This window comes from Scyliorhinus torazame, chromosome 8, assembly GCF_047496885.1.
Source record: "Scyliorhinus torazame isolate Kashiwa2021f chromosome 8, sScyTor2.1, whole genome shotgun sequence".
Classification (NCBI taxonomy): Eukaryota; Metazoa; Chordata; class Chondrichthyes; order Carcharhiniformes; family Scyliorhinidae; genus Scyliorhinus; species Scyliorhinus torazame.
In genome coordinates, this window is record NC_092714.1 from 155,115,677 (window position 1) to 155,692,392 (window position 576,716).

General features: G+C 51.5%; 3 protein-coding genes and 1 non-coding gene across 7 annotated transcripts; 3 read left to right on the top strand and 1 right to left on the bottom strand.

Annotated features, from left to right (window-relative positions):
* Window positions 1-16,057: 16,057 nt before the first annotated feature.
* Window positions 16,058-73,611, top strand: LOC140428210 (BCLAF1 and THRAP3 family member 3-like). Its single transcript, XM_072514413.1, has 12 exons — window positions 16,058-16,249; window positions 25,980-26,054; window positions 48,391-49,104; window positions 49,471-50,214; window positions 56,193-56,371; window positions 58,769-58,880; window positions 58,977-59,034; window positions 60,004-60,131; window positions 61,759-61,855; window positions 66,215-66,313; window positions 67,968-68,126; window positions 71,183-73,611. Exons 2-12 carry the CDS (start codon window positions 26,014-26,016, stop codon window positions 71,210-71,212), a joined length of 2,361 nt encoding a protein of 786 aa, XP_072370514.1. The 5' UTR covers window positions 16,058-16,249; window positions 25,980-26,013; the 3' UTR covers window positions 71,213-73,611.
* A 52,138-nt stretch (window positions 73,612-125,749) lies between these two features.
* On the bottom strand, window positions 125,750-125,822 carry trnav-uac (transfer RNA valine (anticodon UAC)). The gene has a single exon. It is a non-coding gene; the product is annotated as a tRNA-Val (tRNA).
* Window positions 125,823-209,449: 83,627 nt separating this feature from the next.
* On the top strand, window positions 209,450-484,840 carry ppef1 (protein phosphatase, EF-hand calcium binding domain 1). Of its 4 annotated transcripts, XM_072514414.1 has the most exons (18): window positions 209,450-209,606; window positions 291,338-291,542; window positions 312,488-312,535; window positions 359,422-359,549; window positions 363,891-363,951; window positions 383,279-383,454; window positions 401,363-401,477; window positions 412,261-412,307; window positions 416,585-416,751; window positions 424,859-424,895; window positions 431,215-431,364; window positions 435,275-435,703; window positions 439,745-439,930; window positions 440,035-440,177; window positions 446,950-447,056; window positions 475,191-475,354; window positions 476,172-476,256; window positions 484,501-484,840. In XM_072514414.1, exons 2-18 carry the CDS (start codon window positions 291,458-291,460, stop codon window positions 484,680-484,682), a joined length of 2,310 nt encoding a protein of 769 aa, XP_072370515.1. In that variant the 5' UTR covers window positions 209,450-209,606; window positions 291,338-291,457; the 3' UTR covers window positions 484,683-484,840. The 4 variants fall into 4 exon arrangements, with proteins under 4 accessions (XP_072370515.1, XP_072370518.1, XP_072370516.1 ...); XM_072514417.1 differs by lacking the exon at window positions 431,215-431,364; XM_072514415.1 differs by lacking the exon at window positions 312,488-312,535.
* Window positions 484,841-499,518: 14,678 nt separating this feature from the next.
* Window positions 499,519-553,673, top strand: LOC140428889 (C4b-binding protein alpha chain-like). The gene is made up of 3 exons (XM_072515535.1): window positions 499,519-499,768; window positions 546,489-546,662; window positions 553,462-553,673. Exons 1-3 carry the CDS (start codon window positions 499,681-499,683, stop codon window positions 553,671-553,673), a joined length of 474 nt encoding a protein of 157 aa, XP_072371636.1. The 5' UTR covers window positions 499,519-499,680.
* The last annotated feature ends 23,043 nt before the right edge of the window (window positions 553,674-576,716 follow it).

A 576,716-nucleotide genomic window follows, 5' to 3' on the forward strand; every position in this document is an offset into this window, starting at 1 on the left:
CGCTCCTCTCGCTCTGTTTTCAATGACCCGGCTGTATCTCCTCTCGCGCTGTTTTCAATGACCCGGCTGTCTCTCCTCTCGCGCTGTTTTCACTCTCCCGGCTGTCTCTCCTCTCGCGCTGTTTTCACTCTCCCGGCTGTCGCTCCTCTCGCTCTGTTTTCAATGACCCGGCTGTCTCTCCTCTCGCGCTGTTTTCAATGTCCCGGCTGTCTCTCCTCTCGCGCTGTTTTCACTCTCCCGGCTGTCTCTCCTCTCGCGCTGTTTTCAATGACCCGGCTGTCTCTCCTCTCGCGCTGTTTTCAATGTCCCGGCTGTCTCTCCTCTCGCGCTGTTTTCACTCTCCCGGCTGTCTCTCCTCTCGCGCTGTTTTCACTCTCCCGGCTGTCTCTCCTCTCGCACTGTTTTCACTCCCCCGGCTGTCTCTCCTCTCGTGCTGTTTTCACTCTCCCGGCTGTCTCTCCTCTCGCGCTGTTTTCACTCTCCCGACTGTCTCTCCTCTCGCGCTGTTTTCACTCCCCCGCCTGTCTCTCCTCTTGCACTGTTTTCAAACACGGTGTCTCTCCTCTTGCGCTGTTTTCACTCTCCCGACTGTCTCTCCTCTTGCGCTGTTTTCACTCCGCCGGCTGTCTCTCCTCTCGTGCTGTTTTTACTCTCCCGGCTGTCTCTCCTCTCGTGCTGTTTTCAATGTCCCGGCTGTCTCTCCTCTCGCGCTGTTTTCACTCTCCCGGCTGTCTCTCCTCTCGTGCTGTTTTCAATGTCCCGGCTGTCTCTCCTCTTGCGCTGTTTTCAAACACGGCTGTCTCTCCTCTTGCGCTGTTTTCACTCTCCCGACTGTCTCTCCTCTTGCGCTGTTTTCACTCCCCCGGCTGTCTCTCCTCTCGTGCTGTTTTCACTCTCCCGGCTGTCTCTCCTCTCGTGCTGTTTTCAATGTCCCAGCTGTCTCTCCTCTCGCGCTGTTTTCACTCTCCCGGCTGTCTCTCCTCTCGCGCTGTTTTCAATGTCCCGGCTGTCTCTCCTCTCGTGCTGTTTTCACTCTCCCGGCTGTCTCTCCTCTCGTGCTGTTTTCAATGTCCCGGCTGTCTCTCCTCTCGCACTGTTTTCACTCTCCCGGCTGTCTCTCCTCTCGCACTGTTTTCACTCTCCCGACTGTCTCTCCTCTTGCGCTGTTTTCAAACACGGCTGTCTCTCCCCTTGCGCTGTTTTCCCTCTCCCGACTGTCTCTCCTCTCGCGATGTTTTCACTCTCCCGACTGTCTCTCCTCTCGCGCTGTTTTCACTCTCCCGGCTGTCGCTCCTCTCGCTCTGTTTTCAATGACCCGGCTGTATCTCCTCTCGCGCTGTTTTCAATGACCCGGCTGTCTCTCCTCTCGCGCTGTTTTCACTCTCCCGGCTGTCTCTCCTCTCGCGCTGTTTTCACTCTCCCGGCTGTCGCTCCTCTCGCTCTGTTTTCAATGACCCGGCTGTCTCTCCTCTCGCGCTGTTTTCAATGTCCCGGCTGTCTCTCCTCTCGCGCTGTTTTCACTCTCCCGGCTGTCTCTCCTCTCGCGCTGTTTTCAATGACCCGGCTGTCTCTCCTCTCGCGCTGTTTTCAATGTCCCGGCTGTCTCTCCTCTCGCGCTGTTTTCACTCTCCCGGCTGTCTCTCCTCTCGCGCTGTTTTCACTCTCCCGGCTGTCTCTCCTCTCGCACTGTTTTCACTCCCCCGGCTGTCTCTCCTCTCGTGCTGTTTTCACTCTCCCGGCTGTCTCTCCTCTCGCGCTGTTTTCACTCTCCCGACTGTCTCTCCTCTCGCGCTGTTTTCACTCCCCCGCCTGTCTCTCCTCTTGCACTGTTTTCAAACGCGGTGTCTCTCCTCTTGCGCTGTTTTCACTCTCCCGACTGTCTCTCCTCTTGCGCTGTTTTCACTCCGCCGGCTGTCTCTCCTCTCGTGCTGTTTTTACTCTCCCGGCTGTCTCTCCTCTCGTGCTGTTTTCAATGTCCCGGCTGTCTCTCCTCTCGCGCTGTTTTCACTCTCCCGGCTGTCTCTCCTCTCGTGCTGTTTTCAATGTCCCGGCTGTCTCTCCTCTTGCGCTGTTTTCAAACACGGCTGTCTCTCCTCTTGCGCTGTTTTCCCTCTCCCGACTGTCTCTCCTCTCGCGCTGTTTTCACTCTCCCGGCTGTCGCTCCTCTCGCTCTGTTTTCAATGACCCGGCTGTATCTACGCTCGCGCTGTTTTCAATGACCGTATGTCTCTCCTCTCGCGCTGTTTTCACTCTCCCGGCTGTCTCTCCTCTCGTGCTGTTTTCAATGTCCCAGCTGTCTCTCCTCTTGCGCTGTTTTCCCTCTCCCGACTGTCTCTCCTCTCGCGATGTTTTCACTCTCCCGGCTGTCTCTCCTCTCGCGCTGTTTTCACTCTCCCGGCTGTCGCTCCTCTCGCTCAGTTTTCAATGACCCGGCTGTATCTCCTCTCGCGCTGTTTTCACTCTCCCGACTGTCTCTCCTCTCGCGCTGTTTTCAAACACGGCTGTCTCTCCTCTCGTGCTGTTTTCACTCTCCCGGCTGTCCCTCCTCTCGTGCCGTTTTCAATGTCCCGGCTGTCTCTCCTCTCGCGCTGTTTTCACTCTCCTGGCTGTCTCTCCTCTCGTGCTGTTTTCACTCTCCCGGCTGTCCCTCCTCTCGTGCCGTTTTCAATGTCCCGGCTGTCTCTCCTCTCGCGCTGTTTTCACTCTCCTGGCTGTCTCTCCTCTCGTGCTGTTTTCAATGTCCCAGCTGTCTCTCCTCTCGTGCTGTTTTCAATGTCCCGGCTGTCTCTCCTCTTGCGCTGTTTTCAAACACGGCTGTCTCTCCTCTTGCGCTGTTTTCACTCTCCCGGCTGTCTCTCCTTTCGTGCTGTTTTCACTCTCCCGGCTGTCTCTCCTCTCGTGCTGTTTTCACTCTCCCGGCTGTCTCTCCTCTCGTGCCGTTTTCACTCTCCCGGCTGTCTCTCCTCTTGCGCTGTTTTCAAACACGGCTGTCTCTCCTCTTGCGCTGTTTTCCCTCTCCCGACTGTCTCTCCTCTCGCGATGTTTTCACTCTCCCGACTGCCTCTCCTCTCGCGCTGTTTTCACTCTCCCGTCTGTCGCTCCTCTCGCGCTGTTTTCACTCTCCCGGCTGTCGCTCCTCTCGCTCTGTTTTCAATGACCCGGCTGTATCTCCGCTCGCGCTGTTTTCAATGACCGTATGTCTCTCCTCTCGCGCTGTTTTCACTCTCCCGACTGTCTCTCCTCTCGCACTGTTTTCACTCCCCCGGCTGTCTCTCCTCTCGTGCTGTTTTCACTCTCCCGGCTGTCTCTCCTCTCGCGCTGTTTTCACTCTCCCGGCTGTCTCACCTCTCGCGCTTTTTTCAATGTCCCGGCTGTCTCTCCTCTCGTGCTGTTTTCACTCTCCCGACTGTCTCTCCTCTCGCGCTGTTTTCACTCTCCCGACTGTCTCTCCTCTTGCGCTGTTTTCAAACACGGCTGTCTCTCCTCTTGCGCTGTTTTCACTCCCCCGGCTGTCTCTCCTCTCGTGCTGTTTTCACTCTCCCGGCTGTCTCTCCTCTCGTGCTGTTTTCAATGTCCCAGCTGTCTCTCCTCTCGCGCTGTTTTCACTCTCCCGGCTGTCTCTCCTCTCGCGCTGTTTTCAATGTCCCGGCTGTCTCTCCTCTCGTGCTGTTTTCACTCTCCCGGCTGTCTCTCCTCTCGTGCTGTTTTCAATGTCCCGGGTGTCTCTCCTCTCGCGCTGTTTTCAATGTCCCGGCTGTCTCTCCTCTCGTGCTGTTTTCACTCTCCCGGCTGTCTCTCCTCTCGTGCTGTTTTCAATGTCCCGGGTGTCTCTCCTCTCGCACTGTTTTCACTCTCCCGGCTGTCTCTCCTCTCGCACTGTTTTCACTCTCCCGACTGTCTCTCCTCTTGCGCTGTTTTCAAACACGGCTGTCTCTCCTCTTGCGCTGTTTTCCCTCTCCCGACTGTCTCTCCTCTCGCGATGTTTTCACTCTCCCGACTGTCTCTCCTCTCGCGCTGTTTTCACTCTCCCGGCTGTCGCTCCTCTCGCTCTGTTTTCAATGACCCGGCTGTATCTCCTCTCGCGCTGTTTTCAATGACCCGGCTGTCTCTCCTCTTGCACTGTTTTCACTCTCCCGGCTGTCTCTCCTCTCGCGCTGTTTTCAATGACCCGGCTGTATCTCCCCTCGCTCTGTTTTCAATGACCCGGCTGTATCTCCTCTCGCGCTGTTTTCACTCTCCCGGCTGTCTCTCCTCTCGCGCTGTTTTCACTCTCCCGGCCGTCGCTCCTCTCGCTCTGTTTTCAATGACCCGGCTGCCTCTCCTCTCGCGCTGTTTTCAATGACCCGGCTGTCTCTCCTCTCGCGCTGTTTTCAATGTCCCGGCTGTCTCTCCTCTCGCGCTGTTTTCACTCTCCCGGCTGTCTCTCCTCTCGCGCTGTTTTCACTCTCCCGACTGTCTCTCCTCTCGCGCTGTTTTCACTCCCCCGCCTGTCTCTCCTCTTGCGCTGTTTTCAAACACGGTGTCTCTCCTCTTGCGCTGTTTTCACTCTCCCGACTGTCTCTCCTCTTGCGCTGTTTTCACTCCGCCGGCTGTCTCTCCTCTCGTGCTGTTTTCACTCCCCCGGCTGTCTCTCCTCTCGTGCTGTTTTCAATGTCCCGGCTGTCTCTCCTCTCGCGCTGTTTTCACTCTCCCGGCTGTCTCTCCTCTCGTGCTGTTTTCAATGTCCCTGCTGTCTCTCATCTTGCGCTGTTTTCAAACACGGCTGTCTCTCCTCTTGCGCTGTTTTCCCTCTCCCGACTGTCTCTCCTCTCGCGATGTTTTCACTCTCCCGGCTGTCTCTCCTCTCGCGCTGTTTTCACTCTCCCGGCTGTCGCTCCTCTCGCTCTGTTTTCAATGACCCGGCTGTATCTCCTCTTGCGCTGTTTTCAAACACGGCTGTCTCTCCTCTTGCGCTGTTTTCCCTCTCCCGACTGTCTCTCCTCTCGCGATGTTTTCACTCTCCCGACTGTCTCTCCTCTCGCGATTTTTTCACTCCCCCGGCTGTCTCTCCTCTCGCGCTGTTTTCACTCTCCCGGCTGTCGCTCCTCTCGCTCTGTTTTCAATGACCCGGCTGTATCTCCGCTCGCGCTGTTTTCAATGACCGTATGTCTCTCCTCTCGCGCTGTTTTCACTCTCCCGGCTGTCTCTCCTCTCGTGCTGTTTTCAATGTCCCAGCTGTCTCTCCTCTCGTGCTGTTTTCCCTCTCCCGACTGTCTCTCCTCTCGCGATGTTTTCACTCTCCCGGCTGTCTCTCCTCTCGCGCTGTTTTCACTCTCCCGGCTGTCGCTCCTCTCGCTCTGTTTTCAATGACCCGGCTGTATCTCCTCTCGCGCTGTTTTCACTCTCTCGACTGTCTCTCCTCTTGCGCTGTTTTCACTCCCCCGGCTGTCTCTCCTCTCATGCTGTTTTCACTCTCCCGGCTGTCTCTCCTCTCGTGCCGTTTTCAATGTCCCGGCTGTCTCTCCTCTCGCGCTGTTTTCACTCTCCTGGCTGTCTCTCCTCTCGTGCTGTTTTCAATGTCCCAGCTGTCTCTCCTCTTGCGCTGTTTTCAAACACGGCTGTCTCTCTTCTTGCGCTGTTTTCCCTCGCCCGACTGTCTCTCCTCTCACGATGTTTTCACTCTCCCGGCTGTCTCTCCTCTCGCGCTGTTTTCACTCTCCCGACTGTCTCTCCTCTCGCGATGTTTTCACTCTCCCGGCTGTCTCTCCTCTCGCGCTGTTTTCACTCTCCCGGCTGTCGCTCCTCTCGCTCTGTTTTCAATGACCCGGCTGTATCTCTTCTCGCGCTGTTTTCACTCTCCTGGCTGTCTCTCCTCTCGCGCTGTTTTCCATGACCCGGCTGTCTCTCCTCTTGCGCTGTTTTCACTCTCCTGGCTGTCTCTCCTCTCGCGCTGTTTTCAATGACCCGGCTGTCTCTCCTCTTGCGCTGTTTTCCCTCCCCCGGCTGTCTCTCCTCTCGTGCTGTTTTCACTCTCCCGGCTGTCTCTCCTCTCGCGCTGGTTTCACTCTCCCGGCTGTCTCTCCTGTCGCGCTTCCTGTGTGTGTCCATCACTGCCTGTCTGTATCTCATTATGAACATGAGTGCATATTATGACAACGCTCTAAACCAAATCTTTAGCCAGTGGGGCACGTGGTCCGAGATAACTATCCCCGCATACTCTGCCCCCTCCACCCGAACCAAAATCTCCCGACTCACTATAAAGTAATCAATCCTCGAATACACCTTATGGACGTGAGAAAAGGACGTTCTGAAGACGCCATGCATCCACCAGACTCATCCTCTCCATAAACCGCCCCCCTTCCCCCAGCTCCCTCACCATTCGTATCCTACCCATCAACCTGGGGCTCGACCTATCCACCCTTGGCCCCAGGACACAGCTTTTAAAAAATATATTTTTATTTAAATTTTTTCATATTTTCAACAAAACCCCCCCTTACAGAAAAAAGAAAAACAAAGAACGAAACAATAAACATCTTACAATTACATAAATATAGTAGTAAACACAAAGTACACCGCCCCCCCCCCCCCCCGGGTTGTTGCTGCTGACCACCTCCAAATGCTTCGCTAGAAAGTCTAGGAACGGTTGCCACCGCCTGAAGAACCCTTGCACAGACCCTCGCAAGGCAAATTTTACCCTCTCCAATTTAATGAATCCTGCCATGTTGCTGACCCAGGCTTCCACGCTTGGGGGCCCCACTGTAACAGAATCCTCCGCCGGGCTACCAGGGACGCAGAGGCCAGAATACCGGCCTCTTTCGTCTCCTGCACTCCTGGCTCGTCCGATACTCCAAATAGTGCTAACCCCCAGCTCGGCTTAACTCGGGTGTTCACCACCTTAGACACCGTCCTCGCAACGCCCCTCCAGAACCCATCCAGCGCCGGGCATGCCCAGAACATATGGGCGTGATTTGCTGGGCTCCCCGAGCACCTCATACACCTGTCTTCCACCCCAAAGAACCTGCTCAGCCTCGCCCCTGTCATATGCGCACTGTGAAGAACCTTAAATTGTATCAGGCTAAGCCTGGCGCAAGAGGAGGAAGAATTAACCCTACCCAGGGCATCTGCGTACGTACCCTTGTCTATCTCCTCCCCAAGCTCCTCCTCCCATTTACCCTTTAGCTCCTCCACCGAGGTCTCCTCCTCCTCCTGCATCTCCTGGTAGATCGCAGAGACCTTGCCTTCTCTAACCAACACCCCCGAGAGCACCCTATCCTGGATCCTACGTGCTGGAAGCAGCGGGAACTCCCTCACCTGCCATCTTACAAACGCCCTTACCTGCATGTACCTGAAGGCATTTCCGGGGGAAGCCCGAATTTTTCCTCCAGCGCCCCAAGGCTCGCAAACGTCCCATCTAAAAACAGGTCCCCCATCCTTCTAATTCCTGCCCTGTGCCAGCTCAGTAACCCTCCATCCATTCTCCCTGGGACGAACCGATGGTTCTCTCGGATCGGGGACCAAACCAAAGCCTCTACCTCACCCCTGTGGCATCTCCACTGCCCCCAAATTTTCAAAGTCGCCGCCACCACCGGACCCATGGTGTACCTAGTCGGCGGGAACGGCAGCGGTGCTGTCACCGGTGCTCTCAGACTCGTGCCCACATAGGATGCCATCTCCAGCCTCTTCCACGCCGCCCCCTCCCCCTCCATTACCCACTTGCGTATCATCGCCACATTGGCAGCCGAGTAGTACCCACACAGATTAGGCAACGCTAACCCTCCTCTGTCCCTGCTCCGTTCCAGAAACACCCTTCTCACCCTCGGGGTCTTTTTTGCCCACACGATTCCCATGATGCTCCTGCTGACCCGCTTAAAAAAGGCCTCAGGGATCAAGATGGGGAGGCACTGGAATACAAAAAGGAACCTCGGGAGCACCATCATTTTCACCGACTGCACCCTACCCGCCAGGGAGAGTGGCAGCACATCCCATCTTTTAAACTCCTCCTCCATCTGCTCCACCAGCCTCGTCAAGTTGAGCTTGTGGAGGGCCCCCCCAGCTCCTGGCCACCTGGATCCCCAGGTACCGAAAACTGCTTTCCGCCCTCTTCAATGGATGCTCGTCTATCCCCTTCCCTGGTCCCCTGGGTGTACCACGAAGAACTCACTCTTCCCCACGTTCAGCTTATACCCGGAAAAGTCCCCAAACTCCCTGAGGATCCGCATCACCTCCGGCATCCCCCCACTGGGTCCGCCACATACAGTAACAGGTCATCGGCATACAATGATACCCGGTGTTCCTCCTCCCCCCCCCCCGGACCAGCCCCCTCCAGTTCCTGGATTCCCTTAAAGCCATAGCCAAAGGCTCAATTGCCAATGCAAATAGCAAGGGGGATAGGGGGCACCCCTGCCTTGTCCCCAGGTACAGCCAAAAGTATTCCGACCTCCTCCGATTTGTGGCCACACTCGCCACCGGGGCTTCGTAAAGTAGCCAAACCCAACTAATGAACCCCTCCCCGAACCCAAACTTCCTCAACACTTCCCAAAGGTACCCCCACTCCACCCTATTGAAGGCCTTTTCACCGTCCATCGCCGTCACTATCTCCGCTTCCCCCTCCACTGCAGGCATCATGACTACGCTAAGGAGCCTCCGCACATTGGTATTCAGCTGCCTTCCCTTCACCAAACCCGTCTGGTCCTCGTGAATCACCCCCGGGACACAGTCCTCAATTCTGGTAGCCAACACCTTCACTAACAACTTTGCGTCCACGTTGAGGAACGAGATTGGCCTATACGACCCACACTGTAACGGGTCCTTGTCCCACTTCAAGATCAGCGAGATCAGCACCCTGGACATTGTCGGGGGGCCCCCCCTTCCCTCGCCTCATTGAAAGTCCTCACTAATAGAGGGCCCAGCAGGTCCCTGTACTTCCGGTAAAATTCCACCGGGAACCCACCTGGCCCTGGTGCCTTCCCTGCCTGCATACTCCCCAGCCCCTTAGTCAGCTCCTCCAGCCCTACCGGTGCCCCAAGCCCAGCCACCTGCTCCTTCTTCACCCTCGGGAATCTCAGCCCAACATGCACCGCATAAATCCGTCATCGTCCCAATTCTGGGCATATACATTCACTAATACCACCGGCACCCCCTGCAGCTTACCACTCACCATCACATACCTACCCAGGTGGAAAACCTGCCCTACCCACCCCTTTCTAGCCTAACCTGATCTGCCATCCTCAAATGCGTCTCCTGGAGCATAACCACATCTGCCTTCAGTCCCTTCAGGTGCGCGAACACCCGGGCCCTCGTGACCGGCCCGTTCAGGCCTCTCACATGCCACGTTATCAGCCGGATCGCCCCCCCCCCCCCCCCCCCACCCCCCCCTGCCGATTAGCCATTCCCTTTTCTAGGCCAGCCACGTGCCCGCGCCTCCCGCACTCTCCATTCCCCACAGTGGCAGACCCCCGCCCCGACTCTCTCTCCGAGCTCCAGCACCCCTTTGCCCAAAGCAGCAGCAACCCAGTTCCCCGCCCCCCCCCCCAGCTAGGTCCCCCCCTAGCTGCGTTGCTCCCCCATAGCACTTCCGTAAGTCAGCTGACTCCTGCTGACCCCGGCCACTCCCGCCACTCCAGTCTCCCCCATCTCCTGTCCAGCAGCGGGCGCTCCTCTCCAACACCGCCCTTCCCCCCCGGCCCCGCCCCCTTCCTTCCCTAGCGTAGGAAAAAGCTTGCACTTTCCATCAAACCAGCCCGCCCTCTCTGGCGCAGCTCCCTTTTGCGGCCTAATCCCAGCTCCCCCACCTCGGGCCTCCCATCTCCCCTCCCCCCAATGGGGTCCCGTCTTTCCAACCACTGACGCCTACACTCCCACAAAACCCCCACTTCAAACCATTTCACCCTACCCCACCCAGCACCCAAGGAAACAGTACAGAACAGAACAGAACATCCCCCAAAACACAGTGACCACAGTGGCCCCCCCGCGACATCCCCTCACAACCGACCCTCAGTCCGTGTCCAACTTTTCGGCCTGAATAAAGGTCCACGCCTCCTCCGGCGTCTCAAATTAATGGTGCCGGTCCTTAAACGTGACCCACAGTCGCGCCGGCTGCAGCATCCCAAATTTCACCCCCTTCTGATGCAGAGCCACCTTAGCCCGATTGTATCCGGCCCTCTTCTTGGCCACCTCCGCGCTCCAGTCCTGGTATATACGGACCTCTGCATTTTCCCACCTGCTGCTCCGCTCCTTTTTTGCCCATCTTAGGACACACTCCCTGTCCACCAAGCGGTGGAACCGCACCAATACAGCCCACGGCGGATCGTTAGACTTGGGCCTCCTCGCCAGTACTCGGTGGGCACCATCCAGCTCCAGGGGCCTCGGGAAGACCCCCGCGCCCATCAACGTGTTCAGCATCGTGACCACGTATGCTCCAGCATCCGACCCCTCCACTCCCTCCGGGAGACCCAGAATCCGCAGGTTCTTCCTCCTCGACCGATTCTCCATGTCCTCGAACTTCTCCTGCCATTTCTTATGCAGCACCTCGTGCGCCTTTATCTTCACCGCCAGGCCCAATATCTCGTCCTCGTTCTCCGAGGCCTTCTGCCACACCTCCCGGATCACCGCTCCTTGGGCCTTCTGGGTCTCGGCCAGCTTGTCGATCGAAGCCTTCATCGGCTCCAGCAGCTCTGCTTTCAATTCCGTGAAGCAGCGCTTGAGAAACTCCTGCTGCTCTTGCGACCACTGCGCCCATGCTGCCTGGTTTCCACCCGCCACCATCTTGGTTTTCCTCCCTCGCACTTTTCACTGCACCAAAATTACTTTTTTCACCGCTCCACTCCTGGTCCAATCCATACAGTGCCGGGAAAATCGTACTGTCACCTTCCCACACTGGGGATCGTCGAACAAATGCCGCTGGGGCCCCTAAAAAGAGCCCAAAAGTCCGTTTCTGGTGGGAGCTGGCGAACGTGCGACTTAGCTCAGCATAGCTGCAACCGGAAGTCCGCTCCAGGACACAGTTAAAATCTCCTCCATGATCAACTGGTACACGGCCAAATCCGGAATCGCTGCCAGCAACCCCCTCATAAAACCCACATCATCCCAATTTGGGGCATACACATTTACCAACACCACCAGTGCCCCTTCCAATACCCCACTCACAAATCTCCCACCCAGATCCCTTACTTCCTTCGACTCACAAATCCCAATTTTTGGCTCATTAAAATAGCCACTCCCCTCGATTTCAAATCAAACCCCAAGTGAAAAAACCTGCCCGACCCACAACCATCCTTAACCTAACCTGGTCCTTCACACAGAGGTGCGTCTCCTGCAGAAAGACCACCCCCGCCTTCAAGCTCCTGAGGTGCGCAAACACCCGCGACCTTTTAACTGACCCATTAAGTCCCCGGACATTCCATGTTACCAGCCTTACCGGAGGCTTACGCCTCCAATCCCCCCCATCATCCGTCATCTTCCCCACTTAACTCCCACCCCCTTAATTCCACACTATACCTATCTTTTTTAGAGTTATGGGGTAAGGGTCAGGGGTTAGTAGGATTGATAGTGGCTGAAATGTGTTATTTTTGTACTGTATCTGTATATATTTGATAACTATTGTGGTGTTACTTTCCAATACATAAAAACATTTTTTTGTAATAAAAATATATTTTTAAAAGAGCCCATGGGATTTTATAAGGCCCAACAACTGAATAGAAGAACAAAAATTAAGTGATGGACAAATGAAAAAGGGCCGCTCCCAAAGAACAATCAGAGCACAGCCCAACAGGAACAAAGAGGAAACGGAAACTTAAAACCTATCAAACCAAAATGTGAAAATCAGGGTCTAGAATGCAGTCCACCCCCTGCGGTGCCCACCGAGCACAGAAGATCTCGAGTGTGCTCATGGACAGCGCATGCTCTCTTTCCAGGGACACCCAGCCACGAATGTAGCCGCGGAAGAGGGAGATAGACATACAGTCAGGTCGGATGACCCCCCTCGGTCGCCCACTGCCTGGACCTGTTAATGGCAAGTTTGGCCAGGCCCAGGTGCAGGTTCACGAGGAGGTCCTCCGCTTTCCCCACCCACCTCCGCACTGGATGCCCACAGTTCAGGTGCGTGGGGCTGAAATGCAAACAAAACCTCGACAACAACGTTGTCAAGAAACCAAAAAGGCAACCTAGGACACAACATAAACATGCTCCACGGACTCCACCAGGCTGCAAAAGTGGCAGGTCACCGGGGAGGCCGTGAAGTGATGCAGACGCCGGTTGCACGGCACTGCTGCGTGCAACACACTCCACCCCAGGTCCCCAAGTTTTGTAGAAAGGACACCTCCGTAGAGGGACCTCCAGTGGGGACACCTGCCGCCGGATGGCAATGAAGCCCATGGGATCCATGGCAATTTGGAAAATTGGCTTAGTGGCAGGAGGCAGAGGGTAATGGTCGAAGGGTATTATTGTGACTGGAAACTAGTGTCCAGTGGTGTACTGCAGGGATTGGTGTTGAGTCTCTTGCTGTTTGCACTATACATTCATGATCTAGACGTGGAAGTGGGAGGTATAATTTATAAGTTTTAAATGACACAGAATTGGTGGTGTGGTAAATAGCGAGGAGGAAAGCCTTGGATTACAGGACTATATAGAAGGGCAGCACGGTAGCACAAGGGAAGCACGGTAGTACAGTGGTTGGCATAGTCGCTTCACAGCTCCAGGGTCACAGGTTCGGTTCCCGCTTGGGTCGCTATCTGTGCAGTGTCTACACATTCTCCCTGTGTCTGCGTGGGTTTCCTCCGGGTGCTCTGGTTTCCTCTCACAGTCCAAAGATGTGCAGATTAGGTGGATTGGCCATGCTAAATTGCCCTTAGTGTCCAAAGAAAAAGGTTGGGTGGGTTTACTGGGTTACGGGGATAGGGTGGAGGTGTGGGCTTGGGTAGGGTGCTCTATCCAAGGGCCAGTGCAGACTTGATGGGCTGAATGGCCTCCTTATGCACTGTAAATTCTATGATTCTATAATTCTATGACTGGTCGGATGGGCAGAACACTGGCAAATGGAATTTAACTCTGAAAAGTGTGAGGTGATGCATTTTGCGAGGACTAACAAGGCAAGGGAATGCACAATGAACAGTAGAATGCTAGGAAGTATAGAGGATCAGAGGGACCTTGGGGCGCCTGACCTATTGGGCTGCATGTCCATACGTCCCTGAAGGCAGCAGGCCAGGTAGACAAGGTGGTTATGAAGGGAAACTTGCCTTTGTTAGCCAAAGCATAGAGTATATGAGAAGGGAGGTTACGATGGAGCTGTGTAAAATGCTCATTAGGCCAAAGCTGGAATACTGTGTGCAGCTCTGGTTGCCACACAATAGGAAGGATGTGATTGAAATAAAGAGGATGCAGAGGAGATTCACCAGATGTTCCCTTAGCTGAAGTGTTTCAGTTGTGAAGAGAAGCTGGTTAGGCTGGGGTTGTTTTCTCTGGAGCAGAGAAGGCTGAGGAGGACTCCGATATTCAACAAGGGAGGTAGCGAGAAAGCAGGGAATTATAGATCAGTAAGCCTACCATTGGTAGTGGGGAAAATGTTTGAATCCATTATCAAGGACTTTATAGTGTAACATTTAGAAAGCAGTGACAGGATCAGTCAGAGTCAGCATGGATTTATGAAGGTAAAATCATGCTTGACAAATCTGTTGAAATTCTTTGAAGATGTAACCAGTACAGTTGACAAGGGGGAGCCAGTCGATGGTATATTTGGACTTTCAGAAGGCGTTTGACAAAGTCCCGCATGAGAGATTATTGTGCAAAATTAAAGCGCATGGGATTGGGGGAAATGTATTGAGGTGGAGAAAAAACTGTTTCTCAGAGAGGAAACAAAGAGTGGGGATTAATGGGTCTTTTCAAATTGGCAGGCAGTAACCAGTGGGGTACCACAGGGATTGGTGCTGGGACCCCAGCTATTCACAATATACAATATATACCCAGCACAGTAGCATTGTGGATAGCACAATTGCTTCACAGCTCCAGGGTCCCAGGTTCGATTCCGGCTTGGGTCACTGTCTGTGCAGAGTCTGCACATCCTCCCCGTGTGTGCGTGGGTTTCCTCCGGGTGCTCCGGTTTCCTCCCACAGTCCAAAGATGTGCAGGTTAGGTGGATTGGCCATGATAAATTGCCCTTAGTGTCCAAAATTGCCCTTAGTGTTGGGTGGGGTTACTGGGTTATGGGGATAGGGTGGTGTTGACCTTGGGTAGGGTGCACTTTCCAAGAGCCGGTGCAGACTCGATGGGCCGAATGGCCTCCTTCTGCACTGTAAATTCTATGATTCTATGATATTAATGATTTGGATGAGGGAGCAAAATGTAACATCTCAAAGTTTGCAGATGATACCAAGTTAGGTGGGAGGGTGAATTGTGACAAGGATGCAGGGATCCTACAGCAAAATCTGGACAGGTTGGGCGAGTGGGCAAATCAATGGCAGATGCCGTATAATTTGGATAAATGTGAGGTTATTCACTTTGGAAGCAAAAACAGGAAGGCAGATTACCACCAGAATGGTTGTAAATTGGGAGAGGGGAGTGTGCAGCGGGACCTGGGTGTCCTTGTGCACATTCGCTGAAGGTAAGCATGCAGGTGCACCAGGCGGTAAATAAGGCGAATGGTATGTTGGCCTTCATTGCGAGAGGTTTCGAGTATAGAAGCAGGGATGTGTTGCTGCAATTGTACCAGGGCCTTGGTGAGGCCACACTTGGAGTATTGTGTGCAGTTTTCATCTCCTTCTCTGAGGAAGGATGTTCTTGCTCTCGAGGGAGTGCAGCGAAGGTTTACCAGCCTGATTCCAGGGATGGCGGGACTGTCATATGCGGAGAGATTGACTAGGTTGGGATTGTTCTCGCTGGAGTTCAGAAGAATGAGGGGGGGATCTCATAGACTTATAAAATTCTAACAGGAACTAGACAGGGTAGATGCAGGGAAGATGTTACCAATGATGGGTGTGACCAGAACCAGGGGTCACAGTCTGAAGATTCAGGGTAAACCATTTCGGACAGAGATAAGGAGACATTTCTTCACCTAGAGAGTGGTGAGCCTGTGGAATTCACTGCCACAGGAAGTAGTTGATGCTAAAACTTTGAATATATTCAAGAGGCGGCTGCATATAGCACTTGGGGAGAATGGGATCAAAGGCTATGGGGAGAAAGCAAGATTAGGCTATTGAGTTGGATGATTAGCCATGATCGTGAGGAATGGTGGAGTAAGCTTGAAGGGCCAAAAGTCCTCCTCCTGCTCCTATCTTCTATATATCTATGATTGAAGTGTACAAAATTGAGTGACATGGTTTCGCCCAAGGGGTCAATAACCATGGGCGTAGATTTAAGGAAAGGGGCAGGTGATTTAGCGGGGATTTGAGGAAAAATGTTTTCATCCAGAGGGTTGTGGGAATCTGGAACTCACTGCCAGAGTCAGGAACCCTCACAAGACATAAGAAGCATTTAGATGAGCACTTGAAACATCAAAGCATACACGACTAAGGACCAAGTGCCTCTTTCTGTGTAAATCTCTGGCTCTATGAGGTATTCAGAATCATGAGGGGTCAGGACAGAGTAGATAGGGAGAAATTGATCCCCCTCGTGAATGAAAAGGCAGAGTTAAAGTAATTGGCAAAAAAAGAAAATCTTTTTCAACAGCAAGCAGTTGATCTCTCGAAATGCGCTGGCTGAAAATGTGTTGGGAGGCAGGTTCAATCGAAGCATTCAAAGAGGGAATTCGATGATTATGTGTGAAGAATCAATTTGCAGCACTATGGGGAGGAGGCAGTAGAATGGAACGAGATGCAATGCTCTTTTGGAGAGCCAGTATGACACGATGGGCCGAATAGGCTTGAACAACTGTCGGATTCTGAATGCAACACTGCGCTTGTGTCTTCCGGCTCTGAGCCCTGAGCAACACTGCGCATGTGCCTAGCCGGCTCTGAGCCATGAAGAACAGTGCGCATGTATCTGGCCAGCTCTGAGTCCTGAGTAACACTGCCTGCCTGGTTCTCAGTCCGCGGCCAGTCAGGAGCCGGCGCAGGACACGTGGTCCGCGGAATGTCGAAAGAGCGGAAGTTGTCACACACGAAGGTCAGGGGTCAGCACTTTGTTCGGGAGGCAGATCCTGAGCAGTCGAGTGGACGACGCAGCGCAGAATCTGAGCGGCTGAGGCCCGAGAGGAGGGAGGCCAGCTGTGGAAAGGAGCACCTTTCCTGAGTCAGAGCGTTTCCGGAGCCGCTGTGAATCAGACAGCATCTCCTAGCTCTGAGTAAGTTTCAGATTTGTCGATGATAATCCAGTGAAAAGAGAGACGAGCACATTCCCGGGGGGGAGGCCGCATCTTATTTTAAATCACTTCAGCTCCGACCGTTAAATATCTCACTCACCAACGGTCGACGCTTTGTGCACTGCGCCACCGCTCCAGGGCCCTGCCTCGTCGCGCGCACGAGCGGGCCCGCCCCCTTCCCAGCTCCTACCCCCCCCCCCCCCAATCCGGCCCTCTTCTCCCCCCCCCCCCCCCCCCGGGCCCGCTCTCTTTCCCCCCCCCCCCCCCCCGGGCCCGCTCTCTTCTCCCCCCCCCCCCCCCCCGGGCCCGCGCTCTCTCTCTCTCCCCCCCCCCCCCCCCCGGGCCCGCGCTCTCTCTCCCCCCCCCCCCCCCCCGGGCCCGCTCTTTCTCTCTTCCCCCCCCCCCCCCGGGCCGCTCCCTCTCCCCCCCCCCCCCCCCCCCCGGGCCGCTCCCTCTCCCCCCCCCCCCCCCCCCCGGGCCCGCTCTCCCCCCCCCCCACCCCCCGGGCCCGCTCTCCCCCCCCCCCCGGGCCCGCTCGCCCTCCCCCCCCCCCCCCCCCCCGGGCCCGCTCGCCCTCCCCCGCCCCCCCCCCCCGGGCCCGCTCTCCCCCCCCCCCCCCCCCCCGGGCCCGCTCTCCTCTCCCCCCCCCCCCCCCCCCCGGGCCCGCTCCCCCCCCCGGGCCCGCCCCCCCCACCCCCCCGGCCCGCTCCCCCCACCCCCCCCCCCCGGGCCCGCTCTCCTCCCCCCCCCCCCCCCCCGGGCCCGCTCCCGCTCTCCCCCCCCCCTCCCCCCCGCCCTCCCCCCCCCCCCCCCCCCGCCCGGGCCCGCTCTCCCCCCCCCCCCCGCCCGGGCCCGCTCTCCCCCCCCCCCCCCCCCGGCCCGCTCCCCCCCGGCCCCCCCCGCTCTCTTCTCCTCCCCCCCCGCTCTCTTCTCCTCCCCCCCCCGCTCTCTTCTCCTCCCCCCCCGCTCTCTTCTCCTCCCCCCCCCCGCTCTCTTCTCCTCCCCCCCCCCCCGCTCTCTTCTCCCTCCGCCCCCGCTCTCTTCTCCCTCCCCCCCCGCTCTCTTCTTCCCCCCCCCCGCCCCGCTCTCTTCTTCCCCCCCCCCCGCTCTCCCCCCCCCCCCCCCGCTCTTCCCCCCCCCTCTTTTCTCCCCCCCCCCGGCTCTTTTCCCCCCCCCCGGCTCTTTTCTCCCCCCCCCCCCCCCGGCTCTTTTCTCCCCCCCCCCCCCCCGGCTCTTTTCTCCCCCCCCCCCCCCCGGCTCTTTTCTCCCCCCCCCCCCCCCGGCTCTTTTCTCTCCCCCCCCCCCCCCCGGCTCTTTTCTCCCCCACCCCCAGCTCTTTTCTCTTTCCCCCCCCCCGCTCTCTTCTCTCTCCCCCCCCCCCCCCCGCTCTCTTCTCTCCCCCCCCCCCCCCCCGGCTCTCTTCTCTCCCCCCCCCCCCCCGCTCTCTTCTCCCCCCCCCGCTCTCTTCTCCCCCCCCCCCGCTCTCTTCTCCCCCCCCGCTCTCTTCTCTCTCCCCCTCCCCCCCCCGCTCTCTTCTTCCCCCCCCGCTCTCTTCTTCCCCCCCCGCTCTCTTCTTCCCCCCCCGCTCTCTTCTTCCCCCCCCGCTCTCTTCTCCCCCCCCCGCTCTCTTCTCCCCCCCCCCCCCGCTCTCTTCTCCCCCCCCCGCTCTCTTCTCCCCCCCCCCGCTCTCTTCTCCCCCCCCCCCGCTCTCTTCTCCCCCCCCCGCTCTCTTCTCCCCCCCCCCGCTCTCTTCTCCCCCCCCCCCGCTCTCTCCCCCCCCCCCCCCCGCTCTCTTCTCTCCCCCCCCCCCCGCTCTCTTCTCTCCCCCCCCCCCCCCCCCGCTCTTTTCTCCCCCCCCCCCCCCCCGGCTCTTTTCTCCCCCCCCCCCCCCCCCGGCTCTTTTCTCCCCCCCCCCCCCCGGCTCTTTTCTCTCCCCCCCCCCCCCCCCCCGGCTCTTTTCTCTCCCCCCCCCCCCCCCCCGGCTCTTTTCTCTCCCCCCCCCCCCCCCGGCTCTTTTCTCCCCCCCCCCCCCCCGGCTCTTTTCTCCTCTCCCCCCCCCCCCCCCGGCTCTTTTCTCCCCCCCCCCCCCCCCCGGCTCTTTTCTCCCCCCCCCCCCGGCTCTTTTCTCCCCCCCCCACCCCCCCCCGGCTCTTTTCTCCCCCCCCCCCCGGCTCTTTTCTCCCCCCCCCCCCCCCGGCTCTTTTCTCCCCCCCCCCCCCCCCGCGGCTCTTTTCTCCCCCCCCCACCCCCCCCGGCTCTTTTCTCCCCCCCCCCCGCGGCTCTTTCCCCCCCCCCCCCACCCCCCCCGGCTCTTTTCTCCCCCCCCCCCGCTCTCTTCTCTCCCCCCCCCCCGCTCTCTTCTCCCCCCCCCCGCTCTCTTCTCCCCCCCCGCTCTCTTCTCCCCCCCCGCTCTCTTCTCCCCCCCCGCTCTCTTCTCCCCCCCCCGCTCTCTTCTCCCCCCCCCGCTCTCTTCTCCCCCCCCCGCTCTCTTCTCCCCCCCCCGCTCTCTTCTCCCCCCCCCGCTCTCTTCTCCCCCCCCCGCTCTCTTCTCCCCCCCCCGCTCTCTTCTCCCCCCCCCCGCTCTCTTCTCCCCCCCCCCGCTCTCTTCTCCCCCCCCGCTCTCTTCTCCCCCCCCCGCTCTCTTCTCCCCCCCCGCTCTCTTCTCCCCCCCCGCTCTCTTCTCCCCCCCCGCTCTCTTCTCCCCCCCCGCTCTCTTCTCCCCCCCCGCTCTCTTCTCCCCCCCCGCTCTCTTCTCCCCCCCCGCTCTCTTCTCCCCCCCCGCTCTCTTCTCCCCCCCCCGCTCTCTTCTCCCCCCCCCGCTCTCTTCTCCCCCCCGCTCTCTTCTCCCCCCCGCTCTCTTCTCCCCCCCCGCTCTCTTCTCCCCCCCCGCTCTCTTCTCCCCCCCCCGCTCTCTTCTCCCCCCCCGCTCTCTTCTCCCCCCCCGCTCTCTTCTCCCCCCCCGCTCTCTTCTCCCCCCCCGCTCTCTTCTCCCCCCCCGCTCTCTTCTCCCCCCCCCGCTCTCTTCTCCCCCCCCGCTCTCTTCTCCCCCCCCCCGCTCTCTTCTCCCCCCCCCCCCGCTCTCTTCTCCCCCCCCCGCTCTCTTCTCCCCCCCCCGCTCTCTTCTCCCCCCCCCGCTCTCTTCTCCCCCCCCCGCTCTCTTCTCCCCCCCCCGCTCTCTTCTCCCCCCCCCGCTCTCTTCTCCCCCCCCGCTCTCTTCTCCCCCCCCGCTCTCTTCTCCCCCCCCGCTCTCTTCTCCCCCCCCGCTCTCTTCTCCCCCCCCGCTCTCTTCTCCCCCCCCGCTCTCTTCTCCCCCCCCGCTCTCTTCTCCCCCCCCGCTCTCTTCTCCCCCCCCGCTCTCTTCTCCCCCCCCGCTCTCTTCTCCCCCCCCGCTCTCTTCTCCCCCCCCGCTCTCTTCTCCCCCCCCGCTCTCTTCTCCCCCCCCGCTCTCTTCTCCCCCCCCGCTCTCTTCTCCCCCCCCGCTCTCTTCTCCCCCCCCGCTCTCTTCTCCCCCCCCGCTCTCTTCTCCCCCCCCGCTCTCTTCTCCCCCCCCGCTCTCTTCTCCCCCCCCGCTCTCTTCTCCCCCCCCGCTCTCTTCTCCCCCCCGCTCTCTTCTCCCCCCCCGCTCTCTTCTCCCCCCCCGCTCTCTTCTCCCCCCCCGCTCTCTTCTCCCCCCCCGCTCTCTTCTCCCCCCCCGCTCTCTTCTCCCCCCCCGCTCTCTTCTCCCCCCCCGCTCTCTTCTCCCCCCCCGCTCTCTTCTCCCCCCCCGCTCTCTTCTCCCCCCCCGCTCTCTTCTCCCCCCCCGCTCTCTTCTCCCCCCCCGCTCTCTTCTCCCCCCCCCGCTCTCTTCTCCCCCCCCCGCTCTCTTCTCCCCCCCCCGCTCTCTTCTCCCCCCCCGCTCTCTTCTCCCCCCCCGCTCTCTTCTCCCCCCCCGCTCTCTTCTCCCCCCCCGCTCTCTTCTCCCCCCCGCTCTCTTCTCCCCCCCCGCTCTCTTCTCCCCCCCCGCTCTCTTCTCCCCCCCCGCTCTCTTCTCCCCCCCCGCTCTCTTCTCCCCCCCCGCTCTCTTCTCCCCCCCCGCTCTCTTCTCCCCCCCCGCTCTCTTCTCCCCCCCCGCTCTCTTCTCCCCCCCCCGCTCTCTTCTCCCCCCCCGCTCTCTTCTCCCCCCCCGCTCTCTTCTCCCCCCCCGCTCTCTTCTCCCCCCCCGCTCTCTTCTCCCCCCCCGCTCTCTTCTCCCCCCCCGCTCTCTTCTCCCCCCCCGCTCTCTTCTCCCCCCCCGCTCTCTTCTCCCCCCCCGCTCTCTTCTCCCCCCCCGCTCTCTTCTCCCCCCCCGCTCTCTTCTCCCCCCCCGCTCTCTTCTCCCCCCCCGCTCTCTTCTCCCCCCCCGCTCTCTTCTCCCCCCCCGCTCTCTTCTCCCCCCCCGCTCTCTTCTCCCCCCCCGCTCTCTTCTCCCCCCCCGCTCTCTTCTCCCCCCCCGCTCTCTTCTCCCCCCCCGCTCTCTTCTCCCCCCCCGCTCTCTTCTCCCCCCCCCGCTCTCTTCTCCCCCCCGCTCTCTTCTCCCCCCCCCGCTCTCTTCTCCCCCCCCGCTCTCTTCTCCCCCCCCCGCTCTCTTCTCCCCCCCCCCGCTCTCTTCTCCCCCCCCCCCGCTCTCTTCTCCCCCCCCCGCTCTCTTCTCCCCCCCCCGCTCTCTTCTCCCCCCCCCGCTCTCTTCTCCCCCCCCCCCCGCTCTCTTCTCCCCCCCCCCGCTCTCTTCTCCTCCCCCCCGCTCTCTTCTCCTCCCCCCCGCTCTCTTCTCCTCCCCCCCGCTCTCTTCTCCTCCCCCCCGCTCTCTTCTCCTCCCCCCCGCTCTCTTCTCCTCCCCCCCGCTCTCTTCTCCTCCCCCCTGCTCTCTTCTCCTCCCCCCCGCTCTCTTCTCCTCCCCCCTGCTCTCTTCTCCTCCCCCCCGCTCTCTTCCCCCCCCCTGCTCTCCCCCCCCCCCGCTCTCCCCCCCCCCGCTCTCCCCCCCCCGCTCTCTCCCCCCCCCCCCCGTTCTCCCCCCCCCCCGCTCTCTTCCCCCCCCCGCTCTCTCCCCCCCCCCCCGCTCTCTTCTCCCCCCCCCCCCCCCCGCTCTCTTCTCTCTCTCTCCTCCCCCCCCCCCCGGGCTCCGCTCTCCTCTCCCCCCCCCCCCCCCCCCCCCCCCCCCCCCGAGCCCCGCTCTCCTCTTCTCCCCCCCCCCGGGCCCCACTCTCCTCTTCCCCCCCCCGGGCCCCGCTCTCCTCCTCTTCCCCCCGGACCCGCTCTCCTCTTTCTCCCCCCCCCCCCCCCCCGGCCCCGCTCTTCTCTTCCCCCCCCCCCCCCCCCCCCCGGGGCCCCGCTCTCACTGCGCCCCGATCTCACACCCCCCCCGCCCCGCTCTCTTCCTCTTCCCCCCCCCGCCCTGCCCCCGCCTCTCTCTCTTTCTCTCTCCCCCCCCCCAGCCCCGTGCTCTCCCCCCCGGCCCCGCTCTCCCACCCCCACCACCTCTCCCTCTCGGTGCCCATCCCTCTCCCTTCCACCCCCCCTCCTCCCACACAAGGACTGTCCTCACACCATCACCCCCCCTCCCCAAAAATCACATGTCTGTCTCTTTCTGCCTCACCCCCCCCCCCCCCCCCCCCCAAAAACTGGGACTGTGCCCACTACCTGGGCAGACGGTGGCGTAAATGGAATCATTGTTGGACTTGTAATCCAGAAGGCAAATGGTCTGGGTCCATGATGTAATTTAAATTTGCAATAAAATATCTGGAATTAAGAGCCATTAATATAGAAACCCGTTTGGGTCACTAATGTCTTTTAGGGAAAAAACTGGCTGCCCTTCCCTGGTCTGGCCTATGTGTGACTCCAGACCCACAGCGATGTGGTTGACCTCAAATGCCCTCTGAAATGGCCAAGCAGTTGTATTCAACTGCCACGAAAAAGGAATGAAACTGGATGGACCACCTTGCATCAACCCAGGCACTGGAAACAACACCGGCAAACCCCTCCAAGGTCGTCCTTATTAATATCTGGGTCCTTGTGCCAAAGTCGGGAGAGCTAGTCAAGCAACAGCCTGACATTGTCTGTAAGGTATTGAGTATGACTATGACCCAGACACCACCATCAGGATTTGTGGGTATGCCCTGTCTCGGGGGCAGGACAGACCCAGCAGGGGTGGCGGCAGCACAGTGGTATACAGTGAGAAGGGAGTTGTCCTGACAGCCCTCAACATCGAATCTGGACTGCCTGAAGTCTCATGGCTTCAGGTTAAACATGGGCAAGGAAACCTGCTGATTACCACATACTGTCCATCATCAGCTAATGAATCAGTACTCTATGTTGAACACCACTTGGAGGAATCGCTGATGGTGGCAAGGGCACAGAATATACACTGGGTGGGGGACTTAAATTTTAATCACTGGGTGTTTCAGAAGTACCACCACAGACCGAGCTGGCCAGGTCCTGAAGGACATAGCTGCTATACTGAGACTGCAGCAGGTGGTGAGGGAAAAACATACTTGACCTCATCCTCGCCAACCTGCCTGCTGCAGACGCATCTGTCCTTGGCAGTATGGGTAGAAGTGACGACTGCACAGTCCTTGTGAAGACAAAGTCCTGTCTTCACATTGAGGATACCCTCCATTGTGTGTAGCACGAGATAGACTTCAAACAGATCCATCAACTCAAAACTGGACATCCATTAGACACTGGGCCATTCGCAGGAGCAGGATTGTACTAGACCATGATCTGCAACCTCGTAGTGCAACATAACCCCCCACTCTACCATTACCATCCAGCCAGGGGATCTACCCTGTTCAATAAAGAATGCAGAAGGGCATGCCTAAAAATGAGCTGTCAACCTGGTGAAACTACAACACAGGGCTACCTGTGTGCCAAACAGCATAAGCAGCAAGTAATAGAGCTAAGCAATTCCACAGCAATAGCATCAGATCTAAGCTCTGCAGTCCTGCCGTATGTAGCTGTGAATGGTGGTGGACAATTGAAACAATTCACTAGAGGAGGAAGTTCCACAAATATCTCCATATTTGAAGATGGAGGAGCCCCGGACAATCTGCAAAAGACTCGGCTGATGCAACAAAGAACAAAGAAATGTACAGCACAGGAACAGGCCCTTCGGCCCTCCAAGCCCGTGCCGACCATACTGCCCGACTAAACTACAATCTTCTACACTTCCTGGGTCCGTATCCTTCTATTCCCATCCTATTCATATATTTGTCAAGATGCCCCTTAAATGTCCCTATCGTCCTGCTTCCACTACCTCCTCCGGTAGTGAGTTCCAGGCCACCCACTACCCTCTGCGTAAAAAAACTTGCCTCGTACATCTACTCTAAACTTTGCCCCTCTCACCTTAAACCTATGCCCCCTAGTAATTGACCCCTCTACCCTGGGGAAAAGCCTCTGACTATCCACTCTGTCTATGCCCCTCATAATTTTGTATACCTCTATCAGGTCGCCCCTCAACCTCCTTCGTTCCAGTGAGAACAAACCGAGTTTATTCAATCGCTCCTCATTGCTTATGCCCTCCATACCAGGCAACATTCTGGTAAATCTCTTCTGCACCCTCTCTAAAGCCTCCACATCCTTCTGGTAGTGTGGCGACCAGAATTGAACACTATACTCCAAGTGTGGCCTAACTAAGGTTCTATACATTCGCAACAATCTTCAGCCAGAATGGCTGAAGGCACTGGATACTGCAACGGATATCAGCCCTGACAATATTCCGGCAATAGTACTGAAGACTTGTGCACCAGAATTTGCTGCACCTTATCGAGCTGTTCCAGGACAGCTAGAATGTTAGCATCTATCTGGAAATGTGGAAAATTGCCCAACACAGCCAATTACCGCCCTATCAGTCTAATCTCCATCATCAGCAAAATGATGGAAGGAGTCATCAACAGTGCTATCAAGCGGCACTTTCTCAACAAAAGACTGCACACGGACGCTGAGTTTGGGTTCTACCGGGGTCATTCATCTCCTGATCTCATTACAGCCTTGGATCAAACATGGACATAAGAGCTGAATGCCAGAGGTGAGGGTGACTGCCCTTTACATCAAGGCAGCATTTGACTGAGTAAGGCATCAAGGAACCTTAGCAAAACTGGAGTCACTGGAAATCGGGGAAAATTCTGCTGTTTGGAGTCATATCTAGCACAAAGTAAGATGGTTGTGGTTATTGGAGGTCAACCATCTCCATTCTAGGACATCACTGCAGGAGTTCCTCAGGGTTGTGGCCGAAGTCCAACCATCTTCAGCTGCTTCACCACTGACCTTCCTTCCATCTTCAGGCCAGAGGTGGGGATGTTCACAGATGACTGCACTATGTTCAGCACCGTTTGCGACCACTCGGATAATCAAGTAGTCCATATACATAGCCTGGCTTGGGCTAACAAGTAGTGGCAAGTTACATTCTCGCCTGGCAATGACCATCTCCTACAAGAGAGGATCTAACCATCACCCCTGTGACATTCGCAATGTCACCCTATTGCAGTTCCCCGCAATCCACAGTCTGGGGGGGGTTAACGTTGATCAGAAACTAGACTGGCTATATTAATACTGTGGCTACCAGAGCATCTCGAAGGGTAGAAATCCTACAGTGAATACCTCGCCTCTTGCGCCCCCCCCACCCCCCAAGTCTGTCCACCGTCAGGCACAAGTCAGGAGTGTAATGGAATACTGTCCACTTGCCTGGATGAGTGCAGCTCCAACAACACTCAAGCCCGTTTAATGCTCCCCTTTCCACAAATATTCAACCCCTCCAACATCAATGAACAGTGGCAGCCGTGTGACCATCTACAAGATACATTACAGGAACCTGCCAAGGTTCCTTAGACAGCAACTTCCAAACTCTCAATCACTACCATCTAGAAGGACAAGAGCAGCATATACTTGGAAACCCCACCATCTGGAGGTTCCCCTCCAAGTCACTCACCATCCTGACTTGTATGTATATATAATATATGTATATATCACTGTTCCATCGCCGTCACTGGGTCAAAACCCTGGAACTTCCTCCTAACAGCACCTCGGACTGCAGCGGTTCAAGAATGTAGCTTCCCAGCACTTTCTGATGGCCAACTACGGATTCCCCCCCCCCCCCCCCCCCCCCACCCAAATCGTGCCTGCCCCTCGACCAAAAAAACCTGGGACTGTCTTCTGCCCCCCCACCCCTCAATAAAAAAACTGAGGCTTCCCTTCTGTTTGCCCTGGCTCTGGTGGCACAGTGGTTAGCACTGATGTCTCGCAGCGCCAGGAACCCGGGTAACTACATGCGGAGTTTGTACTTTCTTATGTGCGGGGGTTTCCTCTGGTTTGCTCCCGCAGTCAAAGTTTATGCAGCTTGGGTAGATTGGCCTTGCTAAATTGCCCCTTGGTGCCCAAAGGTGTGCAAGTTAGGTGGGGGTAGGGGGAGTGGGCTTATGGAGATTGCTGCTTCAGAGGGTCGGAAAGACTCGATGGGCCAAATAGCCTCCTGCACTGTAGGGATTCTATGATACACCTTCTTGGCTCCCGTTTCTCTCACTGTTCTTAACTTAAAGTACCAGCAACTGCTGCTACCGGCACTTCAGCTGCTGCTCATTTTCTGAACTTGCACGGCATTCCTGTGCTCTATCTAGTGACAGGATCTTTGCGTTGGGGTTGTGCAATGTTCCCAGTGTCGTAAAATGTTGAAGTTCTGATGTGTATACTTGTATATTTATCACAGCCACAGCTCTGAGGGTTGCTGATTACCTGGCATAATGGTTCGATCAAGATCGAGATCCCCACGCTGGAAGCATAGGTAAGCAAATCCCACTTTGCAAAGGGTGTCCATCTAATCGTATAAGATGACTTATAAAGCTGATTAAGTAGAATTGAGCTTTGGAAAACCTTTGACACAGCAGTTCTAATGAGTTGGATCCAGGAATATTTGTTGGTGAATTGCTTTGTAAACCAAAGGCAATCCTGTGACATAATGTCTATGAATGTTTGACATCCGACATGTATGAAGAAGATTTTGTTCTTGTGTTACAGATCATGTTGGAGCTAGTAGCTGATGTGAAGCTACTTCCAAATGAGATTGAATTATTTTTGGAAGAGATTACATTTCCAGTTCTACTTTGTGAGGCATTGTGGGTGTGGTGTGAAAAGTGCATTTTCACGTGCCTGTAACAATTGGGTGGTTTGGTGGATGACTGAAATTGTAGATAAGGTATTTTGAGGTTGTATAAAGATACTATACTCATTGAGAGATGGTTTGTGAAGAAATTTAGCTCTTCAGTATTTGTACTTGATTCCAATACAGCTTGCTTGCAACCCAAAGTACAAAGAAACGTACAGCACAGGAACAGACCCTTCAGCCCTCCAAGCCCGTGCCGACCATGCTGCCCGTCTAAACTAAAATCTTCTACACTTCCTGGGTCCGTATCCCTCTATTCCCATCCTATTCATGTATTTGTCAAGGTGCCCCTTAAATGTCACGATCGTCCCTGCTTCCACCACCTCCGGCAGCGAGTTCCAGGCACCCACTACCCTCTGTGTAAAAAAGAAAAGAAAAAACTTGCCTCGTACATCTCCTCTAAACCTTGCCCCTCACACCTTAAACCTATGCCCCCTAGTAATTGACCCCTCTACCCTGGGAAAAGCCTCTGACTATCCACTCTGTCTATGCCCCTCATAATTTTGTAGACCTCTAACAGGTCGCCCCTCAACCTCCGTTGTTCCAGTGAGAACAAACCGAGTTTACTTAACCGCTCCTCCTAGCTAATGCCCTCCATACCAGGCAACATCCTGGTAAATCTCTTCTGCAACCTCTCTAAAGTCTCCACATCCTTCCGGTAGTCTGGCGACCAGAATTGAACACTATATACTCCAAGTGTGGCCTAACTAAGGTTCTATACAGCTGCAACATGACTTGCCAATTTTTATACTCCATGCCCCGAATGAAGGCAAGCATGCCATATGCCTTCTTGACTACCTTCTCCACCTGTGTTGCCACTTTGTGACCTGTGGACCTGTACACCTAGATCTCTCTGACTGTCAATACTCTTGAGGGTTCTACCATTCACTGTAAATTCCCAACCTGCATTAGACCTTCCAAATGCATTACCTCATTTGTATGGATTAAACTCGATCTGCCATCTCTCCGCCCAAATCTCCCAACGATCTAAATCCTGCTGTATCCTCTGACAGTCCTCATCGCTATCCATAATTCCACCAACCTTTGTGTCGTCTGCAAACTTACTAATCAGACCAGTTACATTTTCCTCTAAATCATTTATCTATACTACGAACAGCAATGGTCCCAGCACTGATCCCTGCGGAACACTAGTCACAGCCCTCCAATTAGAAAAGCACCCTTCCATTGCTACTCTCTGCCTTCTATGACCTAGCCAGTTCTGTATCCACCTAACCAGCTCACCCCTGATCCTGTGTGACTTCACCTTTTGTACCAGTCTACCATGAGGGACCCTGTCAAAGGCCTTACTGAAGTCCATATAGACAACATCCACTGCCCTACCTGCATCAGTCATCTTTGTGACCTCTTCAAAAAAACTCTTATCAAGTTAGTGAGACACGACCTCCCCTTCACAAAACCATGCTGCCTCTCACTAATATGTCCATTTGCTTCCAAATGGGAGTAGATCCTGTCTCGGAAGAATTGTCTCCAGTAATTTCCCTACCACTGACGTAAGGCTCACCGGCCTGCAGTTCCCTGGGTTATCCTTGTTACCCTTCTTAAACAAAGGAACAACATTGGCTATTTTCCAGTCCTCTGGGACACCACCTGAAGACAATGAGGATCCAAAGGTTTCTGTCAAGGCCTCAGCAATTTCCTCTCTAGCCTCCTTCAGTATTCTGGGGTAGATCCCATTCGGCCCTGGGGACTTATCTACTGTAATATTTTTCAAGACGTCCAACACCTCATCTTTTTGGATCTCAATGTGACCCAGGCTATCTACACACCTTTCTCCAGACTCAACATCCACCAATTCCTTCTCTTTGGTGAATACTGATGCAAAGTATTCATTTAGTACCTCGCCCATTTCCTCTGGCTTCACACATAGATTCTCTTGCCTATCCTTCAGTGGGCCAACACTTTCCCTGGCTACCCTCTTGCTTTTTATGTATGTGTAAAAAGCCTTGGGATTTTCCTTCACCCTATTTGCCAATGACTTTTCGTGACCTCTTCTCAGGTAACTCATGAATAAACCAGCCTGAGGCACCACTTTGCATGTAGATTGGACATTTGACGTGCATCTGCATCTGTGTAACACTTCACCCCAAAAGTCATTTATACAGCTAACCTGATCGCTAAATATGACCATGACCACCAGACACATTGTTTTGCTACAGGTGATCTCCATTTTATTTTTAATGCTTTTCCTGTGACATTTTGCGTGCATTGTACTTTGAATATACATGAATAGAAATTTGTGATATTGCACATGTTGGATTTAAATTAATTACTTGTATAGAAACTTGTCTTGTAATTCTCAGTCATTGTATAGTCTTAACAGTTTTTCAAAATAGTTAAAGGGAAACTTAGTTTCTTCATTATAGCAGCATGCTTCCCAGAGGCAGAATTAAAACAAAATGATTGCTTAACTAAGGAAGGATATAGTGTTCGAAAGTCTAGTTGAAGAGGTGGGTCTTAAAGCTGGTCTTAACAGAAGCAAGGAAGGTTGGAATTGGAGTGTTCAGTCAATAGTGTGGTGAGGGAAATATGGTGCAAAAATAACCAGAGGAGCAGAGAGTTCATGGAAGGCTTTGGGGAAAGTTTAAAACACAAGGCTAAAAGTATTAAATTTAAGGCACCAAATGTAGGTCAACAGGGAGAGGAATGTTGGACCACTGGGATTTGATGTGGGGTAAGATAGATCTGGCACTGCTTTGGATGAACTAAAGGGTTTTGGGATCAAAGGCCATCCACCAGAGTATTAGAATGGAGAAATCTGTCAAAAGCAATCGGAAGGACGGGTGGATAAAATTACAAAGATATAAATAAGGTGACATTGTGATGCAGTTAGAAGTTTAGCTTCAGGTTGAATCAGACAATGAGGTCATGGGCTGTCTTGTCTAGTTCACCTTGAGGCAGTGTCTTAGCAAGTGTTTGGAAACTGGAGAAGAGAATGAAGTTTATGGTAGAGGCTGAAGATAACAATCACACTGTTTCAGCACAGAAGGAGGTCATTTGGCCTGTTTTGTCAGTGCTGGCCCTCTGAAGGAACAATTCACTTAGTGCCCCTCCCCTGATTTTTTCCCCGTAAGCCTGCACATTCTTCCTTTTCAGATAATCCAATTCTCTTTTGAATGCCTCTTGATTCTTCCTCTACCATGCAATCGGGCAATGCAGATTCTAAGCACTCGCTGTGTGTTAAGTTTCTCCTCGTGCTTCCATTGCTTCTTTTGCCAATTACCGTAAATCTGTGTTCTCTGGTTCTTGATCCTTCCACCAATGGAAACCGTTACTGCTTGTCTACTCTGTCCAGGCCCCTCATGATTTTGAATACCTCAATCCAGCCTCCTCTCCGTCTCCCCTTCTCCAAGGAGAACAGTCCCCACTTCTCCAATCTTTCTGTGTAACAAGTTTCTCATCCCTGAAACCATTTTTGAGAATCTTTTCTGCACTCTCTCTCCAATGTCATTGCACCTTTCTTAAAGTGTGGTTACCAGAACTGGGTGTGATACTCCAGCTGAGGCTGAACCAGTGATTTATAACATAGAACAGCACAGTACAGGCCCTTCGGCCCACGCTGTTGTGCCGACCATTTATCCTAATCTAAGATCAACCTAACCTCCAATTTACAACTGTCCATGTGCCTGTCTAGTCGCTTAAATGTCCCTAATGACTCTGACTCCGCCACCTCCGCTGGCAGTGCATTCCATGTATCCACCACTCTGTGTAAAGAACCTACCTCGGACATCTCCCCTATACTTTCCTCCAATCACCTTAAAATTATGTCCCCTCGTGACAGGAGAGGGTGCAGAGGAGATTTACCAGGGTGCTGCCTGGACTGGAGGGCATGTCTTATGAAGAAAGGTTGAGGGAGCTAGGGCTTTTCTCACTGGAGCGTAGAAGGAAGAGATGTGACTTGATAGAGGTGTACAAGGTGATGAAATGAAAATGAAAATCGTTTATTGTCACAAGTAGGCTTCAATGAAGTTACTGTGAAAAGCCCCTAGTCGCCACATTCCGGCGCCTGTTCGGGGAGGCTGTTACAGTTGAGAGGCGTGGATAGCCAGAGACTTTTCCCCAGGACGGAAATGGCTATACACAGTTAACTTCCTTGTGCCTCTATTAATAAAGCCTAGGATACCGTATACTTTATCAACCTGTCTGTCCTACCAACTTCAATAATCCTCCCCCAGCTCCTCCCCATTCGCCGTCTTAATCACCTCTCAACCAACTTTTTGTTGCTCATTCGCCAGTACACCCAGGTCCCTCTGTACAGCATGTTTTAAAATTTTATCATTTAGATAATCCCATTTGTTGTTCCTACCAAAATGGATAACCTCACATTTGTCAACATTGTATTCCATCTGTCAGACCCCAGCCCATTCACTTGTCGTCTGTAACCTTGGACACTGCGCTTGGTCCCCAACTCCAAATTATCTATATCAATTGTGGGCCCAACACTGATCGCTGAGGGACACCACTAGCTACTGATTGCCAACCAGAGAAGCACCCATTAATCCCCACTCCAAGCTTTCTGGGAATCCAGACATACCACATCCATTGGCTCACCGTTATCTACTGCACTGGTGATGACCTCAAAAAATTCCACTAAATTAGTTTGGCATGACCTGCCCTTTATGAACCCATGCTGCGTCGTCCAATGGGACAATTTCCATCCAGATGCCTCGCTATTTCTTCCTTGATAGATTCCAGCATCTTCCCTACTACCGAAGTTAAGCTAACTGGCCTATAATTACCCGCTTTCTGCCTACCTCCTTTTGAAACTGTGGTGTCACGTTTGCTAATTTCCAATCCGCCGGGACCATCCCAAAGTCTAGCGAATTTTGGTAAATTATCACTAGTGCATTTGCAATTTCCCTAGCCATCTCTTTTAGTACCCTGGGATGCAGTCCATCAGGGCCAGGAGACTTGTTTACCTTATAGCTCCATTAGCTTGCCCATCACTACCTCCTTAGTGATAACAATCATCTCAAGGTCCTCACCTGCCTTAGCCTCATTTCCATCAGTCACTGGCATGTTATTCATGTCTTCCACTGTGAAGACCGACCCAAAAAACCTGTTCAGTTCCTCAGCCATGTCCTCATCTCCCATTATTAAATCTCCCTTCTCATTTACCGTAGACACGCTTTTTTGTTTTCTATATTTGTAGAAACTTCTGTTTTTATATTGTGGGCAAGTTTACGTTTCCTCTCATAATCTATCTTGCTCTTCTTTCTAGCTTTTTTAGTAGTGTTCTGTTGCCCCCCTAAAGATTTCCCAATTCTCTAGTCCCCATTAATCTTTGCCACTTTATATACTTTTTCATTCAATTTGATTCTTTCCCTTATTTCCTTTGATATCCACAGTCGATTTTCCCTCTTTCTTCAGTTCTTCCTTTTTGATGGTATAAACCTTTGCTGAGTACTGTGAAAAATCGCTTGGAAGGTTCTCCACTGTATCTCAACTGTTTCACCATAAAGTCTTTGCTCCCAGTCTACCTTAGCCAGCTCTTCTCTCATCCCATTGTAATCTCCTTTGTTTAAACACAAAACACTAGTCTTTGATTTTACCTTCTCATCCTCCATCTGTATTTCAAATTCCACCATATTGTGATCGCACCTTCCAAGAGGATCCCTAACTATGAGATCATTAATCAATCCTATCTCCTTGCACAGGACCAGACCTAGGAACGCTTGTTCCCTCGTAGGTTCCATTTCATACAGTTCCAGGAAACTATCGTGGATACATTCTATAAACTCCTCCTCAAGGTTGCCTTGACTGACCTGGTTAAACCAATCGACTGTAGATTAAAATCCCCCATGATAACTGCTGTATATTTCTACATACATCAGTTATTTCCTTGTTTATTGCCCGCCCCACAGTAATGTTACTATGTGGTGGCCGAAAGACTACTCCTATCAGTGACGTTTTCGCCTTACTATTCCTGATTTCCACCCAAATGGATTCAACCTTCTCCTCCATGGCACTGACATCATCCCTCATCTTCCGTCACTTCCCCCACCTCTAGCATGATGCCACCACCAAACATCTTCTACTCTCCTCCCCTTTCAACATTCCGAAAGGTCCGTTTCCTCTGCGACACCCTGGTCCACTCCCCAGTCATTCCCAATACCCTGCCCATGACATCTTTTCTTGAAAGCGCAGGCGATGCAGCACCTGCCCTGTTACCTCCTCTCTTCACAGTCCAGGTCCCCAGACGCTCCTTCCAGGTGAAACAACAAATTACTGGCGGTAGTCAATGAAGTTTGGGTGGCTGCTTTACAGAACATCTCCGTGACCCAGAGCTTCCATTGACCTCTCATTTTAATTCTTCACCTTGCGTTTACTCTGACCTCTCTATCCTCGACCACCTACCCTGTTACAGTGCAGCTCAAGTAAAAATGGACAAAGAACAATAAGCACAGGAACAGGCCCTTCGGCCCTCCAAACCTGTACCGGTCATGATACCAACCTTTGCGAAAACCCTCAGCACTTCCTTGTGCAGTACCCCTCTATACTGATCCTATCCATGTGTTTGCCAAGATGCCTTTTGAATGCCGTTTTATGTATCTGCTTCCACAACCTCCCCAGGCAATGCGTTCCAGGCACTCACCCTCTGCGTAAAAAAAATTGCCTCGTACATATCTTCTAAACTTTGCCCCACGGACCTTAAACCCATGCCCCTTGGTGACTGACCCCTCCACCCTGGTAAAGAGTCCCTGCCCATCCACTCTATCCATGCCCCTCATAATCTTGTAGACGTCTATCAGGTCACCCCTCAACCTCCGTCTTTCTAATGAAAACAGTCCGAGTCTATTCAGCCTCTCCACATAGCTCACACCCTCCAGACCAGGCAACATCCTGGTAAACTTCCTCTGCACCCTCTCCAAAGCCTCCGCCTCCTTCTAGTAGTGTGACGACCAGAGTTGTGCACGATATTCCAAGTGTGGCCGTACCAAGGTTCTGTACAACATTTACATGACTTGCCAGTTTTTATACTTGATGCCCGCCCACTTGTGTTGCCACCTTCAAAGATCTGTGGACCTACGCGCCCAGATCTCTCTGACTTTCTATATTCTTGGGGTTCATGTCCACATATTTCTGAAGGTTGCCACTCAAGTGGATAGAGCTGTGAAGAAGGCCTATAGTGTGTTAGCGTTTATTAACAGGGGCCTTGAGTTTAAGAGCTGTGGGGTTATGCTGCAACTGTATATGAGACCACATTTGGAGTATTATGTGCAGTTCTGGTCACCTCACTATAGGAAGGATGTGGAAGCATTGGAAAGGGTGCAAAAGAGATTTACCAGGATGCTGCCTGGTTTGGAGGATAGGTCTTCTGAGGAAAGGTTGAGGGAGCTCGGGCTTTTCTCTTTGGAGCAGAGGAGGATGAGAGGCGACTTAATAGAGGTTTATAAGATGAGGGCGTTAGATAGAGTGGACGTTCAGAGACTATTTTCTCGGGTGGATGCAGCTGTTACAAGGGGGCATAACTATAAGGTTCAGGATGGGAGATATAGGAGGGATGTCCCAGGTAGGTTCTTTACTCGGAGAGTGGTTAGGATGTGGAATGGACTGCCTGCTGTGATAGTGGAGTCGGGACACTTTTTAGAAACTTTCAAGCAGTTATTGGATAGGCACATGGAGCACATCAGAATGACAGGGAGTGGGATAGCTTGATCTTGGTTTCGGACAAGGCTCGGCACAACATTGAGGGCCGAAATGCCTGTTCTGTGCTGTACTGCTCTATGTTCTATCCTGAAGAGTTTTACCATTTACGGTATATTTCCCCTCTATTAGACCTACCAAAATGCATTATCTCACATTTGTCCGGATTAAACTCCATTTGCCACTTCTCTGCCCAAGTCTCGAACCTATCCATGGACTGTTGGTGTTCTGACAATCTGCAACACTATCTGCCACTCCAGCAATCTTGGTGTCATCCACGAACTTACTAATCAGACCGGCTACATTTTCCTCCAAATCATTTATGTGCACCACAGACAGCAGAGGCCCAAGCACAGATCCCTGTGGAACACCGCTAGTCACAACCTTCCATTCAGAAAAACACCCTTCTACTGCTACCCTTTGCCTTCTGTAACCGAGCCAGTTCTGTATCCATCCTACCACTTCACCTCTGATCCCGTGTGACTTCACCTTTTGTACCAGTCTGCCATGAGGCACCTTGTCAAAGGCTTTACTGAAGTCCATGTAAACAACATCCACCGCTCTCCCCTCATCAATCATCTTTGTTACCTCTTCAAAAAACTCAACCAAGTTAGTGAGGCATGACCTCCCCTTCACAAAACTGTGCTGTCTATCACTTATGAGTCCATTTGTTTCTAAATGGGTATAAATCCTGTCCGAGAATTCCCACCAATAATTTGCCTACTACCGACGTGAGGCCTATAGTTTCCAGGATTATCCCTGCTACCTTGCTTAAACAGCGGTACCACATTAGCTATACTCCAGTCCTCTGGGATCCCACCTGTAGCCAATGAGGATACAAAGATGTCAGTCAAGGCCCCAGCAATTTCCTCCCTTGCTTCCCTCAATAAGCTTGAGAAACACTTCATCTTTTCACAGCCTTTGAGTTCAACAATTTCAGACCATTTGGTTTAACTTTTCTTTGCATGTTTCGTCTTAATCATATTCCTCTGTTGTTTTTTCTTTTGGACAGCAGCTGTTCATTATTCTGCCATTCACACCTCCTCTAGATGTCTTTTCTCGTGTCTCATCATTCCCTTTGACTCTGCTCCACCAAACTCTGTCATTTTATCTCTCATCTCTTCCACCCTGTCACGTATCTTTTGATCTTTTTTCAACCCATCCCCATTTGACCTAATTAACATCTATCACACTTAACTTTTCCTAGTTCTGAATGCAGGCCAACAGCCTGAAGTATTAACTCTTTTTCTCTCGCTCCACAAGATACTGCCTGACCTGAGTTTTCCCAGCGTTCATTTTCCGATTTTGTTTCCGATTTCCAGGATCTGGCAACATTTGCTTATGTAAGAGTAATTTAAGTTTAATAAACTGGGGTATAGACATTGAGTCAAGTAGTGACCATTTGTACAAAGTATGGGCCAGGGTGGTGCGTGCAACAGTGGCCTTCATTGCAAGATGTTGAAACATAGATTTGAGGCACCGGAGCTAGTTTTACGAGCGGAGAAGCCCATGAGATTTACTAGTTTTTATGGGTTGAGTGAGATGGTACAAAAGCAATCATAGAATCATAGAATTTACAGTGCAGAAGGAGGCCATTTGGCCCATCAAGTCTGCACCGGCCCTTGGAAAGAGTACCCTACCTAAGCCCACACCTCCACCCCATCCCCATAGCCCAGTAACCCCACCTAACCTTTTTGGACTCTAAGGGCAATTTAGCATGGCCAATCCACTGAACCTGCACACCTTTGGACTGTGGGAGGAAACCAGAGCACCCGGAGGAAACCCACGTAGAAACGGGGAGAAGGTGCAATCTCCGCACAGACCGTAACCAAGCCAGTTATCGAACCTGGGACCCTGGAACTGTGCTAATCACTGTGCTACTGTGCCCCCTGCCAATAATGTTGGCTTTTCAGTTAAAAATTAACAGTGAAGAAAAATGTGTTTGCGCTGAGATTGTTGGAACATGAAATGCCTTGCAATAGAGAGGGGTAATAAAATATAATTGGTGGCAAGCTCAGTGACTCGTTTCCAGTTGGTTTCCACTCCCATATGCTTCGACTGAAATTAGTAGGCTGGAATCATTTTAAGCAATGGTTTTTATAGTTTCCATAATGAAGTTCTGTGTCACTATTTTGAAATCTTCATTGTTTAGCTTAACGTTTCCAAGCATGTGCTGCACACAACTCAGTCCCACCTGTTGACCTATGTTTCAGCCTAACGGTTTGATCATTACTGTAACTTCTCATTGTTTATTACACATGACCATATGAAAAAGAAAGTTAGTGCTTACTCCTGCTGCCCATGCTGAAAATAATCCTCATCCTCTCCATTGGAGATCTAAAATGAAAGTGCATGGAATATGGGGTAGTGTATTTCGATGGATAGGAAATTGGTCGGCAGACAGGAAACAAAGACTGGGAATAAACTGATTATTTTCCAAATGGCAGGCAGAAACTAGAGGGGTACTGTAAGCATCTGTGCTGGGACCCCAGCTATTCAAAATAAGTATTAATAATTTAGATGAGGGAACTAAATGTAAAAGCTCCAAATTTGCAGATGACACAAAGCTGGGTGGGAGGATGAGCTGTGAGGATGATAGAGATCTTTCGGTGTGATTTGGTCAAGATGAGTTATTGGGCAAATGAATGGCAGATGCTGTATAATGTGGAGAAATGAGGTTATCCACTTTGGTAGCAAAAACAGGAAGACCGATTATTATTTGAATGGCTGTTCTCATACACGGGTCGCTGAAGGTAAGCATGCAGGTGCAGCAGGTAGTAAAAAAGGGAAATGGTATGTTGGCCTTCATAGTGAGAGGATTCCAGTACAGGAGCTGGGATGTCTTGCTGCAAACATACATGGCCTTGATGAGACCACACCTGGAATAGTGTGTGCAGTTTTGCTCTCCTTATCTGAGGAAGGATGTTCTTGTTATGGAGGAAGTGCAGCGAAGGCTTACCAGACTGATTCCTGGTATGGCAGGACTGATGATAGATTGAATCGGTTAGGATTGTATTCGCTGGAGTTCAGAAGAATGAGGTGGGGATCTCCAAAACCTATAAATTTCTAACAAGACTAGACATGGTAGATGTAGGAAGGAGTTCCCGATAGAGGGGAGTCCTAAACTAGGGGTCACAGTCTGAGGATGTGAGGTAGACCATTTAGGACTTGGATGAAGATGAATTTCTTCGCCCAGGGAATGGTGAGCCTGTGGAATTCTCTACCGCGGAAAGCAGTTGAGACCAAAACATTGTGGTCAAGATCTTCCGGCTGTTCATGCCGGTGTGACTTTCTGGTCCAGCTGATGGCGCATCCCTGCAGTGGTTTGCCCGGTGGGGTGTTTTCAATGGGCAACCCCATTTGCAGCGGTGGGACCAGTAGATCTGGCCAATGGTGAACTGCCGAGAAAAATGTTGCCGGGAAGCCAGCAAATCCTGCCCTGTATGTTTTTCAAGAAGGAGTTAGATATAGCTCCTGAAGGGATCAAAGGATATGTGGGGAAAGCGGGAACAGGTTACTGACTTGGATGATCAGCCATGATCATAATGACTGGTGGAGCAGGTTTGAAGGGTCGAATGGCCTCCTATTTTCTACGTTACTATGGAATTTGATAGCATGCATAATTCATCAGTAATATTTGGGGTTGCATCATGCTCATGCATTGACTAGAATTTTTACCCAATGTGTTAAATCTCTAGTGTAGCTTGTGGTGAGTCAAAAGGTGCTTCATGCTAGCACGATACAGATGTTTCATATGTAATTAATGTTCAGTGTACTATTACAGCCACTGATTCATGCAACAAGCACTGGAACTTCTGTTTATTACGAATTTACATAATTTGTAGCAGTAATTTGAATCCTAAAACTGTCTATGTGAAACTAGTTAGATTGACCTTCATAACGGATTATCTACACACTTCTGTAAACTGAGTGAATTGGTTTTAACAAACTGGATTGAGAAAAGTGTAAACTGAGGTACAGAATTCAAGGAATTGAGTCAATGCCACCTATTGATTTTAGCAATTTAAGATGGTTTTGCCTGAAACTATTGGAAATAAACATAAATCCAAATCCATAAATTCAATGTTTAAAACATTGATAGAAACAAACCAGATCAGCCTTGAACAATAAATTGGTTAGAAGTAATAAATAAAGTGGTCGGTGGAAATTAGCAGCTAATAAATTCATTAATCAGCACTGTTTCAGGAATTAAAAGTGGACCTACAAAGAGCGATGGGAATTAAATAAATAAAAATGAACAGAAGAGGCAAATTTACATGAGTACAATTAAGATTAAGTTAAGTTGGCATTTAATAAATGTAATCTAATGGAACTGTGCACAATTATTTTAAATTGGATTGCACAGGATCACAAGAAGCACTTAGGTTTTTGAGCAAAGTCACCAAATATATTTATTTGTTGCAAACATTTTTTTATTCAGATAAGGAAATTGGTGGGGGTGGGGGGTGGGGGGTGGGGGAAGGAGAGAAATATAGTCCCTAAAGTCTGCAGTGTTGTGAAGGATCAGTAGCTAAGGTAGCTGGAGCCTGATTAGTAGCAATTAACAGAAAACAGTCTCCCCATAAATGAGCCATCATTTTCAGGTTGACAAACTCACGAGTGAATTGCCACAGGGATCAGTGCTGGACCCTCAACTATGCATGGGGTTGACTATTGTAGTCAGATTTGCCAAGGATCCAAAGGTAGACAGGAAAACAAGTTGTTAGGAGGGTACCAAGAATAGGTTGTCAATAGACACAAATTTGGTTGATAAATATAATGTGGAAAAATGTGGTCAATTTGGCAGGAAGAGTGGAAGCACAGAATTTTATTTTCTAGGACAAAGCAACCACCACAGACATAATCCTTAGAACATTACAGCGCAGTACAGACCCTTCGGCCCTCGATGTTGCGCCAACATGTGAAACCGCTCTAAAGCCCATCTACACTATTCCCTTATCGTCCATAGGTCTATCCAATGACCATTTGAATGTCCTTAGTGTTGGCGAGTCCACTACTGTTGCAGGCAGGGCATTCCACGCCCTTACTACTCTCTGAGTAAAGAACCTACTTCTGACATCTGTCTTATTTCTATCTCCCCTCAATTTAAAGCTATGTCCCCTCGTGCTAGACATCACCATCCGAGGGAAAAGGCTCTCACTGTCCATCCTAGCCAATCCTCTGATCACCTTGTATGCCTCAATTAAGTCACCTCTTAACCACCTTCTCTCTAACTAAAACGGCCTCAAGTCCCTCAGCCTTTCCTCATAAGATCTTCCCTCCATACCAGGCAACATTCTGGTAAATCTCCTCTGCACCCTTTCCAATGTTTCCACATCCTTCCTATAATGCGGCGACCAGAATTGCACGCAATACTCCAAATGTGGCCGCACCAAAAGAACAAAGAACAAAGAAATGTACAGCACAGGAACAGGCCCTTCGGCCCTCCAAGCCCGTGCCGACCATGCTGCCCGACTAAACTACAATCTTCTACACTTCCTGGGTCCGTATCCCTCTATTGCCATCCTATTCATGTATTTGTCAAGATGCCCCTTAAATGTCACTATCGTCCCTGCTTCCACCACCTCCTCCGGTAGCGAGTTCCAGGCACCCACTACCCTCTGTGTAAAAAAAAAAAAAAAAAAAAAAAAAAAAAAAAAAAAAAAAAAAAACTTGCCTCTTACATCTACTCTAAACCTTGCCCCTCTCACCTTAAACCTAGTAATTGACTGCCCCCTAGTAATTGACCCCTCTACCCTGGGGAAAAGCCTCTGACTATCCACTCTATGCCCCTCATAATTTTGTAGACCTCTATCAGGTCGCCCCTCAACCTCTGTCGTTCCAGTGAGAAGAAACCGAGTTTATTCAACCGCTCCTCATAGCTAATGCCCTCCATACCAGGCAACATTCTGGTAAATCTCTTCTGCACCCTCTCTAAAGCCTCCACATCCTTCTGGTAGTGTGGCAACCAGAATTGAACACTATACTCCCAAGTGTGGCCTAACTAAGATTCTCTACAGCTGCAACATGACTTGCCAATTCTTATACTCAATGCCCCGGCCAATGAAGGCAAGCATGCCGTATGCCTTCTTGACTACCTTCTCCACCTGTGTTGCCCCTTTCAATGACCTGTGGACCTGTACACCTAGATCTCTCTGACTTTCAATACTCTTGAGGGTTCTACCATTCACTGTATATTCCCTACCTGCATTAGACCTTCCAAAATGCATTACCTCACATTTGTCCAGATTAAACTCCCATCTGCCATCTCTCCGCCCAAGTCTCCAAACATGTAAATCCTGCTGTATCCTCCGACAGTCCTCATCGCTATTCGCAATTCCACCAACCTTTGTGTCGTCTGCAAACTTACTAATCAGACCAGTTACATTTTCCAGAGTTTTGTACACCTGCAACATGACCTCATGGCTCCGAAACTCAATCCCTCTACCAATAAAAGCCAACACACCGTACGCCTTCTTAACAACCTGTCAACATGGGTGGCAACTTTCGGGGATCTATGTACATGGGACACCAAGATCTCTCTGCTCATCCACACTACCAAGAATCTTACCATTAGCCCAGTACTCTGTATTCTTGTTTCTCCTTCCAAAATGAATCACCTCTCACTTTTCTGCATTAAACTCCATTTGCCACTTCCCAGCGCTGCAGCTTATCTATGTCCCTCTGTAACTTGTAACATCCTTCTGCACTGTCCACAACTCCACCGACTTTAGTGTCGTCTGCAAATTTACTCACCTATCCTTCTGCACCCTCCTCCAGGTCATTTATAAAAATGACAAACAGTAGTGGCCCCAAAACAGATCCTTGTGGTACACCACGAGTAACTGGACTCCAGTCTGAACATTTCCCATCAACCACCACCCTTTGTCATCTTCCAGCTAGCCAATTTCTGATCCAAACTGCTAAATCACCCTATTTTCTGCAGTAGCCTACCATGGGGAACCTTATCAAACGCTTTACTGAAACCCATATACATCACATCAACTGCTTTACCCTCATCCACCTGTTTGGTCACCTCAAAGAACTCAATAAGGTTTGTGAGACACGACCTACCATTCACAAAACCGTGTTGACTATGTCTAATCAAATTACATCTTTACATAAGCCTCCTTCTTCCTCTTGACAAGTGTTTCGACTGCTTTAGTAAACCACGGTTCCCTTGCTCGACCACTTCCTCCCTGCCTGACAGGTACATACTTATCAAGGACACGCAGTAGCTGTTCCGTGAATAAGCTCCACATTTCCATTGTGCCCATCCCCTGCAGTTTTCCTCTCCATCCGATGCATCCTAAGTCTTGCCTCATCGCATCATAATTGCCTTTCCCCCAGATATAACTCTTGCCCTGCGGTATATACCTATCCCTTTCCATCACTAAAGTAAACTTAATCGAATTGTGGTCACTATCACCAAAGTGCTCACCTACCTCCAAATCTAACACCTGTCCTGGTTCATTACCCAGTACCAAATCCAATATGGCCTCGCCTCTCCTTGGCCTATCTACATACTGTCAGGAAACCCTCCTGCACACATTGGACAAAAACGGACCCATCTAAAGTACTCGAACTATAGTGTTTCCAGTCAATATTTGGAAAGTTAAAGTCCCCCATAACAACTACCCTGTTGCTTTCGCTCCTATCCAGAATCATCTTTGCAATCCTTTCCTCTACATAGCTGGAACTTTTCGGAGGCCTATAGAAAACCCCTAACAGGGTGACCTCCTTTCCTGTTTCTAACCTCCGCTCATACTACCTCAGTAGACGAGTCCTCATCAAACATCCTTTCTGCCACCGTAATACTGTCCTTGACTAACAATGCCACCCCTCCCCCTCTTTTACCACCACCCCAGAGCTTTACTGAAATATCTAAACCGCGGCACCTGCAACAACCATTCCTGTCCCTGCTCTATCCATGTCTCCGAAATGGCCACAACATCGAAGTCCCAAGTACCAGATGACGTGGAGTCAGTGTGGGTAGAGTTGAGGAACCACAAAGGCAAAAAAAACATGATGGGAGTTATGTACAGGCCTCCTAACAGTGGTCAGGACCGGGGGCACAAAGTGCACCACGAAATAGAAAGTGCATATCAGAAAGGCAAGGTCACAGTGATCATGGGGGACTTCAATATGCAGGAGGACTGGTTAAATAATGCTGCCAGTGGACCCAAGGAAAGGGAATTCATTGAATGTTTACAGGAGGGCTTTTTGGAACAGCTTGTGATGGAGCCCACGAGGGAACAGGCCATTCTGGACATTTAAAGTAAGGGAACAATTAGGAGGCAGTGATCATAATATGGTAGAATTCAATCTCCAATTTGAAAGAAAGAAGGTAGAATCAGATGTAAAGGTGTTACAGTTAAATAAAGGTAACTACAGGGGCATGAGGGAGGAACTGACGAAAATCGACCGGGAGCAGAGCCTAGTGGGAAAGACAGTAGCACAGCAATGGCAGGAGTTTCTGGGAGTAATTGAGGACACAGTACAGAGGTTCATCCCAAAGAAAAGAAAGGTTATCAGAGGGGGGATTAGGCAGCCATGGCTTACAAAGGAAGTTAGGGAATGCATCAAAGCAAAAGAGAAAGCCTATAATGTGGCAAAGAGTAGTGGGAAGTCAGAAGATTGGGAAGGCTACAAAAACAAACAGAGGATAACAAAGAGAGAAATAAGGAAAGAGAGGATCAAATATGAAGGTAGGCTAGCCAGTAACATTTGGAATGATAGTAAAAGTTTCTTTAAATACATTAAAAACAAACGGGAGGCAAAAGTTGACATTGGGCTGCTCCAAAATGACGCTGGTAATTTTGTGATTGGAGACAACGAAATAGCTGAGCAACTAAATAAGTACTTTGCGTCAGTCTTCACAGTAGAAGACATGAGTAATATCCCAACAATTCCGGAGAGTCAGGGGGCAGAGTTGAATATGGTAGCCATCACAAAGGAGAAAGTGCTAGAGAAACTAAGAGGTCTAAAATTGATAAATCTCCGGGCCCAGATGGGCTACATCCTAGAGCTCTAAAGGAGATAGCTGAAGAAATAGTGGCGGCATTAGTTATGATCTTACTGGAGTCGGGGAAAGTCCCAGAGGATTGGAAAATCGCTGTTGTAACCCCCTTGTTCAAGAAGGGAACAAGGAAAAAGATGGAAAATTATAGGCCAATTAGCCTAACCTCGGTTGTTGGCAAGATTCTAGAATCCATTGTTAAGGATGAGATTTCTAAATTCTTGGAAGTGCAGGGTCGGATTAGGACAAGTCAGCATGGATTTAGTAAGGGGAGGTCATGCCTGACAAACCTGTTAGAGTTCTTTGAAGAGATAACAAATAGGTTAGACCAAGGAGAGCCAATGGATGTTATCTATCTTGACTTCCAAAAGGCCTTTGATAAGGTGCCTCACGGGAGACTGCTGAGTAAAATAAGGGCCCATGGTATTCGAGGCAAGGTACTAACGTGGCTTGACGATTGGCTGTCGGGCAGAAGGCAGAGAGTTGGGATAAAAGGTTCTTTTTCGGAATGGCAACCGGTGACGAGTGGTGTCCCGCAGGGTTCAGTGTTGGGGCCACAGCTGTTCTCTTTATATATTCCTTCTTCTGCACTGTAGATTCAATGATAATCTATGATTAATCTAGGACAAAGGTTCGGCACAACATCGTGGGCCGAAGGGCCTGTTCTGTGCTGTATTTTCTATGTTCTATATGTTCTATTAACGATCTAGATGATGGGACTGGGGGCATTCTGGCTAAGTTTGCCGATGATACAAAGATAGGTGGAGCGGCAGGTCGTATGGAGGTGGTGGGGAGGCTGCAGAAAGATTTAGACAGTTTAGGAGCGTGGTCCAAGAAATGGCTGCTGAAATTCAACGTGGGCAAGTGCGAGGTCTTGCACTTTGGAAAAAGAATAGAGGCATGGACTATTTTCTAAACGGTGACAAAATTCATAATACTGAAGTGCAAAGGGACTTGGGAGTCCGAGTCCAGGATTCTCTAAAGGTAAACTTGCCCCAATTATCCAGAAATCTGAAACCCTCCCTCCTGCACCATCCATGTAGCCACGTGTTCAACTCCTCTCTCTCCCTATTCCTCGTCTTGCTAGCACGTGGCACAGGTAACAACCCAGAGATAATAACTCGGTTTGTCCTAGATCTAAGTTTCCACCCTCGCTCCCTGAATTCCTGCCTTACATCCCTATCCCTTTTCCTACCTATGTCGTTGGTACCTATGTGGACCACGACTTGGGGCTGCTCCCCCTTAAGGATCCCAAAAACACGATCCAAGACATCACGCACCCTGGCACCTGGGAGGCAACAAACCAACCGCGGTCTCTCTCGTTCCCACAGAATCTCCTATCTATCCCCCTAACTATGGAGTCTCCAATGACTAATGTTCTACTCCTCTCCCCCTTCCCTTCTGAGCAACAGGGACAGACTCTGTGCCAGAGACCTGTACCCCATGGCTTACCCCTGGTAAGTCTTCTCCCCCCCCCCCCCCCCCCCCCCAACAGTATCCAAAGTGGTATACTTGTTACTAAGGGGAACGACCACAGGGTATCCCTGTACTGACTGCTTCCTCCCAGCCCCTCTCACCGTCACCCATCTATCTTGATTCTTCGGAGTAACTACATCCCTGAAGCTTCTATCTATGACCACCTCTGCCTCCCGAATGATCCGAAGTTCATTCAGCTCCAGTTCCCTAACGCGGTTTCTGAGGAGCTGGAGATGGGTGCACAGATGAAATCCGCAGGGACACTTGACGGCGTTAGTGTCACAATTAGGCTTACATTAACACTGCAATGAAGTTACTGTGAAAATCCTCTAGTCGCCACACTCCGGCACCTGTTTGGGTATACGGAGAAAGAATTCAGAATGCCCAAATCATCAACAGCACATCTTTCGAGACTTGTAGGAGGAAACCGGAGCACCCAGAGGAAGCCCATGCATACTGGGAGAACATGCAGACTCCGCACAGACAATGATCCAAGCCGGGAATCAATCCCAGGTCCCTGGCTCTGTGAAGCAACGGTGCTAACCACTCTGTTACCATGTCGCCCGTATACAAATGTCTGCACAGCGTCAGCCATGTGCACCATCTGAAAGATGCGCAGGAACTCACCAAGGTTCCTTTGCCAACACCTTCCAAACCCATGACCACGACCATCTAGGACAAGAGCAGCAGGCGCATGGGAGCAGCACCATGGAGGTTTTCCTCCAAGCCACTCACCATCCTGACTTGGAAATATGTCGCCATTCCTTCACTGTTGCTGGGTCAAAATCCGGGAAATCCTAACAGCACAATGGGTGTACCTACAGCTCCCTGACTGCAACGGTTCAAGAAGGCAGCTCACCATATTTTCAAGGGCAACAAGGTGTGGGCAATAATTGCTGGCCTAGCCAGAAAAGCCCACATTCAGTAAATTAATTTTTAAAAAAAATAATATTATTTAAATGGAGATGGACTGCAGAATAGTGCAAAGGAATCCGGATCCTTGTAGAGTAACAAAGTTACTGTGCAGGTACAGCAATTAATTAGGAAGGCAAATGGATTTATTTGCATGGGGATGGAGTATAAAAATAGCTGCTACAACTGTATATGGCATTTGTGAGATGCGTGTGTACAGCTTTGTTCTTAAAGGAGGGATAAGCTTGCATTGGAAGCAGTTGAGAGAAGGTTCACTAGGCTGTCCTGGGATGAAGAGCTTATCTGATGAAAGATTGGGCAGATTAGGCCTGTACATAAGAGTTTAGGGAGGTGATCTTGTTGAAACATATTCTAAGGGGGCTTGTCAGGGTAGATGCTGAGAGGAGGTTTTCCCTCATGTGGCCTCTAGAACTAGGGACCATAGTCTTAAAATAAGGTGGAATTGCTTCGCTGAATGTTTGGAATTGTCTTTCCCAGCAAATATATTCAAGGCTGACTTCGGCAGTTTTTTGATCTACAATGGAATCAAGGGTTATGGGGAGTACCGGCAGAAATGTGTAGATGAGCGTACAATCAGATCAGCCATGATCTTATTGCATTGCAGAGCAGACTCGATGGGCTGAATGGTTTCCGCTTGTTCCTATTTCTTATAATGCAATTAACACCGTAAGGGAGCTGAATCAGGTAGAAGAGATTGTCCTGGCTGGCATGCCAGCCGTATGTCATTATAAGGTGACTGAGCGAGAGGAAACCATGGCAGAATTGCCACTGTTGATCACTAGAACGGTTTGTGTGTGGATGTCGGGTGAGTAAGGTTGATTCTGGTTGTTGAAAATTGGTCATCGAGCATATTGGAATCGCTGCAGGAATTCCTCTGGACAGCATCTTAAGCAACAGTCTTGAATACTTCATTAATACCTTCTGTTCATCACAAAGTCAGTGAGGCTGGTAGCTGATTGCAGACTATTCTGCAGGTAATGGAGTCATAGGTGTCTGCATGCAGCAAAACCAAGGCAGCATTGTGGTTTCGGCTGATGTATGAGCACTGACCATCTCGAGTAGAGAGCCGAAAGAACCTATGTCTTTGTCATATTGCTATCACCAAATCCCTCACCATCAACTTTCGAGGAGCGCCTTTATCAGAAATTGAGTGGCCTGGCCACGTAAACAGAACGGCTACTAGAACAGGTAAGAAGTTGGATATTCTACACTCAAGTGACTTGTCTCCTGTCTTTTCAAAGCCGCTCCATCAAGTTCAAGGCATTTGATGGGGCCTGAACGGAATAGTCTCCACTTGCCTGGATGTGTGCAGCTGCAACAAATAACACAAAATACTCGCCACCATCCAAGACAAAACAGCCCCTTTAGTACCTCATCCATAAGCTAAAACACCCAACCCATCAGCCACCAATGTACAGTGTATATGATACAAGATGTACAGTAACATTCCACGTTTATTTGCCAGACCTCTCAAATTGTGTCCTTGGTTACATAGAAGGACTCCAAATCGCATACTTGGATGTGTATATTACCATTTCTTCATCACTGAACCAAAATCCTTCAACTCCCATATTGCAGCACTGTGGGAGCGCCTTCACGAAAACAGCAATTCAAGAGGGCCACTACTACCTTGAGGACAACTGGAGGCCGAAAATAACTGCTGGCCTTGCCAGTGACTCCCCATGTTCTGAAAATTAGGTTTAGCTGTGAAGCTTTCCTATAGTTGTGTACTTTCTGAGCACATTAATATAGGGCACCTTTAAATAATGGCTACTTGTATGTCATGGTCAGCATGTGTGGAATCTCAGCAAAAACCATTGTGAAGCAGCTGATGAAGATGCTGTTTCTTCCTCGTTGTATTGCTGAAATCAAGTCTTCAATTAATTTCAACCTCAATGTTCCATTAAGACTATCACTCCACAAACTTGGAAAATTGTTGCAGATGGAGAAATGTATATCCTTGCTTCTCTGCATGCCATTCCTTCATGGCTCTTCAATGTTGAAATAGTTAAAAATCAATGGAAAATTGGGTGCCAAGATGTTTTTGGATCTGACCTGTGAGTGGTATCAAATAAAATCATAAGTCTTATGCTTGATATCTGGTTTGTTCTTGACTTATTGATTTCTTCTGAACAATGCCTGCCAATTGACTTCCTAAGGTCACCAGTTTGGCACAGCTTTCTTTTGTAAATTTGCACTTCACCATTTAATTATTGGAATGTATTTGAACATTTTTCCAGTGATTCTATCTGTGATATCTCCCAGTCAAATGATACCACACAAGTGCATCGTGAATGGAGAATAGCCACCTGAAATTAGAATTTTAAATTGCATGTTAATATGTCTAAATTTAATTAAATTTATGGTGAACATTTACAACAGTTACAACTTGTGTTTGTATAGTGTTTATAGTGTCTTTGAACTAGTAAAATGTTCCAAGGCACTTGATGGGGGTATTATCAAACCATATTTGACGCAACCAGAAATGTTAGGGCAGATGATCTAAAGCTTGTCAGAGAGAGGCTTTAAAGTGTGCATTAAAACAGGAGAGCGAGCCATAGAGATTCTGGAGGGAATTCCAGAGCTTCAAGTCCAGGCAGACCTCTGGGCAGGATCCTGCTTTTTTTTTTAAACTAGAGTTTGTTGAACTGCTGGTCCTGCTTCCAATAAAACACTGCAGCCTTTAACATTGTTTATTCTCAGTCTCATCATTGTCATTTTGTGATGCTGATTACATTAAAAGTGTAATCCAAAAGTGAGAATGAATCTTTCTGCAATGAGGTTATAACTGGAATGAGCTTCTACATTTGTGTTTTATTTCAGTTGTACCAAAATGTCCCATCTTCTCCTTCAAATACATTGTAGGTCAATCTCGCCAACATATGGAAGAAGCCAAGAATACCTTGTTGAAAGACCACTCTATCAATCCTATAGTAGCGAGCTAAGAGAATTTGGTCAAAGCTCAGGAAGACCTGTACAGTGGAGGAATCAACGAGAGAAATGGACTGAAACAGTAAATGTGGAACCAAGATCGGGAGATCCCCAATATGGTGCCGTTCATCATAAAATATTTGAGTATGGGCATCCTTCCCCAAATGCAAGAAGAGTCGAAACAGAATATACAGCTACAACTGGAAGAAACTGTTACCTACAAGAAAGAGAAGGAAACCAAACCTATCCACTTCCTTCAAGATTTCTTGAAGTCAATCCATACAATGATCATGATGAACGGCCATCTGACAGCAGTGAATGGCACGATCAACGGCACCATTCTCACAGTGAACGGCACCATGAGCACGATCAATGGCAGAATGACCTTGATGATCGGCATCACCATCAGAACGTGGAAATCCCAACTCATAGCCGATTGTATAGCGAAAAGCCCAAGAGCTTCGGAGGTGATCCACAAATGGATTCGTATGAGAAACCAGTGGTTACTACATATGGTTCCACGGAAAAGTGGTATGACTCGGAAGATTTTAGAAGTCATGGTTTGCATGAGGAAAGGTATTCAGGTTCTTCACGTTCTCCTGGAAGACGCGCTGAAGAGTTTCCGAATAGGAGCTCCTACCAGAAGAGGTATTGGAATAGAACCATTAAGGCTGTGTTTTGATGTAAAACCTCAACTGAAATAAAATGGTCACATTTATGAGTTGAGGATTTAAAAGTTGAAAGCCCTTTGTCCTAATCTGAAAGTGAACATTTTGTTTAAATAATGAGCTCTTGTGTTTTGAGAGAGAGCAGATTGGATGGCTTGAAAGTTGAGGACCACTTTATTTTTCCCTCAGCATCCTGCCGAATGGCTTTCAGAAGGATAAATGGTTAGACTAGTAACCTGGCAAATATACTGCTTTCGAGGCATTGCTCACAAACTTCAAGTATTACCAAACTTAATTCTCACTGTCTTCTCTCTACTGCAAGGTAAACTGCTTTATGTCAACACAGGTATCCTGAGGAGGATGAAGTCCGAGGGTACAGAGAAGCATCTGGAAGAAACTGGGTACCTGGAAAGCATGAGGAGATCGAGCATGAACGAGATTTAAAATTGAGAGGGGAGAAATTCCCTCCTATTAGGAAAAGCTACCCCCCTGAATCGTACGGTGATTCTGAAGGCATACATGTTAAAGATTTATCAAAAGACCGGTACAGTAACAGTGACCGCTATGAAGAGTATGTGCAGGTAAAGACTGGGTTTGCACATTCACCAAAGTATCCTGAGGTGCAGGCCTCTTCTGCGCAACACCAGATATTTTCCAGTGAAAGACAGCAAAGGTATTCAAGCAAAGAGAAAGAGTTTACCACCAGCAGCTCAAGTAATAAAGAGGTGAGTCGTTTTCACAGTAGTGGTCGGAGGCCAGGTTCTGATGCGAACAGAACAGAGGGCCGCCACTCTGTGTCAGCAAAATATTCTGTTCCTGAGCATTACTCTAGCAGGTTTCAGCATGTAAGCAAGAAAGAAGTAATCCCAAGATCTACAACTTCAGTCACAAGAGGACGTACGGAAAGAGGAAAGGAATTAAGAAAGCGCTCCGAGTTTTCCAAAGACCGACGTGACGATGCCCATAAACGTTCAAGCCACAGATCTTGCCATGTGGAAACATCACGACGTGGTACTAATAGTGAGCGCGACAGAAAAACGGAGTCTCTAACAATCAAATTAGATATGAAGAAATCTGTGAACAAGTCCAGGTATTGTCCTTAATTCTTTGCTATGAGGCTGGGTAAAGAAATTTCATGCATATTTTTCGTATCCATCTAAAAATTTAAGTTATAGTATCCTTCCCTTACAGAAAGCAGCCTGTGATGAATTATCAACTAGCTTAAAAATATTTCTTAGACTTTGGTGCTGCACAAGCTTTTTAAGTACCAGTCTCTTTCTATAATAGAGGTGCTATGATTTCCAGTTTTTACTCATGGTTTGCCTTTGCTAATCCTAGCAATTCTAAAAATTCTTTAGTTCCTGCTTTATGGAAATGAGCAGGAAGGGAAGAATTCCCTATCTTTGAACTTGTATTAAGTCTACATGTTCTGAAACGTGACCAAGGAATTGCATTTTTAAGAACAAGGGTTTCTATATATTATATAATACAATCAAATGGGAAAGACTAAAGAAAGGATGGAACAAGTCCTTTGTGATGGGCTGCTGCCTGATTTGTCCATATACCAGAAGCTGTTAGAAAAAAGCATTAAATCAATATGAATTCTAAATGAAGAGCTCGTATTGCAGATTTTGAAAGCTTATTGTGAAAAGCTGGAAAATTATACTGGGAAAATGGCAACTGCCTCGACCTGGAACTGGGCTGAGCTGGCATTGTTCAACCTGGAACTGGACTGAGCTGGCATTCAACCTGGAACTGGACTGAGCTGGCATTCAACCTGGAACTGGACTGAGCTGGCATTGTTCAACACAATTCTCATTGCGAACTGAGGTATCTCTTTAAATTGGAGTATTAATTTATTGGTATTTGGATATCCTGTATGAGAAGAAGAAATTGTGTAACTAATCAAGGAAATCTGCATAATCATCCTGGATAAGTTGGGGGTGTCATTCCTGCCCAGGTGAAGACTACAGGAAAATAATTTGTGCAATGGAAATGTTTACACAAAGATCTAATCTTCAATCAGCCTATGTTGGAATGATCTGTAACTTGTCAGGATAATGTAAGAAAATCAATAAACTGTGCCCGAGTTAAAAAGAATTCATTCAGGCGTATGTTTGCTGTGGATAGGCAGTTCTTTCTGCAAGCCTTGTTTGACCAATGGCATTATCTTGCTATGTGAAAATGTTTCAACATAGAAGAATACAGAATGGAACTCGAAAATTAAAATTTGTCACTTTCATCACAACTTGGATTCGTCAACATATCCTGCAGATCCTGGGTTCAGCAAATTTGTACAACTTTTTTTCCCTATGATGCTGATATGAAATCTTCATTTTGGAACAGTGCTGTTCAAGAGTTCAGTAGGCTTCTAATTTGAAGTAAACCATTCTCGATGGATCGCAACATTCAATATGTTGCCTTCTTTGTTTTGGTTTTCAAGCTGGGAAGGAATGACGTGTTAGTCCAGGGAACATTGAGAGAGTGATGGCTGCCATAAGCTGCTGAAGTAGAAGATGCTCATTTCAAAAAGGAGGATCCAATTGTTTTACATATTCCAGTGGAAAGGAAAATGGAAAATAGTGCAATACCACAAGCCCATCAACTGTGTACGAATGTCACATACCCAGGATCTTAAGATGTCAGAATTCTCTGTATAAATGTGGACATCTTTGAGGAATATCAAAACAACTGAATTGAAGCCTCTCCCGTTGACATGTTGATATGTATATTCAACAGCATTGCCATCATGGAACCCTCAAACTCAACATTCTCAGGGTCTCCATTGGCCAGAAACTTAACTGGACCCAGCATATAAACACTGGCTACAAGAGCAGGAGAGAGGTTGGGAATTGTATAGCATGTAACTAACCTGACTCTCCAAGCCTGTGCAGCATCTGCATGGAACAAGTCAGAAGTCTGATGGAATACTCTTCACTTGCCTTGATGAGCACAGCTCCAACAATCCTCGAACCCAACACCGTCCAGGCCAAGGCAGCCCACTTATTGACACCTCATCCAGCATCTTAAAGGTTCACTCCATCCACCACTGGGGCACCATGGCAGCAGTGTGTACCATCTGCAAGATGTTTTGCACCAACTCCCAAAAAGGCTCCTTCAACAGCACCTTCCAAACCTGTGACCTCTTACCACCTAGAAGGACAAGGGCTGCAGCTGCATGGAAACACTTAAGTTCCCCTCCAAATGACTCACCATCCTGACTTGGAAACAGACTGCTGTTCCTTCACTGTCACTGGATCAAAATCCTGGAACTCTCTCCCTGACAGCACTGTTGGTGTACCTATACCATATGGACTGATGTGATTCAAGATGACAGCTCATCACCATCTTCTCAGAACAATTATGGATGGGCAATAAATGCTGTCCTCGTCAACAGTGCCCGCATCCCATGAAAAAAATGTTTTCAGATGAAGATTAAAGATGACCGTGTTGACTACCAGTACAGAGTACTTGATATGAGTAGCTCGACAAAAAAAAATCAATCTTGCCCTTTCACTGAATAATATTTATTAGTGTCACAAGTGTGCTTACATTAACACTGCAATGAAGTTACTGTGAGAATCCCCTAATCACCACTACAGCGCCTGTTCGGGTAGATCTGAGGGAGATTTCGGAATGTTCAATTCACCTAATGAGCACATCTTTCGGGACTTATTACATTCGTACCACACAAGTGCCAGGCAATCACCATCTACAAGAGGGGATCTAACCATCGCCCCATGACATTACCATTGCTGAATCCCCCACAATCAACATCATGGGGGTTACCATTGATCAGAGACTGAACTGGACTAGCCATATTAATACTGAGGCTGCCAGGTCAAAGGCTACAAATCCTACAATGAGTAACTCTCCTCGATTCCCCGCTGGGTCACTGTCTGTGCTGAGTCTGCACATTCTCCCTGTGTCTGCGTGGGTTTACTTCGGGTGCTCTGGTTTCCTCCCACAGCCCAAAGACGTGCAGGTTAGGTGGATTGGCCATGATAAATTGCCCTTCGTGACCAAAAAGGTTAGGAGGGGTTATTGAGTTCCGGAGATAGGAGGACGTGCGGGCTTAAGTGGGTCGGTGCAGACTCGATGGGCCGAATGGCCTCCTTCACTCTCTGTTCTATGTTCGCTTGACACCCCCCCCCCCCCCCCCCCCCAAGTCTGTCCACCATCTACAAGGCACAAGTCAGGAGTGTAATGGAATACTCTCCACTTGCCTGAATGAGTGCAACTCCAACAACACAAGAAGCTTGACATCATCCAGGACGTCTGTCCACCATCTACAAGGCACAAGTCAGGAATGTAATGGAATACTCTCCACTTGCCTGAATGAGTGCAGCTCCAACAACACCAGAAGCTTGACGTCATCCAGGACAAAGCAGCCCGCTTGATTGCTCCCCCTTCCACAAACATTCAAATCCTCCACCACTGAACAGTGGCAGCCATGTGTACCATCTACAAGATGTACTGCAGTAATGCACCAAGGTTCCTTAGACAGCACCTCCCAAACCCACAACCACTACCATCTAGAAGGACAAGAACAGCAGATACCTGGGAACCCCACCACTTCAAGGTTTCCCTCCAAGTCACTCACCACCCTGACTTTGAAATATATCGCTGTTCCTTCACTGTCGCTGGGGAAAAACCCTGGAACTGCCTCCCTAACCGCACTGGGTGTACCTACACCTCAAGGACTGCAGCAGTTCAAGAAGGCAACTTATCACCACCTTCTGAAGGTCAACTAGGGATAGGCAATAAATGCTGGCCATCCAGCGATGCCGACATCCCATAAATGAATTTTAAAAGTAAAAGACCGGAGCACCCAGAGGAAACCCACACAGACACTGGGAGACATCCGTGACTCCGCACAGGCAGTGACCCAAGCCGGGAATCGATCCCGAGTCCCTGGAGCTGTGAAGCAACAGTGTTAACCACTGTGCTACAGTGGTGCCCACCTATCATCCTGAAATCACAATGAACAATAATAGAATTAATGGCTAATCATGGCAATCGATCTCAGAACTGATCTACAACAGACTTGGAATTGAAATGAAGGGAACTCTAGCTGTGGAGAACATTGGGATTCAAACTTGCTACAGTTGGCCACATCTCATTTCTCAGATTACTCTGTATGCTGATGACTGTATCCCAAAATATTTGACCTAACCGCTTCCACGATCACACTAGCAAACCAGTTCTACACATTAGTCACTCGCTTGCTTAAAAAAATGTTTCTTCAGTTTACTCTCCCCTGTAAGGACAAGATGTGTCCTTTGATTCTACTGTTCTGACTAGGTGAAAAGGCTGTTCTCCGTTTTACCTGATGCTGCATGAACGAACCATTGCTTTATACAAAGTGGACAATCTCGAGGAAAATTCTACTGACATTGTGTGAAAGTAGTCAGAATTTTGATGCAGCGTAAATCAAAATTAATTCGAGGTCTGATTTGATCTTCCCAATGTACCTAATTGGCTGGCATATCCAGTGGCATGCAATTAATGGATAACTCCAAACTTGTTAACTCCATTTTTCTGGGCCATTAACTGCACTACAGTTCTACAAAGGCATTTTCAAAATCACCAGCTTGTGATGGCACTTGCTGAAAATTACCCCAAAGGACAACACAACTTGAGAGGCCCTGAATTTGGATTGCTAGCCATGAAGTGGCTTTTCGTGTGAAATTTCTTTCTACTCAGCCTCAAATATTCAACCATTAGTGATATTTTCTGACCGATGGCGTAGCTGATAAAATTAATGTGATTTTCCCTTTTGATAACCACCTTGAAAACCAAAATTTGTTTTTTAAGCATAAACTCCAATTTTGACAAATTACTTCTCATATATGTGTAGTCATATTAAATTCTGTAGTATGTGCAGGAGTTATTTTACAAGAAGACTAAAGGAAACCAAAGCCAGATCATTAAGGTATGAACATGAAATTTCCATTTGCTGCTTTTCCACATCCATAGAATACAATGTGAATGACAACTAGTGTTTGGCAAAAATGGGTTTGGGATTTAGTTTGAATTGGAATTAATTTACTGTAATGGGAGGCTTAATTTAAGTTCAATACATCTGACAAAGAGGATGGCATCATTTTGGGTGGATGCCCATGTGTTTTGGCTACATAAGCTTCCATCTTTCTTTTGGCACATACCTAGAATCAGCTTTGATCTAAATTTATGGAAGTTTTGCATTGTAGGTCACACATTTTAAAATCTAATTATCAATCCTAATGAGATTTGTTTCAATGCCTTCTCATGGTTGCTCCACTGACAGCACTCTGCTTGTCTCTGGGTGCCATTCTCTTGCCACTTTAATGGCGTGACAACTTTAGATGACCGTGGGAGTCAATCCAGACATCAACCAATACTATAGTGGATAGTTCTCCCAGAATTATGCAATGGCCAATTATCTCTGAACTAATATCTGCTGCAAAAGTGAAGCAAGCCCCTCTGGCAATAATTGGCCTGTATGTGTAATATTAATGGTGGGTTTCACAATTCCGGAATCAATGTGGGTACAATATTTGAAATTAAACAATAATATAATCTAAAACAGACATTGGGACGAGTACCTCAAACAGAAAAGACCCGCACCCCACCCACCCTCTTGGGGCGGCATGGCTGTGAACACAGAGCCGGGGACCCGGGTTCGATTCGGACTTGGGTGACTGTGTGGAGTTTCCATGTTCTCCCCATGTCTGCATGGGTTTCCTCTGGATACTGTGGTTTCCTCCCACAGTCCAAACATAACTAGGCTAGGTGGATTGTCCATGATTGGGTGGGGATGGGGGAGTGGGTCTATGTAGTGTTCTTTCAGAGGGTTGGTGCAGACTCCATGGGTCAAATGGCCTCCTGCACTGTAGGGATTCTATCGATTACTGAAAACTAACTGCCTGTGAAACTTTTATTTTTAGAATTGCTGCACCCAGTAACTACAAGGTTTGCTGTTGTATTTATGTATATTTACGGATAATCTGGATTCTTTTGATGAAAGCTCATAAATGCCTGATTCCTAGTTGTGAATTTTTTGAATGTATGTGGGGATTTCTCCAGGCCATCATCAAGCCATGCTTCAGAGAGACTAATGTCTCGGGATTTGGTTAGCGTTGGCAAGAAACGAGATGAGTTCCATCATGTCTTTGAGCATATGGGTTCATCATTCAAGGCTAACCCGAACATCTCATCAGGACAATTTGCCCAGGAGATAATCACTTTGATGCACCAGATTAAAGGTTGGACATGCATTATGGCATCCTTTTTATTTAGTTGCAAGAAGTGCTGCTGGTAGTGAGATGATGGCAATTAGAGTGCTGCTTGTTTATCAGTGGCATAATGAATATGTTTATTAAGTATTATCTAATGGTGCTTAAACCATGTTAATTTTAACATGCACATTTCTTCACAATTGTTTAAAATATTGTATTTGTACATTGTGAAATCTGACTTAAGGTCTAACCACTTTCTTTTCTGGTGCTGAACATGCTAAATTAAATGAGTTTGGGTTGTAGCATTAATCCAGCTCCTAATTAACACCCTAAAATTCCATACTATTCTTGGGGAGGTTAAAGTAGAGAGCAGAGGCTCATGTGGAATGTAGTAGCATTGACCATGTTGGCCAAACAGACTGTTTCTGTGCTGTACATTCAAAGAAATATATATCATTCTGTCACCATGAGTTAGCCGGTGGTAGTTTTGAGGATGGACTTCCTTTCTTTTATTGGGCTAGTGAGTGCAGTCATTGAACTGGATCTTAGCCACATTATTCCTGACCTTTTGCACCGGTCTCTGTCACTGTCTCACTTAAGCCAATTGGTGAAGTTCCTCTCTATCTGAATGTTGAGCAACCATTTTGCTCCCAAAGCCTTGTCCCAATACTAAACTCCATAGTCTAGCAGATTAGTGCAATTTGTTTGCAATCCAAAAGTAACATCTGAATCAATATTTCTTATCGATCATGAACATTTAAATAGGTGGATAGTTGTGTAATGTTGCTTAATTCAAATAGTCTGAAGTAAATGTCTTCCCCTACAATTCCCATGTTGTTGTCTTAAATAAGAACATTTGTAGTAGGAGCTGGAATAGGTTCTATTCCCAAATCTGGTCCACATTTAGTAAAGTTGTGGTTGTTCTAATATTTCAACTCTACTTTTCCACAATATCCCTGAATTCAAAGTTTATTATTCTCGATCTCAAATATACTGAGTATCCACAGTCCTCTGATCTAGCGTGCCAAAGCGTTGCAATCCACTAAATGGGGGAATGTCCTCATCGCAGTTCTAAATGGCAGATCCTTTAATCTGAGGCTATGACCTAGTTCTAGATTTTCCCCAATAGGGGAAACAATGTCATGGCATTGCCCTGTAAAGCACTAAGAATTTTCTATGTCTTAATCATCTTTCATTCTCCTAAAGTCGAGGGAATATAAACCCATTGTATTCTTTCTATGTCCCTTTGCAGCATCCTCCTTGTCGTTTTTTTGCCAAATCCATTGCACTTAGCCCTCATCTCCCTTTCCTCTTCTCTCCTTGAGTTCCCTCCCTGAAGGCAGGCCCTCTGTGGTTATTTGTTCAGCCACAGCAAGGACAAATGCCATGGCTTTTATTAGGGTGGGACAAAGAGAAAGGCACTTTAAAATCCCTATCCCCATTACTAATTTATAGATTAATTCAGAGTATTGGTTCATTTGCATATTAGAGCAAAACTTTGAATTAAAAAAAAATGTAAAGGCTGTGAATTAAATATTGCATTAAATATTAGAACATTGTTAGGTAATAGCTTGAGATTTAAGTTTTAATTTTTTCAATAATCTTTGGATGAGGGCATCGCTGGCTGGGCCAGCATTTGTTGCCCATCCCTAATTGTCCTTGAACTGAATAACTTACTGGGCCATTTTTGAGGGCAATTAATAATCAACTACATTGCTGTTCGGGCAGCATGGTAGCATTGCGGATAGCACAATTGCTTCACAGCTCCAGGGTCCCAGGGTCGATTCTGGCTTGGGTCACTGTCTGTGTGGAGTCTGCACATCCTCCCCGTGTGTACGTGGGTTTCCTCCGGGTGCTCCGGTTTCCTCCCACAGTCCAAAGATGTGCAGGTTAGGTGGATTGGCCATGATAAATTGCCCTTAGTGTCCCAAATTGCCCTTGGTGTTGGGTGGGGTTACTGGGTTATGGGGATAGGGTGGAGGTGTTGACCTTGGGTAGGGTGCTCTTTCCAAGAGCCGGTGCCGACTCGATGGGCCGAATGGCCTCCTTCTGCACTGTAAATTCTCTGATCTGTTCGTGTGGAGTCACGTGTAGGCCAGACCGAGTAAGGACCGCAGGTCTCCTGTAAAGGATGTTAGTGAACCAGTTGGGTTTTTACAACAAACAATGATAGTTTCATGACTGCCATTACCGAGAACAGCTTTACATTCCAAATTTTATTAATTTAATTTAAAATCTGTGGATTTGAACCCCATAAAATAGCCTAAGTCCCTGGATAACTAGTCCAGTGACATTACTGTTATGCTACCATCTCCCTCAATAATTTGTCTAAATGTCCAATTGACTTAAACATTTTGTATATTTCTACTTCTTTCCTACCAAAAGATGTCTCATGGTAACGAGTGGTCACGATTTTTGTTACAGAAGATCATTTTAAGTCTCCAGATCTAACATTGCATGATCGCTTTTCAAAGTTGCAAGATGCACAGAGTCCAGAAAGAGAAGAGGAAAAAGGTTTGGTCCCTGAGATACACAGGTATTGTAGTGATGCAGTATGCATTTTTAACTTGAAAAACAAACCTTTTATTGCTTAAGGACATAATTGATTTGTTTATTTTTCCTTCTGAAAAAGACGGATTGACATGTCATTGACAGACTTACACAGCTGGGAAAGGAAACCTATTAGAAAGGTATGTACCCCATTTAGTTATTATCATTTAATTTCCAATTCCATTTGGGATGTACCTCAGATAAATTAATTTCTTATAATTAGAAGGATTATGCTGTGGAAATAGATATTGGAATCGGTGAATGTATCCATCACATTTTGGGCATGTGCAAAATCTGTGCCACGCTTGTATCTGGTTAAATAAATCAACAAGGCACAACTGAATGGGAACACAGCCTTACAGTAGAGCATCAGCACGTGGGTACAAAAACATACCCCCTCTCCAGCATTGAAATGCTACCCTGTACTGTGTTTTCAAATCTCTAGAGAAGGCTTGAACCATGCCCTTGTGACATTTTATGTATTTATACATATGTTAGTGGCACAGTCCTGTATATCACCTATCTCTGTTCATCATCAATCCCATAACTCAGTCCACCTCAAACCCTGGCTTTTGTCTTTCCTGATGGCGGCACGGCCCCCTTGATCGACTCAAGCTTATGGCATCATGTAAGCTGAAGGAAGCCACAGGTGGTTACAGTTTTCACTTTTTATTTCAAGTAGGTAACAGAAGACTGCTGCAGTCCTGTGGTTCAAAATGGACCTCATTTGCTGCTCCAATCAGTGGGCTTGAGCTAGATTCCTAACCGACTACTCTGCTGCTCTCTCTCACTCCCTCTCCTAACTGCTCCACTCCCTAGCCTATAAGAACAAAATGTGCATAGGGTTTTATGATTTTGTTAAATACCTGCAGAATTTGTAAAACGTCTGACTATTCATGCAGTTTAGCCAAAAAAGCTATTATTCATTGAGGTAAGGTGAATAATCTGCTTTTGTGCTGCTGTTTAACTTAATTTCCAAGAAAAGCATTGCATTGGGATGGTATTGGTCAGCTTGCAAATATGTCTTGATAAAAATGAAGGCGCAAGTTTTTCTTGAGTCTGCAGTGGCTGATTTTGTTTTACTTGTAAGTATTCTCTCAATACTTTAGACAAGCACGTGGGTTGCTGTCAATCCAGATGATCTTCGCCATGACATAGAGAGAAGGAGGAAAGAAAGATTACAGGACAAATATAAGAAGCCACGTCAAACTGTGGAGCCTAGGTTTCTTTCTCACAGGTAACTTGGATTAATCACTCCTAAAATATCCTCCCAGAATATCAAAAATCTGTACAAGATTCCTTCCACTCCGAGAATTTCATGCTGGTTGTCGCATCAAGTCCACTTTATTGAGATTGACGTTAATTCATCAACAGTCCAGTAAGTCAATGTCCAACGAAGGTTCTTGCAGGTGGTTTTATCTGGCAGAATTCTTGGTCGAAGGAACCCGTTTGCAGTTTGAGTCTGTTATATAGATTAAGGGGCAATTTAGCGTGGCCAATCCACCTACCATGCACATCTTTGGGTTGTGGAGTGAGACCCACACTGACACGGAAAGAATGTGGAAAAGAGAATGTGCAAATTCCGCACAGACGATGATCCGGAGATCGGGGTCGAAACTGGGTCCTCGTTGCCGTGAGGCAGCAATGCTAACCACTGCGCCACCATGCTGCCCCAAGAGTCCAGTTTTCACTTCTAAGGTTAAACCACAACTGAAGACAGAATCCAAAAGCCGTATAATTAAAAACAACTCGGAACTCCTAGAACTTGCAGTGCAGAAGGAGGCCATTCGGCCCATCAAGTTTGCACTGGCTTTCGGAAAGAGCACCCTACGCCAGCCCACGCCTCCACCCTATCCCAGTAACCCCATCTAACCTTTTTGGACACCCAAGGGCAATTTATCATGGCCAATCCACCTAACCTGCACATCTTTGGACTGTGGGAGGAAACTGGAGCACCCGGAGGAAACCCACGCACACACTGGGAGGATGTGCAGACTCCGCACAGACAGTGACCCAAGCCGGGAATCGAACTTGGGACCCTGGAGCTGTGAAGCAACTGTGCTAACGACTGTGCTACCGTGCTGCTCCAGTATCAGTCATGTGACAGGGCAGTTTCTGGTCGAGCCATTCGGCTAATGCTGTACTTTAAGGACCCAGAGCAGTTTGTTGCAAACATCTTATTTGTTAGGTCTTTGTGTTGGCTTGGCTGGAATATTCCTACAGTGCAAGGGTGATAAATTAGCCTTTGTCCATTCTATGGAAGAGAAACAAATTAAGATTTTTGTTTTCTTCATGTCTTCCCAGTATGAAACGGGGAACATTACAAATATTCTGTAGAAAAAACTTACTAGAATTGCCTGTAGTGAATAGACAACGGTTGTACCTCAGTGGCTTGGTTCTGTATGTCTCCCTGATGATAGCAGAGTTGGAGACTGCATGTAGTCATTAAAGTAAGCTGTTTTCAAGCTTACTGAAACTCGTGAGTTGTTTCTTTCTCACGCCACGTGAGCAATATTAAGCAATGCTGTTACCCAAGTAGATTTGTAGATTCTTGCTTGTTTGTCCAGTGTGACACAGGTGGTTTTGTGTTTGAATTATTTCCCTGGCCCTAAATTAACACTTTTTCATGTGTTTAGCACTTGCATTCACCCAGCTAGGCTGTTTCCAATAGCAGGAAACTAGGTGGCAATTGCAAAAGCCTAATGGAAAAAAAAACGTAATTCAAAGTCTGGCTGATCACTGATTTATGATTCAAATTGAGCCTGCCATTGTTAATTTTTAAAGGAATCATTTTGTATTATGCATCATGTATCTAATGCTTTAATTTGAGATTTGGGTCCTCCAAATTATACATTTTATTACAGGTCGGAGAGGCCTGAAAAGTCTCGCTCACTCAATCGAATGAAAACAGCAAGAAATCCACATTTTAAAGAACCACCAGTTGGACTTGTGGAGCGTCGGGTAAGGATAGCAAATTGCTAATTCCAGTCAGCCGATTCTTTACAATAGATGCACCAGTTAGTAGTCTGTATGTATTAGATGAGAAGATATGAGTACATCTGGATCCATTATCCTGCACCATAACGTGCGCTGGACCACCTCACCATAAAATTGAACTTCAGACCCTGGACATTTCTACAAATTCTGTTCATTTGATATGTTTTCAAGCCATAAAGGACCTTAAAGCTATTGGGGTTTAGGTTCAGTTTGGGAATAAGATGAGGGATTCCCTCTGTCTAGGGAGTCTCAATAAGAAGTCTTACAACACCAGGTTAAAGTTCAACAGATTTGTTTTGAATCACTAGCTTTTTGGAGAGCAGCTCCATCAGGGAGTTTCAACTCATTGCTCCTGGGACTCATTCTGCCTCGTGTTGCCATGTCTCACTCTTTAGTCATGGGCACAGTATGGCATGGAGGTAACATAACTAGGGAGCTAGTGCATGGCAGTAATCAGATCTTTGGGTTCTGAAAAATATAAGCAATTCACAGTTTTGTTCTGGCTTGATATTTGAATCATTCAAATAACCAGCTTGTAATCACATCCTCCTATTATTTTGAATTATGAAAATTTGAAAGGTGGTGGGACGTGTGGTGATAATTGGGAATTATTATTTTTTGTTTTTGTTGCCTAATATTTGCAATTTTGCAATTGAAGTGGCAGATGTGTTGAAGACAATACATTGTAAACAGATGCCACACCCTCAACTGCATCAGTTCATTTTAACATGTCACTTTTAGTCACTTTCTTTAAGAAACTGTCAAAGGGTTAAATCCACCTAGCACCTTGCGTATGCCCCGGCAGAAAAATCATATAATCAAGCTGATATCTGACGAGCATCTGTTTGGGGAGCTCTACTTATTTGTTTTGCGCACCTAGATTTCCATAGTCTTGAGCAAAGACTGACTGACTACAAAAACACTGCCACCTGCCTAGATATCTGGGGAGGTCGAAACGGGAAATAAACATTCCAATTCATTGTGAGCAATGCTATGAGATCCACAGTGTAATTTGACATGGGGACAATGTCTGCAAGAGCACTGAATGTTTATAGTAGAAAAAACTGTTAATGTTTGACAAAGATATGCAGAGGGACGGGTAGTATTGAGGAAGCAGGAGAGCTGAAGAAGGACCTGGCCAGGCTAGGAGAGTGGGCAAAGAAGTTGCAGATGGAATACAATGTGGAAAAATGTGAGGTTGTGTACTTTGGAAGGAGGAATGGAGGCATAGACTATTTTCTAAATGGGAAAAGGCTTAGGAAATCAGAAGCACAACAGGACTTTGGAGTCCTAGTTCAGTATTCTCATAAGAACTAGGAGTAGGCCATCTGGCCCCTCGAGCCTGCTCCGCCATTCAATTAGATCATGGCTGATCTTTTGTGTACTCAGCTCCACTGTCCGGCCCGAATACCATAACCCTTAATCCCTTTATTCTTCAAAAAACTATCTTTATCTTAAAAACATTTAATGAAGGAGCCTCTACTGCTTCACTGGGCAAGGAATTCCATAGATTCACAACCCTTTGGGTGAAGAAGTTCCTCCTAAACTCAGTCCTAAATCTACTTCCCCTTATTTTGAGGCGATGCCCCAGTTCTGCTTTCACCTGCCAGTGAAATCAACTACCCACATCTATCCTATCTATTCCCTTCATAATTTTATATGTTTCTATAAGATTCCCCACCCCCGCATCCTTCTAAATTCCAACAAGTACAGTCCCAGTCTCCTCAACCTCTCCTCGTAATCCAACCCCTTCAGTTCTGGGATTAACCTAGTGAATCTCTGCACACCCTCCAGCACCAATACATCCTTTCTCAGGTAAGGAGACCAAAACTGAACACACTACGCCAGGTGTGGCCTCACTAACACCTTATACAATTGCAGCATAACCTCCCTAGTCTTAAACTCCATCTCTCTAGCAATGAAGGACAAAACTCCATTTGCCTCCTTAATCACCTGTTGCACCTGTAAACCAACTTTTTGCGACTCGTGCACTAGCACACCCAGGTCTCTCTGCACAGCAGCCTGTTTTAATTTATCATTTAAATAATAATCCCTTTTGCTGTTTCCTACCAAAATGGATAACCTCACATTTGTCAACATTGTATTCCATCTGCCAGACCCTAGCCCATTCACTTAACCTACCCGGTAGCCTCTGCATTTTTTGCTTTATCACTCATCTTGGTGTCGTCTGCAAACTTGGACACCTTGCACTTGGTCCCCAACTACAAATCATCTATGTAAATTGTGAACTATTGTGGGCCCAACACTGATCCCTGAGGGACACCACTAGCTACTGATTGCCAACCAGAGAAACATCAATTAATCCCCACTCTTTGCTTTCTATTAATTAACCAATCCTCTATCCATGCTACTACTTTACCCTTAATGCCGCGCATCTTTATCTTATGCAGCAACCTTTTGTGTGGCACCTTGTCAAAAGCTTTCTGGAAATCCAGATATACCGCATCCATTGGCTACCCGTTATCTACCGCATTGGTAATGTCCTCAAAAAATTCCACTAAATTAGGCACAACCTGCCCTTTATGAACCCATGCTGCGTCTGCCCAATAGGACAATTTCCATCCAGATGCCTCGCTATTCCTTCCTTGATGGTAGATTCCAGCATCTTCCCTACTACTGAAGTTAAGCTAATTGTCCTATAATTACCCGCTTCTGCCTACCTCCTTTTTTAAACAGTGGTGTCACATTTGCTAATTTCCAATCCGCTGGGGCCACCCCAGAGTCTAGTGAATTTTGGTAAATTATCACTCATGCATTTGCAATTTCCCTAGCCATCTCTTTTAGCACTCTGGGATGCAATCCATCAGGTACAGGAGACTGGTCTACCTTTAGCCCCATTAGCTTGCCCATCACTATCTTCTTGGTGATAACAATCCTCTCAAGGTCCTCACCTGTCATAGCCTCATTTCCATCAGTCACTGGCGTGTTATTTGTGTCTTCCACTGTGATGACTGACCTAAAAACCCTGTTCAGTTCCTCAGCCATTTCCTCACCTCCCATTATTAAATCTCCCTTCTCATCCTCTAAAGGACCAATATTTACCTTAGCCACTCTTTTTTTTGTTTTATTTATCTCAAGGTTAACGTGCAGGCTCACTCGGTAGTTAGGAAACCAAATGTAATGTTAACATTCATGTCGAGAGGGCTAGAATACAAGAGTAGGGATGCACTTCTGAGGCTGTACAAGTCTGGTTAGACCCCACTCAGAATTTTTTGAGCAGTTTTGGGCCCCGTATCTAAGGAAGGATGCGCTGGCCTTCGAAAGGGTCCAGAGGAGGTTCACCAGAATTATCCCTGGAATGAAAAGCCTGTCATGCGGAGCGGTTAAGGACTCTGGGTCTACACTCATTGGAGTTTAGAAGGATGAGGGGGTATCTTTTTGAAACTTGCAGGATACTGAGAGGCCTGTATAGAGTGGTGTGGAGAGGATATTTCCACTAGTAGGAAAAACTAGAACCCAGGGCACAGCCTCCGACTGAAGAATCGATCGACCCTTTAAAACTGAGATGAGGAGGGATTTCTTCAGTCAGAGCGTGGTGAATTTGTAGAACACTTTGCTGCAGAAGGCTGTGGAGGCTAAGTCTAGTGAGTGTCTTTAAGACCGATAGTAGGGTCGTGATTAATAAGGGGATCAGGGGTTATGAGGGGAAGGCAGGAGAATGGGGATGAGAAAGCCATCCATGATTGGGCTGGTTTAACTCTGGGCGAGACAGCTGGTTTGTGATGCAGAACAAGCCAGCAGCGCAGGTTCAATTCCCGTACCAGCTTACCCGAACAGGCACCGGAATGTGGCGACTAGGGGCTTTTCACAGTAACTTCATACTTGTGACAATAAAAGGTTTTTATTATTATTGAATGGCTGAGCAGATACAATTAGCAGAATAGCCTAATTCTGCTCCTATGTCGTATGGCCACTTTGCACATGCAAAATTATTTTCAAACAAATGTTCATTCAGTAATTTAGTTTTGTGGTGTCCAAAATAAACAATGTCAGATTTGAAGACACTCGCTTCTCCCAGTCCAAGTGTATCACTGAAGTGCTGGACTGGCACGTCCCAGTGCATCTAAATTCCATATTTTCCCAATCTCAATTACATACCTTCAACTGGTACAACTGGAATGCTATCCTGTGTGCCTGCGACTTTAACATTTTTATAAGTAAGCTCAAATGTTTCCATTTTGCTGTAGAAATGATCTGTTTTGAGATTTTAAAAGGTTTTTGTGAGGAATTTGAAATAACATTCTGCTCGCCATGCATCTGGCTTCTGACAATTTAAACGACATTTTCAAACTGTTGCTCCAGGAAAAACTGCGCAGGGAGACTACTGCTAGAAAGGAGTTTGAATTGACAAGAAAAATTGGAGACAACTTGGAGCCTAGACATTTTCAAAGATCTCTTAAGGTAATTGTGCCTCAACATATTTGAAGTGCACTATTGAAAGTGTGCATCTAAGAAATAACATCTTAAATTGACATTTTACATATGAACCAAGACTGGCAGTTAGCTGACCAATGGATGGAGGTGAAATGAGATTGAAAATGCAACCTTTGCATAGCTCTACAGATTGTACAAGTAAATACATTGCTGTAGTAGATGTGTAAGATGGCAGACCCTCAACTGCATCATCATTTTATCCACATTTAGTCACTTTCTTTAAGAAACTATCAAAGTGTTGCATCCACCTAGCATCTTGCGTGTGCACAAAATTTAGCTGAGCTCAAACCATAACAATGTCAGGGTATCTGACAAAGAAAAGCACTTGAGCATTAACTGCAATATAGTCAAAGAAGCAAATGTTGAATGATTTTTTAAAAATATATTGAGTACCCAATTAAGGGGCAATTTAGTATGGCCAATCAATCCAACCTGCACATCTTTGGGTTGTGGGGGTGAGTGCGCAAACTCCACACAGACTGTGACCAGCGGCCGGGATCGAACCTATGTCCTCAGCGCTGTAGGCAGCACTGCTAACCACTGCACCACCATGTCGCCCCTTGAATTTTAATATTTTTGATAAATACTTTATCTAAATTTTTTTTTTAACCTTGTTTAATGGGTAACCCTATGAAGCAGTTTGGTAGGAAACAGTCTAGACTTGCTGTTGAGATTAATGCTTTATGGGGTGGCTGTTGTATAAGTTTCTAATCGGTACGGATCCCTGGACCGCAGACCTAGCCTTTCCCTCCTTAGCAACTTAGCAAGTCCCTGCAGCTTTGTAGCTTTCTGTAACTTCATCCTTCCCTTAATGCATAAAGTGTGGAGACTAAATCTTGATCCATTTCAATATTTAATTCAATATTGATGGAAGATCTTGCACTTATCCAAAATACTTTTTGGGACTATTGAAGAAGTGTTTTCTCTGATCACTCTTTCCTTAGATTAAATAAATCAAGTTGGCCATTGAGAGAACAAAACATAAGATTTTTTGGAAAGAATGGGTTTGCAAGGTTAAACAAACTTTCAAATTGTGCTTTTTTGTTCTTTTTACAATTGAGTAGTTGTGTTTCTATGTTTTACTGTGTATATGACTCTAAGCTGATTATATTCAGCCTGTTGGGAAATACCAAAGGCCTTTTGAGACCCAACCTAAATAAATTAAACTAGCCACCGGTTTTTAAAATCTCCTGTCAGTGTCAGGTGGGCAGCACGGTAGCACAGTGGGTAACACTGTTGCTTCACAGCTCCAGGGTCCCAGGTTCGATTCCCGGCTTGGGTCACTGTCTGTGTGGAGTCTGCTCATTCTCCCTGTGTCTGCATGGGTTTCCTCCGGGTGCTCCGGTTTCCTCCTACAAGTTCCGAAAGACATGCTGGTTGGGTAATTTGGACATTCTGAATTCTCCCTCTGTACCTGAACAGGCACTGGAACGTGGCGACGAGGGGCTTTTCACAGTAATTTCATTGTAGTGTTAATGTAAGTCTACTTGTGACAATAAAGATTATTATTGTATTATTAAATTCCCACAATTTCTGCTTTTATCCTGCATTGGCATTGAAATATTTTTATAGCTAAGCCAACTTTGCAACTTTTTTTTTTTTTTTTTTTTTTTTTTTGCAGCCTTTTGTGAAAGATTATACATCTTCTGGGCGAAAGCGAGATTTGACATTTGAAACAAAGTACCGGCGTATATACGGCGTTGGTTTCGGACGTACTAATCACCGGATATTCACAAAACACTACAGGCAAGAGATAGTAAGGAAAAGGAGAGCTGAAAGGGTAAGGATTTGTACATTTGGAAACCAATTTTGATATGACAAGTGGACCTGAATTTCCATGATGTTGATTTAATGTGTGCTGCATCTCCTTCCATCTTTCCATTATTGTTTTATAATTCTTCTTGCTTTCCCTCTCCTCTTCGTCCTACTATAAATGATTCCCCAGACAAAACATTGGACAACTCCTCCATCCCCAGTTGTTTTGGTATAATTCTTAAAAAGAATTGGGATTTTTTGAGCATCTAAATTGATCTGTTTTTTTGAGTTTCAAACCCATGTTCTTTGACGTCTTATAGGGGAGGAGGAGGGAGGGAGCTAAAATGTAGCACAAAGCAGTTACTATAAATTATATTTTGCTGAAATATGATGACATATGATCCCAGTATGTTGAAACAGAATTTGTGAGGCTAATGTCTGCCCTTCTACTTTAATGCTGCAACAACTTTGTCTTACCGTATCTGGTTCATTTGTCATATAAGAACTCTCACTGACTTTACATCTCTCCACTAGAATCCCATCAGTACATAAGGAGGCCATTCGGCCCATCGAGTCTACACTGACCCACTGAACGAGCACCCTAACTAGGCAAACCCCCACCCTATCCCTGTAACCCCATAACCTCACTTAAACTTTAGACAGTAGGGACACTTTAGCATGGCCAATCCACCTAACCAGCACATCTTTAGACTGTGGGAGGAAACCAGAGCACCCGGAGGAAACCCATGCAGTCATGGGGAGAAGGTACAAACTCCACACTCAGTCATTCGACGCCGGAATTCCCCCCATGTGCTGTGAAGTAGCAGTGCTAACCGCTATACCACCGTGCTGCCCCAAACTACTGGCCTGTTAAATTTGTTGCTGTCCTCCGCTGCTTTCATTTCCAAGTGCTTCTTGTGATCATCTCTGAGATATCACTGAAGCTTAATGGTGAAAGTAAAATACAGCCAGCCCTTCTAAACAGTGGTTGTGTCAGAAGACAACAATTTGAACAATATAACACTGGAGTTTCGGGTTACACTTCTGCCACTGATGACGGTGAGAATGTTTTACGGCGATCAGTTCAGAGTATATCACACAGCGGCATGGCAGCACGGTGTTAGCACTGTTGCTTCACATCGCCAGGGACCTGACTTTGATTCCTGGCTATGGTCACTGTCTGTGCAGGGTATTGATGCCCATCGTACGCAAGTGATGTTGAGACTAACGTTAATCTTTTCCCTGCCTTAAATATGTGAACTTTTGGTGGGGAAATTAATTTATAATTTTGAATGGAGTTTTGAACGAAGTGACTTCCAAGATTGTGTAACTTCAGATGACTGGTTTATGTGGTCCGTTTTTGAGAAAAGTATTATTCTTGTGAGTTACAAATTCGCGTTAATATTTCTTCACTGGTGCCATTCACATGAAGCCGTGGGAGTAACAGTGCAAGTTCCAAACGTAGCTTGGATTTGAATTCTGTAGCAATGTTAGCGGTAAAGAGCAAGAGGGTAGCCAGAAAAAGGGTTGGTCCATTCAAGGATAATGGAGGGAATCTCTGTATGGAACCAGAGGAAATGTGGAGAGATACTAAATGAATACTTTGCCTCAGTATTCATCAAAGAGAAGAACTTGGTGGATGAGGAGTATCGGGTAGAGTGTGTAGATATTCTGAGTAGGGAAATTATTGGAAAAGATTCTTAAGAGATAGAATTTACTCACATTTGGAAGCAAATGGACTTATTAGTGATGAACAGTATGGTTTTGTGAAGAGGAGGTCGTGCCTCACTAATTTGACTGAGTTTTTCGAGGAAGTGATAAAGGTGATAGATTAGGGACAGTAGATGTTGTGTACATGGACTTCAGTAAAGCCTTTGACAAGGTACCTCATGGTAGACTGGTACAAAAGGTGAAGTCACATGGGATCAAAGGAGAGCTGGCAAGTTGGATACAGAACTGGCTAGGTCATAGAAGACATAGGGTAGCAGTAGAATGGTGCTTTTCTGAATGGATGGCAGTGACTAGCAGCACTCCACAGGGATCAGTTCTGGGACCTTTGTTATTTGTAGTGTATATAAATTATTTGGAAGAAAATGTAGCTATACATAATAAATGTATTATTTTTATTCTCAAGAATAATACCAAAAATTGGTGGAGTTGCAGATAGTGAAGAGGATTGTCAGAGGATACAGCAGGATAAGGATATAAACTGGTTGGAGTCTTGGACCGAGAAATGGCGGATGGAGTTGAATCCGGACAAGTGTGAGCTATTAATGGTAGAATCCTTGTGAATACTGACCGGCAGAGAGATCTGGATGTGCATGTTCACCGATCACTCAAAATGGCAACGCATATGGATAAGGTGGTCAAGAAGGCATACGGCATGCTGGCCTTCATCGGTCGGGGCATTGAATATAAATGTTGGCAAGTCATGCTGCAGCTGTACAGGACCTCAGGCCTCATTTGGAATATTGTGTGCACTTCTGGTCGCCACACTACCAGAAGGATGTGGATGCTTCGAAGAGGGTACAGAAGTAGTTTACTGGGATGTTGTCTGGTATGGAGGGCATTAACTATGAGGAGAGGTTACATAGACTCGGTCTGTTCTCACTGGAACGATGGAGGTTGAGAGGCAACCTGATAGAGGTCTACAAGATTGAGTGGCATTGACAGAGTGGATAGTTAGATGTTCTTTCCTAGGGTCGGAGAGTCAAGTACCAGGGGACATAGGTTTAGAGTGCGTGGGGAGGAGTTTAGAACAGATGTGCGAGGCAATTTTCTTTTTTTTTTTTTTTTTTTTTTTTTTTTTTTTTTTTTTTTTTATACGCAGCGGGCGCTGCCTGGGGAGGTGGTGGGAGTAGCATTTAAGGGGATCTAGACAAACCTATAATTAGGGTGGGAATGGAAGGATACGGACTCCGTAAGTGCATACGGTTTTAGTTTGGGCAGGTGCCGTGGTCGGCGCAGGCCTGGAGGGCCGAAGGTTCCTGTGCTGTATTCTTTCATAAACTCCTTGCTCTTTCGCTCCTGACATAGTGTTCCGATTGTAACTCTTTCCCATTGATTTTCTTTCTTGATTAGGAAGTACCCAGCAGTACCACAGACAAGTAGATGCTGCATCTATCGGAATGTGGAAGAATTCGGACCCACATATATATATTTCTGATGTAAATCTCCAGAGGACTATACACATTTCAGTTGAAATAAATCCATACGTCCTTTGCAGACTGCTTTTGAATGCTATTGTTTGTTCACCTTGTTCTATAGTTAGTGGCGAATAAAATATTTTTTTTAAGGTACCCTGGATAACCTGGGTGTTGATTAAAATACTCCACTGTCCTCCAATTAATCTTAAACGTATCTTACTCTTCACCCCTTCTCTCCAGTCAGACAAGGTAATCATGAATAATTCATTCATGAGAACTGAACTGCACAATGTTAAAAACAGGCATGAGATTAAAAACCGTTCCATTTAAGCGTTACCAAAACGAGGATGCACAGAGGTGAAAAACTTGCACAGTGTTTTCCAAAATTAGAGGTGTTGATCAGTGATTGATGATTAGTGATTAAAAGTAGAGGGGATGTTTAAAAATTAAATTTGTGGATTTTTCTCTGATTTTTGCCCTTGGCTATAGGAGACTGAGGAGGTGAAGTTGCTTTGTATACTCATAAAGAGAAGTACAAATATTCCCAGTTATTCATATTGTGGACTTTATGGCTGAGTTTATTTTCCTTGTTATGGGGCAATTGCACCCTAGACTACTGTTGTGCTTTTGGTTTGAACATGCAATTGTGCATGTGCGAATAAACGGTATGTTAATGTTTTGGTGTGAGATGGAGTTGTTTGGGAGTTTATAGCTCTTTTCTGTTTTATTGCAGTGGGTATTGTTATCCACTGGCACTTGGTGTGTAGAGTTAACAGCAGAGATGATTTAAATCGAGAAGTGTGGTAAAACTGGAATGGGGCAGAAAGGGATAGAAACAGAGACAAAACTAGCAATAAAGCAAAAACAAACTGACACAGCAAATAGTGTAAAGGGTAAGCCATTAAAAATCTAAAAAGCAGCAAGGAATAAGGTGAGATAAGAATGGCCGATTATTTACTTGTTTTCTTAATGTGCGTGAGTCTCTGTCCCTTTGATTTCACTAATGTAATTTAATTGAGTGTCTCCCATGCTCCTATCTATGTCAAGCCTAAGATAAGTTGTTGCACTTCCAGACTGAGAGTACATGTGGAAATATTTCCATTCCTCAACTGCTCCACTCTCCTGTTCAGAAAGCTCAGATACATCTGGTCACAGCAGAGGTTGTGCCCATTGATTTTTATTTTCCCCCAGAAAGCAAACCTTGGAACCAGGGCTAGAAGGAAGTGTTTGTTCATATTAAAATGAAGTGCATGGAGGCTTTCCCCTTCAAACTAAAATGTCAATGCTTGTAAATGACTAATTAAAAACAATGTTCTTTTTAATACATTATTCCTAAAAGCATAGAATAAATTCCATTCTGAATCTAGTCGAATTGTAATTTTTACACAATTTGAAATTTCTGAATTCCGTATCTGTCATGTGGATGAAGCACAATTATATTTATGTACTTCATGTTTTGAACTGTAGTTGAACCTCTGATTAATCCACATATTTTACGACTTCATTTGGGTCGGTTGGGATTACCTATAAATGTCGAATGTTGTCCGTTGACAATTATAATAATTTGTATGTTTACTGGAACAACCCATGCTACCTTTCCAGTGATATTTTCAGTACTCCACCCATAGTTGTACTTTTAAAACCATGGGTAGGTGACGTGGTACTAATACTCTTAAAACCATGGATAGGTGATGTGGTGCGAACGTCAGGTCTGTTTATTGGGTGTCACTGAGACATTTCAGAACCTTGACCTCTAAAGTTCCACAAAATCATTTCTATCTTGTTTGGGACAGATTAACTTTAAAATAGTTGTTGAATTAGTTTGTCCAAGGACTTGAATATTGAGATATGTAGGTAATGAATTGAAACAGTTATTTACCTATAGTTCCTTCACATCTGTGAATTGTACAAATGTATTAGTGACTGTTCTGCAATGACTTTTTTGATCCCAGTGATATATCAAGCATGTGATCCTTTCCATATGATGTCTAATTGCCCAATAAACATCTCCACAAAACTGAAAATGAAGAATCATTCCATGAATTCTTTCTTTGTAGATTGTTTTGGTAGCATTACTGTTGCTTTTCTGTGCAGTAATATGACTACATGACAACATTTGTTAATAGCTTTCTAATGGATGACCATACACAGGCATGCATCATTTTAAACTGTTAAAGCATCCAAAGCTATGGAACTCAGCAGGTGGCAGGAGCTGGTTGAAGTTCATGTTAAAAATTTTATGAAACCATGTACTTGCACTGCTGTAGCCACACACTTATTTTCTGTTTTTAACAAAAGCATACCTCGAGCTGCTGTTCATTAAGCCACTTGTTTATTACATTAAACTTTCACCTGTTGCTTTAAGCCTTGTGTACTTGTGTTATGTACTTTGACTACGAATAATTTTAGTCCAGTGAAGCTTTGCAACATTTAAATGAGACATCTTACAACCAGTAACAAACAGGTTTAAGGATCAACGCCAAATGTGAATTTAAAAAATATACAATTTAACCTTGCTTCATCTGCACCCGTTGGAATTCTCCACTTCTCTTTATTACATCTTTTATTGTACCTCTTGGCCTAGATTCTCTGTTGGCGGGATCCTCCGCTTTGCCAGCATGCACTCACAGCCGTGGATTTCCCAAAAGTGTGTGGGTGACAACAATGGTAAATCCCATTGGCTGGCTGGTGAGATGGAGGATCCTGTTGCCGTTGGGGATGCGCACACCAAACAGTGGGTGTGGCAGGATGGAGAATCCTGCCCCTATACTTTCTCCAAAAGCTTGACTCCAAACATGTTTGGCCTTCCACACATATTTCTCTCCAATTCTACCCCAGTGGTCTTCCCTCTACTAATTGAAGCCCCATGAAACACCTTTTGCAGGACGAGTGCCACTTAATACAGTTCCTCGAGTTAAATTAGCTGATCCTTGCTCCTTTCAATCGGTGTGAAATGATCAGAATCTTTTTGGAGTCAAACAGCGTTAAAGATAATTGAACCAGTGTGGGAAAGTGAGAACGAGACAGGATTGACCTGCAAATACTCAATGCTGGGGGAGCATGCTGAGAATTTGGGTCAGCAGGAATGTGGAGAATTACAGCATGGAACAGTTGGTTAACCACGGTGAGAGAATGGGGTGGAAGGGTTGTGAATGGGAATGCAATGAGGTTATTGCAAAAAGAGGAAAATAAAGTAGGATGATCGTAGTCTCCAAATGACAGCTGCAGCAGTTGGCGGTTATGGAATGGGCTGAAATAGTAATCTTAACAATTGGATTCGAAGCAGACTGCAAAAGGAGAGATTAATGCAGTGGGAATGAATGGTGGTGAGCACCCATAGCTCTCAAAGAAATCTATTCCTGCGCACACAATAACCAGCAGACTTTGTGTTTCTTATTTTTGTTAAGGATGGTTGGTGGTCCCTAACTTCCATTAATTTTCTGGCTTCCCCAGTGCCTTCCCCCCTGTTGTCCAGCGGGTGGATCTGGATCCATTCCTATATATCCAGTTGAATGCAGTAAACTCCCTGCAGTAACTTCTCTTTATGCCCCTGCCCTGTTCCCTCTACTGACTTGCATTCATATGTTCCTGGCTGTCCGTCAGCAGTAGCATCTGCAAACATTTCAAATGCCACATGTACATTGAGGACACCGCTCTATCTCACTACCACTTTGCTATAGCCCTCTCTGCCTCTGATTAGCCAATGCTTGTTTGACAATCCAGTATTAGACACATTATCCTCCAGTTAAACAAAGGGAAGACCAAAGCCATTGTCTTTGATCCTGGATGCATGATTCATTTCCTGGCCAATATGCCTCTAATATAAAAACACATAATACTGGATGGATCTGCGGAGCTGGGTCAGAGGGGTTGATTCCCAGTGGGTCAGGATGGAGGAGAGTTTGTGCAGGGGGTCAGGATTGAAAGCACTAGCAAAAGCACCGGATAGTCCTGGGGAAATACTCAAGGAGTCCGGTAATAATAGCTTCATTGAGAATGTGGAGGCAGTTTTGCCAACACTTTGGGTTGGGGGCAGGGTCAAGGGAAATGCTGATTCGGGGGAACCACCGATTTGAGCCAGGGAGTTTGGATGGAAATTTTCGGAAATGGGAGGAGGAGGGGATTAAGGCACTAGAAGATTTGTTTCTTAGGGTAGGTTTGCAGGTCTGAAGGAGCTGGAAGCAAAGTATGGGCTGGAGCAGGGGGAAATGTTTAGATACAGGTTCAAGATTTTGCCAGAAAAAAGATGGAGCTTCCCGGTGGAGCCGGCCTCCACATTGCTGGAGGAGGTGCTGACGACAGGGAGACTGGAGAAGGGGGAGTGTCCGGTTTACGGAGCTATTTTGGAAGAGGACAGGGTGCCACTGGAAGGGATCAAAGCAAAGTGTGAGGAAGAGTTGAGAGAGGATATGGAGGGAGGGGTTCTGGTGTGAGGTGCTCCGGAGAGCGAATACCTCCACCTCGTGAGCGAGGTTGGGACTGTGTAGTCATGTAAAATGGTTGACTCCCGATTAGAATGGCCAAACCCCGATTTAAAATGGCGAACAGAAGAGGCTGATGGGAAAATCAGCCAACAGGACTCAAACGGACAGCTGCAGGTAAAACGGTGTATTCGCCTCTGGGGAAGCCAGACCGAATCGATACCTGCAGCCATCAACATAACAACACCCCAGCTATCTGCATTTTAATCAGCAATCCCCGGGAACAATTGATACAAAATAGACACAAAGCCAACCCAGACCTTTCGGCGCCAGCAGGAGCTGACACAAAGAGAGGTAAACGACCACCCCTCGATCAAGGAATCGCTCCAGCATTCGAGAATATCGAACCAAGTGATTGGGACCAAGTCCAATCACTTGGAACCAGGTACAAGGTCTGCCCCGAGAGGTGGGAAGCCCCTGGGGACTATAAGAATAGGGGCCAAGTTCAAATCGACCCCCCTTCTCCCTTCTGCAAGAGAATGTAAGTTTTACTCCAACGATCGATACCAAATAGACACTCCTGACTATCGACCTGTACCAGCTTTTGAATCCCGCAGGCTCAGAACCCATTCGAAAGGCCATTTGTTTCCCTGACCTGGTGGGCCATTTCCAAAGTTAAGTATTGGCCTGTTGTAGGAAGTAGCTTAGAAGTAGAATTAATGTATAAGTATTAATTGCTGTATATAATAAATGAGCGTTGATTTAACTCTTACTAAACGGTGTGTTGGATTATTAATCATTACTCGACTTGAACCGCGTGGCGGTATCAGAAAGATACCTGGCGACTCGAGCAAAGGTGACAGAATTAGAGCAAATGAACTAAGGCTAAAACGAGCAACATTTTGGCGACATCCTGACGGGACCCGATCTAGAAGTGGAAAACCATTCCGGGAGAACCCAAGAAATTTGAATTAGAAACCCAATTGGAAACAAAACTACAAGTGTTCAAGCAGTTCTGATTAATAGTCATAATTTGGAAGTGTGTGTAATGCATGCGTAACTAACAGGGCTATAAGGTAAAACTGATAGATTTTTGTTGCGTCAAAACTGTCGGAAGTCTGTATTTTCGGAAAGTAGCGAAAGCCGTACCCGCATATACAACACCGCCTTAGCCCCCTGTTCCAAATTTAGAAGAAGCAGTCGGATAGGAAAGATGGCCATGCAGGCAATGCAACGCCTCATGTACCCTGAGGAATTTGCGGTCGCAGCGACCAGCAGCAGTAGAGTGGGACAGTGTCCCATTTGGGAGGAGGAAATCCGGAAATATCTCGAGGGCAAAGGATGGCCCCTGTGGAATGATTTCTGCGATAATGAGGAATCGGGTCCCGGAAGTATAGGGCGTACTTGGTGGGAGAACCTGAGCGAGATACACAAAAAGAGCTTGGGAAAGGCTCGCGAGCCGATGGCAATCGTGTCTTGTTTGGCACAATTGCGAGGCACAGAGGAGATCGTCAAGACGCTCTGCAAAGAAGTTGAGGGCATTCATCGGACGAGTAAAGTCGATGTGAGCGAAGTTGAGAAAGAGAATTTAGAATTAAGGAGGAAATTGGCAGCAAAGGATGAAGAGGTGGCTGACGCCAAACGGGGTCACCAGTCTTGTCTGGTGCATTTAAGCAGTTTCCAATCACGGTATGAAAAGGCCCATCAGGACACACAACGTGCAGTCCTGGTGAGAAAAGAGACAGAAAAGCAGGTAGAGACGCTACAGAAACAGTGCAGTGATCTCGAGGCAGCACTAAGAGCACTCCACGCTGCCACCACAGAACAAAGACAGAGCACCATAGATCATGCAAAGTGCCGGAAGCAGATTGCAGAGCTGCAATCGCTGCTTTCTGTTCAGAAAGGATTTCAGGAAACCTTTGGGGAAAAGTTAGACCAGGAAGACGGCCCTGATTGGGAAGAGTTACACGAAACAGCGCAGAGATATGTTCAGGGAAAGCCCCAAAAGAGAAAAGCACCCCAACCCCCCACACAGCAGTTAGTTCAGGCTCCAATGAACCCTGTAACCGCACAGCCACATCGGACGATGCGGAATTTCTATATTCCACCCCCTTAGCAGTGACCCAATTACGGGGCGCGTGCGAGAAGATCACACCGTTCCTCCCCGCCTCAGATCCCCACCATTTATTTGCCACAGTTAGACATCAGGCGAACATGTATGGCCTGGATGAGAGAGAGCATGTAAAGCTCATGGTTTTAAGTTTAGATCCGTCGGTAGCAGCAGCCCTTCCCGACCCACAGAATGTAGGAGGAGGCACCCTTGCAGAAATGCATACCGCGATCCTGGATGCGATTGGGTATAACCGGGGTGACCCCGTAGATGGCCTCAATAAATGTAGGCAGAAGAAATCTGAGCACCCCACAGCGTTCGCTGGACGCCTGTGGATTCACTTCGCAGCAGTCTTTGGAGACGTATACCGTGCCCATTTGTCCCCAGACAACATGGCCAAATGGACCTGCACCCTTATCTCCCATGCCACAGATGCAGGACAGAAAGTCTGTACTAGTTATGATCCCTCAGAGGATCATAACGAGAAGTGGGTAGTTACAAGATTGTCCCGTGTTTGGGAGCAATCTGTTCAGAGTAAACCCACAGTTAAAAACACCGAAGAAAAGCAGGCCGCCGCAGACATGCAGGCAGTAAAAGCAACACCTCACAACCCCGCCTGGGTAAATGAGGGAAAGAACTGCCCCCCACCCAAGTCACTAGAGTGTTACAACTGCGGACAGTTGGGACATTTCGCAAAAGAGTGCAATGGCCCTAAAAAGCCACAGAGAACCCAACAGACAGGCACTCTGAGTAAGAAAAAGACAGAGCCCATCCATAGCGTTAGCACCCGTTCAGATCAGACGGACTTGACCGGAACGGACTGACGGTGTACAGGCTCCCCCAGTTGGGTCTGCGACACCCTTTGGGATAGGTCAGGACGACCCGTAGTTGAAACGAAAATTCGGGGGCAGCCTATTGAATTTCTCTGGGACACAGGAGGGTCCCGCGCCACCATAAATTCCTCCACCCTATTTCAAAAAGACACGTGGCCCACTACAGCCACTATCACCCTCAGCAGCTTTACAGGCCACTCACAGCAGGGATACATCACAGCCCCTGTACCCATTCAAATCGGAACCATCACCACAAAACACCCCGTGGTTTTAGTTGACCTGCCCCACACAGCAGAACACATTCTGGGAATTGACTTCATGAATTCCCACCACCTTTCATTTGATCCAATCAACCAGTGTGGCTGGAAGATGGCAAAATCCGCTAGAGCCCCCGCAACGCTCAACATAGGCGAATATATGAACAAAATTAGCGCTGTAGGCAAATTTTGATTCAACCCGACCACGCTTAGTACGGACAAGCAGGTTAGGGCAGTCCTGCAAAAGAACAGGGCAGCATTCGCGGCCCACAAGCATGACTGTGGACGGATGACTGGCTCCGTACAAGTAACAGAACCTGACCCTAGACCCCAAAAACAATACGGATTTCCCCTAGAGGCAGAGGGAGACATTCTAAAAGTAATAGAAAGCTTATTAGAGCAGGGCGTACTTAGATCAGTAACCTCCACTAATAATGCCCCGATTTGGCCAGTGAGAAAGCCCGATGGATCATGGCGACTGACCATTGATTATCGGGAACTCAACAAAGTCACCCCCGCAGCAGCCCCCACCGTAGCAACAGGTCCCGAGACCATGCTCAAGCAGGGACTCAATTCCCGCTACTTCACGGTTTTGGACATTAGTAATGGATTCTGGTCCATTCCATTGGCAAAGGCGTGCCAGTACAAATTTGCCTTCACCTTTAAAGCACAGCAGTACACGTGGACATGCCTGCCACAAGGCTTCCACAACTCCCCCTCCATTTTCCACTGACAGCTGGCAAATGGACTAGCAAAGTTTTCTCGTCCCGAATGTCTGGTACAGTTATTAGACGATCTACTACTGCAGGCAGACACCAAGGAAGAGCACATTGAGCTTCTGTCCGAACTCCTGGAATTGTTACATTCAATTGGTTGTAAAGTCAACCCCAAAAAGGCCCAGATTTTGGAAGAAAAAGTGGTATATTTGGGAACAATTATCACCCACGGTAAATGCGAGATCGAGCATAAAAGGATTGACTCGATCGCTAAGTTGCCCCTTCCCGTTTCAGCCCTCCGGTCGTTTTTAGGACTGGTTGGCTACTGCCGAAACCACATTGACGGTTTCGCCAGCAAGGCAGCGCCCCTCTCAGACCTCCTAAAGAAGGGAGCCCCCTGGGAATGGCTTCCGCAGCATACGGATGCTGTGGACTCTTTAAAACAGGAACTCATAGCAGCCCCCGCACTACAAGTTCCAGACCCGCTTTCCCCTTACGCCATAGAGGTAGCGACCACAGACCGCACCCTTTCAGCCATGCTCCTCTAGGAACGGCACAACCAGTTAAGACCCGTGGCTTATGCCTCCCGACTTTTAGATGCTGTGGAGCAGGGATTTTCAGCCTGTGAGAGGCACCTGCTCGCAGTTTTCTGGGCAGTCCAGTACTTTTCATATATTACCGGACTGAACCCCATCACAATTCTGACTGAACACACCCTCACCCAGCCTTTACTGGACGGACTCAAGGACGGTACAGTAAGCCAAATAAGAGCAGCCAGATGGACCCTTCTCTTACAGGGATGGGACATCACAGTAAAAAGGACAAAGACACACACCTACTTAGCCGACAATTTACAGTACCCCGGAACCCCCCATGAATGTGAGATTATCTCTCCACACCGCAATACAGGCCCCTTTATCGCTAAAACACCCCCCAGAAAGATAGGAAATTCATCTCAGAGCCCCCCGCACACGCACACATGTGAACCCATTAAGATTTATGTGGATGGATCTTCCACAGTCTTAGATGGGAAGCGCATAACAGGTTGCGGGATCTATGTCGAGGACACGCAGGGACGCGCCCTCGAGGAAATCGCATTAAAATTACCCGGACACTTAGGCGCGCAGGCAGCAGAGCTTGCGGCCATTGCATATATCGTTGAGCACCAGATTCCTTCCCCAGCCCAGCAGACATATACTCGGACAGCCTCTATGTCTGTAACAGCCTTACAGAATTTCTGCCCCTGTGGGAAGCAAGAGGATTTGTTTCCGCAGATGGGAAACCCCTCCCCTCAGCCCCATTGCTCCGCCATATTTTAGAAAAGGCCCAGAACAGGACTTTTGGCATCATCAAAGTCCGCAGCCACCATCGTTCCTCCCCCCTGGAAATGTAAAAGCCGACGCACTGGCTAAGGCAGGTTCCAGGCAGGGGTATTTTTGGAAACCCCCCGAAAGCGCGCCAGTGAGTGCAGTTCAGGTCACACAGACTAGAAACGAGGATCTAGTAGAGGCCCAGAAGCAGGACAGCACTCTCACGGAGATTGTAAAAGGGAAGTATCCCGCCTCCTACGAGAGGTTTAGAAATACACTGACCACACATGACGGTGTGGTGTTAAAGGACACCCTTTATGTGGTTCCTGAACAGGATAGGAACCAATTGATTTGTTTGTTCCATGACGGTCATGGACATCAGGGAATCGATCCCACTACAGCCCATCTCAAACAGCTTTGTTGGTGGCCAAATTTAAAGGAAGATGTAAACCATTACATAGAAAATTGTCTTATCTGTGCGCAGAATAACCCCGACAGATATGCCAAAAAGGCCCAACTCAGCCACACCCGACCAGTTAATGGCCCCTGGACTTACCTCCAGATTGATTTTATAGGTCCATTGCCCCCTTGCAGGAATAGCTATAAATATCTACTTGTGGTCATAGACACATTTACAAAATGGCTGGAAGCATTTCCAGCCCGCACAAACACTGCAAAAACCACAGCCAAGATTCTAACCCACCACATCTTTACAAGATGGGGACTCCCCCGCAGCATTGAATCGGACCAAGGCTCCCATTTTACGGGACGTGTCATGCAGAACGTCCTCACGATATTTGGCATCACCCAAAAATTCCACATTGCATACCACCCACAGTCGAGTGGTATCGTGGAGCGCATGAATCAGACCCTAAAATCCACCCTCAGAAAAATGATCCAGCAGAACAACACCACTTGGGACTCAGTCCTCCCCTTTGCGCTGATGTTTTTGCGTAATACTATTTCTACATCCGCAGGTTACACCCCACACACTCTCATGACCGGACGCCCCATGAAAGGGACAGAGTACTTGTTAGGTTTAGACCTGACCAGCCCCAAAGTAACGGCCCTCACACATGAGAAAGCCGTGGAGCAATTAGTTGCGAATGTTGAAACGGCTCAGCTAGCAGCCGCAGTAAAATTGGGCACCAAAAAGAAACAGAGCAAGGCTTGTTTCGACAAGACAGTGCATGCAACGGAGTACGATATCGGACAGCAAGTGGTGCTTTCCGTATATAACCCCAGCACATTCCTGTCACCTAAATACTCGGGTCCGTATTCTATTGCGGACAAAGTAAGCCCATCCGTTTACAAAATAAAGTACCCCATTGGTAAGACTGCGTGATTTCATATTAACCAGTTGAAGGTTTATGGAGCACAGTCGAACCACGCACACCACGCCATGCTTGGCGCAGCAGACCACACCCCGCCCACAGCCAACGTAACCCGACCAACCCCCACCACGTCCAGCTCAGCCACGGACTCGACCTCGACTCCACCCCCGAAATATACACTCCGCCCCGGAATGCCCACAGACTGCAGCAGCAGAGACAGCGACTGTGACTCGGACGATAGCCACAGCACGCCTCCCTACTATCCCCATGCAACCGGACCCACACCCAGTGACTCCGACTACGATCCAAGTGATCCCTTCCTGATCACTTTTCTAAATAAACCCCACCACCGACCACCGAACCACACTGACGACCCCGATTTTGTCCCCATTGTTAGACACCAATTATTGGCACCGCGACAACTCATACCGACTCGTCCGCAATGACGAGAGCAACCCCACCTCACACCATGCAGCCCTTTCAGCCCTAATCCACTCCAGAGTTTGGCACCCGGGAGAAGGTGACGACCTCGGGTCCGACTCCCAAACCGCCAACCCCTTTGCGACCCTGTTCGCAACCGAGAACTGAGGTGCCCAGATGATGTTTTAAAGGAACCGCTTGGGAAAAGTGTTGTCCTTCCTTATGGAACCTACAGAATGTTTTATGTTGTTTTGTAAGTTTGTTACATGTTCTATGTCCGACAGGATAATTTTTTCTCACTGCCACACGCCCATTCACCTGAAACCTCTGAGGACTTGCCCTCAGAGACCCACCGTTGCCAGACGCTTGTTCAGCAGAACTAGCTTATCTGCAGATACTGTTCAAGAGACCACACGCCTGTTCAGAGGAACTAACTTTTCAGCTGATACTTGTTCGGGTATCAGACGCCCGATCATAACTGCCCTTCTGGTTCGAAGGATAGAACCACTACGGCAGCCCCACCACGATGACTACATTTTTGCCCGTTCTTGTCGGTTGCTCAGGCAGTGGAGAAACGGCTTGAGACCCGCCCTGCCTGGGAACCCCCCTCTGGTCAGCTACGCTCGGGTAGGGGAGATACGGCATTGGTAGCTGTCCTACATGGGGACTCCATCCATCTCTTACCCGTCGTGGCCCATATGCACCTCATTTTGACATTTTTCATTTCAAAAAGTTTTGTTTGTTTAGGGAACCTTTAGGTTGCCCGCCATCTGCTATTTACATCCTGGAACATTTGGATATTAAATCAGCACTGGTTCATGATTGGGAAGTGTGCCGTGTCCTACAAATTTGTTGTTTTTTTGGGGGGAAAAATGAGGGAGTCACACATAGTGACCAATTATAAAGGGAATAATTGGCACCAAAGGACAGACACACTAGCATACAAGATATTAAACAAAGATAGTTACAGACACTATGCTTGTTTCTACAGAACTCCAGAAGCTCCAGGACCGGAGAACACAAAGAAAGAAAAGAACCAAGAACAGCCATGAGGACTTCCTTCATCGTGATCAACATACTGTTTTTGGACATTTGGTTGCGCGTGACCGCGAACTCCATGACTTCAAACCCCCCAACCGTTAATGTTTCACTGCCCCGCAGTACCCAGAGCCCAGTAATCAGCGACACTGCGTCATCCTGGTGTGCCAGGTTCATAACCTGGTACTCCCTGTCTTATGTGATCGAAACACTGTTGGCGTTGGCGATACTCTGCTGTGTAGTGCAGACTATGCGCCTACGTCAATGGAGAAGGAGAGCCTACCGCGCTCGAATCCCGGTATATAGGATCAAATCCCCTATGTTCGGTTACGACCAGACCCCCGACCCCCGCGATCTATTATAAAATAATAAAGTGCATTCACTTGCGTTTTTTATGATCCTGAACTTGACTGCCAAGCCAGGAAAGACTGTATGAAATGCTGTGATTTTATGTTGTATGATTGAGGAAGGTAGGATAATGGAATGTTTAAGCGAGTGTAGTATATTAAGGATAAGTTAGAGGTTCCAAGTTTGTTGTTTTGTAATGCATGTCCCTGTCTGACATAGCGCCCTTAGAATTGTTAGTTAAAAAATTTTTGTGCATAGCTATGGTCAGTGCAGAGGTCCCCCCCCCCAGTCAGGGAATGGAAAATAACAATTATGATGTGATCCTTCACGCTTCACGTTAGGATCACAAGGAGGGAATGTAGCCATGTAAAATGGCTGACTCCCGATTAGAATGGCGAAACCCCGATTTAAAATGGCGAACGGAAGAGGCTGATGGGAAAATCAGCCAACAGGACTCAAACAGACAGCTGCAGGTAAAACAGTGTATTCTCCTCTGGGAAGCCAGACCGAATCGATACCTGCAGCCATCAACATATTAATCAGCAATCCCCGGGAACAATTGATACAAAATAGACACACAAAGCCAACCCAGACCTTTCGGCGCCAGCAGAAGCTGACACAAAGAGAGGTAAACGACCACCCCTCGATCAAGGAATCGCTCCAGCATTGGAGAATATCGAACCAAGTGATTGGGACCAAGTCCAATCACTTGGAACCAGGTACAAGGTCTGCCCCGAGAGGCGGGAAGCCCCTGGGGACTATAAGAATAGGGGCCAAGTTCAAATCGACCCTTCTTCTCCTCTCCGCACCCTTCGAGACCCTTCTGCAAGAGAACGTAAGTTTTACTCCAATGATCGCTACCAGATAGACACCTGACTATCGACCTGTACCAGCTTTTGAATCCCGCAGGCTCAGAACCCATTCGAAAGGCCATTCGTTTCCCTGACCTGGTGGGCCATTTCCAAAGTTAGGTTTGTTGTAGGAAGTAGCTTAGAAGTAGAATTAATGTATAAGTATTAATTGCTGTATATAATAAATGAGCGTTGATTTAACTCTTACTAAGCGGTGTGTTGGATTATTAATCATTACTCGGACTTGAACTACATGGCGGTATCAGAAAGATACCTGGCGACTCAAGAGCAAATGTGACAGAATTAGAGCTAATAAACTAAGGCTAAAATGAGCAACAGCTGATACAGCTGAAGGTGGTATACCGAGCACACCTCAGTGAGGATGAGCCGATTCTTTGAAGGAGTGGAAGATGTGTGAGCGTTGCGGGCGGGGGCAGCTAATCACGTTCATATGTTTTGGTCCTGTCCAAAGCTAGAGGATTACTGGAAGGAGGTTTATAGGGTAATTTCTAAAGTGGTGCACGTGAAACTGGACCCGGGAGGCCACATTCGGGGTGTCAGACCAGCCAGGGTTGGAAACTGGTGCAGAGGCAGATGTAGCTTTCGCCTCGTTGATCGTCCGAAGACGGATTCTGATAGGTTGGAGAGCAACCTTTCCACCCAGTGCCCTGGCGTGGCGGGGGGACCTGTTGGAATTCTTGACTCTTGAGAAGGTTAAGTTTGAACTGAGGGGAAGGATGGAGGGGTTCTACAATTCATGGGCATTATTCATCATGCACTTTCAAGAACTGGATAACATCGAACATTAGTTGGGGTGGTTGGGGGAGGGGGGGGCGGTGTGTGTTAATGGTGACTATGGGTGATTCCTGATTCCTTTTTGCCATTTGTTTATGTGAACATGCTGGCTAATGCTTGGGGTTTGGTGGGGGGATGGGATCGTTATTGATATGGGGATTGACATATTTGTTACTGATTATTGTTTATTGTTGGTGGGTGTAAATTTGGGAGAAAATGTGAAAAAGGAGAATTTAAAAATATTTTTTTTAAAAATACGGGATGGATCTGTGGAAATTAACCTTCTGACCGAACACTCAGGAAATTGAGCAGAATGGCAGACATGATAATTTAATGAGATGAAACTTGTAAGTATCACACTAAGCTCACTTTAGCACTAACATTCCAAACCATGCCTCACGTTACTGAGTCAACCTGCCTTTGGAAAGATGCAAGCAAGAAATCTCCCATCGAAGCACAGCACCCTGATCACTTTGAAAATGTGAACGACGTGAAAGGATTTTGGATGCACTGTTAATATCAATCAGCTGACATTGTGGAGATAAAGAGAAACTTTACAATGGCTAAAGCATTGTTAGAGGGTGCAGATTTAAGATGATAAACGAACCAGAAGCAATATGAAAAATATTTTCAAGCAATGACTGGCTAAGATGTGAATCAATTCATGAAACGATAGCTACAGATTCAATAGCAGCCTCAAAAAGCAAATGGCTAAATAAATGGAGAGAAAAAATTGCAGGGAAAGGGGAGGGTGACTTGCTCTGCAAGAGACCTGGTACAGACTCATTGGGAGCCGAATGGCCTCCTGTGTTGCACTATACAATGATTCCATAGGGACAAAGATGGTTGATGTGATTGAAGAGAAAGTAATGATGGGATTGGAAGCTGAACAGCACGCTGAGATAGTGGACAATAGGGGTCAAAAGGGGTAAAGAGCTGGTGGTGAGGGTGGCAAGTTTATGGTGGGGGCCAAAGATGTTGGGCGGGCTTCTCCGTCCTGCACACTGTTTTCTGGTGGAGTGTGCCCCCACCAGTAGTGGGATTCTCCTTCCTGGCAGCCAGCCAATGGGACTTCCCATTGTGGCTACCCCCACGCCTTCTGGAATACCCGGGCGTGAGTGCGCTGCCGGCAAAACGGAGGATCCCACCGATGGAGAATCCAGCCCGTTGATTTCAGTTTTCCCGAAGGTTGATGCTCTTCCAAGACTGAATATTGGATAATCTGTCTTGACAACACAGACAATAGGGAAGGTGGTGCAATGTTGGAACTAGATGCTGCTCATCCGGTACCTGTAGATTATCATCTGCTGCTTCTGGCCTTCCCTCCATCATAAGGTCAGAACCGGCAATGTTCACTGATGATAGCATAGTTTAGTCCCATTTGAAATACTCCAATACTAAAGCAAACTGCACCTGCATACAGCAAGGTTTGGACAACATTTGGGTTTGGGCTGTTAAGTGGCGAGCAGCACTTACACCATTCACGTGCATGTCCAACAAGAGAGAATCTAACTATTTCTCCTTGACATTCAATGGTATTACAATTGCTGAATTCCCACTATCAACATCCAAGGGATACCATTGACCAAAAATATAATTGGATCAGCCACGTAAATACTGTGACTGCAAGAACAGATCAGAAGCTGGGTATTCTGAGGTGAATAATCTCCCCAAGGTCTGTCCACGAGTCAGAAGTGTGATGGAGCACTTTGTTTGTCTGGATGAGTGCAACTTAACAACTCGTAAGAAGCTTGACACCATCCAGGACAAAGCAACTTGTTTGGCACCCATCCAGAAACATTCACTCCCTCCTCCACCAATGCACAGTGGCAGCAGTATTGTACCATCTACAAAGATGCACTGCAGCAACTCACCAAATCTACTTCAACAGCACCTTCCAAGCCCACAACCTCTACCACCTAGAAAGACAAGGGCAGCAGATACCTGGGAACACCACCACCTACAAGTTCTCTCCAAGTCACTCACCATCCTCTCTTGGAAATATATCACCATTCCTTCACTGTCACTGGGTCAAAATCCTGGAACTCCCTCCCTAACAACACAATGGGTGTACCTACACCACAGGGACTGCAGCGGTTCAAGAAGGCAGCTCACTACCACCTTCTCAAGGGCAACTAGGGATGCTGGCCTAGCCAGCGACACCCACATCCTGTAAATGTGTTTTTAAAATTAGAAAGAGGGAGGGTAGAATATAAGTTGACATTGTGAGGAGAGATGCTGAAGAAGGATGGTGTGGTCACGCATGGGTGCAGAGAGTTGCAGATGGGATGATGCACTGTGGTTACTATTGGACAGAGTATCACTCATAATTTTGATAAGGGACATTTTGGGGGAATGGATTTTGGCAGATGTAAAGAGTTGAAAGGAAATGGCCATGAATCTGAGGAGGGGGATGTGGAGAAGGCAGTACCTAGAGATTTATAGATGCGAGTGACAGGATAGAGGATAGTGGGTGCCTGGAACTCGCTGCTGGAGGAGGTGGTGAAAGCAGGTACGATAGTTTTTAAAATAAATTTAGAGTACCCAATTCTTTTTTTCCAATTAAGGGGTAATTTAGCCGGGCCAATTCACTTACCCTGCACATCTTTTTGGGTTGTAGGGGTGAGACCCACAAGCAGGTACGAAATTGACGTTTAAGGGGCGTCTTGACAAATTTATGAATAGGATGGGAATGGAGGGACACGGGCCGCAGAAGTGCAAAACCTTTTAGGGACACGAGCCCCAGAAGTGTAAAACCTTTTTGGTTAGACAGGCATCATGGCCGGCACAGGCTTGGGAAGGCCGAAGGGCCTGTTCCTGTGCTATACGTTACTTTGTTCTTTGTTCTTTGTTCTTTGACAGTGCCGGAAGAGTGGGAACTACGTACAATATTGGCTAGCATTTGGAGCCAGGAAGGATGGTTGGATGGAACCTAATTTGAGGGAATAGGATGTAGGCATAACTGAGACAAACTGGCACATTGACATGGTGTTGGAAGGAATGAAATAGTGGGGCAGGTTTAAAATGGTTGAGTTCTGGGGGAAGGTTTGACTTGGGCAATGGGAGGAGCCACTTGACATCTCGACAATTCAAAAATAACATTGACACTTGAAATTAGCACCAACCATTTACAGCAATGTAGTTTAACACCGTTTTCCTGCTACTTTAAAGCAGTTGACTAATTTAATTTGGTTTTCATTCTAATACATTGTACAGTTCCTCAGTTTTAATGCAATAGGTCGGTTTTTGCTCTATATCTGTCGTGAAGCGAAATGATTCTGCGGACAACTTCCGCATTTCCCCACAATAACAGCTGCTCGCTGCTTGTAATATAATGCCATTTCCCTTGTGAATGGGGCACAGCACTCACCAGCAAGCTCCTCGGTTATGTACTGTATCCTTAATCAACATGTAATATATTTAATCAAATGTGATTCGAATATCTGTATTGAGTATACACTGGGAAATTGACTCACTCTTCTGGTAAAGGTCATTCTCTCCCATGCTTACTTAACATGAGTATAATGGTTAATGTTATTTGATCTTTGCATAACAGGAGAGAAAGGTGTAGAATTATAAATGTGTGCACTTTCATTAAAGGACTGCTCGGTCACTTTCCTGTGGCTATCTACTTTTTGTGGATGTCCCAATTGATTTTCTCTGAACATGAGTGAGCATCTTTAAGGAAGGAATGTTTTAGACCCAGTTCTGTGCTGAGGCGGGGAAGGAATTTGAGAATCGCATCATTATCTCAGGTGCAGCAAATGGAGTGAGGGCGGGGGAGGCATCAGAAAATCAGTCTGGTGCCCATTCTGACTCCAGGAACAAATATTCCAAATGTGCACAAGGGAGAGATGTGGCTCATCTGAATCATGTAGCTGGCAACATTGGCTAGCTGAACTCGCTGCTAGTCTGTCAGAATGAACCACTGCAAGAGACCGGGGAATTAAAAAAAGACAAATTGATGGTGATTATAATTAAAAAAACACTCATTGTTTTCTTGCCTGCTCCTGCCTCAAACTACTGAAGTGCCTTAGCTCCTGACTCTCCACAAGTATCGAGTATATGGAGCTCACATATCAATGTGAAGTATACTTAGAATCATAGAATCCCTTCAGTACAGAAGGAGGCAGTTCGGCCCATCGAGTCTGCACCGACCCGATGAAAGAGAAGCCTACCTGGGCCCAATCCGCCACCCTATCCCTGTAACTCCATCTAGCAGCAATTTAGCATGGCCAATCCACCTAACCTGCACATTTTTGGAATTAATCTTTGTAGCCTAATCTAAGATAGTCAGATGTCAATTCCGCAGTCAGAACATTTGGATTATTTCTTACAGTAGTGTTTGAGATTCTCTGAGAGATTTTAGGCTGTTAGAAAAATGACATTTCAAAGTCCCGTAGATTGATGAGATTTGCTTCTCGATCAGCAGTGATAAACGCCCTTTTCTCTCTTTATTACCATGCACTTTCATAATCGTGCCATCGTATTTGACCCTGAGCTTTAACCACATATTCTCTCCACCGCCAAGACCACTTACTGTTACTGGCATAACATCACCTTACTCTACCCCTGTGTTAAGATCCCGGACCAGACTCCAATATTTGCTTGGATACTGGACAAGAACTTCAAACACTTTTTGTTAAATTTGTAAAACCGCGAGGAACGGATACTTAGCACCATAGAACATAGAACATAGAACAATACAGCGCAGTACAGGCCCTTCGGCCCACGATGTTGCACCGAAACAAAAGCCATCTAACCTACACTATGCCATTATCATCCATATGTTTATCCAATAAACTTTTAAATGCCCTCAATGTTGGCGAGTTCACTACTGTAGCAGGTAGGGCATTCCACGGCCTCACTACTCTTTGCGTAAAGAACCTACCTCTGACCTCTGTCCTATATCTATTACCCCTCAGTTTAAAGTTATGTCCCCTCGTGCCAGCCATTTCCATCCGCGGGAGAAGGCTCTCACTGTCCACCCTATCCAACCCCCTGATCATTTTGTATGCCTCTATTAAGTCTCCTCTTAACCTTCTTCTCTCCAACGAAAATAACCTCAAGTCCATCAGCCTTTCCTCATAAGATTTTCCCTCCATACCAGGCAACATCCTGGTAAATCTCCCCTGCACCCGCTCCAAAGCCTCCACGTCCTTCCTATAATGCGGTGACCAGAACTGTACGCAATACTCCAAATGCGGCCGTACCAGAGTTCTGTACAGCTGCAACCTGACCTCCCGACTCTGGAACTCAATCCCTCTACCAATAAAGGCCAACACTCCATAGGCCTTCTTCACAACCCTATCAACCTGGGTGGCAACTTTCAGGGATCTATGTACATGGACACCTAGATCCCTCTGCTCATCCACACTTTCAAGAACTTTATCATTAGCCAAATATTCCGCATTCCTGTTATTCCTTCCAAAATGAATCACCTCACACTTCTCTACATTAAACTCCATTTGCCACCTCTCAGCCCAGCTCTGCAGCTTATCTATATCCCTCTGTAACCTGCTACATCCTTCCACACTATCGACAACACCACCGACTTTAGTATCGTCTGCAAATTTACTCACCCACCCTTCTGCGCCTTCCTCTAGGTCATTGATAAAAATGACAAACAGCAACGGCCCCAGAACAGATCCTTGTGGTACTCCACTTGTGACTGTACTCCATTCTGAACATTTCCCATCAACCGCCACCCTCTGTCTTCTTTCAGCTAGCCAATTTCTGATCCACATCTCTAAATCACCCTCAATCCCCAGCCTCCGTATTTTCTGCAATAGCCTACCGTGGGGAACCTTATCAAACGCTTTGCTGAAATCCATATACACCACATCAACTGCTCTACCCTCATCTACCTGTTCAGTCACCTTCTCAAAGAACTCAATAAGGTTTGTGAGGCATGACCTACCCTTCACAAAGCCATGCTGACTATCCCTGATCATATTATTCCTATCTAGATGATTATAAATCTTGTCTCTTATAATCCCCTCCAAGACTTTACCCACTACAGACGTGAGGCTCACCGGTCTATAGTTGCCGGGGTTGTCTCTGCTCCCCTTTTTGAACAAAGGGACCACATTTGCTGTCCTCCAGTCCTCTGGCACTATTCCTGTAGCCAATGATGACATAAAAATCAAAGCCAAAGGTCCAGCAATCTCTTCCCTGGCCTCCCAGAGAATCCTAGGATAAATCCCATCAGGTCCCGGGGACTTATCTATTTTCAGCCTGTCCAGAATTGCCAACACCTCTTCCCTACGTACCTCAATGCCATCTATTCTATTAGCTGGGGGCTCAGCATTCTCCTCCACAACATTATCTTTTCCTGAGTGAATACTGACGAAAAATATTCATTTAGTGTCTCGCCTATCTCTTCAGACTCCACACACAATTTCCCATCCCTGTCCTTGACTGGTCCCACTCTTTCCCTAGTCATTCGCTTATTCCTGACATACCTATAGAAAGCTTTTGGGTTTTCCTTGATCCTTCCTGCCAAATACTTCTCATGTCCCCTCCTTGCTCGTCTTAGCTCTCTCTTTAGATCCTTCCTCGCTACCTTGTAACTATCCATCGCCCCAACTGAAACTTCACACCTCATCTTCACATAGGCCTCCTTCTTCCTCTTAACAGACATCGCGTGACAATCTTCCAGTCGGGGAACACTTCAGCAGTCAAGGGCATTCAGTCTCTGATCTTCGGGTAAGTGTCTCCAAGGCGGCCTTCAGGACGCGCGACAACGCAGAATCGCCGAGCAGAAACCTATAGCCAAGTTCCGCACACATGAGTACAGCCTCAACCAGGACCTTGGATTCATGTCGCATTACATTCACCCCCCTTGAGTCCACAGAAGATCAGCCATGATCTCATTGAATGGTGGAGCAGGCTCGAGGGGCCAGATGGCCTACTGCTCCTAGTTCTAATGTTCATATAACATCACAGAAAATAGCTTACAATTAACAGTTAAACAGTTCTTAACAAAAGAAAGAAACACTTTAATTTCTAACTGATACCGTCTCTATCTCCATCAAGCAAAACCTATCACAGGTCAAAAACCATTATAAATACAATTAGCAAACACAGGGATACTTGCTGTACACTTAAATAGAGATTTCTTGGAAATACTGCTTGAAGAGATAGAGATCCTGTCAGGAAATAGCCTGCCGATTCCTGTCTGTGTCAAACTACGGCTTAATCTGACATCCTTTTGCAAAAGCTGCTGCTCAGCTCGCAGCTACTGGCAAAATTAAAAACTTTTTTTTTTAATGCTTTTATTCAGATTTTTCATTTTATGCAGTACAAAATAAACAAGTCTCATGATTATGGCACCGGTGGTGGGGAAGGAAACAGGTGGTTGTGGCATTGGACGCCGAGAAAGCGTTTGACCGGGTAGAATGGGGGTACTTGATAGCGGTACTCACTGTTTAAAAAGGGAGGTAGGCAGTAAGCGGGTAATTATAGGCCAGTGAGCTTAACTTCGGTAGTAGGGAAGATGCTGGAATCTATCATCAAGGAAGAAATAACGAGGCATCTGGATGGAAATTGTCCCATTGGACAGACGCAGCATGGGTTCATAAAGGGCAGGTCGTGCCTAACTAATTTAGTGGAATTTTTTGAGGACATTAACAGTGCGGTAGATAACAGGGAGCCAATGGATGTGGTATATCTGGATTTCCAGAAAGCCTTTGACAAGGTGCCACACAAAAGGTTGTTGCATAAGATAAAGATGCATGGCATTAAGGGGAAAGTAGTAGCATGGATAGAGGATTGGTTAATTAATAGAAAGCAAAGAGTTTGGATTAATGGGTGTTTCTCTGGTTGGCATCAGTAGCTAGTGGTGTCCCTCAGGGATCAGTGTTGGGCCCACAACTGTTCACAATTTACATAGATGATTTGGAGTTGGGGACCAAGGGCAATGTGTCCAAGTTTGCAGATGACACTACGATAAGTGGTAAAGCAAAACGTGCAGAGGATACTGGAAGTCTGCAGAGGGATTTGGATAGGCTAAGTGAATGGGCTAGGGTCTGGCAGATGGAATACAATGTTGACAAATGTGAGGTTATCCATTTTGGTAGGAATAACAGCAAAAGGGATTATTATTTAAATGATAAAATATTAAAACATGCTGCTGTGCAGAGAGACCTGGATGTGCTAGTACATGAGTTGCAAAAAGTTGGTTTACAGGTGCAACAGGTGATTAAGAAGGCAAATGGAATTTTGTCCTTCATTTCTAGAGGGATGGAGTTTAAGACTAGGGAGGTTCTGCTGCAATTGTATAAGGCCTTGACAGAAATCTTTGGATCCTCACTGTCTTCAGGGGATGTCCCGGAGGACTGGAGAATAGCCAATGTTGTTCCTCTGTTTAAGAAGGGTAGCAAGGATAATCCAGGGAACTACAGGCCGGTGAGCCTTACTTCACTGGTAGGGAAATTACTGGAGAGAATTCTTCGAGACAGGATCTACTCCCATTTGGAAGCAAAATGACGTATTAGTGAGAGGCAGCATGGTTTTGTGAAGGGGAGGTCGTGTCTCACTAACTTGATAGAGTTTTTCGAGGAGGTCACTAAGATGATTGATGCAGGTAGGGCAGTGGATGTTGTCCATATGGACTTCAGTAAGGCCTTTGACAGGGTCCCTCATGGTAGACTAGTACAAAAGGTGAAGTCACACGGGATCAGGGGTGAGCTGGCAAGGTGGATACAGAACTGGCTAGATCATAGAAGGCAGAGAGTAGCAATGGAAGGATGCTTTTCTAATTGGAGGGCTGTGACTAGTGGTGTTCCACAGGGATCAGTGCTGGGACCGTTGCTGTTTGTAGTATATATAAATGATTTAGAGGAAAATGTAACTGGTCTGATTAGTAAGTTTGCAGACGACACAAAGGTTGGTGGAATTGCGGATAGCGATGAGGACTGTCAGAGGATACAGCAGGATTTAGATTGTTTGGAGACTTGGGCGGAGAGATGGCAGATGGAGTTTAATCCGGACAAATGTGAGGTAATGCATTTTGGAAGGTCTAATGCAGGTAGGGAATATACAGTGAATGGTAGAACCCTCAAGAGTATTGAAAGTCAAAGAGATCTAGGTGTACAGGTCCACAGGTCACTGAAAGGGGCAACACAGGTGGAGAAGGTAGTCAAGAAGGCATACGGCATGCTTGCCTTCATTGGCCGGGGCATTGAGTATAAGAATTGGCAAGCCCTGCTGCAGCTGTATAGAACCTTAGTTAGGCCACACTTGGATGGTTCAATTCTGGTCGCCACACTACCAGAAGGATGTGGAGGCTTTAGAGAGGGTGCAGAAGAGATTTACCAGAATGTTGCCTGGTATGGAGGGCATTAGCTATGAGGAGCGGTTGAATAAACTCGGTTTGTTCTCACTGGAACGAAGGAGGTTGAGGGGCGACCTGATAGAGGTCTACAAAATTATGAGGGGCATAGACAGAGTGGATAGTCAGAGGCTTTTCCCCGGGGTAGAGGGGTCAATTACTAGGGGGCATAGGTTTAAGGTGAGAGGGGCAAGGTTTCGAGTCGATGTACGAGGCAAGTTTTTTATGCAGAGGGTAGTGGGTGCCTGGAACTCGCTACCGGAGGGGGTGTTGGAAGCAGGGACGATAGTGACATTTAAGGGGCATCTTGACAAACACATGAATAGGATGGGAATAGAGGGATACGGACCCAGGAAGTGTAGAAGATTGTAGTTTAGTCGGGCAGCGTGGTCGGCACGGGCTTGGAGGGCCGAAGGGCTTGTTCCTGTGCTGTACATTTCTTTGTTCTTTGTTCTTTGTGTTAGTGAGGCCACACCTGGAGTATTGTGTTCAGTTTTGGTCTCCTTACTTGAGAAAGGACGTACTGGCACTGGAGGGTGTGCAGAGGAGATTCACTAGGTTAATCCCAGAGCTGAAGGGGTTGGATTACGAGGAGAGGTTGAATAGACTGGGACTGTACTCGTTGGAATTTAGAAGGATGAGGGGGGATCTTATAGAAACATATAAGATTATGAAGGGAATAGATAGGATAGATGCGGCCAGGTTGTTTCCACTGGCGGGTGAAAGCAGAACTAGGGGGCATAGCTTCAAAATAAGGGGAAGTAGATTGAGGACTGAGTTTAGGAGGAACTTCTTCACCCAAAGGGTGGTGAATCTATGGAATTCCTTGCCCAGTGAAGCAGTAGAGGCTCCTTCATTAAATATTTTTAAGATAAAGATAGATAGTTTTTTGAAGAATAAAGGGATTAAGGGTTATGGTGTTCGGGCCGGAAAGTGGAGCTGAGTCCACAAAGGATCAGCCATGATCTCATTGAATGGTGGAGCAGGCTCCAGGGGCCAGATGGCCTACTCCTGCTCCTAGTTCTTATGTTCTTATGTTCTTATGTACTCTCACATGACAGCACAGACGGTGACCCAGCAGGGAATCGAACCTGGGACCCTGGCGCTGTGAAGCCACAGTGCTAACCACTATGCTACCATAAGTCAAACATTGGAGTTAAACCCCACCACTCTGTCCTTTTATAAACATTTTATTTTAAATTAGATTTTAAAACTTTTACGTCTGTACACTGTACAGTAGGTCAGCAAGACATCTCGTATGTACAATTTTGTTACCGCTTTGTTGCGGAGGCCCTCCAGCCCCCTCCTCGTTTGTTTCACGTGTTTCCTCCTGATGTTTCCCTGGGTTCTTTCCTTGCTGTCCCCCTCTCTCCCTTGTTCCTATCTGCTCCGTGTGGTCCTGTGTGCCCTCACTGCCCCTCACCCCCTCCCATCCTATCCACTATTGTCCTTCAACAGGTCTTGGAAAAGGCTGATGAATAGCCCCCATGCTTTTTGGAAGCCCTTTTCTGACCCTCGGATGGTGTCTTTGATCTTCTCCAGATGGAGGAATTCCAACAGGTCTGCCAGCCAGTCTGCAGTTGGTGGTGCTGCTGATCGCCAGCCAAGCAGGATTCTCCAGCGGGCGATTATGGAAGCAAAAGCCAGGATGTCGGCCCTCTTCCCCGTATGAAGTTCTGGCTGGTCCAAAACCCCGAAGACTGCCACTCTCAGGCAAGGCTCCACGCTCACCCCCACAACCTTGGACATCAACTCGAAGAAGGCTGTCCAGAACCCAATAAGTCTGGGGCAGGTCGAGAACATGTGGACGCGGTTGGCCGGGCCTCCCTGGCACCGCTCACACTTGTCCTCCACCTCCGGGAAGAACCTGCTCATTCAGATTCTGGTTAGGTGTTCTCTGTACACCACATTAAACTGCATGAAGCTTAGTCTTACATAGGAGGAGGTGGAGTTGGCCCTGCTCAGTGCTTTGCTCCAGAGATCTCACCCTACCTCCATTTCTAGTTCATCCTCCCATTTCTGTCTTTCTCCGACTAGTGGTGTCCTCGCCCTTTCTAACAATCATGCAGAAATGTCCCCACAGTTCCTCTTCACCGTACCATCCGCCTCCAGCAATTCCTCCAACTCGGGGCCCTAGGGTACCTCGTCACCTCCTTGCGGAGAAAGTTTTTGATTTGTAAATGTCGGAGCTCCTGTCTGTTCGGTAGCTCCGGTCACTCCGTCAGCTCATCCAGGGTTGCGAGCCTGTCCCCATGTAGAAGTCCCTAATCGCTAGGTCCCCCACCATCCAGTCTCCACTTCTTAAAAGTGGCGTCTAGCATGGCTGTGGGAATTTGTGGTTACCACAGATGCGAGACATGGTGGACACCTCGGTTAAGCTGAAGCCTTCTGGTTCTAAGTTTTTAACGTAGAACAAAGAACAATACAGCACTGGAACAGGTTCTTCGGCCCTGCAAGCCTATACCGACCACGGTACCTGCCTAAACTAAAACCGTATGCACTTACAGAGTCCGTATCCTTCCATTCCCACCCTATTCATATATATTTGTCTGGATGCTCCTTAAATGCCGCCATCGTACCTGCACCCACCACCTCCCCAGGCAGCGCGTTCCATACATTTGCCCTCTGTGTAAAAACATGTCTCGCACATCTGTTCTAAACTTTTCCCCACAAACTTTAAACCTATGTCCCCTAGTACTTGACTCTCCTACCCTAGGAAAGAGGATCTGACTATCCACTCTGTCCATGCCACTCATAATCTTGTAAATCTCTATCAGGTCGCCTCTCAACCTCTGTTGTTCCAGTGAGAACAGACCGAGTTTATGTAACCTCTCCTCACAGCTAATGCCCTCCATACCAGCAACATCCTAGTAAACCGCTTCTGTACCCTCTCCAAAGCATCCACATCCTTCTGGTAGTGTCGTGACCAGAATTGTACACAATATTCCAAATGAGGCCTAACTAAGTTCCTGTGCAGCTGCAACATGACTTGCCAATGTTTATATTCAATGCCCCGACCGATGAAGGCCAGCATGCCTTGTGCATTCTTGACCACTTTATCCATATGCATTGCCATGTTCAGTGATCAGTGGACATGCACGTCCAGATCTCTCTGCCTGTCAATACTTGCAAGAGTTCTACCATTTACTGTGTAATTCCTACATTCCTTGGACCTTCCAAGGTGCATTACCTCACACTTGCCCAGATTAAACTCCATCTACCATTTCTCCGCCCAAGATTCCAACCAGTTTATATCCTGCTGTATCCTCTGATAATCCTCTTTACTATCTGCAATTCCACCAATTTTTGTGTCGTCTGCGAACTTACTAATCAGACCAGCTCTTCATTTTCTTCCAAATCATTTATATACACTACAAACAACAAAGGTCCCAGGACTGATCCCTGTGGAACGCCGCTAGGCACAGCCTTCCATTCAGAAAAGCACCATTCTACTGCTACTCCGTCTTCTGTGCCCAAGTCAGTTCTGTATCCAACTTGCCAGCTCTCCTCTGATCCCATGTGACTTCACCTTTTTTACCAGTCTACCTTGTCAAAGGCTTTACTGAAGTCCATGTACACAACATCTACTGCCTTTCCCTCATCTATCATCTTTCTCACTTCCTCGAAAAACTCAGTCAAATTGGTGAGGCACCACCTCCCCTTCACAAAACCATGCTGTCCATCACTAATAAGTCCATTTGTTTCCAAATGTGAGTAAATCCTATGTCTAAGAATCTTTTCCAATAATTTCCCTACCACTGATGCAAGGCTCACCAGCCTATAATTTCCTGGATTTTCCCTGCTGCCCTTCTTAAACAATGGAACAACATTGGCTACTCTCCAGTCATCTGGAACTTCACCCGTAGCCAGTGAGGATACAAAGGATGTCAAGGCCCCAACAATTTCCTCCCTTGCCTGCCTCAGTTTTCTGCGGTAGATCCCAGTAGTTAGCACCACAGGGTTTGACTTCTACTTTACCGGGGGGGGGGAATGGGAGCATTGTTGTGGCTAGGGCTCGGAGGGTCGTTCCATTGCAGGAGTACTCCTTCATCTTCACCCATTCCTTGCTCAGCTCCCTTACCCATCCCCTCACTCTCTTGGCTGTGGCTGCCCAGTCGTTGTATTGCAGGTTCGGAAGGGCCAGGCCGCCCATGTTTCTGCTCCTCTATAGTGTTTTTTTTTAATACCCCCCCCCCCCCCCACACACACACACACACACACACACACACACACACAAACGCCATAATCATTTTATCTGTTTGAAAAAGGCCTCGGGGATGAAGATCAGTATGGATCTAAACAGGAAAAGGAACCTTGGCAGTTCGCTCATCTTGATCGTCTGCACCCTCCTTGCCAGAGAAAGCGGGAGTACATCCCATCCCGGTATGTCCTTTTTAACTTCCTTCGCCAGACTGGCCAGGTTCCATTTGTGGATTCATGTTCAGTCATGGGCTATCTGGATCCCCAGGTAGTGGAATTTGTTTTGGGCTAGTTTGATGGGAGACCCTCCAGCTCTGTCCCTCCCCCGTTCGGATTCACCGGGAATACCTCGCTCTTGCCCAGGTTGAGTTTGTAGTCCAAGAAGACTCCAAACTCTTCCAGGAGCCTCATACTTTCCTGCAAGCCGTTCTGCGGGTCTGAGATGTAGAGAGCAGGTCATCCGCATAGAACATAGAACATAGAACATTACAGCGCAGTACAGGCCCTTCGGCCCTCAATGTTGCGCCGACCTGTGAAACCACTCTAAAGCCCATCTACACTATTCCCTTATCGTCCATATATCTATCCAATGACCATTCCAATAACCACTTAGTGTTGGCGCTGTAGCTATGTAAAATGGCTGCGTTCCGATTAATCTGGCCAAAACCCAGTTTAAAATGGCTAACCCGAAAGACTGCTGGGAAAAGCAGCCAAGAAGACACAAGCAGGCACCCTTGCAGAAATGCATACCGCGATCCTGGATGCGATCGGGCACACCCGGGGCGACCCCGTAGACGGTCTGAATAAATGCAGACAGAAAAAGTCTGAACACCCCACAGCATTCGCAGGACGCTTGTGGATTCATTTTGAAGCCGTTTTCAGCAACGTAGATCGTGCCCATTTGTCCCCAGACAATATGGCCAAGTGGACCCCCAATCCACGGAAGCAGGACAGAATGCCTGTAGCAATTATGACCCCTCGGAGGAGGCTCATAATGAGAAGTGGGTGGTCAAGAGATTGTCCCGCGTTTGGGAACAAGCGGCTCACAGTAAATCAGCCACTAGAACACCCGAGGAAAACCAAGCCGCCGCAGACGTGCAGGCAGTAAGAACCACTCTTCACAACCCCGCCTGGGTAAACGAGGGAAAGAACAGCCCCCCAGCCAAACCGCAAGAGTGCTGCAATTGCGGACAATTGGGACATTTTGCTAGAGAATGCAATGGCCCTAAGAAACCACAGAGTGCCCAACCGACAGGCACTCTCGATAAGAAAAAGGCAGGGCCCGTAGCGACCGAGAACTGAGGTGTCCACATGATGATTTAAAGGAGACACTTGGTGAAAAGTGGTGTCCTTTCTGATGGAACCTGCAGAATGGTTTATGTTATCTGTCTGTTTGTTAAATGTTGTTCGTCCTACAGGAGAATTTTCTCACCGCCCCTCACCCATTCACCTGAACTTTTAACATTTCCCACTGACCCTCACCGCGGCCACACGCCCATTCGGCCGATACCTCTGAGGACTTGCCTCAGACACCCACCACCGCCACACGCCCATTCTGCTGAAACCTCTGAGGACTTGCCTCAGACACCCAATCGTAGCTACTCTTCTGATTGGATGGTAGAATCAGAACAGTAACCCCACCATGATGACTACATTTTTGTCCGTTCTTTGGTCGCTCAGGCAGTGGAGAAACGGCGTGAGACCCGCCCTGCCTGGGGACCCCCCCCCCCCCCCCGTTGGTCAAAAACGCTCGGGTAGGGAAGATACGGTATTGGTAGCCGTCCTACCCGGGTACTCCACCCAAATCGTACCCGTTGCGGCCCACACGCACCTCATTCGAACTTTTCTTTCAAAAACAGTTTTATTTTATTTAGGCAACCTTTGGGTTGCTGCCACATGCTATTTACATCCTAGAACATTTGGATGATAAAGTTAGCACTGGTCCACCATGTGTGCCGTGTCCAAACATTTGTTTTGAAAAAAAAATGGGGGGAGAGTCACATGCTGTGACCAATGATAAGGGTTTAATTGGCCCCAAGAAGGACAGACACACTAACACACCAGATATTAAACCGAAGTATTTACACACACTACGCTTGTCTTACAGAACTCCAGAAGCTCCAAGTCCGGAGAAAACCAGCAAAAACAGGAAAGGAAAAGAAAGAAGACAGCCATGAGGACTCCTTTCTTTGTGCTCAACATGCTTATTATGGACCTTTGGTTGCGCGGGAACGCGGACCCCATTACTCCAAACCCCCCTGCCGTTAACGCTTCACTGCCCCGTAGTACCAAGGGCCCAGTCACCAACCACGCTGCATTATCCTGGTGTCCCAAGCTCATAACTTGGTACTCCCTATCATACATCAGTGAGGCACTGTTGGCATTGGCTATACTCAGTTGTGCAGCACAGACCATGCGCCTCCACAAATGGAGAAGGAGAGCGTACCGTGCTCGAACCCCGGTATATCGGATCCGATCCCCGATATTCGGCTATGACCAGACCCCAGACCCCCGCGACCTAAAAGAATAAAGAGTATTCACGTGCATTATTCCTGTAAATAAAGAGATATACGGAACGTTTCATTAAAAAAAAATGAATGATCCTGAGCTTGACTAGCAAGCCAGGAAAGAGTATATTAAATGTTGTGATTGTTGTTGTATGTTTTAGGAAGATAGGATAATGCAATGTTTAGGAGTATAGAGTGTTTAGGTAAAATTAGAGGTTCCCAGTTTATTTTTTTATAGATACATGCCCCTGCCTGACATAGCGCCCTCAAGAATTGTTTAGGTAAATTTTTGTGCATAGCTAGGGTTAGAGTAGTGGCCATGTGGGAGGTGCCCCCCCCCCCCCCCCTCCCCCAGTCGGGAAATGAAGAGGATAACATTTATGTGATCCTTCACGCTTCGCGTTAGGACCACAAGGCGGGAATGTAGCCATGTAAAGTGGCTGCGTTCCGATTAACCTGGCCAAAACCCAGTTTAAAATGGCTAACCCGAAAGACTGCTGGGAAAAGAAGCCAAGAAGACACAAGCAGGCAGCTGCAGACAGGTTTGCATATTCAGCTCTGGGAACGTAGCCCAGATCGATACTCAGGGCTATCAACAGCCCATCAACCCAGGTATCCGCAGTTGCATTCAGGACTGTTTACACCTAATCTACTCAGACATCCACAGTTAAATCGGCTATCCACGGGAACAATTGCAACATATTAGCAATTGAATACCGGGCCAGACCTGTCGGCGCCTGCAGTGGCCGAAACAAAGACACGTGAGCGACCACCCCCCGATCGAGGAATCGCCTCACCATTGGACACATCGACCCCAGAGATTGGGGACAGAATCCAATCACTTGGGACTCAGGGTCAAGGGCCGCCCCGGGAGGCGGGAAGCCCCTGGGCCCTATAAAAGTGAAGGTCCAAGTTCAGATCTCTCTCTCTCCTCTTCGCCTGCTCGAGACCTTCGCAAGACCAGCCACCGTCAAGTGTAAGTTTGAATCCAACGATCGCTATCCGGTAGAGACACCTAGCCACCGACCTGTAGCAGCCTTTTGAATCCCGTGGGCCAGATTTGATTGGACAAGCCATTCATTTCCCTGACCTGGTGGGCTCTTCCTAAGTTAAGTGTAGGCCAGTAGTGATAGGTTTATTATATAAATAGTAGTATTAAGGTATGAATATTGCTTGTTGTATATAATAAATGACCGTTGTTTTAATCCTTACTAAGCGGTGTGCTGTGTTATTAATCATAACCTGAACTTGAACCACGTGGCGGTATCATAAAGATACCTGGCGACTCATGAGCAAAGGTGACCTAAACAGAGCAAATAGACTAAAGCTAGAAAGAGCAACAGCGCATCCACTACTGTTGCCGGCAGGGCATTCCACGCCCTTACTACTCTCTGAGTAAAGGATCTACCTCTGACATCTGTCTTATATCTATCTCCCCTCAATTTAAAGCTATGTCCCCTCATGCTAGACATCACCATCCAAGGAAAAAGGCTCTCACTGACCACCCTATCCAATCCTCTGATCATTTTGTATGCCTCAATTAAGTCACCTCTTAACCTACTTCTCTCTAACGAAAACAGCCTCAGGTCCCTCAGACTTTCCCCATAAGATCTTCCCTCCATACCAGGCAACATTCTGGTAAATCTCATCTGCACCCTTTCCAATGCTTCCACATCCTTCCTATAATGCGGCGACCAGAATTGCACGCAATACTCCAAATGCGGCTGCACCAAAGTTTTGCACAGCTGCAACATGACCTCATGGCTCTGAAACTCAATCCCTCTACCAATAAAAGCTAACACACCGTACACCTTCTTAACAACCCTCTCAAACTGGGTGGCAACTTTCAGGGATCTATGTACATGGACACCGAGATCTCTCTGCTCATCCACACTGCCAAGAATCTTACCATTAGCCCAGTACTCTGTCTTCCTGTTATTCCTTCCAAAATGAATCACCTCACAGTTTTCTGCATTAAACTCCATTTGCCACCTCTCAACCCAGCGCTGCAGCTTATCTATGTCCCTCTGTGACTTGTAACATCCTTCCGCACTGTCCACAACTCTACCGACTTTACTGTCATCTGCAAATTTACTCACCCAACCTTCTACGCCCTCCTCCAGGTCATTTATAGAAATGACAAACAGCAGTGGCCCCAAAACAGATCCTTGTACTGATGTCCTTGCGTGTCAAGTGGATCAACAGATCCACTAGTAACTGGACTCCAGTCTGAACATTTCCCATCAACCACCACCCTTTTTCTTCTTCCAGCGAGCCAATTTCTGATCCAAACTGCTAAATCACCCTGAATCCCATGCCTCCATATTTTCTGCAGTAGCCTACCGTGGGGAACCTTATCAAATGCTTTACTGAAATCCATATACACCATATCAACTGCTTTACCCTCATCCACCTGTTTGGTCACCTTCTCAAAGAACTCAATACTGTTTGTGAGGCACGACCTACCCTTCACAAAACCGTGTTGACTATCTCTAATCAAATTATTCCTTTCCAGATGACTATACATCCTATCTCTTATAAACCTTTCCAAGATTTTGCCAACAACAGAAGTAAGACTCACTGGTCTATAGTTACCGGGGTTGTCTCTACTCCCCTTATTGAACAAGGGGACAACATTTGCTATCCTCCAGTCTTCTGGCACTATTCCTGTAGACAAAGATGACTTAAAGATCAAAGCCAAAGGCTCAGCAATCTCCTCCCTAGCTTCCCAGAGAATCCTAGGATAAATCCCATCCGGCCCAGGGGACTTATCTATTTTCACACTTTCCAGAATTGCTAACACCTCCTCCTTATGAACTTCAAGCCCTTCTAGTCTACTAGCCTGAATCTCAGTATTCTCCTCGACAACATTGTCTTTTTCCTGTGTGAATACTGACGAAAAATATTAATTTAGCACCTCTCCTATCTCCTCGGACTCCAAGCACAACTTCCCACTACTGTCCTTGACTGGCCTTACTCTTACCCTAGTCATTCTTTTATTCCTGACATATCTATAGAAAGCTTTAGGGTATCCTTGATCCTATCTGCCAAAGACTTCTCATGTCCCCTCCTGGCTCTTCTTAGCTCTCTCTTTAGGTCCTTCCTAGCTAACCTGTAACTCTCGAGCACCCTAACTGAACCTTCATGTCTGATCTTTACATAAACCTCCTTCTTCCTCTTGACAAGTGTTTTGACTGCTTTAGTAAACCACGGTTCCCTTGCTCGACCACTTCCTCCCTGCCTGACAGGTACATACTTATCAAGGACACGCAGTAGCTGTTCCTTGAACAAGCTCCGCATTTCCATTGTGCCCATCCCCTGCAGTTTTCCTCTCCACCCGATGCATCCTCAGTCTTGCCTCATCGCATAATTGCCTTTCCCACAGATATAACTCTTGCCCTGCGGTATATACCTATCCCTTTCCATCATTAAAGTAAACGTAATCGAATTGTGGTCACTATCACCAAAGTGCTCACCTACCTCCAAATCTAACACCTGCCCTGGTTCATTACCCAGTACCAAATCCAATATGGCCTCGCCTCTCATTGGCCTAGCAACATACTGTGTCAGGAAACCCTCCTGCACACATTGGACAAAAATGGACCCATCTAACGTACTTGAACTATAGTGTTTCCAGTCAATATTTGGAAAGTTAAAGTCCCCCACAACAACTACCCTGTTGCTTTCGCTCCTATCCAGAATCATCTTTGCAATCCTTTTCTCTACATCTCTGGAACTTTTCAGAGGCCTGTAGAAAACGCCTAACAGTGTGACCTCTCCTTTCCTGTGAGACTCTGCTCTCTGCCTCCTCTTTGGATACCCTTCCAACTTTTCGCGCCTCGCAAAGCAATCGCCAGGGGTTCAATTGCCAGGGTGACCAGGAGCAGTGACAGCGGGCATCCCTGCCTGGTACCTCCGTGCAACTGGAAGTATTCAGAGCTGGTGGTATGGACTGAACGCTCGTCTTGGGGGCATTGTACAGTAGTTTCACACACTACTGTTCCTAGCCCAAACCACTCCAGAACCTCTATGAGGTACTGCCATTCAACTCTGTCAAAAACCTTTTCTGGAGACTTCCGGTTGCGGCTATGCCTAGGTAGGTCACACGTTCGGCAGCTCCCGCCGGGAACGGACTTTTGGGCTCTCTAGAGGGGCCCCAATGGCAATTGTTCGACGGCTTCCAGTGTGGGAAGGTGACAGCAAGGTCGCCCCGACATTATATAGATTGGACCAGGAGTGGAGCGGTGAAAAAAGTGATCTTGGAGCAGCGAAAAGTGAGAGGGAGAAAAAGCAAGATGGCGTCGGGTGGAGACCAAGCAGCATGGGCGCAGTGGTCGCAGGAGCAGCAGGGGTTTCTTCGACACTGCTTTGAGGAGCTGAAAACCGAAATGCTGGCGCCAATGAAGGCGGCGATTGAGAAGCTAGAGGAGACCCAGAAGGCCCAAGGGGCAGCGATCCGGGAGGTGCGGCAAAAAGCCTCGGAGAACGAGGACGAGATCTTGGGCCTGGCGGTGAAGGTGGAGGCGCACGCGGCGCTGCACAAGAGGTGGGCGGAAAGATTTGAGGACCTGGAGAATAGGTCGAGGAGGAAGAATCCTGGGTCTCCCCGAAGGAGTGGAGGGGCATATGTGAGCACAATGCTCAATTCGTTGATGGGCGCGGGAGCCTTCCCGAGGCCTTTGGAGCTAGATGGGGCTCACCGGGTCCTAGCAAGGAGACCCAAGGCCAACGAGCCGCCAAGGGCTGTAGTGGTGAGGTTTCACCGCTTTATGGACAGAGAGTGTGTCCTGAGATGGGCCAAGAAAGAGCGGAGCAGCAGGTGGGAGAACACGGAGATCCGAATCTACCAGGACTGGAGTGCAGAGGTGGCTAAGAAGAGAGCGGGTTTTAATCGGGCTAAGACGGGCTCCATCGGAAGGGGGTGAAGTTCGGTATGCTGCAGCCAGCACGATTGTGGGTCACGTTCCAGGATCGGCACCATTATTTCGAAACGCCTGATGAGGCATGGAGCTTTATACGGACTGAAAAGTTGGACTCAAACTGAGGGTCTGTTGTGGGGGGATGTTTACTGTGTATATGGTGTTTATTACGTTTAGGGAATGTTCCTCTGGTTTGGGTGCTGGATGGGGATGAGTGAAGGGATTTGATGGGGAGACCGTGGGAGAGTGTAGGCGTCGGTGTTGGAGGGGCAGACCCCCACGAAGGAAGAGGGGGAGTGGAGGCCCGGGGATGGGAATTGGGGTAAGGCCGCAAAAGGAGCTGCGCCAGAGGGGGCGGGGCCGGCTCAGGAAAGCGCGGGCTTTTTCCCGCGCTGGGGAAGGATGGGGGGGGATGGGCGGCGCTGGAGAGGAGCGTACACTGACTGCCAGGGAGAGGGAGGGGGGATTCTCACACTGGAGGGGGTCGATGGAATGGCGGGAGAGGCCGGGGTCAGCAGGAGTCAGCTGACTTACGGGAGTGTTATGGGGGGAGCAAAAGGGCTAGATGTGGACCTAGCGGGGGGGAGGGGGAGGGAGGGGGGAGAGGGGGGGTATAGGGTTGCTGCTGCATTGGCCAAAGGGGAGCTGGAAGTAAGAGAGGTGGTCGGGGCGGGGTTCCGCCGTCTGGGGGACTGGAGGGTGCGGGAGACGCGGGCACGTGGCTGGCCTAGAAAAGGAGATGGCTAGTCGGCGGGGGGTGGGGGGTGAGTAGCCCCCCCAATCCGGCTGATAACTTGGAATGTGAGGGGCCTGAACAGGCCGGTCAAGAGGGCCCGGGTGTTCGTGCACTTAAAGGGACTGAAGTCAGACGTGGTTATGCTCTAGGAGACATATTTGAAGGTGGCAGATCAGGTTAGGCTGAGAAAGGGATGCGTAGGACAGGTATTCCATTCAGGGCTGGATGCGAAGAACAGAGGGGTTGCAATACTGGTGGGGAAGCGGGTGTCGTTTGAGGCAATGAATATTGTAGTGGATAATGGAGGTCGATATGTGATGGTGAGCGGTAGGTTGCAGGGGGTGCGGGTGGTACTGGTAAACATATATGCCCCGAACTGGGATGATGCCGGATTTATGAAACGCATGCTGGGTCGGATTCCGGACCTGGAGGTAGGAAGCTTGATAATGGGGGGGGGGGGGGGGATTTCAACACGGTGCTGGACCCAGCACTGGATCGCTCTAGGTCCATGACGGGTAAGAGGCCGGCTGCGGCCAAGGTGCTTAGGGGGTTTATGGACCAGATGGGGGGAGTGAATCCATGAAGGTTTGTGAGGCCCCAGGCCAGGGAATTTTCATTCATTTCCCACGTCCATAGAGCCTACTCCCGGATACATTTATTTATTTTGAGTAGGGCGCTAATCCCGAAAGTGGAGGGAATGGAGTATTCGGCCATAGCCATCTCAGATCACGCCCCACACTGGCTGGAGCTGGAGTTAGGAGAGGAGAGGGATCAGCGCCCGCTGTGGTGTCTAGATGTGGGATTATTGGCGGATGAGGGGGTGTGCGGGCGGGTGCGGGGGTGCATTGAAAGATATTTGGAGGCCAATGACAACGGGGAGGTGCAGGTGGGGGTAGTCTGGGAGGCGCTGAAGGCGGTGGTCAGGGGAGAGTTAATCTCCATCAGGGCCCACAGGGAGAAGAGAGAGGGCAGGGAGAGGGAGAGATTGGTGGGGGAGATCTTAAGGGTGGACAGGAGATATGCAGAGGCCCCCGAGGAGGGACTACTCAGGGAGCGGAGGAACCTCCAGACGGAGTTCGACCTGTTGACCACGGGGAAAGCAGAGACACAGTGGAGGAAAGCGCAGGGGGCAACGTATGAGTATGGGGAGAAGGCGAGTCGGATGCTGGCACACCAGCTTCGTAAGAGGGAGGCAGCGAGGGAGATAGGTGGAGTTAAGAATAGCGGGGGGAATACAGTGCGGAGTGCGGTGAGAATAATCGAGGTATTTAGGGACTTCTATGGGGATCTGTACAGGTCTGAGCCCCCAGCGGGGGAAGAGGGGATGCGACGATTTTTGGATCAGCTGAGGTTCCCGAGGGTGGAGGAGCAGGAGGTGGCTGGTTTAGGGGCGACAATTGGGCTGAAGGAGCTGGTTAAAGGATTGGGGAGCATGCAGGCGGGAAGGCCCCGGGGCCAGATGGGCTCCCGGTCGAGTTTTACAGGAAATACGTGGACCTGCTAGGCCCATTGCTAGTGAGGACTTTCAGTAAGGCAAGGGAGGGAGGGACCTTGCCCCCGACAATGTCCGGGGCGCTGATCTCTCTGATCCTGAAGCGGGACAAGGACCCACTGCAGTGTGGGTTGTATAGACCGATCTCACTCCTCAATGTGGATGCTAAGTTGCTGGCAAAAGTGCTGGCCACGAGAATTGAGGACTGTGTCCCGGGGGTGATTCATGAGGACCAGACGGGATTTGTAAAGGGCAGGCAGCTAAACACTAATGTGCGGAGGCTCCTCAATGTGATTATGAAGCCCTCGGTGGAGGGAGAAGCGGAGGTAGTGGCAGCTATGGACGCGGAGAAGGCCTTCGACCGGGTGGAGTGGGAGTAACTTTGGGAAGTGCTGCGGAGGTTTGGGTTCGGGGAGGGGTTCATTAGCTGGGTCAGATTGCTATATAGAGCCCCGGTGGTGAGTGTGGCTACGAATCGGTCGGAGTACTTTCGGCTGTATCGAGGGACGAGGCAGGGGTGCCCCCTGTTCCCCTTGCTGTTTGCATTGGCAATTGAGCCTCTGGCCATGGCATTAAGGGAGTCCAGGAAATGGAGGGGACTGGTCCGAGGGTAGAGGAACATCGGGTGTCGCTGTACGCGGACGACTTGTTGCTGTATGTGGCAGATCCAGTGGAGGGGATGGCGGAGGTCATGCGGATCCTAAGGGAGTTTGGGGACTTCTCGGGGTATAAGCTCAATGTAGGGAAAAGTGAGCTCTTTGTGGTGCATCCAGGGGACCAGGGAAAGGGGATAGATGACCTACCGTTGAAGAGGGCGGAAAGGAGCTTTCGGTACTTAGGGATCCAGGTGGCTGGGAGTTGGGGGGCCCTGCACAAACTCAATTTGACGTGGTTGGTGGAGCAGATGGAGGAGGATTTCAAAAGATGGGATGTGCTGCCACTCGCTAACGGGCAGGGTGCAGTCGGTTAAAATGATGGTCCTCCCAAGGTTTCTCTTTGTGTTCCAGTGCCTTCCCATTATGATTCCCAAGGCCTTTTTCAAACGGGTAGGTAGGAGTGTCATGGGTTTCATGTGGGCAAATAAGACCCCGAGGGTAAAGAGGGTGTTTCTGGAGCGTAGTAGGGACAGGGAGGGCTGGCTCTGCCAAATTTGTGTGGCTATTATTGGGCTGCCAATGTGGCGATGATTCGTAAGTGGGTAATGGAGGGAGAGGGGGGTGGCGTGGAAGAGGTTGGAGAGGGCGTCCTGTGTGGGCACGAGCCTGAGGGCGCTGGTGACGGCACCGCTGCCGCTCTCGTCAACGTGATGGCGGTGGTGGTCTCGTGGTCTCGTCCGGTGGTGGCGGCGACATTGAAGATCTGGGGGCAGTGGAGACGACACAGGGGTGAGGTGGGAGCCTCGGTTTGGTCCCCGATTCGGGAGAACCATCGGTTCGTCCCGGGAAGGATGGATGGGGGATTTCGGAGCTGGCATCGGGCAGGGATTAGAAGAATGGGGGACCTGTTTATAGATGGGACGTTTGCGAGCCTGTAGGCGCTGGAGGAGAAGTTTGGGTTACCCCCGGGAAATGCTTTCAGGTATATGCAAGTGAGGGCGTTTGTGAGGCGGCAGGTGAGAGAATTCCCGCTGCTCCCGGCACAGGGGACTCAGGAAAGGGTGATTTCGGGTGTATGGGTTGGAGAAGGGAGGGTTTCGGCGATCTACCAGGAGCTCAAAGAAGAGGAGGAGGACTCGGTAGAGGAGTTAAAAGGCAAGTGGGAGGAGGAGCTTGGGGAGGAGATAGATGAGGGTCTGTGGGCTGATGCCCTGAGTAGGGTTAATTCTTCCTCCTCTTGCGCCAGGCTCAGCCTAATACAATTCAAGGTTATTCACAGAGCGCATTTGACAGGGGCAAGGTTGAGTAGGTTCTTTGGGGTGGAGGACAGATGTGGGAGGCTCTCGGGAAGCCCGGCGAATCACGGCCACATGTTCTGGTCGTGCCCGGCACTGGATGGGTTTTGGAGGGGTTTCGCGAGGACTATGTCCAAGGTGGTGAAAGTCCAGGTCAAACCGAGTTAGGGGTTGGCACTATTTGGGGTAACGGACGAGCCGGGAGTGCAGGAGGCGAAAGAGGCCGGTATCCTGACCTTTGCGTCCCTGGTAGCCCGGCAGAGGATCTTGTTATTATGGAAGGATGCGAAGCCCCCCAGTGTGGAAGCCTGGATAAATGACATGGCAGGTTTCATTAAGCTGGAGAGGATAAAGTTTGCCTTACGAGGGTCTGTTCAGGGGTTCTTCAGGCGGTGGCAACCGTTCCTAGACTATCTCGCGGAGCGTTAGGAGGAGGTCAGCAGCAGCAGCAACCCAAGGGTGGGGGGGGGATTTCTTTCGGGGGGGGTCCTCTGCGGCCACTTCTGGTACGCAGTCTTCTAGTCTCTTGGCCAGGACTTACGTGAATATTTTCGCATCTACTTTAAGCAGCGAAATGGGTCTGTATGAACTGCATTCTGTGGGGTCTTTGTCTTTCTTGGGTATCACCGATATGGTGGCCTGTGCAAGTGTAGGAGACAGGGAGCCCCTTGCTAGCGAGTCTGCGAACATCTCCAGTAGATAAGGGGTCAGAGCTTGTGCGAATTTCTTATTGAGGTTCACCGGGAACCCACCGGGTCTCGGTGCCTTCCCCGCCTGCATGGGGCTGATGCTCTCCATGATCTCTCCCAGTCCTATTGGTGCTTCCAGCTCCCCCATCTATCATTCCCCACGACTGGCATATCCAGTCCATCAAGGAACCGTTTCATCGTCAAGTCCCCATCAGGGGGCTCGTAGGTGTACATTCCCTGGTAGAAGGCCCTAAACACTTGGTTGACCTTTTTGGTTTGGCTACCAGTCTGCCTCTGTGTCCTTTACCTGGGCTATTTCCCTCGTGGCTGCCTACTTTCTCAGCTGGTGAGCCAGCAGGCAGCCAGCCTTCTCTCCGTGTCCATGGCGGAGTTGGTGCACTGCTTTCCTGGTGGATAGCAGGTTAAAGTCCATTTGTAGTTTTTTCCTCTCCACCAGAAACTCTATGGGCGGGGCTTCAGAGTATCTTCTGTCGACTGCCTTGATGGAGTCAATCAGTTGTTGCCTAGCCACCCTCTTTCTCCTGTCTCTACATCCCTTATAGGCTATAATCTCTTCCCTAATCACCACCTTCATGCCGTCCCCATTCTGGTTGTTAGTGATGTACTCGTTTATGGCCTATGATGTTTTCTGGCAGAAGACCTTAGAACATAGAACATAGAACGATACAGCGCAGTACAGGCCTTTCGGCCCACGATGTTGCACAGAAACAAAAGCCATCTAACCTACACAATGCCATTATCATCCATATGTTTATCCAATAAACTTTTAAATGCCCTCAATGTTGGTGAGTTCACTACTCTAGCAGGTAGGGCCTTCCACGGCCTCACTACTCTTTGCGTAAAGAACCTACCTCTGACCTCTGTCCTATATCTATTACCCCTCAGTTTAAAGCTATGTCCCCTCGTGCCAGCCATTTCCATCCGCGGGAGAAGGCTCTCACTGTCCACCCTATCCAACCCCCTGATCATTTTGTATGCCTCTATTAAGTCCCCTCTTAACCTCCTTCTCTCCAACGAAAACAACCTCAAGTCCATCAGCCTTTCCTCATAAGATTTTCCCTCCATACCAGGCAACATCCTGGTAAATCTCCTCTGCACCCGCTCCAAAGCCTCCACATCCTTCCTATAATGCGGTGACCAGAACTGTACGCAATACTCCAAATGCGGCCGTACCAGAGTTCTGTACAGCTGCAACATGGGGGCAGCACGGTAGCCTTGTGGATAGCACAATTGCTTCACAGCTCCAGGGTCCCAGGTTCGATTCTGGCTTGGGTCACTGTCTGTGCGGAGTCTGCACATCCTCCACGTGTGTGCGTGGGTTTCCTCCGGGTGCTCCGGTTTCCTCCCACAGTCCAAAGATGTGCGGGTTAGGTGGATTGGCCATGATAAATTGCCCTTAGTGTCCAAAATTGCCCTTAGTGTTGGGTGGGGTTAGTGTGTTATGGGGATAGGGTGGCGGTGTTGACCTTGGGTAGGGTGCTCTTTCCAAGAGCCGGTGCAGACTCGATGGGCCGAATGGCCTCCTTCTGCTCTGTAAATTCTATGATAAACATGACCTCCTGACTCCGGAACTCAATCCCTCTACCAATAAAGGCCAACACTCCATAGGCCTTCTTCACAACCCTATCAACCTGGGTGGCAACTTTCAGGGATCTATGTACATGGACACCTAGATCCCTCTGTTCATCCACACTTCCAAGAACTTTACCATTAGCCAAATATTCCGCATTCCTGTTATTCCTTCCAAAGTGAATCACCTCACACTTCTCTACATTAAACTCCATTTGCCACCTCTCAGCCCAGCTCTGAAGCTTATCTATATCCCTCTGCAACCTGCTACATCCTTCCACACTGTCGGCCAAGATGTCCGTGTCCAACCTCCATGTGGGGCGGTGGGCACGGCCCATCTCCAACCTCACATCTATGTAATGTGGAGCGTGGCCGGAGATGACTATCACGGAGTATTTCGCCCTTACTATGTCTGGAAGCACTGATTTCCCCACTACAAAGATGTTGCTGTGGGTATAGACCCTGTGTACTGGTGAGAAGAATGAAAATTCCCTCTCACCTGTGTGCCAGAACCGCTATGGGTCCACAGCCCCCATCTCTTCATGAGTGCTCCCAGTTCCCTGGCCATGCCTGTCCTTTTTCCTGATCTGGGGTTCGATCGGTCCGTCAATGTGTCCTGGATGCAGTTAAAGTCCCCCCCAAGCCCCATGATCAGTCGGTGTGGGTCGATGTCGGGGATTTCCACCATGGTATTCTTTATAAAATCCATGTTGTCCCAGTTGAGTGCGTACACGTTTACCAGTGCCCCGCTTGGACACCGCTGATCATGACGTACCGTCCCCCTGGGTCCGTGACTGTCCTTGTCACTGTAAACACTGTCTTAGACCATAAGACCATAAGACATAGGAGCAGAATTGTGCCACTCGGCCCATCGAGTCTGCTCCGCCATTCTATCATGGCTGATATTTTTCTCATCCCCATTCGCCTGCCTTCTCCCCATAACCACTGATCCCCTTATTAATCAAAAAACAATCTATCTCTGTCTTAAAGACACTCAGTGATTTGGCCTCCACAGCCTTCTGCGGCAAAGTGTTCCACAGATTCACCACCCTCTGGCTGAAGAAATTCCTCCTCATCTAAAGGATTATCCCTTTAGTCTGAGATTGTGTCCCCTACTTCTAGTATTTCCGACAAGTGGAAACATTCTCTCCACGTCCACTCCATACAGGTCACGTATGGAAGATTCAATAAGATCCCCCCTCATCCTTCTAAACTCCAACGAGTACAGACCCCGAGTCCTCAACCATTCCTAATGCATCAAGCTTATCATTCCAGGGATCATTCTTGTGAATCTCCTCTGGACCCTTTCCAAGGCCAATACATCCTTCCTTAGATATGGGGCCCAAAACGGCTCACAATACTCCAAATGGGGTTTGACCAGAGCCTTATACAGCCTCAGGAATACATCCCTGATCTTATATTCTAGCCCTCTCAACATGAACGCTAACATTGCATTTGCCTTCCTAACTGCCAACTGAACCTGTGCGTTAACCTTAAAAGAATCACGAACAAGGACTCCCAAGTCCCTTTGAGCTTCTGATTTTCCAAGCATATCCCCATTTAGAAAATAGTCTATGCCTCCATTTCTCCTTCCAAAGTGCATAACCCCATACTTTTCCACATTGTATTCCATCTGCCACTTCTTTGCCCACTCTTCTAGTCTGTCCAAGTCCTTCTGCAGCCCCCTGCTTCCTCAATACTACCTGCCCCTCTACAGATCTTTGTATAGTCTGCAAACTTGGCAACAGTGCCTTCAGTTCCTTCCTCCAGATCATTAATGTATATTGTGAAAAGTTGTGGTCCCAGTATTGACCCCTGAGACACACCACTAGTCACTGACTGCCATCCTGAAAAAGATCCCTTCATCCCCACTCTCTGCCTTCTGCCAGTCAGCCAATCCTCTATCCATGCCAGGATCTTACCCTGAACACCATGGGCTTTTAACTTATTTAACAGTCTCCTATGCGGAACCTTGTCAAAGGCCTTCTGGAAATCTAAATAAATCATGTCCACTGGTTCTTCTTTGCCTAACTTCCTTGTTACTTCCTCAAAGAACTCTAACAGATTTGTCAGACCTTGACGAAGCCGTGCTGACTCAGTCCTATTTTACCATGCACTTCCAAGTATTCCGCAATCTCATCTTTAATAATGGACTCTAAAATCTCACCAATGACCGAAGTCAGGCTAACCGGCCTATAATTTCCCATCTTCTGCCTCCCTCCCTTCTTAAACAGTGGTGTTACATTAGCCATTTTCCAGTCCTCTGGGACCCTTCCTGCCTCCAGTGATTCCTGAAAGATCATCACCAGCTGGCCTCAGCTATCTCTTTTAGAACCTTGGGGTGAAGTCCATCCGGTCCAGGGGATTTATCCACCTTTTCAGACCTTTCAGTTTCCCCAGAACCTTTTCCTTAGTAATGGCCACTGCACTCACCTCTGCCCCCTGATTCTCCTGGAGCTCTGGCATCCCACTGGTGTCTTCCACCGTGAAGATTGATGCAAAGTAACTATACAGTTCGTCAGCCATTTCTTTGTTTCCTATTATTACTTCTCCAGCCACATTTTCCAGTGGTCCAATGTCTATTTTTGCCTCTCTCTTACCTTTTATATATTGAAAAAAACTCTTCCTATCTTCCTTTATATTATTAGCTAGCTTACACTCATAATTCATCTTCTCCCCCCTTATTGCTTTTTTAGGTGTCCTCTGCTTGCTTTTAAATGCTTCCCAATCCTCTGGCTTCCCACTAATCCATGGACGTCTTACTAATCAGGATAGCTACCCCCCTAGCCCTCATCCCGTAGCATGAATGTTTCATCTGTCCAACCCAGCCTTTCCTTACCTACAGTCAGTCCTTCTCCCTCAGGTGCATCTCTTGAAGGAAGACTGTCGGCTTTCAAAGCTCTCAAATGGGTGAAGACTCCTAACATTCCAGGTGACTATCCTGGTGGGTAATTTCTGATCCCTCGTCCTGCGGGATCGACCATATTTACCTGGTGGACGTGCCCCTGCACTCCGGGATTTCCATTTGTTAGGGGGCCGTCCAAAATGGTCGCAGTCACAGTTCTCACCATGAGGCTGGCCCCTATGGTCCGGGGTTTTCCTTTGTCCCGGGGGCACCCAACAAGGCCACCAACTGTGTGTATGCCACGTGGGTGAGCCCCTGCACTCCGGAGTCAATCTTTGTTCCGGGACCGTCCAAAGTGGGTGTTTGCGGCGCCATCTTGTTCCTTCAATCTGCATCTTACCTGATGAAGCCAATCTGAGACCAATCCCTTCCTTTCCTTGTGTTCCCTCTTCCCCCCCCCCTCTGTCCCCCCTGCTGCACCCTTCCCCCGTGTCTCCCCTCCCCATCTCCCCCCTTACGTTCCCCATCCCTGCTCCTGTGGGTACCCCATCAGATGCTCCCTCCCTGCCGGGTGGTACGCTGCGGCCCCCCCTTGCTTTCATACTTCCTGCGCTAGCTTTCCCTGCAAGCATCGTGACCTCCCTTCCGGGGCTGATCTTGCCCCTTTCCCATGTCCGCTAAACATCTGTTCCCTCTGTCTCTGCCTTACCCTCTCCTGCATTCCGCTGCCCTCGCCCTTCCCTGTGGTCTGATCTTTCTGATGAAAGCGAGGCAGTGCAGTCCCGCACAAACATAGTGTGCGCCCATCATAGGTCTTTTATATCACCTCTTTCCTTCTCCGCTTCGCTCCGCAGTGCTGCCCTGCCTGCCCCTTGTCCAGGCTGTTAGTCTGAACAAACTCGTCTGCCTCTGCCAGGCTGTTGAAATAATGTTCCTTTGGGGAATTGTGTATGTAAGCCATGTTGGCTGGGTTTGGTTGTTGGTTGGGTGGGTGTTATTTACTTTGCTCTTTCTCCTCTTGAAAATTGTTAAAATTATAAATGCCTTAATAAAAACATTTAAAAAAAAGAAAATAAATGATGTTCCTTATTTTGGATCGTGACCCAGAGCCTGGCTGGGAACAGCATTCCAAATCTCACTCTGCTCCTGAACAGGGCCGATTTTGCCTGATTAAATTCGGCCCTGCACTTTGCCAGGTCTGTCCCAATGTCTTGATAGACCTGGATTCTGTGTCCTTCCCAGCGACTCATCTTCGTCTGTCTTGCCCATCTCAGGATCCTCTCACAGTCCTGATACTGATGCTGTTTCGTGATTATCGCCCTCGGTTGTTCCCTGCTTTGGGCTTCGGTCAGAGTGATCTGTAAATCTCTGGTGGTTCGGGGAAGTGGTCCCACCCGACTAGGTTGCCCATCATTTGGGCTACATAGCCAGTCAGGTCCCTGTCCTTGATCCCTGCTGGCAGGCACTGAATCTGGATAATCTGGCATCAGGACCTGTTCTCCTGGTCCTCAACTTTCCCTTTCAAGCTCCCCTGGGTTGCTACCAACTTTTTGATCTCAGCCTCCAGAATGACAATTGTGTTGCTCTGATCTGACGACGCATTTTCCAGCTCGAGGATGGTTTTCCCCTGTGCCTCCACCTTCTCCTCCAGTCCATCTATCACCATCTGCATGGTGAACAATGCCTCTGTAACTGCCACCTTGACCCTCACATGGATTCCCACCTTTATTGCCTCCCTCATAGCTGTCAGTTCCTTCATCAAGAACTTCTTCCATCCATCTCCAGGAGGCCGTTGTTTGGGTCGTCGGTCTCCCTCTCGCCAGGGTGGCCGGGAACCCTTCGCCTCGTGGGTCCACTGACTCGTCCACCCGCTGCTTGTAGCCTTTCCCCCTGCTTCTGCTGTCTCTGTGGCCTCTCGAGTTCCTGTTTGCTGGCATGAAGATTCTGTCCTTTCCCTTTCTTAACTGTGGGTGAGATACGACTGAAGCTTCGAGCCAATTTTGACTAAAAGTGCCTATTTGGCGATGTTCTGGAGGAGAGCCACCTGATGTGTGTCTGCTCAGCACATCACCGTTAACGGAAGCCCCCGCGAAACTAAAATCTGAACTGCCTGCAACCGACCTGGCTCCTCCCATGAATTACATCATCTTTATCCCACTCAGATCCCCTGATCTGCTTACTTAAATTGAAACATAATATCTCAAATTATCTATTCCCCAGGGAATCTCCAGCAATTCCAAAATTCCATTAAGCCTCTCTTTGTAAACTCATACATGGTTGGAATGAATGATGATCTTATTTTTATCTTTTTAAAAAATAAATATATTTTATTAAAGTTTTTCGATCAAACACAATGTTCCCATTTTACAACTTTGTAATAATATATACATTGATCGTTTTTTAAAAATAAATAATATGCTAACTAACGGCAACTGCCAACAACAAAATAAGAAACAACAGAAATAGTAACTAAAATAGTAACTTCGTAACATCTAATATAAATAACTAATATATAAACACACACATAAAACCCCTGAGGACCCAAATGAGCCCTCTACCCCCCCCCCCCCCCCCGCCCCCCTCCTCCCCCGGGTTGCTGCTGCTACCTTTCCTATTTTCCCTTATCGCTCTGCGAGATAGTCGAGGAACGGTTGCCACCGCCTGGTGAACCCTTGAGCCGAACCTCTTAGTGCGTACTTTATCCGCTCCAATTTTATGAACCCTGCCATGTCATTGATCCAGGCCTCCACACCCGGGGCTTAACTTCTTTCCACATAAGTAGAATCCTTCGCCGGGCTACTAGGGACGCAAAGGTCAAAACATCGGCCTCTCTCGCCTCCTGCACTCCCGGCTCATCTGCAACCCCAAATATAGCCAACCCCCAGCCTGGTTCGACCCGGACGCCCACCACCTTTGGAATCACTTTTGCCACACCCACCCAAAACCCATGCAATACAGGACATGACCAAAACATGTGGGTATGGTTCGCTGGGCTTCCCGCGCATCTCCCACACCTATCCTCCACTCCAAAAAATCTACTCAGCCTTGCTCCAGTCATATGCGCCCTGTGTAGAACCTTGAATTGTATCAGGCTGAGCCTGGCACACGAGGACGAAGAGTTTACCCTACTTAGGGCATCTGCCCACAGCCCCTCCTCAATCTCTTCCCCCAGCTCCTCCTCCCATTTTCCCTTCAGCTCCTCTACCATCGTCTCCCCCTCGTCTCTCATTTCCCTATATATATCTGACACCCTACCATCACCCACCCATGCCCCCGAAATCACTCTGTCCTGGATCTCTTGCGCCGGGAGCTGCGGAAATTCCCTCCCCTGTTGCCTCACAACTGCCCTCACTTGCATATAGCGAAATGCATTCCCAGGTGGCAACCCATATTTTTCTGTTAGTGCTCCCAGACTCGCGAACGTCCCGTCTAAGAACAAGTCCTTCAATTTCGCAATTCCTGCTCGCTGCCAAGATTTAAATACCCCATCTATCCTTCCCGGGACGAACCTATGGTTGTTCCTTATCGGGGACCACACTGAGGCACCCGTCACTCCTTTATGTCGTCTCCACTGCCCCCAAATTTTCAGAGTTGCCACCACCACTGGGTTTGTGGTGTATTTTTTCGGGGAGAACGGTAACGGCGCCATCGCCAGTGCTTTTAGACTAGTTCCCCTACAGGACTCCATCTCCAGTCTTTTCCACGCCGCTCATTCCCCTTCCCTCATCCACTTACATATCATTGACACGTTGGCGGCCCAATAATAATCACTTAGACTCGGCAGTGCCAGTCCCCCTCTGTCCCTACTGCGCTGCAGGAACCCCCTCTTTACTCTTGGGGTCTTTCCAGCCCACACAAAGCTCATAATACTCTTGTCCACCTTCTTAAAAAAGGCCTTTGTAATCAGTACAGGGAGGCACTGGAACACGAAAAGAAACCTCGGAAGGACCACCATTTTAACCGCCTGCACCCTGCCCGCCAATTACAGGGGCGCCATGTCCCACCTCCTAAAGTCCTCTTCCATCTGCTCTACCAGCCGTGCCAAGTTAAGCTTATGCAAGGTTCCCCAGTTCCTGGCCACCTGGATCCCTAAATACCGGAAATCCCTTGTTACCCTCCTCAACGGTAAATCGTCTATTCCCCTGCCCTGTTCCCCGGGGTGCATCACAAACAGTTCACTCTTCCTCATATTCAATTTATATCCTGAAAATTCTCCAAACTCCCTGAGTGTCTGCATTATCTCAGGCATCCCCTCCACTGGGTCCGTGACATACAACAACAAATCATCCGCGTATAATGACACCCGATGTTCTTCTCCTCCTCTAAGTACCCCCCTCCACTTCCTAGAGCCCCTCAGCGCTATGGCCAGTGGCTCAATTGCCAACGCAAACAGTAACGGGGACAGGGGACATCCCTGTCTTGTACCCCTATATAGTCGGAAGTGGTCAGATCGTTGCCTATTTGTAATCACACTTGCCACCGGGGCCCTGTACAGGAGATGAACCCATCTAATGAACCCCTCTCCAAATCCAAATCTCCTCAGTACTTCCCACAGGTAGTCCCACTCCACTCTATCAAATGCCTTCTCTGCATCCATAGCCACCACTATCTCCGCCTCCCCCTCCGGTGGGGGCATCATCATCACCCCCAGCAGCCTCCGTATATTAGCATTCAATTGCCTCCCTTTAACAAACTCCGTTTGATCATCATGCACCACCCCAGGGACACAGTCCTCTATCCTCGTCACCATCACTTTGGCCAAAAGCTTGGCATCTACGTTCAAGAGGGAAGTAGGCCTGTATGACCCGCACTGCAGCGGGTCTTTGTCTCTTTTCAGGATCAGCGATATCGTCGCCTCCGCCATCGTCGGGGTAGTGACCCCCTTTCCCTAGCCTCATTAAAGGTTCTCGTCAGAAGTGGGGCCAGCAGGTCCACGTATTTCCTATAGAACTCCACCGGGAACCCATCCGGTCCCGGGGCCTTCCCTGCCTGCATGTTCCCAATTCCTTTTAACACCTCCTCCACCTCAATCTGCGCTCCCAGTCCTGTCACCTCCTGTTCCTCAACCTTCGGGAGCTCCAGCTGGTCTAGGAAACGCATCATTCCCTCTTTCCCTTCCGGGGGTTGAGCCTTATATAGCCTCTCGTAAAATACCTTAAACACCCCATTCACCCTCTCCGCTCCCCGTTCCATCCTTCCCTCCTCGACTCTAACTCCTCCGATCTCTCTCGCCGCCCCCCTCTTCCTAAGTTGTTGGGCCAGCAGCCGGCTCGCCTTCTCTCCATATTCATACTGCACTCCCTGTGCCTTCCTCCATTGTGCCTCCGCCTTACCCGTGGTCAACAAGTCAAAGTCCGTGTGCAATCTCTGTCTTTCCCTGTATAGCCGTTCATCTGGAGCCTCCACATATTGCCTATCCACCCTCAAAATCTCCCTCAACAATCTCTCCCTTTCTTTACCCTCTTGTTTCCCCTTATGGGCCCTTATGGAGATCAGCTCCCCTCTAACCACCGCCTTCAGCGCCTCCCAGACCATTCCCACCTGGACCTCTCCGTCATCATTAATCTCTAGGGACCTTTCAATACATCCCCTCACCCTTACACATACCCCCTCGTCCGCCAACAGTCCCATATCTAATCTCCAGAGTGGGCGCTGTTCCTTTTCCTCTCCTACTTCCAGATCTACCCAATGTGGGGCATGATCTGAAATGGCTATAGCCGAATACTCCGTTCCTGCCACCTTCGGGATCAGCGCCCTTCCCAGGACAAAGAAGTCTATCCGGGAGTACACTTTGTGGACATGGGAGAAGAAGGAAAACTCTTTACTCCTTGGCCTAGTAAATCTCCAGGAATCCACTCCTCCCATCTGCTCCATAAAGCCCTTAAGCACCTTGGCCGCTGCCGGCCTCCTCCCGGTCCTAGATCTGGACTGGTCCAGCCCTGGGTCCAGCACCATGTTGAAGTCCCCCCCCCATTACCAACTTTCCCATCTCCAGGTCTGGGTTCACATCATCCCAGTTCGGGGCATATACATTCACCAGCACCACCGCCTCACCTTGCAATCTGCCACTCACCATCATGTATCTACCCCCACTGTCCGCCACTATGGTCTTCGCCTCAAACAATACTCGTTTCCCCACCAGTATTGCCACCCCTCTATTTTTCGCATCCAAGCCCGAGTGGAATACCTGTCCCACCCATCCTTTTCTTAATCTGACCTGATCCGCCAGTTTCAGGTGCGTCTCCTGAAGCATGACCACGTCTGCCTTTAGCTTCTTTAGGTGCGCAAGTACCCTTGCCCTCTTAATCGGCCCGTTCAACCCTCTCACGTTCCACGTGATCAACCGGGTTGGGGGGCTCTTTACCCCCCCTCCTCGGCGACTAGCCATCCCCTTTTTTAGACCAGCTCCTCACCCGGTTCCCACGCACCCGCTTATCCCCCCGACGGCGCCCTCCCATCCCTCCCATCCCATCCCGTAACAGCTCCCCATTCCCCTTGGCAGCAGCAACCCAGTTAACCCAACCCCCCCCCCCCCCCCCCCCCCCCCCCGCCCCACCGCTAGGTCCCTCTCTAGCTTAGTTGCTCCCCCCATATTGCTTCCGGAAGTCAGCAAACTCTGGCTGACCTCGGCTTCCCCCGTTTATCCTTAGCCTCCCATTATGTGAGGCCCCCTTCTTCCTGCGCCCCCTTTTCCCGCCACAATTTCCATAGCACGGGAACAAAGCCCGCGCTTCCCTCTCGGCCCCACCCCTGATGGCGCAGCTCCCTCTCTCCTTCCCCCTCCCCTTCTACACCGGCGCCCACATTTCTTCGTGTCCCTCCCCTTCGAGGGGAAAGAAAATTTGCCCCCATCTGATTCACAGTCCCTTACCACCACCTCACTACTTCATTTCAAACACTCTTTCTCCAATCTAGTCCAACTTCTCCTCTTCAATAAATGTCCACGCCTCTTCTGCCGTCTCGAAGTAGTGGTGTTTACCCTGGTATGTAACCCACAGTCTTGCCGGCTGCAACATTCCGAACTTCACTTTCCTCTTGTGGAGCACCGCCTTGGACCGATTGAAACGCGCCCTCCTTCTCGCCACCTCCGCACTCCAATCCTGATACACGCGGATCACCGCGTTCTCCCACCTGCTGCTCCATGTCTTTTTTGCCCATCTCAGAACCATCTCCCTGTCCTTGTAGCGGTGGAACCTCACCACTATTGCTCGAGGTATTTCTCCTGCCTTTGGTCTTCTCACGAGGACTCGATACGCTCCCTCCACTTCCAGGGGGCCCGTCGGGGCCTCAGCTCCCATTAAGGTATGGAGCATCGTGCTCACATACGCCCCAACGTCGGCTCCCTCTGCCCCTTCAGGAAGACCCAAGATTCTTAAGTTCTTCCTCCTCGAGCTATTTTCCAGGGCTTCCAGTCTCTCCATACACCTCTTATGCAGTGCCTCGTGCGTCTCCGTCTTCACCACCAAGCCCTGTATCTTGTCCTCATTTTCGGCAGCTTTTGCCTTCACTCCACGGAGCTCCATCTCTTGGGTCTTCTGTGCCTCCTTTAACCCCTCAATCGCCTGCATCATCGGCGCCAGCACCTCCTTCTTGAGTTCCTCCACACATCGCCGGAGGAACTCCTGCTGTTCCAGGCCCCATACCAACTGGCCTCCCTCCACCGCCATCTTGCTTCTCACTTCCCTTCTTTGCCGCTGCTCCAGAGGATCCTCCGCAATCTGGCCACTATTATCTCTTCTGTCCAATCACATCCGGGGGGACTCCCTTCTATGTCGCCTCACAGTGGGTTTAGCCTTCGAAAATTGCCGTTGGGGCTCCCGATAAGAGCCCAAAAGTCCGTTAAAACGGGAGGTGCCGAAACGTGCGACTTAGCTGGTCATCGCCGCACCCGGAAGTCATCATCTTATTTTTATCTTAATTGCACATTCTGCAGCCACAGTATCTGGAAACCTTAACTTATGCTAATATTGCTGCAACAGATATATTTCTGCCCAAACTCATGCATTAAAAAAACATTACTACAACCAATATAAAATCAATATATATACCAATTTCTTAAATTCATCACACCTGCCTCAGCTCATCTACTGCTGAAACCTTCATCCATATCTTTTGTTGGTTCTAGGGTTGGTTGTACTACTGGCCAACCTCCCCTCTTCCACTCTGTAGACTTGAACTCATCCAAACCTCTGCTGCTGCAAAGGTACACCAAATCGCGTCCCTATCAACCCCTGTGCTCGCTGACCGACATTTGCTCCCAATTAAAAATGTTCATCTTCCCATCCTTAATTTCAAATCCCTCCTTGACCACATCCTCCCAAAGTCTGTCATTTGCTCCTGCCCCACAGGCCTCCAAGGTCTCTGCATTCCTGCAATTCAGGCCTTTTGTGTGTCCCTGATTTTGACTGACACCTCTGATGATGGTTGGGCCTTCACCTTCTAGGCCCTAAGCTCTGGAATTCCCCTCCTAAAATGTGGGCAGCATGGTGGCACAAGTGGATAGCACTGTGGCTTTACAGCACCAGGGTCCCAGGTTTGATTCCCTGCTGGGTCACTGTCTGTGCGGAGTCTGCATGTTCTCCCTGTGTGAGCATGGGTTTCCTCCAGGTGCTCTGGTTTCCTCCCACAGTCCAAAGACGTGCAGGTTAGTTGGATTGGCCATGATAAATTGCCCTTAGTGACAAAAAAGGTTAGGAGGGTTTATTGTGTTACGGGGATTGGGTGGCAGTGAGGGCTTAAGTAGGTTGGTGCAGACTAGATGGGCCTCCTTCTGCACTGTATGTTCTAAAACTTCCCACCTCTCTTTCCAACTTTAAGACCCTCCTTACACCCGACCTCTTTGACAGATCGTTTGGCCATATCTCCTTGTGTGTTTTGTTTGATTAACATTTCTGCGAAACACATTGAGATATTTTACTATACTATAATAATAATATTTATTAGTGTCACAAGTAGGCTTACATTAACACTGCAATGAGGTTACTGTGAAAATTCCCAAGTCGCCACACTCCGGCGCCTGTTCGGGTACACTGAGGGCAAATTCAGAATGTCCAAATTATCTCACAGCACGTCTTTGGGACTTGTGGGAGGAAACCGGAGCACCGGAGGAAACCCACGCAGACATGGGCAGAACGTGCAGACTCCACACAGACCCAAGCCGAATCGAACCTGGGATCCTGGCGCTGTGAAGCAACAGTGCTAACCACTGTGCTACCGTGCCGCCAATAGGTGTGCAGGTTAGGTGGATTGTCTATGATAAATTGTCCCGTAGTGTCCAAAGATGTGCAGATTAAATGGGGTTACGGGGTTAGGGTGGGGGAATAGGCCTAGGTAGGGTACTCTTTCGGAGGGTCAGTACAGGCTCGAAGGGCTGAATGGCCTCCTTCTGCACGGCAGGGATTCTATGATTCTAACTCCAGGATTTAGAGAGTGTGGGCAGAGGAAGAACAAACAACCAGGCAAGAAACAATTTAAAATGGGATTTGTCCCCAACATCTGATCCCTTTGCCAGTAGCCACTGGATTGGAATTTGAATAAATGTAGTCTCTTCACATGAGGAATTTCTAATGTTTGGGGCAGAACTACAAATCAAGCAACTAGTTCAAGTACTTTTGACAGATAATTTCTCTCAGCCACCAGCAATGACTGATAATCATTGTAATCTCATCCAGGGATAATGCAACTATCTCCATATTTTCCCTCCAGCTGCTGCAGTTGAGGCTTGCAGCATTAAAAACATTGAGTAATAATCCACTGCTAACATTCAAAAGTATCAGATTGACATAAACTGGATAACTAGTTTGGGGTAGATAACTAGTTTGAGGTTGAAGTGGAAATGATGAAGTATTTCAATGAAAAAGAAAAGCTGGTTCCACTGGGGCTCGAACCCAGGACCTTCTGCGTGTAAAGCAGACGTGATAACCACTACACTATGGAACCAGAGGCGAGCGAGCATAGGACAGCACGACTCATAGCATTTAGTAGACATGCGCAGACCACTCCAGCAAAACACGGTCCCTAGTTCTCCCTGCACAGCGCCCTCTGCAGTTTCGGAGGAATATAACGACAACCTCTACACCGTAGGTAAAGGCTATCTAAGGCCTAGTTTAACTTTATATTTATCATTACACCTCAGCAACTTTTTGAAGCACAATTAGATGGCCACAGATGCAAGTCCTCTATGCTTTTCTTCAGTATAATCACCAAAATGCATTCATTACCTCACACTTTTTCTCTGAATTCCATCTTTAAAAAAATTAGTTTACAGAATGTGAGGGAAGGAGTTTCAGGATTTTGACCCAGTGACAATGAAGGAACGGTGATCTATTTCCAAGTCAGGATGGTGAATGACTTGGAGGGAAACCTCCCGAAGAATGGGTTCCCAGGTGTCATCTTTTACCATCTGCCAACTTTTAGCCCATTCTTCCGTCTGTTTTCACCAAGGACGGCACGGTAGCACAGTAGTTAGCACTGCTGCCTCAAGGATGCAGGCCTTGGGTGACTGGAGTTTGCATCTTCTCCCCATGTCTGTGTGGGTTTCGTCTGGGTGTTCTCGTTTCCTCCCACAGTCCAAAAATGTTAGGTTAGGTGGATTGGCCATGTTAAATTGTTCCTTAGTGTACAAAGCTGTGTAAGTTAGGTGGGGTTAAGGGGGTAGGGCAGCAGAGTGGCCCTAGATAGGGTACTCTTTCAGAGGGTTGGTACAGATTGATGGGCCGAATGGCACTAGGAATTCTATGGTTTTATATGACTCAGTGTCTCATTTTGTTAATGCTCCTTTGAAGCACCTTGGGATGTTTCATTATGCTAAAGGTGCTAGATAAATACAAATGTTGTTGGGCAGATGAAACAAATGCTTGGTCAAATGCGTAGCTTTTAAGGAGTGTCGAATGGAAGAAAATGGGGCAGAGAGGACATTCCAAAGGCAATTTTCCACATTGCCGGGGAAGTGAGGGTGTTGTAGCTGTACTGGAACAGCTTGCCTAGGGGCGCAACATGTTCTGGAGCACAAGCCTTTAGTACCATTTCAGGAATATTGTCAGGGCCCATAGCCTTTGCAGTATCTAGTTTCTTCAACCATTTCTTGAAATCACGTGGGGTAAATCGAATTGGTTGAAGACTGGCATTTATGATGCTGGGGACCTGAAGAGGCAGTCGAGATGGATCATGCGCTCTGTTCTAAATCTATTACAACACAATGGATGGTATGCTCAGTATAAAGACAGGACTTTGTCTTCACAGGCACTTGTGGTAGTCACTCCTACTGATACTGTTATGTCAGATGCAGCTGCAACAGTCAGTTTGGTGAGCATAAGGTCAAGTATGTTTTTCACTCTTGTTGGCTCCTCACCATCTGCCGCAGACCCAGTCGAGCGGCTATGTCCTTCAGGACTTGACCAGCTTAGTCAGTAGTGGTGCTACAGGCCCATCTTAGTAATGCATATTGATGCCCCCCACCCAGAATCAATTTTGTGCCTTTGCCACCCTCAGTGCTTCTTCAACATGGAGTACTGATTCACCAGTTGATGGGAGGAGGTAGATGGTAATCAGCAGGAGGCTTCCTTGCCCATGTGTGACCTGAAGCCATGAGACCGCATTGGATTGGATTTGTTTATTGTCACGTGTACCAAGGTACAGTGAAAAGTATTTTTCTGCGAGCAGCTCAACAGATCATTAACTACATGAAAAGAAAAGGAAATAAAAGAAAATACATAATAGGGCAACACAAGGTACACAATGTAACTAGATAACACCGGCAACAGGTGAAGCATAGAGGGGTGTAGTGTTAATCAGGTCAGTCCATAAGAGGGTCGTTTAGGAGTCTGATAACAGTGGGGAAGAAGCTGTTTTTGAGTCTATTCGTGCGTGTTCTCAGACTTTTGTATCTCTTGCCCTATGGGAGAAGTTGGAAGAGTGAGTAGGCCGTGTGGGAGGGGTCTTTGATTATGCTGCCCGCTTTCCCCAGGGAATGGGAGGTGCAGATGGAGTCAATAGATGGGAGGCAGGTTCGTGTGATGGACTGGGCAGTGTTCACGACTCTCTGAAGTTTCTTGCGGTCTTGGGCCGAGCAGTTGTCATACCAGGCTGTGATGCAGCCAGATAGGATGCTTTCTATAGTGCATCTGTAAAAATTGGTAAGAGTTAATGTGGACATGCTGAATTTCCTTAGTTTCCTGAGGAAGTATAGGCGCTATTGTGCTTTCTTGGTATAGCGTTGACGTGCGTGGACCAGGACAGATTTTTGGAGATGTGTACCCCTAGGTATTTGAAACTACTAACCATCTCCACCTCTGCCCCGTTGATGCTGAGGTACTTTGCTTTCTGAAGTCAATGATCAGTTCTTTAGTTTTGCTGGCACTGAGGGATAGATTGTTGTCGCTGCACCTCTGGGGTCCACAGTCTATGTTGAGGACTCGCAGGGCAACTCCCACCTGACAGTATGTCACTGTGCTGCCACAGGGATGATGATGGTTGTGTCTGGGATATTGGGCGAAATTCTCCGGTATCGGCGCAATGTCCGCCGACCGGCGCCAAAAACGGCGCAAATCAGTCGGGCATCGCACCGCCCCAAAGGTGCGGAATCCTCCGCATCTTGGGGGGCTGAGCCCTAACCTTGGGGGGCTAGGCCCGCGCCGGACTGATTTCCACCCCGCCAGCTGGCGGAAGTGCCCCGCCAGCTGGCGCGGAAATGACATTGCCGGGCTGCGCATGCGCGGGAGCGTTAGCGGCCGCTCACGGCATCCCCGCGCATGCGCAGTGGAGGGAGTCTCTTCTGCCTCCGCCATGGTGGAGACCATGGCGAAGGCGGAAGGAAAAGAGTGCCCCCACGCACAGGCCCGCCCGCGGATCGGTTGGTCCCGATCGCGGGCCAGGCCACTGTGGGGGCACCCCCCGGGGCCAGATCGCCCCGCGCCCCCCCCCCAGGACTCCGGAGCCCGCCCGCGCCGCCTTGTCCCGCCGGTAAGGTAGGTAGTTTAATCCACGCCGGCGGGACAGGCATTCTAGCAGCGGGAATCGCGGGGGGGGGGGGCCCCGCCAGCAGGCGCGGCGCGATTCCCGCCCCCGCCGAATCTCCGTTGCCGGAGAATTCGGCAACCGGCGGGGGCGGGATTCACGCCAGCCCCTGGCGATTCTCCGACCCGGCGGGGGGTCGTAGAATCTCACCCATTGCCTGTTAATTATTCCATGAGTATGACTGTGTCAGTCTGTGGAACAACTCTCTCAATTTTGACACAATTTCCCAGATGTTCGCAAGGAAGACTTTGCAGGATCAACGGGTTGGGTTGTCGGTTTCTGGTGCCGAAGTCAATGCCAGCTGTTCTGTTTGGTTCAATTACTTTTTGCCTTTCTATAGCCGTTTTGTACAGCTACGTGGCTTACAAATAATTCTGTGTTGTAGCTTCACCATATTGGTGCTGCTCCTGACTTTTCATTGAGCCAGGGTTGAATGCCCTTTGTTTGAGTGGATATGTTATGGCTTTGATATTACAGATTGTGGTTGAATACAATCCCATTGCCCAGAGCACATCACAGAGGCCCATCTTTGAGTTGAGACTCATTGGGTCTGTCGGCCATTTCACAGACAGTTCAGAGTTGTGGGGTCTGGAGTCACCCTAAAGGAGTATTAGTGGACCAGATCATAGAATCATAGAATTTACAGTGCAGAAGAAGGCCTATCGGCCCATCGAGTCTGCTCTGGCCCTTGGAAAGAGCTCCCTTCTTAAGCCCACACCTCCACCCTAACCCCATAACCCAGTAAACCCACCTAACCTTTTTGGACTCCAAGGGCAATTTAGAATGGCCAATCCACCGAACCTGCACATCTTTGGATGGGTTTTTAATGATACTCTTTTTTAAAAAAAATGTGTTTTATTCCAAACATATTCAAAATTACAAAGCCATAAATAAAGAGTGGAACACTCTCCACATTCCACATGTCACAGTTCGTACAAGTGTTTTCCTCCTTTTCACCCCCTCCCCACAATGAACAATCCTCAAAAACGGTCATGAACAGTCTCCACAGTATCTCAAAGCCCTCCGTTGATCCCCTCAATTTGAACATAATCTTCTCCAGCCAGAGAAAGTTGTACACGGCCCCCAGCCAGGTTGCCACCCCCGATGGCGTTGTCTACCGCCGTCCCAACAGAATCCTTCGCCGGGTAATTAGAGAGGCGATGCCCACAACGTCGGCCTTCCTCTCCTCTATCAGCCCCGGCATTTCCAACACCCAAAAAATCATCACCATAGGGTCCAGCCCGGCCTCTACCCCCACAATCTTTAATAATATCCCAAACACCCCCTCCCAGTATCTCTCCAACTTCTCACAATCCCAGAACTTAGGCGGTGATTTGCTGGTCCTTGCCCACACTTCTCGCACTCGTCTGTCACCCCCTGGAAGAACCCACTCATCCTCGCCCGAATCATATGCACCCTAGGCACCATCTTAAACTGAATCAAACTCATCTTCGCACACGAAGAGGTCAGATTCACCCTGCGCATTACTGCACTCCACACTCCCAATTCTATCTTTCCCCCCTCCAGCTCCTCCTCCATTTCTCCTAAATCCTCACCACCTGTGCTCCCTCCTGCTCCCCAAACCACCCGTATTTATCCCCAATCCTACTATGCCCGTCCACATCCAGAAGCAGCAACCGCTCCAACAGGGTATACTCCGACAGCTTGGGAAAACCTCTCCATTCCTTCCACGCCAAGCCCCTCACTTGCATATACCTGAATTTGATTCCCTTTGGCTCTCCTCTCCTGCAGCTCTTCCAGACTTGCAAACCTCTCCTCCAGGTATAGATCCCTTGCCCTCACAAGCCCCACCTCCCTCCACCTCCTATACACACCATCTGTCACCCCCGGCTTAAACCCATGGTTCCCACACAACAGTGTCAGCACCGACACCCCCTCCATCCTAAAATGTCTCCTCAATTGGTTCCACACCCTAATCGTGGACTGTACCACAGGGCTCACCGTGTACCTCCTTGGTTCCAGCGGTAATGTCACCGTCACCATGACCCTCAGACTGGACCCCTACAGGACCCCTCCTCCATCCTGACCCATTCTAACCCCTATCCTTCCATCCACCACCTCAACTTCTCCGCATTCGCTGCCCAATAATAGTACAGCAGATTTGGTCGAGCCAACCCCCTTTTCTACCTTTGCCTCCGTAGCAGGGCCCCCTTCACTCTAGGTACCTTCCCTGCCCATATAAACACCAAACTTGCTGTGTCCAGTTTCCAGAAAAAGGCCTTCGGAATGAAGATCGGGAGGGTCAGGAATACAAATAGGAACTTTGGCAGAAGGTTCATTTTTACCATCTGGGCCCTCCCCGCCAGTCTCAGGTGCAATGTATTCCATCTCCTAAATTCCTCCCTAACCCACCAACTTTGTCAGGTTCCATTTGTGCATCGTCGCCCACTCCCCCATCACCTGACCCCCAAATACATTATCCTGTCCCTGGAAACCCTAAATGGCAACATCCCCATATTGGCTCCGTGACCCGCCTCATTCACCAGAAACACCTAATTTTTTCCGACATTTAGCTTATAGCCCCGAACCTCTCTAATGTATCCATAGTTCTCCCCATACTCCAGTGGGTCTGATATGAACAGCAGCAGATCATCTGCAAACGACAGCCAGTGTTCCCGACTCCCCCTCACAATCCCCTGCCAATCTACTGACCCCCTAAGGGCCATCGCCAAGGGTTCTGTCGCCAACACGAACAGCAGCAGTGACAGCAGATACCCCTACCACGTTCCCCTGTGCAACCCAAAGCTCTGGAAACTCATCTCGTTTGTCAGTATATTCGCCACCAGGGCCACATACAGCAGAAGCACCCACGCCACAAACTTCGGCCCAAACCCAAACCTCGAACAGTTACCACCACTCCACCTGGTCGAAGGCCTTCACCGCGTCCATAGAGACCACTACCTCCAGAACCCGTCCCTTCGACGGGTTCATGATCACATTTAATAACCACCTAATGTTACTGGAACGTTGCCTGCCCTTCACCAAACCCGTTTGTTCCTCTGCAACCACCCCCGAACGCACCCTTCCATCCACCCTTCCAGTAACTTAGCCAACACTTTCACATTAGTGTTTAATAGTGAAATGGGCCTATATGGCCCACACTCCAACAGGTCCTTCCCCTTCTTCAGCATTAGAGTGATCGACGCCTGGGCCAGTGGCTTCGGCAGCTCCCCCTTCTCCAGCGCCTCGCTAAACATCCCCAATAGATGTGGAGCCAGTTCCATCGCAAACTCCTTATCGAACTCTGCCGGGTGACCGTCCAGCCCAGGGGCCTTCCCCGACTTCATCCCTTTAATGCTATCCATCACCACTCTCAACCCTAATGGCTCCTCCAGCGTCTGCCTCCTCTCCTCAGCTAGCCTTGGGAATTCCAGCTTGTCCAAAAGACGCTCATGTGCCCTTTCTCACCACCTAAATCAGCCTGATATAACTTCTCACAGTACTCCCTAAATGGCTCATTTATCTTCCCCTGCTCCGACACTACCTCCCACTTCCCTGTCCGTACTCTCAGGATTTCCCTAGACGCTGCCTGCCTCCATAGCTGATGGGCCTGCATGCCTTCTCTCCATATTTGTACTGTACCCCCCTCACCCTCCGTAGCTGCCCCACTGCCTTCACCATCGCAGCCAATCAAACTGTCCCTGTAACCTCTTTCTCTCCGCCAGCCCCTCCTTGGTGGGGGCCCTCGAATATTTCCTGTCCACCTCGACTAGCTCGTCTAATAACCGTCCATACGCCTCCCTCCTTCTTCTATCTCTGTGAGCCTTGAATGAGGTAATCTCCCCCCCCTTCAATGCCTCCCAAAACATGGCCGCCGATACCTCCCCGTGCTGATTAAACTCCACATAATCCCTGATCACCGACCACACATTATCACAGAACACCTTGTCCACTAAAAGCCCTGGGTCTTGTGGTGTTGGATGCTCTGAGGTACAGACGAACCAACACGGTTGCGATTGGTACAACGCAGTTTTATTCCAACTAGTTATTTACACATCTGACTTGGTACTCAGCACGTGGTGACTGTGTGAGTGTCTTGTTAATGAGGTCCTGGCCTTGTCCTGTCTCCAGATGGACTGCCCCGGAGGTGTCATGTTTCTTGTCTTATACTGTGTCTGCTCTTGTCTGTGATTGGCTGTCGTGTTATGTGTGCTAATTGGTCTGTTGGTCTGTCTACCATGATGTGTGTGTTGTGATGTGTGTTTGAATATCATGACATCCCCCCTTTTTTTACAAGATTATGTGCCTATGTGGTTATAAATATAAATGTGTCCTGAGTGCAGCTAAAGGTGTGTGCGCGTGATATTTACAGCATGTACATGTGGCGTAACTATATACAAGGGGCGATGTCAGGTGTGACATGCTAACGAGGTTGTACCAGAACAAAAGAAGAAGAACGTTGAAATTTGGATCGATCAAACGAGGCCTGGAACGATAAAACAGTGACATGTTACAATACAGTAGTTGGTAAAATTTGACGTGTGAACAGTCTCATAAGTCCAGTCTAGTAGGTGGGCGCCGAATTCGGGTTGACCGCCTCAAGGGTGGGTCAAGAACCACCGGCTGAGGTGCGAGCCTGGTCACGGGTGGCGACAGAAGGGGCATGGTATATGGCAGCTCCACGAAGTCGCTCTCAGGAACCAGTGGAGGACACGGTGTCTGTGTATGGTTCCGTTGCGAGCGTGGAAGTAGGTGATTGCGCCTACGCACGGATCCATCCGGCATGTGTACCAGGAACGAGCGGGGAGCCATGCGTCGGAGAACCTCGGCAGGTGCTGACCAGCCATCGTCTGGTAGGTGAATGCGGACGTTGTCTCCAGGGGCCAGGGAGGGAAGATCAGTTGCCCTTGTGTCGTACGATCTCTTCTGGCGATCGCGCTGCAGTTGCATCCTATGCAGTACCGGAGCATGGTCTGTTGTTGGTGCCAGGATGGAAGGCATAGTGGTTCTGAGGGCGCGACCCATCAGCAGCTGTGCTGGCGAGAGACCCGTGGCTAGTGGGGCCGAGCGATAGGCCAGCAGGGCGAGGTAGAAGTCCGATCCGGCAGCAGCAGCCTTGCAGAGGAGCCGCTTGGCAATGTGAACGCCCTTCTCCGCCTTTCCATTGGACTGGGGATGCAGAGGGCTGGACGTCACGTGTGTGAAGCCATACGAGGCCGCAAAGGACGACCATTCATGGCTGGCAAAACAGGGCCCATTGTCCGACATGACAGTCATCGGGATGCCGTGGCGAGCAAAGGTGTCTTTGCAGGCCCTGATGACAACAGACGACGTCAGATCGTGCAAGCGTATGACTTCTGGGTAATTGGAGAAGTAGTCCACTATGATAACATAGTCCATGCCAAGCGCGTGAAATAGGTCGACACCCACCTTCGCCCAGGGGGACGTCACCAGCTCATGGGGCAGAAGCGTCTCTGGAGGTTGCGCCGGCTGAAACCTTTGGCAGGTTGTACAGTTGATCACCATGTTGGCAATATCGTCACTGATGCCCGGCCAGTATACTGCCTCTCGGGCCCTCCGTCTGCACTTCTCGACCCCCAAGTGGCCTTCGTGTATTTGATCGAGAACCAGCTGGCGCATACTGTGCGGAATCACAATCCGGTCCAGCTTCAGAAGGATCCCATCAATGATGGCTAGGTTGTCTCGTACATTATAGAACTGCGGGCACTGCCCTTTGAGCCATCCTCCCGTCATGTGGCGCATCACTCGCTGTAAAAGGGGGTCGGCCGCTGTCTCTCGGCGGATGCGGGCCAGACTGGAGTCGTCAGCCGGCAGATTTGCCGCTGTCAAGGCCACCTGTGCCTCGACCTGACATACGAACCCCTCCACATCTGGCGGCGTGCTCACTGCTCTGGTTAGGGCATCCGCCACGATGAGGTCCTTCCCTGGAGTGTAGACCAGTTGGAAGTCGTACCTCCTGAGTTTAAGTAGGATGCGCTGGAGGCGAGGGGTCATCTCATTCAGGTCCTTGTTTATTATGCTGACCAGGGGGCGGTGGTCAGTTTCGACCGTGAACCGTGGAAGACCATAGACGTAATCGTGGAACTTGTCTAAACCGGTTAGCAAGCCCAGGCATTCTTTTTCGATTTGCGCGTAGCGCTGCTCTGTGGGGGTCATGGCCCGCGATGCATAGGCAACCGGGGCCCATGACGACATGTCATCCCTCTGCAGGAGCACTGCTCCAATGCCGGATTGGCTGGCATCAGTTGAGATTTTGGTGGGACGAGACGTGTCGAAGAACGCCAACACTGGTGCCGTGTGAGTTTGCGTTTGAGCTCCTCCCATTCCAGCTGGTGTGTGTTGCCACTGGAACGCTGTAGATTTTTTGACAAGGTGGCGCAGAGTCGTTGTGTGGGAGGCAAGGTTGGGAATGAATTTCCCTAGGAAGTTGACCATGCCAAGGAAGCGTAGGACAGCCTTCTTGTCGGCCGGCTGCGGCATGGCTGTGATGGCGCTCACCTTGTCTGCATCCGGACGGACCCCTGACCGGAAGATATGGTCCCCCAGGAACTTCAATTCGGTCTGGCCAAAGGCGCACTTGGCTCGGTTGAGGCGCAGGCCGTTTTCCCGTATGCGGGCAAAAATGCGTTGGAGACGATGGGCAAGATTCTCCGACCCCCTGCCGAGTCGGAGAATCGCTGGGGGCTGGCGTGAATCCCACCCCCGCCGGTTGCCGAAGTCTCCGGCACAGGAGATTCGGCGGGGGCGTGAATCGCGCAGCGCCGGTTGGCGGGCCCCCCTGCTCGATTCTCCGGCCCGGATGGGCCGACGTCCCGCCGCTAAAATGCCTGTCCCACTGGCGTAAATTAAACCACCTACCTTACCGGCGGGACAAGGCGGCGTGGGTGGGCTCCGGGGTCCTGGGGGGGGCGGGGCGATCTGGCCCCGGGGGTGCCCCCACGGTGGCCTGGCCCGCGATCGGGGCCCACCGATCCGCGGGCGGGCCTGTGCTTTGGGGGCACTCTTTCCCTTCCGCCTCCGCCACGGTCTCCACCATGGCGGAGGCGGAAGAGACTCCCTCCACTGCGCATGCGTGGGAAGCTGTCAGCAGCCGCTGACGCTCCCGCGCATGAGCCGCCCGGAGATGTCATTTCCACGCCAGCTGGCGGGGCACCAAAGGCCTTTTCCGCCAGCTGGCGGGGCGGAAATTCGTCCGGCGCCGACCTAGGCCCTCAAGGTTTGGGCTCGGGCCCCAAAGATGCGGAGCATTCCGCAACTTTGGGGCGGCGAGATGCCCGTCTGATTTGTGCCATTTTGGGCGCCAGTCGGCGGACATCGCGCCGTTTCCGCAGAATTTCGCCCCAGGTATGTGCTCCTGCGGTGTGGTGGACCAGATGATGACATCGTCCATATATACGCGCACCCCTTCGATGCCTTCCATCATCTGCTCCATGATTCTGTGGAAGACCTCGGATGCCGAGATGATGCCAAATGGCATCCGGTTGTACCAGAATCTGCCGAAAGGGGTGTTGAAGGTACATAGCTTCCGGCTGGATGGGTCCAGTTGGATCTGCCAAAATCCTTTAGGAGCATCCAGTTTCGTGAATATCTTCGCTTGGGCCATTTCACTGGTGATCTCCTCCCGTTTGGGTATGGGATAATGTTCCCGCATAATGTTATTATTGAGGTCTTTGGGGTCTATACAGATGCGGAGCTCGCCAGAGAGCTTCTTGACACACACCATGGAGCTGACCCATGGCGTGGGCTCCGTGATCCTGGATAGGACCCCTTGGTCCTGGAGATCCTGCAGCTTGAGGCGGTCTTTAAATGGCGCAGGAACCCTGCGAGGTGCATGAACGACCGGGATGGCGTCCGGTTTGAGGCAAATTCGGTAGCTGTATGGCAGTGTTCCCATGCCTTCGAATGCCTCCTGGTTGTGGGCGAGGAGCGATTGGAGCTGTGCGTTGAACTCTGCGTCCGGGAAGTCAGACGTGCCGTCTGGAGAGAGAGAGAGAGAACTTGTTGCACAAGGTGGAGAGCCTTACATGCCTGTGCGCCCAGCAGGGAGTCCTTCGATGAGCCAACTATCTCGAACGAGAGTGTGGCCATGTGTGTTTTGTGTGTCACCTGGAGCTGGCAGGATCCCATGGCCGGGATAACGTTCCCGTTGTAGTCGACCATCTTGCACCGGGATGGCTGGATTGGTGGTCTGACCGTCATGGCATAGAATGCTGACCATGCTATGAGGTTGGCGGAGGCACCAGTGTCCAGGCGGAAAGTGATCGGCGATCCGTTGACCGTCAGGGTGGCACTCCATTCATCGGCCGGATTGGTGGTGTTGACCCGGTTCACATCAATGACCGCAACCCGGAAGGCGTCTTGGTCATCTGTGTCGTCGGTTTGGATGTCGTGATGTGGAGGCTGGATGGTCCGCACGTGTCTGCGAGGTTGTCGGAGATGTGGAAGATCCACAGGTTGACAGTAGGCAGCGTAGTGGCCCATCTTGCCACAGCGTAGGCATTGTCGGGTTTTTGCAGGACATTGCCCTTTTAAATGTGCAGCTCCACAGTTGCCGCACGTCATGACGTCATGGCGTTTGTTACGCCACTGCGCATGCGCAGTTCGGTCTTGCGTCGGGCGCGCCTGCGCAGCACGTCCCTCAGTGTTGCCGTAGGTTTAGGCGCGCACAAACGCGGGAGGCCTCAAAAAGCGCGCGAAACGGCTGCCCTCGTCCGGGCCGCGGGCCGGGAGAAACCCGATTGCCTGGATGCGTTTGGCCTCGTGGGCGGCCTGGCTTGCCGATTCGACGCTTGGGACCCCCTCCGTGCCGATTCGGTCGCCTGAAATTGGGCATAGCGGCTGGTCGCATTTTCATGCAGGACACAGGCTTCAACTGCAAATGCTAAGGTCAGGCCTTTAATTTTTAGAAGCTGCTGGCGTAGGCCACTGGAGGCAACGCCAAAAACGATCTGGTCCCGGATCATGGACTCTGAGGTGGTGCCGTAACCGCAGGACTGCGCGAGTATGCGGAGGTGCGTCAGGAAGGACTGAAAGAGCTCATCCTTACCTTGTAGGCGCTGCTGAAAGATGTACCTCTCAAAGCTTTCATTGACCTCAACGTTGAAGTGCTGGTCGAGCTTGAGGAGGACCGTGTCATATTTAGATTTGTTCTCGCCTTCCGCGAACACCAAGGAGTTGTATACATCGATGGCGTGCTGACCTGCGGTAGTGAGGAGCATGGCAATCTTTGTTTCATCCGAGGCACCCTGTTTTTCGAACAGTTCGAATCGCTGCTTGAAGAGCTTCCGATTGGTGCCCAGGTTCCCAGCGACTTGCAACGGCTGCGGTTTGTTGTGGGTGTCCATGGCTCAGGATGGCAGATTTGCCGGTAAGTATCGATTCACTCACTGGTACCATGTGGCGTTGGGTGCTCTGAGGTACAGACGAACCAACACAGTTGCGATTGGTACAACGCAGTTTTATTCCAACTAGTTATTTACACATCTGACTTGGTACTCAGCACGTGGTGAATGTGTGAGTGTCTTGTTAATGAGGTCCTGGCCTTGTCCTGTCTCCAGATGGACTGCCCCGGAGGTATCGTGTTTCTTGTCTTATACTGTGTCTGCTCTTGTCTGTGATTGGCTGTCGTGTTATGTGTGCTAATTGGTCTGTTGGTCTGTCTATCATGATGTGTGTGTTGTGATGTGTGTTTGAATATCATGACAGGTCTAACCTCCATCCTGGCCTCTGCCCATGCCTTAAGCTAAGTCTAACCGCTGACCAGTGCGGTGCATGGCCAGAGATCATGATTCCCGCATACTCTGCCTCCACCACCCCCACCAACACCTTTCGATTTTGAGGCACGATCAATTGGACAAAGACGATAGTTGAATCCAACTGAGGCTTTATTACTATCAGGTGTGTGGCCTCCCACAGCAACTGGTGAAATGGCTGCTGGATGGAGGACACGCATATTTATACAGGCAGGGACTACCAGCGAACCTGTAGTACAGGTCCTACCGTACATCACTTAATACAGGTGCATCAGTGGTTTACCACAGATTTACTACAAAAAAGTCAATTCTGGAGTATACCTTGTACATGTGTGAGAAGGAGTACTCCTCCTCCCCTGGTGAGGTACCCTCAATAATGATGCTTAGAGATTAAACTGTAAAGAAGGCTTTATTAGGCTAATAACTGTGCTACAGATATGGACGAGAGCTGACTGCTATACAGACCATGAGGCAGGCCTTTATGTATGGCTCCCAGATGGGCGGAGCCAGAGGCGGAGTCCCCAGGGTTCCAAGCCTGGTCTTAAAGGGGACATCACCTTACATGATGATAAGGCAGTAACCGTTCATCACACCTGGGTTCTTAAATCTCCATGGAGCCACCATTCCCATCCTTCCCATAAACCCTCCCACCCCCTTTGCCATCCTCAACCTTCCCATTGACTTAGGGCTCAATCTATTCACCCTCAGCTCCAGTACGCAATTAAAATCACCCCCCCCATAATCAACTGATGCATGTCCAGGTCTGGAATCATCCCCAGCAACCCCTTCACAAACCCCACGTCATCCCTATTCACCAGGTCCACCGCCATCCCCTCCAACACCCTGCTCACTATCACGTATCTCCCTGCTGGATCCCGCACTTCCTCGGCCCCTATACACCCTGTCCTTTTGCTCAGCAGGATGGCTGCCCCCGTGACTTTGAATTGAACCCCGAGTGAAATACCTGGCCCACCCATCCCTTTCTCAACCTGACCTGATCCTTCACCCGGAGATGCGTCTCCTGCAGAAAGACCATCCCCGCCTTCAAACTCCTCAAGTGCGTGAAGACACAGAACCTCTTCACCGGCCCGTTCTGTCCCCATACGTTCCATGTTACGAACCTTGCCAGAGGCTTGCGCCTCCATTCCCCTCTAATGTCCGCCATCCTCCCCTTCCAATTCTGTCCACTTTTATTTCGCCCTAAACCGGGCCCATCCAAGAAGGCCCCTTTCTCCATCGGACACTGCTCCCCTTCCATTCGCAGTTCTGCTTCTCCCAGGTCCACCGCAGGATCTTCTCCTTCTCCACAATCTTATGGAGCCTCACAATCACCGCCCGCAGTGATCTCCCCACTCCTAGTTTCTGCCTTTGGGACACTGTGTGCCCTATCCACCTCTGGGGCCTTGTCCAGCACCCCTCCACCATCAGCCCCGCCAGCATCGTTGAGACATATCTCGTGGCACTCGTGCCTTCCATACCTTCAGGCAAGCCAATGAAACTCAAATTCTACCTTCTGGATCTGTTCTCCTGCTCCTCTACCTTTGTCCTCAGCGACTTGCAAAGGTCCCCCAGGAGCCCCACCTCCGCCTCCAATGCCACCACCCAATCACTGTGATCGGACATCACCTTCTCCATCTCCTGGATCTGCGATCCCTGTGCTTCCAGACAAGCTCGACTCTCTCCATCAATCCTTTCAGAGATGTTACCGCTCCCTCGATGGCCTTCAACCGATCCTTTCGCTGCTGGCTGAACTCCTCTCGAATAAACGTCGCCCACTGCTCGATCTGGGGTTTTCCAACTTGCGACAACCCTTCCCCCTCCACCGTCTTCACAATTGCTACTGCGCCGCAGGTCTCCTCCAGTTCCTTGGCCAGGTCTTTAACCTTCTTCTGCCGAGTCTGATAACCAGCAGACATGCCACTCAAGGGGGGAACCTCTCCTCCACACCTTCAGCTCTGCTTTCCTGTCAAAATTCCCCCTTTTTTGGGTAAAAAGAGCTCAAATCAACGCCTTTGAGCCAGAGCTGCCCTGTGTGTGACCACTCACTCCATGGCCGCCACCGGACATCCCCGGGTTTTAAAAAATATATATATTTTATTAAAGTTTCCAAACACAATTTTTCCACCTTTCAAATCTACAAAAAAGATAACACAATAACTAATAGATAACATAATTTAAATAAAATAGTGATCTAACAAAGTAACAAAAAATAGTGCTCCCCCCCCCCCTCCACCCCAACCAGAGCAAAACAGGTTGCCCCCCCCCCCCACTTCTGGGCTGCTGCTGCTGACGATCTATTTTCCCTTAACGTTCCGCGAGATAGTCAAGGAACGGTTGCCACCACCTGGAGAACCCCTGAACCGATCCTCTCAACGCAAACTTCATCCGTTCCAGTTTTATGAACCCTGCCATATCGTTTGTCCAGGCCTCCACGCCGGGGGGTTTCGCTTCCTTCCACATGAGTAAGATCCTTCGCCGGGCTACCAGGGACGCAAAGGCCACAATATCGGCCTCTTTCGCCTCCTGCACTCCCGGCTCTTCCGCTACCCCAAATATAGCTAACCCCCAACCTGGCTTGACCCGGACCTTCACCACCTTTGAAATCACTCTTACCACTCCCCTCCAGTACTCATCCAGTGCCGGACACGACCAAAACATATGTGTGTGGTTCGCCGGGCTTCCCAAGCACCTCCCGCACCTGTCCTCCACCCCGAAGAACCTGCTCAGCCTCGCTCCCGTCATGTGTGCTCTGTGTAGAACCTTGAATTGTATCAGGCTAAGCCTGGCACATGAGGAAGAGGAATTTACCCTGCTTAGGGCATCAGCCCACAGACCCTCCTCAATCTCCTCCCCCAGCTATTCTTCCCATTTTCCCTTCAGCTCCTCTACCAGCGCCTCCCCCTCCTCTCTCATCTCCTGATATATTTCGGACACTTTGCCCTCCCCGACCCATACCCCCGAAATCACTCTATCCTGGATCCCCTGTGTCGGGAGCAGCGGAAATTCCCTCACCTGTTGCCTCGTAAACTTGCATGTATCTAAAGATATTCCCCGGGGGCAACTCATACTTTTCCTCCAGTGCTCCCAGGCTCGCAAACGTCCCGTCAATAAACAAATCTCCCAATCTCTTAATTCCTGCCCGATGCCAGTTCTGGAATCCTCCATCCATCCTTCCTGGGACAAACCTATGGTTGTTCCTGATCGGGGACCACACTGAGGCACCAGTCACACCCCTATGTCGCCTCCATTGCCCCCAGATCCTTAAGGTTGCCGCCACCACTGGGTTTGTGGTATACCTTTTCGGGGAGAGCGGTAGCGGCGCCGTCACCAGCACCTTTAGGCTCGTTCCTTTACAGGACGCCATCTCCAGCCTCTCCCTCCCTCATCCACTTGCGAACCATCGCCACATTGGCGGCCCAGTAATAATCGTCCAGATTCGGCAACGCCAGTCCCCCTCTGTCCCTGCTGCGCTGCAGGAACCCCCTCCTTACCCTCAGGGTCTTCCCTGCCCACACGAAACTCATAACACTCCTATCTATTTTCTTAAAAAAGGCCTTAGTGATCAAAATGGGGAGACATTGAAACACAAAAAGAAACCTTGGGAGGACCATCATCTTGACTCTTGAAATCCTCCTCCATCTGCTCCACCAGCCGCGACCGATTGAGTTTGTATAAAGTTAATCAGCTCCTGGCTACCTGAATCCCCAAATAGCGGAAGCTCCTTTCCGCTCTCCTCAGCGGCAGGTCGTCTATCCCTCTTCCCTGATCCCCAGGGTGTACTACGAAAAGCTCACTCTTCCCCATATTAAGCCTATATCCCGAAAAATCTCCAAACTCCCTCAATATCTGCATAACCTCTGTCATCCCCTCCACAGGATCCGCCACATACAGCAGTAGGTCATCTGCGTAGAGTGACACTCTGTGTTCCTCTCCCCTCTAACCACCCCCCTCCATTTCCTAGAGTCTCTCAACGCTATGGCCAGTTGTTCAATTGCCAGCGCGAACAGTAATGGGGACAGAGGGCACCCCTGCCTCGTTCCCCTGTGTAACCGAAAATACTCCGATCTCTGCCGATTTGTGACTACACTTGCCACTGGGGCCCCATAGAGGAGTTTAACCCAACTGACAAACCCCTCCCCGAACCCAAACCTCCTCAGCACCTCCCATAAATACTCCCACTCTACCCTATCAAATGCCTTCTCTGCATCCATCGCTGCCACTATCTCTGCCTCCCCCTCCGCTGGGGGCATCATTATCACCCCCAACAGCCGTCGCACGTTAACATTCAGTTGTCTCCCCTTTACAAACCCTGTCTGGTCTTCATGCACCACCGCCGGGACACAACCCTCGATCCTCATTGCCAGCATTTTTGCCAGCAACTTGGCGTCCACATTAAGGAGCGAGATAGGCCTATAAGGCCCGCATTGCAGCGGATCTTTATCTCGCTTCAGGATTAATGATATCATCGCCTCCGACATTGTCGGGGGTAGAGTCCCCCCTTCTCTGGCCTCGTTAAAGGTTCTTGCCAACAGCGGGGCCAACAAGTCCACGTACTTCCTATAAAATTCCACCGGGAACCCGTCTGGTCCCGGGGCCTTCCCTGCCTGCATGTTCTCCAGCCCTTTAGTCACCTCGTCCACCCCGATTGGCGCCCCCAGACCTGCCACCTCCTGCTCCTCCACCCTCGGGAACCTTAGTTGGTCCAAAAACTGTTGCATCCCCTCTTTTCCCTCCGGGGGTTGGGACCTATATAGCCTCTCATAAAAGGTCTTAAACACCTCATTTACCTTCCCTGCTCTCCGCTCCGTAGTTCCCGTTTCATCCCTAACTCCCCCTATTTCCCTCGCCGCTATCCTCTTACGAAGCTGGTGGGCCAACAGCCGACTCGCCTTTTCCCCATATTCGTATCTCATCCCCTGTGCCTTCCTCCACTGTGCCTCTGCCTTCCCTGTGGTCAGCAGGTCAAACTCCGTCTGAAGTCTTCGCCTCTCCCTATATAGTCCTTCGTCCGGGGCCTCCGCATGTCTTTTATCCACACTCAAAATCTTCCCCACTAATCTCTCCCTTTCTTTGCCCTCTTTTTTCTCCTTGTAAGCCCTAATGGAGATCAACTCTCCCCTAACCACTGCCTTCAGCGCTTCCCATACTACCCCACCTGGACCTCGCCATCATCATTGGCCTCCAGGTACCTTTCGATACATCCCTGCACCCTTCCACAGACTCCCTCATCCGCCAATAGCCCCACATCCAGTCGCCACAGTAGGCGCTGTTCCCTCTCCTCTCCTAGTTCCAGATCCACCCAGTGCGGGACATGATATGAAATGGCTATGGCCGAGTACTCCGTTCCTTCCACCCTTGAAATCAGTGCCCTACTCAAAACAAAGAAAATCTATCCGGGAGTAAGCCTTATGAACATGGGAGAAAAAGGAAAACTCTTTGGCCAACGGCCTAGCAAATCTCCACGGATCCACTCCCCCCATTTGCTCCATAAACCCCCTGAGCACCTTGGCCGCTGCCGGCCTTCTTCCGGTCCTGGATCTAGACCGATCTAACCCTGGATCCAGCACAGTATTGAAATCCCCCCCCCATTACCAGGCTTCCTACCTCCAGGTCTGGGATACGTCCCAGCATCCGCTTCATAAATCCCGCGTCATCCCAGTTCGGGGCATATACATTTACCAGCACGACCTCCATTCCCTGCAGTCTGCCACTCACCATCACATATCGGCCACCGTTGTCCACTACTATATTCCTAGCCTCGAACGACACCCGTTTCCCCACCAATATAGCCACCCCTCTCTTTTTCGCATTAAACCCTGAGTGGAACACCTGTCCCACCCATCCTTTCCTTAACCTAACCTGATCCGCCACCTTCAGATGCGTCTCCTGAAGCATGACCACGTCTGCCTTCAGTCCTTTTCAGTGCGCGAACACTCGGGCCCTCTTAATCGGCCCATTTAGGCCTCTCACATTCCACGTGATCAGCCGGATTGGGGGGCTGCCCACCCCCCCCCCCCCCCCCCCCTCCCCGCCGACTAGCCATCACCTACTCTAGGCCAGTCCCACGTCCAGGTCCCGCGCACCCACCGGTCCCCCAGGCGGCGCACTCCCGTCCCGACCACCTCTTCCCTTGCCAGCTCCCTCCCGATCCCAGCAGCAGCAACCCAGTTATCCCCCCCACCCTCCTCCCCCCCGCTAGATCCCCATCTAGCATGGTTACTCCCCCCATAATGCTTCCGAAAGTCAGCTGACTCCAGCTGACCCCGGCTTCTCCCGCTCTCTCCTTGACCCCCCCATGTGTGGAACTCTCATCCTCCTTGCGCCTATCTTCCCGCCATCATCTCCCTAGCGCGGGAAAAAACCCGTGCTTTCCTAGATCAGCCCCGCCCCCTATGGCGCAGCTCCCCCTACAGCCCCGTTCCCATTCCCCATCCCCCACCTATGTCCCTTTTTCCACCGGCACCCACATTTCTCAGTGAACCCCCGTCAAAGAAAAAAGGGACTTTTCTCTTCCCTTTCCCCTCCCCATCTATCGTCCCGATACGGTGAACCTCCCATTCCCCAATTTACATTTCTGTACATCAACATCTAAAGATAGATCGTTTTTTGAAGAATAAAGGGATTAAGGGTTATGGTGTTCAGGCCGGAAAGTGGAGCTGAGTCCACAAAAGATCAGCCATGATCTCATTGAATGGTGGAGCAGACTCGAGGGGCCAGATGGCCTACTCCTGCTCCTAGTTCTTACGTTCTTATGTTCATATGTTCTTATCTCCCCCACAGCATCAGTCCCTCTGTTTTGGTCCAATTTCTCTTTTTGGATGAAGGTCCATGCCTCTTCCGACGTTTCAAAATAATAGTGTCTATCTTGGTACATGACCCACAATCGCGCCGGCTGCAGCATCCCAAACTTTACTTTTTTCTTGTGAGGCTCCGCCTTGGCCCGATTAAAACTCGCTCTCCTTCTCGCCACCTCCGCGCTCCAGTCCTGATACACTCGTATCACCGCATTCTCCCACCTGCTACTCCGTAACTTCTTGGCCCAGCTCAAAACAGCCTCTCTGTCCGTGAAGCGGTGAAATCTCACCACTATCGCCCTTGGTGGTTCTCCAGCCTTGGGTCTCCTCGCAAGGACCCGGTGAGCCCCTTCCACCTCCAAGGGGCCCGAGGGGGCCTCAGCTCCCATTAGCGAATGGAGCATCGTGCTCACATAAGCCCCAACGTCAGCTCCCTCCACTCTCTCGGGGAGACCCAGAATCCGGAGGTTCTTTCTCCTCGATCTGTTCTCCAGGACTTCGAGTCTTTCGATACACCTCTTGTGTAGCGCCTCGTGCGTCTCCATTTTTACCGCTAGGCCCAGAATCACATCCTCGTTCTCAGCTGCCTTCTCCTTCACCCCACGGAGCTCTATCGCCTGGGCCTTTTGCGTTTCTTTTATCCCTTCGATTGCCAACAACATCGGAGCCAGCACTTCCTTCTTTAATTCCTCCACACACCGTCTAAGGAATTCCTGCTGATCCGGCCCCCATGTCGTCTGGGCTCCATCCATCGCCATCTTGCTTCTTCCTTCTCTTCACTGCCGCTGCTCCAGAGGATCCTTCGCAATCGGGCCACTACCACCGATCTTTTCCATTCACACTAGGGGGGACTCCTTACTTCGTTACCCAACACTGGGTTTGGTCTGAAGAAATTTCCGTTGGGGCTCCCAAAAAGAGCCCAAAAGTCCGTTAAAGCGGGAGCTGCCGAAACGTGCGACTTAGCAGTGCATCGCCGCAACCGGAAGTCGTCCCCGGATTTTTAGTGATACTCAATGATAGTTTCACAGTCACCATTACTGCAACTCGATCTTATTCACATTTGTTTAAAGTTAGAGTACACAAATCATTTTTTCCCAATTAAGCGGCGATATAGCGTGGCCAGTCCACCTAGCCTGCACATCTTTGTGTTGTGTCATGATAGGCACTCATGCACATAATAAGATACAGACAGGCAGTGACAGACACCCAGTACAGCCAATCAACACACAGGACAGAACACAACCAATCACCAGGCAGAACACTAGAAGGTGGTCTCCCACTATAAAACACACGAGGTATCAACACTCTGCCTCTTTCCACTGGTGACAATAGTAGTGACAGTCAGGGTGTATATATCAGTTAGCACCTTCTACACGTAGCTCAGAGCTAGTCTGGTCTAGTTAGTTATAGTAATCACGCTTAGATTAGTAGAGTGTCAAACCCACAGCGAACTGTGTGCATTGCTTAACAAGTTCAATAAAGCGTATTGAACCAACACCCAAGTTTGGAGTCTACTTTCAAGTACAACTGCATCCAGTTGCAGTCCGTGTTACCCCAGGGTGATTAACACGACATGGTGCCAGTAGTCTACTATCTCTAAGTGCTTTACCTCGAGTGATTCCGTGACGACCAGCAAGTGCCTTCCAGCGGCATGGAGAAGATCCAGGCCCCTCCACAGCTACGGATCTCCGGCAGTTTCAAATTCCTAGGGGTGCACATCTCCAAAAATCTGTCCTGGTCCACCCACGTCGACGCCACCACCAAGAAAGCACAACAGCGCCTATACTTCCTCAGGAAACTAAGGAAATTTGGCATGTCCACATTGACTCTTACCAACTTTTACAGATGCACCATAGAAAGCATCCTATCAGGCTGCATCACAGCCTGGTATGGCAACTGCTCAGCCCAGGACCGCAAGAAACATCAGAGAGTCGTGAACACCGCCCAGTCCATCATACGAACCTGCCTCCCATCCATTGACTCCATCTACACCTCCCGCTGCCTGGGGAAAGCGGGCAATATAATCAAAGATCCCTCCCACCCGGCTTACTCACTCTTCCAACTTCTTCCATCGGGCAGGAGATACAGAAGTCGGAGAACACGCACGAACAGACTCAAAAACAGCTTCTTCCCCACTGTCACCAGACTCCTAAATGATCCTCTTATGGACTGATTTCATTAACACTACACCCTGTATGCTTCATCCGATGCCAGTGCTTATGTAGTTACATTGTATATGTTGTGTTGCCCTGTTATTATTTTCTTTTATTCCCTTTTCTTCTCATGTACTTAATGATCTGTTGAGCTGCTCGCAGAAAAATACTTTTCACTGTACCTCGGTACACGTGACAATAAACAAATCCAATCCAATCCAATCCAATCCAATCTCAGCGCCAACTGACGGGTCTTCAAGCAAAGTTTCCTTCTCTACATTGAGGCCTCTGACCTCGAGGATGCGTCCGATGCCAGAAAGATCACGCTGCTCCGATCAACTGCGGGGGACCAAGCCATCCAGATTTTCAACTCGCTTAATTTTACCGATGGCCAGGTCAAGACCAAATTCAAGACCGTTTTGGAGAAGTTCGACAGTCACTGTGAAGTCGAAACAAACAAGACCTTTGAGCGCTATATCTTCCAGCAACGCCTTCAGGGTAAGGATGAACCGTTCCAATCCTTTCTAACTCATCTCCGTATATTAGCAGTCCTGCAATTATGGTGCAACCGCTGATTCCATGATCAGGGATCAGATCGTGTTTGGGGTGCACTCCGATTCCTTGCGGGAGCAACTCCTCAAAATTAAGCACATGACCCTGCCAGTCGCAATCGAGACATGTACAGTGCATGAACAGGCGAGAAATCGGTACTCCCGGTTCAAATCGGCAGAATACGAAAAACTTGCCTCCCACGAGGCAGAGAGTGTACAGGCCATCGCCCGAATGCAGCGCCTCAGTATCGATGAAAGCGGCCATTTCTCGCTCTTTTCCCGGGGCCCCACACAAGCGCAACACGAACGGAGAACGAAGCGGCCGAAAACCAAACTGCGCAGGTGCGAACGTCGGCTGACCGCACTGCGCATGTGCGACGTCGCACGGAGCGTGACGACGTCAACGTCACGACGTGCCCGAAATGCGGCACTGCCCACTTAAAGCGGCAATGCCCTGCAAAAGGCAGGCGATGTTTAAATTGCCGGAAGCCTGGACATTATGCAGCCTTGTGCAGGTCTGCACCACCAGTCAAGGGCCAGTGATCCCAATTTCAAAGCAAGCGCGTTCGATGTGTACAGCAAGGTTTACTGGATTCTGATCCTGGTAGCACTACGGATCCAGAGGACGACTGCCTGGAGTCCCCCTATCGTGTGGGCATCATCACTACATGTGCGTATGCCTCTTCAAATTCAGCAAGACTCCTATCTATCCTCAATGTGGATTCCGCGGACGAATGGCGTGCTGTCAAACACGTAAATCAATGCAGCATCCAGTTCAAGCTGGACACTGGTGCTTCTGCCAATCTCGTCTCTCAAGCTAATTTTGACCGCATTAAAAAGCAACCCCAAATTCTTCCGCCAGCCTGCCAGTTCCTCGATTATAATGGCAATGCCATGGCTGCACTAGGGTCTTGTCATCTATTTGTCTCCAACAAGACCTCAGTGTCACACTGCGATTCAAAATTGTCAAGCCTGATAATGCATCCCTGCTCGGTGCCCATGCATGCAAGCTACTCAACCTCGTACAGCGAGTCCATGCCATGTCTTCTTCCAATGTGGATCTTCAGGCTGACATTGATGAAATCCTTGCTCAATATCCGGATGTGTTTGATGGAATGGGCACTCTGCCATACTTCTACAAGATCCTACTCAGGCCTGATGCCACGCCTGTAATCCTTGCACCACACCGGGTGCCGGCTCCTCTGAAGGAACGTTTAAAGGCAGAGCTACAGGAGCTCCAAGACCAGGGAATCATCTGCAAAGTGACAGAACCGACTGACTGGGTCAGCTCGATGGTCTGTGTGAAGAAGCCCTCAGGAGAGTTGCGGATATGCATAGATCACAAAGATCTTAACCAGAACATAATGCGGGAACACTACCCGATCCCGAAGCAGGAGGAACTGACCGGTGAGATGGCACACGCCAAATTCTTCATGAAGCTAGATGCATGATGCACAATCAATTACACTCAAGATGAAGTGATTTCATAACTGAAGGCTTTAATCTACTAGAACACTTTCCCCAGCAGCTTCGGTACAGAAAGTGAAGGCTGCTGGGACGGCACCATTTCCTATACTCTGCCTGTCAGGGCGGAGCTACGTACAACAGCCAATGGTCGACTCCTGGGTCTAACCAATGGCCATCAGCCTCTTAGGTACCGCAATAACTGGTACTACCACATTCACCCCCTGTTAAAAATGAGCCCGGCGGGGGTGGTGGCCAGCGTTAATAGTCGCCTTTAGCATGGTATGACCAGGTATGGAGGTACCGTGATGTCGAGGATATTTACAAAGTGTTCACAGTGCAGCAATCAGTCGATCGAGTGGCCTGGTCGTCCTTCTGGAGCGTCTGGGTTTCGGCGGTGATTCTGATGGGGGTCCGGCGGTTACGACTCCGGGAGCGTGGTTTCGCCCTACCTGGCAGCTTCGTCATCCCTAGGCGGCGCTGTGGGGGCAAAAGGTTGACACGGGTGGGGGGGTGCTTGTAGGGGGCGTCGGTGGGTGGTCGGGCCTAGGCAGGAGCGGCGGGAGTACTGACCCTCCAGTGAGGTGCTGTGGGGGAGGTGGGGGTGGGGCAATGGTTCGGGTGCACGTGGGGTTCTGGCGGGCGCCAGGTCCCGAAGGGAGACTGTGTCTTGCCGGCCATCAGGGAATGCTACGTAGGCGTACTGGGGGTTAGCGTGCAGTAGATGGACCCTCTCGACCAACGGGTCCGACTTGTGCGCCCGCACGTGCTTCCGAAGCAGGATGGGTCCGGGTGTCGCTAGCCAGGTTGGGAGCGAGGTCCCGGAGGAGGACTTCCTGGGGAAAACAAGGAGACATCCATGAGGTGTCTGCTTTGTGGTTGTACAGAGCAGCGACCGGACGGCGTGGAGGGCCATCGGGAGGACTTCTTGCCAGCGGGAGACTGGGAGATTCATGGATCGTAGGGCCAGTAGAACGGTCTTCCAGACCGTTCTGTTCTCCCTCTCTACCTGCCCGTTTCCCTGGGGGTTGTAACTGGTCGTCCTGCTCGAGGCGATGCCCTTGCTGAGCAGGACTTGACGCAATTCGTTGCTCATAAAGGAGGACCCCCCCAAGGCGACGGCTCCAGACGGAGTTGACCTGCTGACCACGGGCAAGGCGGAGGCACATTGGAGGAAGGCGCAAGGGGCGACTTACGAGTTCGGGGAAAAGGCTAGTCGGATGCTGGCGCACTAGCTCCGTAAGAGGGCGGCAGCGAGGGAAATAGGGGGAATTAAAGATGGAAGGGGAGCCACGGTTCGAAGTGCAACGAAAATAAATAAGGTATTCAAGGACTTCTATGAAGAGCTGTACAGATCCCAGCCCCCAGGGGGGGAAGGGGGGACGAGGCGATTCCTGGACCAGCTGGGGTTCCCGAGGGTGGAGGAGCAGGAGGCGGTGGATTTGGGGGCACCAATTGGGTTGGAGGAGTTGAGTAAGGGTTTGGGGAGCATGCAGGCGGGGAAGGCTCCGGGGCCGGACGGGTTCCCGGTGGAATTCTATAGAAAATATGTGGACCTGCTGGCCCAGCTACTAGTGAGGACCTTCAACGAGGCAAGAGAGGAGGGAACCCTGCCTCAGACAATGTCGGAGGTGACAATCTCCTTGATTCTAAAGCGAGACAAGGATCCACTGCAATGTGGATCGTACAGGCCGATTTCGCTCCTCAATGTGGATGCTAAGCTATTGGCGAAGGTACTGGCCACTAGGATTGAGGACTGTGTCCCGGGGGTGATTCACGAGGACCGAACGGGATTCGTAAAGGGCAGGCAGTTAAATACCAATGTGCGGCGGCTCTTAAACGTGATAACGTTGACATCGGAGGAGGGAGAGGCGGAGATAGTGGCAGCTAAGGACGCGGAAAAAGCCTTTGACCGAGTAGAGTGGGAGTACCTCTGGGAGGTATTGCGCAGGTTTGGGTTCGGGGGAGGGTTTATTAGATGGGTTAAGCTCCTTTACAGCGCCCCGGTGGCGAGCGTGGTGACGAACCGGCGGAGGTCGTAGTACTTTCGGCTGTACCGAGGGACGAGACAGGGGTGCCCCTTGTCCCCCGTGTTGTTTGCATTGGCGATCGAACCCTTGGCCATATCACTTAGGGAGTCTCAGAAATGGAGGGGGATAGTCCGCGGGGGAGAGGAGCATCGGGTATCGCTATATGCGGATGACCTGCTGCTATACGTGGCGGACCCAATGGAGGGATTGGTGGAGGTCATGCAGACTCTGAAGGAGTTTGGAGAGTTCTCGGGCTACAAGCTTAATGTAGAGAAGAGTGAGCATTTTGTATTACAGGCAGGGGACCAGGAAAGAGGGATAGGGGATCTGCCGCTGAGGAGGGCGGAGAGGAGTTTTCGGTATCTGGGGATCCAGATAGCCAGAAGTTGGGGGGCCCTACATAAACTGAATTTGACAAGGGTGGTGGAGCAAATGGAGGAGGATTTTAAAAGATGGGACATGGTCCCGCTCTCGTTGGCGGGTAGGGTGCAGTCGGTCAAAATGGTGGTCCTTCCGAGGTTTTTGTTCGTGTTTCAGTGCCTCCCCATCGTGATCACCAAGGGCTTTTTCAAGAGAATAGGTAGAAGTATTATGGGGTATGTGTGGGCAAATAAGACCCCGAGGGTTAGGAGAGGGTTCTTGGAACGCAACAGGGACCAAGGTGGGTTGGCTTTGCCAAACCTAGAGAGTTACTACTGGGCAGCAAACGTGGCGATGATCCGCAAGTGGGTTATGGAGGGAGAGGGGGCGGCATGGAAGAGGATGGAGCTGGCGTCCTGTAAAGGAACAAGCCTGGGGGCATTGGTAACGGCACCGCTGCCGCTCTCGCCAACAAAATACACTACAAGCCCGGTGGTGGCGGCAACACTAAGGATCTGGGGCCAGTGGAGAAGGCACAGGGGTGCAATGGGAGCATCGGTGTGGTCCCCGATCAGGGGTAACCACTGGTTTGTCCCGGGGAAGATGGACGGGGGGTTCCAAGGCTGGCATCGGGCGGGGATAAGAAGAATGGGGGACTTGTTCATTGACGGGACATTTGCGAGCCTAGGGGCACTGGAGGAGAAATTTGAGTTACACCGGCGGCGGGTCGTACATGGGCTGCGGGGAGGGGGGTTGGGGAGCGTAGGCGGCGTGCAGGGCTCCCAGTTCTCCCGGGGCCGCGGTGGTCGGGACCCAGAGCGGCTGCGCCTGCGGGTCGCACATGGCGTGCTGGGGGGGTTGGGAGGCATAGACTGCCTGTAGGACCACGCGGGATCGGCACACCACCGCATAGTGGCCCTTTTCCCCGCAGCTTTTGCAGATGGCTGCGCGGGCCGGACAGCGTTGTCGGGGGTGCTTCGCCTGGCCGCAGAAATAACAGCGGGCGCCCCCGGTGCGACTCGGCGTTTGGGCCGCGCAAGCCTGTGGGGTGTCCGGGGGGGGGGGGTTTGCCGCGACGGGTACGTACGGGGCCCAATGGCCTGCCGCGCGGTCGGGGCCGTAGGCGCGGGTAGCGCGGCGTAGAACTCGTCCATCGATTCTTCGGGACTTGCCGTCTCGTCGCGAGCTGGTAGCGAGCGTAGATTTGGTTAACTGGGCGGACATAGAGACTTTTCAGTGCTGCGAACGCCATCTGGAAATCGTCGGTGTCTTCAATGAGGGTGAAAATCTCCGTGCTTATCCTCGAGTGCAGGACCTGCAGTTTTTGTTCGTCTGAGACTCGGCCAAGGTCGTTCTGAGGTAGGCCTCGAAGCAAGTCTGCCAGTGTTTGAAGGCTGCTGCTGCATTCACTGCGTGGGGGCTGATCCTCAGGCATTCTGGAATGATCCTGAGCTCCATAGTCCTTTTTATGCACGCTTAATAAATTGTAGCGCACAAAGACTCCATGAGACGAATAGAGTGAAGTGGATGAGGCTTTATTAAGCGTGTCTGTTCACCAGCAGCCCGATAGTAAACTGGCCTGCGGGGGAAGGCACCGGCTTCTTATACTTCGCCTTCAGGGCGGAGTATGAGGTCAACGGCCAACCAGGACCCGGGATCTGTCAGCCAATGACATTAGGGCTTCCAGTCCCACATGACCCCCAATACATACTACCACACCCGGGAAATGCATTTAGATATATGCAGGTGAGGGCTTTTGTGAGGCGACAGGTGATGGAATTTCCGTTGCTCCCGGCACAAGAAGTTCAAGATAGGGTGATCTTGGGGGCATGGGTCGGGGAGGGCAAGGTGTCGGAAATATACCAAGAGATGAAAGAAGAGAGGGAAGCGCTAGTAGAAGAATTGAAAGGTAAATGGGAGGAGGAGCTGGGGGAGGAGATTGAGGAAGGGCTATGGGCGGATGCCCTGGGTAGGGTTAATACCTCCTCCTCGTGTGCCAGGCTCAGTCTGATACAATTTAAGGTGGTTCACAGAGCGCATTTGACGAGGGCGAGGCTGAGTAGGTTCTTTGGGATAGAGGATAGATGTGAAAGATGTTCAGGGAGCCCGGCGAACCATGTCCATATGTTTTGGTCATGCCCGGCATTGGAGGGGTTCTGGAGAGGAGTGGCGGGAGTAATATCCCAGGTGGTGAAAGTCCGGGTCAAGCCAAGCTGGGGGCTAGCAATATTTGGAGTAGTGGATGAGCCGGGAGTACAGGAGGCGAAAGAGGCCGGCACTCTGGCCTTTGCGTCCCTAGGAGCCCAGCGAAGGATCTTGCTATTGTGGAAGGAGGCAAAGCCCCCTAGCCTGGAGGCCTGGATAAACAACATGGCTGGGTTCATAAAGCTGGAGAGGATTAAGTTCGCTTTGAGAGGGTCTGCACAGGGGTTCTACAGGCAGTGGCAACTGTTCCTAGAATATCTCGCGGAGCGTTAGAAGAAGGTCGTTCAGCAGCAGCAGCAACCCTTGGGGGGGGGGAGGGGGGAACGAGAGACTGTTTGAGGGGATGGACGAGCGGGAGATAGCATGGAGGGTGGGGGGAAACGGTACGTGCGGCCAAGAGCCAGTGTATAATGCTATGTAAATATACCATCTTGCCATGTATATATCTTGCTCAGGGAGATTTTGCGTTATCTTGTTACGGGGGGTGGGTTACTGTTTGTAAGGGGAAAAATTGTGTTGTTAAACAATCTTAATAAAAAAATATTTAAAAAAAAATAAAGGAGGACCCCCTATCACTGTGTATATACGCGGGGAAACCGAACAGTGTAAAGATACCCTGGAGGGCCTTGATGACGGTGGTTGTGGTCATGTCTGGGCAGGGGATGGCGAATGGGAACCGGGAGTACTCGTCAATCACGTTCAGGAAATACGCGTTGCGGTCGGTGGAGTGGAGGGGGCCTTTGAAATCCATGCTGAGGCGTTCAAAGGGACGGGAAGCCTTTATCAGGTGCGCACTCTCTGGCCGGTAGAAGTGCGGTTTGCACTCTGCGCAGATTTGGCAGTCCCTGGTGACTGACCTGATCTCCTCGATGGAGTAGGGCAGGTTGCGGGCCTTGACAAAATGGAAAAAGCGAGTGACCCCCGGGTGGCAGAGGTCCTCGTGGAGGGATTGGAGGCGGTCCACTTGTGCAATGGCACAAGTGCCGCGGGACAGGGCATCAGGAGGCTCGTTTAGCTTCCCCGGAAGGTACAAGATCTCGTAGTTGAAGGTGGAGAGTTCTATCCTCCACTGCAAGATCTTGTCGTTTTTAATCTTGCCCCGCTATGCATTATCGAACATGAAGGCAACCGACCATTGGTCCGTGAGGAGAGTGAATCTCCTGCCAGCCAGGTAATGCCTCCAGTGTCGCACAGCTTCTACTATGGCTTGTGCCTCTTTTCGACCGAGGAATGGTGAATTTCGGAAGCATGGAAGGTACGGGAGAAGAAAGCCACGGGCCTGCCCACTTGGTTGAGGGTGGCCGCCAGAGCTACGTCGGACGCATCGCTCTCGACCTGGAAGGGGAGGGACTCGTCGATGGCGGCATCGTGGCCTTTGCAATGTCTGCTTTGATGCGGCTGAAGGCCTGGCAGGTTGTGGACTGGATCATGGGTCGGGCTTTGTCTGCGTAGTTGGGGACCCACTGTGCATAATAGCTGAAGAACCCGAGGCAGCGCTTCAGGGCCTTGGGGCAGTGAGGGAGGGGCGGTGGCGGTGAGCGCTGGCCGGTCGGGGCCTGAAGGGGAGGTTGCCGCGGCGGTCCATAGTCGCTGGAGACTGCGGCCACGGCGCGGGCCTGGCAGACCCCCACAAAGTGGCCCTTCTTGCCGCACCCTTTGCAGGCGGCGTTGCGGGCCGGACAGCGTGGGCGGGGATGATTCACCTGCCCGCAGAAGAAACAGCGGGGCCCGGCGGCGTTCGCGGGCCGTCTCGTAGCGCAGGCCTGCGGGGTCAGGGGAAGGTCTGTGGGGCTGCCGCTGCGGGGTGCCACGCAGCCCAGGGGGCCGCCACGCGGTTGGTTGCAATGGACTGCGCGTTTTTGTAGGCAACGTCCATGGACCCTGCCAGGGCCCGTGCCTCTCTAAGTCCCAGAGTGTCCCTTTCTAAAAGTCTTCGGCGGATATCTGGGGGCTCATACCTGCTACGAAAGCATCCCTTATTAAAAGTTCCGTGTGATCGCTCCCCGAAACTTACGGGCAGCCACAGTTTCGGCCCAGCACCAGTAGTGCCCGGTAGAAATCTTCCAACGTTTCCTCGGGGCTTTGCCACATAGTCGCAAGCAGGTAACGAGCGTAGACCTGGAGGGCGGATATAATGTCCTTCTAGAAGTTTGATCGTGGCAGCATAGTTCTCCGCCTCCTCGATAAGGGGGTACATCCCAGGGCTGACCCGTGAGCGCAGGAGATGCATTTTCTGTCCTTCTGTGGGGGTGCCTACAGCCGTCTCGAGGTAGCCTTTAAAGCACGCAAGCCAGTGTTTAAAAATTGCAGCAGAGTTCTCCGCGTGGGGGCTGAGCTGAAGGCACTCCGGTTTGATTCGGAGATCCATCCTTCCAGCTTAAGTTGTAGTAGATTAAATTGATGCGCAATCAATTACACTCAAGACGAAGTGATTTCATAACGGAAGGCTTTAATCTACTAGAACTCTTTCCCCAGCAGCTTCGATACAGAAAGTGAAGGCTGCTGGGACGGCACCGTTTCTTATACTCCGCCTGTCAGGGCGGAGCTACGTACAACAGCCAATGGTAGACTCCTGGGTCTAACCAATGGTCATCAGCCTCTTAGGTACCGCAATACCTGGTACTACCACAATGCATCGCGTGGTTTCTGGCAGATATAACTGGACGAATCCAGCAGGACGCTCTGCACATTCAACACACCATTTGGCAGGTACTGTTATAACCGTATGCCGTTCGGCATTGTCTCAGCCTCTGAAATCTTCCACAGGATCATGGAGCAGATGATGGAGGGCATTGAGGGTGTGCGTGTCTACGTAGATGATGTAATCATATGGTCCACGACGCCCGAGGAACACATATCTCGGTTCCAACAAGTCTTTTGACGTGTCCATGCCAATGGCCTCAAGCTGAACGTGGCCAAGTGCTCCTTTGGCATGTCAACCATCAAGCTCTTGGGCGACCAGATATCCCAGCAGGGTGTGCGACCAGATTCGGATAAGGTCAAGGCCATTAACGCCATGAAGACACCGGAAGACAAGAAGGTGATACTATGCTTCCTCGGAATGGTGAACTTCTTGGGAAAATTCATTCCCAACTTGGCCTCACACACCACGGCTCTCAGGCATCTGGTGAAGAAGTCCACTGCATTCCAGTGGTTACCCACACATCAAGCCGAGTGGTTCGAGCTCAAAGCAAAGCTCACCACTGCTCCGGTACAAGTATTTTTTGACCCGGACAGGGAAACAAAAATCTCCACGGATGCCCGCCAGGACGGCATTGGTGCGGTGCTCCTCCAGAGGGATGACTCCTCGTCCTGGGCTCCAGTTGCTTATGCATCAAGGGCCATGACTCCTACTGAACAGAGGTACGGCCAAATATAAACAGAGTGCCTGGGCTTCCGAACCGGCATGGTAAAGTTCCATGACTACGTCTATGGTCTACCTACATTCACAGTGGAGACTGACCACTGACCCTTGGTCCATATCATTCATAAAGACTTGAATAACATGACGCTCAGGCTTCAGCGCATTCTGCTTCGACTCAGAAGGTACGATTTTGAGTTAGTATACACACCAGGCAAGGAGCTGATAATTGTGGATGCCCTGTCCCGCTCCATCACCTCGCCCTGTGAACAGGTTGACTTCATCCACCAGATTGAGACACAGGTGCAGCTGTGTGCCAGCAACCTCCCGGCCTCAGATGAAAGTGTGATTAGCATTCGTGAAGAGACTGCCAAAGACCCTCTTCTGCAGCGTGTAATGCACCACCTTGCAAATGGCTGGCAATGCCCTCAGTTCTTTCATAGAATTTACAGTGCAGAAGGAGGCCACCTGGCCCATCGAGTCTGTACCGGCCCTTGGAAAGAGCACCCTACCCAATGTCAACACCTCCACCCTATCCCCACAACCCAGCAACCACACCTAACACTAAGGGCAATTTTGGACACTAAGGGCAATTTATCACGGCCAATCCACCTAACCTGCACATCTTTGGACTGTGGGAGGAAACCGGAGCACCCGGAGGAAATCCACGCACACACGGGGAGGACGTGCAGACTCCGCACAGACAGTGACCCAAGCCGTAATCGAACCTGGGACCCTGGAGCTGTGAAGCAATTGTGCTATCCACAATGCTACCGTGCTGCCCCAATGTGAAGGACGACCTGACAGTCGTCGAGGGGATCCTCCTGAAGCTAGATCGTATCATTATTCCTCACAGTCTGCAGAGCTTAGTGCTCAAACAAATCCACGAGGGACACCTAGGTGTCGAAAAGTGTGGGCGCAGGGCCCGGCAGGCTGTCTATTGGCCTGGAATCAGCCAGGACATATCCAACATGGTCCTCAATTGTGCAACCTGCCAGCGTTTCCAGCCTGCTCAAACAAAAGAAACACTCCAGCAACACGAGATCATCAAGGACAGTCATCAAGGCCTGCAAGGAGACATTTGCCAGGCATGGTATTCCACTCACTGCCATGAGTGACTATGGTCCCTGCTTCCACAGCCAAGAGTGGTCCAATTTCACCAAGTCGTACCAATTCAACCACATCACCTCAAGCCCAAACTACCCGCAGTCCAACGGGAAGATTGAGAAAGGGGTCCATATAGTGAAGCAACTGCTCTGCAAGGCTGCGGACTCTGCTTCTGACTTCAACCTTGCGCTGTTGGTGTACAGGGCAACCCCTCTGTCCACCGGTATGTCTCCGGCTCAACTCCTCATGAATAGAGACCTGCGGACGACTGTTCCAGCCATACACTTTCCTGACCTGGATCACCTCCCAGTGCTGCAAAAGGTGCAGCAACTCAGGAACCGGCAAAAGCTGACGTACAATGCTCATGCTACCGATTTGCCTGTGCTCTCTCCGGAAGATGCTGTTCAGATCAAGCTCCCTGATGGAGGCTGGTCAGCTCCAGCTGTTGCTGCTTGACAGGCTGCTCCCAGATCCTTTGTAGTTCGTATGGCTGATGGCTCCATTGTCAGGCACAACAGAAGGGCACTGTGCAAACTTGCCTGCCCACCACCAGATCCTACATTTCCATATGTTGTCGTGCCTCCTCCGGACACCCCGCACCACGAGGCCACCAATCTGGCAGCAATCTCCCCTGTCAAGGCGCCGTCGTCCCCACATCCACCTCTCAGGCGATCGACAAGGATCCGACACAAGCCCCAAAGATTGGACTTATAGACATTTATCTTGTAAATTTTGTTCTGTATCTGCACGCTAGACACCTCTTATGTATATATTCATCCACTCCGCCATTTAATGTAAATAGTTATACATGAAAATACAGTTGTATATGCTCCAAGCAACCATCATTTTTTTTTTTTTAAAAGGGGAGATGTCATGATATGCACTCATGTACATAATGAGATACAGACAGGCAGTGACAGACACCCAGTGCAGCCAATCAACACACAGGACAGAACACAATCTATCACCAGGCAGAACACTAGAAGGTGGTCTCCCACTATAAACACAAGGCATCAACACTCTGCCTCTTTTCACTGGTGACAACTGTAGTGACAGTCAGGGTGTATATATAAGTTAGCACCTTCTACATGTGACTCAGAGCTAGTCTGGTCTAGTTAGTTATAGTAAGCACGCTTAGATAGGTAGAGTGTCAAACCCACAGCGATATTCAATAAAGCGTATTGAACTAACACCAAAGTTTGGAGTCTACTTTCAAGTACAACTGCATCCAGTTGCAGTCCGTGTTACCCCTGGGTGATTAACACGACAGGGATGAGACCCACACAGACACGGGGAGAATGTGCAAACTCCACACGGACAGAGACCCGGAGCCGGGATCGAACCTGGGTTCTCAGCGCTGTGAGGCAGCAGTGCTAACCACTGCACCACTGTGCCGCCGGACTCGATCTCATTCACTCCTGAATTTATTGACTAATTAATATGGGGGGAATTAAACCTGTGGTCCCTAGCTCACACTGGTCCAGTGACATTATCACTACACCATTGCTTCCCACTCTGTGCACAGCTTTTCAAACCATGGCACAAAGGTTGGTGGAATTGCGGACAGTGATGAGGACTGTCAGAGGGTACAGCAGGATTTAGATCGTTTGGAGACTTGGGCGGAGAGATGGCAGATGGAGTTTAATCCGGACAAATGTGAGGTAATGCATTTTGGAAGGTCTAATGCAGGTAGGGAATATACAGTGAATGGTAGAACCCTCAAGAGTATTGAAAGTCAGAGAGATCTAGGTGTACTGGTCCACAGATCACTGAAAGGGGCAACACAGGTGGAGAAGGTAGTCAAGAAGGCATACGGCATGCTTGCCTTCATTGGCCGGGGCATTGAGTATAAGAATTGGCAAGTCATGTTGCAGCTGTATAGAACCTTATTTAGGCCACACTTGGAATATAGTGTTCAATTCTAGTCGCCACACTACCAGAAGGATGTGGAGGCTTTAGAGAGGGTGCAGAAGAGATTTACCAGGATGTTGCCTGGTATGGAGGGCATTAGCTATGAGGAGCGGTTGAATAAACTCAGTTTGTTCTCACTTGAACGAAGGAGGTTGAGGGGCGGCCTGATAGAGGTCTACAAAATTATGAGGGGCATAGACAGAGTGGATAGTCAGAGGCTTTTCCCCGGGGTAGAAGGGTCAATTACTAGGGGGCATAGGTTTAAGGTGCGAGGGGCAAGGTTCAAAGGAGATGTACGAGGCAAGCTTTTTACACAGAGTGTAGTGGGTGCCTGGAACTCGCTGCCGGAGGAGGTGGTGGAAGCAGGGACGATAGTGACATTTAAGGGGCATCTTGACAAATACATGAATAGGATGGGAATAGAGGGATACGGACCCAGGAAGTGTAGAAGATTGTAGTTTCATCGGGTAGCATGGTCGGCACGGGCTTGGAGGGCCGAAGGGCCTGTTCCTGTGATGTACTTTTCTTTGTTCTTTGTTCAGTCACCCCATTTATATTATTGCTGGGATTCCTGACTAGCGTCAGTGGACATGATGACAACCACCATGAGACAATTTCAACTCCTGTATTTAAAGGAATGTCCCAAAAATGTAATTTGTAGGACTTTGAAGTTAATCATCGAATCCTGGAATTGTTCCAGCATTTGATCTTCTCTGTCAATGCTGGCTCTCTGCAAAAACAACACATCCAGTCACACTAGCCCCCACCTTTTCCCCATAGGTGTTTTCTCTCCGGTATGCTTACCTCCTTCCCCTTTGAAAGCCACAATTGACCCTGATTCCCAGGTGGTACATTCCATGGCAGGGCGGCACGGTGGCACAGTGGTTACCACCACTGCCTCACAAAGCCAGGGATCTGTCTTGGGTGACTGTGCAGAATTTGCACATTCTCCCCGTACGTTTCCTCTGGGTGCTCCGGTTTCTTCTCACAGTCTAAAGATGTGAAGTGGATTGGCCATGATCAATTGACCTTTAGTGTCCAAGTTAAATGTACAAGTTAAGTGGGGCTTGGTAGTGGCCTAGGAAGGGGGTCAACCTAGGTAGGGTGCTCTTTCAGAGGGTCAGTGCAGACTTGTAGGCTGAATGGCCTCCTTCTGCATTGTAGGGATTCTTTGATTCCAGATCCTAACCACTCACTGTGTGAAAATAATTTTCCTTATGATTTTGAATATCTCTGTCAAATATCCCCTCAAAATTGTCTTCTCTCAGGTGAATTACTCCAGCTATTCCAGTCTGCCCATTTCACTTAAGTTCCTCATCCTTGGGACAATTCTGGTGAATCTTTTCTGCACTCCCTCTGAGGATTTTGCATCCTTCATAAAATGTGTCACCCAGAACTGTGCTTAATACTCCAACTGAGACCAAATCCGTGTTTTATGAAGGTTCATAATAAATTACTTGCATTTGTTAAGTTATTAATCGATTAAAGCCCGGGATACTCTATGATTTATTAATCACTCTCTCAGTCAGTTAAGCCACCTTCATTGATGTATGCACAAATATACCCAGGATCCTCTGCACCTACAGCCCATTTAGAATTGTATGGTTATTTTTATGCTGTCTTTCCAAGTTCTTCCTACAAAAATGAAGCACTTCACATTTCTCCACATGGAACTTCATCTGCCATCTATCCACCCATTCCACCAACTTGTCTATGCCCTTTTGACACTCTCCTCCTCACAGGGTGACAAGATGGCTCAGTGGTTAGCACTGCTGCCTCACAGCACCAGGGACCCGGATTCAGTTCCGGCCTGAGCGACTGTGTGGGGTTTACACATTCTCCCCGTGTCTGCGTGGGTTTCCTCCGGGTGCTCCAGTTTCCTCCCACAGTCCAAAGATGCCCAGGCCAGGTGGATTGACCATGCTAAATTGCCCTTCAGTGCCCTAAGGGGGAGGCAGTGGTGTAATGGTATTATCACAGGGCTAGTCATCCAGAGACCCAAGGGTAATGCTCTGGGGACCCTCGTTCGAATCCCACCAGGGCAGTTGGTGGAATTTGAATTCAATAACAAATCTGGAATTAAAAGTCTAAAGGTGACCATTAAACCATTGTCAATTGTAAAAGCCCATCTGGTTCACTAATGTCTTTTAGTGCCTTTTAGGGAAGGAAATCACAGTTTGGCGGGGTGCGCCGCCGTTCCGCTGGGAGGAGGGACTTCGGCGGGGGCTGGGGTGGCGACGGCGGGGTGCGCCGCCGTTCCGCTGGGAGGAGGGACTTCGGCGGGGGCTGGGGTGGCGACGGCGGGGTGCGCCGCCGTTCCGCTGGGAGGAGGGACTTCGGCGGGGGCTGGGGTGGCGACGGCGGGGTGCGCCGCCGTTCTGCTGGGAGGAGGGACTTCGGCGGGGGCTGGGGTGGCGACGGCGGGGTGCGCCGCCGTTCCGCTGGGAGGAGGGACTTCGGCGGGGGCTGGGGTGGCGACGGCGGGGTGCGCCGCCGTTCCGCTGGGAGGAGGGACTTCGGCGGGGGCTGGGGTGGCGACGGCGGGGTGCGCCGCCGTTCCGCTGGCAGGAGGGACTTCGGCGGGGGCTGGGGTGGCGACGGCGGGGTGCGCCGCCGTTCCGCTGGCAGGAGGGACTTCGGCGGGGGCTGGGGTGGCGACGGGGGTTACAGGGAGGCGGTTTCTCGCGTCCGGCTGCCGCCGCTGCAGGCCGGCGCCATGCGCATGCGTGGCTACGGACCCAGCCATACTGCAGCCGTATCCGCAGGTAAAGTATTGACGCTGGGGCGGGATTCCTGGACTCCCACGACAGCAACACTTGCGCCACATCTGGACCAATTCAGCAACCATGGAGGGGCGAGCACCGGCACCACGTGGAACACAATCGATTCCAATGAGAAGCGGCGTGGGATTTGCCAGGTCCGTGATTGACACTCAGGAAGCTGACAAGTTGCAGCTGCATATACACACTTCACTCCCACGTAGGGGGGTGCCCTGGGTGGAGAACCATACGACCTGTGGCCCTAGGTTCTCAGTGGGCAGTCAGCGGCGTGCGCAGCCGCTTGGCTGCCTTGCAGGCTGCAGCAATAGTGTTCCATGCCCGTCCACCCTGACCCCAGAGCCTACCTCCTGGCCATCTCTCGCTACTCCCCCCGATCCTGGCAGAAGCCCCCCAGCCAGCACAACTGTCAGCAAACTATAGCGATGTTGGGCGCTTTCTGTATCCCCTCTTTCTCCCTCGTCAGCCATGGCAGCAGTTTCATGATTTTTAAAAGCACAAGTGAACCTCGATGTTGGGAATTCGCCCCAGTGGTGGCAGAGAATCGGGGAGGCCCTGGAGAATACCAGGTCAGACCCGCTAATGATATGCCAACGGTGTTTACTGTATGTCCATTCTGGAACGCATCGACGCCTCTGTCGAGGTGATGGAGAATTGCGGATTGGCGTGAAATGGGCACCCTCCACGATTTTGGCATTGGAATCGATTCTTCGGCCAATCGTATTTCCCGATTCTGCAGTCAGCCAACAGAGAATCCCACCTGAGGGGTTTGTCGTATGAAGAGAGATTGAACAGTTTAGGCCTATATTCACCAGAATTTAGAAGAATGAGGGGAGATCAAACCGATGTACATAAGATGACGAAATGATGGATCAAGTAGACGTGGAGCTGATGCTTCCTCTTGTGGGGAATTCTAAAATGAGAGGTCATAGTCTTAGAATACGAGGTAGCAAATTCAAAACAGATTTGAGGAGAAACTACTTCTCCCAAAGGCTTGTGAATCTGTGGAATGCAGGGACAGTGAATAAATTTAAGCAGGAGTTAGACAGATTTTAATTGGTAATGGGTTGAAGGGTTATGGAGAACAGGCAGGACAGTGGAGTTGAGGTCGTGATAGGATCAGCTATGATCATATTGTGGTAGTATGTATTAGGGGTCATGTGGGACTGTGAAGCCGTGATGCTATTGGCTGACAGATCCCGGGTCCTGGTTGGCTGTTGACTCCTGGCTCCGCCCTGAAGGCGGAGTATAAGAACCCGAGCTTCTCCCCGCCGCTCCATTCTGTTGCTGAACTGCTGGGGACAAGTCTCGCTTAATAAAGCCTCATCGACTTCATCTCTACTCGTCTCTCTCGTAAGTCATTGTGCGCTACAATTTATTAAGCGAGCTTAAAGGACTATGGAGCTCCGGATCGCCCCGGAATGCCTGCGGATCAGCCCCCACGCAGCGAACTCGGCAGCAGTTTTTAAACACTGGCAAACCTGTTTTGAAGGCTACCTCCGAACGGCCCCCGGCCGGATCACAGAAGACCAGAAAATGCAGGTCCTGCATTCGAGGGTAGGCCCGGAAATTTACCCTCTCATAGAAGATAGGGGGCAGCACGGTAGCATTGTGGGTAGCATAATTGCTTCACAGCTCCAGGGTCCCAGGTTCGATTCTGGCTTGGGTCACTGTCTGTGCGGAGTCTGCACATCCTCCCCGTGTGTGCGTGGGTTTCCTCCGGGTGCTCCGGTTTCCTCCCACAGTCCAAAGATGTGCAGGTTAGGTGGATTGGCCATAATAAATTGCCCTTAGTGTCCAAAATTGCACTTAGTGTTGGGTGGTGTTACTGGGTTATGGGGATAGGGTGGAGGTGTTGACATTGGATAGGGTGCTCTTTCCAAGAGCCGGTGCAGACTCGATGGGCCGAATGGCCTCCTTCTGCACTGTAAATTCTATGATAATCTATGAAAGACGCAGAGGATTTCCCGACGGCGCTCGCAGCACTGAAGAGCACCTACGTTCGCCCCGTGAACCAGGTCTACGCACGCTACCAACTCGCAACGAGACGGCAAAGTCCCGGAGAATCGTTAGAGGAATTCTACGCCGCGCTGCTAATTTTGGGACGGGGCTGCAGCTGCCCGCCGGTGAACGCGATTGAACACACGGACATGCTAATTCGCGATGCGTTTTTGGCAGGTATGAACTCTCCCCAAATCCGCCAAAGACTTTTAGAAAAAGAGTCGCTAGGACTCTCAGAGGCACGGGCCATTGCAGCTTCCCTAGATGTGGCCTCGCAAAACGCCCACGCCTACGGCCCCGACCGCGCGGCAGCCCCTTGGGCTCCATGGACCCCCGTTGCGACAAACCCCCCCCTCACAGGCTTGCGCGGTTAAAGCGCCAGATCATCCTGGGGGGGCCCGCTGCTATTTCTGCGGGCAAGCGAAACACCCCCGGCCCGCGCAGCTATTTTCAAAAGCTGCGGCAAGAAGGGTCATTACGCGGCTGTGTGCCGGTCCCGGGGGGTCGCCGCAATCCCCGGAGAAGAATGAGCCCAGCGCATCCCAAACGCTCCCCAACCCCCCCAGCGCCCCATGTGCGACCCGCGGGCGCCACCATTTTGGGTCCCGGCCACCACAAGGGGAGGATGGGCGCCGCCATCTTGTGACTCCCCAGCCACGTGCGATTCATGGGGGCGGCCATTTTGTCCACCCCCAACCACGTGCGATCCATGGGGGTGGCCATTTTGTCCACCCCCGGCCGCGTGCGATTCATGGACGCTGCCATCTTGGATGACAACAAAGGACCCCAGCATCGACGGCTCCACGGGGTCCGAAGAAGACGCCGAGACACTACGACCACGACTGGCTTCGGTGACGCTGGATCAATCATGGCCCCGGACGCTCCAGACGACGACAACAACGGTGCTGATCAACAGACACGAGACATCATGCCTGATCGACTCCGGGAGCACCGAAAGTTTCATTCACCCCGACACGGTAAGACGCTGTTTTCTGACCATCCATCCGAGTACGCAAAAGATTTCCCTAGCTGCAGGATCCCACGCCGTAGTGATCAAAGGGTTCTGCATCACGAACCTAACGGTGCAAGGGAGGGAGTTTAAAAACTACAGGCTCTACGTCCTTCCCCAACTCTGCGCGCCCACATTACTGGGATTATATTTCCAGTGTAACCTGCAGAGCCTAACATTTCAATTCGGCGGTCCAATACCCCCACTCACTATCTGCGGCCTCGCAACTCTCAAGGTTGAACCGCCGTCCTTGTTTGCAAACCTCATCCCAGATTGCTAACCCGTCGCCACTAGGAGCAGACGGTACAGCGCCCAGGACCGGATATTTATTCGGTCTGAAGTCCAGCGGTTGCTGAAGGAAGGCATAATCCAGGCCAGCAATAGTCCCTGGAGAGCCCAGGTGGTAGTAGTAAAGACCGGGGAAAAGCAAAGGATGGTCATAGACTATAGCCAGACCATCAACAGGTACACACAGCTAGATGCGTACCCTCTCCCCCGCATATCCGACATGGTAAATCGGATTGCCCAGTATAAGGTTTTCTCCACCGTGGACCTCAAGTCCGCCTCCCACCAGCTCCCCATCCGCCCAGGTGACCGTAAGTACACAGCCTTCGAGGCAGACGGGCGTCTATACCACTTCCTAAGGGTCCCATTTGGTGTCACGAACGGGGTCTCGGTCTTCCAACGGGAGATGGACCGAATGGTTGACCAGCACGGGTTGCAGGCCACGTTCCCGTATCTCGACAACGTAACCATCTGCGGCCACGATCAGCAGGACCACGACGCCAACCTCCAAAAATTCCTCCAGACCGCTAACGCCTTGAACCTCACATATAACGAGGAAAAGTGCGTTTATAGCACAAACCGGCTGGCCATCCTGGGATACGTAGTGCGCAATGGGATAATAGGCCCCGACCCCGAACGCATGCGCCCCCTCATGGAATTTCCCCTCCCCCACTGCTCCAAAGCCCTGAAACGTTGCCTGGGGTTCTTTTCATATTACGCCCAGTGGGTCCCCCAGTATGCAGACAAGGCCCGCCCGCTAATACAGACCACTACCTTCCCCCTGTCGACAGAGGCTCGCCAGGCCTTCAGCCGCATCAAAGCAGATATCGCAAAGGCCACGATGCGCGCCATCGACGAGTCACTCCCCTTCCAGGTCGAGAGCGACGCCTCCGACGTAACTCTGGCGGCCACCCTTAACCAAGTGGGCAGACCCGTGGCCTTTTTCTCCCGAACCCTCCACGCCTCAGAAATCCGCCACTCCACAGTGGAAAAGGAAGCCCAAGCCATAGTGGAAGCTGTGCGACATTGGAGGCATTACCTGGCCGGCAGGAGATTCACTCTCCTCACCGACCAACGGTCGGTAGCCTTCATGTTCGATAATGCACAGCGGGGCAAAATTAAAAATGACAAGATCTTAAGGTGGAGGATCGAGCTCTCCACCTTCAACTACGAGATCTTGTACCGTCCCGGAAAGCTGAACGAGCCGTCCGATGCCCTATCCCGCGGCACATGTGCCAACGCACAAATAAACCGTCTCCAAGCCCTCCACGAGGACCTCTGCCACCCGGGGGTCACTCGGTTCTACCATTTTATAAAGTCCCGCAACCTCCCCTACTCTGTGGAGGAGGTCCGTACAGTCACCAGGAACTGCCACATCTGCGCGGAGTGCAAACCGCACTTTTTCAGGCCGGATAGAGCGCACCTGATCAAGGCTTCCCGCCCCTTTGAACGCCTCAGTCTGGATTTCAAAGGGCCCCTCCCCTCCACCGACCGCAACACAGACTTCCTGAACGTGGTGGACGAGTACTCCCGTTTCCCCTTCGCCATCCCCTGCCCCGACATGACAGCGGCCACAGTCATTAAAGCCCTTGGCACCATATTCACACTGGTCGGTTGCCCCGCATATATCCATAGCGACAGGGGGTCCTCCTTCATGAGTGACGAGCTGCGCCAGTTCCTGCTCAGCAAGGGCATAGCCTCGAGCAGGACGACCAGCTACAACCCTCGGGGGAACGGGCAAGTAGAGAGGGAGAACGGCACGGTCTGGAAGACCGTCCTACTGGCCCTACGGTCCAGGGATCTCCCAGTTTCCCGGTGGCAGGAGGTCCTCCCGGACGCTCTCCACTCCATCCGGTCGCTGCTGTGTACCACCACTAACCAAACGCCGCATGAGCGCCTCCTTGTCTTCCCCAGGAAGTCCTCCTCCGGAACGTCGCTGCCGACCTGGCTGGCGGCCCCAGGACCCATCTTGCTCCGGAAACATGTGCGGGCGCACAAGTCGGACCCGTTGGTCGAGAGGGTTCACCTCCTCCACGCGAACCCGCAGTACGCCTACGACGGCCGACAGGACACGGTCTCCCTGCGAAACCTAGCGCCCGCCGGCAACACACACACCCCCCCGACACCGATCATCCCCTCCCTGCCACCGGCGCACCCCGCGACCGCCCCCTTTTTTCTCTTACTAATATTGTAAATAGTTTCACAAACCTTGTACATAGCCCAGTGTAGGGCTAAAACTGTAATGACATGCCCAAAATTTTCCTCCCAGGACCAGCCTTGTAAACCCCTACCACCATGCGAACCACCACCCCGCCGGGTTCATTTTTTAACAAGGGGTGAATGTGGTAGTATGTATTAGGGGTCATGTGGGACTGTGAAGCCGTGATGCTATTGGCTGACAGATCCCGGGTCCTGGTTGGCTGTTGACTCCTGGCTCCGCCCTGAAGGCGAAGTATAAGAACCCGAGCTTCTCCCCGCCGCTCCATTCTGTTGCTGAACTGCTGGGGACAAGTCTCGCTTAATAAAGCCTCATTGACTTCATCTCTACTCGTCTCTGTCGTAAGTCATTGTGCGCTACACACATTGAAGGTGTTTAAGCTCGGGAGGCTTGTGGTGGTATGTATTAGGGGTAATATGGTACCTGTGAAGCCGAGAGGCTATTGGTTGACAGTCCCGGGTCCTGGTTGGTTCTGCCAACTTCTGGCTCTGCCCTGAAGGCGGAGTATAAGAGCCCAGGTTCTCCCAGCAGCCGCATTCTGTAACTGAGCTGCTGGGGAACAAGTCTTGCTTAATAAAGCCTCGATAGACTTCATCACTTCTCGACTTGTGTAAGTCATTGTGCGCTACAATTTATTAAGCGAGCTTAAAAGACTATGGAGCTCCGGATCGCCCCGGAGTGCCTGCGGATCAGCCCCCATGCAGCAAACTCGGCGGCCGTGTTTAAACACTGGCTAGCATGCTTCGAAGGTTACCTTCGAATGGCCCCTGGCCGGACCACGGAAGGACAGAAAATGCAGGTCCTGCATTCCAGGGTGAGCCCGGAGATCTACACGCATATCGAATACGCGGAGGCTTTCCCGACGGCGCTCGCGTTGCTGAAAGGCGTCTACATTCTGCCCGTAAACCAGGTCTACGCACGCCACCAACTCGCGACGAGACAGCAAATTCCCGGAGAATCGCTCGACGAATTCTACAGCGCGCTGCTGATTTTGGGACGAAACTGCAACTGCCCGTCGGTGAGTGCGATCGAACACACGGACATGCTAATCCGAGACGGATTCGTGGCAGGTATGAATTCACCCAAATTCGTCAGAGACTTTTAGAAAGAGAGTCGCTAGGACTCTCAGAGGCATGGGCCCTTGCGGCCTCCCTTGATGTGGCCTCTCAAAACGCCCGCGCCTATGGCCCCGACCGCGCGGCAGCCCCTTGGGCTCCGTGGACCCCCATTGCGACCGACTCCCCGGCACCACCCAGCCCCCCGCAAGCTTGCGCGGCTAGAGCGTCAGATCATCCCGGGGGGGCCCGCTGCTACTTTTGCGGGCAAGCGAAACACCTCCGGCAGCGCTGCCCAGCCCGCGCAGCTGTTTGTAAAAGCTGCGGCAAAAAGGGCCATTACGCGGCAGTGTGCCGGCCCCGGGGGGTCGCCGCAATCCCCGGGGAAGAACGAGGACAGCAGATTCCAAACCCCCCCCAACCCTCCCAACGATCCATGTGCGACCCGCGGGCGCCACCATTGTGTGTCCGGACACCACGAGGGGAGGATGGGCGCCGCCATCTTGTGGGTCACTGGGGGGGTCCCCCGGCCACGTGCGATTCATGGGGGCGGCCATTTTGTCCATCCCCGACCGCATTCGATTCATGGGGGCGGCCATTTTGTCCACCCCCCGACCGCGTGCGATCCATGGACGCCGCCATCTTGGCTGACAACAAAGGACCCCAGCATAGATGGCTCCACGGGGTCTGAAGAAAACGCCGTGACACTACTACCACGACTGGCTTCGGTGACTCTGGATCAATCACGGCCCCGGACTCTCCAAACGACGACAACAACGGTGCTGGTCAACGGATACGAGACGCTTTGCTTGATCGACTCCGGGAGCACGGAAAGTTTTATTCACCCAGATACGGTAAGACGCTGTTTTCTGTCCATTCATCCAAGCGCTCAAAAGATTTCCCTAGCTGCAGGATCCCATTCAGTAGAGATCAAAGAGTTCTGCATCGCGAACCTAACGGTGCAAGGTAGGGAGTTTAAGAACTATAGGCTCTACGTCTTTCCCCAACTCTGCGCGCCCACATTACTGGGATTAGATTTCCAGTGTAACCTCCAGAGCCTAACATTCCAATTCGGCGGCCCAATACCCCCACTCACTATCTGTGGCCTCGCAACCCTCAAGGTTGAACTGCCTTCCTTGTTTGCGAACCTCACCCTGGATTGCAAAACTTTCGCCACTAGGAGCAGACGGTACAGCGCCCAGGACCGGACATTTATCCGGTCAGAAGTCCAGCGGTTGCTGAAGGAAGGCATAATCCAGGCCAGCAATAGTCCCTGGAGAGCCCAGGTGGTAGTTGTGAAGACCGGGGAGAAGCAGAGGATGGTCGTGGACTATAGTCAGACCATCAATAGGTACACGCAGCTAGATGCGTATCCTCTCCCCCGCATATCCGACATGGTCAATCGGATTGCACAGTACAAGGTCTTTTCCACCGTGGACCTCAAGTCCGCATACCACCAGCTCCCCATCCGCCCAGGTGACCGCAAGTACACAGCCTTCGAGGCAGACGGGCGGCTCTACCATTTCCTAAGGGTCCCATTTGGCGTCACGAACGGAGTCTCGGTCTTCCAACGGGAGATGGACCGAATGGTTGACCAGCACGGGTTGCAGGCCACGTTCCCGTATTTCGACAACGTAACCATCTGCGGCCACGATCAGCAGGACCACGACGCCAACCTCCAAAAATTCCTCCAGACCGCTAACGCCCTGAACCTCACAGTTAACGAGGAAAAATGCGTTTTTAGCACAAACCGTCTGGCCATCCTGGGATACGTAGTGCGCAATGGAGTGATAGGCCCCGACCCCGGACGCATGCGCCCCCTTATGGAATTTCCCCTCCCCACTGCTCCAAACCCCCGAAATGCTGCCTGGGCTTCTTTTCATATTGCGCCCAGTGGGTTCCCCAGTACGCAGACAAGGCTCGCCCGTTAATACAGTCCACTACCTTCCCCCTGTCGACAGAGGCCCGCCAGGCCTTCAGCCGCATCAAAGCGGATATTTCAAAGGCCACGATGCACGCGATTGACGAGTCCCTCCCCTTCCAGGTCGAGAGCGACGCATCCGATGTAGCTCGGGCGGCCACCCTCAACCAAGCGGGCAGACCCGTGGCCTTTTTCTCCCGGACCCTCCACGCCTCAGAAATCCGCCACTCCTCAGTGGAAAAGGAAGCCAAGCCATAGTGGAAGCTGTGCGACATTGGAGGCATTACCTGGCCGGCAGGAGATTCACTCTCCTCACCGACCAACGGTCGGTAGCCTTTATGTTCGATAATGCACAGCGGGGCAAAATTTAGAATGATAAGATCTTGTGGTGGAGGATCGAGCTCGCCACCTATAACTATGAGATCTTGTATCGTCCCGGAAAGCTGAACGAGCCGTCCGATACCCTATCCCGCGGCACATGTGCCAACGCACAAATAGACCGCCTCCAAGCCCTCCACGAGGACCTCTGCCACCCGGGGGTCACTCGATTCTACCATTTCGTAAAGTCCCGCAACCTCCCCTACTCTGTGGAGGAGGTCCGTACAGTCACCAGGAACTGCCACATCTGCGCAGAGTGCAAACCACACTTTTTCAGGCCAGATAGAGCGCACCTGATAAAGGCTTTCCGACCCTTTGAAAGCCTCAGTTTGGATTTCCTCCGCCGACCGCAACGCATACTTCCTGAACGTGGTGGACGAGTACTCCCGTTTCCCCTTCGCCATCCCCTGCCCCGACATGACAGCGGCCACGGTCATTAAAGCCCTTGGCACCATCTTTACACTGTTCGGTTTCCCCGCGTACATCCATAGCGACAGGGTGTCCTCCTTCATGAGTGACGAGTTGCGTCAGTTCCTGCTCAGCAAGGGCATTGCCTCGAGCAGGACGACCAGCTACAACCCCCGGGGGAACGGATAGGTAGAGAGGGAGAACGGTACGGTCTGGAAGACCGTCCTACTGGCCCTACGATCCAGAGATCTCCCAGTTCCCCGGTGGCAGGAAGTCCTCCCGGATGCTCTCCACTCCATCCGGTCGCTGCTGTGTACCACCACTAACCAAACGCCTCACGAGCGCTTCCTTGTCTTCCCTAGGAAGTCCTCGTCCGGAAAGTTGCTGCCGACCTGGCTGGCAGCCCCAGGACCCATCTTGCTCCGGAAACATGTGCGGGCGCACAAATCGGACCCGTAGGTCGAGAGGGTTCACCTTCTCCACGTAAACCCTCAGTACACCTACATGGCGTACCCCGACGGCCGACAGGACACGGTCTCCCTGCGGGACCTGGCACCCGCCGGCAACACACACACACCCCGAACACCGATCACCCCCTCCCTGCCACCGGCGCACCTCACGACCGCCCCCTTCCCGGGTGGATCGGTCCGCCTCCCGTGCCCGCCCAGGAGTAAAGAAACAGGAACGAACAGTGCAACGCTCCCAGAGACGACAGTGCCCGAGCCAGCATCTGCACCACCACCGGGGCTGAGGCGATCGACGAGGACGACCAGGCCACCTGCTCGACTCGTGGAATCCGCGTGACACCAAGAATTCTGTTGTAAATAATTTTGTTGTAAATAATTCGGACACAAACTTGTCCATAGCTAAATGTTGGGCTAAAAATGCATAGCCACGGTTCGAAATTTGTTCCAGGACCAGCCTTGTAAACCCCTACCACCATGCGAACCACCACCCCGCCGGGTTCTTTTTTAACAAGTGTTAATGTGGTGGTATGTATTAGGGGTAATATGGTACCTGTGAAGCCGAGAGGCTATTGGCTGACAGGTCCCGGGTCCTGGTTGGATCTGCCGACTTCTGGCTCCGCCCTGAAGGCGGAGTATAAGAGCTCGAGTTCTCCCAGCAGCTGCATTCTGTAACTGAGCTGCTGGGGAACAAGTCTTGCTTAATAAAGCCTCGATAGACTTCATCACTTCTCGACTTGTGTAAGTCATTGTGCGCTACAAGGCTGAATTACCTACTCCTGCTCCTAGGTCATGTGTTCTCGGGAGGAGATGCTCTGGCTCATTATGCAATCCAGCTCTTGGTCTGTAACATTGTAGTTAACAGATGAGGAACATATCAGCCATGATTTAATGGAAGAACAGACTCGATGGGCCAAATGGCCTAATTCTGCTCCCAAATCTTATGAACTTATGAATAAATGCTGGGGCCCAGCCAACGATGCCCACATCTCAATTATGAATAAAGGAAAAACAATGTGCAGGTGGGGTTCCAGGGATAGGGCGGGGGAGTGGGCCTAGGTGAGATGCTCTTTCAGAGGGTCGGTGGAGGTCAATGGGCCGAATCGCTGACCTTTGCTATGTAGGTTAGCACTGCTGCCTCATAGTGCCAGGGATACGGGCTCAATTCTGGCCTCGGGTGACTATCTGTCACGTTCTCCCGTGTGTGTGTGGCGTTTACTCTGGGTGCTCCAGTTTCCTCCCACAGACCAAAGACGTGCAGGTTAGGTGGGGTTATGGGGATAGGGCAGGGGAGTGGACTTGGGTAGCATGCTCTTTCAGAGGATCGGTGCAGACCTGATGGGCTGAAAGGCCTCCTTCTGTAGGAATTCTATGGATTATTGTACCTTATTTTATCATCAAATGAAAAAGCCAGAATTAGTTTGTCTTGGTTTAACGCAAGTGTTTGACTTGATTTTCTGGTTTGAAGGTATTGGTTCGATATCTATCAGTGTAATTGGTGTAATTATACTCAGGAGTATCCATATTCAATTTCATTGCTGCCATATTTATTCATAAATGTGCTTTGTATTATTGATCGGTTGGAACAGTTCAAAGAGTTTCCTTTCAAGCTGCAGTGGTCTATGAACAAACCCATTTCAGAATACCTTCCTATTTCAGAGATGCGAGGCCTGATTTGGCTTACATTAAAGGCCGGGCAGAATTTGATTTAAACTTGCTTTCTGTTGGCATGGTAACTCATTTTGAATCAGCCACATCAAGTGGCATACGCCATTGAAAATGAGATGGGTGAGGTTATTTGTTTTCACATCATTTCCATCTCTTTTTGTGAACCTATTCTTGTTTGCTGGCCTTTCATGAAGCCTTTTGCCATTTCCTTTTTTAATCTGTTGAAAGGTTCAAGATGAATCCAATTTGATTATTTCAGCTGCGATGAATAATGGATAACTCATGAATGAAATTACATGTTTTCTGATGCAATGACCTGAAACATTAACTCTGTTTATCTCCCTCCACAGGTGCTGTCTGACCTACAGAGTATTTCCAGCATGTTAGCTCTGTAGCAGGAGCACGCCATTCGGCCCTTCGAGCCTGTTCAGCCATTCAATGGTGTATCTGGTTGTGGTCAGAACTCCGGGGGTGGGATTCTTCGACCCCCCGCGGGGTTGGAGAATCGACGGGGCGCAGCGTGAATCCTGCCCCCGCTGGCTGCCGAATTCTCTGGCACCGGGGATTTGGCGGGGGCGGGAATCGCGCCACGCCGGTCGACGGCTGCTGGCAGCGGCCCCCCCTGCCGATTCTCCGGCCCGCAATGGGCCGAGTGGCCGCCCATTTTCGGCCGCTCCTGCCGGCGTAAATCAGAGTAGGTACTTACCGGCAGGACCTGGCTGCGCGGGCGGCCTCCAGGGTCCTCGGGGAGGGGGCGCGGGGGGATCTGGCCCCGGGAGGTGCCTCCACGGTGGCCTGGCCCGCGATCGGGGCCCACCGATCCGCGGGCGGGCCTGTGCCGTTGTGGCACTCTATTCTTTCGCGTTGGCCGCTGTGGTCCTCCGCCCTGGCCGACGCGGAGAAGAACCCCCCTGCGTAAGCGCTGGGTTGACGCCAGCACACGCTGGCATTCCCACGCATGCGCCAACTCACGCCGGCAGGCAGAGACCCTTTGGTGCCGGTTGGCGTGACGGCAAGCCCCTTCCCCGCCGGCCGGCACCAAACCTCCCCGGCGCTGGCCTAGCCCCTGAAGGTGCGGAGGATTCCGCACCTTTGGGGCGGCCCGATGCCGGAGCGGTTCACGCCACTCCTCGGCGCCAGAGTTGCCCGCCCCGCCGATTACCGCCGAATCCTGCCCCATGTTTTTGCCTGACCCCCATGACCCTCGACTCCCTTCTCTATCACAAATCCGTCTAACTCACCTTTGAATACATCAATGACCCAGTTGCCACTGCTTTCTGAGAAAGAGAATTCCAGACTAATGGCCCTCTGAGAGAACAATTTTTCCTCATCTCCGTCTTAAATGGTAGACCTCTCATTTCTAAACTGTGTCCTTTAGTTCTGGTCTCTCCCTCAAGTGGAAACTTCCTCCCTATATCATCCCTATCAAATCCCCACAGGATTGAATACGTTTCAATGAGATCACATCTCATTCCAGCTACACCTCCTGGAAGCCCGGGTTTTGCAGCTGGAGTGGCAGCTGGGGACACTGTGCAGCATCTGTGAGTGGATAACACGTGTAGAGAGGTGGTCACACCGCGGACTCAGACTCTACAGGCAGGAAGGGAATGGGTGACCACCAGGCAGAGCAAGAGAGCGAGGCAGGTAGTGCGGGAATCTCCAGGGGCCATTCCCCTGCAAACAGATATACAGATATACCGTTTTGGATACTGATAAGGGGAATGACCTCAGGGGAAAACAGCAGCATCCAAATGTGTTGCACCACGGTTGGTTCTGCTGCAGAGGGGAGGAGTAATAAATGTGACAGTGCAATAGTTATAGGGCATTCAATTGTAAGGGGAATAGATTGGTGTTTCTGTGGCAGCAAAATAGACTCCAAGATGGTATGTTGTCTCCCTTGTGCTAGGGTCAAGGATGTCTTGGAGCAGGTACAGGACATTCTGGAGAGGGAGGATGAACAGCCGAGGTCCTGAAAGTAGAATATAGGGAGTTGGGAAGAAAGTTGAGTAGTCGGACTTCAAAGGATCTCAGGATTATTAACAGTGCCACATGCTAGTCAGAGTAAAAATAATAGGATGTATTGGATGAATACATGGCTGAAGAAATGGTGTGAGGGGGAGGGTTTCAGATTCCTGGGGCATTGGGACCAGTTCTGGGGCAGCTAGGACCTGTACAAATTGGATGGGTTACACCTGGGCAGGACCGGGAATCATGTCCTTGGGAGGGGGTACTTGCTAGAACGGTTGGGGAGGGTAGAAACTAATATGGCAGGGGGATGGGAACCTATGTAAGGATTCAGAGCAGGGAAATCAAGAACAAGAGAAAAAGAAATAAAAGAGAATAAGAAAAATGATAGGACTCAAGGCCTGCATCAGATAATGTCACTGTAAAAAATATTAGAGACGGGGCAAGGAACGTTAAAAGTACTCGGCTTAAGGGTTTGTGCCTGAACGCATGGAGCATTCAAAATGAAATTGATGAATTAGTTGTGCAGATAGATGTAAAGGGATATTATATAGTTGGGATGACGGAGGCATGGCTCCAAGGTGACCAAGGGTGGGAACTAAACATTGAGGGCTATTTAGTTTTTAGGAAGGGCCAAAGAAAAAGAAAATGTGGTGGAGTTGCATTGTTGATTAAAGAAGATATTGATAGGGCGGCACAGTGGTGTAGTGGTTAGCACTGCTACCTATGGCGCTGAGGACCTGGGTTCGATTCTGGCCCTAGGTCACTATCTGTGTGGTGTTTGCACATTCTCCCCGTGTTTGCATGGGTTTCACCCCCACAACCCAAAGATGTGCAGATTAGGTGGATTGGCCATGCTAAATTGCCCCTTAATTGGAAAATAAATAATTGGGTACTCTAAATTAAAAAAAGAAGACGATATTGATACAATATTGAGGAAAGATATTAGTACAGATGATGTGGAATCTGTCTGGGTCAAGTTAAGAAACATCAAGGGCTAAAAACATTTGCAGGGGTGGTATACAGACCACCAAACTGCAGTGGTAATGTTGAGAATATCATTGGACAGGAATTCAGAGATGCATGTGATAAAGGAACATCTGTGATTATGGGTGACTTTAATCTGCATATAGATTGGGTGACTCAAATTCATCACAGTGCAATAGAGGAGGAATTCCTGATGTGTATACGGGATGGTTTTCTGGATCAGAATGTTGAGGAACTAACAAGGGAACAGGCCATCTTGGACTGGGTGTTGTGCAATGAGAAAGGATTAGTTGACAATCTAGTTGAGAGAGAACCCTTGGGGATGAGTGACCATAAAATAGTGAGGTAGTTGATTCTGAGACCAGTGTCCTGACCCTCAATAAAGGTAACTATGAAAGTATGTGGCATGAGTTGGCTATGATGGACTGGGAAACATTATTGAAAGGAAGGACAGCGGACAGGCAATGACACACATTCAAGGAACGAATGGGTGAACTCCAAAAGTTGTTCATTCCTATTTGGTGCAAGAGTAGAAAGGGAACTGTGGCCAAACCATGGCTTACAAGGGAAATTAGAGATAGTATTAGATTCAAAGAAGAGGCATACAAATTAGCAAGAAAAAGCAATAGACCTGAGGATTGGGAACAGTTTAAAATTCAGCAAAGGCAGATCAAATGTTTGTTTAAGAAGGGGGAAATACAATTTGAAAGTTAAACTAGTGGCGAACATAAAAACTGACTATAAATTTCTATAAGTATGTGAAGAGAAAAAGATTGATAAAAACTAATGTAGGCCCCTGACAGTCAGAAATGGAGCCATTCATAACAGGGAACAAAGAAATGACTGAGGAACTAAATTTGTAAGGCAGCACGCTAGCACAAGTGGCTAGCACTGTGGCTTTACAGCGCTAGGGTCCCACGTTCGATTCCCTGCTGGGTCACTGTGTGGAGTCTGCACGTTCTCCTGGTGTCTGTGTGGGTTTCCTCTGGGTGCTCCGGTTTCCTCCCACAGTCCAAAGACGTGCAGGTTAGGTGGATTGGCCATGCTAAATTGCCCTTAGTGTCCAAAAAGGTTAGGTGGGGTTATTGGGTTACGGAGATAGGGTAGAAGTGGGGGCTTAAGTGGGTCGGTGCAGACTCGATGGTCCGAATGGCCTCTTTCTGCACTGTATGTTCTATGTTCTGTACTTTGCTTCTGCCTTCACAAAGGAAGACATGAATAAAGTACCAGAAGTTCTGAGAAACATGTGTTTTAGTGAGGAGCTGATGGAAATTAGTGTTAGAAAAGAAATGGTTTTGGGGAAATTAATGGGATTAAAGGCGGACACATTTCCTGGGCCTGATAATCTTCATCCCAGAGTACTTATGGAAGTAATGATGAGTCTTTTTCTGATTGGCAGGCAGTGACTAGTGGGGTACCGCAGGGATCTGTTAATGATTTGGACGAGGGAACTAAATGTATTGAGCTGGATTCTCTGCAGCCCCGTGCCGAAATCGTGTTTGGCGCAGGGGCGGAAAATTCAATTTCACGCCGAAATCAGGCCCGGCGCTGGACCGGCGATTCTCCAGGACCCAAGAATCGGCATGTTCGTGGAGTACTCCGCACGGCTGGGGGCCCATTGCCAGAGACCCGCCCAGTGACCGGCCGAGTTCCCGATGGCATGGTTCTAACCACCTATCGCCGTTCGGGAAGCTCGCGTGACGGCTGTGGACTCAGTCCGCAGGCGTCCTGGTGGGGGGCATGGGGATCAGACACTGGGCCGGCATGCGCGTACTCAAAACCGGAAGTGCGGGGGCCCAGATCCGCATCTAAACCTGCGTGCTAGCCCCTGCAGGTCAGTGAATCGGCTCCACTTTTTCACAGGAATCTTCAGAGTGAAACGCCAGCGTTTTTACGCCGACGTGGGCATAGTCCCATTTTGGGAGAATCATGCCCATTATCTCCAATCGCAGATGATACAAAGTTGGGTAAGAGAGTGAGCTGTGAGGAGGATACAGAGATGCTTCAGCAGGATTTGGACAGGCTGAATGAGTGGACATATGTATGGCAGATGCAGTATAATGTGGATAAACGTGAGGTTATCTGCTTTGGTAGCAAAAATAGGAAGGCAGATTATTATTTGAATGGGTGTAAATAGAGAGAGGTGGATACTGAGTGAGACCTTGGTGTCCTCGTGCAGCAGTCGCTGAAAGTAAGCGCACAAGTACAGCAAGCAGCAAAGAAGGCAAATGGTTTGTTGGCCTTGAAAGCGAGAGGATTTAAGTGTAGGAATAGCGACGTTTTACTGCAATTGTATAGGAATTGGTGAGGCCACACCTGGAGTACTGTGTGCAGTTTTAGTGTCCTTATCTGAGGAAGGATGTTCTTGCTATGGAGGTAGTGTAGCAAAGGTTTACCAGGCTGATTCCTGAGATGGCGGGACTGTCATGTGAGGAGAGAATAAGTCGGTTAGGATTATATTCATTCGAGTTTAGAAGAGTGAGAGGGGATCTCATAGAAACTTACAAAATTCTAACAGGATTAGACTGGGTAGATTCAGAAAGAATGTTCCCGATAGTGGGAGAGTCCAGAACTAAGGGTCATAGTTTGAGGATAAGGGATAAACCTTTTAGGACTGAGGTGAGGAGAAATTTCTTCACGCAGAGAGTGGTGAATCTGTGGAATTCGCTACCACAGAAAGTAGTTGAGGTCAAAAGGTTGTGGTAATTTCAAGAAGGAACTAGATATAGCTCTTGGGGTTAAAGGGATCAAGGGAAATGGGCAGTGAACTTGATTATCAGCCATGATCCTAATGAAGGGCCGAATGAATCCCTCCTGTTTCATAGAACTTTCATAGAATTTACAGTGCAGAAGGAGGCCATTCGGCCCATCGAGTCTGCACCGGACTTGGAAAGAGCACCCTACCTATACCCACACCCTATCCCCGTAACCCCACCTAACCTTTTTTGGACACTAAGGGCAATTTAGCATAGCCAATCCACCTAACCTGCACATCTTTGGACTGTGGGAGGAAACTGGAGCACCGGGAGGAAACCCACGCAGACACGTTCTATATTTCTACGTTTCATTCTTCTAAACTCCAATGGGTATCGGCCCAATCTGTTCAATCTTGCTCCTCATCCCAGGAATGAGTTGAGTGAAACTTCTTTGAACTGTTCCTAATGCAATTGTATATTTTTTCAAATAATACACAGTATTCCAGATGTGGTGTCATGCACACCCTGTGAAGCAATTAAGACCAACATGCCATTTGACACGGCGGCACAGTGGTTAGCACTGCTGCCTCACAGCTCCAGGGATCCAAGTTCAATTCCGGCCTCGGGTGACTGTGTGAAGTTTCCACTTTCTCCCTGTGACCGCGTGGGATTCCTCCAGGTGCTCCGGTTTCCTCCCATGGTCCAAAGGAGTGCAGGTTTGGTGGCTCGACCAAATTGCCCTTAGTGTCCAAAAGGGTAGGTGGGGTTACTGGGTTACGGTGGAGAGGTGGGCTTAAGTAGGGTGCTCTTTCTAAGGGCCGTTGCAGACTCGATGGGCGAATGGCTTCCTTCTTCACTGTTAATTTTATGTCTATGATTCTATGATTCCTTCCTAATCACCTGCTGTAAAGAACCGCTTTCCCTTTTGAGGGGGAGAGCTGACTGGTGGGAATTTAACCCGAGGATCACCACAACTCAAGCAAGGGGCAAGATTGAGAAGGTGGGGCCTTCATGAATAACCTCAGCCAATATGGGAATTGAAGCCATGCTGTTGGCCTAATTCTGCATCATGAACCAGCCACCCAGCCAACTGAGCAAAACCAGCCCCCAACCTGTTGTACCTGCAGACTAACTGTTTGTGATTCATGTATCAAGACACCCAGATCCCTCTGTACCTCAGAATTCTGCAATCGTCTATCTTTCTTTTGAATTTCCAGAAGTATTTTGCTTTATGTACATTTTTTCCCGGTGCATTTTGAAAACATTATCAGAGATCAACAATGATGCAGAAACACTTCCACAACTTAAAATATTCATCTGTCACTCATCTTCTCACACATGTGCACTCACCTTATTTATCAATTGCCATTCAGAGCAGTAAACATGCGAGTATTGTTAGATTTAATTTAAATAAAAATATCAACCTAAATGTCTATTTCTTCCTCTGTTGAAGGACTGAGAAGGCATTAGGATGTGGTTCCTAAGACAACCAAAGCTTACCAATATATGGTTCAGGTTATCATTTTTCATGTATTAGATCCTCCCCTTCTCTCACATCCTTTCACATTCAGGCAATGTGCCTGTGATTATTAAATGATGCATTGGGGATAACCTGGGCTGAACTTCCATAGAACCCCTACAGTGCAGAAGGAGGCCCTTTATTGTGGGGGGAATTTAATACAAAAGTAGGGAGGTTCTGTTTCGTATGTACAGGACATTGATGAAACCGCACCTCGAATACTGTGTACAGTACTGGTCTCCTTATTTAAGGAAGGATACAAATGCGTTGGAAGTAGTTCAGAGACAGTTTACCAGACTAAAACATGGAATGGGTGGGTTTTCTTGTGAGGAAAGGTTGGACAGACTGGGCTTGTATCCGCTGGAGTTTAGAAGAGTAAGGGGCGACTTGATTTAAATGTATAACATCCTGAGGGGTATTGACAAGGTGGATGTGGAGAGGATGTTTCCTCTTATGGAAGAAACTAGGGGTCACTGTTTGAAAATAAAGCATCGCTCATTTAAGACAAAGATGAGGAAAATCTTTTTCTCTCAGATGGTTGTGAGTCTTGGAGCTCTCTTCCTGAAAAGGCAGGGTAGGCAGAATCTTTGAATATATTTAAGGCAGAGATTGGTGGATTCAATAGAATGGTAGAACATAGAACATACAGTGCAGAAGGAGGCAATTCGGCCCATCGACCCACTTAAGCCCTCACCTCCACCCTATCCCCCTAACCGCTCCTATCCTTTTTGGTCACTAAGGGCAATTTGTCATGGCCAATCCACCTAACCTGCACGTCTTTGGACAGTGGGAGGAAACCGGAGCACCCGGAGGAAACCCACGCAGACACGGGGGGAACGTGCAGATTCCGCACACACAGTGACCCAGGGGGGAATCGAACCTGGGACCCTGGCACTGTGAAGCCACACTGCTATCCACTTGTGCTACCGTGCTGCCCGGGTAGCTGCCCTGTCTTTGGTAAGCAAGGAGAGTGCAAAGGAGCCAAATCGGGATGCAATTCTATATCCCTTGCCATGCAAATTTATGCATGGCGAGGAATACGAGGGAATCCCGCTATTGGGCTGCCATTTACAGTGGTCAGCTTTATAGTGAGGTCCTGGGGCCAGACCCCCACACTACAAATCAGCGCCCTCCCTTGCACCGCAAAGTTGCACCCCCACCCCGGGGCACGCTTGAGTGTTGGAATGCACTTAGTGATCAGAATGCACTTAAATTTCTTTGATGTGGTTGATGTTTATAAACATTGGGGTTTCAGCACCATGGTCACTCATCCATGAAGGGAGATGAATTAATCAAGGCTGCAGATATTTTGTGGAAGATGTCAATCACAGCCCACTACTGGAAGTGAATGAATGGCTTGCAGCTAATGGATCTGAGGGGTTGAAACACAGGTCACAACTGTTTGCCTTCCAGGAATGGACACGTAGAGCTTCTGGGTTAGTGTTATAGCTGTAATATTTTTCACTGCCCCTATCTAGAATTCTCTCTAGCTTCCAGAAAATGGTCTCTTTTCTGGGGGAGGAGTTTCTGTGGGGATCCCTTTAGTTTGGGGGTCACTGTGGCGGGGGGGGGGGGTGGATTACTTCAGTTAGGGAGTCCTGGGAGGGGGTCTCCCTCTAATCATGGGGCCCTGGGGGGGGGGGGTCTCTCTATGAAAGGGGTCCCTTGTGGGGTCTCCCTATTAAGTGGGTGCTTGGGGTTTCTCCTTATTCAGGGGTCCCTGGAGGGGTCTTCCTATTAAGGGGATCCCTTGTGGTGGCTCTTGTGTTTTGGGGGTCTCTGGAGGGGGCATGGGGGCGTGGTCTGGCATTGGGTGGACACATAGTGCATTATGGGAGGGAGGCCATGGCCCACTGTGATGACCACTGCGTGAGGCTCACATTTGGTGAGATCTGTAATAATCGTCGCCCTCGTGATTCCTAGCCCAGGGGACCGGAGGATCATGGAAGACAGATTAGGGTGCTGGGCCTGCTAAATGATTGCAAATGGGGCATTAAGAGCCATTTGCAGTCATTTACGCCCTGCTGCTGGGGTGCGAGTGTGACCCATGATCCCGTCGTCAGCGGGGGGGGGGGATGCTGCTGGGGTGCGAGTGTGACCCATGATCCCGTCGTCAGCGGGGGGGGGGGGGGGGGGGGGGGGGCTGGGGGGGGGGGCAGGGGGGGGGTCAGAGTATCGCTTCTGGACACCCAGTGCTGATCCCAATTTTTCGGTTCTCCGTTCCATCGGGAAATGCACCTTGCGCGTCCCGGGACGGAGAATTCACCCCTCTGTGTTCCTACAACAATTACTGGATGATTTAATGCATTATTTACACAATGAACTTTAATTATCATAGAATGGCCTGGATTAAATTATGTTCTTTGATATTATTTACTGATTAACAGTTTTGGAATAATGCAGATGTACAAATTTGTAAAATTGTTGCGTAAACAGAATAAACGATATAAAATTAGATATTGGGAAAGACTGAAAGGTAAATAGATGGAAAACTATCTGTAGTAATGTGTCAGTGTAGCGCACAAAGACTCCATGAGACGAAAAGAGTGAAGTCGATGAGGCTTTATTAAGCGTGTCTGTTCCCCAGCAGCCCGATAGTAAACTGGCCTGCGGGGGAAGGCACCGGCTTCTTATACTTCACCTTCAGGGCGGAGTATGAGGTCAACGGCCAACCAGGACCCGGGATCTGTCAGCCAATGACATTAGGGCTTCCAGTCCCACATGACCCCCAATACATACTACCACAGTCAGTATATGTGGATGTGTATCAGTAGATCTAGCATTGTCATTCCCACTACTCTGGTCTTTTGGGTTGCTTATGTAGTTTAATGAACAAACCATTCAGTTTTTTACCACACACCTCCTCCCCACAAATATTGCCGCTCCAGCACTGCCTGGTCTTTGGTCTCCAGAGAAATATCAGACCGCCTGATTATGGGGTCCAGCAGAATTTCCACCATTGCTACCATCCGTGGTTGGGATTATGGAAGAGAGGGCTCTGGGACCAAAGACGTGGGACAGAAGAAGGCCATTCGGCCCATTGAGTCTGCTCCCCCATCCAATTAGATCATGAGTGATCTGAAAGGATAGTCCTCAACTTCACTTTCCTGCCTTGTCCCCATAACCCTTGATTCTCTTACTGATTAAAATGTGTGGAAACCTCTGGTGACAGCATGAAGAGTGCAGTCGCACACGAGGTGGCTCCCGCCAGAGTAGCTTGAATTTGGCCCTTTTCGCCCAAGTTTTGGGGGTGGGTTGGGGTGGAACTTTATTAGTTCATAAGGTAAATGAGTTGATGGTGCAAATCATTGTGAATGTCTATAATTTAGTGGCCATTACTGAAACATGGTTAAAGGATGGTCACGACTGGGAGTTAAATATCCAAGGGCACAAAACTATTCGGAAGGACAGAGTGGCTGGTAAGGGGGGTGGTGTAGCTCTGTTATTTAAGGATGACATCTGGGCAGCAGTGAGGGATGACATCGGTGCTATGGAGGATAAGGTTGAATCCATTTGGGTGGAAATCAGGAATAATAAGGCGAAAACGTCACTGATATGAGTAATCTATAGGCCACCACATAGTAACATTACAGTGGGGCAGGCAATAAACAAAGAAATAACTGATGCATGTAGAAATGGTACAGTAGTTATCATGGGGGATTTTAATCTACAGTCGATTGGTTTAACCAGGTCGGTCAAGGCAGCCTTGAGGAGGAGTTTATAGAATGTATCCGCGATAGTTTCCTAGAACAGTATGAAATGGAACCTACGAGGGAACAAGCGGTCCTAGATCTGGTCCTGTGTAATGAGACAGCTTTGATTAATGATCTCTTGGTTAGGCATCCTCTCGGAAGGAGCGATCGCAATATGGTAGAATTTAAAATACAGATGAGAAGGTAAAATCAAACACTAGTGTTTTGTGCTTAAACAAAGGAGATTACAATGGGATGAGAGAAGAGCTGGCTAAGGTAGATTGGGAGCAAAGACTTGATGGTGAAACAGTTGAGGAACAGTGGAGAAACTTCCAAGCGATTTTTCACAGTACTCAGCAAAAGTTTATACCAACAAAAAGGAAGGATGGTAGAAAGAGGGAAAATCGACCGTGGATATCTAAGGAAATAAGGGAAATCATACTGTTCAAATCAAATTGAAGGAAAAAGCATACAAAGTGGCAAAGATTAGTGGGAGACTAGAGGATTGGGAAATCTAGGGGGCAACAGAAACTTACTAAAAAAGTTATAAAGAAGAGTGAGATCGATTATGAGAGTAAACTTCCTCAGAATATAAAAACAGATAGTAAAAGTTTCTGCAAGTATATAAAACAAAAAAGAGTGGCTAAGGTAAATATTGGTCTTTTAGAGGATGAGAAGAAAGATTTAATAATGGGAGATGAGGAAATGGCTGAGGAACTGAATAGGTTTTTTTGAGTCGGTCTTCACAGTGGAAGACACAAATAACATGCCAGTGACTGATGGAAATAAGGCTATGACAGGTGAGGACCTTGAGATGATTGTTATCACTAAGGAGGTAGTGATGGGCAAACTAATGGGGCTAAAGGTAGACAGGTCTCCTGGCTCTGATGGAATGCATCCCAGGGTACTAAAAGAGATGGCTAGGGAAATTGCAAATGCACTCGTGATAATTTACCAAAATTCACTAGACTCTGGGGATTGGAAATTAGCAATCATGACACCACTGTTTGAAAAAGGAGGTCGGCAGAGATCGGGTAATTATAGGCCAGTGAGCTTAATTTGGTAGTTGGGATGATGCTGGAATCTATCATCAAGGGAGAAATAGCGAGGCACCTGGATGGAAATTGTCCCTTTGGACAGATGCAGCATGGGTACATAAAGGGCAGGTCGTGCCAAACTAATTTAGTGGAATATTACCAGTGCGGTAGACAACGGGGAGCCAATGGATGTGGTATATCTGGATTTCCAGAAAGCTTTTGACAAGGTGCCACACAAAAGGTTGCTGCATAAGATAATGATGCATGGCATTGTAGCATAGATAGAAGATTGGTTAATTAATAGAAAGCAAAGAGTGGGGATTAATGGGTGTTTCTCTGGTTGGCAATCAGTAGCTCGTGGTGTCCCTCAGGGATCAGTGTTGGGCCCACAATTGTTCACAATTTACATAGATGATTTGGAGTTGGGGACCAAGTGCAATGTGTCCAAGTTTGCAGACGACACTAAGATGAGTGGTAAAGCAAAAACTGTGGGGATACTGGAAGTCTGCAGAGGAACGTGGACATTAAGTGAATGGAATAGGGTCTGGCAGGTGGAATACAATGTTGCCAAATGTGAGGTTATCCATTTTGGTAGGAATAACAGCAAAAGGGATTATTATTTAAATGATAAAATATTAAAACATGCTGCTGTGCAGAGGGACCTGGGTGTCCTCGTGCATGAGTCGCAAAACGTTGGTTTTCAGGTGTAACAGGTAATTAAGAAGCCAAATTGAGTTTTGTCCTTCATTGCTAGAGGGATGGAGTTTAAGACTAGGGAGGTTATGCTGCAACTGTATAAGGTATTAGTGAGGCCACACCTGGAGTATTGTGTTCAGTTTTGGTCTCCTTACCTGAGAAAGGACGTACTGGCGCTGGAGGGTGTGCAGAGGAGATTCACTAGGTTAATCCAAGAGTTGAAGGGGTTGTATTACGAGGAGAGGTTGAGTGGACTGGGACTGTACTCGTTGGAATTTAGAAGGATGCGGGGGGGATCTTATAGAAACATATAAGATTATGAAGGGAATAGATACGATAGATGCGGAGAGGCTGTTTCCACTGGTGGGTGAAAGCAGAACTAGGGGGCATGGCCTCAAAATAAGGGGAAGTAGATTTAGGACTGAGTTTAGGAGGAACTTCTTCACCCAAAGGGTTGTGAATCTATGGAATTCCTTGCCCAGTGAAACAGTTGAGGCTCCTTCATTAAATGTTTTCAAGATAAAGATAGATAGTTTTTTGAAGAATAAAGGAATAAAGGGTTATGGTGTCCGGGCCGGAAAGTGGAGCTGAGTCCACAAAAGATCAGCCATGATCTCATTGAATGGTGGAGCAGGCTCGAAGGGCCAGGTGGCCTACTCCTGCTCCTAGTTCTAATGTTCTTATTAGTTCCATGGGATAGGGTTTCCACATTAAAGAAATGCCCCAAAAGGTACAAGACAGGGCAGCAGACAAGTAAAGAATAGTCATCAGACTTGGAAGCCTCCTGAGCACCGTCTGCTGAGAAAATGGCAGTGGCTCCTGCTGTGCCTTCAGCCACTCCACTGATGGCCGAGATGCTTACAGACATCATGGCGGTGGGACTTGGGATTTTACGGCACGCTGTCTCTGAGGACTGCGTCAGAGCAATGGAAGTGGCCCTAGCCCCCATTCGTACAGCCTTGGCAAAAACAGACCAGACAGTAAAGGCGCAAACAAGGTGCTCAGGGCCAAGGTTGACAATCTGGAGAATCACTTCAGAAGGCAGAACCTGAGAATCAGGGGGCTGCTGGTGGTTCTGGAGGGCCCGAATCCTATAGAATATATGCCGCAGATGTTTGGGGAGATGGTGGGGAGGGTGGAATGGCATCTCCTCCCGGGCTTGATCAGGCTCAGGCAAAAGCCCCGTTCTGATAAACCACCATGTGAGGTTCCATAGTTACCAGGAGAAGAAACAAGTCCTGAGGTGACCGAAGGACTATTGAGACTATAAATGGGAGAGTCATGTCATTAGGCTCTACCATATTGTTAGAGTGGAACTGGTGAGGAGGCGTGCGTTGTTCAACAAGGCCAAGGCCACGTTGTACAGAAGCAAGGTTCGATTTGGTGTGATATACCCTGCACATCTTCGAGTGGCTTATGACACGAGAGCCTATTATTTTGATGCACCAGCAGAGGCAGATGCCTTTATGAAGAAGCATGGACAGGGTATAAATTAATTGCCAATTGTATTTAATGTGAAACTCTGTATGAGGTAGGGCATGTGATTTTTGGGAATTGCTGTGTGTGTGTGGGAGTGGGGGGTGGGTTCTGGGCTAGTTTTCGAGTTTATATTTGGATATGTGTTTTGTATTTTTACTTGTTGATTTACGGTGGGTGGTGTTCTTCTTTCTTTGACTATTAGGATGGGTGGAGGGTTGATTGGCGTTATGGTTATTTGTTCAGTTTTTGCTCTGAGCGGGGGCCGTCCTGCTAGCTATAGAGTTAGCTAATGGGAGCGGGTGGTGGGGGGTAATTGCTGCTCATTACATTAAAGGAATGTTAATGATGAGCTTAGGATTTTTGTGTTTGTTTTGCTTGGGGCTAGGGGTGGCGGGGAGGGTGGGGGCCTTTGTTCGTCTTGTTGCTGTTTGTTTGTCTATTTGGGTATGGTGCTGGTGGGAGGTGGGCTGGAGGGGAGGGTGTAGCCATCTGGGATGGCCACTTACAAAGGAAACATGGATACTTGCAAAGACTCAAGGGAAATATGGCCAATACAGGATTCAGGCAAACCTAGAGCCTAAATGTATATTTGCTAACAGAGAACCAGACAGTATCGAAACTCCTAGCCGATTTACATTCTAATGGCTCATTTTCCCAGGACAAAGGACTGGTACTCAGGTATCAGGTACAATCCCAGACACATTGGCGCCACTCCCTTCACCCAGGAAGCCCAAAAAAGCCAAGGTCAATGACCACTCAGGACACGCCCAGCCATCAAGGCACCCGCCCCTTTATTGGCTCAAATCGGAGGCAGTAATCGAAGCCTGCCGAATTATTGGGTCCAAAGCTAAGGACCGCCCAAAAGAGCGCGAAACCCCAAAGGATAAAGAGAGACATTGCCACGTGTTCGATCTCTTTTGGCCCTGGCACACCGGCATTCTTTGGCCCGGCCTATACCTGAAGCCAACTGCAGCACCACGACCAGAAGCAAGCTCAAGACCAACGATCGCTACCAGACGGAGAAGCCCAGCAGAACCGAAGTTACTTCTCCAGACCCAGCCACTCCAGATCCGAACAAAGGCCTTGTTCCTCTGCCAAAGCCAGGTGCCTGAAGTGAAGTACAGGTTGTTGTAATATTAGGTGTAATTTAGCTTGTAGTGTTTTTATGTTGCATGTGTGAGTTAATCTTGTGTGTAAATAAACCATTATTGAACTTGAGTTAACTGACTGGTTGTTGGGTCTTTGATCAATATCCAGTTGGACCTTGTGGTGATATCATCTGATACCTGCCGACTCTGAAAAGCAATATCATCATTATTAATTGGCAACATTCTTGGTGACGCTGGTGGGATAGTATCCCACTCAGTATTAAAAAGGGCAACATTATTGGCGACCTCTGATGGGACTCGACCTAGAAGGGATTTTGTCACTCCGAGAGAACCCACAAAACGTTGAATTAGAAACCCAATTGGAAAAGTGAAAGAAACCACAAGTGTAAGACCCTTATTGATCAAACCTCCAAGATTCGGAAGTGTGTAGTAATTTGCATGCGTACTAACAGGGATATAAGGTAAACTCATTAGAATTTGTTGCGTAAAACTATCTGGAGTTTTGTGAACCGGAAAATAGCTTAGGCCATACCCGCTGTTTGCATCGCCGCCCTATTCCCCCTGTCCCAAATTTAGAATAGAGAAAAGAGATACCAGTAGAAATGGCAGCAAAGGCAATGGAACGCCTTATGAACCCACATGAACCCGAGGTCGCAGAGACCAACAGAGCAGAGCAGTGTTCCATATGGGAAGAGGAACTAAGATAATACTTAAAGGGGAAAGGATGGCCCCTTTGGTCTGAGTTTTGTTCGAATGAAGAGTCATGTCCTGGTAGTATAGGACAAACTTGGTGGGACAACCTAACCGAGATACACAAGAAGAGTTTAGGGAAAGTTCGTAAGCCGATGGCAATCGTGTCTTGTCTGTCACAGTTGCGAGGCACAGAGAAAGTCGTGAGGATGCTCCGCAGACAGCTTGTTGAGAAAGAGGCGAAGAGTGAGGGAAACGTTAGCAAGTGTGAAAAGGTTTATGAGCAACTCCGAGAGCAGCTAGTGGCAAAAGTCAAGGAGAGGCTGATGTCAAACGAGCACACCAATCTTGTTTAGTCGAAGCAGCTTTCAGACACAATATGATAAGGCCAAGGTACACAATGCGCAGTTTTGGTAAGAGAAGAGACGGAACAGCAGGTAGAACAGTTAAAGAAGCAATGCGCAGTCTTGAAGGCAGCTTTACGAGCACTCCACAGTTCCACAACGGAACAAAGGCAGAGTTCAGTGGACCACGCCAAATGCAGGCAGCAAATTTCAAGGTTACAGTCACTGCTGTCAGTGCAAAATGGTCTCAGAGACACCTTTGGACCAAATTTAGACCAGGAAGATGGCCCCGATTGGCAGGAACTCAATGAAACTGCCTATAGATATGTAGAAGACACCGAAAATCACAATAGAGCCCCCGAAAAGCAAAGCACCAGCACCACCGACTGCACAGGCAGCACACAACCCCATGAATCCAGTCACCACGCAGCGCACGTCACCGATTGACGATGAACCCGATTTTGTGTACACCACCCCATTATCCATCACCCAATTGAGAGATGCCTGCGTCAAAATTGAACCATTCCAACCCACAGCAGACCCGCACCATTTCTTTGAGTAAGTGAGACAACAGACAGTGATGCACGGTCTGGACGAACCGGAGGAAGTGAAACTTATAGTGATGAGTCTTGACCCATCCGTTAGTTCAGCATTACCCGATCCACAGACTGTAGGAGGAGGAAGCCTCCAGGACATGAAGGCAGCTATTTTAGATACAATTGGTTATCACAGAGGAGATCCCGTAGAAGGTCTAAATCGCTGCAGACAAAAGAAGGGAGAGCATCCGACTGCACACGCAGGACGCCTTAGGATAAACTTTGTTTTGTTACCTGTCTGGTAGGTAACATGTGCTACTCAATCCTTGGTTAGTGATGAGGTATTCTGAATCCCGATGAAGAAGATTCAAACTCTTCCAGTAGTAACAAAAGGTTTATTGAGTAACTACAACAATATTTACATGTGTTCTTTACTTTAACTTTGATACTAGTGATAAGGTTAACATGATCTAACTATGGTAACTATACGTAACTCCACTGGCCATCCAAACTAGTCTGCTATTGCCCTGGTCACAGTGCACCAAGAGAGAGAGAGAGACAATGTGGCTGCCTTTCTCTGTTGGTCTGGCCCTCTAGTGATCATGTGGTGCTACTGATGACACATTAACCCTTTGTGTACATGCACACATAGAGATCACCGCACACTTCAAAGTGGTTTGGAGATTTAGTCCGCGCACACTTAAATGTCGAAAACGCAACCAAATGGACCCGTATTTTGGTCTCCCACGCCACGTCAAAAAGCCTGTGCGAATTATGACCCCTCAGATGTCACACATAACGAAGTGTGGGTTCTGAAGAGACTTTCTAGAGTTTGGGAACAATCCCTACATAAAAAGAGCAGGAGAAGGCAGAAGCAAATATGAATCCAGTAAGGACACATCAGGACAAAGGTAGACATGACGGACAGCACCACAGCCCACAGGGATGCTACAATTGTGGACAAAAGGGACATTATGCCCGCAAATGCAATGCCCCCCGAACCAGCAACGGAATCAGCAAGCGAACGTCCCACATAAGAACAATGCCAGGCCTATACTCAGTATTAGCGTCCGCCCAGACAATTCTGCCATAAATAGCACAGTTTGACAGTGTTCGGACTCCCCCAACTTGGGTCTGCGACACACTCTGGGACAAGTCAGGTAGACCAATAGACCCGTAGAGTTCCTTTGGGACACAGGATGGTCCCGCACCACTTTAAACTCCTCCACAATGTTTCACCGAGACAAATGGCCCACTACAGACACTATCACCCTTAGCGGATTTACAGGACATATCCAGCAGGGATATATTACGACCCCCGTAGATATTCAAATCGGAAACGTTAATACCAAGCACCCCGTTGTTTTAGTAGATTTGTCCCGAACAGCAGAACACATTTCAGGGATCGACTTCATGAGTTCACACAACCTTTCCTTTGACCCCGTGAATAAGTGTGTTTGGAAAATGGCTAGAACAGTGAGAGCCCCCCCACGCTCACAGTAGGAGACTACGAACACAGAATCTGCTCAGTAGGCGACTATTGGTTTGATCCGCAAGCCATTAGTACAGATAGGATAATTAGAGAGGTCCTAAGGAAGCACAAAACATCCATCGCCCAGCACAAGCATGACTGTGGAAAGATTCCGGGAACAGTCGCCATTACAGGTCCCGATCCCAAGCCCCAGAAACAATACGGCTTCCCACAGCAAGCCGAGGGAGAAATTGCAAAAGTGATTCAAAGTTTGCTAGACCAAGGTGTAATTCGGCCCGTAGCCTCAACAAACAATGCCCCAATCTGGCCCATAAGGAAACCAGATGGTTCATGGAGACTGACCATTGATTACAGAGAACTCAATAAAGTAACTCCATTAGCAGCCCCCACCGTTGCCACGAGTCCCGAGACAATGCTAAAGCAGGGACTACGGTCAAGGTATTTTACGGTACTGGACATTAGCAATGGCTTCTGGTCCATTCCATTGGATAAGAATTGTCAATACAAATTCACCTTCACGTTCCAAGGACGGCTATATACGTGGACATGCCTTCCGCAAGGTTTCCACAACTCCCCCTTCATTTTCCACCGACAATTAGCAAATGGATTATCCAGATTTTCCCGACCCGAATGCCTCATTCAGTATGTGGACGACTTGCTCCTACAAATTGATTCCAAGGAAGAGCACGTTTCACTTCTTTCCGAACTATTAGGTCTCCTACACTCAATTGGATGTAAAGTCAGCCCGAACAAAGCCCAAATCCTAAAAGAATAGGTCTTTTATTTAGGCACAGTCATCACACACGGAAAAAGAGAGACAGAGCAAAAACAGATTGATTTGATTGTTAAATTGCCCTTGCCCATAATGTCACTGCACTCCGGTCATTTTTAGGACTGGTTGGTTACTGTAGGAACCATATAGACGGTTTCACCACCAAGGCAGCCCCACTTTCCGAGCTCCTAAAAAAGAAGGCCCCTTGGGAATGGCTTCCACATCATACGGATGCCATTGAAGCATTAAAACACGCCCTAGGTACAGCCCCCACTTTGCAGGTACAAGACCCATACTCCCCATATGCCATAGAAGTAGCGACCACCGACCGAACCCTATTTATTGGCCATACTACTCCAAGAAAGGCATGATTGTTTAGGACCCGTAGCCTATGCCTCACGAGTTTTGGACCCAGTGGAGCAAGAATTTTCAGCCTGCGAAAGGCACTTGCTCGCAGTTTTTTGGGCTGTTCAGTACTGCGCATACATCACAGGCCTCAACCCCGTGATGATTTTAACCGAGCATACCCCAACGCAACTACTGTTAGATGGTAGGTTAAAGGACGGTTCAGTTAGCCAGATTAAAGCAACGCGCTGGACCCTACTCTTACAAGGAAGGGACATCACAGTAAAAAGGACAAAAACACACATTTTTAGCAGATAATTTGCAGTATGAAGGAACCCCACATGAGTGTGAAATCATCGCAGCCAGGCACAACACAGGACCCTTTATTCCTAAATCGCTACCCACAAAAGCAGGCATCAGACCGCAGAGAACCCAGCCCACGGATAAATCTTAAAAAATTTATGTAGATGGCTCCTCCACCATTCATAATAAAAAATGGATTACAGGATGCGGTATATATGTGGAAGACGCGCAGGGACGCGCATCAGAGGAGATGTTGCTAAAATTACCAGGACATTTAGGATCGCAGGCAGCCGAGTTAGCAGCCATCGCATACATAGTACAGCACCCAGATTCTTTCCCGAGCCCCGCAGATGTGCATTCGGACAGTTTATATGTCTGTAACAGTTTGACGGAATTCCTGCCCCTGTGGGAATCTAGAGGATTCATATCCGTCGACGGTAAACCCCTACCCTCAGCGCCATTATTGAAGCACATTCTGGAAACAGCTAAAGACCGCAAATATGGCAGAATAAAAGTCAGAAGCCATCATCGTTCGTCCCCACCCAGTAACGTAAAAGCAGACACCCGAGCAAAGGCAGGATCACGACACGGTCACTTTTGGCAACCCCCCCGAGAGTGCCCCAGTACATGCAGTCCAGGTCTCACAGACGAATATCCAAGATTTAGCACAGGCCCAAAAGGCAGACGACACTCTTCAGCAAATTTTAAATGGCAACTTCCCAGCCCCCTACGACAAATTCAAGGACACACTGACGGCACAGGACGGAATTGTATTAAAGAATGGAATTTATGTGGTCCCCACCCAGGACAGGAATCAGATTATTTGTCAATTTCATGACAGACATGGACATCAGGGGATAGAAACCACCATTGCCCACTTAAGACCTTTGTGCTGGTGGTCCGATTTAAAAGCAGACGTCATACATTATATTGAAAATTGTTTAATTTGCTCTCAAAATAATCCAGGAAGATACTCCAGGAAAGGTCAGTTAAGACACACCTGCCCTGTTAATGGCCCACGGACGAATTTACAGTTAGATTATATTGGTCCCCTCCCCCCCCCCCCCCCCCTGCAGAAATTGTTTTAAATATGTGTTGGTGATGATCAACACCTTCACAAAATGGGTGGAAGCATTTCCCTCCAGGACAAACACGGCTAAGGCAACAGCCAAGATTTTAACACAACAAATATTTACACGCTGGGGACTCCCCCGCTGCATTGAATCGGACCAAGGTTCGCATTTTACAGGAAGAGTGATGCAGAACGTTTTGACGATTTTTGGGATAAAACAAAAATTCTATATTGTCTATCACCCACAATCCAGCGGCATTGTGCAACGTATGAACAGAACCTAAAAGCGACTATCAGGAAAATGATGCAACAGCACAACACTACATGGGACACAGTTCTCCCAATTTGCACTTATGTTTATTAGGAACACGGTATCAAGTTCCACAGGTTTCACCCCCCACACCCTTATGACCGGACGACCCATGAAAGGAACAGAATATTTATTAGGACTTTATTAGGACCGCCCTCACCCATGAAAAAGCAGTCCAACAGGTAATGGAAAATATTAAGGCAGCCCAGCTCGCTGCAGCTGTCCGACTAGGTGCGAGGAAAAAGCAGAGTACAGCCTGCATTGATAAAACAGTACACCAAGTAGAGTATACAGTCGGTCAGCAGGTGATGTTTTCCCTATATAACCCCAGTTCATTCCTCTCCCCTAAATTTGCAGGACCCTACTCGATATCAGATAAAGTAAGCCCCTCGGTATATAAAATAACATATCCTAATGGAAAGTCAGGATGGTTTCATATCAACCAACTTAAGGTTTATGGAACCCAGGGCAGCCACTCACACCACGTCTCCCTGGCAATAGCAGACGATTGCGCCCCGCCCACTGACAACCTAGGCCGACCCTGCCCCAGCCAGGACAGCACGTCCACAGAGCCGACCTTGTCCCCGCCCCCAGGAATGACTTTCCACCTTAAACTTGATTCGGACGCTAGCGACAGCACTCCAGACTTACTTGAAATTCATGACCAATGGCACAACCGCCCAGGCCCCAGTCGCTCCAGCCCCAGGAACCCCGACCACGATATGTTTGGCCCCTCATGCCCCCTTTCATTGCCACAACCAGAGCCACTGCCCGACGATAGAAATCTGCCCTTTGCAGCTACCTCCCCTTCTGACCAAAGAATTCCCCATTGGCACCGCGATAACTCTTGTCGATTGGGACGGAACGACGATTCGGATCCCACGACCGCCCACGCAGCCACGTAACGAAAACGCCAGACACGAGTTTGGCAACCGGGAGATGGTGATGACTCAGAGTCTGACTCCCGTTATGGTAACCCTTTTACAACGCTTTTTGAAATGGAACCCTGAGGTGTCCAGATAATGAGAAAAAGGAACCGATTGAGATTTACGGTGTCCTATTTTCTGATGGAGCCTTTCTTTCTCAAGTTTATTGATACACTTTATTCTTCCTGTCTCGAATGTTTAATTAATGTTGCACGTCCACTAAATTTCTTGATACAGTCATGATTATTCGTTTGCACATTCTCGGAGTCCATATGTTACAAACTCTTTCCGCTCGTGTAAGGTCACCCAGGCAGTGGAGTACCGGCACTAATCCCCACCCTGCCTGAGGACCCCCTATGTATTCGGTCAGCCAAACTCGGGTAGTGGAGCAACGACACTGATCACCGCCCCACCCGGGGATTCCCATCACTGATTTGGAAAAGTTTAAAAAACTCTTCACTGTCTCTGGCAGGTCTTTGTTTCCCCTGATCTGTTCTTTTTGCGTGTGGTTTAACGAATGCTCTTTGACACAGTCTCTGCACTCAACTTTGGTTTCCGGCAACCGGAGATGGAGAGGTCACTCTCAATCTTGCTTTTTGAATTGAACAGTTTTTCATTGAAGTGCCTCATCAGCTTCTCTTCGTCCACTCTATCTATGCCTCTCATCATCTTATACACCTCAATTAAGTCACCTCTCATCCTCCTTCGCTCCAATGAGAAAAGCCCTAGCTCCCTCAACCTTTCCTCATAAGACCTACCCTCCAATCCAGGCAGCATCCTGGTAAATCTCCTTTGCACCCTTTCCAATGCTTCCACATCCTTCTTATAATGAGGTGACCAGAACTGCACACAATACTCCAAATGTGGTCTAACCAAGGTCTTGTACAGTTGCAGCATAACCTCACGGCTCTTAAACTCAATCCCCCGTTAATAAATGCTAACACACTATAGGCTTCCTTCACGGCTCTATCCACTTGGGTGGCAACCTTCAGAGATCTATGGACATGAACTCCGAGATCTCTCTGCTCCTCCACATTCTTCAGAACCCTGCCGTTAACCCTGTAATCGGCATTCAAATTTGTCCGACCAAAATGAATCACCTCACACTTATCAGGGTTAAACTCCATCTGCCACTTTTCAGCCCAGCTCTGCATCCTATCAATATCTCTTTGCAGCCTACAATGGCCCTCCACATTATCCACTACTCCACCAATCTTGGTGTCATCAGCAAATTTACTAACCCAACCTTCAACTCCATCATCCAAGTCATTGATAAAAATCACAAATAGCAGAGGACCCAGCACTGATCCCTGTGGTACATCGCTGGTGACTGGGCTCCATGATGAAAATTTACCATCTACCACCACCCTCTGTCTTCTATGTGATAGCCAGTTACTGATCCAATCGGCCAAATTTCCCTCTATGCCATGCCTCCTTACTTTCTGCATGAGCCGGCCATGGGACACCTTATCAAACGCCTTACTAAAATCCATGTATACGACATCAACTGCTCTACCTTCATCTATGTACTTAGTTACCTCCTCAAAGAATACAATCAAAGTGGTGAGGCAAGACTTACCCCTCACAAATCCGTGCTGATGATCCTGGATTAAGCTGTATCATTCCAAATGATCATAAATCCTATCCTTCAGGACCCTTTCCAATAATTTACCTATGACCGAAGTGAGACTAACCGGCCTATAATTCCCAGGGTTATACCTATTCCCTTTCTTGGACAAGGGGACAACATTCACCTCTCTCCAGTCTTCTGGCACTATTCCTGTAGACAGTGAGGACATAAAGATCAAAGCCAAAGGCTCTGCAATCTCATCCCTCGCCTCCCAAAGAATCCTAGGATATATCCCATCAGGCCCAGGGGACTTATCTATCCTCAAGCTTCTCAAAATTTCTAACACATCTTCCTTCCGAATATCTACCTCCTCCAGCCTACCAGTCTATATCGCACCATCCTCCTCAACAACATGGCCCCTCTCCTTTGTGAACACTGAAGAAAAGTATTCATTTAGGGCCTCTCCTATATCTTCAGACTCCATGCGCACATTCCCACTACTGTCCTTGACCGGCCCTAACTTCACCTTGGCCAATCTTTTATTCCTCACATAAGTGTAAAAAGCCTTGGGGTTTTCCTTGATCCTACCCGCCAAGGGCTTCTCATGCCCCCTCCTAGCACTCCTAAGCCCTTTCTTGAGCTCCTTCCTAGCCATCTTGTATCCCTCAAGTGCCCTAACTGAACCTTGTTTTCTCATCCTTACATAAGCCCCCTTCTTCCTCTTGACAAGACATTCAACCTCTTTTGTAAACAATGGTTCCCTCACTCGACCATTTCCTCCCTGCCTGACAGGGACATACATATAAAGGACATACAGTATTTGCTCCTTGAACAAGCTCCACATCTCAACTGTGCATATCCCTGACAGTTCCTGTTTCCATCTTATGCTCCCCAATTCTTGCCTAATCGCATCGTAATTACCCTTCCCCCAGTTATAAACCTTGCCCTGCTGTATGTTCCTATACCTCTCCATTGCTATAGTGAAAGTCACCGAATTGTGGTCACTATCTCCAAAATGCTCTCCCACAACCAAATCTAACACTTGGTCCGGTTCCATTACCCAGTACCAAATCCAATGTGGCCCCGCCTCTTGTCGGTCTATCCACATATTGTGTGAGGAAACCCTCCTGCACATACTGGATAAAAACAGCCCCATCCAAACTATTTGAATTATCGTGGTTCCAATCAATATTTGGAAAGTTAAAGTCACCCATGACAACTACCCTGTGACTACTGCACCTATCCAAAATCTGCATTGCAATCTTTTCCTCCACATCTCTGTTACTGTTTGGGGACCTATAGAAAGTGACCGCTCCTTTCCAATTTCTAACTTCAGCCCACACCACCTCAGTAGACAGATCCTCCTCAAACTGCCTTTCTGCAGCCATTATACTATCCTTGATTAACAATGTTACTCCTCCACCACTTTTACCACCTTCCCTAATCTTACTGAAACATCTAAACCCCGGAACCTCCAACAACCATTCCTGCCCCTGTTCTATTCACGTCTCCGTAATGGCCACAACATCGTACTCCCAGGTACCAATCCATGCTTCAAGCTCACCAACCTTATTCCTGATGCTCCTCGCATTGAAGTAGACACACTTCAAACCACCTTCATGCCTGCAGGTCCACTCTTGTGAACTTGGTAGCTTCCTTAGTACTGCACTACCCTCAACTTCCTGAACTCCAGCAACGCTATCTCCTGGACTACAAATCAGTTTCCAATCCCCCAGCCAAATTAGTTTAAACCCCCCCTCACCCCGAAGAGCTGTAGCAAATTTCCCTCCCAGGATATTGGTGCCCCTCTGGTTCAGGTGTAACCCGTCCTGTTTGTACAGGTCCCACTTTCCCCAGAATGTGCTCTAATTATCCAAGTAACTGAAACCCTCCCTCCTACTCCATCCCTGTAGCCACGTGTTTAACTGCACTCTCTCCTTGTTCCTCACCTCGCTAGCACGTGGCACTGGCAGCAAACCAGAGATGACAACGCGGTCTGTCCTGGCTCTCAGCTTCCACCCTAGCTCCCTGAATTCCTGTTTTACATCCCCGTTCCTTTTCCGACCTATGTTGTTGGTACCGATGTGTACCACGACTTGTGGCTGCTCCCCCTCCCCCTTAAGGATCCTGAAAACACGATCAGAGACGGCACGGACCTTGGCACCCGGGAGGCAACACACCAACCATGAGCCTCTATCGTTGCCACAGAACCGCCTATCTGTACCTCTAACTATAGAGTCTCCAATAACTAATGCTCTCCTGCTCGCTCCCTTTCCCTTCTGAGCCACAGGGACAGACTCAGTGCCAGAGACCGTGGCTTACTTCTGGTAGACCCCCCCCCCCCCTCAACAGTATCCAAAACGGTATACCTGTTATTGAGGGGAACAACCGCAGGGGATCCCTGCACTGACTGCTTCTTCCCCCTCCTTTTAAACATTACCCAGCTATCTTCATTCTTAGGAGTAACTACATCACTGTAGCTTCTATCTATAACTGACTCTGCCTCCCGAATGATCCTCAGTTCATCCAGCTCCAGCTCCAGTTCCCTAACACGGTCTTTGAGGAGCTGGAGATGGGTGCACTTCCCGCAGGTGGACTCAGCAGGGCCACTGACGGTGTCCTTCACCTCGAACATCCTGCAGGAGGAACATTGCACTGCCCTCTCTGCCATCCCTTCCATTTACCCACTTGACAATTACAGAGAGAGGAAAAAAAAAGCTTACCTGATTTTCACACTCCCCACAGGTTAGCAGTGGTGGAATGATGAAATGTTGTAGTGCCCCCTTAGAATTTATAAATGTGTGATGTATTAAAAACTTAGGTAAATGCTCCAATACATAGTACAGAGTACTCAGGTATCAGATACAATTCCAGACACATTGACTCCACTCCCTTCACCCAGGAAGCCCAAACAGCCAAGGTCAATGACCGCTCAGGACACGCCCAGCCATCAAGGCACCCACCCCTTTATTGGCTCAAATCGAAGGCAGTTATTGAAGCCTGCTGAATTATTGGGTCCAAAGCTAAGGACTGCCCAAAAGAGTACAAAACTCCAAAAGGATAAAGGGAGATACTGCCATGTGTTCGATCTCTTTTGACCCTGGCACACCTGCACTCTTGTTGTAGTGTTAGGTATAATTTAGCTTGTAGTGTTTTTATGTTGCATGTGTGAGTTAATCTTGTGTGTAAATAAACTATTATTGAACTTGAACTAACTGACTGGTTGTTGGGTCTTTGATCAATATCCGGTTGAACCTTGTGGTGGTATCATCTGATACCTGGCGACTCTGAAAAGCAATATCATCATTATTAATTGGCAACATTCTTGGTGACGCTGGTGGGATAGTATCCCACTCAGTATTAAAAAGTGCAACAATAGTTAGTTCTGGTGGGGGGGTTTTGCAGCCATCTTGGGTGGGCCCAGTGTCGACACTCTTGAGATAGTTGCTGGCTTTCCCCACGTGACAGAAATGACTGACTATGGATCGGAGGGGTGGGGGGGAACGCGGGGGGGTGGGGCGGTAGACGGCCCCCTGTCCAGCTGGTCAACTGGAATATAATGGGGTTTTAGAGACAGGACCAGCAAGGTGTTTGTGCACCTGATGAGTCTGAATGTTGATGTGGTGTTTTTGCAGGAGACCCATTTGCGGAGCAAGGATCAGACAAGGCTAGGAAAAGGCTGGGTGGGGGCACGTATCCCTTTCGGATTTTCAATTCACCAATAATTCAAATGTTTTCCTGAGATCTTTGGCCTTTGACTGCTCCAATGACTTACAGACACCAGGGGCGGGATTCTCCGACCCCCCGCCGGGTCGGAGAATTGCCGGGGGCTGGCGTGAATCCCGCCCCCGCCGGTTGCCGAATTCTCCGGCACCGGATATTCGGCGGGGGTGGGAATCGCGCCGTGCCGGTTGGCGGGCCCCCCCCCCCGGCGATTCTCCGGCCCGCGATGAGCCGAAGTACCACTGCTGGAATGCCTGTCCCGCCGGCGAGGATCAAACCACCTTTTGAACGGCGGGACAAGGCGGCGCGGGCGGGCTCCGGGGTCCTGGGGGGGGGGACGCGGGGCGATCTGGCCCCGGGGGGTGCCCCCACGGTGGCCTGGCCCGCGATCGGGGCCTTCTGATCCGCGGGCGGGCCTGTGCCGTGGGGGCACTCTTTTCCTTCCGCCTTCGCCATGGTCTCCACTATGGCGGAGGCGGAAGAGACCCCCTCCACTGCGCATGCGCGGGGATGCCGTGAGCGGCCGCTGACACTCCCGCGCATGCGCCGCACGGCAAGGTCAGTTTCGCGCCAGCTGGCGGGGCACCAAAGGCCTTTCCCGCCCGCTGATGGGGCGGAAATAAGTGCGGCGCGGGCCTAACCCCTCAAGGTTAGGGCTCGGCCCCTCAAGATGCGGAGGAGTCCGCACCTTTGGGGCGGCGCGATGCCGGACTGATTCGCGCCGCTTTTGGCGCTGGTCGGCGGAAATCGCGCCGATTGCGGAGAATCCCGCCCCAGATTTGTAAGTAAAACATCAAAACAAACTGTTCTTTTATAATACGAGAAGAGATAAACATGTAACGGAAACAATAGAATAATGGTCTACTAATCTAATTGTTCCCTAAACCCTGTCCCATCCTCCATGCGGGCACACACAAGACAGACACATGGTGGGCGGCACAAAAGGTTCAAAAATAACAGGGATTAAAAGAGCTGAGATGAATCTTTGTTGCTGAGATAGTTTTTGTAGTCGGCGATCTTGAATTCATCAGTTGGTTTGGATCTTTTAGAATCTGCCTTCAATTAGATCTCACTGGTTGCAAGAATTCCTCTGAAGTGTCACTTTCACTTGTACAGGATTCCACCAGATTGACTCCCAGTCTCACTGAGATAGTACTAGAATTAGAATTAACTAGATTTCCAGAATTTACTAGAATTAACCTGAGCGTTTACAGCAAGTTCCATGTTCCGAGGAGTACTGATGGGTTAGACCGTTACCCTTCACCTCAATCGAGGATCTTTATGCTGTTTACCAGTGTCCGTCACGATCAAAACACACAAGGGTCTCTACGAATACAGCCGGCTGCCATTCGGAATATCCTTAGCATGTGCGGTTTTTCAGCACGTGGTGGTCTACGTGGGGACCAAGGACCAGGAGCATTTATGGAACCTCGAAGCAGTGTTTCAGCAATTTTCAGAGTATGGGGTCCGCCTGGGCCGTGCAAAGTGCGTGTTTCACACAAAATAAGTAATCTGACATCGGGTGGACCGAGACAGCCTACACTCAGTCACCGAGAAAGTGAGGGCCATCCAACTGGCCTCCGCCCTGCGACACGCCATGAAGCGTCGCTCTTTTCTTGGGTTGGTCAATTATTACGGAAGATTCATTCCGAGTTTGGCGACCGTCCTGGCCCCCCTTTGCTTGCTCCTCAGGAAGCTCAAGTCTTGGGTGTGGAGCAAAGCTCAGGATGACCCATTTTGAAAAGTAAAAGGGCGGTTGTCCTCTTTGGAGCTGTTAACACATTTCGATCCTTCAAAGCCATTGTTTGCCACATGTGATGCATCGCCATACGGGATTGGAGCAATTGTGTCTCACCGGATGAGCGATGGCCGTGAACGCCCGCTCATCTTTGCCTCCCGGGCGCTGGCTGAGGCTGAGCGTAAGTATGCTCAGATAGAAAAAGACGGTTTGGTGGTCGTATTTGGGGTGAAGAAATACATCTATGGTTGCCATTTCTTTTTCGTCATGGATTACAAGCCGTTTCTGGGCCTCTTCCGCGAAGACAAGGCGATCCCACCAATCGATTCCATGTGGATTCAGCAGTTATTGGGTACTTATTGAGCACCGCCTAGGGTCCCAGATTGCACATGCCGATGCTTTGAGCCGTCTTCCACTGCAGGCCAAGTCCGCAACGCCCCCTCTGGTAGACAAGGTGGTCGCTACCCTGAAATTTATGGACTCCTTGCCCATTACTGCATCATGTATTCGTGACTGGGCACATATGGAGCCCGGCCTTGCCAAGATGCAGTACCTGATGGTAAACGGTGGCCAGCATCGATAGCTACCAGGCGAGTTGAAGGCTTTCTCCTCGAAGTTCTCAGAGCTGACCATAGAAGACAGTATCCTCCAATGGGGATGAGGATTGTCGTTCTGATGAAAGGACTGGAAATTGTGTTAAAGGACCTGTTATATTACCTTTGGTGATTGATGCACGATCAATTACAATTAAAGACGAAGTAGTAACATAACTGAAGGCTTTAATAGACTAGAACTGTTCCCCAGCAGCCTTGGTACAGAATGAGGGCTGCTGGGACGGTACCGGTTCTTATACCCCGCCTGTCAGGGTGGAGCTACATACCAAACAGCCAATAGTAAACTCCTAGGTTTAACCAATGGTCTTCAGCCTCTCGGGTACTGCAATACTGATAATACCACATTCACCCCCTGTTAAAAGAGAGTCCGGCGGGGGTGTTGGCCAGTGGTTACAATTGCATCTAACATGGTATGATCAGATATGGAGGTACCGTGATACCTCCTTATAGGGTTGTCGAGAATATTTACAAGCATGGAAGATATATACATTCAGTGTTCATTTACAGTTACAGTTACACTGAAGCAATCAGTCGGTCGGGTGGCCTGGTTGTCCTCCTGGATCGTCTGAGCTTCGGTGGTGATTCTGGTGGGGGTCTGGGCGTCTGCGACTCCGGGAGCGTGGCTTCGACGTCCATGGCAGCTTCGTCACCCCTCGACGGCGCTGGTGGGGCAAACGTTTCAGTCGAGAGGGGGGCGCCTGTAGGGGGCGTCGGTGGGTGGGAGGGCCTAGGCAGGAGTGGCGGGAGGACTGACCCTCCTGTGAGGTGCTGTGGAGGGGGGGTGGTGGGGGTAATGGATCGGGTGCGCATGGGGTTCCGGCGGGCGCCAGGCCACGAAAGGAGACTGTATCTTGCCGGCCATCAGGGAATGCCACGTAGGCGTACTGGGGGTTAGCGTGCAGCAGGTGGACCCTCTCGACCAATGGGTCCGACTTATGCGCCCGCACGTGCTTCCGGAGCAGGATGGGTCTGGGTGTTGCTAGCCACGTTGGGAGCGAGGTCCCGGAGGAGGACTTCCTGGGGAAGACAAGGAAACGTTCATGAGGTGTCTGGCTGGTAGTTGTACAGCGCAGTGACCGGATGGCGTAGAGGGCCTCCGGGAGGACTTCTTGCCAGCGGGAGACTGGGGGATTCCTGGATCATAGGGCCATTAGAACGGTCTTCCAGACCGTTCCGTTCTCCCTCTCTACCTGCCCATTTCCCCGGTGGTTGTAACTGGTCGTCCTGCTTGAGGCAATGCCCCTGTTGAGCAGGAATTGACGCAGTTCGTCGCTCATAAAGGAGGACCCCCTATCACTGTGTATGTATGCGGGGAAACTGAACAGTGTAAAGATACCCTGCAGGGCCTTGATGACGGTGGTTGCGGTCATGTCGGGGCAGGGTATGGCGAAAGGGTACCGGGAGTACTTGTCAATCACGTTCAGGAAGTACGTGTTGCGGTCGGTGGAGGGGAGGGGGCCTTTGAAGTCCATGCTGAGGCGTTTAAAGGGATGGGAAGCCTTTATCAGGTGTGCCCTCTCTGGCCGGTAGAAGTGCGGTTTGCACTCCGCGCAGATTTGACAGTCCCTGGTGGCTGTCCTGACCGCCTCGATGGAGTAGGGCAGGTTGCGGGTCTTAATGAAGTGGAAAAAGCGAGTGATCCCGGGGTGGCAGAGGTCCTCGTGGAGGGCTCGGAGGCGGTCCACTTGTGCGGTGGCATTTGTGCTGTGGGACAGGGCATCAGGAGGCTCATTTAGCTTCCCATGACGGTACAAGATCTCGTAGTTGTCGGTGGAGAGTTCTATCCTCCACCACAAGATCTTGTTGTTTTTTATCTTGCCCCGCTGTGCATTATCGAACATGAACGTCACCGACCGTTGGTCAGTGAGGAGAGTGAATCTCCTGCCGGCTAGGTAATGCCTCCAATGTGCACAGCTTCCACTATGGCCTGGGCCTCCTTTTCTACTGAGGAGTGGCGAATTTCGGAAGCATGGAGGGTACGGGAGAAGAAGGCCACGGGTCTGCCCGCTTGGTTGAGGGTGGCGGCCAGAGCTACATCGGACGTATTGCTCTCGACCTGGAAGGTCTTTGCAATGTCTGCTTTGATGCGGCTGAAGGTCTGGCGGGTCTCCGTCGACAGTGGGAAGATTGTGGACTGGATTAGGGGTCGGGCTTTGTCTGTGTAGTTAGGGACCTACTGGGCGTAATAGCTGAAAAACCCGAGGCAGCGCTTCATGGCCTTGGGGCAGTGAGGGAGGGGGAACTCCATAAGGGGACGCATTTGATCAGGGTCGGGGCCTATAACTCCATTTCGCACTACATAGCCTAAATGACTAGACGGTCGGTGCTAAATACGCATTTATCCTTATTGTACTTTAAGTTAAGGATTTTCGCGGTCTGGAGAAATTTTCGGAGGTTGGTGCCATGGTCCTGCTGGTCATGGCTGCAGATGCTGACGTTATCAAGATACGGGAACGTTGCGCGTAAGCCGTACCGGTCAACCATTCGGTCCATCTCGCGTTGGAAGACCGAGACCCCGTTAGTGACACCAAAGGGAACCCTTAAAAAATGATAGAGCCGCCCATCTGCCTCGAAGGCAGTGTATTTGCGGTCACTAGTGCGGAGGGGTAGCTGATGGTAGGCGGACTTGAGATCCACCGTGGAGAAGATCTTGGATTGCGCGATCCTGTTTACCAGGTCGGATATGCGGGGGAGAGGGTACGCATCCAGCTGCGTATACCTGTTGATGGTCTGACTGTAGTCAATGACCATCCTATGTTTCTCCCCGATCTTTACCACCACTACTTGAGCTCTCCAGGGCCCCTTAACTCATACTTTATCTTCTCTAAGTACTTCTCTAAGTACTCCCCTTTGTACAGGTCACCCAACTAAGCCGCTACCACCGGTGGCGATGCCGACCGCCACTCCAGCAAAATTCGCCGCCGTGCAATCAGAGAGGCGAAGGCCACGACATTGGCCTTCCTCCTCTCTATGAGCTCCGGCTTCTCTGAAACCCCAAATATTGCCACCAAAGGGTCCAGGTCCATCTTCTCCTCCACTACCCTGGCTAAGACTGCCAGAATCTTCCCAATTTTTCGCAACCCCAAAATCTGTGCACGTGATTCGCTGGCCTCCGCCCACACCTCCCACACTCATCTGCAACCCACTGAAAGAACCCACTCATTCTCGCCCAAGTCATAGGCACCCTGTGCACCACCTTAAATTGTATCAGGCTCATCCTTGCACAAGAGGAGGTCCTGTTTACCCTTCGCAGTGCCTCACTCCATACTCCCCAATTGACCTCCCCTCCCAACTCCGCTTCTCCTTGATCTTCACCACCCGCTCACCTCCCTGCTCCCCCAGTCACTTGTAGGTATCACCAATTCTTCCCTCCCCTTCCACATCGGGAAGCAGCAGTCGCTCCAGCAGGGTGTATCCCAGCAACCTAGGGAACCCCCTCCAAACCTTTTGCGCAAAGTCCCTAACCTGCAGATACCTGAACTCACAACCCCTCGGCAGCTCTACCCTCTCCCTTAGCTCTCCGAACTGGCAAATGCTTCCTCCAAATACAAATCCCTCACCTTGACCAGCCCCACTTCCCTCCACCTCCTGTATACACTATCCATCCTCCCCAGCTCAAACCCATGATTCTCGCACAGCGGCGTTAGCTCCGACATCCCTTCCACCCTAAAATGCCTCCTTAGCTGATTCCATATCTTCACCGTGGACTGCACCACCAGGCTCCCTGAATACCTACTCAAAGCCATTGGCAATGCTGCCGTCACCTTAGCCCTCAAACTAGACCCCTTACAAGATTCCTCCTCTATCCTAACTCACTCTACCCCATCTCCTTCCCACCACCGCCGCATATTGTCCACATTCGCCGCCCAATAATAATGAAGCAAGTTCGGCAATGCCAACCACCCCCTGCTGCCTCTTCCTCTGTAGCAGGGTCCTCCCCACCCTCGGCACCTTCCCCGCCCATACAAAGTCCGAGATGATCGTGTCCACTTTCCGAAAAAGGCTTTTGGTACAAAGATTGGGAGAGCCTGAAAGCTAAACAAGAACCTCGGCAGAATATTCATTTTCACCACTTGGACCCTCCCCGGCAATGTTAAGTGCAGTGTATCCCACCTCTTAAGATCCTCCCTAGCTTCCTCCATCAGCTTCATCAGGTTCCACTTATGGAGCCCCGCCCATTCCCTCACTACCTGAATCCCCAAATACCTAAACCTATCCCTTGCTACCGTAAATGGGATCCCCCTAAATTAGCCCGCTGTCCCAGCTCATTGGATAATGATTAATTAAATAAAGTTTGCACACACTATTGAGCTGTAACTAATAATAAAGTAAGGTTGACTCTGTCTAGCAATAATCTATAATCTAGTAATTACAAATGATGTCCTTGTGTTAACTCGCTCTAATCTAAGCTACTCCACATGCTGTGATCAGTCTTTCTCCTCTGCTAACTCGCCACTAACTACCCAGCATTCCCTGAGAGTTGATATTTATACTGGGAACTGGTGTTGCCCTCTAATGTTTGACTAACACTGAGAAGTAATAATTAACCCTTCACTGGAATACCTATATACATATCATTACAGGACCCTCACAACGGGCAGCCAGGAGTGTCCAAAAGGAAGATGTTGGTGAAAAGCTACATCTGGTGGCTGGGTGTGGACATGAATATCGAGACGTTGGCCCAACAGTGCTCCATCTGTCAGGAGCACCAGAAGCTCCCCACGGCTGCACCTCGACACCCATTCAGGTATGTATCATAGGTCGCCCAGTAAGGCACCGAGCAGAGGGAGAGATTTGGCAGGGATCTACCCTGTATATAATTTTACTGCAAATAGACAAAAGTTTTTATATCTTATTCAGTGTGGACTCCCCATGCTCTTACTAAACACTGTATGCTTGTTTTATTATTTATCACAGTAAATATTTTCTGCCCATAGCATTTTCTTCCCAAATAACCAGGGTTGCTGCTGCTTTAGAAAGTAGTCACATGACTGCTGATTCTGCCCTGCTCATGCTGAGCAGAGGCTGCACACCGTGCTGGCTGACAAGGTCTGCAGACTGACAACAGAGCAGTGTGGGGAGATAGAGCAGAAAGGCCACGTACAGCAGGAGAAATGCCAGCTTCTCAGGGCTGATGTCTTCACAGGATTGAGGAGAGGACGTATACCCAGCTGGGCAGCTGGTGAACAGAGCCACGGTGCCTGAGGGACCCCGATCAATGCAGCTTCATGTCTTGAGAGGTGGGAGTAGTTATCTTGAGCGAAGGAGGTTATCTTGAGCTGTTGAGGTGTCAATAAAAGCTGTTTGAATATTGAAGCAGATTTGCTCTGTGCTCACCAGTGGTCAGGATATAAGTGAGATTGTTTACTATTACAGTAGTGACGGAGAAACATTTTCTGGCTTCTGGATACGTTTAATCCTGTTTTGTTCATGATTATTAATGCCTCGACAGTTAATAAACACACACAATTAGCATCAAGCCGAGTGGCTGGCAATTGAAAGTGATTTTTATTTTGTTTGCAATATTAACCTACAGCCGGCTGAGGCTAATTGGGCTGAAGGTCCAGCTGAGGGACAATGGGCTGATTGGCTGCCTCCTGTACTGGGTGATTCTACCACCGAATAAATGTTCATCACTTGTAGCAGTGGGCGAATGAGGAAGGTGGCCAAAGGAATAGTTGAAGTGTTGAGGGGGGGGGAGAGAAAGCACGGAGGGAGGACTGGGTGGAGGGGAGAGGTTGGGGGTTGATCGTTAGTGTTGCTAATCCTCCAGGATTAGCCTGGAGCCTCCAGCAATTGAAGATCAATCTCTGGAGGACACTGCTGTGTGCGACGCTGGAGAAAAATCACAGTGCTTCAGAGGGACAGGCAGTCGGGGGGCTTGGTATTGCCAAACATGATGGGTTGGATTCTCTGTTCCGCCGCACCAGTTTTCTGGTGCAGCACGCCCCCCTAACAGCAGAATTCTCCGTCCCGGCAGCCAGTACGGGCTTCCCATTTTGGGCAGCCCCACGCCTCGGGCGTGAGTACGCTGCTGGCGCAATGGAGAATTCCGCCAGCGGAGAATCCAGCTCGATATATTATTATTGGGTGGCGAATGCTGAAGGTTCAGGGTTGGTGTGGGGATCCGGAGCCTTTATGGGTGCGGATCAGAGGTGAGCTGGCAAGATGGATACAGAACTGGCTAGGTCATAGAAGGCAGAGAGTAGCAATGGAAGGGTGCTTTTCTGATTGGAGGGCTGTGACCAGTGGTGTTCCACAGCGATCAGTGCTGGGACCTTTGCTGTTTGTAGTATATATAAATGATTTGGAGGAAAATGTAACTGGTCTGATTAGTAAGTTTGCGGATGACACAAAGGTTGGTGGAATTGCGGATAGCGATGAGGACTGTCAGAGGATACAGCAGGATTTAGATCGTTTGGAGGTCCACAGGTCACTGAAAGGGGCAACACAGGTGGAGAAGGTAGTCAAGAAGGCATACGGCATGCTTGCCTTCATTGGCCGGGGCATTGAGTATAAAAATTGGCAAGTCATGTTGCAGCTGTATAGAACCTTAGTTCGGCCACACTTGGAGTATAGTGTTCAACTCTGGTCGCCACACTATCAGAAGGATGTGGAGGCTTTAGAGAGGGTGCAGAAGAGATTTACCAGAATGTTACCTGGTATGGAGGGCATTAGCTATGAGGAGAGTGATGCACGATCAATAACTGCAAAGATGAGGTTAAAGCATAACTGAAGGCTTTAATAGACTAGAACTGTTCCCTAGCAGCTCAGGTACAGATTGAGGGCTGCTGGGACGGCACCAACTCTTATACCCCGCCTGTCAGGGCGGAGCTACATACTATACAGCCAATGGTAAACCCCCAGGTTTAACCAATGGACTTCAGCCTCTCAGGTGCTGCAATACCTGATACTACCACATTCACCCCCTGTTAAAAAAGAGTCCGGCGGGGGTGGTGGCCAGCGGCTACACTGTATTCAACATGGTATGATCAGATATGGAGGTACCGTGATACCTCCTTACAGTGTTTAGAGGATATTTACAGTCATGGCAGATATATAGAGTCAGTGTTTATTATTTACAGTTACAGATTGGTTAAGATGAAGCAATCGGTCGGTCGGGTGCCCTGGTCGTCCTCTGGGATTGTCTGAGCCTCGGTGGTGATTCCGGTGGGGGTCCAGGTGTCTGCGACTCCGGGAGCGTGTCTTCGGCCTACATAGCCTACATAGCAGCTTCGTCACCCCTAGACGGCGCTGGTGGGGAAAACGGCTGACCTGGGAGGGGGACGCCTGTAGGGGGCGTCGGTGGGTGGGAGGGCCCAGGCAAGAGCGGCCGGAGGATTGACCCTCCTGTGAGGTGCTGCGGAGGGGGGGGGGGGGTGAGGGTGGTGGTTGGGTTGCGCGTGGGGTTCCGGCGGGCGCCAAGTCCCGTAGGGAGACCGTATCTTGTTGGCCGTCAGGGATCGCCACATAGGCGTACTGTGGGTTAGCGTGCAGCAGATGGACCCTCTCGACCAACGAGTCCGACTTGTGTTTTCGGAGTAGGATGGGTCCGGGTGTCGCTAGCCAGGTCGGGAGCGCGGTCCCGGAGGAGGACTTCCTGGGGAAGGCAAGGAGACGTTCATGAGGTGTCTGATTGGTGGTCGTACAGAGCAATGACCGGATCGAGTGGATGGCCCCCTGGAGGACTTCTTGCCAGCGGGAGACTGGGAAGTACCTGGACCGTAGGGCCAGTAGGACGGTCTTCCAGACCATTCCGTTCTCCCTCTCTACCTGCCCGTTTTCCCGGGGGTTGTAACTGGTCGTCCTGCTTGAGGCGATGCCCTTGCTGAGCAGGAATTAACGCAGTTCGTCGCTCATAAAGGAGGACCCCCAATCGCTGTGTATGTAAGTGGGGAAACCGAACAGTGCAAAGATACCATGGAGGGCCTTGATGACGGTGGTTGCGGTCATGTCTGGGCAGGGGATGGCAAAGGGGAACCGGGAGCACTCGTCAATCACGTTCAGGAAATACGTGTTGCGGTTGGTGGAGGTTTGAAGTCCATGCTGAGGCGTTCAAAGGGACGGGAAGCCTTTATCAGGTGCGCCCTCTCTGGCCGGTAGAAGTGCAGTTTGCATCCGGAATGGTGGATTTCGGAAGCATGGAGGGTACGGGAGAAGAAGGCCACAGGTCTGCCCGCTTGGTTGAGGGTGGCGGCCAGAGCTACGTCGGACGCATCGCTCTCAACCTGGAAGGGGAGGGACTCGTCGATGGTATGCATCGTGACCTTTGCAATGTCTGCTTTGATGCAGCTGAAGGCCTGGCGGGCCTCCATCGACTGGGGGCAGGTTGTGGACTGGATTAGGGGACGGACTTTGTCTGCGTAGTTAGGGACCCACTGGGCGTAGTAACTAAAAAACCCTAGGCAGCGCTTCAGGGCCATGGGGCAGTGAGGGAGGGGGAACTCCATGAGGGGGCGCATGTGTTCAGGGTCGGGGCCTATAACTCCATTTCGCACTACGTAGCCGAGAATGGCTAGACGGTCGGTGCTAAATACGCATTTATCCTTATTGTACGTTAAGTTAAGGATTTTAGCGGTCTGGAGAAATTTTCAGAGGTTGGTGTCGTGGTCCTGCTGGTCATGGCCGTAGATCGTGACGTTATCGAGATACAGAAACGTTGTGCGCAAGCCGTACCAGTCAATCATTCGGTCCATCTCGCGTTGGAAGACCGAGACCATGTTAGTGACACCGAAGGGAACCCTTAGAAAATGATAGAGCCGCTCATCTGCCTCGAAGGCAGTGTATTTGCGGTCGCTCGTGCGGAGGGGTAGCTGGTGGTAGGCGGACTTTAGATCCACCATGGAGAAGACTTTATAATGCGCAATCCTGTTTACCAGGTCGGATTGCGGGGGAGAGGGTTTGCGTCCAGCTGCGTAAACCTGTTGATGGTCTGACTGTAGTCAATGACCATCCTATGTTTCTCCCCGGTCTTTACCACCACTACTTGGGCTCTCCAGGGACTGTTGCTAGCTTCAATGACCTCTTCCCTCAGTAGCCTTTGGACCTCCGACCTAATGAAGGTCTGGTCCTGGGCACTGTACCGTCTGCACCTGGTGGCGACGGGTTTGCAATCTGGGAGGTTGGCAAACAGGGAGGGCGGGTCGACCTTAAGGGTCGCGAGGCCGCAGACAGTAAGAAGGCGTATAGGGCCGCCGAATTTGAAGGTCAGACTTTGCAAGTTACATTGGAAGTCCAACCCCAGGAGTGTAGCTGCGCAGAGGTGCGTAAGGACATAAAGGCGGAAATTGTTGAATTTCCTTCCTTGGACTATGAGGTTTGCTAGGCAGAACCCCTTTATCTCCACTGAGTGTGAACCGGAGGCCAGGGAGATTCTTTGATTTACAGGGTGGGTAAAAAGTGAACAGCGCCTTACCATGTCGGGGTGTATAAAGCTTACCGTGCTCCCAGAGTCGATCAGGCAGGACGTCTCGTGGCCGCTGCTGAAGACTGTCGTCGTTGCTGTTGAAAGTGTTCGAGGTCGGTTTTGGTCCAGAGTCACCGAGGCCAGACGCAGGAGTTGTGAATTTTGATCGGGCAGTGTGTAGTCGGCCAGGCTGGGGTCCTGGGGCCCCATCCAAGATGGCGTCTCCCATGGGTCGCACATGGTGGTCGGGGATGAACAAAATGGCGGCGCCCATCCGTCCAGTGTGGTGTCCGGGGAACAAGATGGCGGCGCCCGTGGGCCGCACGTGGCCCTAGGATACGGGGGTGGCGGTGATTGCTGGCCGCCTGGGGCCCGTGGAGAAGTTTGCTGTGGCAGTCCGGAGTCGTCGCTGGAGACCGTGGCCACCGCTCGTGCCTGGCAGACCCCCACAAAATGGTCCTTTTTGCCGAACCCTTTGCAGATGGAGGTGCGGGCCAGGCAGCACTGCCCGCAGAAGACACAGCGGGGCCCCGCGGAGTTGGCAGGCCGCCTTACAGCGCAGGCCTGCGGGGACACGGGGAAAGTCTATGGGGCTGCTGCTGCGGGATTCCACGCTGCCCAGGGGGCCGCCGCGCCGTCGGGCACATAGGATTGTGCGTTCCTGGAGGCAACGTCCATGGACCCTGCCAGGGCCCATGCCTCTCTAAGTCCCAGGGTGTCTTTCTCTAAAAGACACTGGCGGATCTCTGAGGCGCTCATACCTGCTACGAAGGCATCCCGGACTAGGAGTTCCGTGTGCTCGCTCGCCGAAACCTGCGGGCAGCCACAGCTTCTGCCCAGCACCAGTAGCGCGCGGTAGAACTCCTCCAACAATTCCCCGGGGCTTTGTCGTCTCGTTGCAAGCAGGTGATGTGCGTAGACCTGATTTACCAAGCGGATATAATGTCTTTTTTAAAGTTTGATTGCTGCATCAAAGTCTTCCGCCTCCTCGATGAGGGTGTAGATCCCAGGGCTTACCCTTGAGTGCAGGAGATGCAGTTTCTGCTCCGCCGAGGGTGTGCCTCCAGCCGTCTCAAGATAACCTTTGAAACACGCCAGCCAGTGCTTGAAAATCGCCTCTGAGTTCGCCACGTCGGGACTGAGTTGCAGACACTCTGGCTTGATTCGGAGATCCATCCTTTCGATTTAGGTTGTAGTCTATTAAATTGAGGCACGATCAATAACTGCAAAGACGAGGTTAAAGCATAACTGAAGGCTTTAATAGACTAGAACTGCTCCCCAGCAGCTCAGGTACAGAATGAGGGCTGCTGGGACGGCACTGACTCTTATACCCCGCCTATCAGGGCGGAGCTACATACTATACAGCCAATGGTAAACCCCCAGCTTTAACCAATGGACTTCAGCCTCTCGGGTGCTGCAATACCTGATAATACCACAGAGAGGTTGAATAAACTTGGTTTGTTCTCACTGGAACGAAGGAGGTTGAGGGGCGACCTGATAGAGGGCTACAAAATTATGAGGGGCATAGACAGAGTAGATAGTCAGAGGCTTTTCCCCGGGGTAGAGGAGTCAATTACTAGGGGGCATAGGTTTAAGGTGAGAGGGGCAAGGTTTAGAGTAGATGTACGAGGCAAGTTTTTTACACAGAGGGTAGTGGGTGCCTGGAACTCGCTACAGAAGGAGATGGTGGAAGCAAGGACGAAAGTGACGTTTAAGGGGCATCTTGACAAGTACCTGAATAGGATGGGAATAGAGGGATATGGACCCCGAAGTGTAGAAGATTTTAGTTTAGACGAGCAGCATGGTGGGCGCAGGCTTGGAGGGCCGAAGGGCCTGTTCCTGTGCTGTACTTTTCTTTGTTCTTTGTTGTTCTTGGATGGAGTCGAGCTCATGTAGGGGGTCAGGGCTAAGGGCATTGGTAGCATCTTCTCTACCTTTTTGTCTGGGGAAGTACTCAGGGAATCTGGTGGTGGCGTCCACACTGAAGATATAGAGACAATCTAGGCAGCAATTCAAATTGGGGGCGGTATCAAAGTTGGTGCTGGTTTGTGCGAACCACATGTTGCAGCCGGCGAGCTTGGATGCCAGGTTTAGGGGATGGGAAGGTAGCTGGGATGAAGGATTTGTTTTCGGTAGGCCGATTTGCGAGCTTTGAGGAGTTTGAGGAGAAATTTGGGCTACACAGACAGATGCATTAGATACTTACAGTAGCGTGACTTCGAGAAGCAGATCTTTCTGACGTTCTTGGTGGTGTCCCCTTCCTCGTTGCTGAAGAGGGTTTTGTCACTGGCAAGGATGGAGGAGGGGAGTACCTCAGGGGTTTATGGGAAGTTTATAGCAGAGGAGGCAGTATCCTTGGAAGTGGTGAAGACCAAGTGGGGCCTGAGCTGGAGGAGGGGGCGTGGTGTGAGATTCTGCGTAGGGTGAACGCAACGTCGTCATGTGCGAGGTTAGGGCTAATGCAGTTAAAGGTAGTGCATAGGGCCATTTGACCAAATTCAGGATAAGCAGGCTATTTGCAGGAGTGGAGGATTAGAGTGAGCATTGCGGGAGGGGTCCGGCTAACCATGTACACATGTTCTGGTCATGTCCTAAACTCATGGGGTCCTGAGTCTCTTTTGGCACCATGTCGGTGATCCAACAATTGAACTTAAGCCTTGTCCCCTCATGGCCATATTCGGGGTATCGGGCCTGCCAGAGCTGCAGACTAGGGTGGGGACTGATGTTCTGGCTTTCGCCTTGCTGATTGCCCTTGGCGGATGCTGATGGGTTGGAGGTCAGCTTCTTCACTCAGCTTGTTGGTATGGCTGGGGGATCTTCTGAAATTTTTGTAGCTCGAGAAAGTTAAGTACACAGTGAGGGAGGCAATTGAGGGGTTCTACTGAAGATGGCAGCCGTTTATTCTGTACTTTAAAGAACTGGGGCGAAATTCTCCCGAAACGGCGCTATGTCCGCCGACTGGAGTGATCCCAAGCCTATTTTTGAACTATCGATGTGTGATGAATGATAACTGTATAACTGTACCTTTAATGTGATGATCCCTTTAAGACCGGGTTTGGAACCCTGGGGGACTCCGCCTCCGGCTACGCCCCCCAAGGAACTGTATATAAGGTAATGTTCAGTGGGCAACGTGCAGTGAGCTCACTTCTCGGCAGCTGTCTGTTTCTCTACTAATTAAAGCCTTTGAATTATCAATCTTCTCTCTCGAGTCGTAATTGAGGGTATCTCAATTTAATTGGCAGAATACTTTGAGATGGACAGCGGTCTAAAGCCGGAGAAGTTCAATCTGGACGCTCGGTTGCCGGAGGCCACTGACATTTTTAAATACTGGCTCTGGTGTTTTGAGGCCTATCTGAATTCCTCAGAGACTGCAGTAGATGGACCTCGCAAGCTGAGCTTACTACATGCTCGGGTGGGCCACAGACTCCCCTCCGTGATCGAGAAGGCTACGACGTACGAAACAGCGGTCAAAATCCTACAGAAGCACTTCGTTAAGCCGATAAACGAGGTACACGCCTGACATTTACTCTCGACCTGCCGCCAGCGTTCCGGGGAAACATTGGACGAATACTTGGAGAGACTCACCGCGCTCGCCAGGAACTGCGATCATAAAGAGATGACGGCAGAAGTCCATATGAACTTACATATTCGTGATGCGTTCGTGTCCGGTATCCGATCCACTTACATCAGGCAGTGGCTCCTAGAAGATGGGGCAAAGGATTCCAAGGCACGGTAACGCTCGCCTCTTCTCTGGAAGCAGCCCACCATAATCTCCGCGGACCTTGCAAACCCCTCTCGATTCCCTCCAGACTCGGCCACACTATAGGCCTGCGTGGCGCGGCGACCCGCTCACATCAAGGGCACACCATGCTATTTCTGTGGGCAAGGCCAACACCTACGCCTGCGTTGCCCAGCCCGCTCCGCTATCTGCAACGACTGCGGAAAGAAGAGGCACTTCGCAAAGGTCTGCCTGGCTGGGCCCAAAGGCCAGAAACAAAAGTCTCATCGGGCCCAGAAATCGAACTCCCGGGCCCACAGGCCCCGCAACGCGGCTGCGGGCCGGCCGGACACGCCCACTTCTGACGAGTCATCGGCCTCGTGCGAGTCATGGGGACGGCCATCTTGGTGGCGGCCATCTTCGAAATCCGACACGTGCGACCGACGGCGGTGGCCATTTTGTGACTCCTGGTGGCCATTTTGTGAGTCCGACTCAACCGAGGACTCTGACTACCTGCAACTGGGAGCGATTACTCTCGATCAATCACGGCCGAAGCACCTGCGGAACTCAATGATGCAGGTCCAAATCAACGGTCGTGACACCCCCTGCCTATTTGACTCCGGGAGCACGGAGAGCTTTGTTCACCCATACACGGTAAGACGTTGCTCCTTGCGCACCTATCCCGCCTCCCAAACTATCGCCCTCGCACCTGGGTCTCATTCGGTCCAAATCTCAGGGTATTGTGTCGCGAACCTCGCTATTCAAGGCGCCGAATATGCCCGTTTTAAACTTTATATCCTCCCTCACCTCTGTGCCCCCCTGCTGCTCGGTCTGGACTTTCAGTGCAGCCACTGAAGCCTGACACTGAAGTTCGGCGGACCCCTGCCCCCATTCACTGTATGTAGCCTGGCAACACTCAATGTTGCACCACCCCCCCCCTTCGCGAACCTCACTATCGACTGTAAGCCCGTCGCCACCAGGAGTCGGCGGTACAGTGCCCAAGACATGACTTTCATCAAGTCAGAGGTTCAGCGACTACTAAAAGAAGGGGTCATAGAGGCTAGCAACAGCCCTTGGAGAGCACAAGTATTGGTAGTCCGGTCTGGGGAAAAGCAACGAATGGTGGTGGACTATAGTCAGACCATAAACCGTTTTACGCAACTCGATGCATACCCCCTTCCCCGTATAGCAAAAATGGTGAACCATATCGGCCAATATCGGGTATTCTCCACGGTTGATCTAAAATTCGCCTATCATCAGCTCCCTATCCGCCGGAGGACTGCCCCTACACGGCCTTCGAAGCAGCCGGTCGGCTTTTTCACTTCCTCAGGGTCCCTTTTGGCGTCACAAACAGAGTCTCCGTTTTTCAAAGGGCGATGGACCAAATGGTGGACCAGTACGGCTTGCGGGCTACATACCCGTACTTGGACAACGTCACCAGCTGCGGCCATGACCAGCAGGACCACGACGCAAACCTGAGGAAGTTCCTCCAGACCGCCCGGGCCCTCAATCTGACATACAACAAAGAGAAATGCGTGTTCCACACAACCCGTCTAGCCATCCTCAGCTACGTCGTGGAAAACGGGGTCCTAGGCCCAGACCCCGACCGCATGCGCCCCCTTAAGGAACTTCCCCTCCCCTGTAGCCTCAAGGCACTCAACGGTGCTTGGGGCTCTTTTCCTATTACGCCCAGTGGGTCCCCAGATATGCGGACAAAGCCCGACCACTCATTAAAACCATGTTTTTTCCCCTGACGGTTGAGGCTCAGTCGGCCTTCAGTCGTATCAAGGCCGATATCATCAAGGCCGCCATGCACGCGGTGGACGAAACCATCCCCTTCCAAGTAGAAAACGACGCATCAGACGTCGCCCTGGCTGCTACCCTCAACCAGGCGGGCAGACCAGTAGCGTTTTTCCCCCGAACCCTCACCGCCTCGGAAATCCGGCACTCTGCAGTTGAGAAGGAGGCACAAGCCATAGTGGAGGCCGTGCGGCACTGAAGGCACTACCTAGCTGGTAGGAGGTTCGCCCTCGTCACTGACCAACTGTCGGTCGCCTTTATGTTTGATAACGCACAACGGGGCAAAATAAAGAATGATAAAATTCTGAGGTGGAGGATAGAACTCTCCGCCTATATCGTCCGGGGAAGCTCAACGAGTCCCCAGATGCCCTGTCCCGCGGCACGTGCGCCAACACGCAGAAAGACCGCCTGAGGGCCATCCATGATGACCTCTGTCACCCGGCTTGCTCATTTCATCAAGTCCCGAAACCTGCCTTACTCCACCGAGGAGGTCAAGGCCATGACCAAGGCTTGCCAGATCTGTGCGGAATGCAAACCGCACTTCTATCGACCAGACAAGGCTCGCCTGGTAAAGGCCTCTGGGCCCTTTGAGCGACTAAGCGTGGACTTCAAAGGTCCCGTCCACCAACCGCAACGTTTATTTCCTCACTGTCATCGATGAATTCTCCCAACTCCCATTCGCTGTCCCTTGCCCCGATATGACCTCGGCCTCGGTAATCAAGGCACTGCACAGCATCTTCACCCTGTGTGGTTTCTCCGCTTATATCCACAGCGACCGGGGTACATTGTTCATGAGCGATGAGCTGCGTCGATATCTGCTCAACAAGGGCATCGCTTCGAGCAGAACGACCAGCTATAACCCGCGGGGAAACGGGCAGGTGGAGAGGGAGAACGCGACAGTTTGGAAGGATGTCCTTATCGCCCTGCGGTCAAGAACTGCCCACTGACAGGAGGTCCTACCCGATGTCGTACACTCCATTAGGTCGCTCCTCTGTACGGCCACGAACGAGACCCCTCACAACCGCTTGTTTGTCTTCCCCAGGAAGTCCACCTCTGGGGTCTCGCTTCCACGTTGGCTGACGACTCCGGGACCAGTTCTACTCCAGAGGCATGTGAGGAGCCATAAGACAGACCCACTAGTCGAGAGGGTCCAACTGCTACATGCAAACCCTCAATATGCCTATGTCAAGCACCTCGACGGCAGGCAAGATACCGTTTCCTGCGAGACTGAGTGCTGAATTTGGTGCATTTGAGTGCTATAGTGAGAGTTTGGTGACTGAGGGAGTATAGGGGTTCATTTTTACCAAAAGTCTAGTCTTTCTTTTATTTAGTTAATTAACTTAAAAGTTGCTGTTTGGTTTAGAAGAAGGTGAATTTTCAATCAGCTTTAAACAAAGGTTCTACTTGTTGGTACTTGCAGCTGGAGCTTGTTAATTAGTTAATTGAATTCGGTCAGTTTTCAGAGGCTAGATTCACAGTATAAAAGTGATCCACCTACAGTGCAGACTTTGTTTGCACTGAGTGCTGAATTTGGTGCATTTGAGTGCTATAGTGAGAGTTTGGTGACTGAGGGAGTGCTGAATTTGGTGCATTTGAGTGCTATAATGAGAGTTTGGTGACTGAGGGAGTTAGGTGAGGAGGGAGTAAGGTGCTCCTTTCATTTTGTTTCCTACATTTCTGCAAAGAGCGAGAAGGGAGCCGGGAGTTTATAGAGAGTGCAGCTGACTGGGAGCAGAGTCGGAGGGCGGAGGTCCAGTTGGTCCACAGGGCAGCTATATTCTGTCAGGTAAGAGGGGATGGAGGCTAGGCCAGTTGCATGCTCCTCCTGTAGGATGTGGGTGGTGAGGGATACCACCGGTGTCCCCGCTGACTATACCTGCGGGAAGTGCACCCAACTCCAGCTGCTCAAAGACCGTGTTAGGGAACTGGAGCTGAAGCTGGATGAACTTCGGATCATCTGGGAGGCAGAGGGGTGATAGAGAAGAGTTACAGGGAGGTAACCACACCCAAGGTACAGGACAAGAGTAGCTGGGTTACAGTCAGGGGAAAGAAAACAAACAGGCAGACAGTGCAGGGATCCATCGTGGTCGTTCCCCTTCAAAACAAGTATACCGTTTTGGGTGCTGTTGGGATGGATGACCTACCGGGAGAAGGCCCTAGCGGCCAGGTCTCTGGCACTGAGTCTGGCTCTGGGGCTCAGAAGGGAAGGGGGGAGAATAGAAAAGCAATAGTAGTAGGAGATTCAATGGTTAGGGAAATAGATAGGAGATTCTGTGGTCGCGAGCGAGACTCCGGAAGATATGTTGCCTCCCGGGTGCCAGGGCCAGGGATGTCTCGGATCGTGTCTTCAGGATCCTTAAGGGGGAGGGGGAGCAGCCAGAAGTCGTGGTGCACATTGGTACCAACGACGTAGGTAGGAAAAGGGGTGTGGAGGTAATAAACAAGTTTAGGGAGTTAGGCTGGAAGTTAAAAGCCAGGACAGAGTTGTCATCTCTGGTTTGTTGCCGGTGCCACGTGATATAGCGAGGCTAGGAATAGGGAGAGAGTGCAGCTGAACACGTGGCTGCAGGAATGGTGTAGGAGGGAAGGCTTCAGGTATTTGGATAATTGGAGCGCATTCTGGGGAAGGTGGGACCTGTACAAGCAGGACGGGTTGCATCTGAACCAGAGGGGCACCAATATCCTGGAGGGGAGGTTTTCTAGTACCCATCGGGAGGGTTTAAACTAATTTGGCAGGGGAATGGGAACCGGATTTGTAGTCCAGCAACTAAGGTAGCCGATATTCAGGACACCAAAGCGTGTAGTGAGGCAGTGGGGAAGGGAACACTGACAAAGGAGAGTACTTGCAGGCACGGAGATGTGTTGAAGTGTGTATACTTCAACGCAAGAAGCATCAGGAATAAGGTGGGTGAATTTAAGGCATGGATCGGTACTTGGGACTACGATGTGGTGGCCATCACGGAAACTTGGATAGAAGAGGGGCAGAAATGGTTGTTGGAGGTCCCTGGTTATAGATGTTTCAATAAGATTAGGGAGGGTGGTAAAAGAGGTGGGGGTTGGCATTGTTAATTAGAGATAGTATAACAGCTGCAGAAAGGCAGTTCGAGGAGTATCAGCCTACTGAGGTAGTATGGGTTGAAGTCAGAAATAGGAAAGGAGCAGTCACCTTGTTAGGCGTTTTCTATAGGCCCCCCAATAGTAGCAGAGATGTGGAGGAACAGATTGGTAAACAGATTTTGGAAAGGTGCAGAAGTCACAAGGTAGTAGTCATGGGTGACTTTAACTTCCCAAACATTGAGTGGAAACTCTTTAGATCAAATAGTTTGGATGGGGTGGTGTTTGTGCAGTGTGTCCAGGAAGCTTTTCTAACACAGTATGTAGATTGTCCGACCAGAGGAGGGGCAATATTGGATTTAGTACTTGGTAATGAACCAGGGCAAGTGATAGATTTGTTAGTGGGGGAGCATTTTGGAGATAGTGACCACAATTCTGTGACTTTCACTTTAGTAATGGAGAGGGATAGGTGCGTGCAACACGGCAAGGTTTACAATTGGGGGAAGGGTAAATACGATGTTGTCAGACAAGAATTGAAGTGCATAAGTTGGGAACATAGGCTGTCAGGAAGGACACAAGTGAAATGTGGAACTTGTTCAAGGAACAGGTACTACGTGTCCTTGATATGTATGTCCCTGTCAGGCAGGGAGGAGATGGTCGAGTGAGGGAACCATGGTTGACAAGAGAGGTTGAATGTCTTGTTAAGAGGAAAAAGGAGACTTATGTAAGGCTGAGGAAACAAGATTCAGACAGGGCCCTGGAGGGATACAAGATAGCCAGGAGGGAACTGAAGAAAGGGATTAGGAGAGCTAAGAGAGGGCATGAACAATCTTTGGCGGGAAGGAAAACCCCAAGGCCTTTTACACATATGTGAGAAATATGAGAATGACTAGAGCGAGGGTAGGTCCGATCAAGGACAATAGCGGGAGATTGTGTATGGAGTCTGAAGAGATAGGAGAGGTCTTGAAGGAGTACTTTTCTTTTGTATTGTTGGCGAGGACAGTGTGAAACAGACTGGTAAGCTTGAGGAAATATTTGTTAGGAAGGAAGATGTGTTGGGCATTTTGAAAAACTTGAGGATAGACAAGTCCCCCGGGCCTGACGGGATATATCCAAGGATTCTATGGGAAGTAATAGATTAAATTGCAGAGCCATTGGTAATGATCTTTTCGTCCTCGCTGTCAACAGGGGTGGTACCAGGGGATTGGAGAGTGGCGAATGTCGTGCCCCTGTTCAAAAAAGGGACTAGGGATAACCAGGATGTTGCCTGGAATGGAGAGTAGGAATTGAGAGGAAAGGTTGAGGGTGCTAGGCCTTTTCTCATTAGAACGGAGAAGGATGAGGGGCGACTTGATAGAGGTTTATAAGATGATCAGGGGAATAGATAGAGTAGACAGTCAGAGACTTTTTCCCCGGGTGGAACAAACCATTACAAGGGGACATAAATTTAAGGTGAGTGGTGGAAGATATAGGGGGGATGTCAGAGGTAGGTTCTTTACCCAGAGAGTAGTTGGGGCATGGAATGCACTGCCTGTGGATGTAGTTGAGTCGGATACATTAGGGACCTTCAAGCAGCTATTGGATAGGTACATGGATTACGGTAAAATGATATAGTGTAGATTTATTTGTTCTTAAGGGCAGCACGGTAGCATTGTGGATAGCAAAATTGCTTCACAGCTCCAGGGTCGCAGGTTCGATTCCGGCTTGGGTCACTGTCTGTGCGGAGTCTGCACGTCCTCCCCGTGTGTGCGTGGGTTTCCTCCGGGTGCTCCGGTTTCCTCCCACAGTCCAAAGATGTGCAGGTTAGGTAGATTGGCCGTGATAAATTGCCCATAGTGTCCAAAATTGCCCTTAGTGTTGGGTGGGGTTGCTGGGTTGTGGGGATAGGGTGGAGGTGTTGACCTTGGGTAGGGTGCTCTCTCCAGGAGCCGGTGCGGACTCAATGGGCCGAATGGCCTCCTTCTGCACTGTAAATTCTATGATAATCTATGAAAACCCTGGGAATTACAGGCCAGTTAGTCTTACTTCAGTGGTAGGCAAAGTAATGGAAAGGGTACTGAAGGATAGGATTTCTGAGCATCTGGGAAGACACTGCTTGATTAGGGATAGTCAGCACGGATTTGTGAGGGGTAGGTCTTGCCTTACAAGTCTTATTGAATTCTCTGAGGAGGTGACCAAGCATGAGGATTCAGGTAAAGCAGTGGATGTAGTGTACATGGATTTTACTAAGGCATTTGATAAGGTTCCCCATGGTAGGCTTCTGCAGAAAGTAAGGAGGCATGGGATAGTGGGAAATTTGGCCAGTTGGATAACGAACTGGCTAACCGATAGAAGTCAGAGAGTGTGGTGGATGGCAAATATTCAGCCTGGATCCCAGTTACCAGTGGCGTACCGCAGGGATCAGTTCTGGGTCCTCTGCTGTTTGTGATTTTCATTAATGACTTGGATGAGGGAGTTGATGGGTGGGTCAGTAAATTTGCAGACGATACGAAGATTGGTGGAGTTGTGGATAGTGAGGAGGGCTGTTGTCGGCTGCAAAGAGACATAGATAGGATGCAGAGCTGGGCTGAGAAGTGGCAGATGGAGTTTAACCCTGAAAAGTGTGAAGTTGTCCATTTTGGAAGGACAAATATGAATGCGGAATACAGGGTTAACGGTAGAGTTCTTGGCAATGTGGAGGAGCAGAGAGATCTTGGGGTCTATGTTCATACATCTTTGAAAGTTGCCAATCAAGTGGCTAGAGCTGTTGAGAAGGCCTATGGTGTGCTAGCGTTCATTAACAGAGGGATTGAATTTAAGAGCCGTGAGGTGATGATGCAGCTGTACAAAACTTTGGTAAGGCCACATTTGGAGTACTGTGTACAGTTCTGGTCGCCTCATTTTAGGAAGGATGTGGAAGCTTTGGAAAAGGTGCAAAGGAGATTTACCAGGATGTTGCCTGGAATGGAGAGTAGGTCTTACGAGGAAAGGTTGAGGGTGCTAGGCCTTTTCTCATTAGAACGGAGAAGGATGAGGGGCGACTTGATAGAGGTTTATAAGATGATCAGGGGAATAGATATAGTAGACAGTCAGAGACTTTTCCCCCGGGTGGAACAAACCATTACAAGAGGACATACATTTAAGGTGAATGGTGGAAGATATAGGGGGGATGTCAGAGGTAGTTTCTTTACCCAGAGAGTAGTGGGGGCATGGAATGCACTGTCTGTGGAAGTAGATAAATTGCCCTTAGTGTCCAAAAGTGCCCTTAGTGTTGGGTGGAGGTGTTGACCTTGGGTAGAGTGCTCTTTCCAAGAGCCGGTGCAGACTCAATGGGCCAAATGGCCTCCTTCTGCACTGTAAATTCTATGATAATCTATGATTAATCTAGGACAAAGGTTCGGCACAACATCGTGGGCCGAAGGGCCTGTTCTGTGCTGTATTTTTCTATGTTCTATGTTCTATGAGACCTGGCACCCGCTGGCTCTCCCCCTTCTACCGATGCTACCCTCCCCGCACCGGCAGCCGACTCCGACAGTGCCCCCCCCATAGCGCCCCCTTCCCCCCAGCCAGCGCTGGCACCAATCACCCTAGTCACCCCGGATACCCCCTCTGCTCCAACACGGGCAAAGGCTCAGACAACCATGCTCCCGGATATACCCCCACCGAGGACGACCTTATCCGCTGCACCACTGCTGGAGCTGAGAAGGTCAACACGAACAATCAGACCACCCAAAAGACTGAACATGTAATTCCACTTCACCCCTGACGGACAATGCGTTTTTTTAAAACAGGGGGTGAATGTGATGAATGATAACTGTATAACTGTACCTTTAATGTGATGATCCCCTTAAGGCCAGGTTTGGAACCCTGGGGGACTCCGCCTCTGGCTCCGCCCCCCCAGGGAACTGTATATAAGGTAATGTTCAGTGGGCAGCGTGCAGTGAGCACACTTCTTGGCAGCTGTCTAGTTCTCTGCTAATTAAAGCCTTTGAATTATCAATCTTCTTTCTCGAGTCGTAATTGAGGGTATCTCACGATGTGTATGTGTCTCTAAGCTGGTGACCACTGCGAGGGCTCTACAGATGTGAAAGTCTCCTCTGCCTCCTCTGGGATGGCCTGAGATCTGGGGTTTTCATCTGTGGAGGAGGTTCAATAAGGAGAGGGGAATCCATACCAAGTAAAATAAAGGTTGTTGATTTATTTACAATAACGGTAGATCCCTACCGAATCCCTCTCTGGTCAGCGCCTTACTGTCTGACCTTTGACACAATGCTAAATGGAGTTAACCCGCTCCTCAGTGGGGGAACTCGTACTCTGCAAGGACCACGGGGAATAGATTCATTCCCACCCCGTAAATCCCGTGCGGGATGTTACAGGAGGCTGTACACCCTGTCTTCATGTTGGTATCTGAGATGGAGGAAAGAGAGAATGAGTGACTGCCTAGACAGGTTCAGACCTTATACACATCAGGCACACTCTGTCCACATTATACACATCAGGCACACTCTGTCCACATTATACACATCAGGCACGCTCTGTCCACATTATACACATCAGGCACACTCTGTCCACATTATACACATCAGGCACACTCTGTCCACATTATACACATCAGGCACGCTCTGTCCACATTATACACATCAGGCACACTCTTGTCCACAGTTGTCTCGACTTCCTCATTGGATTGGTGGGAGTGGCCTAACACACAATTGGCACAACGGCAGTCACTGTCTCCCCAGGCACGGTCTCGGTCCCCTCAGGCATGGTCTCTGTCTCCCAGGCATGGGCTCTGTCTCCCCAGGCGCTCTCTCTGTCTCCCCAGGCATGGTCTGATGTGACCATCAATTCACACGAGACGGATAGTTGAAGTGAACAGTGGTTTTAATCAGCTAGAACTGTGCCTGCCTGCGACTGCCCTGTACTGAGTGCCGCCTACAGGCTGCAGATCTATATACCTCCCCTGAGGGGAAGAAGCCATAGGCAGAGCCCACAAGGGCACCAACATAATACAATGTAATGTAATACAATGGTGGGCCATAGGCGGAGCCCACAAAGGCATCAACATAATACAATGTAATGTAATACAATGGTGAATGGTAGCAGTAATACATTCACCACATTCACCCCCTGTTAAAAATTGAAGTCCAGCGGGGGTGAAGTGGGCTCAGAGGTTGAGTCTGTCCGGCGCCTAGATTGTTCGCTGCAATCGCCTGAGCTCTGGTTTCACTGCAGGCACCGGTGTTGAACTCGTCACTGCGGGCGCGGGTGTTGAACTTGTCACTGCGGGCACGGGTGTTGAACTCGTCGCTGCGGGCACGGGTGTTGAACTCGTCGCTGCGGGCACGGGTGTTGAACTCGTCACTGCGGGCATGGGTGTTGAACTCGTCACTGCGGGCACGGGTGTTGAACTCGTCGCTGCGGGCACGGGTGTTGAACTCATCGCTGCGGGCACTGGTGTTGACACTGGGAGCGTGTTTTCTGGAGCTTCATCCCTGTAAGTCGGCGATGGGGGGAGGGGGGTGTAGGCCATGTAGGGGCGGGGACGGTGTTCGGTGTAGGGTGGGGGGGGGTTAGGTGATGGTCGCAGGGGAACCGGCGGGTGCCATGTCCCGGAGGAAGACTGTGTCTTGTCGGCCGTTGTGGTGCGCCACGTAGGCATACTGGGGGTTGGCGTGAAGGAGCTGGACCCTCTCGACCAGGGGTCGGACTTATGGCTCCTCACGTGGTTTCGGAGGAGGACAGGCTCCGGTGTCGTCAGCCAGGACGGAAGCGAGACCCGGAGATGGATTTCCTGGGGATAACAAATAGGCGGTCATGAGGGGTCTCATTCGTGGCTGTGCAGAGGAGTGACCTAATGGAGTGGAGCGCGTTGGGGAGGACTTCCTGCCAGTGGGAAACTGGGAGACTCCTAGACCGTAGGGCCAGAAGGACGGCCTTTCATACTGTCGCGTTCTCCCTCTCCACCTGTCCATTTCCCCGGGGGTTGTAACTGGTAGTCCTGCTCGAGGCGATGCCCTTACCGAGCAGGTACTGATGCACTTCGTCGCTCATAAACGAGGAGCCCCGGTCACTGTGGACGGAAGTGGGGAAACCGAACAGGGTGAAGATGCTGTGCAGGGCCTTAATGACAGTGGCCGCGGTCATGTCGTGGCATGGGATGGCAAAGGGGAAACGGGAGTACTCGCCAACGACGTTAAGAAATTATGCGTTGCGGTCAATGGAGGGGAGGGGCCCATTGAAATCGGTGCTGAGGCACTCAAAGGGCCGGGATGCCTTCACCAGGTGGGCCTTATCTGGCTTACATTCCGCGCAGACTTGGCAGTCCCTGGTCATGGCCCTGGCTTCCTCGGTGGAGTAGGGCAGGTTGCGGGCCTTGATGAAGTGGAGAAGCCAGGTGACCCCCGGGTGACAGAGGTCATTGTGGATGGCCCGGAGTCGGTCATCTTGCGCGCTGGCGCATGTGCTGCGGGACAGGGCATCTGGGGGCTCATTGAGCTTCCCTGGACGATATATCGGAGGGGGTGGTGTCGGGTGGTGGGTCATGGGTGGGGATCCAGCTGGTGCCAGGTGCCAGAGGGAGACTGTGTCCTGGCGCCCGTCGGGGTACAGGCGTACTGCGGGTTCGCGTGCAGCATTTGTACCCTTTCGACTAACGGGTCCACCTTGTAGAGCCACACGTGTTTGCGGAGGAGGACGGGTCCAGGAGCTGCCAGCCACGTTGGGAGCGAAACCCCGGAGGTGGACTTCCTGGGGAAGGCAAGGAGACGTTCATGGGGGGTTTCATTAGTCACAGTGCAGAGGAGCGATCGGATGGAGTGGAGGGCGTCAGGGAGGACCTCCTGCTAGTGGGAGACCGGGAGATCTTTAGACCGCAGGGCCAGCAGGACGGACTTCCAGACCGTCCCGTTCTCCCTCTCCACCTGCCTGTTTCACCGGGGGTTGTAGCTGGTCGTCCTGCTCGAGGCAATGCCCTTGCTGAGCAGGTACTGGCGCAGCTCATCACTCATAAAGGAGGATCCCCAGTCGCTGTGGACGTAAGCGGGGAAACCGAACAGAGTGAAGATGCTATTGAGGGCTTTAATGACCATGGCAGACGTCATATCGGGGCATGGGATGGCAAAGGGGAAGCGGGAGTACTCATCGACCACATTCAGGAAGTACGTGTTTTGGTTGGAGGAGGGGAAGGGCCCTTTGAAGTCCATGCTGAGGTGTTCAAAGGGACAGGAGGCCTTCACCAGGTGCACTCTACCTGACCAGTAGAAGTGCGGCTTGCACTCCGTGCAGACCTGGTAGTCTCTGGTTATGGTCCTGACCTCCTCAATGGAGTAGGGTAGGTTGCGGGCCTTTATGAAATGAAAAGAACCTGGTGACCCCCCGGGTGTCAGAGGCCATCGTGTAGGGCCCGGAGTCGGTCCACTTGTGCGCTGGCACATGTACCTCGGGATAGGGCATCGGGGGGCTCGATGAGCTTCCCGGGGCGATGCAAAATCTCGTAATTGTAGGTGGAGAGCTCGATCCTCCACCTTAAGATTTTATAATTTTTGATCTTGCCCCGCTGTGTATTATTGAACATGAAGGCAACCGACCGTTGGTCAGTGAGGAGAGTGAATCTCCTGCTGGCCAGGTAATGCCTCCAATGCCGCACAGCTTCAACGATGGCTTGGGCCTCCTTTTCGACAGAGGAGTGCCGAATTCCGGAGGCATGGAGGGTGCGGGAAAAGAAAGCCACGGGTCTGCCCGCCTGGTTGAGGGGGCGGCCAGAAGCGTCCGATGCATCGCTCTCGACCTGAAAAGGGAGGGACTCGTCGACCGCGTGCATCATGGCCTTGGCGATGTCTGCCTTGATGCGGTTGAAGGCCTGGTGGGCCTCAGCCATCAGGAGGAAAACTGTGGACTGAATGAGTGGGCGGGCCTTGTCCGCATAGTTCGGGACCCACTGGGCATAATAGGAGAAGAATCCCAGGCAGCATTTCAGGCCCTTGGGGCAGTGGGGGAGGGGGAGTTCCATGAGGGGGCGCTCTATGAGGGGGCGCATGCGGTTGGGGTTGGGCCCTAGAACTCCGTTTTCCACAACACAGCCAAGGATGGCTAAGCGGTTGGTGCGGAACATGCACTTCTCCTTATTGTACGTGAGGTTAAGGAGTTTGACGGTGTGGAGAAATTTGAGAAGGTTAGCATCGTGGCCCTGCTGGTCGTGGCCGCAGATGGTGACGTTATCTAGGTACGGGAAGGTGGCCCGCAGTCCGTACCGGTCAACCATTCGGAACATCTCACGATGGAAGACCGAGACCCCGTTAGTGACGCCGAAAGGAACCCTAAGGTGTTCCTAAGACCCGGTACTGTGCAATCTGATTGACCATGTGCATGGGAGGGGGTACGCGTTGCGCTGCGTGTACCGATTGATGGTCTGACTGTAGTCAATGACCATCCTGTGTTTCTCCCCAGTCTTAACTACTGGGGCTGTTGCTGGCCTCAATGATGCCTTCCCTCAATAGCCGCTGGACCTCCGACCTGATGAAGGTCCTGTCCTGGGCACTGTACCGTCTGCTCCTGGTGGCGACGGGTTTGCAATCCGGGGTGAGGTTTGCAAACAGGGAAGGTGGGTCGACATTAAGTGTCGTGAGGCTGCATACGGTGAGGGGTGGTAGGGGTCCGCCGAATTTTAGAGTTAGGCTTTGGAGGTTGCACTGGAAGTCCAGGCCGAGTAACAGGGCAGCGCAGAGGTTGGAGAGGACGTAGAGTCGGATGTTGCTGAACTCTACGCCCTGGACAGTGAGGGACAGTGGCGATGCAGTACCCCCGGATTTCCACGGAATGGGATCTGGAGGCCAGGGAGATTCTCTGGGTAACGGGGAGTACTGGGAGGGAGCAGCGCCTTACCGTAGAGGGGTGGATGAAGCTTTCCGTGCTCCCGGAGTCAAGAAGGCAGGAAGTCCTGTGCCCATCGACTTTCACCGTCGTCGTTGCGGTTCCGAGGTTGTGCGGCTGGGACTGGTCGAGCGTGATGGAGGCGAGCTGTGGCTGGTGCTGGTAGGCCCTGGGCTGGTCGGCGTTGGTGGCAGGCGATGAACGGCCAGACGAGGTTCTCGCCGAGCAGGGGTCCTGGGGTGCCGTCCAAAATAGCGCCGAAGTTGGCGGCGCCCACGGGGCGCACATGGCGGGTGGCGTTAAAGATGGCGGCGCCCACGGGCCGCACGTGGTCTGCTGGGAGGAAGATGGCGGAGCCCACGGGCCGCAAGTGGTCTGTGGGGACGAAAACCGCGGCGTCCACAGGTTGCACGGGGGGGGGGGGGGGGTGTAGGAACGCTGGGGCTCGAAACTGCAGCGATCGATAGGGCCTGGCACACAGCAGCAAAATGTCCCTTTCCGCAGGCCTTACAGGTTGCACTCTGCGCCGGGCAGCGCTGCCGGGGGTGTTTGGTCTGCCTGCTGAAGTAGCATTTGGGCCCCCCGGGGCTGGCTAGCTGCCGCGCGGCGCAGGCTTGGGGTGGGTTGGGGGCGGTAGCTGTAGCTGGTGGGGCCCACGATGTCCATGAGGGTGCCGTGCGGTCGGGGGCGTACGACTGTACGTTACGGGAGGCTACTGTTAGTGAGTCCGCGAGCTGTCAGGTCGCTGCGAGGTCGAGCGACCTCCTTCTAATAGACGCTGGCGGATGTACGCCAACCCCATGCCCATACCAAAGGCTTCCCTGATTAAAAGTTCCATATGTTCAACTGCCGAAACTGCCTGGCAATCACAGTTCCTTTCCAGGATGTGCAGGGCATGCCAGAAATCGTCTAATGACTCACCGGGGAGTTGCTGTCTCGTGGACAGGAGGTGCCTGGCGTAGAGTTTATTGATCGGCCGAATATAATGTCGTTTCAGAAGCTCCATTGCTTCAGTGTAAGTGGGCGCATCCCGGATAAGGGGAAAAATATCGGAGCTCACCCGTGAGTACAGGACCTGGAGCTTCTGTGCGTCCGAGAGTTGTTCAGATGATCTGAGGTTGCTTTCGAAACAAGCTAGCCAGTGGTCGAAGGCCGACGTGGCGTTGGCTGCTTGCAGGTGCAGCTGTAGGCGATCAGGCTTGATACGAAGTTCTATCGCTGTAATATCTCTGCGTAATAAATTGATGCACTATCAATTACTACGAGACGAGAGTAGAGAATAACCAAGGCTTTATTAAGCAGAGATGTGTGGCCTCCTGCAGCTGCTACCAGAATGGAAGCAGCTCGGGTGTGCACACACATTTATGCTCCGCCTACTGGGCGGAGCCAGCAGGCAGGGATTTACCCCCGTACCTATAGTACAGGAGCCTTACCGTATTATCTCTAATAATCATCAGGAAAAAATGAAATGAAAATCACTTATTGTCACAAATAGACTTCAATGAAGTTACTGTGAAAAGCCCCGAGTCGCCACATTCCGGCACCTGTTCGGGGAGGCTGGTACGGGAATTGAACCGTGCTGCTGGCCTGCTTTGGTCTTCTTTAAAAACCAGCGATTTAGCCCTGTGTGCTAAACCAGCCCCTTACATCATTACAACTACTATACAATCAGTGTTGACTACCACAGCCCCGCTGTGTATTGTTGAACATGAAGGCTACCGACCGTTGGTCGGTGACAAGGGTGAACCTCCTACGAGCCAGGTAGTGCCTCCAATGCCGCACAGCTTCCACAATAGCTTGAGCTTCTTTTTCGACTGAGGAGTGTCGAATCTCGGAGGCGTTGAGGGTACGGGAAAAAAGGCTACTGGCCTGCCTGTCTGGTTAAGGGTAGCGGCGAGGGCGGCCTCTGACACGTCGCTCTCCATCTGGAAGGGGATGGACTCGTCCACCGCATGCATCGCGGCTTTGGTAATATCTGCCTTGATGCGGCTGAAGGCCTGGCGGGCCTCAGTCGTCAGGGGGAAGGTGGTGGCTTTGATAAGTGGGTGGGCTTTGTCCGCATAGTTGGGGACCCACTGGGCATAACACGAAAAGAACCCGAGGCATCATTTCAGGGCCTTGGGGCAGTGGGGGAGGAGGAGTTGCAGGAGGGGTCGGGGTCAGGCTCTAGGACTCCGTTTTCCACGACACAGCCGAGGATGGCCAGTCGGGTTGTGCGGAAAACGCATTTCTCCTTGTTATAGGTGAGATCGAGGGCTTGGGCGGTTTGGACGACCTTCTGAAGGTTAGCGTCGTGGTCCTGCTGATCATGGCCGCAGATGGTGACGTTGTCCAAGTACGGGAACGTGGCCCGCAGCCCGTACTGGTCAACCATTCAGTCCATCGTACTTTGGAAGACCGAGACCCTGTTGGTGACGCCGAAGGGGACCCGGCGGAAGTGGAAGAGGCGGCCGTCTGACTCAAAGGCCGCGTAATGGCGGTCTTCCGGGCAGATTGGAAGCTGGTGGTATGCGGACTTCAGATCTACCGTGGAGAACACCCGGTAGTGTGCAATCTGATTCACCATGTCCGCTATCCGGGGAAGGGGGTATGCATCGAGTTGCGTGTACCGGTTTATGGTTTGGCTGTAGTGTTCAACCATCCGGTTCTTTTCCCCGGTCCTGACGACCACCACTTGAGCTCTCTAGGGCTATTACTGGCCTCGATGACCCCCTCCCTCAAGAGCCGCTGGACCTCTGACTTGATAAAAGTCCTGTCCTGGGCCTGCTCCTGGTGGCGACAGGTTTACAATCGTCGGTGAGGTTCGCGAAGAGCGGGGAAGGAGCGACCTTAAGAGTCGCAAGGCTACATACGGTGAGAGGGGGTAGGGGCCTGCCGAACTTCAGGGTCAGGCTCTTGAGGTTGCACTGGGAGCCCAGTCCCAACAGGAGAGGAGCGCAGAGGTCGGGGAGGACATAGAGTTTGAAATTGGCGTAGTCGGCGCCCTGTATTGCGAGGTTCGCGACACAGTACCCCCGGATCTGCACCGAATGTGATCCGGAAACGAGGGAGATTGTTTGGAATGCGGGGGAAATTTGGAGAGAACAGCGCCTTACCGTGTCTGGATGTACAAAGCTCTCCGTGCTCCCAGAGTCAAACAGGCAGGGCGATTCGTGCCCATTGACCCAGACGGTCATCATCGAGTTCCTGCGGTGCTTGGGCCGTGACTGGTTGAGGGTGACAGCGCCAAGCTGCGGGTAGCCGGCGTGGTCGGAGGTGGTGGGGTGATCCCAAGTTGGCTGCCCCCGTCGGTCGCACGTGTCGGGTGGCGTTGACGATGGCGGCCAAGATGGCGGCCCCGATGAGTCGCACATGTTGGGTAGGGTTAAAGATGGCTGCCCCCACAGACAGTACGAGGCTGATGACGCGTCCGAAGGGGCGGGCCACGCTGTGGGATCTGCGGGCCTGTGAGTCTGAAAGTCGGGCCTGTGATTTAGAAGATTTGGATCTGGCCAGGCAGACTTTGGCAAAGTGTCCTTTCTTGCCGCAGTCGCTACTGGTCGTGTTCCGAGCTGGGCAACGCTGCCTGAGGTGCTGGTTCTGGCCGCAGAAATAGCAGGGCAGCCCCCCGGGTTGGGCGGGCAGCCGCGCGGCACAGGCCTGGGGCACCCTCTGGTCGGGTGTCCACGAGGGGATCGCGTGGTCGGAGGGGAAAGCATCGAGGCTCTGAAACGCTGCTTCTAAGGAGGTGGATAGTTTTACCGTCTCTTCTAGGTCGAGGGCGCCCTTTTCGAGCAGGCGCTGTCTGACGTAGTTGGACCGGACTCCAGCCACATAGGTGTCCCGGATGGCGAGTTCCATATGCTGCGAGGCCGTGACGTCCTCATAATTGCAGTTTTGAGCGAGTACCTTCAGGTCGTGTAGGTATTCCTCCAGCGATTCCCCGGGGCGTTGACGACGAGTGTTGAGGAGATGCCGCGTGAACACTTCGTTCACCGTCCTCACGTACTGTGTTTTCAGGATCGCGACCGCGTCTGCGAACGTGGTCGCTTCCTCGATCTGCACGGAGATTCTGTGGCTCACCCGGGCGTAGAGGAGACTCAGTTTCTGTTCCTCGGTGACGGTGGGCGAGGAGGAGGTAGCGAGGTAGGCCTCAAAACAGCGGATCCAGTGTGAAAAAATTCCTTTGGCTTCTGCTGCCTGAGGGTCGAGTTCCAGTCGATCAGGTTTGAGGGCTGCTTCCATAGCGATATTGTAGCTGATTAAATTGATGCGACCATCAATTCACACAAGACGGAGAGTTGAAGTGAACAGTGGTTTTACTCAGCTCGAACTGTGCCTGCCTGCGACTGCACTGTACTGAGTGCTGCCTATAGGCTGCAGATCTATATACCTCCCCCGAGGGGGCGGAGCCATAGACGGAGCCCACAAAGGCACCAACATAATACAATGTAATGTAATGTAATACAATGGTGAATGGTAGCAGTAATACATTCACCACACGGCCTCTGTCTCCCCAGGCACGGTTTCTGTCTCCCCAGGCTCGGTCTCTGTCTCCCCAAGCAAGATCTCTGTCTCCCCAGGCACGGTCTCTGTCTCCCCAGGCTAGGTCTCTGTCTCCCCTGGTACGGTCTCTGTCTCCCCAGGCTCGGTCTCTGTCTCCCCAGGCAAGATCTCTGTCTCCCTAGGCATGGTCTCTCTCTCCCCAGGCGCTCTGTCTGTTTCCCCAGGCATGGTCTCTGTCTCCCCAGGCGCGATCACTGTCCCCTCAGGCACGGTCTCTGTCTCCCCAGGCATGGTCTCTGTCTCCCCAGGCACTCTCTCTGTCTCCCCAGGCATGGTCTCTGTCTCCCCAGGCTCGGTTTCTGTCTCCCCAGGCACGGTCTCTGTCTCCCTAGGCATGGTCTCTGTCTCCCCAGGCGCTCTCTCTGTTTCCCCAGGCATGGTCTCTGTCTCCCCAGGCGCGATCACTGTCCCCTCAGGCATGGTGCCTGTCTCCCCAGGCATGGTCTCTGTCTCCCCAGGCATTCTCTCTGTCTCCCTAGGCATGGTCTCTGTCTCCCCAGGCATAGTCTCTGTCTCCCCAGGCACTCTCTCGGTCTCCCTAGGCATGGTCTCTGTTTCCCCAGGCATGGTCTCTGTCTCCCCAGGCGCGATCAATGTGCCCTCAGGCACGGTGTCTGTCTCCCCAGGCATGGTCTCTGTCTCCCCAGGCACTCTCTCTGTCTCCCTAGGCATGGTCTCTGTCTCCCCAGGCATGGTCTCTGTCTCCCCAGGCTCGGTCTCTGTCTCCCCAGGCAAGATCTCTGTCTCCCCAGGCAAGATCTCTGTCTCCCCAGGCACAGTCTCTGTCTCCCTAGGCATGGTCTCTGTCTCCCCAGGCATGGTCTCTGTCTCCCCAGGCTCGGTCTCTGTCTCCCCAGGCAAGATCTCTGTCTCCCCAGGCAAGATCTCTGTCTCCCCAGGCACAGTCTCTGTCTCCCAGGCTTGGTCTCTGTCTCCCCAGGCCATATCTCTGTTTCCCCAGGCCATATCTCTGTCTCCCCAGGTGGGGTCTTTGTTTCCCCAGGCGGGGTCTTTGTCTCCCCAGGCGGGATCTTTGTCTCCCCAGGCGGGATCTTTGTCTCCTCAGGTGGGGTCTTTGTCTCCCCAGGCACGGTCTCTGTCCCCTCAGGCACGGTCTCTGTCTCCCCAGGCGCCTCTCTGTCTCCCCAGGCACGGTGTCTGTCTCCCCAGGCATGGTCTCTGTCTCCCCAGACGCGATCACTGTCCCCTCAGGCACGGTCTCTGTCTCCCCAGGCATGGTCTCTGTCTCCCCAGGTGCGATCACTGTCCCCTCAGGCACGGTGTCTGTCTCCCCAGGCATGGTCTCTGTCTCCCCAGGCACTCTCTCTGTCTCCCCAGGCATGGTCTCTGTCTCCCCAGGCATGGTCTCTGTCTCCCCAGGCATGGTCTCTGTCTCCCTAGGCATAGTCTCTGTCTCCCCAGGCACGATCACTGTCCCCTCAGGCACGGTCTCTGTCTCCCCAGGCATGGTCTCTGTCTCCCCAGGCTAGGTCTCTGTCTCCCCTGGTACGGTCTCTGTCTCCCCAGGCTCGGTCTCTGTCTCCCCAGGCAAGATCTCTGTCTCCCTAGGCATGGTCTCTGTCTCCCCAGGCGCTCTGTCTGTTTCCCCAGGCATGGTCTCTGTCTCCCCAGGCGCGATCACTGTCCCCTCAGGCACGGTGTCTGTCTCCCCAGGCATGTTCTCTGTCTCCCCAGGCACTCTCTCTGTCTCCCCAGGCATGGTCTCTGTCTCCCCAGGCTCGGTTTCTGTCTCCCCAGGCACGGTCTCTGTCTCCCTAGGCATGGTCTCTGTCTCCCCAGGCGCTCTCTCTGTTTCCCCAGGCATGTTCTCTGTCTCCCCAGGCGCGATCACTGTCCCCTCAGGCATGGTGTCTGTCTCCCCAGGCATGGTCTCTGTCTCCCCAGGCACTCTCCCTGTCTCCCTAGGCATGGTCTCTGTCTCCCCAGGCATAGTCTCTGTCTCCCCAGGCACTCTCTCGGTCTCCCTAGGCATGGTCTCTGTTTCCCCAGGCATGGTCTCTGTCTCCCCAGGCGCTCTCTCTGTTTCCCCAGGCATGGTCTCTGTCTCCCCAGGCGCGATCAATGTGCCCTCAGGCACGGTGTCTGTCTCCCCAGGCATGGTCTCTGTCTCCCCAGGCACTCTCTCTGTCTCCCCAGGCATGGTCTCTGTCTCCCCAGGCTCGGTCTCTGTCTCCCCAGGCAAGATCTCTGTCTCCCCAGGCAAGATCTCTGTCTCCCCAGGCACAGTCTCTGTCTCCCAGGCTTGGTCTCTGTCTCCCTAGGCCATATCTCTGTTTCCCCAGGCCATATCTCTGTCTCCCCAGGTGGGGTCTTTGTTTCCCCAGGCGGGGTCTTTGTCTCCCCAGGCGGGATCTTTGTCTCCTCAGGCGGGGTCTTTGTCTCCTCAGGTGGGGTCTTTGTCTCCCCAGGCACGGTCTCTGTCCCCTCAGGCACAGTCTCTGTCTCCCCAGGCGCCTCTCTGTCTCCCCAGGCACGGTGTCTGTCTCCCCAGGCATGGTCTCTGTCTCCCCAGGCATGGTCTCTGTCTCCCCAGGCGCGATCACTGTCCCCTCAGGCACGGTGTCTGTCTCCCCAGGCATGGTCTCTGTCTCCCCAGGCGCGATCACTGTCCCCTCAGGCACGGTCTCTGTCTCCCCAGGCATAGTCTCCGTCTCCCCAGGCGCGATCACTGTCCTCTCAGGCACGGTGTCTGTCTCCCCAGGCATGGTCTCTGTCTCCCCAGGCACTCTCTGTCTCCCCAGGCATGGTCTCTGTCTCCCCAGGCATGGTCTCTGTCTCCCTAGGCATAGTCTCTGTCTCCCCAGGCACGATCACTGTCCCCTCAGGCACGGTCGCTGTCTCCCCAGGCATGGTCTTTGTCTCCCCAGGCGCCTCTCTGTCTCCCCAGGCACGGTGTCTGTCTCCCCAGGCATGGTCTCTGTCTCCCCAGGCGCGATCACTGTCCCCTCAGGCACGGTCTCTGTCTCCCCAGGCATAGTCTCCGTCTCCCCAGGCGCGATCACTGTCCTCTCAGGCATGGTCTCTGTCTCCCCAGGCATAGTCTTTGTCTCCCCAGGCACTCTCTCTGTCTCCCCAGGCATGGTCTCTGTCTCCCCAGGCATTGTCCCTGTCTCCCCAGGCGCGATCACTGTCCTCTCAGGCATGGTCTCTGTCTCCCCAGATATAGTCTCTGTCTCCCCAGGCATGATCACTGTCCCCTCAGGCACGGTCTCTGTCTCCCCAGGCATGGTCTCTGTCTCCCCAGGCGCTCTCTCTGTCTCCCCAGGCACGGTCTCTGTCCCCTCAGGCATTGTTTCTTTCTCCCTAGGCAAGGTCTCTGTCTTCCAAGGTGTGGTCTCTGTCTCCCAGGCATTGTTTCTTTCTCCCCAGGCAAGATCTCTGTCTCCCCAAGCAAGATCTCTGTCTCCCCAAGCAAGGTCGCTGGCTCCCCAGGTGTGGACTTTGTCTCCCCAGGTGCTGTCTCTGTCTATCCAGGGCGGTCTTTGTCTCTCCAGGTGCCGACTCTGTCGCCCCTGGTGGGGTCTTTGTCTCCCCAGACAGGGTCTCTGTCCCTTCAGGCAGGGTCATTGTCTCCACAGGTGGGGTCTTTGTCTCCCCAGGCGGGGTCTTTGTCTGCCCTGGCGGGATCTATGCCTCCTCAGGCGGGGTCTCTGCTCCCCTGGCGGGGTCTTTGTCTCCCCAGGCGGGGTCTCTGCTCCCCTGGCAGGGTCTTTGCCTCCCCAGGCGCGGTCTCTGCTCCCCTGGCGGGGTCTTTGCCTCCCCAGGCGCGGTCTCTGCGCGCGATCCTCCGGCCTCGTTGTGCTCTCGCTTATGTGAAGTGAGGCCGGTGAAATGCGGGAGAGGCAGAAAATGAGAACTGCGCCAGTTGCCAAACAGTTTCTGATGCAAGCGGCCTGCTCTCGGAGGCAAAATCGGGATCTCGCCGTAGCGTGGCGAGAAACCAATTATCAGTTCTTAAGTCCTATTTCCATATAATTAACGAGAGCCACCCCATATCCAGCGGCCTCCCATCATTCAGCGACCTCCCCATCAAGTGCTCATGCTGGCACCGATAATACTCCCTTTGATAAATGTGAGCCGGCTGAAGGGTATCTGTGGGGAGCCGAAGAGGTGAGTAGCCATCTTTGCTCAAAGGCAATTTTACCCCAGTGCTCGGTGGAGAGATGGGTACCCTTGGCTAGGGGTAGAACATCCTCCACAGGGGTGGGCCGCCATGGGAGGGTAGGAGGAGGCACTTGGGGGGGGCAAACGGGGGCACGCATGTGTGGCATCACCATGCAAACCTCTGGACCGAGTGTACCCGTACCCTTGTCCCTGCCCGTCTGTCCCACCGACCCACCATAACCCTCATCGACTGCCGAGGACTCTGGCCGTGCGGCTGAGGCTATTGCTAATACCCTTTGTTTAAGAAGGGTAGCAGCGATAATCCAGGGAATTATAGACCTGTGAGCTTGACGTCAGTGGTAGGCAAACTATTGGAGAAGATACTGAGGGATAGGATCTATTCACATTTGAAAGAAAATAGACTTATCAGTGATAGACAGCATGGTTTTGTGCAGGGAAGGTCATGTCTTACAAACCTAATAGAATTCTTTGAGGAAGTGACAAAGTTAATTGATGAGGGAAGGGAGATGTCATATACATGGTCTTCAGTAAGGCGTTTGATAAAGTTTCCCACGGCAGGTTGATGGAAAAAGTGAAGTCGCATGGGGTTCAGGGTGTACTAGCTAGATGGATAAAGAACTGGCTGGGCAACAGGAGACAGAGAGTAGTGGTGGAAGGGAGTGTCTCAAAATGGAGAAAGGTGACTAGTGGTGTTCCACAGGGATCCGTGCTCGGACCACTGTTGTTTGTGATATACATAAATGATCTGGACGAAGGTATAAGTGGTCTGATTAACAAGTTTGCAGATGATACTAAGATTGGTGGAGCTGCAGATAGCGAGGGGGACTGTCAGAGAATACAGCAAAATACAGATAGATTGGAGAGTTGGGCAAAGAAATGGCAGATGGAGTTCAATCCAGGTAAATGCGAGGTGATGCATTTTGGAAGATCTAATTCAAGAGCGGACTATACGGTCAATGGTAGAGTCCTGGGGAAAATTGATGTACAGAGAGATCTGGGAGTTCAGGTCCATTGTACCCTGAAGGTGGCAACGCAGGTCGATAGAGTGGTCAAGCAGGTATGCAGCATGCTTGCCTTCATCGGACGGGGTATTGAGTACAAGAGTCGGCAGGTCATGTTGCAGTTGTATAGGACTTTGGTTAGGCCACATTTGGAATACTGCGTGCAGTTCTGGTCGCCACATTACCAGAAGGATGTGGATGTTTTTGAGAGGGTGCAGAGGAGGTTCACCAGGATATTGCCTGGTATGGAGGGTGCTAGCTATGAAGAAAGGTTGAGTAGATTAGGATTGTTTTCGTTGGAAAGACGGAGGTTGAGGGGGGACCTGATTGAGGTCTACAAAATTATGATAGGTATGGACAGGGTGGATAGCAACAAACTTTTTCCAAGATTGGGGATGTCAATTACAAGGGGTCATGATTTCAAGGTGAGAGGGGGAAAGTTTAAGGGAGATGTGTGGAAAGATTTTTACGCAGAGGGTGGTGGGTGCCTGGAATGCTTTGCCAGCGGAGGTGGTAGAAGCGGGCACGATATTATCATTTAAGATGCATCTAGACAGATATATGAACGGGCGGGGAACAGAGGGAAGTAAATCCTTGGAAAATAGAAGACAGGTTTAGATAAAGGATCTGGATCGGCGCAGGCTGGGAGGGCCGAAGGGCCTGTTCCTGTGCTGTAACTTTCTTTGTTCTTTGTTCATGGGCTGGGAGCAACCATTGTTTGTCAGTCTAACACCCTCTCCCAACACCTTATAGATATTGAACGCTATGGCAGGGATTTTGGACCTAGAACTTGTCCTAACGGTGCAGATGCTAGGCCGGGCGGCCAGACGCTGGAGCTGGCGTCAGCAACAGCATCTGCAGATGCTCGAAACGGCTGCCCTGCCCCATACCCTGAGGACCCGGCCTCCAATCAGGCCTGTAGGGACCCAAAGGTTCCAGCATATACAGCCCAGTGTATACAGGCATCTCTGGTTATTTGAACAGATGACGGACAGCGTGTGCTGCAGGAGGCTCCGCCTCAACAAGGAGATGGTGCGGCACCTGTGCCATGTCCTCGGAGACCTGGCACCACGAGGAGGAGGACTCCCAACCCCGATGGCCGTCAAGGTCACCGCAGCTCTGAACTTTAGGGGTATCCGTGGAGGACCTGGCTAATGACGCCAGTACGGAGGCCGGAGACCGAAGCGGTGACTCGGTTCAACGAGTGGCGACCCTGGCTGTGATTGAGTGGTGGGCTGCTCGGTCCGCTACAACCTGGCACAGCAGTAGGGCGACGAGCTGGAGGCGTCATACTGGTTGTGCTCAAGGGTGTTTATGGTATTTTACAATTCTCCACTCTCTCAAAGGCTGCTCCCCCACCCCGCTTCATCTCCCACCGAGTTGGATATTCTACTAAGGCCCTTGGCCATGGCCATCATCGACTGCGCGACGCCTTGGACACCTTCACTCAGGGTGCAGACATCGTGCACCAGGCTTTCCACTGCGGTCACCATCCTAGCAATATTGGCCTCAGTGCCACGCATTGGCGGGTCAAATCCTGCACCTGCAGCCTCTGGGACATTCCAAGCAGCTATGGACCTGCTGGAATGTCACTGACATCTCCCTCTGAATGTCCCGGTGCCCCCTAATGTCTCCATCAGCTCCGGAGCACCTCTTCCACAGGCTCAGCATCTGGCTGGGACCCAGCTGGGTTCAGGGATCCAACTGCTGTCTAGCCTGGGGGTTCCTGCCACCACTTGACGTACATCATCAGCAGTGCGGTACTCACCAGATCCCCAGAAACCTTACCACAAACAATTCCCACCGAGGTGCGTGTATCTGCATTTGTGGAGGGTGGGGATGACAGCTGTGACGCGATTAATATGCGATTAATACGCCGTCAGCTGAAGGATCTGTTTATAAAAAGGAGTACTAATCGACACAAGCATGACCACTTGCTGGGGAGGCCGCTGAATGACGGGAGGCCGCTGGATATGGGGTGGCTCGTGCTGATTGTATGGAAATAGGGTTTACGCGGTGATAATTGGTTTCTCGGCACGCAACGACGATATCCCAATTTCGCCTATGGAAGCGGGCCGGCTGCAACGCAAATTGTTTGGCGCCTGGCGCGGTTCCCGTTTTTTGCCTATCCCGCTATTCACTGACCTTGTTTTACTCGAGAGCGCAACAAGGCTGGAGAATCATGCCCCCTGTCTCCCCCGGCACATTATTTTCATTGAATAGAATTTACAGTGCAGAAGGAGGCCATTCGGCCCATCGAGTCTGCACCGGCTCTTGGAAAGAGCACCCTACCGAGGCCCACACCACCCTATCCCCATAACCCAGTAACCCCACTCAACCAACCCTAAGGCCAATTTTGGACACTAAGGGCAATTTAGCATGGCCAATCCACCTAACCTGCACGTCTTTGGACTGTGGGAGGAAACCGGAGCACCCGGAGGAAACCCACGCACACACGGGGAGAACATGCAGACTCCGCACAGACAGTGACCCAAGCCGAGAATCGAACCTGGGACCCTGGAGCTGTGAAGCAATTATGCTATCCACAATGCTACCGTGCTGCCAGACGCCTTTCTGGGCTGGATTGTCCGATTTTGAGGTTATGTCCGGAGGACGTGTCCGGTCTTACGACCAAAAAGTCGGCGGCGCCCTCGCACCGATGCTGCGCCTGGTGGGCGGGGCGAGCAGCCACACCACCTAAAGTTTCCGGCTTTACCTGCAGATATGGACACAGAATGGGTCGGTCCGTGGCCGTGCATGCACGTGGCGCAGGCCTGCGGCGGCCATTCCATACAACATGGTGCCGGCCGCGCGCGAACTCAGCCTGCCAGATAGCGCACCCTGTAATCCCCCTCAGCACCCCCGGACCACCCCCCACCAGTCCCCCCCCAACCCCCGCCGAAGCCCCTCCTGCCAGTGGAATGGCTCCCCCTCCTGACTGTGGCGGCGCTGGACACAGTCCACAGTCGCCATGCCAGGTTCACGGAAGGCGAGAGCACACATGTCCCACTCCGTCGGGAAGTCGGCCCATCAGGGGCGGAGCATCAGGGGAGGATCTCAGGTGGCGTCCAGAAACCATCCCAACGGCGTGCGGTACGCCGTTTTTGAGGGGGCGGAGCATCTGAAAAATGGCGGTGCCCCCAATTTCTGCATAAAATGGAAGCTCCGGCCGATTGCCGAAGACGATTTTGCCATTTGCAATTGGAGAATCCCGCCCTCTGTCTCTCCAGGTACTGGACGGGATTCTCCGTTTCTGAGTCTAAGGGTGGGAGTCTCCGTTCCCCGACTCCGATTTCGTAATCGCCGATTGGGGGGAGAATCCCTTTTGACGCCAAAATCAGGGCGGCGTCTGTTTGATGCAGATTTCGTATGCTCCGCCCCCACTGAAACAGCACCATCGCAAACTGTTGGGACAGCCTCTGCGAATCACCTGAAGGCCCCCTCCTGATGCTCTGACCCAATGGGCCGAGTTCCTGACCGCGCGGTTGACATGTGGTCTCAGCCGTGAGGGAACCTGGCGTGGCAGCTGCGGACTGTGTCCAGCGCCGCCTGAGTCTGGCGGGTACTGTGCTGCTGGTCGGGGGGTGCTTCCACGAGGGCTGGGGGGATTGGTAGGAGGTGGTCAGGGTGTGGCGAGGGGATGGCCATTGGGGCACTATCTGGTAGGTCGGCTCCGCGCATGGTTGGTGCCATGTTTTACGGCACGACCGCTGCAGATCGTCGCCATGCTTAGCCACAACTCCGGCTATTCTCCAGACGATTATTTTGTGGTGGCCGGGAGTCTTGCGCGGCCCGGCTGCTAGCCGCGCAACTGTCACAGGATCGGTGAGGGATGCCGCCCATTTTTTCAACGTAAAACGCCACAGATTCTCCACAGAATCCATGGACTTTCACGACAGAAAAACTGGCGCCACACCTGGACCGATTCCGCTCCTGTTAAAGGGCTAGCACCAGCGCCATGTGGAACACAATCGATTCCAATGCGAAACGGTGCAGGATTCACCAGGTTCGGGATTGACACTCGGGAGGCTGACAAGCTGCAGCCGCATTTACACACTTTACTCCCCACACACACCATCCCAACCAACACGATGGCAGCGAGGAGTGCAGTCCCGAGGTTTACAGATGCTGAGCTGGAGACCCTCTTGGACACAGTGGAGAAGCGGAGGAGGATCCTGTACCCCAGCCCGGGAAGGAGGCTGCTATGCCTGGGCAGGTGGCAGTAGATGTGAGCACCATGGGCATCACCCTCCTGACCTGCCAGCAGTGTAGTGATCTATATATCTGTACATACATCTGCACATACACCAGGGACTGCAGACAGATGTAACAGCCACAGCATCACTAGAGGGCATCAGAGACGGGTATAAAGGCTCCAGCCCAAGGTAGGATCTTGAAGACAATACCAAAGTAGACGGTATACTCGAAAAATTTACTAAACGCTGTAACAGTCAGGCTGGTGAGATGCTGGACAGATTTAACTCTTGTCAGAGAAACGGAGGGCCCATCTCTGATTTTGTTACAAATCTCAAGTTAATACCACAAGGCTGTGATTATGCTGATTTCAGAGACATCGTGATAATGCATCAATTAATTTCTGGACTATCTGATAAAAAATTTGAGGGACGAACTATCACAAAATAAGCATCTAACTGTAGAAACTGCGATTCAAAAATGCCTTGCTTATGAACAAAAACAAAATCAATACTGTCAATCTTCAACACAGAATCAGTGTCTAGAAAAGAAAATCGGAAAAAACGGCACAAAAACGGCACAAAAACTTACCATGAGGCAGAGGCAGGATTGAAGGAAGTTCTGAGCGGCAGCCATCTTGAGACAGAAGCCGCACATGCGCAGTTGCAAAAAGAGCGCACAGTACAGGAAACCCGGAGTACGCATGGGCAATCGAGTCCTACGCATGACGTCTCGAGCGTCATGATGTCAGAGGACCAGGACCACGCCCACTTAAAAGGGAAATGCACGAAAATGAACAAAAAGAAATTTAAAGCTGCAAAACCCAATTTTCTTGCCTCAATAGACAGAATAATGCCCGAATTTACCAGCAGTTGAAAATAACTTTCACAACACCCTGGAACAAGCAGTTAGCACAGCCCCAGAAGATGATATGGTCCTTGTAGACTACGACTCAGACGAAGATTTCATCTTGGGAGATGGCTACCCCAGTACCAAATCCAAACCGCAACTAGAGGTGTTGTGCCATGAAGACCCCGACGATGAGTTCTTCGGAATGGGGAATCTTCAGCCCAGCATATATGATATCCCGACTCGTGAGTGCAGGATTATGCTGCGGCCTGACGCCAAGAAACAGAGAGTGGTCCATGAAGAGAACGATCGCAACTCCGAAACAGAAAGCGATGATTTGTCCAACGAACAATGCACACAATACTGCTCCGACATGGCTGAGTTATTCGAAGATCCTGATCACAGCATCAGCAACACAGTTGAAAAGCTCAATATGATGGTAGATGAATCCAATACCATGGTGCCATGGCAGATCGTCGATACATTGGATGACAGCATTTCCCAAGACGAAGACGACGCCTCACAGAGAGCACAGAACGACTCCGTTGAAAGAGCACAGATCGACTCTACAGCGAGCACACTGCACGACTCCACAGAGAGAGCGATGACAGACTCCACAGAGAGAGCGATGACAGACTCCACAGAGAGAGCGATGAAGGACTCCACAGAGAAAGCAATGAAGGACTCCACAAAGAGAGCGACACAAGCCTCCACAAAGAGAGTGACGCAAGCCTCCACAAAGAGAGTGACGCAAGCCTCCACAAAGAGAGTGACGCAAGCCTCCACAGACAGCTCGGTGACAGACTCAAAAATGGAAGCAAGCAAACACTTCATGGCGAACGCCATGCATGAACAAGACAATGAAGATCTATCACCCGCATTTGAGCCACCAGAAGAAGACACTGAATTCTACCCACTGTATGTGAGACAAGTGATGAAGAAATCACAATTCCCATACAGGATGTGCAGGATCACAGCAAGACTGACATATCTCAGCACAGAAGCACTCAATAATCAGAGGACGGCCACCCATGAGTCCAGAGAGACCACGTCAATTGAAATCTTGAAGATTTTGACTCCAGAATAGGAGCACCAAGAGATCAATGATAATTCAAGTGAACCTGAAATGACTCCAAAAGTGGAGCACCTAGAAATCAATGATGATTCTAGTCAACCATAAATGACTCTAGAAGAGGAGTGCAAAGAAGAGGAATCAAATCCACCACAAATGATTGATGTCACCAACATCAATGCAACATCAGATCATTCTCACAAGTCTCAAGAAGAAACGCTCAATGTAGCAGATACCACAAAGGACACTGACACCAATAACTGTGACAATGACTCAAATCATCCACATGGTACACTCATTGAGCGCAACAAGAACAACAAAAACCGCAAGAAGCACAGCAGAAACAAGAACAACAACAGCAACAACAAAAACAACATGCAGTGCAACAAGAACGACAAAAACAACAAGAAGCATCCCAGAAACAACAAGCTTGACAAAAAGAACAACAACAACAAGAACGACAACGAATACAACAAAGACAGAAACGAGAGAAACAACAACAATGCAACAACGACCTGTACAACATGGTAGAACTCTGCATGTGAAGGACAATGCCACAGCACACTGCGAAACAATGACAAGACTACAAACATGCCATGGCATGATAAAGAATCTCACAAATTCACATCTGTTCCAGAACAAACAAACAAAACAGCTTTCACGAACGATGATATACAGAACCAATGTCACAAATACAAGATAAAGTTGAGGTCAGACAACGGTGCGACACAGAATCGCTACCTGCAATCAAATGGAACAGGGGAAAAAGGAGTCCACATCATTAAACGACTCATCAGCAAAGCAGCCGACTCATGTTCCGACATCAACCTAGCTCTGTTATCGTACCGAGCAGCCCCATTTAGCTCAGGACTGTCGCCAGCGCAAATGATCTTCGGCAGAGACATCCGGACAACCCTGCCGGCAAAGCAATTCCGAGACCCCGGCAACGCACCGGTTCTCGACGACATGCGGGCACTATGCTCCAAACAAAAACCAAACTACGATCAACATGCGATCCCACTCAAGCCACTGACAATAGGTGACACCATTAGAATCAGGGACCCAGAAGGCGGATGGTCTGAGTCAGCCACGGTGATCAGGCAGGAGGCACCGTGGTCCTACATTGTCAAATCGTCTGCGGGAGTACTTTTTCGCCGTAACCACCGGGATCTATTAGAGATTCGACCTACAACGCCAGTATTTCCCACACTGGACTTGACCGAGTCCATTTGTCCACAGGACGTTCCTCGCCACACAACGCCAGACAGGACTCTTGATGACATCAAACCATCATCCCTACTACCACCGTTAAGACGCTCCAGCAGAAGCCGTAAGGCACCCGACCGGCTAGATTTGTGACGACACTTCAACACACCCACAAGACAAATATGGACATTTCTCACGATGGACTCACAACACTGTTAATTGTTTCTGTATTACTTTTATCATTTTCACAGTGTGCAGATTTGTATATTCTCACCACTTGTTATGTACAGTTTTCTTGAGGCCAGTCTAGAAAACATGTCCAATAAAAGGAATAGGGGATGTAGTGATATGTACATCTGTACATACATCTGCACATACACCAGGGACTGCAGACAGATGTAACAACCACAGCATCATTAGAGGGCATCAGAGACGGGTATAAAGGATCCAGCCCAAGGTAGGATCCGCCTCTTTCAGAAGCACAGGGCTAGTGAGCAGCAGCACACAGAGACAGCTCAGCATAGGCAGCTTACCTTAGCTTCACTGGTCATACCTCTAGGCTGTATTATATCTAGTTAAGCTCTGGAAACAGAACAAACCCATTGAATAAAGTATTTGTGTTAACTGGAAGTCTACAATCTTTATTCAGACATGGAGAATAACATAAACAGTGCCACAAAAAATTGCAGAACCTCCTCAGGGCGGCCAGGGTGAGTAGGCAGCATGGTGTCCCTGGCACTAACCCGTGCCCCACACACCCATAACCGTCCCCTCCAGTATGATGGCCGAACCCCAATTCTGCACCACATGCCGAGCCACATACCAGCCGCCATGGCCAGGTGCCGTGGCCACTACAGCCACCAGCTACCCACCACCTGGGCTGCACGAGTAGGACGTCTTCTGTCTTCCCCCCCCCCCCCCCCAGTTAAGTTGGCACAGGTGCGTCTCAAACAAGTTAGGAATCGTCGAGTGCACCAGGAAGAAGGCGTCGTGCACACTGCCCAGGCAGCACGGTAGCATCGTGGTTAGCACAGTTGTTTCACAGCTCCATGGGTTCCAGGTTCGAGTCCCGTCTTGGGTCACTGTCTGTGCGGAGTCTGCACGTTCTCCCTGTGTCTGCGTGGGTTTCCTGCGGGTGCTCCGGTTCCCTCCCACAGTCCAAAGATGTGCAGGTTAGGTGGATTGGCCATGATAAATTGCCCTTAGTGACTAAAAAGATTAAATGGGGGTTACTGGGTTACGGGGATAGGATAGATATGTGGGCTTGATTAGGGTGCTCTTTGTAAGGGCCGGTGCAGACTCGATGGGCCGAATGGCCTCCTTCTGCACTGTAAATCCTATGACTATCAGGCACCGATGTACGATGCGCAGCTGGTTGTCACAAATCAGCTGCATATTCATTGAGTGGTACCCCATTCGGTTTGTTTAAAACAGCCTGTTATCCGCAGGTGCCCGTAGAGCGACATGCATCCCGTCGATCACCCCCTGGACCCGGGGCATCCTGTCGATGGCGGCGAACCCCACTGCCCGGACATCCTGGTGGGCTCGGTCCACATTGAAGTGGATATATTGAGGTGCCTGGGCATATAGGGCCTCCGCGACGGCGCAGATGCACCTGTGCACCGAAGTTTGGGAGATCCCAGACAGGTCCTCACTTGGTGCCTGGAAGGACCCCGTGGTGTAGACGTTCAGGGTGACCGTCACCTTGACGGCCACTGGAAGCGGGTGTCTTCCCCCATACCCACGCGGTGCCCCGTGTTCAATCATCTGGCAGATATGTCGCACTGTCTCAGCTTAGCCGGATTCTTCAACGGCATGCCCGGTCCGGCAGGTCCCGAATGGCAGGCGGTTCCGGAACACACGAGGCCTCATGCGGCGCCTCCTTGGCATCTCCTCCTCCTCGGCCTATTGGCCGGCCGGCCCTCAATCCTGAGCGGCTGCCTTCTGTTCCTCTGGGGTTTGCTCAACTGTTGACCGCTCCGCTGCTGCAGCTTCCTCCTCCTCAAGCAGCTCCAGCTCGTACAGCCACATGTTAGCATGGTGCGTATCCCCGTGCCCAACCAGGCCCATCGGGCTACATGGTGGCCCTGGTTGGCACTGTGGACTCTGACCCCGCATTACCCTCCCTACCTCTCATCCCCACACCTCTGGACCTGTCAGTGGCAGGTGAGGCTCTGGCCCCTGTCCCTGATGCCAGGGGTACCGTTGGCTGGCACTGCCCCGCCAAGGGTAGTCTCCGCAGCCCCTGTAGGAGCTACTGTGGGTGTTGCCCTGGGTGGGTCGCTGGCAGGTCACCCCAGCCACTCGGCCTGTTTCCCCGTCCCCTCCCACGGCCATAACATGGCCTCCTGCTCCTCATCCAGCACAGCCAGTGTCTGGCCCTGCAGCCCACAGTCGCTCCTCTCTTTGTCCTACTCCCTTGATCTCCCTCATCAGCTGGTTTCACGATTCTTAAAAGCACAAATGAACCGCGTCGTCGGGAACTCGGCCCATCAGAGGATGAGGATTGCGGAGGCCCCGGAGAATACCGGGTCAGGCCCACTAATGATATGCAAATGATGTTTACTGTATGTGTATTCAGGAATGCATTGACACTGCTGTCGTAGTGACGGAGAATTGAGATTTAGCGTCAAATCGGCACCTGTCGCAACTTTGACGTCGGAACCGATTCTCCCCCAATCGCCTTTCCCGATTTTGGCATTGGGTAACGGACAATCCCGCCCACTGTCTCTGTATCCCCTGGCATGGTCTCTGTCTCCCCAGGTGCAATGTCTGTCTCCCCTGGCACGGTATCTGTCTCCCCAGGTGTGCTGTCTGTGTATGTCTCCCCTGGCATTGTCTCTGTCTCCCCAGGCACGGTCTCTGTCTCCCCAGGCTCGGTCTCGGTCTCTGTCTCCCCTGGTACGGTCTCTGTCTCCCCAGGCTCGGTCTTGGTCTCTGTCTCCCCAGGTGCGATGTCTGTCTCCCCAGGTGCGACCTCTGTCTCTGTCTCCCCTGGTTTGTCTCTGTCTCCCCTAGTATGGTCTCTGTCTCCCCAGGTGCAATCTCAGTCTCCCCAGGTACGGTCTCTGTCTCCCCAAGTGTGGTCTCTGCCTCCCCAGGTGCGATCTCTGTCTCTGTCTCCCCTGGCTTGTCTCTGACTCCCCTGGAATGGTCTCTGTCTCTCCAGATGCGATCTCTGTCTCCCCAAGTGTGATCTCAGTCTCCCCAGGCATGGTCTCAGTCTCCCCAGGCACGGTCTCTGTCTCCCCAGACATGGTCTCTGTCTCCCCAGGTGCGATCTCTGTCGCCCCAGGCATGGTCTCTGTCTCCCCAGGCACGGTCTCTGTCTCCCCAGGCTCGGCCTCGGTCTCTGTCTCCCCTGGTACAGTCTCTGTCTCCCCAGGCTCGGTCTCGGTCTCTGTCTCCCCTGGTACGGTCTCTGTCTCCCCAGGTGCGATGTCTGTCTCCCCAGGTGCGATCTCTGTCTCTGTCTCCCCTGGCTTGTCTCTGTCTCCCCTAATATGGTCTCTGTCTCCCCAGGTGCAATCTCAGTCTCCCCAGGTACGGTCTCTGTCTCCCCAAGTGTGGTCTCTGCCTCCCCAGGTGCGATCTCTGTCTCTGTCTCCCCTGGCTTGTCTCTGTCTCCCCTGGAATTGTCTCTGTCTCTCCAGGTGCGATCTCTGTCTCCCCAAGTGTGATCTCTGTCTCCCCAGGCATGGTCTCTGTCTCCCCAGGTGCGATCTCTGTCTCCCTAGACATGGTCTCTGTCTCCCCAGGCATGGTCTCTGTCTCCCCAGGGGCGTTCTCTGTCTCCCCAGGTACGGTCTCTGACTCCCCAGAGGAATCTCTGTCTCCCCAGGTACAGTCTCTGTCTCTCAGGTGTGGTCCTTGTCTCCCCAGGTGCGGTATCTGTCTCTCCAGGCGCGGTATCTGTCTCCCCAGATGCGATCTCAGGCTTCCCAGGTGCGATCAAGGTCTCCCCAGATACGGTCTCTGTCTCTCAGGTGCTGTCTCTATCTCCCCAGGCACTGTCTGTCTCCCCAGGTGCTATCCTTGTCTCCCCAGGTGCGGTATCTGTCTCTGTCTCCCCTGATATGGTCTCTGTCTCCCCAGGTGCAATGTCTGTCTCCCCAGGTGTGATCTCTGTCTCTGTCTCCCCTGGTGCGGTCTCTGTCTCCCAGGAAGTGATCTCTGCCTCCCCAGTTGCGATCCCTGTCTCCCTAGACATGGTCTCTGTCTCCCCAGGCATGGTCTTTGTCTCCCCAGGTGCGATCTCTTGTCTCCCTTGACACGGTCTCTGCCTTCCCATGTGCGTTCTCTGCCTCCGCAGGTACAGTCTCTGTCTCCCAGGTGTGGTCCTTGTCTCCCCAGGTGCGGAATCTGTCTCCCCAGGTGGGACCTCAGTCTCCCCAGGTGCGATCTTAGTCTCCCCAGATACGGTCTCTGTCTCTCAGGTGCTGTCTCTATCTCCCCAGGCACTGTCTGTCTCCCCAGGTGCGATCTCTTGTCTCCCTTGACACAGTCTCTGCCTTCCCAGGTGCGTTCTCTGTCTCCCCAGGCACAGTCTCTGTCTTCCAGGTGTGGTCCTTGTCTCCCCAGGTGCGGTATCTGTCTCTCCAGGCGCGGTATCTGTCTCCCCAGATGCGATCTCAGTCTTCCCAGGTGCGATCTCGGTCTCCCCAGATACGGTCTCTGTCTCTCAGGTGCTGTCTCTGTCTCCCCAGGCACTGTCTGTCTCCCCAGGTGCGATCTCTTGTCTCCCTTGACATGGTCTCTGCCTTCCCAGGTGCGTTCTCTGTCTCCCCAGGTACAGTCTCTGTCTCCCAGGTGTGGTCCTTGTCTCCCCAGGTACGGTCTTTGTCTCCCAGATGCTGTCTCTATCTCCCCATGTGCTGTCTCTGTCTCCCCAGGTATGCTCCTTGTCTCCCCAGGTGCAGTATCTGTCTCCCCAGGTGCGATCTGAGTCTCCCCAGGTGCGATCTCAGTCTCCCCAGGTACAGTCTCTGTCTCCCAGATGCTGTCTCTATCTCCCCAGGTGCTGTCTCTGTCTCTCCAGGTATGGTCCTTGTCTCCCCAAGTGCGGTATCTGTCTCCCCAGGTGTGGTTTTTGCCTCCCCAGATTTGGTTTCCGACTCCCTAGGAGCTATCTCTGTCTCCCTAGACACAGTCTCTGCCTCCCCAGGTGTAATCTCTGTCACCCCAGGTGTGATGTCTGTCTCCCCTGGCATGGTCTCTGGCTCCCCAGGTGCGATCTCTGTCTCTGTCTCCCCTGGCTTGTCTCTATCTCCCCAAGTGTGGCCTCTGTCACCCCAGGTGGTCTCTGGCTCCCCAGGTGCGATGTCTGTCTCCCCAGGTGTGATCTCTGTCCTTTGTCTCCCCTGTCATTGTCTCCGTCTCCCCAAGTGTGGTCTCTGTCTCCCCAGGCCTGGTCTCTGTCTCCCCAGGTGCGATCTCTGTCTCCCCAGACAGGGTCTCTGTCACCCCAGGTGCATTCTCTGTCTCCCCAGACACGGTCTCTGCCTCCCCAGGTGCGTTCTCTGTCTCCCCAGGTGAATCTCTGTCTCCCCAGGTGCGAGCTCAGTCTCCCCAGGAACGGTCTCTGTCTCCCAGGTACTGTCTCTATCTCCCCAGGCATGGTCTCTGTCTTCCCAGGTGCGGTATCTGACTCCCCAGGTGCGGTATCTGTCTCCCCAGGTGCGCTATCACCTCACCAGGTGGGATCTCAGTCTCCCCAGGCACGATCTCTGTCTCCCCAGGTATGGTCTCTGACTCCCAGATGCTGTTCTATCTCCCCAGGCACTGTCTCTGTCTCCCCAGGTGTGGTCTTTGCCTCCCCAGACTTTGTTTCCGACTCCCCAGGTGCGATCTCTGTCTCCCCACATGCGATCTCTGTCTCCCCAGGTTTGGTCCTTGTCTCCCTAGACCTGGTTTCTGTCTCCCTAGGCATGGTCGTTGCCTCCCCAGTCCTGGTTCCTGTCTCCCCAGGCATGGTCTCTGTCTCCCCAGACACGGTCTCTGTCTCACCAGGTGCATTCTCTGTCTCCCCATGTGAATCTCTGTCTCCCCAGGACTGGTCTCTGTCTCCCAGGTGCTGTCTCTATCTCCCCAGGCATGGTCTCTGTCTCCCCAGGTGTGGTCTCTGTCTCCCCAGATGCGATCTCTGTCTCCCTAGGTACGGTCTCTGACTCCCAGATGCTGTTCTATCTCCCCAGGCACTGTCTCTGTCTCCCCAGGTGTGGTCTTTGCCTCCCCAGACTTGGTTTCCGACTCCCCAGGTGCGATCTCTGTCTCCCCAGGTGCGGTCTCTGTCTCCCCAGGTGCGATCTCTGTCTCCCCAGGTGCTATCTCTGTCGCCCCAGGTTCGACCTCTGTCTCCCTAGGTGTGGTCCTTGTCTCCCTAGACCTGGTTTCTGTCTCCCTAGGCATGGTCTTTGCCTCCCCAGTCCTGGTTTCTGTCTCCCCAGGCATGTTCTTTGTCTCCCCAGACATGGTCTCTGGCTCCCCAGGTGCGATCTCTGTCTCCCCTGGCTTGTCTCTATCTCCCCAAGTGTGGCCTCTGTCTCCCCAGGTGGGCTCTGGCTTCCCAGGTGCGATGTCTGTCTCCCCAGGTGTGATCTCTGTCCTTTGTCTCCCCTGTCATTGCCTCCGTCTCCCCAAGTGTGGTCTCTGTCTCCCCAGGCCTGGTCTCTGTCTCCCCAGGTGCGATCTCTGTCTCCCCAGACACGGTCTCTGTCATCCCAGGTGTGTTCTCTGTCTCCCCAGACACAGTCTCTGCCTCCCCAGGTGCGTTCTCTGTCTCCCAGGTGAATCTCTGTCTCCCCAGGTGGGAGCTCAGTCTCCCCAGGAACAGTCTCTGTCTCCCAGGTGCTGTCTCTATCTCCCCAGGCATGGTCTCTGTCTTCCATGGTGCTGTATCTGACTCCCCAGGTGCGGTATCTGTCTCCCCAGGTGTGCTATCTGCCTCACCAGGTGGGATCTCAGTCTCCCCAGGCACGATCTCTGTCTCCCCAGGTACGGTCTCTGACTCCCAGATGCTGTTCTATCTCCCCAGGCACTGTCTCTGTCTCCCCAGGTGTGGTCTTTGCCTCCCCAGACTTGGTTTCCGACTCCCCAGGTGCGATCTCTGTCTCCCCACATGCGATCTCTGTCTCCCCAGGTGCGGTCTCTGTCTCCCCAGGTTTGGTCCTTGTCTCCCTAGGCATGGTCTTTGCCTCCCTAGTCCTGGTTTCTGTCTCCCCAGGCATGGTCTCTGTCTCCCCAGGTGCATTCTCTGTCTCCCCATGTGAATCTCTGTCTCCCCAGGAATGGTCTCTGTCTCCCCAGGTGCTGTCTCTGTCTCCCCAGCCACAGTCTCTGCCTCCCCAGGTGCGATCTCTGTCTCCCCAGGTGCTATCTCTGTCGCCCCAGGTTCGACCTCTGTCTCCCTAGGTGTGGTCCTTGTCTCCCTAGACTTGGTTTCTGTCTCCCTAGGCATGGTCTTTGCCTCCCCAGTCCTGGTTTCTGTCTCCCCAGGCATGTTCTTTGTCTCCCCAGTCATGGTCTCTCTCACTCTGTCTCCCCAAGGTTAGTCTCTGTCTCCAAAGGCGCAGTCTCTGTCTCTGTCTCCCCAGGCACGATCTCTCAAACTCTGTCTCCCCAGGGGTGATCTCTGTCTCCCCACGAGTGGTCTCTCTCAGTCTCCCCAGGCACAATCTCTCTCACTCTGTCTCCCCAGTGGTGGTCTCTGTCTCCCCAGTGGTGGTCTCTGCCTCCCCAGGAGTGGTCTCTGCCTCTGTCTCCCCAGGCACGATCTCTCTCACTCTGCCTCCCCAGGCGCTATCTCTGTCTCCCCAGACGCTGTCTCTATCTCCCCAGAAGCTGTCTCTGTCTCCCCAGGCCCTGTCTCTGAGTCCCCAGGCATGATCTCTCTCACTCTGTCTCCCCAGGCACTGTCTTTCTCTCTATCTCCCCAGGTGCAGTCAGTGCCTCTGTCTCCCCAGGTGCTAGATTCACCTCCTCCACCACCGATGCACTGTGTCAGCCATGTGTACCATCTGCAAGATATACTGCAGAAACTCACCAAGGGTAGGCAGAACCTTCCAAACCTACAATCTCTACCATCTAGAAGGCCAAGAGCACCAGATACCTGGGAAGACCACCAACTAGAGCTTCCTACAAGTCAGTGACCAAGCTCACTTGGAAATATACCGCCGTTTCTTCACTGTCACTGGGTCAAAATCCTAGATTCCCTCCCTCACAGCACTGTAGGTGTACCTACACCACATGGACTGCAGCGATTTGAGAAGGCATCTCACCACCACCTTCCCCAGGGTTATTAGGGATGGGTAACAAATGCAGGCCCAGCCAGAGAAGCTCGCATCCCAGGAATGATGAAAACAAAATTATTGTTGATGTGAGTTTGGAGAGTAGGGATTCCCTTATCCTAGCTGACCGGAGGAAATCATTTGTCCGTTTTCTGCACTGCAGAGCTGCCCACTTTTGGACTCCACAGGTAATAATAATAATCTTTATTGTCACAAGTAGGCTTACATTAACACTGCAATGATGTTACCGTGAAAAGCCCCTAGTCGCTACATTATGGCACCTGTTCAGGTACACAAAGGGAGAATTCAGAATGTCCAAATTACCTAACAGTACGTCTTTAGGGACTTGTGGGAGGAAATCGGAGCACCCGGAGGAAACCCACGCAGACACAGGGAGAATGTGCGGACTCTGCACAGACAGTGACCTAAGCCGGGAATCAAACCTGGAACCCTGGAGCTGTGAAGCAACAGGGCTACCCACTGTGCTACCGTGCTGCCCAGGTGCTGACTACCCTGGTCACCTCCTCCCAGGCTGCTGTGGTCAAACGGGAGGGTCTCCTCTGATATTCTCTCGGAAAGAGCACCTCATGCCTTTCCTTGGATGCCTGGGAGAATCTCCAGGGAGGCATCTCTGAAGTTTGGGGCTGGAGCATCCTGCCTTCTCATAGACAATGACTGAGTGATATGGCGTCGGGACTTGATGGCGGGAGTATGACCTCCTGCTGACCCCGTCACGACACTTGACATGAACCTCACGGTTGCAGGATTAATCAGGCGAGCAGCACACGATTCAGCACGTTTACCCGCCCTGCTCTCCAGTGTCATTCCGAGTTCCCGCTCAGAACACCGGACACTGTACGTGAGCGGAATATTCCGGCCTCTGAGACTAGAGGGAGAGGGAGCCTTGTTCCAAAATACCCTGTAGTGGAGTGTGTAATTCACCCAGGAGTTGTATTACTGTCAGTATCTATGTTCAAAATGTTAGTGTCTTGGTGAATCTGACATTCTAAGCAAATCTATATTCAAAACCCGTGGCTATGCTGAATATTCGATTGCCAGACTGGCATCCACAGTTACCATGGTGACTATTGTATAGCCTTAATTAATATTCTTTGGTTCCACTCTGATTCCACTGCATTTAATTGGACCTTTGTGCTTGAGAAGCTTTAGTACTTATTTAAGCCACTATACTATAATATTAAGGAGGTTACAGTGCACTAATTATGTTCATTGGACAGTGTTAATCCAGCCTGATTAATGCTGCAAGGGTACTTTTGGGATTCATTGTTTTCCTTGCTTCTAGCATTTACCACTTGCACTTGGAGAACACTTCTGCTCCAGTTTCCGGCGTATATACAGTAAAGCATTTTCCTCTCCATCATGTTCTTTGTCTTCAGCCTACCTAACAGCCATCTGTTTGTTTTCCACATCTGAGTAACACACCCACAATCTCACCTCCATTAACCATACTGGGCACCTACCTCCGAACTGTTCCATGGACATCATGTGACTGGACAAGGCTTTTCAATCACTAGTTGCCTGGTTAACCTGGAATGTCTGAATGGAAAGCTTTCTATTGTATATAGAATTAGGGAAGCTTTACTTTTTAAATCCCAATCCTGCTCAGTGTCATGTGTGACTTGGCTTAAAACCCCATTATTTATTGAGTGAAATGAATCTAAGATGAGTGATTAATATGTATGAGGCATAAATCCGAATGTAATTTATGTGTGTGTGTATTTGTAATCTAAAATTCTGTGCTAACACAAATCCCAGCTCATTTGCCACCTGAGTCATAGATAAAATGATCAAAAACAGTCCTATTCCATGAGGACTTTGCTTTGCTGTATGTGTGGAGTATGTGGTGGGTTAACGTGTGGTGCTTGCTTCACTGCGCATGTAGTGACTGTCTCTGGTTTCAGAGAGATTCTATTACAGGTAATGATGTTACAGGCAGTGGCATTACAGGCAGCGACGTTACAGGCAATGATATTGTAGGCAGTGCATTATAGGCAGTGACATTCCAGGCAGTGACGTTACAGGCAGTGACATTATCGGCAGTGATATTACAGGCAGTGATATAGTAGGTGGTGATATTACAGGCAGTGACATTACAGGCTGTGGTATCACAGGCAGTTACATTACAGGCAGTGATATTATAGGCAGTGACATTACAGGCTGTGACATTACAGGCAGTGATATTACAGGCAGTGATAGTGATGAATCATCCTGAGCCCATCAGTTTAGATCAGGAATTATCAGCCCTGTAATCAAAAAGATGGCTTCCTTGTGAATCTTTTTCTCAAAACTAGCTGAATAAAAGAGAGATTTTAATGTCAGAGTTAATGTTTCATGTCCATATGACTCTAGAATCATACGGACTCAAAACGATAACTCTGGGCGCGATTCTCCGGCCTCGCTTACGCTCTCACTCAAGCGAAACAATGCCGGTGAATAGCGGGAGAGGCTAAAAATGAGAACCTCACCAGGCGGCAAACAGTTTGCGATGCAACTGGCCTGCTCCCGTAGGCGAAACCGAGATCTCGCCATAGCGTGCCGGAATGTGGCGACTAGGGGCTTTTCACAGTAACTTCATTTGAAGCCTACATGTGACAATAAGCGATTTTCATTTCATTTCATTTTCATTGTGCAGTCATCTGAAAACATCCCCACTTCTGAACTTATGATGGAAGGGAGGTTTCTTTTGCACTGAGTGCTGAATTTGGTGCATTTGAGTGCTATAGTGAGAGTTTGGTGACTGAGGGAGTATAAGGCTTCATTTTTATCTAAAGTCTAGTCTTTATTTTATTTAGTTAATTAACTTAAAAGTTGCTGATTGGTTTAGAAGAAGGTGAATTTTCAATCAGCTTTAAACAAAGCTTCTACTTGTAGGCACTTGCAGCTGGAGCTTGTTAATTAGTTAATTGGATTAGGCCAGTTTTCCGAGGCTAGATTCACAGTATAAAAGTGATCCCCTACAGTGCAGACTTTGTTTGCACTGAGTGCTGAATTTGGTGCATTTGAGTGCTATAGTGAGAGTTTGGTGACTGAGGGAGTGCTGAATTTGGTGCATTTGAGTGCTATAGTGAGAGTTTGGTGACTGAGGGAGTGCTGAATTTGGTGCATTTGAGTGCTATAGTGAGAGTTTGGTGACTGAGGGAGTTAGGTGAGGAGGGAGTAAGGTGCTCCTTTCATTTTGTTTCCTACATTTCCGCAAAGAGTGAGAAGGGAGCCAGGAGTTTACAGAGAGTGCAGCTGACTGGGAGCAGAGTCGGAGGGCGGAGATCCAGTTGGTCCACAGGGCAGCTATATTCTGTAAGGTAAGAGGGGATGGAGGCTAGGACAGTTGCATGCTCCTCCTGTAGGATGTGGGTGGTGAGGGATACCACCGGTGTCACCGCTGACTATACCTGCGGGAAGTGCACCCAACTCCAGCTCCTCAAAGACCGTGTTAGGGAACTGGAGCTGAAGCTGGATGAACTTCGGATCATCCGGGAGGCAGAGGGCGTGATAGAGAAGAGTTACAGGGAGGTAACCACACCCAAGGTACAGGACAAGAATAGCTGGGTTACAGTCAGGGGAAAAAAAACAAATAGGCAGACAGTGCAGGGAACCCTCGTGGCCGTTCCCCTTCAAAACAAGTATACCGTTTTGGATGCTGTTGGGGGGGGGTGACCTACAGGGGAAGGCCCTAGCGGCCAGGTCTCTGGCACTGAGTCTGGCTCTGGGGCTCAGAAGGGAAGGGGGGAGAATAGAAAAGCAATAGTTGTAGGAGATTCAATGGTTAGGGGAATAGATAGGAGATTCTGTGGTCGCGGGCGAGACTCCCGGAAGGTATGTTGCCTCCCGGGTGCCAGGGCCAGGGCTGTCTCGGATCGTGTGTTCAGGATCCTTAAGGGGGAGGGTGAGCAGCCAGAAGTCGTGGTGCACATTGGTACCAACGACATAGGTAGGAAAAGGGGTGTGGAGGTAATAAACAAGTTTAGGGAGTTAGGCTGGAAGTTAAAAGCCAGGACAGACAGAGTTGTCATCTCTGGTTTGTTGCCGGTGCCACGTGATAGCGAGGCTAGGAATACGGAGAGAGTGCAGCTGAACACGTGGCTGCAGGAATGGTATAGGAGGGAGGGCTTCAGGTATTTGGATAATTGGAGCACATTCTGGGGAAGGTGGGACCTGTACAAGCAGGACGGGTTGCATCTGAACCAGAGGGGCACCAATATCCTGGGAGGGAGGTTTTCTAGTAGGGGAATGGAAACCGGATTTGTCATCCAGCAACTAAGGTAGCCGATATTCAGGACGCCAAAGAGTGTAATGAGGCAGTGGGGAAGGGAACACTGACAAAGGAGAGTACTTGCAGGCACGGAGATGGGTTGAAGTGTGTATACTTCAACACAAGAAGCATCAGGAATAAGGCATGGATCGGTACTTAGGACTACGATGTGGTGGCCATCGCGGAAACTTGGATAGAAGCGGGGCAGAAATGGTTGTTGGAGGTCCCTGGTTATAGATGTTTCAATAAGATTAGGGAGGGTGGAAAAAGAGGTGGGGGGGTGGCATTGTTAATTAGAGATAGTATAACAGCTGCAGAAAAGGCAGTTCGAGGAGTATCAGCCTACTGAGGCAGTATGGGTTGAAGTCAGAAATAGGAAAGGAGCAGTCACCTTGTTAGGAGTTTTCTATAGGCCCCACAATAGTAGCAGAGATGTGGAGGAACAGATTGGGAAACAGATTTTGGAAAGGTGCAGAAGTCACAGGGTAGTAGTCATGGGTGACTTTAACTTCCCAAACATTGAGTGGAAACTCTTTCGATCAAATAGTTTGGATGGGGTGGTGTTTGTGCAGTGTGTCCAGGAAGCTTTTCTAACACAGTATGTAGATTGTCCGACCAGAGGAGGGGCAATATTGGATTTAGTACTTGGTAATGAACCAGAGCAAGTGATAGATTTGTTAGTGGGGGAGCATTTTGGAGATAGTGACCACAATTCTGTGACTTTCACTTTAGTAATGGAGAGGGATAGGTGCTTGCAACAGGGCAAGGTTTACAATTGGGGGAAGGGTAAATACGATGTTGTCAGACAAGAATTGAAGTGCATAAGTTGGGAACATAGGCCGTCAGGGAAGGACACAAGTGAAATGTGGAACTTGTTCAAGGAACAGGTACTACGTGTCCTTGATATGTATGTCCCTGTCAGGCAGGGAAGAGATGGTCGAGTGAGGGAACCATGGTTGACAAGAGAGGTTGAATGTCTTGTTAAGAGGAAAAAGGGTACTTATGTAAGGCTGAGGAAACAAGGTTCAGACAGGGCACTGGAGGGATACAAGATAGCCAGGAGGGAACTGAAGAAAGGGATTAGGAGAGCTAAGAGAGGGCATGAACAATCTTTGGCGGGTAGGATCAAGGAAAACCCCAAGGCTTTTTACACAAATGTGAGAAATATGAGAATGACTAGAGCGAGGGTAGGTCCGATCAAGGACAGTAGCGGGAAATTGTGTCTGAAGAGATAGGAGAAGTCTTCAATGAGTACTTTTCTTCTGTATTTACAAATGAGAGGGGCCATATTGTTGGAGAGGACAGTGTGAAACAGATTGGTAAGCTCAAGGAAATACTTGTTAGGAAGGAAGATGTGTTGGGCATTTTGAAAAACTTGAGGGTAGACAAGTCTCCCGGGCCTGACGGGATATATCCAAGGATTCTATGGGAAGCAAGAGATGAAATTGCAGAGCCGTTGGCAATGATCTTTTCGTCCTCACTGTCAACAGGGGTGGTACCAGGGGATTGCAGAGTGGCGAATGTCGTGCCACTGTTCAAAAAAGGGAATAGGGATTACCCTGGGAATTACAGGCCAGTTAGTCTTACTTCAGTGGTAGGCAAAGTCATGGAAAGGGTACTGAAGGATAGGATTTCTGAGCATCTGGAAAGACATTGCTTGATTAGGGATAGTCAGCACGGATTTGTGAGGGGTAGGTCTTGCCTTACAGGTCTTATTGAATTCTTTGAGGAGGTGACCAAGCATGTGGATGAAGGTAAAGCAGTGGATGTAGTGTACATGGATTTTAGTAAGGCATTTGATAAGGTTCCCCATGGTAGGCTTCTGCAGAAAGTAAGGAGGCATGGGATAGTGGGAAATTTGGTCAGTTGGATAATGAACTGGCTAACCGATAGAAGTCAGAGAGTGGTGGTAGATGGCAAATATTCAGCCTGGATCCCAGTTACCAGTGGCGTACCGGCGGGGATCAGTTCTGGGTCCTCTGCTGTTTGTGATTTTCATTAATGACTTGGATGAGGGAGTTGAAGGGTGGGTCAGTAAATTTGCAGATGATACGAAGATTGGTCGAGTTGTGGATAGTGAGGAGGGCTGTTGTCGGCTGCAAAGAGACATAGATAGGATGCAGAGCTGGGCTGAGAAGTGGCAGATGGAGTTTAACCCTGAAAAGTGTGAGGTTGTCCATTTTGGAAGGACAAATATGAATGCGGAATACAGGGTTAACGGTAGAGTTCTTGGCAATGTGGAGGAGCAGAGAGATCTTGGGGCCTATGTTCATACATCTTTGAAAGTTGCCACTCAAGTGGATAGAGCTGTAAAGAAGGCCTATGGTGTGCTAGCATTCATTACAGAGGGATTGAATTTAAGAGCCGTGAGGTGATGATGCAGCTGTACAAAACTTTGGTAAGGCCACATTTGGAGTACTGTGTACAGTTCTGGTCGCCTCATTTTAGGAAGGATGTGGAAGCTTTGGAAAAAGTGCAAAGGAGATTTACCAGGATGTTGCCTGGAATGGAGAGTAGGTCTTACGAGGAAAGGTTGAGGGTGCTAGGCCTTTTCTCATTAGAACGGAGAAGGATGAGGGGCGACTTGATGGAGGTTTATAAGATGATCAGGGGAATAGATAGAGTAGACAGTCAGAGACTTTTTCCCCGGGTGGAACAAACCATTACAAGGGTCATAAATTTAAGGTGAATGGTGGAAGATATAGGGGGGATGTCAGAGGTAGGTTCTTTACCCAGAGAGTAGTGGGGGCATGGAATGCACTGCCTGTGGAAGTAGTTGAGTCGGAAACATTAGGGACCTTCAAGCAGCTATTGGATAGGTACATGGATTACGGTAAAATGATATAGTGTAGATTTATTTGTTCTTAAGGGCAGCACGGTAGCATTGTGGATAGCACAATTGCTTCACAGCTCCAGGGCCCCAGGTTCGATTCCGGCTTGGGTCACTGTCTGTGTGGAGTCTGCACATCCTCCCCGTGTCTGCGTGGGTTTCCTCCGGGTGCTCTGGTTTCCTCCCACAGTCCAAAGATGTGCAGGTTAGGTGGATTGGCCATGATAAATTGCCCTTAGTGTCCAAAATTGCCCTTGGTGTTGGGTGGAGATATTGACTATGGGTAGGCTGCTCTTTCCAAGAGCTGGTGCAGACTCAATGGGCCGAATAGCCTCCTTCTGCACTGTAAATTCAATGATAATCTATGATTAATCTAGGACAAAGGTTCGGCACAACATCGTGGGCCGAAGGGCCTATTCTGTGCTGTATTTTTCTATGTTCTATGTTCTATGTTCATTGATGAATGAGGGAGATAGAGAATCTAGTGGAGTGGTGTAGCGACAACAATCTCTCCCTCAATGCCAGCAAAACTAAAGAGCTGGACATTGACTTCAGGAAGCAAAGTACTGTACACACCCCTGTCAGCATCAACGGGGCCGAGGTAGAGATGGTTAGCAGTTTCAAATTCCTAGGGGTGCACATCTCCCAAAATCTGTCCTGGTCCACCCACGTCGACGCTACCACCAAGAAAGCACAACAGCGCCTATACTTCCTCAGGAAACTGAGGAAATTCGGCTTGTCCACATTAACCCTTACCAACTTTTACAGATGCACCATAGAAAGCATCCTATCGGGCTGCATCACAGCCTGGTATGGCAACTGCTCGGCCCAGGACCGCAAGAAACTTCAGAGAGTCGTGAACACTGCCCAGTCCATCACACGAACCTGCCTCCCATCCATTGACTCCATCTACACCTCCCGCTGCCTGGGGAAAGCGAGCAGCATAATCAAAGATCCCTCCCACCCGGCTTACTCACTGTTCCAACTTCTTCCATCGGGCAGGAGATACAGAAGTCTGAGAACACGCACGAACAGACTCAAAAACAGCTTCTTCCCCACTGTCACCAGTCTCCTAAATGACCCTCTTATGGACTGACCTCATTAACACTACACCCTGTATGCTTCATCCGATACCAGTGCTTATGTAGTTACATTGTATATGTTGTGTTGCCCTATTATGTATTTTCTTTTATTCCCTTTTCTTCTCATGTACTTAATGATCTGTTGAGCTGCTCACAGAAAAATACTTTTCACTGTACCTCGGTACACGTGACAATAAACAAATCCAATCCAATCCAGTCCAAGCAGCTGAAGATGGTTGGGCCTAGGACACTACCCTGAGGAACACCTGCAGTGATATCCTGGAGCTGAGACACCTGTCCTGAACTACCACAACCATCTTCCTTTGTGCCAGGTATGACGCCAACCAGCAGAGAGTTTCCCTCCTGATTGCCATTGATTCCAGTTTTGTTGGAGCTCCTTAATGCCGTTCTCGGTCAAGTGCTGCCTTGATGTCAAGGGCAGTCACTCTCACCTCACCTCTGGCATTCAGCTCTTTTGTCCATGTTTGAATAAGGTTGTAATGAGGTCAGGACTGGAGTGACCCTGGCAGAACCCAAACTGACCGTTAGTGAACAATTGTTGCTGAGTAAGTGCCACATGACAGGACTACTGATGACTCCTTCCATCACTTTACTGATCACCGAGAGTAGACTGATAGGGCGGTAATTGGCTTGGTTGGATTTGTCCTGCTTCTTGTACAGGACACACTTGGACAATTTTCCACATTACTGGGTAGATGCCAGTGTTATCGCTGTACTGGAACAGCTTGTCAAGGGTGCGGCAAGTTCTGGAGCACAAGGTCAGTACTATTGCCAGAATATTGTCAAGGCCCATAACCTTCGTAGTATTCAGTGCATTCAGCTGTTTCTTTTTTTAAAAGTTTTTGTTAATTGTTCATATTTTATATCCAACAATTCATAAATTACAAAACCGCACCAAAAACCAACATATATATTCACAAGCGAGTATCTTCACAACAACTGTGGCCATGGCTCCCCTTTAGCCCACATGCATATTTTACATTTCCCAATATTGTCAAAACACATATTTACAGGCATTTATTTATAATTTGGTTTGGGCCTTAACTAGCCCTTGGCTTGTCCCTCATGTTCGTTTTGCGTGCCTTCGCCCTCTTCCCTCCCCCTCCTTTCCTTTCCCCCCTCTGTCCCGTGGCTCGCCCGCTCTACTGGTTTCCGGCTATGAACAAGTCTTAAAGCAAGTTGGTGAATGGCTTCCACGTCCTATGGAAGCCCTCTTCTGACCCAGCTGCCAATTGCCAAGGATTTGCCGAGCATGGGTGATCAGGGAGGCAAAGGCTAGGGCGTTGTTGCCCCTCCCCATGAATAGTTCTGTCTGATCTGAAACCCCAAAGACTGACACTTTTGGGCATAGCTCCGCCCTCATTCCCACAACCCAGATATAGCCTCAAAGAAGGTCGTCCAGTACCCAGCAAGTCTGGGCATGCCCAGTACATGTGGCTGTGGTTGGCTGAACCTCCCTGGCACTATTCGCAATTGCCCTCCACCTCTGGGAAGAACCCACTCATTTGAGTTCTGGTTAGATGCAAGTGGTTGTGTTGAAGATGCACTTTATGCACCACCTTTAGCTGCGTTAGCCTCAGCCCTGCGCACATGGAGATGAAGTTCGCCCTGTGCAGTGCTTCAATCCAGAGTCCTCACCCTATCGCTATGCCTAGTTTCTCCTCCAATTTTTTCCTTGTCTCATCCAGGGTGAAGCATACCTCCTCCACCTGTCGCCCATACAGGTCCGCACTGTTTCCCTTCCCTAGGTCGTCCGCGTCTAGCAGTACTTCCACTAACAAGTGTCCTGGTATCTGGAGGTACATCGTTGCTTCTTTGCGGAGGAAATTTTTGACCTGAATGTATCTCAGATTGCTTCCACTTGGTAACTGAAACCTCTCCGTGAGTTCCCCCAGGGTCGGCAGTCTATTGTCCATGTACGTGTCCCTAATCGTCAGTGTCTCCTCATCCTGCCTCCACCTTTTGGTGCCGTCCATTATTGCGGGAGAGAACCTATGGTTGTTGCAGATGGGGCCATTGTGGACATTTCGAAGTGTTGCCTCATTTGATACCACGTCCGGAGCATGGCTACCACCACGGGCCCTTCGAGTATTTGGCCAGGGGAGTTGTGGCTCGAACTGGGAGAGATGTCCCTATGCAGGAACTCTACTCCACCTTCACACATTCTGCTCCCGGTTCCTGAACCCATCCTCGTACTCTTTCTGTGGAGGCCGCCCAGTGGTAGAACTGCAGGTTCGGCAGGGACAGGCATCCCACATTTCTTCTCATTTGTAGGACCTACTTTTGGATCCACCCCCCCCCCCCCCCCACACACACACACGCATGCATACACACAAATGCCATGAGTAGTTTGTCGGTTGTGTTGAAAAAGGCCTTGGGAATGTAGATCGGGAGGGATCTGAACAGGAAGAGGAACCTGGTCAGTGTAGTGACCTTTACATGAGTATGTACATGAGGGGTTAATGGGAAATTGAAAGATCACTAGGGGGCAGCACAGGCGGGTATAAAAGCCAGACGCAAGTGGTTCTCGGGCTCTCTTGGTGATTAGACTGTGACGAGAGCAGGAGCATAGATCTATCTCAGGGTGACTAGTGTGCTCAGACATAGCTACTGTATATAAACATTGTAACCTTTCTACTGGTATTGATCTTAAAGTAAGAACTCACGCAGTTGTTAAATTCTGTTACTCAATAAACCTTTCAATACCTCTGGACGACTTTGAGCCTTCTTCATCAAGGTGCAGAAAGCCTCTTCAACAACTGGATTGAGTAACGCATGGTACGCAGAGCAATACTACCAAACACACTACAGTACTTACTGTAGTGTGTTTGGTCGCAGTACTGTGCGTAACATGCGTTACTCAATCCAGTTGTTGAAGAGGCTTTCTGCACCTTGATGAAGAAGGCTCAAAGTCGTCCAGAGGTATCGAAAGGTTTATTGTGTGTTGTGGAAAATGGCTCTTTCAGAGGCTCTGAAGTTTTTGGGGGTGGAGACGGTCACACGCAGTACCTTACGGACAGAGACTAAAAGCAGACTGTTGGATTTGGCAAAAACATTGTAGTTAACATTACCTGACAAAATGTGAAAAGATGAGGTAATTATGATGGTGGCTAAGCATTTAAAGTTGCCTGAGATACAGTTTGACTCATTGGAAATGGAAAAAATTCAGTTACAAATGGAACATGAGAAAGAATTAAAGCAGCTTGAATATGAAAGAGAGGAAAAAGAAAGAAAGAGAGAGGAAAAGGAAAAGGAGAGAGAAGAAAGGAGAAAAGAAAGAATAGCCCTAGCAGAACAAAAAGAAAGAGAAAGGGAGATACAGATCAGGGAAAAAGATAAAGAGAGAGAGTTTGAACTTCAGAAAATGGCCATGAAACATGACAGTCAGTTAAAATTGGCAGACGTAAAGGGAAACGTACAGTTGGACGATAGTGATGAGGATAGTGAGAAAGAGCGTCTAAGTCGAAGGCTTGGTGGGGATCTATTTAAATATGTCCAAGCATTGCCAAGGTTTGATGAGAAGGAGGTGGAAGCCTTTTTCATTTCATTTGAGAAGGTAGCTAAACAAATGAAATGGCCACAGGACATGTGGGTATTACTGATTCAAACAAAGCTGATAGGTAGGCCTAGTGAAGTGCTTGCATCACTACCGGAGGGGTATCTGGGACGTATGAGGAGGTGAAAAAATCCATCTTCGGTGCATATGAACTAGTGCCTGAGGCCTACAGACAAAGGTTTAGAAATTTAAGGAAAGAATTTGGTCAAACATACATGGAGCTTGAAAGGCTCAAACAGAGTAATTTTGATAGGTGGATAAGGATTTTGAAAATAGACCAAATGTATGAAGCTCTCAGAGAAATTATATTTTTGGAGGAGTTTAAAAATTCAATTCCGGGGCAGCACGGTGGCGCAGTGGGTTAGCGCTGCTGCCTCACGGCGCCGAGGTCTCAGGTTCGATCCCGGCTCTGGGTCACTGTCCGTGTGGAGTTTGCACATTCTCCCTGTGTTTGCGTGGGTTTCGCCCCCACAACCCAAAGATGTGCAAGGTAGGTGGATTGAACACACTAAATTGCCCCGTAATTGGAAAAAAATGAATTGGGTACTTTAAATTTAAAAAAAAATTCAATTCCTGGGACTTCCGATGGCGGCCATGGAGGGGTAGATTACACACTTGATAGCTCCCGCCTGTAACGGACTTTTGGACCTTTATCTCCCGGTTTTGTTCGGATTTTATGGGATAAATCAGTGAAGAGTGAGACAGTAAGGAGAAATACCCCTCCGGTGTATGGAGAATTGGACCAGAAGTGGCCGGGTGAGACGACAAAGTCCTATAAGGGAGACGCAAGCAGAGCTGCTAACACGGGACAGCATGGTGGATGGCAAGGGCCGCGGGGAGATGACGCAGTGGTTGACGGAGCAGCTGGTGAAGTTTTTCGAGGATTGCTTCGCCAAGCTGAAGAAGGATATGCTGGACCCGGACTTCGATTGATCAAATGGTTCAGAATCAGGAAACCTACGGGTGAGCGATCCAGGAGGTCGAACAAAAGTTGTCCGAGCATGAGAAGTATATAACCGTTCTGGCAAGCAAGGTGGGGATGATGAACGACCGCCAGAAAAGAATGCAGGAGAAGCTGGAGGACCTGGAGAACAGGTCCAGGAGGCAGAATCTCAGAATTGTTGGCCTCCCTGAAGGCAGTGAGGGATCGGATGCGAGGGCCTATGTGACGGACATGTTGGAGAAGTTGATGGGGGCTGGGGCATTCCCTCGGCCAGTGGACGGAGCGCACAGAGCACTCGCGAGGAAGCCCAGAGCGAACGAACTACCGAGGGCCATGGTGGTATGTTTTCACCGTTTTATGGACAAGGAACACGTTTTGCGGTGGGCCAAGAAAGAATGGAGCAGCAAGTGGGAGAACTGGGAGTTGTGTATTTATCAGGACCCGGGAGCAGATTTGGCCAAGAGGCTGGGTTCAGTTGGGCAAAAACGACCCTCTTTAAGAAGGGGGTGAAGTTCGGGATGCTGTACCCAGCCCGTCTGTGGGTCACACATGAGGAAAGGGACCTCTACTTCGAAACACCAGATGAAGTATGGACCTTTATTAAAGAACAGAAGCTGGAGGCGAATTAAAAGACATTCAAGCCTTGAAGAAGTTCTGTGGCGTCGATTTGTGATGTTGGATTGTAAAAATTTAAGTAGTTCTGTGTGAAATAATGTGCTGTATGGATGGTTAAAGGTTGTTTTGTCTTGCAAAGACCTTGTTGAGGGGGGTTGGGCTTTGAATTTAGTTCTGCTTTTTGGGTGACTATTTTTCTAAAGTGTTTGTTTCTTCACTTTTTTTTTCTGTTGTTTGTTTACTGGGAATGTGATGCTGTTAAAATGTTTATTCATGTGGGGGGGACAGAGGAGTGAACAATAGGGAGACAGACTGCTTGGTGCCAGGGGTGGGAGCTATCGAGTCAGCATGGGTCAGCTGACTCTCGGAAGTGCAGTGCTGGGGTGGACAGGTGTTAAGCTGGACCTTGACTTGGGGGATTGGGTTTTTAGTGTTGTTGCTGGGGGGGAGTGAGAAGGGGGGGGGAAGTTGCTTTGCTGACAGGGGAGGAACTGTTATTTGGGGACAAATGGGACGTCGGGAACGGCGACAGCCCGAGGTGAGACTCGAGGAAGTGGGGGGCGCGAGCTCGAGGCTGGCCTAAAACGGGTAATGGCTAGTCGGCAGGAGCCCCCCCCCCGCCCCGGGGGGGGTGGGGGGGTGGGGGGGGTGGGGGGGGGGGTTGGAAGCCCCCTGTACAGGCTGATCACATGGAACGTCAGAGGGTTGAATGGGTCGATCAGGAGGGCTCGCGTGTTCGCGCATTTGTGGGAGCTGAAGGCGGACTTGGCAATGCTACAAGAGACACACATAGAACATAGAACATAGAAAATACAGCACAGAACAGGCCCTTCGGCCCACGATGTTGTGCCGAACCTTTGTCCTAGATTAATCATAGATTATCATTGAATTTACAGTGCAGAAGGAGGCCATTCGGCCCTTTGAGTCTGCACCGGCTCTTGGAAAGAGCACCCTACCCAAACTCAACACCTTCACCCAACACCAAGGGCAATTTGGACATTAAGGGCAATTTATCATTGGCCAATTCACCTAACCTGCACATCTTTGGATTGTGGGAGGAAACCGGAGCACCCGGAGGAAACCCACGCAGACACGGGGAGGACGTGCAGACTCCGCACAGTCAGTGACCCAAGCCGGAATCGAACCTGGGACCCTGGAGCTGTGAAGCAATTGTGCTATCCACAATGCTACCGTGCTGCCCTTGAGAACAAATAAATCTACACTATATCATTTAACCGTAATCCATGTACCTATCCAATAGCTGCTTGAAGGTCCCTAATGTTTCCGACTCAACTACTTCCACAGGCAGTGCATTCCATGCCCCCACTACTCTCTGGGTAAAGAACCTACCTCTGATATCCCTCCTATATCTTCCACCTTTCACCTTAAATTTATGTCCCCTTGTAATGGTGTGTTCCACCCGGGGAAAAAGTCTCTGACTGTCTACTCTATCTATTCCCCTGATCATCTTATAAACCTCTATCAAGTCGCCCCTCATCCTTCTCCGTTCTAATGAGAAAAGGCCTAGCACCCTCAACCTTTCCTCGTAAGACCTACTCTCCATTCCAGGCAACATCCTGGTAAATCTTCTTTGCACCTTTTCCAAAGCTTCCACATCCTTCCTAAAATGAGGCGACCAGAACTGTACACAGTACTCCAAATGTGGCCTTACCAAAGTTTTGTACAGCTGCATCATCACCTCACGGCTCTTAAATTCAATCCCTCTGTTAATGAACGCGAGCACACCATAGGCCTTCTTCACAGCTCTATCCACTTGAGTGGCAACTTTCAAAGATGTATGAACATAGACCCCAAGATCTCTCTGCTCCTCCACATTGCCAAGAACTCTACCGTTAACCCTGTATTCCGCATTCATATTTGTCCTTCCAAAATGGACAACCTCACACTTTTCAGGGTTAAACTCCATCTGCCACTTCTCAGCCCAGCTCTGCATCCTATCTATGTCTCTTTGCAGCCGACAACAGCCCTCCTTACTATCCACAACTCCACCAATCTTCGTATCATCTGCAAATTTACTGACCCACCCTTCAACTCCCTCATCCAAGTCATTAATGAAAATCACAAACAGCAGAGGACCCAGAACTGATCCCTGCGGTACGCCACTGGTAACTGGGATCCAGGCTGAATATTTGCCATCCACCACCACTCTCTGACTTCTATCGGTTAGCCAGTTCGTTATCCAACTGGCCAAATTTCCCACTATCCCATGCCTCCTTACTTTCTGCATAAGCCTACCATGGGGAACTTTATCAAATGCCTTACTAAAATCCATGTACACTACATCCACTGCTTTACCTTCATCCACATGCTTGGTCACCTCCTCAAAGAATTCAATAAGATTTGTAAGGCAAGACCTACCCCTCACAAATCCGTGCTGACTATCCCTAATCAAGCAGTGTCTTTCCAGATGCTCAGAAATCCTATCCTTCAGTACCCTTTCCATTACTTTGCCTACCACCGAAGTAAGACTAACTGGCCTGTAATCCCCAGGGTTATCCCTAGTCCCTTTTTTGAACAGGGGCACGACATTCGCCACTCTCCAATCCCCTGGTACCACCCCTGTTGACAGTGAGGACGAAAAGATCATTGCCAACGGCTCTGCAATTTCATCTCTTGCTTCCCATAGAATCCTTGGATATATCCCGTCAGGCCCGGGGGACTTGTCTATCCTCAAGTTTTTCAAAATGCCCAACACATCTTCCTTCCTAACAAGTATTTCCTCGAGCTTACCAATCTGTTTCACACTGTCCTCTCCAACAATATCGCCCCTCTCATTTGTAAATACAGAAGAAAAGTACTCGTTCAAGACCTCTCCTATCTCTTCAGACTCAATACACAATCTCCCGCTACTGTCCTTGATCGGACCTACCCTCGCTCTAGTCATTCTCATATTTCTCACATATGTGTAAAAGGCCTTGGGGTTTTCCTTGATCCTACCCGCCAAAGATTGTTCATGCCCTCTCTTAGCTCTCCTAATCCCTTTCTTCAGTTCCCTCCTGGCTATCTTGTATCCCTCCAATGCCCTGTCTGAACCTTGTTTCCTCAGCCTTACATAAGTCACCTTTTTCCTCTTAACAAGACATTCAACCTCTCTTGTCAACCATGGTTCCCTCACTCGACCATCTCTTCCCTGCCTGACAGGGACATACATATCAAGGACACGTAGCACCTGTTCCTTGAACAAGTTCCACATTTCATTTGTGTCCTTCCCTGCCAGCCTATGTTCCCAACTTATGCACTTCAATTCTTGTCTGACAACATCGTATTTACCCTTCCCCCAATTGTAAACCTTGCCCTGTTGCACGTACCTATCCCTCTCCATTACTAAAGTGAAAGTCACAGAATTGTGGTCACTATCTCCAAAATGCTCCCCCACTAACAAATCTATCACTTGCCCTGGCTCATTACCCAGTACTAAATCCAATATTGCCCCTCCTCTGGTCGGACAATCTACATACTGTGTTAGAAAAGCTTCCTGGACACACTGCACAAACACCACCCCATCCAAACTATTTGATCTAAAGAGTTTCCACTCAATATTTGGGAAGTTAAAGTCGCCCATGACTACTACCCTATGACTTCTGCACCTTTCCAAAATCTGTTTTCCAATCTGTTCCTCCACATCTCTGCTACTATTGGGGGGCCTATAGAAAACTCCTAACAAGGTGACTGCTCCTTTCCTATTTCTGACTTCAACCCATACTACCTCAGTAGGCTGATACTCCTCGAACTGCCTTTCTGCAGCTGTTATACTATCTCTAATTAATAATGCCACCCCCCCACCTCTTTTACCACCCTCCCTAATCTTATTGAAACATCTATAACCAGGGACCTCCAACAACCATTTCTGCCCCTCTTCTATCCAAGTTTCCGTGATGGCCACCACATCGTAGTCCCAAGTACCGATCCATGCCTTAAGTTCACCCACCTTATTCCTGATGCTTCTTGCGTTGAAGTATACACACTTCAACCCATCTCCGTGCCTGCAAGTACTCTCCTTTGTCAGTGTTACCTTCCCCACTGCCTCATTACACGCTTTCGCGTCCTGAATATCGGCTACCTTAGTTGCTGGACTACAAATCCGGTTCCCATTCCCCTGCCAAATTAGTTTAAACCCTCCCGAAGAGTACTAGAAAACCTCCCTCCCAGGATATTGGTGCCCCTCTGGTTCAGATGCAACCCGTCCTGCTTGTACAGGTCCCACCTTCCCCAGAATGCGCTCCAATTATCCAAATACCTGAAGCCCTCCCTCCTACACCACACCTAAAGGTTACAGACCAGACGTAATTGAGGAAGGGGTGGGTTAGCCAAGTGTTCCACTCAGGACTGGACTCAAAGACCAGGGGGGTAGCGGTTTTGATCAATAAACGAGTGGCATTCGAGGCAGGGAGAATCGTGTCAGACAAGGGGGGTAGGTACATAATGGTGAGTGGGAAGCTGGAGGAGGTGCGAGTGGTACTTGTGGACATATATGCTCCAAATTGGGACGACGTGGAATTTATGACGCGGGTGTTAGGTAAGATCCCAGACTTAGAGTCACATAACCTGATCATGGGAGGGGACTTCAATATAGTCATTGATCCGGAATTGCACCGGTCAATATCCAGGACAGGGAGGAGGCCGGCTGCGGCAAAGGAATTGAAGGGTTTTATGGAACATATGGGGGGTGTAGACCCATGGAGGTTTGCACAGCGGAGGAAGAAGGAGTTTTCCTTTTTTTCTCATGTCCACAAGGTATACTCTCGCATCAACTTTTTTGTTCTGAGCAGGGCGCCAATACCGAAGGTGGTGGATACTGAGTACTCGGCAATTGCAGTGTCGGATCATGCCCCGCATTGGGTGGATCTACAGGTTCGTGTGGCGAGAGGGCAACGCTCGCTGTGGAGACTGGATGTGGGGTTGCTAGCGGACGAGGTGGTTTGTGGGCGGGTTAACAAGTCCACCCAGAACTACCTGGAAACAAATGATACGGGGGAGGTCACTGCAGCGACGGTCTGGGAAGCATTGAAGGCAGTAGTCAGAGGGGAATTAATCTCGATACAGGCCCACAGAGAAAAGGTGGAATGGGCTGAGAGGGATAGACTAGTGGAGGAGATATTCCAGGTGGACAGGATATACTCGGAGGCCCCAGAGATAGGTGGAGTAAAGAGTAGAGACGGTAATACAGTCCTGGACCCAGCGGGGGTGAACGAGGTGTTTAAGGATTTTTATAGTAAATTGTATGAGTCGGAACCCCCGGCTGGAGTGGAGGGGATGAGGCAATTTCTGGATCAGTTGAGGTTCCCGAAGGTGGAGGGGGACTTGGTGGAGGGGCTGGGGGCCCCAATTGAGATTGAGGAAATAATCAAGGGGCTGGAGGGCATGCAGTCGGGCAAGGCCCTGGGGCCTGATGGCCACCTGGTGGAATTCTATAAGAGGTTTCCAGAGATATTGAGCCCACTGCTGGTGAGGACATTTAACGAAGCAAGAGAGAAGGGAGTCCTCCCCCCAACAATGTCACAGGCCTCGATTTCATTGATCCTAAAACAGGATAAGGATCCGGAGCAATGCGGGTCATACAGGTCGATTTCTCTACTGAATGTGGATGCCAAACTGCTGGCTAAGATACTGGCCACAAGGATAGAGGACTGTGTCCCGGGGGTGATAGGGGAAGGCCAGATGGGATTTGTAAAGGGCAGGCAACTCAAGGCCAATGTCCGAAGGCTTCTAAAGGTTATTATGATGCCCTCAAAAGGAGGGGAGGTGGAGGTGGTGATAGCGATGGATGCGGAGAAGGCTTTTGATCAGGTGGCGAGGAATTACTTGTGGGAGGCGCTGGGAAGGTTTGGGTTTGGTGAGGGCTTCATTGACTGGGTGGTTGCTCTGTCAGGCACCAGTAGCGAGTGTGCGTACGAACCGGCTGAGGTTGGGGTATTTTAAACTACACCGAGGGACGAGGCAAGAGTGCCCCTCTTCCTGTTACTGTTTGCTCTGGCCATAGAGCCATTGGCCATGGCGTTAAGAGCCTCTAGGAACTGGAAAGGGCTGGTTCGGGGGGGGGGGGGGGTGGACCACCGGGTCTCGCTATACGCAGATGACCTGCTCTTGTACATTTCTGTCCCGCTGGAGGGGATGGGGAAGTAATGCGAATTTTGGGGGAATTTGGCAGTTTTCCGGGGTATAAATTGAACATGGGGGAAAAGCGAGATGTTTGCGATCCAGGCAAGAGGGCTGGAGAAGAGACTGAGAGAGCTGCCGCTTAGAATGGTAGGGAAGAGCTTCCGATATCTGGGAATCCAGGTGGCCCGGAAATGGGAGGTACTACACAAGTTAAACCTATCCCGGTTGGTAGAACAAATAGAAGGGGACTTTAAGAGATGGGACATGCTCCCGCTATCACTGGCGGGGAGGGTACAAATCGTGAAGATGACGGTCCGCCCCAGATTTCTATTTGTCTTTCAGTGCCTCCCCATCTTCAGCCCTAAGGCCTTTTTCAAGCGGGTGAATAGGATTATTTCAGGCTTTGTGTGGGCAGGTAAAACCTCGCGAGTGAAGGAAGTGTTGCTGGAGCGCAGTCGGGGGTGGGTGGGTTGGCACTGCCAAACTTCTGCAATTACTACTGGGCTGCTAATATCGCCATGATTAGGAAGTGGGTAGCGGGGGAGGGGTCGGCATGGGAGCGGATGGAGGCGGCGTCATGTAAAGACACCAGTCTGGGAGCATTGGTAACTGCACCTCTGCCATTCTCGCCGGCCCGACACTCCACAAGTCCGGTGGTAGTGGCGGCTCTGAGGATCTGGGGGCAATGGAGGAGATAGAAGAGAGTGGAGGGAGCATCGATTTGGACCCCGATTTATAACAACCACAGGTTTGCACCGGGTGGCTAGATGGTGGGTTCCGGAGTTGGCAGAGGGCAGGAATCAGAAGGATGGGGGATCTATTTATAGACGGGAGCTTTCTCAGCTTGAAAGCTTTGGAGGGTCAATTTAAATTGCCACCAGGGAATGGTTTTAGGTATTAGCAGGTGCGAGACTTCCTGAGAAAGCTGGTTCGGGCCTTTCCGCTGCTGCCGCCACGGGGGATACAGGATAGAGTAGTTTCCAGTACCTGGGTGGGAGAGGGGAAGGTATTGGATATTTACCAGGAGCTTTTGGAGGCAGAGGAAACTCTGGTGGAGGAGCTTAAGGGCAAGTGGAGGACGAGCTAGGAGGAGAGATAGAGGCGGGTCTATGGGCGAATGCCCTAAGCAGGGTTAATATCTCCTCATCGTGCGCCAGGCTTAGCCTGATACAATTTAAGATAGTCCACCGGGCACACATGACAGCGGCTAGGATGAGTAAGTTCCTCGGGGTTGAGGATAGGTGTACGAGGTGTGCGGGAAGCCCAGCAAATCATGTCCACATGTTTTGGGCATGCCCGAAGCTTCGAGCGTTTCGGCAGGGTTTTGCTAAGGCAATGTCCACGGTGCTAAAAACACGGGTGGTGCCGAGTTCAGAGGTAGCGATCTTTGGAGTGTCGGAAGATCTGGGAGTTCAGAGGGCAAAAGAGGCTGACGTTCTGGCCTTTGCCTCCCTGGTAGCCCGGAGACGGATCTTGTTAATGTGGAGGGACTCCAAGCCCCCGAGTGTAGAGACCTGGGTTAGTGACATGGCTGGGTTTCTCAGTCTCGAGAAAATAAAGTTTGCCTTAAGAGGGTCAATGTTGGGGTTCATCCGAAGGTGGCAGCCGTTCGTCGACTTTCTTGGGGAAAATTAAAATGTCAGCAGATGCAGTATTCCAAGGGGCGCGGGGGGGGGGGGGGGGGTGTTGTTGTTGTTTGGTTGAGGTGTGTGAAGTTTGGGCTTGGGGGGGAAATGTTAATTTTGCCATGTGGATGTTATTGTTTTTGTTAATGTTATAAAAATTTTCAAATACCTCAATAAAAATATTATTTTTAAAAATTCAATTCCTGATGTAGTGAGAACTCATGTGGAAGAGCAGAGGGTTAAATCTGCGAGGTTAGCAGCAGAAATGGCAGATGATTATGAATTAGTTCATAAATCAAAGCTTGGTTTCCGACATCAGTTTCAGCCAGTGAGGGATAGAAATGGGGGACATGAGAAATACTCAAGTGGTAAAGGTAAAGGTGGTCTGATGGGAGATAATAAGGAGAGTGTATCTCAGATTAAAAAAGAAATCCAGGAGGGTGGAAAAGAAATGAAAAGTTTCAAATGTTTTCACTGTAATAAACTAGGCCATGTAAAGTCACAGTGTTGGTGGTTGAAGAAAAGCACTGGGATGGCTGATGTGGTAAAACAGGATAAGACAGTGGGGTTTGTTAAAGTGGTAAAGGAAAGCCCAAGTGAAGCGAAGGAGGTGCAAAAAATTGTACAGCCTGATCAAGAGGTGATTGATAAGAAGGTGCCAGATCTCTTTAAAGAATTTACTTGTGTGGGTAAAGTTTACTCATGTGTATCAGGAGGAGCAGGTAAAGAAGTCACAATTTTAAGAGATACGGGAGCTAGTCAATCTTTAATGGTAAGAGATGAGGAGTTATGTAGTCTGGGAAGAATATTGCCAGAAAAGGTGGTAATATATGGAATTCAGGGTGAGAGGAGTAGTGTTCAATTGTATAAGGTAAGGTTGGAGACCTTTACATATGCAGGCAGATGAAAAGTGGGCAGAAGTTCATCAAGTAGTATTGCCGGTAGTGTATAGAAAGGAGGTGTTGCAAGTTGCACATGAGAAACCAGTGGGAGGTCATTTGGGAATAGGGAAAGCTCAAGCTAAAATCCAGAAACATTTTTATTGGCCTGGACTACATAAAGATGTAGTTAAATTTTGTCGATCATGTCACACATGTCAAGTAATAGGGAAACCTCAAGCAGTGATAAAACCAGCACCCTTAATAACCATTCCAGCATTAGAGGAACCTTTTACAAGGGTCCTAATTGATTGCGTAGGACCGCTTCCTAAAACGAAAAGTGGGAATCAATATCTTTTGACGATAATGGATGTACTAGGTTTCCAGAGGCCACTCCAGAACGTAATATTACAGCTAAAAAGATTGTGGAGGAGTTACTTAAATTCTTTACTAGATAGGGACTACCCACAGAAATATAATCGGATCAAGGATCGAATTTTACCTCAAGGTTATTCAAAGAAGTTATGGATAGCTTAGGAATAAAACAATTTAAATCAACTGCGTACCACCCAGAATTACAGCAAGCATTTGAAAGGTGGCATCAGATATTAAAGACAATGTTGAGGGCTTATTGTCAAGATTATCCAGAGGATTTGGATAAAGGAATTCCATTTGTACTGTTTGCAATTAGGGATGCACCTAATGAGTCAACCAAATTCAGTCCTTTTGAATTAATATTTCGTCATGAAGTAAGAGGACCACTTAAATTGCTTAAGGAAACATTGGTGAGTGAGAAATCAGAACTTACATTATTGGATTACATGTCAAAATTTTAGGAATGATTAATTAGAGCAGGTAAATTGGCTAGTCAACATTTAAAGCTTGCACAAAATGTGATGAAATGGGTAATGGACAAGAAATCCAAAGTTCGTAGTTTTGCCTGTGGAGATAAAGTTTTAGTATTGTTACCAGTGGTAGATGAACCTTTAAAAGCTAGGTTTTGTGGCCCTTATCAGATTGAAAGGAATTAAGTGAGGTGAATTATGTGGTAAAAACACCAGATAAAAGTGAGTGTGTCATGTGAATATGCTTAAAAGGTACTTTGAAAGGGAAGGAGAGGAAAAGGAGGAGGTTTTAATGATTCTAACTCAAAGTGACGAACCAAATCCAGATGACTGTGAATTTGACATACCTCAAATTAAATTGGAAAACGAGGATGTTCTTAAAAATTGGGATAAATTGTTGAATTACCTTCCAGTGGAAAAACAAACCGGCTTAACGAGTTATTGTAATCACATGGGCAAGTTTGTGGAGATAAATTGGGAAGTACTAAAATGGCTGTACGTGATGTAGTTGTGGGAAATGCTGTTCTAATCAAACAACATCCATATAGACTTAATCCTTTAAAATTGGCACAGGTTAACAAAGAGATTGAGAGTATGCTTAAAAATGGCATAATTGAAGTGGCTTGCAGCCAATGGAGCTCACCCATAGTAATGGTACCTAAACCAGACGGTACCCAACGGTTGTTTGTGGACTAGAGAAAGGTGAATGCTGTTACAAGAATCCTATCCCACGTTTGGAGGATTGCATTGAGAAAGTGGACAATCAGCTTTTATTTCCAAATTGGATTTACTTAAAGGTTACTGGCAGGTACCTTTATCCGAAAGGGAAAAGGAGATCTCAGCTTCTGTGACTTCAGATGGTATATACCAATTCAAAGTTATGCCATTTGGCATGGAAAATGCCCCAGCCACATTTCAACGGTTAACTAACAAAGTTGTTTCAGGATTACCCAATTGTGCGGTATACATCGACGATCTGGTAATTTTCAGCCAGACATGGACAGAATATTTGAAACATCTGATGGAGTTGATCGATTTCAGGCGGCGGGTCTGGTGATAAACCTAGCCAAAAGTGAATTTGGAAAAGCCCAAGTCACTTTCCTTGGCCGTACAATCGGACAGGGTCGAATGGTCACATGGGATGTGAAAACAACAGTTACTGAGGAGTTTTCAATACCCTCAAGCAAAGGGAAATAATGCGGTTTCTTGGCATGAGTGGATTTGTTCGAACATTTGTGCAAATTTGTAGCGTAATTGCTCCACTGATGGCTTGCTGATGAAACGTCGAAAATTTCAATGGACAGCGGAGTTTCAACAGGCATTTGACTGCCTGAAAGCTGTGATAACCAATGCTCATGTATTGGAGAATTACAAGGGACTCTGTTATCAGATTGAACTAAAGTATCTGACTTTAAAGAGACATGCCGAGGTGTAGAGGAATGGATGGATCGTGCAGAGACCTTCTTGTTCAAAGAGACTGTCAATCGAGAAGGATTTCAGTTGGAGGAAGAAGAACGAAAAAAAAAATGGACTGTATTATTATACCTGTTTGCGTGTGTTGTTTTTTTGAAACAAAAAGGTATTTTTACTGTGTGCATTTCTTAAAGGATAGTGAAAAGGTAAAAAAATGAAACCATCTTGAAGTTGATGGCTTATTTTTTTTTCTTGGGGGGGGGGGGGGGAGGTGTCATGTGAGAGTACCTTTAAGAAATGGGTGTTTAAGAAATGTACCTTTAAGAAATGGGTGTTTATCAGTGATGTCAGAGTGTGGGTGGAACTGGGCTGGCTGTCAGCTTTTTTACTTTCGTTTTAGGCCGTTTGCTGCAGGGTGTGTTTTAGTTTCGTTTTCAGTGTTGGAGCTGAAGCCAGACAAAGCAGGTGTACTGCTGTTCTCTCTGCCATGAAAAGACTATCTCTTGATCGTTTGGTGAATTCAGAATTATAAATATTCTTAGTAGTGAATGTAAACCTAATGTGCTTCTGTTAGAAGGTGTTTCTTTTGTCTTCTGGATGTTGTTTGGGAAGTTATTAAGGATTACTTAGTGTTGTATTCTTTGGGGGTTGTATTTGAATTGATGATTGCTAAGATGTTCACTGTATGTTTTAAAAAGGTTAACTTGAATTCTTAGAATAAACATTGTTTTGCTTTAAAAAATACTTTTCCATTTCTGCTGTACCACACCTGTAGAGTGGGCCGTGTGCTCCCCATACCACAATCTATTAAAAGTTGTGGGTCAGGTGAACTCCATGATACACTTTGGGGTTCTCTAAACCCTGGCCCATAACAGTGATATGCTGGCACTCCTGCTGCCACCCTGGCACCATCGCACTGCCAGTCTGGCACCTTGGCACTGCCACCTGGGTGGGGTGGCACTGCCAGGCTGCCCGAGTGACACTGCCAGGCTGGGTGTGAGGCTGGCTGTGCATAGATGTCCGAGTGCCAGGTTGCACGTGTCAGCGATTGGGCCCGGAGGTTCTCTGCCCTTAAGAGACGGGGTGAGGGGAAGTGTGAGAGCATTGGGGTGGTCCGGAGGCCATGGTGGGGAGTCCAATGAGGGGTCAAGAGATCGGGGCGGCATTTCAAAATGGTGGTCCAATCTCTTTCTACACTGGCTCGTCAATGCAGGACGTGAGGTAAGTGCGGCCTCAGTGGGTCATTCCCGACCGAGGCCAGAACCCCATTAAATAGCGGGATCGTTCTCAGCACTGCAGGTGTCGAGGAACATCCCGCTAAATGTGCCCAGAACAGGACTGGTTTTTTGGATGTTAAATAGCGCCCTGATCCCTCGGTTGTGGGATTGCTTAGCTTTATTACTTGCTGCTTATGCTGCTTGGCATGCAAGTAGTCCTGTATTGTAGCTTCACCTGATTGACATCTCATTTGTAGTTCTGCCTGGTGTTGCTCCTGCCCTCCTCATGGAACCAGGGTTGATCCCCTGGCTTGGTGGTAACGGTAGAGTGGGTGATCAGCTTCTGCTGCTGCTGATGGCCCACAGCACCTAATGGATGCTCAGCCTTGAATTGCTAGATCTGTTTGACGTCTATCCCATTTAGAATGATGGTAGTGCCACACAACATGGGATTGTTTTAATTCTGCAGTTTAAGGTAGCCAGGAAGGCAATATTTTGGTCTGGGAGATGGGGTGTTGGGGCGAGGTTGGAAATAGCTGATGAGCCCAGAAGGACTGATGTTGTGGCATTCCTTAACTGCAGGACCTTCCAATAGTGAACACCCAGGGCGCGATTCAATGAAACATTCCTTTTTTAAAATATGTATTTTATTACAAACCTGTATCAAAACAGGTTACAACCCTGGGAAACATACTTCCCAGCAATCAACTATACACTCTGTACAAATCTTTCCCCCTTTTTCAGATCCCTCACCTTGACTAGCCCCACTTCCCTCCACCTCCTGTATACACTATCCAGCCCCCTGTTTTGTTATGCTCTTGACGTAGCATAAGCTGCCATCTTGATGTGCACTCTGGAAAAGGAAGATTCAGACTTGGAGATAGCGTGAACACATTTATTAAACTGTTAACAATTCTCCTACTTGGATTCGACTCTCCTGTTAATCCTGCTATAGCTACGCAGACTAACTAACCAGTCTGCTACAATCCATGTGGTGGGTGTGATGTGTTTCAACCAACCCTGTCTGTACTCACTAAGTGTCTCCACTGGAAAGTGGATGAGCATCTGTGCTGTGTCCTTTTATATGGGTTGGTGTAATGTCCTCCTGTGGTAGTGTCACCTCTGGGTGTGTCTTGACTGCCCATTGGTCGTGGACTATCTTACTGAACTATTGGTTGAATGTCTGTGTGTCATGATATCTCTGGTGCTCCCTCTAGTGTTTATCTAGTCTTAGTGTATTTGCATTAACCCCTTGTGTATTTACAGTGATGCATATCACCACACACCTCCCGGCTCAAATCCATGATTCTCGCACAGCGGTGTTAACACCGACATCCCTTCCATCCTAAAATGCCTCCTCAACTGATTCCATATCTTCACCGTGGACTGCACCATCGGGCTCCCTGAATACCTACTTGGAGCCATTGGCAACGCTGCCATCACCATAGCCCTCAAACTAGACCCCTTACAAGATTCCTCCTCCATCCTAACACACTCTACCCCATCTCCTTCCCACCACCGCCGCACCTTGTCCACATTTGCCGCCCAATAATAATGAAGCAAGTTCGGCAACGGCAAACCCCCCTGCTACCTCTGTAGCAGGGTCCTCCCCAGCCTTGGTACCTTCCTCGCCCATACAAAGTCCCAAATGATTGTGTCCAATTTCCGTAAAAAGGCCTTTGGTATAAGATCGGCAGAGCCTGGAAAATAAACAAGAACCTCAGCAGAATATTCATTTTCACCATTTGGACCCTCCCCGCCAACGTCAACTCCAGTGTATCCCCTTCCTGGGATCCTCCCTAGCTTCCTCCACCAGCTTTGTTAAGTTCCACTTATCAATGGAAAATTTCAAGTGTGGCAGCGAGCGGGAACTGCCGCGAGCTTCCCGGCGCTCGGCGAGGCGAGGCCACCACCGCAATCCAACATTAATTGATCCACTTAAGGAGGCCCCACGGGCTTCGCGCTGCAGATCATGGCTCACCAGCCAATTTACCGGGACCGTTCCTGCCAGCTCCTTGCTAACAAGGTAGAGCAGCACATAAACTGCTTTTGCACAGCCAACCCCATTCAGCTCACAGCCATGGTGCCGAGACGATCGGCCCCACGATTTGGGTGCAAACCTGGGGAGGCTCCTCGAGTCGGCCGAGACCTAAGGGATGTCCTGCTCCCCTGAGGCTCTGGAGGGCAGCCAGTGACGCCTGGGAGGAAGTTGCAGTGGCTGTCAGCTCAGACAGCGTGACCAGGAGGACAGGCACTGGCCACAAGACGGTCAACGATCTCCACCGGGCCGCTCAGGTGAGTTGGCACCGGACCCCCCATGGCAATGCGCCTGGCACTGCCCTCTCCCAGCACCGCCCCATGCACTAGCCCAACCATGCCACCCATGCTGCCCCCCCCCCCCAGTGAACCTTCTTCCCCCCCCCCCCCCCCGGACTCCCCCTCCCACGTGAACTATGCGTGCGGCTAATGATGCCCACTCTGTGTCCCTGCAGGAGAAGTTGTCCCACAAGCATCAGGAGAGGGCATAGATGGGTGGCAGACATCAGGGGCATCATTCTCCGACCCCCCAGCGGGTCGGAGAATGGCCGTTGGCCGCCGTGAATCTCGCCCCCGCCGGTTGCCGAAGTCTCCGAAGGGAGAAAAGTCGGCGGGGCGTTAATGGCGCCGCTGACGTCGGAGAATGGCACGGGTCTGCGCAAGGCAGCCGATTTTGGGCCTGCCGATATTCTCCCTTCCGGATGGGCCGAAGTTCCGTCGACGTGATGACCGTTCACGTCGACGTAAATCAAACCTCCTTTTCATCGGCATGAACCTGTGCTCCAGGTTCGTGCCGACCAGCGTGGAGGTGAATGACGGCCTGGGGGGTTGGCCGCTGGGCAGGCAATGGCGTAGCCGCAGTCTGAATGTGTGGGGAGAGGTGTGTCTCGGGTTGTGTGTGCGCGGCGGGGGGGTGGTTAGAGTGGGCTGGGCTCCGGGGGAGTGCCGGGAGGGGGGTCCGTGCCGGGGAGGAGGATGGGGGGTCCGTGCCGGGGAGGAGGTTGGGGTCCGTGCCGGGGAGGAGGTTGGGGTCCGTGCCGGGGAGGAGGATGGGGGGGGTCCGTGCCGGGGAGGAGGATGGGGGGGGTGCCCATGCCGGGGAGGAGGATGGGGGGGGTGCCCGTGCCGGGGAGGGGGATGGGGATGGGGGGGTGGAGGTCCGTGCCGGGGAGGAGGTTGGGGTCCGTGCCGGGGAGGGGGATGGGGGGGTCCGTGCCGGGGAGGAGGTTGGGGTCCGTGCCCGGGAGGAGAATGGGGGGGGGGGGTGCCCGTGCCGGGGAGGAGGTAGGGGTCCGTGCCGGGGAGGGGGATGGGGGGGGACCCGTGCCGGGGAGGGGGATGGGGGGGGGGTCCGTGCCGGGGAGGGGGAGGTCCGTGCCGGGGAGGCGGATAGGGGGGGGGGTGCGTGCCGGGGAGGAGGTTGGGGTCCGTGCCGGGGAGGAGGTTGGGGTCCGTGCCGGGGATGGGGATGGGGGTGTCCGTGCTGGAGAGGGGGATGGGGGGGGGGTTCCGTGCCGGGGAGGGGGATGGGGGGTCCGTGCAGGGGAGGGGGATGGGGGGGGGGGGTCCGTGCCGGGGAGGAGGTTGGGGTCCGTGCCGGGGAGGGGAATGGGGGGGTCCGTGCCGGGGAGGAGGATGGGGGGGGGGGGGGCCCTTGCCGGGGAGGGGGGGGATGGGCCCGTGCCGTGGAGGAGGTTGGGGTCCGTGCCGGGGAGGGGGATGGGGGGGGTCCGTGCCGGGGAGGGGCCCGTGCCGGGGAGGAGGATGGGGGGGTCCGTGCCGGGGAGGAGGTTGGGGTCCGTGCCGGGAAGGGGGATGGGGGGGGTCCGTGCCGGGGAGGAGGATGGGGGGGCAAGTGAGTTGGTCCACCTGGCCAGGTGCCAGCCTCCAACAGTTGGACCGTCGTTCTCCCCCCCCCACCAGGCGGTCATGTCTTCCGATCATCCAGCGATGTTGGCCGCCGTGGTGGCAGCCGCTCATGTCTATGTTGCCCTGGATGAGGAGGAGGAGGAGGAGGAGGAGCGCGCCAGAGAGGCGGCGCAGCCTGCCGCAGAGGGGCAGGCGGCAGCCGCCCAGGCTGGAGGGACACCTGACCGACAGGACGAGGAGGGGGAGGAGGACGTCGCTGCCCCACGGCAACGGAGGCACCCGGGGGCGCCCCATGTGTACCGGCCCCGGCAGTCATACCAGGACCTCACGGACTGGGAATGCAGGAGGAGACTCCGGATGAGGCGGGAAACCGTGGCACACATCTGCCACCTGCTGGCACACCTGTCACCGCGTGGCACTGGCGGGGGACACCCTCTCCCCGTGTCCGTCAAGGTTACGGTTGTCCTGAACTTTTATGCAACGGGGTCATTCCAGGCGTGGAAACTCCAGGAACCCGGGATCCATCTGGGCGGCAGATGTTCGCTTGGGCTGGGCTGCCCTCCTACCGCCCGGCCCCTCTGCTGCTCCTACCTCCACCTGCTGTACCGGGACGGCTGTGTTGTGCGCACCAGTGAGTGTAGCAGACGCCTCATCACTAAAGTGCCCAACCGAGGTGAGTGTTTCTGCGATGGTGGAGGGTGTTGGTGACAGCAGAGGCGTTGTGTCGTGCTCTTCGTCCCACTCTGAGTCCATGGGGGTTCGTCTCCACCCATCCACTCTGAGTCACTGTCCGGTATTTCGTCTTCCTGGGTAGTGCTGTCCCGGGTAGGGGTGTCCTGGGCAGTGCTGTCCCGGGTAGTGGTGTCCTGGGTAGTGGTGTCCTGGGTAGTGGTGTCCTGGCTCGGATGTGACGGGGGCCTGTGGCTGCCCCCCTCGTCGCTGGGTGGCACACACCTGCCTCGTCGCTCCCGCACGTGACAGGGGTGTCGTCTCCCTGTTGCTCCAGGTCTCTCCATCTCCCGTGGTGTGCGAGGGGCATCCTGCGGGCGTCGCATGCCGGAGGGTCCGGGTCTCTCCGTCTCCCGTGGTGTGCGAGGGGCATCCTGCGGGCGTCGCATGCCGGAGAGTCCGGGTCTCTCCGTCTCCAGTGGCGTGTGAGGGGCATCCTGCAGGCGTCGCATGCCGGAGGGTCAGTCCAGCTGGGTGAGGGGGAGAGGGGATACGGGGGGAGGGGGGGGGGATATGGGGAGGCTCACCCTGCCTGCTCTGACGAGGTCATTCACCTTCTTGTGGCACTGGGTGCCTGCCCGTGGTGTCAGGGCTGCAGCGGTGATGCCCTCTGCCACCTCCCTCCACAGACGCCGGCTGTGGCGTGGGGCAACTCTACGGCCGTGCCCGGGATACAGGGCGTCCCTCCTCTGCTCCCCTGCGTCCAGGAGCGCCTCCACATCCCGTGACTGGAACCTCGGGGCTGAGCGGCGGCCAGCCATCCAGTCGGGTGTTCCGGTCGGGTGTTCCGGTCGGGTGGGGGGGGGGGGGGGGGGGGGGGGGGGGGGGAGCAGCGCGGCCTTATGAGCCGTCACGCCGTGCGGCGTGTATGACGCTGCACGGCGTGAACCACGTGCGCAAGCGCCGATCCCGTCACGTCGCTGCTAGCCCATTTCGGGCCGGAGAGACTTTTGAACCATTTTTCCGACGTGACGCAAGTCAGATTTGCGCCGTTTTTTGCGCCGATCGGCAGACTTTGCGCCGATAACGGAGAATTTCGCCCCCTAATCCTCACCACCTTAGAGGCGCGGGCTCTGGAGGTTACAGGGTGTTCAGGGACAGGGCGGTCACCAATGTGGAGGTCGGCGCACAACGCAGAGGTGCGGATCCATCAGCCTCACCCAGATGGACTGTCAGACATGAGTTGTTAATACCATAGAGACTGACCCATCCCTCTCACTGACCACATGTTCATTCTCCCGTGGGACCTTCAGCCGATGGCTCCGGCCCATCCCGGGTGACCGCCCCTGCCTCCCATGAGAACACCTCGGAGGAGAGCTCCGAGGATACCACCATCGAGGCGCCACAGCTGTCTTCACCACCACGTGGGCAACGTTAGTGGTCAGGCTTCTAGCGCACAATCTGGTGAGCACCACACAGTCGCTGATGCACATCAGGTGGAGGCAGGACCCCCCAGGTGAGACAGCAGTTGGAGATCTGCTGGATCTCAGGACCCAGCTGGGTCACAGTCAGATGCGGAGCCTCTGGACCAGGTTACCAGGAGCTGATGCAGATGAAAGGGCGTGGCCGTGATATTCAGAGGGGGATGTCAGTGACCCTGCAGCATATCCATAGCCGATTGGAGGAGTCCCAGAGTCTATGGGCACAGGAGATGTCGCTGGCAGTGCGTAGCACTGAGGCCAACACTGCTGGGGTGGCGACGGCAGTGGAGAGCCAGGTGCACAATGTCAGCACCATTAGTGGAGGTGTCCAAGATGTGGCGCAGTCAGTGACGGCCATGGCTGAGAGACTCTCCAATTCGCTGGGGGACGTGACCCTGTACCAGGCGGACCTTGATGAGGCGCTGTTGGACATATCCCAGGCCCAGATGGGAATGGCCGAGGCGCTGCGGAGCTCGTCCCAGTCGCAGGTGGGCATTGCTGAGGCGCTGCAGAGCATGTCCCTGTCACTGAGGAGCATCGCCGAGGGCATCGGCACCAAGGTGCAGGCACGGGGAGCCGCCAGGGTTGGCAGAGCCAGATGATGCAGAGCAGCTGAGGGTTGAACCAGCTGCCCATCCATTCTGAGGTGAACCCCAGGGCCAGGGCCCAATGGCCACCGACTAGGAGGAGAGGGTGCTGGCTGCCATCCTATGGTGGCCACCAGCTCGCCTGAGTTCCACTCCCCTGATGACGCTGCATCTCCGAGTCAGCACCTGGAACAGGGTGGCACAGCGAGGCATGTGCTGCTGGAAAGTGCGGCAGGGCCCTCCAGCCCCAGAGCCCCCAGAGAACACCTGCCAGGGGCATCGAAGGCCATGTGGTAAGCAGCTGGCGGCTTCCACCTCTGATGTGCATCCTGGGGAAATATCTAGACGCAGCGGTGGAGCACGGAAGGCACGTCAAGGATCACTGAGAGGACACTGGGGGGGATGGTAGTGTGTGTGTGTGTGTGTGGGGGGGGGGGGGGGGGAGAAGGTGGTGGGATGAGTGGGGCAGTTGTGGACACTTATGTGAGTGGCATCTTAAAACATTCACCGCAACCAGTTGGATGCCTCAGGCACTTTCGTCTGCAATGCGGACTGACTGCCAATCCCATGCCCCCTGTCTCCAGACATGGGGGTCCACCCTAGACAGTGGAGTCTGCAGAAACCCACCAGGCCGATCTGGGGAGGGGGTTGAGTGGGGGTGTTTGGGGTGCAGGGGGGGCGGTCAGGCCTTTGGGCTTCAGGCTAATGGATATTTTGAACAAGTCCAGCATAAACAATGATAAAAATCTTAGTGTAAATGGTTATGGGGACAACTCATGTAACACTTTAAATTCTGCAACCTTTGCACTATTTCAGTCTGCATTGCCCCGATTGGCCTGAATCCGCTATTATAATTTGGACAAAAAAACTTGACAAATTGTGAGCTTTGTAATGTGTATACCTCCCTCCTGTCTGAAAACACAGCCATTCCCCACAATGATGTGGGGCGTCATTCTCCGACCCCCCAGCGGGTCGGAGAATGGCCGTTGGCCGCCGTGAATCCCGCCCCCGCCGGTTGCCGAAGTCTCCGGTACCGGATATTCGGCGGGGGCGGGAATCGGGCCGCGCCAGTTGGCGGGCCCCCCCGCTCAATTCTCCAGCCCGGATGGGCAGACGTCCCGCCGAGAAATTGCCTGTCCCGCCAGCGTAAATTAATGTAGGTATTTATCGGCGGGACAAGGCGGCGTGGGCAGGCTCGGGGTCCTGAGGGGGGGTGCGGGGCGATCTGACCCCGGGGGGTGCCCCCACGGTGGCCTGGCCCGTGATCGGGGCCCACCGATCCGCGGGCGGGCCTGTGCCGTGGGGGCACTCTTTCCCTTCCGCCTCCGCCACGGTCTCCACCATGGTGGATGCGGAAGAGACTCTCCCCACTGCGCATGCGCGGGAAACTGTCAGCGGCCGCTGACACTTCCGCGCACGCGCCGCCTGGGGATGTCATTTCCGCGCCAGCTGGCGGGGCAACAAACGTCGTTTCCGCCAGCTGGCGGGGCGGAAATCCCTCCGGCGCCGGCCTAGCCCCTCAATGTCGGGGCTCGGCCCCCAAAGATGCGGAGCATTCTGCACCTTTGGGCCGGCGCGATGCCCGTCTGATTGGCGCCGTTTCAGGCGCCAGTCGGCAGACATCATGCCGTTGGGGGAGAATTTCGCCCGTGGTTCCTAACCCTTCGCTGATATAGTATTCACACTCCTACTGTCCCTTTAACACTTACCCTCATCAACCCTGCCAATTACCTCATTAAACAAACTAAAATAAGTTACTTAAACACAATTTATCCTTAACGAATCTCTGTCGACTCTCCTTTATTAGTGAATCCGTGTCCAAGTTTTGTTAATGTTTTACCAGTTCACACTTTCTAATAGCTTCACCAACACTGATGTTTAAACGACTGGCCTTTATCTGTCACGTACCTTCGTCTCCCTCTCTTTGAATAAGGGGGTAACATTTTCAATCCTCTAATCCTTTAACCGTACCCCTAATTCTCAAGAGGATTGATTGAAAGATTGTGAACAGCACCTCTGTAATTTCTCCTATTACTTTCCTCATCCCAAGCAGAGCAGGTATTTAGTTCTGCTCTGCCTTTCCAAACCCTCCTTTCATTCCGTATCCCAGCAACTTGCTGGCTTACCGCAGCTTTGGTAAAACCCTCTGTGGTAAACACCGAGGCAAAGTTCTCATTTCGTACCTCAGCTCCCAATAAATCTCCACTATGATTCCTAATTGGCCCCACAACATTCTGACAACACTTTTCCTGTTAACATGCCAATTGAAAACCTATAGACTCCCCTTTAGTTGGTAATCTTTATTTTATTAGTGCCACAAGTACACTGTAACAAAGTTACTGTGAAAATCCCCTAGTCGGCACATTCCGGCACCTGTTCGGGTACACAGAGGGAGAATTCAGAACGTTCAATTCACCTAACAAGCACGTCTTTCGGGACTTGTGGGAGGAATCCGGAGAACCCGGAGTAACCCCACGCAGACACGGGGAGAAGGTGCAGTCTCCACACAGACAGTGACCCAAGCCGGGAATCGAACCTGGGACCCTGGAGCTGTGAAGCAACAGTGCTAACCACTGTGCTACCGTGTCTATCCACATGACAAGTGGCTAATATATATGACAGCAATATGAAACCACAAAAGCTCCCAGTGTAATAATTAATTTGGCTGGGAGGTTGAGGCCTAGATCAGTTTTCAGGTTATGTGACTCGCCTGCTTTTTCACAGCAGTCTAATCACTATCCTGGTGTAATTGTTTTGCTCCCTGATGTTATACTTTTCTCCCTATTTTAGAATGCTTCTTCAATTGGTGATTTCTTGCTGACAGTCTCGAAATTGGAGAGATGCTACTGAGGGAAAACTGCCAAGGGATTTTGGTTGGCGTATGAGAGGGAATGAGTTTCGGTACCTGTGATGTTGAGGAGGATTGATGAAGCTGTAGCAATGGGTTGTAGCTCGTCAGCTGTTATGGAAAACCAGCCAAGGAGATCTGACAGAGGTGGGTACTGATGGAACTACTCTGCATTTTCTAAAACCTGCCATGTCACCAACTTCCTTCTGATTAAACAGAAGAGCTGATGCTTGGACTTGACCATTTTGCAAAACGAAATATGAGATTACAACTATTAGAACTGAGGTACACACAACCAGGGTCTTTGCGATTGAGCGCTGTAGGATTTTTGGATTCTCGATCGCTAGCCTTTCAGGGTTACCTTCGACATGTTGCAGAATTTCAAAACATGGGATTGTTCTCAGAACACTGAGGTTAAGTACAGATTTCATAGAAGTGTGCAAGATTGTATAGGCGTTTGATGAAACACAAGTATTAGGAGCGGACGTAGGCCATTCAGCCCCTCAAAGCCATTCGATAAAAATCATGGCTGAACGGATTTTTAGGCGTCGCTGGTTCGGCCAGCATTTATTGCCCATCCCTAGTTGCCCTTCAGAAGGTGGTGGTGAGTTGCTTTCTTGAATCGCTTCAGTCCTTCAGGTGTAGGTACACCCACTGTACTGTTAGGGAGTTCCAGGATTTTGTCCTAGCGACAGTGAAGGAACGCCGGTATATTTCTAAGTCAAGGTGGTGAGTGACTTGGAGGGGAAGCTCCAGCTGGTGGGTTCCAGGTATCTGCTGCTCTTGTCCTTCTAGATGATAGTGGTTGTACGTTTGGAAGGTGCTGAGTAAGGAACCTTGGTGAGTTCCTGCAGTGCATCTTGTAGATGGTACACATGGCTGTCACTGTTCATCGGTGGTGGAAGGTTTGAATGCTTGTGGAAGGAGGAGCAATCAAGCGGGCTGCTTTGTCCTGGATGGTGTTGAGCTTTTTGAGTGTTGTTGGAGCTGCACTCATCCAGGCAAGTGGAGAGTATTCCATTACATTCCTGACTTGTGCCTTGTAGATGGTGGACAGGCTTTGGAGAGGTCAGGAGGTGAATTACTCGCCGTTGGATTCCTAGCTTTTGACCTCCCCTGATAGCCACAGTATTAAGTTGGCTAGTTCAGTTCAGTTTCTGATCAATGGTAACCCCCAGGATGTTGGTTGTGGGAGATTCAGTGATGGTAATGTCAAGGGGTGATGGTTAGATCCACTCTTGTAGGAGATGGCCATTGCCTGACACTTCTGTGGCACAAATGTAACTTGCCACTTGTCAGCCCAAGCCTGGATATTGTCCAGGTCTTGCTCCATTTGGACACAGACTGCTTCATTATCTGAGGTGTCGCAAATGGTGGCCTCAACTCCAGGTTTTTGTGTCCGCCATGTCGCCAGCTTCCTTCTGATTAAACAACAGAACTGCTGCTGTTGGACTTTGACAATTTACAAAAAACAAATCTGAGATGACAACTATTTGAATCGAAGACTCTCTTGTTAATCAGAAAGGGAAGACTCTCTTGTTAATCAGAAAGGGTGGATACTGTCCACTAATTGGAGTTCCTCAGGGTAGTGTCCTAGGCCAAACCACCTTCAGCTGCTTCATCAATGACCTGCCGAGAGAGCGGGAAGATCAGATGAATTCTTGGATGGAGAGATGGTGTGGCAGGGAGGAGTTCAGATTCTTGAGGCCGGTTCTGGGGAAGGTGGGACCTGTACAAAGTGGGCGGGTTGCACCCAGGCAGAACTGGAATCAATGTCTTGGTTAAAGAATCAATTCCAGGTGAGATGGGATGATATACTAAACGGATCAACAAACGAGGCTTTATGGGTTGAACATGGAAATAAAAAAGGGACAGTCACACTACAGTCTCCCAAATTGTGAAAGGGAGATGGAAGATCAAATATGTAGGCACATTTCTGCCTGCAAGAACAAGAGGGCAATAATAGTAGACTTTAACCATCCCAATATCAATTGGGATTCAAATTATATAAGGGGAGCTGAGGGAAAAAAATTCATGCAGTGTGTCCAGGAAATTATTTTCATTTAATTAGTAAAAACCCAATTTGAGGAGCTGCAATTCTAGACCTAGCCTTGGGAACGAAGAAGGACAAGTGGATGAAGTGATAGTTAGCTTGGGGATCGTGACCACAATTCTGTTAGATTCAGTATTGCCATGGAAAGGGACAGAGATAAAGTAGGAGTAAAAATTTTGAACTGGGGGGGAACGACAAATTTTACAGAAATTTTACAGAAATCACTGCTAGAGAATAAATCTGGGGAAAACCAGTGGGAAGCACTAAAAGGCGAGATCCTAAAGGTGCAAAGTAGATATATCCCCTCCAAAAATAAGAGTGGTACTGCCAAATCTAGACAGTCCTGGTTGTCTAGAGGAATGCAGGGTAAGATCAAACAGAAAAAAAAGAGCATATGATCGGCACAAAGAACTAAGCACCGCAGATTGCCTAAGAAATGCAGGGACAAATATAAAAAGAAATAAGGAAATCAAAGAGAGGGCATGAAAAAAGATTAGCAAGTGAAGTTAAAAAAAAAACCCAAGATGTTTCACCAATGTATTAATGGTAAACAAATAGTTCAGGAAAAAGTGGAACGTATCAGAGATGAAGAAGGGAACTTGTGTGTAGATGCAGAGGCTGTGGAAAGGTTTTTAATGAATATTTTGTCTTCATGTTTACAAAGGAAATGGATGATGCAGATATAGTAGTCCAGGAGGAACATTGTGAGACATTGGAGGGTTAATCATAAAGAGAGAGGAAGTACTCAAAGAGTTGAAATCCTTGAAAGGTGATAAATCGCCAGGGCCAGATGGATTGTTTCCAAGGCTACTGTAGGAGGTCAGGGTGGAGATAACAGATTCTCTGAGATAATTTTCTGATCCTCAGCAGACACAGGGGAGGTACTGGAGGACTGGATAAATGCAAACATTGTTGCATTGTTTGAAAAGGGATCGAAGGAAATGCCAAACAATTATAGGACAGTTAGTAGTGGGCAAATTGCTAGAATCAATCCTGAGAGATCGGATTAATTGTCACATAGAAAGGCATGGGCTAGTCAGGGATAGTCCGCATGGATTTGTAAAGGAAGATCTTGCTTCACAAATTTGATTGAATTCTTTGAGGAAGGGACAAGAAGGGTTGGTAAAGCTAGTGCAGTGGATGTGGTGTACATGGATTTTAGCAAGGTGTTGGACAAAGTCCCACATGGCAAATTGGTCAAGAAAGTGAAAGCCCATGGAATACAGGGCAATGTGGCAAACTGGATAAAAAGATGGCTTAGTAACAGGAAACAAAGGGTGATGGTCGATGGCTGCCCTTGCAATTGGAAAGTTGTTTCAAGTGATACAATAATAATAATTAATAATCGCTTATTGTCACAAGTAGGCTTCAATGAAGTTACTGTGAAGCGCCCCTATTCGGCACATTCTGGCGCCTGTTCGGGGAGGCCGGTACGGGAATTGAACCCGCGCTGCTGGCATTGCTAAACCAGCCCCTATTCTGCAGGTATTCCGCAGGGCTTGGTTTTCGGACCCTCACTGTTTGTGTTATATATTAACGATTTGGATGTGAACGTGGGTAGCACGATTGGGATATTTGCAGAGGACACAAAGATTGGTCGAGTGGTGGACAGTATAGAGGATAGCTATAATTTCCAAAATGATGTAGATGAATTGGTGGAGTGGATGATAATGTGGCAGATGGAATTTAACACAGAAGTGTGAGGTCATGCATTTAGGGAGGTCAAACAGTTATGGGGAGTACACAAAAAATTGGAATATACTAAGAGGGGTCGATGAGGTGATAGATCTTGACATATAGGTACATAGGTCCCTAAAGGCAGCAATTCAAGTAGACAAGGCTGTTAAGAAAGCATATGGAATGCTCTCCTTCACTGGCAGAGGTATATGATATAAAAGTTAGGATATAATGTTGGAATTGTATAAAACACTGGTGAGGCCACAATGGAGTATTGTGTGCAATACTGGTTACCACATTACAGGAAGGACATTACTGCTCTGGAGAGAGTGCTGGGGAGGTTTACAGGAATGTTGCTAGGGCTAGAAAAGTGTAGCTATGAGGAGAGATTGGATCAGTTGGGGTTATTTTCCTTGGAACAAAGAAGGCTGAGAGTGACTTAATTGAGGTGTACAAAATTATGAGGGGACGAGATAGAGTGGACAGGATAAAACTGTTTCCCCTGATGGAGAATTCTAGAACCAGAGGACATAGATTCAGGATAAGTGGCAGAAAGTGTAGAGGGGACATGAGGAAGAACGTTTTTTGCAGAGGGTAGTGGGAGTCTGGAATTCACTGCCCGAGTTAGTGGTGGAGGCAGAGGCCCTAAAGTGGCCTCCTTCTGTGCTGTAACTTTTCTATAATTCTGTGATTCTATTCTATATCGCCTCTCTCTGCTATGCTACACAAACCATGGTGTTCGAAATGGATTTTCTGCCGTAAAAATTGTTGTGATACTGTATGCATGCCATTGTGATGTAAAGGCGTTCGGCCAAGCAAATGTTAATGTGGGATTGGAGAATAGCACCGCCCACAGTATAAGATATAGAGTCACATGGTAAGAGACTCACATGGTAAGAAAGAACACTCTGGAAGCAGTCTACTTGTATGGAAACATGTAAATAGTTAAAGACTAACAATGAATCAATTATAGAGTCCCTACAGTGCAAAAGGAGGCCATTTGGCCCCTCTGCACTGACCCCCCGAAAGAGCACCCTACCCTTCATGTTTAAGCATACAAGTCTCAAGACCTCCTCATTGAGACATCTAAAGAATCCACAACACAGATGACTTCTTATTGATTGTTATCAAATGCAACAGATTGACTAGCTTTGCCTTCCAGCGTTGCATGTCCTTTTAGCCAGATGATGTTCAATAAGTGATGAAAAAATAAAGGAAAGCTTTTTGACAATCTTTGCTTGAGATTGTAATTACATATTAATTGACTGTTTAATTGCTTTCAGGTGGATGGCATTAACTGAAGATTCACTATTACCTATAGATAGGAGAAGATGGGTTGGGGGCAGGGTGGGGTTATTTGATCCAAATGTTTGCCCCTCTTCCATGATTATATTCATATCCGGGTGTCCCTGGAGAGGGAGGACGCGGTGTTTGTTGGTATGCTTGGGGCCTGGGCTGGAGCCATCAAACCCAGAAACACCATTTTAATTTAATGAGATAAGTTTCCTTTCAAGTTTTGTCTTGTTACAGGTTTTCCTTCAAGGGGATTTTAAATTTGTTGGTAAGTTTATTTTTCAGTTTTAAAAGAGTATCTAGAGGCAGATTTAAACTATGGTGATGTTTGGTGGTATCTGGAATCGAGCAGCCCGCTTGATTGGCACACCATCCAAACCGTCACCATTCAACAACCTCTATCCCCGACACGCAGTAACAGCCGTGTGTACCATCTACATGCTGACCTGTAAGAACTCACCAAGCCTCTTGAGACAGTGCCTTCCAAATCCACAACCTATGCCATCTAGAAGGACAAGGGCAGCAGACAGATGGGAAAACCACCACCTGGAGGTTCCCCTCAAAGTCACTCACCATCCTGGCTTGGCAATATATCGCCGTTCCTTCACGGTCACTGGGTCAAAATCCTGGAACTTCCTCCCTAACAGCACTGTAGGTGGACCTACACCACATGGACTGCATCGATTCAAGAGTTCCCAAGGGGAAATTAGGGATGGGCAATAAATTCTGGTCCAGCCAGTGATGTTCACACCCTGTGAAAGAATAAAAAAATGTAAAAGCTTATAAGTAGGTAAAGACGGTTCTAGCCCTATCCCTTACTACCCAGCTATTTTAAATGTAATTGAGAGTGCACAGCTTCTTCTTCAAAACCAGAATAACAATTAACCTGATTACGTGTGCGTCACCAAATTGGCACGCTTACTGATATTCTAGCCGATTCTGTATGAGACAAAAACCATAATTTCTTATTTCCATTACAAAATTAGCTTGGCTTCTGATGGTTTCACAAGATGAAAATATTTTATTATTTAAGAAAATAAGGGATAAGCTAGTCAGGAGAAATAAAGATAGCAAATATTGGAAAAACCTCAGCAGGTCAGGCAGCATCTGTGGAGAGTGTTAACACGTCATGGATACATTTGTCCTGTAATCAGCTGGGGAGAGGGCAGGGGCTTCTGGGCAGTGAGCATGGAAGGGAGATGGCTCTAAAAATCCAACTGGGCTAATGACCATCCCATCAGTCTTCTCACCATCATCAGCGGAGTGATGGAAGGGGGTCATCAATAGGGCTATCAAGGGGCACATAGTCAGCAATAACCTGCTCGTGGACACCTAGTTTGGGTTCCGCCAGGGTCACTCAGCTCCTGACCTCATTACAACCTTGGTTCAAACATGGACAAAAGAGCTGAATGCCAGAGGTTAGGTGCGAGTGACTGCCCTTGACATCAAGGCAGCATTTGACCGATTATGGCATCAAGGAGCCATAGCGAAACTGGAGTCAATGGGAATCAGGGGGGAAACTCTCTGCTGGTTGGAGTCATACCTAGCACAAAGGAAGATGGTTGTGATGGTTGGAGGTCAATCATCTCAGCTTCAGGACATCACTGCAGGAATTCCTCACGGTAGTGTCCTAGGCCCAACCATCTTCAACTGCTTCACCAATGACATTCTCTCGATCATAACATAGAACATAGAACATACAGTGCAGAAGGAGGCCATTCGGCCCATCGATTCTGCACCGACCCACTTCCACCTTATCCCCATAACCCAATAACCCCTCCTAACCTTTTTGGTCACTAGGGGCAATTTATCATGGCCAATCCACCTAACCTGCATGTCTTTGGACTGTGGGAGGAAACCGGAGCACCCGGAGGAAACCCACGCAGACACAGGGAGAACGTGCAAACTCCGCACAGACAGTGACCCAGCGGGGAATCGAATCTGAGACCCTGGCACTGTGAAGCCTCAGTGCTATCCACTTGTGCTACCGTGCTGCCCAAAGAGAGGGCAGCATGATAAGGTTAGGAGTAGGGATGTTTGCAGATGACTGAACAATGTTCAGCACCATTCGTGACTCCTCAGATCATTGTCCATGTCCAAATGCAGCAAGACCTGGACAATATCCAGGCTTGGGTTGACAAGTGGCAAGTTACATTTGTGCCACACAAGTGCTAGGCAATGACCATCTCCAAGAAAAGTGAATCTAACCATTTCCCCTTGACATTCAATGGCATTTGCATTGCTGAATCCCCCACATTTAATATCCGGGGGGGGGGTTACTGTTGACCAGAAACTGAACAATAGCCCCATGATAATTTGATTGTTGACAGATTCCTGGCTGAGTGAAATACATTTCTTTCACACTGTTGGTTTTACTCCTCTTCTGACTGGGAGACCAGGGCTCCCTATTTGGGGGGACATTACTTTCTTGTTTGCTGGTGGCTGAAATAACTTGTATTATTTTACTTAGCTCTGCTGATAGTGTGATCCTTTTCCTGTGCCAGTCAGTATTGAAACATATTGCACTTACGGCAAATGCACGCAACAGGTACCGGCATAACACTGCATACTCCCATGACCTTGAACAACAGGAATGATAAATGATTCTGTCCATTGGCTCCAGCAAGACCATGTGTGATCTGCATTGAAAACCACATGCCATCTTACCTCAGCAAGGATGCATTCCTGTTACCCTGACAGGTGCCCCAAATGGGGGCAGAGTCAGGCAGATGTGGGGACACAGGAACATAGACCAGCATGCGTAAGCCATTTAGTCCCTCAAGCTTGCTCCACCATTCACCAACAACAGGGGGCTGATCTTCTAACCCACGCGGCAAATGCAGCAGCAACTTTTAAACATTGGCTGGCATGTTTCAACGGGTACATCAGGACGGCCCCGACTACCCCCACGGAGGAACAGAAAATGCAAGTCCTCTACTCAAGGGTGAGCCCAGAAATCTACATGCTTATCGAAGATGCGGACGGTTTCGAGGACGCAATGACTTTGTTAAAAGAGCACTACGTCCGCACGGTGAATCAGGTATACGCTCGGCATCTTTTAGCTACCAGACGGCAGATCCCAGGGGAATCACTGGACGATTTTTCCCACGCATTGTTAGTGTTAGGTAGAAACTGTAACTGTCCACAAGTCTCAGCCAATGACCACACCGAACTCTAAATAAGGGATGCTTTTGTTGCGGGCATGCTGTCCTCTAAAATCCGCCAGCGACTGCTGGAAAACGACACGCTTGAGCTTAAAGAGGCACGGAAACTTGCGCACTCCCTAGATGTAGCCTCCCGCAATGCCCAGGCCTACGTTCCCAACCGCGCGGTACCCGCATGGATAGGGTGGACCCCACCTGCTGCCGATTCCAAAGCACCCCTAAATTCCCCACAAGCTTGTGCAGTGCGGCAGCCAGGAAACCCCGGGGGGGGGCGATGCTATTATTGCGAGCAAAACAAACACCCCCGGCAACGCTGCCTGGCCTCATCAGCAATGTGCAAGGGCTGCGGGAAGAAGGGGCACCTCGTGGCAGTATGCCAGGCCCTGTCGGCCGCTGCTGTCGCCACAGGCGAACCGGGCCCGCTGCCATTCCTCTCCTCACAGGCCATGTGCGATTCATGGGGGCAGCCATCTTGGATGACGTCTCAGGACCCCGACTCGGGTGGCCGTGTATCGCCCGACGAGATCTCTCAGCTTCTGTCACAATTTGCCTCAGTGACACTGGACCAGTCTCGGCCCCGAACGCTTTCAACCGCAACGGCATCGGTACTCATCAACGGGCATAAGACATCCTGCTTGATCGACTCTGGGAGCACGGAGAACTTCATCCATCCCAATAGGGTGAGACACTGTTCCCTCGCTGTACACCCGATTAACCAAAAGATCGCCCTGGCCTCTGGGTCCCACTCTGTGGAGATCCGGGGGCACAGCATAGCCAACCTCACGGTCCAGGGCGTGGAGTTCAATAACTTCCGACTCGATGTCCTCCCCCATCTCTGCGCTGCCACACTCCTGGGACTGTACTTCCAGTGTAACCTGCAAAGTTTAACGTTCACATTCGTCGGCCCCATAACCCCCCTCACTGCGGCTTCGCGACACTCAAGGTCGACCCGCCTTCCCTGTTTGCAAACCTTACCCCTGATTGCAAACCCATCGCCACCAGGAGCAGACAGTACAGTGCCCAGGACCAGACCTTCATTAGGTCGGAAGTACAACGTTTACTAAAGGAAGACATTTTCAAGGCCAGCAACAGCCCCTGGAGAGCTCAAGTGGTGGTTGTAAAGACCGGGGAGAAACATAGGATGGTCATAGAAAACAGTCAGACCATCAACAGGTTAACGCAGCTCGACGCGTACCCTCTCCCCTGCATATCTGAAATGGTCAACATGATAGCGCAATACAAGGTTTTCTCCACAGTAGACCTTAAATCAGCCTACCACCAGCTCCCCATTCGCCCGGATGACTGGATGAGCAGCTCTACCACTTTGGTGTCACAAATGGGGTCTCGGTCTTCCAACGGGAGATGGTTGACCGGTATGGTCTGCGGGCCACGTTCCCGTACCTCGACAATGTCACCATCTGCGGCCCCGACCAGCAGGACAACGACACCAACCTCCGCAAATTCCTACATACCGCAAAAGTCCTTAACTTAACCTATAACAAGGACAAATGCGTGTTTAGCACCGATCGCCTAGCCATCCTCGGCTACGTAGTGCATGATGGAGTCATAGGCCCAGATCCCGAACGCATGCGCCCCCTCATGGAGTTTCCCCTACCCCACTGCCCCAAGGCCCTGAAATGTTGCCTGGGCTTCTTTTCTTATTACGCCCAGTGGGTCCCCAATTATGCGGATAAGGCCCGCCCACTAATCCAGTCCATGGTTTTTCCCCTAATCGGCAGAGGCCCGCCAGGCTTTCAGTCGCATCAAAGCAGACATGGCCAGGGCGACGATGCATGCAATCGATGAGTCCCTCCCCTTCCAGGTCGAGAGCGACGCATCAGACGTAGCTCTGGCTGCCACCCTCAATCGGGCGGGCAGACCCGTGGCCTTCTTTTCACGCACCCATCACGCCTCCGAAATCCGCCATTCCTCTGTCGAGAAGGAGGCCCAAGCCATCGTCGAAGCTGTGCGGCATTGGAGGCATTACGTGGCCTGCAGGAGATTCACTCTCCCCACTGACCAACGGTCGGTAGCCTTCATGTTTGACAATGCACAGCGGGGCAAAATTAAGAATGCTAAGATCTTACGGTGGAGGATTGAGCTCTCCACCTATAATTACAAGATCTTGTATTGTCCCGGGAAGCTCAACGAGCCTCCTGATGCCCTGTCTCACGGCACTTGTGCCACTGTACAAGTAGACCGACTCCGGACCCGCCATGACAACCTCTGCCACCCGGGGGTCACCCTGTTCTTCCACTTTGATAAAACCCGCAATCTGCCCTACTCCATCGAGGAGGTCAGGGCCGTAACCAGAAACTGCCAAATCTGTGCGGAGTGCAAGCTGCACTTCTACAGGCCAGAGAAAGCGCACCTGGTGAAGGCTTCCCGCCCCTTTGAACGCCTCAGCGTGGATTTCGAAGGGCCCCTTCCCTCCATGACAGCAACATGTAATTCTTAAACATGATTGATGAGTACTCCCGGTTCCCTTTCGCCATCCCCTGTCCCGACATGATGACTGCCACCATCATTAAAGCCCTCCACAGCATCTTTACCTTGTTTGGTTTCCCCGCCTACATCCATAGCGATAGGGGGTCCTCCTTCATGAGTGACGAGCTGCGTCAATTCCTGCTCAGCAAGGGCATTGCCTCCAGCAGGACGACCAGTTACAACCCCCGGGGAAACGGGCAGGTAGAGAGGGAGAACGGGACGGTCTGGAAGGCCGTCCCACTGGCCCTACAGTCCAAGAATCTCCCAGTGTCCCAATGGCAGGAGGTCCTCCCCGATGCACTTCACTCCATCCGATCACTACTGTGCACTACTACCAATGAAACACCCCATGAAGGTCTCCTTGCCTTCCCTAGGATGTCCTCCTCGGGGACCTCGCTCCCAACATGGCTGGCAGCCCCCGGACCCGTCCTACTCCGCAAACACGTACGGGCCCACAAGTCGGACCCATTGGTCAAGAGGGTACATCTCCTCCATGCTTACCCCCAGTACGCCTATGTGGCGCACCCCGATGGCCGACAAGAAATGGTCTCCCTCCGGGATCTGGCCCCTGCTGGCTCCCCACCCTCACACCCCCCCCCCCCCCCCCCCCTTCCAACCCCAACCATTTTCTCACCGGCGCACACTACCGCAGCCCCCTTCCCAGGAGGATCCATCCTCCCACTGGCCCCATCCGGATGCGATGAAGCTGAAAATGACATGCTCCCAGAGCCACGGATGCCTGAGCCGACACCAGCATCACCGCCGGGAATGCGATGATCGCAGAGGACGATCAGGGCCCCCGACCGGCTGATAGTTTCATTGTAAAATGAACTTGTAAATAATTGTCTGTAAATATGTGTATTGCATGTAAAGGCACCGAAGGGTACCGCTATAACCTCTACCACTGTAAAAGCAAGGTCGCCACCCCTACCGGACTCTTTTTTAAACAGGGGGTGAATGTGGTAGGCTATATTAGGGGTATTGCAGTACCTAGGTGGGATGTACCTTATACTGTAGTATGAGTGGTGGAACCTGCCTGCTGGTTCCACCCAGCAGGCAGAGCATAAGAGTCTGTGTTTCACCCGCAGCAGTCATTCTGTACCGGAGCTGCTGGGGTAACTACTTGTTCATTAAAGCCTTCAATTGAACTACAATCCCGCTTCAGTAGTGATTGATCATGCATCAGGTATAAAGAGCAGTCGCCCTAGAAAGCTGTTTTGCTTGTTTGTTCTGGAGCAGATGTGAATTTGTGAGATTCTTTATCATGCCATGGCATGTTTGTAGTCTTGTCATTGTTTCGCAGTGTGCTGTGGCATTGTCCTTCACGTGCAGAGTTCTACCATGTTGTGCAGGTCGTTGTTTCATTGTTTCTGTCGTTTCTGTCTTGGTTGTTTTCGTTGTCGTTCTTCTTGTTGATTCTGTTTTTGTTGTTTTCGCTTTTATTCTTGTTCTTTTTCTTGTTGTGCTTGTTGTTTCTGGGATGCTTCTTGATGCTTTTGTTGTTCTTGTTGCACTGCATGTTGTTTTTGTTGTTGCCGTTGTTGTTCTTGTTTCTGCTGTGCTTCTTGCATTTTTTGTTGTTCTTGTTGCGCTCAATGAGTGTACCATGTGGATGATTTGAGTCATTATCACACTTATTGAACATAGAACATAGAAAATACAGCACAGAACAGGCCCTTCGGCCCACGATGTTCTGCCGATCCTTTGTCCTAGATTAATCATAGATTATCATTGAATTTACGGTGCAGAAGGAGGCCATTCGGCCCTTTGAGTCAGCACCAGCTCTTGGAAAGAGCCCCCTACCCAAACTCAACACCTCCACACAACTCCAAGGGCAATTTTGGACACTAAGGGCAATTTATCATGGCCAATCCACCTAACCTGCACATCTTTGGACTGTGGGAGGAAACCGGAGCACCCGGAGGAAACCCATGCACACACAGGGAGGACGTGCAGACTCCGCACAGACAGTGACCCAAGCCGGAATCGAACCTGGGACCCTGGAACTGTGAAGCAATTGTGCTATCCACAATGCTACCGTGCTGCCCTTAAGAACAAATAAATCTACACTATATCATTTTACCGTAATCCATGTACCTATCCAATAGCTGCTTGAAGGTCCCTAATGTTTCTGACTCAACTATTTCCACAGGCAGTGCATTCCATGCCCCCTCTACTCTCTGGGTAAAGAACCTACCTCTGATATCCCTCCTATATCTTCCACCTTTCACCTTAAATTTATGTCCCCTTGTAATGGTTTGTTCTACCCGGGGGAAAAGTCTCTGACTGTCTACTCTATCTATTCCCCTGATCATCTTATAAACCTCTATCAAGTCACCCCTCATCCTTCTCCATTCTAATGAGAAAAGGCCTAGCACCCTCAACCTTTCCTCGTAAGACCAACTCTCCATTCCTGGCAACATCCTGGTAAATCTTCCTTTGCACCTTTTCCAAAGCTTCCACATCCTTCCTAAAATGAGGCGACCAGAACTGTACACAGTACTCCAAATGTGGCCTTACCAAAGTTTTGTACAGCTGCATCATCACCTCACGGCTCTAAAATTCAATCCCTCTATTAATGAACGCGAGCACACCATAGGCCTTCTTCACAGCTCTATCCACTTGAGTGGCAACTTTCAAAGATGTATGAACATAGACCCCAAGATCTCTCTGCTCCTCCACATTGCCAAGAACTCTACCGTTAACCCTGTATTCCGCATTCATATTTGTCCTTCCAAAATGGACAACCTCACACTTTTCAGGGTTAAACTCCATCTGCCACTTCTCAGCCCAGCTCTGCATCCTATCTATATCTCTTTGCAGCCGACAACAGCCCTCCTTACTATCCACAACTCCACCAATCTTCGTATCGTCTGCAAATTTACTGACCCACCCTTCAACTCCCTCATCCAAGTCATTAATGAAAATCACAAACAGCAGAGGACCCAGAACTGATCCCTGCGGTACGCCACTGGTAACTGGGATCCAGGCTGAATATTTGCCATCCACCACCACTCTGACTTCTATCGGTTAACCAGTTTGTTATCCAACTGGCCAAATTTCCCACTATCCCATGCCTCCTTACTTTCTGCAGAAGCCTACCATGGGGAACCTTATCAAATGCCTTACTAAAATCCATGTACACTACATCCACTGCTTTACCCTCATCCACATGCTTGGTCACCTCCTCAAATTCAATAAGACTTGTATGGCAAGACCTACCCCTCACAAATCCGTGCTGACTATCCCTAATCAAGCAGTGTCTTTCCAGATGTTCAGAAATCCTATCCTTCAGTACCCTTTCCATTACTTTGCCTACCACCGAAGTAAGACTAACTGGCCTGTAATTCCCAGGGTTATCCCTAGTCCCTTTTTTGAACAGGGGCACGACATTCGCCACTCTCCAATCCCCTGGTACCACCCCTGTTGACAGTGAGGACGAAAAGATCATTGCCAACGGCTCTGCAATTTCATCTCCTCTCCTATCTCTTCAGAGTCAATACACAATCTCCCGCTACTGTCCTTGATCGGACCTACCCTCGCTCTAGTCATTCTCATATTTCTCACATTTGTGTAAAAAACCTTGGGGTTTTCCTTGATCCTGCCCGCCAAAGATTGTTCATGCCCTCTCTTAGCTCTCCTAATCCCTTTATTCAGTTCCCTCCTGGCTATCTTGTATCCCTCCAACGCCCTGTCTGAACCTTGTTTCCTCAGCCTTACATAAGTCTCCTTTTTCCTCTTAACAAGACATTCAACCTCTCTTGTCAACCATGGTTCCCTCACTCGACCATCTCTTCCCTGCCTGACAGGGACATACATATCAAGGACATGTAGTACCTGTTCCTTGAACAAGTTGCACATTTCACTTGTGTCCTTCCCTGACAGCCTATGTTCCCAACTTATGCACTTCAGTTCTTGTCTGACAACATCGTATTTACCCTTCCCCCAATTGTAAACCTTGCCCTGTTGCACGCACCTATCCCTCTCCATTACTAAAGTGAAAGTCACAGAATTGTGATCACTATCTCCAAAATGCTCCCCCACTAACAAATCTATCACTTGCCCTGGTTCATTACCCAGTACTAAATCCAATATTGCCCCTCCTCTGGTCGGACAATCTACATACTGTGTCAGAAAAGCTTCCTGGACACACTGCACAAACACCACCCCATCCAAACTATTTGATCTAAAGAGTTTCCACTCAATATTTGGGAAGTTAAAGTCACCCATGACTACTACACTGTGACTTCTGCACCTTTCCAAAATCTGTTTCCCAATCTGTTCCTCCACATCTCTGTGCTACTATTGGGGGGCCTATAGAAAACTCCTAACAAGATGACTGCTCCTTTCCTATTTCTGACTTCAACCCACACTACCTCAGTAGGCAGATACTCCTCGAACTGCCTTTCTGCAGCTGTTATACGATCTCTAATTAACAATGCCACCTCCCCACCTCTTTTACCACCTTCCCTAATCTTATTGAAGCATCTATAACCAGGGACCTCCAACAACCATTTCTGCCCCTCTTCTATCCAGGTTTCTGTGATGGCCACCACATCGTAGTCCCAAGTACCGATCCATGCCTTAAGTTCACCCACCATATTCCTGATGCTTCTTGCGTTGAAGTATACACACTTCAACACATCTCCGTGCCTACAAGTACTCTCCTTTGTCAGTGTTCCCTTCCCTACTGCCTCATTACACACTTTGGCGTCCTGAATATCGGCTACCTTAGTTGCTGGACTACAAATCCGGTTCCCATTCCCCTGCCAAATTAGTTTAAACCCTCCCGAAGAGTACTAGAAAACCTCCCTCCCAGGATATTGGTGCCTCTCTGGTTGAGATGCAACCCGTCCTGCTTGTACAGGTCCCACCTTCCCCAGAATGCGCTCCAATTATCCAAATACCTGAAGCCCTCCTTCCTACACCATTCCTGCAGCCACGTGTTCAACTGCACTCTCTCCCTATTCCTAGCCTCGCTATCACGTGGCACCGGCAACAAACCAGAGATGACAACTCTGTCTGTCCTGGCTTTTAACTTCCAGCCTAACTCCCTAAACTTGTTTATTACCTCCACACCCCTTTTCCTACCTATGTCGTTGGTACCAATGTGCACCACGACTTCTGGCTGCTCCCCCTCCCCCTTAAGGATCCTGAACACGATCCGAGACATCCCTGGCCCTGGCACCCGGGAGGCAACATACCTTCCGGGAGTCTCGCCCGCGACCACAGAATCTCCTATCTATTCCCCTAACCATTGAATCTCCTACAACTATTGCTTTTCTATTCTCCCCCATTCCCTTCTGAGCCCCAGAGCCAGACTCAGTGCCAGAGACCTGGCCGCTCGGGCCTTCCCCCGGTAGGTCAACCCCCCAACAGCATCCAAAACGGTATAGTTGTTTTGAAGGGGAACGGCCACGAGGGATCCCTGCACTGTCTGCCTGTTTGTTTTTTTCCCCCTGACTGTAACCCAGCTATTCTTGTCCTGTACCTTGGGTGTGGTTACCTCCCTGTAACTCTTCTCAATCACCCCCTCTGCCTCCCGGATGATACGAAGTTCATCCATCTTCAGCTCCAGTTCCCTAACACGGTCTTTGAGGAGCTGAGGTTGGGTGCACTTCCCGCAGGTATAGTCAGCGGGGACACCGGGGGTATCCCTCACCACCCACATCCTACAGGAGGAGCATGCAACTGGCCTAGCCTCCATCCCTTCTTACCTGACAGAATATAGCTGCCCTGTGGACTAACTAGATCTCCGCCCTCCAACTCTGCTCCCAGTCAGCTACAGTTTCTGTAAACTCCTGGCTCTCTTCTCACTCTTTGCAGAAATGTCGGAAACAAAATGAAAGGAGCACCTTACTCCCTCCTCACCTAACTCCCTCGGTCACCAAACTCTTACCATAGCACTCAAAATGCACCAAATTCAGCACTCTATACAAACAAAGTCTGCACTGTAGGGAATCACTTTTATACTGTGAATCTAGCCTCTGAAAACTGGCCTAATCCAATTAACTAATTAACAAGCTCCAGCTGCAAGTGCCTACAAGTAGACTTGCAGTTATTGGTGTTCGTGTCCTTTGTGGTATCTGCTACATTGAGCATTTCTGCTTGAGAATTGTGAGAATGATCTGATGTTGCATTGATGCTGGTGACATCAGTCATTTGTGGTGGATTCGATTCCTCTTCTTTGCGTACTTGGTACTCCCCTTCTAGAGTCATTTCTGGTTCACTTGAATCATCATTGATTTCTAGGTGCTCCTCTTTTGGAGTCATTTCAGGTTCATTTGGATCATCTGTGATCTCTTTGTGCTCCTTTTCTGGAGTCAAAATCTTCACGATTTCATTTTGTTGTGGTCTCTCTGGACTCTTGGTGCTTCTCTTCTGGAGTCAAAATCTTCAAGCTTTCAATTGACGTGGTCTCTCTGGACTCATAGGTGGCCCTCCTCTGATTATTGAGTGCTTCTGTGCAGACGAGCTGAGATCTGTCAGTCTCGCTGTGATCCTGCACATCCTGTATGGGAATTGTGATTTCTTCGTCACTTGTCTCCCATACAGTGGGTAGACATTCAGTGTCTTCTTCTGGTGGCTCAAATAAGCTTGATAGATCTTCATGGTCTTGTACATGCATGACGTTCGCTATGGAGTGTTTGCCTGCTTCCATTTTTGAGTCTGTCACCGAGCTGTCTGTGGAGGCTTGCATCACTCTCTTTGTGGAGGCTTGCGCCACTCTCTTTGTGCAGGCTTGCATCGCTCTCTTTGTGGAGTCCTTCATCGCTCTCTCTGTGGAGACCTTCATCGCTCCCTCTGTGGAGTTTGTCATTGCTCTCTCTGTGGAGTCTGTCATCGCTCTCTCTGTGGAGCCTGTCATCGCTCTCTCTGTGGAGTCTGTCATCGCTCTCTCTGTGGAGTCTGTCATCGCTCTCTCTGTGGTGGCTGTCATCGCTCTCTCTGTGGAGTCTGTCATCGCTCTCTCTGTGGAGTCTGTCATCGCTCTCTCTGTGGAGTCTGTCATCGCTCTCTCTGTGGAGTCTGTCATCACTGTCTCTGTGGAGTCTGTCATCGCTCTCTCTGTGGTGGCTGTCATCGCTCGCTCTGTGGAGTCTGTCATCGCTCTCTCTGTGGAGTCTGTCATCGCTCTCTCTGTGGAGTCTGTCATCGCTGTCTCTGTGGAGTCTGTCATCGCTCTCTCTGTGGAGTCTGTCATCGCTCTCTCTGTGGAGTCTGTCATCACTCTCTCTGTGGAGTCTGTCATCGCTCTCTTTGTGGAGTCGTGCAGTGTTCTCGCTGTAGAGTCGATCTGTGCTCTCTCAACAGAGTCGTTCTGTGCTCTCTCTGTGGCGTCGTCTTCGTCTTGGGTATTGCTGTCATCCAATGTATCGACGATCTGCCATGGCACCATGGTATTGGATTCATCGACCATGAGAAGAGTCGTATTGAGCTTTTCAACTTTGTTGCTGATGCTGTGATCAGGATCTCCGAATAACTCAGCCATGTCTGAGCAGTATTGTGTGTATTGTTCGTTGGACAAATCATCGCTTTCTGTTTCGGAGTTGTGATCGTTCTCTTCATGTTCAATGAACATCTTGTGTGGAGGCTGGGACCCTTCGTGGTGCGTGGACCACTCTCTGTTTCTTGGCGTCAGGCCGCAACATAATCCTGCACTCACGAGTTGGGATATCATATATGCTGGGCTGAAGATTCCCCAATCCGAAGAACTCATCGTCGGGGTCTTCATGGCACAACACCTCTGGTTGCGGTTCGGATTTGGTATTGGGGTAGCCACCTCCCAAGATGAAATCTTCGTCTGAGTCGTAGTCTACAAGGACCATATCATCTTCGAGGGCATTGCTAACTGCTTGTTCCAGGGTGTTGTGACAGTTATTTTCAACTGCTGGTGTAAGTTCGGGCATTGTTCTGTCTTTTGAGGCAAGAAAATTGGGTTTTGCAGCTTTAAATTTCTTTTTGTTCATTTTCGTGCATTTCCTTTTTAAGTGGGCGTGGTCCTGGTCCTCTGACATTGTGACGCTCGTGATATCATGCGTAGGACTCGATTTCCCATGCACACTCTGAGTTTCCTGTACTGTGCGCTCTTTTCGCAACTGCGCATGTGCGTCTCCTTTCTCAAGATGGCTGCCGCTCAGAACTTCCATCAATCATGCCTCTGCCTCGTGGTAAGTTTTGGCGCCGTTTTTTCCGATTTTCTTTTCTAGACACTGATTCTGTGTTGAAGATTGACAGGATTGATTTTGTTTTTGTTCATAAGCAAGGCATTTTTGTATAGCGGTTTCTAGAGTTAGATGCTTATTTTGTGATAGTTCTTCCGTCAAATTTTTATCAGATAGTCCCGAATTAATTGATGCATTATCACAGTGTCTCTGAAATCAGCATAATCACAGCCTTGTGGTATTAACTTGAGATTTGTAATAAAATCAGAAATGGGCCCTCAGCTGCCATGGAGTTCCAACAAGTTCCATCGAATCAGTTAGTCGTCGAGGATCCATTTGCTGCGAAGTCTTCCACAGTCGAATATCCGGTTTAAGTTTTTCTTCTCTTGCTGGTGTCTAGCTAGCTTTCTGAAATCACTCGTGGTACCATATGTTATTCTCTAAGTCTGAATAAAGATTGTAGACTTCCAGTTAACACAAATACTTTATTCAATGGGTTTGTTCTGTTTCCAGAGCTTAACTAGATATAATACAGTCAAGAGGTATGACCAGTGAAGCTAAGGTAAGCTGCCTATGCTGAGCTGTCTCTGTGTGCTGCTGCTCACTAGCCCTGTGCTTCTGAAAGAGGCGGATCCTACCTTGGGCTGGACCCTTCATACCCGTCTCCGATGCCCTCTAGTGATGCTGTGGTTGTTACATCTGTCTGCAGTCCCTGGTGTATGTGCAGATGTATGTACAGATGTACAGATCACTACAGGGGCATGATCAAGAATGATAAGATCTTGAGGTGGAGGATCGAACTCTCCACCTATAATTACGATATAGTATATCGTCCTGGGAAGCTCCATGAGCCCCCAGATGCCCTGTCCTGCAGCACATGCACCAGCGCGCAAGGTGACCGACTACGTGCTATCCACGATGACCTCTGCCACCCGGCTTCTCCACTACATCAAGGCCCGCAACCTGCCCTACTCCACTGAGGAAATCCACCTCCGGGGCCTCTCTTCCGCCCTGGCTGAAGACACCGGGGCCCGTCCTGCTCCGCAAACACGTCAGGAGCCATAAGTCCGACCCCCTGGTCGAGAGGGTCCAGCTCCTACCCTCCAACCCCCAGTACGCATACATCGAACACCCCGACGGCCGACAGGATACGGTCTCCCTCCGGGACCTGGCACCCACAGGTTCCACTACCACCGCCACCCCATCTTACCCCGCCCAAACTATGCTGACCAGTGCCCCCGCCCGTACATGACACCCGCACCCCCTCCCGCCCATCATTCCCCCTTCACCGACCCACAGGAATGAAGCCCCAGAAGACACGCTCCCGGAGTCGACGTCTGTGCCTGCACTGGCGACTTCACTACCGATGCCAGCACGGCTGAGTTCGACGCCCGGGCCAACTGCGATACCAGAGCTTCGGCGATCACAGCGCACAATCCGTGCGCCGGACAGGCTGAACTTACGAACCCTTCACCCCCGCCGGTCTTCATTTTTTTAACAGGGAGTGAATGTGGTGAATGTATTGCTGTAACAATTCACCATGTGCATATCTGTATTACGCTGATGCCCATGTGGGCTCCACCTATGGACCATTGTAAGGTATTACCTATGATGTAGCATGTTGGGGCCTGTGTGGGCTCCGCCCCTGGCTCCACCCCTTGAGGGGAGGTATAAAGAGCAGTCGACCTGTAGGCGGCTCCCACTAACAGATCAGTCGCAGGCAGGCACTGTTCTAGTTGATTAAAGCCACAGTTTACTTCTACTCCTGGTTTCATGTGAATTGATGGTCGCATCAGAGGGGACGCTGTGTTTGTTGGTGAAGGTGGTCGAAATGGTGAAAAAGAGGCCAGAAAATGGTGGACAAATTCAGCAGGTCAGGCAGCATCTGTGGAGCGAGAAACAGAGTTTCATGTTGCTGACCTGGTGAAAGGTTAAAGAATTAACTCTGTTTCTCTCTCCACAGATGCTGCCAGACCTGTTGGGTTTTTCCAGCTTTTCTGCTTTTATTTCAGATTTCCAGCATCCGCAGTATTTTGCTGGGGTGAGATGGGGCAAGGTTTTTCTGGAGTATAAAACTGACATAAAATGTATTTTCTAGCAGTGTAAAATTCTGTGTAATTCTACATCAAATTTACTTAATCTTTATTCCTGCTCTTCTCTCCTTATCACAATGCAGTTTGTTCCAGGTTAGCTCATGTCCTCCTCCTGTTTACTGTGATCTGACTATGTAGACTTACCATTTCTTTTGCTCAGTTACTTCCCATCCAGATGAGGTGGCAAGGATTCCCTCTCCTTTTACAGGTAAGCATTTCATTCTGTCCACTGTTTCATTTTGTGAACTATTTATTCTTACACAATATTTTACTAACAGTGTCTGCACTCCAGTTTGTAATTGAGATGTAGGGGTTTTTAAGAAATTACAAGGAAGAAAGAGAGCGATAGAGACTGAAAGAGAGATTTAAGGAGGGAATTCAGGAGGGTCTGGGCAGCTGAAGGCACGGCCACCCATAGTTGACCAATTAAAATTGAGGGTATACATGAGGCCAGAATTAGACGAGTGTTGATATCTTGGAGGGATGTGTGGTTAGGGGAATTGCAGAGATGGGAAATAGCCAGACGACAAGGAGTTTGAAAATATACATGATAATTTTAAAATGGAGGTTGTCATTGGGCCGGGAGCCAATATTGGTCAGTGAGCTCAGAGGGTGGTAGGGAAATAAGATGCAGAGTTACAGGGCTTGAGTGGGGGAATGGGGCTGACTGGATTGCTCTACAAAATTGACTTGTACCCAATGGGTCAAATAGCCTCCTTCTGAGCCATAAAAACACAAAGTATAATAGTAATCTTTTTATTGTCACAAGTAGGCTTACATTGACACTGCAATGAAGTTACTGTGAAAAGCCCCTAGTCGCCACATTCCGGCGCCTGTTCGGGTACACAGAGGGAGAATTCAGAATTCTCAGCTCGTAGGGGAATTGAACCCACGTGTCATGATATTCAAGTGAACATCACAGCACATAAACACATACATAATGATAGACAGAGCAACGGACCAATTAGCACACATAACACGACAGCCAATCACAGACAAAAGCATACACAGTACAAAACAAGAAACACGTCACTTCCTGGGCAGTCCATTAGGAGACGGCACAGGGCAAGGACCTCAAAGCCAGACACTCACACAGTCACCACGTGCTGAGTACCAAGTTTGTTGTATAAATAGTTTAACAGAATAAAACTGCGTTGTACCAATCGCAACCGTGTTGGTTCGTCTGTATCTCAGAGCACCGAACACATCATGGTACCAGAAGTGAATCGAAACCTACCCACAAATCTGCCATCCTGTGCCATGGACACCGTCAACACACCGCAGCCGTTGCAAGTCGCTGGGAACCTGGGCATAAATTGACGCTCTTCAAGCAGCGCTTCAAACTCTTCATGGAAGCCAACGAAAAACAGGGCGCCTCGGACAAAAGGAAGATTGCCATCCTCCTCACCACCGCAGGTCAGCACGCCATCCATGTATACAACTCCCTGGTGTTCGCGGAAGGCGAGGACAAATCTAAGTATGACACGGTCCTCCTCAAGCTCGACCAACACTTCAACGTTGAGGTCAACGAGAGCTTTGAGAGGTATGTCTTCCAGCAGCGCCTGCAAGGTAAGGATGAGCTCTTTCAGTCCTTCCTGACGCATCTCCGCATACTCGCGCAGTCCTGCGATTACGACACCACCTCAGAGTCCATGATCCGGGACCAGATCGTTTTTGGGGTTGCCTCCTGCAGCCTACGCCAGCAGCTTCTAAAAATAAAAGGCCTGACCTTATCATCTGCAGTTGAAGCCTGTGTCCTGCACGAGAACGTGACTAGCCGCTATGCCCAATTTCAGGCGAACAAATCGGCGCGGAGGGGGTCCTACGCGACCGGATCGGAGAGCCAGGCGACCCACGAGGCCGAACGGGTCCAGGCGATTGAGTTTCTCCCGGCCCGCGGCCCGGACGAGGGCGGCCGTTTCGCGCGCTTTTTGAGGCCTCCCGTGCTTGTGCGCGCCAAAACACTGAGGGACGTGATGCGCAGGTGCGCTCGACGCAAGACCGAACTGCGCATGCGCAGTGGCGTAACGAACACCATGACGTCACGACGTGCGGCAACTGCGGAGCTGCACATTTAAAAGGGCAATGTCCCACAAAAACCCGACAATGCCTACGCTGTGGCAAGGTAGGCCACTACGCTGCTTACTGTCAAGCAGCTCAACCTGTCAATCTTCCACAACTCCGACAACCTCGCAGGGACGTGCGGACCATTCAGCCTCCACATTATGACATCCAAACCGATAACACAGATGAACGAGACGCCTTCCGGGTTGCGGTCATTGATGGGAACCGGGTCAACACAATCAATCCGGGCGATGAATGGTGTGCCACCCTGACGGTCAACCGATTGCCGATCACTTTCCGCCTGGACACTGGCGCCTCTGCCAACCTCATAGCATGGTCAGCCTTCTACGCCATGAAGGTCAGACCACCAATCCGGCCGTCCCGGTGTAGGATGGTCGACTACAACGGGAACATTATCCCGGCTATGGGATCCTGCCAGGTCCAGGTGACACACAACACACACACGGCCACACTCTCGTTTGAGATTTCGAGATAGTCGGCTCATTGAAGGACTCCCTGCTGGGCGCACAGGCATGCAAGGCTCTCCACCTCGTGCAACGAGTCCTCTCACGCTCTCCAGACGGCACATCTGACTTCCCGGATGCAGAGTTTAACGCACAGCTCCAATCGCTCCTCGCCCACAACCAGGAGGCATTCGAGGGCATGGGAACACTGCCATACACCTACTGAATTCGCCTCAAACCGGACGCCATCCCAGTCATTCACGCACCTCGCAGGGCTCCTGCGCCACTTAAAGACTGCCTCAAGCAGCAGCTGCAGGATCTCCAGGACAAAGGGTTCCTATCCAGGGTCACCAGCAGGAGCCCACGCTGTGGGTCAGCTCTATGGTGTGTGTCAAGAAGCCCTCTGGCGAGCTCCGTATCTGTATTGACCCCAAAGACCTCAATAATAATATCATGAGGGAACATTATCCCATACCCAAACAGGAGGAGATCACCAGTGAAATGGCCCAGGCGAAAATATTTACGAAACTGGATGCTTCTAAGGGGTTTTGGCAGATCCAACTCGATCCCTCCAGCCGAAAGCTATGCACCTTCAACACCCCTTTCGGCAGGTTCTGCTACAAGAGGATGCCATTTGGTATCATCTCGGCATCCGAGGTCTTTCATAGGATCATGGAGCAGATGATGGAAGGCATCGAAGGGGTGCGCGTATATGTGGACGACGTCATCATCTGGTCCACCACACCACAGGAGCACATATATCGTCTCCAACGCGTTTTTGCCCTCATACGGGAAAACGGCCAGCGCCTCAACCGAGCCAAGTGTTCCTTTGGCCAGACCGAGTTGAAGTTTCTGGGGGACCATATCTCCCGGTCAGGGGTCCGTCCGGATGCAGACAAGGTGAGCGCCATCACAGCCATGCCGCAGCCTGCTGACAAGAAAGCAATGCTACGCTTCCTTGGCATGGTCAACTTCCTGGGGAAGTTCATTCCCAACCTTGCCTCCCACATGACGGCTCTGCGGCACCTCGTCAAAAAGTCCACAGAGTTCCAGTGGCAACACACACACCAGCTGGAATGGGAGGAGCTCAAACGCAAACTCACCACTGCACTGGTATTGGCGTTTTTCGACACGTCTCATGCCACCAAAATCTCAACTGATGCCAGCCAATACGGCATTGGAGCAGTGCTCCTGCAGCGGGATGACACGGCGTCATGGGCCCCAGTTGCCTATGCATCGCGGGCCATGACCCCCACAGAGCAGCGCTACACGCAGATCGAAAAGGAGTGCCTGCGCTTGCTAACCGGTTTAGACAAGTGCCATGATTATGTATATGGTCTTCTCCTGTTCACTGTCGAAACTGACCACCGCCCCCTGGTCAGCATAATAAACAAGGACCTGAACGAGATGACCCCTCACCTCCAGCGCATCCTACTTAAACTCAGGAGGTACGACTTCCAACTGGTCTACACTCCAGGGAAGGACCTCATCGTGGCGGATGCCCTATCCAGAGCAGTGAGCACGCTGCCAGATGCGGAGGGGTTCGTATGTCAGGTCGAGGCGCAGGTGGCCTTGACAGTGGCAAATCTGCCGGCTGACGACTCCAGTCTGGCCTGTATTCGCCGAGAGACTGCGGCTGACCCCCCTTCTACAGAATGTGATGCGCCACATGACGGGAGGGTGGCTTATAGGGCAGTGCCCGCAGTCCTACAATGTCCGAGATGACCTGGCCGTCATTGATGGTGTCCTTCTGAAGCTGGACCGGATTGTGATTCCGCACAGCATGCGCAAGTTCTCGACCAACTACACGAAGGCCACTTGGGGGTCGAGAAGTGCAGACGGAGGGCCCGAGAGGCGGTATACTGGCCGGGCATCAGTGACGATATTGCCAACATGGTGCTCAACTGTACAAACTGCGAAAGGTTTCAGCTGGTGCAACCTCCTGAAACGCTTCAGCCCCATGCGCTGGTGACGTCCCCCTGGGCGAAGGTGGGTGTAGACCTGTTTCACGCGCTCGGCAGGGACTATGTCATCATAGTTGACTACTTCTCCAACTACCCAGAAGTCATACGCCTGCACGATTTGACGTCGTCCGCTGTCACCCGGGCCTGCAAAGACACCTTTGCTCGCCAGGGCATTCCGATGACTGTCATGTCGGACAATGGGCCCTGTTTCGCCAGCCAGGAATGGTCATTGTTTGCTACCTCGTATGGCTTCACACACGTGACGTCCAGCCCTCTGCATCCCCAGTCAAATGGAAAGGCGGAGAAGGGCATTCACATTGCCAAGTGGCTCTTCTGCAAGGCTGCTGCTGCCGGGTCGGACTTCAACCTCGCCCTGCTGGCCTATCGCTCGGCCCCACTAGCCACTGGTCTCTCACCAGCACAGCTGCTGATGGGTCACGCCCTCAGAACCACTGTGCCTTCCATTCTGGCGCCCACAACAGACCATGTTCCGGTACTGCATGGGATGCAACTGCAGCGCGGTCGCCAGAAGAGATTGTACGACACAAGGGCAACTGATCTTCCCGCCCTGGCCCCTGGAGACGATGTCCGCATCCACCTACCAGAAGGTGGCTGGTCAGCACCTGCCGAAGTTCTCCGACGCGTGGCTCCCCGCTCGTTCCTGGTACGCATGCCTGATGGATCCGTGCGTAGGCGCAATCGCCGGGCTCTTCGCCTACTTCCATGCTCGCAACGAGACCTTACACTGACACCGTGTCCTCCTGAGGTTCCTGATCGCGACATCGTGGAGCTGCCTGTTACCACACCCCTTCCGTCGCCGCCGTGGCCAGGCCCGTTCCTCAGCCGGTGGTTCCCGACCCACCCTTGAGGCGGTCAACCCGAATTTGTCGCCCACCTACTAGACTGGACTTATGAGACTGTTTACACGTTGAACTCTTGCAACCACTGTTTTAACATGTCCATGTTTTTCTCGGTACAGGCATTCGTTTCATCGTTCCACATTTCCACGTTGTTTTCTTTTTGTTATGATACAACCTCGTTAGCATGTCACACCCGACATCGCCCTTTGTATATAGTTAAGCCCCATGTACATGCTGTAAATATTACACGCACACACACATTTAGCTGCACTCAGGACACATTTCTATTTATAACCACGTAGGCACATAATCTTGTAAAGAAACGGGGGATGTCATGATATTCAAGTGAACATCACAGCACATAAACACATACATAGTGATAGACAGAGCAACGGACCAATTAGCACACATAACACGACAGCCAATCACAGACAAGAGCATACACAGTACAAAACAAGAAACACGACACTTCCTGGGCAGTCCATTAGGAGACGGCACAGGGCAAGGACCTCAAAGCCAGACACTCACACAGTCACCACGTACTGAGTACCAAGTTTGTTGTATAAATAGTTTAACAGAATAAAACTGCGTTGTACCAATCGCAACCGTGTTGGTTCGTCTGTATCTCAGAGCACCCAACCCATCACCGCGCTGCTGGCCTTGTTCTGCATCACAAACCAGCTGTCTAGCCCACTGAGCTAAACCAGTTAGCCCATCCTCACCTACTAATGGGAATCCCCGATTGATTGGTACGAGTCAGTGTATAGAAAGCGAGGGCAGCATGGTGGTACAGTGGTTAGCACTGGAACTATGGCGCTGAGGATCCAGGTTTGAATCCCGGCCCTGGGTCACTGTCCTTGTGGAGTTTGCACATTCTCCCCGTGTCTGCGTGGGTTTCACCCCCACTACCCAAAGATGTGCAGGTGAGGTGGATTGGCAATGCTAAATTGGCCCTTAATTGGAAAAAAAATAATTGGGTACGCTAAATTTACCAAAAAAAAGTGTTTAGAAAGCAAAGCTTTCGATGAGCTCCCAAACTGCCACACCAGAAGTCGTTACACCCTCTATAATTTACCCTCTTTGTTGAGGGCATTGCCCCACATTTCCCCCCTCCCTCCCCACTTTAAGACAGCATGCTGAACATTTTGACAGTAATTGTGTGTATGCGGTGCATTCCCACAGATTCTTGAAGGTGAGAGGACAAGTGGACAAGTTGGTCAAGAAAACATATGGGGTGGGATTCTCCGTTGACGGGATCCTCCGCTTCATCGGCAGCGTACTCATGGCTGCGGATTTCCCAGTGGTGACCACAATGGAAAACCCCATTGGCCGGCTGCCGGGACAGAGGATTCCACAGCCGGCGGGGCGTGCTAGACCAGAAAATGGGTCTGGTGGGATGGGGAATCCCTCCCATGGAATATTTTTCTTTCTTGGGTGAGGTATTGAATACAGTAGCAGGATTTAATGCTGGAACTGTATAAAACGCTGGTTAGGCCACAGCTAGAATTTTGTGTACAGTTCTGGTCACCACATCACAGGAAGGACATCATTGTTCTGGAGAGGAGATTTACAAAAATGTTGCCAGGGCTTGAACATTGCAGTTGTGAGGAATGATTGGATAGGCTAGGGTTGTTTTCCTTAGAACAGTGGAGGCTGACTGGTGACCTAATTGAGGTGTACAAAATTGTGGGTAGACAGGAAAGACTTGTTTCCCCTAGTGGAGGGCTCAACTAGCAGGAAGCATAGGTTTAAGGCACTTGGTAGGTGAATTGGAGAGGTTATTAGGAAAAGTCTTCACTCTGAGAGTGGTGGGTGCCTGGAATTTGTTGCCTGATTTGGGGTTGGAGGCAGAAACCCTCAACACATTTCAAAGGTAGCTGGATCTACACCTGGAGTGGTGTAACCTGCCAGGCTGCAGACTGGGTGCCAGAAAGTGGTGTTGGAATGGGCAGCTTGTTTTTTCAGCCAGTGTAGACATGATGGGCTGAATGACCTCCTTCATTGACATAACCTTTCAATGGAGTCTGTGCAGCTGGGTTAGTTAGCCTGAGCCAATAATGTAGCTAATGGGAAGGTTTAAATATGAAGTGCAGCTTCAGATGAAGTTCACAATCACAGAATTGTTTTGGAGCAGAAGGAGGCCATTCAGCCGATCCTGCCTGCACCAGCTCTCCAAATAAGCATTCTGACTTTGTGCCACGTTCGGAGGAAAATGCTAGTTTATCGGTCGGGCTTACTGAAGGTCGAAACAAATGTTGTCTCCTCAGAGTCATGGAGGTCGCTAGCACAGGATAGGCCCTTTGGTCCATCACATCTGTGCCTTCTCAATTACCACAAAATCTCACTTTCTAAACTGTAGCGTTACCCTTTAACAGCAGTTCAAGAGTGAAAGGTGCCTCATGCCAGATAATGTTTTTCATTAAAGTGTTAGGGTTTTTTAATATCTCTGCTGCAAATCTCATCTCCTGAATGCAATAGAATAGAGTCCATAGAATCCCTCCAGTGCAGAATAAGGCCATATGGCCAATTGTGTCTGCTCCAATGCTCTGAGGTGATTCTCTCTCTCCTCTAGTACATCCCTCACCATAGAGAGACACTTGGGGCGGGATTCTCCCGAATCCCTGCGATGGCCTGATGCCGGCGTGAACCATTCCGGCGTTGGGCCGATCGGAAGTTGCGGAATCCTCCGCACTTCCTGAAGGGGTTGGCGCCGCGCCAACTGGCGGCGAAGGGCCGGCGCGAGTTAGCGCATGCGCAGAAACGCCGACATGGTACCGCGCATGCGCAGACTGGCCGGCTTATTCTAGCGCATGTGCAGAGGGGTGTCTTCTCTGCGCCGGCCATGGCGGAACCCTACAGGGGCTGGCTCAGAAGGAAGGAGTGCCCCCACGGCACAGGCCCCCGCAGATCGATGGGCCCTGATCGCGGGCCTGGCCACCTTGGGATCCCCCCCCCCCCCCGTGCCCCGCTGAGGCCCGCACCAGCCGGCCTACCAGCCAGGTACCGCCGTGTGGGGCCAGAAACCGACGGCCGCTGCCAACGGGATCCCCGCCCCGCCCAAAAACCGGCGCCGGAGAATCCGGCAGCCGGCGACGGAGTGGCGGGGCCAGATCACGCCGCCCACGCCGGGATTCTCTGACCCGGCTGGGGGGCGGAGAATCCCGCCCCTGACCTCCAGCACGTATGAGCTGGATCCAGTTACGAGACAAACTGAAGGGCTGGACTAGACAAACTGGAGAGAGGCAGCGTCATTAGAAGAGGACAACTGGAGTTCTTTGGCTGTTGGGATTCTCTTTTCCCACCCCTGCCTGCGGGTGTCCCGGTGGATCAGTGGGAAGGCGGCGGGAGTTGGGAATCCTGCAGCCAGCGAATGGTGCGCCACTGAGGAACACACGATTGGGGGACCGGAGAATCCAGCCCCTACAAGAGCAGACAGACTGGTGCAGCTCAATCACATTCAGCATAAAGAAGAATGGATCATTGGGAGTATGTCTCGATCCATGGTATTTAAATACAGCTTTGAAATATTGTCCTTATAAAATACTTCCAGAAGAACAGTTAAATTTGAGATATGCAAATACAAAATTCTTCTTGAGCTTGACGCCAAGCATGGCTACTGGTGGGTATCTCTCACCAGGGACTGGTTTAGCACACTGGGCTAAATAGCTGGCTTTTAAAGCAGACCAAGTCAGGCCAGCAGCACGGTTCAATTCCCGTTCCAGGCTCCCCGAACAGGTGCCGGAATGTGGCGACTAGGGGCTTTTCACAGTAACTTTATTGAAGCCTACTTGTGACAATAAGCGATTTTCATTTCATTTCATTTTCATTTCTCCCGGAGAAGTCCCAAGGACGTGACACGTTTCATACCCTGTTCAGACAATACTATTTTCAATGACTGCCTTTTGGGCTGTTAGCCAGGATCTCTTTTAAATTCACAGGGACTGCATTCCGTGCATTGTACCAGGATGCATCTGTATCGTGGATTGGGCGGGATTCTCCATCCCGCCAGACCTCTTTTTTGACATGGCACGACCCGCCAGCAGCGGGATCCTCCATCCCGGCAGTTGGCCAATGGGGTTTCCCATTGTGGATATCCCCACGCCGTCGGGAAATCCGCAGGCGTGAATCCACGGTGAAGTAGAGGATCCCGCTAATGGAGAATCCCACCCAACATTGTTGCTGTGGGAAGAACAAAGCAACAATGTGACATACTTCCCTTTTAATGATGGTATAAGGCTATCCCTTGCACACCAGCCCCATCCCTCACCAACAAAACAGCATCACCATCAGCAGAGGCACAACACATGAGGAAAGCTGTGTTTCACAGCATGCACTCCCATCCATTGCAACTTCAAACTGTTGTACCATTTCATGGGGACATAGGAACAGGAGTCGGCCATTCAGCCCCTCGAGCCTGCTCCGCCATTCAATGACATCATGGCTGATCTGTGGCCTAACTGGGCGGGATTCTCCCCTACCCGGCGGGGCGGGCCGTACCGCCGCCAAGAAGTGGCGTGAGCCACTCCGGCGTCGGGCCGCCCGCAAGGTGTGGAATCCTTCACACCTTCAGGGGCTAGGCTAGTGCCGGCAGGGTTGGCACTGCGCCAGCTGGCGGCAAAGGGCTTGGTGCCGTGCCAACCAGCGCCGAAGCACATGCGCAGGGGCATTCTTCTCCGCGCCGGCCATGGCAGACCGCTACACCGGCCGGCGCGGAAGGAAAGAGTGCCCCCCCAGCACAGGTCCACCCACGGATCGGGCCCCCCCCCGGGGCCAGATACCCCCGTGCCTCCCCGAGGACTATGCAGGCCGCCCGCAGAGCCAGGTCCCGCCGGTAAGGACCTGGGGCAGGATTCTCCGGGAATTGGCGGGGCGGACAGTAAGGGCGGGAACCACTCCGGAGTCGGGCCGCCCCAAAGGTGTGGAATCCTCTACACATTCAGGGGCTAGGACGGTGCCGGCGTGGTTTGCGCCCAGCTTGCCGGCGTTGAAGGCCTTTGACACCGCGCCAGCCGGGGCCATAGGGACTCCACCGGCCGGCGCAGGTCCGCGCATGTGCGGGAGCATCAGCGTCTGCTGACGTCATCCCCGCGCATGCGCAGAGGGATTCACCTTTGCGCCGGCCATTGCGGAGGCATACACGGCCAGCACGTAGGAATAGAGTGCCCCCACGGCACAGGCCCGCCCGCGGATCGGTGGGCCCCGACCTCGGGCCATTCCCCGGCGACCCCCCAAGAACCCCGGAGCCCGCCCGCGCCGCCAGGTCCCGCCGGTAAGGGACCAACTCCAATCTACGCCGGCAGACCCGGCAGAGAACGTGCAGGACTTCTGCCCATCGCGGGCAGGAGAATCACCGGGGGGGGCGGGGGGCGCTGCCAGCGGCCCGCCGACCGGCGCGGTGCGATTCCCGCCCCCGCCAATTCTCCGGCGCTGGAGAATTCGGCAACCGGTGGTGGCGGGATTCACGCCGCCCCCCGTCGATTCTCTGACCCGGCGGGGGGTCAGAGAACCCCGCCCTTAGTGTAATTTACGCCAGCGGGACCCGGCGAAAACGGGCGGCCACTCGGCCCATTGCGGGCCGGAGAATCGCCGGGGGAGCCGCCGCCAATGGCCCCCGACCGGTGCGCCGCGATTCCCGCCCCTGCCGAAAAACCGGCGCAGGAGAATCTGGCAGCCGGCGGCGGGGCGGGATTCACACCGCCCCCCCGGCGATTTTCCGGCCCGGCAGGGGGTCATCTCTCCTGAATGGTCTGACCCTAATTTTTACATTTTGCCCCTCGTTCTAGAATCTCCAACCAATGAAGACAGTTTATCTTTATCTACCCTGTCATTTCTTGTTAATATCTTGAAGTATTCGATCAGATCACCCCTTAATTCTAGAGAAAACAGGTCTAATTTGTGTCATCTCGCCTTGTAACTTAACTCCTGAAGTCCATATATCATTCTTGTAACCCTACTCCTGCAAGGCCAAAATATCCTTCCTAAGGTGGAGCTGCTCTTAGGACTCCACATGCGGTAAACCAGGGTTTTGTAACGCTGCAGCATAACCTCTGCATCTTGTGACACTCCAATATCTGTATGTATAACATATTGTTAAAATTGTATCTGCAAAATTATCCTGCTTACAAATCTCACTTCCTGTTGTACATTTGTCAACCCTTCCCATTTAAATTCCTATCTCTGATGAATAATGAAACAGTGCTTGTAACTGGGTCCTGCTTTAATGACAGTGGTGTTTGTTCTCATTCTACACCTCCCAGGTTCTCACCTGTATCGTGCTCATATCAGCCTGGCTCAGTTGACCGCACTCTCACCTTTAAATCACAAGATTCTGGGTTTAAGTCCCACTCCAGGGTTTGGGCATAAAAGCCAAGGGCTGACACTCCCAGTGTGTGACATATTAAACTGAGGCCCGATCTGCTTGCTGGAGCGGTTGTAAAAAGTCAAAACTCCACTATATCTACACACCTGAGGGGCGAAATTCTCCATTATCGGCGGAAAGTCCGCCGATCGGCGCAAAAAACGGCGCAAATCCCACTTGCGTCACGTCATAAAAATGGGCCGATAGTCTGCGGCCCGAAATGGGCTAGCAGCGACGTAACGGGATCCGCGCTAGCGCAGTGGTTCACGCCGTGCAGCGTCATACGCGCTGCACGGCGTGACGGCTCATAAGGCCGCGCAGCTCCCCCCCACCCGACCGGAACAGCCGACCGCAACACCCGACTTGATGGCTGGCCGTCGCTCAGCCCCGAGGTTCGAGTCACGCGATGTGGAGGCGCTCCTGGACGTGGTGGAGCAGAGGAGGGACGCCATGTATCCCGGGCACGGCCGCAGAGTTGCCCCACGCCACAGCCGGCGTCTGTGGAGGGAAGTGGCAGAGGCCGTCACCGCTGCGGCCCTGGCACCACGGACAGGCACCCAGTGCCACAAGAAGGTGAACGACCTCGTCAGAGCAGGCAGGGTGAGCCTCCCCCATATCCCCCCCCCCCTATTCCCCCCCATATCCCCCCTCCCCATATCCCCCCTCCCCCATATCCCCCCTCCCCCATATCCCCCCTCCCCCATATCCCCCCATATCCCCCCCCATATCCCCCCCGATATCCCCCCTCCCCCATATCCCCCCTCCCCATATCCCCCCTCCCCCATATCCCCGCTCCCCCATATCCCCCCTCCCCATATCCCCCCTCCCCCATATCCCCCCTCCCCATATCCCCCCTCCCCCATATCCCCCCTCCCCCATATCCCCCTCCCCCATATCCCCCCTCCCCCATATCCCCCATATCCCCAAGTGAATCCAGCCCTAACCTTAACCTCTGCAATGCACGCGCAACCGATGGCGTGCATTCATATACCTGCCTAACACTGTTGCCTTTTACCCCTGCCACCACCCCCCCCCCCCCCCACAGGAGAAGCGCGCACACAACAATAGGGAGCATGTGAGGACTGGAGGAGGGCCCGCTGATGAGAGGCCACTGACCGTACACGAGGAAAGGGCCCTGGAACTGGCTGGCGGACCTGAGGACCGGGAGGTTGCTGATGCAGAGGTCGGGGGCCCACGAGCAAGTGAGCCATCAACAGCCCGTCCCCATATCCCCCCTCCCCTATATCCCCCTCCCCCGTATCACCTGATAACTGCCTGATGTCTAACCATGCATGCTTCATTGTGTATCGCAGGACCAAACGTCCAGGCACCCATCCCCGCAGATGCACACCGCCCGCAGGATGCCCCTCGGAGACCACAGGAGACGGAGAGACCCGGACCCTCCAGCATGTGACGCCCGCAGGATGCCCCTCGCACACCACGGGAGACGGAGTGACCCGGACCCTCCAGCATGCGACGCCCGCAGGATGCCCCTCGGAGACCACAGGAGATGGAGAGACCCGCACCCTCCAGCATGCGATGCCCGCAGGATGCCCCTCGCACACCACGGGAGACGGAGAGACCCGGACCCTCCAGCATGCGACGCCCGCAGGATGCCCCTCGGAAACCACAGGAGACGGAGAGACCCGCACCCTCCAGCATGCGACGCCCGCAGGATGCCCCTCGCACACCACGGGAGATGGAGAGACCTGGAGCAACAGGGAGACGACACCCCCGTCACGTGCGGGAGCGACCACCCAGCGATGAGGGGGGCAGCCACAGGCCCCCGTCACATCCGAGCCAGGACACCACTATCCAGGACACCCCTACCCGGGACACCACTACCCAGGACACCCCTACCCGGGACACCACTACCCAGGACACCCCTACCCGGGACAGCACTACCCAGGACACCCCTACCCGGGAAGACGAAATACCGGATAGTGACTCAGAGTGGATGGGTGGAGACGAACCCCCACCCCAAAGTGCCATGGAGTCAGAGTGGGACGAAGAGCACGACACAACGCCACTGCTGTCACCAACACCCTCCACCATCGCAGAAACACTCACCATGGTTGGGCACTTTAGTGATGAGGCGTCTGGTACACTCACTGGTGCGCACAACACAGCCGTCCCGGTACAGCAGGTGGAGGTAGGAGCAGCAGAGGGACCGGGCGGTCGGAGGGCAGCCCAGGCCAAGCGAACATCTGCCGCCCAGATGGATCCCGGGTTCCTGCAGTTACCACACCCACACATAGATCCGATGCAACCACCGACACGGAGACGAGCGAATAGGGTGACGGGTGGCTTGCGGCGGCTGCGGTCGCAGGTGGAGGAGTCCACCCGCGTCCAGGAGCTGGGAGTGGTCCCGGTCATGCGTGCCACCCAGGCTGACACCGCACGGGTGGCGTCCGCGGTGGAGGCAATGGGTGCGACGGTGTCAGACATGGGGAACGGTTTGCGAGGCCTGGGGCCTTCCGTGCAGGCGGCGTCTGTGGCCCAGGAAATGGCTGCCCTCTCACAGGAGGCCATGAGCCAGTGCCAGCGCCAGATGGCAGAGGCGCTCAACGCCATAGCCCAGTCTCAGCAGGCCATGGTCCAGTCTCAGCAGGCCATAGCCCAGTCTCTGCAGGCCATGGCCCAGTCTCTGCAGGCCATGGCCCAGTCTCAGCAGGCCATGGCCCAGTCTCAGCAGGCCATCGCTGAGGGCATCGGCGCCAGTGGCCATGTGCGAGCCGGCGTCGCACTGTCACAGACAGGGTTTGACAACCCCCTGGGCTCCATGGCTGCAAACCTGCAGACCCCTGTCGATACCAGCACGGGCCTCCAGGACTGGCAGCGCCAGATGTCGGGGACGCGTCGGATGGCCAGTCCGTTCGCATCCCCCACCCATGTAGAGGCCTGGGGGCCATCGGGCACCCCGAGGAAGGAGGAGGTGGTGTGGTCCGTCCCGGCTCCCTCTGTAGGGGAGGTCCCGGTACACCGCGACACCTCGGACTCCCCCCCCTTCCGTCCCATGTGCATCGGGTGGGCAACGGGCAGGACAGGCTGGCAGCTCGCCATCCCAGTCGCCCGGGCCGCAGCCTGGCCCATCTAGGCCAGGACGCCCCAGGAAACGGCCGCCAAAGGGATCCAGTGTCAGAGGGCAGGAATCACAGGAGTCCACCTCCAGTTCTGCTGTACCGTCTGGGGAACCACGTAGACATAGTCAAAGGGCCCGTAAGGCCAAACAATTAGACACTGAGTAAGTTGGCACGGGTGCAGGGCACAGATGAGTTTTAGGGGCTAGGGCACGTGCATGAACTCCTTTGGTTATTAAAGTCAATGTTACACCTACCGAAGCTGTCTTTGTGCTCTGTCCAAAGTGTGCGGGCGTGTCATGTACGTTGAGCGCAAGTGTGTGTGTGATGGGTGGTCTTACCTCAGCCCCAGGTGAGTCTGCCCCCTTCCCCCTGGGCCGCCATCAACATCCCCCGGGCAGAGGACGGGACCGTGCGCTGCAGTGTCACAGCCGCATGCAGGGATGGTCCGGGTGGATGGTGGTACTGTGGCCATGGGTCAGACATAGTCCAACGATGTAGAGCCAGGAGCTCATCGGAGGCGGGTTGTCATCATCCTCCATGGCCTGTGATAGACACGCGTCCACCCGCAACTGGGTGAGCCCGGCCCGTTGTGCCGCCGGTGGATCGGCAATTGGGGGGGGGGTGGTGTGCATGCGGGTGGGGTGTGTGGGGTTGGGGAGGGGGGTGAGGGTGCTGGGTGGGTGGATGGGTGGGGGGTGTGGGTGGTCGGCTGTTGCCATGGTGTGCGGTCTGTGGCCATACTACCCGATTCCCACGCCCATCTAGTCAGTGAAGCGGGCGTCTATCAGTCTGTCCCGTGCCCGCTGGGCCAGCCGGTAACGGTGGACAGCCACCCGCCTGTGTCTACCCCGTCTGCCCTGACCATTGCCCCCATCCCCCTCACCTGGGGAGGACTGCACCTCTTCCTGCTGCTCCTCCACTCCGCCCTCCTCTGCCTGCGGCACATCGCCCCTCTGCTGGGCTATGTTGTGCAGGACGCAGCACACCACAATGATGCGGCCGACCCTATCTGACCGATACTGGAGGGCGCCCCCATAGAGGTCCAGGCACCTGAAACGCATCTTCAGCACGCCAAAGCACCTCTCGATCACTCCCCTTGTCGCTACATGGGCATCATTGTAGCGGTTCTCTGCCTCATTGCGTGGCCTCCGTATAGGCGTCATCAGCCACGATCACAATGGCTGTCGCAACCCCCTGTCGCCCAGCAACCAGCCCCTCAGCCGGGGATGGCGTCCCTCGTACATGCCGGGGATGGATGACCGCGATAACACGAATGAGTCGTGTACACTGCCTGGGTGACGGGCGCAGACGTGCAGGATCATCATGCGGTGGTCGCAGACCACCTGTACGTTCATCGAATAGGTCCCCTTCCTATTAGTGAACACGGCCCTGTTCTCTGCAGGTGGCCGCACCGCGATGTGCATCCCATCGATCGCGCCCTGGACCATGGGGAACCCGGCAACGGCAGAGAAGCCCACGGCCCGGGCATCTTGGCTGGCCCGGTCCACGGGGAAGCGGATGTAGCGGTGCGCCATGGCATAAAGGGCATCTGTCACTGCCCGGATGCACCGATGCACCGATGTCTGCGATATGCCGGACAGGTCCCCACTCGGTGCCTGGAATGACCCCATTGCATAAAAGTTCAGGGCCACCGTAACCTTGACGGACACGGGGAGAGGGTGTCCCCCGCCAGTGCCACGCGGTGACAGGTGTGCCAGCAGGTGGCAGATGTGTGCCACGGTTTCCCGGCTCATCCGGAGTCTCCTCCTGCATTCCCGGTCCGTGAGGTCCTGGTATGACTGCCGGGGCCGGTACACACGGGGCGCCCTCGGGTGCCTCCGTTGCCGTGGGGCCGCGACATCCTCCTCCCCCTCCTCGTCCTGTCCCTCCAGCCTGGGCGGCTGCTGCCTGCCCCTCTGCGGCAGCCTGCGCCGCCTCTCTGGCACGCTCCTCGTCCTCCTCCTCATCCAGGGCAACATAGACATGAGCGGCTGCCACCACGGCGGCCAACATCGCTGGATGGTCTGAAAACATGACGGCCTGGTGGGGGGGGAGGGGAACGACGACATGTCATCATTGCCCATATCCCCTCCTCCCCCCAGCCAGGTGGCATGGAGCGCATGGGTCCAACTGTTGGAGGCTGGCACCTGGCCAGGTGGACAAACTCATTTGCCCTCCCATCACCCACCCCGGCACGGACCCCCCCCCCAACCTCCACCCCGGCACGGACCCCCCCCCCCAACCTCCACCCCAGCACGGACCCCCCCCCAACCTCCACCCCAGCACGGACCCCACCCACAACCTCCACCCCCCAACCTCCATCCCGGCACGGACCCCCTCCCCAACCCCCAACCTCCACCCCAGCACGGACCCCCCCCCAACCTCCACCCCAGCACGGACCCCCCCGCCCAATCACCACCCCGGCACGGACCCCCCCAAACCCCAACCTCCACCCCAGCACGGACCTCCCGCAACCCCCAACCTCCACCCCAGCACGGACCCCCTCCCCAACCCCCAACCTCCACCCCAGCACGGACCCCCCCCCCAACCTCCACCCCAGCACGGACCACCCCCCAACCTCCACACCAGCACGGACCCCCCCCCAACCTCCACCCCAGCACGGACCCCCCCCCAACCTCCACCCTGGCACGGACCCACTCCCCAGCCCCCAACCTCCACCCCAGAACGGACCCCCCCCCCCAACCTCCACCCCAGCACGGACCCCCCCCCAACCTCCACCCCGGCACGGACCCCCTCCCCAACCCCCAACCTCCACCCCAGCACGGACCCCCCCCAACCCCCAACCTCCACCTCAGCACGGACCCCCCCCCCCAACCTCCACCCCAGCACGGACCCCCCCCCAACCTCCACCCCGGCACGGACCCCACCCCCCAACCTCCACCCCCCAACCTCCACCCCGGCAAGGACCCCCTCCCCAAACCCCAACCTCCACCCCAGCACGGACCCCCCCAACCCCCAACCTCCACCCCAGCACGGACCCCCCCCCAACCTCCACCCCAGCACGGACCCCCCCCCCAACCTCCACCCCAGCACGGACCCTCCCCCAACCTCCACCCCAGCACGGACCCCCCCCAACCCCCAACCTCCACCCCAGCACGGACCCCCCCCAACCTCCACACCAGCACGGACCCCCCCTCCCAACCTCCACCCCAGCACGGGCCCCCCCCAACCTCCACCCCGGCACGGACCCCACCCCCCAACCTCCACCCCCCAACCTCCACCCCGGCACGGACCCCCTCCCCAACCCCCAACCTCCACCCCAGCACGGACCCCCCCCAACCCCCAACCTCCACCCCAGCACGGACCCCCCCCCCAACCTCCACCCCAGCACGGACCCCCCCCCCAACCTCCACCCCGGCACGGACCCCACCCCCAACCTCCACCCCAGCACGGACCCCCCCCCCAACCTCCACCCCAGCACGGACCCCCCCCAACCTCCACCCCAGCACGGACCCCCCCCAACCCCCAACCTCCACCCCAGCACGGACCCCCCCCAACCTCCACCCCAGCACGGACCCCCCCCCCAACCTCCACCCCAGCACGGACCCCCCCCCAACCTCCACCCCAGCACGGACCCCCCCCCCCCCCAGCACGGACCCCCCCCCCAACCTCCACCCCAGCACGGACCCCCTCCCGGCACTCCCCCGGAGCCCAGCCTACTCTAACCACCCCCCCCCCCCCCGCCGCACACAAGCACGGACACACCTCTCCTCACGCAATCAGTCTGCGGCCACGCCATTTCCTGCCCAGAGCCAACCCCCCAGGCCGTCACTCACCTCCTCGCTGGTCGGCGTGAGCCTGGAGCACCGGGTCACGACGATGAAAAGGAGGTTTAATTCACGTCGACGTGAACGGTCATCACGTCGACGGGACTTCGGCCCATCCGGAAGGGAGAATATCGGCAGGCCGAAAATCGGCTGCCTTGCGCAGACCCGTGACATTCTCCGCGGCAGCGGCGCCATTAACGCCCCGCCGACTTTTCTCCCTTCGGAGACTTCGGCGGGGGCGGGGGCGGGATTCACGGCGGCCAACGACCATTCTCCGACCCGGCGGGGGGTCGGAGAATGACGCCCGAGAACAGGTGATTACACCTCTAACTCTGCTTGAAGCCCATGCATGGTTTTTGAGCTGTGTAACTTCAGGGGAGTTTGGCTACTTTTCTTCAAATTACTTGTAAATTTATGCAAGATCCAGTGAGCTGTTAGTCGAAAACACTGAAGATACCATCTCCTATGCTGCATAAAGGTTACTTATTCCTTTACTATGGTAACAGGTCCTAAATGTTTCAAAGGGATGATTAACCAACCAAACATGGTGATGCGACCATCAATTCACACGAGACGAAGAGTTGAAGTGAACAGTGGTTTTAATCAGCTAGAACTGTGCCTGCCTGCGACTGCCCTGTACTGAGTGCCGCCTACAGGTTGCAGATCGATGTACCTCCCCTGAGGGGGCGGAGTCATAGGCGGAGCCCCCAAGGGCATCAGCATAATACAATACAATGTAATGCAATACAATGGTGAATGGTAGCAGTAATACATTCACCACACATGGGGTGAGACACAAAAATCAATAAGCAGATGGGCAAAAGCATGGTCAAAGAGGTAGATTTTCAAATGTGCCTGAGAGGAGGGAAGAGAGGCAGAGAGGTTTAAGAAGGAGATTCCAGTGATGAGTGTTGTTTCAGTTAAAGACACAGCCACCAATGGTGGAGGGATTAAAACCAGGAGCGGCATTCTCCGTCGGCTGACTTCGGAATCGCGGAACACGATTGGGAGGAGAATCGACTTTGATGGCGAAATTGTGATGGGTGCCATGTCACGCCGAATTCTAATGCTTTAGTGCCTCGACATCGACATCAATGTATTTGACTCTGCACGTACTGTAAACGTTGTTTGCATATTATTAGTGGGCCTGACCCGGTATTCTCCGGGGCCTCCGCAATTCTCCACCTCCACTTGGGAGAATCTGGTCATGACACTGCTGGGCTGGCTAGGGTGGGGGGTGAACTCTACCAGGACTGGGGGTTGTGACAGGGGACGGGTTGTGGGGCCAGGGTGACCCCCCCACAGGACTGGCGATGTCCAGTCATGGACCGCCATTGCTGCGGCATGCAAGGCAGCCATCTTGCTGTGCCCTCCCTCCTGACCATCCACCTCGGCCCCTGGTTCTGCAGAGACACTGGGCATAAGGATGCCCCACCACTCCATCCCCGTACCCCACCCTCCACCATACCACCCCCCCAGCTGGCCGCCACCTGCCTGTGGATCATCACGGTCGCCCTGAACTTCTATATAATGGGGTCCTTCCAGGCGCCGAGTGGGGATCTGTCCCGAATCTCACAGAGCTCAGTGCAGAGGTGCATCCGCACTGTCATGGAGGCCAGTCGGCTCAATCCATCCATTTCAATGTGGACCGAGCCCAAAAGGCTGCCTGGGCAGTGGGCTTCGCACCCATCACTGTGGTGCCCGGGCTCCAGAGGGTGATCGTCGGGATGCATGACGCCCTATGAGCACCTACAGATGACAGGCCGCTCTTAAAGTATTGGGTGGTGAGTGCCTGGAACACGTTGCCAGGGGATGTTGTGGAAGCAGATCCATTAACGGCGTTCAAAAGGCATCTTGACAAATTCATGGACAGGATGGATATAGAGGGATACGGCACTAGGAAGTGCTGAGGGTTTTGACCAAGGGTGATATTATGACCAGTACAGGCTTGGAGGGCCCAAGGGCCTGTTCCTGCGCTGTATTGTTCTTTGTTCTTTTTTGAAAGGAGTTCCATTTGATGAATGTGCAGCTGGTGTGTGACCATCAGATGCGCATCATGCACGTCTGAGCCGAATACCGGCAGTGTGCACGACGACTTCATTCTGGCATACTCGACGACTCTTGGCATGTTCAAGATGCCCCTGGCTGGGGGGTTTGGCTCCTGGGTGACAGGAGCTATCCGCTGTGTTTGTGTCTGATGACACCTATCCGGAGGCCACAGACCAACGTGCAGACCCGCTACAACAACGCCCATACAGCGACCAGGAGCGTGATCAAGCAGTACTTCGACCTCCTGAAGATGCGGTTCAGTTACCTGGACCGCTCTGGAGGTGCCCTCCAGTATGACATTGGGACATCATGGTGGCCTGCTGCGACCTCCACAACATCACAACTTGCTGGAAGAGGAGTATGAACTCTAGTCCTCGTCCGACGAGGAGGATGCGAGGGAGGGCGAAGATGGACAGGACGTGGGGACCCGGGCAGGCATGGGAGGCCACACAACATATATGCCAGGGCCAACATACAGGGGATGCTCTGATTGCCTCCAGGTTCCCAGACTAGTGGGGTGACTGTCCAGGGGCATGGACACTGCATCCCACTCCCACACCCCCCCATTGGCCTGGGGTCGATAGCTCCCGTCCATGTCGGTGTTGTCGTTGTCGCTGGTCTCTGGCTGTGGCTGGGGTCGGGGGAGGGGGACACCAGAAGGTCCAACCCCATCACCAGCTGCTCCTGCAAGACACAAGTCAAGATGCATCCTTAAACCGTGGGTCGGGGAGGAGTGGGGGGGGTGTTTGGGAGGGGGAGTAGGGGTGGCGATGGTGCAGGTTGTGAGGGTGTGGTGGTGGGTGTGATGGTGATGTAAGGCTTGTGTGGGGGTAGCGTTGGGGCGGGGTGGGGGGGGGGGGTGACACAGGTGTCACAGGGAACTGCAACTCAGCAGGGTCTCACTTCCTCAGGTCGTCGACTAAGTCCAGGGCCCTCTGATCGTGGGGGGTGGGGGGGTGGGTGGGTGGATGGGGAGTGGGTGGGGGGGTTACAGGTGTGTGAGACTGGAGCTGGTGCCAGGGGCACAGTGCTGCCTACTCACCCTGGCCGCCCCGAGGAGATTGTGCAGTTTCTTCAAGAACTGCTGGCCGGTCCAGGTGGTGTTGCTCATGGCACTGGTGCTAGCCCTTTAACAGGAGCGGAATCGGTCCAGGTGTGGCGCCAGTTTTGCTGTCGTGGAAGTTCACAAATGGGTGTCAACACTTCGTCTCAGGAACGGAAAATTCCGCCGCAGGTTTTTCAAGAAGCCAGATGTAATATCCCACACGGGACTTACAGGATGGGAATGATTATCTTCCCCATGTTTCTCGCGGAGTACGAGCTCCCCCGCTGAGGGATGGAGAAATTCCATTCAACTATGTATAAAAGGTGGGCCAGTAAGGCACTGGCCGAGGAGAACACGGTAGGGATCTACCAGGAGTTTCATATAACATAATTGTGAATAAACCAATGTTTGTTATTCTTACTGGGCGTGGACTCCCCGTGTCCTTATTAAACCAGAATTATAGCAGCACAGATACCTCAATTGGGATTGTAGAGCAGGAGGAGGCTAGAGATAGTGAGGGTTGAGGCCAAGGAGGGATTTCTTTATTCATCTATGAGTGTTATAGGAAAGGCCAATGTTATAACCCGCATGGGTCTTACGGGGTAGGGACGATCAACTACCCCATGGATCTTGTAGAATACGAGCTTCCCCTATAAGACCTTTAACAATGTTCGCTTTGTATAAATAGAGAAAGACCCAGTAAGGAACTACTGGAGCCGTATATAATAGTAATTGTTAAATAAAGTAAGTTATTGTTTTTCGACTTTCAACCGTCTCAGTGTGGACTCTTTGTGCCCCTTACAAAAGCCAGCACTTCTAACTGCCCTGGAGAAGATGGTGGGGGTACCACCTTCTTGACTACAGCTGAGAGGATCGCTAGGCCACTTCAGAGGGCAGGTGAGAGTCAACCACATCACTGTGTGGGGTATGGAGTCATATGTAGGCCAGACCAGGTAAGGACAGCAGAGTTCCTTCCCTAAAGGACATGAGTGAATCAAGTGTTTTTTTTTCTGGTAGGTTCTTGGTTTCCATTCTTGTAATTAGCTTTTTATTTCAGATATTTAAAAAAAAATTTAGAATACCCAATTCATTTTCTCCAATTAAGGGGCAATTTAGCACGGCCAATTCACCTACCCTATATATCGTTGGGTTGTGGGGGTGAGACCCACGCAGACAGTGACCCAGGGCTGGGATCAAACCTGGGACCTTGGCGGCGTGAGGCAGCAGTGCTAACCACTGCGCTACTGTGCTGCTCTTTTTATTTCATGATGTGGAGATGCTGGCGTTGGACTGGGGTGAGCACAGTAAGAAGTTTTACAACACCAGGTTAAAGTCCAACAGGTTTGTTTCGATGTCACTAGCTTTCGGAGCGCTGCTCCTTCCTCAGGTGAATGAAGAGGTATGTTCCAGAAACATATACATAGACAGATTCAAAGATGCCAGACATTAAATTCCTAAGATGCCATGATGAGATTTGAACCCATGTTGATCTCTAGGCCTCTAGGCCTCTGAGGAGCACACAGCAAAAAACCGCACCGACCTCCTCAGAAGACAAACATGGGACACAACCGACAGAATAACCTTCGTCGTCCAGTACTTCCCCGGAGCGGAGAAACTACAACATCTTCTTCACAGCCTTCAACACATCATCAATGAAGATGAACATCTTGCCAAGGTCATCCCCACACCCCCACTAGTTGCCTTCAAACAACCGCGCAACCTCAAACAAACCATTGTTTGCAGCAAACTACCCAGTCTTCAGAACAGTGACCACGACACCACACAACCCTGCCATGGCAACCTCTGCAAGACGTGCCAGATCATCAACATGGATACCACTATTACACGTGAGAACACCACCCACCAGGTACGCGGTACATACTCGTGCGACTTGGCCAACGTTGTCTACCTCATACGCTGCAGGAAAGGTGTCCCGAAGCGTGGTACATTGGCGAGACCATGCAGACGCTGCGACAACGAATGAACGGACATCGCGCGACAATCACCAGGCAGGAACGTTCCCTTCCAGTCGTGGAACACTTCAGCAGTCAAGGGCATTCAGCCTCTGATCTCCGGGTAAGCGTTCTCCAAGGCGGCCTTCAGGACGCGCGACAATGCAGAATCGCCGAGCAGAAGCTTATATCCAAGTTCCGCACACATGAATGCGGCCTCAACCGGGACCTGGGATTCATGTCGCATTACATTCTTCCCCCACCATCTGGCCTGCAAAATCCTACCAACTGTCCTGGCTTGACACAATTCACACCTCTTTAACCTGGGGTTACCCCGGGCGAGATTCTCCGACCCCCCGCCGTGTCGGAGAATCGGTGGGGGCTGGTGTGAATCCCGCCCCCGCCGGTTGCCGAATTCCTCACCACCGGATATTCTGCGGAGGCGGGAATCGCGCCGCGCCGGTTGGCGGCCCCCCCCCCCCCCCCGCGATTCACCGGCCTGGATGGGCCGAAGTCCCGCCGCTAAATTATCTGTCCCGCTGGCATAGATTAAACCACCTACCTTACCGGCGGGACAAGGCGGTGCGGGCGGGCTCCGGAGTCCTGTGGGGCGCGCGGGGCGATCTGTCCCCGGAGGGTGCCCCCACGTTGGCCTGGCCCCCGATCGGGGCCCACCGATCCGCGGGCGGGCCTGTGCCGTGGGGGCACTCTTTCCCTTCCGCCTTGGCCACGGTCTCCCCAATGGCGGAGGCGGAAGAGACTCCCTCCACTGCGCATGCGCGGGAATGCCGTCAGCGGCCGCTGACGCTCCCGCGCATGCGCCGCCCGGAGATGTCATTTCCGCGCCAGCTGGCGAGGCACCAAAGGCCTTTTCCGCCAGCTGGCGGGGCGGAAATTCGTCCGGCGCGGGCCTAGCCCCTTAAGGTTGGAGCATTCCGCACCTTTGGGGCGGCGCGATGCCTGACTGATTTGCGCCGTTTTGGGCGCCAGTCGGAGGACATCGCGCCGTTTCCGGAGAATTTCGCCCCCATCTCTGGATCTGTAAAGATTTAATCACCTGCTAATGCTCGCATTCCAAGCATTGTCTGGCATCTTTAAATCTGTCTATATATATGTTTCTGGAACAGACCTCTTCATTCACCTGAGGAAGGAGCAGCGCTCCGACAGCTAGTGACATCGAAACAAACCTGTTGGACTTTAACCTGGTGTTGTAAAACTCCTTACTTTTTATTTTAGATATTAACTGAGTTTAAATTCCTAGTAAGAAGTCTTACAACACCAGGTTAAAGTCCAACAGGTTTGTTTCGATGTCACTAGCTTTCGGAGCGCTGCTCCTTCCTCAGGTGAATGAAGAGGTATGTTCCAGAAACATATACATAGACAGATTCAAAGATGCAAGACATTAAATTCCTAAAATGCCATGATGAGATTTGAACCCATGTTGATCTCTAGGCCTCTGGGTTGCAAATCCAATAATATTAACCACTATGATGCCAAATCCAAGCTATATCCGCATTGGCAATACTGCACTTGCAAGTGGCCATCACTAGATGACATTGCAGTCCAACTTTTTCTTGGACTACACGAGTCATGCAACAAGTTTACAGAGAATACCAAATCGAAACATATAAACAGTGGGGCGGGTTTCTCCGTTGGTCTACACCGGATTTGGTAAACGCGATTGAGTGGAGAATCGGTTCAGACGCCGAAATCGTGGCCGGTTCCGATTTCGTGCCAAACCACAATTCTCCATTGCTTCGGCAGCAGCGTCAATGTGTTCCAGAAAGCATGTACAGTAAATGCCGGGGCCGGGCCGGAGGATCCCCACGACCCCCTGTAGGGGGTCACAATTGACTCTCAGGAGGCCAACAAACTGCAGCTGCATTTACACACTTCACTCCCCACACACCCTCATCCCAGCCAACAAGGTGTTTGCACTGGAGCAACGCGACGGCGTTTCCGACAGCGTCAACACTTAGCCTCAGGATCACAGAATCCCGCCCATCGTTCGCGGGCCCGAACTGGTATTCTCCGGGGCCTCTGTGGTTCTCCGCCTCCAATGGGCCGAATTCTCGACAGCGAGGTCCACTTGTACTTTTAAAGTTGTGAAACTGGCATCATGGCTGATGAGGGAGAGAGAGGGGGTACGGAAAGTGTCCAACATCGCCATAGTTTGCTGACAGTCATGTTGCTGGCCGGGGGCTTCTGCCAGGATTGGGGGGAGTAGCGGGGGTGGCCAGGAGGTGGGATGTGGGGTGGACGGGCACGGAATACCATTGCCGCAGCTTTCTGGGATACCACGCAGCTGCGCAAGCCGTTGACTGCCCACTGTGAACTTCGGGCCATGGGTCGTATGGGTGTCCCCCCAGACCAAGCAGCGGGATGGGCATGCTCCAGTGCAAACACCTTGTTGGCTGGGATGAGGGTGTGTGGGGAGTGAAGTGTGTAAATGCAGCTGCAGTTTGTTGGCCTCCTGAGAGTCAATTGTGAATCTGACGAATCCGGCACCATTTCTGATTCAAATTGATTGTGTTCCACGTGGTGCCAGTACTAGCCCCTCAACGGTTGCTGAATTGGTGCGGGTGTGGCGCCAATTTTGCTATCGTGTAAGTCCACGAATCCTGCCCTGGCGTCAACACAGGAACGGAGAATCCCGTTGAGCATCTTTATTGTTTGGAAGCAGCAATTCACTGTGAATGAAGCACAGGAGCTGTATTATAAATAGAAGTATGGGGCGGGATTCTCTGATCCTGAGGCGAAGTGTTAACGCTGTCGTACACGCTGTCGCCTTTCACGACGGAATCAACAGGCCCCCAGGAGCAGCGATTCCAAGCCCCTCAGAAGGCCAGCACGCCACTGGAGCGACCCACGCCCCACCAGCTGCCGATACCGGCTACAAATGGGTGCCGCGGTTGTGCGCATGTGCGCTGCGACCGGCGCCAATGCGAGCATGCGCAGTGCGACCGGCGCGATAGCGCACTTGCGCATTGACTTACTTCTCCGCGCGCCGGCCCCGACGCAACATGGCGTAGGGCTACAGGAGCCGGCGCAGAGCAAAAGAGGCCCCCAGCCAGCGAGGCCGGCCCGCCGATTGTTAGGCCCCAATCGTGGGCCAGGCCACAGCGGAGGCACCCCCCCCCCCCCCCCCCCCGGGGTCGGACCCCCCTCCCCCCCGGATGAATGCCCGCCGAGGTCCCGCCAGGGAAGACCACAAGTGGATGGTGCCGGCGGGACTCTGATTTTTTTTTTTTTGCAGCCACTCGGCCCATCCCGGGCGGAGAATCGCCGGGGGGGGGGGGGGGGTGGTGTGCTGTGTAGAGCGGCCCCCCACTGGCGCCGCATCGACCATGTTAGCGCCAATGCCAATGATTCTCCGCTCTCCGGAGAATCGGCGGACCAGCGTCGCGCGATTCGCGCCCGGCCCAGCGATTCTCCGGCCCGACGTGGGCTGAGAGAATCATGCCCATGATGTACAAAGTCAGGTTATTGCTAAACCTTTATAAATCTCAGCTGGAGTGTTGTGTTCAGTTCTGGGCACCTCATTTTAGGAAGGATGTCAATGTGTTAGAGAAGGTGCAGAAGTGATTGACCAGAAAGAACCAGAGATGACCAACTTCAGTTCACTTGGGAGAATGGAGAAGCTGGAACTGTTCTCCTTGGAGCAAAGTAGGTTAATAGCAGAATGGGCAGAGAGGTTGAAAATCCTGAAGAACCTTGATAAAGTAAACAAGGAGAAATTGTGTCCAATGGCAGGAGAATCAAAGGCACAGATTTAAAATAATTTTCCGAAAAAAATCAGAGTGGAAATGAAAGGAACATTTTTCCGTAACCGGTGCTTGTGATGTGGGAGGTGCTGCCTGAAAGGGAAGGAGATTTGATAATAAATTTCAAAAGGCAATTAGACAAAGAGTTAAAATGGTGAAGATAACAGGACCATGGGGAAATGACAGAGGCACTGGGACCAATTGGGCAGTACTTCCAAAGAGCTAGTACAGGCAGGATGAGCTGAATGGCCTCCTTCTGTGTTGTATGAATTACAAAACATTACACACAGATCATTTCTAGTTAGCACTGAAATGTAATAGACAGTGGATTACAGATTGTAGGATGATCTGGCACAGAATAATTTGACCATAAGACCACAAGACGTTGGAGCAGAAGTATTTAAAAAAATAAATTTAGAGTATCCAATTCTTTTTTTTCCAACTAAGGAGCAATTTAGCGTGGTAAATTCACCTACCCTGCACATCTTTGGGTTGTGAGGGTGGGACCCTTGTAGACACGGGGAGAATGTGCAAACTCCACATGGACAGTGACCCGAGGCCGGGATCGAACCTGGGTCCTCGGCGCCATGAGGCAGCAGTGATAACTACTGCGCCACCATGCCGACCTCTGAGCAGAAGTAGGCCACTCGGCCCATCGAGTCTGCTCCTTCATTCAATGAAATTATGTCTGATCAGATATAATCCCCAACTACACTTTCCCGTCTTATCCTCATAACCCTGGATTCCCTTACTGATTAAAAATCTGTCTATCTCAGCCTTGAACATACTTAATGACCCAGCCTGTACAGCCCTCTGCGGTAAAGAATCCCACAGATTTACTACTCTCTGAGAGACGAAATTCCTCCTCATCTCTGTTTTAAATGTGTTTTAAATGGGTGACCCCTTACTCTGAGTTATCCCCTCTAAGTAAAATACAAAGTCACCATACGCTGCTTTCCCCTTTGAGGGGGAGAGTTGACTAATGATGATTGAACCCTCAGGTGAGGGGCAAAGTTGGGGCCTTCATGAATAACCTCAGCCAGTACTGGAATTAAACCCACGCTGTTGACCTTGGACTGCATCACAAACCAGCTGTCTAGTCAAGTGAGCTAAACCAGCCCTCTGGTTCTAGACTACCCCACAAAAGGCATCCCCTCAGCATCTACCTTGTCAAGCTCCCTATATGTCTCAATAACGTCACATAATTCAATCTCTCCTGGCTTCCCTGCAGTGTTAGAATATGAGTTTGGAGTTCAATGAAGAGGAGGATGTGATGTAAATTGTCCTTCCATGTAATGAGTTCATGAAGAATCCTAATTGCCGTGTATTTTGATCAGACTGGTTAATGGACCTTAAAATTAACATTTCTCTGGAAAGAGTGACCTTGAGCAAGTGAGGTAAACTCCTTGATGTCTCCTTATGACACTAACTCCAGGTGAGACAATAAAAAGACAGTATATTCAATTTTAAAACATCCTATTGTGTAATGAGAAAAAGAGTGAAACAGTGATCTGTGAAGTCCTTCTATTTTCTAAACCATTTTCCAACTAATTATATCTTCAAAACCTTTTCTACGTCTATCTCATTCTGGGATCCCAGAGCCTCCACATCCTTCTGGTGGTGTGGCGACCAGAATTGTGCACAATACTCCAGGTGCGGCCTTACCAAGGTTCTGTACAACTTTTACATGACTTGCCAGTTTTTATACTTGATGCCCGTCCACTTGAGTTGCCACCTTCAAAGATCTGTAGACCTGCGCGCCCAGATCTCTCTGACTTTCTATATTCTTGGGATTCATGTCCACAGATCTCTGAAGGTTGCCACTCAAGTGGATAGAGCCGTGAAGAAGGCCTATAGTGTGTTAGTGTTTATTAACAGGGGGCTTGAGTTTAAGAGCCGTGGGGTTATGCTACAACTGTACATGACCCTGGTGAGACCATATTTGGAGTATTGTGTGCAGTTTTGGTCACCTCACTATAGGAAGGGTGTGGAAGCATTGGAAAGGGTGCAAAGGAGATTTACCAGGATGCTGCTAGGTCTTCTGAGGAAAGGTTGAGGGAGCTAGGGCTTTTCTCTTTGGAGCGGAGGAGGATGAGAGGCGACTTAATAGATGAGGGGATAGATAGAGTGGACGTTCAGAGACTATTTCCTCGGGTGGATGCAGCTGTTACAAGGGGGCATAACTATAAGGTTCGGAGTGGGAGATATAGGAGGGATGTCCGAGGTAGGTTCTTTACTCAAAGAGTGGTTAGAGTGTGGAATGGACTGCCTGCTGTGATAGTGGAGTCGGACACTTTAGGAACTTTCAAGCAGTTATTGGATAGGCACATAGAGCACACCAGAATGATAGGGGCTGTTTAGCACAGGGCTAAATCGCTGGCTTTGAAAACAGACCAAGGCAGGCCAGCAGCATGGTTCAATTCCCGTAACAGCCTCCCTGAACAGGCGCCGGAATGTGGCGACTAGGGGCTTTTCACAGTAACTTAATTGAAGCCTACTTGTGACAATAAGCGATTTTCATTTCATTTCAGGGAGTGGATAGCTTGATCTTGGTTTCGGACACAACATGAAGGGCCGAAAGGCCTGTGGGTGCTGTACTGCTCTATGTTCTAGTCCCAGGTTAGAATTCCACAGTTCCTGATCACTACATTGGATACCTGGTGAGGATCAGGAAAGCTGGAACACCTGCAACACACACACAAATTATTGCCTGGTACTGATTCCTGCAGTTCAAACATGAAGAATAGCTACTGGAAAAAAATATGGGCTTGATGGTGCCTGTGGAACTGTATCTGAGTGCGTGCCACTGTGTGTGGAACTGTACCCTAATGAGAGTCAGTGTGTATGGAACCCGTATCCCAGTGAGAGTCAGTGTGTGTCAGACCCGTACCCCAGTGAGAGTCAGTGTGTGTGGAACCCGTATCCCAGTGAGAGTCGGTGTGTGTCGGACCCGTACCCCAGTGAGAGTCAGTGTGTATGGAACCCATACCCCAGTGAGAGTCAGTGTGAGTCGGACCTATACCCCAGTGAGAGTCAGTGTGTATGGAACCCGTATCCCAGTGAGAGTCAGTGTGAGTCGGACCTATACCCCACTGAGAGTCAGTGTCAGACCCATACCCCAGTGAGAGTCAGTGTGTGTGGAACCCATACCCCAGTGAGAGTCAGTGTGAGTCGGACATATACCCCAGTGAGAGTCAGTGTGTGTGGAACCCGTATCCCAGTGAGAGTCAGTGTGTGTGGAACTGTACCCCAGCAAGAGTCAGTGTGTGTCAGACCCGTACCCCAGTGAGAGTCAGTGTGTGTGGAACCCATATCCCAGTGAGAGTCAGTGTGTGTCAGACCCGTACCCCAGTGAGAGTCAACAAACAAAGAACAAAGAACAAAGAAATGTACAGCACAGGAACAGGCCCTTCGGCCCTCCAAGCCCGTGCCGACCATGCTGCCCGACTAAACTACAATCTTCTACACTTCCTGGGTCCGTATCCCTCTATTCCCATCCTATTCATGTATTTGTCAAGATGCCCCTTAAATGTCACTATCGTCCCTGCTTCCACCACCTCCTCCGGTAGCGAGTTCCAGGCACCCACTACCCTCTGCGTAAAAAACTTGCCTCGTACATCTACTCTAAACCTTGCCCCTCTCACCTTAAACCTATGCCCCATAGTAATTGACCCCTCTACCCTGGGGAAAAGCCTCTGACTATCCACTATGCCCCTCATAATTTTGTATACCTCTATCAGGTCTCCCCTCAACCTCCTTCGTTCCAATGAGAACAAACCGAGTTTATTCAACCGCTCCTCATAGCTAATGCCCTCCATACCAGGCAACATTCTGGTAAATCTCTTCTGCACCCTCTCTAAAGCCTCCACATCAGTGTGTGTGGAACCCGTATCCCAGTGAGAGTCAGTGTGTGTCAGACCCGTACCCCAGTGAGAGTCAGTGTGTGTGGAACCCGTATCCCAGTGAGAGTCGGTGTGTGTCGGACCCGTACCCCAGTGAGAGTCAATGTGTGTGGAACCCATACCCCAGTGAGAGTCAGTGTGAGACGGACCTATACCCCACTGAGAGTCAGTCTGTGTCGGACCCATACCCCAGTGAGACACAGTGTGTGTGGAACCCGTTTCCCAGTGAGAGTCAGTGTGTGTCGGACCCGTACCCCAGTGAGAATCAGTGTGTGTGGAACCCACACCCCAGTGAGAGTCAGTGTGAGACGGACCTATAGCCCACTGAGAGTCAGTGTGTGTCAGACCGGTACCCCACGGAGAGTCAGTGTCGGACCCGTATCCCAGTGAGAGTCAGTATGTGTGGAACTGTACCCAGTGAGGGTCAGTGTGTGTGGAACTGTACCGCAGTGAGAGTCAGTGTGTGTGGAACTGTTCCCCAGTGAGAGTCAGTGTGTGTGGAACTATTCCCCAGTGAGAATGTGTGGGAGCTGTTCCCCAGTGAGAGTCAGTGTGTGGAACTATTCCCCAGTGAAAGTCAGTGTGTGTGGAACTGTTCCCCAGTGAGAGTCAGTGTGTGTGGAACTGTTCCCCAGTGAGACCAGTGTGTGCGGAACTGTACCTCAGTGAGAGTCAGTGTGTGTGGAACTGTACCTCAGTGAGAGTCACTGGGTGCGATTCTCCACTCCCACGCCGGTTGGGAGAATCGCCTGGGCCGCCAAAATTTCCGGGGCCGCCGGTCCGACGCCCTCCCGCGATTCTCCCAAGCGGCGGGAACGGCCCGGTCGAGTTTCGCGGGCCGCAGGCTGGAGAATCGCCGGAGACACCCAAAATGGCGAATCTCCGGCACCCCCGCTATTCTGAAGCCCGGATGGGCCGTGCGGCCAGGCCAAAACGGCGGGTTCCCCCCGGCGCCGTCCACACCTGGTCGCTGCAGTCGTGGGCGGTGCGTGAACGCTGTGGGGGCGGCCTGTGGGGGGGCGAGGGGGGATCCTGCACCGGGCTTCACCTGGAATGTGGGGTGGCCCGCGATCGGTGCCCACCGATCGTCGGGCCGTCCTCTCTGAAGGAGGACCTCCTTCCTTCCACGGCCCCGCAAGATCCGTCCCCCATCTTCTTGCGGGGCGGATTTAGACAGGACGACAACCACGCATGCGCGGATGACGTCCGTTATGCGGCGCCGGCCGCGTCATCTATGCGGCACCGCTTTTACGCAGGCGACAAGGCCTGGCGCGTGTAGATGACGCGGCCCCGATACTGGCCCATTGTCAGGGCCTGAATCGGTCGGGACCGGGGCCGTTCCGCGCCGTCGTGAACCTCGACGGCGTTCACGACGGCGCGGCCACTTCGGCGTGGGAGTGGAGAATCCCGCCAGTGTGTTTGGAACCCATACTCCAGTGAGGAAAAAAAATAAATGAAAATGTACCAAAATCATGATTTATTTAAACAAACAGAATTTACAACAGCTTTACCGATTCTTCTACGCTCCCTTTCTGCATTGTCAGAAACTTGAATGAAAATACAATTTGCTTGGTGCCTCTCTTTGATAATCTGCATGACATCTGTCCAATTCCATGCCAGCCCTGAGGAAGAAGGAATTTGTAACCTGGAGAATTACAGGATCAGCAGCTCGATATACAATGCACTTTAAAAAAAAAATCCTTTTTTAAAAAAAAAGGTTTTTGAACATAATATATTTACAATTATGTACACAGAATAAAATAGAAAAGCCTGGTAAGATATTGCACATCAGCTCAAAAACAGCAACTCCATACAGTTAGCAAAATCATGTTTAACAAATAAGTAGAAACATGTTTGGGGGGGGGGGAACGGAGGAGGTATATATACATTTGGGTACCGGAGAGACTGTGGTAAACCACTGTTAGTATACTATATGTATTGTGGTAAACCACTGCCTGATGGCTCCGCCTCCCCTCGGGCTCGGTATAAAGGTGGCTGCCTTCCGGCCCTGCCCCAATTTGGGATCAGAGGACAGGAGTCTTTCTGTTTCGCATAATAAAGCCTCAGTTTCGTTCACTACTCGTCTTGTGTTTATTGATGACACATCAATTTAATAAGCTAAACTTCTAAGATGAATTCATCGCTCAAGCCTGATCGCCTGGAGCTGGACGCACAGGCAGCCGACGCCACTGCGACATTCGAGCACTGGCAAAGCTGCTTCGAAGCTTACCTCGGATGCTCCACCGAAGACGTCACCGACCTCCAAAAGCAGCAAATACTCAACGCACGGGTGAGCCCACAAGTTTTCCTTCTTATCAGAGACGCCCCCTCGTATACGGAGGCGATAATGCTGCTGAAGTGACAATACATAAAGTCAGTAAACGAGGTGTATGCTAGGAACCTCCTTGCCACGAGGCGACAACGCCCCGGAGAATCACAAGCCAAATTCCTGCGTGCCTTGCGGGTACTCGGCCGGAACTGTGTTTGCCAGGCAGTATCGGCTATCCAACACACGGAGCTGCTGATCAGGGACGCCTATGTCGCGGGCATTAAATCGAATTACATCCGCCACCGCTTGCTAGAATGGGGCCCACTCGGCCTCCCAGAGAAAAGTGCAGCTCTCAAACTCGCTGGAAGTGGCTTACCAAAACATGGGGGCCTACACCACACGGCACCCTCGTGGACCTTATGGGCGCCGCCATCATCCAACTTGAGTGCAGCGCAAGCCTGTGCCGCACTGCAGCCTGTCAACGCTGGAAGCCCGAAGTGCTACTTTTGCGCCCAGGGTAAGCATTCCAGACAACGCTGCCCTGCACGGAACGCGACTTGCAACGGGTGTGGGAGGAAGGGCCACTTCGCCAAAGTCTGCCAGGCCCGACCTGTCCCTAAAGTTCCTAGGCCCAGCAGCGCTGCCTGCTGCCTGTCGGGGCCGCCCCCAGCTGCCCGCCACCCGCCATGAGCGACCCGTGGGGGCCGACATCTTCACTGCCACCCACCATGTGTGACCCGTGGGGGCCGGCATCTTCGCCGCCATCTTCGCTGCCACCCGCCATGTGCGACCCGTGGTGGCTGCCATCTTCGCCGTCATCTTTAATTTCACCGGCCACGCGCGACCCATGGGGGCTGCCATCTTGGGACGACTCCGCTGCCTCCCGGGACCCATGCACGCCCGGTCGTACGCTGGCCACCGTTACCTTCGACCAGCCCACCCATCACCTTCCGAAGCTCGCCCCCATCGCACTCGACCAGTCTCGACCTCATCACCTCACAAAATCCACGATGACCGTCCGGATCAACGGGCACGAGACAGCCTGCCTCTTCGACTCCGGGAGCACAGACAGTTTTATCCACCTAGATACGGTAAGGCGCTGCTCCCTCCTAATTCTACCCGCGACCCAGAAAATCTCCCTGGCTTCCGGATCACATTCCGTAGAAATCCGGGGGTACTGTGTCGCGACCCTTTCGGTACAAGGCGTAGAGTACACTAACTTTAAGCTCTATGTTCTCCCCCATCTCTGCGCTGCCCTATTACTGGGGCTCGACTTCCAGTGCCACCTCCAAAGCCTTACTTTAAAGTTCGGTGGACCCCTGCCCCCCCTCACCGTCTGTAGCCTCGCGACCCTTAAGGTCGCCCCACCCTCGCTCTTCGCTAACCTAACCCCGGACTGTAAGCCCGTCGCCACTAGGCAAAGACGATACAGCGCCCGGGTCAGGACCTTTATCAGGTCTGAGGTAATGTGTTATACGAGTCGGTTTAACATTGACTGCAACTGGATGCAGTGAGACTAGAAACAGGCTTCAAACACAGGAGATGGTCCACACTGTTTTCTTGAACCTGCTGGCTGTGTACAGAATTTGCTGTGAGTTGATACTCTATTAATCTGAACTGATAACCTCTGACTGGCTTGACCAGACTAACTCTCTGTCACATGGAGACGGTGCTCACGCACGGCCTTGTGCACTCTAACTATCTCTGCAGCTGTATCCTGTGAGAAGAGGGAGAGTCTTAATGCCTTGTGTGTTTTATAGTGGTAGTGTCCTGTCTGGTGAATGGTTGTTCTGTGTCGTGTGTGTTCATTAGTTATCCTGTGTGCCAATCACTGCCTGTCTGCATCTCATTATATACGTGAGTGGATATTATGACAGGAGGTCCAGCAGCTCCTACGAGAGGGGATCATTGAGGCTATTACCAGCCCCTGGAGAGCCCAAGTGGTGGTCGTCAAGACTGGGGAGAAGCACCGGATGGTCATCGACTGCAGTCAGACCATCAACCGGTACACGCAGCTCGATGCGTACCCCCTTCTCCGCATATCTGACATTGTCAATCAGATTGCGCAGTATCGAGTCTTCTCCACAGTTGACTTGAAGTCCGCGTACCACCAGCTCCCTATCCACCCGGAGGACCGCCAATACACTGCCTTTGAGTCAGATGGCCCCCTCTACCACATCCTTAGGGTCCCCTTTGGCGTCACCAATTGGGTCTCGGTCTTCCAGCGAGAAATGGACCGAATGGTTGACCAGTACGGGCTGCAGGCCACGTTCCCGTACCTAGGTAATGTCACCATCTGCGGCCATGACCAGCAGGACCATGACGCAAACCTCCGGCATTTCCTCCACACCGCTAAGCTCCTTAACCTCACCTACAATATGGAGAAATGCGTTTTCCGCATAACCTGCTGTGCGCCACACCTGCCTAGCCATCCTTGGCTACGTTGTTCCTCCTGGAACTTCCCCTTCCCCACTGCACCAAGGCCCTGAAGAGATGCCTGGGGTTGTTCTCTTACTATGCCCAGTGGGTTCTCAATTATGCGGACAAGGCCCGTCCACTCATTAAATCCACTATTTTTCCCCTGATGGCTGAAGCCCGCCTGGCCTTCAACCGCATTAAGGCAGGTATTGCCAAAGCCGCAATGCACGTTCCAGGTGAAGAGCGATGCGTCGGACTTTGGCCTGGCCGCTACCCTCAATCAGGCGGGCAGGCCCGTGGCTTTCTTCTCCCGTACCCTCCATGCCTCCGAAGTTCAACAGTCCTCCGTCGAAAAGGAAGCCCAAGCCATTGTAGAAGCTGTGCGCCATTGGAGGTATTACCTGGCCGGCAGGCGATTCACTCTCCTCACTGACCAACGGTCGGTTGCCTTCATGTTTAACAATACACAGTGGGGCAAAATCAAGAACGACAAGATTCTGAGGTGGGGGATCGAACTCTCCACCTATAACTACGATATCTTGTACCGACCTGGGAAGCGTAATGAGCCCCCAGATGCCCTAGCGTACAAGTAGACCGACTCCGGGCCCTCCACAATGACCTCTGTCACCCGGGAGTCACCCGTTTTTTTCATTTTGTCAAGGCTCGCAATCTGCCTTACTCCATCGAGGAGGTCAGGACCGTGACCAGGGACTGCCAGGTCTGCGCGGAGTGCAAACCACACTTCTATCGGCCAGACAGAGCGCACCTGGTAAAGGCCTCTCGCCCCTTTGAGCGCCTCAGCATCGACTTCAAAAGGCCCCTTCCCTCCACTGATCGTAACGTGTACTTCCTCAACGTTGTTGACGAGTACTCACGATTCCCCTTTGCCATCCCATGCCCTGAGATGACTCTGCCACCGTCATCAAGGCCCTGCACAGTCTCTTCACTTTGTTCGGTTTCCCCACCTACATCCATAGCGATCGGGGTTCCTCCTTCATAAGCGACGAGTTGCGTCAGTTCCTGCTTAGTAAGGGCATCGCCTCAAGCAGGACGACCAGCTACAACCCCCGGGCCAACGGACAGGTGGAAAGGGAGAATGCGACGGTCTGGAAGGCCATTCTTCTGGCCCTGCGGTCTAGAAGTCTCCCAGTCTCCCGCTGGCAGGAGGTCCTCCCCGATGCGCTCCACTCCATCCGGTCGCTCCTGTGCAATGCCACCAACGAGACCCCCCACGAACGTATGTTTGCCTTCCCTAGGAAGTCCACCTTTGGGGTCTCGTCCCATCCTGGCTGACAGTCCCAGGGCCTGTCCTCCTCCGGAAGCATGCAAGGAGTCATAAATCGGATCCCCTCGTCGAGAAGGTCCTGCTCCTCCATGCCAACCCACAATATGCCTACGTAGCACACCATGTCGGGGGACAGGACACAGTCTCCCTCCGGGATTTGGCACCTGCAGGTTCCCCAGCGACCATCACCACCACCCCCGAACCTACGCCCTCTCCCTCCACCACTACCTGGCTATTTCAAGATTTGGTACCCGCAGGCCCACCGGCGACCATCACCATCACCCCCGCCCCTAGACCGCTCCCCCCTCCACCGGTACGCAACTACTGGGTGGAGAAGTAGACAACACGCTCCCGGACGCGCAGGTCTCGACACCAGTGCCCACACCACAGGCGGGACTGAGGCGATCACGGTGGCAGATCAAGGCCCCCGACAGACTTGACCTTTAAGTCCACTTCACCCCCGCTGGACTCTTTTTTTTAACATGGGGTGAATGTGGGAAACCACTGTTAGTATATTATATGTATTGTGGTAAACTGTTACTGTACTACATGTATTGTGGTCAACCACTGCTGATGGCTCCGCCTCCCCTCGGGCTCGGTATAAAGGTGGCTGTGCTCCGGCCCTGCCCCAGTTCGGGATCAGAGGCCAGGAGGCTTTCTGTTTAGCTTATTTATGCCTCAGTTTCGTTCACTACTCGTCTTGTGTATATTGATGGCACATCAGAGACAGTTACAGTAATTATATCCAATACAGAGAGAGCAAATCGAGGATGGATCTGGTGTTGTTGCTTTCTTCTCCCATTCAGCTCTGCTTTAGCCGTTCATCCCATCTTTCTCTCGTATTTTCTTGCTCTCTGTTACTGTGCTTGCCGTGGTTGCTGTCGTTTCCTGTGCTCTCCCTCTGGCTTTCATTCCCTCGCCTCCCTCCCCCTCTGGTTCCCCTATGTTGTTCCCTGTCTCCTCCTTTTTCCCTTTCCCACCTCCTCTGCCCCTCTCCCCCTCACCCTTTCCCCCTCCCCTTCGCCTTCCTTGCGGTTCACCTTACATTTCTCTTATGTTTAGCTCCCGGGGGGGCGGCCCCAGGTCTTTCCCCCCTTCTCTTTCCCCTGATTCTTGGCTACTTGGCTATTCTTCTGCTTGTTTGCTGGCCACAAACAGGTCCCAGAACAATCGGGTGAATGGCTCCCACGTTCTGTGGAAGCCGTCGTCTGACCCTCGGATGGCGAATTTGATTTTCTCCATTTGGAGAAATTCCGTGAGGTCGGACAGCCAGTCTGCAGCTTTGGGTGGTGCTGCTGACCGCCAGCCGAACAGGATTCTATGGCGGGCGATCAGGGAGGCAAAGGCAAGGGCATCCGCCCTCCTCCCAGGAATAGATCTGGCTGGTCTGAAACCCCGAAGACCGCCACTTTCGGGCATGGCTCCACCCTCATCCCCACCACTTTGGACATTGCCTCAAAGAAGACTGTCCAGTACCCAACAAGTCTGGGGCAAGACCAGAACATGTGGGCGTGATTGGCTGGGTCTCCTTGGCACCGCTCACATCTGTCCTCCACCTCCGGGAAGAACCTACTCATACGGGTTCTTGTTAAGTGGGCTCTATGTACCACTTTTAGTTGCGTCAGGTTGAGCCTTGCGCAGGTGGAGGTGGAGTTGACCCGATGCAGTGCTTCGCTCCAGAGTACCCACCCTATTTCGATCCGCAGGTCTTCCTCCCATTTCTTTCTTGTTGCATCCAGTACGGTGTCAGCCGTTTCTACCAGTTGTTCATACATGTCGCTACAGTTCCCTTTATCCAGGATGTTCGCATCCAATAACTCCTCCAGTAATGTGGCGGTTGTGGGTAAGTCCTTGTCTCCAAGATGGGGAGTAGAGTCAACCCCGGTAACTATAGACCAGTGAGCCTTACATCTGTTGTGGGCAAAGTCTATGAAAAGTTTATAAGAGATAGGATTTATAATCATCTAGAAAAGAATAATTTGATTAGGGGTAGTCAACACGGTTTTGTGAACATAAGAACATAAGAACTAGGAGCAGGAGTAGGCCATCTGGCCCCTCGAGCCTGCTCCACCATTCAATGAGATCATGGCTGATCTTTTGTGGACTCAGCTCCACTTTCCGGCCCGAACACCATAACCCTTAATCCCTTTATTCTTCAAAAAACTATCTATCTTTATCTTAAAAACATTTAATGAAGGAGCCTCTACTGCTTCACTGGGCAAGGAATTCCATAGATTCACAACCCTTTGGGTGAAGAAGTTCCTCCTAAACTCAGTCCTAAATCTACTTCCCCTTATTTTGAGGCTATGCCCCCTAGTTCTGCTTTCACCCGCCAGTGGAAACAACCTGCCCGCATCTATCCTATCTATTCCCTTCATAATCTTATATGTTTCTATAAGATCCCCCCTCATCCTTCTAAATTCCAATGAGTACAGTCCCAGTCGACTCAACCTCTCCTCGTAATCCAACCCCTTCAGCTCTGGGATTAACCTAGTGAATCTCCTCTGCACACCCTCCAGTGCCAGTACGTCCTTTCTCAAGTAAGGAGACCAAAACTGAACACAATACTCCAGGTGTGGCCTCACTAACACCTTATACAATTGCAGCATAACCTCCCTAGTCTTATACTCCATCCCTCTAGCAATGAAGGACAAAATTCCATTTGCCTTCTTAATCACCTGTTGCACCTGAAAACCAACTTTCTGCGACTCATGCACTAGCACACCCAGGTCTCTCTGCACAGCAGCATGTTTTAATATTTTATAATTTAAATAATAATCCCTTTTGCTGTTATTCCTACCAAAATGGATAACCTCACATTTGTCAACATCGTATTCCATCTGCCAGACCCTAGCCCATTCACTTCGCCTATCCAAATCCCTCTGCAGACTTCCAGTATCCTCTGCACTTTTTGCTTTACCACTTATCTTAGTGTCGTCTGCAAACTTGGACACATTGCCCTTGGTCCCCAACTCCAAATCATCTATGTAAATTGTGAACAGTTGTGGGCCCAACACTGATCCCTGAGGGACACCACTAGCTACTGATTGCCAACCAGAGAAACACGCATTAATCCCCACTCTTTGCTTTCTATTAATTAACCAATCCTCTATCCATGCTACTACTTTCCCCTTAATGCCATGCATCTTTATCTTATGCAACAACCTTTTGTGTGGCACCTTGTCAAAGGCTTTCTGGAAATCCAGATATACCACATCCATTGGCTCCCCGTTATCTACCGCACTGTTAATGTTCTCAAAAAATTCCACTAAATTAGTTAGGCACAACCTGCCCTTTATGAACCCATGCTGCGTCTGTCCAATGGGACAATTTCCATCCATATGCCTCGCTATTTCTTCCTTGATGATAGATTCCAGCATCTTCCCTACTACCGAAGTTAAGCTCACTGGCCTATAATTACCCACTTTCTGCCTACCTCCTTTTTTAAACAGTGGTGTCACGTTTGCTAATTTCCAATCCACCGGGACCACCCCAGAGTCTAGTGAATTTTGGTAAATAATCACTAGTGCATTTGCAATTTCCCTAGCCATCTCTTTTAGCACTCTGGGATGCATTCCATCAGGGCCAGGAGACTTGTCTACCTTTAGCCCCATTAGCTTGCCCATCACTACCTCCTTGGTGATAACAATCTTCTCAAGGTCCTCACCTGTCATAGCCTCATTTCCATCAGTCAGGGTAGTGAAGGGTAGGTCGTGCCTCACAAACCTTATTGAGTTCTTTGAGAAGATGATCAAACAGATGGACAAGGGTAAAGCAGTTGATGTGGTGTATATGGATTTCAGTAAAGCGTTTGATAAGGTTCCCCACGGTAGGCTATTGCAGAAAATACGGAGGCATGGGATTCAGGGTGATTTAGCAGTTTGGATCAGAAATTGGCTAGCTGTAAGAAGACAGAGGGTGGTGGTTGATGGGAAATGTTCAGCCTGGAGTTCAGTTACCAGTGGTGTACCACAAGGATCTGTTTTGGGGCCACTGCTGTTTGTCGTTTTTATAAATGACCTGGAGGGCGTAGAAGGATGGGTGAGTAAATTTGCAGATGACACTAAAGTCGGTGGAGTTGTGGACAGTGCGGAAGGATGTTTCAGGTTACAGAGCGACATAGATAAGCTGCAGAGCTGGGTTGAGAGGAGGCAAATGGAGTTTAATGCAGAAAAGTGTGAGGTGATTCCTTTTGGAAGGAGTAACAGGAATACAGAGTACTGGGCTAATGGTAAGATTCTTGGTAGTGTGGATGAGCAGAGAGATCTCGGTGTCCATGTACATAGATCCCTGAAAGTTGCCACCCAGGTTGATAGGGTTGTTAAGAAGGCGTACGGTGTGTTAGCTTTTATTGGTAGAGGGATTGAGTTTCGGAGCCATGAGGTCATGTTGCAGCTGTACAAAACTCTGGTGCGGCCGCATTTGAAGGATTGCGTGCAGTTCTGGTTGCCGCATTATAGGAAGGATGTGGAAGCATTGGAAAGGGTGCGAGGAGATTTACCAGGTGTTGCCTGGTATGGAGGGAAGATCTTATGAGGAAAGACTGAGGGACTTAAGGCTGTTTTCATTAGAGAGACGAAGGTTAAGAGGTGACTTAATTGAGGCATACAAGATGATCAGAGGATTGGATAGGGTGGACAGTGAGAGCCTTTTTCCTCAGATGGTGATGTCTAGCACGAGGGGACATAGCTTTAAATTGAGGGGAGATAGATATAAGACAGATGTCAGAGGTAGGTTCTTTACTCAGAGAGTAGTAAGGGCGTGGAATGCCCTGCCTGCAACAGTAGTGGACTCACCAATATTAAGGGCATTTAAATGGTCATTGGATAGACATAGAGACGATAAGGGAATAGTGTAGATGGGCTTTAGAGTGGTTTCACAGGTTGGCGCAACATCGAGGGCCGAAGGATCTGTACTGCGTTGTAATGTTCCATGTTCTATGTTCTATGTTCCGGAGGAAGTTTTTGAGTTGCAGGTACCTTAGTTCATTCCTCCTGGCTAGTTGGAATTTCTCCGTCAGTTCGTCCAGTGTTGCAATCCTGCCGTCTGTGTATAGGTTCCTGACTGTCAGTGTCCTTCCGTCCTGTCCCCACTTTTTAAAGGTGGCGTCAGTCAGCGCTGGTGTGAACCTATGGTTGTTGCAGATGGGAGCTTTGTCCGACATTTTGGTCAGGCCAAATTGCTGCCGTAGTTGGATCCAGGATTGGAGGGTGGCTATCGCCAGCGGGCTGCTGGAGTGTTTTTTGGGTGGGGATGGGAGTGCCGCCGTGGCGAGGGCCCGGAGGGAGGTCCCCATGCACGAGGCATCTTCCGCGCGCTCCCACTCGGCTTTTGGCTCCTTGATCCATCCCCTTATTCGTTCGGCTGTCGCCGCCCAGTGGTAGAATTGTAGGTTTGGGAGGGCAAGCCCTCCCCTCGACTTTGTTTTTTGTAAGAACATCTTTGGGATCCTAGCATTCTTCTCCCTCCATACAAACGCCATGATTAGTTTGTCTAGTGGTTTGAAAAAGGCCTTGGGGATGTAGATCGGGATGGATCTGAATAGGAAGAGTTACCTGGGCAGCACGTTCATTTTGATCGTCTGGACTCTCCCCGCGAGGGAGAGTGGGAATGTGTTCCATCTTTGCAGGTCCTTTTTGACTTCCTCTGTCAGACTGGTGAGGTTCCATTTGTGGATCCCCTTCCAGTCATGGGCTATTTGGATCCCCAGGTAGTGGAATTTGTGTCGGGCTTCTTTGAACGGCAGTCCCATTAGTGCTGCCCCTCGTCCTTGTGGGTGTATCGGGAAGATCTCACTTTTGCTCATGTTGAGTTTGTAGCCCCAGAAGGCACCAAACTCTTTCAGGAGCGCAATGATTTCGTCCATGCTGCTTTGTGAGTCCGAGATGTTAAGGAGCAGGTCATCTGCATCGCGTGAGACTCTGTGCTCTCTGCCTCCTCATTGGATCCCCCTCCAGTTCTTTGCTGTTCTGAGAGCGATCGCTAGAGGTTTGATCGCTAGGGCGAACAGCAGCGGGGCAGTGGGCATCCCTGCCTGGTGCCCCTGTGCTGGGAAGTACTGGCAGTCAATGTTGTTTGTCCGTTTGCTCGCCATGGGAGCGTTGTATAGGAGCTTTACCCAGAAGGTGAATCCTGTTCCAAGCCCGAACCGCTCCAGTACCTCTATGAGGTATTTCTATTCGACCCTGTCGAAGGCCTTTTCTGCATCTAGGGAGACGATCACCTCTGGTATTCTCTCCCCAGATATGTCATTATCACGTTCAGCAGGCGCCTGATGTTCGAGGTTAGCTGTCTACCTTTGACAAAGCCCGCCTGGTCCTCTGCAACCACCTCTGGTCTTCTAGCCTTTTGGCTAGGATTTTGGCCTGTATTTCGGTCTCTGCGTTTAATAGTGAGATGGGTCTGTATGACACACATTCCGTTGGCTTTTTATCTTTCTTAGGTATCAGCGAGATTGAGGCCTGTGCTAGAGTGGGCGGCAGTGTGCCCCTAGCTAGCGAGTCAGTGAACATCTCCCGCAGGTGCGGGGCCAGTGCTGTCGAGAATGTTTTGTAGAAGTCCGCCGGAAACCTGTCCGGTCCCGGCGCCTTCCCCCCTGCATGGAGCTAATACTGTCCATGATCTCTACCAGTGCTAGTGGTGCTTCCAAGCACCGTTTTCTGTCCTTCCCCACAACTGGCATGTCCAGTCCACGAAGGAACCATTTTATCCCAGACTCCCCCATTGGGGGCTCTGAGGTGTACAGCCCTTGGTAGAACGCCTCAAAGGGCCTCAAAAAGTACAGTGGGTTAAACAGCGGGATTGTAATGCAGAACAATGCCAGCAGCGCGGGTTCAATTCCCGTATCGACCTCCCCGAACAGACACCGGAATGTGGCGACCAGGGGCTTTTCACAGTAACTTCAGTGAAGCCTACTTGTGACAATAAGCTATTATTATTATTGAAGGTTTTGTTGATCTTTTCTGGGTCTGTTTCTAATGTGCGTCTGGTATCTCTGATTTGCGCAATTTCTCTGGTGGCTGCCTGCTTTCTCAGCAGGTGTGCCAGCCGGTGGCTGGCTTTGTCTCCATGTTCGTATAGAGTCTCCCATGCCTGGCGGAGTTGGTGCACTGTTTTCCTAGTGGAGAGCAGATTGAAGGTCCATTGTAGCTCCTCTCCGCCAGGAGATCTATGGTCGGGGCCTCGGAGTATTTACGATTTACCCCCAGTATGGAGTCGACCAGCTGCTGTCTGAAGTGTTGGGTACTCTGCTACACAGACGAACCAAAACGGTTGCGAATGGTACAACTCAGTTTTATTTCAAACATCTATTTACACTGGTAAACTGGTTACTGAGGTTCGATCATGACCCTTGAATCTGTGGACCTATTCTTAATTCTATCTTGTAGTGGCACTCAGCACATGGTGGATGTCTGAGTGGCTTGCTATGAGCTGTGTGCCTTGAGCTGTCTCCTTGCTCGAGAGCTCAGGAAGTGTTGTGTTCCCTGTTTTGTACTTGTATGCTCTTGCCTGTGATTGGCTGTTGTGTTGTGTGTGTGTTGATGTGTCCGTTGATCTGTCCATCAGTATGTATGTATGTATGTACTATGATGTTTACCTGAATATCATGACACTGTCTAGCCGTCCTTTCCTCCCTATCTCTTCGCGCTTTGAATGCGATAATTTCCTATCTCATCATGGCCTTTAGCGCTTCCCAGAACATGGAAGGTGAGACCTCCCCGTTTTGGTTGTTCTCCGTGTACTCCGCTATGGCCTGCGATATCCTTTCGTTGAACGCCTTGTCTTCTAGTAGGGCAGTGTCCAACCTCCATGTCAGGCGTTGGGCCCTGCCCGTCTCCAACCTCACGTCCATGTAATGTGGAGCATGGTCGGAGATCACAATTGTGGAGTATTCCGCTTTGACCAATCCCGGAAGCACCGTTTTTCCCACAATAAAGAAGTCAATTCTGGTATATACGTTGTGAAAAAATACTTTTTTTAACTTTTGGAAATCCAAAAATGTAAATGAACCAACAGATAAAAGATTTTAATGGTCGTTGTGTATAACTGCTGTACCCTGGGACTACATTTCACCACCACCTCTCCAAACTGGAGGTCTGTGACCAGCGGTGTGCCTCAGGGATCGGTGCTGGGTCCTCTGTTATTTGTTATATATATATAAATGATTTGGATGAGAATGTAGGAGGCATGGTTTGCAGATGACACCAAGACTCGTGACATAGCGCACAGTGAAGAAGATTATATAAGATTACAACAGGATCTTGACCAACTGGGCCAGTGGGCTGATGAATGGCAGATGGAGTTTAATTTGGATAAATGTGAGGTGATGCATTTTGGTAGATCGAATCGGGGTAGGACATACTCAGTTAATGGTAGGGAGTTGGGGAGAGTTACAGAACAAAGAGATCTAGGGGTGCAGGTTTATAGCTCCTTGAAGGTGGAGTCGCAGGTGGACAGGGTGGTGAAGAAGGCATTCAGCATGCTAGGTTTTATTGGTCAGAATATTGAATACAGGAGTTGGGACGTCTTGCTGAAGTTGTACAAGACATTGGTAAGACCACACATGGAATACTATGTTCAGTTCTGGCCACCCTATTATAGGAAGGATATTGTTAAACTGGAAAGTGTGCAGAAGAGATTTACAAGGATGCTACCAGAACTTGATGATCTGAGTTATAAGGAGAGGCTGGATAGACTGGGACTTTTTTCCCTGGAGTGTAGGGGCCTTAGGGGTGATCTTATGGAGGTCTATAAAATAATGAGGAGCATAGATAAGGTTGATAGTCTACATCTTTTCCCAAAGTAGAAGAGTCTAGAACTAGAGGGCATAGGTTTAAGGTGAGAGGGGAGAGACACAAAAGAGACCAGAGGGGAAATTTCTTCACAGAGGGTGGTGAGCATCTGGAATGGGCTGCCAGAGGCAGTGGTGGAGTCGGGTACAATTTTGTCTTTTAAAAAGCAGTTAAACAATTGCATGGGCAGGGTGGCTAGGAGGGATATGGGCCAAATGCGGGCAAGTGCGGCTACCTTGGTGATAGAAACTGGGTGGCATGGACAAGCTGGGCCGAAGGGCCTGTTTCCATGTTGTAAACATCTATGACTCTAATCATGCAATATAATACACAGGGCATTTGATATCAATACGTAGTTATTAATATTTATCATGGCTATCAATCTCAGTGCATAAAGATAGTAATGAGTCATTGGGAGTAATGTGTCTTCTTTTCCTGCTTACCCCGTCTGTGTGAAAACTTTTTCTCTCTTTAATTTCCACCTTACCAAGTTGTAATGTTTGAGGTTATTAGCTCAGTGTTTAGGGTCCCTGTACCCTGAAACTAACGTCCAACATCATCCCACATTGAAGCACTGACTCATGATAAATAAGGTGTCACTCATTATGAGAGATGAGGACAATTTCTTTCTCTCAGATGGTCATGAGTCTCTAGAACTCTATTCCTCAAAAGGAATGGAAGTAGAGTCTTTGAATATTTGTAAGCTGGAGATGGATGGACTCGTGATTAACAAGGGGGTGAAAGGTTAACAAGGGGTGAAAGGTTATTGAGGATAGGCAGAAATGTGGGGTTGAGGTCTCAAACAGATCAGCCATGACCTTATTCAATGGCGGTGTGGCCTGGAAGGGCTGAATGGCCTCCATTTCCTCCTACTTCATATGCTCGTATGATCTTTTCCCACTTACCCCATTCCCCACGCCCACCTGTCCTGCTTGGTGACACTGGGTGAAAAAGTCTGCACTTCCTTCTCCAATTGCCTCCTGGAGATAAATCTTTCTAAACCATTATTAATATTGTCCTTTCCCATCGCTTTTCAGCCATTAAAGCTGCCATATTGATCCAGGGCTGGTACCGTCGCTATGTGGCAAGAATGGAAATGAGACGTCGCTACACATGGAGTATTTTTCAATCTATCGAGTATGCTGGAGAACAAGACCAACTACAGGTCAGCTTCATTCTCATTGTGTATTCCAAAGTATTCATCTATATAGGCATTGCAATCTGTACATCAAAATAGAATTAACAGTTGGTAACCCAGAATTGGAATGATGCAGAAAACGGGACACGTGTTGTCAAAGCTTTTCATTGTGCACTCATCAGGGCAAATGCAAGAATGTCAAATTTCAAACGATCACAATTTGTACTACAGGAGAAAAGGGGTTGATTGCTTAACAAGTCAACTCTTATTTTCTTAGAGGCTCCAATAGGCTCCCAAGCTCTTTGGTAATTCAATGCCAGGCTTGAACATATATTCTTTTTGTTTGCAGAGAATGGGTCCCTGCGTATGAATGTATGTTGCTTCTAGCAAGCATAAATGAGCCACATTACAGTCTTGATTGGTTAACTTAGATCGGTTGTTAGTGTAGCTGTTAGCGCCCTCTGGATTGTTAATCCAAGTGCTGCCCAACTGACGAATCACAGCGAACAGTAGACATTTTGTTTTGGGTTTCGCATGCACAGGCTGGTTGAGTACAGTCTATTCCAATTGCTAGGACATATAGCTTACATAACTGGCATCACACCGGCATTGAAATGTATACACACGGGGCGGGATTCTCCCCTAACCGGCGGGGCGGGCCATACCGGCGCCGAGGAATGGTGTGAACCACTCCAGCGTCGGGCCGCCCGGAAGGTGCGGAATCCTCCGCACCTTCAGGGGTTAGGCTGGCGCCAGCGGGGTTGACACCATGCCAGCCAGCGCCGAAAGGTTTGGCACCGCACCAACTGGCGGCGAAGGGCTTGGCACCGCACCAACCAGCGCCGAAGGACTTGGCACTGCACCAACCGGCACCGAAGGGCCTCCGCCGGCGTGATATGGCGCATGCACGGGAGCACCAGCGTGTGCTGGCATCATCCCAGCGCATGCACAGGGGGGTTCTTCCCCGCGCTGGCCATGGCGGACCGTTACGCCGACTGGCACGGAGGGAAAGACTGCCGCCACGGCACAGGCCGCCCGCGGTTCAGTGGTCTCCGATCGCGGGCCAGGCCACCGTGGGGGACCTGCCGGGCCAGATCCCCTCGCACCAAATCCGCAGGTCGCCCGCAGTGCCAGGTCCCACCGGTACGGACCTGATGTATTTTACGCTGGCGGGACTGGCCGGAAATGGGCGGCCACTCAGCCCATCGCAGGTCGGAGCATCGCCGGGGGAGCAGCTGTGAACGGCCCCCGACCGGCATGGCGTGATTCCCGCCCCCGCTGAAAAACCGGCACCGGAGAATCCGGCAGCCAGCATCAGGATGGCGGGGCGGGATTCACTGCGCCCCCGCGCCAAATCTCCAGCCCGGCGGGGGTCGGAGAATCCTGCCCCAGGTTCATCAATTGCTCTCTGGGGGGATTATTTTCTGGGACTGACAGCATTTAGCGAAAATAACACGTGTGGCCACTGCATAGTCGCAGCCTGAAAAGGCTTGCTTCGCCCGATATTCAATTATTTTGTAGACAATTTGCCTTACCAGGGTAATTTGAGGTGGACCAGGCACTTTTCAGGTCTAAAGGTTGTGAGCTTTGGCCCATTTGAGAGTCTTGCAAGTCTAGAATTATGTAGAATTGCATAGTGTTCAGACCATGCAGTCCATCTCATCGAGGCTGGCGTTTATGCATCCATATTATTCACCTCCCTGTGGGAGTGAGTTCTACATTCCAACCAGAAGATAAATTCTGAATTCCCCATTGAATTTATTAGTGACTGTCTTATATCTGCTGTTGCTAGTTTTGGTCTTGCGCAAATAAGGTAAACGGATATGATATAATCGGGATTACGGAGACATGACTGCAGGGTGACCAGGGATGGAAACTGAATGCCCATGAGTATTCAGTATTTAGGAAGGACAGACAAAAAGGAAAGGGCGGTGGAATGGCAGTGCTGGTTAAAGAGGAAATTAGCACAATAGTGAGGAAGGATATTAGTTCTGACAATGTGGACTCTGTATGGATAGAGTTGAGAAACACCAAGGATCAAAAAACATTAGTGGTCATTGTATATAGACCTCCAAACGGCAGTGATGTTGGGAATGGCATTAAACAAGGAATTAGAGACACATGCTAAAGGAACATCTGTAATTATGGGTGATTTTAATCTACATATAGATTGGGCAAATCAAATTTGTCACAATATCGTAGAGAAGGAATTCCTAGTGTGTATACGGGATGGTTTTCTGGACCAATATATTGAGGAACCAGAAAGGATGTTCCCGATAGTGGGTGTGTCCAGAACCAGGGATCACAGTCTGAGGATACGGGGTAGACTAGTTAGGGATGAGGAGCAATTTCTTCACCCAGAGAGTGATCGGCCTGTGGAATTCGTTACAACAGGAAGTGGTTGAGGCCAAAACACTGCATGTTTTCAAAAAGCAGTTAGATGCAGCACTTAGGGCGAAGGGGATCAAAGGATATGGGGGGGAAAGCAGGATTAATTTAATAATTTAATAATCTTTATTGTCACAAGTAGGCATACATTAACACTGCAATGAAATTACTATGAAAAGCCCCTAGTCACCACTTTCCGGCGCCTGTTTGGGTACACAGAGGGAGAATTCAGAATGTCCAAACGTCTTTCGGGACTTGTGGGAGGAAACTGGAGCACCCGGAGGAAACCCACGCAGACACGGGGAGAACGTGCAGACACTGCACAGACAGTGACCTAAGCCGGAATCGAACCTGGGACCCTAGCGCTGTGAAGCAATAGTGTTAACCACTGTGCTACCGTGCACCATATAGAGTAGGATGATCAGTCATGATGAGCACCTATTTTTGCATCTTCTCCAGTGCCTCTATATTCTTCTTATAATACGGAGACCAGGGGCGAAATTCTCCCGAAACGGCGCAATGTCCGCCGACTGGCGCCCAAAACGGCGCCAATCAGACGTGCATCGCGCCGCCCCAAAGGTGCGGAATGCTCCGCATCTTTGGGGGCCGAGCCCCAACATTGAGGGGCTAGGCCGACACCGGAGGAATTTCCGCCCCGCCAGCTGGCGGAAACGGCCTTTGTTGCCCCGCCAGCTGGCGCGGAAATGACATGTCGGGGCGGCGCATGCGCGGGAGCGTCAGTGGCTGCTGACAGTTTCCCGCGCATGCGCAGTGGAGGGAGTCTCTTCCGCCTCCGCCATGGTGGAGACCGTGGCGGAGGCGGAAGGGAAAGAGTGCCCCCACGGCACAGGCCCGCCCGCGGATCGGTGGGCCCCGATCGCGGGCCAGGCCACCGTGGGGGCACCCCCCGGGGTCAGATCGCCCCGCGACCCCCCCAGGACCCCGGAGCCCGCCCACGCCGCCTTGTCCCGCCGGTAAATAGGTGCTTTAATTTACGCCGGCGGGATAGGCAATTTATCGGCTGGACTTCTGCCCATCCGGGCCGGAGAATCGAGTGGGGGGGGGCCCGCCAACCGACGCGATTCCCGCCCCCGGCGAATCTCCGGTGCCAGAGACTTCGGCAACCGACGGGGCGGGATTCACGGCAGCCCCCGGCGATTCTCCGACCCGGCGGGGGGTCGGAGAATGACGCCCCAGAACTGTACAGAATACTCCCAAGTACAGTTTAAACAAGGTTTGATATATTACTTGTCACACAAATACAAAGGAACCTCTAAAGTCTACACATTCACTCATGAACACATGCTCACATATGGTGGATTAGGAAAGTTCTGTTGTATTTATTAGGAGGTCTTGTGGTGCAGTGGGTAGCACCCCTGCCTCTGAGCCAGTAGTCCCACCCAGGGTTTGATGGCCAAGGAAGGTGAGCTCATAATACGGTCCAACATGTTGAATGTCAATCCTTCTAAACACACCAATGGTTGGCGGTAAGAGCGGAAGAGACTCTTAGTCGGCCAGTGGTGCCCCCCCTCAAGCTACAGGTCTGTGGCGACAGACTAGTGACCTATTCGGGAATTATTAGCCATGGAAACAGACAAAAGTCTGCCTTAGTGAAACCACTAGGTGCAGGAAGAGAATTGGAATGGAAAAATGTAACTATTAAATACGGTATCAATGCTGTATAACTTTGATCTCACACATAATAGTTAACAAAGAACTGACATGAGGACATGGTTGAATCGAACTGGCTGTACATTTCCCAACACCTCCCTGAGGGTAACTCTTCAATGATCATTTTGCTGCATAACTGTGCTGAGGATAGTCTTTTGAAATTTGCGCAGTATTTAATTTACAATTACCTTGTTATTTTGGAGGAGCTGTAATGTTGAGTTGGGAGAGTTGTGTGTAATAGTACAGATGTTCTTGCAGATGTTCATGACGGGCTGCCTTTGAAATGGTGCTTTGTGTCTTCTTTTGCAGCTCTCTCACTTCTTTAGTTTTCTAATGGATCACTACACTCAGCTCAGTGGGGCGAGCGGCGGTGAGTAGCTAAACCCTGCGGGCAGTTTTCTTCAGATCTTCAAAAGGTACATTGTTGAATAAAAACACCTTAGTCACATTCCAAACGTATGCACATTCTTGTTCCTATTTTGAAGCAATTTCAGAAGTACCCTCGTGAGTTTTCATTCCTTTACATTGATATGAATATTTTGTGTGAATGGCTTGGGTCACCACTTGAGATCTTATTTACTATTTCACATTTTCTAATCAAGCCCTCGAGATCTTTGAATGTTTCAGACAACTTAGTTATATTGTGGAAAAAAAATGACTGACAATTATTCAAACACAAACATGCTGATTTAACCAGGGGAGTGACCATTTTCGCCAGACCTAGGCCCCCATCTATATCATGTGAGCACTGGCACACAGTTCGGAAGAGGGAGGGAAGAGAAGAGAGTGAGGAAGTTGGGACATTCCAGTGAATTCTGAATGGGATTATCCGGCCTCATAGCCACGTGTTTCTCGGCGGCGGGAGGCAGCACGCTGGTCGCTGGCAAACGGGATTCTCCATTCCCGCCGCTGTCAATGGGAATTGACACCGAAAAAATGCCTGGGGGTGGTGGTGGTGGGGGGGGGCGGCAATGCCAGCAGGGGGGGGCGGCAATGCCAGCGGGACCAGAGAATCCCACCAGCAGTGAATTCTGGCTGAATTTCTGTCATGTGCATCATACTCACTTCTGTGTAACAAATGGGAAGGTGGCAGGTAAAATTATTTAATTTATAATTTCCAATTAAGGGCCAATTTAGTGTGGCCAATCCACCTACCCTGCACGTCTTTGGGTTGGGAGGGAGGGGGGGTAGCACAGTGGTTAGCACCGTTGCTTCAGAGCTCCAGGTCCCAGGTTTGATTCCCGGCTTGGGTCACTGTTTATACGGAGTCTGCACGTTCTCCCTGTGTCTGCGTGGGTTTCCTCCGGGTGCTTCAGTTTCTTCCCACATGTTAGGTAATTTGGACATTCTGAATTCTCCCTCAGTGTACCTTAACAGGCGCCGGAATATGGCGACGAGGGGGTTTTCACAGTAACTTCATTGCAGTGTTAATGTAAGCCTACTAGTGACAATAAAGATTATTGAAAAAATCCACGCAGACACGTGGAGAATGCGCAAACTTCACATGTACAGTGACCCGGGGCCATGATCGAACCCGGGTCCTCGGCGCCATGAGGCAGCGCTGCTAACCACTGCGCCATCGTGCTGCCCCAGCGGGTAAAATTATAATGGTGAGGCCATGATGAGGTCAGCCATGATAATATTGAACGGTGGAGTCAGGCACGAGTGACTAAATTGCCTACTCCTCATAGCTCTTGTGTTCTAAGAAAGAACTATTCTGTCTGATTTCACCATCCAGGTCTTGGTCTGTAGCCCTGTAGGTAACAGCACCTCAAGCACAAATCTGGTGTTCTTGTTTAATAAGGGGATTCAAGGGTTATTGGGAGAAGGGAAGAGAATGTGGATGAGGAACATAACAGCCATGATCAAATGACGGAGCAGACTTGATGGGCCGAATGGCCTAACTCTGCTCCTATATCTTATGGTCCTATGGCTATGTTAAAATGCCAGTCGGACAAGCTGAGATTACTACCAGGTTTCCTACAGAGTGTCTCTCAGGTAATAACAGAGATGTTGTCTCCTCCAGAGGTATGGCCCCTCTCTGTTACAAGAAATTAAAGTAAATGATGCACCAGCTCCATTAATGTGCAGTGCGCGAATTGACTGGAGATTGCCTTGTATATTATAAATGTTATTATCCATTTTCAAAACCATTTTAACTCCATTATCTAAGATAGTGTGATTGAAACAGATTATTGTAGCACAGAATACATGGAAATGCCCATTAATTCAACTCACGGCACCTTTGGACCATAGCACTTCAATACTCTGTAGAATTTGTAAATAATACAATGATGTCTTCAGTGAAATTCCTCTAGTTTAATGAGAGTCCATCTGTGGATAGATTGGAGAAGCTGATCTGTTCTCCTTATGGAGAAAGGTTGAGATGGGATTCATGGGGGTGTTCAAAAGCATGAGGGAGTAGATACAGAGTAGATAGAGAGAAACCATTCCCTTTGCAGGAAGATCGGAATCCAGCGGGCACAGGTTTAAGGCAAAATAAGCCTTGGAGACAAGATGAGATTGAAATTGAATGAAGCAGCCTCCCGAGGATACCCGACTCCCCAGCGAGAAATCAGGCGGGTGTCGTTTAGTAGAGGGCAGTAGAGCGGAGCTGCTGATTGGTCGTTGCGGGGAAAACTTGCATCAGTGCATTGCGGTCACTGCATCCAGAAAGTGTATCTGAGCAAGACACCCTCGGTGTTCAAGTGAAGGCAAGCATTCAGCAGAGGGCAGTAGAGCAGAGCTGCTGATTGGCTGTTGCGGGGGAAATTTGCAACAGTGCATTGCGGTCACCGTATCTTGAAGGTGGTTTGTGGAGGAGCTGTTGTCAAGTGACAGTTAAACCCAAAACACTTCTTCAGTGTTTTCCTCCCTACCTCCACCTCTAACCAAAAAAAAAGACAATCACTGTAAGGATCCCAGCCGAGTAAAGATCAAGAGGGAGACTCAAGGGCAGGTAGAAGTAGAAAGAAGTTGAACCTTGACACCACAGCCTGCAGGTAAGTGATTGGCTTGTGACTGGTAAGTAGTTTTTCTTTTCCCTGAGGTGTTATCGTGCGGGGCGCAGTGGTTGCTGAGTGAGTGCTTGCTGAGAAGGGGAGTAAATTTTTTTTAAAACTTATTGTTGGGAGTTTCCAGCTGAATCCGGTCAGAGTGAGGACAGAGTGACTGCTGGGTAAGTAGTAAAGATTTAAATTGTTTGCGTAGGCCCATAACAGCTGGTTGCTGTTCGCGTGTGGGGCGCAGTGGTTGCTGGTTAAGTGTTTTATTTTTACCTGTATTTAAGTTGGGCAGTTTCTAAACCCTAGACACTACACTTGTAGTGTCCCCCACCCTTCTACCTCCTTTAACCTAAGGGGTAGAGTGAATATCTGGTAAGCTCTTTCTTTCTTTTTCTTGTTTTATCTAGAGGGGATGGCAGGGAAGGCAGTGCATTGTTCCTCCTGCAGGATGTTTGAGGTGAGGGATGCCGTCAGTGTCCCTGCTGATTTCACCTGTGGGAAGTGCACCCATCTCCAGCTCCTCAGAAACCGCGTTAGGGAACTGGAGCTGGATGAACTTCGGATCATTCGGGAGGCAGAGGTGATCATAGATAGTAGCTTCAGGGATGTAGTTACTCCGAAGAATCAAGCTAGATGGGTGACGGTGAGAGGGGCTGGGAGGAAGCAGTCAGTGCAGGGATCCACTGTGGTCGTTCCCCTCAGTAACAAGTATACCGCTTTGGATACTGTTGAGGGGCCGACCTACCAGGGGTAAGCCACGGTGAACGGATCTCCAGCACGGAGTCCGTCCCTGTAGCTCAGAAGGGAAGGAGGGATAGCAGGAGCGCAATAGTTATTGGGGACTCGATAGTTAGAGGGACAGATAGACGGTTCTGTGGCAGCGAAAGAGACTCACGGATGGTCTGTTGCCTCCAGGGTGCCAGGGTCCGTGACGTCTCGGACTGTGTTTTCAGAATCCTTAAAGGGGAGGGGGAACAGTCACCAGTCGTGGTACACATCGGTACCAACAACATAGGTAAGAGAAGGGACGGGGATTTAAAACAGGAATTTAGGGAGCTAGGGTGGAAGCTGAGAGCCAGGACAAACCATGTTGTCATCTCTGGTTTGTTGCCAGTGCCACGTGCTAGTGAGGTGAGGAACAGGGAGAGAGTGCAGATAAACACGTGGCTGCAGGGATGGTGTAGGAGGGAGGGTTTCAGGTATGTGGATAATTGGAGCACATTCTGGGGAAGGTGGGACCTGTACAAACAGGACGGTTTGCACCTGAACCAGAGGGGCACCAATATCCTGGGAGGGAAATTTGCTACGGCTCTTCGGGGGGGTTTAAACTAATTTGTCAGGGGGATGGGAAAACGAGCTGTAGTCCAGAAGCCAGTGTTGAGAGTAGTGAGGTACTGAGGAGGGTATCAAGGTTGCAGGAGTGTACCGGCAGACAGGAAGGTGGGTTGAAGTGTGTCTACTTCAATGCAAGGACCATCCGGAATAAGGTAGGTGAACTTGGAGCGTGGATTGGTACTTGGGACTACGATGTTGTGGCCATTACGGAGACATGGTTAGAACGGGGACAGGAATGGGTGTTGGAAGTTCCGGGGTATAGATGTTTCAGTAAGAGTAGGGAAGGTGGTAGAAGAGGTGGAGGAGTGGCAGTGTTAATCAAGGATAGTTTAACAGCTGCAGAAACGCAGTTTGAAGGGGATCTGCCTATTGAGGTAATATGGGCCGAAGTTAGAAATAGGAAAGGAGCGGTCACATTGTTAGGAGTTTTCTATAGGCCCCAAATAGTAATAGAGATGTGAAGGAAGAAATTGCAAAACAGATTATTGATAGGTGTGGAGGTCACAGGGTAGTTGTCATGGGTGACTTTAAGTCTCCAAATATTGATTGGAACCTCTATAGGTCGAACAGTTCCGATGGGGCAGTTTTTGTACAGTGTGTGCAGGAGGGTTTCCTGACACAATGTGTGGATAGGCTGACAAGAGGGGGGGGCCACATTGGATTTGGTACTGGGTAATGAACTGGGCCAAGTGTTAGATTTGTTTCTGGGAGAGCACTTTGGAGATAGTGACCACAATTCGGTGTCTTTCACTATTGCAATGGAGAGGTCTAGGGCCATACGGCAGGGCAAGGTTTATAATTGGGGGAGGGGTAATTATGATGCGATTAGGCAAGAATTAGGGAACAGAAACTGTCAGGGAAAGGCACAAATGAAAAGGGGAGCTTGTTTAAGGAACAAATACTGCGTGTCTTTGATAGGCATGTCCCTGTCAGGCAGGGAGGAAATGGCCGTGTGAGGGAACCATGGTTCACAAAAGAGGTTGAATGTCTTGTCAAGAGGAAAAAGGAAGAGTATGTAAGGATGAGAAAACAAGGTTCAGTAGGGTCGCTTGAGGGTTACAAGGTAGCAAGGAATGAGCTGAAAAAAGGGGAGAGCTAGGAGGGGGCATGAGCAGTCCTTGGCGGGTCGGATCAAGGAAAACCCCAAGACTTTTTACTCTTATGTGAGAAACAAAAGAATGACCAGGGTGAGGGTAGGGCCGGTCAAGGACAGTAGTGGGAACTTGTGCATGGAGACAGAAGAAATAGGAGAGGCGTTGAATGAATATTCTTCTTCAGTGATCACAAAGGAGAGAGGCCATGTTTTTGAGGATGACATTGTGATTCAGGCGGGTAGGCTGGAGGAAATAGATGTTCTGAGGAAGGATGTATTAGCAATTTTGAAAAAACCTGAGGGTCGACAAGTCCCCTGGGCCAGATGGGATATACCGAAGGATTCTTTGTGAGGCAAGGGATGAGATTGCAAAGTCTTTGGCTTTGATCTTTGGGTCCTCGCTGTCCACGGGAATAGTGCCAGAGGACTGGAGAGTGGTGAATGTTGTTCCTCTGTTCAAGAAAGGGAAAAGGAATGACCCTGGTAATTATAGGCCAGTTAGTCTTACTTCGTGGTCGGGAAGATAATGGAAAAGGTCCTGAAGGATAGGATTTATGACCATTTGGAAAGATGCAGCTTAATCCGGGATAGTCAACATGGATTCGTGAAGGGTAGGTCTTGCCTCACAAATTTGATGGAATTCTTTGAGGAGGTAACTAAGTGTGTAGATGAAGGTAGAGCAGTTGATGTTGTATACCTGGATTTTAGTAAGGCATTTGATAAGGTTCCCCATGGTCAGCTCATGAAGAAAGTAAGGAGGTGTGGGATAGAGGGAAATTTGGCCAATTGGATAAGTAACTGGCTATCACATGGAAGACAGAGGGTGGTGGTGGATGGAAAATGTTCAGACTGGAGACCAGTTACCAGCGGTGTACCACAGGGATCAGTGCTGGGTCCTCTGCTATTTGTGATTTTTATCAATGACTTGGAGGAGGGGGCTGAAGGGTGGGTCAGTAAATTTGCTGATGACACCAAGATTGGTGGAGTAGTGGATGAGGCGGAGGGCTGTTGAAGGCTGCAAAGAGACATTGATGGGATGCAGAGCTGGGCCGAAAAATGGCAGATGGAGTTTAACCCTGATAAGTGCGAGGTGGTTCATTTTGGTAGAAAAAATTTGAATGCGGATTACAGGATCAACGGCAGGGTTCTGAGGAATATGGTGGAACAGAGAGATCCTGGGGTTCATGTCCACAGATCTCTGAAGGTTGACACGCAAGTGGATAGAGCCGTGAAGAAGGCTTATCGTGTGTTAGCTGTCATAATATACACATTATATATCATGGTGCAGACACACACTGATGGACACACAGTGGGACCAATCAACATACACAACACTGCAGCCAGTGAGAGCACACGCACTATAAAGACAGGGGACATCACGGTAGCATTGTGGATAGCACAATTGCTTCACAGCTCCAGGGTCCCAGGTTCGATTCCGGCTTGGGTCACTGTCTGTGTGGAGTCTGCACATCCTCCCCATGTGTGCGTGGGTTTCCTCCGAGTGCTCCGGTTTCCTCCCACAGTCCAAAGATGTGCAGGTTAGGTGGATTGGCCATGATAAATTGCCCTTAGTGTTCAAAATTGCCCTTAGTGTTGGGTGGGGTTACTGGGTTATGGGGATAGGGTGGCGGTGTTGACCTTGGGTAGGGTGCTCTTTCCAAGAGCCGGCGCAGACTCGATGGGCCGAATGGCCTCCTTCTGCACTGTAAATTCTATGATTAGAGTTCCCGCTCATTCGAGTAGCAACTAGCTAAGAGCACAGAGCTCACAGCCTGCAGCACAGATATTCACCATGTGCTGAGTGCATCGACTGGTTAGGACAAGGCAAAGTTCTTTAGTTAAAGCTGGTATCGTATTTACCCACAGTTCAAGTATATTTAAATAGTTAACCTTTTAATAAAATAGTGTTGCACTACTTCAAGTGTTGGTGAACTGTATGTGATCCAGAACATCCAACACATCATTAGCGTTTATTAACAGGGGGCTTGAGTTTAAGAGCCGCGGGGTTATGCTGCAACTATACATGGCCCTGGTGAGACCACATTTGGAGTATTGTGTGCAGTTCTGGTCACCTCATTATAGGAAGGATGTGGAAGCATTGGAAAGGGTGCAAAGGAGATTTACCAGGATGCTGCCTGGTTTTGTTGCTCGTTTTAGCCTTAGTTTACTTATTCTTATTCTGTCACCTTTGCTCATGAGTCGCCAGGTATCTTTCTGATACCACCACGTGGTTCAAGTCCAAGTAATGATTAATAATGCAACACACCGCTTAGTAAGAGTTAAATCAACGCTCATTTATTATATACAGCAATTAATACTTATACAATAATCCTACTTCTAGACTACTACCTACCACTAAAGGCCAATACTTAACTTTTGGAAATGGCCCACCAGGTCAGGGAAACGAATGGTCTTTCGAATTGGGTCTCAGCCTGTGGGATTCAAAAGCTGGTACAAGTCGATAGTCAGGAGCACCTATCTGGTAGCGATCGCTGGAGTAAAACTTACGGTTTCTTGTAGAAGGGTCTCGAAGGTTGTGAGCAGGAAAAGAAGGGTCGATTTGAACTTGGCCCCTATTCTTATAGTCCCCAGGGGCTTCCCGCCTCTCGGGGCGGACCTTGTACCTGGTTCCAAGTGATTGGACTTGGTCCCAATCACTTGGTTCGATATGCTCCAATACTGGAGCGATTCCTTGGTCGGGGGGTGGTCGTTTACCTTTCTTTGTGTCAGCTCCTGCTGGCGCCGAAAGGTCTGGGTCGGCTTTATGTTGCTAATTTGTAGCAATTGTTCCCGGGGATGGCTGCTTAATATGCAGATGGCTGGGTTGTTGTGATGTTGATGGCTGCAGGTATCGGTCTGGACCGACTTCCCCAGAGGCGAATACACTGTTTTACCTGCAGCTGTCCGTTTGAGTCCTGTTGGCTGATTTTCCCATCAGCCTCTTCCGTTCGCCTTTTAAATCGGCGTTTGGCCATTCTAATCAGGAGTCAGTCATTTTACATGGCTACAGTTTGCAGGATAGATCTTATGAGGAAAGGTTGAGGGAGCTCGGGCTTTTCTCTTTGGAGCAGAGGAGGATGAGAGGCGACTTAATAGTGGTTTATAAGATAATGAGGGGGATAGATAGAGTGGACGTTCAGAGACTATTTCCTCGGATGGATGTAGCTGTTACAAGGGGGCATGACTATAAGGTTCAGGGTGGGAGATATAGGAGGGATGTCCAAGGTAGGTTCTTTACTCAGAGAGTGGTTAGGGTGTGGAATGGACTGCCTGCTGTGATAGTGGAGTCGGACACTTTAGGAACTTTCAAGCGGTTATTGGATAGGCACATGGAGCACATCAGAATGACAGGGAGTGGGATAGCTTGATCTTGGTTTTGGACAATGCTCGGCACAACATCGAGGGCCGAAGGGCCTGTTCTGTGCTGTACTGTTCTATGTCCTATGTACGCCTTTTCAAAAATGAGAAGCTGGCGTAATGGCGTCTGAGGGGAGTGAGGAGGTGAGTAGCCATTTCCATTGGAAATGGAAGCAACAAGGGCACCAGAGCTTCTGCCCCAGTGGCCAGGGTGGGGGGAGGGGGGGAGGGGGGGGGGGGGGGGGGGAGAGGGAGGAGGGGGGGATCCCCTCATGTGGGGGTTGGGCTTGGTCGGGAGCCGCCCCTTGGCCGGAGGGTGAAGGGCTTTGCGTCTGTGAGGCCTTTTTTCTTGGTCTGTAGCCAAGTGGCTTAAATGAGGACATTGCTGTGTGTAGACATCAGGGGCAAAATTCTCCCCAAATGGCGCGATGTCCGCCGACTGGCGCCCAAAACGGCACCAATCAGACGGGCATCGCGCCGCCCCAAAGGTGCGGAATGCTCCGCATCTTTGGGGGCCGAGCCCCAACATTGAGGGGCTAGGCCGGCGCCGGAGGGATTTCCGCCCCGCCAGCTGGCGCGGAAATGACATGTCGGGGCGGCGCATGCGCTGGAGCGTCAGCGGCCGCTGACAGCTTCCCACGCATGCGCAGTGGGGAGAGTCTCTTCCGCCACCGCCATGGTGGGGACCGTTGCGGAGGCGGAAGAGAAAGAGTGCCCCCACGGCACAGGCCCGCCCGCGGATCGGTGGGCCCCGATCACGGGCCAGGCCACCGTGGGGGCAACCCCTGAGGTCAGATCGCCCCGCGCCCCTCCCAGGACCTCCGGAGCCCGCCCACGCCGCCTTGTCCCGCCGGTAAATAGGTACTCTAATTTACGCCGGCGGGACAGGCAATTTATCGGCGGGACTTCGGCCCATTCGGGCCGGAGAATCCAGCGGGGGGGCCCGCCAACCGGCGCGGCCCGATTCCCGCCCCCGCCGAATATCCGGTACCGGCGACTTCGGCAACTGGCGGGCGCGGGATTCACAGCGGCCAACGGCCATTCTCCGACCCGCTGGGGGGGTCGGAGAATAACGCACCCTGGCTTTGTTATTAACGGGATCGCAGATGAAAGGCGGAGGATTGTGGATCTCCTGATTTTAACTGTACACTGACTGCCAACCTCACTGACATGTGAGCAGACTGACTGGCAGCGGGAGTTAGACGTTAGATAGTCCTGACAGTCAGAGAGAGATTGAGGATTCCAGTCCGACAGTGGGGGACAAGGGGCGAAATTCTCCCCAAACGGCGCAATGTCCGCCGACTGGCGCCCAAAACGGCGCCAATCAGACGGGCATCGCGCCGCCCCAAAGGTGCGGAATGCTCCGCATCTTTGGGGGCCGAGCCCCAACATTGAGGGGCTAGGCCGACGGCGGAGGGATTTCCGCCCCGCCAGCTGGCGCGGAAATGACATGTCGGGGCGGCGCATGCGCTGGAGCGTCAGCGGCCGCTGACAGCTTCCCACGCATGCGCAGTGGGGAGAGTCTCTTCCACCACCGCCATGGTGGGGACCGTTGCGGAGGCGGAAGGGAAAGAGTGCCCCCACGGCACAGGCCCGCCCGCGGATCGGTGGGCCCCGATCGCGGGCCAGGCCACCGTGGGGGCACCCCCTGAGGTCAGATCGCCCCGCGCCCCTCCCAGGACCTCCGGAGCCCGCCCACGCCGCCTTGTCCCGCCGGTAAATAGGTACTCTAATTTACGCCAACGGGACAGGCAATTTATCGGCGGTACTTCGGCCCATCCGGGCCGGAGGATCCAGCGGGGGGGGGCCCACCAACCGGCGCGGCCCGATTCCCGCCCCCGCCGAATATCCGGTACCGGAGACTTCGGCAACCGGCGGGGGTGGGATTCACGGTGGCCAACGGCCATTCTCTGACCCGCTGGGGGGTCGGAGAATGACGCCCAAGGTTAGGGAATAGGAGGCCAAAGGACTCTGTGAGGAGCACTTTGCTTTCTCCTGATCCTCATGGAGTTTTAATAAGACCAGAGCTTGGCCAGTTGGTGCCTCCTAATCTCAGGCTGCTGACTGTGTGACACTGGGGCAGCACGGTAACACAGTGGTTAGCACAGTTGCTTCACAGCTCCAGGGTCCCAGGTTCAATTCCTGGCTTGGGTGACTGTTTGTGTGGAGTCTGCACGTTCTCCCTGTGTCTGCATGGGTTTCCTCCGAGTGCTCCGGTTTCCTCCCACAGTCCAAAGACATCGCGCAACAATCACCAGGCAGGAATGTTCCCTTCCAGTTGGGGAACACTTCAGCAGTCAAGGGCATTCAGCCTCTGATCTCCGGGTAAGCGTTCTCCAAGGCGGCCTTCAGGACGCGTGACAACGCAGAATCGCCGAGCAGAAACTTATAGCCAAGTTCCGCACACATGAGTGCGGCCTCAACCGGGACCTGGGATTCATGTCGCATTACATTCATCCCCCACCATCTGGCCTGCGAAATCCTACCAACTGTCCTGACTTGACACAATTCACGCCTCTTTAACCTGGGGTTACCCAATCTCTGGATCTGTAAAGATTTAATCACCTGCTAATGCTCACATTCCAAGCATTATCTGGCATCTTTGACTTTGTCTATATATATGTTTCTGGAACATACCTCTTCATTCACCTGAGGAAGGAGCAGTGCTCCGAAAGCTAGTGTTTGAAACAAACCTGTTAGACTTTAACCTGGTGTTGTAAGACTTTTTACTGTGCTCAACCCAGTCCAACGCCGGCATCTCCACATCATATTTATTCATTGTTCAGCTCTCAACAGCTACTTACCTGAATACTTCCAGCTCGTGGGATGCACAAGGGCTCTTTGACATACAACATGCACACGAATGTGCAAAGCATCAATTACTGCAAATAACCGTAATCATCGCTTCGCAACTCACAAACATCTGTGTTCCAGTGAACAATACCTTTACTATCTTCCCTGGTCTCTAATTAACATTTTACAAAAATGTGGTTATTTAACATTTGGGAAACAAAGATAACTTAGTGAAGTTGAGAAACTGCCGGAGTAATTCCCTTTGCGTTTTCAAAATTCTTTTTCAATTTATTTTTTGGTGGTTATTTCACCTTGTGAGAAATGTTGAACTGCACTGACGGTGGGTTTGGGGATGGGATGGGGTCATTATAATACACCTATGAGTACCTATCTTCTTCCAAATGGCTGACGGGATGGATTTTGAAAAAGAATGCCTGTGGAGATGGGAGGCATGGTGGTACAGTGGTTAGCACTGCTGCCTCACAGCACCAGAGACCCAGGTTCCATTCCGACCTTGGCTGACTATCTGTGTGGAGTGCGCACCTTCTCCCCGTGTCTGAGTGGGTTTTTTCTGGGTGCTCCGGTTTCCTCCCGCATTCCAAAGATGTGCAGGGTAGGTCGATTGGCCATGCTAAATTGCCCCTTAGTGTCCAAAGATGTGCAGTTAAGGTGGGGTTCTGGGGATAAGGCAGGGTTGTAGGCCTAGGTAGGGTGGTCTTTCAGAGGGTCGGTGCAGACTCGAATGTCCTCCTTCTGCACTTCTATGTCCTATGATCAGCAATATACCAGCCTCCGTAACTGGCCTGAGCTCTCACTGGTGAGAAATGAACAATGTGGTGAGGTGTCAGAAGTCAAAGAGACTCCAGGATGGTATGTTGCCTCCCTGGTGCCAGGGTCCAGGATGTCTCCGAACGGGTAGAGGGAATCCTGAAGGGGGAGGGCAAACAGGCAGAGGTCGTTGTACATATTGGTACTAACGACATAGGCAGGAAGGGGCATGAGGTCCTGCAGCAGGAGTTCAGGGAGCTAGGCAGAAAGTTAAAAGACAGGACCTCGAGGGTTGTAATCTCGGGATTACTCCCTGTGCCACGTGCCAGTGAGGCTAGAAATAGGAAGATAGAGCAGATAAACACGTGGCTAAACAGCTGGTGTAGGAGGGAGGGTTTCCGTTATCTGGACCACTGGGAGCTCTTCCGGGGCAGGTGTGACCTGTATAAGATGGACGGGTTGCATCTAAACCGGAGAGGCATAAATATCCTGGCCGCGAGGTTTGCTAGTGTCACACGGGAGGGTTTAAACTAGTATGGCAGGGGGGTGGGCACGGGAGCAATAGGTCAGAAGGTGAGAGCATTGAGGGAGAACTAGGGAATAGGGACAGTGTGGCTCTGAGGCAGAGCAGACGGGGAGAAGTTGCTGAACACAGCGGGTCTGGTGGCCTGAAGTGCATATGTTTTAATGCAAGGAGCATTACGGGTAAGGCAGATGAACTTAGAGCTTGGATTACTACTTGGAACTATGATGTTGTTGCCATTACAGAGACCTGGTTGAGGGAAGGGCAGGATTGGCAGCTAAACGTTCCAGGATTTAGATGTTTCAGGCGGGATAGAGGGGGATGTAAAAGGGGAGGCGGAGTTGCGCTACTTGTTCGGGAGAATATCACAGCTATACTGCGAGAGGACACCTCAGAGGGCAGTGAGGCTATATGGGTAGAGATCAGGAATAAGAAGGGTGCAGTCACAATGTTGGGGGTATACTACAGGCCTCCCAACAGCCAGCGGGAGATAGAGGAGCAGATAGGTAGACAGATTTTGGAAAAGAGTAAAAACAACAGGGTTGTGGTGATGGGAGACTTCAACTTCCCCAATATTGACTGGGACTCACTTAGTGCCAGGGGCTTAGACGGGGCGGAGTTTGTAAGGAGCATCCAGGAGGGCTTCTTAAAACAATATGTAAACAGTCCAACTAGGGAAGGGGCGGTACTGAACCTGGTATTGGGGAATGAGCCCGGCCAGGTGGTAGATGTTTCAGTAGGGGAGCATTTCGGTAACAGTGACCACAATTCAGTAAGTTTTAAAGTACTGGTGGACAAGGATAAGAGTGGTCCGAGGATGAATGTGCTAAATTGGGGGAAGGCTAATTATAACAATATTAGGCGGGAACTGAAGAACCTAGATTGGGGGCGGATGTTTGAGGGCAAATCAACATCTGACATGTGGGAGGCTTTCAAGTGTCAGTTGAAAGGAATACAGGACCGGCATGTTCCTGTGAGGAAGAAAGATAAATACGGCAATTGTCGGGAACCTTGGATGACGAGTGATATTGTAGGCCTCGTCAAAAAGAAAAAGGAGGCATTTGTCAGGGCTAAAAGGCTGGGAACAGATGAAGCCTGTGTGGCATATAAGGAAAGTAGGAAGGAACTTAAGCAAGGAGTCAGGAGGGCTAGAAGGGGTCACGAAAAGTCATTGGCAAATAGGGTTAAGGAAAATCCCAAGGCTTTTTACACGTACATAAAAAGCAAGAGGGTAGCCAGGGAAAGGGTTGGCCCACTGAAGGATAGGCAAGGGAATCTATGTGTGGAGCCAGAGGAAATGGGCGAGGTACTAAATGAATACTTTGCATCAGTATTCACCAAAGAGAAGGAATTGGTAGATGTTGAGTCTGGAGAAGGGGGTATAGATAGCCTGGGTCACATTGTGATCCAAAAAGACGAGGTATTGGGTGTCTTAAAAAATATTAAGGTAGATAAGTCCCCAGGGCCTGATGGGATCTACCCCAGAATACTGAAGGAGGCTGGAGAGGAAATTGCTGAGGCCTTGACAGAAATCTTTGGATCCTCGCTGTCTTCAGGGGATGTCCCGGAGGACTGGAGAATAGCCAATGTTGTTCCTCTGTTTAAGAAGGGTAGCAAGGATAATCCCGGGAACTACAGGCCGGTGAGCCTTACTTCAGTGGTAGGGAAATTACTGGAGAGAATTCTTCGAGACAGGATCTACTCCCATTTGGAAGCAAATGGATGTATTAGTGAGAGGCAGCACGGTTTTGTGAAGGGGAGGTCGTGTCTCACTAACTTGATAGAGTTTTTCGAGGAGGTCACTAAGATAATTGATGCAGGTAGGGCAGTAGATGTTGTCTATATGGACTTCAGTAAGGCCTTTGACAAGGTCCCTCATGGTAGACTAGTACAAAAGGTGAAGTCACACGGGATCAGGGATGAACTGGCAAGGTGGATACAGAACTGGCTAGGCCATAGAAGGCAGAGGGTAGCAATGGAGGGATGCTTTTCTAATTGGAGGGCTGTGACCAGTGGTGTTCCACAGGGATCAGTGCTGGGACCTTTGCTCTTTGTAGTATATATAAATGATTTGGAGGAAAATGTAACTGGTCTGATTAGTAAGTTTGCAGACGACACAAAGGTTGGTGGAATTGCGGATAGCGATGAGGACTGTCTGAGGATACAGCAGGATTTAGATTGTCTGGAGACTTGGGCGGAGAGATGGCAGATGGAGTTTAATCCGGACAAATGTGAGGTAATGCATTTTGGAAGGGCTAATGCAGGTAGGGAATATACAGTGAATGGTAGAACCCTCAGAGGATTGAAAGTCAAAGAGATCTAGGAGTACAGGTCCACAGGTCATTGAAAGGGGCAACACAGGTGGAGAAGGTAGTCAAGAAGGCATACGGCATGCTTGCCTTCATTGGCCGGGGCATTGAGTATAAAAATTGGCAAGTCATGTTGCAGCTGTATAGAACCTTAGTTAGGCCACACTTGGAGTATAGTGTTCAATTCTGGTCGCCACACTACCAGAAGGATGTGGAGGATTTAGAGAGGGTGCAGAAGAGATTTACCAGAATGTTGCCTGGTATGGAGGGCATACGCTATGAGGAGCGATTGAATAAACTCGGTTTGTTCTCACTGGAACGAAGGAGGTTGAGGGGCGACCTGATAGAGGTATACAAAATTATGAGGGGCATAGACAGAGTGGATAGTCAGAGGCTTTTCCCCAGGGTAGAGGAGTCAATTACTAGGGGGCATAGGTTTAAGGTGAGAGGGGCAAGGTTTAGAGTAGATGTACGAGGCAAGTTTTTTACGCAGAGGGTAGTGGGTGCCTGGAACTCACTACCGGAGGAGGTAGTGGAAGCAGGGACGATAGGGACATTTAAGGGGCATCTTGACAAATATATGAATCGGATGGGAATAGAAGGATACGGACCCAGGAAGTGTAGAAGATTGTAGTTTAGTCGGGCAGTATGGTCGGCACGGGCTTGGAGGGCCGAAGGGCCTGTTCCTGTGCTGTACATTTCTTTGTTCTTTGTTCTTTGTCATGGTGATCCCGTAGGTCCCGTAGGACATCTGTAAAGTTCTGGACGGAGAAAGAATATTATTTCAATTAGTTTCACATAGAGGCCTCAAAATTGATTAAGATCCATGCAATAAATATTAATGATGTGGAGATGCCGGCGTTGGACTGGGGTGAGCACAGTACGAAGTCTTACAACACCAGGTTAAAGTCCAACAGGTTTGTTTCGATGTCACTAGCTTTCGGAGCGCTGCTCCTTCCTCAGGTGAATGAAGAGGTATGTTCCAGAAACATGCGACAACGAATGAACGGACATCGCGCAACAATCACCAGGCAGGAATGTTCCCTTCCAGTCGGGGAAGACTTCAGCAGTCAAGGGCATTCAGCCTCTGATCTCCAGGTAAGCGTTCTCCAAGGCAGCCTTCAGGACGCGTGACAACGCAGAATCGCCGAGCAGAAACTTATAGCCAAGTTCCGCACACATGAGTGCGGCCTCAACCGGGACCTGGGATTCATGTCGCATTACATTCATCCCCCACCATCTGGCCTGCGAAATCCTACCAACTGTCCTGGCTTGACACAATTCACACCTCTTTAACCTGGGGTTACCCCATCTCTGGATCTGTAAAGATTTAATCACCTGCTAATGGTCGCATTCCAAGCATTGTTTGGCATCTTTGAATCTGTCCATATATGTGTTTCTGGAACATACCTCTTCATTCACCTGAGGAAGGAGCAGCGCTCCAATAAATATTAATGATTGATTATTTTGGCAATATGATGGTCTGAAAACGAAATACCAAAACGGAAAGCTGAACAGTTCAGTGAGAAAGAGTACAACCCTAGTTAGAGTATAGTGTGGGAGTATGACAGAGGGAAGAATCTTCTGCTATCAGGATATCTGTGTGAATGGAGGCCATTTCTGAGTCCTGACCCTGCTCTGGCTGTCAGAGCTCTCCCACCTGAGAGGCTGTCCCAGGATCAGCCAATTAAGATAGGCAGGTAGATCTCTGAGGCTACAGGCCCAATCAGAGCTGGGCCATAGCTGAACGCTGCCTCTGTGACAGTGAGGGTGCCTCCATCATGAGGTGCCTTCTGAAGAGGTGGCCACAACTGCAAGGTCACCTCAGGGGACAGGTAATCTCTCCATTGAATAGCTGGTGGCCACAGCTGTGGCCTGCTGATGGTCCGACTCTGGTTGGGGGGAGGGGTTTGGGTTAGTGTAGGAGGCCTCGCTGGCTTCCTCCACCCTCCCGCACTCAGGCAAGCTGCTGCTTCCTGGCACCTTTCAGGCTTGGTCCTCGGTTTAGCGGGGGTAGTGGGTGGGGAGAGGTGTGAAAAGCACACCCTTGGATAGTGGAAGATCTTGACAGCCCCAGCCAGGCCAGAGAGACAACTAATTACACAGACTGTCTCCTCTTTGCTGCCCGCCTGTTAACTACTGTAGGTAATGATAGCTTAGAAGTAGAACACATAGACCAACACCGACATCTCTGAAATTCCTCTCGCTCCCCACCTTCAAGTCTGAGAAGATTCAACTCAGAGACTGCTGTACCCGGTACAGCCATTGCTGAGTACTTCTGCTGCCAGTTTAAGCAGTTCAGAAACACGTTGGTCAGAATTCTCTGGCCGTTGGAATTCTCTTTTACCGCTGACAGCTCACCCCCGCCGATGGGTTTCCCGGCAGCGTGGGGTGGCTTCAATGGGAAATCCCATCAACATGCGGCAGGAAGGGAGAATTCCGCCACCAACAAACGGCGCACCATCGAGAAACAGGCGGCTGGGGGACCGGAGAATCCAGACAATTTTCTTCAAGGTGAAAATCAATGTCAGCGATATTAAATCAGTGCTGATGTCTGCACCTGGTTTTAGATTACATTCATTTCATAGAATTTCATGGAATTTACAGTGCAGAAGGAGGCCATTCGGCCCATCGAGTTTGCACCGGCTCTTAGAAAGAGCACCCTACCCAAGATCCACACCTCCACCCTATCCCCGTAACCCAGTAAACCCACTCAACACTAAGGGCAATTTTGGACACTAAGGGCAATTTAGTATGGCCAATCTACCTAACCTGCACATCTTTGGACTGTGGGAGGAAACCGGAGCACCCGGAGGAAACCCACGCACACACAGGGAGGATGTGCAGACTCCACACAGACAGTGACCCAAGCTGGGATTCGAACCTGGGACCCTGGAGCTGTGAAGCAATTGTGCTATCCACAATGCTACCGTGCTGCCCCAAATTATTGCAAATTATTCATGTACAAATTAGTAAAATCAATCCTGAGAGATAGGATTAACTGTCACATAGAATGGCATGGACTAGTCCGGGATAGTCAGCAAGGATTTGTAAAAGGAAGGCCTTGCCTCACAAATTTGATTGAATTCTTTGAGGAAGGGACAAGAAGAGTTGGTGAAGGTAGTGCAGTGGATGTGGTGTACATGGGTTTTAGCAAGGTGTTGGACAAAGTCCCACATTGGTCAAGAAAGTGAAAGCCCATAAGATACTGGGCAATGTGGTGGACTAGATAAAAAGTTGGTTTAGTAACAGGGAACAAAGGGTGATGGTCGATGGCTGCCCTTGCAATTGGAAAGTTGTTTCACGTGGTGTTCCACAGAGCTCAGTGTTGGGACTCTGACTGGTTGTGTTATATATTACCGATTTGGACGTGAATGTGGGGAGCACAATTGGGAAATTTGCAGAGGACACAAAGGTTGGCCGAGTGGTGGACAGTGTAGAGGTTAGCTACAATCTCCAAAATAATACAGATGGATTGGTGGAGTGAGCGATAAAATGGCAGATCGAATTTACACTGAGAAGTGTGAGATTGGGCTGTTTAGCACAGGGCTAAATCGCTGGCTTTGAAAGCAGACCAAGGCAGGCCAGCAGCACGGTTCAATTCCCGTAACAGCCTCCCCGAACAGGTGCCGGAATGTGGCGACTAGGGGCTTTTCACAGTAACTTCATTTGAAGCCTACTTGTGACAATAAGCGATTTTCATTCATCATGCATTTGAGGAGGTAAAACAGTTATAGTGAGTACACAATAAATGAGAATATACTAAAAAGGTAGATGAATTGAGAGATCTTGGCATCCAGGTGTACAGGTCCCTAAAGGCAGCAGTTCAAATAGACAAGTTTGTGAAGAAAGCACATGGAATGCTCTCCTTCATGGGCGGAGATATAGAATATAATGTTGGAATTGTATAAAATACTGGTGAGGCCACAACTGGAATATTGTGTGAAGTTCTGGTCACCACATTACAGGAAGGACGTTATTGCTCTGGAGAGAGTGCTGAGGAGGTTTACAGGAATGTTGCCAGGGCTAGAAAAGTGTGGCTACGAGGAGAGATTGGGGTTATTTTCCTTTGAACAAAGAAGGCTGAGAGTGACTTAATTAAGGTGTACCAAATTATGAGGGGAAGAGATAGAGTGGACAGGATAAAATTATTTCCCTTGGTGGAGAATTCTAGAACCAGAGGACATAGATTCAGGATAAGTGGCAGAAGGTGTAGAGGGGACATGAGGAAGAACGTTTTTACACAGAGGGTAGTGGGAGTCTGGAATTCACTGCCCGAGTTGGTGGTGGAGGCAGAGACCTTAAACTCTTTCAAAAGGTACCCGGATCTGCACCTCAAGTGCTCTAAAATGCAGAGCCATGGACTGGGTTCAGGAAAGTGGGATTAGTAAGGGCACCTTGGTGTCCTCAGGCTGGCATGGACAAGATGGGCCAAATAGCCTCCTTCTGTGCTGTAACTTTGCTATGATTCTATGATTTGTTGTCTTATCCCATTGTACACTTTTCTTTTCCAGACTTGCTTTCCCAGCTGTTAAATTCAGCAGGGCAGACGTGTGATAATTCAGAGACTGAAAAAATGCCTGAATATAAAAGCGTCAAAGTTCCTGATTCCTACACGGGGCCACGACTCTCTTTCCCTCTCACAGCTATGGATGCCAATGCTTTGCTTAAAGCATTTAAACAACAGCAAGTGAGTCATTGTATAATAATTTCAGGGTAAGACTGGCTTCTGCCATGAACGCTGTCACTCACAACACACATGTGGAATAATTGTGAAATACAACACAACACACACTGTAATGGGCTGTAAGCCTGTCCTCCCCATGTCCAATGTGGTCCAATGCGTACTGCCTAAAAGGGTAAAGTATGCTGACATTATTTACAATAGAGGACCATTGCCCCTCACCCTGTACGGAATAAGTCTTTTAGATCCAGCCCTCACTCATGGAGTTGGCCTGTTGATGGAACTTTCCACCACTTTGCTGATGGTTGAGAGGAGACTGATGGGACGGTAATTGGCCAGGCTGAATTTATTCAGATTTTTGTGGAAGGACATACCTGGGCAATTTTCCACATTGTCAGGTGTCATTTCTTCACATGATGTGGAATTAGTCGAAGTTTGGCATCTGTGCTGCTGGGGGATCTTTGGAGGAGGCTAATATGGATCATCCAATCGGTACTTCTGTCTGAATATGGTTGCACATTCTTCAGCCTTGTCTTTTGCACTGGTGTTCTGGGCCCTTCCATCATTGAGGATGGGGATATTTGTGGAGCCTCCTTCTCTAGTGAGTTGTTCCATTGTCCACCATCATTCACGTGGTTGTAACTTCAACAGGTTGACACTTAATTTTTCAGTATGCCTGGTGCTGCTCCTGGCATTCTTCATAATAATAATAATAATAATAATCGCTTATTGTCACAAGTAGGCTTCAATGAAGTTACTGTGAAAAGCCCCTTTTCAAAGCCCCTAGTTCATTGAACCGGGGTGATCCCCTGGCTTGGCGGTAATGGTAGAGTGGGGGACATGCCGGGCTATGAAGTTACAGATTGTGGTTGAATACAATTCTGCTGCTGCTGATGGCTCACAGCCCATCATGGATGCCGTTCTGGGCTGTTAGATCTTTTCAAAACCTATCCCATTTGGCATGGTGGTTGTGCTGCATGACATGATGGAGGGTCTCTGTAATAACCAGCACAGGACATGCAGTGTTAGGATGATCGTTTTCCCTGTGCTCCTCAAGGAGTATGAGCTCCCCCGCTAGGGGCGGGATAGCTTACCCGAATTTGTATAAAAGGTTGGCCAATCTGGAACCGACCGACAGAGAGAGAGAGAGAAACCCAGTGATGTTTAACCAGGTCTCATGTATATACTTGTTGTTTAAATAAATGTCTGTTACTTTTACTCGCTGGACTCCCCGTGTCTTACTAAACTGGCGACGAGGGTAAACCTGGAGCCATTGACATGCAACCTATTACAGTGGTTAGCACTGTTGTTCCACAGTGCCAGGGTCCCAGGTTTGATTCCCGACTTGGGTCACTGACTGTGCGGAGTCTGCATGTTCTCCCTGTGTCTCCTCCATGGGTTTCCTCCGGGTGCTCCGGTCTCCTCCCACAAGTTATAAAAGACATGCTGGCAGGTAAATTGGATATTCTGAATTCTCCCTCTGTGTACCCGAACAGGCGCCGGAATGTGACGACTAGGGGATTTTCACAGTAACTTCATTGCAGTGTTAATGTAAGTCTACTTGTGACAATAATAAAGATTATTATTCAGCTGAGCTGCCTCCTCACGTTGTATATATTTTTTTGGACCACGCTGCAAACTGGGTGATTCACGATGCCTCAGTTTGGCATTTGGATGCTTTTGATCCTGGTATGGAGACCTGGAATCATTACGCAGAGCGGAAGCAGAGACAGTAACATCACGGAAAACGAAGGCCAGACCATAATTCTGCTGACAGCCTGTAGAGCGCACATATTTGGAGTGATCCGGGACCTCATGTTTCCAGTGGCGCTTGACACAGTACCATTTGACCAGCTCGTTATATTGATGGGACAGCTCCCCAGGCACCCGGTCTCCAGGCACCCGGTTGTGGCGGGCATCAGCCTCATGGTAAGGCCTTATATTTGGATGACCCAGAAGAGGCTGAGGATGAGGCCGAGATGCATCTCAATTGTGTGTCGGTGTCCTGTACAGCCCCGATCAGTATTCCAATACAGGTCAATGGACATTTATTCCGATGGAGTTGGACGCAGGAGTGGCGGTATCGGTAGTGGTGCAGCACACCTTTGACCAGATCAAGTAGTGAGTGAGTACCTTGTTATCTGTGGATACGGCAGTTCGACTAGCCACATATGTGGGTGAACATTTAAATATGGTGGTGTCGACGCTCGCTCCAGTGGTGTACTGCAGTCAGCCCCTGTATCTTCCCCTCATCGTTGTACGGGGCGATGGCCCTAACTTGTTGAGCCGTGATTTGCTGCGCCACTTGAAAATTGATTGGCAATATATCATCCAAGTGGGGATGGGGGGGCTTATGCTCGGAGCTGAGCAAGTTTCCCAAAAGTGTTTTGGCAGGGCCTCAGTACCATTAAGGGAGCCGTGGTACTATCCAGGTGGACCCGGAGGCCCAGCCTGATATTCTTGGGCTGCCCGGTCCCTTACACCATCATTGGGAAGGTCAAGACCGAGCTTCAATGATTGGAAAGTTTGGGGATCATCCGACCGTGTGCTTCGCTGACTGGACAGTGCCGGTGTTCCCGGTGCTGAAACTGGATCAGACGGTTCGCCTTTGTGATGATTATAAGTTAACAGTGAACACAGCTTCTCGGTTCGACCATTACCCGCTGCCCAGGATAGAGAATCTATACGTCTCGTTGGCTGGTGGATCGACGTTCAGTAAGCTTCATATGAACAACGCTTACTTGCAGCTATGGTTGGATGAAGCCTCGAGGATGTATGTGACTATCAACACACACAGGTCTGTTCGAGCACACCCAGCTTCCGTTTGACGTGTCTTCAGCATGTGCAGTGTTTCAGCTTGTGATGGAGGGCTTCTTGTGCGGTTTGGCACTCGTTGCTGTCTATCTAGGTGACATCCTGATCACAGGTGCCTCGGAGGAGAAGCAGCTGCAGACTCTCGAGGCAGTGCTCTGAATATGCCATCTGCCTGCCCAGAGGGTAGCACGATAGCACAGTGGTTAGCACTGTGGCTTCACAGCACCAGGGTCCCAGGTTCGATTCCCGGCTGGGTCACTCTCTGTGCGGAGTCTGCACGTTCCCCCCGTGTCTCCTCCGTGGGTTTCCTCCGGGTGCTCTGGTTTCCTCCCACTAAGCCCAAAAGATGTGCTGTTAGGTGAATTGGACATTCTGAATTCTCCCTCTGTGTACCCGTACAGGGCCGGACTGTGGCGACTGGGGGCTTTTCACAGTAACTTCATTGCAGTGTTAATATACTACATGTGACAATAAAGATTATTAAATTAAGAGTGAAATGCATCTTTCATGCAAATCAGGTCGTGTATTTGGGCTACAGGGTCGATCGCGTAGAGCTACACCTGGTGGGGATAATTTCCAGGTGATAAAGCTGGCCCTCGCACCATGTGATGCCACGGAGCTCTGTTCCTTTTTGGTGCTGACAAACAACTATGGGAGGTTCATTCCGAACCTGGCTACCGTCCTGGCCCCCCTCCATTTTTGTTTGAAGAAGCGCCGGCCTCGGTTTGGGGTGCAGCCCAGGCGGCAGCCTTTAAGACGGCAAAGCAGCAATTATCCTCTTCGGGGATGCTGACTTATTTCGGCGACGCCTTTGTATGTGACGTGTGACGCCTCACCGTATGTCACCGGGGCTGCCCTGTCCAATGGGATGGGTGACGGCCCTGACCGTTCGATTGTGTTTGCCTCCCGCATGATTACTCTTTTGAACACCGTCCAGGGCCACTAATTGAGTCATCTTCCCCTACCAGTCGTGGCAGCTGACCCATCCATCCCGGTCATTGCGATCCTTAACCTCATGGACTCTTTGCCTGTGACTGCTTCCTGTGTCCGTGATTGGACGCAGACTGACCCTGTGCTGACTAAGGTGCGTCACTTGGTGTTGTACAGTGGACAATAGCAATAGCTATCAGGGGAGTTGAAGGTGTTTTCCTCCAAGTTGTCTGAACTGACCGTGGAGGACGGTATCCTCTCGTGGGGCTCGAGGGTCATCGTCTCTGAAAAAGGGCAGGCTTTGGTTTTTAAGGACCTTAATGCAGGGCACCCTGGCGTTCCCAAGATGAAGATGTTGGTCAGAAGCCATCTTTGGTGGCCCCAGGATTGGACGCAGTTATCGATGCATTGGCCCAGCGCTGCCCACATCAGGAGGACCAAAAACTCCCAGCGGCCGTGCCACTACATCCCTGGGAATGCCCAGGCCACCCTTGGGCTCGTATCTATGTGGACATCGCCAGTCCTTTTTTGGGATCAATGTTTCTGATTCTGATGAACATCCACTAAAAGTGACTGGGGGGCCACAAGATGACGTCCTGGGTGACCGTGGAGCACCTGCATTCTTTTTCGGTCCATGGCATTCCCAGGTTGCTCAAATTCATTGCACTGAGTGCTGCATTTGGTGCTTTTTGAGTGCTATAGTAAGGGTTTGGTGACCGAGGGAGTATAAGGCTTCATTTTTATCTAAAGTTTAGTCTTTCTTTTATTTAGTTAATTAACTTAAATGTTGCTATTTGGTTTAGAAGAAGGTGAATTTTCAATAAGCTTTAAACAGGCTTCTACTTGTAGGCACTTGCAGCTGGAGCTTGTTAATTAGTTAATTGGATTAGGCCAGTTTTCAGAGGCTAGATTCACAGTATAAAAGTGATCCCCTACAGTGCAGACTTTGTTTGTATTGAGTGCTGAATTTGGTGCTTTTTGAGTGCTATAGTAAGAGCTTGGTGACCGAGGGAGTTAGGTGAGGAGGGAGTAAGGTGCTCCTTTCATTTTGTTTCCGACATTTCCGCAAAGAGTGCGAAGAGAGCCAGGAGTTTACAGAAAGTGTAGCTGACTGGGAGCAGAGTCGGAGGGCGGAGATCTAGTTAGTCCACAGGGCAGCTATATTCTGTCAGGTAAGAAGGGATGGAGGCTAGGCCAGTTGCATGCTCCTCCTGTAGGATGTGGGTGGTGAGGGATACCACCGGTGTCCCCGCTGACTATACCTGCGGGAAGTGCACCCAACTCCAGCTCCTCAAAGACCGTGTTAGGGAACTGGAGCTGAAGCTGGATGAACTTCGGATCATCCGGGAGGCAGAGGGGGTGATTGAGGAGAGTTACAAGGAGGTAACCACACCCAAGGTACAGGACAAGAATAGCTGGGTTACAGTCAGGGGGAAAAAAACAAACAGGCAGACAGTGCAGGGATCCCTCGTGGCCGTTCCCCTTCAAAACAAGTATACCATTTTGGATGCTGTTGGGGGGGATGACCTACCGGGGGAAGGCCCTAGTGGCCAGGTCTCTGGCACTGAGTCTGGCTCTGGGGCTCAGAAGGGAAGGGGGGAGAATAGAAAAGCAATAGTTGTAGGAGATTCAATGGTTAGGGGAATAGATAGGAGATTCTGTGGTCGCGAGCGAGACTCCCGGAAGGTATGTTGCCTCCCGGGTGCCAGGGCCAGGGATGTCTCGGATCGTGTGTTCAGGATCCTTAAGGGGGAGGGTGAGCAGCCAGAAGTCGTGGTGCACATTGGTACCAACGACATAGGTAGGAAAAGGGGTGTGGAGGTAATAAACAAGTTTAGGGAGTTAGGCTGGAAGTTAAAAGCCAGGACAGACAGAGTTGTCATCTCTGGTTTGTTGCCGGTGCCACGTGATAGCGAGGCTAGGAATAGGGAGAGAGTGCAGCTGAACACGTGGCTGCAGGAATGGTGTAGGAGGGAGGGCTTCAGGTATTTGGATAATTGGAGCGCATTCTGGGGAAGGTGGGACCTGTACAAGCAGGACGGGTTGCATCTGAACCAGAGGGGCACCAATATCCTGGGAGGGAGGTTTTCTAGTACTCTTCGGGAGGGTTTAAACTAATTTGGCAGGGGAATGGGAACCGGATTTGTAGTCCAGCAACTAAGGTAGCCGATATTCAGGACGCCAAAGCATGTAGTGAGGCAGTGGGGAAGGGAACACTGACAAAGGAGAGTACTTGCAGGTACGGAGATGGGTTGAAGTGTGTATACTTCAACGCGAGAAGCATCAGGAATAAGGTGGGTGAACATAAGGCATGGATCGGTACTTGGGACTACGATGTGGTGGCCATCACGAAAACTTGGATAGAAGAGGGGCAGAAATGGTTGTTGGAGGTCCCTGGTTATAGATGTTTCAATAAGATTAGGGAGGGTGGTAAAAGAGGTGGGGGGGTGGCATTATTAATTAGAGATAGTATAACAGCTGCAGAAAGGCAGTTCGAGGAGTATCACCCTATTGAGGTAGTATGGGTTGAAGTCAGAAATAGGAAATGAGCAGTCACCTTGTTAGGAGTTTTCTATAGGCCCCCCAATAGTAACAGAGATGTGGAGGAACAGATTGGGAAACAGATTTTGGAAAGGTGCAGAAGTCATAGGGTAGTAGTCATGGGTGACTTTAACTTCCCAAATATTGAGTGGAAACTCTTTAGATCAAATAGTTTGGATGGGGTGGTGTTTGTGCAGTGTGTCCAGGAAGCTTTTCTAACACAGTATGTAGATTGTCCGACCAGAGGAGGGGCAATATTGGATTTAGTACTGGGTAATGAACCAGGGCAAGTAATAGATTTGTTAGTGGGGGAGCATTTTGGAGATAGTGACCACAATTCTGTGACTTTCACTTTAGTAATGGAGTGGGATAGGTACGTGCAACAGGGCAAGGTTTACAATTGGGGGAAGGGTAAATACGATGTTGTCAGACAAGAATTGAAGTGCATAAGTTGGGAACATAGGCTGTCAGGGAAGGACACAAGTGAAATGTGGAACTTGTTCAAGGAACAGGTCCTACGTGTCCTTGATATGTATGTCCCTGTCAGGCAAGGAAGAGATGGTCGAGTGAGGGAACCATGGTTGACAAGAGAGGTTGAATGTCTTGTTAAGAGGAAAAAGGAGACTTATGAAAGGCTGAGGAAACAAGGTTCAGACAGGGCATTGGAGGGATACAAGATAGCCAGGAGGGAACTGAAGAAAGGGATTAGGAGAGCTAAGAGAGGGCATGAACAATCTTTGGCGGGTAGGATCAAGGAAAACCCCAAGGCCTTTTACACATATGTGAGAAATATGAGAATGACTAGAGCGAGGGTAGGTCCGATCAAGGACAGTAGCGGGAGATTGTGTATTGAGTCTGAAGAGATAGGAGAGGTCTTGAACGAGTACTTTTCTTCTGTATTTACAAATGAGAGGGGCGATATTGTTGGAGAGGACAGTGTGAAACAGATTGGTAAGCTCGAGGAAATACTTGTTAGGAAGGAAGATGTGTTGGGCATTTTGAAAAACTTGAGGATAGACAAGTCCCCCGGGCCTGACGGGATATATCCAAGGATTCTATGGGAAGCAAGAGATGAAATTGCAGAGCTGTTGGCAATGATCTTTTCGTCCTCACTGTCAACAGGGGTGGTACCAGGGGATTGGAGAGTGGCGAATGTCGTGCCCCTGTTCAAAAAAGGGACTAGGGATAACCCTGGGAATTACAGGCCAGTTAGTCTTACTTCGGTGGTAGGCAAAGTAATGGAAAGGGTACTGAGGGATAGGATTTCTGAGCATCTGGAAAGACACTGCTTGATTATGGATAGTCAGCACGGATTTGTGAGGGGTAGGTCTTGCCTTACAAGTCTTATTGAATTCTTTGAGGAGGTGACCAAGCATGTGGATGAAGGTAAAGCAGTGGATGTAGTGTACATGGATTTTAGTAAGGCATTTGATAAGGTTCCCCATGGTAGGCTTATGCAGAAAGTAAGGAGGCATGGGATAGTGGGAAATTTGGCCAGTTGGATAACGAACTGGCTAACCGATAGAAGTCAGAGAGTGGTGGTGGATGGTAAATATTCAGCCTGGATCCCAGTTACCAGTGGCGTACCGCAGGGATCAGTTCTGGGTCCTCTGCTGTTTGTGATTTTCATTAATGACTTGGATGAGGGAGTTGAAGGGTGGGTCAGTAAATTTGCAGACGATACGAAGATTGGTGGACTTGTGGATAGTGAGGAGGGCTGTTGTCGGGTGCAAAGAGACATAGATAGGATGCAGAGCTGGGCTAAGAAGTGGCAGATGGAGTTTAATCCTGAAAAGTGTGAGGTTGTCCATTTTGGAAGGACAAATATGAATGCGGAATACAGGGTTAACGGTAGAGTTCTTGGCAATGTGGAGGAGCAGAGAGATCTTTGGGTCTATGTTCATACATCTTTGAAAGTTGCCACTCAAGTGGATAGAGCTGTGAAGAAGGCCTATGGTGTGCTCGCGTTCATTAACAGAGGGATTGAATTTAAGAGCCGTGAGGTGATGATGCATCTGTACAAAACTTTGGTAAGGCCACATTTGGAGTACTGTGTACAGTTCTGGTCGCCTCATTTTAGGAAGGATGTGGAAGCTTTGGAAAAGGTGCAAAGAAGATTTACCAGGATGTTGCCTGGAATGGAGAGTAGGTCTTACGAGGAAAGGTTGAGGGTGCTAGGCCTTCTCTCATTAGAACGGAGAAGGATGAGGGGCGACTTGATAGAGGTTTATAAGATGATCAGGGGACTAGATAGAGTAGACAGTCAGAGACTTTTTCCCCGGGTGGAACAAGCCATTACAAGGGGACATAAATTTAAGGCGAAAGGTGGAAGTTATAGGAGGGATATCAGAGGTAGGTTCTTTACCCAGAGAGTAGTGGGGGCATGGAATGCACTGCCTGTGGAAGTAGTTGAGTCGGAAACATTAGGCACCTTCAAGCAGCTATTGGATAGGTACATGGATTACAGTAAAATGATATAGTGTAGATTTATTTGTTCTTAAGGGCAGCACGGTAGCATTGTGGATAGCACAATGCTTCACAGCTCCAGGGTCCCAGGTTCGATTCCGGCTTGGGTCACTGTCTGTGCGGAGTCTGCACGTCCTCCCCGTGTCTGCGTGGGTTTCCTCCGGGTGCTCCGGTTTCCTCCCACAGTCCAAAGATGTGCAGGTTAGGTGAATTGGCCAATGATAAATTGCCCTTAATGTCCAAAATTGCCCTTAGTGTTGGGTGGAGGTGTTGAGTTTGGGTAGGGTGCTCTTTCCAGGAGCCGGTGCAGACTCAAAGGGCCGAATGGCCTCCTTCTGCACTGTAAATTCAATGATAATCTATGATTAATCTAGGACAAAGGTTCGGCACAACATCGTGGGCCGAAGGGCCTGTTCTGTGCTGTATTTTCAATGTTCTATGTTCTATATCACCGATTGTGGAGCCTTGTTTACGAGCGAGTATTTGCTGCTTTTACAAAGCGCAATGGGATTTGCCATGTCCGGATACCCGGCTGGCAAGATTCCTGTTTTCGTGCAGGACCACTCCTCAGTGGTGACTGAGGTGGCCCCTACCCATGTTAATGGGTCTCCGGCTTAAGACACGATTGTGTTTCTGCTACCTGATATTGGCGTTGAGGTGCACCGTAACCATGAACCGTAGGGGTGTTGCCCGGCCGACGTCGACCTCTTCAACACTTCACACCTGACGATGCGGTCTGAGTTTATAACTTTGCTGATGGCGCTCGTTGGCTCTCTGGGGTTGTCGTCCATCAATCGGCTCTGTGTCTTATCAGGTTCATGTTCGTGGGCAGCTTTTGTGGTGACATCTGGACCATATCCTCTCCCGAAGGTCTGTCCTCCGTGTGGTACCCTGAAAGAGATCTGCCCTGGATACTCCGGTTCCGTTGCCAGTCAGCCTATCCGGCTCCCCGTTTTTGTACAACGCCGACATGCCAGATGTCCTGTCCTCAGACTCCGACATGGAGACGCCAACGACTGGGGTCGCCAATACTGACATTGTGATTCCGCTACATTTGGCCAATTATCTACTCAGGTGTCCCTGTCTGAAACGTCATTCGCTGGTGAGATACAAGCCGGCCGAGCCTGCTTTACCGCGCAACGGCAACCTGCCGGAGCCGAAACAGCTTCGTCATCCAGCGAGTGCTTCTCCGATTCTTCTTCACCGATTTTGGCAACTTTGTCATCTTCACCTCATCATCGTCCTTCGAGGGGGTCTTCGGACTTTGAAGGGGAGTGTTCAATAACCAGCATGGGACATAAGGTGTGAGAATGATTGTCTTTCATGTGCTCCTCGGGGAGAACGGGCACCCCTGCTAGGGGCGGTGTAGGTTACCCGTACTTAAATAAATGGTCGGTCAGTGTGGAACTGACTGACGCAGAGAGAGAGAGAGAGAGAGTACCCGGTGAGGTTTAACCGGGTCTCATGTCTATACTTGTTGTATAAATCAATGTCTTTTACTCGCTTGACTCCCCGTGATTTACTAAAGTATCGTTAATGTGAAGATTGTGTCTCCACAAGGACTGGGCAGTAGCCATACCTACCCATACTGTCATGGACAGAGGCATATGCGGCAGACAGTTTGGTGAGAATTAGGTCAAGTATGTTTTCCCCTCTTGTTGGTTCCCTCACCACGTGCCACAGTCCCAGTCGAGCAGCTATGTCCTTTAGCACCCAGCCAGCTTGGTCTCTGGTGGTGCTACTCTTGGTGATGGACATTGAGGTTGAGCTTGCGTTCATTGGCCGGGGCATTGAGTATAAGAATTGGCAAGTCATGTTGCAGCTGTATAGAACCTTAGTTAGGCCACACTTGGAGTATAGTGTTCAATTCTGGTCGCCACACTACCAGAAGGATGTGAAGGCTTTGGAGAGGGTGCAGAAGAGATTTAGCAGAATGTTGCCTGGTATGGAGGGCATTAGCTATGAGGAGAGGTTGAGTAAACTCGGTTTGTTCTCACTGGAACGACGGAGGTTGAGGGGCGACCAGATAGAGGTCTACAAAATTATGAGGGGCATAGACAGAGTGGATAGTCAGAGGCTTTTCCCCAGGGTAGAGGGGTCAATTACTAGGGGGCATAGGTTTAAGCTGTGAGGGGCAAGGTTTAGAGTAGATGTACGAGGCAAGTTTTTTACACAGAGGGTAGTGGGTGCCTGGAACTCGCTACCGGAGGAGGTGGTGGAAGCAGGGGCGATAGTGACATTTAAGTGGCATCTTGACAAATACATGAATAGGATGGGAATAGAGAGATACGGACCCAGGAAGTGTAGAAGATTGTAGTTTAGTCAGGCAGCATGGTCGGCACGGGCTTGGAGGGCCGAAGGGCCTGTTCCTGTGCTGTACTTTTCTTTGTTCTTTGTTCTTTGTTTGAAGTTCCCCATTCTGAACATTAGAACATAGAACATAGAACATAGAACAGTACAGGCCCTTCGGCCCACGATGTTGCACCGAAACAAAAGCCATCTAACCTACACTATGCCATTATCATCCATATGTTTATCCAATAAACTTTTAAATGCCCTCAATGTTGGCGAGTTCACTACTGTAGCAGGTAGGGCATTCCACGGCCTCACTACTCTTTGCGTAAAGAACCTACCTCTGACCTCTGTCCTATATCTATTACCCCTCAGTTTAAAGTTATGTCCCCTCGTGCCAGCCATATCCATCCGCGGGAGAAGGCTCTCACTGTCCACCCTATCCAACCCCCTGATCATTTTGTATGCCTCTATTAAGTCTCCTCTTAACCTTCTTCTCTCCAACGAAAACAACCTCAAGTCCATCAGCCTTTCCTCATAAGATTTTCCCTCCATACCAGGCAACATCCTGGTAAATCTCCTCTGCACCCGCTCCAAAGCCTCCACGTCCTTCCTATAATGCGGTGACCAGAACTGTACGCAATACTCCAAATGCGGCCGTACCAGAGTTCTGTACAGCTGCAACATGACCTCCCGACTCCGGAACTCAATCCCTCTACCAATAAAGGCCAACACTCCATAGGCCTTCTTCACAACCCTATCAACCTGGGTGGCAACTTTCAGGGATCTATGTACATGGACACCTGGATCCCTCTGCTCATCCACACTTTCAAGAACTTTACCATTAGCCAAATATTCCGCGTTCCTGTTATTCCTTCCAAAGTGAATCACCTCACACTTCTCTACATTAAACTCCATTTGCCACCTCTCAGCCCAGCTCTGCAGCTTATCTATATCCCTCTGTAACCTGCTACATCCTTCCACACTATCGACAACACCACCGACTTTAGTATCGTCTGCAAATTTACTCACCCACCCTTCTGCGCCTTCCTCTAGGTCATTGATAAAAATGACAAACAGCAACGGCCCCAGAACAGATCCTTGTGGTACTCCACTTGTGACTGTACTCCATTCTGAACATTTCCCATCAACCACCACCCTCTGTCTTCTTTCAGCTAGCCAATTTCTGATCCACATCTCTAAATCACCCTCAATCCCCAGCCTCCGTATTTTTTGCAATAGCCTACCGTGGGGAACCTTATCAAACGCTTTGCTGAAATCCATATACACCACATCAACTGCTCTACCCTCGTCTACCTGTTCAGTCACCTTCTCAAAGAACTCAATAAGGTTTGTGAGGCATGACCTACCCTTCACAAAGCCATGCTGACTATCCCTGATCATATTATTCCTATCTAGATGATTATAAATCTTGTCTCTTATAATCCCCTCCAAGACTTTACCCACTACAGACGTGAGGCTCACCGGTCTATAGTTGCCGGGGTTGTCTCTGCTCCCCTTTTTGAACAAAGGGACCACATTTGCTGTCCTCCAGTCCTCTGGCACTATTCCTGTAGCCAATGATGACATAAAAATCAAAGCCAGAGGTCCAGCAATCTCTTCCCTGGCCTCCCAGAGAATCCTAGGATAAATCCCATCAGGTCCCGGGGACTTATCTATTTTCAGCCTGTCCAGAATTGCCAACACCTCTTCCCTACGTACCTCAATGCCATCTATTCTATTAGCCTGGGGCTCAGCATTCTCCTCCACAACATTATCTTTTTCCTGAGTGAATACTGACGAAAAATATTCATTTAGTATCTCGCCTATCTCTTCAGACTCCACACACAATTTCCCATCCCTGTCCTTGACTGGTCCTACTCTTTCCCTAGTCATTCGCTTATTCCTGACATACCTATAGAAAGCTTTTGGGTTTTCCTTGATCCTTCCTGCCAAATACTTCTCATGTCCCCTCCTTGCTCGTCTTAGCTCTCTCTTTAGATCCTTCCTCGCTACCTTGTAACTATCCATCGCCCCAACCGAAACTTCACACTTCATCTTCACATAGGCCTCCTTCTTCCTCTTAACAAGAGATTCCACTTCCTTGGTAAACCACGGTTCCCTCGCTCGACGCCTTCCTCCCTGTCTGACCGGTACATACTTATCAAGAACACGCAGTAGCTGATCCTTGAACAAGCCCCACTTATCCAGTGTGCCCAACACTTGCAGCCTACTTCTCCACCTTATCCCCCCCAAGTCACGTCTAATGGCATCATAATTGCCCTTCCCCCAGCTATAACTCTTGCCCTGCGGTGTATACTTATCCCTTTCCATCATTAACGTAAATGTCACCGAATTGTGGTCACTGTCCCCAAAGTGCTCTCCTACCTCCAAATCCAACACCTGGCCTGGTTCATTACCCAAAACCAAATCCAACGTGGCCTCGCCTCTTGTTGGCCTGTCAACATATTGTTTCAGGAAACCCTCCTGCACACACTGTACAAAAAACGACCCATCTATTGTACTCGAACTATATCTTTTCCAGTCAATATTTGGAAAGTTAAAGTCTCCCATAATAACTACCCTGTTACTTTCGCTCATATCCAGAATCATCTTCGCCATCCTTTCCTCTACATCCCTAGAACTATTAGGGAGACCTATAAAAAACTCCCAACAGGGTGACCTCTCCTTTCCTGTTTCTAACTTCAGCCCATACTACCTCGGAAGAAGAGTCCCCATCTAGCATCCTCTCCGCCACCGTAATACTGCTCTTGACTAGCAGCGCCACACCTCCCCCTCTTTTGCCTCCTTCTCTGAGCTTACTAAAACACCTAAACCCCGGAACCTGCAACATCCATTCCTGTCCCTGCTCTATCCATGTCTCCGAAATGGCCACAACATCGAAGTCCCAGGTACCAACCCATGCTGCCAGTTCCCCTACCTTGTTTCGTATACTCCTGGCATTGAAGTAGACACACTTCAAACCACCTACCTGAACACTGGCCCCCTCCTGCGACGTCAAATCTGTGCTCCTGACCTCTATACTCTCATTCTCCCTTACCCTAAAACTACAATCCAGGTTCCCATGCCCCTGCTGCATTAGTTTAAACCCCCCCAAAGAGCACTAACAAATCTCCCCCCCAGGATATTTGTGCCCCTCAGGTTCAGATGTAGACCATCCTGTCTCTAGAGGTCCCACCTTCCCCAGAAAGAGCCCCAGTTATCCAGAAATCTGAATCCCTCCCGCCTGCACCATCCCTGTAGCCACGTGTTTAAATGCTCTCTCTCCCTATTCCTCATCTCACTATCACGTGGCACGGGCAACAACCCAGAGATAACAACTCTGTTTGTTCTAGTTCTGAGCTTCCATCCTAGCTCCCTGAAAGCCTGCCTGACATCCTTGTCCCCTTTCCTACCTATGTCGTTAGTGCCAATGTGGACCACGACTTGGGGCTGCTCCCCCTCCCCCTTAAGGACCCGGAAAACACGATCCGAGACATCACGTACCCTTGCACCTGGGAGGCAACATACCAAACGTGAGTCTCTCACGCTCCCACAAAATCTCCTATCTGTGCCCCTGACTATAGAGTCCCCAATTACTAATACTCTGCTCCTCTCCCCCCTTCCCTTCTGAGCAACAGGGACAGACTCCGTGCCAGAGGCCCGTACCCCATGGCTTACCCCTGGTAAGTCCCCCCCCCCACAAGTATCCAAAGCGGTATACTTGTTTCTCAGGGGAACAACCGCAGGGGATCCCTGCACTGACTGCTTTTTCCCAGTCCCTCTTACAGTTACCCACCTATCTCCAATCTTTGGTGTAACTAATTCCCTGAAGCTGCTATCTATGACCCCTTCTGCCTCCCGAATGATCCGAAGTTCTTCCAACTCCAGCTCCAGTTCCCTAAGTCGGTCTTGGAGGAGCTGGAGATGGCAGCACTTCCTGCAGGTAAAATCAGCAGGGACACTAACTGCATCCCTTACCTCAAACATCCTGCAGGAGGAACATTGCACTCCCTTCCCTGCCATTCCTCTTACTTTCTACCAAGATCTGACTAACAACTAAATTAAATTTTTATAAAAAATAACAATAATATAATAAAATATGGTACTTACCTCAGACCAATGGGTTTTATTATTAGGTTAGAGGAGGAGGGCGGGTGGGAAACACTACAAGTGTAATGTCTCGGGTTTCCTCTCCACCAGAATTTATTGGTGAGGGTCTTCCCAGACGTCCGCGGGTCGACTTCCTGTTCCCGCCTAAAAAACTAATTTAAAAAAAAGAAAAATTCTCAGCTCCTGCTGAAATTGACGAACCAGCCAGCTCCACTCCCGCCAAAATTGACTGGCCTGCCCCTGCAAAGACAAGTGCTTTTAAAGGTTGACTTACCTCCCAGCAACCACTTCCGCAATGCTCCCGCTGAAACTGACTCACCAGCTGATTCTCCCGCCGAAATCGACTGGCCTGCCCCTGCAAAGACAAGTGCTTTTAAAGGACACACTTACCCCCCAGCAACCACTTCCGCGATGCTCCCGCTGAAACTGACTCACCAGCTGATTCTCCCGCCGAAATCGACTGGCCTGCCCCTGCAAAGACAAGTGCTTTTAAAGGTTGACTTACCTCCCAGCAGCCACTTCCGCAATGCTCCCGCTGAAACTGACTCACCAGCTGTTCTCACGCCGAAATCGACTGGCCTGAAACTGAAACTGACTCACCAGCTGTTCTCACGCCGAAATCGACTGGCCTGCCCCTCCCAGCAGCCACTTCCACAATGCTCCCGCTGAAACTGACTCACCAGCTGTTCTCACGCCGAAATCTGCCCTTGCCACCCTCAGTGCTTCCTCCAAATGGTGTTCAACATGATGTGATGAATGTAGGAAATAGTTATATATTATATTTATATTTGTTGCAGTAATGTTATTAAAAACCCTGGTTTAAAATATATACAGGTAGTATGTCTGCTAAAGCTGTGATTTAGGAGTCGTAATGGAGAGATAATCATTGATTTTAACTATTTACTTGTTTACCGAAAGATGGCAAATGAAATATTGTTTATGTTTTTGAAGGTTCCCTAAGGTGTTTAGTCCTAGCTAGGCAGGTCATGGGACATCTTAATGGGATTCAGTTGATGTAATTAATGGGAGGAGCCAGGTCTATCTGTGTATTTTTGGATGTAGGATTTATATCTGACAAGGCAGAAGGATTTTCAGGTTGTTCCTGAAAGGGACTTTCTCCAAACGTCTGCACAGAGTACGGCATGTAACCCTGATTGCTGACTTTATTTGTGAGTGGAATTTGAACTGGGTTGCTTTGTTGGGTATATATATAGTGGCAGGTGTAGATTGTGAATTAAAGTTTTTCTTTTTATTTAAGAACTGTTTAATTGTAATGCTATTTCTTTGATGTTAATGTGGTTAATTCTGTGTTTATATTAAAGTTTGTTGTAACATAAAAAATGCCTATTGGTCAGAGTCATCACACCTGGGGTGAAGTGTACTTTCCTCACAGTTTTGCAAATTGCAAATTGGGGCCTGGTCCAGTTTCCTAACAATGGAGGAGTACAGATTCATCAGGTGAGGGTGGATGGCCCGTGGTAATCAACAGGAGGTTTTCTTGCCCATGTTTCACCTGATGCCTTGAGACTTCATGGGGTCCGGAGTCGATGTTCAGGACTCCCAGGGCATTGCCCTTCTGACTGTATGCCACTGTACTGCCACCTCTGGGTTGTTGATGGATGTATCTGGGACTTTACCATACTCACTGAATCAAATATTACAGCTAATATTAGCTGTGGGGCAGCTCGCCCAATTTGGCACTAGCCCCCAGATGTCAGTGAAGAGGAGTTGACTGGATTGGGTGTACCTTTGTTATTTCCTGATTTGATGGTCACAGTTGGGTAGAGTGGGCGTGATTCCATGTCCTCTTTCGGACGCGTTTAGTGGGGAGTTCCTCAGCTGCTGCAGCGCCAAGAAACACCCTGCTGTTCATTGGCATTTTGTTGTTTTTTTGGCCTTGGAGAGTTTCTCTTAGAGTGATTTCCTGCTGGAGAGCGAGGGCAGCACTGCCAGGATGCCTGGGTGGCACTGCCAGGATGCCAGGTTGGCAGTGCCAAAGTGTCAGGGTGCCAGAGGAAGTGCCAGGGTGCCACCCTGTCTGTCCCTGACTACCCAGGGATCTCTAATGGCTCAATGGCCTTGGTGGGAGCCCCCCCCCCCCCCCCCCCCGCCTCCCCTACCCAACCCCACAGGTGCCATTACGACTGGTCCATGTTTGTATGGACCAATACTAAATGGTGCCTTGGAGAGGTATCCCAGGCAGTCCCCAGGCACTGCCGTTAGGTCCCGTTGACCATCAAATACCAATCTTTACTAATCCCATTTACCAGCACTTGGCCCATAGCCTACTAGGCCTTTAGTGATTTTCGCGCTCATCCAGATACTTCTTAAATGTTGCAAGAGTACCTGCCTCCACCACCCTCAGGCGCGTTCCATATTTTCACCACCCTCTGGGTGAAAAAGAGTTTCCTCAGGTCCCCTCTAAACCACCTACCCCTTATCTTAAACCTATGCCCTCTGGTCTTAGACACCTCTGCCATGGGAAAAAGATTTGCACGATTTACCCTATCTATGGCGCTCACCATTTTGTACACCTCTATCAGCTCCCCCCTCAGCCTCCTTTGCTTCAGGGAAAACAAACCCAGCCTATTGTGTGATTGTATGTTCTGGTAAGACCCAAATTCACACTCTCTGAATGCTAAGTTCAGTGCTGTGGAGTACAGGAGCATGAGGCTAACTGCTGTACACCTATATTATATCTGGTTGCATTGTTGTACGCTTCATGTTGATAACTCTGACGTGGGTTTGGTGTGTTCAGCAACTTCACAGTTGCTATGTGTTACAGCTCTTGCATGAGACCAGGAAGTTCCTTTGTCAAATGCCTAACATCAACCACATTTCAACATCTTACGCCAAGGAGATCACAATTTGCGGTAGGACATTTTGATTTCCATTCTTCCATTTTAGCTCCTCATTGTATCAGTGCAAGGATTATTCAATTTATTTTTCTAACGAGGTGTTTTCCACTTGTCATTGTGTTGTGCGAAGGTGACATGATTGGTAAGTCTGTTGGCGGCAATTAAATTTTCCCTCATTTTCAGGAGCTGAAAGGGGACACAAAAAATACATAATGCTGGGGATCATTGCTCCCATTACAGCAGAGATGATTTATTAAGGTGTTTGTGGGTGGCACGGTGGCACAGTGGTTAGCATTGCTGTCTCACAGCGCCAGAGTGCCGGGTTCGATTCCGACATTGGGTGTCTATCTGTGTGGAGTTTGTACGTTCTCCCAAGTCTGTGTGGGTTTCCTTCGGGTGTTCCAGTTTCCTCCCACAGTCCGAAGATGTGCAAATTAGGTGAATTGGCCATGATCTATTGCCCCTTAGTGTCCAAAGATGTATAGTTTAAGGGGTTATTGGGATAGGGCAGGGTGTTCTGAGCCTGGCTTTCCCAGAAATGTGCAGCACCGTGTCCTCTGGAGAGCTCTGTCGCAATAGAGTCAGGGAAAGATTGGGCATGCTGCCTTCATATAGCACTAGCTGCAAGCTTAAAGATCCAGTTTGAATGTTAGTGTGGATAGGTGCAGGAGGTAAGTGGGTAAGTGGCTGGGTGATGTGGTGATATGCACATACACATTAATGTATATAGTCATCTATTAGTATACATAGTTATTTATACAACCTCCAACTAGCAGGTGGCAATAGAGATCCTCCATATGGCGCCACAGATCCGGCAGTTGGTAGTAATTTGTGCTAGAGGACAGTCACATTTGACAGTTCCAGAAACTTTCCACGTGTTCATTTATCAATAAACTATGCTCCTAGTCAAAGAACTAGATGTTTTGTGTGCATCATCACCACAGCCACAATACAGAACATAACAGGTGAGGTGACATATGGGTGAGGTGGCAGTTTAACATGAAAGATGCAACTTTTAATGAGTTTATAACCCTGAATGCCATTGTGTATGACCTACTTTTTAATCATTACAGAATTTAAAATAATTTTTCAGCTTTTTTCTGTAATATTGATCCTGTTTTCTGTAATATTGTTCCTGTTTTCTGTAATATTAATCCTGTTTTCTGTAATATTGTTCCTGTTTTCTGTAATATTGATCCTGTTTTCTGTAATATTGCCCCAGTTTTCTGTAATATTGCCCCTGTTTTCTGCAATATTGCCCCTGTTTTCTGCAATATTGCCTGTTTTCTGTAATATTGCCCGTTTTCTGTAACAACGCCACTGTTTTCTGTAATATTGCCCCTGTTTTCTGTAATATTGCCCGTTTTCTGTAATATTGCCCGTTTTCTGTAATATTGCCCGTTTTCTGTAATATTGCCCCTGTTTTCTGTAATATTGCCCGTTTTCTGTAATATTGCCCCTGTTTTCTGCAACCTTGCCCCTGTTTTCTGTAATATTGATCCTGTTTTCTGTAATATTGCCCCAGTTTTCTGTAATATTGCCCCTGTTTTCTGCAATATTGCCCCTGTTTTCTGCAATATTGCCCGTTTTCTGTAATATTGCCCGTTTTCTGCAATATTGCCCGTTTTCTGTAATATTGCCCCTGTTTTCTGTAATATTGATCCTGTTTTCTGTAATATTGCCCCAGTTTTCTGTAATATTGCCCCTGTTTTCTGTAATATTGCCCCTGTTTTCTGTAATATTGCCCGTTTTCTGTAATATTGCCCCTGTTTTCTGCAACCTTGCCCCTGTTTTCTGTAATATTGATCCTGTTTTCTGTAATATTGCCCCAGTTTTCTGTAATATTGCCCCTGTTTTCTGCAATATTGCCCCTGTTTTCTGCAATATTGCCCGTTTTCTGTAATATTGCCCGTTTTCTGTAATATTGCCCCTGTTTTCTGTAATATTGCCCCTGTTTTCTGCAATATTGCCCCTGTTTTCTGTAATATTGCCCGTTTTCTGTAACAACGCCACTGTTTTCTGTAATATTGCTCCTGTTTTCTGTAATATTGCTCCTGTTTTCTGTAATATTGCCCCTCTTTGCTACAATCTTGCCCCTGTTTTCTGCAATATTGCCCGTTTTCTGTAATATTGCCTCTGTTTTCTGTAATATTGCCCCTGTTTTCTGCAATATTGCCCCTGTTTTCTGCAATATTGCCCCTGTTTTCTGCAATATTGCCCCTGTTTTCTGCAATATTGCCCCTGTTTTCTGCAATCTTGCCCCTGTTTTCTGCAACCTTGCCCCTGTTTTCTGCAACCTTGCCCCTGTTTTCTGTAATATTGCCCCTGTTTTCTGTAATATTGCCCCTGTTTTCTGTAATATTGCCCCTGTTTTCTGTAATATTGCCCCTGTTTTCTGTAATATTGCCCCTGTTTTCTGTAATATTGCCCGTTTTCTGTAATATTGCCCATTTTCTGCAACCTTGCCCCTGTTTTCTGCAATATTGCCCCTGTTTTCTGCAATATTGCCCCTGTTTTCTGCAATATTACCCCTGTTTTCTGTAATCTTGCCCCTGTTTTCTGCAATCTTGGGCGAAATTCTCCATTATCGGCGGAAAGTCCGCCGATCGGCGCAAAAAACGGTGCAAATCCCACTTGCGTCACGTCATAAAAATGGGCCGATAGTCTGCGGCCCGAAATGGGCTAGCAGCGACGTAACGGGATCCGCGCTAGCGCAGTGGTTCACGCCGTGCAGCGTCATACGCGCTGCACGGCGTGACGGCTCATAAGGCCGCGCAGCTCCCCCCCACCCGACCGGAACAGCCGACCGCAACACCCGACTTGATGGCTGGCCGTCGCTCAGCCCCGAGGTTCGAGTCACGCGATGTGGAGGCGCTCCTGGACGCGGTGGAGCAGAGGAGGGACGCCCTGTATCCCGGGCACGGCCGCAGAGTTGCCCCACGCCACAGCCGGCGTCTGTGGAGGGAGGTGGCAGAGGCCGTCACCGCTGTGGCCCTAACACCACGGACAGGCACCCAGTGCCACAAGAAGGTGAACGACCTCGTCAGAGCAGGCAGGGTGAGCCTCCCCCAAATCCCCCCCTCGCCCATATCCCCCCCCTCGCCCATATCCCCCCCTCCCCCATATCCCCCCCTCCCCCATATCCCCCATACCCCCCCTCCCCCATATCCCCCCTCCCCCATATCCCCCCTCCCCCATATCCCCCCTCCCCCATATCCCCCCTCCCCCATATCCCCCCTCCCCATATCCCCCATATTCCCCCCTCCCCCATATCCACCATATCGCCCCTCCCCCATATCCCCCCTCCCCCATATCCCCCCTCCCCCATATCCCCCATATCCCCCCCTCCCCCATATCCCCCATATCCCCCTCCCCCATATCCCCCCTCCCCCATATCCCCCATATCCCCATATTCCCCCTCCCCCATATCCCCCCTCCCCATATCCCCCATATTCCCCCCTCCCCCATATCCCCCCTCCCCCATATCCCCCCCTCCCCCATATCCCCAAGTGAATCCAGCCCTAACCTTAACCTCTGCAATGCACGCGCAACCGATGGCGTGCATTCATATACCTGCCTAACACTGTTGCCTTTTACCCCTGCCACCACCCCCCCCCCCCCCCCCCCCAGGAGAAGCGCGCACACAACAATAGGGAGCATGTGAGGACTGGAGGAGGGCCCGCTGATGAGAGGCCACTGACCGTACACGAGGAAAGGGCCCTGGAACTGGCTGGCGGACCTGAGGACCGGGAGGTTGCTGATGCAGAGGTCGGGGCCCCACGAGCAAGTGAGCCACCAACAGCCCGTCCCCATATCCCCCCTCCCCTATATCCCCCTCCCCCGTATCACCTGATCACTGCCTGATGTCTAACCATGCATGCTTCATTGTGTATCGCAGGACCAAACGTCCAGGCACCCATCCCCGCAGATGCAGACCGCCCGCAGGATGCCCCTCGGAGACCACAGGAGACGGAGAGACCCGCACCCTCCAGCATGCGCCGCCCGCAGGATGCCCCTCGGAGACCACGGGAGACGGAGAGACCCGAACCCTCCAGCATGCGACGCCCGCAGGATGCCCCTCGGAGACCACGGGAGACGGAGAGACCTGGAGCAACAGGGAGACGACACCCCCGTCACGTGCGGGAGCGACCACCCAGCGATGAGGGGGGCAGCCACAGCCCCCGTCACATCCGAGCCAGGACACCACTATCCAGGACACCCCTACCCGGGACACCCCTACCCGGGACACCACTACCCGGGACACCACTACCCGGGACAGCACTACCCGGGACAGCACTACCCGGGACAGCACTACCCAGGACACCCCTACCCGGGAAGACGAAATACCGGACAGTGACTCAGAGTGGATGGGTGGAGACGAACCCCCACCCCAAAGTGCCATGGACTCAGAGTGGGACGAAGAGCACGACACAATGCCACTGCTGTCACCAACACCCTCCACCATCGCAGAAACACTCACCACGGTTGGGCACTTTAGTGATGAGGCGTCTGGTACACTCACTGGTGCGCACAACACAGCCGTCCCGGTACAGCAGGTGGAGGTAGGAGCAGCAGAGGGACCGGGCGGTCGGACGGCAGCCCAGGCCAAGCGAACATCTGCCGCCCAGATGGATCCCGGGTTCCTGCAGTTACCACACCCACACATAGATCCGATGCAACCACCGACACGGAGACGAGCGAATAGGGTGACGGGTGGCTTGCGGCGGCTGCGGTCGCAGGTGGAGGAGTCCACCCGCGTCCAGGAGCTGGGAGTGGTCCCGGTCATGCGTGCCACCCAGGCTGACACCGCACGGGTGGCGTCCGCGGTGGAGGCAATGGGTGCGACGGTGTCAGACATGGGGAACGGTTTGCGAGGCCTGGGGCCTTCCGTGCAGGCGGCGTCTGTGGCCCAGGAAATGGCTGCCCTCTCACAGGAGGCCATGAGCCAGTGCCAGCGCCAGATGGCAGAGGCGCTCAACGCCATAGCCCAGTCTCAGCAGGCCATGGCCCAGTCTCAGCAGGCCATGGCCCAGTCTCAGCAGGCCAGGCCCAGTCTCTGCAGGCCATGGCCCAGTCTCTGCAGGCCATGGCCCAGTCTCAGCAGGCCATCGCTGAGGGCATCGGCGCCAGTGGCCATGTGCGAGCTGGCGTCGCACTGTCGCAGACAGGGTTCGACAACCCCCTGGGCTCCATGGCTGCAAACCTGCAGACCCCTGTCGATACCAGCACGGGCCTCCAGGACTGGCAGCGCCAGATGTCGGGGGCGCGTCGGATGGCCAGTCCGTTCGCATCCCCCACCCATGTAGAGGCCTGGGGGCCATCGGGCACCCCGAGGGAGGAGGAGGTGGTGTGGTCCATCCCGGCTCCCTCTGTAGGGGAGGTCCCGGTACACCGCGACACCTCGGACTCCCCCCCTTCCGTCCCAGGTGCATCGGGTGGGCAACGGGCAGGACAGGCTGGCAGCTCGCCATCCCAGTCGCCCGGGCCGCAGCCTGGCCCATCTAGGCCAGGACGCCCCAGGAAACTGCCGCCAAAGGGATCCAGTGTCAGAGGGCAGGAATCACAGGAGTCCACCTCCAGTTCTGCTGTACCGTCTGGGGAACCACGTAGACGTAGTCAAAGGGCCCGTAAGGCCAAACAATTAGACACTGAGTAAGTTGGCACGGGTGCAGGGCACAGATGAGTTTTAGGGGCTAGGGCACGTGCATGAACTCCTTTGGTTATTAAAGTCAATGTTACACCTACCGAAGCTGCCTTTGTGCTCTGTCCAAAGTGTGCGGGGGTGTCATGTACGTTGAGCGCAAGTGTGTGTGTGAGGGGTGGTCTTACCTCAGCCCCAGGTGAGTCTGCCCCCTTCCCCCTGGGCCGCCATCAACATCCCCCGGGCAGAGGACGGGACCGTGCGCTGCAGTGTCACAGCCGCATGCAGGGATGGTCCGGGTGGATGGTGGTACTGTGGCCATGGGTCAGACATAGTCCAACGATGTAGAGACAGGAGCTCATCGGAGGCGGGTTGTCATCATTCTCCATGGCCTGCGATAGACACGCGTCCACCCGCAACTGGGTGAGCCCGGCCCGTTGTGCCGCCGGTGGATCGGCAATTGGGGGTGGGGGGGTGGTGTGCATGCGGGTGGGGTGTGTGGGGTTGGGGAGGGGGGTGAGGGTGCTGGGTGGGTGGATGGGTGGGGGGTGTGGGTGGTCGGCTGTTGTCATGGTGTGCGGTCTGTGGCCATACTACCCGATTCCCACGCCCATCTAGTCAGTGAAGCGGGCGTCTATCAGTCTGTCCCGTGCCCGCTGGGCCAGCCGGTAACGGTGGACAGCCACCCGCCTGTGTCTACCCCGTCTGCCCTGACCATTGCCCCCATCCCCCTCATCTGGGGAGGACTGGGCCTCTTCCTGCTGCTCCTCCACTCCGCCCTCCTCTGCCTGCGGCACATCGCCCCTCTGCTGGGCTATGTTGTGCAGGACGCAGCACACCACAATGATGCAGCCGACCCTATCTGACCGATACTGGAGGGCGCCCCCAGAGAGGTCCAGGCACCTGAAACGCATCTTCAGCACGCCAAAGCACCTCTCGATCACTCCCCTTGTCGCTACATGGGCATCATTGTAGCGGTTCTCCGCCTCATTGCGTGGCCTCCGTATAGGCGTCATCAGCCACGATCGCAATGGGTAGCCCCTGTCGCCCAGCAACCAGCCCCTCAGCCGGGGATGGCGTCCCTCGTACATGCCGGGGATGGATGATCGCGACAACACGAATGAGTCGTGTACACTGCCTGGGTGACGGGCGCAGACGTGCAGGATCATCATGCGGTGGTCGCAGACCACCTGTACGTTCATTGAATAGGTCCCCTTCCTATTAGTGAACACGGCCCTGTTCTCTGCAGGTGGCCGCACGGCGACGTGCATCCCATCGATCGCGCCCTGGACCATGGGGAACCCGGCAACGGCAGAGAAGCCCACGGCCCGGGCATCTTGGCTGGCCCGGTCCACGGGGAAGCAGATGTAGCGGTGCGCCATGGCATAAAGGGCATCTGTCACTGCCCGGATGCACCGATGTCTGCGATATGCCGGACAGGTCCCCACTCGGTGCCTGGAATGACCCCGTTGCATAAAAGTTCAGGGCCACCGTAACCTTGACGGACACGGGGAGAGGGTGTCCCCCGCCAGTGCCACGCGGTGACAGGTGTGCCAGCTGGTGGCAGATGTGTGCCACGGCTTCCCGGCTCATCCGGAGTCTCCTCCTGCATTCCCGGTCCGTGAGGTCCTGGTATGACTGCCGGGGCCGGTACACACGGGGCGCCCTCGGGTGCCTCCGTTGCCGTGGGGCCGCGACGTCCTCCTCCCCCTCCTCGTCCTGTCGGTCAGGTGTCCCTCCAGCCTGGGCGGCTTCCGCCTGCCCCTCTGCGGCAGCATGCGCCGCCTCTCTGGCACGCTCCTCCTCCTCCTCATCCAGGGCAACATAGACATGAGCGGCTGCCACCACGGCGGCCAACATCGCTGGATGGTCTGAAAACATGACGGCCTGGTGTGGGGGAGGGGAACGACGACATGTCATCATTGCCCATATCCCCTCCTCCCCCCAGCCAGGTGGCATGGACCGCATGGGTCCAACTGTTGGAGGCTGGCACCTGGCCAGGTGGACCAACTCATTTGCCCTCCCATCACCCACCCTGGCACGGACCCCCCCCCAACCCCCAACCTCTACCCCGGCACGGACCCCCCCCCCAACCTCCACCCCGGCACGGACCCCCTCCCCAACCTCCACCCCGGCACGGACCCCCTACCCAACCTCCACCCCGGCACGGACCCCCCCCAACCTCCACCCCGGCACGGACCCCCCCCCCCAACCTCCACCCCGGCACGGACCCCCCCCCAACCTCCACCCCGGCACGGACCCCCTCCCCAACCTCCACCAGGGCACGGACCCCCTCCCCAACCTCCACCCCGGCACGGACCCCCCACCCAACCTCCACCCCGGCACGGACCCCCCCCCCAACCTCCACCCCGGCACGGACCCCCCCACAACCCCCAACCTCCACCCCGGCACGGACCCCCCCCCCCACCTCCACCCCGGCACGGACCCCCCCCCCAACCTCCACCCCGGCACGGACCCCCCCCCAACCTCCACCCCGGCACGGACCCCCTCCCCAACCTCCACCCCGGCACGGACCCCCCCCCCAACCTCCACCCCGGCACGGACCCCCTCCCCCAACCCCCAACCTCCACCCCGGCACGGACCCCAACCCCCAACCTCCACCCCGGCACGGACCCCCTCCCAGCACTCCCCCGGAGCCCAGCCTACTCTAACCACCCCCCCCCCCCCCCCGCCGCACACAAGCACGGACACACCTCTCCTCACGCAATCAGTCTGCGGCCACGCCATTTCCTGCCCAGAGCCAACCCCCCAGGCCGTCACTCACCTCCTCGCTGGTCGGCGTGAGCCTGGAGCACCGGGTCACGCCGATGAAAAGGAGGTTTGATTCACGTCGACGTGAACGGTCATCACGTCGACGGGACTTCGGCCCATCCGGAAGGGAGAATATCGGCAGGCCGAAAATCGGCTGCCTTGCGCAGACCCGTGACATTCTCCACGGCAGCGGCGCCATTAACGCCCCGCCGACTTTTCTCCCTTCGGAGACTTCGGCGGGGGCGGGGGCGGGATTCACGGCGGCCAACGGCCATTCTCCGACCCGGCGGGGGGTCGGAGAATGACGCCCCTTGCCCCTGTTTTCTGCAATATTGCCCGTTTTCTGTAATATTGCCCCTGTTTTCTGTAACATTACCCCTGTTTTCTGCAATCTTGCCCCTGTTTTCTGCAATCTTGCCCCTGTTTTCTGCAATCTTGCCCCTGTTTTCTGCAATATTGCCCCTGTTTTCTGCAATATTGCCCCTGTTTTCTGTAATATTGCCCCTGTTTTCTGCAATCTTGCCCCTGTTTTCTGTAATATTGCCCCTGTTTTCTGCAATCTTGCCCCTGTTTTCTGTAATATTGCCCCTGTTTTCTGTAATATTGCCCCTGTTTTCTGTAATATTGCCCCTGTTTTCTGCAATCTTGCCCCTGTTTTCTGTAATATTGCCCCTGTTTTCTGCAATCTTGCCCCTGTTTTCTGTAATATTGCCCCTGTTTTCTGTAATATTGCCCCTGTTTTCTGTAATATTGCCCCTGTTTTCTGTAATATTGATCCTGTTTTCTGCAATATTGCCCATTTTCTGTAATCTTGCCCCTGTTTTCTGTAATATTGCCCCTGTTTTCTGCAATATTGCCCATTTTCTGTAATCTTGCCCCTGTTTTCTGTAATATTGCCCCTGTTTTCTGTAATATTGCCCCTGTTTTCTGCAATATTGCCCATTTTCTGTCATCTTGCCCCTGTTTTCTGTAATATTGCCCCTGTTTTCTGCAATATTGCCCCTGTTTTCTGCAATATTGCCCATTTTCTGTAATCTTGCCCCTGTTTTCTGTAATATTGCCCCTGTTTTCTGTAATATTGCCCCTGTTTTCTGTAATATTGCCCCTGTTTTCTGCAATATTGCCCCTGTTTTCTGCAATATTGCCCCTGTTTTCTGCAATCTTGCCCCTGTTTTCTGCAATCTTGCCTCTGTTTTCTGCAATATTACCCCTGTTTTCTGTAATATTGCCCCTGTTTTCTGTAATATTGCCCCTGTTTTCTGCAATCTTGCCTCTGTTTTCTGCAATATTACCCCTGTTTTCTGTAATATTGCCTCTGTTTTCTGCAATATTGCCCCTGTTTTCTGTAATATTGCCCCTGTTTTCTGTAATATTGCCCCTGTTTTCTGTAATATTGCCCCTGTTTTCTGCAATATTGCCCCTGTTTTCTGTAATATTGCCCCTGTTTTCTGTAATATTGCCCCTGTTTTCTGCAATCTTGCCCCTGTTTTCTGCAATCTTGCCCCTGTTTTCTGCAATATTACCCGTTTTCTGTAATATTGCCCCTGTTTTCGGTTATATTCTGCTTAATTTCCGGGCCTCACTGAGGAACGCCTCACCGAGGCTGAACTTAGCTGCAATTCCTGCACTAACAAGCTTTGTTCGCCAGTGCAGGAAGCTGATCTCCCCCCCCTCCACCCCCCCTCCCCCTGCCATGGCCTCCAGACCCCCCAACTCACCTTTAAAGGGGTCATCGAGCACCCCGCACCCCACATCATAAGGCAGGGCATCCCCAGGTCCAATCCCCAGTGTAGGCAAAATGGGCCAGTCTGGCAGTGTCAAGGTGCCCAGGTGTGCCACCCTGGAGCCTCCAATCGCCTGGGAAGACTCCCGGGAGAACCCCCACCGAGTGCCGTTCCACCTGGTCCCTATTTGCGGAGACCAGCGTTAAACAGCACCCAGCTCGGGTCTTCTCTGCGATGGGATTCGATCTCAGGTGCTGGTTAGATCCAACGAGTGCACATTCAAGCGTGCACACTTAAATATGCAGATAGAGGTTATGTCCATTGTGGGTGGGATCCACATCACGGTGGGATCCTGTTAGGTCTCGTGAAGCTTAGCGAGGTGGGTTCTCGTGAGATTTACCGGCCGTGTTGTGTCCCGGGTCTGGAGCAACGCAGCCCTTAGATCACACCCAATAACTCTGTTTCTCTCTCCACAGATGCTGCCTTACCTGATAATTATTTCCAGCATGTTCTGTCTTTATTCTAGTCTTGTTACTTTGGTCTGTATCAGAAGGTGACCAATGCTTTGTGACTGTTCATTTTGCACTTGTGTCAAATAGAAATCTCGAAACTCGACCTGATCTATAAACTTACACAATATTATTGTCACAATGTCTTTCAGGAGACTTGCATGGAAAACTAGATGACTTGCTGTTAATATTCTACAAGGTGCAAAAGTTAAGTTAATTCTTAATTGACATAAGTTATAACCGTTTATAGTGTGTGTCTTAGCCTGGTGACAATGCGATGAATAATTTGTTAGTTAATATAAAGTGCTTCAGCTATTTAAAATTATGCAACAAAATAACAGATTAAGAAACAAAGAACAATGTATCAGTAAGTTACTGAAATAGATATTAAATCATTTGTTGGGGTAACGTGAGTGTTTATACTTGGATGTTTCTAAGAATGGTCAGAATTTTCCGGCCGCTCGCTGGCAGTGGGGTTTTATGGTCCCACCGGCAGTGGGGTTCTATGGTCCTGCTGTCAGTGCACTCCAGCCCGGGGTTTCCCGGCAGCATGGAGTAGCTTCAATGGGAATTCGCATTGACAATGGCTGGAACAAAGATTCACACTGCCAGCGAACAACGTACCCCCTCCTGTCGCCAAGAAACATGCAGCTGGGAGGCTGGAGAATTCCGCGTCACTTCATCACAACCTGAGAAGGCGTTCCTCCTGTGAGACTGTAAAGAGTTAAATTTTCAACAATCAGAGCTTTAGTAGCACTCAGAGTGACATTGTCAAAGAACAACAAAGAACAAAGAAATGTACAGCACAGGAACAGGCCCTTCGGCCCTCCAAGCCCGTGCCGACCATACTGCCCGACTAAACTACAATCTTCTACACTTCCTGGGTCCGTATCCTTCTATTCCCATCCTATTCATATATTTGTCAAGATGCCCCTTAAATGTCCCTATCGTCCCTGCTTCCACTACCTCCTCCGGTAGCGAGTTCCAGGCACCCACTACCCTCTGCATAAAAAACTTGCCTCGTACATCTACTCTAAACCTTGCCCCTCTCACCTTAAACCTATGCCCCCTAGTAATTGACCCCTCTACCCTGGGGAAAAGCCTCTGACTATCCACTCTGTCTATGCCCCTCATAATTTTGTATACCTCTATCAGGTCGCCCCTCAACCTCCTTCGTTCCAGTGAGAACAAACCAAGTTTATTCAATCGCTCCTCATAGCTTATGCCCTCCATACCAGGCAACATTCTGGTAAATCTCTTCTGCACCCTCTCTAAAGCCTCCACATCCTTCTGGTAGTGTGGCGACCAGAATTGAACACTATTCTAACTAAGTGTGGCCTAACTAAGGTTCTATACAGCTGCAACATGACTTGCCAATTCTTATACTCAATGCCCCGGCCAATGAAGGCAAGCATGCCGTATGCCTTCTTGACTACCTTCTCCACCTGTGTTGCCCCTTTCAATGACCTGTGGACCTGTACTCCTAGATCTCTTTGACTTTCAATACTCTTGAGGGTTCTACCATTCACTGTATATTCCCTACCTGCATTAGCCCTTCCAAAATGCATTACCTCACATTTGTCCGGATTAAACTCCATCTGCCATCTCTCCGCTCAAGTCTCCAGACAATCTAAATCCTGCTGTATCCTCAGACAGTCCTCATCGCTATCCGCAATTCCACCAACCTTTGTGTCGTCTGCAAACTTACTAATCAGACCAGTTACATTTTCCTCCAAATCATTTATATATACTACAAAGAGCAAAGGTCCCAGCACTGATCCCTGTGGAACACCACTGGTCACAGCCCTCCAATTAGAAAAGCATCCCTCCATTGCTACCCTCTGCCTTCTATGGCCTAGCCAGTTCTGTATCCACCTTGCCAGTTCACCCCTGATCCCGTGTGATTTCACCTTTTGTACTAGTCTACCATGAGGGACCTTGTCAAAGGCCTTACTGAAGTCCATATAGACAACATCTACTGCCCTACCTGCATCAATCATCTTAGTGACCTCCTCGAAAAACTCTATCAAGTTAGTGAGACACGACCTCCCCTTCACAAAACCGTGCTGCCTCTCACTAATACATCCATTTGCTTCCAAATGGGAGTAGATCCTGTCTCGAAGAATTCTCTCCAGTAATTTCCCTACCACTGAAGTAAGGCTCACCAGCCTGTAGTTCCCGGGATTATCCTTGCTACCCTTCTTAAACAGAGGAACAACATTGGCTATTCTCCAATCCTCCGGGACATCCCCTGAAGACAGCGAGGATCCAAAGATTTCTGTCAAGGCCTCAGCAATTTCCTCTCCAGCCTCCTTCAGTATTCTGGGGTAGATCCCATCAGGCCCTGGGGAATTATCTACCTTAATATTTTTTAAGACACCCAACACCTCGTCTTTTTGGATCACAATGTGACCCAGGCTATCTACACCCCCTTCTCCAGACTCAACATCTACCAATTCCTTCTCTTTGGTGAATACTGATGCAAAGTATTCATTTAGTACCTCGCCCATTTCCTCTGGCTCCACACATAGATTCCCTTGCCTATCCTTCAGTGGGCCAACCCTTTCCCTGGCTACCCTCTTGCTTTTTATGTACGTGTAAAAAGCCTTGGGATTTTCCTTAACCCTATTTGGCAATGACTTTTCGTGACCCCTTCTATCCCTCCTGACTCCTTGCTTAAGTTCCTTCCTACTTTCCTTATATGCCACACAGGCTTCGTCTGTTCCCAGCCTTTTAGCCCTGACAAATGCCTCCTTTTTCTTTTTGACGAGGCCTACAATATCACTCGTCATCCAAGGTTCCCGACAATTGCCGTATTTATCTTTCTTCCTCACAGGAACATGCCGGTCCTGTATTCCTTTCAACTGACACTTGAAAGCCTCCCACATGTCAGATGTTGATTTGCCCTCAAACATCCGCCCCCAATCTATGTTCTTCAGTTCCCGCCTAATATTGTTATAATTAGCCTTCCCCCAATTTAGCACATTCATCCTCGGACCACTCTTATCCTTGTCCACCAGTACTTTAAAACTTACTGAATTGTGGTCACTGTTACCGAAATGCTCCCCTACTGAAACATCTACCACCTGGCCGGGCTCATTCCCCAATACCAGGTCCAGTACCGCCCCTTCCCTAGTTGGACTGTTTACATATTGTTTTAAGAAGCCCTCCTGGATGCTCCTTACAAATTCCGCCCCGTCTAAGCCCCTGGCACTAAGTGAGTCCCAGTCAATATTGGGGAAGTTGAAGTCTCCCATCACCACAACCCTGTTGTTTTTACTCTTTTCCAAAATCTGTCTACCTATCTGCTCCTCTCTCTCCCGCTGGCTGTTGGGAGGCCTGTAGTATACCCCCAACATTGTGACTGCACCCTTCTTATTCCTGATCTCTACCCATATAGCCTCACTGCCCTCTGAGGTGTCCTCTCGCAGTATAGCTGTGATATTCTCCCGAACAAGTAGCGCAACTCCGCCTCCCCTTTTACATCCCCCTCTATCCCGCCTGAAACATCTAAATCCTGGAATGTTTAGCTGCCAATCCTGCCCTTCCCTCAACCAGGTCTCTGTAATGGCAACAACATCATAGTTCCAAGTAGTAATCCAAGCTCTAAGTTCATCTGCCTTACCCGTAATGCTCCTTGCATTAAAACATATGCACTTCAGGCCACCAGACCCGCTGTGTTCAGCAACTTCTCCCCGTCTGCTCTGCCTCAGAGCCACACTGTCCCTATTCCCTAGTTCTCCCTCAATGCTCTCACCTTCTGACCTATTGCTCCCGTGCCCACCCCCCTGCCATACTAGTTTAAACCCTCCCGTGTGACACTAGCAAACCTCGCGGCCAGGAGGTTGTCCTCGGCCTGTTGCCCAGACTGCCTGTCCTAATGCCTCTGATAGCTTCACTCATTGATTTCTCCATTTATTGATTTCAAGCTGATCATATAAAAGTGCCAGTGCTGGATTTGCCTCTGTGAGTCTGACCATCTGAAGAGTTGGACCAGAACCAGCTGGTATTTTTAACCCATCATTGTTTGTGGGATCTTGCTATGTACAAAGTGACTGCTGTTTATTTATTCTCTCATGGGATGTGGACGTCGCTGGCAAGGTCTACATTTGTTGCCCATCCTCAATTATCCTTGAACTTAGTGCTTGTTCAGCCTATCAGAGGTCAGTTAGTCCCATGTAGGCCAGATCGGGTAAGGCACAGCAGATTTCCTTCCCTAAAGGGCATTAGTGTCCAAATAAGTCTAGGTCAGGTGAATTGACCATGACCATGACCATGATAGGGTGGGGGATTGGACCTGGGTATGGTGCTCTTCCGGATGATAGATTGATGGGCCGAATAGCCTCCATCTGCACTGAAGAAATTCCATAGATTCAATGAAGTTCTTTCTTTTTTTGTTCTTTTTATCTTGGAAGATGCAGTATTTTATATTTGCACTCTGTTTCCCATTTAACCATATTCATTTTGGTCCCACAGAATGGCCTACCCAATCCAGAGAAGCCTTATGTGTTTAATGGAGACTTTGTTGACAGAGGGAAGAATTCATTGGAGGTTATAATTATCCTGTTTGCATTTCTCCTGATTTATCCAAACGATTTACATTTAAACAGAGGAAATCATGAGGATCATATAATGAACTTAAGGTGAACTCCTGAGTGTCTCGGTCTTTTTCGGTGACATGAATGTTCTGTGCTTTGAGTTTGGTAGTCCAGTGAATTCACACGTGGAGCTTTCCTGGAACACTTTTCTATCAGAATATATACCCCATACGCATTTACTGAAGTTGTAGCTACCAAATTACGGTCAGCTAGGCATGTTAGCTAGGAATCACCACCATTTAATTTAATAATTTAATAATCTTTATTGTCACAAATAGGCTTACATTAACACCGCAATGAAGTTACTGTGAAAAGCCCCTAGTAGCCACATTCCCGCGCCTATTCAGGTACAGGGAGGGAGAATTCAGAATGTGCAATTCACCTAACAGCTCGTCTTTCAGGATTAGTGGGAGGAAACCGGAGGACCCGGAGGAAACTCACGCAGACACAGGGAGAACGTGCAGATTCCGCACGTGACGCAAGCCGGGAGTCGAACCTGGGACCCTGGCGCTGTGAAGTCATAATGCTACCGTGCTGCTCACCTCCAATTGGTGCTTCAGATGAGTGTAGCTACCCTCCACAGCTATCTGGCAGCTTCTTCGAATTTGAATGCATTGCCAGAATGGATGGTGGAAGCAGATTCGATATTAATGTGAAAATGGGAAATGGCTACACACTTAAAACAAAAATTTTAGGGACCCAATTATATTTTTTTCAATTGAGGGGCAATTTAGCATGGCCAATCCACCTAACATGCACATCTTTGGGTTGTGGGGGTGAAACCCACGCAGACATGGGGAGAATGTGCAAATTCCACACGGAAAATGACCCAGGGGCGGGATTCGCACCCGGGACCTCAGTGCCGCAGTCCCAGTGCTAACCACTGCGCCACATGCCACCCTAAATGGCTGAACACTTGAATGGGAAAGAGGAATAGCTTTCTCAAAGAGCCAAAATAGTCACAATGGGCCGAATGGCTTCCTTTTGAGCTGTAACATTTCACAACTGCACGAGGTAGCAGGCTGAATTCTCCGGTCCCCAGCCATCTGTTTCTCAGCAGCATGCCATTCGTGGCAGTGGAATTTTCTGCTCCCGCAGCTTGTCAATGGGATTTCCCATTGAAGACATCCTGGGTGGGATTCTCTAATCCCATGGCAGAGTGTCCACACTGTTGTAAACGCCGTCGCGATTCGCGTCGGTCGCGGGGATTCTCCGGCCCAGCCCCGGGCTCAGAGAATGCCGCTCCCCACACCGGGAAACCCGCAGGTGGGGGTGCGCTGCCGACAGGAACAGAGAATCCCAACGGTCGTAGAATTCCCGCCATCTTTTATTTGTTGATCATTTTCAGAATACGGGGCGGGATTCTCCCCTACCGGGTGGGGCGGGTCGTACCGGTGCCAAGGAGTGTCGTGAACCACTCCGGCGTCGGGTCGCCCGGAAGGTGCTGAAGGGCCTCCGCCAGCCGGCGCGAGTTGGTGCATGCCCGGGAGCGCCAGCGTGTGCTGGTGTCATCCCAGCGCATGCGCAGGGGGGTTCTTCACCGCGCCGGCCATGGCGGATCATTACACCGGCCGGCGCAGAGGAAAAGAGTGCCCCCACGGCACAGGCCCGCCTGTGGATTGCTGGGCCCCGATCGCGGGCCAGGCCACCGTGGGGGCCCCTCCCGGGGCCAGATACCCTGCGCCCCCCCCGTGGATTCCTTAGACCGCCCGCAGAACCAGGTCCCGCTGGTACGGACCTGTTGTATTTTATGCCGGCGGGACCCGCCGAAAACGGGCGGCCACTCGGCCCATCACGGGCCGGCGAATCGCCGGGGAGGCCGCTGCCAACGGCCCCCGACCGGCACGGCGCGATTCCTGCCCCCGCCAAAAAACCGGCGCCGGACATTCCGGCAGCTGGCGTCGGGGCAGCGGGGCGGGATTCACGCTGCCCCCCGGCGATTCTCCGGCCCGGCGGGGGGGCGGAGAATCCCGCCCACGATTTGTTTATTCATATTTAAGAAACAGAAAACAAAATCAAGCTCTGAGATTTATGAAGTCTTTTGGAGGGGATTGTAACTCGACCCACCCAGTGGAATCCAGGAGGTTAAAACCTAGGTTGTACCAGCCAAGGGGCTGAGAGTTGCTGATTGGCTGTGTTAATTTGTGTCACCACACTGTGTGTGTTGTAGCCATCTGGGATGGCCACGTACTGATTACAAAATGGACACTTGCAAAGTTTGCAGGGAAAATTGGACAATGCTGAGAAACAAGCAGGTGCAAGCTCTGTCTGTTGATTAGAACCTTAAACACTCAGACAGGACAGAAACTGCCAAGCAATCTACATACTAATGAGCCATCTCCGGGGACAAAAGGGAAACATTTAGATACACAATGTTAAGGCAGACACCCCGGCGCCAGAAGAGACTAAGACAAAGCAGACCAACAGTCACCTTGGACATGCCCAGCGATCAAGGGACCACCCCTCTATTGGAGGAAGATCGATACAACTGATTGGGAAAGACCCAATTAGTTGAGGCCAAGTTCAAGGCCCGCCCAAAACGCGTGAAGCCCTTTTTAGTATAAAAGGTATCCCCCAAGGGAGAATCTTCCTTCTTTGGCTTTGGCTCTCAGCGAAGAGAGAGACCAGCCTAGCAGCTGCATCAGACCAAGTAAGTTCCAAGTCAACACACGCTACGACATAGACACTCTTAGTTGCTACCCTGTAAACAGCTCAACCCAGCAGCCTCAGAATCGAGCAATGGCCATTGTTCCTCTGACTGAGTGGGCATCCTAAGCTAAGTATAGGCTTTAGTAATAGTGGTAGTTTAGTTTGTACAGTTTATGCATGAGTAGATTTGACTGTGTGTAAATAAATGAGCATTGCTTTTGAACTTACTAACTGGTGAATCAAGTCATTGATCAGTATTCGGTTCTGAACCTTGTGGCGGTGTCGAAAGATACCTGGCGACTCTTAAGCAAACGTAATTTAACAGAGCCAAATTAAGAGTCAACCAAAGAGAGCAACAGTGTGTGTGTGTGTGTGTGTGTGTGGGGGGGGGCTTCACTTCCTGTAATCCACAGGAAGTGATGTCACTGACAGTGACATCCTGGGCTGCTGCCTAAATGAAAGATGGTGCAGACTGGACAAAGACTGAGAAAAGGCAACAGTCAAGAAAGCTCAACAACGTCTCTACTTCCTGCGGAAGCTAAAGAAATTTGGCATGTCTGCATTGACTCTCACAAACGTCTACAGATGTGCGATAGAGAGCATCTTATCTGGCTGCATCACAGCCTGGTATGGCAACTGCTCAGTCCAAGATCGCAAGAAACTGCAGACTGGTGAACTCAGCCCAAGCTTGCCACCCCCACATTGATTCTGTCTACACCTCTCGCTGCCTCAGGAAGGCAGACAGCATTATCAGAGACCCCTCCAACCCAGGCATTGTCTTCTTCCAGACTCTTCCATCAGGCAGAAAGTACAGAAGTCTGAAGACTCGCACATCCAGACATTGGAGCAGCTTCTTCCCCACAGCTCCAAGACTCCTCAACTACTCCCCCTCGGACTGATCTGTTCCCTGTAAGAACACTATTCACGACGCCCTATGCTGCTCTTGCTCATGTATTTGCTTTGTTTGGCCCCCTTGTTCCACACTGTAACCAATCACTGTTTTGTCGATGTACCATTTGTCAATGTTCTCTGATGATTATTCTTGTGTCTGCTGTGTACGTACTGTGTACATTCCTCGGCCACAGAAAAATACTTTTCACTGTACTTCGGTCCATGTGATAATAAATCAAATCAAATCAAAAGCATCATTGTCCTGGATCCCTCAGCTTAGAGCTTTCCATTTACATGGCTTGATAACTGAATGAAATAGCTCAAACCTCCTGGTTTTCCCTTTTTTTAAATCAAATATAATCTAAGCCTGGGGGTGGGAGAAAATCTATGATAAATGTTATCCCTCTCCCTGTAAACATCCATCACATTGCCTTGCATCGCAAGCAACAGAGACATGTACCTGTCCACCCCCATCACCCCCTTGCTGTCCCCAAGGGCCACTATAGGATTGATACCAAGAAGCTCCATTGCTGATGACGCCTTTTAACCAATCGACAGAATGGGGTAGCCCACTCTGGCTGGACAAATTCCAAAAGGTGTCCTTACATAACATCTCACTGTGCTGCTGCACCCATAGACCCTCCTTTGTCACCGAGTCATTTCATTTAGTGCCTGGGGTCGGAGAATACAGGAATCTCATTCTCCCCTGGTGTCGCACACCACTGTCTATCTGGACGGCACTGTGCTGTGGGACCAATTCAGCCATTGAAACAAAGGTCCAAAGGTAGACTGGGAGTGGAGTGGGAGGTGAGAAGTGGAGGCAGGTGAGGGGGCGACGGGGAGGGATTGATTGGATGGCCTGACGAAGAATTGGGGTAATGTGGAAGGAGGGCTGTGCAAGGAGGGTGAAGGAAGGGCTCATGATGCAGGAAGAGAGGCAAGTAGGTGGACGAACAAGGGAAGGCAGAGAGGAGGGAAGCTGGACCCTGACAAGACTGAATGAAAAGCTCTTGAACAAGGGGATCAAATGGATACTACATCGTTTAGTGGAAGGGGATGCACAAAGACTCCAGATGTGATGGGTAGAGGCTCGAAGGGGCATGGGCACCTCGCAGGTGATGGGCTCAGGGGGAGGGTGGTTGAATTAAGGAACAGTCTTCTTCCTGAGGCTGGCCTTTTACCGCTGGCTTGCTGACATCCTGCAGAGTCTGGTAAAGACAGGTGGGTTGGAGAGAGTGATAAAAGTGTGCCAGCTGAGGGCGGGTGGACGATTCAGCTGCCAACTCGCCAGGAGATTTAGGGGGGAACTCAACTGTGCATAATTAATGAGGTTCCAAGCACTGAACCTGCTGTGGGATCTTACCATGCTGGCCAGCGGGAAAGGTGCCACCGGAGCTGTCCACCACCGCATTTAGTCTCAAAATGGGAGGGTACTGACTTAACATCTAGTGGGAAGCAGAAGAAGAATCTCTGAGACGTATCTAGATATATAAATAAACAATCATTTTTTCTCATGAATTACAGACTAGCATAACTTTCTTAGGGTAACAGACAGACCCCTTCTAAACCCCAAACATGAGACAAAACATGATTCTCTAAGCCAACTTATTTAGCAGATCAACAGTGAAGCAAAATGGTCTCCTTTTGTTATAACCCACATGGATCTTGTGGGATACGGATGATTAACTACCCCGTGGATCTTGCAGAATACGAGCTCCCTCGATCAGGGGACAGGAGATCCATAACAATCTCTGGCTAGGTAGAAATAGAGTCGACCAGGAAGGCACCGACCACAGAAGACCCAGTAGGGAACTACTGGAGCTGTATATAATAGTAGTTGTAAATAAAGGAAGTTTTTGTTTGAACAAACTCGGTGTGGATTCTTTGGAGCCCTTACAAAACTGGCGACGAGGATAAAACTGGCTAGCTATCGAGGCTGCTGAGCCACCTCCCAATCAATCTGATACAGGTTGGAAATTTGCTTTCATTATGTCTCTTTTCAGACATTTGGACATGTTCGATGCCGGACTGGAGATTGGAATCAGTACATACAGAGGATGCGCTACTTTTTCCAGGCCAACAATATCGCAGAGAACGACTGCCAGGCAGTCATCTTGCCATCTGCCTGTGGCATGCATACATTTGGAGCGATACGGAGCCTGACATTCCCTGCAATCCCAGACACTAAACCTTTTGATGACTTGTAGCTTTAGTGGGGCAACACTTCAACCCAATCCCATCCGTAAGAGTACAATGGCATAATACCGCTGAAAGGACCCTGGGTGAGTCCATCATCGCGTTTTTGTTGAGATTACGTAAAATTGCGGAGTTCTGTGAATATCGTGCCACCCTGTCCGAAATGCTGCGTGACCGCTTGGTTTGCGGCATTAACAATGCGGCCTCTCAGAATAAACTGCTAGCTGAGCCTTCCATGACCTTGCAATAGGCCATTCAAATTACGCTGTTCCAGACAAGGGGTGCAGGAGATACAGGGAATGGAGGTGAATGCCCTAGAACGCGCCCCCTCCCATCAAGGGACCCTTCCCCGAACCGCTGCCTTACCTTGGACCAAACGCCATAAATGCCCATCTCCGAAGTACTGGCTGAAGGAAGAGCCTTCTCAGTGGGAGACTTCCCAGGAGTCCGTAGAAGGGGAGCCCGATATATGTGGGGCTTGTGGTTGCTGGCCCTGGTGTGAACGTTGACCGCGAGTGAACCAGGGGTCCAGAAGCGCTGGTAGAGGAATACCTCAGCCCAGGGCCAGTGCTTTCCATCTGGATGAGCCAGACGAGGAAGATCACTGCAAGCAGTTACATTGCTTGGCAGCACCCCGAGTGGCTCCCATTAAGGTTGCAGTGCGGGTCAATGGGCATCAGCTCAATATGGAGTTGGACACTGGCACAGCGGTCTCCGTGGTTGGAGAGAGGACATTTGACCACGTTAAACTGGGGTCTCAGACCCTAGGTGTGACGGACACCCAGGCCAGGTTGGCCACTTACACAGGTGAACCATTGGATATGACAGGTACTACTATAGTTTATGGGTGCCAGTCGGTGTGCCTCCCGCTCATTGTGGAAAGGGTCAAGCGCCCAGCCTGTTGGTTCGTGATTAGTTGTGCCATCTACAGCTGCATTGGCAGCATATCCTCCAGATGGGGTCCAGCAGACTGGGCGAGGTGTTGCGGAAATACCTCAAAGTGTTTTCAACCCAGACTGCATACAGGTTGACCTGGAAGCCCTGCCAGGGTATTTACGGGTGCCCTGTTCCCTATGCCTTGCTGGAAAAGGTGGTGACAGAGCTCGGTCGGAGTCTTTGGGCATCATTAGGCTCGTTGGTTCGTTGATTGGGCGGCACCGGTGAAGCCGGACAAAATGGTTCATTTATGAAGGGATTACAAATTGACAGTAAACACGGCTTCCCGGTTGGACCACTACCCCATGCCCCACATAGAGGATCTCTACACGAAGCTTGCGCGCGGGCATTTGTTCACGATATGAGACACGCCGATTTGCAGCTCGTGTAGGATCCGGCCTCCCAAAAATATGTCACGGGGCCTGGATGGGTATACGGAGCTGCTTTTCGGAGTATCCTCCATCTATGCTATTTTCCAGTGCATAATGGAGAACATACCGCAAGGCCTGCCACATGTGGTTGTTTATTTAGATGACGCGCTTGTCACAGGAGCCTCTGAACAAGAACACTGGACAACCAGGAGGCTGTGTTAAAGCAGTCCTCTGAGGCTGGTGTCCACTTATGACGAGCAAAGTGCATATTTCATGCGAAAGAGGTGGTCTACAAGCAGTGCCAGGGCATCACCCTGCCCAAAGGGCATGCAAGTGTGGGGTCTCCAGTTCTGACTGTTCCCCGTTTGTGGAGACCAGTACCAAACGGCGCTCGCCCAAGGTCCCCGAGGTGAAGGGGTTGAATCCCAAAGCGTCAGGTACCTTGGAAATCTACACAATAGAGTGAGGCTTACTGCCTCGCTCTAATATGCAGCTAAAAACTGATCCCACTCATTGTGGATGAGATTCGCCTTGCAACATCTCGCGAGATTGTGTTGAATCTTGCGAGGCGTTGCGAGCCGGATAGATTCCGAGAGCGTGGTCTCCTGGCTTTCATCGGCCAAACTACGCCGCTGCGAGCTGCTTTTTCAGCACAGCGTGGCTGGAGGATCGCGTCCTTAGTTATTGTGATTTTATACAATGAAACCATTCGGTACATTTGAGTAATGACAGATGTGCAGGTTAGGTGGATTGGCCAAGCTAAATTGTCCCTTAGTGTCCAAAAGGTTAGGTGGGGTTATGAGGATAGGATAGTGGTGTAAGCCTAGTTAGGGTGCTCTTTCAGAGGGTCGTTGCAGATTCGATGGGCCAAATGGCCTCCTTCTGCACTGTAAGGATTTTATGATTCTACGATAGATAAGCTGCCATGATGATATTGATTGTGATGTTGATATTTATATATGGTCATATTCTTACTGTATTATTTATATTTATTTGTTTATATATGATGCTTACTGTGATATTGATATTTATATATGATGTTTAGTGTGATATGTAGAAATTATTTACCCCTAACTACTTGGTATAAATTGTCCATTTATTCGTTTCAGATATGGTTTCACAAAAGAAGTTATGCAAAAGTATAAGGTAAGGGTTTTTAATCTTTATTTTCATAAAAAGACATTCACTCCCTCCACCACCGACGCACAGTGACAGCCATATGTCCACCTACAAGATGCACTGCAGTAACTCACCAAGGTTCATAGAATCATAGAATTTACAGTGCAGAAGGAGGCCATTCGGCCCATCGAGTCTGTACCGGCTCTTGGAAAGAGCACCCTACCCAAGCAAACACCTCCACCCTATCCCCATAACCCAGTAACCCCACCCAACACGAAGGGCAATTTTGGACACGAAGGGCAATTTAGAATGGCCAATCCACCTAACCTGCACATCTTTGGACTGTGGGAAGGAACCGGAGCACCTGGAGGAAACCCACACAGACACGGGGAGAACGTGCAGACTCCGCACAGACAGTGACTCAAGCCGGGAATCGAACCTGGGACCCTGGAGCTGTGAAGCAATTGTGCTAACCACTATGCTACCGTGCTGCCCGCACCTTCCTCAGACAGCACCTTCCAAACCCACGACCACTACCATCTAGAAGGACAAGGGCAGCAGATACCTGGGAACGCACCACTTGCCGATTCCCCTCCAAATCACTCACCACCCTGAGTTGGAAATATATCGCTGTTCCTTCACTGTCGCTGGGTCAAAATCCTGGAACTCCCTCCCTAACAGCACTCTGGGTGTAGCTACACCTCAAGCAGTTCAAGAAGGCAGCTCACCACCACCTTCTCAAGGGCAATTAGCAAAGGGCAACAAATGCTGGTCCAGCCAGCGATGCCTACGTCGTGTGAATGGATAAAACATTTGGTGTAGCTCAGAGATATATAGGCTGCTCTTTCCACTGCTCAATGAATGCTCATCATGTTGAGACTAGACCAGGGGGAGGCTATTAATTCCCTTGGACTATTCAATTAGATCAAGTTTAATCAGGGGCTTCCATTGATTTACTTGCCTTTGAATCACATCTATTATTTCATATACATGTGTGTGTCAGCTGTAGTTCAGTTGGGAGTATACTTTTGTCTGAATCACAAGGTTGTGGTTCAAGCCCCATTCTGGGATTTGGGCATTAATAACTGAGGCAGATATCCATGTGCTATGCTGAGGGAATGTTGCATTGTCAACGGTATACGGCAACTGGAGCAGCGCAGAGCACTCCACTGTGCACTCGCTACACTCATTACTATTCCAAATGTTGTATTTGTTATATATTTCACAGAATCATCTTCTCTTTCACTGAGGTCAATGACTTTGTCTTTGCTTGTTATAAATAAATCTGACTGAGGGATTGTGTGAAGAATGTCCATCTATGCTAAATATTGGATTGATAGACCTGTAAGAAATTAAGTTGGCAGATTCGGAGTACAACTTGAAAATGAAAATTGCTTATTGTCACAAGTAGGCTTCAATGAAGTTACTGTGAAAAGCCCCTAGTCGCCACATTCCGGCGCCTGTTCGGGGAGGCTGTTACGGGAATTGAACCGTGCTGCTGGCCTGTTTTGGTCTGCTTTCAAAGCCAGCAATTTAGCCCTGTGCTAAACAGCCCCTTTAGAGTATCTTTCAATCTTTTTGTTTTCTTTTCTGAATCAAAGGTTTAAAGACGTGCTGGATGGCACTATGGTTGTTAGATGTTCCAGGATTTACATGTTTTCAGAAGAATAGGGGGTGATGTAAAAGAGAAGGGGGCGTGGCACTGTTAATTAGAGACTGCACCACAGCTGCAGAAAAGGAGGTAGTTGAGGAGGGTTTGTCTACTGAGTCAGTATGGGTGGAAGACAGAAACAAGAAAGGAGCAGTCACTTTATTGGGAGTTTTCTACAGACCCCCCAATAGCAGCAGAGAGATACAGGAACAGATTGGGCGGCAGATCTTGGAAAAGTGCAGAAGTAACAGAGTTGTTGTCATGGGTGACTTCAACTTCCCTAATATTGACTGGAACCTCCTTACTGCAAATGAATTGGATGGAGCAGATTTTATCAGGTGTGTACAGGAAGGTTTCCTGACTCAATATGTAGATAGGCCGACTATGGGGAAGGCCATATTGGACTTGGTGCTCGGCAACGAACCAGGCCAGGTGTCAGATGTCTCGGTGGGAGAACATTTTGGTGACAATGACCACAACTCCGTGACCTATAACATAGTCATGGAGAGGGATAGGAACAGACAGTATGAGAAGGTATTTAATTGGGGGAGGGGGTATTATACTGCTACTAGACAGGAGCTGAGGAGCATAAAGTGGGAACAATTGTTCTTGGGGAAATGCACAACAGTAATGTGGGGGTTGTTTAAGGAGCACTTGCTGCGAGTGCTGAATAGTTTTGTCCCACTGAGACGAGGAAGGAATGGTAAGGTGAAGGAGCCTTGGATGACAAGAAAAGTTGAGCTTCTAGTCAAGAGGAAGAAGGAAGCTTACGTAAGGTTGAGGAAGCAAGGATCTGACTCGGCTCTAGAGGGTTACAAGGTAGCCAGGAAGGAACTCAAAAATTGACTTAGGAGAGCTAGAAGGGGGCATGAAAAAGCCCTGGTGGGAAGGATTAGGGAAAATCCCAAGGCGTTCTACACTTATGTGAGAAATAAGAGGATGATCAGAGTGAGAGTAGGGCCGATCAGGGATAGTGGAGGGAATTTGTGCCTCGAGTCTGAGGAGATGGGGGAGGCCCTAAATGAATATTTTGCTTCAGTATTCACTAGAAAGAGGGACCTTGTTGCTCATGGGAACACTGTGAACCAGGTTAATAGACTTGAACAGGAAGGAGGATGTGCTGGAAATTTTGAAAATCATCAGGATAGATAAGTTCCCTGGGCCTGACGGGATATACCTAAGGTTACTATGGGAAGCGAGGGAGGACATTTCTGGGCCATTGGCGATGATCTTTGCGTCCTCACTCTCCACTGGAGTAATACCGGATGATTGGAGGGAGGCGAATGTTGTTCCCCTGTTCAAGAAAGGGAATAGGGAAATACCTGGGAATTACAGACCCATCAATCTTACGTCTGTGGTGAGCAAAATATTGGAAAGGATTCTGAGAGATAGGGGGCGCGATTCTCCACTCCCACGCCGGTTGGGAGAATCGCCTGGGCCGCCATAATTTCCGGGGCCGCCGGTCCGACGCCCTCCCGCGATTCTCCCAAGCGGCGGGAACGGCCCGGTCATGTTTCGCGGGCCGCAGGCCGGAGAATCGCCGGAGACACCCAAAATGGCGATTCTCCGTCTCCCCCGCTATTCTGAGCCCCGGATGGGCCGAGCGGTCAGGCCAAAACGGCGGGTGCCCACCGATCGTCGGGCCGTCCTCTCTGAAGGAGGATCTCCTTCCTTCCGCGGCCCCGCAAGATCCGTCCCCCATCTTCTTGCGGGGCGGACTTAGAGAGGACGCCAACCACGCATGCGCGGATGACGTCCGTTATGCGGCGCCGGCCGCGTCATCTATGCGGCGCCGCTTTTACGCGGGCGACAAGGCCCAGCGCGTGTAGATGACGCGGCCCCGATACTGGCCCATTGTCAGGGCCTGAATCGGTCGGGACCGGGGCCGTTCCGCGCCATCATGAACCTCGACGCCGTTCATGACGGCGCGGCCACTTCGGCGTGGGAGTGAAGAATCGCGCCCAGGATTTATGATTATTTAGAAAAACATAGTTTGATTAAAGATAGTCAGCATGGCTTTGTGGGGGGCAGGTCATGACTCACAAGCCTCACTGAATTCTTTGAGGATGTGACGAGACACATTGATGAAGGTCGGGCAGTGGATGTGGAGCCACGAGGTGGATGGATTTCAGTAAGGCTTTTGATAAGGTTCCCCATGGTAGGCTCATTCAGAAAGTTAGGGGGCATAGGATACAGGGAAATTTGGCTGCCTGGATACAGAATTGGCTGTCCGAAAGAAGACAGCGCGTGGTAGTGGATGGAAAGTATTCCGCTTGGAGGTCAGTGACCAGTGGTGTCCTGCAGGGATCTGTTCTGGGACCTCTGCTCATTGTGGTTTTTATAAATGACTTGGATGAGGAAGTGGAAGGGTGGGTTAGTAAGGTTGCCGATGACACGAAGGTTGGGGGAGTTGTAGATAGTGTTGAGAGTTGTTGCAGGTTACAACAGGACATTGACAGGATGCAGAGCTGGGCTGAGAAGTGACAGATTAAGTTTAACCTCGATAAATGTGAAGTGATTCATTTTGGAAGGTTGAATTTGAATGCTGAATACAGGGTTAAAGGCAGGATTCTTGGAAGTGTGGAGGAACAGAGGGATCTTGGGGTCCACGTACATAGATCCCTCATAGTTGCCACTCAGGTTGATAGGGTTGTTAAGAAGGCGTATGGTGTGTTGGCTTTCATTAACAGGGGGATTGAGTTTAAGAGTCACGAGGTTATGCTGCAGCTTTATAAAACCCTAGTTAGACCACACTTGGAATATTGTGTCCAGTTCTGGTCGCCTCATTAAAGGAAGGATGTGGATGCTTTGGAGAGGGTACAGAAGAGATTTACAGGGATGCTGCCTGGAATGGAGGGCATGTCTTATGAAGAAAGATTGAGGGAGCTAGGGCTTTTCTCACTGGAGCGAAGAAGGAAGAGAGGTGACTTGATAGAGGTGTACAAGGTGATGAGAGGCATGGATAGAGTGGATGGCCAGAGACTTTTCCCCAGGGCGGAAATGGCTGTCACGAGGGGACATAGTTTTAGGGTGACTGGAGGAAGGTATTGGGGAGATGTCAGAGGTCGGTTCTTTACACAGAGAGTGGTGGGTGCGTGGAACGCACTGCCAGCGGAGGTGGTGGAGTCAGAGTCATTAGGTGCATTTAAGCGACTCTTGGACAGGCACATGGACAGCAGTAAATTGAAGGGGTGTAGGTTAGGTTGACCTTAGATTAGGATAAATGGTCGGCACAACATCGTGGGCCATAGGGCCTGTACTGTGCTGTACTGTTCTATGTTCTAAATCAGGGTGTCATCCTGGTGTTGTCAACACTAGTTTCACCTAGAAGACCACATCATGTTGTACTGGACTTGTGTCCTCACTGGTACAGCATCAGGGGAGCTCCGAGTGTCTGCCTGGCTACAAAGGCCTGGGGGAGGAGGGAGTAAGATTATCCAGCTGGGATGTCAACAACACATCTGCATTCGGGAAAATTAAAAAGACCAAATGCTTTCCGAACAGCCTTCTTAAAGAGCGATGGTTTGACTGCTTTGACAACATACAGTGCCACACATGGGGCCACACACAGGTCACACATGGACCACACGCATCACACACAGGCCATACACAGGTCTCACATGGACCACACGCATCACACACATGCCACACAAGGCTCACACATGGGGCCACATACCCACCACACACAAGGCCACGCACGCTCCACACATGGGTCACACATGAGGCCACACATGGTGCCCACACACACTTCACACATGGACCACACATACATAATGCATGGATCACACACACATTACACATGGATCGCATACACATCACACATGGGGCGCACACAGATCACATACGGATCGCACATGGGTCACTCATGCGTCACACATTGTTAGGCACAGACAATCTGGCAAAGGGCGTGAATTTTGGCATTGACCTCTCAATGTACTTAGACACTGGGGCTGGCACTATCTTCAGGTGGGTATTATGGGCGATGTTAGGGTGTCCTCTCTGTGACACATACCCAATAGAGAATATTTTGCACCAGAAAATACTGTCACTATAGTTTCTAGATCATTCTAATCGTACAGCTGGGTGTGTAGGGGTGAGGGGGGTGGATTTAGGCTGTCTGATACAAAGCGATAAAGGGTTTCCTCTTTCTTTTCCTGTTTGTTACTGTAAGGAGTGCTGTGCCTGTTCCTTGATTTTGTTCAGAGCTGCTCAGTATCTCCACCTCACTCATGAACCATTGCAGTGAGGCCTTTTGGTGTCTCAGGCCTCCACTACTACCACTAGGAACCAGTTACCACATGGCGCACATAGGACTGGAGAGGACTTTTCCTCCCACCCTAGGTAAACTGCCTCAGTGCAATGCTGATCTCCTCCTTAACGAGCTACTTTTCACCAGCCTGCAGTTGTTTCACCCAAGAGAGACATCAGCTTCAGAATGTTTGTACTCAACCGCTAAATAGAAATAGGGGGCATGATTCTCCGGTCCCCCAGCTGCATGTTTCACGGCGGCGCACCGTTCACTGCCGACGGGATTCTCTACTCCTGCTGCTTGCCAATGGGATTTCTCATTGAAGCCACCCCAAGCCCTGGGAAACCCACGGGTGGGGGTACATTGCCTGAGAATTCCGACCTTATCTTTTACAATCAATTGTGCCTCAGCGTGCTGCTCAAAGCTTACATTGTTCCCTCGCACAGTTACACGGGAAAAAGATTCTTCACCTCATACAGGATGTGTTCAGTTGGCTGCCACTAGCTACAATCATTGACTCGAAGGTGCTGGTTGTCCATGGAGGAATCTCGGACACAACTGACCTGAATTTCATCGCTTCGATAGACAGACACAGGGTAAGGGAAAATTTTGTTTCAAATATAATCGCTATGTAATTGGAGGTCATTTTTCTGTGTGTTCCAGTCAGTATCACTCCATTCAACGACTGACATAAGAATAGAAAATGCTGGATAAGCTCTGCAGGACTGGCAGCGTCTGTGGAGAGAGAAACAGAGTTAGCGTTTTGATTTCAAAATGACTCATCTTCAGATTTTAAATCTGATGCAAAAATGGTCAAGGATATGTTAGAGCATGTGAGGGTTTAAATGACAAAGATGTCATGGAACAAAAGGCAAAAGGAGTGGGGTTGGTTGTAGTAAAGAACAAAACATTGGTCCAGAGTAGGTGTTAATAGCAGAATAAAGACTGTGCTGCCTGAAAGCAATATTGTAATCTAGTGTGGTGGCATAGTGGTTAGTACTGCTGCCTCACAGCACCAGGGACCTGCGTTCAATTCCAGCCTTGGGTGACTATCTGTGTGGAGTCTGCACGTTGTCTGTGTGGGTGCTCCGGTTTTCTCCCACAGTCCAGAGATGTGCAGGTTCGGTGGATTGACCATGCTATATTGTTCCTTAGTGTCCAAAGATGTGCAGGTTGGGTGGAGTTACTGGGATAGGACAAAGGAGTGGGTCTAGGTGGGATCCTCTTTCAAAGGGGTAGGTAGAGATTCTATGGAATACATTTTTGCTTCAGAATACCGTGTTATGGTACCTGGACCAGACTCCAATTTATTTTAGGAAACCAGATGAGACCTCAACAACTTTTCAATTTGTAAACTGTGAGGAAAAGAAACTCTGCTCCAGGAGTAATTCCATTGACAGCCAGGGATCTTTTACATTAAAACAAACTTTATTATTAACACAGGGTCAAATTCATTAACAGCCAAGGAGAAACAGCTTTTCAATTAACAGTTAAACAGATCTTAAAAATAAAGGGGCTGGATCCTCCACCCCGCCACGCCACATTTCTGCCCCGACCCGCCGGCGGGATGCTCCGTTACACCGGCCGGTCGATGTGGTTTCCCATTGTGGGGCAGCCCCACGCCGTCGGGAAACTCCCGGGCGCCGGCAAAACGCAGAATCCCGCCCAAGGTCTTTGAGCTTATTTTCCCATCTACAGCTAAACTCTCAATTAAGAAAGATCCTCATGCACAGGTCAAATGGCACTTATAAATACAGTTAATACTTAGTAGCTTAGAGATTTATTCATAAAGTTCTTGGGAGAGAAGCTTTCAGAAGTCAGTCTGAGAAACACACCTCCTTTCCTCGGAACCCAGAGCAGAACTCTTAAAAATGAAACTAGAAACAGACACAGGGCAGGGCTGGAAATGAAACTTAAAGTCAGACCTAGCCCCTCCCATGAGTGACATCACAACCTGTCTAGCTGTTAACGCCTTAATCACAGCTTCAGCAGACACATAATTTGAATACCTTAAGTTATTTTAATAACATTACTGCAACAGACATGAAGCACAAAATACATATAATAATATTTTACATTTATTACACCCCTATCACATTGATTGCCTCAGATCTGTCATTGGAAGTCTCCCTCCCTCTTCAGAACCTCCGGTTGGTTCGAAAATCTTCATTGATTTTAATTATTTACTAGCCTAAGAACCAATCCAGAGCTGATGAGTCTGTCTGGATATCTGTCTGCTGGCTGAGTACAAAACAGGGGAAGCAATCCACTTTCAGTAGAACATTGATAGCAACATTGGGCGGGATTCTCCAGCTGTACCCTCCCAGCGACCGGAAATTCCCGCCTGAGTTCAATGGACCTTTACATGATCCACGTCCCGATCGTGGTGATCTTGCGGCGGGCGGTGCAGGACAATCCAGAGCATTATTTTGAAATATTTCATTGACTCACTTAACCAGTTTGCCTGACTTATAATTTTCACTTTGGTAAGAACTATTTACTCCAGCAAAATATTTTTGACTTGCAATTGTGGCCAATGTTTTATCTTTTTAAAATTATTTTATGGGTTGTGGGTGTCGCTGGCTGATCCAGCATTTGTTGCCCATCCCTAATTACCTTTGAACTGAGAGCCTCACTCGGTCATTTCAGTGGGGCAGTTAAGGGTCAACAGCGTTGCTCTGGGGTCTGGAGTCACATGTAGGCCAGACCAGGGGCGAAATTCTCCTGAAACGGCGCGATGTCCGCCGACTGGCGCCCAAAACGGCGCCAATCAGACGGGCATCGCGCCGCCCCAAAGGTGCGGAATGCTCCGCATCTTTGGGGGCCGAGCCCCAACATTGAGGGGCTAGGCCGACGCCGGAGGAATTTCCGCCCCGCCAGCTGGCGGAAACGGCCTTTGTTGCCCCGCCGGCTAGCGCGGAAATGACATCCCCGGGCGGCGCATGCGCAGGAGCGTCAGCGGCCGCTGACAGTTTCCCAGGCATGCGCAGTGGAAGGAGCCTCTTCCGCCTCCGCCATGGTGGAGACCGTGGCGGAGGCGGAAGGGAAAGAGTTGCCCCCATGGCACAGGCCCGCCCGCGGATCGGTGGGCCCCGATCGCGGGCCAGGCCACAGTGGGAGCACCCCCCGGGGCCAGATCGCCCCGCGACCCCCCCAGGACCCCGGAGCGCGCCCACGCCGCCTTGTCCCGCCATTCAAAAGGTGGTTTAATCCACGCCGGCGGGACAGGCAATTTATCGGCGGGACTTCGGCCCATCCGGGCCGGAGAATCGAGCGGGGGGGCCCGCCAACCGGCGCGGCCCGATTCCCGCCCCCGCCGAATATCCGGTGCCGGAGACTTCGGCAACCGGCAGGGGCGGGATTCACGGCGGCCCCTGGCGATTCTCCAACCCGGCGGGGGGTCGGAAAATGACGCCCCAGGTAAGGAAGGCAGATTTCCTTCACTAAAACATAGTAGTGACCCAGATGGATGTTTACAACAATGGTTTCATGGTCATAATTACTGAGAGTGGCTTTATATAGCAGATTAATTAATTGAATTTAAATTCCACCAGCTGCCGGGGTGGGATTTGAACCCATGTCACCAGAGCATTAGCCTGGGCCTCTGGATTACTAGTCACGTGATGTTACCACTATACCACCATCTCCCCGATGTAATCAAAACATTCATTGGGTGTGTTTCAGTGGACTTGTGTTAAAGTCCGCTCAATGGCACGTTTAGCAGGGTGTTTCTCTGATTTTGGCCTCAGCGAGGAACCCCCGTTGAGGCCACGCTTTAAGTCAATTGCGAATCTTGCAAGAGGCCTCTCAGGCAATTCAACAGCCTCGTCCTGCCACCAAGTCGGGCGCGACGAGGACGCTGACCTGCGCCCATTGAATCTGATGCCAAAGTGAAGTTCCAAGACGGTAAATCATAGAATCAGGGAATGATCCACCATGGAAGCCTTTCAGCCTTTCAGTGCCTCAGTCAGCCCTTTGCAAAACCCATCCAATTTAGTCCCCCAGCTCTTACAGACATGTGAATCTTCAAATGAGGAGCAGAAGTAGGCCATTCTGCCCCTCGAGACTGCTGTGCCACTCATTAGATCATGACTGAGCTGATCATAATTTCAACTTCACATTCCTCTCTCTAATAATCTTCCCCACCCCCCTGCCTCCCCTTTTGCTTATCGGGACTCTTCCTACCTCTGCCTTCAAAATATTCAAAGATTCTGCCTCAACCACCTTTCGAGGAACAGCGTTCCAAAGTTTCATAACCCTCTGAGAGAACTTTTTTCCTGATCTCTGCCCTTATTTTTAAACAATGACCCTAGTTCTAGATTCTCCCACAAGAGGGAAAATCCTCTCCACATCCCTCAGGATCTTATATGTTTCAATCAAATCGCTTCTTACTCTTCTAAACATCTTTCTCCATAAACTTTTCCTCCTCAGGTATTCATCCAATTCCCTTTTGATTTGAACATGAAATAGATTGTCAGTATTAAGAATTGCTCATTCTTTTTGCAGTTTAAGTCCGCGCTTAAACCTCAACCCAGAAGTTCAGCAAGTCTAAATGAGAAAAGCCAAGTGAAACTCAGCTTCAAAGCACAAACCTCGGAGATGCTGGACAGAAACGAGAATGTCCAAGAAAGGCTTCTGGAAACATCCAGAAACTCAAAGATTAGTCATTATGCCTTCCGAAATCCAAGGCCTGGATCACTGACACACCCCTCGGTGTCAAGTTACAAGTCAAACGGTAACCAACATGACCTGAGTGAAGAGGAAATGCTCCCAAATGATTCGAACTGCCGTCAGGATCAGTTGTTAGATTGTAATAAGGACGAGGACACTCGGAACAATGAACACAACTCCCCGGCCATCCTTGAAGTGTCTTGCCTGGACTGTGAAGTGCCATTTCCGAAAGAGCCATCAAGAGATGAGATGGAGTGGAAGCAGGTAAATGTGAATAGCAAATGCTTCAGCCTTATCTTTTGCACTGATGTGCTGGGCTCCTTCATCATTGAGGATGGGAATGTTTGTGTAGCCTCCTTCTCCAGTGATTTGTTTAATTGCTCACCACCATTCACAATTGGATGTGGCGGGACTGCTTAGATCTCATCCATTAGTTGTGGGATCACTCAGCTCTATCTGTTGCATGCTGCTTTCACTGTCGAGTATGCAAATAGCTCAGTTTGTTGGACAGCTAGTTTGTAATCCAGAGCAAGGCCAACAGCGTGGGTTCATGTCCCATACCAGCTGAGGTTATTCATGAAGGCCCCCCTTCCCAACCTTGCCCCTCACCTGAGGTGTGGTGACCCTCAGGTTAAATCACCACCAGTCAGCTCTCCCCCTCAAAGGGTAAAGCAGCCAATGGTCATCTGGGACAATGGCAACTTTACTTACTAGTGCTATGTTGCAGCTTCACTTTGTTGACACCTCATTTTTCGGTATGCCTGGTGCTATAAATAATAATAATCACTTATTGTCACAAGTAGGCTTCAATGAAGTTACTGTGAAAAGCCCCTAGTCACCACATTCCGGCGCCTGTTCAGGGAGGCCAGTACAGGAATTGAACCTGTGCTGCTGGCATTGTTCTGCATTACAAGCCAGCTGTTTAGCCCACTGTGCTAAACCAGCCCCTAGCATGCCTGCCTGCATTCTTCATTGAGCCAGGGTTGATCCCCTGGCTTGGTGGTAATGGTAGAGTGGAGGATATGCTGGGCCATGAGGTTTCAGATTGTGATTCAATACAATTCTGCTGCTGCTGATGACTCACAGCACCTCATGAATGTCCAGTCTTGAGTTGCTAGACCTGTTTAAAATCCTATTTAGCACGCTGGTAGTGCCACACAACATGACGGAGGGTATCCTCATTGTGAAGATGGGACTTTATCTCCACAGTGTGGTGGCTACTCGGACCAATACTGTCATGGTATCCTTGGTAGATTGGTGAGGACTAGGTCAAGTAAGCTCGGCCAGCTCGGTCAGTAGTGGTGCTACCGAACCACTCTTGATGATGAACATTGAAGTTCTCCACCCATCTGTATCCTTGCCACCCTCAATGCCTCCTCCAGTTGGTTTCAGCATGGATGATAACTGATTCATCAGCTGAACGGGGCAGCGTAGTGGTGATCAGTAGGAGTTTTCCTTGCCCGTATTTGACTTGATGCTGTGAGACATCGCGGGGTCCGGATACAATATTTGGACTCCAAGGACAACTGCCTCTGACTGAATATCTCTGCTGCTACCTCTGCCCTGCTGGTGGGACAGAATGTACCCAGGAAAGGTGATGGTGTAGTCCAGGACATTTGTGCACTGTCTATGGATTTTCAGCTGTGTTCTCATCTGAGATCTTAGCATTGTGGAAATGAACATTTATTCAGTTAGTTAAAACAGGGGAACGAGTAAAAACAGGGTTGTAATCTCGGGATTACTCCCTGTGCCATGTGCCAGTGAGGCTAGAAATAGGAAGATAGAGCAGCTAAACACGTGGCTAAACAGCTGGTGTAGGAGGGAGGGTTTACGTTATCTGGACCACTGGGAGCTCCTCCGGGGCAGGTGTGACCTATATAAGAATGACGGGTTGCGTCTAAACTGGAGGGGCAATAAATATCCTGGCCGCGAGGTTTGCTAGTGTCACACGGGAGGGTTTAAACCAGTATGGCAGGGGGGTGGGTACTGGAGCAATAGGTCAGAAGGTGAAAGCATTGAGGGAGAACTAGGGAATAGGGCCATTATGTCTCTGAGGAGGAGCAGACAGGGAGATGTTGCTGAAAACAGCGGGTCTGGTGGCCTGAAGTGCATATGTTTTAATGCAAGAAGTATTACGGGTAAGGCAGATGAACTTAGTGCTTGGATTAGTACTTGGAACTATGATGGTGTTGCCATTACAGAGACCTGGTTGAGGGAAGGACAGGATTGGCAGCTAAACGTTCCAGGATTTAGATGTTTCAGGCAGGATAGAGGGGGATGTAAAAGGGGTGGCGGAGTTGCGCTACTGGTTAGGGAGAATATCATAGCTGTACTACGGGAGGACACCTCAGAGGGCAGCGAGGCTATATGGGTAGAGATCAGGAATAAGAAGGGTGCAGTCACAATGTTGGGGGTTTACTACAGGCCTCCCAACAGCCAGCGGGAGATAGAGGAGCAGATAGGTAGACAGATTTTGGAAACGAGTGAAAACAACAGGGTTGTTGTGATGGGAGACTTCAACTTCCCCAATACTGTCTGGACTAACTCAGTGCTAGGGGCTTAGACGGGGCAGAGTTTGTAAGGAGTATCCAGGAGGGCTTCTTAAAACAATATGTAGACAGTCCAACATTTTTGGCGCCAGTCGGCGGACATCGCGCCGTTGGGGGAGAATTTCGCCCAAGGTGTTGGGCGTCTTGAAAAATATTAAGGTAGATAAGTCCCCAGGGCCTGATGGGATCTACCCCCAGAATACTGAAGGAGGCTAGAGAGGAAATTGCTGAGGCCTTGACAGAAATCATTGGATCCTCACTGTCCCGGAGACCGGTGGTGTCCCGGAGGACTGGAGAACAGCCAATGTTGTTCCTTTGTTTAAGAAAGGTAGCAAGGATAATCCAGGGAACTACAGGCTGGTGAGCCTTGCGTCAGTGGTAGGGAAATTACTGGAGAGAATTCTTCGAGACAGGATCTGCTCCCATTTGGAAGCAAATGGACGTATCAGTGAGAGGCAGCATGGTTTTGTGAAGGGGAGGTCTCACTAACTTGGTAGAGTTTTTCGAAGAGGTCACAAAGATGATTGATGCAGGTAGGGCAGTGGATGTTGTCTATATGGACTTCAGTAAGGCCTTTGACAAGGTCCCTCATGGTAGACTGGTACAAAAGGTGAAGACACATGGGATCAGGGGTGAGCTGGCAAGGTGGATAAAGAACTGGCTGGGTCATAGAAGGCAGAGAGTAGCAATGGAAGGGTGCTTTTCTAATTGGAGGGCTGTGACTAGTGGTGTTCCGCAGGGATCAGTGCTGGGACCTTTGCTGTGCGTAGTATATATAAATGATTTGGAGGAAAATGTAACTGGTCTGATTAGTAAGTTTGCAGATGACACAAAGGTTGGTGGAATTGCAGATAGCGATGAGTACTGTCAGAGGATACAGCAGAATTTAGATCGCTTGGAGATTTGGGTGGAGAGACGGCAGATGGAGTTTAATCCGGACAAATGTGAGGTAATGCATTTTGGAAGGTCTAATGCAGGTAGGGAATATACAGTGAATGGTACAAACCTCAAGAGTATTGAAAGTCAGAGAGATCTAGGTGTAAAGGTCCACAGGTCACTGAAAGGGGCAACACAGGTGGAGAAGGTAGTCAAGAAGGCATACGGCATGCTTGCCTTCATTGGCTGGGGCATTGAGTATAAGAATTGGCAAGTCATGTTGCAGCTGTATAGAACCTTAGTTAGGCCACACTTGGAGTATAGTGTTCAATTCTGGTCGCCACACTACCAGAAGGATGTGGAGGCTTTAGAGAGGGTGCAGAAGCGATTTACCAGGATGTTGCCTGGTATGGAGGGCATTAGCTATGAGGAGCGGTTGAATAAACTCGGTTTGTTCTCACTGGAACGATGGAGGTTGAGGGGCGACCTGATAGAGGTCTACAAAATTATGAGGGGCATTGACAGAGTGGATAGTCAGAGGCTTTTCCCCGGGGTAGCGGGGTCAATTACTAGGGGGCATAGGTTTAAGGTGCGAGGGGCAAGGTTTAGAGGAGATGTAGGAGGCAAGTTGTTTACACAGAGGGTAGTGGGTGCCTGGAACTCGTTGCCGGAGGAGATGGTGGAAGCAGGGACGATAGGGACATTTAAGGAGCATCTTGAGAAATACATGAATAGGATGGGAATAGAGAGATATGGACCCAGGAAGTGTAGAAGATTGTAGTTTAGTCGGGCAGCATGGTCGGCACGGTCTTGGAGGGCCGAAGGGCCTGTTCCTGTGCTGTACATTTCTTTGTTCTGTGTTGTTCTTATCTTTTTCTAGATTGTGGACATTCTGTGGAGTGACCCACGCAATCTCACTGGCTGTGTCCCAAACGTCTCTCGAGGTGGGGGCTGTTATTTTGGTCAAGATGTGACGGAATGCATACTGGAAAAATACAATTTAAAGCTGCTGATAAGATCACATGAATGTAAGCAGGAAGGATACGAACTGTGTCATAATGAAAAGGTAAAATAGCAACCTTACATCCTCCCACTATCTTGCAATGCCAGCTTTATTAAATTGGATGTGGCTGAAGTCACAGTGAGCTAAATGAAACATTTCTCATGTAGGTTATCACTATTTTCTCTGCCTCGAATTACTATGAAGAAGGCAGTAATCGAGGGGCTTATGTCAAACTTGGTCCTGACCTAGTGCCTCGCTTTTTTCAGTATCGAGTTAGTAAATGTACAAGGAAGCTGACTCTCCAACAAAGGTGAGTAGAGGAAAGAAACAGACACCATTTCTTGGTAGTACTCAGCAGGTCAGGGACATCTGTGAAGAGAGAAACAGCGTTACATTCGGACCAGAATTGTAAAAATTCTGATGGAAGGTTGTCAATCTGAAATGAAGGAGGCTAATTTGAGTTAACGTTTCGAGTCTGTGTGACTCTTCTTCAGAGCTCTCGGTTTCTCTCTCCACAGACGCTGCCAGACCTACTGAGATTTTCCAGCTTTTTCTGTTTTTATTTCAGATTTCCAGCATCCGCAGTATTTTGCTTTTATTCTATCCTTTCCTTTCAAACCATTTTTTCCTGGATACTTCTCGCTATTTCTTCAACTGCATCCTACAATATTTGACGGTGCTTAAAGTCCTGATCTCTCCCTAATCTTTCTCAGTGTCCTGCCCGGCATGTTCCTCTGCCACCTGTTTAGCTTCCTTAGGAGTACCATTCTGAAGCTTGCAAAATAACAAGCTGCTGCTTTTACTGTGAATGAAATGAAATGAAGTCGCCATAGTCCCAGCTGACCATAGGCTGCTTTCCCCTTTGAGGGGGAGAGCTGACTGGTGGTGATTTAACCTGGGGGTCACCACACCTCAGGTACAGGATTTTGAACCTGTGCTGTTGGCGTCGCCCTGCATCACAAACCAGCCGTGCAGCCAACTGAGCGAAACCGACCGCCACCCCCCCATCACTGTGAATATTACGGCGGCACGGTTGCATTGTGGTTAGCACTGATGCCTCACACCTCCAGGGTCCTGCGTTCAATTCCGGCCTCGGGTCAATGTCTGTGTGGAATTTGCACTTTTTCCCCGTGTCTGTGTGGGTTTCCTCCGGGTGCTCCGGTTTCCTCCCACAGTCCAAAGGTGGATTTGCCATGATAAATTGCCCCTTAGTGTCCAAAGGTTAAGTGGGCTTACTGGGTTATGGGGATAGGGTGGAGGCTAGGGCTCAAGCAGGGTGCTCGTACCAGGGCCAGCGCAGACTCGATGGGCTGAATGGCCTCCTTCTGCACTGTAAATTCTATGATTCTATGACAGATGTGTCCAGCTGTGAGCAACTTGGTTAAACTTGAAGCTTACTGCGGGGTCTGAGGAGGGTAACACGTCTGGAATCTATGGGCTCATCCCATCAGGAGAAGTAAACTCAGTGGATAGAGTGAATGCGAAGTGGGAGGAGGAGCTGGGGTCCATGGTAGATGACGAGGTGCGGAGTGAGGCCCTTCACAGGGTGAACTCCACATCCTTGTGTGCGAGGCTGAGCTTGATCCAACTCAAGGTAGTGTTTAGGGCAGACCTAACCAGAGAGAGGATCAGTAGTTGTTTTTCAAAGAGGTGGACGATAGGTGTGAGCAGTGATGTGTTGGGTGTTCTGGATCACATACAGGTCACCAACATTTGAAATAGTGCAACACTATTTTATTGAATCATTAACTGTTTAAACAGACTCAGACTGTGGGTTAATACGATACTAGCTTTTACTAAAGTCCTTTACCTTGTCCTAACCAGTCGATGAACTCAGCACATGGTGAATGCCTGTGTTACAGGCTGTAAGCTCTGTCCTCCTAGCTAGCTGCAACTCGAATGAGCGGAACTCTGATGCCCCCTGTCTTTATAGTGCGTGTGCTCTCACTGGTGATTGGCTGCGGTGTTGTGTGTGTTGATTGGTCCCACTGTGTGTCCATCAGTGTATGTCTGCACCATGATATACTGGTGTATATTATGACATCCCCCCTTTTATAAAAAATGTACCTGCATGGCAATAAAGAGTGTATGTTGAATGTTCCTGACTACATGTGTGTGAAATATTTACAGGACTAACTAAGCTATTTACATGAAAACTAAGCTATTTACATGGGAAGGTGCCTGGTGCAGAAAAACAGTGTGTCACAAGAATAACGAGATGAACACTATATACAAACCACTTGAACGATTAAACGGAAGAACAGAACAAATCAGAAAGTCCACAAGTCCACAAAGTTCACAAATTAAGTCTCTGAGATGGGCGACGAATTCTGGTTGACTGCCTCAAGGGTGGGTCAGGAACCGCCGGCTGAGGAGCGGGATGGACTGCGTCAGAGTGAGGAGGATGCAGAGTGACAGGAATCTCTGCATAGTCCAGGTCAGGGTCAACAGGAGGGCGTAGCAATGGTGGAGGATCACGTAGCGAGCGCGGAACGAGACGAAGGGCACGTCGATTGCGACGCAGAATAGAGCCATCCGGTAGACAAACCAGGAACGAGCGGGGAGCCACCTGCCGAAGAACCATCTGCGGTTGCAGACCAGCCACCATCCGGAAGATGGATGCAGACGTTGTCATCTGGAGCCAGAGCATGGAGATCAGCTGCACAGGAGTCATGAGCCGCCTTGTGCTGTGCACGAGACAGCTGCATTCGTTGAAGGACCGGAACGTGGTCGAGGTCTGGGACATGAATGGACGGCACCGTCGTCCTCAGGGTGCGACGTGAGCAGCTGGGCTGGCGACACGCCAGTGGACAGTGGGGCCGAGCGATAGGCCAGCAGGGCGAGGTAGAAATCGGACCCAGCATCGGCAGCCTTGCAGAGGAGCCGTTTGACTATGTGGACGCCCTTCTCCGCTTTGCCGTTGGATTGGGGGTACAGGGGACTGGATGTCACATGGGCAAAATTGTACCTCCTGGCAAAGTTGGACCATTCCTGGCTTGCGAAGCAGGGGCCATTGTCCGACATCACAGTGAGTGGAATGCCATGCCGAGCAAAGGTGTCCTTACAGGCATGGATGACTACAGACGATGTGATGTCGTGTAAACGTACCACCTCCGGGTAGTTTGAAAAGTAGTCTACAATCAGGACATAGTCCCTGCCCAGCGTGTGGAACAGGTCGATGCCCACCTTGGACCAAGGGGATGTGACCAACTCATGGGGCTGTAGGGTCTCACGTGGTTGGGCCGGCTGGAAACGCTGACAAGTGGGGCAGTTAAGCACTGTGTTGGCGATGTCGTCATTGATGCCGGGCCAGTACACTGCCTCTCGGGCCCGTCGGCAGCACTTTTCCACGCCAAGATGGCCCTCGTGTAGCTGTTCAAAGACGAGCTGGCACATGCTATGTGGGATGACAATGCGGTCCAGTCTCTGGAGAACACCATCGACTACCACCAGATCATCTCTGACGTTGTAGAACTGCGGGCATTGGCCCTTGAGCCACCCGTCTGTTAGGTTGCGCATGACACGCTGTAGCAAAGGGTCAGCCACCGTCTCGCGGCGAATTTGGACGAGGTGTTCATCCGTGGCAGGTAGATTGGAAGCCACGAAGGCCACCTGGGCGTCAACCTGGCAGACGAATCCCGCTGGGTCACACGGAGAGTTGACTGCCCTGGAGAGAGCATCGGCAATGATGAGGTCTTTGCCCGGGGTGTATACCAGCTGGAAGTCGTATCGCCGGAGCTTGAGCAGAATATGCTGGAGGCGAGGCGTCATGTCGTTCAAGTCTTTCTGTATTATATTGACCAGCGGGCGGTGGTCGGTCTCGACGGTGAATTGAGGAAGGCCGTACAGATAATCGTGAAACTTGACGACACCGGTCAAAAGGCCCAGGCACTCCTTTTCTGTCTGCGCATAGCGCTGTTCCGTGGGGTCATGACGCGTGACGCATATGCAACGGGAGCCCATGATGAGGCCTCATCGCGTTGCAGGAGCACTGCCCCAATGCCAGATTGGCTGGCATCGGTCAAAATTTTTGTCTCTTTCGCTGGATCAAAGAAAGCTAAGACCGGGGCTGTGGTGAGTTTGGTTTTGAGTTCTCTCCATTCGTGCTCGTGGGTAGGAAGCCATTGGAAGTCTGTCACCTTCCTGACCAGGTTCCTGAGAGCCGTGGTATGAGAGGCGAGGTTAGGGATGTACTTTCCTAAAAAGTTGACCACGCCCAGAAATCGGAGGACCGCCTTCTTGTCCTCTGGCGTTTTCATGGCTGTGATAGCAGCAACCTTGTCCGCATCCGGCCGCACACCCAACTGGGAGATGTGGTCCCCGAGGAACTTGTGTTCCGTCTGACCAAACAAGCATTTGGCTCTGTTGAGGCGTAGGCCCTGCTCACGTATGCATTTGAACACGCGCTGGAGGCGACTGACATGCTCCAAATGATTATGTTGTCGACATAGACTCGAACACCTTCAATGCCTTCCATCATTTGTTCCATGATCCTGTGGAACACTTCTGAAGCCGATATGAACCCAAACGGCATCCTGTTGTAACAATATCTGCCAAAGAGGGTATTAAAGGTGCAAAGTTTCCTGCTGGATTTGTCGAGTTGGATTTGCCAGAATCCTTTTGAGGCGTCGAGTTTGGTGAAGAGCTTGGCGCGAGCCATCTCGCATGTGATCTCTTTGCGCTTGGAAATTGGATAATGATCCCTCATGATATTGCGATTCAGATCCTTGGGATCAATGCAAATTCTCAGCTTGCCGGAAGGCTTTTTTACACACACCATGGAACTGACCCAGTCGGTTGGTTCCGTACCTCTGGAGATCACTCCTTCGTCCTGGGGGTCCTGCAGCTGCTGTTTGAGGTGGTCCTTAAGGGGTGCTGGGACTCTGCGAGGTGCATGCACCACAGGCGTGGCGTTCTGTTTGAGTAGGATCTTGTAAGTACATGGGAGCGTGTCCATGCCTTCGAAGACGTCGCGGTGCTGGTCGATGATGGCGTCGAGTTGCGCCCTGAAGTCAGCGTCCTGGAAGGCAGACGTGTCATCAGGAGAGAGAGAGTGAACTCTCTGAACGAGGTTCAACAGCTTGCATGCCTGTGTGCCAAGCAGGGAGTCCTTCGAGGAGCCCACGATCTCGAAAGGAAGGATGGCTTTTCGTGACTCTTGCGTCACTTCAAGTTGGCACGAGCCGCTAGCAGGAATGACGTTGCCATTATAATACAATAGCTGGCAGGTTGATGGAAGGATGGCTGGTTTGACACAAAGGCTTTGGAAATCAGACCACGCTATGAGATTGGCGGAGCCACCAGTGTCCAGGCGGAATCGTATTTGGGACCGGTTGACCATCAGGGTGGCACACCACTCATCGTCTGGATCGATGCTGTATACCGACAGCGGCTGGTGTCTTTGCTTCGGGGACAGCCTGTTTTTCATTACGACACCAACTCGAAAAGGCGCCTTCGGGTCCTCGGTGTCACTGCTGTGTGGGAGGTCCGCATCGGACTCGGAGACCGTGGGTTGAATTGCCCGAACATTCCTGCGAGGCTGGCTGAAGCGATATGAATTGGCAGGCTGAGCTGCTCGACAGAAGGCAGCATAGTGGCCAAGTCTGCCACATCGTAGGCATTGTTGAGATTTTGCGGGGCATTGCCGCTTCAAATGGGTGGAGCCACAGTTGCCGTACGTCGTGACGTCAGCACGTTCGCTGTGCCACCGCGCATGCGCTGTGCGGTCGTGCGTGGTGCGCGCCTGCGCATTACGTTCCTCAACGTCACCGTCCCCTCGTTTGGTGCGTACAAGTGCGGGAGTCCGCGAAAAGCGTGCAAAATGGCCGCCCTCATCCAGGCTGAGGCCCTGGAGGTGCTCAATCACTTGGACCCGTTCCGCCTCGTGGGGACCTTGCCGTGCCGTTTCAGCTGCTTGTATATGAGAATACCGAGTAGGTCTAAGAAGTGCTAATATCCCACCACTCCTGGTATCATGATGTGTTGGGTGTTCTGGATCACACACAGGTCACCAACACTTGAAATAGTGCAGCACTGTTTTATTGAATCATTAACTGTTTAAACATGCTCAGACTGTGGGTTAATACGATACTAGCTTTTACTAAAGACCTTTGCCTTGTCCTAACCAGTCGATGCACTCAGCACATGGTGAATGTCTGTGGTACAGGCTGTGAGCTTTGTCCTCCTAGCTAGCTGCAACTCGAATGAGCGGGAACTCTGATGCCCCCTGTCTTTATAGTGCCTGTGCTCTCACTGGTGATTGGCTGCGGTGTTGTGTGTGCTGATTGGTCCCACTGTGTGTCCATCAGTGTGTGTCTGCACCATGATATACTGATGTATATTATGACAAGCGGTACTCGGAAAACCACACGCACATGTTCTGGTCCTGACCCAAACTTGTGAGCTTTTGAGTTTCCTTCTTTAGCACCATGTTGGTGATTCTTAATATTGAATTGTGGCCCTGCCGTTTGTTGCCATATTTGGGGCGTCGGACTTGCCGGGGCTGCAGACAGGAGCGGAAGCAGATATCTTTGCCTTCACCTCGTTGACCACCTGGAAGCGAATCGTGCTGGGGTTGAGGTCTCCAGCCCGACCAAGTGCCCCGGCCTGGCTCGGGGATCTAATAGAGTTTATATACCTAGAGCAGGTTAAGCACACCGTGAAGGTTCTACCTGAGGTGGCGGCCTTTTATTACTTACTTCAAGGAACTAATCACTGTCAGCTGCTAAAGAGGAGGGGGTGGCGGGGGCGGGGAGGGGGGATGGCGGGGGGCGGTGGGGAATGGCAGGGGGCGGTTGGGGGGTTTGGGTGTGTGGGAATTGTGTTCCCTTTTGTACTTTTTTCTTATTTTATGTTTCAGGGGTTTTATAAAATTTGATAAGCTTTGTAAGATTTTGTAAAATTGAAAACTTTAGTAAAAACATTTTTTTAACACTTGAAGTTTACTTTCTGTCATTTTTAATCGTTACCATCTATTTATGAAGATTTGTAGGAGCTTGCAGCGCAACTTTAATATTCTTTTAAAAAAACTTTCCAAGCAGTTGGATCTTTTACACCTGAATTCTGTTCTTTTACATGTCAAGAGTGAGTGTCATTGAAGCTTCAGCCCTGAGGTCCTTGCGTGAAAAGTTTTATGCACACAAATCTGAAGTCATTGATGCTTTCAAACTTTATGATAAGGATCACACAGGTAAAGAATTGCGAAAAAATCTGGCCCATCAGGCTTGTCTCTCTAGTATTTCTGTGTTAATGTGTGTTTGTCTATTTGTTTTTGTGAAGTGAACATGTGTATTTAGTGAAAGTGCACGAATACATGCTCTGAAAATGTAGGTATTTTAGGAGCCACTGTATAATTTGATTGGATGTTGTTGTGGCAGGTGCACGATGTCACATACCTTGTTAATAGTTTAATAGTTTAATAATGTTGATGCAACAAAACAACCAACTCCATTGGGCAGCACGGTAGCCTTGTGGATAGCACAATTGCTTCACAGCTCCAGGGTCCTAGGTTCGATTCCAGCTTGGGTCACTGTCTGTGCGGAGTCTGCACATCCTCCCCGTGTGTGCGTGGGTTTCCTCCGGGTGCTCCGGTTTCCTCCCACAGTCCAAAGATGTGCAGGTTAGGTGGATTGGCCATGATAAATTGCCCTTCGTATCCAAAATTGCCCTTAGTGTTGGGTGGGGTTACTGGGTTATGGGGATAGGGTGGCGGTGTTGACCTTGGGTAGGGTGCTCTTTCCAAGAGTTGGTGCAGACTCGATGGGCCGAATGGCCTCCTTCTGCACTGTAAATTCTATGAAATTCTATGAAATTAAACCCTTAAATTCTACTGCTCTACCTGCTAGATTATTCCAAACATTTACCAACCTTCAGTTCGGAATGTTTTATTAACCTGGTTTTCAACGTGCAATTTTCACTGATTTCAATGTATTTCATAAGAACTAGGAGCAGGAGTAGGCCATCTGGCCCCTCGAGCCTGCTCCACCATTCAATGCGATCATGGCTGATCTTTTGTGGACTCAGCTCCACTTTCCGGCCCGAACACCATAACCCTTAATCCCTTTATTCTTCAAAAAACTATCTATCTTTATCTTAAAAACATTTAATGAAGGAGCCTCTACTGCTTCACTGGGCAAGGAATTCCATAGATTCACAACCCTTTGGGTGAAGACGTTCCTCCTAAACTCAGTCCTAAATCTACTTCCCCTTATTTTGAGGCTATGCCCCCTAGTTCTGCTTTCACCCGCCAATGGAAACAACCTGCCCGCATCTATCCTATCTATTACCTTCATAATCTTATATGTTTCTATAAGATTCCCCCTCATCCTTCTAAATTCCAACGAGTACAGTCCCAGTCTACTCAACCTCTCCTCGTAATCCAACCCCTTCAACTCTGGGATTAACCTAGTGAATCTCCTCTGCACACCCTCCAGTGCCAGTACGTCCTTTCTCAGCTAAGGAGACCAAAACTGAACAAAATACACCTTATACAATTGCAGCATAACCTCCCTAAGTCTTAAACTGGGTTTAAACTCATTTTCTGGTTTCACCTTATCTATGCCATTTGATGCTTATGTATATTGTAATGAGCTTACCCCATAACCTTCTCCCTTCTGAAGAAATAGTCTTTATTTATATTAGTGCCTTTAACATCCACAAGAGAAGCCTTTGAACTTGTCAGCTAACTAATGATTTTCAAAGTATCTTCAGCCAAAGGTACCGAATGGATTACCCATCTCGGCCTCCTCTTGAGGTTCCACCATCAAAGATGCTAATCCATGCCAATTTGATTCACTCCACATGATATCAAGAAATGGCTGAAAGCACTGACTGCTGCAACATCCCTGGCAACACCCTGGCAGTAGTACTAAAGAGTTGTGTTATAAACACAGGACTTTGTAAGTTGGTTATGTTTTCAACCGTCCTGTTCAATTCAAGGTAAAATTGACTAGTGTGGAAAACGGGATGGTGACTGCCTATGAAATCTGCCCAGAGATGAGCCCATGTATCCTGCTTATTTCTGAAACAGAAACTCAAATCGGAACTTATTGAAAGTAAGGTGCAAGTTTTAACACGTACACAAAAGGAGGAGACAGCTGGTTTTGCTCTGTACGGACTCTCAGAGAGGTTTGGGGATGAAAAGTCACAACAGATACTGTTATGCTGGACATAGGGAAAAAAAGACTGTTTTCAGATAAACTACGAAATGCTGGTGAGGGTAAATCCCCCGTTCAAATGAACAAAACTTGTGGAGAGTTAATTTGCAAGAAGTACCTTCCTACAAGAAATCCAGTTGATTCTCTTCAGAAGGTTGAGTGAAGGGGAATTGGTTTAAAAGAATACTGGAAGACTCACCCTGGTGGGATAATGAGAAGAGATCCTGTTAAAGCCGGGACGAGTTTGGGACTTTGAACTGTGACTGTGGGCGCGATTCAATGGACACATTTCTAAGTGTCACTTTGGCGTGATTGGTGGGGTGTTTCTCGACGGCTGCGGTGGCGAGATCGTGGCCCGTATTCAACGGCAGTTAGTGCCGAAAATGAGCCCCCATGAGCTTCTCACCAATTACTGGCTGTCTCGCCGCTTGATTCGCCAGACTCACGCCTCAACATCTCACTGCTAACAAGGGGAGATACTTTTAAACAATCCCTCAGCACTCAGTCCCAGTCAACACACAAGCTTGGCAGCACACAGATCTGCTCCTTACTTCAGGTATGCCGACCAGGCTTCTCGACGCTGTGAATGAGAGATGGGCCTTTTGTTCCCTCGAGAGGGTTGGAGGACCAGCAGGTGGGCCACCAATACCGACTGTGAGGCACTGGCAGCAGCTGTCAGTGAGGGCAGCGTGATCAGGAGGACAGCCGTCCAAAGTCTGAATAAGGCCAATGACCTCCATCGAGCTGCAAGGGTTACCACCTCTCTCCTGGCATCAGTTCCGCCTGCTCCATCCTTCTAATTCCCAACCTCCCCCCACAGATCACTGTCAGCTAACTAATGATTTTCAAAGTATCTTCAGCCAAAGGTAAAGATCACTGGGCGAAATTCTCCGGTATCGGCGCGATGTCCGCCGTCCGGCGCCCAAAACGGCGCAAATCCCACCTGCATCACGCCGCCCCAAACGTCTCAAAGCCTCCGGCCCGGAATGGGCAAGCAGCGACGTGACGCTATCCGCACTGGCTCACGTGGTTCACGCCGTGCGGCGTCATGCACGCCGCATGGCGTGACAGCTCATAAGACGCGCTGCTCCCCCCAACCGACCCAGCTCTGGGATTAACCTAGTGAATCTCCTCTGCACATCCTCCAGTGCCAGTACGTCCTTTCTCAAGTAAGGAGACCAAAACTGAACACAATACTCCAGGTGTGGCCTCACTAACACCTTATACAATTGCAGCAGAACCTCCCTAGTCTTAAACTCCATCCCTCTAGCAATGAAGGACAAAATTCCATTTGCCTTCTTAATCACCTATTGCACCTGAAAACCAACTTTTTGCGACTCATGCACTAGCACACCCAGGTCTCTCTGCACAGCAGCATGTTTTAATATTTTATCATTGAAATAATAATCCCTTTTGCTGTTATTCCTACCAAAATGGATAACCTCACATTTGTCAACATTGTATTCCATCTGCCAGACCCTAGCACATTCACTTAGCCTATCCAAATCCCTCTGCAGACTTCCAGTATCCTCTGCACTTTTTGCTTTACCACTTACCTTAGTGTCGTCTGTAAACTTGGACACATTGCCCTTGGTCCCCAGCTCCAGCATGATCTCGACAGGTCTGGACAGGTTGGACGAGTGGGCAAATTAATGGCAGATGCAGTATAATTTGGATAAGTGTGAGGTTATTCACTTTGGAAGCAGAAACAGGGAGGCAGATTAGCTGAATGGTTGTAAATTGGGAGAGGGGAGTGTGCAGCGGGACCTGGGTGTCCTTGTGCACTATTGGCTGAAGGTAAGCATGAAGGTGCGGCAGGCGGTAAAGAAGGCTAATGGTATGTTGGCCTTCATTGCGAGAGGTTTCGAGTATAGAAGCAGAAATGTGTTGCTGCAATTGTACCAGGGTCTTGGTGAGGCCACACCTGGAGTATTGTGTGCAGTTTTGGTCTCCTTCTCAAAGGAAGGATGTTCTTGCTCTCGAGGGAGTGCACCGAAGGGTTACCAGACTGATTCCAGGGATGGTGCGACTGTCATATGAGGAGATATTGACTAGGTTGCGATTTCGGCGGCGTGAGAACAGCTGGTGAGTGGTGAGTCAGTTTCAGCGGGAGCATTGCGGAAGGAGGTTGCTGGGAGGTAAGTCAACCTTTAAAAGCACTTGTCTTTGCAGGGGCAGGCCAGTCGATTTCGGCGGCGTGAGAAAAGCTGGTGAGTGGTGAGTCAGTTTCAGCGGGAGCATTGCGGAAGGAGGTTGCTGGGAGGTAAGTCAACCTTTAAAAGCACTTGTCTTTGCAGGGGCAGGCCAGTCGATTTCGGCGGCGTGAGAACAGCTGGTGAGTGGTGAGTCAGTTTCAGCGGGAGCATTGCGGAAGGAGGTTGCTGGGAGGTAAGTCAACCTTTAAAAGCACTTGTCTTTGCAGGGGCAGGCCAGTCGATTTCGGCGGCGTGAGAACAGCTGGCTGGTTAGTCAATTTCAGCAGGAGCTGAGAATTTTTCTTTTTTTTTAAATTTTATTTTAAATTAGTTTTTTAGGCGGGAACAGGAAGTCGACCCGCGGACGTCTGGGAAGACCCTCCCCAATAAATTCTGGTGGAGAGGAAACCCGAGACACTACACGTGTAGTGTCTCCCACCCGCCCTCCTCCTCTAACCTAATAATAAAACCCATTGGTCTGAGGTAAGTACCATATTTTGTTATATTGTTATTATTTTTTAGCCAGATCTTGGTAGAAAGTTGGAGGAATGGCAGGGAAGGGAGTGCAATGTTCCTCCTGCAGGATGTTTGAGGTGAGGGATGCAGTTAGTGTCCCTGCTGATTTTACCTGCAGGAAGTGCTGCCATCTCCAGCTCCTCCAAGACCGAGTTAGGGAACTGGAGCTGGAGTTGGAAGAACTTCGGATCATTCGGGAGGCAGAAGGGGTCATAGATAGCAGCTTCAGGGAATTAGTTACACCAAAGATTGGAGATAGGTGGGTAACAGTAAGAGGGACTGGGAAAAAACAGTCAGTGCAGGGATCCCCTGCGGTCGTACCCCTGAGAAACAAGTATACCGCTTTGGATACTTGTGGGGGGGGGGACTTACCAGGGGTAAGCCATGGGGTACGGGCCTCTGGCACGGAGTCTGTCCCTGTTGCTCAGAAGGGAAGGGGGGAGAGGAGCAGAGCATTAGTAATTGGGGACTCTATAGTCAGGGGCACAGATAGGAGATTTTGTGGGAGCGTGAGAGACTCACGTTTGGTATGTTGCCTCCCAGGTGCAAGGGTACGTGATGTCTCGGATCGTGTTTTCCGGGTCCTTAGGGGGGAGGGGGAGCAGCCCCAAGTCGTGGTCCACATTGGCACCAACGACATAGGTAGGAAAGGGGACAAGGATGTCAGGCAGGCTTTCAGGGAGCTAGGATGGAAGCTCAGAACTAGAACAAACAGAGTTGTTATCTCTGGGTTGTTGCCCGTGCCACGTGATAGTGAGATGAGGAATAGGGAGAGAGAGCATTTAAACACGTGGCTACAGGGATGGTGCAGGCGGGAGGGATTCAGATTTTTGGATAACTGGGGCTCTTTCTGGGGAAGGTGGGACCTCTACAGACAGGATGGTCTACATCTGAACCTGAGGGGCACAAATATCCTGGGGGGGAGATTTGTTAGTGCTCTTTGGGGGGGTTTAAACTAATGCAGCAGGGGCATGGGAACCTGGATTGTAGTTTTAGGGTAAGGGAGAATGAGAGTATAGAGGTCAGGAGCACAGATTTGACATCGCAGGAGGGGGCCAGTGTTCAGGTAGGTGGTTTGAAGTGTGTCTACTTCAATGCCAGGAGTATACGAAACAAGGTAGGGGAACTGGCAGCGTGGGTTGGTACCTGGGACTTCGATGTTGTGGCCATTTCGGAGACATGGATAGAGCAGGGACAGGAATGGATGTTGCAGGTTCCGGGGTTTAGGTGTTTTAGTAAGCTCAGAGAAGGAGGCAAAAGAGGGGGAGGTGTGGCGCTGCTAGTCAAGAGCAGTATTACGGTGGCGGAGAGGATGCTAGATGGGGACTCTTCTTCCGAGGTAGTATGGGCTGAAGTTAGAAACAGGAAAGGAGAGGTCACCCTGTTGGGAGTTTTTTATAGGCCTCCTAATAGTTCTAGGGATGTAGAGGAAAGGATGGCGAAGATGATTCTGGATATGAGCGAAAGTAACAGGGTAGTTATTATGGGAGACTTTAACTTTCCAAATATTGACTGGAAAAGATATAGTTCGAGTACAATAGATGGGTCGTTTTTTTGTACAGTGTGTGCAGGAGGGTTTCCTGAAACAATATGTTGACAGGCCAACAAGAGGCGAGGCCACGTTGGATTTGGTTTTGGGTAATGAACCAGGCCAGGTGTTGGATTTGGAGGTAGGAGAGCACTTTGGGGACAGTGACCACAATTCGGTGACGTTTACGTTAATGATGGAAAGGGATAAGTATACACCGCAGGGCAAGAGTTATAGCTGGGGGAAGGGCAATTATGATGCCATTAGACGTGACTTGGGGGGGATAAGGTGGAGAAGTAGGCTGCAAGTGTTGGGCACACTGGATAAATGGGGCTTGTTCAAGGATCAGCTACTGCGTGTTCTTGATAAGTATGTACCGGTCAGACAGGGAGGAAGGCGTCGAGCGAGGGAACCGTGGTTTACCAAGGAAGTGGAATCTCTTGTTAAGAGGAAGAAGGAGGCCTATGTGAAGATGAAGTGTGATGTTTCGGTTGGGGCGATGGATAGTTACAAGGTAGCGAGGAAGGATCTAAAGAGAGAGCTAAGACGAGCAAGGAGGGGACATGAGAAGTATTTGGCAGGAAGGATCAAGGAAAACCCAAAAGCTTTCTATAGGTATGTCAGGAATAAGCGAATGACTAGGGAAAGAGTAGGACCAGTCAAGGACAGGGATGGGAAATTGTGTGTGGAGTCTGAAGAGATAGGCGAGATACTAAATGAATATTTTTCGTCAGTATTCACTCAGGAAAAAGATAATGTTGTGGATGAGAATGCTGAGCCCCAGGCTAATAGAATAGATGGCATTAAGATACGTAGGGAAGAGGTGTTGGCAATTCTGGACAGGCTGAAAATAGATAAGTCCCCGGGACCTGATGGGATTTATCCTAGGATTCTATGGGAGGCCAGGGAAGAGATTGCTGGACCTTTGGCTTTGATTTTTATGTCATCATTGGCTACAGGAATAGTGCCAGAGGACTGGAGGACAGCAAATGTGGTCCCTTTGTTCAAAAAGGGGAGCAGAGACAACCCCGGCAACTATAGACCGGTGAGCCTCACGTCTGTAGTGGGTAAAGTCTTGGAGGGGATTATAAGAGACAAGATTTATAATCATCTAGATAGGAATAATATGATCAGGGATAGTCAGCATGGCTTTGTGAAGGGTAGGTCATGCCTCACAAACCTTATTGAGTTCTTTGAGAAGGTGACTGAACAGGTAGACGAGGGTAGAGCAGTTGATGTGGTGTATATGGATTTCAGCAAAGCGTTTGATAAGGTTCCCCACGGTAGGCTATTGCAAAAAATACGGAGGCTGGGGATTGAGGGTGATTTAGAGATGTGGATCAGAAATTGGCTAGCTGAAAGAAGACAGAGGGTGGTGGTTGATGGGAAATGTTCAGAATGGAGTACAGTCACAAGTGGAGTACCACAAGGATCTGTTCTGGGGCCGTTGCTGTTTGTCATTTTTATCAATGACCTAGAGGAAGGCGCAGAAGGGTGGGTGAGTAAATTTGCAGACGATACTAAAGTCGGTGGTGTTGTCGATAGTGTGGAAGGATGTAGCAGATTACAGAGGGATATAGATAAGCTGCAGAGCTGGGCCGAGAGGTGGCAAATGGAGTTTAATGTAGAGAAGTGTGAGGTGATTCACTTTGGAAGGAATAACAGGAATGCGGAATATTTGGCTAATGGTAAAGTTCTTGAAAGTGTGGATGAGCAGAGGGATCTAGGTGTCCATGTACATAGATCCCTGAAAGTTGCCACCCAGGTTGATAGGGTTGTGAAGAAGGCCTATGGAGTGTTGGCCTTTATTGGTAGAGGGATTGAGTTCCGGAGTCGGGAGGTCATGTTGCAGCTGTACAGAACTCTGGTACGGCCGCATTTGGAGTATTGCGTACAGTTCTGGTCACCGCATTATAGGAAGGACGTGGAGGCTTTGGAGCGGGTGCAGAGGAGATTTACCAGGATGTTGCCTGGTATGGAGGGAAAATCTTACGAGGAAAGGCTGATGGACTTGAGGTTGTTTTCGTTGGAGAGAAGAAGGTTAAGAGGAGACTTAATAGAGGCATACAAAATGATCAGGGGGTTGGATAGGGTGGACAGTGAGAGCCTTCTCCCGCGGATGGATATGGCTGGCACGAGGGGACATAACTTTAAACTGAGGGGTAATAGATATAGGACAGAGGTCAGAGGTAGGTTCTTTACGCAAAGAGTAGTGAGGCCGTGGAATGCCCTACCTGCTACAGTAGTGAACTCGCCAACATTGAGGGCATTTAAAAGTTTATTGGATAAACATATGGATGATAATGGCATAGTGTAGGTTGGATGGCTTTTGTTTCGGTGCAACATCGTGGGCCGAAGGGCCTGTACTGCGCTGTATTGTTCTATGTTCTATGTTCTATGTTCTCACTGGAGTTCAGAAGAATGAGGGGGGAATCTCATTGAGACTTATAAAATTTTACGCCAACCAGTCATCCTGGGGTGGTCCTCAAAGATGCCGGGTGTCTCTGAGTGTCCCAGGATGCAGCTGTCATGACCACTCCCAGGCACACACGTTGTGCAGCCTCCCGTGCCTGCCCGGGCCCCATGTCCTACCCATCCTTACCCTCCCCCGCATCCTTCTCGGGGACAAGGCCCTCTGTTGCGCGGTGGTGTGGAGGACGCAGCAGGCCATCACGATGTGGGAGCCTCTTAGTGCTAGTACGGGGACTAGACATGGTAGATGCAGGGAAGATGTTACCAATTATGGGTGTGTCCAGAACCAAGGGTCACAGTCTGAGGATTCAAGGTAAACCATTTCAGACAGATATAAGGAGACATTTCTTCACCCAAAGAGTGGTGAGCCTGTGGAATTCATTCAAGACGGCTGGATATAGCACTTGGGAAGAATGGGATCAAAGGCTATGGGGAGAAAGCAGGATTAGGCTATTGAGTTAGATGGTCAGCCATGATCGGGCTGAATGGCTCGAGGGGCCAAAAGGCCTCCTCCTGCCCCTATCTTCTATGTATCTATGTCAGGGAGGAGGAAGCGCTGGAGGCCAACCCAAGGCCTGCCACGAAGGAGATGACGATAGTCTCCAATTGTTCAAAATCCCCCCCCCCCCCCCCTTCCTGACACCCATGTATCTGAAGGTCAGCAGGTAGAACAGGGTGGCACGGTGGCGCCAGTGAAACTGGTAAGTCGACCAGGGCCCTCCATTTCCAGGCCCTCCAGAGGAGGTGCACGAAGAACATCAAGGTCACAGGGCACAGAAAGCAGCAGGCAGGCTCCACCGTTGATATGCATTCTGGAGACACACCTAGATGTAGCACGAGGCCAGGGAAGATCAAAAAGATTGAGGAGCACTAAGTGGGCACTTGGGAGGGTGTGTGGGGGGGGGGGGGGGCGGTGGTGCTGGGGTCACTATCTGTAGCTAGGGAGAATGGAAATGTCAATATTAAACCATGTTACACCTGATACATGTGAAGAGCCTCGGTCATGTTAATCTTCACACCAGGTCTACCTGCACTACCCCCCCCCCCCCCCCCCCCCACACCCCCCCCGCATTGCCCTCCGCTGACAGTGCTGGCACAGGAGCATCACCCTCGCGTGATGTTATACAGACCCTTGGAGAGTGAGGCAGGGTTCTCGGGGAGGGGGAAGGGTGTGGGAGGATCAGGAAAAGAGGGGGAAGGGGTGGATTGGGGGTAGGAGAGAAATGAGGGGGATTAGGGAGAAGGATGGAAATGGGGGATTGGGAGGGAGCATTGGAGGGGAAGGAGGGAAATGGGTGAGGGGCAATTGGAGGAAGGATGGAAATGGGGAGAAGGGACTGAGCTGACGGAAAAGCCTTGTCCTATAAGAATCGTTGAAGTTAAGGACCCCCTAGTCCTCCGAGCATGTCAGACCCTTGCTGCCGCCTGTCGTCCATCCTCCGGCCCCTCCTCCGGCCCCTCCTCCGGCTACTCGCCGTGCTTGGCCTCCAGTCTCTCTTGATCCGCCTCCTCCTCAACGAGGCTGCACGTCCCTCCTCCTCCTCGGCCACATGTCGCCTCCCTGCTGTGCCAGATTGTGGAGGACACAGCAGACAACCACAAAGCGGGGTGTACTGCAGGACATCACCAAAGCGTTCCAGGCATCGGAACCACATATTCAGCAGTCAGATCCACCGGTCAATTACATCACAGGTGGCAACGTGGGCCTTATTATAACGGCCCATCCCCTGGTCACCCCCGTCACTGCCCGCTGTCCCCCCCCTGGGCCTGGCATATGTTCCCCCCCAGCCAGCCCTATCAGTGGCACGTGCGGCAGCCCATGGTCGCAGCTCTACAGCTCCTACCTCCTCCCACTCCCTCAGCAACAACAGTGCCTATTTTGCAATTTTTAGAACCAAAAGTGAAACGCTAATGACATGCAAACGGCTTTTACTGTACGTGCAGAATAGAACACATTAACACCACTGTTGAGGCATCAGAGCCTGGCATTCTGGCATGCGCCCAGCACCCACCACGATTTTGGCGTTACAACCGATACTCTGTCCAATTGTGTTTCGCGATCCCAGCATCAGCCGATGGAGAATCCCGTCCATTGTATCATCCCTCACAGGTTCCTCAACAGAAACCGAGGATAAGCCTGAAAATGTGCTATCGTGTCCAGAACTTTGTCACAGAAATGATCTGTCCATCAATGTGTGACTTGTTCCATGAATCTATGCCATTCTCTGATCAGGATTCGCAGCTGTGCAGACCCTCCCACATGGCCCAATCTCACTGGAACCAAATCCTGGCATCCACATATTCCACTGGTGCTCAAGGAGCAGTTGAACATCCTTGACTTCCAACATGTTTAATCCGTGGTGATGTGCCAGTTACATGCAGCACTCACCACACCAGCAACAAAAGCATCAGCAATCTGTGAACACATTTCTTCAATGCTGTCATCAGGTGACCCATTTGGATCAATGTCATGCACCAGTTACCGCAGCGTCTTCTTGCTTCAAACCGGATTGCCTTCTGGATTCATACGTCCCCCTGAGCCCAGTGATCCATGACCCAGGTATCTTAGAAAAAATTGCCCTTCTTTCCGGCTACAGAAAAGGAAGGAAACAGCAACAGCAGCCTCCAGGCATCTGCAGCCACCAGCAGGCGCAAGCAGCTGTGAAGTGCTCTCACAACAAACAAGGCTAATTCGGGTCATATGCAATAGCCTTCAACTGTGAAGTTAGAGGCTGCCCACAGTCAAAGGGAGTGAAATTGACTTTCAAGTTAGAAGCCACAGCAGGGCTCTATTTTGGAAGTGTTTAGTGGGACTTAGAGGCTGCAACTCTGGTTACCCCTGTTATAAGTCACCACAATATTTAAAGATGGCGTGAAGGCCTCACAAACGCAAATCCCCTCACCCCCCCCCCCCCCCCGGCCGGGGGCTACCCCTACCTGGAACGCTTCAGTCCCCCAACCAAGTCCAACCCTCCTGAGGGGTCCCCAACCCCCTCATGCACTGGGGCAGCTGCTCCGGTGCCCTTGAGCTGCATGTCAGAAAATAAAATGGCTACTCACCTCTTCACTTCCCCTCAGTACTATTTACACCAGCTTCACGTTTTTAAAAAGGAGTACTAAACGATGCCCACGTGACTTCCTGCTGGGGAGTCGAGTAATTATCTGGGGACTGCTGCATTCGACTTCAATTAGACTTCAAATGAATGCAAATGAGGGTGAATGATATGCTCATCATTTTTGGGCGCGATCCGGAACTTCCATTGGGAGCAGGCCGGGTGAATTGCAAACTGGTTTGAACCAGAGCGAATCTCAATTTTGGCCTTTCCCGCTATTTACGCAGCACACCCAAATCTGACTCAATGCGATGGTTAAATCATGCCCTATATTTCTGCGGAAGTGGAATTTTCAGTTGTGTTAAGAAATTAATAAGGGATACTATTTCTGTAGTTTAATGCATTAGTTGAGCAGCTAAACATTGTTTAGTCAATGTTGGTTTTAATTTGTTTGTTTGGAGTAAAGGTCTGAAAATATGAAATCTTGCCATGTGATTCCTTTTTGTTGGTCATGGTCATATTACTTAAATGCTATTGGTCTCTACGGGGATCGTAACAATTGGGGGCTCGTCCAGGATACGAATCCAGAGGCCACTAAATGTGTACACTGACATTTTCCAGAATTTAAACAAATGAGATCTCACGGTTACTTTTGTTGTGTTCAGTAAAATATCAACATTTAACAGAAGTTAATAAATCTGATGGAAGTAGAGACTGGAAAGTCAAAGATAATTACTAGCTCAAAACTTGAACTTCCAACATGGAAAAGGTGATCAGGTTGAATTAGCTAGAATTCAAGTCAGAAATGAGAAAAAAACATGAACTGCAAAGAGAAAGAGAGCAGAAAAGCCTTGGCCGAGATTTTCCACTCCCATTTTCGTCAGGCTGCTTCGACAACAGGAACAGAAAATCTCCCAAGAAGCCCAAATCTTGTTTTCATGCAGATGTAAATGTGTGACATGATTTTTCCCTCCTCCAAGGTGTGCACCTGGCAAGCAGACCTTCCGGAGGAGATCAGGTGAGTGCTTCGCTCGGGGGAGAGGGTCATGCCTTGGCACTACCCAGGCACTGCCCCATGGTACAAGTCGCTGGCATTGTCCCCTAGGGGGATGGTTCCAATTGAACTATTGTGCTTTAGGGCAACCTTTAAAAATAGCACACCAATCTTCAAAGGAGTAAGGTACTTGTTACGCCCTTTTATGATTCTCTGGAACAATACAACAGAGAAAGCCTCTGTTGCTGTGGGAAGCTTCAACCCCGCTTTATCCGCCTGCTATCGGCCTTTGCTGATATCCGGGGAACTTCTGCCCCTTGAGTTTCAAAGAAATAGGCGAATAGAGAAACTAGAACAAGACAAATTAGGAAGGAAATTTGAACTTGACAGAGAAACATGTTGGCTAGATGAATAAGAATGGCAGAAATACGTAGCAATGACACTTGGTTTTGACTTGGCAAAGGAACATTCACTTCGTACCTCAATTCAGTGAGGGAGGTGTCGAACCATATTTTGTATCATTTGAAAATAATGCTACAAAGCTACAATGGGAAGGATATTTGGATGGTTTTATTGCAGAGCTTGTTCAAGGGGCAAGTTTGAGAAATATCATCATTCCATTCAAACAACCTGCTGTCTACAACATAGTGCGAAGGCTTACAACACCAGGTTAAAGTCCAACAGATTTGTTTCGATGTCACTAGCTTTCGGAGCGCTGCTCCTTCCTCACTGTAAATTCAATGATGATCTATGATTAATCGAGGACAAAGGTTCGGCACAACATCGTGGGCCGAAGGGCCTGTTCTGTGCTGTATTTTCTATGTTCTATGTTTTTAAGTTATTAAGGAAAGAAACTGATTTTGGTGGAATTTGTTCAGGTCAGGTCATTAATATCATGTCATTGTTTGTGAACTTACACAAAAACTGAAGAGATCTGAAATTGGCTCAGTGACAGGAAACAAAGGATAATGGTTGATAGATATTTTTGGAAATACATGCTCTTTGAGGCAACAGTGCTAACCACTGTGCCACCGTGCTGCCCTAAATGATGAATGGAATTCAATCTGTAAAAGTGTGAGGTAATATACTTGGGGAGGGAAAACAAAGCAAAGGAATATTCAATAAACAGGAAGCGAGCTGAGGAAGTAAGAGATCTTCAAATGCATGTGCACAGGTCCATGAAGGTGGCAGAACAGGTGGACAAGGTGGTCAAGAAGCATATGGAATGCATTCCTTTAATGGGTGAGGTATTGAATACAAAAACAGTAATGTAATTCTGGAACTGTCTAAAACACTGGTTGGATCACAACTGGAGTTTTTGGTACAGTTCTGGTCACCACATCACCAGAAGGACATCATTGCTCTGCAGAGAGTGCAGAGGCGATTGTCAAGAATGTTGCCAGGGCTTGAAAATTGCAGATATGAGAACTGATTAGATAGGCTATGGTTGTCCTTAGAACAGAGGAGGCTGACCTAATTGAGGTGTACAAAATTATGAGGGGCCTAGACAGGGTGGACAAGAAAACCTTATTTTCCCTAGATGAGAGGTCAATTAGCAGTGAGCATAGATTTATGGAAATTGGTAGGATTAGTGGGGGCATGAGGAAAATCTTTTTCATCCAGAGGGTGGTGAGCATCTGGAATTTGCTGCCCAAATTAGTGGCCGACGCCGAAATGCTCAACTCATTTAAAAGGTACCAGGATCTGCATCCGAAATGCTGTAATCTGTAAAGCCAATGACCATGTGCTGGAAAGTGGGATTAGAATGAGCGCTAGTTTTTCTTAATCTCTTTTTTTGGCCAGTGCAGACATGATGGAATAAATGGCCTGTTTCTGTGCCATAACTTTGCTATGGTTCTATGATTTGACAGTGAATAGAAGTTTGGTTGCACTGAGCAGCATAGCAAAAATGAATTATTACTCCAGTGAGTAATAAAAACTTATGGAGGATAACTGATTCAAATGGACTGACATGTTATTTTTATCATGAGAGGAAATATAAAAACAGACCGTTGAAAATTAAAATACAAACCTGTAGCTTTTGATAGGATTCACAAAATACTATACCAGCAGTTGAAGCTCATACCAAAAAATTAGCTTTGAATGTATTTACTCTTGGACAAAATCATTTCATAGGACATTATGGAAGTTTTCTGTTTAAAGGTGAAGGAACACTATTTTGCCTGGTAAAATGGACAAGTCGGTCATGTGTTTTAGAGATACAGCATCAGGCCATTGAAGTTACAAAGTGTGAATGTATCTCCAGAAAGGTTTCTAAATCAAAGTAAGTTGATATAGGGTATTAATTGAAATTGTTTACTTGTTCCATTATATAAAGTTAACTTGAAGTGTAATTTGATCACCTACTATATTGGTGTGGAGATTGTGCCTAATTTACCTCTTAATTTCTAGTAGGAAATTACTTGGTTGGGGATAAGGCATTGCTGTCTCTCATAGTTTTAGAAAAGCCTGGTGTTAAAACCAAAAATGTTTAAGAAATTGAGCGCCACCCAAAAATCAATGGCTTTCTGTAACCCTGTTGTGGAACTTATATCTAAAGGTGTTTCCAAAGAGTTAGAGACTCAAACTGTTAATGTTAAAAGGACATTAAAACATCCGACTGATAGCAAAGGGTTAACGGCAGCTGGAGATGTGGTGACATCATTTGAATTGAACAGTCAGGCAAAGCATGAACAAGATGTCGGAGAGCCGATAATAACTGAACTCAAAGATAATAAATCAAAGGGAAGAATCACTTTGAAAGAGAATGGCTTACTGGAAACAATAGTGATACCAAAGAGTGATGACTAATATAAATTCAAGCGTCAGAATGACTAAGCCTTGCCACAAAAGAACTGGACAAAGCTCATACAGAATGGGAAAATGAAAAGTAGGAAGGATTTAAAATAATTTGTGAACTGACTATGAAGGAGTATCAAGATTATTGTCTGATCATCGATGATGCACTATCAATTACGACGAGACGAGAGTAGAGAGTAATCGAGGCTTTATTCAGCAGAGATGTGTTGCATCCTACAGCTGCTGCCGAAATGGCTGCAGCTCGGTGAGCACACACATTTATACTCCGTCTACTGGGCGGAGCCAGCAGGCAGTGATCTACCCCCGTACCTGTAGTACAGGAGCCTTACCGTGCCTTAGCCTTCTCATATACGTCATATATACAAACAGTGGTGACTACCACATTCACCCCCTGTTAAAAAGGAGTCCAGCGGGGGTGGTGGAAAAACTGTTTACATGTATGTGAGCATTTTTAAAGTGTACAGTTTGGGGAAAAGTTTACAAATTTAGCTGGTCGGGTGCCTTGATCCTCCGTTGTGAGCGCCGCAGTCCCGGTGGCGATGCAGGCGCCGGCTTGGTCGCCGGTGACTCCGGGAGCGTGTAGTCCTCATCTTAATCCCCGGGTGGAACCAATGGGAGGACGGATCGTCCTGGAGCGGGGGCTGTGGTGAGGTGCGCTGGGGGGAGGATGGGTGGCGCCGGGGCAGTTGGGGAGGATGTGGGGACCCAGCTGGTGCAGGTCCCTGAGGGAGACTGTGTCTTGGCTGCCGTCGGGGTACGCAACGTAGGCGTACTGCGGGTTCGCATGTAGCAGCTGTACCCTCTCGACCAACAAGTCCGCCTTGTGGAGCCGCACGTGCTTGCGGAGGAGAACGGGTCCTGGAGCTGCCAGCCATGTTGGGAGCGAAACCCCGGAGGTGGTCTTCCTAGGGAAGGCAAGGGGGGTTGCATTAGTCGCAGTGCAAAGTAGCGATTGGATGGAGAGGGGGGCATCGGGGAGGACCTCCTGCCAGCGGGAGACCGGGAGATTTTTAGACCGTAGGGCCAGCAGGACGGCCTACCAGACCGTCCTGTTCTCCCTCTCCACCTGCCCGTTTTCCCGGGGGTTGTAGCTGGTCGACCTGCTCGAGGCAATGCCCTTGCTGAGCAGGAATTGATGCAGCTCATCACTCATAAAGGAGGATCCCCGGTCGCTGTGGACGTAAGCGGGGAAACCGAACAGAGTGAAGATGCTATTGAGGGCTTTGATGACTGTGGCAGACGTCATATCGGGGCATGGAATGGCGAAGGGGAATCTGGAGTATTCGTCGACCACGTTAAGGAAGTACGAATTTTGGTCGGAGGTGGGGCCCTTTGAAATCCATGCTGAGGCGTTCAAAGGGATTGGAGGCCTTCACCAGGTGCGCTCGGTCTGGCCGGTAGAAGTGCGATTTGCACTCCGCGCAGACCTGGCAGTCTTTGGTGACCGCCCTGACTTCTGCAATGGAGTAGGGTAGGTTGCGGGCCTTTATGAAGTGAAAGAACCGGGTGACCCCTGGGTGACAGAGACCATCGTGTAGGGCCCGGAGTCGGTCCACTTGTGCGCTGGCACATGTCCTCGGGATAGGGCATCGGGGGGCTCGTTGAGCTTACCGGGGCGATACAGAATCTCGTAATTGTAGGTGGAGAGCTCAATCCTCCACCTCAAGATTTTATCATTTATGATCTTGCCCACTGTGTGTTATTGAACATGAAGGCAACCGACCGTTGGTCAGTGATGAGAGTGAATCTCCTGCCGACCAGGTAATGCCTCCAATGCCGCACAGCTTCAACGATGGCTTGGGCCTCCTTTTTGATGGAGGAGTGCCGGAGGGTGCGGGAAAATAATGCCATGGGTCTGCCTGCCTGGTTGAGGGTGGCGGCCAGAGCGACGTCTGATGCATCGTTCTCTACTTGGAAGGGGAGTGTCTCGTCGACTGCATGCATCGCGGCCTTGGCGATGTCGGCCTTGATACGGTTGAAGGCCTGGTGAGCCTCAGCCATCAGGGGGAAAACTGGGGAGTGAATGAGTGGGCGGGCCTTGTCCGCATAGTTAGGGACCCACTGGGCATAGTATGAGAAGAACCCCAGGCATTGTTTGAGGGCCTTGGGGCAGTGGGTGAGGGGGAGTTCCATTAGGGGGTGCATGCGGTTGGGGTCGGGCCCTAGAACTCCATTTTGCACCACATGCCAAGGATGTCTAAGTGGTTGGTGCTGAACACACATTTCTCCTTGTTATGCCTTAGGTTCAGGAGTTTGGCGGTGTGGAGAAATTTGAAAAGGTTAGCGTCGTGGTCCTGCTGGTCGTGGCCGCAGATGGTGACGGTATTGAGGTACGGGAAGGTGGCCCGCAGTCCGTACCGGTCAACCATTCGGTCCATCTCCCGTTGGAAGACCGAGACCCCATTAGTGACGCCGAAGGGAACCCTAAGGAAGTGGTAAAGGCGGCCGTCTACTTCGAACGCAGTGTATTGGCGGTCCGCCTTGCAGATGGGGAGCTGGTGGTAGGCAGAATTCAGGTCCACTGTAGAGAAGACTCGGTACTGTGCAATCTGATTTACCATATCAGATATGCGTGGGAGGGGGTACGTGTCGAGCTGCGTGTACCGATTGATGGTCTGACTGTAGTCAATGACCATCCTATGTTTATCCCCAGTCTTTACAACTACCACTTGGGCTCTCCAGGGGCTGGCCTCAGTGATGCCTTCCCACAGTAGCCGCTGGACCTCCGACCTGATGAAGGTCCTGTCCTGGGCACTGTACCGTCTGCTCCTGGTGGCGTCAGGTTTGCAATCCGGGGTGAGGTTTGCAAACAGGGAAGCCTGGGTCGACCTTAAGAGTCGTGAGACCGCATACAGTAAGGGGTGGTAGGGGCCCGCCGAATTTCAGAGTTAGACTTTGGAGGTTGTACTGGAAGTCCAGGCCGAGTAACAGGGCAGCGCAGAGGTTGGGGAGGACGTAAAGCCGGAAGTTGCTGAACTCTACGCTCTGGATGGTGAGGGTGGCGGTGCAGTACCCTCGGATCTCCACGGAGTGGGATCCGGAGGCCAGGGAGATTCGTTGGGTAATGGGGTGCACCGCGAGGGAGCAGTGCCTTACCGTATTGGGGTGGATGAAGCTCTCCGTGCTCCCGGAGTCGAGAAGGCAAGGTGTCTTGTGGCCATCGACCTTCACCGTCGTTGTTGCGGTTGCGAGGTTGTGTGGCCGGTACTGGCCGAGCGTGATGGAGCCGAGCTGCGGCTGGTGTTGGTGGGCCCCGGGCTGGTCGGCGGTGGTTGCGGGCGATGAGCGGGCCGATGAGGTGCCCGATGAGCAGGGGTCCTGAGGCACCGTCCAAAATTGCGCCGAAGGTGGCGGCGCCCACGGTGCGCATGTGGCGGGCGGCGTTAAAGATGGCGACCCACGGGCCGCATGGGGTCTGATGGGGGAAGATGGCGGCGCCCACGGGCCGCACATGTTCTGATGCGAGGAAGATGGCGGCGCCCACGGGCCCCACGTGGGGTGTGGGGATGAAAATGGAGGCGCCCACGGGTCGCACATGGGGGTGCAGGAACAATGGGGCTGGTTACAGCAGTGATCGACCGGGCCTGGCACACCACAGCAAAATGTCCTTTCTTCCCGCAGGCCTTGCAGATTGCGCTCCGTGCCGGGCAGCGCTGCCGGGGGTGCTTTGTCTGCCCGCAGAAATGGCACTTGGGCCCCCCGGGGTTGGTTGGCTGCCGCGTGGCGCAGGCTTGGGGTTGGCTGGAGGCGGTCGCTGGTGGGGTCCACGATGTCCAGGAGGGGGCGCCGTGCGCCGTAATGCTTGTGCATTACGGGAGGCTACCATTAGTGAGGTCGCAAGTTTCTTGATCGCCGCGAGGTCGAGCATACTCCCTTCTAAGAGGTGCTGGCGGATGTACGCCGACTCTATGCCCGTAACGAAAGCGTCCCTGATTAGGAGTTCGGAATGTTCAACGGCCGAAACTGCCTGGCAATCGCAGTTCCTCGCCAGGGCATGCAGGGCATGCCAGAAATCTTGCAGTGACTCACTGGGGGGTTGTTGCCGCGTGGACAGGAGGTGCCTGACATAAAGTGAGTTGATCGGGCGGGTGTAGTTCTCTTTCAGAAGCGCCATGGCCTCAGTGTAGTTGGGCGCGTCCCGGATAAGGGGAAAAATATCGGAGCTCAACCGTGTGTACAGGATCTGGAGTTTCTGTGCTTCTGAGGGTTGTTCTGTCGCTGATCCGATGTAGACTTCAAAGCAAGCTAGCCAGTGGTCGAAGGCTGACGTGGCATTGTCTGCTTGAGGGTGCAGCTGCAGGTGATCTGGCTTGATGCGTAGCTGTAAAATCTCTGCTTAATAAATTGATGCCCTATCAATTACAACGAGACGAGAGTAGAGAGTAATCAAGTCTTTATTCAGCAGAGATGTGTTGCCTCCTACAGCTGCTGCTGAAATGGCTGCAGCTCGGTGAGCACACACATTTATACTCCACCTGTTGGGTGGAGCCAGCAGGCAGGGATCTACCCCTGTACCTGTAGTACAGGAGCCATACCGTATTACTTCTCATATACGTCATATATACAAATAGTGGTGATTACCACAATCTACATAACCTTAACAAAGTTCTTAAAGCTGGTTAAAGAGGATTTTACTCAACAGAACAAACTTGTGGTACAAAAGGAGGCAGAGTAAACATGCATCGCCCAGAAAAGAACTCTGCAAGTTTAAATCATGAAAGCAAGTTTAAAGATAAACCTGATCCTGAATTTAAACAAGAAAATGACAATTTAAATGTTTGGCTGGTGGAGACTTTCTTCACAGACATTTTTAAAAATGAAGACATAGATGAAAATGGAAATCACGATCTAAAACCTGTACAGGGTGGTTCGGAGATTGTGTTAAAAGATCAACATCCTGATGTTGTTCTAGAGTTTTGGATTTGCTCTAGCTTGTGGAAGATGGGAATCCAGCCTGAAGAACATTGGAATAACCAAAGCTGAATGTAACAAACCAGTTAAAGGTTTCATCAGCAAATGGGCAGAGGCAGGGCAGAGGCAGGCGATAGAGCAGAGGTAGAAGTAGATAATTTTGGTGATGAAGGTGCTATGTGGTTTGAAGCTCAGCTCAGGGTAAAATAGAGTAACCCCGGCGAAATTCTCCGTTATCAGCGCAAAGTCCGCCGAACGGCGCAAAAAACGGCACAAATCTAACCTGCATCACGCCGCCAAAAACGTCACGAAGTCTCCGGCCCGAAATGGGCTAGCAGCGACGTGACGGGATCCGCGCTTGCTCACATGGTTCACGCCGTGCAGCGTCATACACGCCGCACGGCGTGACGGCTCATAAGGACGCGCTGCTCCCCCCACCCGACCGGAACACCCGAGCGGAACACCCGACTTGATGGCTGGCCGCCGCTCAGCCCAGAGGTTCCAGTCACGGGATGTGGAGGCACTCCTGGACGCAGTGGAGCAGAGGAGGGAGGCCGTGTATCCCGGGCACGGCCGCAGAGTTGCCCCACGCCACAGCCGGCGTCTGTGGAGGGAGGTGGCAGAGGCCGTCACCGCTGTGGCCCTGACACCACGGACAGGCACCCAGTGCCACAGGAAGGTGAACGACCTCGTCAGAGCAGGCAGGGTGAGCCTCCCCCCTGCCCGATATCCATATCGCCCATATCCCCCCTCCCCCATATCCCCCCTCCCCCTTATCCCCCTATCCCCCCTCCCACATATCCACCCTCCCCCATATTCCCCATATCCCCCTCCCCCATATCCCCCCTCCCCCATATCCCCCCTCCCCCATACCCCCCGTCCCCCATACCCCCAGTCCCCCATATCCCCCCTCCCATATCCCCCTCCCCCATATCCCCCTCCCCATATCCCCCTCCCCATATCCCCCTCCCCCATATCCCCCCTCCCCCATATCCCCCATATCCCCCATATCCCCCCTCCCCATATCCACCCTCCCCCCATATCCCCCCTCCCCCATATCCCCCCTCCCCCATATCCCCCATATCACCCCTCCCCCATACCCCCCTCCCCCATATCCCCCTCCCCCATATCCCCCCTCCCCCATATCCCCCCTCCCCCATATCCCCCCTCCCCATATCACCCCTCCCCCATATCCCCCCTCCCCCATATCCCCCATACCCCCCTCCCCTATATCCCCCCCTCCCCCATACCCCCCTCTCCCATATCCCCCCTCCCTATATCCACCCTCCCCATATCCCCCCTCCCCCATATACCCCCTCCCCCATATCCCCCTCCCCATATCCCCCCTCCCCCATATCCCCCCTCCCCCCATATCCCCCCTCCCCCATATCCCCCATATCACCCCTCCCCCATATCCCCCTCCCCCATATCCCCATATCCCCCCTCCCCTTATCCCCCTCCCCCATATCCCCCTCCCCTTATCCCCCCTCCCCCATATCCCCCATATCCACAAGTGAATCCAGCCCTAACCTTAACCTCTGTAATACACGCGCGACCGATTGCGTGCATTCATATACCTGTCTAACACGGTTGCCTTTTACCCCTGCCACCACCCCCCACAGGAGAAGCGCGCACACAACAATAGGGAGCATGTGAGGACTGGACGAAGCCCCGCTGATGAGAGGCCACTGACCGAACACGAGGAAAGGGCCCTGGAACTGGCTGGCGGACCTGAGGACCGGGAGGTTGCTGATGCAGAGGTCGGGGGCGTACTGGCAAGTAATCCACCGACAGCCCGTCCCCATATCCCCCCTCCCCTATATCCCCCTCCCCCATATCACCTGATCACTGCCTGCGTGTCTAACCATGCATGCTTCATTGTGTATCGCAGGAGCAAACGTTGAGGCACCCATCCCCGCAGATGCAGACCGCCCGCAGGATGCCCCTCGGAGGCCACGGGAGACGGAGGGACCCTGACCCTCTGGCATGCGACGCCCGCAGGATGCCCCTCGGAGGCCACGGAAGACGGAGAGACCCGGACCCTCCGGCATGCGACGCCCGCAGGATGCCCCTCGGAGGCCACGGGAGACGGAGAGACCCGGACCCTCCGGCATGCGACGCCCGCAGGATGCCCCTCGCACACCACGGGAGACGGAGAGACCCGGACCCTACGGCATGCGACGCCCGCAGGATGTCCCTTGGAGCCCACGGGAGACGGAGAGACCTGGAGCAACAGGGAGACGACGCTCCCGTCTCGTGCGGGTGCGACGACGCAGGCGTGTGCCACCCAGCGACGAGAGGGGCAACCTCAGGCCCCCGTCACAGCCGAGCCAGGACACCACTACCCAGGACACCACTACCCAGGACACCCCTACCCGGGACAGCACTACCCAGGAAGACAAAATACCGGACAGTGACACAGAGTGGATGGGTGGAGACGAACCCCCACCCCAAAGTGCCATGGACTCAGAGTGGGACGAAGAGCACGACACAACGCCACTGCTGTCACCAACACCCTCCACCATCGCAGAAACACTCACCTCGGTTGGGCACTTTAGTGATGAGGCGTCTGGTACACTCACTGGTGCGCACAACACAGCCGTCCCGGTACAGCAGGTGGAGGTAGGAGCAGCAGAGGGGCCGGGCGGTCGGAGGGCAGCCCAGCCCAAGCGAACATCTGCCGCCCAGATGGATCCCGGGTTCCTGGAGTTACCACACCCACCCATAGCACGGTGGGCATTGGGCAGCACGGTAGCATTGTGGATAGCACAATTGCTTCACAGCTCCAGGGTCCCAGGTTCGATTCCGGCTTGGGTCACTGTGCGGAGTCTGCACGTCCTCTCCGTGTCTGCGTGGGTTTCCTCCGGGTGCTCCAGTTTCCTCCCACAGTCCAAAGATGTGCAGGGTAGGTGGATTGGCCATGATAAATTGCCCTTAGTGTCCAAAAATGCCCTTGGTGTTGGATGGAGGTGTTGAGTTTGGGTAGGGTGCTCTTTCCAAGAGCCGGTGCAGACTCAGGGGCCGAATGGCCTCCTTCTGCACTGTAAATTCAATGATAAGCTATGATTAATCTAGGACAAAGGTTCGCCACAACATCGTGGGCCGAAGGGCCTGTTCTGTGCTGTATTTTCTACGTTCCATGTTCTATAGATCCGATGCAACCACCGAACCGGAGACGAGTGAAGAGGGTGACGGCCGGCTTGCGGCGGCTGCCGTCGCAGGTGGAGGAGTCCACCCGCGTCCAGGAGCTGGGAGTGGTGCCGGTCATACGTGCCGCCCAGGCCGACACCGCACGGGTGGCGTCCGCGGTGGAGGCAATGGGTGCGACGGTGTCAGACATGGGGAACGGTTTGCGAGGCCTGGGGCTTTCCGTGCAGGCGGCGTCTGTGGCCCAGGACATGGCTGCCCTCTCACAGGAGGCCATGAGCCAGTGCCAGCGCCAGATGGCAGAGGCGCTCCACCCCATGGCCCAGTCTCAGCAGGCCATAGCCCAGTCTCAGCAGGCCATAGCCCAGTCTCTGCAGGTCATCGCTAAGGGCATCGGCGCCATTGGCCATGTGCGAGCCGGCGTCGCACTGTCACAGACAGGGTTTGCCAACACCCTGGGCTCCATGGCTGCAAACCTGCAGACCCCTGTCGATATCAGCACGGGCCTCCAGGACTGGCAGTGCCAGATGTCGGGGGGGTGTCGGATGGCCAGTCCATTCGCATCCCCCACCCATGTAGAGGCCTGGGGGCCATCGGGCACCCCGAGGGAGGAGGAGGTGCTGTGGTCCGTCCCGTGTCCCCCTGTAGGGGAGATCCCGGAACACCGCGACACCTCGGACTCCCCCCCTTCCGTCCCAGGTGCATCGGGTGGGCAACGGGCAGGACAGGCTGGCAGCTCGCCATCCCAGTCGCCGGGCCGCAGCCTGGCCCATCTAAGCCAGGACGCCCCAGGAAACGGCCGCCAAAGGGATCCCGTGTCAGAGGGCAAGAATCACAGGAGTCCACCTCCAGTTCTGCTGTACCGTCTGGGGAACCACGTAGACGTAGTCAAAGGGCCCGTAAGGCCAAACAATTAGACACTGAGTAAGTTGGCACGGGTGCAGGGCACAGATGAGTTTTAGGGGCTAGGGCACGTGCATGAACTCCTTTGGTTATTAAAGTCAATGTTACACCTACAGAAGCTGCCTTTGTGCTCTGTCCAAAGCATGCGGAGGTGTCATGTACGTTGAGCGCAAGTGTGTGTGTGTGAGGGGTGGTCTTACCTCAGCCCCAGGTGAGTCTGCCCCTTCCCCCTGGGCCGCCATCAACATCACCCCCGGGCAGAGGACTGGACCGTGCGCTGCAGTGTCACAGCCGCATGCAGGGATGGTCCGGGTGGATGGTGGTACTGTGGCCATGGGTCAGACATAGTCCAACGACATGGGACCAGGAGCTCATCGCAGGGCTGATTGTCATCATCCTCCATGGCCTGCAATAGACACGCGTCCACCGGCAACTGTGTGAGCCCGGCCGTTGTGCCGCAGGTGGATCGGCAATGGGGGGGTGGTGTGCATGCGGGTGGGGTGGGTGGGGTTGGGGAGGGGGGTGAGGGTGCTGGGTGGGTGGATGGGTGGGGGGGTGTGGGTGGTCGGCTGTTGCCATGGTGTGCGGTCTGTGGCTATACTACCAGATTCCCACGCCCATCTAGTCAGTGAAGCGGGCGGCTATCAGCCTGTCCCGTGCCCGCTGGGCCAGCCTGTAACGGTGGACCGCCACCCGCCTGTGTCTAGCCCGTCTGCCCTGACCATTGCCCCCAACCCCTCATCTGGGGAGGACTGCGCCTCTTCCTGCTGCTCCTCCACTCCGCCCTCCTCTGCCTGCGGCACATCGCCCCTCTGCTGGGCTATGTTGTGCAGGACGCAGCACACCACAATGATGCGGCTGACCCTATCTGACCGATACTGGAGGGTGCCCCCAGAGAGGTCCAGGCACCTGAAACACATCTTCAGCACGCCAAAGCACCTCTCCATCACTCCCCTTGTCGCTACATGGGCACCATTGTAGCGGTTCTCCACCTCATTGCGTGGCCTCCGTATCGGCGTCATCAGCCACGATCGCAATAGCCCCTGTCGCCGAGCAACCAGCCCCTCAGCCGGGGATGGCGTCCCTCGTACATGCCGGTGATGGATGACCGCGACAACACGTATGAGTCGTGTACACTGCCCGGGTAACGGGCGCAGACGTTCAGGATCATCATGCGGTGGTCGCAGACCACCTGTATGTTCATCGAATAGGTCCCCTTCCTCTTGATGAACACGGCCCTGTTATCTGCAGGTGGCCGCACGGCGACGTGCATCCCATCAATCGCGCCCAGGACCATGGGGAACCCGGCCACGGCAAAGAAGCCCACGGCCCGGGCATCTTGGCTGGCCCGGTCCACAGGGAAGCGGATGTAGCGGTGCGCCATGGCATATAGGGCGTCTGTCACTGCCCGGATGCACCGGTGCACCGGTGTCTGCGATATGCCGGACAGGTCCCCACTCGGTGCCTGGAATGACCTCGTTGCATAAAAGTTCAGGGCCACCGTAACCTTGACGGACACGGGAGAGGGTGTCCCCCACCAGTGCCACGCGGTGACAGATGTGCCAGCAGGTGGCAGATGTGTGCCACGGTTTCCCGCCTCATCCGGAGTCTCCTCCTGCATTCCTGGTCCGTGAGGTCCTGGTATGACTGTCGGGGCCGGTACACACGGGGCGCCCTCGGGTGCCTCCGTTGCCGTGGGTCCGCGACATCCTCCTCCCCCTCCTCGTCCTGTCGGTCAGGTGTCCCTCCAGCCTGGGCGGCTGCCGCCTGCCCCTCTGCGGCAGCCTGCGCCGCCTCTCTGGCACGCTCCTCCTCCTCCTCCTCATCCAGGGCAACATAGACATGAGCGGCTGCCGCCACGGCGGCGAACATCGCTGGATGATCGGAAAACATGACGGCCTGGTGGGGGGGGGAACGACGACATGTCATCATTGCCCATACCCCCTCCTCCCCCCAGCCAGGTGGCATGGACCGCATGGGTCCAACTGTTGGAGGCTGGCACCTGGCCAGGTGGACCAACTCACTTGCCCTCGCACCGCCCCTCCCCGGCACGGCCCCCCCAACCCCCTCCCCGGCACGGACCCCCCATCCTCCTCCCCGGCACGGACCCCCCATCCTCCTCCCCGGCACGGACCCCCCATCCTCCTCCCCGGCACGGACCCCATCCCCCTCCCCGGCACGGACCCCCCATCCTCCTCCCCGGCACGGGCCCCCCATCCTCCTCCCCGGCACGGACCCCATCCTCCTCCCCGGCACGGACCCCCCATCCTCCTCCCCGGCACGGATCCCATCCTCCTCCCCGGCACGGACCCCATCCTCCTCCCCGGCACGGACCCCCCATCCCCCTCCCCGGCACGGACCCCCATCCCCCTCCCTGGCACGGACCCCATCCTCCTCCCCGGCACGGACCCCCCATCCACCTCCCCGGCACGGACCCCATCCTCCTCCCCGGCACGGACCCTCCATCCCCCTCCCCGGCACGGACCCCCCATCCCCCTCCCCGGCACGGACCCCATCCTCCTCCCCGGCACGGACCCCCCATCCTCCTCCCCGGTACGGAGCCCCCCATCCTCCTCCCTGGCACGGGCCCCCCATCCTCCTCCCCGGCACGGATCCCCCATCCTCCTCCCCAGCATGGACCCCATCCTCCTCCCCGGCACGGACCCCCCATCCCCCTCCCCGGCACGGACCCCCCCCATCCTCCTCCCCGGCACTGACCCCCCTCCCGGCACTCCCCCGGAGCCCAGCCCACTCTAACCACCCCCCCCCGCCGCACACACACACAACCCTAGACACACCTCTCCCCACACATTCAGACTGCGGCCACGCCATCGCCTGCCCAGAGCCAACCCCCCAGGCCGTCACTCACCTCCACGCTGGTCGGCGTGAACCTGGAGCACAGGTTGACGCCGATTAAAAGGAGGTTTGATTTACATCGACGTGAACGGTCATCACGTCGACGGGACTTCGGCCCATCCGGACGGGAGAATATCGGCAGGCTCAAAATTGGCTGCCATGCGCCCACCCGTGCCATTCTCCGACGTCTGCGGCGCCATTAACGCCCCGCCGACTTTTCTCCCTTCGGAGACTTCGGCAACCGGCGGGGTGGGATTCACGGCGGCCAACGGCCATTCTCCGACCCGCTGGGGGGTCGGAGAATGACGCCCCAGATTGCAAACAGCTTGGTTCAGCCTCAAACAGTCGCCAGGGAGAAAGATGGAGTGAGCAGCAGGGAAATGGAATTTGGAGTGGGGTCTTTCCAACTGCACATCTCGTGCTAGATGTTGGAAAAACAGCAAGACATGAGGAATTGAGAGAGGGGATGTTCAGGAAGCTAGGTGATATCAATGCACACGCGAAAACTGATGTGTTCTTCAGATGATATTTTCCGAGGGGCAGCTTGTAGATGATAAATAGGAGGGGCTGAGGATTGGGGGACACCGGGTGGAATGGCCCGGGATGGTGATTCATTGATGGTGAGTCTCATGCGAAAATTGGAAAAGGTGATTGCAGTCTCACCCAGCTTTGTGTAATCCTGTGGTCAAACACGTCAAATGCTACAAGGTAATAATAAAATATTACTCTTAAGACAATCTAGGATTTATTCCCTTCCATGTGTGATTTTGCAGGGAGGATTTCAACCAGTCAGTGGGCTTTGGCTGTGGAATCTGTGTTACATTTACATCTCCCCTGGAGGACCCTGCGCTCCAGATTGGTACGGGTCACTGCTGAAGGGAGTGTAGAATACTTCTCGAGCTTTGAAGATCTTCAGATTGAACAGCCAATGAAAGAGGTAAAAAAAATAATAATAGCCTCACAGAAAACTGACTGAAATAATGAAAACAATTGAACCTGGCAAGTCACACAAATAAACCTCTCTATATAAATATTGTTAATTCAATAAAAAATCTGGAATTAAAAGCCCAATGATGACTATGAAAGCATTGTCGATTATCGAAAGAACCCAGCTGGTTCACTAATATCCTTTTGGGAAGGAAATCTGCCATCCTTACCTGGTCAGGCCTACATGTGACTCCAGACCCACAGCAATGTGGGTGATATTAGGGAAAGGGCATTGGTCAGCAATTCCCGCAACCCATTAACAATTGGAAAAAATAACAGAGTGCAGATTGGAAGCACCAAGAGGTCATCACTGTGTAAATGGTAGACCTCTCAGAAAACATTTTGCTACTAACCATTTCTTTCCTCTTCACACACCTAGTGATGCATGAGACTAACCTCTCCTGGAATAGGTCACTAGCTTATTGCCAGAGACGATATCTTAAGGGACGCCACTCCAATAAGGCTAGATAAGGTTGATCAGGGGGCTCTCCCACCCTTACTACTTGCCGAAGGCGTATTGGAGAGAGTTACAGATGATAACAATCTATTTGGCAATGCTATAAACATGCCTTCTATGGGTCATCAAGTCCTGAAGTAGGGCTTGAACTCAGAGCTTCTGGCTTAGAAGCAGGGGCACTACCCACTACCACAAGACTTATTAACCATTTACTATTCTACATTTACTAATATAATAATGGCAATAACAATAGTACCTAGTCAAAAGAGTGACATTTAATTGCTCTTACTGATTGTTGACTTTGATACAGGTTCAACCAAACTTGATTGAAACCATGTACAGGCATCGGGCAGATCTGGAGATCATTTTTGGAATGATTGATAAGGATCATTCAGGTAAATAGAATACTACTTCTAAAAGTTCATTTTTTATATAAATGTTGTTATGATCCCCATAGAGACCAGGAATTCTGAACTTTATTTAATAGCTGAAGGGATGAGACAACAAGATTTCCCATTTCACGACTGTTACTGTAACAAACAAACTAGAAGCAACATTGACTGAACACTTTGGCAAATTATATTTTCGTGAAGGGAACTTTCCTCTTTTATTTTTAACACAATGGAAAATTCCACATCACGGATGTACTTTATATTGTCCCTGAAGCAGACAATCTATTCTGCAGGAACTAGTACAAAGAGATCCTTTGCACCCAAGGATTTGCTTCCATTCTTTTTCTTTCCCAGCTTGGTACTTTTTACCCCAGTACCGTCTTTCAGACTGAGGATTTTTCCAGGAGCATGTGCGGATTATTGGGCAGCATGGTAGCATTGTGGATAGCACAATTGCTTCACAGCTCCAGGGTCCCAGGTTCGATTCCGGCTTGGGTCACTGTCTATGCGGAGTCTGCACATCCTCCCCGTGTGTGCGTGGGTTTCCTCCGAGTGCTCCGGTTTCCTCCCACAGTCCAAAGATGTGCAGCTTAGGTGGATTGGCCATGATAAATTGCCCTTAGTGTCCAAAATTGCCCTTAGTGTTGGGTGGGGTTACTGGGTTATGGGGATAGGGTGGAGGTGTTGACCTTGGGTAGGGTGCTCTTTCCAAGAGCCGGTGCAGCCTCGATGGGCCGAATGGCATCCTTCTGCACTGTAAATTCTATGATAATCTATGATAGTTTAGAATCATGACTGAAAACTTTGTTATGTTCTGTTTCTGCGAGAAGAAATTTCAATTCAATAATTTGCGAAATCTGTGTTGTAGAGCTGCAACAATTAACTTCTTTTATCCATTCAGCACCTATGCTTGGCATTAAGAGCCTCCAACACTGTTTAATGTTCTGTTACTTAACCAATTGCGAATTGAGGTCCCACAGTCAATCGGTATGAGTTGTGGACGTTGATATCAGTGAGAAAAAAATTGCAGATGGAATTCAAAATGGGGAATTTGAGATCATCCATTTTGGACCTAAGAAAGATAAATTGGGGTACTTTCTAGATCAGCACTTCTCAAACTGCGGGTTACTGGAAAAGTGGATGGGGTCACAAACTCCCCCTTCTCCAACACTGCACCCACACTGGCACCAAAGCCTGGGCAATGTCCAGCGTGCCCTGCTCCTCTCTCGGTCTCTCTCCAAGGTATGGCAAAGGAGACTGATGGACCTGATGGATGGGCAGAGACATTTGAGAAATATCTTGCGGCTGTAAACCCCGCATAAGAAGCCACTGGTTCCAAGTATGCATGGAGCCAGGTGGCAACTGTGGTGCCTCTCCAGGGGACAGGCCCAGGTTAATAGTCACCATCTTTAGAGGTGGCCAAGTGCAGGAGAGGTCATGTCCAGCTGCCACCTTTATAGAGGGCATCAGGCATCAGGAGGGCATGTGCAACTGCAACCTTTATAAGGGGCAATATGGAGCAGGCACAATGTGCCACCACCATCTTTATAGGGACAATATGCAGCAGGGATAATGTGCAGCCGCCATCTTTATCGGGGGCAATATGCAGCTGGGGTAATATGCAGCCGCCATCTTTATAGGGGGCATTGTACAGCCGGGGTCATGTGCAGCCACCATCTTTATAGAAGGTAATATGCTGCAGGGGTCATGTGCAGCCACAATGGCCCAAGGAGCAGATAGTGAGACAGGACATTGGTTGAATCTTCTGTCACTGGGGAATATGCAGAGTATGGTAAACCACGTTATTGTGTTCATTGTATTATATTCACTGTGCTGTGTGTACATGCCTGGGCTTGTCCAAGCTGGCTCCGCCTGTGGCTCCTCCCCTCGGGGCTTCTGTATAAAAGTATCAAGTCTCCGCCTCCGGACCTAGTTCAGGTCCAGAGGCAGGAGGCTTGCTGTTTAGTGTATTAAAGCCTCAGCTATGTTTATCACTCGTCGTCTATTATCGATGGTGTAGCAATTTAATACACTAAACTCCTAAAGATGGACTCTTCACTCAAGATGAACTCCTCACTCAAGCCTGATCGCTTGTAACTGGACCCACAAGCAGCTGACGCTACAGAGACTTTTGAACACTGGCTAAGCTGCTTCGAGGCCTACCTCGCATCTTTCAACGAAGACTTCACGGACCTCCAGAAGAAGCAGGTCCTCCCCGCACAGATGAGCCCAAGAGTCTTTAACCTCATCAGGGACGCCCCGTCGTACGAGGAGGGAATAATGCTGCTAAAAGGACAATACGTGAAATCCGTTAACCAGGTATATGCTAGGCACCTCCTCGCCACGAGACGCCAACGCCCTGGGGAATTAGAAGGGGGGCACTTGGCCTCCCAGAGACAGTACAACTCTCCAACTCACTGGAGATGGCCTCCCAGAACATGGGGGCCTACACCTCCGACCGCGCGGCACCCTCGTGGGCCTCGTGGGTGCAGCCATCAACCGACCTGGGCGCGATGCAAGCCTGTGCCACGCAGTGGTCCGCCAACGCCGGAGGCCCGAAATGCTACTTCTGCTGCCAGGGTATTCACCCACGACAATGCTGCCCGGCACGGAACGCGACTTGTAACGCCTGTGGGAAGAAGGGCGACTTTGCAAAAACCTGCCAGGCCCGACCCCCCGCTAAATCTTCTAGGCCCAACAACGCTGCCTGCTGCGGGTCGGGGCCACCCCCAGCTGCTGCGCCACCCACCATGTGCGACCCGTGGGCGCCTCCATTTTTAATCTCAGCTGATACGTGCGACCCACGGGGGCCGCCATCTTGGACGCCACCTTGCACCTCGCCCGCAACGTGCGACCCACGGGGGCCGTCATTTTGGACGCCATCTTGCACCTGGCCTGCCACGTGCGACTCATGGGGGCCGCCATCTTGGCACCCCTCCGTTGTCTCACGGGAACCCAGCTCGCCCGACCGTACGCTGGCCGCCGCTACCGCCGACCGTCTTCCAACACTCTCCTCCATCACACTGGACCAGTCCCGGCCGCACCATCTCGCAAAGTCTACAATCTACAATGACCGTCCGGATCAACGGGCACAAGACGGCCTGCCTTTTCGACTCTGGGAGCACGGACAGCTTCATACACCCAGATACGGTAAGGCGCTGCTCCCTCCGCATCCTACCCGCGACCCAGAAAATCTCCCTGGCTTCCGGATCCCACGCAGTGGAGATCCGGGGGCACTGTGTAAGGCGTAGAGTACACCAACTTTAGGCTCTACGTTCTCCCCCATCTCTGCGCTGGCCGATTACTGGGGCTTGACTTCCAGTGCCACCTCCAGAGCCTTACCCTAAAGTTCAACGGACCACTGACCCCCTCACCGTCTGTAGCCTCGCGACCCTTAAGGTCACCCCACGTTCCCATACCTAGACAACGTCACCATCAGCAGGACCATGACGAGAACCTCCGGCGCTTCCTCCACACCGCGAAACTCCTGAATCTCACTTATAATAGCGAGAAATGCGTCTTTCGCACAACCCGCCTGGCCATCCTCGGCTACGTGGTGGAACATGGAGTTCTAGGGCCCAACCCCGACCGCATGTGCCCCCTCTTGGAACTCGCCCTTCCCCACTGCCCCAAGGCCCTGAAGAGATGCCTGGGGTTCTTCTCTTACTATGCCCAGTGGGTCCCCAACTACGCGTACAAGGCCCGCCCACTGATCAAGTCCACCACGTTTCCCCTGGCGACTGAGGCCCAAATGGCCTTCGATCGCCTCAGAGCAGACATCGGCAAAGCCGCGATGCACGCTGTGGACGAGTCCATTCCTTTCCAAGTGGAGAGCGATGCGTCGGACTTTGCTCCGGCTGCTACACTCAACCAGGCGGGCAGGCCCGTGGCTTTCTTCTCCTGTACCCCCCATGCCTCCGAAATTCGACACTCCTCCATCAAAAAGGAGGCCCAAGCCATAGTAGAAGCTGTGAGACATTGGAGGCATTACCTGGCCGGCAGGCGATTCACTCTCCTCACTGACCAACGGCCGGTTGCCTTCATGTTTAACAATACACAGCGGGGCAAAATCAAGAACGACAAGATCCTGAGGTGGAGGATCGAGCTCTCCACCTACAGCTATGACATCTTGTATCAGCCCGGGAAGCTCAATGAGCACCCAGATGCCCTCTCCCGCAGTACATGTACCAGCGCACAAGTAGACCGACTCAGGGCCCTCCACAACGACCTCTGTCACCCGGGGGTCACCCGCCTTTTCCACTTTATCAAGGCTCGCAACCTGCCTTACTCCATCGAGGAGGTCAGGTCTGTGACCAGGGACTGCCAGGTCTGCGCGGAGTGTAAACCGCACTTCTATCGGCCAGACAGAACACATCTGGCAAAGGCCTCCCGCCCTTTTGAGTGCCTCAGCATGGACTTCAAAGGGCCCCTCCCCTCCACTGACCATAACGTGTACTTCCTCAACATCGTTAATGAGTACTCCAGATTCCCCTTCGCCATACCCTGCTCTGACATGACCTCTGCCACCGTCATCAAGGCCCTGCACAGTCTTTTCACTCTGTTCGGGTTCCCCGCCTACATCCACAGTGATCGGGGCACCTATTTTATGAGCGACGAGTTGCGTCAGTTCCTGCTCAGCAAAGGCATCGCCTCCAGCAGGACAACCAGCTATAACCCCCGGGGAAACGGTCAGGTTGAGGGGGAGAACGCAACGGTCTGGAAGGCCGTCCTTCTGGCCCTTCGGTCGAAATGTCTCCCAGTTTCCCACTGGCAGGAGGTCCTCCCCGATGCACTCCACTCCATCCGGTCGCTTCCATGTGCGGCCACTAACCAGACTCATGAGCATATGTTTGCCTTCCCCAGGATGCCCACCTCCGGGGTCTCGCGTCCGTCCTGGCTGACAGTCCCAGGGCCCATCCTTCTCCGCAAGCATGCAAGGAGCCATAAAACTGACCCCCTCGTCGAGAAGGTCCTGCTGCTCCATGCAAACCCCCAATATGCCTACGTGACACACCAGGACGGGCGGCAGGACACGGTCTCCCTTCGGGATTTAGCTCCTGCAGGCTCCACGGCGACAAACACCGCCATCCCCGACCCTACACCGTCTCCCCCCCACCTCCGTCCACCTCCCTCACAAACTGACACCCGCAGGCCCACCGAGGACAAGCACCACCACCTCCGCCCATACGCCGCCCCTCCCCCCTTCGCCAACTCAACATCTGGCTGAAGAAGATGACAACACGCTCCTGGACGCGCAGGTCTCGACGCCGGCGACCACACCACAGCCAGGACTGAGGCGATCACAGCGGAAGGTCAAGGCCCCCGACAGACTTGACCTTTAACACCACTTCAACCCCGCCGGACTTTTTTTAAACAGGGGGTGAATGTGGTAAACCACGTTATTGTGTTCATTGTATTATATTCACTGTGCTGTGTTGTCTGTCGGGGGCCTTGATCTTCCGCTGTGACCGCCTCAGTCCCGGCTGTGGTGTTGGCGCCGGCGCCGAGACCTGTGCATCCGGGAGCGTGTTGTCATCTGTGTGTACATGCCTGGGCTTGTCCAGGCGGGCTCCGCCTGTGGCTCCTCCCCTCGGGGCTTCTGTACAAAAGTGGCAAGTGTCCGCCTCTGGACCAAGTTCGGGTCCAGAGGCAGGAGGCTTGCTGTTTAGTGTATTAAAGCCTCAATTACGTTTATCACTCGCTGTCTATTATTGATGGTGTATCACAGAGATTGACAGCAACCTATGTGATGTAAAAATAAACACAGATTTTCACATTTATATGATTTATTATATTTTGATCTATAAGAAGTGAACTTTAATAATGATATACTGAATGTTACTGTGCTGCCATATTGCTGTTTTGTTTTTACTAGTGCCTGGGCTCACCTTAATTTTCAAAATGTTAAAATGGAATCATATTAGAAAATAGTTTGGGAATCACAGCGCTAAATGGGGATGAGGAGCTGGGAACTGTGGGTGAGCAGAGAGAAATTCAGGGCTATAAATCTTTAAATCGCTAAAAATTAATGGACAGGTACAAAAATAATCCAAAAGGTTGATAGAATGTTAACCTTTAAGCCAAAGATGCTAGAATACAAAGGAGTGGTTGTTTATGTGACACTGATATAAATCTCAGGTTCAACCACATCTGAAGGCCAAGATTGAGATCGGGACACCTCCTTCACAATGGATAAGTTGACCTTGGAAACTCTGCAGTACATATTTATCAGAATTATATCGCGGCAGTAAGGGTTAATTTATGGGCACTGCTTTTATAGACAGGCTTGCATTTCCTTGAATCTCGATGATTAAGGGATGATCAAATTTGGCTTTTTAAGATAATTAATCTGTTTTTTAGGCTGTACAGAGAGAAATGATTTCCTCTGGTTGGAGGGAGTCCAGAAAAAGGGGGGAAAACTTTAAATTTAAGCCAGGCCTTTCTCTGGCCAGGGGCGATTTCAGGATGCAAAGAGTAATGTAAATCTGGGGATCTCTGTCCAGAAACCTGAGGTCAATTGAAAATTTTAAATCTGAGATTTTTATGAAGTAAAGATATTAAGGATTACAGAACCAAAGTGGCTAGATGGAGTTAAGATACAGATCAGCCATTATCTAATTGAACGGGGGGAACAGTCTCGAGGGACTTGATCAGGATGTGAGGAAATTATATAAGGACATGTGTTAAAATCAGGGTGAGAATTCTTTGTCCCTTCTATCCATAGACTCCCTACTGTGCAGAAGGAGGCCATTCAGCCATCAAATCTGCACCAACCCTCTGAATGAGCACGCTACCTAGGCCCACTCCTCCGCCCTATTCCCGTAATCCCACCTAAACTATGAACACTAAGCAGCAATTTAGCATGGCCAATCCATCTAACTTACACATCTTTGGACTGTGGGAGAAAACCGGAGCACCCTGAGGAAACCCACAAACAGGGGGCAGAATTCCCCCTACCCGGTGGGGCGGGCGGTCCCGGCGCCGAGGAGTGGCGTGAACCACTCCGGCATCGGGCCGCCCGGAAGGTGGGGAATCCTCCGCACCTTCAGGGGCTAGGCTGGCGCCGGACGGCCGGCTAGCCGGTGGAGGCCCTTCGGCGCCGGTTGGCGTGGCACGGAAGGGGCTTGGCACCACGCCAACCGGCGCCGAAGGGCCTCCACCGGCTAGCACGAGTTGACGCATGCGCGGAAGAGCCAGCGTGTGCTGCCGTCATCCAGTGCAAGCGCAGGGGGGTTCGTCTCCTCACCGGCCATGCCGGAGGTCCACAGCAGCCGGTGCGGAGGGAAAGAGTGCCCCCACGGCACAGGTCCGCCCGCAGATCGGTGGGCCCCGATCGCGGGCCAGGCCACCGTGGGGGCACCCCCCGGGGCCAGATCCCCCCGCACCCCCCCCGAGGTCGCCCACAGAGCCAGGTCCTGCCGGTAAGTACCAGGTCTAATTTACGCCGGCGGGACCGGCCTAAAACGGGCGGTGCGTGGGCCGGAGAATCGCCGGGGGGGCCGCTGCCGGCGTGGTGTGATTCCCGTCCCTGCCTAACCCCCTGGCGATTCTCCGGTCCGGCGGGGGATCGGGGAATCCCTCTCAGGGGGAGAATGTGAAAACTCCACACAGACAGTGACCCAAGGTTGGAATCAAACCCGGGTCCCTTGCACTGTGAGGCAGCAGTGCTAACCACCATGCCGCCTGTACCACTGTGCCACTCTGCCATTTGGGATGCATTTCATATTTACGTAGCTACCTAAGCACAAAAACCAGAGAACACACACGACGAGCCCCCAGATTTCTCATGGATTCTCCCAATGAATGCCCAGCAATTCTCCCAATAGTTCCTTATGTTCCTCAGGAATTACCAGAGAATACCCCTCCCCACACCCCACCCATGTTCCTTGGGGATTTTCCCAATAAATCCCATATTCATTGGGCATTCTCACGATGAAGCATTGTTTATACATCTCTTTGAGGTTTTCCTAATCTTCCTTCAAAGTTTAGGGGATGGGATGAGGGTGAGGGAGCAGGCAGGAAAATCCACCTGGAACATGTTGTGGTGTGTGCAGTTATTGAGACCCCTTGTGAAGTGCTCATCAAATGGAGTGTCCGCCTTCTTATCCTGGTAAGTACTTGACGAATTCCTATTCACATCTGAGCATGGTGCACCATTATCTGTCTGGAAAAAGGCTGCAAGGTTAACATTAGGCAGGGATACACAGTTGCTATGCCCAATGATCATCCACCAACCTCTCCTACCAGGGATGATCTCCATCGAAGAATTCCGCCAGACCTGGAGACTGTTCAGTTCCCATCTACACATCAACATGGACGAACAGTGTATTGACGATTTCGCTCGCAGCATTGACTTCAACAAGGATGGCAGCATAGATTTCAATGAGTTTCTGGAGGCTTTCCGTTTAGTACAGAAGGATAATCAATAACCTTCGATTGAGTGAGTGTCAAGACAGTGTAAATATTCACCAAGTGATACTTGCTTGCATCCAGTTTAATATATAAATATCCGTCTGTTGGACCTTTATGTTAATATGCCTGAAATGTAAATACCTTTTGTGTAATAAATGGAGATATTTTGTTCCAAGTACTGTTTTAATTCTGCTTTATTGTGTCTGATTATTAGAGAATATTTCACCGCCTCATGAAGATGTGCTTCTGGTTGATGTTTTAACAACCTGTGGTATTAACAAATATTGAAGACACAAGTAGATGACAGGAAAGAAATGGTGGATGGACGATCAACAACAGTAACTCTCATTTATGTGATATTGCCAAGGAGGCCAAAGGCTTTGACACTGGGGCAAAGTTGGAGCAATTAGGGCATGTGACTAAATGTTTTCTCAGAGATACGTTTTTATGTGCGTTTGGAAGGAATCAAACTGGAGGTCAGAGTTCATGGTCTAAAGTTTTTGAACTCCATGTTGAGTCCAGAAGGCTAAATGGAAGAGCAAGTGCTGTTAGTCCAGTTTGGCTTGGGCTTCACTGGAACATTGTAGCAGGCCAAGGATAGGCATGTAGATACTTCTGCCTGGTTTGATGGAATTCCTCATGGAATAAAACACTATTCACTATCCAGAGAGGTTTAACTTCAGCTATTGTATGTTTGAAAGTGGCAGGACATGTTGAGGAGGCTGTTAAAAGGCAATGCAGAATCCTTTGTAAGCGAAGGTATAAAATATTCAAGTCACAAGCTAAACCTTTCAAAGGTAGATGTCAGCAAGACTTTCAAAGGCCTTAGAGAGGGTGCAGATGAGATTTATCAGAATGGTACCAAGGGTCTGGGAGGTCAGTTATGTAGGATGACTGGAGTTTTCCTCAGAGCAGAGAGGGTTAAAGGGAGATTTGAGGTAGCTGTTCAAAATCATGAAGTGTTTTGATAGAGTAAATCAGGAGCAACTGTTTCCAGTGCCAGAAGTGACGATAATCAGAGGACACGGAGTCAAGGCAAAAAAAATACTGAGGTGACTGTAATAACCTGCACGGGACACACGAGGAGGGATTGATTGTTTTCCCTGTGTGGCTCAAGAAGTATGAGCCCCTTCACTAACCATGGAGCTGACAACCATGTTGTCTGAAAGGTTGGCCAGTCAGGAACTGACCGACACAGAGAGAGGACCTGGTGAGGTATAACCAGGCCCAAGTAAATAGTTGTTCTTATAAATAAACATCTTCTTTTGTTTACTCGTCAGATACCCCTCCCCTTTATTAAAGTGAAATGAGGATAAACCTTTTTCCCACTAGCTCAGAGATCAGTGAGAATATTTTGTGTTTCGATGGTCAGTTTTCAGTCAATTGAAGATCGGATTCAGCTTCTGAAGGTCAGGATAAACAATTATCAAAAAACAGATCGTTACTGAACATTAATTAGTAACCTCTGTAACAGCGACACAATTACACTGCGGTAATAGGCAGATGAACACATGAATTCAATACTGTGTCATTAAACAGTACATGACGTGGAGATGCCGGCGTTGGACTGGGGTGAGCACAGTAAGAAGTCTTACAACACCAGGTTAAAGTCCAACAGGTTTGTTTCAAATCACTAGCTTTCGGAGCACTGCTCCTTCCTCAGGTAAAAATGTGCCTGAGACGAGTGCTCCGAAAGCTAGTGATTTGAAACAAACCTGTTGGACTTTAACCTGGTGTTGTAAGACTTCTTATTAAACAGTACAACAAACATGGGCTGCAGGGACGTTTTAATAGATGGGTTGAGCATAAGGACTCAAAACCACTTATTACTTTTACAATTCCTGATAACACAAGATGGTGTTTATTGGTGTATAGCTGTTAATGTCTCAATGCTTCAAAATTCAGCTCTGTAGAAATGTTGGTGCTTTTGAGGCTGGCTTAGTGACAATAGGCATCTGTCCAATCTGGCGTGGCCCAAGGGGCTGGTTTAGCACATGGCTAAAGAGCTGGCTTTTAAAGCAGACCAAGGCAGGCCAGCAGCACGGTTCAATTCCCGTACCAGCCTCCCCGAACAGGCGCCGGAATGGGGCGACTAGGGGCTTTTCACAGTAACTTCATTTGAAGCCTACTTGTGACAATAAGCGATTTTAATTTTTCATTTTCATTTTATTTTATCCTGGTGAGTTTGGGCATTGCGAATGCAGCTAGAAGTATCCAGATAAGGTGCTTGTAGCGTCAGTCAGCATCCAAAGTTGATTTTACTGCTCTGGTTAATATCCTCTCTTAAACATATACAGCAGAGCATGCGTTTAACTGCAGGAAAATTTTGGATTTGTTTATTGTCACGTGTACCAAGGTACAGTGAAAATACTTTTCTGCGAGCAGCTCAACAGATCATTAAGTACATGAAAAGAAAAGGAAATAAAAGAAAATACATAATAGGGCAACACAAGGTACACAATGTAACTGCATAACATCGGCATAGGGTGAAGCATACAGGGTGTAGTGTTAATCAGGTCAATCCATAAGAGGGTCTTTTAGGAATCTGGTGACAGTGGGGAAGAAGCTGTTTTTGATCTGTTCGTGCGTGTTCTCAGACTTTTGCATCTCCTGCCCGATGGAAGAAGTTGAAAGAGTGAGTAAGCCAGGTGGGAGGGGTCTTTGATTATGCTGCCCAGGCAGCGGGAGGTGTAGATGGAGTCAAAGAAAGGGAGGCAGGTTCATGTGATGGACTGGGCTATGTTCATGATTCTCTGAAGTTTTTTGCGGTCTTGGTCCGAGCAGTTGCCATACCAGGCTGTGATGCAGCCCGATAGGATGCTTCCTATGCTGCATCTGTAAAAGTTGGTAAGAGTTAATGTGGACATGCTGAATTTCCTTAGTTTCCTGAGGAAGTATAGGCTCTGGTGTGCTTTCTTGGTGATAGCATTGACTTGGGTGGACCAGGACAGACTTTTGGAGATGTGTACCCCTCGGAATTTGAAACTGCTAACCATCTCCAACTCGGCCCCATTGATGCTGACAGGGGTGTGTGGAGTATTTTGCTTTCTGAAGTTCTTTAGTTTTGCTGGCATTGAGGGATAGATTATTATTGCTGCACCACTGCACTAGGTTCTCAATCTCCCTCCTGTATTCTGATTCGTCGTTATTCGAGATCCGACCCACAATGGTCGTATCGTCAGCAAACTTATAGATGGAGTTGGAACCAAATTTTGCCTTGCAGTCGTGTGTGTACAGGGAGTATAGTAGGGGGCTAAGTACGCAGCCTTGCGGGGCCCCGGTATTGAGGACTATCGTGGAGAAGGTGTTGTTTATTCTTACTGATTGTGGTCTGTGGGTTAGAAAGTTGAGGATCCAGTTTCAGAGTGAGGAGCCAAATCCTAGGTTTTGGAACTTTGATATGATCTTGGCTGGGATTCTGGGGCGTCATCCTCCGCCGGCGGGAGTCTCCGTTTTGCCGGCGCCCGTGGGTTTCCCGACGGCGTGGGGCTGCCCCACAATGGGAAACCCCATTGACCGACCGGTGTAACGGCGACTCCCGCCGGCGGGTCGGGGCAGAAATGTGGCGGGGCGGGTAGGAGAATTTCGCCCATGATGTTGAAGGCAGAGCTGTAGTCAATAAATAGGAGTCTGATGTAGGAGTCCTTTTTGTCGAGGAAGGACCCTGTCATCAACACTTTTTAAAGGGATCAGCAACTACATCCAGGTTCATTGCTGAGTGATCTCTACTGGCTCTCATTGAATTTGTGGAAATGCTAGATTTTTTGGAGGAATTTGTTTTTTAAAAAAACCTTTCATGGGATGTGGGCTTCGCTGGCTCGGCCAGCATTTATTGTCCATCCCTAATTCCCCTTGAGAAGTTGGTGGTGAACCACTGCAGTCCGTGAAGTGTAGGTATACCCAGAGTGCTGTTAGGGAAGGAGTTACAGGATTTTGATCCAGTGACAGTGAAGGAACGGCAATATATTTCCAAGTTGGGGTGGTGATTGACTTAAAGGGGAACTTCTAGGTGCCATAGAGCCACAGATTCAAATAGTCACAGAGGTCTACAGCACAGAAAAGGCCCTTCTGCCCATCAACTCTCCGCCGGTCAAAAACAACCACCTAACTAATCTAATCCCATTTTACAGCACTTGGTCAATAGCCTTTTATACCTTGACATCGCAAGTGCACATCTTCCTGAATGTTATCAGGGTCTCTGCCTCCACCGGCCTTTCACGCAGCGAGTTCCAGACTCCCATCATCCTCTGGGTGAAAAGGTTTTTCCTCACATCCCCTCTAAACCTCCTGCCCCTTAACCTTAAATCTATGCCCCATCAAGTCATTGACCGCTCCTCCAAGTGAAAAGTTCCTTCCTGTCTACTCTATTTATGCCCCTCATAATTTTATACATCTCAATCATGTCCCGTGTTCTCGTGCATCTGCTGCTCGTGTCCTTGGCCACAGGTCCAATCAGGGTTAATGTCATGCGTAAGGAATACCGTATATGTAGAGTTAGGCAACAACCAATCAGCTGGTAGTTTGGTGGTCTTTTGTTGTAACATCCACACCCACAGTCTCAGGCAATCTGACTGAACAAAGATAAATTTACCGGACAGAAACAGTTCAATTTGAAAATGATCAAACAGTGTTCTCGCAATGGAGATGCTTGCAGGTGAAGAGATTGATTAATAATTTGGTTCTGAGATCATTCTTCCATGGGAGGACATTAATTTTTCACAGTAGTAAAACAAAAATACAAGTTAGAAGCAGGGATGGCGGGACTGTCATATGAGGAGAGATTGACGAGGTTGGGATTGTTCTCGCTGGAGTTCAGAAGAATGAGGGGGGATCTCATAGAGACTTATAAAATTCTAACAGGACTAGACAGGGTAGAAGCAGGGAAGATGTTACCAATGGTGGGTGTGTCCAGAACCAGGGGCGTCATACTCCGACCCCCCGCCGGGTTGGAGAATCGCCGGGGGCTGCCGTGAATCCCGCCCCCGCCGGTTGCCCAAGTCTCCGGTACCGGATATTCGGCGGGGGCGGGAATCGTGCCACGCCGGTTGGCGGGCCCCCCCGCTGGATTCTCCGGCCCGGATGGGCTGAAGTGCCGCCGATAAATTGCCTGTCCCGCCGGCGTGGATTAAACCACCTTTTGAACGGCGGGACAAGGCGGCGTGGGCGGGCTCCGGGGTCCTGGAGGGGGCGCGGGGCGATCTGGCCCCGGGGGGTGCCCCCACAGTGGCCTGGACTGCGATCGGGGCCCACCGATCCGCGGGCGGGCCTGTGCCATGGGGGCACTCTTTCCCTTCCGCCTCCGCCACGGTCTCCACCATAGCGGAGGCGGAAGAGACTCCCTTCACTGCGCATGCGTGGGAAACTGTCAGCGGCCGCTGGCGCTCCCGTGCTTGCGCCGCCCGGGGATGTCATTTCCGCGCCAGCTGGCGGGGCAACAAAGGCCGTTTCCGCCAGCTGGCGGGGCGGAAATTCCTCCGGCGTCGGCCTAGCCCCTCAATGTTGGGGCTCGGCCCCCAAAGATGCGGAGCATTCCGCACCTTTGGGGCGGCGCGATGCCCGTCTGATTGGCGCCGTGTTGGGCGCCAGTCGGCGGACATCGCGCCGTTTAGGGAGAATTTCGCCCCAGGGCTCACAGTCTGAGGATTCAGGGTAAACCATTTCGGACAGAGATGAGACATTTCTTCACACAAAGAGTGGTGAGCCTGTGGAATTCATTACCACAGGACGTTGTTGATGCTAAAACATTGAATATATTCTAGAGGCGGCTGGAGATAGCATTTGGGGAGAATGGGATCAAAGGCTATGGGGAGAAAGCAGGATTAGGTTATTGAGTTGGATGATCAGCCATGATCGTGATGAATGGCGGAGCAGGCTCGGAGGACCAAAAGGCCTCCTCCTGCTCATATCTTCTATGTATCTATGAGCAGGAGTCGGCCATTTAGCCTCTTCAAGTCTGCTCTGCCATTTGACCAGATTATGACTGATCTGAGTGTGGCCTCATATCTTACGAACCAGGACAGTAAGTCAGCAGGTGAAGGAACTGAGGGAGAGCTAGAGACTAAGGCCTGCAAGACTCAGAGGAAGAGCAGGCAGGAAGAAGTTGCTGAACACAGCGGGACTGGTGGACTAAACTGCATTTGTTTCAATGCGAGAAGTATAACAGGTAAGGCAGATGAATTTAGAGCTTGGATTAGTACTTGGAACTATGATGTTGTTGCCATTACAGAGACTTGGTTGAGGGAGGGACAGGATTGGCAGCCAAACCTTCCAGGATTTAGGTGCTTCAGGTGGTTTAGAGGAGGATGTAAAAGGGGTGGGGGTGTTGCACTACTGGTTAAGGAGAATATCACCGCTGTACTACGGGAGAACACCTCAGTGGGTTCATGCAGCGTGGCTATAGAACAACAAAAGAACAAAGAAATGTACAGCACAGGAACAAGCCCTTCGGCCCTCCAAGCCCGTGCCGACCATGCTGCCCGACTAAACTACAATCTTCTACACTTCCTGGGTCCGTATCCCTCTATTCCCATCCTATTCATGTATTTGTCAAGATGCCCCTTAAATGTCACTATCGTCCCTGCTTCCACCACCTCCTCCGGTAGCGAGTTCCAGGCACCACTACCCTCTGTGTAAAAAACTTGCCTCCTACATCTACTCTAAACCTTGCCCCTCTCACCTTAAACCTATGCCCCTAGTAATTGACCCCTCTACCCTGGGGAAAAGCCTCTGACTATCCACTCTGTCTATATGGGAAGAGCTTAGGAATAGGAAGGGTGCAGTCACAATGTTGGGGGTTTACTATAGGCCTCCCAAAGGCCAGTGGGAGATAGAGGAACAGATATGTAGGCAGATTTTGGAAAGGTGTAAAAGCTACAGAGTTGTGGTGAATGATTTTAACTTTCCCCATATTGACTAGGATGCACTTAGTGCTAGGGGCTTGGATGGGGCAGAGTTTGTCAGGATCATCCAGGGGGGCTTCCTGAAACAATATGTAAATAGTTCAACTAGGGAAGGGGCCATACTGGATCTGGTATTGAGGAATGAGTCCAGCCAGGCGGTCGAAGTTTCAGTAGGGGAGCATTTCAGGAACAGTGACCATAATACCATACATTTTAAGGTACACGTGGATAAGGATAAGATTAGTCCTTGGGTGAGATGATGGATAAGTATGGCAAGATTTGGGAACCTTGAATAACAAAGGATATTATGAGCCAAGTCAAAAAGAAAAAGGAAACATTCGTAAGGTCTAGAAGGCTGAGAACAAATGACTATCTTGAAGAATATAAAGAAGTAGGAAGGAACTTAAGCAAGGAGTCAGGAGAGCTAAAAGGGGTCATGAAAAGTCCCTGGCAAACAGGAATAAGGAGAATCCCAAGGCATTTTATATGTATATAATGAGCAAGAGGGTAGCCAGCAAGATGTGAACTGGCAACATTCAAGGACAGAGGAGGGAATCTATGCATGGAGCCAGAGGAAATGGGCAAGGTAAAAAATGAGTACTTTGCATCAGTATTCACCAAAGAGGAGGACCTGGTGGATGATGAGTCTAGGGAAGAGTGTGTAGATAGTCTGGGTCATGTCGATATCAAAAAGGAGGAGTTGTTGGTCTTAAAAATCATTAAGGTAGATAGGTTCCCAGGGCCTGATGGGATCTACCCCAGAATACTGAGAGAGGCAAGGGAAGAAATTGCTGGGGCCTTGAGAGAAATCTTTGTATCCTCACTGGCTACAGGTGAGGATACAAAGGACTGGAGAATAGTCAATGTTATTCCTTTGTTTAAGAACGGTACCAGGGCTAATCCAAGCAATTATAGGCCAGTCATCCTTATGTCAATGGAAGGGAAATTATTTGATAAGATTCTTAGGGGTAGGATTTACTCACATTTGCAACCAAATGTATGAATTAGCAAGAGCAGCATGGTTTTGTGAAGGGGAGGTTGTGTCTCACTAATTTGATCTAGTATTTTGAGGAAGTGACAAAGATGATTGATGAAAGTAGGACAGTGGATGTAGTCTACATGGAATTCAGTAAAGCCTTTGATAGGTCCCTCGTGGCAGACTGGTACAGAAAGTGAAGTCACACAGGATCAGATGTGAACTGGCAAGATGGATACAGAATTGGCTCGGTCTTTTCTGAATGGAGGACTGTGACTAGTGTTGTTCCGTAGGAATCAGTGCTGGGACCTTTGTTGTTTGTAATATATATAAATGTTTTGGAGGAAAATGTAGCTCCTCTGATTAGTATGCTTACGACCAACACAAAGATTGGTGGAGTTGCAGATAGAGAAACAGCAGGGTCGGTTGGAGACTTGGGCAGAGAAATAGCAGATGGCATTTAATCTGGACAAATGCGAGGAAGGTCTAATACAGGTGGGAATTATACAGCAAATGGCAGAACCCTTAGGAGTATTGATAGACAGAGAGATCTGGGTGTGCAGGTCCACAGATCACTGAATGTGGCAAAGCAGGTGGAGAAGGTAGTCAAGAAGGCATATGGCCGGGGCATTTCTGCAGTCACGCTGCAACTGTACAGAACCTTAGTTAGGCCACACTTGGAATATTGTGTACAATTCTGGTCGCCACACCACCAGAAGGATGTGGAGGCTTTGGGGAGGGTGCAGAGGAGGTTTACCAGGATGTTGCCCGGTCTGGATTGTATTAACTGTAGGGAGAGGTTGGATAAACTCAGATTGTTTTCACTGGAATGAAGGAGGTTTAGGGGCGACTGGATAGAGGTTTACAAAATTATGAGTGGCATGGACAGAGTGGATAGTCAGAGGCTTTTCCCCAGGGTGAAAAGGTCAATTAATTGGTGTCATAGGTTTAAGGTGTGATGGGGAAAGTTTAGAGCAGACGTGCAAAGCAAGTTTTTTACACAGAGAGTAGTGGGTGCCTGGAACGCACTGCCGGGGAGGTGGCGAAAGATACGATAACGACGGTTAAGAGGCATCTTGATGAATACATGAATAGGATGGGAATAGAGGAATATGGGGCGTCATTCTCCGACCCCCCGCCGGGTCGGAGAATGGCCGTTGGCCGCCGTGAATCCCGCCCCCGCCCCTGCCGAAGTCTCCGGTACCGGAGATTGGGCGGGGGCGGGAATCGGGCCGTGCCGGTTGGCGGGACCCCCCGCTCAATTCTCCGGCCCGGTTGGGCCGAAGTCCCGCCCAGAAACTGCCTGTCCCGCCGGCGTACATCAAAGCTGGTATTTACCGGTGGGACCAGGCGGCGTGGGCGGGCTCCGGGGTCCTGGGGGGGGCACGGGGCGATCTGACCCCGGGGGGTGCCCCCACGGTGGCCTGGCCCACGATCGGGGCCCACCGATCCGCGGGCGGGCCTGTGCCGTGGGGGCACTCTTTCCCTTCCGCCTCCGCCTCGGTCTCCACAATGGCGGCGGAGGAAGTGACTCTCCCCACTGCGCATGCGCAGGAAACTGTCGGCGGCCGCTGACGCTCCCGCGCATGCGCCGCATTTCCACGCCAGCTGGCAGGGCACCAAACGCCATTTCCGCCAGCTGGCGGGGCAATAAACGCCATTTCCGCCAGCTGGCGGGGCGGAAATCCCTCCGGCGTCGGCCTAGCCCCTCAATGTTGGGGCTCGGCCCCCAAAGATGCGGAGCATTCCGCACCTTTGAGCCGGCGCGATGCCCGTCTGATTGGCGCCGTTTTTGGCGCCAGTCGGCGGATATCGCGCCGTTGGGGGAGAATTTCGCCCATGGACTCCAGACGTGCAGAAGGTTTTAGTTTAGACAGGCATCATGATTGGCACAAACTTAGAAGGCTGAAGGGCCTGTACCTGTGCTGTACTGTTCTTTGTTCTCAACACCACATTCTGCCTACCCCTGATAACCTTTGATCCCCCCCTTTTTTTTTTAAATAAACATTTTATTGAGGTATTTCTTTGGCATTGTAACAGCAACAAAATCAACAATGTACTAACAATGTAATAATAAGGAAAATATTAACATAATGCAAATACCACCTCCCTCTCCCACAGGTCCTACCATTACTTACCCCCCTAATCTATGCTAACCTAACCCCCTTCCCCCCCTTCTGCTGACGATTAATTCTCTGCGAAGAAGTCGACAAATGGTTGCCACCTCCGGGCGAACCCTAACAGAGACCCTCTCATGGCGAACTTAATTTTCTCCAGGCAGAGGAAGCCAGCCATGTCCGATAGCCAGGTCTCCGATTTCGGGGGCTTTGAGTCCCTCCATGCTAGTAATATTCACCTCCGGGCTACCAGGGAAGCAAAGGCCAGAACATCTGCCTCTTTCTCCTCCTGGATTCCCGGATCCTGCGACACCCCAAAAATCGCCACCTCTGGACACATTGTCACCCTCATATTTAATACCTTGGACATGGCTGATGCACGATCAATTGCACAAAGACGAGAGTTGAATACAACTGAGGCTTTATTGCTCTAAGATGTGTGGCCTCCCACAGCAGCTGGCAAAATGGCTGCTGCACGGAGGACACACATATTTATACACCGCCTACTGGGCTGAGCCAGCAGGCAGGGGCTACCATCGTACCTGTAGTACAGGTCCTACCATACATCATCTAATATAGGTGCAACAGTGGTTTACCACAATGGCATAGGCAAACCCCTGCCAAAATCCCCTCAGTTTGGGGCATGCCCAGAACATGTGGACATGGTTCGCTGCCCCCCACCCCGCACACTTCGCACACCTATCCTCCACCCCAAAGAATCTGCTCATCCGGGCCATTGTCATGTGAGCCCAGTGAACGACCTTAAATTGGATCAGGCTGGGCCTGGCACATGTCGCGATCGCGTTGACCCTACCCAACGCGTCCGCCCAAAGGCCCTCCTCTGTCTCTCCCCCCAGCTCCTACTCCCACTTTTGCTTCAGCTCCTCGGTCTGCACCTCCTCCAAACCCATAAGCTCTTTATATATGTCCGAGATGCTCCCCTCTCCTATCCATCCTCTAGAAACCACCCTATCCTGAATCCCCCTTAGCGGCAGGAGTGGGAAGGTTGGTACCTGCCTCCGCAGAAAGTCCCGCACCTGCAAATATCAAAATTAATTTCCCCCCGCCAATGCAAACTTCTCCTCCAGCGCCCTCATACTCGGGAAGCTTCCTTCGAAGAACAAGTCCCCCATCCTCTCAATCCCCGCTCTCCGCCAAATTCGGAACCACCCGTCCATCCTCCCCGGGGAAAACCGATGATTATCGCAAATTGGGGACCATACCGATACCCCCTCTGCTCCCACATGTCTCCTCCACTGCCCCCAGACTCTCAGGGTCGCCACCACCATTGGACTGCTGGAGTATCGCGCTGGCGGGAATGGCAGCGCCCCCAGACTTGTGCCCTTACAAGAAGCCGCCTCCTTGCGCACCCACGCCGGCTTCCCCCCCCACCACCAGCCACCTCTTCATCATGGCTATATTAGCCGCCCAGCAATAACTGCTGAAATTCGGCAGCGCCAGCCCACCATCCCCCGACTCCGCTCGAGCATTGCCCTTTTCACTCGCGAGGACTTGCCCCCCACACAAAGCCCACAATAATTTTATTGATCCGCTTAAAAAAGGACCGCGGGATGAAGGTGGGGAGGCATTGGATAACGAATAGGAATCTCGGGAGGACCGTCATTTTTACCGATTGAACTCTGCCCACCAGAGACAACGGGAGCGCATCCCACCTCCGGAAATCCTCCTTCATCTGCTCCACCAGCCGGGCCAAGTTCAATTTATGTAGCCTGTCCCAATCCCTCGCTACTTGGATACCCAGGTACCTGAAACTGTCCCCTACCACTCTGAACGGCAGGTCCCCCAGTCGCCTCTCCTGACCTCTCGCCTGGACCACAAACATCTCGCACTTCCCCATATTGAGCTTATACCCCGAAAACCGGCCGAATTCCCCTAAAATTCCCATAATTTCTTCCATCCCCTCCATTGGGTCTGAGACATACAACAGTATGTCATCCGCATACAGCGAGACTCCGTGCCCCCCGCCCCGCCCCCCCCCGCTTTGACCCCCTTGTACGTCAAGAATCTATCTAACTCCGCTTTAAAAACATGAAGTGACCCTGCTTCCACCGTTCTCTGGGGAAGAGAGTTCCAAAGACTCATGAACCTCTGAGAAAAAAAGATTTCTTCTCATTCCGTCTTGACAGAGCGACCCCTTATACCTGTGTAATCAGTGCGGCGGTTCCCAGTGTACCAGCAGTGGTCCATTATGTTTAATTAGAAGGTGCCGCATGAGCAAATCTGAAAGAAACTATAATCTCCTCTGATATCAATGATGGAAAAATGAATGGGTGCCATAAACAAGAGTCAGACAAGTTGCAGTTAATAGCAGAAATCAGATGGTACTGAGACGGTATGTAGACATTTCAACATGGACATAGAAGGGTGTTATTACGCTTACAGGAACATCAGAGACCAGCTGTTAAAAACATCCACAACTTACTGTAAAAAAATAATTATTTGGAATACGAGAATTCTGATTGCAGGAATAGAATAAGAAGAAGCTATGGTAAGAAAAGATTATTACTATAACTTTTTACCTTTCTGGCTGCAATTTGTCTTCTGAAAAACTGTTGCTGCAAATTATAGAAAGGATTTATTATTGGAAATAAATAGTGGAAAACACTTCATTGCATAAACGCTGGTTCCAAATCTAGCAGTCTCTGTGTTGTGGGTAATTGTTACAAACATTTTAGCATGCATTTTACCAATTGCTTCGGGAGCTGAGGGGAATCACACATTTAACAGAAATTCACTACCTTTCTATTGTACCCCACTGGAAATGAACCCTCGTGTTTTTTATCGTCAACTCAATTTTTAATGATTTGTCGATTGTTACCCGCAGATTCCCTTATTTATTTTCCCTGTTAAGAGACATTATCTAAGGAGTATGTGGCCTCTATATTTCTCTTAACCTCCTTACAATTCTCTATCTTGAAATTCATTCACCAATTTAACACCCATTCTGCAAGTTTATGAATGTCTCCATTGTATTCTGTCACTTGCTCCTTGAGCTGTACCCCCCCAGTTTGGTGTTGTCCGGTGTCAGTCCCCATAGTTATGATACCATAGCTTTTTAGAAAACTGTTTTTAAGGTTACATTTGAAAATATATACATTGGGGCGGCGTGGTGGCAGAGGTTATCACTGCTGCCTCACAGCGCCAGGGTCCAATTCTGGCCTCGGGTGACTATCTGTGTGGAGTTTGCACGTTCTCCCATGTTTATGTGGGTTTCCTCCGGGTGCTCCGGTTTCCTCCCAGTCCAAAGATGTGCAGGTTAGGTGGATTGGCCATGATAAATTGCCCTTAGTGTCCAGAAATGTGAGTTGAGGTTACTGGGTTACGGGGATAGGGTGGAGGCGTGACCTTAAGTGGAGTGCTCTTTATAAGAGCTGGTGCAGACTTGATGGGCCGAATGGCCTCCTTCTGCACTGTAAATTCTATGATTCTATGAAAGGGAACATTTAATGGACATGTTAAAAGTGAATGATTTTAATAGATTAGGCAGGGGGTGCGGAACTGCTTCAACTCTCAGGAATAACCAATAATTAAGATAATTGGTTAAAATTGGTTAGCATTCATGTCAAGAGGGCTAGAATACAACACCAGGGATGTACTTCTGAGGCTGTATAAGGTTCTGGTCAGACTCCATTTGGAGTATTGTGAGCAGTTTTGGGCCCCATATCTAAGGAAGGATGTGCTGGCCTTGGAAAGGGTCCAGAGGAGGTTCACAAGAATGATCCCTGGAATGAAGAACTTGTCATTTGAGGAATGTTTGAAGACTCTGGGTCTGTACTCGTTGGAGTTTAGAAGGATGAGAGGGGATCTTATTGAAATGTACAAGATACTGCGAGGCCTGGATAGAATGGACGTGGAGAGGATGTTTCCACTTGTAGGTAAAACTAGAACCCGAGGACACCATCTCAGATGATCCTTTAAAACAGAGATGAGGAGGGATTCTTTCAGCCAGAGGGTGGTGAATCTGTGGAACTCTTTGCCGCAGAAGGCTGTGGAGGCCAATTCACCGACTGTCTTTAAGATAGAGATAGATAGGTTCTTGATTAATGAAATGAAATGAAATGAAAAGTGCTTATTGTCACAAGTAGGCTTCAATGAAGTTACTGTGAAAAGCCCCTGGCCGCCACATTCCGGCGCCTGTTCCGGGAGGCTGGTACGGGAATTGAACCGTGCTGCTGGCCTGCCTTGGTCTGCTTTCAAAGCCAGCGATTTAGCCCTGTGTTAAACTAATAAGGGGGTCAGGAGTTTTGGGGAGAAGGCAAGAGAATGGGGATGAGAAAAATATCAGCCATGATTGAATGGCAGTGCAGACTCGATGGGCCAAGTGGCCTAATTCTGCTCCTCTGTCTTATGGTCTGAAAAGACAGCGGTTAGGTGTTGAGAATTGTTCTTGCACAGTGAGTTGATTAGGACTTGGAAATCATTGCCCGAAAGGGGGGTGAAAGCCGATTCAACAATTTTCTGAGGGGAATTGGGAAAGTATTCCAGGGGAAATATTTTTCAGCCCTTTGGGAACATGCAGGAGAATGGAACCCATTGGATAGCTCTCTCAGTGGGCTGGCAGAAGCACTGTGGACTGAAAGGCCTCCCATGTTGTGAGATATGGGATGTCACTGCCTGTGGAGAAATGCAGCAGGTCAGGCCATGTCTGTATAACAGTTAAGGGAAGGTTTCAGGTGTGAATCCTTAATGAGGACTGGTTTTGATGAAACTGTGAGAGAATCAGTTTGCTTGAGGCAGTGTTCTGTTCCAGCTGGGATTTTACGGATAAGACAAAGTGCTTGTACCTGAGGGGAGGTGGTGACCTCCCCCGCCAAACCCTGCAAGATGGGGAGACGGATGGGAGGGGACAGGGGCCGTTATTTCCTGCCACGGGTTCAGTGCTGAGGATTGCTGTGATTCTAACTCACAACTGCTCCTAAGTCTCACACCATGCCTGAACTGCCTCATTGCGAAGTTGACGTCTCCACACCTCACACCACAGGCACAGCTTCATCTCCTCCAGATGGCTTTATTGCGCTTCGAGCTTCCAGCTTCCCTGAGGGGGTCCATCCGAATGTTGCTGATTGGGATCTTCATTCTCTCGGACTGCGGTAAGTGTGGTTTCGCTGAGGCTTTTTGCAACATTTAGAATATTTTAAAGTTTAGGTACAATTCTCCAGCCCACAATGGAGCCTCTGTCCTCTGCCCAGTGACACCTTTCATGCTGAAGTTATGATAATTCTGATATTAAGATAAGACAACGAATAAAAATAAACGGTTTACCGTGGTAATTGAAAATATCCCCACGCTTTGATAAATGTAAAGAGGTACCAGGTGGGAATTTAAGGGGCGGAATTCTCTGATAATGGGGCTGTGTCCCCACGCCCATGAGAAAACGGGCGTGAATCACTCTGGACTTTTTTCTAGTCGGTCCAGAGTGATTCTCCTTTTTGAAGGGGGCTACAGGGCCCTGGAGTGCTCCTCGCAGCTCCGGCTGTTGATATGGGACCCTACACCTCCGGCCACGGGTCCGCGCATGTGTGCGGCGGCCGCCTCGTGCAACATGGTGGACCCACACAGCAGGCCGGCCCCCACAATAAAGACCCTCCCCCAGATCGCGCAGACCCGCTGATCGGTGGTCCTCGATCGCGAGCCTGGGCGTCCTGGAGGCCCCCCCCTCCCGGTGACAGATCCCCCCACCATGAGTGAACCACGTCGGCGGTAAATCGGCCAGTTGTCAGTGGAGAATCGCCACGGGGGCCTCTTTCAAGGGCCCCGACTGGGGCCCCGTCGACCCCCCGCGCGCGACTGGCGGCTATTCTCCAGTCCGCGGAGAATTGCGGGAAGGCGTCGGACCCGATTTTGGCTCGGAGAATCCTGCCCATGATGTTACAGGACTGAGGATCTGGGGCGAAATTCTCCGGTATCGGCGCGATGTCCGCCGACCGGCGCCCAAAACGGCGCCAATCAGTCGGGCATCGCGCCGCCCCAAAGGTACGGAATCCTCCGCATCTTGACCGGCCGAGCCCTAACCTTGAGGGGCTAGGCCCGCACCGGACTAATTTCCGCCCCGCCAGCTGGCGGAAAAGGCCTTTGGTGCCTCGCCAACTGGCGCGGAAATGACATCTCCGGGCGGCGCAAGCGCGGGAGTGTTAGCGGCCGCTCACAGCATCCCCGCGCATGCGCTGTGGAGGGAGTCTCTTCCGCCTCCGCCATGGTGGAGACCGTGGCGAAGGCGGAAGGAAAAGAGTGCCCCCACGGCACAGGCCCGCCCGCGGATCGGTGGGCCCCGATCGCGGGCCAGGCCACCGTGGGAGCACCCCCCGGGGCCAAATCGCCCCGCCCCCCCCCCCCTCAGGACCCCGGAGCCCGCCCGCGCCGCCTTGTGCCACCGGTAAGGTAGGTGGTTTAATCTACGCCGGCGGGACAGGCATTCTAGCAGCGGGACTTCGGCCCATCCGGGCCGGAGAATCGCGGGGGCGGGGCCCGCCAACCGGCGCGATTCCCGCCCCCACCGAATATCCGGTGCCGGAGAATTCGGCAACCGGCGGGGCGGGATTCACGCCAGCCCTATGCGATTCTCCGACCCGGCGGGGGGTCGGAGAATCTCGCCCCTGATTCAGTATCCTGCCTATTTATCAGCCCTAATGCACAAAATTGTCCATTTACAGAATAGAATCCCTACAGTGCAGAATAAGGTCATTCTGAAAGAGCACCCCACCCAGGCCCACACCCCCACCCTATCCCCGTAACCCAGTAACCACACCTAACCTTTTGGACACTAAGGGGCAATTGAGAACCTAGCCTGCATATCTTTCGACTGTGGGAGGCAACCAGAGCACCCAGAGGAAACCCACGCAGACACGGGGAGAACTCCACACAAACAGTGACCCAAGGCTGTAATTGAACCTGGATCCCAGGCTCTGTAAGGCAGCAGTGCTAACCACTGTGCCGCTGCCTGATGTGTCCATGGGCACCTGTGTATCTGAGGGAGGAAGAAAATCATAATTATCATCTTTTGTCACATAAATTAACTTACCCAATCTGGGTTCACCATTTCTAGACATCACTTAATTTGGGGGGAACACAGCAACAAAAGATGCTTCAAGTGTTTCAAGCGATTTTCTGCCGACAACTGGCCGAGTTACCGCCGACATGGTTCACTCAAGGAGGAGAGACAGGGGAGGTGGAGTGAAGGGAGGAGGGACAGGGGAGGTGGAGTGAAGGGAGGAGGGACAGGGAAGGTGCAGTGAAGGGAGGAGGGACAGGGAAGGTGCAGTGAAGGGAGGAGGGACAGGGCAGGTGCAGTGAAGGGAGGAGGGACAGGGCAGGTGGAGTGAAGGGAGGAGGGGCAGGTGGAGTGAAGGGAGGAGGGACAGGGGAGGTGTAGTGAAGGGAGGAGGGGCAAGGCAGGTTGAGTGAAGGGAGGAGGGGCAAGGCAGGTTGAGTGAAGGGAGGAGGGACAGGGCAGGTGCAGTGAAGGGAGGAGGGACAGGGCAGGTACAGTGAAGGGAGGAGGGACAGGGCAGGTACAGTGAAGGGAGGAGGGACAGGGAAGGTGCAGTGAAGGGAGGAGGGACAGGGCAGGTGCAGTGAAGGGAGGAGGGACAGGGAAGGTGCAGTGAAGGGAGGAGGGACAGGGCAGGTGCAGTGAAGGGAGGAGGGACAGGGCAGGTGCAGTGAAGGGAGGAGGGACAGGGCAGGTGAAGTGAAGGGAGGAGGGACAGGGCAAGTGGAGTGAAGGGAGGAGGGACAGGGGAGGTGTAGTGAAGGGATGAGGGGCAAGGCAGGTGGAGTGAAGGGAGGAGGGGCAAGGCAGGTTGAGTGAAGGGAGGAGGGACAGAGCAGGTGCAGTGAAGGGAGGAGGGACAGGGCAGGTACAGTGAAGGGAGGAGGGACAGGAGGTGCAGTGAAGGGAGGAGGGACAGGGCAGGTACAGTGAAGGGAGGAGGGACAGGGCAGGTGCAGTGAAGGGAGGAGGGACAGGGCAGGTGCAGTGAAGGGAGGAGGGACAGGGCAGGTGCAGTGAAGGGAGGAGGGACAGGGCAGGTGCAGTGAAGGGAGGAGGGACAGGGCAGGTGCAGAGAAGGGAGGAGGGACAGGGCAGGTGCAGTGAAGGGAGGAGGGACAGGGCAGGTGGAGTGAAGGGAGGAGGGACAGGGGAGGTGTAGTGAAGGGAGGAGGGGCAAGGCAGGTTGAGTGAAGGGAGGAGGGACAGGGCAGGTGCAGTGAAGGGAGGAGGGACAGGGCAGGTGCAGTGAAGGGAGGAGGGACAGGGAAGGTGCAGTGAAGGGAGGAGGGACAGGGCAGGTGCAGTGAAGGGAGGAGGGACAGGGCAGGTGCAGTGAAGGGAGGAGGGACAGGGCAGGTGCAGTGAAGGGAGGAGGGACAGGGCAGGTGCAGTGAAGGGAGGAGGGACAGGGCAGGTGCAGTGAAGGGAGGAGGGACAGGGCAGGTGGAGTGAAGGGAGGAGGGACAGGGGAGGTGTAGTGAAGGGAGGAGGGGCAAGGCAGGTGGAGTGAAGGGAGGAGGGACAGGGAAAGTGGAGTGAAGGGAGGAGGGACAAGGCAGGTGGAGTGAAGGGAGGAGGGACAGGGCAGGTGAAGTGAAGGGAGGAGGGACAAGGCAGGTGGAGTGAAGGGAGGAGGGACAGGACAGCTGAAGTGAAGGGAGGAGGGACAGGGCAGGTGGAGTGAAGGGAGGAGGGACAGGGCAGGTGCAGTGAAGGGAGGAGGGACAAGGCAGGTGGAGTGAAGGGAGGAGGGACAAGGCAGGTGGAGTGAAGGGAGGAGGGACAGGGCAGGTGCAGTGAAGGGAGGAGGGACAGGGGAGCTGGAGTGAAGGGAGGAGGGACAGGGCAGGTACAGTGAAGGGAGGAGGGACAGGGCAGGTGCAGTGAAGGGAGGAGGGACAGGGGAGGTGGAGTGAAGGGAGGAGGGACAGGGCAGGTGCAGTGAAGGGAGGAGGGACAAGGCAGGTGGAGTGAAGGGAGGAGGGACAAGGCAGGTGGAGTGAAGGGAGGAGGGACAGGGCAGGTGCAGTGAAGGGAGGAGGGACAGGGGAGCTGGAGTGAAGGGAGGAGGGACAGGGCAGGTACAGTGAAGGGAGGAGGGACAGGGAAGGTGCAGTGAAGGGAGGAGGGACAGGGGAGGTGGAGTGAAGGGAGGAGGGACAGGGCAGGTGGAGTGAAGAGAGAAGGGACAGGAAAGGTGGTGTGAAGGGAAGTGGGAAAGGGATGTTGGAGTGAAGGGAAGTGGGCCTGGGAAGGTGGAATTATGGGAGGAGGGACAGGGAAGGTGCAGTGAAGGGAGGAGGGACAGGGCAGGTGCAGTGAAGGGAGGAGGGACAGGGCAGGTGGAGTGAAGGGGGGAGGGACAGGAAAGGTGGTGTGAAGGGAAGTGGGAAACGGATGTTGGAGTGAAGGGAACTGGGCCTGGGAAGGTGGAATTAAGGGAGGAGGGACAGGGAAAGTGGAGTGAAGGGAGGAGGGACAAGGCAGGTGGAGTGAAGGGAGGAGGGACAGGGCAGGTGAAGTGAAGGGAGGAGGGACAAGGCAGGTGGAGTGAAGGGAGGAGGGACAGGACAGGTGAAGTGAAGGGAGGAGGGACAGGGCAGGTGGAGTGAAGGGAGGAGGGACAGGGCAGGTGCAGTGAAGGGAGGAGGGACAAGGCAGGTGGAGTGAAGGGAGGAGGGACAGGGAAGGTGAAGTGAAGGGAGGAGGGACAAGGCAGGTGGAGTGAAGGGAGGAGGGACAGGGCAGGTGGAGTGAAGGGAGGAGGGACAGGACAGGTGAAGTGAAGGGAGGAGGGACAGGGCAGGTGGAGTGAAGGGAGGAGGGACAGGACAGGTGAAGTGAAGGGAGGAGGGACAAGGCAGGTGGAGTGAAGGGAGGAGGGACAGGGAAGGTGCAGTGAAGGGAGGAGGGACAGGGCAGGTGCAGTGAAGGGAGGAGGGACAGGGGAGGTGGAGTGAAGGGAGGAGGGACAGGGTAGGTGCAGTGAAGGGAGGAGGGACAGGGAAGGTGCAGTGAAGGGAGGAGGGACAGGGCAGGTGCAGTGAAGAGAGGAGGGACAGGGCAGGTGCAGTGAAGGGAGGAGGGACAGGGCAGGTGCAGTGAAGGGAGGAGGTACAGGGGAGGTGGAGTGAAGGGAGGAGGGACAGGGGAGGTGGAGTGAAGGGAGGAGGGACAGGGGAGGTGCAGTGAAGGGAGGAGGGACAGGGCAGGTGCAGTGAAGGGAGGAGGGACAGGGCAGGTGCAGTGAAGAGAGGAGGGACAGGGCAGGTGCAGTGAAGGGAGGAGGGACAGGGCAGGTGCAGTGAAGGGAGGAGGTACAGGGGAGGTGGAGTGAAGGGAGGAGGAACAGGGGAGGTGGAGTGAAGGGAGGAGGGACAGGGGAGGTGCAGTGAAGGGAGGAGGGACAGGGGAGGTGGAGTGAAGGAGGAGGGACAGGGGAGGTGGAGTGAAGGGAGAAGGGACAGGGCAGGTGCAGTGAAGGGAGGAGGGACAGGGGAGGTGCAGTGAAGGGAGGAGGGACAGGGCAGGTGGAGTGAAGGGAGGAGGGACAGGACAGGTGAAGTGAAGGGAGGAGGGACAGGGCAGGTGGAGTGAAGGGAGGAGGGACAGGACAGGTGAAGTGAAGGGAGGAGGGACAAGGCAGGTGGAGTGAAGGGAGGAGGGACAGGGAAGGTGCAGTGAAGGGAGGAGGGACAGGGCAGGTGCAGTGAAGGGAGGAGGGACAGGGGAGGTGGAGTGAAGGGAGGAGGGACAGGGTAGGTGCAGTGAAGGGAGGAGGGACAGGGAAGGTGCAGTGAATGGAGGAGGGACAGGGAAGGTGCAGTGAAGGGAGGAGGGACAGGGAAGGTGCAGTGAAGGGAGGAGGGACAGGGCAGGTGCAGTGAAGGGAGGAGGGACAGGGCAGGTGCAGTGAAGAGAGGAGGGACAGGGCAGGTGCAGTGAATGGAGGAGGGACAGGGAAGGTGCAGTGAAGGGAGGAGGGACAGGGAAGGTGCAGTGAAGGGAGGAGGGACAGGGCAGGTGCAGTGAAGGGAGGAGGGACAGGGCAGGTGCAGTGAAGAGAGGAGGGACAGGGCAGGTGCAGTGAAGGGAGGAGGGACAGGGCAGGTGCAGTGAAGGGAGGAGGTACAGGGGAGGTGGAGTGAAGGAGGAGGGACAGGGGAGGTGCAGTGAAGGGAGGAGGGACAGGGCAGGTGCAGTGAAGGGAGGAGGGACAGGGGAGGTGGAGTGAAGGGAGGAGGGACAGGGGAGGTGCAGTGAAGGGAGGAGGGACAAGGCAGGTGGAGTGAAGGGAGGAGGGACAGGGGAGGTGCAGTGAAGGGAGGAGGGACAGGGGAGGTGGAGTGAAGGAGGAGGGACAGGGGAGGTGCAGTGAAGGGAGGAGGGACAGGGCAGGTGGAGTGAAGGGAGGAGGGACAGGGGAGGTGCAGTGAAGGGAGGAGGGACAGGGGAGGTGGAGTGAAGGAGGAGGGACAGGGGAGGTGCAGTGAAGGGAGGAGGGACAGGGGAGGTGCAGTGAAGGGAGGAGGGACAGGGGAGGTGGAGTGAAGGGAGAAATGACAGGAAAGGTGGTGTGAAGGGAAGTGGGAAAGGGATGTTGGAGTGAAGGGAAGTGGGCCTGGGAAGGTGGAATTAAGGGAGGAGGGACAGGGAAGATGCAGTGAAGGGAGGAGGGGCAGGGGAGGTGGAGTGAAGGGAGGAGGGACAGGAAAGGTGGTGTGAAGGGAAGTGGGAAACGGATGTTGGAGTGAAGGGAAGTGGGCCTGGGAAGGTGGAATTAAGGGAGGAGGGACAGGGATGGTGGAGTGAAGGGAGGAGGGACAAGGCAGGTGGAGTGAAGGGAGGAGGGGCAGGGCAGGTGCAGTGAAGGGAGGAGGGACAGGGCAGGTGCAGTGAAGGGAGGAGGGACAGGGCAGGTGCAGTGAAGGGAGGAGGGACAGGGCAGGTGGAGTGAAGGGAGGAGGGACAGGGGAGGTGGAGTGAAGGGAGGAGGGGCAGGGCAGGTGCAGTGAAGGGAGGAGGGACAGGGCAGGTGCAGTGAAGGGAGGAGGGACAGGGCAGGTGCAGTGAAGGGAGGAGGGACAGGGCAGGTGGAGTGAAGGGAGGAGGGACAGGGGAGGTGTAGTGAAGGGAGGAGGGACAGGGGAGGTGTAGTGAAGGGAGGAGGGACAGGGAAGGTGCAGTGAAGGGGGGAGGGGCAAGGCAGGTGGAGTGAAGGGAGGAGGGACAGGGGAGGTGTAGTGAAGGGAGGAGGGGCAGGGCAGGTTTAGTGAAGGGAGGAGGGACAGGGCAGGTGCAGTGAAGGGAGGAGGGACAGGGCAGGTGCAGTGAAGGGAGGAGGGACAGGGAAGGTGCAGTGAAGGGAGGAGGGACAGGGCAGGTGCAGTGAAGGGAGGAGGGACAGGGCAGGTGCAGTGAAGGGAGGAGGGACAGGGCAGGTGCAGTGAAGGGAGGAGGGACAGGGCAGGTGGAGTGAAGGGAGGAGGGACAGGGGAGGTGTAGTGAAGGGAGGAGGGGCAAGGCAGGTGGAGTGAAGGGAGGAGGGACAGGGGAAGTGTAGTGAAGGGAGGAGGGGCAAGGCAGGTTGAGTGAAGGGAGGAGGGACAGGGCAGGTGTAGTGAAGGGAGGAGGGACAGGGGAGGTGTAGTGAAGGGAGGAGGGGCAAGGCAGGTGCAGTGAAGGGAGGAGGGACAGGGCAGGTGCAGTGAAGGGAGGAGGGACAGGGCAGGTGGAGTGAAGGGAGGAGGGACAGGGGAGGTGTAGTGAAGGGAGGAGGGACAGGGCAGGTGCAGTGAAGGGAGGAGGGACAGGGCAGGTGCAGTGAAGGGAGGAGGGACAGGCAGGTGCAGTGAAGGGAGGAGGGACAGGGCAGGTGGAGTGAAGGGAGGAGGGACAGGGGAGGTGTAGTGAAGGGAGGAGGGGCAAGGCAGGTGGAGTGAAGGGAGGAGGGGCAAGGCAGGTTGAGTGAAGGGAGGAGGGACAGGGCAGGTGCAGTGAAGGGAGGAGGGACAGGGCAGGTGAAGTGAAGGGAGGAGAGACAGGGGAGGTGGAGTGAAGGGAGGAGGGGCAGGGCAGGTGCAGTGAAGGGAGGAGAGACAGGGGAGGTGGAGTGAAGGGAGGAGGGGCAAGGCAGGTGGAGTGAAGGGAGGGGGGACAGGGGAGGTGGAGTGAAGGGAGGAGGGACAGGGGAGGTGCAGTGAAGGGATGAGGGACAGGGGAGGTGGAGTGAAGGGAGGAGGGACAGGGCAGGTGCAGTGAAGGGAGGAGGGACAGGGGAGGTGGAGTGAAGGGAGGAGGGACAGGGCAGGTGCAGTGAAGGGAGGAGAGACAGGGGAGGTGGAGTGAAGGGAGGAGGGGCAAGGCAGGTGGAGTGAAGGGAGAAGGGACAGGAAAGGTGGTGTGAAGGGAAGTGGGAAAGGGCTGTTGGAGTGAAGGGAAGTGGGCCTGGGAAGGTGGAATTATGGGAGGAGGGACAGGGAAGATGCAGTGAAGGGAGGAGGGACAGGGCAGGTGCAGTGAAGGGAGGAGGGACAGGGCAGGTGCAGTGAAGGGAGGAGGGACAGGGGAGGTGGAGTGAAGGGGGGAGGGACAGGGCAGGTGGAGTGAAGGGAGGAGGGACAAGGCAGGTGGAGTGAAGGGAGGAGGGACAGGGCAGGTGAAGTGAAGGGAGGAGGGACAAGGCAGGTGGAGTGAAGGGAGGAGGGACAGGACAGGTGAAGTGAAGGGAGGAGGGACAGGGCAGGTGTAGTGAAGGGAGGAGGGACAGGGGAGGTGTAGTGAAGGGAGGAGGGGCAAGGCAGGTGCAGTGAAGGGAGGAGGGACAGGGCAGGTGCAGTGAAGGGAGGAGGGACAGGGCAGGTGGAGTGAAGGGAGGAGGGACAGGGGAGGTGTAGTGAAGGGAGGAGGGACAGGGCAGGTGCAGTGAAGGGAGGAGGGACAGGGCAGGTGCAGTGAAGGGAGGAGGGACAGGCAGGTGCAGTGAAGGGAGGAGGGACAGGGCAGGTGGAGTGAAGGGAGGAGGGACAGGGGAGGTGTAGTGAAGGGAGGAGGGGCAAGGCAGGTGGAGTGAAGGGAGGAGGGGCAAGGCAGGTTGAGTGAAGGGAGGAGGGACAGGGCAGGTGCAGTGAAGGGAGGAGGGACAGGGCAGGTGAAGTGAAGGGAGGAGAGACAGGGGAGGTGGAGTGAAGGGAGGAGGGGCAGGGCAGGTGCAGTGAAGGGAGGAGAGACAGGGGAGGTGGAGTGAAGGGAGGAGGGGCAAGGCAGGTGGAGTGAAGGGAGGGGGGACAGGGGAGGTGGAGTGAAGGGAGGAGGGACAGGGGAGGTGCAGTGAAGGGATGAGGGACAGGGGAGGTGGAGTGAAGGGAGGAGGGACAGGGCAGGTGCAGTGAAGGGAGGAGGGACAGGGGAGGTGGAGTGAAGGGAGGAGGGACAGGGCAGGTGCAGTGAAGGGAGGAGAGACAGGGGAGGTGGAGTGAAGGGAGGAGGGGCAAGGCAGGTGGAGTGAAGGGAGAAGGGACAGGAAAGGTGGTGTGAAGGGAAGTGGGAAAGGGCTGTTGGAGTGAAGGGAAGTGGGCCTGGGAAGGTGGAATTATGGGAGGAGGGACAGGGAAGATGCAGTGAAGGGAGGAGGGACAGGGCAGGTGCAGTGAAGGGAGGAGGGACAGGGCAGGTGCAGTGAAGGGAGGAGGGACAGGGGAGGTGGAGTGAAGGGGGGAGGGACAGGGCAGGTGGAGTGAAGGGAGGAGGGACAAGGCAGGTGGAGTGAAGGGAGGAGGGACAGGGCAGGTGAAGTGAAGGGAGGAGGGACAAGGCAGGTGGAGTGAAGGGAGGAGGGACAGGACAGGTGAAGTGAAGGGAGGAGGGACAGGGCAGGTGGAGTGAAGGGAGGAGGGACAGGGCAGGTGCAGTGAAGGGAGGAGGGACAAGGCAGGTGGAGTGAAGGGAGGAGGGACAGGGAAGGTGCAGTGAAGGGAGGAGGGACAGGGAAGGTGCAGTGAATGGAGGAGGGACAGGGAAGGTGCAGTGAAGGGAGGAGGGACAGGGAAGGTGCAGTGAAGGGAGGAGGGACAGGGCAGGTGCAGTGAAGAGAGGAGGGACAGGGCAGGTGCAGTGAAGGGAGGAGGGACAGGGCAGGTGCAGTGAAGGGAGGAGGGACAGCGGAGGTGGAGTGAAGGAGGAGGGACAGGGGAGGTGGAGTGAAGGGAGAAGGGACAGGGCAGGTGAAGTGAAGGGAGGAGGGACAGGGCAGGTGCAGTGAAGGGAGGAGGGACAGGGGAGGTGGAGTGAAGGGAGGAGGGACAGGGCAGGTGCAGTGAAGGGAGGATGGACAGGGGAGGTGGAGTGAAGGGAGGAGGGACAGGGCAAGTGCAGTGAAGGGAGGAGAGACAGGGGAGGTGGAGTGAAGGGAGGAGGGGCAAGGCAGGTGGAGTGAAGGGAGAAGGGACAGGAAAGGTGGTGTGAAGGGAAGTGGGAAAGGGATGTTGGAGTGAAGGGAAGTGGGCCTGGGAAGGTGGAATTATGGGAGGAGGGACAGGGAAGATGCAGTGAAGGGAGGAGGGACAGGGCAGGTGCAGTGAAGGGAGGAGGGACAGGGCAGGTGCAGTGAAGGGAGGAGGGACAGGGGAGGTGGAGTGAAGGGGGGAGGGACAGGGCAGGTGGAGTGAAGGGAGGAGGGACAAGGCAGGTGGAGTGAAGGGAGGAGGGACAGGGCAGGTGAAGTGAAGGGAGGAGGGACAAGGCAGGTGGAGTGAAGGGAGGAGGGACAGGACAGGTGAAGTGAAGGGAGGAGGGACAGGGCAGGTGGAGTGAAGGGAGGAGGGACAAGGCAGGTGGAGTGAAGGGAGGAGGGACAGGGAAGGTGCAGTGAAGGGAGGAGGGACAGGGCAGGTGCAGTGAAGGGAGGAGGGACAAGTCAGGTGGAGTGAAGGGAGGAGGGACAGGGAAGGTGCAGTGAAGGGAGGAGGGACAGGGAAGGTGCAGTGAATGGAGGAGGGACAGGGAAGGTGCAGTGAAGGGAGGAGGGACAGGGAAGGTGCAGTGAAGGGAGGAGGGACAGGGAAGGTGCAGTGAAGGGAGGAGGGACAGGGAAGGTGCAGTGAATGGAGGAGGGACAGGGAAGGTGCAGTGAAGGGAGGAGGGACAGGGAAGGTGCAGTGAAGGGAGGAGGGACAGGGAAGGTGCAGTGAAGGGAGGAGGGACAGGGAAGGTGCAGTGAAGGGAGGAGGGACAGGGCAGGTGCAGTGAAGAGAGGAGGGACAGGGCAGGTGCAGTGAAGGGAGGAGGGACAAGGCAGGTGGAGTGAAGGGAGGAGGGACAGGGAAGGTGCAGTGAAGGGAGGAGGGACAGGGAAGGTGCAGTGAAGGGAGGAGGGACAGGGCAGGTGCAGTGAAGGGAGGAGGGACAAGGCAGGTGGAGTGAAGGGAGGAGGGACAGGGAAGGTGCAGTGACGGGAGGAGGGACAGGGAAGGTGCAGTGAATGGAGGAGGGACAGGGAAGGTGCAGTGAAGGGAGGAGGGACAGGGAAGGTGCAGTGAAGGGAGGAGGGACAGGGCAGGTGCAGTGAAGAGAGGAGGGACAGGGCATGTGCAGTGAAGGGAGGAGGGACAGGGCAGGTGCAGTGAAGGGAGGAGGGACAGGGGAGGTGGAGTGAAGGAGGAGGGACAGGGGAGGTGGAGTGAAGGGAGAAGGGACAGGGCAGGTGCAGTGAAGGGAGGAGGGACAGGGGAGGTGGAGTGAAGGGAGGAGGGACAGGGGAGGTGGAGTGAAGGGAGGAGGGACAGGGGAGGTGCAGTGAAGGGAGGAGGGACAGGGCAGGTGGAGTGAAGGAGGAGGGACAGGGGAGGTGGAGTGAAGGGAGGAGGGACAGGCAGGTGCAGTGAAGAGAGGAGGGACAGGGGAGGTGCAGTGAAGGGAGGAGGGACAGGGCAGGTGGAGTGAAGGGAGAAATGACAGGAAAGGTGGTGTGAAGGGAAGTGGGAAAGGGATGTTGGAGTGAAGGGAAGTGGGCCTGGGAAGGTGGAATTAAGGGAGGAGGGACAGGGAAGATGCAGTGAAGGGAGGAGGGACAGGGCAGGTGGAGTGAAGGGAGGAGGGACAGGGGAGGTGGAGTGAAGGGAGGAGGGACAGGGCAGGTGGAGTGAAGGGAGGATGGACAGGGGAGGTGGAGTGAAGGGAGGAGGGGCAGGGCAGGTGGAGTGAAGGGAGGAGGGACAGGGGAGGTGGTGTGAAGGGAGGAGGGACAGGGCAGGTGGAGTGAAGGGAGGATGGACAGGGGAGGTGAAGTGAAGGGAGGAGGGGCAGGGCAGGTGGAGTGAAGGGAGGAGGGACAGGGGAGGTGGAGTGAAGGGAGGAGGGACAGGGCAGGTGGAGTGAAGGGAGGATGGACAGGGGAGGTGGAGTGAAGGGAGGAGGGACAGGGCAGGTGGAGTGAAGGGAGGATGGACAGGGAAAGTGCGGTGAAGGGAGGAGGGACAGGGGAGGTGGAGTGAAGGAGGAGGGACAGGGGAGGTGGAGTGAAGGGAGAAGGGACAGGAAAGGTGGTGTGAAGGGAAGTGGGAAAGGGATGTTGGAGTGAAGGGAAGTGGGCCTGGGAAGGTGGAATTAAGGGAGGAGGGACAGGGAAGATGCAGTGAAGGGAGGAGGGACAGGGGAGGTGGAGTGAAGGGAGGAGGGACAGGAAAGGTGGTGTGAAGGGAAGTGGGAAACGGATGTTGGAGTGAAGGGAAGTGGGCCTGGGAAGGTGGGATTAAGGGAGGAGGGACAGGGAAGATGCAGTGAAGGGAGGAGGGACAGGGGAGGTGGAGTGAAGGAGGAGGGACAGGGGAGGTGGAGTGAAGGGAGAAGGGACAGGAAAGGTGGTGTGAAGGGAAGTGGGAAAGGGATGTTGGAGTGAAGGGAAGTGGGCCTGGGAAGGTGGAATTAAGGGAGGAGGGACAGGGATGGTGGAGTGAAGGGAGGAGGGACAAGGCAGGTGGAGTGAAGGGAGGAGGGGCAGGGCAGGTGGAGTGAAGGGAGGAGGGACAGGGGAGGTGGAGTGAAGGGAGAAGGGACAGGGCAGGTGAAGTGAAGGGAGGAGGGACAGGGCAGGTGCAGTGAAGGGAGGAGGGACAGGGGAGGTGGAGTGAAGGGAGGAGGGACAGGGCAGGTGCAGTGAAGGGAGGATGGACAGGGGAGGTGGAGTGAAGGGAGGAGGGACAGGGCAAGTGCAGTGAAGGGAGGAGAGACAGGGGAGGTGGAGTGAAGGGAGGAGGGGCAAGGCAGGTGGAGTGAAGGGAGAAGGGACAGGAAAGGTGGTGTGAAGGGAAGTGGGAAAGGGATGTTGGAGTGAAGGGAAGTGGGCCTGGGAAGGTGGAATTATGGGAGGAGGGACAGGGAAGATGCAGTGAAGGGAGGAGGGACAGGGCAGGTGCAGTGAAGGGAGGAGGGACAGGGCAGGTGCAGTGAAGGGAGGAGGGACAGGGGAGGTGGAGTGAAGGGGGGAGGGACAGGGCAGGTGGAGTGAAGGGAGGAGGGACAAGGCAGGTGGAGTGAAGGGAGGAGGGACAGGGCAGGTGAAGTGAAGGGAGGAGGGACAAGGCAGGTGGAGTGAAGGGAGGAGGGACAGGACAGGTGAAGTGAAGGGAGGAGGGACAGGGCAGGTGGAGTGAAGGGAGGAGGGACAAGGCAGGTGGAGTGAAGGGAGGAGGGACAGGGAAGGTGCAGTGAAGGGAGGAGGGACAGGGCAGGTGCAGTGAAGGGAGGAGGGACAAGTCAGGTGGAGTGAAGGGAGGAGGGACAGGGAAGGTGCAGTGAAGGGAGGAGGGACAGGGAAGGTGCAGTGAATGGAGGAGGGACAGGGAAGGTGCAGTGAAGGGAGGAGGGACAGGGAAGGTGCAGTGAAGGGAGGAGGGACAGGGAAGGTGCAGTGAAGGGAGGAGGGACAGGGAAGGTGCAGTGAATGGAGGAGGGACAGGGAAGGTGCAGTGAAGGGAGGAGGGACAGGGAAGGTGCAGTGAAGGGAGGAGGGACAGGGAAGGTGCAGTGAAGGGAGGAGGGACAGGGAAGGTGCAGTGAAGGGAGGAGGGACAGGGCAGGTGCAGTGAAGAGAGGAGGGACAGGGCAGGTGCAGTGAAGGGAGGAGGGACAAGGCAGGTGGAGTGAAGGGAGGAGGGACAGGGAAGGTGCAGTGAAGGGAGGAGGGACAGGGAAGGTGCAGTGAAGGGAGGAGGGACAGGGCAGGTGCAGTGAAGGGAGGAGGGACAAGGCAGGTGGAGTGAAGGGAGGAGGGACAGGGAAGGTGCAGTGACGGGAGGAGGGACAGGGAAGGTGCAGTGAATGGAGGAGGGACAGGGAAGGTGCAGTGAAGGGAGGAGGGACAGGGAAGGTGCAGTGAAGGGAGGAGGGACAGGGCAGGTGCAGTGAAGAGAGGAGGGACAGGGCATGTGCAGTGAAGGGAGGAGGGACAGGGCAGGTGCAGTGAAGGGAGGAGGGACAGGGGAGGTGGAGTGAAGGAGGAGGGACAGGGGAGGTGGAGTGAAGGGAGAAGGGACAGGGCAGGTGCAGTGAAGGGAGGAGGGACAGGGGAGGTGGAGTGAAGGGAGGAGGGACAGGGGAGGTGGAGTGAAGGGAGGAGGGACAGGGGAGGTGCAGTGAAGGGAGGAGGGACAGGGCAGGTGGAGTGAAGGAGGAGGGACAGGGGAGGTGGAGTGAAGGGAGGAGGGACAGGCAGGTGCAGTGAAGAGAGGAGGGACAGGGGAGGTGCAGTGAAGGGAGGAGGGACAGGGCAGGTGGAGTGAAGGGAGAAATGACAGGAAAGGTGGTGTGAAGGGAAGTGGGAAAGGGATGTTGGAGTGAAGGGAAGTGGGCCTGGGAAGGTGGAATTAAGGGAGGAGGGACAGGGAAGATGCAGTGAAGGGAGGAGGGACAGGGCAGGTGGAGTGAAGGGAGGAGGGACAGGGGAGGTGGAGTGAAGGGAGGAGGGACAGGGCAGGTGGAGTGAAGGGAGGATGGACAGGGGAGGTGGAGTGAAGGGAGGAGGGGCAGGGCAGGTGGAGTGAAGGGAGGAGGGACAGGGGAGGTGGAGTGAAGGGAGGAGGGACAGGGCAGGTGGAGTGAAGGGAGGATGGACAGGGGAGGTGAAGTGAAGGGAGGAGGGGCAGGGCAGGTGGAGTGAAGGGAGGAGGGACAGGGGAGGTGGAGTGAAGGGAGGAGGGACAGGGCAGGTGGAGTGAAGGGAGGATGGACAGGGGAGGTGGAGTGAAGGGAGGAGGGACAGGGCAGGTGGAGTGAAGGGAGGATGGACAGGGAAAGTGCGGTGAAGGGAGGAGGGACAGGGGAGGTGGAGTGAAGGAGGAGGGACAGGGGAGGTGGAGTGAAGGGAGAAGGGACAGGAAAGGTGGTGTGAAGGGAAGTGGGAAAGGGATGTTGGAGTGAAGGGAAATGGGCCTGGGAAGGTGGAATTAAGGGAGGAGGGACAGGGAAGATGCAGTGAAGGGAGGAGGGACAGGGGAGGTGGAGTGAAGGGAGGAGGGACAGGAAAGGTGGTGTGAAGGGAAGTGGGAAACGGATGTTGGAGTGAAGGGAAGTGGGCCTGGGAAGGTGGAATTAAGGGAGGAGGGACAGGGAAGATGCAGTGAAGGGAGGAGGGACAGGGGAGGTGGAGTGAAGGAGGAGGGACAGGGGAGGTGGAGTGAAGGGAGAAGGGACAGGAAAGGTGGTGTGAAGGGAAGTGGGAAAGGGATGTTGGAGTGAAGGGAAGTGGGCCTGGGAAGGTGGAATTAAGGGAGGAGGGACAGGGATGGTGGAGTGAAGGGAGGAGGGACAAGGCAGGTGGAGTGAAGGGAGGAGGGGCAGGGCAGGTGGAGTGAAGGGAGGAGGGACAGGGGAGGTGGAGTGAAGGGAGGAGGGACAGGGCAGGTGGAGTGAAGGGAGGAGGGACAGGGCAGGTGCAGTGAAGGGAGGAGGGACAGGGCAGGTGGAGGGACATTTCCCCAGGGTAGAGGGGTCAATTACTAGGGGGCATAGGTTTAAGGTGAGAGGGGCAAGGTTTAGAGTAGATGTACGAGACAAGTTTTTTACGCAGAGGGTAGTGGGTGCCTGGAACTCACTACCAGAGGAGGTAGTGGAAGCAGGGACGATAGGGACATTTAAGGGGCATCTTGACAAATATATGAATAGGATGGGAATAGAAGGATACGGACCCAGGAAGAGTAGAAGATTGTAGTTTAGTCGGGCAGTATGGTCGGCACGGGCTTGGAGGGCCGAAGGGCCTGTTCCTGTGCTGTACATTTCTTTGTTCTTTGTTCTTTGTTTGAGGGGCAAGGCAGGTGGAGTGAAGGGAGGAGGGACAGGGGAGGTGGAGTGTAGGGAGGAGGGACAGGGCAGGTGGAGTGAAGGGAGGATGGACAGGGGAGGTGGAGTGAAGGGAGGAGGGACAGGGCAGGTGGAGTGAAGGGGGGAGGGACAGGGGAGGTGGAGTGAAGGGAGGAGGGACAGGGCAGGTGGAGTGAAGAGAGGATGGACAGGGGAGGTGGAGTGAAGGGAGGAGGGACAGGGCAGGTGGAGTGAAGGGAGGATGGACAGGGAAAGTGCAGTGAAGGGAGGAAGGACAGGGAAGGTGAAGTGAAGGGAGGAGGAGCAAGGCAGGTGGAGTGAAGGGAGGAGGGACAGGGCAGGTGGAGTGAAGGGAGGAGGGACAGGGAAGGTGGAGTGAAGGGAGGAGGGACAGGGCATGTGCAGTGAAGGGAGGAGGGACAGTGAAGGTGGAGTGAAGGGAGGAGGGACAGGGCAGGTGCAGTGAAGGGAGGAGGGACAGGGGAGGTGGAATGAAGGGAGGAGGGACAGGGGAGGTCGAGTGAAGGGAGGAGGGACAGGTCAGGTGGAGAGAAGGGAGGAGGGACAGGGGAGGTGGAGTGAAGGGAGGAGGGACAGGGGAGGTGGAGTGAAGGGAGGAGGGACAGGGGAGGTGGAGTGAAGGGAGGAGGGATTGGGAAGGTGGAGTGAAGGGAAGTGGGAAATGGATGTTGGAGTGAAGGGAGGAGGGACAAGGAGGCTTGAGCAGCTATGGGGATGGGGGCGCGACTTGGATGGGGGGAGAGTATAAAGAAGTGGGACAGGGTGGAGGAGCTGCCTGTGACCAGGCGTCTTAGAATGAAAATTAAAAATGAAAATCGCTTATTGTCACAAGTAGGCTTCAAATGAAGTTACTGTGAAAAGCCCCTAGTCGCCACATTCTGGTGCCTGTTCGGGGAGGCTGGTACGGGAATTGAACCGTGCTGCTGGCCTGACCTGGTCTGCTTTAAAAGACAGTGACTTAGCCCTGTGCTAAACCAGCCCAACGGCAAATTGGGAGGTGATCAGGTTGTTCTGTGAGTGGCGGTCCGGGAGCACAAGTTGAACGGCCTGCTGTGTGATCCCAGGTTCCATGCCTGGCCCTTCCTGGCCATCCTCCTCGTCTGATGAGGCCTGGCATTCTTTCCCCTCCTGCAGCATGTCTCCTCAAGGATGCAGCAGGCCAGCACGTCGTTAGAGGCCCTCATGGAGCCATATTGAAACGGCCTCACCGGAGTGGTCCAGGCATGGGATGCACATCTTGAGGATGCCCATGCACTGCTCAATCATGCTCCTGGTGCTGCATGGGCATCATTATAACGGGTCTCCGCATAGGACTGGGGCCTCTGGACAGGTGTTATTAGCCAAGACTTCAGCGGGTAACCCTTGTCGCCCAAGTGCCAACCCCTCACCCGAGAAAGCACCTTGAAGTGCCGGGAACGGACGAGTATGCCAGGAAGAATGCATCATGCAGGCTGCCTGGGTATCGGGCACAGAAGTGCATGATGTGCAGTTGGTGGTCACACACCAACTGCATATTCAGGGAGATGAAGGCCACCTCGTAATGAGCCAGTGCTCATAGGGGGACAAGCGGGCCATTATTCTCTCCCTGGACCTGGGGAATCCCAGTGATGGCGGACAATCGTGCTGCATGGGCATCCTGCTGTGCCTGGTCCAGACTGAATAGAGTCCACTGCCCGGGTGCATAGGGCATCCATTGCAGCATGAATGCATCTGTGTGCGGATGTCTGAAAGATCCCAAACAGGTTCCCGCTCAACCCCTGGAAAGACCCAGAGGCATAAATGTTCAGGGTGACTGCCACCTTGATGGACACCAGGGGCGAAATTCTCCCCCAACGGCGCGATGTCCGCCGACTGGCGCCAAACACGGTGCCAATCAGACGGGCATCGCACTGGCCCAAAGGTGCGGAAGTCTCCGCATCTTTGGCGGCCTAGCCCCAACATTGAGGGGCTAGGCCGACGCCGGAGGGATTACCGCCCCGCCAGCTGGCGGAAATGGCGTTTGTTGCCCCGCCAGCTGGCGCGGAAATGCGGCCGCTGTCAGTTTCCCGCGCATGCGCAGTGGGGAGAGTCTCTTCCGCCACCGCCATGGTGGAGGCCGTAGCGGAGGCGGAAGGGAAAGAGTGCCCCCACGGCACAGGCCCGCCCGCGGATCGGTGGGCCCCGATCACGGGCCAGGCCACCATGGGGGCACCCCCCGGGGTCAGATCGCCCGGCGCCCCCCCCAGGACCCCGGAGCCCGCCCACGCCGCCTGGTCCCGCCGGTAAATACCAGGTTTGATTTACGCCGGCGGGACAGGCAATTTCTGGGCGGGACTTCGGCCCATCTGGGCCGGAGAATTGAACGTGGGGTCCCGCCAACCGGCGCGGCCCGATTCTCGCCCCTGCCCAATCTCCGGTACCGGAGACTTCGGCGGGGGCGGGGGCGGGATTCACGGCGGCCAATGGCCATTCTCCGACCCGCTGGGGGGTCGGAGAATGACGCCCCTGGAATGGGTATCCTCCTCCATAGCTCCACGGTACCAGGTGTGCCACCATCTGGCACAGGTGGTGCAGGTCTCCCTGGTTAGCCAAACTCTTCGGTGGTACATGCAGTCTGGTAGCTGCTCAAAGGACAGGCACCGACACTTGCCCTGATGCAGCGCCATTTTTAAACCTCTTCCTCAGTCTGTTGGATGCCGGCACTCGAGCCTCACTGGCTGGCCCTTGCTCTTCTGAGTGCTGCGGGAGTTTCACATCTATTCCACCATGATGTCCCTCACTTCCCAACTGACCAGTCAACATTTAGAATTTCAGTTCAAGGGGCGAGATTCTCCGACCCCCCGCCGAGTCGGAGAATCACCGGGGGCTGGCGTGAATCCCGCCCCCGCCGGTTGCCGAATTCTCCGGCACTGGATATTCGGCGGGGGCGGGAATCGCGCCGCGCCGGTTGGCGGGCCCCTCCCCGCGATTCTCCGGCCCGGATGGCCCGAAGTCCCGCTGCTAGAATGCCTGTCCCGCTGGCGTAGATTAAACCACCTTTCTTACCGGCGGGACAAGGCGACGCCGGCGGGCTCCGGGGTCCTGGGGGGGGGGCGCGGGGCAATCTGGCCCTGGGGGTGCCCCCACGGTGGCATGGCCCGCGATCGGGGCCCACCAATCCGCGGGCGGGCCTGTGTTGTGGGGACACTTTTCCTTCCGCCTTCGCCACGGTCTCCCCAATGGCGGAGGCGGAAGAGACTCCCTCCACTGCGCATGCACGGGAATGCCGTCAGCGGCCGCTAACGCTCCCGCGGATGCGCCGCCCGGAGATGTCATTTCCGCGCCAGCTGGCTGGGCACCAAAGGCCTTTTCCGCCAGCTGGCAGGGCGGAAATTAGTCCAGCGCGGGCCTAGCCCCTTAAGGTTGGGGCTGGGCCCCCCAAGATGCGGAGGATTCCGCACCTTTGGGGCGGCGCGATGCCCGACTGATTTGCGCCGTTTTGGGCGTCGGTCGGCGGACATCGCGCCGATACCGGAGAATGTCGCCCAAGAACCGGGGGCCGGGATTCTCCGACCGCCCTGGCGGGTCAGAGAATCGCCGGGTGGGGTGGCGTAAATCCCGCCCGGCCGCCCCACGATATTCTCCGGCCGTCCCCGAGAATGTCGACGACCGACGCGACGCAACGGGCCCCGGGGCCGCCCCAATTCTCCGGGCCGGATGGGCCAAAGTCCCGCAGACGTGACCACGGGTCACGCCGGCGTAAATCAAACCGCCTATTTAACGACGTCAACCAGTCATGATGGTTGACGCGGAGGTAGGGGTCGGCGTGGGGCGGCCGTGACGGCACGGCCCAGGTGGTGGGTGGGGGTCGCAGTAGCCGTTGGAGTGTGCGTGCCTGGGGGGGTAGGGGCGGGGGGGGGGGGATGCTGTGGGGGAGGGGCTGGGGGGGAGGCTGGGTGGGAGGGTTGGGGGAGTGGCTGGGTGGGGAGGGGGACTGTGGAGGAGGGAAGGGCTGGCAGGAGTGAGGGACTGGGGGGGAGGGTCTGGGAGGGAGGGAGGGAGGGACTGGGGGAGGGAGGGGCTGGGGAGGAGGGAGGGGCTGGGGGGGAGGGAGGGGCTGGGGAGGAGGGAGGGGCTGGGGGGAGGGTCTGGGAGGGAGGGAGGGACTGGGGGAGGGAGGGGCTGGGGAGGAGGGAGGGGCTGGGGGGGAGGGTCTGGGAGGGAGGGAGGGGCTGGGGAGGAGGGAGGGGCTGGGGGGAGGGTCTGGGGTGATCGGCTGGGGGGAGGGGCTGGGGAGGGAGTGGGAGGGGGAGGGAGGGGAAGGGAGGAATGGGGAGGGAGAGGTAGGGGGAGGGGAGGGATGGGGAGGGGGAGGGAGGGGAGAAGGAGAGGGACGGGGAGGGGGAGGTGGGGGTGGGGCATGGAGGAGGAAGGGGCTGGGGAGGGGGGAGGGGCTGGTGGGGAGGGGCTGGGGGGAGGGGCTGGGGGAGGGAGGGGTTGGGGGAAGGAGTGGGAGGGGGATGGAGGGGGAGGGACGGGGAGTGGGCGGTGGGGGAGGGGGCGGAGGGGGCTGGAGGCAAGGGAAGGTGCTGGGGCGAGGAGGAGCTGGGGAGAGGGTGGGGCTGGGGGGAGAGAGGGGCTAGAGGAGGGGTGGAGGGGCTGGGGGGAGGAATGGGCTGGGGGAGGGGTGGAGGGGCTGGGGAGGGGCTGGGAGGGGAGGGTTTGGAGAGGGTGCGTGATGGAGAGGGTGCGTGATGATAGGGTGCATCTGGGGACGAAGTGGGGGGGGGTTGGGGATAGTGCGTGCCGGGGAGGAGAGGGGGGGCTGTTGGGGAGGGTGCATGCCGGGGAGGAGAGGGGGTGGTTTTGGGGACGGTGTGTGCCGGGGAGGGGGGGGATGTCCGTCTGGCCATGTGCCAGCTGGCAACAGTCACGACCATGAAGCCCATGGCACCTGGCTGTGGGGGGGGGGGGGTTACGGGCAATGGTGACATGTCGTCTATCCCCCTCAACCCCACCCCCACCCCCCGCAGGCCGTTATGTTTGGTCATCACCCAGCGATATTGGCCGCCGTGGCGGGAGCCGCACTTCTACATGTTGCCCTGGGGGAGCAGGAGCGTGCCAGGGGGGGCGGCGGAGGCTGCCGCAGAGGAGTGTGCCGCAGGGAGGCAGGTGGCAGCCGCCCAGGCTGGAGGGCCGCCGCCTGACAGGACGAGGAGGAAGTGGTGGTGGTGCTACGACGACGGAGACGCCCGATGTGGCCCCATGTGTACCAGCCCCGCTTGTCGTACCAGGATCTCACGGACCAGGCATGCAGGAGGAGACTCCAGATGAGCCGGGAAACTGTGACACACATCTGCCACCTGATGGCACATCTGGCACTGCGTGGCACTGGGAGAGGACACCCTCCCGCCGTGGCCGTCAAGGTTACGGTGGCCCTGAACTTCTATGCCACGGGGTCATTCCAGGAGCCGAGTGGGGTCCTGTCCGGCATCTCGCAGGCATCGGTGCACTGATGTGTCCGTGCAATGACAGTCGCCTATATGCCATTGCGGACTGCTACATCCAGTTCCCTGGGCACCGGGCCAGCCAGGATGCCCGGGCAGCGGTGGCCAGGATGCCCTTGGTCCAGGGGGCGACCGATGGGCTGCACGTCGCCGTGCGGCCACCTGCGGATAACATGGCTGTGTTCACCAATAGGAAGGGGACCTATTCCATGAACATTCAGGTGGTCTGCAACCACCGCATGATGATCCTGCAAGTCTGCGCCCGGTACCCGGGCAGTGTACACGACTCATTAATATTGGTGCAATCTTTCATCCCCACCATGTTCGAGGGATGCCCCCCCCCCACCGGCTGAGGGGCTGGTTGCTGGGCGACAGGGGTTACCCGTTGCGGTCGTGGCTGATGACGCCTATATGGAGGCCACAGACTGACGTGGAGAACCGCTACAAAGATGCCCATGCAGCGACCAGGCGTGTGATAGAGAGGTGCTTTGGGCTGCTAAAGATGCACCTTCAGGTGCCTGGACCACTCTGGAGGGGCCCTCCGGGACCCGTCAGATAGGGTCAGCCGCATCGTTGTGGTCTGCTGCGTCCTGCAGAACATAGCCCAGCAGAGGGGCGATGTGCTGCAGGCAGAGGAGGGGGAAGGGGTGGAGCAGCAGGAAGAGGCGCAGTCCTCCCCAGATGAGGAGGATGGGGGCAATGGTCAGAACAGACGGGCTGGACATGGACAGGAGGCTGCCCACCGTTACCGGCTGGGCCAGTGGGCACGGGACAGGCTGAGAGCCGCCCGGTTCACGGACTAGGGGCATGTATTAATCGCCGAGTATGGGCACAGACTGCACACTATGGCACCAGCCTACCACCCTCACCCCACCCACCCAACACCAACCACCCTTACCCGCCCACCCAACACCAACCACCCTCACCCCACCCGCATGTACACCACCCCTCCATTGCACATCCACCTGCGGCACAACGGGCCGGGCTCACACGGTCGCCGGTGTCTATTGCAGGTCATGAAGGATGATGACAACCTGCCCTGTGATGAGCTCTGGGCTCTACATCATTGGACAATGTCTGACCCATGGTCACAGTACCACCCTCCACCCGGACGGTCCCTGCATACGGCCGTGACACTGCAGCGCACGGTCCCGTCGTCTGCCCGGGGGGATGGCGAGGGCGATTTGGGGGGAGGGGGGGAACACTCATCTAAGGCCGACGTTCTATCACCCCTCACACACACACTGGCACTCACCTCACACCACACCCCCGCACGCATCGGACAGAGCACAAAGGCAGCTTCTGTAGGTGTGAAAGTGATTTTAACAACAAACAGTTCATACACGTGCCCTCGCCCCAGAACTAATCTGTGCCCTGCACCCGTGTCAACTTATTCCGTGTCTAATTTTTTTGCTGATGACTACGTCTAGGTGGTTCCCCAGATGGGACAGCAGAACTGGAGGTGGACTCCTGTGATTCCTGCCCTGTGACTCGTGACCCCTTTGGCGGCCAATTCCTGGGGCGGCCCGGCCTAGATGGGCCAGGCTGCGGCTCGGGCGACTGGGATGGCGAGCTGCCAGCCTGTCCTGCCCGTTGCCCACCAGATGCACCTGGGGCGGAAGGGGGGTGGAGTCTGAGGTGTCGCGGTTTTCCGGGACCTCCCCTACAGGGGGACCCGGCACGGGCCCCAGCACCTCCTCCTCCCTCGGGGTGCCCGATGGCCCCCGGGCCTCTACATGGGTCAGGGATGTGAACGGACCGAGCACCCAACATCCCCCGACACCTGGCACTGCCAGTCCTGGAGGCCCGCCCTGGTATCAACAAGGGTCTGCAAGTTTGCAGCCATGGAGCTTAGGGAGATGGCTATCCCTGTCTGTGTCTGGGCGACGCCAGCCAGCACCTGGGCAATGGTGCCGATGCCCTCAGCGATGGCCTGCAGAGACTGGGCCATGGCCTGCTGAGACTGGGCCATGGCCTGCTGAGACTGGGCTATGGCCTGCTGAGACTGGGCCACGGCGTTGAGCGCCTCTACGATCTGCTGCTGGCTCTGGCTCGTGGCATCCTGTGAGAGGGCAGCCATGTCCTGGGCCATAGACGCCGCCTGCACGGAAAGCCCCACACCTTGCATACTGCAACCCATGTCTGACACCGTGGCACCCATTGCCTCCACCGTGGACGCCACTCTTGCGGTTTGGGCCTGGGTGGCACGTATGACCGGCACCACTCCCTGCTCCAGGACGCGGGTGCACTCCTCCACCTTCATCTGCAGCTGCCGTAAGCCGGCCGTCACCCCCTTCGATCGTCCCTTGGTCCGTGCCTGCATCGGGTCTATGGGTGGGTGTGGTAACTCCAGGAACCCGGAACCCATCTGGGCAGCAGATGGTTGCCTGCGCCGGGCTGCCCTCCGACCACCCGGCCCCTCGGATGCTCCTGACTCCACCTGCTGTACCGGGACGGCTGTGTTGTGCGCACTAGTTAGTGTCCCAGATGCCTCATCGCTAAAGTGCCCAACCGAGGTGAGTGTCTCTGCGATGGTGGTGGGTGTAGGAGATAGCAGTGGCATAATGGCGTGCCCCTCATCCGACCCGAAGTCCGGGGTCCCCTGGAGTGGTGATTCCTGTCCATCCATCCCCTGAGTGTCGGTGTCCTGTGTGTCGGTGTCCTGTGTGTCGGTGTCCTGTGCGTCAGTGTCCTGTGTGTCAGTTTCCTGGGCGTCGGTGTCCTGTGTGTCGGTGTCCTGTGCGTTAGTGTCCTGTGCGTCAGTGACCTGGGCGTCGGTGTCCTGGGCGTCGGTGTCCTGTGCGTCAGTGTCCTGTGCGTCAGTGTCCTGTGCGTCAGTGTCCTGTGTGTCGGTGTCCTGTGCGTCAGTGTCCTGTGTGTCGGTGTCCTGTGTGTCGGTGTCCTGTGTGTCGGTGTCCTGTGCGTCAGTGTCCTGTGCGTCAGTGTCCTGTGCGTCAGTGTCCTGTGTGTCGGTGTCCTGTGCGTCAGTGTCCTGGGCGTCAGTGTCCTGGGCGTCAGTGTCCTGGGCGACGGTGTCCTGGGCGTCGGTGAACTGTGCGTCAGTGTCCTGGACATCGGTGTCCTGTGTGTCGGTGTCCTGGGCGTCAGTGTCCTGTGCGCCGGTGTCCTGTGCGTCAGTGTCCTGTGCGTCAGTGTCCTGTGCGCCGGTGTCCTGTGCGCCGGTGTCCTGGGCGTCAGTGTCCTGTGCGCCGGTGTCCTGTGCGCCGGTGTCCTGGGCGTCAGTGTCCTGTGTTAAGGTCCTGTGTGTCGGTGTCCTGGGCGTCAGTGTCCTGTGCATCAGTGTCCTGTGTGTCGGTGTCCTGGGCATCAGTGTCCTGTGCATCAGTGTCCTGTGTGTCGGTGTCCTGGGCGTCAGTGTCCTGGGCATCAGTGTCCTGTGCGTCAGTGTCCTGGGCGTCGGTGTCCTGGGCGTCAGTGTCCTGGGCGTCAGTGTCCTGTGCGTCAGTGTCCTGGGCGTCGGTGTCCTGGGCGTCGGTGAACTGTGCGTCAGTGTCCTGTGCGTCGGTGTCCTGTGTGTCGGTGTCCTGGGCGTCAGTGTCCTGGGCGTCAGTGTCCTGTGCGTCAGTGTCCTGGGCGTCGGTGTCCTGTGCGTCAGTGTCCTGTGCGTCAGTGTCCTGGGCGTCAGTGTCCTGTGTGTCGGTGTCCTGGGCGTCAGTGTCCTGTGTGTCGGTGTCCTGGGTGTCAGTGTCCTGGGCGTCAGTGTCCTGTGCGTCAGTGTCCTGTGTGTCGGTGTCCTGGGCGTCAGTGTCCTGTGTGTCGGTGTCCTGGGCGTCAGTGTCCTGGGCGTCAGTGTCCTGTGCGTCGGTGTCCTGTGTGTCGGTGTCCTGGGCGTCAGTGTCCTGGGCGTCAGTGTCCTGTGCGTCAGTGTCCTGGGCGTCGGTGTCCTGGGCGTCGGTGAACTGTGCGTCAGTGTCCTGTGCGTCGATGTCCTGTGTGTCGGTGTCCTGTGCGTCAGTGTCCTGGGCGTCGGTGTCCTGTGCGTCAGTGTCCTGGGCGTCGGTGTCCTGTGCGTCAGTGTCCTGTGCGCCGGTGTCCTGTGCGCCGGTGTCCTGGGCGTCAGTGTCCTGGGCGTCAGTGTCCTGTGTATCAGTGTCCTGTGTGTCGGTGTCCTGGGCGCCGGTGTCCTGGGCGTCAGTGTCCTGGGCGTCAGTGTCCTGTGCGTCAGTGTCCTGTGCGCCGGTGTCCTGGGCGTCAGTGTCCTGGGCGTCAGTGTCCTGTGTATCAGTGTCCTGTGTGTCGGTGTCTTGGGCATCAGTGTCCTGTGCGTCGGTGTCCTGTGCGTCAGTGTCCTGTGCGTCAGTGCCCTGGGCATCGGTGTCCTGGGCGTCGGTGTCCTGTGCGTCAGTGTCCTGTGTGTCGGTGTCCTGTGCGTCAGTGTCCTGTGCGTCAGTGTCCTGTGTGTCGGTGTCCTGTGCGTCAGTGTCCTGGGCGTCGGTGTCCTGTGTTAAGGTCCTGTGTGTTAGGGTCCTGTGTGTTAGGGTCCTGTGTGTAAGGGTCCTGTGTGTCGGTGTCCTGTGCGTCAGTGTCCTGGGCGTCGGTGTCCTGTGTTAAGGTCCTGTGTGTTAGGGTCCTGTGCATTAGTGTCCTGTGCATCAGTGTCCTGGGCGTCGGTGTCCTGTTTGTTAGGGTCCTGAGTGTTAGGGCCCTGTGAGTCGGTGTCCTGTGTGTCGGTGTCCTGTGTGTTAGGGTCCTGTGTGTTAGGGTCCTATGTGTCGGTGTCCTGTGTGTTCTCCCTCTCTACCTGTCCGTTACCCCGGGGGTTGTAACTGGTCGTCCTGCTCGAGGCGATGCCCTTGCTGAGCAGGAATTGACGCAGTTCGTCGCTCATAAAGGAGGACATCACTATGTATGTAAGCGGGGAACCCGAACAGTACCAAGATGCTATGGAGGGCCTTGATGACGGTGGCTGCGGTCAAGTCGGGGCAGGGGATGGCGAATGGGAACCAGGAGTACTCGTCAATCACGTTCAGGAAGTACGTGTTGCGGTCGGTGGATGGGAGGGGGCCTTTGAAGTCCATGCTGAGGCGTTCAAAGGGACGGGAAGCCTTTATCAGGTGCGCTTTCTCTGGCCGGAGAAGTGCAGTTTGCACTCTGCGCAGATTTGGCAGTCCCTGGTGGCTGTCCTGACCTCCTCGATGGAGTAGGGCCGGTTGCGGTGTTGATAAAGTGGAAGAAGTGAGTGACCACCGGGTGGCAGAGGTCCTCCTGGAGGGCTCGAAGGCGGTCCACTTGTTCGTTGGCACATGTGCCGCGGGACAGGGCATCAGGAGGCTCGTTTAGCTTCCGGGACAAGACAAGACCTCGTAGTTGTAGGTGGAGAGTTCGATCCTCCACCACAAGATCTTATCGTTTTTTATCTCGCCCCGCTGTGCATTATCGAACATGAAAGCAACTGGCCGTTGGTCAGTGAGGAGAGTGAATCTCCTGCCGGCCAGGTAATGCCTCCAATATCGCACAGCTTCTACAATGGCCTGGGCCTCCTTTTCGACTGAGGAGTGGCGGATTTCAGAAGCATGGCGGGTGCGTGAGAAGAAGGCCACGGGCCTGCCCGCTTGGTTGAGGGTGGCCGCCAGAGCTACGTCAGACGCGTCTCTCTCGACTTGGAAGGGGAGGGACTCGTCGATGGCGTGCATCGTGGCCTTTGCAATGTCTGTTTTGATGCGGCTGAAGGCCTGGCAGGCCTCGATCGACAGGGGAAAAACTGTGGATTGGATCAGGGGACGGGCCTTGTCCGCATAGTTGGGGACTCACTGGGAAAAGTGAGAGAAAAGCTCTAGGCAGTGCTTCAGGGCCTTGGAGCAGTGAGGGAGGGGGAACTCCATAAGGGAGCGCATGCGTTCAGGGTCGGGGCCTATAAATCCATTTCGCACTACGTAGCTGAGGATGGCTAGGCGGTCGGCGCTAAACACGCATTTATCCTTGGTATACGTAAGGTTAAGGATCTTTGCGGTCTGGAGGAATTTTCGGAGGTTGGTGTCGTGGTCCTGCTGGTCGTGGCCACAGATGGTGACATTATCGAGATACGGGAATGTTGCCCGTAAACCGTACCGGTCAACCATTCGGTCCATCTCGCGCTGGAAGACCAAGACATTGTTAGTGACACCGAAGGGAACCCTTAAGAAATAGGAGTGCCGCCCATCTGCCTCGAAGGCAGTGTATTTGCGGTCACTAGTGCAGATGGGGAGCTGGTGGTAGGCGGACTTAAGATCCACCATGGAGAAGAACTTGTAATGCGCGATCCTGTTTACCAGGTCGCATATGCGGGGGAGAGGGTACGCGTCCAGCTGCGTAAACCCTGTTGATGGTCTGACTGTAGTCGATGACCATCTTATGCTTCTCCCCGGTCTTTACCACCACTACTTGAGCTCTCCAGGGACTGTTGCTCGCTTCAATGACTCCTTCCCTCAGTCGCCTTTGGACCTCTGACCTAATAAAGATCCGATCCTGGGCACTGTAGCGTCTGCTCCTGGTGGTGACGGGTTTGCAATCCGGGGTGAGGTTCACAAACAGGGAAAGTGGATCAACTTGAGGGTCGCGAGGCCGCAGACAGTGAGGGGGGTATAGGGCCGCCGAATTTGAAAGTTAGACTTTGGAGGTTACACTGGAAGTCTAAACTTAGGGGTGTGGCCGCGCAGAGGTGGGGAAGGACGTAGAGCCGGTAATTTCTAAACTTCCTTCCCTGGACTGTGAGGTTTGCTACACAAAACCCCTTTATCTCTACTGAGTGGGAACCGGAGGCCAGGGAGATTTTTTGATTAACGGGGTGGACGAGGAGAGAACAGCGCCTTACCGTGTCGAGGTGTATGAAGCTCTCCGTGCTCCCAGAGTCGATTAAGCAGGACGTCTCGTGCCTGTTGATTAGTACTGTTGTTGTAGCAGTTGAGAGTGTTCGAGGCCGGGACTGATCCAGGGTCACCGAGGCTAATCTCAGCAGTTGAGTGTTCTCTTCGGGCAGTGTATGGTCAGCTGAGCTGGGGTCCTGGGAGTCCATCCAAGATGGCGGCTCCCATTGGTCGCACATGGCTGGGGGTGCACAAAATGGCGGCGCCCATCCATCGAAGGTGGCATCCACGGGACAAGATGGCGGCGCCCGAGGGCCGCATGTGGCCCTGGAGGAGGAAGATGGCGGCGCCTGCTGGCCGTACGGGGACCGTGGAGAGGTTCATGGTGGCGGCCCGCATCCGCCGCCGGAGACCGCGGCGACAGCACAGGCCTGGCATACCACCACGAAGTGGCCCTTTTTACCCCATCCCTTGCAGGTGGATGCGCGGGCCGGGCAGCGCTGCCGGGGTGCTTGGCCTGCCCGCAAAAGTAGCAGCGGGGCGCCCCGGGGTTGCCAGGCTGCCTTGCAGCACAAGCTTGTGAGGGGATGGGAGATGTCTCGGGATCGGCTGCGGAGGGTTCCACGCCCAGGGGGCTGCTGCGCGGCCGGGAGCCTAAGTGCGGGCGTTTCGGGAGGCAAAATTCAGGGAGCCTGCAAGGGCCCGTGCCTCCTTAAGGCCTAGGGTGTCTTTTTCCAGCAATCGCTGGCGGATTTGGGAGGACAGCATACCTGCCATGAAAGCGTCCCGGATCAAGAGTTCTGTGTGGTCGCTCGCCGAAACCTGCGGGCAGCTGCAGTTTCTCCCCAAAACCAGGAGCGCTTGGAGAATTCTTCCAGCGATTCCCCAGGGATTTGTCGCCTCATTGCTAGCAGATGTCGGGCGTAGACCTGGTTTACCAGGCGAATATAATCTCCTTTTAGCAGCTCCATTGCTGCATCGAAGTTGTCCGCGTCCTCGATGAGGCTGTAAATTGAGTGCAGGACTTGCAATTTCTGTTCTCCCGTGGGTGTGTTTTCGGCCGTTCCGAGATATCCTTTATGATATGGGGGGATCTGGGTGAAGGGGGATATGGGGGAAGGGGGGTAAGGGGAGATATGAGGGAAGGGGAAATGGGGGAAGGGCAGATATGGGGGAAAGGGGATGTGGGGAAAGGGGAGATATTGGGGAAGGGGGATATGGGGGAAGGGGATATGGGGAAGGGGGTTATGGGGATATAGGGGAAGGGGGACATGGAGGATGGGGGATATGGGGAAGGGGGGATATAGGGGAAGGGGGGGATATGGGGGAAGGGGGATGTGGGGGAAGGAGAGATATTGGGAAGGGGGATATAGGGGAAGGGGATATGGGGAAGTGGGATATGGTGGATATGGGGAAGGGGGCCATGGGGAAGGGGATGTGGGGGAAGGGCATATGGGAAGGGGGATATGGGTGAAGGGGGACATGGGGGAAAGGGGATATGGGGGAAGGGGGGATATAGGGGAAGGGGGGATATGGGGGAAGGGGGGATATGGGGGAAGGGGTTTATGGGGGAAGGGGGATATGGGGGAAGGCGGGATTGATGCACCATCAATTACACACGACTCAAGTTGTAGGAAACAATGTAATGGGTTTAATACTCTAAGATGTAGCCTGTCTGCTGCTGAACCCAGACTGGAGACAGGGGGCGAAATTCTCCGTTATCGGCGGAAAGTCCGCCGATCGGCGCAAAAAACGGCGCAAATCCCACTTGCGTCACGTCGGAAAAATGGGTCGAAAAAGTCTCCGGCCCGAAATGGGCTAGCAGCGACGTAACGGGATCCGCGCTTGCGCAGTGGTTCACGCCGTGCAGCGTCATACGCGCCGCACGGCGTGATGGCTCATAAGGCCGCGCTGCTCCCCCCCACCCGACCGGAACACCCGACCGCAACACCCGACTGGATGGCTGGCCGTCGCTCAGCCCGAGGTTCGAGTCACAGGATGTGGAGGCGCTCCTGGACGCGGTGGAGCAGAGGAGTGACGCCCTGTATCCCGGGCACGGCCGCAGAGTTGCCCCACGCCACAGCCAGCGTCTGTGGAGGGAAGTGGCAGAGGCCGTCACCGCTGCGGCCCTGACACCACGGACAGGCACCCAGTGCCCCAAGAAGGTGAACGACCTCGTCAGAGCAGGCAGGGTGAGCCTCCCCATATCCCCCCTCCCCCATATCCCCCCTCCCCCATATCCCCCCTCCACCATATCCCCCCTCCCCCATATCCCCCCTCCCCCATATCCCCATAGCCCCCCTCCCCCATATCCCCCATATCCCCTCTCCCCCATATCCCCCCTCCCCCCATATCCGCCCTCCCCCCATATCCCCCCTCCCCATATCCCCCTCCACAATATCCCCCATAATCCCCCCTCCCCATATCACCCATATCCCCCCTCCCCATATCCCCCATAATCCCCCCCCTCCCCCATATCCCCCCTCCCCCATATCCCCCATAATCCCTCTCCCCCATATCCCCCCTCCACCATATCCCCCATAATCCCCCCTCCCCCATATCCCCCCCTCCCCATATCCCCCCTCCCCCATATCCCCCCTCCCCCATATCCCCATATCCCCAAGTGAATCCAGCCCTAACCTTAACCTCTGCAATGCACGCGCAACCGATGGCGTGCATTCATACACCTGCCTAACAGTGTTGCCTTTTACCCCTGCCACCGCCCCCCCCCCCCCCACAGGATAAGCGCGCACAACAACAATAGGGAGCATGTGAGGACTGGAGGAGGCCCCGCTGATGAGAGGCCACTGACCGAACACGAGGAAAGGGCCCTGGAACTGGCTGGCGGCCCTGACGACCGGGAGGTTGCTGATGCAGAGGTCGGGGGCGTAGTAGCAAGTGAGCCACCGACAGCCTGTCCCCATATCCCCCCTCCCCCATATCACCTGATCACTGCCTGCGTGTCTAACCATGCATGCTTCATTGTGTATCGCAGGACCAAACGTCCAGGCACCCACCCCCGCAGGTGCAGACCGCCCGCAGGATGCCCCTCGGAGGCCACGGGAGACGGAGAGACCCGGACCCTCCAGCATGCGACGCCCGCAGGAAGCCCCTCGCACACCACGGAGACGGAGAGACCCGCACCCTCCAGCATGCGACGCCCGCAGGATGCCCCTCGCAGCACCACGGGAGACGGAGAGACCCGGACCCTCCAGCATGCGACGCCCGCAGGATGCCCCTCGGAGGCCACGGGAGACGGAGAGACACGCACCCTCCAGCATGCGACGCCCGCAGGATGCCCCTCGGAGGCCACGGGAGACAGAGAGACCCGGACCCTCCAGCATGCGACGCCCGCAGGAAGCCCCTCGCACACCACGGGAGACGGAGAGACCCGCACCCTCCAGCATGCGACGCCCGCAGGATGCCCCTCGCACACCACGGGAGACGGAGAGACATGGAGCAACAGGGAGACGACACCCCCCGTCACGTGCGGGAGCGACCACCCCAGCGATGAGGGGGGCAGCCACAGGCCCCCGTCACATCCGAGCCAGGACACCACTACCCAGGACACCACTACCCAGGACACCACTACCCAGGACACCACTACCCGGGACACCACTACCCGGGACACCACTATCCGGGACAGCACTGCCCAGGACACACCTACCCGGGACACCACTACCCGGGACACCACTACCCGGGACACCACTACCCGGGACACCACTACCCGGGACACCACTACCCGGGACAGCACTGCCCAGGACACCCCTACCCGGGACACCACTACCCAGGACACCACTACCCGGGACACCCCTACCCGGGACACCACTACCCAGGAAGACGAAATACCGGACAGTGACTCAGAGTGGATGGGTGGGGACGAACCCCCACCCCAAAATGCCATGGACTCAGAGTGGGACGAAGAGCACGACACAACGCCTCTGCTGTCACCAACACCCTCCACCATCGCAGAAACACTCACCACGGTTGGGCACTTTAGTGATGAGGCGTCTGGTACACTCACTGGTGCGCACAACACAGCCGTCCCGGTACAGCAGGTGGAGGTAGGAGCAGCAGAGGGGCCGGGCGGTCGGAGGGCAGCCCAGCCCAAGCGAACATCTGCCGCCCAGATGGATCCCGGGTTCCTGGAGTTACCACACCCACACATAGATCCGATGCAACCACCGACCCGGAGACGAGCGAAGAGGGTGACGGGCGCCTTGCGGCGGCTGCAGTCGCAGGTGGAGGAGTCCACCCGCGTCCAGGAGCTGGGAGTGGTGCCGGTCATGCGTGCCACCCAAGCTGACACCGCACGGGTGGCGTCCGCGGCGGAGGCAATGGGTGCGACGGTGTCAGACATGGGGAACGGTTTGCGAGGCCTGGGGCTTTCCGTGCAGGCAGCGTCTGTGGCCCAGGAAATGGCTGCCCTCTCACAGGAGGCCAGGAGCCAGTGCCAGCGCCAGATGGCAGAGGCGCTCAACGCCATAGCCCAGTCTCTGCAGGCCATGGCCCAGTCTCAGCAGGCCATGGCCCAGTCTCAGCAGGCCATGGCCCAGTCTCAGCAGGCCATGGCCCAGTCTCTGCAGGCCATCGCTGAGGGCATCGGCGCCAGTGGCCATGTGCGAGCTGGTGTCGCACTGTCACAGACAGGGTTTGCCAACCCCCTGGGCTCCATGGCTGCAAACCTGCAGACCCCTGTCGATACCAGCACGGGCCTCCAGGACTGGCAGCGCCAGATGTCGGGGGGGCGTCGGATGGCCAGTCCGTTCGCATCCCCCACCCATGTAGAGGCCTGAGGGCCATCGGGCTCCCCGAGGGAGGAGGAGGTGGTGTGGTCCGTCCCGGCTCCCCCTGTAGGGGAGGTCCCGGTACACCGCGACACCTCGGACTCCCCCCCTTCCGTCCCAGGTGCATCGGGTGGGCAACGGGCAGGACAGTCTGGCAGCTCGCCATCCCAGTCGCCCGGGCCGCAGCCTGGCCCATCTAGGCCAGGACGCCCCAGGAAACGGCCGCTAAAGGGATCCAGTGTCAGAGGGCAGGAATCACAGGAGTCCACCTCCAGTTCTGCTGTACCGTCTGGGGAACCACGTAGACGTAGTCAAAGGGCCCGTAAGGCCAAACAATTAGACACTGAGTAAGTTGGCACGGGTGAAGGGCACAGATGAGTTTTAGGGGCTAGGGCACGTGCATGAACTCGTTTGGTTATTAAAGTCAATGTTACACCTACAGAAGCTGCCTTTGTGCTCTGTCCAAAGCGTGCGGGGGTGTCATGTACGTTGAGCGCAAGTGTGTGTGTGAGGGGTGGTCTTACCTCAGCCCCAGGTGAGTCTGCCCCCTTCCCCCTGGGCCGCCATCAACATCCCCTGGGCAGAGGACGGGACCGTGCGCTGCAGTGTCACAGCCGCATGCAGGGATGGTCCGGGTGGATGGTGGTACTGTGGCCATGGGTCAGACATAGTCCAATGATGTAGAGCCAGGAGCTCACCGCAGGGCGGGTTGTCATCATCCTCCATGGCCTGCAATAGACACGCGTCCACCCGCAACTGTGTGAGCACGGCCCATTGTGCCGCAGGTGGATCGGCAATGGGGGGGGGTGGTGTGCATGCGGGTGGGGTGGGTGGGGTTGGGGAGGGGGGTGAGGGTGCTGGGTGGGTGGATGGGTGGGGAGTGTGGGTGGTCGGCTGTTGCCATGGTGTGCGGTCTGTGGCCATACTACCCGATTCCCACGCCCATCTAGTCAGTGAAGCGGGCGGCTATCAGTCTGTCCCGTGCCCGCTGGGCCAGCCGGTAACGGTGGACAGCCACCCGCCTGTGTCTATCCAGCACCGGATATTCGGCGGGGGTGGGAATCGCCCCCACGGTGGCCTGGCCCGCTATCGGGGCCCACCGATCCGCGGGCGGGCCTGTGCCGTGGGGGCACTCTTTTCCTTCCACCTTCGCCACGGTCTCCACCATGGCGGAGGCGGAAGAGACTCCCTCCACTGCGCATGCGCGGGGTTGCCGTGAGCGGCCGCTGACGCTCCCGCGCATGCGCCGCCCGGCAATGTCATTTCCGCGCCAGCTGGCGGGGCACCAAAGGCCTTTCCCGCCAGCTGGCGGGGCGGAAATCAGTCCGGCGTGGGCCTAGCCCCTCAAGGTTAGGGCTTGGACGGTCAAGATGCGAAGATTCCGCACCTTTGGGATGGCGCGATGCCGGACTGATTTGCGCCGTTTTTGGCGCCAGTCGGAGGACATCGTGCCGATTACGGAGAATTTCGCCCCAGCTGTCTCACCAACTGAGCAAAAAGGGCCCCAAAAGAATGCATTTGTTTTGAAACTCCACGTCCATTCACAACCAATAATTAGGATTACATAACACATTACACATGAGTATAATTACCAATCATAAACAAGGCACGTACATATAATTATAAATATCACCAAGCACGTATTTGTCTCCACTTATCTACTAACTGCTAAATATAAATGAGATAAAGAAATGCCTGAACTGTGGTACTCGTACTCCCATCCCATTGCCCAGTGTGTTGTCAGGCTCACAGCTGCAGCTGCATAATGATTAATTGAATTTTTGTGTGAAGCTGTGTGGCTGCATCCTGCTGTAATTAATATAACAGGGTCCTTGAATGCTTATCTGTAGACAGTCTGTGCTGTAACTAGTTGCTGTCTTTAAGAATCCACCAGAGAGCAGCCAGCAGCCCCTGTGAGTCTTTTAGGTTTCATTTAAAAGCTGTATGATTTGTAACCCTTTCGCTGTGGCAGTCTCCTCTTGAACAAGGTCCTCCCCAAGTAGGCCCTGTGCCTCCAGCCTCCGTCTGTAAAGTCGACAGCGAACTATCCTGACCGTACTCTGAAATTCATTCTCTGCAGGGGGTGGCAGGTGAGGGGGGAGCCGCTAACTTCACAACCCGTCCCTGGCAATAGAGCTACCAGTGGCTGCCACAACCCGTGTCATTGATAAGTTCTGCGGCCCCTGTCCTCTTTCCTCAGTAGGGTCTACTGTGGGTGTCCCCATTGGTTGGACTGTGAGTTATTCCACCAGGAGGGTGGCAATTGCTTGTGCGGTGGAGAGGGTCACGGTGTGCCACCAAACTCCTCCATGCTTGGGGCAGCACGGTAGCATTGTGGATAGCATAATTGCTTCACAGCTCCAGGGTCCCAGGTTCGATTCCGGCTTGGGTCACTGTCTGTGCGGAGTCTGCACATCCTCCTCGTGTGTGCGTGGGTTTCCTCCGGGTGCTCCGGTTTCCTCCCACAGTCCAAAGATGTGCAGGTTAGGTGGATTGGCCATGATAAATTGCCCTTAGTGTCCAAAATTGCCCTTGGTGTTGGGTGGGGTTACTGGGTTATGGGGATAGGGTGGAGGTGTGGACCTTGGGTAGGGTGCTCTTTCCAAGAGTCGGTGCAGACTCGATGGGCCAAATGGCCTCCTTCTGCACTGTAAATTCTATGAAATCCCTGCGCCACCCACCCTCCCACCAGCGAACCTCACCGCAGCCCCCGCCCCAGCAGGATCCGTCCCCCTCACTGGATCCACTAAGGGGTGACGAAGGAGAGGACAACATGCTCCCGGAGTCACAGGTGACCACATCGGCGCCCACACCACCACCAGGCCTGAGGCGATCGCAGCGGAGGGTCAAAGCCCCCGACAGACTCAATCTGTAATATTTTTCTTCACCCCCACCGGACTCCTTTTTAAACAGGGGGTGAATGTGGTAAACACCACTAGTAACATTGCATGTATTACGGTACTGCCCCTGTATTACAGGTACCACAGTAAATCCCAGTCTGCTGGCTCCTCCCAGCAGGCAGTGTATAAAAGTGTCAGCTCTCCTGCGCTGCTCCCATTCTGGTTCCAGCTGCAGGAGGCACAACATCTTGTGCAATAAAGCCTCGATTGTTTCAACATTCTCGTCTCGTGGTAATTGATGATACATCAGTCACTGTCTGTGTGGAGTTTGCACATTCTCCCCGTGTCTGCGTGGGTTTCCTCCGGGTGCTCCGGTTTCCTCCCACAGTCCAAAGACGTGCAGGTTAGGTGAATTGGACATGATAAATTGTCCTTAGTGACCAAAAGGGTTAGGAGGGGTTATTGGGTTGCGGGGATAGGGTGGAAGTGTGGGCTTGGGTGGGTCGGTGCAGCCCTGATGGGCCGAATGGCCTTCTTCTGCACAGTATGTTCAATGTTCTTCCGTGCCGGCCCCTGTAGTCCTGCGCCATGTGTCGGGGCCGGCGTGTTGAAGGAAGCCACTGCGCATGCGCGCATTGGAGCCGGTGCCACTGCGCATGCGCGGATCCCACAGCATCCAGTTCACTCCGGGATCAGCAGCTGGAGCGGCATGACCCGCTCCAGTGCTGTGCTAGCCCCCTGTAGGGGCCCAAATTGCTGATCCTGAGGCCGTGTCGACGCCGATGGCGTCAACACTTAGCCTCAGGATTACAGAATCCCGCCCCCTGTGTATGGGGTGAGCTCTGCTATTCCCCTGCTTCCCCTGCAGTGGGGCTGAGCTTCTGCTGAGTGCGCTGAATGCCAGCACCTGGCGTGGCACTGATTGAGTTTGGCCATGCCCACCCCATTGATGGGTCAGCTGGGGTCTGAGGCTTTCCCGAGAGCCAGCCTGGGTGGGCTGCCAAATGACCAGAGGCTCTGTGAACATTTACAGGACACAGTGAGCAGTCAGCAGAGTGAGCAGCCAAGGGCCTGCAACTTATACAAAAGGGGCGGGTTTAACACAAATACTGCAGCAATGGCAGCCTGAGCCAGGCCACCCTGATCCCCAGGGATAACCCCGAGTCCACGGAGCTGTCACTAAGTTGTTCCCCGCTACACCCTGTCATGATATTCAAACACACATCATGATAGACAGACCAACAGACCAATTAGTACACATAACACGACAGCCAATCACAGACAAGAGCAGACACAGTATAGGACAAGAAAAACGACACCTGCTGGCCAGTCCATCTGGAGACAGGACAAGGCCAGGACCTCATTAACAAGACACTCACACAGTCACCACGTGCTGAGTACCAAGTCAGATCTGTAAATAACTAGTTGGAATAAAACTGCGTTGTACCAATCGCAACCGTGTTGGTTCGTCTGTACCTCAGAGCACCCAACACCACACACCCCTCAGCCAGGCAGCCAGCCCCTAGCAAGCCTGACAATTTAGGAGAGTTTTTAAGAGTTTTCGTACCTTCTCACTCCCCTCAGTAGCCATGGTGCCCAGGCCCCGTTTGTGAATAGAATCATAGAATTTTTGAATAGAATCATAGAATACTTGCACTAATTCGTGCCGTGTGACTTCTGCTTAAGAGAGTCGTAGCATCGCTGAAGGACGGAGCATATTGGGCGGTATTCTCCGACCCCCCGCCGGGTCAGAGAATCCCCGGGGGGTGGCACGAATCCCGCCCCGCCGCCCCAACGCCGGCTGCCGTATTCTCCAGCAGCGGTTTTCAGGCGGGGTTCATGCCACGCCACGCCATGCGGCCCCCCCCCCCCGCCCCCGGCAATTCTCCGGGGCCCCGATGGGCTGAGCAGGCGTCGGTTTCCGGCCAGTCCCGCCGGCGTGGATTAGACATGGTCCCACATGGTCCCACACGGCAGGACCCGGCAGGTAAGTCGGCTGGGGAAAGGCCGGAACATCCGCCTCTTTCTCCTCCTGGATTCCCAGATCTTCCGACACCCTGGAAATCGCCACCTCTGGACTCAGCACCGCCCTTGTTTTTAACACCGTGGACATGACATCCGCAAACCCCTGCCAAAATCCCCTAAGCTTTGGACATGTCCAAAACATGTGGACATAGAACATAGAACATAGAACATTACAGCACAGTACAGGCCCTTCGGCCCTCGATGTTGCGCCGACCTGTGAAACTACTCTAAAGCCCATTTACACTATTCCCTTCTCGTCCATCCAATGACCATCTGAATACCCTTAGTGTTGGCGAGTCCACTACTGCAGGCAGGGCATTCCACGCCCTTACTACTCTCTGAGTAAAGAACCTACCTCTGACGTCTGTCTTATATCTATCTCCCCTCAATTTAAAGCTATGTCCCCTCGTACTAGACATCACCATCTGAGGAAAAAGGTTCTCACTGTCCACCCTATCCAATCCTCTGATCATCTTATATGCCTCAATTAAGTCACCTCTTAACCTTCTTCTCTCTAACGAAAACAGCCTCAAGTCCCTCAGCCTTTCCTCATAAGATCTTCCCTCCATACCAGGCAACATTCTGGTAAATCTCCTCTGCACCCTTTCCAATGCTTCCACATCCTTCCTATAATGCAGTGACCAGAATTGCACGCAATACTCTAAATGCGGCCGCACCAGAGTTTTGTACAACTGCAACATGACCTCATGGCTCCAAAACTTAATCCCTCTACCAATAAAAGCTAACACACCGTACACCTGCTTAACAACCCTCTCAACCTGAGTGGCAACTTTCAGGGATCTATGTACATGGACACCAAGATCTCTCTGCTCATCCACACTGCCAAGAATCTTACCTTAGCCCAGTACTCTGTCTTCCTGTTATTCCTTCCAAAATGAATCACCTCACACTTTTCTGCATTAAACTCCATTTGCCACCTCTCAGCCCAGCGCTGCAGCTTATCTATGTCCCTCTGTAACTTGTAACATCCTTCCGCAGTGTCCACAACTCTACCGACTTTAGTGTCATCTGCAAATTTACTCACCCATCCTTCTACGCCCTCCTCCAGGTCATTTATAAAAATGACAAACATCAGTGGCCCCAAAACAGATCCTTGTGGTACACCACTAGTAACTGGACTCCAGTCTGAACACTTCCCATCAACCACCACCCTTTGTCTTCTTCCAGCTAGCCAATTTCCGATCCAAACTGTTAAATCGACCTGAATCCCATGCTTCCGTATTTTCTGCAGTAGCCTACCGTGGGGAACCTTGGGCGTCATTCTCCGCCCCCCCGTCGGGTCGGAGAATGGCCGTTGGCCGCCGTGAATACCGCCCCCGCCGAAGTCTCCGCTCCCGGTGATTGGGCGGGGGCGGTAAACCGGCCGCGCCGGTTGGCGGGACCCCCCGCTGGATTCTCCGGCCCGGATGGGCCGAAGTCCCGCCCAGGAATTGCCTGTCCCGCGAACATAAATCAAACCTGGTATTTACCGGCGGGACCAGGCGGCGTGGGCGGGCTCCGGGGTCCTGGGGGGGGCGCGGGGCGATCTGACCCCGGGGGGTGCCCCCACGGTGGCCTGGCCCGTGATCGGGGCCCACCGATCCGCGGGCGGGCCTGTGCCGTGGGGGCACTCTTTCCCTTCCGCCTCCGCTACGGCCTCCACCATGGCGGAGGCGGAAGAGACTCTCCCCACTGCGCATGCGCGGGAAACTGACAGCGGTCGCTGACGCTCCCGCGCATGCGCTGGGAAACTGACAGCGGCCGCTGACGCTCCCGCGCATGCGCCGCATTTCCGCGCCAGCTGGCGGGGAAACAAACGCCATTTCCGCCAGCTGGCGGGGCGGAAATCCCTCCGGCGTCGGCCTAGCCCCTCAATGTTGGGGCTAGGCCGCCAAAGATGCGGAGCCTTCCGCACCTTTGGGCCGGCGCGATGCCCGTCTGATTGGCGCCGGCGTTGGCGCCAGTCGGCGGACATCCCGCCGTTGGGGGAGAATTTCGCCCCTTATCAAACGCTTTACTGAAATCCATATACACCACATCAACTGCTTTACCCTCATCCACCTGTTTGGTTACCTTCTCAAAGAACTCAATAAGGTTCACTGGTCCTCCCGCGCATTTTGTGCACCTGTCCTCCACCCCAAAGAATCTGCTCATCCAGGCCACTGTCATGTGAGCCCAGTGCACAACCTTAAATTGTATCAGGCTGAGCCTTGCACATGTTGAGGATGCGTTGACTCTACTCAACTCGTCTGCCCATAAACCATCCTCTACCTCACCTCCCAGATCCTCCTCCCACTTACGCTTCAGCTCCTCGGTCTGCGCCTCCTCCGACCCCATAAGCTCCTTATAGATGTCCGAGACACTCCCCTTCCCTACCCACCCTCTGGAAATTACCCTGTCCTGAATCCCCCTCAACGGTAGGAGCGGGAAGGTTGCCACCTGTTTACGAAGGAAGTCTCGCACCTGCAAGTATCTGGATTTGTTTCCCCTCGCCAGCCCAAACCTTTCCTCCAGCGCCCTCATACTCGTGAAACTCCCCTCTATGAACACATACCCCATCCTCTCAATCCCCGCTCTCCACTATACCCGGAACCCCCCATACAGACTCTCCGGGGCAAACCGGTGGTTATCACAAATGCTCCATCTGCTCCCACATGCCGCCTCCACTGGCCCCAAACTCTCAGGGCCGCCACCACTACGGGGCTGGTGGAGAACCGCGCCGGCGGGAGTGGCAGAGGCGCAGTTATCAACACCCCCAGACTGGCGCCCTTACAAGAAGCCGCCTCCATACGCACCCATGCCGACCCCTCCCCCACCACCCACTTCCTGATCATGGCTATATTCGCTGCCCAGTAATAGTTACTAAAATTTGGCAGCGCCAGCCCGCCCTCTCCCCGGCTCCGCTCAAGCATTACCTTCCTCACCTGTGCGTCTTCCCCCCCCCGACGAAGTCCGTGATCACCCTGTTGACCCGCTTAAAAAAGGACCGCGGAATAAAAATGGGGAGACATTGAAATACAAATAGGAACCTCGGGAGGACAGTCATTTTCACCGTTTGTACCCTCCTGGCCAGAGACAACGGAAGCGCGTCCCATCTCCGGAAATCGTCCTTCATTTGGTCCACTAGCCGGGCCAGATTCAATTTATGCAGCCGGTCCCATTCCCGCGCCACTTGGATGCCCAGGTACCTAAAACTACCCCCTACCGATCTAAACGGCAGCTCCCCCAGTTGCCCCTCCTGTCCCCTCGCCTGAACCACAAACATCTCACTCTTATCCATGTTTAGCTTATTCCCTGAAAACCGGCCAAATTCCCCTAAAATCTTCATGATTTCCTCCATCCCCTCTACTAGGTCCGAAACGTACAGAAGCAGATCATCCACATATAGCAAAACCCTGTGCTCCAACCGCCCCCCCCCCTCCCGACCCCGGACCAGTCCCCTCCAGCCGCTTGAAGCTCTCAGAGCGATTGCAGACGGTTCTATAGCCAGCGCAAACAACAGTGGGGAGAGGGGGCATCCCTGTCTCGTCCCCCGGTGCAGTCTAAAATAGTCCGAAGTTGTCATGTTCGTCCACACACTTGCCACAGGAGCCTGATATTAACCTGACCCAGTCAATAAAGCCCCGCCAAAATCCGAACCGTCCCAGTATCTCCCACAGATAATCCCATTCTACCCGATCAAAAACCTTTTCTGCATCCATTGCAATCACAACCTCAACCTCCCTACCTTCCGGGGGCATCATGATCACATTTAACAGCCTTCTTACATTGGCCACCGACTGCCTACCCTTAACAAACCCCGTCTGGTCCTCCCCAATAACGTCCAGAACACAATCCTCAATCCTGGAGGACAAGATTTTGGCCAGCAACTTGGCATCTACATTCAGCAGGGAGATCGGCCTGTCGGATCCACACAGCTCCGGGTTCTTGTCCCGCTTAAGAATCAGCAAAATCATTGCCTGTGACATCGTCGGGGGCAGCACCCCTCTTTCCCTTGCCTCATTGAACATCCTCAACAACACTGGCCCCAGTATCCCCGAGAACCTTTATAAAACTCCATTGGGTACCCGTCCGGACGTGGGGCCTTACCCGCCTGCATGGCCTTCAAGCCCTCCACTATCTCTTCCAGCCCAATTGGGGCCCCCAGCCCTTCTACTCGCTCTCCGTCCACTGTTGGGAAATTCAGCCCCTCCAAGAAGCGCCTCATCCCCCTCCGGCCCCCTAGGGGGTTCCGACCTATACAGCCTGCTGTAGAAATCCCTAAATGCCTTATTCACCCCTATACGAATCACCAACCAGGTTCCTCTCACCGTCCTTTACTTTCCCAATCTCCCTAGCTGCCTCTCTCTTCCTAAGCTGCTTTGAAAGCATTCTGCTGGCCTTCTGTCCATGTTCATAAATCGCCCCCCTCGCCTTTCTCAGCTGCATCATCGCCCTCCCTGTGGTTAACAAGCTAAACTCCGCCTGCAACCTCCGCCGTTCCCTCAGAAGCCCTGTCTCCTGGGTCTCTGGATACCTCCTATCGATTTGTAATATCTCCTTTACCAGTCGGTCCGTCTATTCCCTGTCAACCTTCTCCCTATGAGCCCGGGCCGAGATCAGCTTCCCCCTTACCACCGCCTTCAGTGCTTCCCAAACCACCGCTGCCGAAGTTTTCCTCGTGTCATTGACCTGCAGGTAGTTCTGAATGTATTTCCTCAGCCGCTCGCACACCCCGTCATCCGCCATGAGTCCCACATCCAACCTCCCGTGCGGGCGCTGGTTAACGTCTTTGCTAACCTGCAGGTCAACCCAGTGCGGTGCATGGTCTGAGATTGTGATCGCCGAATACCCCGGGCGGCATTCTCCGAGCCCCCGCCGGGTCGGAGAATCGGCGGGGGCGGCGTGAATCCCGCCCCCGCCAGCTGCCGAATTCTCCAACGCCGCTGGCAGCGACGCCCCCCCCCCGGCGATGGGCCGAGTGGCCGCCCGTTTTCGGCCGATCCCGTTGGCGTAAATTAGAGTAGGTACTTACCAGCGGGATCTGGCTGCGCGGGCGGCCTCCGGGGGCCTCGGGGGGGGGGGGGTGCAGGGGGATCTAGCCCCGGGAGGTGCACCCACTGTGGCCTGGCCCGCGATCGAGGCCCACTGATCCGCGGGCGGGCCTGTGCCGTGGGGGCACGCTATTCCTCCGCGTTGGCTGCTGTGGTCCTCCGCGATGGGCGTCGTGGAGATGATTCCCCCACTGTGCATGCGCTGGGATGAGGCAGAGGCCCTTTGGCGCCGGTTGGCGTGGTGCCAAGCCTCTTCCGCGCCAGCTGGCGCAGTGCAAACCACTCCGGCGCCAGCCTAGCCCCTGAAGGTGCGGAGGATTCGGCACCTTCGGAGCGGCCCGACGCCGGAGTGGTTCACGCCACTCCTCGGCGCCGGGACCACCCGCCCCGTCAGGTAGGGGAGAATCCCGACCCCGTGTCCACTACCCCAGCCAGAAAGACCCTGCTCAAAATAAAGAAATCAATCCGGGAATACACTTTATGCACGTGTGAGTAGAAGGAGAACTCCTTCGCCCTTGGCTGCCCAAACCTCCATGGATCCACCCCCCCATCGGCTCCATAAACCCTCTTAGTTCCTTTCCCATTGCTGGCACCCTGCCCGTTTTCGAGCTTGACCGGTCCAAGCCAGGGTCAATAACTGTATTGAAGTTCCCTCCCATGACCAACCTGTGCGGGTCCAGGTCCGGTATCTTACCCAGCATCCTCTTTATAAACTTCACATCATCCCAATTTGGCGCATACACATTTACTAATACCACCCGCACCCCCTCTAGCTTCCCACTGACCATAATATATCGACCTCCCAAGTCCGAGGCTATTCTACCCGTCTCAAACACCACCCGCTTATTGATCAGGATATCGACCCCTCTAGTCTTTGAATCTAGCCCTGAATGAAACACCTGGCTGACCCAGCCTTTCCTCAGTCTAACCTGGTCTGTTACCTTAAAGTGCGTCTCCTGCAACATCACCAGGTCCGCCTTCAATCCCCTAAGATGCGCGAACACATGTGCCCTTTTGAACGGTCCATTTAACCCTCGAACATTCCGTGATCAGCCTAGTTGGGGGGCTCATTGCCCCCCCCGCCCCTCCGCCGATCAGCCATCCTCTTTTTTAGGCCCGCCACCAGCCCATCCCCAGGCAGCTCCCGCCCCCGACCTCTCTGTCCCTCAGCCCAAGTCCATCCCTCGTGAGCAGAACATTCAACACCCTCCCCCCTCCCCCCACCCCCCCCAGCAACAACACCCTGTAACCCAATCCCTCTCCTAAACCAAACACATGCACACCCCCCACTGCGCTTCCGAGGCTAGCTCACCCAGCTAGCTTGGTGTTCTTATGATCTTATGACAGAATTATTTTTGGCCAGCATTTATTGTCCTGTCCTTGAACCGCTGCAGTCCATGAGGTGTAGGTACACCCACAGCGCTGTTAGGGAGGGAGTTCCTGGATTTTGACCCATTCACAGTGAAGGAATAGTTATATTTCCAAGTCGAGATGGTGAGTGACTTGGAGGGGAACCTCCAGGTGGTGGGGTTCCCATGTATCTGCTATTCTTGCCCTTCTGGAGGCTAGAGGTCATAGGTTCAGGGATGCTTTCAAAGGAATCTCGTGAGTTGCTGCAGTGTATCAGTGGTGGAGGGAGTAAATGTTTAAGGTGAGCAGCTGGGGTGCTAATCCAGCGGCTCTGTTGTCCTGAATGGCGTCAAGGTTATTCAGCATTGTTGGAGCTGCACTCATCAAGTGCAGTCAGTCTGATATCCCCTCCTGAGTTCAGCACCTTTGCCTATTGATTTGTAATGCTGTAGGTGTAACATAAGCGGCTCCCTTGTGGTGCACTTGACAAAGGAAGGTTCAGACGTGGAGATAACTTCAACACGTTTATTAAACTATTTACACTTCTCTTACTCGGGTTCGACACTACTGCTAATCCTACTATAGCTACCCAGACTGACTAACCAGTTGCTGCAATCCCCATGGTGGGTGTATTATTGAATCAACCCTGTGTCTGTACTCACTGACTGTCTCCACTGGAAAGAGGCAGATCTTGGGCGTCATTCTCCGACCCCCCGCCGGGTTGGAGAATCGCCGGGGGCTGTCGTGCCGGTTGCCGAAGTCTCCGGTACCGGATATTCGGCGGGGGCGGGAATCGGGCCGCGCCGGTTGGCGGGCCCCCCCGCTGGATTCTCCGGACCAGATGGGACGAAGTCCCGCCGATAAATTGCCTGTCCCGCCGGCGTGGATTAAACCACCTTTTGAACGGCGGGACAAGGCGGCGTGGGCGGGCTCCGGGGTCCTGGGGGGGGTGCGGGGCGATCTGACCCCGGAGGGTGCCCCCACGGTGGCCTGGCCTGCGATCGGGGCCCACCGACCCGCGGGCGGGCCTGTGCTGTGGGGGCACTCTTTCCCTTACGCCTCCGCCACGGTCTCCACCATGGCGGAGGCGGAAGAGACTCCCTCCACTGCGCATGCACGGGAAGCTTTCAGCGGCCGCTGATGCTCCCGCGCATGCGCCGCCCTGACATGTCATTTCCGCGCTAGCCGGCGGGGCAACAAAGGCCGTTTCCGCCAGCTGGCGGGGCGGAAATTCCTCCGGCGTCGGCCTATCCCCTCAATGTTGGGGCTCGGCCCCCAAAGATGCGGAGCATTCCGCACCTTTGGGGCGGCGCGATGCCCGTCTGTTTGGCGCCGTTTTGGGCGCCAGTCGGCGGACATCGCGCCGTTTCGGGAGAATTTCGCCCCAGGTATGTGGTGTCCTTTATATATGGGTTGGTGTAATGCCCCCCTGTGGTCGTGTCACCTCCGTGTGTATTGTGAATGTCCATTGGTCATGTACTATCTAATTGATCTATTGGTTGAGTGTGTCTGTGGGATGTTTCTGGTGCTCCCTCTAGTTTCTAGCTAGCCTACATGCATTTACATTGATGCACATCACCACATCTATGTTTGATCCAAGGCTGTAGTGAGTTCAGGAGCTGAGTGACCCAGATGGAATCCAAACTGATTGGGCAAACCTTTGGGCAATCCTGGGGTGCCATGTAAATGGAATTAGTTCATCCTTCCTTCCTTTCTGTGTGGGTTCATTTCTCTCACATTCCCCAGGTGCTAACTGCAGATTTATTCCTGCTGTTTAAATTAAAATATCCGAAAACATAAAACGTGCAGTATCTGTGGGAATGGGAAAGAAAAGGATTTTAATAGCACAAATGTAACGATTAGATTTTAAAAATGGTGGTGGAATCCCTCTTTAAGGTGTAACATGCACAAAGTCTTTGACCAGATGAATTAATCAATAAGCATCTGATTTCAAACTAACTTCCTCATTCAACTGGATAATGCAGTGGTTCTAATGCAAATCCACAGGTCACCTCATAGCCAGTCATAAAATGAAGCTTTACCAGGCTACAAAATAACCGAACAGCCTAGCTGAGACCATTGAGAAAAGTGCTGCTTGAATGTCCATGCCCGCTATTGATGACCTGCTTCCTCACCTCCATCAGAAATGTCTGATTGATAGCTGAATTGGTTCTCCTCCTAGGTCTGGCACTGAGCAGTTGTCCAGGACTGCGCAAGTTGTCTAATGGCCGTCTGTTTTTCCGCTATGGCGGGATTTACGTCACATTCTTTTGTCATCCTGGATTTAAACGTTATGGCTTTCCGACCAGTAGCTGTGTGTCTGGCCGATGGACCAGAGCTCCACCTGTATGTGTTGGTAAGTAAAGATCATCCCTTTCGACAAAAATATCCCCCAACATTTCATCACACCCAGTCCATTCAGTGGAAACCAAGATTTCATGAGTTAATGTAATAAAGGATTGTTGTGCAATTTAGTAAATGTAGCAATAACTTTGATATTATGGAATAACCTAGCAATTACATAGAAAGATTTGACAAGTTCTCCTTGGAGGCAGGGAGATTGAGGGAAGATTTGATCATTGTTCAAAATCATGAGGGATCTGGACAGAGTAGACTGGGAGAAACTATTCCCATTGATGGAAGGATCGAGAACCAGAGGACACAGATTTAAGGTAATTGGCAAAAGAAGGAAAAGTGATATGAGGACAAACTTCTTTACACAGCGAGTGGTTAGGGTTTGGAATGCCCATCTTGAGAGTGTGGTGGATGCAAGTCCAATCGAAGCATTCAAAAGGAAATTGAGCTGTTATCTGAAAAGGAAGAATGTAGAGAGTGATGGGACAAAGGCGGGAGAATGGCACAAAGTGAATTGCTCATTTGGAGAGCTGGTGCAGACTTGATGGGTTGAATGGCCTCCTTCTGCACTGTAACCATTCTATAAATCCATAGGATCCCTACAGTGCAGAAGGTAGCCCATCAAGTCCAGGCTGACCCTATGAGAGAACACCCTACACCTCCACCCTAACCCATCACCCAGTAACCCCACCTAACCTTCCACTGGTACCTTCTATGACCAAGCCAATTCTGTATCTATCTTGCCAGCTCACCTCTGATCCCATACGACTTCACCTTCTGTACCAGTCTACCATGAGGGGCCTTGTCAAAGGCCTTACTGAAGTCCATGTAGACAACATGGACAACAAGGGAGGTAGAGAGAAAGCAGGGAATTATAGACCAGTAAGCCTCACATTGGTAGTGGGGAAAATGCTTGAATCCATTATCAAGGACTTTATGGCGGAACATTTAGAAAGCAGTGACAAGATCAGTCAGAGTCAGCATGGATTTATGAAGGGAAAATCATGCTTGACAAGTCTGTTGGAATTCTTTGAAGAGGTAACCAGTACAGTCGACAAGGGAGAGCCAGTCAATGTGGTATATTTGGACTTTCAGAAGGTGTTTGACAAAGTCCCGCATAAGAGATTATTGTGCAAAATTAAAGTGCGCGGGATTGGGGGAAATGTATTGTGGTGGATAGAAAACTGGTTGGCAGAGAGGAAACAAAGAGTAGGGATTAATGGGTCCTCTTCAAATTGCAGGCAGTAACCAGTGGGGTACCACAGGGATCGGTGCTGGAACCCCAGCTATTCTCAATATATATTAATGATTTGGATGAGGGAACAAAATGTAACATCTCAAAGTTTGCAGATGATACCAAATGAGGTGTGAGGGTGAATTGTGTTGAGGATGCAGGGATCCTACAGCAAGATCTGGACAGTTTGGGCGAGTGGGCAAACCAATGGCAGATGCAGTATAATTTGGATAAGTGTGAGGTTATTAATTTTGGAAGCGAAAACAAAAAGGCAGATTACTACCTGAACGGTTGTAAATTGGGAGAGGGGAATTTTTCCTCCCCTTTGAACATCCTGCCCTTACCTTAAGTCTATGCCCCCTGGTCATTGATCCCTCCACCAAGGGGAAAGGTTTCTTCCTCTCTACTCTATTTATGCCCCTCATAATTTTATACATTTCAATCATGTCCCTTGGTGGACCATGTTCTCGTGCATCTGCTGCTCGTTTCCTTGGCCACAGGTCCAATCAGGGTTAATGTCATGCGTAAGGAATACCATATATGTAGAGTTAGGCAACAACCAATCAGCTGGTAGTTTGGTGGTCTTTTGTTGTAACATCCACACCCACAGTCTCAGGTAATCTGACTGAACAAAGATAAATTTACCGGACAGAAACAGTTCAATTTGAAAATGATCAAACAGTGTCCTCGCAATGGAGATGCTTGCAGGTGGAGAGATTAATAATTTGGTTCTGAGAGCATTCTTCCATGGAAGGACATTAACTTTTCACAGTAAGGGCAGCACGATGGCGCAATGGGTTAGCCCTGCAGCCTCACGCGCCGAGGTCCCAGGTTTGAACCTGGCTATGGGTCACTGTCTGTGTGGAGTTTGCACATTCTCCCCGTGTTTGCGTGGGTTTCGCCCCCACAACCCAAAAGATGTGCAGGGTAGGTGGATTGGCCACGCTAAATTGCCCCTTAATTGGAAAAAATGAATTGGGTACTCTAAATTTAAAAAAAAAACTTTTCACAGTAATAAAACAAAAATACAAGTTAGGAGCAGGGATGGTGGGACTGTCATATGAGGAGAGATTGACGAGGTTGGGATTGTTCTCGCTGGAGTTCAGAAGAATGAGGGGGGATCTCATAGAGACTTATAAAATTCTAACTGGACTAGACAGGGTAGATGCAGGGAAGATGATCCCGATGGTGGGTGTGTCCAGAACCAGGAGCGAAATTCTCCGGCATCGGCGCGATGTCCGCCGACCGGTGCCAAAAACGGCGCAAATCAGTCGGGCATTGCGCCGCCCCAAAGGTGCGGTATTCTCCGCATCTTGGGGGGCCCAGCCCCAACCTTGAGGGGCTAGGCCCAAGCCAGACTAATTTCCGCTCCGCCAGATGGCGGAAAAGGCCTTTGGTGCCCCGCCAGCTGGCGCGGAAATGACATTGCCGGGCGGCGCATGCGCAGGAGCGTTAGCGGCCGCTCACGGCATCCCCGTGCATGCGCTGTGGAGGGAGTCTCTTCCGCCTCCGCCATGGTGGAGACCGTGGCGAAGGCGGAAGGAAAAGAGTGCACCCACGGCACAGGCCCGCCTGCGGATCGGTGGGCCCCGATCGCGGGCCAGGCCACCGTGGGGGCACCCCCCCGGGCCCAGATCGCCCCGCGACCCCCCCCAGGACCCCGGAGCCCGCCCGCACCGCCTTGTCCCGCCGGTAAGAGAGGTGGTTTAATCCACGCCAACGGGACAGGCATCCTAGCAGCGGGACTTTGGCCCATCCGGGCCGGAGAATCGCGGGGGGGCGCCAACCGGCGCGGCGTGATTCCCGCCCCCGACGAATATCCGGTGCCAGAGAATTCGGCAAACGGCAGGGGCGGGATTCACGCCAGCCTCCGGCGATTCTCCGACCCAGCGGGGGGTCGGAGAATCTCGCCCCAGGTGTCATTGTCTGAGGATTCAGGGCAAACCATTTCGGACAGAGATGAGGAGACATTTCTTCACACAAAGAGGGTGAGCCTGTGGAGTTAATTACCACAGGAAGTAGTTCATGCTAAAACATTGAATATATTCAAGAGGCGGCTGGATATAGCACTTGGGGCGAATGGGATCAAAGGCTATGGGGAGAAAGCAGGATTAGGCTATTGAGTTGGATGATCAGCCATGATCGTGAGGAATGGTGGAGCAGGCTCGACGGGCCAAAGGGCCTCCTCCTGCTCCGATCTTCTATGTATTTCATAGAATTTACAGTGCAAAGGAGGCCATTCGGCCCATCAAGTCTGCACCGGCTCTTGGAAAGAGCACCCTACCCAAGCCCACACCACCCTATCCCCATAACCCAGTAACCCCACTCAGCCAACACTAAAGGCAATTTTGGACACTAAGGGCAATCTAGCATGGCCAATCCACCTAACCTGCACATCTTTGGACTGTGGGAGGAAACCGGAGCACCCGGAGGAAACCCACGCACACACGGGGAGAACGTGCAGACTCCGCACAGACAGTGACCCAGCCGGGAATCGAACCTGGGACCCTGGAGCTGTGAAGCAATTGCGCTAACCACTATGCTACCATGCTGCCCTGAATCTCTGTATCTATGTCTGTAACATCCGCTGCCCTACCCTCATCAATCATCTTAGTCACTTCCTCGAAAAACTCAATTAAGTTAGTGAGCATGATCTCAGTTTCACAAAACCATATTGCCTCTCGCTAATGCATCCACTTATTTCCAAGTGGGAGTAAATCCTGTCTCAAAGAATCCTCTCCAATAATTTCCCTACAAGTGACGTAAGGCTCATTGACCTGTAATTACCTGCATTATCCTTGCTACCCTTCTTAAACAAAGGAAATACATTGGCTATTCTCTAATCCTCTGGGACCTCCCATGTAGCCAGTGAGGATACAAAGATTTCTGTCAAGGCCCCAGCAATTTCCTCCTTTGCCTCTCTCAGTATTCTGGGGTATATCCCATCAGGTCTTGGGGACTTATCTACCTTAATGTTTTTCAAGACCCCCAATACCTCCTCCTTTTTGATCTCAACATGCCCCAAACTATATACACACCCTTCCCCAGACTCATCATCCACTAAGTCCTTCTCTTTGGTGAATACTGACTCAAAGTACTCATTTAATATCTCGCCCATTTCCTCTGGCTCCACGCATAGATTCCCTCCACTGTCCTTGAGTGGGCCAACCCTCTCCCTAGCTACCCTCTTGCTTTTTATGTATGAATAAAAAGCCTTGGGATTTTCATTAGTCCTGCTGGCTCATGGCCCCTTTTAGCTCTCCTGACTCCTTGCTTAAGTTTCCTTGTATTCCACATTTGCTTTGTGCGTTCCCAGCCTCCAAGCCTTGACAAATGCTTCCTTTTTCTTTTTGACTTGGCTCACAATATCTCCCGTCTCCCAAGGTTCCCGAAGCTTGCCAGACTTATCCTTCATCCTCACAGGAACATGCCGGTCCTGAATTCCTATCAACATACACTTGAAAGCCTTCCACATCCCAGATGTTGATTTGACCTCTGGATGGTCGGTTATCTCAGTTAGCTGGACGGCTGGTTTGTGATGCTGAGCGACGCCAACAGTACACATTCAATCCCTGTACTGGCTGAGAGACCCTTCTCAGTCTTGCCCCTCACCCGCCGTGTGGTGACCCTCAGGTTAAATCACCACCAGTTCAGGCTCTCTCTCTCAAAGAGGGAGAGCAGCCGATGGTCCGTGGAGGCTATGGCAGTATTTAGTGGATTCTGAATTAAAGCAGCTATGCTCAATTGATTCTGGATTTATAATTGATCATAGGCAGTAGAGGACTAATATAACAAAGCTAATGGGAGATGTCTCAGGATTCTTGGAAGTGTGGAGGAACAGTGGGATCTTAGGGTCCACGTACATAGATCCCTCAAAGTTGCCACCCAGGTTGATAGGGTTGTTAAGAAGGTGTATGGTGTGTTGGCTTTCATTAACAGGGGGATTGAGTTTAAGAGCCGTGAGGTTTTGCTGCAGCTTTATAAAACCCTAGTTAGACCACACTTGGAATATTGTGTCCAGTTCTGGTCGCCTCATTATAGGAAGGATGTGGATGCTTTGGCGAGGGTGCAGAGGAGATTTACCAAGATGCTGCCTGGACTGGAGGGCATGTCTTATGAAGAAAGGTTGAGGGAGCTAGGGCTTTTCTCACTGAAGTTAAGAAGGAAGAGAGGTGACTTGATAGAGGTGTACAAGGTGATGAGAGGTATGGATAGATTGGATAGTCAGAGACTTTTCCCCAGGGGGGAAATGGCTTTCACGAGGGGACGTAATTTTAAGGTGATTGGAGGAAGGTATAGGGTAATGTCAGAGGTCGGTTCTTTACACAGAGAGTGGTGGGTGTGTGGAATGCACTGCCAGCAGAGGTGGTGGAGTCAGAGTCATTCCGGACATTTAAGCGACTCTGAGACAGGCACATGGATAGCAGTAAATTGAAGGGGTGTAGGTTAGGCTGATCTTAGATTAGGATAAGTGGTCGGCCCAACATCGTGGGCCAAAGGGCCTGTACTGTGCTGTACTGTTCTATGTTCTATGTCTCAGTCATGACTATATGCTCCAGGTCTTATACATATGAGAGAGAGAGGCAGGTTAGAAGGTGCCCCAGGAAAGAAAGCTGCGAGAAACAGCTGAGGTAGATTATCTTTTGGTGACACCCAGGATTGGTAACTTGGAGTCAGTTTGTTAAATGAGGAACCTTACAGTATGACCATAACATTGCATGAATATTATACATTACATATAATCTCTGATAAATAATTGAAATCAGTTGTAATATTGTGGATATGAACATCCATACGAACATATGAAATAGGAGCAAATGTCAGCTATTTTGCCCTTTGGGCCTGCTCCGACATTTAACAAGCTCATGTCTCATCTGTTTGTCTTTCCAGGTCCCTATTTCCCAATTACTCTGAAAACCTTTGATTCACTTGGCTAACAAGAATCTATCTTGTTAGAGTGCCAAAGTTGCACAAACCTCAGAGAGAAAATAAATTCTCCAACTCTCTGTCTGCAAGGGCGACCACCCCTAATTTTAAAACAGTGCCTCCTAGTCCCGGACTCACCCACAAGAAGAAACATCCTTTCCACATTGACCTTGTCAAGACTATTCAGGATCTTATGAACTCTGAACAAAAATTCACTTTTTAAAATGCGGACTGGCCTCAGGAGGATTCTGACATGTGGAGTATTGTGAAGGCCTCGAGTTGAACTAGAAATAAGTGGGGGAAACGGTGACACAGCCCAACGCACAATTATTCCAAAATTCCAATTGCATTTTAAATAATTCCGGATTTATTAACGAAGGATAATCCAGTTTTCTGTTGAGAAACACATACGGACAGCAGTTAATTGAAATCATGCAGATTTTATACTTCTAATATGATAGCAATCTTACCCACTCCCTTAAAACCCTTCCTCAGGCATCACCTTAGAAAGTTCCAAATCCCATATTGCCTCCATCTTTCCTTGGAGTTTAATTATTTCGCTTTAGGGAGCAGTTATAAATAAGCTTCCAACTAGTTGATAGTTTAATTGCTACGTATGTTTCTCTTTGTCTCATCACAGCACCTGGATGCCCAGATGTTGGGAATATTCTCCATGGAAGCCGCACAGTGCTAGCAGGGAGCTCAGTTGTCCAATTCAGATGTGATTCCGGCTTCGGACTGCAAGGCTCTCCAGTGCTTTATTGCGACGGCAATAACTGGAATGACACCAAGCCAATGTGCAAAGGTGGGATGAAAATGCAGAGCAATGTGGTCCCACTGATGATTGCATGAAGTTTGTACAATTATACTCTGATCAACTGCGTAAAGAATGAATGGAGAAAATGACACAAGTGGGAGGACTGAAATATGACCAATATATATCTCGCCCCCTCCTCCCCCTTTTTACTTGCTGGATTTTCCAAATCCAGGGAAACCTGACCCAACACGGTAAAAATAGAAATCCAGTTAAAATAGAAACAGACTCCTTAAACAGTTTCAATAATGAAACAATTTCTTGAGAATGGATTGGTCACAAGTTCCCAAACTGGTAGATTGTAGGTTCAAGGTGTATTGGCCGTTGATATTTTTTACTTTTAAAAATCCTTTCATTGGCGATGTGAGCATCACCGACAAGGCCAGCATTTGATGGTCACCCCTAATTGCCCCATGAGTGGGTGGTGATGAGCCAACTTCTTGAACGTCTGCAGCCCATTTCATGTTTCTGTCATGCTTTGGTGCAACTGAACAAAGAACAAAGAACAATACAGCACAGGAACAGGCCCTTCAGCCCTCCAAGCCTGTACCGGTCACGATACCAACCTTGGCCAAAACCCTCAGCACTTCCTTGTGCCATATCCCTCTACACTCATCCATCCATGTATTTGTCGAAATGCCTTTTGAACGCCGTTAATGTATTTGCTTCCACAACCTCCCCTGGCAACGTGTTCCAGGCACTCACCACCCTCTGTGTAAAAAATCTGCCTCCCACACCTCCTCTAAACTTGGACCATGGACCTTAAACCTATGGCCCCTGGTGAAACCTACGGCCCTCCACCCTTGGAAAGAGTGCCTGCCCATCCACTCTATCCATCTCCCTCATAATCTTGTAGACCTCTATCAGATCAGCCTTCAACCTCCATCGTTCTAATGAAAACAGTCTGAGTCTTGTTTGGCCATTTCAGAGGGGCAGTTAAGAGTCACCCACATTGCTGTGAGTCTGGAGTCACATGTAGGCCAGACCAGGTAAGGACGGCAGATTTGTTTCTCTAAAGGACATTAGTGAACCAGATGAGTTTTTACAACAACCAATGATAGTTTTGTGAATAAAAACAGAAAATTATAGGAAAACTCAGCATCTGTGGAGAGAGAAACAAAGTTAACGTTTCGTGCCCAAGATGACTTTTCTTTGGAACTGAACTGGTCACCGTTGCTGAGAGTAGCTTTTATATTCCAGATTTATTTATGAATTGAATTTAAATTCCACCAGCTGCCGTGATGGGATTTGCACCCATGGCCCCCAGACCAATCCAGTGACATTACTCGTATCATCATAAGACCATAAGATATAGGAGCAGAATTAGACCATACGGCCCATTGAGTCTGCTCCGCCATTCGATCATGGCTGAAATGTTCCTCATCCCCATTCTCCTGCCTTCTCCGCATAATCCCTGATCCCCGTATTAATCAAGAGCACCAGATTTGTGCTTGAGGTGCTGTTACTTACAGGACTACAGACCAAGAGCTGGAAGGTGAAATTAGACAAAATGATTCTTTCTTAGAACATCAGAGCTAGGAGCAGGAATAGCAATTAATCCTTCTTGACCCTGCTCCACCGTTCAATACAATCATGGCTGATCACATCATGCCCTCACTCCGTCCTGCCCATTCTCCACAACCCTTCAATCCATTACCAATTAAAAATCTGTCTAACTGCTCCTTAAATTGACTCACTGTCTCAGCATCCACCACACTCTAGGGTAGCAAATTCCACAGGTTCACAACCCTTTGGAAGAAATAATTTCTCCTCATAGAACATAGAACAGTACAGCACAGAACAGGCCTTTCGGCTCTCGATGTGCCGAGCATTGTCCGAAACCAAGATCAAGCTATCCCACTCCCTGTCATTCTGGTGTGCTCCATATGCCTATCCAATAACCGCTTGAAAGTTCCTAAAGTGTCCGAATCCACTATCACAGCAGGCAGTCCATTCCACACCCTAACCACTCTCTGAGTAAAGAACCTACCTCGGACATCCCTCCTATATCTCCCACCCCGAACCTTATACTTATGCCCCCTTGTAACAGCTACATCCACCCAAGGAAATAGTCTCTGAACGTCCATTCTGGCTATCCCCCTCATCATCTTATAAACCTCTATTAAGTTGCCTCTCATCCTCCTCCGCTCCAAAGATAAAAGCTCCCTCAACCTTTCCTCATAAGACCTATCCTGCAAACCAGGCAGCATCCTGGTAAATCTCCTTTGCACCCTTTCAAATGCTTCCACATCCTTCCCATAATAAGGTGACCAGAACTCCACACAATACTCCAAATGTGTTGCTACCCCTTGTCCTGAGACTATGACCTCTTGTTAGAATGCCCCACAGGAGGAAGCATCCACTCCACATCTACTTTATCATATCATTTAGCATCTTGTATACCTCAATTTGATCTCCCTTCATTCTTCTAAACTCTAGAGACCAGTGGCCTAAACTGTTCAATCTCCCTTCATAAGACAAACCCCTCATAGAATCATCGAATTTACAGTGCAGAAGGAGGCCATTCAGCCCATCGGGTCCGCACCGGTCCTTGGAAAGAGCACCCTACTTAAACACATGCCTCCGCCCTATCCCCGTAACCCAGTAACCCCACCTAACTTTAGACACTAAGGCACAATTTAGCATGGCCAAACCACCTAACCTGCACATCTTTGGACTGTGGGAGGAAACCGGAGCACCCGGAGGAAACCCACACAGACATGGGGAGAAAGTGCAAACACCACACAGCCAGTCACCCGAGGCGAATTGAACCCGGGTCCCTGGAGCTGTGAGGCAGCAGTGCTAACTGTTGTGTTATGTAATTTGGAATAATACAAGCTGCCACTTGATGCAGTTTTGAGTAGAAATGCTCCAGACTTTGAAGTGAGTTCAATGTGTTTTATTGAACTATTAGCACAGTTCTCAATGAGTTCGACTCTCTGCTAATCTAAATGTAGTAACTCAGTCTAACTGAACCAGCCTTGCTCTAAGCCACGTGCTGGGGTGTGATGCTGAGGATACACCCTATCTCACTCTGTGGAAAGAGGCGGGGTGTATAGTGAGATACCACCCCTGAGTGTCCTGACTGATCATTGGTCGTGTCCTATTCTATGTGTTCATTAGCTGCATGTTTGCATATCATGACATCTCCCTTTTTAAAAATGTTTTGTTGGCGTATGTGAATGTATTTACATGTGAATGAGTCTGTCTAACGTGACTGATGGAGGACAACAGAACAGAGCAAACAAAACAAACGTTCACAAGTCTCTGAGGCTTGCGCCTGATCCTGGTCAACCGCCGGAGAGGTAGCGGAGGGGACGATGGCGCCTTGACAGGCGGGATGGAAGCCTGACTGGTGGCCTCGTGGTGTGAAGTATCAGGAGGTGGCAATTCAACAGATGGAAATGGAGGAGAAAGTGGTTGCGGGCAGGCAACTTTGCGCAGTGCCCGTCGATTCCTTCGTACAATGGAGCCATCAGCCATATGTACAACATAAGAGGGGGGCGCGGCCAGTCGAACAATGACAGCCGGGGCAGACCACCCACCATCCGGTATCTTGATCCTGACAGTGTCTGCCGGGGATAGCACGGCCAGATCGGTGGCATGGGCATCATAGCCCTGCTTTTGACGGTCTCTGAGCTGCTGCACCTTCTGCAGCACGGGAGGTGATCCAGGTCGGGCAAATGTATGGCTGGAAGCGTCGTCCACAGGTCCCTGTTCATCAGGAGTTGAGCCAGCGACATGCAAGTGGACAATGGAGTCACCCTGCACGCGAGCAGTGCAAGGTGTATGTCGGAAGCAGAGTCCGCGGCCTTATAGATGAGCTGTTTCACAATGTGCACCCCTTTCTCGACTTTTCCATTGGACTGCGGATAGTGCGGAGTGGAGGTGACATGCTGGAATTGTATGACCTGACAAACATGGACAATTCTCGACTGTTAAAGCACGGGCCATTGTCGTTCATGATGGTGATTGGGATGCTGCCTTGAGAACATCTCCTTACGCTGGACCCGCTCCAGTGCCAGTATGTCCTTCCTGAGGTGTGGGGCCCAAAATTGCTCACAGTATTCTAAATGGGGCCTAACTAATGCTTTATAAAGCTTCAGAAGTACATCCCTGCTTTTATATTCCAAGCCTCTTGAGATGAATGACAACATTGCATTTGCTTTCTTAATTACGGACTCAACCTGAAAGTTTACCTTTAAAGAATCCTGGACTAGGACTCCCAAGTCCCTTTGCACTTCAGCATTATGAATTTTGTCACCGTTTAGAAAATAGTCCATGCCTCTATTCTTTTTTCCAAAGTGCAAGACCTCGCACTTGCCCACGTTGAATTTCATCAGCCATTTCTTGGACCACTCTCCTAAACTGTCTAAATCTTTCTGCAGCCTCCCCACCTCCTCCATACTACCTGCCCCTCCACCTATCTTTGTATCATCGGCAAACGTAGCCAGAATGCCCCCAGTCCCGTCATCTAGATCGTTAATATATAAAGAGAACAGCTGTGGCCCCAACACTGAACCCTGCGGGACACCACTCGTCACCAGTTGCCATTCCGAAAAAGAACCTTTTATCCCAACTCTCTGCCTTCTGCCTGACAGCCAATCGTCAATCCATGTTAGTACCTTGCCTCGAATACCATGGGCCCTTATTTTACTCAGCAGTCTCCCGTGAGGCACCTTATCAAAGGCCTTTTGGAAGTCAAGATAGATAACATCCATTGGCTCTCCTTGGTCTAACCTATTTCTTATCTCTTCAAAGAACTCTAACAGGTTTGTCAGGCACGACCTCCCCTTATTAAATCCATGCTGACTTGTCCTAATTCGACCCTGCACTTCCAAGAATTTAGAAATCTCATCCTTAACAATGGATTCTAGAATCTTGCCAACAACCGAGGTTAGGCTAATTGGCCTATAATTTTCCATCTTTTTCCTTGTTCCCTTCTTGAACAGGGGGGTTACAACAGCGATTTTCCAATCCTCTGGGACTTTCCCTGACTCCAGTGACTTTTGAAAGATCATAACTAACGCCTCCACTATTTCTTGAGCTATCTCCTTTAGAACTCTAGGATGTAGCCCATCTGGGCCCGGAGATTTATCAATTTTTAGGCCTCTTAGTTTCTCTAGCACTTTCTCCTTTGTGATGGCTACCATATTCAACTCGGCCCCCTGACTCTCCTGAATTGTTGGGATATTACTCATGTCTTCTACTGTGAAGGCTGACGCAAAGTACTTATTTAGTCCCTCAGCTATTTCCTTGTCTCCCATCACTAGATTACCAGCGTCATTTTGGAGCGGCCCAATGTCTACTTTTGCCTCCCGTTGTTTTTAATGTATTTAAAGAAACTTTTACTATCATTCCTAATGTTGTTGGCTAGCCTACCTTCATGTTTGATCCTGTGTTTCCTTATTTCTCTCTTTGTTATCCTCTGTTTGTTTTTGTAGCCTTCCCAATCTTCTGACTTCCCACTACTCTTTGCCACATTATAGGCTTTCTCTTTTGCTTTGATGCATTCCCTAACTTCCTTTGCAAGCCATGGCTGCCTAATCCCCCCTCTGATAACCTTTCTTTTCTTTGGGATGAACCTCTGTACTGTGTCCACAATTACTCCCAGAAACTCCTGCCATTGCTGTTCTACTGTCTTTCCCACTAGGCTCTGCTCCCAGTCAATTTTCGTCAGTTCCTCCCTCATGCCCCTGTAGTTACCTTTATTTAACTGGAACACCTTTACATCTGATTCTACCTTCTTTCTTTCAAATTGGAGATTGAATTCTACCATATTATGATCACTGCCTCCTAAGTGTTCCCTTACTTTAAGATCTTTAATCAAGTCTGGCTCATTACATAACACTAAGTCCAGAATGGTCTGTTCCCTCATGGGCTCCATCACAAGCTGTTCCAAAAAGCCCTCCTGTAAACATTCAATGAATTCCCTTTCCTTGGGTCCACTGGCAGCATTATTTACCCAGTCCACCTGCATATTGAAGTCCCCCATGATCGCTGTGACCTTGCCTGTCTGACATGCACTTTCTATTTCGTGGTGCATTTTGTGCCCCTGGTCCTGACCACTGTTAGGAGGCCTGTACATAACTCCCATTATGGTTTTTTTGCCTTTGTGGTTCCTCAACTCTACCCACACAGACTCCACATCATCTGACCCTATGTCGTTTAGTGCTATTGATTTAATTTCATTCCTAATTAACAAGGCAACCCCGCCCCCTCTGCCCACCTCTCTGTCTTTTCGATAGGTTGTGAATCCCTGGATGTTTAAATGCCAGTCCTGAACCACCTGCAACCACGTCTCTGTGATGCCTCCCACATCATACCTGCCAGTCACAATCTGGGCCACAAGCTCATCTACCTTGTTCCGTACACTGCGCGCATTTAAATATAGCACCTTTAATTCTCTATTGACCGTCCCTTTTTGTTTTCTTAGTGTGGTGGACCTTGGTTTACTGAGCCTTTCCATACACTGTCATATTTTGTGGGATGGGGACTATCGTAACCTCTCCTGAGTTCTATCTTTTCGTGCTTTTTTGTATTCCTAAGTAGCTACACTTCTCACTGATTACTTCACCTCTTGGTTCCCTGACTTTCCCTTCCCCCCCAATCTCTAGTTTAAAGTCCTATTGACCACCCTATTTACTCTTTTCGCCACAACACTGGTCCCAGCTCGGTTCAGGTGGAGACTATCCCAACGGTATACGTCCCCCTGTCCCAAAACTGATGCCAGTGTCTCATGAAAAGAAACCCCTCTTTCCCACACCACTCTTTCAGCCACGTGTTAACTTCCCTTATTCTTGCCTCCCTATGCCAATTTGCACGTGGCTCGGGCAGTAATCCGGAGATTATGACCCTTGAGGACCTGGGGCGAAATTCTCCCCCAACGGCGGGATGTCCGCCGACTGGCGCCAAAGACGGCCCCAATCAGACGGGCATCACGCCGGCCCAAAGGTGCGGAATGCTCCGCATCTTTGGCGGCCTAGCCCCAACATTGAGGGGCTAGGCCGACGCCGGAGGGATTTCCGCCCCGCCAGCTGGCGGAAATCGCGTTTGTTGCCCCGCCAGCTGGCGCGGAAATGCGGCGCATGCGCGGGAGCATCAGCGGCCGCTGTCAGTTTCCCGCGCATGCGCAGTGGGGAGAGTCTCTTCCGCCTCCGCCATGGTGGAGGCCGTAGCGGAGGCGGAAGGGAAAGAGTGCCCCCATGGCACATGCCCGCCCGCGGATCGGTGGGCCCCGATCGCGGGCCAGGCCACCGTGGGGGCACCCCCAGGGGTCAGATCGCCCCTTGCCCCCCCCCCAGGACCCCGGAGCCCGCCCACGCAGCCTGGTCCCGCCGGTAAATACCAGGTTTGATTTACGCCGGCGGGACAGGCAATTCCTGGGCGGGACTTCGGCCCATCCGGGCCGGAGAATCCAGCGGGGGGTCCCGCCAACCGGCGTGGCACGATTCCCGCCCCCGCCCAATCTCCGGTACCGGAGACTTCGGCGGGGGCGGGGCAGGATTCACGGCGGCCAATGACCCCCCGCCGGGTCGGAGAATGACGCCCCTGTTTTTTAATTTGAATCCTAGCTCTTTATAATCTCTAAACAGGTCCTCTTTCCTAGACTTGCCTATGTTGTTGGTACCGACATGGACCACAACAACTGGATCCTCCCCCTCCCTCTCCAGTATTATTTCAAGCCGGTCAGAGATGTCCCGCACCCTAGCACCGGGCAGGCAACATACCATGCGGGACTCTTTATCCTGCTCACAAAGGATACTATCTATCCCCCTGATAATAGAATCCCCTACAACTACAACTTGCCTATTTACTCCCTCCCCTTGAATGGCCTGCTGAACCATGGTGCCTTGGTCAGCTGACTCATCCTTCCTGCAGCCCTGTTCGCCATCCACGCAAGGAGCAAGTGCCTCATACCTGTTGGACAGGGTTAAGGGCTGAGGCTCCTGAGTTCCTGACTGCTGGTTCCCTTTACCTGCCTGACTTGCAGTCACACCCTGCTGTCCCTGGCCACTGGCAGGATTTAAACTACTTACTCTGACAGGTGTGACTGCCTCCTGAAACACAGTGTCCAGGTAAGTCTCCCCCTCCCGGATGTGCCTCAGTGTTTGAAGCTCAGACTCCAGCTCATCAACTCTGAGCCGGAGCTCTTCGAGCAGCCAACACTTACTGCAGATGTGGTCGCTGCAGCTCGCAATGGGATCTGCCAGCTCCCACATCAAGCAGCTCAAGCACATCACCTGACCAGCCATCTCGAATTAATTAATTAGTTTAATTTAAGTTTACGAGTTTAGCTGTGTTTTTTTTTAAATTTGGGGCAGATTTTCTATCAACCAATCAGATCACAGCTTCCCTCTGACGTCACTTTTGGGGGGAAAAACTGGAAAACAGGAAGTTACCGTTAGGTTTTTATACTCACAGAGACTGCTCCTCCTCCTCCGAACAGCTCCCGAAATTAGGCCAGAAGAAAGAGAGAGAACAAAACAGTAGGGAAAAAGCACCCTCTCCCACTCTTCACCGTAATAGCTTACCTGTTATTCACTCCCCTTCTCAGCAAGCACTCACTCAGCAACCTCTGCGCCCTGCACGATAACACCTGAGGGAAAATAAAATAAAAACTACTTACCAGTCACCAGCCAATCCCTTACCTGCAGGCTGTGACCATTCGCATGAAAGAGGTCGATGCCAACCTTGGACCACAGAGAGGTCACTATGTCATGCTGTTGGAGCGTCTCCTTGCTCTGCGCTGGCTGGAACCGTTGACAGGTAGCACAGTTCAGGACCATGTTCGTGATGTCCCGGCTGATGCCGGGCCAGTAGACAGCTTGCCGGGCTCTGCGTTTGCACTTCTCGATGCCCAGGTGTCCCTCATGAATCTGGAACAGCACCAAGCTTTGGAGACTGAGTGGAATGACAATCCTGTCCAGCTTGAGGAGGATACCATCAATCACCGTCAGGTCATCCTTCACATTGTAAAATTGTGGGCACTGCCCTTTCTGCCAGCCATTGGTGAGGTTGTAGATGACACGCTGCAAGAGGGGGTCTTTGGCTGTCTCATCATGGATGAGAACTACCTTCTCATCTGTCGCCGGGAGAGTGCTCGCACACAGCTGCACCTGTGATTCAAAGTGCTGGATGATCTCCAACGGCTCACTGGGCGAGGTGACGGAGCTGGACAATGCATCAGCGATGATGAGCTCCTTGCCAGGTGTGTACACCAAGTTGAAGTCATACCTCCTAAGTTTAAGTAGGATTCTCTGCAACCGAGGCGTCATGTCGTTCAGGTCCTTGTGGATGATGTGGACCAGAGGCCTATGATCCGACTCGACAGTGAATGTCGGCAGGCCGTAGACATAATCATGAAATTTATGGATGCCGGTGAGAAGACCCTAGCACTCCTTCTCAATCTGCGAAGTGAAAGGAATTGAATATTTCTAAGGCGTGATCACCCGCTGTGGTGAGGAGAAGAGCTATCTTCCGTGCATCAGACGCACCATTGAGGTCTGATGCTTCAACGTAAAACTGAAATTTCTGCTTGAATGTCCGCCAGTTGGCACTGAGATTGCCGGAGGTCCTGAGCTGGTGAGGAGCCGGAATCTTTTCTATTGTGCCAGTGCTGGTCGTCACGGATCTTGCCGAGTTGAACTAACTAGATTGAACAGACTCCTGGTATCATGTTGTGTTATGTAATTTGGAATAACACAAGCTGCCACTTGATGCAGTTTTGTGTAAAAGATGCTCCAGACTCTGAAATGAGTTCAACGTGTTTATTGAACTATTAGCACAGTTCTCAATGAGTTTGACTCTCTGCTAATCTAAATGTAGTAACTCAGTCTAACTGAACCAGCCTTGCTCTAAGCCATGTGCTGGGGTGTGATGCTGAGGATACACCCTGTCTCACTCTGTAGATGTTGGTCTGTGGAAAGAGACGGGGTGTGAGTGCCTCATCCCTTTTATAGTGAGATACCACCCCTGAGTGTCCTGACTGCTCATTGGTCGTATCCTTTTCTATGTGTTCATTAGCTGCATGTTTGCATATCATGACACTAACCACTGTGCCACTGTGCTGCCCATCTCTGGAGTCAACCTAGTGAACTTCTGTCTCTCTTACTCATCCGCTTAACTATTCCACCGAGTCAGAGGACAGTTCTCTCGTAGTTTCATTTTTAATTCTAAATTTACAGTACTTTAAAATGTTTTAAAACATTTAGCCCAAATTCTCCGACCATTGGGATTCTCCATTCTCACCAGCAGCGCACCCCCACCCACGGGTTGTCGGGCAGCGTGTGTCACGATATCCACATCAGCATATCATGGTGCAATCACACACAGACTGATGGACAGGCTGTTGGACCAACCAACACACACACAACATCGCAGCCAATCACCAGTGAGAGCACACGCACTATAAAACAGGGAACACCACAGTCCCCGCTCATTCTACCAGGAGATAGCTCAGAGCACAGAGCTCACAGCGTGCCACTCAGACATACACCATGTGCTGAGTGCCTCACTAAGATAGCGAGAGGGCTGGGTCCACAGGTTAGCTGGTGAAGCACGAACCTCAGCCAGCAGTTATTAGTTGTTATTGTTTAAGACAATAAAACAGCGTTGTACCATTTACAACCGTGTTGGGTCATTTGTGCATCGGAACACCCAACACGACAGCGTGGGGATGGCTTCAATGGGAAATCTCGCCCAGACGGGATCCCTGGTCGTGCACTCAGAGCCTGCGCGGACCAGCTGGCAGAGGTATTCACGGACATCTTTAACCTGTCCCTACTCCACTCCGAGGTCTCCACCTGCTTCAAGAAGACCACCAACATACCGGTACCAAAGAAGAACCAGGCAACGTGCCTCAATGACTACTGACCAGTGGCCCTGACTTCAGTCGTAATGAAGTGCTTCGAGAGGTTGATCATGAAGCGCATCAACTCCATACTCCCAGAATGCCTTGATCCACTGCAATTCGCATACCGCTGCAACCGGTCCACATCAGACACCATTTCCCTGGCCCTACACTCATCCCTAGAGCATCTCGAAAACAAGGACTCCTACATTAGACTCCTATTTATTGACTACAGCTCCGCCTTCAACACCATAATCCCAGCCAAGCTCATATCAAAGCTCCAAAACCTAGGACTTGGCTCCCCACTCTGCAACTGGATCCTCGATTTTCTGACCAACAGACCACAATCAGTAAGAATGAACAACAACACCTCCTCCACAATAGCCCTCAACACCGGCGCCCCGCAAGGCTGCGTACTTAGCCCCCTACTCTACTCCCTGTACACACACGACTGCGTACAAAACTTGGTACCAACTCCATCTACAAGTTTGCTGACGATACGACCATAGTGGGCCGGATCTCGAATAACGATGAGTCCGAATACAGGAGGGAGATAGAGAACCTAGTGGAGTGGTGTAGTGACAACAATCTCTCCCTCAATGCCAGCAAAACTAAAGAGCTGGTAATTGACTTCAGGAAGCAAAGTACGGGGCACACCCCTGTCAGCATCAACGGGGCCGAGGTGGAGATGGTTAGCAGTTTCAAATTCCTAGGGGTGTACATTTCCAAAAATCTGTCCTGGTCCACACATGTCGACGCTACCACCAAGAAAGCACAACAGCGCCTATACTTCCTCAGGAAACTAAAGAAATTCGGCATGTCCACATTGACTCTTACCAACTTTTACAGATGCATCATAGAAAGCATCCTATCGGGCTGCATCACAGCCTGGTATGGCAACTGCTCGGCCCAGGACCGCAAGAAACATCAGAGAGTCGTGAACACCGCCCAGTCCATCACACAAACCTGCCTCCCATCCACTGACTCCATCTACACCTCCCGCTGCCTGGGGAAAGCGGGCAGCATAATCAAAGATCCCTCCCACCCGGCTTACTCACTCTTCCAACTTCTTCCATCGGGCAGGAGATACAGAAGTCCGAGAACACGCACGAACAGACTCAAAAACAGCTTCTTCCCCACTGTCACCAGACTCTTAAATGACCCTCTTATGGACTGACCCGATTAACACTACACCCCTCTATGCTTCACCCGTTGCCGGTGTTATCTAGTTACATTGTATACCATGTGTTGCCCTATTATGTATTTTCTTTTATTCCCTTTTCTTCTCATGTACTTAATGATCTGTTGAGCTGCTCGCAGAAAAATACTTTTCACTGTACCTCGGTACACGTGACAATAAACAAATCCAAATCCAAATCCAAATCCAAGTGGTCAAGCAGGGAATCCCGCCACCAGCGGCCGGCACGCCGCTGAGAAATACACGGCTGGGGGACCGGAGAATCCTGTATTTCTTTTGGAATTAGAGCCAATTTGTCACATGGAGTAATGGAAACTCTGTTGTTCTTTGGTGATGTTGAGTTTGAGATGTGCTCTTCATACGAGAACACAGACCCGCATCCCCTTGACAAAATAAAGCTTCAACATCTTTGGGCAGCACGGCAGTACAGTGGTTAGCACTGTGGCTTCACAGCTCCAGGGTCCCAGGTTTGATTCCCAGCTTGGGTCACTGCCTGTGCGGAGTCTGCACGTTCTCCCTGTGTCTGCGTGGGGTTCCTCTGGGTGCTCCGGTTTCCTCCCACAGACCAAAGATGTTCAGGTTAGGTGGATTGGCCATGCTAAATTGCCCTTAGTGTCCAAAAAGGTTAATTGGGATTACTGGGTTAAAGAGATAGGGTGGAGGTGTGGGCTTGGATAGGGTGCTCTTTCCTCAGGCCGGTGCAGACTCAATGGGCCAAAGGCCTCCTTCTGCACTGTAAATTCTATGATTCTATGATCATCAAAGACAATAAAGCCTTGTGGGTAGCACAATTGCTTCACAGCTCCAGGGTCCCAGGTTCGATTCCGGCTTGGGTCACTGTCTGTGCGGAGTCTGCGCATCCTCCCCGTGTGTGCGTGGGTTTCCTCCGGGTGCTCCGGTTTCCTCCCACAGTCCAAAGATGTGCAGGTTAGGTGGATTGGCCATGATAAATTGCCCTTAGTGTCCAAAATTGCCCTTGGTGTTGTGTGGGGTTACTGGGTTGTGGGGATAGGGTGGAGGTGTTGACCTTGAGTAGGGTGATCTTTCCAAGAGCCAGTGCAGACCCGATGGGCCGAATGGCCTCCTTCAGCACTGTAAATTCTATGATGACTCTCACCAGCCAACGCCACGACCCTCCTGTCAAAACATGGAGGTACCTAGATTCTCACAAGTCTCGTGGTCACTGCTTGGCTCCCGTTCTTTCTACTGACCATATTGGGGATCAGAGGAATGATCCCACATCCCATGTCACATTTACAGGGGTCCATCGCGGCAATCTAACAACATTTAAGATTCCTTTTTGCTCTTAGCACTTTTGTAACAGAACACCAAAACCGTAACTCCAATTTGTGAACCTGTTTGTTTTTTGTTTCAGAATAAGATAGGACAAGGTCCAGATAGGAGACACATCTGGAGATTGTGCAATCAAATACATTTCCAACCCCGATTAACTCCCATCCCTGTAAAAGCAGCACATATACTCAAGTTCAACAGGGCCATAGCTTTCGAGCCATAATTGTTAAACACATCACTCCACACTATTACAAAATCAGTGACCATTGTACATTTAATCAATCTGTAACTAGCTTCTTAAAGAAAGGGTCATTAAAAGGTTAATACAGCCAAATAAAGGTTTAATCTATATCAATATCTTCATTGCTATCAACATCAGAAGTACCTCCAACTCTAAATTTGTCTTTAACATCCCTTACTGGAACTAAATTACCAGCATTTCCGTGTTAGTCACTCAGCGAACTTGCTTCTCATCAGCATATTCAAACCCTTCAAATACCCTTTAAATACCTGAGGAGGAAGCTACAGGGAAGTGGGGAGAGGCCTGGGGGTGGCTGTATGTGAATTGCTCCATGGGAGAGCCAGCATTGATAAAATGGACGGAATGGCTTTCTCCAGTGCTGTTCAAGGATTCTATTCTATAAAACCAGAACCTTCCTCTACAACAGGCTTGTCCAGACTTACTGCTCGAGCGCCCACCTTTGCATATTTTTCTCACTCAGTGGTTACACTGATGAGTAAGTGACAGGAAGGCAAGGTTTGGCACAAAAATAAACAATTTCAAAATAAAGTTGAGGTTTTAAGGAAAGAAACAATTGCTGAACAAACTGTCAGCGAGATCATAGCAATAAATAGTTAAATTAAATAAGAGTAATTAATAAAAATGACCCAATGTGGGAAGGCCAGTAGATGAGTGGCTGAGTGTGTCTGGGTGAGTGTGGGTGGCTGAGCGTGGGTGGGCGAGTGTGACTGGGTGAGTGTGGGTGAGTGTGGGTGAGTGGGGGTGGGTGAGTGGGGGTGGGTGAGTGTAGGTGGGTGGGTGTGAGTTGGTGAGTGGGGGTGGGTGAGAGTGCATGGGTGGGTGAGTGCGCAAGGGTGAATGCGGCAGGGTGAGAGGGAGTGCAAGTGAGTGGCTGAGTGTGCGAGTGTGAATGGGCCAGTGTGAGTGGACGAGTGTGACTGGGTGAGTGTGGATGGGTGAGTGTGCATGGGTGAGTGTGGGTGGGTGAGTGTGAGTTGGTGAGTGTGACTACATAAGTGTGGGTGAGTATGAGTTGGCGAGTGTGACTAGGTGAGTGTGGGTGGGTGAGTGTGGGTGGGTGGGTGTGAGTTGGTGAGTGTGATGAGGTGGGTGTGGGTGGGTGAGTGTGGGTGGGTGAGTGGGGGTGGGTGAGTGTGACTAGGTGAGTGTGGGTGGGTGAGTATGGGTGGGTGGGTGTGACTAGGTGAGTGTGGGTGGGTGAGTGTGGGTGGGTGGGTGTGGGTTGGTGAGTGGGTGTGGGTGGGTGAGTTTGGGTGGGTGGGTGTGAGTTGGTGAGTGTGATGAGGTGGGTGTGGGTGGGTGAGTGTGGGTGGGTGAGTGTGGGTGGGTGGGTGTGAGTTGGTGAGTGTGACTGGGTGAGTGGGGGTGGGTGAGTGTGACTAGGTGAGTGTGGGTGGGTGAGTATGGGTGGGTGGGTGTGGGTTGGTGAGTGGGTGTGGGTGGGTGAGTTTGGGTGGGTGGGTGTGAGTTGGTGAGTGTGACTGGGTGAGTGGGGATGGGTGAGTGTGGGTGGGTGGGTGTGAGTTGGTGAGTGTGATGAGGTGGGTGTGGGTGGGTGAGTATGGGTGGGTGGGTGTGAGTTGGTGAGTGGGGGTGGGTGGGTGAGTGTGGGTGGGTGGGTGTGAGTTGGTGAGTGTGACTGGGTGAGTGGGGATGGGTGAATGTGGGTCGATGAGTGTGAGTTGGTAAGTGTGAGTTGGAGAGTGTGACTGGGTGAGTGTGGGTGACTGTGGTGGGTGAGTGTAACTGGGTGGGTGTGGGTGGGTGAATGTGGGTGGATGAGTGAGTTGGTGGCTATGACTGGGTGAGTGTGGGTGGGTGAGTGTGAGTGGGTGAGTGTGAGTTGGTGAGTGTGAGTTGGTGAGTGTGACTGGGTGAGTGTGGGTGAGTGAATGTGACTGGATGGGTGTGGATGAGTGTGGTTGGGAGTTGGTGATGTGTGACTGGGTGAGTGTGGGTGGCTGAGCGTGGGTGGGTGAGTGTGACTGGGTGAGTGTGACTGGGTGAGTGTGGGTGAGTGTGGGTGGGTGAATAGGAGCTGGTGAATGTGACTGGGTGAGTGTGGGTGGCTGAGCGTGGGTGGGTGAGTGTGCAAGGGTGAATGCGGAAGGGGGAGGGCGACTGCAAGTGAGTGGGTGAGTGTATGAGTGTGAATGGGCAAGTATGAGTAGGCGTGTGTGAGTGGGAAAATCTGGGGAGGTGAGTCTGAGTGGGTGAGTTTGGATGGCCAAGTGTGAGTGGGCGCGTGTGCGTGCGGATGTGGGTGCAAGTGAATGGGTGAGAGCGAGCGAGTATGTTGACTCACCCCACACACTCAGTCTCTCACACTCACCCCCACACACTCATTCAGTCCATCAAACTCTCCCCATACACTCACTCTGACTCTCACACTCACCCCCACACACACACTCAGTCTCTCACGCTCACCCCCACACACTCACTCTGACTCTCACACTCACCCCACACACTCACTCAGTCTCTCACACTCACCCCCACACACTTATTCAGTCCCTCACACTCTCCCCACACACTCACTCAGACTCTCATACTCACCCCCAAACACTCAGTCTCTCACATTCACCCCCACTTCCTCATGCAGACTCTCACGCTCGTCCCCACACACTCACTCAGGTTCTCACGCTCACACCCACACACTCACTCAGTCTCTCACACTCGCCCCCACACACTCACTCAGACTCTCACGCTCGTCCCCACACACTCACTCAGACTCTCACGCTCATCCCCACACACTCACTCAGGCTCTCACGCTCACCCACACACACTCACTCAGGCTCTCACACTCACCCCCCACACACTTAGTCAGTCTCTCACGCTCGCCCCCACACATTCACTCAGGCTCTCACACTCGCCTCCACGCACTTACTCGGTCTCTCACGCTCGCCCGCACACACTCACTCAGTCTCTCGCACTCACTCCCACACACTCACTCAGTCTCTCACGCTCTCCCCCACACACTCACTCAGTCTCTCACACTCACCCCACACACTCACTCAGTCTCTCACACTCACAGCCCACACACACTCAGCCTCTCACACTCACCCCCACACACTCACCCCCACACACTCATTCAGGCTCTCACACTCATTGCCACACACTTACTCAGTCTCTCATGTTCACCCCCACACACTCACTCAGTGTCTCACATTCACCCCCACACAGTCACTCAGGCTCTCACACTCACCCCCCCCACACACTCAGTCTCTCACACTCACCCCTACACACTCATTCAGTCTCTCACGCTCACCCCCTCACACTCACTCAGACTCTCACGCTCGCACCCCACTCAGTCTCTCACACTCACTCCCACACACTCACTCAATCTCTCCCACTCACTCCCACACACTCACTCAGTCTCTCACAATCACACCCACACACTCACTCAGTCTCTCACGCTCATCCCCACACACTCACTGTGGCATGGGGTAGTGGGAAATTTGGCGTACCGGAGGGATCAGTTCTGGGTCCTCTGCTGTTTGTGATTTTCATTAATGACTTGGATGAGGGAGTTGAAGGGTGGGTCAGTAAATTTGCAGACGATGCGAAGATTGGTGGAGTTGTGGATAGTAAAGAGGGCTGTTGTCGGCTGCAAAGAGACATAGATAGGATGCAGAGCTGGGCTGAGAAGTGGCAGATGGAGTTTAACCCTGAAAGGTGTGAGGTTGTCCATTTTGGAAGGACAAATATGAATGCGGAATACAGGGTTAACGGTAGAGTTCTTGGCATTGTGGAGGAGCAGAGAGATCTTGGGGTCTATGTTCATTCATCTTTGAAAGTTGCCACTCAAGTCGATAGAGCTGTGAAGAAGGCCTATGGTGTGCTCGCGTTCATTAACAGAGGGATTGAATTTAAGAGCCGTGAGGTGATGATGCAGCTGTACAAAACTTTGGTAAGGCCACCTTTGGAGTACTGTGTACAGTTCTGGTCGCCTCATTTTAGGAAGGATGTGGAAGCTTTGGAAAAGGTGCAAAGAAGATTTACCAGGATGTTGCCTGGAATGGAGAGTAGGTCTTACGAGGAAAGGTTGAGGGTGCTAGGCCTTTTCTCATTAGAACGGAGAAGGATGAGGGGCGACTTGATAGAGGTTTATAAGATGATCAGGGGAATAGATAGAGTAGACAGTCAGAGACTTTTTCCCCGGGTGGAACAAACCATTACAAGGGGACATAAATTTAAGGTGAAAGGTTGAAGATATAGGAGGGATATCAGAGGTAGGTTCTTTACCCAGAGAGTAGAGGGGGCATGGAATGCACTGCCTGTGGAAGTAGTTGAGTCGGAAACATTAGGGACCTTCAAGCAGCTATTGGATAGGTACATGGATTACCGTAAAATGATATAGTGTAGATTTATTTGTTCTTAAGGGCAGCACGGTAGCATTGTGGATAGCACAATTGCTTCACAGCTCCAGGGTCCCAGGTTCGATTCCGGCTTGGGTCACTGTCTGTGCGGAGTCTGCACGTCCTCCCCGTGTCTGCGTGGGTTTCCTCTGGGTGCTCCGGTTTCCTCCCACAGTCCAAAGATGTGCGGGTTAGGTGAATTAGCCAATGATAAATTGCCCTTAATGTCCAAATTGCCCTTGGTGTTGGGTGGAGGTGTTGAGTTTGGGTAGGGTGCTCTTTCCAAGAGCCGTGCAGACTCAAAGGGACGAATGGCCTCCTTCTGCACTGTAAATTCAATGATAATCTACGATTAATCTAGGACAAAGGTTCGGCACAACATCGTGGGCCGAAGGGCCTGTTCTGTGCTGTATTTTCTATGTTCTATGGTCTCACTCAGTCTCTCACACTCATCCCCACACACTCACTCAATTTCTCATGTTCACCCCCACACACTCACTCAGTCTCTCACACTCACCCCCACACACTTACTCAGTCCCTCACACTAACCCCCACACACTCATTCAGTCTCTCACACTCACCGCCACACACTCACTCAGCCTCTCACACTCACCCCTACACACTCACCCCCACACACTCATTCATCCTCACACTATCAACCCCACACACTCATTCAGGCTCTCACACTCAGCACCACACATTTACTCAGTCTCTCACACTCACCCCCACACACTCATTCATCCTCACACTATCAACCCCACGCACTCATTCAGGCTCTCACACTCACCACCACATACTCACTCAGCCTCTCGTGTTCGCATCCACACACTCACTCAGGCTCTCATGTTCACCCCCACACACTTACTCAGTCTCTCCTGTTCACCCCCACACACTCACTCAGGCTCTCACACTCATCCCCCCCATACACTCAGTCTCCCACGCTCACCCCTGCGCACTCATTCAGTCTCTCACGCTCGCCCCCTCACACTCACATAGACCCCCACGCTCGCACCCCACACACTCACTCAATCTCTCACACTCACTCCCACACACTCACTCTGGCTCTCACACGCACTCCCACACACTCACTCAGGCTCTCACACTCACTCCCTCACACTCCCTCAATCTCTCACGTTCACCCCCACACACTGACTCAGTCTCCCACACTCCTCCCCACACACTGACTCAGTCTCTCACCCTCGCCCCCACACACTCACTCAGTCTCCCACACTCATCCCTACACACTCACTCAGGCTCTCACACTCACTCCCTCACACTCCCTCAATCTCTCACGTTCACCCCCACACACTCACTCAGTCTCCCACACTCACCCCCACACACTCACTCAGGCTCTCACACTCACCCCCCACACTCACTCAGTCTCTCACACTCACCCCCACACACTCACTCAGTCTCTCACACTCACCCCCACACACTCACTCAGTCTCTCACACTCAGGCTCTCACACTCACTCAGGCTCTCACACTCATCCCCCCCACACACTCAGTCTCCCACGCTCACCCCTGCGCACTCATTCAGTCTCTCACGCTCGCCCCCTCACACTCACATAGACTCTCACGCTCGCACCCCACACACTCACTCAGTCTCTCACACTCACTCCCACACACTCACTCAGGCTCTCACACTCACTCCCACACACTCACTCAGGCTCTCACACTCACTCCCTCACACTCCATCAATCACTCACGTTCACCCCCACACACTGACTCAGTCTCTCACACTCATCCCCACACACTGACTCAGTCTCTCATCCTCGCCCCCACACACTCACTCAGTCTCCCACACTCACCCCCACACACTCACTCAGACTCTCACACTCACCCCCACACACTCACTCAGTCTCTCACACTCACCCCCACACACTCACTCAGTCTCTCACACTCACCCCCACCACACTCACTCAGTCTCTCACACTCACCCCCACACACTCACTCAGTCTCTCACACTCACCCCCACACACTCACTCAGTCTCTCACACTCACCCCCACACACTCACTCAGGCTCTCACATTCACCCCCACACACTCACTCAGCCCCTCACGCCCATCCCCACACACTCATTCAGTCTCTCAAGCTCACACCCACACACACACTCAGGCTCTCACACTCAGTCCACACACTCACTCAGGCTCTCACGCTCACCCCCACACACTCATTCAGTCTTTCACGCTCACCCCCACACACTCACTCAGGCTCTCACACTCACCCCCACACACTCACTCAGTCTCTCACACTCACCCCCACACACTCACTCAGTCTCTCACACTCACCCCCATACACTCACTCAGTCTCTCACACTCACCCCCACACACTCACTCAGTCTCTCACACTCACCCCCACACACTCCCTCAGTCTCTCACACTCACCCCCACACACTCACTCAGGCTCTCACATTCACCCCCACACACTCACTCAGCCCCTCACGCCCATCCCCACACACTCATTCAGTCTCTCAAGCTCACACCCACACACACACTCAGGCTCTCACACTCAGTCCACACACTCACTCAGGCTCTCACGCTCACCCCCACACACTCATTCAGTCTTTCACGCTCACCCCCACACACTCACTCAGGCTCTCACACTCACCCCCACACACTCATTCAGTTAACATACTCACCCCACACACTCACTCAGTCTTTCACACTCACCCCCACACACTCATTCAGTTCTCACACTCACCCCACACACTCACTCAGGCTCTCACGCTCACCCCCACACACTCACTCAGGCTCTCACACTCACCCCCACACACTCACTCAGGCTCTCACACTCACCCCCACACACTCACTCAGGCTCTCACATTCACCCCCACACACTCACTCTGTCTCTCACACTCAGTCCACACACTCACTCAGGCTCTCACGCTCACCCCCACACACTCACTCAGGCTCTCACACTCACCCCACACACTCATTCAGGCTCTCACTCTCACCCCCACTCACTGAGTGAGTGTCACACAGTCTCTCACACTCACCGGCACACACTCAATCTGTCTTTCCCCTGTGGTTGTCCCCCTCTTCCCCTGTGGTTGTCCCCCTCTCCCCTGTGGTTGTCCCCCTCTCGAAAAGGTATACCCCTTAGGATACTGTCGGGGGGGATAGCCTATCAGGGGAAAACAGCAGCAGCCAGAGCAGTGGCACCACGGCTGGCTCTGATGTTCAGAAGGGAGGTTCAAAGCGCAGAAGAGCAATAGTAATAGGGGACTCTATTGTCAGGGGCACAGATAGGCACTTCTGTGGACATGAAAGAGACTCCAGGATGGTATGTTGCCTCCCTGGTGCCAGGGACCAGGATGTCTCCGAATGGGTAGAGGGCATCCTGAAGGGGAGGGCAAACAGGCAGAGTTCGTTGTACATATTGGTACGAACGACATAGGCAGGAAGGGTCATGAGGTCCTGCAGCAGGAGTTCAGGGAGCTAGGCTGAAAGTTAAAAGACAGGACCTCTAGGGTTGTAATCTCGGGATTACTCCCTGTGCCACGTGCCAGTGAGGCTAGAAATAGGAAGACAGAGCAGCTAAACACGTGGCTAAACAGCATATGTTTTAATGCAAGAAGTATTACGGGTAAGGCAGATGAACCTAGAGCTTGGATTGGTACTTGGAACTATGATGTTGTTGCCATTACAGAGACCTGGTTGAGAGAAGGGCAGGATTGGCAGCTAAACGTTCCAGGATATAGATGTTTCAGGCGGGATAGAGGGGGATGTAAAAGGGGTGGCGGAGTTGCGCTACTGGTTGGGGAGGATATCACAGCTGTACTACGGGAGGACACCTCAGAGGGCAGTGAGGCTACATGGGTAGAGATCAGGAATAAGAAGGGTGCAGTCACAATGTTGGGGGTTTACTACAGGCCTCCCAACAGCCAGCGAGAGATAGAGGAGCAGATAGGTAGACAGATTTTGGAAAAGAGTAAAAACAACAGGGTTGTGGTGATGGGAGACTTCAACTTCCCCAATATTGACTGGGACTCACTTAGTGCCAGGGGCTTAGACGGGGCAGAGTTTGTAAGGAGCATTCAGGAGGGCTTCTTAAAACAATATGTAGACAGTCCAACTAGGGAAGGGGCGGTACTGGACCTGGTATTGGGGAATGAGCCCGGCCAGGTGGTGGACGTTTCAGTAGGGGAGCATTTCGGGAACAGTGACCACAATTCAGTAAGTTTTAAAGTGCTGGTGGACAAGGGTAAGAGTGGTCCTAGGGTGAATGTGCTAAATTGGGGGAAGGCTAATTATAACAATATTAGGTGGGAACTGAAGAACCTAGATTGGGGGCGGATGTTTGAGGGCAAATCAATATCTGACATGTGGGAGGCTTTCAAGTGTCAGTTGAAAGGAATTCAGGACCGGCATGTTCCTGAGAGGAAGAAGGATAAATACAGGAATTTTCGGGAACCTTGGATAACGAGAGATATTGTAGGCCTCGTCAAAAAGAAAAAGGAGGCATTTGTCAGGGCTAAAAGGCTGGGAACAGATGAAGCCTGTGTGGAATATAAGGAAAGTAGGAAGGAACTTAAGCAAGGAGTCAGGAGGGCTAGAAGAGGTCACGAAAAGTCATTGGCAAATAGGGTTAAGGAAAATCCCAAGGCTTTTTACACGTACATAAAAAGCAAGAGGGTAGCCAGGGAAAGGGTTGGCCCACTGAAGGATAGGCAAGGGAATCTATGTGTGGAGCCAGAGGAAATGGGCGAGATACTAAATGAATACTTTGCATCAGTATTCACCAAAGAGAAGGAATTGGTAGATGTTGAGTCTGGAGAAGGGAGTGTAAATAGCCTGGGACACATTGTGATCCAAAAAGACGAGGTATTGGGCGTCTTAAAAATTTTAAGGTAGATATGTCCGCAGGGCCTGATGGGATCTACCCCAGAATACTGAAGGAGGCTGGAGAGGAAATTGCTGAGGCCGTGACAGAAATCTTTGGATCCTCACTGTCTTCAGGTGATGTCCCGGAGGACTGGGGAATAGCCAATGTTGTTCCTCTGTTTAAGAAGGGTAGCAAGGATAATCCAGGGAACTACAGGCCGGTGAGCCTTACTTCAGTGGTAGGGAAATTACTGGAGAGAATTCTTCGAGACAGGATCTACTCCCATTTGGAAGCA

What these genes read in the sequence shown, in the direction of transcription:
- LOC140428210 (XM_072514413.1), top strand. Translation starts at nt 26,014, where the DNA reads ATGGTTCGATCAAGATCGAGATCCCCACGCTGGAAGCATAG. An exon ending in AAAGGAAACCTATTAGAAAG is followed by an intron (nt 59,035 to 60,003) that starts GTATGTACCCCA and finishes TCAATACTTTAG; the next exon opens with ACAAGCACGTGGGTTGCTGT. An exon ending in GGAAAAGGAGAGCTGAAAGG is followed by an intron (nt 68,127 to 71,182) that starts GTAAGGATTTGT and finishes TTTCTTGATTAG; the next exon opens with GAAGTACCCAGCAGTACCAC.
- LOC140428889 (XM_072515535.1), top strand. Translation starts at nt 499,681, where the DNA reads ATGGCTTTATTGCGCTTCGAGCTTCCAGCTTCCCTGAGGGGGTCCATC. An exon ending in CTTCATTCTCTCGGACTGCG is followed by an intron (nt 499,769 to 546,488) that starts GTAAGTGTGGTT and finishes TTCTCCTCCTAG; the next exon opens with GTCTGGCACTGAGCAGTTGT. An exon ending in AGCTCCACCTGTATGTGTTG is followed by an intron (nt 546,663 to 553,461) that starts GTAAGTAAAGAT and finishes GTCTCATCACAG; the next exon opens with CACCTGGATGCCCAGATGTT.
- ppef1 (XM_072514414.1), top strand. Translation starts at nt 291,458, where the DNA reads ATGTTGAGGAGGATTGATGAAGCTGTAGCAATGGGTTGTAGCTCGTCA. An exon ending in TTATGATAAGGATCACACAG is followed by an intron (nt 447,057 to 475,190) that starts GTAAAGAATTGC and finishes GTGATTTTGCAG; the next exon opens with GGAGGATTTCAACCAGTCAG. An exon ending in GATTGATAAGGATCATTCAG is followed by an intron (nt 476,257 to 484,500) that starts GTAAATAGAATA and finishes CTCTCCTACCAG; the next exon opens with GGATGATCTCCATCGAAGAA.